Source organism: Xiphophorus hellerii, chromosome 4, assembly GCF_003331165.1.
Source record: "Xiphophorus hellerii strain 12219 chromosome 4, Xiphophorus_hellerii-4.1, whole genome shotgun sequence".
Classification (NCBI taxonomy): domain Eukaryota; kingdom Metazoa; phylum Chordata; class Actinopteri; order Cyprinodontiformes; family Poeciliidae; genus Xiphophorus; species Xiphophorus hellerii.
The window spans coordinates 2,495,586-3,047,400 of NC_045675.1; the positions used below are offsets into that span (position 1 = coordinate 2,495,586).

The following is a 551,815-nucleotide window of genomic DNA, read 5'->3' on the forward strand; positions in this document are numbered from 1 at the left end:
AAAAAAGACTAAAATAATTTAGAAGTAACTTTTCAGCCAAATATAGAAGCTTATTTTATGTCAGTGATTCCTTAAATTATTTACTTAAAAAAAATAACTGAATTATTTAATTCCTTAAATAAGGAATTATTTAAATTGTAATTCCTTATTTTACTTGAATAATTAAATAAAAAATTTAAATAACTACTTATTTAAATATGTGAGTATTTATTAAAGTAAATAGTTATTTAAATAATTAAATGATTATTTAAATAATTGATCATTTGAATATAAATGATTTGTTATTTCAATAATTCTAAAACATAATCAATAGCTATTTTAAAAAAGTTAAATATGATTAGAAAAAATGTACATAATTGTTTTAATTATTAAAATATTTTTCTTGTCATAAGAAAAAAAAGTGAAATAATCGGCCAGAACTTCTACTTTTTCATCATTTTTAAGGAATTGTTTCCAAAAACAAGCTGAAAAGTTACATGTAAATTATTTCTTTTATTTCAAGTGTATTAAGGTTTTGCACTAGAAACTAGATCAGAAATACTCTGAGATTTTGTGTTTTTGCAGTGTGGCGGTCTCTGGTGCTGCTGAAGTTTATTTTTTTTTTTTTTTAGTTTTAATAAAAAATAGGAGCTAAAGCTGCAAACATTTGCGCAGAGTTGAGGGTCTCCAGTCATTTCCCAGATTCCTGCAGTAGCTGCGTTTCTGTACAGCGAATAGTTAAACTCTGTGGCTTTTATTTGTTCTTCAGGGTAAAATGTTTGCTGAAGTTGTTGAGGTTTGTGATGCTGGAAGGATTTACATTGAGAGGGTGAAAGGGCTGCTGTGAAATTTGTTTTTTTTTTTTGCTTTTTGTGGCTTTTGTTCCGGTCCAGGTTGATGCTGAGAGGAGCGTCTCTGCTGTTGGTGTGTGTTTACACATGTGCTCCTGTTTCTATATATTTTTAAATAAAATTTAACCGAGAGCGTTGAGCAGTTCTGACTTTTCCAGGCTGGTTTTGAGCAGCTTGTGTGTTTTTTTGGATTAAAAAGAGAATTATTAACAGACTTGTGTTGATCTCTGCACTTTTTCATGAAGTGGATTTAAAGATAAATAACATTCAGAATTCAGTTAACTAGAAATGAAAATACTGACTTTTCTGCATTAAGATCAAATGATGAAAATTTAAAAGAAATTAGGTTTTAAAAATTTTAATTATAGTAAAGCAATGTTTTTTGTGTAAAATAACTTTTTGTTTGCTTGATTTGGAAAAACTATTAAATCAGCTTAATTTTAATTGCAGCAGTTTTTCAGTTGATGGAATATTTGGTGTTTTAAATTAAATTTTAAAAAAGAAGAAAAAAATAGCCAAAAAGGTTGCAATCAATCTGACTGCCAAATTTGATCCATTTAACTTCAAACCTGAGTCTAATAAAATTAATCTGTGTATTTTCATAATTAGGTACTTTGTGTTACTTTTGACAATAAAAACTAATTTGATGTAAATTACAGGACTGACTTAGTGGTTTTTTTGTCTTTACTTAAAATTGATGGATTTTGCTTGAATCAAGTACTATTAGGAAATAATTTATTAGCTATGTAAAATAGATAAAAAAATTCAATTTTGATTTAATATTTCTTTAAATGTTAGATTAACATACAAAAATAAATCTTTTAATAAACTTGAAAATAATCATAAGCAATTTTTTTATATATATATAATCCTGTTTTGTTTGTGTTTTTACAGTGGTGTCCCCAAGAGGGGGCAAGGCGGGGCCATGGACCCTCTTTGAAAAATGCTGGACACCCCGGAGAATCATGTTCATGTCATTAAAAGGCATACAGAGCCATATTTTTTCAATGAAGGCATAAATGTAAAACCGAGTAAATAAATACCAAATAGTACATAAAATTATATATATATATATTTATTTAATTTTAGGCTGTTCCAAAAAGATACAATTAAAATCTTAAAATGTAATGTACAACACAAAATATTCATCCAGGTTTTTGCTTTCTATAAAATGTATTAGTAATAGTGAATGAAAATATCCAGTGTTTTTTCCTAAATTGCAGTCTTGGACAAGCCAATTTCATAAACCTAGCAAAATAAAGCAAGAGTGAGCAATATCCTGTTTTAATAAGATTTTTTTACAATCTAGAAAATTGAACTTGCAAACCTTGAAAATCTACAATGATTTACACGTCGATACACAAATTTGACTGCTTTTCTTACTTTAAAACATTGAATGCTTATTTATTTAGCAGGTAAACATACAAAATAGAATATTTTTTGCAAACATTTGGTGACCAATAGCAAGTCTCAACATGATGTTTTGGACCATCATGCATGCCACTTTAAAAAAATGTTTTAGTAGTAAAATATGTTGAATAGAAAGTTTCATTCTCTGCTTTGCCTGCATGCGCTGGTTTGTGTTTGTCTGCAGATCATCACTACATTTATATGAGCCATCAGGGAAATAATGAGGAGCTTCTCTTTGAAGTACAAATGTGCCTCAATGCAACAACGTAGGAAGTGACAAGCAGATCACATCAACTAATGAAAGGAGAAACACACACACACACACAGAGCACATGTTGGGTCAGCTGTGTTGATGAGGGCTGGAGGCGTTCGACTGGAGGAGGATATCATGCATAAATGTCACCAGATTACTTCTGATGCTGACGTCTACAATCATCTTTAATGAGAAACTGACTCGGTTCTGAGGTGAAGGGAAAGCCAGCGCATACCTTCCCAAATTATTAAAACAGAGCATGGAGGAAACCTGATGATTGAGCTGGTGACAAAAGGACAAAAATAACAACCTGAAAAATAATAATTTTTCTTTCTTTTATCCCAGATATTCACCAGAAACCGGTTTAAACATTTAAACCAGAAAGAAAACATGACAACCAGTAAAAACGTGATACAAATAAGAGGGTGTCTGCATTAAAGTTGTGGTTATAAAGAAAGTAGAAAAATTGAGCAGGTGTAAAAACTGATTCCAGGTACTGAGGGTAAATCTGGGGATGAACCACTAGAGGGCAACAGCGTTCAAATAAAGCTCGGACTTCTCCCGCTTTTCTGTTTATCGGCAAAACAAATTTTAACAGCTGTTCCCCAGCAAACATTTAACCTGTACAAAATATCAAAAAACGACATTTTACATTCTGAATAAAATGTTTGCATGTTTAAGTCGTTTACAACACAACTGTCCAGTTAGTGGAGCAATTTTCTGAGTTGAACAGCTGGGTGTTCAAACTAGACAATGAGCAACAAAAACTGGTTTAAAACTGAATAAAGTAACAAAAATCTTGATAGAGTAACATTTTTCATCTAGATTTCTGCAGTCTGACTGGTATCAGCTGGAAAGTACTTAGACCATCTTCTGCTTGAATCTAATACTTTATTAGATTAATGTGCTAATAATTACTTTATTTAATATTTATGCCACAGGTGAGTCAGCTTCTTTGAAACAACTTGACATTTTCTGCTATAATAGCATGAAATTAATCAGTGCTCAAGTGCGCTTCAGATATTACATTTATTTCTGGAACTCTTTGTATCTTAGCCCATTTTTAAAGTCTTATTTATGTATTGAAAGTAGGAAGTAGCATTTTGAGTTTCATATTAGTTAATCTGCTCTATTCATTGTCTCCTCTGTCTCAGCTTTTCCTAATTGACAAAGTAAATAGCACTCTCTGTGTGATGGTGGAAAAACATGGTGTTAATGTTTCCACCATTAGCACATTGAGCAGCATACAGGAGGGTGATTGACAGCGCTAAGACTCTCCTCCTGGCTCTGATTGGTTGCTTTTGACCCAAAGCGGTGCATTTTTGCAGATCGCAATAGTAGCTCAAGGAGTAGCTTGATTGTTTTTCACAGATTGTCTCATATTACACAACATGGTGACAGTTTTAATAAATATGGAAAAAACATATTTTTGTAAAAGTTACATCCTGCAGCTTTAAGGAAACAGTCAGAAATAACCAGAGTCAGGAGGAGGGACTTAGTGCTATCAATCACTTGAGTTCGCTCCCTCCTTCCTGCTATTTGCCAATCCAGCTGGTTCATTACAACATAGCCTGCCAAACATGCTAAAGCTAGTTAGCACAGTCACCGATGATGGCGGCTAAACAATTTTTCTGTAACAGTGAGTTGTTTTTCTATCATTAGCACATTGAGCATCATACAGGTGAGTGATTGACAGCGCTAAAACCCTCCTCTTTGCTCTCATTGGTTATTTTTGACTGGATCGGCGCTTTTTGCAGACAGTAGCTCAAAGAGTAGCTAAAAATTTTTCTCATATCATATTGTCACGACACAATAAATAGAGAAAAAATATACTTTTTTTGTAAAAGTTACACACTGCATCTTTGACCAAACCAACTTTGACGTATTTTTGTTGATTTGATTACATTTATCCTTTACAAACAAACATAAGATGCTCTAACTATTTAACATGGTAGGAAATTGGGTTGATCGTGTTTACGTTTTGTTCAGACGTCATAAATCAGCCGCCCTGCCGGAAGCATCGCCTGCTCTCGTCGTATCGAGCATTTTGCAGCCGCCATCATTCTCACAGAGCCGCTCTCTGTTTCAGGCTGCGTCGTTTGTCTCCTGCTTTGTGTCTCCATCAATCCCTCTCTAAATCATCGCGCGCCTCTTCCTGCTTCTGTCAACATCGCCATCTGTCATTCTGTCCAATTATCAAACGCAAACAAACGTCCTCACCGACGGGCAGCCGCCGCAGGTTGGAGGGGCCGCGACGTGGGCGGGGAGAAACACTCTTGTCCACGTATACAATCTCTATCGGAATCAGCGGTAATTCCCCGGAGAATCAATAACAAATCCTTGCTGTCGGGGAAAAGTATTGCTGCTCCGGAAATAAGATAAACAGCCTTTTCCCCAGCCAGCCACAAAGAAACTTTTCTATAGTCGAGCTGTTTGCTTTGAAAAGAGACTGAGGCGCATTCAGGATTAAGGTTTTTATTTTTTATTTCTGAAAGAAAAGTGGTATATCTAAACAAAACAAAAAAAAAGGTTTTCTCTTACCAAATCAATAACAACAAAGTAATAAACTCTTTATGTGGGGCTTTTTAAGCTCTTCCTAGTAACAGCTGGAACAGTAAAACTTCCAGTGTTTAAATGTTTGCCTTTCATGGCAGAAAACAAAATCTCACCAAATATTTTTTGTCTAGTTTCTAGAGCAAGTATCTTAGTAAATAAATTTATTTTTATGAACTGTCCTGTAACAGCACCTCTCTCCTCCAGGACGGCCATACACTGTAAAAACACAAAATCTTATCAAGTATTTTTGGCCTAGCTTCTAGTGCACTTGAAGTAAGACAAAACTAACTTACAAGTAACTTTTCTGCTAGACACAGGAGCTTTTTAAAAGTAAATAATTCCTTATTATAGATGAAAAAGTGCTGGTTCCACTACCAGGTTATTTCACTTATAACAATACATTTTCCCCATGTTGTAAGTGAAATAATCTGACAGTGGAACTGGAACGTTTGACTTAAATTATTGACTTAAAACCAGCAACTATATTAGTTAGTTTTGTCTTATTTCAAGTCTAATAAGATGTTTGAACTAGAAACTTGACCAACAATACTTGGTAAGATTTTGTGTTTTTGCAGTGTTTTTCTTTGTGAATGATGATTTCAGAACCATTTGTGGCAATTCAAATATGCCTTATTTTGCAGCATACAACATTCTATAATTACTGTATTTTCTCTCCGATCCGATGGTTTTCTGGCTGAACAGTCAGAATATATCCATGAGGAGCTGCTGCTGTGTGATGCCTGCAGGATGCTTGTGATGAAATTAGATTTCCACAGATGGTCATTTCGAGTCCTGCAGGATTGGATCCCATCAGGATTGTCTTGATAACCTTGAAGGGTTGGGGAGGTTGCAAAGTGTATCCTGCAAAAACAAATATCCAGCTCTTTTATTTGTTAATGTACTTAGTTTAGACAGAATCTTTAACAGCAGGATAAATGTCACTAGATGTGTTTCCATCCAGCATATAATTGCTTAAATTAGAATTACGCAATCATTACGTTTAATCATTGTTTCTTTTCAGCACCTTTTACTAAACTTTCCAAGGAGGTTGAGAATCGTTTGAACCGGCAACAGCAACCTGAATGTCTTCCTTCATGAGTTGTGTTTCCATTGCAAATGTGCACAACACTTTGATATTCTGCTAATGTAAAAACAAACAAACACAATCTCTCAATTGCAGTGTTTCCATTAAATAAGAACTGCAATTAAAGTCACATGTGAATAAGTTTGTTCACTCAATAAGTCAATAAAAACATGTTGCGCTGTTATTCTCCTACCACTTCCTGCCGTCTTCTTTGTGGTTTCCGCCAGTAGTAGCATCCAGTTGGTGATCATGTGACTCGTGAGATGCAAAAAAGTATTTCCATTGCAGTTTTGCAAAATACGCTAATTTTGATGCAACCGAGAAGCCACCTAATATTTTTGAAATTCCAATTTGAACAACTGTATCGTCAATGGAAACGCAGCTATTGAAGAAAAACGTCAACAAAGGCGGCCCAGCAATGTCCAGAGGGTTCAGAAGATCGGGACGAATCTCAGTGGGGAACTGTTTAACAGTAGCTGCGTTTCCATTGATCATAAAATTGCACAAATTGGGATTACAAAAATAAATCTGCTTAATGGAAACAGGCCAATAAAAACCGATATACCAGATATATCACACTTTAGCAGAAGGTTAGAGTTAGTGGAGTTAACATTTATCTTTAGCATTAGCAGCACAAATGTTTATTGTCAGCACTTTGGAGTAAGCAGAATTAATATTTATGCCTTGTGCTTTAGGGTTAGCAAAACTAAAGTGATTAGTGCTTTAGCATTAGCAGAATGAATGTTCTTTATTAGTGCTTCAAGGTTAGCACAACTAATTTTGTAGTTTGCGGTGTGCACCACTGGTAGCTGGTATTAATGAATCTCACTTCATCTTCCGCTCCTTTATCACTGATGAGGTGACTTGACTTCATTGCAACTTCCAGATAATCAGGGTCACAGCTGAACTGGGACCAACCTCTATTTCTCCTTACTAATACGTGATGGGGACACATGGAGGTAGCTTCCTGGTATTCTTTTGGGCCACAGGAGATCGTACCACCCCTAACATCACCCCTAGGATCGTTAGGTTACTCAAACATTCCTCACCTCATTAAAGGACGGGTAAAATTACGATGTGAAAACATTTGATAATGAGCAGACCGTGTCTGTCTGGAGCACAAAAGCTTTTATCCTCCAATTCAGTCTCTGACAGAATCCAGTGAATCCTCGGAGGAATTAACAGAAAAGCCTCTCTGTCTGCTGGAAGTATTGCTTTTCAAGAAATAAGATAAACGGTCCAATTTACAACCCGAGCACTGACGAGCCGCACCGTAAAGCATTTCTTATACAAGAGACGCTTGCTTCCTCCAACTGTATCTCATCTCTTATGTTTACATTTGAAACAACTTGGCACTGTTCACAGACTCGCATCATGACCTTATCTAACTTTGCAGCTCAAAGTTACGTGATTATATAAGCTGCCGTCTCATTGGCTCGGTGTGTGGATGAATTTAATGAAAGGACGCTGGTAGAATGTTCTTGGAACGGTTCATCCTCCGAATGCTTCATTAGACGCCGTCATTGGCACATAAAAAAAGACGAAAGCTTTTAATGAGTCAGCGTGGCGCATAGGAAACAGGCTGCTAGTTAAATGTGTTGAGGACGGCCATGTTTGGAGGCTAAAATGGCAGGAATCCATGGAAGTAAAATCTTTTAATCATTCGACTGATTCTGCTGCATCTTGACTCAATGGTGGAGATCAGAAAGTGAAGCCAGGAGAAGCAATGAATGCCTCACTTTATGTGAAGCATTTAGACATGTTTAAATAAGTGTAAATAATAAAATTAGGGATGGTTAAATTCCCTTCAGCTTCAGGGGCTTTGAGTAAACTGGGTGACTGCGGCATTGTTAGTGTCTCATTTTCAGGCATTAGAATAGATCAGAGTCTCTACTGCTGTTCCTGGAAGATGCTGTCAAAATTCAAAGCATTTGTTATAAAAAAGGTAATTTAAGAGGTCATTCACACCAGTTGTGTTTAGTCCGCTTTAATCCAACTCCAGTCCATTTGCCTAGAAACTCTGACTTGTTTAGGGAGTTGTTAACGCTAATCAACCATAAAAATCAGACTCTGTTCTGTCTACAAACTTCGGTCTGGGTTTGTGTCGTTTGGGTTCGGTCTCAGTCTGGTTTGGTTCGAATGCATATGTCAACACTAAGCTGACAGGAAACTGTTCCAAAGGCAGGAAGTGGGCTATCACACAGGGCATGCTGGGTAAATACAATCAAAACAAAAGTGCTAGGTTAGCACTAGCAGGACAAATGGTTCATGGCCTTTTACCAAAGACAAAAGAGAAATCTTGCAACCGCTAACATCTGACGCTACTCTATTTTTGTTTCCATTTGGAGAATGAAGTTGTGTTAGGCGTCTTCTTCAGAGGTTTTTGTGTTGTTTCCTTCTGTGGTTCTTGCTGCAGCGCCCCCACAGGCGAGGAGGGGAACAGAGTTTGGTTTGGCAGTGCGGTGAGAAAAAGAATCAGCAGCTGAAAATGTAACAAATGTTACATGTTGGTTCCCAGTCGAACTGAGTCTAACGGACTGTGCTGGAGCAGAGATGCATGCAAAAGTTGCAGATTAAGTTTTGGTTAAGCCCCGTATGACTTTGCTGCACACTTTCTAAGAGTTTTGACATTTTTCTGTGAGCTAGAAGAAAAGATCAGCAGGTCACATTAATTAGCAGCTATGACTTATGCAATAATAATCATGACGAATGTTTTGTCAATCCAAGCATGAGAGCTTTTGACAGATTGGCTGATGCCGTCTCTGTAGCAAAGGTCAGAAAGCCTCAAAGCGTGAACGTTTGCAGAAAAAACCAATCATTTCTCAGCAGGTAAAAACTACTTGAATTAGAGCTGATAAAAATTAATTATTTTGATGTTTAAGTGAGAGGAAACAGATATTTTCACAGGGTAAATTATGTTCTATAAGCAACAATTTCTGATTTGGGTGAGAATAAATATGAATTTTAATGCTCTTTCTTTCTGTGTGAGTTTCTGTCCAGCTATCAATGATTTATTAGTTACTATAAAGTTTCTTCCAGGACAAATAAACAAACAGGAAGGAGGATTTTGTTGACTTTAGGAGCTGAAACAAGCAGAACGTTGTGCATCATTGATGAGAGGCAGCTGAGAATACGGAATAAACACATTAATGGTGGACATGAACAAAACATGAACAAAAAGGAAATATCTACTAATACATTTAATATTTTTTATGTCACTCTGTCATCTGTAGTGGAGAGGATGAATTTAATTTTTTATTCATTTCTAAATTCATTTCCTCGTGGGTTAGGATGAAACTTGTGAAGTCTGTGGAGGACGATGAGGTGCGTCGTCATTTCTGAGGTGAAAAAAGTAAAAATTTAAAAACCTAAAGCTTCTTTCTAAGTGTCTCTGAAATGCTGATTACTCTGGACCAGATCGGGACTGTTCGGGATCCAGTCTGGTCCTATTGGAGTTTCGGGTCCTGCCATTTTGTTGGTTTCTGATTCTTGACTTGCTTTTTGAAAATGTAAAGGTTCTGTTCTTTTCAGCCGCTTCAGATTCACAAAATCGATCCCAGTTTGTTGGCAGATGGTTTATTCTTCATCTTCATCTTCTTTTGTTTTGTTTTTTTAGTAATCTTCTACTTCTTTTGCTATTTCTGGTTCGTTTTTCTCCATCTTTCTCCTCTTTTGATTTTTTAAAATTATTATTTTCATTCTTTCCAGCATTTAAATTCTTTTCCCTTTGTTGTTTTCTTCACTTTTGAATTTATTTTAATCTTTGTTTTTCATTTTCTTTCTTCTCTCCTCTTCCACTTATTGATATTGATATTGACTGATATTTTCTCATGCTGGTAAGCTGCATTACTTTCTCATTCTCTTTCCAAAGCTACTCATATTTTATTTTTACCAGGTTTACCTGCACTTGTACTTTTTCATATCTATGTCTTTGATTACAGTATTAGCAGTTTAAGTAGAGCAGTTCTTCCAGATGTTTGCTGTTTATTTGCATGCAAAGCAGGACGTCTTATGGCTTTATTCCTGTATTATTGATACTCTTTCATTTCCACTAATCTGAAAGTCAGACATGATTTTATTTAGCATATGAGAGTGGAAATTGAATATCCCTCTATTTATATTTTATTTGTAAAATATGTTTTTTTTACACTTCATGTTTTTGCCATTTATAGATATTGTTTATCTATAATCTATTTTTGTATTGTTTTGTGTTTTGCCTTTGTTTTTTTGTCAGCATTGTTTTGTTTTTTGTGTATTTTACCCACGTTGAAGACTATGGAAGGGCAATTGACAGAATTTTGAAATTGAAGTCAAAATTCTGAAAAAACTCAGAATTTTGAGGAAAAAAATTTTGAGGAAAAATATCAGAATTCTGAATTTGAAGTCCAAATTTTCAGAAAACAACTCTGAATTTTAAGAAATAGAATTCTGGGAAAAAAGTTGAAATTCTTTCCGGGGTTTTTTCAGTGGCTGTAATTTTCTTCCGTAGAAAACTGGGGATAATTTCACTTCCAATTTCTGCAGCCACATGTATTTTCTTTCGCCCTAATCAGAGGTTCTTAATAATCCAAAGTAATAAAAGAGCAAAGCCGTGTTTTAAAACATAACAACAATATGCAAAACAAAATCTGTTCCAGCAGTTTTATTTCTACATTTCATTGATGAAAATATTTTTATGATCTTCTTGCGAAGAGTTTACAATTCCCCTGAAATCATAAATAAAATTATCGCTTTTCAGTCATAAACAAGTGAGTTTTATACTGCAGGTGCATGAGCTATTTGTTTCGAATTTTTATGAAGGTTGTACAGCTTTAAACAAAAGTTAATTATTTAGAGTGAGGGCATAAACGGCTGAAGGTTTGTGACTCATTGTCAGTCTCATGAAATTCCGGTTAAATCGATGGTGTTTGCGGTTTACAACACCACAGAATGCTCTATAATTATGTTTTATCTGAAGCATTGCACTTTGTTGTGTCAGAGAAATTAAATTGAGGGCTGCTGCCAGTGTCTACACTGAGGCTCAGCTGGTTTGTTGTTGGTTTTTCTGAAAAATCAGCTGCTGTTCAGGAGCTTATAAATAGAGCTCAGCCTTTTGGAGTTGGGGTGTGAGTTTTGGCTCATTTGGAGGTTTAGGAAGCAGAGCCAGGTGAGTGTGATTAGAACAGCTGCAGCTTCGTCTGACTTCCTCTGCGAAAGCTGTTCTGCCAGGAATCCCAGGCAGCTTCTCTAAGTTTTAAGTTTTCTAATGTGTTTAATGTATTTTTCACACGCGATTGGCTTTAAATTAGCAAAACATTATATTATTTTTACAGAAAGGTGGATACTCAATGAAAATTGAAAATGTATAATAAAGGAGATAATAGGGTTATTTTACTGTAATGTAAAATATCCTGCATGAGCAGCAGTGTGAAGAAGTTTTTCTTCTCTTGGCTTCAAATGTTATTTGGGTTATTTTGATTATTTGTTTCTAATTCTATTATTATTTTTGCTTCAGTTTCTTGTTTCTCTTCAATCAATCTTGTTTCTATTTTCATATCTGATAGTCTGATAGACTCGGTTCAGTTTGGGACCAAAATATCTGAGTCATACGATCTAAACCTTTTGAAAAATCTGTTCCCCTCCTCGTCTGTGGGGGCGCTGCACGAAGAACCACTGAAGGAAACGACACAAAAACCTCTGAAGAAGACAATGAGCACTTCCTTCTTCACGAAATGCAAACAAAATGGAGCGCCGTCAGATTTTAGTGGTTGTAGGATTTTTATTTTGATAAAGGAACTAAGCCATTTCTCCCACTTGCGCTATGCTAACGCGTTTGTTTTGTTGTATTTACCCAGAATGCCCTGCGCTGTAGTCCGCTTCCTACTTTTGGAGCGGTGTCGTGTCCGGGTGGAGTTCATATTCGGACCACAGCAGAGTTCCCTTCAACAGAACCGAGACCGAGGTTTGTAGGTTTGTTGGTTTCTTCCCATGAGTTTAAGAGTCGACATGGATTAATCCTCACTCGGCTCATTTTCAGATATTTTGGATATTTTTTTCTGTTTTAAAAATCAACTGTTGAAACTATTTTAGTCTCCAACTCATTTTCTTACCTAAACTTTACTCTTTTCTTTGTCACAAAGCTCAATAAGCTGTCAGTCAAGAACAAGGACAAACTGAGGGAAACATTATAGAAACTCCAAGACAGACTGTTATGGTGCTGTATGATAATGTTTGATTTGAATCATATCATTCAGTTTAAATGTACTTCCTTTCATTTTGCAAATTGATTGTTTTCATATTTTATTATGTTTCAGCCACTAAGATGAATTGCATTTCATTGGGATTTCCTGACAGACCAGAACTATGTACACAACCTTTCACAGTGGTAGCCATAAATGAATCCAATACGGTTTAAGAAATCAGCTAATTAGTAAATAGAGTCCAGTTGTGTATAATTTATTCTCAGAACAAATGTTGCTGTTCGGTGAAGGAGAATATTAGAATAAGAAACATTGTTTATTCAAATCCAGCTCTTCTTATTTCTGTAAATAATTAAAACACAGCTCATTTTGGAACATAAACGTGGCAAAATATGATTTATGCCAGACATTCAACATGTTGTGTAGTTATGCTTTTTTTTATTAGAATAATGCTACACGGCCTAACATTATGCTTGTTAGCATAATGCTGCCTTACTAATTAGCATAATGCTATGTTGCTTCACTCCAGACTTAAATCTTATTGAAAATCTGTCATGTTTTGTTCACAAACGTTTGATGGAGTTTGAGTTATTTTAAAACAAAAATATTCAAAATTGTAAGTCTTTACATGTGGAATGTTGGTAGAAACATAATCAGAAATACTTATAGCTTATGTGATTACTACTGAATCTTATGGGGGAACTAATTATATGCGGCAACTAATTAACCATAGATTATTTTTCAGATTTATTTCAGGCTTTTATTTTTGTTGTCAGCATCCTGCAGCTGCCCAGGGGGAAATGAAAGGAGGCTCGGTGTTTCTGGCTCGGTGTCAGCCTGATGTCACTTTCTGGCTCATCTCCGTTTCCTCTGAGGCTCGTCTGGGTTTAATTTTAAACATTTTTCTGATATTTTATTTTCTGACCAGCCTGAGGATGCTTGATGTCACAACACCTGATTATCCAGCTCATTTCAACACATTTTTAAAGAACACAGCCACTCCGCTGCTTTAAAAAACAACAGGACTTTAATATCATGACACATAAAACATTCAGCTGAAACAAAACACAGCGGATGAAGGGTATAATATTGCTGGTTTGACATTACAGTGTGCTTATGGTCCCACCGGTTGAGTTTATTGAAGTTGAAGTAAATATTTACAGAAACGTTTTATGATATTCTCATCCTCATGTCATTTTTTTTTGTTGTAAAATAACACGGAACGTTTTACTCCTAATAATACAATTTCTACAGTTGTTGTAAGTGTTGGACAGTCACTCCAGCTGCGCCTGAGCTGTGCAGTAAATAAAAAAATCTGAGCGTAATTACAAAGGGATTCAGTGAAAGTTTTCTCTTCCCGAAGCTACATTCCGATCCGGAGAGGCTCATAAGCACTTCAGCAGGAAGAAGTTGCAGAAAGCTCCCCGGGGACAGTCGCACATCTTCCCGATTCGTGCGCCTTTCCTCACCGCGCACTGCTCTCCAACGTCACACTGACGGGGAGACAAAAACGGAAGATGTTTAATTAAATTATAAACATATATATGAAAAGTTTGGTGAAACAATAAAATACGTGTTTTGCATCTACCGTTGGGACTTGACCAAATTTCTTCTCCCACGATGGAAGTCGTTTAGCCTGCAGCTTTTCAAGAACTTCTTGGAGAGCTCCAAGCTGTCAGAAAATGGAAAGTTCAGATGCAAAATGTTATTATCTGCACATTAAAAACTACAATTTACGCCGTTTTATTTTTAATTGGGCTTAAATGAAAGTTTATGTGAAGAAATTTCAAGTGAAAATTGCGCAAAAATATCTAAATATCCGGGTTTTTGCAAGGACTCACCAGCTGCTTTTCACTGGTCAGGTTCGGTCCTTTCGGGTAGAAGTCCCGCAGCGCTCTGGGGCTCAGCTCCTCCTCGGACTCCGCATCCAGCAGCCCCTGCGCTCCGGCTCCGGCGGCGCCGGCGGAGAGCAACAGCAGCGCGCAGAGGAGCGCGCCGCTCAGCATCCTGGAGCTCTGCATGGTCCCGGTGCGCGGCGACATGTGGCCCTTTTCCCCGATCTCAGATAGTACTCAGGTCCTCCGCGACAAACACCTTTTTATGTGAGATGCTCCATCTGCTTGCTCCACCTTATTCTTTGATTTTTTTTTTACCCCCCTCGTTTTGTCATGCGTAACAGCCGCCTTGGGTGAGTCATCCCGTAAAAGTTGCTGGGCAAGAAAAGCTCCGAGAAGTCAACAATAACAGCATGGGGTTGTTACTGACAGAGTAATGGATTACTTGAGCAATAAATAGGAGCTTCGTGTAAACAACAGGGAGTTTATTCTCAGCTAACCAGATTATCTCAAACTAGCAGTAAAACATTTAATCTTTAAAATTACCCTAAAAATCCCCATCAGTAGCTGCGTTTCCATTAACCATAAAATTGCTCAAATTGAAATGAGGAAAATTAATTTCTTTAAATTGAAACAGGCAACTATTCATTTTTTAAAAAGTTTTTGCACTAAGCTAAGGTAGTTTTTTTTTGTATCGAAATAGATGGTTTTGGCAAAACTGCAATGGAAACACTTTTTTCGTATCACAACAGTCATGTGATCGGCAGCCGGATGTTGCTACTGGCGCAAACTATGAAGAAGACGACAGGAAGAAGTTTTAAAATGCTTTTTAATGACTTATTGTTTGAACAAGCTTATTCAAGTGTGATTTTAACTATTTCTTATTTAATGGAAATAATTGTGTTTTTTTGACATTAGCAGAATATCAACAAAGATCTGCACATATTTTTAATAGAAACCGAGTTAGTGAGATGTTTTAATCCCTCATTACATCAGATGAAGCTCTCTGTAGCTCATTTCCAGCGTGCCCTGCGTTTAAACTGTCTCAGGTTATTCTTGTGCAAATGACCCAGGTTTAAACGTCATAATCTTCTTTTGTTCCATCACATTTTCAACAGACCGCTGTCTGACATGCAAAATAATTCCTCTCAAGCTTGAAATTAGTCTTCAGCCTCACTGAAAAGTGGCTGAAAGAATCTCTGAATATCAGCTGTGATCAAACTGCTGTTGGGTGAAGGAGCCTGAGAGAAAGTTTGTTCTTCTCACGGAGAATATGTTGATGCTGAGATGAAGTTCCTGTTCTTCCATTTCATTTCTCTGACAAAAAGCAGAGAACTTCTTCCTTTGAATTGAGATTTTTTTCATTCTCACCAGACAAATTTACTCAAAATCTCTTTTCTTGGGAAGAATAAGAAATATTTTATTTGTTTTTCTTCTTCTAATTGGCTTTCTGTGCAACGATGTGTTTCAGAGAGTTTGGAAATGGCTTTTCCAGATTGATGGGCAGCGTCCCAGTTTGGATTTTGAAGTACATTTGTTATAATATCTATGCTGATGACACACATCTTTATTTTTCTCCATTACCACCTCACTATAGTTCACTTTAATCACAGAACTGGTGTGGTTTATACAAGTGATCACATTAGCTATGTTTCCAATATAAATGTGTGCAAAACTTTAGCCATATTCTGCTAAATAAACCAAATTGTGCAATTGCAGTGTAAATACGTTTGTTCCCACTAAGTTATTAAAAACATGTTGCACCATCATCCTCCTACCACTTCCTGCCATTTTCTTTGTTGTTTCTCTCAGTAGTAACATCTGTTTGTTGATCATGTGACTCTTGTGATTCTGTGTTTCTGTTGCAGTTTTGTGAAATGCAAATGTTTCTGAAAAATTAGATTTTTTTATTCCTGTGTTTCCATTAAGTAAATAATTCATAATTCAAATTTGTATAATTATACGGTCAAGGGAAATGCAGCTGCTAATGAAGATCAGTTAATTAATTACACCTGACTGCTATATCTTTCTGAGTTATACAGATTTGTTTTCCTGCATTGCAAAAAATACTAAATCTTACCAAATATTTTTGGTCTAATTTTTACTGCAAATATCTTCGTACATTTGAAAAAGGATCAAAATTACTTTTCAACAAGATATAGGAGCTTGCTTTTAGTCAATAATTTGTTAATGTTGATGAAAAAGTTCTAATTCCTTTGGCAGATTATTTCACTTGTAAGATGGGAAACATTTAGTTCTATAAGTGAAATAATCACCATGTTTATCTAGAACTTTTCCATCAATCTTAACAAATTATTGACTTAAAACAAGCTCCTGTATCTTATTTAAAAGTTGCTTATCAGGTAGTTTTGTTGTATTTCAAGTGAGCTAAGATATTTGCACTAGAAACTAGACCAAATATACTTGGTAAGATTGAGTATTTTTGCAGTGTATGCCTCTATTGGAGCATAAGGCTGCTGTTTACCTTCCTCTGACGTGACTTCCAGTGCATGAAAAGGAGTTTATTTACTCCAAACCAGCCTGTATTTGTTTACACGTGAAGCGTTCACTCAGACAAGTTGACGTTTTCTTTTCTGATCATTTATTGTAAGGAGTGCAGTCTGCAGAAAGTCGAATCTAATCACCTAATGACCTCGGCGGTGCAGAGAAGCAAACGAGAGCGCGGAAGCGTCTCCTACAGAACCGAGCCATTGAATGTAAACGATGCACTGCACAAAAAACTAATGAAGTCATGTTTGTGAATGAAATGGCCCGGTTGTCCTGAATGAAACGTTAAATTGGCGTCTCAGTCGTTAAAGCCGGTGTAGGGAGGGAGACGTGAGTCATGCAGCTTCAGGCACAATCAAAGCTTCCTGCTCCTCTATCTCCATCAGCTCCGAATCCAGCAATCAGTGCCGGGTTTAAAGCTGGATCACTCCAGAACAGGATGAAGGACACAACTGGAGCCACAGCAAGCAGAGGACGACATGCAGCCTTCGCCGTGTTACAGCATGAGAGCCCAGCTCTACTTTTAAACACATCATTTGCATTTTGGCCTTTTATTGCCTTCAAATAGCTTCAATTTATCTGGTTATTTTATTCTTTAATATATTAAATGCTGGACTGCACAGTGGCGCAGTTGGTGGGTTCTCTCTGGCTTCCTCCCACAGTCCAAAGTCCTCTAAATTCTCCCTAGTGTGTGTGTGAGTGTGTGTGCATGGTTGTTTGTCCAGGGTGACTCCGCCTCTCGCCCAGAACGTTAGCTGGAGAGGCAGCAGCTCCTCCCGACCCCACCAGGGACCAGGGTGTAAGAAAATGGATGGATGGATATTAAATGCCATCAATTTATGCAATTCCAAATTGCAATAATTTTATCAGAGTTTATTTGCATAATGAGGTTGTCTCTTGGGAAGAGTTGGGTAACTAGTTACATTTACTCAATTACATTTACTTGAGTAACTTTTTGAAAAAAATTACTTTTACGAGTACTTTTACTACGCTGTACTTTTTACTTTTACTTGAGTAATTTTATTATGAAGTATTTCTACTCCTGAGTAAAATTTCTGGATTTTCTACCCACTAAATGAAAAACAAACATGTTTTAACCAAAAATTCACCAGACACAGACACACACCTGTAGATTATATTAAGTTTTAAAATTGCACATGCCCTTTTTAAGAAGGATTTAGTAACGTATTTGTGCATTTACAGGTTTTGTGATGCAGTTTCTTCCTTGTACTAAACTTTCTGTATGTATTCTTGCTGTCATGTCCACAGATTTGTCTGCTGGCTGTTTGGTGTTTCACTCACTAAGGCTCACCAGCACCTTCAGTTCCCATTAAAGACGAACCTGTGGAGAGCTTTGGGTTCTGTAAGTACCTGGGAGTTATCACTGACAAGACACTGACATTTACTGAAAAATCTGATTTTAGAAAATATTGATATTTTGACAGATTTTTTTTACTGTTTTGATATTGTTGTTGTTTGATTGCATGTTTTGTTAAACAGTTTTATTGAAGACATTGTAGCTTTAGGGCCACACTAAGGAAAAACAGAATAAAGTTGTAATATTATGACTTTATTCTTGTGTTATTTAGACTTTACTCATATTTTTTTAGATTATTCTCATAAAATGTTAGTTTTCTATTATTATGAACATCCTCATATTTTCACTTTTTTCTAAAAGTATGATTATATTCTCATATTATAACTCTACTCTCATAATATTATGACTTTATTCTCAATGTTTTTATTTCTCAGTTTGAAAAGTTTTGACTTTTGAAATTCAGATTTCCAGACTTCAAAGATTTTCGACTTTTCAAATTTAGAAAGTTACAAGTGTTTTCCAGAAGATTTCAGAGATTTTTTTCTAGCAAATTTTCCACTTTTCAAGCTCAGAAATTTCTTTGTCTGTTCTTGAATACCTTTTTAGATTAATCTCTAAACCTTTGAGTTTTTTCTAGCAAATGTTCAACTTTTCAAACTCAGATTTCCAATTTTTTCTAGAAAATGTCTGAGATTAATTTCATATTTTCAGACTTTTTTGGAGGAAACGTACTCATGTCTATACTGGCTCTAATACGTCGTTCTGCTTACTGTTTCCATCTGTTTGTCCAACGGATCACCACCATCCTGAAAAGAGAAACGCTCACCTTCCTCTAACTCAGGGGTGTCAAACTCATTTTGGTTTAGGGGCCGCATACAGCTTAATCTGATCTCAAGGGGGCCACACAAGTAAACTCATTGCAAAATTAAATAGAACTAATAAAAGTGGACTTGTTGATTTTTATATTAAACAAATTTCACTTTTACAAAATATATTATGAAAAAGCTCAGAGTTTTTAAGAAAAGCATGTGCAATTTCAACACTACTTTTACATTTATTTAAGTGCATTATGCATAAGAACTGATCACAGTGATTGTACAATGTTGCAAAACATTTATTCACAGTTTTTGGAACTTAAAAACACTGTCCTGCATGACATAATACATCAAACAGATAAAAATTAATAAATGATTTAAAATCAATTTTTCACATCTGGGAATCAATTTGAACAAATTGTCTGGCTTCACACATTTGAAATCTTAAGTGTCAGCTGCTTTAAACAGATATTTGATTAAGTACATTTGTCACCTTTCTTGTTGATGCATAAAATGTATACATATAGAAAAACTTACATACATAACATGTATTGCATGCATGAGAAATATTTTACTCAACAAAACTCTTTTGTTGTACATCTGTTACTGACTAGCACTAACTTTAACAGAATTAATTCAGCAAATATTCAAAGCTGTAATTTTTAATAGTGCAACGTTGACAGTAACATTCCATAGGATTTAGTTTTACTCAGTTTTTGCCCCTGAAACTTGGCGTCTTTTAGCCTGGACAGGTACATCAATATCAGGCCTCATGTCCTGAGCAGCAGCCAATTTCAGAGTCTCATTTAAGTGCTTATGTGTGAGCTTTGAGCGCAGCTTTGTTTTATTTATATTCATTAGTGAAAAAATTTGCTCACAAAGGTAGGTAGTCCCAAACATGGACAACATTTTTGCAGCCAGTGCTGTCAATTTAGGATATCCTGGTAGGAGATACTTGTAAAATGTGTCCAAGCCAACTGATGCAAATTTGTCCTTCAATTCCACATCACACTGCAAATCAATGATTTCAAGTTGCATGTCAACGGGCACATCCGAAGCTCTGACTGTGAATGGTGAGCGAAAAACTGAGAATTCTGTCTCAAGTTCGCTAAATACCTGAAATCTTTTCTCAAACTCACTCAGCAACCTTGAAATCGTATCTTTGTACCGTTTCACATCACGGTTAACGCTTGCTGCGCACACATCTCTTAGACAGGGAAGATGAAAAGGGTCCCCGCTTGCCGTCTGCGTCTCCCATAACGTCAGCTTTGACTTGAATGCACATATGGCGTCATAATACTGTGTTACAATTTTTTTGCGTCCTTCCAACATTTTGTTCAGATTATTCAAGTGTCCTGTGATATCAACCATAAATGCAAGGTCCTGCAGCCATAGCGGGCTTTGTAATTCCTGAACAGGTTTACCTTTTTTCTCCATGAACTGTCCAATTTCCCCACGTAGATCAAAGAAGCTCTTCAGCACAGCACCTCTACTTAACCATCTAACTTCAGTGTGGTATGGTAGACCATGGGCAATGCTGCATTCACTGAGAAGGCTGTCAAACTGACGATGATTGAGAGCTCTGCCTCGGATGAAATTAACAGTTCGGACAACCACCTCCATGACGTGATCCATTTTTAACGACTTGCAGCAAAATGCCTCCTGATGCAAAATACAATGAAATGTCCAAAACTCACCCCCTTTATTTGCAGCTTGTACTTTCTCTCTGAACTTTGTCACAACACCTGTCTTTTTCCCCATCATTGACGGCGCACCATCAGTAGCCAGGCTTACGGCGCGGGACCAGTCCACCCCGACTCTGTCCAGCGCTCCAACAACGGAGCGGAAAATGTCTTCAGCTGTCGTGGTGTCGGTCATGGGCACCAACTCAAGAAACTCCTCTGTGACAGTCAACGTCTCGTCAACTCCACGAACGAATATGGCCAGTTGAGAGACGTCCGCAGTATCAGTACTCTCATCAATTGCAACAGAAAATGCGAGAAATGACTCCGTTTTGCGTTTGAGTTGGTTTCCAAATCTGCCGATAGTTCCGAAATTCTGTCTGCCACGGTATTTCTGGTCAAGCTAATATTGGCAAAAGCTTGTCGCTTCTCAGGACACACAGTTTCGGCAGCCTTCAGCATGCAGTTCTTGACGAACTCTCCCTCACAGTAAGGCTTTGATGCTAACGCTATTTGGCTAGCAATTAGGCAACTGGCTTTCACCGCAGCATCACTGGCCTCTGGACTCCGGGTGAAAACAGATTGCTGTTTCCCCAGACCCGTCAACATTTCATTTATCTTCTGTTTTCTCAGTTCTCCGTTAAAGTGCTTGTATTTTTCGCCATGCTGAGTTTCATAGTGGCGCCGAATATTGTATTCCTTAAGCACCGAAACCTGCTGCAGACACACAAGGCACACGGGTTTTCCATTCACCTCCGTGAACGAAGAAGTCCATTTTTCTTGAAAAATCCGACACTCTGTGTCTACCTTTCTCTTTTTTGACAAAGACATTTAGTTGATGAGGCTGCCAGGACCAAAGTAAAAAGCTGGTAAAGCAATTTACAGGACCTGAAGCTCAGTGCTGCCATCTGCTGTTAGTTCCGATGCAGTGTTGCATCATGTTGTCCACTCTGAATAAAACACAGCGCCCCTCGTGGATAATATAGGAACTGCAGATTTTAAATTAAACGAAGTACATGTTTTTTTCAATAATCGTTGTTGAATAATGATAATGCATTTAGCCAGCGGGCTGGACTAAACCGTTCGGCGGGCCGGTTCCGGCCCGCGGGCCGTACGTTTGACACCCCTGCTCTAACTCCTCCCCCAGCCTGACACTTCACCCAGTGACACAAATATAATCAGAACTCATTTTATTTCTAACTAAATACAGTTTTCCCCCCTTTTATTAGACCTTAAATCCTTTAAAGTTCTTCTTCTGCTTACCCGCTGCACCGTGTTTGAGACTGGTGAGTTAACACCAACTGACAGAGAGTCTAATGAGCTCTCTGCCTCCAGTATCTCCAGCAGCTATTAGCCCAAGAAGCATCCAATCAAGCTGTTTGTCTGTCACTCTGTGTTTGTGTTGCAGTTATACATTAATTCATCCATGTTGGACCTACAACTGCTTTGCCTCTCATTGCATCAATCAAACCTCTTTTAAAGAAACCAAATCTAGTGCCTCGATAATAAGTAATGACAGGCACATATCTGACCAAACAGTTTTCAGACATTTCACCTTAAAAACTACAGTTTTTGGTCTATTTTTGAGTTATTTGGTAAATATAAACCTGAGAAAACAGAACAAGAATCAGATCTGGAGGTCCTCAAGGCTCCATTCTTGCACCACCATATATATTGTATATCTTGATCAGAATATAAAGAGAAAACAGTCTGATTCATTCCTTAAGTGCCCAATGGATCTAATTAGCGTCATACCTAAATTTACACTAATGATTTCTTATAATCTCTAAGAAATTGACCATCTAACTCGCATCAAATGTTTTGAACATTTTGATATGAATCCAAGCATTTATTCAGAATGGACAAAATACTTTGTTTTGCAATCCTTAAAATGTGAGGTTAGAAATGTGGCTAAAGACCAGAAAGCTAAAATAAAAATTGGTGTCACTATGGATTCAGAGTTTAATTAGAACAACTAATCAATGTCTATTACTATTTCAATTAATACAAACCATTGGATATCGCCAGAATAAAATGTTTTCCATCTGAACTCCAAACAGAGAAAATGGTGGATGTCTTTATTTGCAGGAGATGAGATTTCCTTTACATGCAGCTCCCCAACACCAAGAAAATGAAATATTTTATTAAATACTTAACCTTTATTGTTTAATCACCAGACTGGCTAAACAAAGTGAGGCAGCTTTTAGTTACTATTCTCATCAACTCTGAAACAAACTCCCTGAAAACTGAAACTTTTGGTTTAGATTTGTTCATCTCTATCAAATCTTCACTTTTCATGTGCTTTTAATGCGTCGTACAGTATTTCCTATAAAACACGTTGAATTACTCGGTGTGAATGCTGCAGCGAAAATAAAACCTCCTTGCCTTTTGTTTTTTCCATTTGATCTTCACTGACATCAACACCCACTACTCCAGTATCGGAAAAATAACAGCTTTATTTTTGACCTCATATCTCACAAAGGTCAATCTATCAAAAGCTAAAAAAAAAAGAAACGTGGGTTGCTTTCTGCCTGACCCCTGATGTGGCTGTTTGTGAAAAATGAGGAAGAAGAGAGACAGAATTTACCAAAATAAAGGAAAACGCTAAAATAATCCAGGTAGTTTATATAATTTTATAGAAAGTATTTGTGTTGTTGCAGGTCAATTGCAGAAGATAATCCTCCATGTTTGATTTCCTAAAACAGGAGAATAAAAATAATTTCCATTTTGTGCCACATTAGAATCAGAAATGTTTTCAAAGGGTCAGTTATGCCAGAATGCATATTATGCACATGCGCCTTATTATAGTGAAATAATCTGCCAGTGGAACTAGAACTTTTTAATCAATATTAAGGAATTACTTACCTAAAAACCAGTGTCTTACATCTTGCTGAAAAGTTATTTGTAAGTTTGCATCATTTCAAGTGTACTAAGATATTTGCACAAGAAACTAGACAAAACGTTAAAATCAACACTGGTATAATGTAAGCTAATTACAAATTATGCTAATGATAGCAGCTTTGTTACTCATAGAGGATCATAGGAATAAAGAAGCATCTGCTGTTGACATGTTGGTATGACAGCCCCCCCCAAAAAAACATGTTTAGGGCCCCAAAAATGCTTGGACCGGCCCTGCTTGAGGGCTATTACATGGGAAAGTTTGGGTTTAGACCTGCAGAGAAAGATGGCGGATTAAAAGTTCTAGTTTTTATCAGTGAAGCGTGACTTCCAGGATTATTCTCACATCGATTTGACGTCTGCCAAGTTCTCTTGTTAGCAGCCGTCCAGCAGAGAACACCTCCAGTGGGAAAGCAGAGCTTCAGCCGTCCTGCATGAACCGGCCGGACCTCACATATAGGAAGGAAGAGTGTCGTCCTTCCTGATTGGTCGTTGGCCCGGCTGCTCGCGCTGTGCGGATCGAGGTCGGCCGTTAACGTGGTGACTCATCACTAATTGCTGCATCTCGAGTAACACGAGTCGTTTGAGAAGGAATAAGACCAGCATGATTAATGAGCATCATTACAGCGCCGGTGTCACGTCGCCGCAACGCAAACTTCACCCACCGCCGTCACAACTAATTTCATGACTGAGTGACTCATCAGTGTAGCTGCCATGAAAGCAGACATGGTTTCAAGGCTTTGTCCGCCATTTACACCCGGATGTTATGCTGGTTCTTCTTCTTCTTTTATGTTTTTTAGTGGATTATTAAGATAATGTCTGGATCAAAACTATTCGGGGTTAGTTGTTGGTGGCAGTTATTTTACTGATCTTTGTGGAAGAAACACTCCCTCTGATTGGCTGCCTTCATCAGTGTTATTATTGATCAGTGTTATTATTGATCAGTGCTGCTATTGATCAGTGTTATTATTGGTTTGTCTGGAAAAGATGTGTTATGTTTCCAGGAGTCACAGATATGAACAAAAATAAAGCTTCACAGGAAATGCAAACATCCAACAAAACATCTGTCCGTCCGTCCGTCCGCCAGCCCATCCATTCATTACACACAAATACACACCACACTTTTCAGATTTTGTATGTAGCTGCGTTATTTTCCTTCCATCTCACAGCGATGAGCTGTTTTATGTCGGTCTATCAGATTAAATTTTTCTGTCTCTCTTCCTTTTTCTTTCTTTGTTTTCACCCTTTAATCTTTTCCAAGAATTAAAATAAATATTTAAAATAAACTCCTGGGCATCAAACCTCCAGCAGACGTCATTTCATCTTTAATTTCTTTCTTTGTGACCCAAGACTCCAATAATTCAGCTGCTCAACTGGATGCTTAAAGGTTTCCATTAACAGGCGTGAAATTATCACAGACCTGGAAATTCAAACCAGAGGCTGAATTACGCAGCACAAATTGAGTTTTTTCCACGTAATATCATTTTTAAAAAATGTATTTAGTATTCATGGAAGCAAAACTGAAATAAGTTTGACTTGATTATTAATATCTTGAAGCTCCTTCATGACGGATTAATTATGAATCAGACTAGAATGCCCAAAAGTTTCCAAAAGAGAAACCAGGTTGGGGATTATTGACAACATTTGGCGATAATATTATGACCCAAAATTGGAGATTTTGCTTTTGTCTTCTTTTGACAAAATAACTTTCCAACAAGAAATATGAGCTTATTTTCAGTAAGTAATTTCTTAATATTGATAAAAAAAACACGACTAGTTCCACAGGGAGAATATTTCACTTATAAACATTTTTTCTCTCTTGTAAGTGAAATTATCTTCCAGTTTAACCAGAACTTTTTAATCAATATTCAGAAATTATTCACTCAAAAAAAAAAAAACCCTCATATTTTGTGTTGGAAAGTTGTAAGTTAGTTTTGTTTTATTTTTAGTGTACTGATATACCTGCACCTAAAACTAGATCAAAAATACTTGGTAAGATTTTGTGTTTTTGCAACACTACATGTTTCACCAATAGCAATACTTTCCCCGTAATATGAATGAATAAAAATACTTTATTGAACTTCTTCTGGATCTGACCGTGGTTCTTTATAGATTCATTTGTTAAAGTTTTAAAGAGTTTCTTGTTAATAAAGGTTCGTGTGGATATGAAACATAAACCTTTTTATTTTTTATTTATTTATTACCTGTATTCCAATTAAAAGTAGAGAAATGTTTTGTCTAGCTGTGAAATGAGTTTCTACATTTCTCTTAAAGGTTTGCAGAATCTTCCTCTTCTTTATTTTCTTTCTTTCTGTCTGAACGATGACGTGAACGTGGCGTTCTGCAGCCTGCAGGCTCATCTCGTCCAGCTGACCTCCCATGCCTCCTCTAGTTGCCAGTTATGGCTCTGAAAAGCCTGAAATATTTCTGCCGGTATTGATTTCTTTTGCTCCTCTGACTGGCAACCGATGGCTTCGTATCTGCGGACAATCTCAGAAACGGCAGATTGGAATTGATTTAATTCCCAGTTGAGTCGGAGCGAAGTTCGGACACAAACATTCCAGGATTCATTTGTTTTGTAACGGGATACAGATTGAACTGATTAACCTGCAGCAATCATTAATCTGTTGTTCATCTACAAAATTATTTATTATTCATATACCTAATAAATACTAAATAAGTTCAAGCTTAAATGTTAGATTTGTCTCCTAATTGCTTAATTTATAACATTCTGACTCCTAATAGGTTGTCGTAAAATGGATCAATAATAATCTGTGGATTCAGTAATGAAGGTGTGTTGTTTTCTAATGGAAATGTTTCATTCAACTACATGAATTATTTCAGAATCCAGGAAAAACCTCTGTCAGTTCTTCATTTCAAACACAAAGTAGAAAAATGAAAAGGATCCATTTTGAACCTTAAAGCTTTACAAAACGAGAGCTGTCAAAAGAAACTGGCAGATTTCTTCAAACCCTTTTGATAATTTCATTGTTTGTCCATTTATGTTTATTTCATTTCTTTGTGCTTAAACACAATGAAGTGTTTATTCCTGTGTTCTGTTTTTTTGTGTATTTAGATTTATTAGTTTACTTATTCTTAGTTAGTCTGTTAGTTTGTAGCGCAGCTGAGCTTCGTCTGCAGACGTTAAAGTTAAACTGAAAATTTTATTTATTTTCCAGCCTTGTATGGAGAAATCTGTAAAGAACAGGAGACTCTGCAACTGCAATAAGGATTGGGAAGAAAATAATCCGTGGTTTCAATCTGTCAGTGCTTGAAGCTCTGCACTTTATGCCATCAGGAGTTTTCAGTTGGACACAGAGGTGAGGATGATTTATCTCAGCTGTTTAAATGAAGCCCAATGATAAATAAGTAATATGCTTCTAAACAAAAATGCATTATGGTATTGTATTAGTTTTTAAATGTGCCTTTATTGTGGGGACTGAACTGATTAAAGACATATCTGACAGATTTGTTTTGGGTGGACTAAGCTGTCAGTAAGTCCTTACATGTTTTTGGACTGTATATGAACGCTGCAAAGAAAACACTGGAAAGACGAAGCATCGTCTTGCAGATGTGCAATTATTGAAAAGAAGATTTCCTGAAGGAATTCATAAAACAGCCTGAACTTTGCTGGTTTTGTTAAATGCTACCTAAAGATGTGCCCTATTTGAGAACCTCACATTTTCTTTAAATGTTAACAGCCACTTGTTACGAAAGCGAAACACTCCCACTCTGTCAAAAACAGCATAAAAGTATGTTTTCCTTTGCTCCTGTAGGTTTGTTTGCGCGTAAGGCTGAAGGCGGGCGTATTTTTGTATTTCTGGACACAAACGTTTTATGCAGAGAAGCAGCAGGGATGAGGAAAAAAATTCCTCTCATTGCTGGGAAAAAATGTCACTACAGTTTCTGCGCACTGCAATTACACAAGGATGAACAGTGTGCATTATTTAAGGACAAATGTTCACCGTGTAGGCAGACAGAAGCGAAAAGGTCCCAAACCCGCAACCCTTAATTACCTCACAATGACGCACAGGGCTGACAGAGCGAAACATGTTTTTACTCATCCTTTGTCCCCCTGGATTCAAAAGCAATGGGTGGAGTTCAGCACTTTTCCTTCAAAAAGACTTTATTGTTCATAGAAAGTCAGTTATTTCTCTGCTCTTTTAAAACTCCTAGCCTTGAAAGCTGAAATATTAATCCCAGTGACGGAGGATCAAAGCTGCCTCATCATCCCTTTAACAGGCTTGAAATGCTCTGCAGAAACATCCTGAGTCCCCATCGCGCCTGGCAGCCTTTAAAGGACTTATGATTTATTGGTGAGGAGTGACAGGTTATGCAATAATTATCTCCTCCACCCACTCAGGTCTGCAACAGATACCTCTCAACACGTTAACGCAACAGAACATGTCAAATAACGAGACTTTAATGACAGTAAGACTCATATCAAAGGATTTCCTTCCTTCTGCAGCTGATTGGATGTGTAAAATATTCTGATTGAGGAGAAATTATGGAAGAAAAAGAGGCAAAATTTGCTGTGATCACATTTTTAATGGCAGATTAATATTTTTATTTTAAGGATGACCGTCTCTTTTTGCTGCAGAACAGGAGTGATGGATGCTACTGCAGTTCCAGCTCAAACAGAAAGCTGCTCTCTGCTGATAATTGTGTGAACAGAAAAGCTGCATGATGCCCCCTGCTGAGTTAAAACACCTCGTCATACCTGGATTCGCTGCGGATGAACGACCAGGACCAAACACAACCTGCCAGAAAAGTAAAAAAAAAAAACAGGCAGGTTTTCATGTATGCTTACAATCATTATCATTTCATGCTGAATTAGGTCCCTGCTTCATCAGATTTTTAATCTTATTGGGATTTTTCAAGGATTATTTTGAGTTTTTGTGAAAACGGGATTGTGTGGAGTAATCAGAAGCAGTCAGTATCTTACATACGACACAGGTCGCGGTGAGTTCAATTTGAAGAATACATAATTCTCATGTAACATCACACCTCTGCAAACTTTGTAACTGACAAAGTTTGCTGTGACAACAACTAACAAGCCACAAGCTTAGAACTAGCTCTCGCCTTCTTCCTATCTAACCTATAAACAACATAAGTACATTACAGCTACTCTGAGTACTCTGCCCTCCTCTGTGTAATGCTAAGATAAATATCAGTGATATTTACTGTAGTACTTACTACCGAACTAGCAAAGTTAGTTTAGCTAATGTAGTTTTTGTCTGCCAGCTAAGATGGACATGTAGCCTACATGTTTGTCACTACATGTACTTACTTTGCTAGTCATCAGAACCATAATCATGTATTTTTCTTTCTCTTTATTCAAGAGTGTCCACATTTCTTTTTTGTCTTGGATCTGCCTATGCATTTCGCTGCACTTACCTACCAAGATGGCGCGGATCACTTCTGGTTCAGATGTGACCACACCATCATGTAATACTCAGCCAGAAGTTTAGATACTTTAAATTTAAAAATGTTCAAAAGTTCACAGACATGGATGCTTAAAGTTGCAGCATGTAACTTTTATAAAATATATTTTTTAACATATTTGTTGAAACTGTCACCATGTCGTGACATGAAACAGATAATTTGTGAAAAAATAGGTGGTCTTTGGTTTCTTCCAGTTCCAAGTAGAAATAACCAATCAGAGCCAGGCGGCGTGTCTTAGCGCTGTCAATCATGCTCATGTATGCGCCACTCCCCTTCCCAGCTTGCTCATTGCTATGTTACAGCATCTTCCTGATAGAATCTGACACGAATGCTAATGCTAGTTAGCATACCAACCGATGACAGCAGATAAATGGTCATTTAGCAGCTTGGTCATGAGGGTTATTGGCATCACGAAGACCCTCCTCCTCACTCTGATTGGTTGTTTTTTGATTGCGACTGGAGGAAATCGATCTTTGCACAGATTATCTATCTTCTATTAAACTGTCACAACATGGTGACAGTTTTAACAAATATGTTAAAAAACAATTTTTTAATCAATATTACTGCTTTATGGTAATGTTTGTATTATAAATTTGTTTGTGTTCTTCATATTTTCTAATGTTTTCATAAAAATTAAGAACCCTGAGATAAAACGGTGATTACAATATAAAAATAAATAAATTGGAATGTACAGAGGAAGAACTGTTGGTCCAGGATTAATTTAGCAGCAACTCTTTGATTTTAGCTTATTAAAAATATTCTGTATGTTTTTAAAACCTCCTGAACAGGTTTAACGTTTTCATTTGCCAAATGTAAACAAAACAAAAAAGAAAACTTTGAGCTTGACGTCAAATTATAGCTGATTAGCTATTATTATTATTATTATTATTATTGTTATGAGTTGCGGAAGCTGCGCGCGCCGCAGTGATCGCTGCACGGCGCGCGCAGCACTGAACGCGGTGCGCGCGCAGCACTGAACGCGGTGCGCTCGCGCGCAGCACTGAACGCGGTGCGCTCGCGCGCAGCAGCGTGTTTATCTCCGGCTTTGTGTCCAGACTGAAGAGCAGCAGCTGTTTCCACATGGAGAAGATAATTATCAAAGCAGCTGAAAGCCGGAGTCAGCTTTTCCTCCGTCTGATGAAAGGAGGATTTCACCTCCTCGGAGGGGAAACTTAGAGACTCTCCCACAGCAAAAAATATAAATATATATATATTTTAAAATAAATAAATAAGAGGCCTGGTTATATTTAAGCTGAACGCAGGTTCTGCTTTTTTAATGCGGCTCGTCAAACTCTAATCTGAGTTCGGGAAACTCGTAAAACATGCTGACTGAGTAAAAGCGGGGAAACTTTGTGAGCACAGCAGGGCTTTGCTTTCAGCTTCATCCTCCTCCTAAATGTGTCTGGCGGTTGTTTCTGCTGCTGATGAACAACCGAGTTTCCTTCACCTGAGCAGGGAAAGGTCGAGGAGAAACTGCAATATTTCCTCTGCTAGACGCCCGAAATGTCAGGGCAGCTGGAAGAAATACGACTCAGAGTCACTCATCCTTTATTTGATACTCTTAAATTATTCACATCATTATTGAGTCACTGCACTATAAAATATACCAGTATAATAGAGCTCATCCTTAACCAACACAGATACATGCATAAATGCACTGTAAAACCTAACATTATGGTTGTCGCGACGTTTAGCTACTCAATTCATTTGAGGAAACCGATTACAAGGAGATTTCTGAGATTGAAAACTGGAAAACTTACTAGAAAAAAAACTGAATTTTGAGATTGATCTAAAAAAAATTATAGAAAAAAACATGGAAATGTCTGAGTTTCAAAACTCAAATTTGTTTTAGGAAAAATCTTAAATTTTGAGATCAATCTCAGATTTTATTTATTTATTTTCTAGAAAAAACATGGAAATGTCTGAGTTTGAAAAACTTAGAAATTAATTTCTAATTTTTGACTTTGCAAAATTTCTTGTTTTTTTTCTAGCAAATTTTTGACTTTCCCATCTCATACATTTCCAAGTGTTTTTTCTAAAAACTTCTGAGATTAGTCTCAAAATTTCTCTGTTTTCCTAGGAAACTTTTGACTTTTGAACTAGTTTTCAAATTTTTAACATTTTGGAAATTTCAAATCTTAAGTAATTTTTGACTTTTTAAGTAATTTTTAATTTTTTTCTGAGATTATTCTAAAAATTTCTGGGGTTTTTTAAAGAAAAATTTTTGACTTTTCAAACTCGTATATTTCCATATTTTTCTCGAAAACGTCAGAAATAAATTTCAAAATTTCTGGCTTTTTTTCTTGCAAAGGTTTGACTTTTCTAACTCTTTTCAAGGTCTTTATCTGGGATATTTAAGAAATCTATCTCAGAAAAATCTCAGAAACTTTGAGATTTTTGGCAGAAATATTCTCTTTTTTCTGTCTAGTGGCTCTAATACTCATGTGGCCCTTCAGTTTGGGGGTCGATTTGCAATCGCAGCAGAATGCTGAGTTTGTAAAAGTCGTTCATTCATCGGGAGTCATTAAAACCATCTTTCACACCAACACATAAAACCAAAATAAGATGCCGTTCAACAAGCATCCAAAACTAATTACAGGCCCTGAATAATTAATCCCAGATGGCGGCTGATGTAATGAGGACATTCGTCACCCCGCTGCCGGACCTGAGGAAAGTATTTCTGTTCGACACTCAAAGTAGAGCTTTGTCCCAACAGAGAGCTGCTTTCTGCTCCCAGTTACTCTCTGACAAAAGCGTCACCTGCGTCAGGTCGCGTCCAGGTGAGGTCCAAACACAAACTGCGGTCCTGAAGGACGCCCGTCATCATTCAGCCGCTGCTTTGACATTAAAAACACGTCGATAAAAAGCTTTAAGAGGAAACGCGTTGGTCACTTCCTTTGCCCTTTCGTGGAGCTGAGGTTGCCATGGTAACCTGTGCCTTTGTTTAGGGTCTGAAAAGGAAAAGGTCTCATTTTGCTGCTTACATTTCTGCATTTTCATGTGAGTCTGTATGAAGAACTGCGACCAGAACCCGAGGTCTGACTGACTCAGTCCGGAGCAGAGTCTGTTTTTAGATCGTGTAGGTTTTTTATTTTAATCCTGAACAGAGATAAATCTGAAACTTTGGCTTTTTATCATTATTATTAGGTTTTCTACAGATACAGTTATAAAAACCTGGAATCCTTTGCACTTCTATGCAAAAAAGTAAGATTTATAAAGATGTTTTATCTTAACACTGATTCTTTCCTTGATCTTTTTCCTTCTAAAAGCCGATTATGATTTTGAATTCAAGTCAAATGGGAGAATTAGTAAAAGAGAAAGATAGATAGATAGATAGATAGATAGATAGATAGATAGATAGATAGGCTGCAAAAACAAAATCATAAGTATTTTTGTTTCTGATATCTTAGTATGCTTACAAAAAAGACTAAGATAACTCACAAGTAACTTTTTAGCAAGTAAATAATTCCTTAATATTGATTATAAAAAGTATAATCAATATACTTTTTATAAAGTACATAAAAAGTATATATACATATATACTTTTTATATATAAAAAGTATATATACTTTATAATCGGCCAGTTCTACTGGCCGATTATTTCACTTAGGACAAGATATTGTTCCCATGTTATATGTGAAATAATCTTCCAATAAAACCATCAGTTTTCATCAACATGAAGAAGTTATAGATTTAAAACAAGCCCCTATTTCTTGCTGAAAGTTACTTGTTAGTTTTGTTTTATTTGTCTTCCGTATGATGTAGATTTTGCTTCTCAAAGATTTATTATAAAACTGTATCTAAATATATAGAGATAGACAGAGAAAAAGAAATGTATAAAAATAAAAAATTTTAAATTCTTGACCAAATACCAACTGACCAGCTCAGGTTTAATCAGGTACTAATAATTTTTTTTTTTTATTGTTGTGAAATGTATCATTTCTGTTTTATCAAAATGAGAAAATAAAGTGTAACAGTTTCTTCCAAAAGATGTAGTTAAGAAAGAGCTTCAAAGTTTCACTTTTTTCTTTTAGGTCAAATAGTCGTTAGATTTTATGCTGTAAAAGAAATCACATTAGACACAAACCTTAAAATCAACCCGCTGCTGGGATTCTGGATCCCTAAACCTCTGACGTCAGCGTTAATGGGTGAACTGGTGTTTCAAACTGGGCCTTCATTAGTTTTCCTGCACATTTCTGCTGATGACCAGCCAACTTTACCAAACGTTTCTTAAAGAAACAGCGCCATCTTCTGGTCGGAATGAGTAGTTGATGCCTTAAATAAAAAGGAAAACATTCTTTTTTTGTTGCGCATCCATCTGGTTTGATCTGAAGATGAAAGTTTAAAAGCCCTGAGTTATATTTAAATTAATGGACTCACATCATTCATAATGAAAACACAGAGGCTCGTTTTGCGTTTTGCCCGGAGACGAGCGTGATGGATCTGTTTCATAAGCTCTGAGTCGCTCATGAGACGAACATATTTTACATATTTAAAGCTAAGTGCCAAACCGACGCAACGCGAGTTGTTCTGGGAGATTCAAGCCCATTAAAAAAGCGAAGCAAATCTGCGCAAAAACACTTCAAACTTCGTCTATAAAACATCCTGTCAGAGGACGGGTCGCTGCAAAACTTCTCTTTTAATTCATCTTTGAAACAAAAGTTTTCAGAGTGAGATGAGTTTTACTAAAGTGAGGAAATATTTAATTAGTCATCAAAGTAACAACCTGAATGTTTCTGATGAGCTTAGAGGTTTTGATTAACTTCCAATGAAGACAGAAGAGTTTCTGTTTTCATTCCAACACGTTAATCTCAGACTGGAACATGAAAAAATCTAACCTTTAATTTGAGAAAAGAGAATCCAATATTCAGAAATAACAGTTTTTAACAAAATTACTCATCCAGTCCTTCTAATGTAACTGAAGTTATACTTTAATTTAAACTTTGCTATCTGCAGTTTTCAGAAAGATAAATGAATAAAATTGGAAAAAGGAGAGAACATTCAAGTTGATAAAATTATCTCCAAACACTCATAAGCTGCATTTGCATTACAAATGTACACAAAACTTTTTTGATAATTCGCAAATTGTGGAAAAAAAAAACACAGTTTTGCATTTGCTGTGTTTCCTTTAACTAAGAAACGCAACTAAAATCACACTTGAGTAAGTTTGTTCACGCAATAAGTCATTAAAACATGTTGCAACATCACCCTCCAACTACTTCCTGTCGTCTTCTTTGCCGCTTCCGCCAGTAGCAACATCTGGTTGATCATGTGGCTCGTGATTTGAAAAACGTGTTTCGCTGGTTTGCGAAATACACAAATTTCGATGCGGCCAAATGACCGCCTCCTCCTACCGCCAAACAAGAGGTCAATGGAAACGCAGCCAGTGTTAGAGAACAGCAACAGAACGAGGCATCTTGGGGCCAAGAGGTCTCCATGGCAACCAGCTGCTGGCTACATGGAAACTGGCGGTCTGAGAGGCATGCTGGGAAAAAAAAACATTTCCAGTCCAACCATAACAAATGTATTTATGTGGAGTTTCTAAGCTCTGGTGGGACTTCAGCTGGAACCTTGTGGAAAGAAAGTTCACCTGACAGAATCAGCTATTTTTAAATGACAACTAAATATTTTAGGCTGAAATAGCTTTAAAGGGGCAGTAATATGTGTTTTCCATTCATATAATGCCACTTTATGGTCTATTCAGGTCACCTTCAGTCATTATAAAAATACTATAAATATCAAAAATGATGACAATAGAAATTTTACTTCCTAACTTAATGGCTTGAAATTGGGCATCTGTCTCTTTAAGAAGCTCCTGCCCTTTCTGAAACCCTGCCTTCATTAAGTCATCACAACATTTCTCTATTAATACATAAACGATGTTTTTACCAGAGTTTCACTGAGAAGTAGCTCCCATAATGACCTCAGCAGTTCCACCAGATGTTTGCTAATTGCTGCTGGCTAGTCTGAAGGAACTGAGCGGGGGAGTAGCTGGACCTTGAAGGCAAAGCTGCATCCAACCAGGCCAAGAATCAATCATGTATGAGAAAAATCAAGGCAACACTCCAGGTCTGTTTTTGATGGTGGAATAACATCAAGTTATGACGTGAAGCTCAAAAAGGTTCATTTTACATCATTTAATTTTTAGCTCTGGAGGGAGTTGGCAGCAGCACTTTTAGCCGTTTTTATGAGAATTGTGTTTATTGGAAGAGAATAAAAATAAAATTCCTTGCAGATTTCTGAAGCAGTCTACAAGTTCACAAAGTTTTGGGTTCTCTGCATGCGCTGAGCTGCTGAGCTCAAAGGGCTTTTAAAACGTAACTTTGACTCATTATCATATTTAACACATATGCCTGACGAGTCTTGTGACATCATTTGAAATATTTGGAAAGGAACTTTCATCCGTCGAAATGTAATTGAAGATATCTTAAATTATTATTCAAGATTGTCAAATTGCAGTTGTGTCTAGTCAAAAATAATTACGTAAACTGACTAAACTGATTTTATGTCAAAACAGCTTGCCATAGAGCAGTTATGGACTGATGAGGTCAAAAAATATTCCAGATGTTCTTTCCAGCTTGATTTCATGACAAAAACACACTTAATTTTTTTGTTAGACGATCTTTAAATGATCTTTATGGACACAAGTTTCTGAAGTCAAATCCAAACCAAAGCCTGAAAAAGAAGTTTGCTGTAAGAAATGAAAGAAAGGGAAGCTGCTGGTTTGCATGTTGACTATGGGTTTATTGGACAGGCAGCATCTGCATGCTTCAGGCCGCTGTCAGGAGTGGAAAACACATGCTAGACCTCAGGCAGCAGCGGCGCACGGAGGAAGACAAATGACGGCGGATGTGGACAGTAATTGGGCGACCGGGCTGGAAGTCAGGAGAAAGAAAAAGCTCCTCAGATGCATTTCAGCAGGTAAGAGTTGCAGTTGGCGCCTCTTCCGCAGTCGCAGAGCTTCCCGATGCGAGGGCCGAACTTCACGGCGCAGCGGCCCCCCATCCCGCACTGAGGGGGACAGACAGGCGGTAAAACTTTCCAAATTCAGTCAGAACTAAATGTTTAAAGCTGCAGCATCTAACTGTTACAAAAATATGTTTTTTTCATCCATACTTATTGGTGTATTAGGGTAGGTGGAAAAAAGGAGCACATTTCCACCATTAAACTCAGAAATGTTTTAATTAACCTAAGAATTTTTCAAGAGGAAACATGAACATTTTTGAGATTGAAAAGTAAAATAATTGCTAGAAAAAAACTCTGAAATTTTGAGATAATAAAAAAACATTGACAAATCTGAGTTTAAAAAGTCAAATATTTTGACTTTTTAAACTCAAAATATTTCAAATTTTGAGACTAATATTTCAGAGATTAGTCTAAAAATTTCTGAGTTTTTTCTATAGCAGTTATTTGACTTTATTTCCAGTTTCTTAAATTTCTGAGATGTTTCCCAAATTTTTTTTTAGCTTTTTTTAAGGGGATTTTAAACTTTTTCAAACTCAGATATTTACTTGTTTCTTCGTACAGTTTGTTGTGAGGGAAATAATCTGTCAAAGAAAAAATGATTTCCTCCATCTCCTTCCTGAATTACTATCGCAGTCTGCAAACATTTATTGCTCCCGGACAAAATCAACCAATCAACACTAGGAGGCGGGTCTTAGCGCTGTCAATCAACCCACTGTACGTTGCTCAATGTGCTAACTTATTGCAGGAAACCTGTTTATCCGCCATCATCAGTGGCTATGCTAATTAGCCTTAGCATACGTAGCAGGCTATGTTATGTTGAACTAGCTCTAGTACGAGAGTGATTGACAGCACTAAGACCCGCCTCCTGGCCCTGATTGGTTGTCAATAATAGTGCTGTATTTCTACAGCTAGTAATAAAAATTTTAACAAATATGTAAAAACATTATTTTATAAAAGTTACATACTGCAGCCATAATGAAGCCTGATGTCTTTTGTCATTTCTGTCTATTATTTCAACCTTTGATTAAACTTTCAAATGTTTTTCCTCTGAATAAATTGAAAGCATAAATCAGAGTCGGAAGAGGGAAAATCAGCTAAACATTTTTCATCGGAATAATTGGATCTCGCTCATTAGCTCAAACTGAGTCTGTAGTTTCAACGTTGATTGATTTTCTGAGAGGCTTTCATGGCCTGAAATCAGGCTTTAATCTTTATTTGAGCCGTAATTACAGAGGATTGTTATCTTTTAATTAGTGGCAGCAGGTTTGCTTTTCAACAGGCTTTTAATGAACAACGAGCAGAAAGATGTTTACAGCACAGAATAATGACTCAGCAGACGTTATAAATGAGTGAATGGAGCTTTAAAATCAGCTGCATTGCATCAGTTTAATGCAGGAAGCGGCGCTCACCAGCGGGATGCTCCCTCGTTTCTCCGTGGAAGAAACCCGGCTGTGGATCCGACCCAAAAGAACCTCAAGAGCTTCCACCTGCAAAAACAGCAACAAAAAAGGATTTTAAAGGTTTAGAGAAATTTATTTACCTGTAGAAGAGAAGAAAAATGTAAGAAGATGTTATGGATTTGCTGTAAATTTAAACATTTTTCCTCATTAACTCATTTGGTATAAATCTGCTGCACAAAAGACGGACATTCATTATTGTGCAAAAGTTTTTGTTGCAATATATATATATATATTTCTTTGCATTTTTTGTATTTTACAGAAATATGTTATATTTCATGTTAAAAAGGGACATATTTTAGATAAATGACTCTTTTGTTTCTGTTTTTCTTGTTTTCTTTTCAATCTTATGACAAATTATTCATTATTATTCATCTCTTTTATATATTTTTTATTTTTGTTTGGAAGTTTTTTCTCGTTTTTATTGATTTATTAAACAGATATTCACAGATTTAATCTTTCTCCACAGTGTGATGACATGATGCCTGGTCACTTCAGTGATTACTGAAGAGTTATTAGTTTAATCGGTTTCTTAATGGACCACAGAATTGGGGTGTGAGCAGAATTATACTTTATTATATCTTATTCAGATTGTGAAGTAAATATTCGTCATCCTATCTGTAATGCGCCTTTGGTCATTTTGCAGCCGGTTGCTGTTTTCATACAGACAGTTTTTTATTAAAAACACGAATCTTGATGCAGGCAGAGAAACCAGAGCAAATAAAATTATAAAACTATTGATATAGATCACTTTGAAAGATAAAGTTTAATTGTAAATATATAAATAATTAAAATATATTTATGCAAAATGTGAATTGGAGAAATCAACAACTCTGAAAATGAGATCCCAAATAAACAATACTAATAATCATTTTACAAATTTCATGTCAAATCACTTATAGACTCATCAGACTGCAAAACAAAAAGTATTTTTTTGTCTAGCTTCTAGTGCAAATATCTTAGTTCACTTGAAATAACACAAAACTAACTAAAAATGAACTTTTCAGCAAGAAATAGGAGCTTGTTTTAAGTAAATAACTTGTTAATATTTATTTATAAAATACCAGTTCAGCTGGCAGATTATTTAACTTGTATCAAGACATTTTCCCATGTTATAAAAAAATAATCTGCCAGAGGATCTATTACTTTTTCATCAATATTAAATTTTATTTAATTATTGACTTAAAACAAGCCACTATTTCTTCCTGAAAACTTACTTGTAAGTTAGTTTTGTCTTGTTTCAAGTGAACTAAGACGTTTGCACTAGAAACTAGACAAAAATATTTGGTAAGATTTTGTGTTTTTGCAGTGTAAATAAATATTTAGGACATTTATTTTCTTATGCAATTTTGTTGCTTTGAGATCATGCAGCTGAAATTCAACCTGAGAGAGGAGCTGAGCAGCATTTCTGAAAAATAAGACAATAAATAAAAATCCAGCAACATTTGCACTTCACATTCATTACATTTTGGTTATTAGGGTCAGCTTAGTTACACCCAGTGCAAAACCACAAAATCTCACCAAGTATTTTTGGTGTAGTTTCTAGATATTTATTCTAATATCTCAGTTAATAATAAATAAAATAAAACTAACTCACAAGTTATTTTTCAGGAAGATAGGAGCTTGTTTTAAGTAAACAATGCCTTTAAAAAGTGGCAGATTATTTCACTTATAGCATCTTAAAATATCTTGTTCCAAATGAGATAATCTGCCAGAGGAACTAAGCTTTTATCATTTAACATTTGGTGTTTTTGGAGTCACTGACCAGGTCTCGGTCTGCAGCTGGGTCCAGTTTCTCATCCTGGAAGTCGTCTGCGGAGACGTCCGGTGGCGCCTGGCCGTGACACCGGGCCCACAGCAGGCTGAGGAGCAGCAGAGCCTGGAGCAACCCGGAGCTCTCCATGGTGCTGGAGGAGGAAGAGGAGGAGGCGGAGGAAGGCAGCAGATCAGATGGAGGAACGGAGAGACCCGGCCGCTTCAACAGCAGAACCTCTCTCTCTTGTTTTATGCAGAACGGCGAAGCTCCGCCTGGGAGAGGCCAAAAGGAGAGACAGAGTCCAACAGTGCAAAAACACAAAATACTACCAAGTAACTTTGGTTCAGCTTCTACTGCAAAAATCTTATTACACCTGAAATATAACAAAAATAACTTATAAGTAACTTTTCAGCAAGATATCAAAGCTTGTTTAAGTTAATAATTCCTTAATCTTGATGGAAAAGTTTTAGTTCCACTGGCAGATAATTTCACTTTTAAGATGAGAAAAATGTTTCGTTTCAAGTGAAATAATCAGCTGAACTAAAACTTTTTCATCAAAATTAAGGAATTATTCATTTAAAACAAACTCCTGTTTATTGCTGAAACGGGAGCTTTCAGTCAGTTTTGTTTTATTTCAAGATATTTGCAGTAGAAACTAGTTTGTGTTTTTGAGGAATCCAAAGTTTGGTCTGGGGGCCATTTGAGGATTTTTGGATGATTAGTTTTTTTTAATTAAAGGAACCATTTAACAGCACAATCAAGTAACTATGTTACAGTTGTTATAAAAATGTTATACACATGTCAAATATAGTTTAGGAGAAACTGACTCCATAATTTAACATCTTGAAATTGGGCTTCTGTCTCTTTAAGAAGCTCCTGCTCTTTCTGAATCTCTGCCTTCATCCCAACATGGCTCCTCCATCAACCCTTTAACAATGTTTTTACCAGCGTTGCTCTGAGCAGCAGCTCCTGTAATGAACTCAGCAGTTCCACCAGGTGTTTGCTAATTGCTGCTGGCTAGTCGGAAGGAGCAGAGTGGGGAGGAGCTGTGCCTCGAAGGCGGAGCTAAGTCCAGCTAGACGTTTAGCACAACTGAAATATTTAAGTTTTTAAAATGCAGCAACTGTGCTAGACGTGTTTATATTTTGCATCAACACGGATTTACAGATTTCTTTTCTACAAATGAACACTGAATAAGTTTGCCAATATAAGGGCTCACAATACTCGCGCTGGTAGCAAATATTGTGCCAAGAGCTCAAACATCATCTGTCAGGTTTCAGTAGCTCCCCTTCGCTCAAGAATGAAGTTATAATCTCAAAAATGATATTTTATTCCTGGCAATTTTTACTGAACTAAAATAAAAGAAATTTGGTTTGATTTATCTTCAGTTACTGAGAAAAAGAAAATATGTGTCTTTTTATTTGGCGTATGCAAATTTTTGATTTTAACTGTATTTTTTTGTTGTTTCATTGTAATCTTTATATAATAAGGTATGACACGTTGATATTATAAATCTCTAGGATATTTCACCCCGAATGAGAGAAAATCCCACTATAGATTTAAACCTATTTACCTAATGCTTTATATTTATTAAGTATATAAAAATAAATTAATATTTAATTAAATATACAAAGAATATTGAAATATTCATTTAAAATTTCTTGTATATTTAAATACATATAGAATTGTATATTTGCATATTTATGCAAATACACATAAAGTATAAATCTAAATAAATATAATTAGCATTAAGTAAACTGAAAGCTACAGATCCAGTAAAGTATTATTAAATTACTGGATTTAATTTATTAACGGGACGAACTTTTTTTTTTTTGACTAAAAGCAGAGTTACTTCACATCTATGTCCTGTTGTTGGTCTTCACTAAAAATAAAATAAATGCTTTATGTTTGTAAAATGTAACTTTAGGCAGTTTTGTGGTGCAGTTCGCGTAATGAGCAGCAGGGGGCGCTGCTTCTTCAGGCGCCGCGCGCCGCTGTGTTTCCTGAAACGCATACTTCAGGATTAAGAACACACCCTGCTGCAGTGACATCAGTGAGGTTAGAAGAAGCAGAAAAAAAAGAGCCTCCGTTCAAACTGTGTAGAAGAGGAAACAAGAGGGCCGAAGGGTCCTGAACGGGTTTCTGTCGGAATTTGGCGCAGTGCAGAGTCTGGAAAGAGCGGATCAATCCGTGCGCAAAGTTTGAAATCTTCTTGTGAGGCGAGCCGTGGAGCGCGGAGAGTTTCTCTGAACGGGAGGATGTCAACTTCAGACGACGTAGACGGGCAGCGGCCGAGATATGGCTGTAAGTTTCTGACTCTTCACGCTTCGTTTCTAATGAATCTGCGCAGTTTTCAGACTCTTCTGGCGCAGAGCGGAACCGCTTGGCGCTCCAGCTCGTTTCCTCCTCATGCAAACTCTTAACAGATTCCCTAAAAGTGGCTCCAGCCCTCCAGGTTTGGCGTTTACCTCTGACAGCGTGTTCACAGCTTTATTACGACTTCCGCGTTTTCTCCGCAGCAGTGCGGCGGGAGGAGGCCCGTTTTCACGCTCTGCACAACTTTTCCTTTACAAGTTTTTAATTTTTATGGATTAATTTAATACTGACACGAGTCAGGATCAAAGTTTCCCAGATTCTCAGGAAACCAGTTTCCACCGCCCGCAGGTCGGCGGCTGGGTCACCAGGTGGCAAAGTTTGGAGAAAATCAATGAACTGATCCTCATTTCTTTTGGTTTCACCAATAAAACATCAATATTGCCAGATTTATTGATTAAACTTCATAACACATGTTGAACGCCAACCCTTATTTCGCTTTTGGAGACATTTTGAAGTCATTTTAGCTCTTTTTTTTTGTGGTTGTTCTCACGCAATTACGTCTTACTCCTCTCTCTTTTTTCCAAGTCTTTACGTTTGTGGTGAAACATTTTTTGGCTTTGAGCCCTAAAATATTTCCCTTCACTTTAATTTGGGATTGAAAAGCTGCAGTCTCACTGGCACACTGTACAAACACAAAACCTTATCACGTATGTTTGTCTAGTTTTTAGTGTAAACCTGTTCAAAACTAACTGAAAGTAACTTAAAGGAGTTTGTTTTAAGCAAACAATTCCTTAATATTGCTGAGAAAGCAAATCTGCCAATGGAACAAGTACATTTTGTATCAATACTTAGGAATTATTGACTTAAAACAAACTTATATAAGTTGATTTAAGTTAGTTTGGTCTTATTTAAAGTCTACTAAGATATTAGCATTAGAAACTCTACCAAAATACGTAGTAAAATTTAGTTTTTGCAGTGTGATAACTGAAAATGTAACTAAATTTAAACATAGTGTAAGTTAGGAATATAGCCTGGTCGCCTGATGCTGTTTTATTTTTTGAATCGGAAGTTTTCTTGGAATTTCAGTCTCTTGAATTGAGACAAATTGAATTTACAAGTAACTTTTTACCAAGGTAACTGAATTTAATTAAATTAGCTAAAAGTACAAATGAACTGTTAATTGCTTCAGGAATGAGTTCTGCGCTGCAAAAACTAAATCTTACCAACTACTTTTAGTCAAGTATCCACTGCACGTATCTTACGTCACTTTTAAATAAGACAAAACAAACTTAAAAGTAACTTTCCAATAAAAAAATGAGCTTGTTTTAAGTAAATGATCCCTTAATATTGATATGAAAAGTACCAGTTCCTGCCAGGTTATTTTATTTGTAACGTGGGTTAAAATGTATTTTTATAATGAAATAATCTTCCAGTGGAACTAAAACTTTTTCACCAAAATAAAGGATTTTTTGACTTAAAACAATCTTTTATTTCTTGCTGAAAAGTTCCCTGTAAGTTAGTTTTGTCTTATTTAAATGTTCTAAATGTCTGCAGTAAAAGTCCTGGTATGGTTTTGAGTTTTTGCAGTGCATGCTGACATGAGGAGCCCTGACGTGTGTTGACTGGTAGATGACTAATGGATGAGGTCGGTTTCTTGTGCAAGATGTTTGGAGGAACCACCTTCCTGGACGGAGACATTTTTTTCCCACTCTGGCTTCTTATCGTTGCGTTTAAATTAAATAATCAGGATCTAATTGGAGATTCACTCCACAGACCGGAACTGGGCCGATTTCTCCGATTTCTCCTGATATTGTGAGGAATCGACTTTTATTCTTGGTCACTGAATGCAACAAAACTAAAAACAATGAATATTTTTGGTTAAAATGTAACTTTGATGCAACGTTTTTCTGGATTTAAAGAAGGCTGGGATGATAACCTTGACTAAAAACACAATATTATCAAAAAGGAGAAAAAACCCAAAATAAATAACATGAGTAAAAAGGGTTTTGTCTTGTAAAAGGACAACCTGCTTTCATCCAGCTGACTGGCAAAGCTCAGCTGTTTCTGTTGCATTTCTTGTTGCAAACTTTTGTGTTTTTCAAGCAGCAACTTTTTAAAACTTTTGTTTGAACTTTAATATTTAAAAGCAGGACAGTTGAGGCATAAAAGTAAATTAATTCTTTATCTGGATTTAAAACTGCTAACATCAAAGAACCTGAAACTTTTTAAAAATATTTGTTTAATCAGATCAATTGATTATTGAAATAATTGTCAACTAATTTAGTAATCGATAAATTGTTAACTGGAGCACACCGAGTCAAAGATGGTCGTTTGCTGAAAGAAAAACTGAGCAGAAATGAAGCCAAAACTGAACAATAAATATATAAATTTTGCATTTAAGATAAAAATAAATGATTTTTCTGTAAATATGTTTCACTAAAACTCCTGACAGGCAGTTTTAGCTTCACTTGGTTTAAATTCAGTAAAAAAAATAATCTCCTATTAAGCACCTTTTGCTATCCAATTATTAATTGGTTAATTGTTTTTAGATTAACCATAAATTAATATTATTATATAATAATCAAGATTGTTTGATTGTTGGAAGTATTTTTAAACTGAAGATTTTTCCTTTGCTACAAATGAATGAATTTGTTTTTTGCATTTAAAAGAAAATTGGTGTTCAAATGAAAAATGTGGCAGTTTTTAAAGGTCTGACTAATCATTAGAATAATCAATTACTAATCATTAGTTGCAGCAAAGCAGGGAATCGGTCAAAATCAAAGTTCAAGTTAAACCTCCAGAAGTTATTTCTGTTGTTTTTACATTTCTAGGCCTGTCATCATAACTCATTTTCCTGGACGATAAATTGTCCCCGAAGTTATCGCGATAAATAATAATAAAGTAACATAATGGTAATTGAATAATAGTAATGGAGTAATGGAGCTCAAAGACATTTTAAACATTCACAAATAAATAAAACAACAAATAAAATGAATTAGGTCTCCGTAAACAAAATTTCTGCAGTAAAGTCGACTTTTCAGTAAAAGTCTCTGGATAAACTTGATTTTGCATTTTGTCGAAACTTGGTTGTGTTGTACTTTACATTTTCCTCTGCAGGAAAATGACATTGGTAACAATTTTTGCCCTCATTACAAAGTTTCCGTCTGCGGGGCAAAGTAATATCGTTTTTGAATTGCAGTTGGGGGCCCCACAAAATGAGTCCGGGGTCCACAAAAGGCCCCCGGGCCTCACTTTGGACAGCCCTGGCCTGCATGGTTCACACACTGTGTTCTGTGTGCAGCCGTCCTGGATGGCGTGGAGCGGCTCACGGCGGAGGAGATGGACGAGCAGCGGCAGCAGAACATGGCCTACGAATATCTGTGTCACCTGGAGGAAGCCAAAAGGTGAGAGGCTGCTGGGCCGGTCCAGAACCAGAACCGCTGGGTTTCATTTTCCACCAGCCTTTCTGTGACTTCTTTATGATCCGTTGATCATAAAGTCATTTTCGTGGACTTTATGGCTGGTGGAGTTTGTTGGTTTTGGGTTTTCAAGTCTCCCTCGGTTAGTTGGAGTTGATTGAGATTTCAGACATGGATCGTTTATCGTTTATCGTGATAAATTTGTTACTATGATGAGAGTTTTGATTTATTGTCACAAAATTTGAAAATATGATCAGAATCTGTTACGAAACGCAGTTTAGTGGTAAAATCACATTTATTTGTGTCCTAATGAAATTACAAATGGGAATGTTGCTGGTGTTGATTGGAGTTGGACATTTATTGTATCGTTTATTATTTATCGTGATAAATTTCTTACTAAGATAAGAATTTTGATTTATTGTCACAAAAACGTCAAATTAATTGTTTAAAGGCCCCAAAACTCTGAATGGGTCATTTTACAATTTGTTCAACTAATAACCAATAGATGTGAAAATATGATTAAATGCATTTAAGATTTGCAGTTTAATGATATTTATGCGATTGGTGGACTAAAAAGACATATTGCAAATGGTTATTTTGCTGATTGAATTGTGGTTGGTGGAGTTCCATTTAATGTTTAAAACTCCTCCAAACTGTCCAAATGATTAACTTTACTATTTTTCTTCTACTGTTTCTTCAATGAAAGTATCAATAAATGTGAAAATATGACTAAATGCAGTTTTTCATGTTAGTGATATAAATCAAACGTCTTTATGTGATTGGTGTCTTGAAGAAGCAGATGGGAATGTTTTTCAAGAGCAGTATTTGTGTGTGTGGGGCTGTAATTGCTGTGACTCACAGTCGCAACCTAAAATGAAGCAATAAGTAGTTTTTATTGTTTTATCGTTATCACAGCATTACCACAAAATATCAAAATAAAAAGTCCGTCTCAGATTATTTTTTTAGTTTCATGCTGGCCTTGAGGTGAACTGGAAATCCATGCAGTTTCTGTGGATTTCTACTTCAGATAAATGCCTCTGATTAGATGTTTGGTGTGACATTTCTGATCTATATTTGGAAAAATCAAATGTTGGTTTCAGATTTGAAATCTGCAGGAAGCTGCAGCGATAGAGAGCGTCACCACTAAATTCTGCGTCTCACGGTTTCTTCTGTGCAGCTCAGTGAAGTGGAAACTTGTGCAGTTGTGCAAAAATGAAAACTTTTTAGAAACTATTTAATCTAACATATTTAACAGATTAAATATTCTTGCTGAAGTATATTTAATCTAGCCAGCTTTTTTTTCTTAAATGAGGGAATTCAGGCTGTTCAAAGGGAAACAAAGCCTTGTAGTAAATTATAAAAACTCTGAATTAATGGCTGATTAGTTCAGCCATTAAGGTGGAGTTATATGTTAGTTTTTTTCCAGGCAGGAAGTTCTCAGATATTTACGTCACCATGTTTTGTACTTAAAATGCAAAAACACAAAATCCTAGCAAGTATTTCTGGTCTAGTTTTTAGTGCAAATATTTTAGTTTCACTTAAGTTAGTTTTGTCTAACTTAGTCATAAGTTAGACAAACTAACTTATAATGAACTTTTCAGAGAGATTGGCAGATTATTTCACATAAAACTACTTCATTTTTATCAATATGAATAAATGATTGACTTAAAGCAAGTTCTTATACGTTGCTGAAAAGTTACTTGTACGTTTATTTTTGTTTTCTTTCCAGTCCACTGAGATACTGGCAGTAGAAACGAGAACAAAAATACTTAATATTTGTGTTTTTCAGTGTGATACCTGAAAATGCTGCTGTTTTTAAACACTGGGTTTAGCTTTTGATGAAAGGAATATATAATAGTTTTGTCTGTTATCAAACACCACACTGTAAAAACACAAAATCTTACCAAATATTCTTGTCTACTATCTAGTGCGAAAAATCTTAGTACAGTTGAAATGAGACAAAATTAGTTGAAAAGTACCTTTTCAGCAAGATACAGGAGCTTGTTTAATTAAATAATTCCTTAATATTGATGAAAAAGTTCAGGTTCCACTGGCAAATTATTTCACTTATAATCAGGGTGTCCAAAGTGCGGCCCAGGGCCGTTTGGGGCCCTGTCGAGGATTTTGTGCGGCACCCAAACTCAAAAATAAACATCTGAAATAAATATGAGATACAAAAACAGATTCTCATTTATTAACAACGACTCTGTATTAATTTGGAGCAACTAGAATCACAAATATTAACTTACTTTTACTCAAAGCATTCAGAAAATAATCAGCCTCAAAGGTTAGAAACTAAATGCAATTCTGCAAAACCTTTTTATGTTTTGGTCTAAAATCTTATTTAAATTTATTATTGAGCAGATAAACTTAAAAAAGGCACAAAAAGTTTGATTTAAAATACATTTTAAATCAAAGTGAAGTGCTTTAAACGTAACCATTTCGGCCGTCGATATTTGCACCAGAAACTAGACCAAAATACTTGGTAGGATTTTGTATTTTTGTGTTTTTGCAGTGCATTAATGTTACACGTCTGACCTGCTGGAGTCGCATTAATGGAGTCAAACCGGAGCCCACGGTTCTGTTCTTCCTGTGGGAAAGTTTTCCTCTTTCACTGCGTTTGAATCAGGAGCTTAAACAAACTGTTCTGTTTTAATCATATTTCTGTTCAGTATTTCAGAAAACCTTTTGTTGTGTTGCATGAAAAGTCTCTTTCAGGGATGTTTGATCCTCCCGCTGTTGTTTTTCTGAATTCAGAGTTTATTGACACAAGTCAATGAAAGCAGAGTAAATATTGTGACCTTTAACGTAGAAAAATGGAATCGATGCTTCTTTTTAAAATCAATATTAAGGAATTATTGACCTAAAACCACCTCCTAAATCTTAATGAAAAGTTATTTGTATGTTAGTACAAGTGTACTAAGATATTTGCACTAAAAACTACAGTATATTTCTTGGTAAGATTTAGTTTTTTGCAGTGTTGGTTGCTTAGTGGTGAAAACAGAACTGAGACAAAGTGATTGAACTAGATCTTCTTATGTTGGTGGCGCTGTTGTACATCGGATTTAAGGAAATTAAAATTGTTAGTTTATCTGTTTAACGTTTGGAAACGACTGCAGGAGCTTTTTTATTTGATGGCTCAAAATTGAAACAACCTTTTCAATTTCGTCTCTTTTGTTTTGTAGTTTTTTTTTTATTGGAGAATAAAAATAATCAAATTACTTCTCAATAAAAGTCCCACTCATCACTGCAAGAACACAAAACACCAAATTACCAAGTATCTTTAGTCTGATTTGTAGCATCTTAATGCTTTAAATTAGACAAAATGAACTTACAAGTAACTCAAGATATAGAAGCTTTTTTTATGTCAATGATTCCTTAATGTCACTGAAAAAGTTCTAGTTCTGCTGGCAGATTATTTAACTTATAACAGCATATTTTTACATATTATAAATTAAATCTGCAAGCGGAACAAGAACCTTTTCATCAACATTAAGGAATTATTCACTTAAAACCAGCTTCTGTATCTTGCTTAAGATATTTGCACTAAAATTAGACCCAACATAGTTGGTAAGATTTAGTTTTTGCAGTGTATTTGACCCATCAGCCTGAAATTATGCCCAATTTCTTCTTAGTTTCCTGAACATTTTCTCACATTCCTCTCCGAGAATTTAATGTTACGGTTCAGCAGATATCTTGAAATGTTGCCTTTAAATTATATTTCATGTATTTAGTACCAGCCTGATGTTAAACAGGGCCAGCAGTGAGTGATGAAGTAGGCGCGGTCGGTTCTGCGTCCCGGCGGCTCAGTCAGCAGACGCACTTGAAAAAATATCGGCAGGTTCAAAAGAGGAAGGATTGTTCGAGACAGGAAGTGACTCAGTCCTTGCTGATTCTTTTGGTATACCCCCCCCCCCCTTCGAACACACACTCTGTTGCCACAGAAACCTGAGGTTGCCGTGGCGACAGGTTCCGGTGCAAGCTGAAGGCTGCTGTTGCAAAGTGTGTTGAAGAAAAAGAAATGGCGGATCCGTCGCCTGCTGGTCTGTTATCGTTCATCTGCGACGTTCAGGAAATCCCTGGATGATTCGGTTGATCTGGTTTTCCGGTTTCCCTCCGGCTGAAGCCTGTCGTCTTTTTTCTGCAGGAACTCCAAGGGAAATTATCATAACTCCATCTTCATTCTTTGTGTAAATTGGGCCATTTCCTGACCAAAGTAGGAATAGAAAAAATCACATTTGGCGCAGCAGTGTGATCTCTGAGATTTATTTCTGTGCTCCGTTTGCTGCTGCAGGTGGTAGAAATATCTCAACTTCAGGATTTAAAACATAAACCTCCACAGCTGCTCAGTTCACGTTTTTTTATTTTCTTTGAGAAATCGTTGTGATGGCGTTTCCTGCAGATGAAAATGTGGAAGTGCACAAAGGGAAGGAATTACGTCTGCACTTCTGTTTTTATTGAACAAACCCGTATTAGTGTCCGAGGTTCTTCACTGCAAAACACTAAATATTACTATACCAATTTTTAGTGTAGTTTGCAGTGCAAATGTCTTAGGTTTGTCTTAATTTAAGCGTACTGAGATATTTGCACTAGAAATTAGACAGAATACTTTGTAAGAGTTTGTGTTTTTGCAGTGTGTCGCAGCAGGTAAACCCCAACAAACACAATCAGTGCTCCTGAAAAACATTTCCGTTTGTAAAGCGCTTCTTCTCCAGAATTATGATTTGTATCACGAATTTGCACATGGTAACTTTATTTTCAAATTTATTGATGCTTCTTCTGAACTCGTTGTGCAGAAAAAGGTCAAATATGAATCCTGACAGTAAGAACAGCTTTTGGAGTTTTAAACATAATTGGTTGGAATTTATTATGACAACAATAAATGAAAATTTATCACCATAAATCATAAATGATGGTTAATTCATAATGTTAAGGTATATTTGAAAGATTAGAGCAGTTTTAGGCGTTTTTTTTTTTTTTTAAGGATTTTTGTGTATTTGTGGAGGATTTAGAACTTTTCACATGCTGATTAATCAATCAATCAATCAATCAATCAATCAAATTTTATTTGTATAGCACATTTCAGCAGCAAGGCATTTCAAAGTGCTTTACATCATTACAAACAGAATCACAATGCAATATAGAATCAATCATTAAGTCAAGTTCCATCAATAAATTTGTAATTGATTACATTTCAAATACAATCCTAAACAGGTGGGTTTTTAGTCGAGATTTAAAAGAAGTCAGTGTTTCAGCTGTTTTACAGTTTTCTGGAAGTTTGTTCCAAATTTGTGGTGCATAGATGCTGAAAGCTGCTTCTCCTCGTTTGGTTCTGGTTCTGGGGATTAAAACTTCCTGTGTTGGACTTTCCTCTTTGTTGCTCTGCAGCTTAAGTGAAACAGGAAAGTTGGGACCCGGTTGTGTTTTTGCTTTGCTGACTCACGGCGGTCGTCGCCTCTGATCATTTCCATGTGGTAGTTTTCAGCACAGAGGTTTTTCATGAGCCACACGCAGTTTATGCCACAGGCAGCAACATTTTGTATCATAGTTTGATGTAGTAAAATAGTCTTTGTTTGCATATTTTTTGTTTCCTGCACTGCAAAAACACAAAATCCTGCCAAGTGTTTTTTGCTCTAGTTTCTACTGCAAATATCTTAGTACACCTGAAAGTAGACAAAGTGTTCACTTCCAAGTAACTTTTAAGAAATATGTGTATGATAATATTTACTTAATATTGATGAAAAATGTCTAGTTGTAATTGAAATCTGCCAGTGGAACTTCAGTTTTGTAGAGTTATTGACTTAAAACCAGCTCCTATTTATTGCTGAATAATTACTTGTAGTTTCTAGTGAAATACTTGCACTAGAAACTAAACAAAAAAACTTTACAATATTTAGTGGTTTTGCAAATAAAGTATTTTTGGTCTAGTTTTTGTGCAAATATTTCATTAAAATAAAACTAATAGTAACTTTTCATAAAGATGTTGGTGCTTGTTTAAGTCAATAATTTCTTAATATTGGTGAAATGTACTGGTTCTGCTGGCAGATTATTTAACTTCTAATTAGTACTTTTTCATCAACATTAAGGAGTTATTGTCCTGTTTCTTGCTGTAAAGTTACTTTCAAGTTATTTTGTCTTATTTCAGGTGTACTGAGTTATTTACATTAGAAACTAGACCAAAAATACTTGGTAAGATTTAGTTATTTTTTACAGTTTGATACCTGAAGCAGTTGGGAAATATTCTCCTTTTCGCTGTTTTTAAACAGTTTTGATGAGAGGAATACAAAAGGTTGATGTTCTGCTGTGGCTTACTGGATAAATTGCAGGTTTTGTGTGTTTTATTGAAGCCCAGTCGGTGTGTTTTCGTCAGGAGCCTCCCAGACTGTTGGGGTTTTCCGTCAGGTAGAGTTTCAGGTAAACCCAGACCCATGCGGTGAGCAGGTGAGACGGTGTGTTGATGTGTGTGGAACGATGGGAATGCATGCGGCGGGCCTGAGCCGCGCCTGCAGGAATGCCCTGCAGCTCGTTCACACGGCTGTCGGAGTATCGTCATGGATCGGGTCGCTCGCCGCAGCTCACAGATGCAAACCGTGTTATCGTTTTATTTTCATATTACCTTCCTGCGAACAGAAACGGAGAGCGGCTCGAGTCACTTTATTTATCACACCTTTATTTAAATGATCGCTGATATTTTCATGTCTGTTGACTTTTCAAATGAGAAACAAAACGTGAGCGCAGCTGGGGTCGATTAGGTGGTTAAAGGAAAGATTCTGTAGTTAATGGATTCAAATTTAAAATCTAAAAGGTTTATATTTATGACTAAACAAGTCAGCTCTTGTTTTTATAGTCATATTAATATGTGGATTCCTGATTCTGTAGTATTTTGCTCTATTTTCTAGTGCAAATAAGACAAAACTAACTTAAAAGTAACTTTTAAGCAAGATATAAAACAATAATTCCTTAATAGTAATTAAAACATTCCAGTTCTATGGCCAGATTTTTACTTATAACTCAAACTTTTTACTGAATATTAATGAATTATTGTCTTATTTCTTGCTAAAAAGTGTTTATTTTTTTCTTATTTCAAGTGTACAAAGACATTTGCATTAGAAATTAGACCAAAACTATTTCACAAGATTTTGCTTTCACATTTCAAGTAACAGAAAATATGCAAAACAGTATTTCTGCAAATATTTTATACTTGAAATGAGACAAAACTAATTTACAAGTAACTTTTCAGCAGGAAACATTAGCTTGATATAAGTCAATAATTCCTTAATATTGGTGACAAACTACTAGTTTCCAATATTTTCACAAAAAATATTGGAAAAATGTCGTTATAAGTGAAATAATCTGCCAGAGGAACTTTTAGTTTTTCATCAATATTAAGGAATTAAAACAAGTTCACATGTCTGAAAAGTTACTTCTAAGATAGTTTTGTCTTATTTCAAGTGTAATAAAATATTTGCAATAGAAAATAGATGAAAAATACTTGGTAGGATTTTGTGTTTTTTGCAGTGTGGTACCTGCGGCAGCCATATTGGATTTTGGGATTGGTTTTGGGGAGATTTTAAGGATGTTTTAACTGTAAGTTTAAAAAATGTAAAATCTGAGAACAGATCCCTCATTGGTGATGATCTGCATCACTTCTACTTGGATAAATGGATACAAAATCTCTTTAACTCAAATATTTTAGTCTTTTTTTTGTGTAAAACATAAAGCGTATTTCTCCAAACAGTCCGTATTAAATCTGTATTTTTTCTGTTTTGTAACGTTCCTCAAATATTGATGCTGTGAGCAAGAAAATTAGTCAAACTTCCTTTTTCATTGCTTGTAATTCTGATAATTTTATGGTTTTTAACTGAGGCCATTAATGCTGACTATGGAGATCCAAAATCCTACTTATTCTTCCAAGCAATTTCATAATTGTCATAACTGCACACCAGTTAAACTCTTAACACGTCTTTAGGAGTAAACTAATTATTTCCGAACCTGTTCCCCTTGTACACTTTTCATTTCAGTAAATTTGAATCAAGCTAACATGAAAGCAAAGGTTTTCTCACTACTGAAACCTGCCAGTTGTTTTGGATGCCTTTCCTGCTAAAGGTCTAAATATAAATGTTCTTTACTCTTGCTTTCATTTTTTCCTCACACGCCCAGTCTTCCTGGGAATGCAGTTGTGCGAGTTTTCAGAAATCTGGTGTTTATCGATCCGTGTATGACGCCAACAGCCGTCCCTCTGCATCGTTGTCACCAAAGCAACCTCTAGTTGCATTTACATGATTTCCTCGTGTTTCTGGCTATTCACAGGAAAATGTGAATATATAAAAATAAACAGAGGTTGTGGGGTTTTTATGAAGATATGTAACGGATGTTTCCAGGTTTTTTGGTGCAGATTTATATTTCCATGTGAGTTTATAGTCAGTTATTTCTGGACATCCTGTGCTGCTGCTTTTAGTTATTCTCCTCTGGTTGTAGTTGATCCAGCTCTGCCTCTGCATTTACAGAAGATTAGATCATCAGGGTTTATTATTTTTTTGCTACCTCATCCACCACTAACAAAACAACTCGGCATGCAGCAGCTTTGGAGCGGCTAAAAGAGTAAAATCTACTAGAAAATATGCAACTTCTTCTTTTAAAAGATATGAAATAAGTTTAGAGAAGTTTTCCTCACGTAACTGACCTGAAACTTTTCAAGCATTTCCACATGAAGTAGTTAAACAAAATGTCAGAATGTGCAGTTAAGTCCAGTTATCTGTCGTTTGAAAGGAGAAACTAGGATTGAAACAAATTGTTTTTAAAGATGGTAATTCGACAAGTTTGGCAAAATATGTTGTTCTTTCCAAATCAGCTGAGTCTGAAATTTGAGCTTCAACAAACAGAGAAAAGGAAAAACTGCAGATACAGCAAGGAAGCATTCAAAGCATTTAAGTAAAGGAAGAAAGAATAATGTAAAAGGGAAAAGTTTGACAAAATTACATGAAAATGTTACTTATTTAGAATAATCAAGCAGCTTGATTCAAAGTTTAAGGTGTGAGATTTCCCTTAAATTAAACCAAATCCTGAGTCAGCTTCCAAAAACCTCTGAGTCTGAAATTAAGATTTTAAGCTTGATCTTGGTTGGAAACTCAAAAATCTAGTTTTTCCCTGAGCAGTGAACGCATCATGTGGATGGTAAAAATGTTTTATATTTTGTTCTTTTGAGATTTCAGCCTTTCTGTTCTTGAATATTTGCTTTTCAAAATCTCAGTTGGTAAATATCTCTATATCCTCCAGAGCATTGGGGCTCAAACTGCGGCCCGCAGGCCATTTGCGGCCCCTGGACTGATTTTGTGCGGCCCTGGAATGATTTGTCTTCTCAGAGCAGATGGTTATTATATAATATATATAATAAATATATATATAAACTATATAATATAATCCAGGAATTAAAATTTTCTTTTCAGGGGGAAATTTTTCTAAATTTTTAATAGTTTTATTGCTATTTTTAGTTTCAGTTTGAGCCGTTTTGCCTTGTTTTATTGGCCTTTTTAAAACTTTTTAAAGAACAATCTGACATGAAAATAGTCTTTTACTTTATTTTATACCAAGAGTACATGATATATCTCTAGGCCTGTTGTAAATCAATTATATGATAAATTAAAACAAACTCAATAATTTCCATTTGCATGAGTCTGGTGCTTTTTTGTCTCAACACTTTTTTTTGAAGTATAATTTTGTTTACAGAGATTCATAATTCACTTTATATGTTGTTAATTTTAGAATATTTAAAATGTCTTCCAGCTTCAGTGTTAAATGTTTATTGATCTTTGCCAATGCATTATTATTGTTATGCCATTATCATTATATTACCTGAAAACAGTGTCAAAACAACTATATTATTGTTTATCGCAATAACTTCCAGACAATTTATTGTCCGCCAAAATTTGTTTTCATGACATGCCTATAAATATCATAACAAAGATTAAAAGTTAAATTATTTAAATTTATGAGATGTATATCATAGTATCTAATAAATTATAAGATCTGCCATAAATGCAAAACAAAACTTTTGTTTGCTGCACTTATATGAAGCAATTTAAAGTCAGAATTAATTCATAAAATCAAATGTTATTGGATTTTTCTATATTTGGTAGCTTACTTGATTAAACAAAATTTTAAATATGACTCACATTTTTCTCCAGTTCCTGCTGTAAATTGATGTGAGTGTTTTTGATGTCATTTCCTGTTAGATCTGTGCTTATTGTTATAAAACTGAATTTAACTGCGTCTATATTTACTCTCCTGCCATGAACTTTCCACCCCCCACTCTGTTCAGACGACTTTGACCTTAAGCTTTTATTCTGGCGGGTCGTTACTTATTTTAGCTTTATTGTTCCAGAGCAGAAAGTTTATTAAAGTCGTGATGACGACATTAAAATACTAAAGGTTTACCCTTCCTGCTGAAATATTAAGTTTTTTATTGTTGCTGTTAATAATTTTGGTTCTGCATCACGACGACAACCTGCTTTTTATGCTAACATTTACATTTTTTTACAAATATTCCCTTTTCTTGTTGGGATGTTTAACATGAGCCGTCACTGAATAATGAGAAGAATTTGCACTGAAAGTAAAACAGCTGAGTAAATATCATGAATGTCCTGATGGTGACGTTACGGTGCGAAAACATCAACAGGTGTCAGGGATGCAACTGCAGTTGTAATCTAACCTGACGTAAAAAAATTATAATATTTTTAATTTATTTTGCTATTTTTACCATCTGGAGTAAGAAATGATTAGGTCTGTCATAACAAATGTTGCTGGACGATAAATTGTCCAGAAGTTATTGCGATAAGATGATAATATTGTTGTTTTGAAACAATTTTTAAGTAATATAATGCAAGAACACATTCTCAAAAATGAATAAACTTTAAATTCTAGTGAACATTTAACACTGCAGCTGGAAGACGTTTTAAATATCCAAAATAAATAAACAAAACAATAAATAGAGTGAAGTAAGGAGCAAAATAAACAAAATTATCATTCAAAAATTTTATTCACAAATTTCTATTAACAATAGAAACTAAATCTGGAAAAACAAATTTGTCTTATAGGTTCAGAAAACTTCAGATATTTTTTATTATTTGAGATGAGAAGAAATATTTTTTGTAATATTTTCCTGTTATATAATCAACAGAATGATTGAAATAAAAACGTTTTTATAAGAGTTTTTTTTCCTCAATTTTCAAGATGTTTTCTTCTGGTAAAATTTCATCTTGATTCTCTTAAAGAGAATAAAATACTGTAATTCTTTATAGTAATTTTCTGCCGTATAACGAACAGAAGGGATGATTGAAATTAGTCACTGTTTGAAAATACTTTTTGTCATTTGAAATGCCTGTTAGAAAAAAATCAACTTATAATGGATCTGGTTTTAAAAATCTTGATTTTATTTGTAAGCCATGTCGCCCAATCCTATAAAAATCAGTTTTCTTCACGTCAATCAAATCTGTCTGTGTTCTTCTGGAAAGACTTCCTGCATAAGCAGATGATTCATCTCTGGCCACAGAATGTTTAATCTTTAATCCGTCATGCATGTTGAAGTGTTTGTTATGACACTCATCCTCTCTGAAAACACAGATAAGAGGATTTGAAGTGAATCCGCCTCTAAACGGAGGCTTTTATTTCAGAAACATTCCGAGTTTTTCTGTTCGCTGCCTGACCGGCCCAGTTCCTCCTGAAGCTCTGGCTGTTTGCCTGTAATTTCCTGTTTTTGAAAAAGTCTCAAACCTCCTGCCGCTGCGTTGCTGCCGCTGCAGGGGAGATTATGTAAGCCGACATTGTGTTGGTGCGATGGGGAACAATGGCTCAAGACTGACGTGTTGAAAACCTTCAGAGGGCGATAACCTCTGACCCCGTTCACTCAGAAAAGTCCGTCTGAACTGACCAAAAATCTTGAAACTTTTTAATAATTGTTGTTTTTCCCTCTCCGTTCATTTCCCTGAAGAAATTATTGCAATAAATAATATTATGGTTGATTTCAGAACATTTTCAGGTAGTATAAGGCAAAAACACATTCTCTAAAATCAATACATTTTAAATTCTAGTGAGCATTTAATACTGGAACCAGAAGACATTTTAAATATACAAAATAAATAAACAAACAACTAAATAAAATCCATTATGAAGTCTCTGTAAACAAAATTATCCTTCAAAAAAGGCTAAAGAAGCACCAGACTGAAAACTTTCATCATTCAGTTTTTGGTAGAAAGAGAGAAAAAGAAATTATGCAAATGAAATTGTCATGTGATTAATTGATTTATTGCTAACTGGTATAACTGTAATCACACTTTTTAGTGGAAAAAAATCTAAAGAGCCTCAAAGACTCGAGATGAGAAGAAAGATTTGCACATTTAAATTGAAACGCACAGTGAAAAAAACAGGCCGTTTACTGAGCAGACCTTCATTATTCTGATGTAACTTTACCTTTATGTTTGCTTTGCTAATCTCTTTTAATCCGGATTAGCTGTTTTCAAACAGAACTTTAACATTTAAGGTTTCAGGCGTCGCCATCGATGCAGATTTTTGCAGATTCCTTCAGTTTTTTGTCATAAATTTTCCAAATATCAGATTGTGTGTTAGAGTTTTCTCTAGTGCAGTTCAGATTTGATGAGTCCAAGTGATTCCACAGTTAATATTCCTAAAAAATGGTGAAATATCACTTTGATTTGTCACTGAACTGGGATCTCAGATCCCATAATGGCTTTGGCAGATAAACAGAAGCAGGTTTGATTCTTTTTGATGTGCTACTGCTGCCCCCAGACACACAGGCACCCCGGGCAAAGAGCCGCATATTGGATATATATCCAACCCTGGAACTGTTTAAATCTAAAACTAGATCAGCATGAAATAAAATATTCTTAATCTGGTTTCTCCCAGTGATTTCAATCCAGATTATAAGAACTTTTTTCATCTTGAAAAAGAGGAAAAATCAGTCAACCATCTCAAGTTGTTTCAGTTTATCGGTTTGCTACAGGAGTTCAAACAACGCAAAAAAAAAAGAAACAAGATTTGTTGAAATGTTTAAAACTCGTTCGTGTTTGTGTCAGTTTACTGTGACCTTGACCTTTGTCTGCCTGCTAATCTGCCTCGTAAACGAGCTCGTTCGCTGTAAAACGCTGCTCTTAGTGGTTTTTGTGTAATCCTCTGTAAAGGTTGTTTCCGTGGAAACGGGGACGCCTCTGGGAAAACATGTCTGAGTCAGCCGGGCTGGCGGCAAGCGGGACAGAGAGAGAGAAGGACAAAAGGAAATGAAAGGAGACGGATCAGGAGCCGTCCCTCCCGCCTCTTACCTGGATCTCACCTGGCCGCCGGTGAAACATGAAACTATTCACCTTTCAGAGCAGCAACACTCAGTCTCTGTTTGGACCTTTTACCTCTCCAGGTTTCTAGCTACTTCTAAACTCTGAGGCTTTTTTTTTTTTTTTTTTACTTTGGAGAAGGTTAAAAATGTCGTTTTCATGTGAATCCTTTATGTAACTTTTACAAAAATATTTTTCCCATATTCATTAAAACTGCCTTCGTGTTATGAGACAAAAATGCACCGATTCTGGTCAAAAACAGCCAATCAGAGCCAGGAGGAGGGTCTTAGGGCTGCCATTCAACCTCGTGTACACGCTGCTAAATGTGCTGATGGTGGGAAAACAGATAAACAGATAATTTTGTTTGGCCCCATAATTTAAAAATCTTGCATTAAGAGTGCGATTTTTTATAGAGAAATAAAATCTTAAAAAAATTTTTTTATCAATGAGACAAATGATCTGTTTTTATTAACATTGTTTCTGTTTTCTTTGATTACATTTAGCTAAAAACTGCAATGACTGCACTAATATTGGCTAAAAGGTGCAGGCATGCAGCAGTTTTTCAGAATAAAAGCTTTTTACCCAATCTAAGCAGAAGCTGGTTTTAATCTTTATTTTGAATTTTCAGGATGTTTTTGGGGGAACAAACTGAATGCAGAAACTAAAAATGACTTATTTTTTCAAGTTTTGAGCCATTCTCTGTTAATGGAGGCCATTAAAACAGCTGGATAATGTCTCAGGTTTCAGTCTGGGAATGTGTGAGGCTGTGCAGAGAACATGTCTTGGTTTTTCCAGTTCGCCCACCATCGTTAGGACTTTAAACCGGGAGGCTGCAGTGAGTCCAGCTGCTGCTGGAGGCTCAGCGGACAGAATAAGGTCAGATTCCAGTGTTCCAGTAAAGCATGTAATGGACAACTTGGCTCTCATTCTTTCACTTTTCTCCCACTGTTTTATTCAGGCTTTGGTAAAGTCAGTCGATTTAATCTGGGTTGAAAATAAAGGTAGAAGGAAGTGAGAAAAGCAGGAGAAGGATGTCTGCGCCGCCACATGTAATTAGCCTTTCCAGCTATTCAGTGATCGCACTTCCGCCTTTCTTTACTCAACATGCAGTAAAGATTTATCTGTTTGTCCAGAGTTATTGTGTGTTTCCCTTTGTGATGCGTGTGTTCGTATCTGCATGTAAATCGGAGGGGTTTCCCAGGTTAGAGCTAGCGCCGCTTTGCATTTGTTTAGAAGAAACGGTTTGAGGCAGTTAGTTGGCAAACTGTTGAAGAAGTCCCGTAATGCACATATATTAAGGTAAAACCTTCTCTGCACCTAAAACTGTTGGTTTTTTATTGTCTATCCATGAATAAATGGCGGTCTTAACTCATATCATCAAAGTATCTTCAGAGACTGATGCATGGTGATGCAGTAGCAGTCAGTCTTGCAACGAATCTGAAGAGGCCTCTGACTGAAGATTGTTATTATAAGACTCTCATGACTGTCATGTTAATAGCTCAATATGTCATAGTAAGCATATCCAGGATAACAAACACTGCTAATCCACCTCATTTGCTTTTGCGTCTCCTCGTTAACAGGGCAGTATTGTGTAAAGATAAAGTCTATTTTTACATAACACTGCTCCTTTAAATCTCTCATAATTCAAAGTATTTGAAATGAGCTTCAAACCTTTAAAAAATGTAAATGATCAGTTTTTACTGTCAGTTTAGTTGGAGTTCATTCTTCTAATAATAATTTATCTGATCCATGACCGACCTTTAGACTTAACTTCCTGTTATTTTGACATTTTTGAATCTATTGTCAACATTTTAGCAAAGTTCATGTAGTTTAGAGTTGAGAAAATGTGATACAGATTTGGTTTGTTTCTAATTTTTTATATCCACTTATTTTGGTAAATGGTAAATGTGCTGCAAATAAATCTCCATCCTGTGAGAAACATTGTGCAGAAACGTCAGTATTGGATATTATCTTGAATGTTCTTTTGGTTTTCTGGTTTTTACTTTGCCCTACTGGAAGCAGGAGTTTCTGATAAACGTCTAAATGCCCAACATAAACTTAAATTGTGTGAATAAGCAAATGTTTTCTGGTGCAACAGTTTCAAAATGTTTCCTACATGTTGGCAGTCTTTTTTTGAAAACTGTTGCATCATATCTATAAAAATCTCTGTTCATCTTTAAGAAAAAGATACAAGATGTTGTCTTTTTTTTTACTGCTTATTTAAGCATGGTGTAGACTTTTTTATTTTTTTATTTAATCAGTGAGTCAAACCTTTTGGGCCGCTCCCTTTAGCAGGACAACAATACTTTACAGTCATACAGAAACGGCTTGTGGTCTGTTAGCTTGGCCATAATTATCTGTTCACTCTGTGACTGAAGCAGGAAGCTGTTCTCTCACTGAAACTTAGGACACACAAAAAGTTCATGTTTATGTAACATCTTTCTCATCTTTGTGGAGGAAAATTTCTTTTATTTTTGTGTCATTTGTTTGAATTTATTTTGTGTCTGAATAAAGAGTTTATGTAACATCTTTATTTTGGACTTGGCTACAGCGTGTCAGTTTCCTGACAAGAAGTCAGAGCGTCTTCCTGTAGAGATGATGGTCAGCAGAAGACCTCTTCCTATGAGATTGACCTCTGACCTCTGGTTGGATTACAGCTTCCTAACAGCAATCTGGAAGCATGTTCTACATTTCCCTTATGCTGCAATATGTATGCGCTATTTTCTTCTAGGATTCACAGAAATGTGTCAGTTTATTTCACAATTATTTCCAGAATATTTTCTATCTGAGAAAATAATAGTTTTCTACATTAGCTCTTAATTAAATTTGATTAATTGATTCCTAAAAACTTACATTTTCTCTCGTATTGTGGGGTTAGACTCTCTTTAAATTTACACCAAAAACCTAGAAATCTTTAGATTAATTTCAGAAATTTTCTAGGCAAAAACTTGGAAATTTCTGAGTTTGAAGTCAAATATTTGCTTGAAAGAAAAACTCAGAAATTTTAAGATTAATCAAAGAATTTTTCTATAAAAAAGGCAATTAAATTTTGGTGTAAAAAGCTGAAATTTTACTAGAAAAAAACTAAAATTTTGAGAATATCTCAGAATTTTTTGAGTTTTCTAGAAAATGTTTTACTTTTTCTAGAAAATTTATTCTTTTTTTTCTGTGTACAATGGCCCTAATGCTTTCCATAATGTAGTCTTTCCATAAAATGAAGGGCTATTTTTTCATAATATGTCACATTTAAAAAAGAACACACTTAAAAAAAAATCAACTGCATTAAATACCAGAAAATTGTGGGGATTTTTTGATATTATTAAACTTAGATGTATTTATAAACTCATGGAAATCCTCAGAATCAACCGTCCTTATTGGCATATCATGTCTATTGTCGATCATGTTACAATTTTTCGACATTATTCTCTCCGTATTTCTGTCTTTACGTCATCGTCTTATCAAAGCGATAACTAAAGGATCTTTTTAAGTTTTTATATTTCTGAACGGAACCGCATACGGAGCATTTTTGGACCGTTTCTCTCCTGTAAACGGACGCATCCTCCACCATCTTGTTTGAAATAGGCTTCCGACCAGCGGTGCCCTCTGCTGGATGGCGGCCAAGCTACAGCACAAAAAGGGTATATTATTGGTTAATCTATTAGAACTAATTTCAATCAATAGTTTTCATGACATTTTATTTACATTTTTTTGATGTAATTATGATCTTAAAGCCATATTTTACTATTTTAAGTTCAGAAATACCTTCAACCTTCTGATGGCATCAGAGATAAAGCACATATTTCTTTCTTTGTAAACCTCAGAGCTTTAAAATGTGTGGAATGAGTTGGAGCAGTAACCTTTAGACTGCTACACCTTCATGTTTTGAGTGATGATTAGGATTCCAGTCGTTGCTTTCATATCTGTGGCTTTATTTTGAATTGCAGACATGCTTGTTGGAGTCAAGAACACAACTGTACATTTGTTTCCTGTGCTGTTTTCAGAAAGGCATTCTGAAATCCCATTCATAGCTGCAGATCTTGCCGGTTAAGTGGAGGGTGTGACCGTGTTTGTGCTTGGCTGGAAGGAGTGTGGAGCTTTGATAAAGAGAGTCATTACTTAGGAGTCTTTATGGAGCCTTTCTCTGCGCCAGCAGAGAGTGAAAATGGGGGCTTGTTCCTGAGAGAAGGGCCCCGGCCCCGCGCCACGGCTCGGTCGCCCCGGCCTCAATGGCAGGCCTGTCTGAAAGCCCCCATGTCACGACTTCCTGAGAGGGAAGTTGTTTCAGCTGGTGTTAGCCGCTCGCCCTTACATTTGTTTGCAGACCAAGAGACTTCAGGAAAACCCAAGTGTTGGGAAACTCTGAAATTGAGGCTCTACGTTGAAAATGAGACACAGTTTGTACAGCTGCTTTAAAGCTGCAGTATCTAAATATTTTTTATGCATTTGTTGAAACTACCTCTATGTTGTGGCAGTACAATTTGAGACGGATAATCCGGGAAAAAAATGATCCGCTCTGCTTTCTCGCAGTGCTAACTAGAAACAACCAATCAGAGCCAGGAGGCGGGCCTTAGCGCTGTCAATCACCACTCCTAACGATGCAGCTGCCTCCTGACAGCATAACCTGTGATGAATGCGAAGGCTAGTTAGCATGGCAGATAAAGAAATGTGTTTAGTAGGAAATTATTATTATTAATACAGATTTTTAAATGAAACTAAAAGTGACTTCAGGAGTTCTGGGTTGAACATATTTACTGACAAACGGTTTTAATTTACCTTAAATGCTAAATGTTTATATTTTTGTATAGTTTATGCTCAATTACTGCTTTGAGTGTGTTCTCTCAGAAAATGGCCTACTCTTGTTAACGATTAATCGATTACTAAATTACTTGACAATTACTTCAGTAATCGATTTATTACAATTAATCATTGAAGTCCTTTGGAAGTTAAAGGGCCTCTGGGGCCTTCATGTCCTGATAAAGGCAGATTAAAAGCAGCTCAGAGTTGTTGGTTAGTTTGGGGTGTGGTTTTTGTTTAAAACGGTTCTTAAGATGAAGCTAATGAGTAAAACCTTCAGAAGCACCTTTTTGTTCTTGCAACAGAGATGCGTGTGTGTGCATGCAGAGGGAGGCTGGTCTGAAGGAGCAGAGGAATCTTTCCCAGGACACAGGTAACCCTGCTGCCGCTGAGGCTGTAGGGGAGTGGGAGTGTTTTCTCAGCAGATTAAAGGAGATGCTGTTTTTCTTTCTTTTTTTTTTAATGGGACTTCACTAAATCCGCTCTGGCACTGGGAAATTCCTCATGGAAATCCAGCTTTCCCAGTGAGAGCTGAGGTTTCGGCTCAAATTGTAAAAATCTATTGTGTGTAAATGTAGATTTTATTTTTTATTTTTCTATTCATTTGTAATAAAAAAAACTTCTATTTATTATGTGCAATTCTAGTTTTATTATTTATGATGATGATAAAAATAGATTTTATTGTAATTTTTAAATGATCTTAATCATTATTTGCATTTTTATCATTTTTGCAAACAATAGTTTTAATTTCAAAATTTCAAATAAGATTTGAAATGTAAAAATACTTAATTTCCCTCAGGGATTAACTCAGTGTTTGTATTATCCAACTTCCTCTAGATAGTTATTGTAGCTACTGATGCTGTGGGCAGGAAGGATCTCCTGTAGCAGTCTGTGTTACAGTGGTTCTGAAGAAGCCTCTGACTGAAGACACTCTGTTGTATAACACAATATATAAGTATGCAATTTTGCTACAGTTGTGGACATTGTCACCATAAAAGTCTGATTCTTCAACTAAACCTAAACAAACGTCAATAAAACCGAACGTGACGCTCCGTCCATCAGTGTTTCCACTGCATGTTTTCAATGCTACACTCATTTACAAGAAGAAAATATTTTTCCAACATGTTTAGCTGTCGACAGTGAGTTGAATTGTCTTATCCAGACCGCCTGGAGTGAACACTTTTAGTAAAACTAGCGTACCGTAGTGATGTCACAGTGACACGCCGTCATTCTATTGGCTGAAACTCCGACCTTTTCTAGTTTTCCTGTGAGAGACGAAAAATTAAGCTAAACTACAAAACCACAACATGTTACAAGCACTTCTGGTCTAGTTTCTAGTAAAATTAGTTGGTATTCTTAAAACAAGATAAAAATAACTTATAAGTAACTTTACAACAAGATATAGGAGCTTGTTTTAGGTCAGTAATTCCTTAAAACTGATGAAAATATCCAGTTTTCATCAAATTGATGAAAATATCCACCAGTGCAACTATGTGGACATGTAGTTGCACTGGTGGATATTTCTCCTGTATTAAAAGTAAAATTAAGCAATTAATGACTTAAAATAAACTTCTGAATCTTGCTAAAATGTTACTTGTAACTCAGTTTTGTCTTATTTCAAGTGTACTGATATATTTGCACTAGAAAGTAGACAAAAATACTAGATAAGATTTTGTGTTTTTGCAGTGTAAAGTGGAAAATCAAAATAAGTCTTTTCTACTGCAGTAATTAAACTTCATATGTCTCAGATATTGTGCAGGAAACAAGTTCTGCACAGAAAATGCAACAAGAACTGGGTGGAAGAACCGACCTGATGTCATTTTGTTCTGGCTTTTACCTTCATAGGTAGAAATGATACAAACAGGAGAGAAAGTTTGTGCATAGGTTTGAGAGTGGAGCATATTTGTTTCTGAGTGAGCGCAGAGTTTTACAGGAGAGAACCACAACATCTGAGATTAAAAGATAACTACGGTAATCATGGTCTTATGTTCAGCACAAACAGAGAAACTCTCAAAGTAAACATCCTAACTTTCTGTAACTGCAGCAGGTTTATCAGAGCGGTTTTATTGAACCAGACGCGATGGTTCCTGCTGGTGTTTGAATCCAGTCTTCCCAGTGAGGGAGCGCAGCCCAGGGCTGACTCAGCAGGAATGTGATTTCATAATATGACCTAGAAGAAATGAAATGTCACGCCTGAGGAATCCTGGGAGCGCTGGCTGCGTGCTGCAGGCGAGCGGTTACCAGCACAGAGCTGTAATAATAAATAAAAATGAATTAATTAAATCTGATTAATCATCAGAACGCGCAGAACATCACTTTAAGTTTCAGATTCGCTGTTTTACCGACTTCATGTTGCATGTTTTTAGTACTAGATTATTCTGATGAATAATCGATTAAGCAGATCAAATAAATGGCACATCCTGCAGATTTAACCACAAGCCTTTGTTATATAATAAAAAAACCTACATAAAGATGCATATAAACAAATAATTAAATTAATTTTTTAAATAAGAAAACTAACATTTTATTGGCTAGAATATAGTAGCAAAAGATACAAAAAATCCTTCTTGCATCAATCTGTGAAAAGTTCAGCCTTTTCTGCTCGACAACGTAGATCTGATGTTTTTAGTTTTAGTTTAAAAAACTAAAAACTAAATGAATGACAAGAGAAATTTCACAGAATTGCTGCACGAGGAGGCATTTAAGTTTTTGATTTTATCTTTAATGCACAGTAAAAAATTTTTTTTGAAAGTTCAAGTTAATGATTAATCAATTACTAAATTAGTTTATGATTACTTTACTAATTGATTATTCGTGATTAATTAATTGTTAAAGCCCTTCATGTTTGTGCAGAATCAACCTTTAAGATCAGTTCCCCTCGTTGCGGAGGAAGTTATCTTTGGCTGTTTGGCTTCATGCATCCCTCCTCTTCCCTCCGCAGATGGATGGAGGCCTGTCTGGACGAGGAGTTGCCCCCGACAACGGAGCTGGAGGAGGGGCTGAGAAATGGCGTCTATCTGGCCAAACTGGGCAACTTCTTTGCCCCGCAGACGGTTTCCCTCAAGAAGATCTACGATCGTGAGCAGACGCGCTACAAGGTGAGAAGATTTGAGATGTTTTCCACCGAGACTATTTCGGATTTTCTTTTGTTAATTTTTTTTACGTTCAATAAAATACAGTAAAGAAGGTTCAGAGGGTCATAATGTAAACTAGTAAAAGTTAGCCTAGGGTATTAAATGTGGAAAAGTGATCATCTGTTGAAAGAAAAGTCACTCTGGTCAGATGAGAACAAATATGATATTTCTGACTTAAAATCTAATTCTTCACATCACCCTGAATCACGGCTTGATGTGAGATAGACTTTTCCGTTTTGATTGAAACTCTCATAATAATCTGGGGTTTTTTAAACCGTCACTTTTTTTGAAAAGATGAAAATGACGGACAGGGCCGGATAATGCCTTTTCGGGGTCCTAGTTATATTATCATTGGGGGCCCCACACCAACATGTCAACACCAGAGGCTTTATCATTCCAGAACTGCTATGTGTGTAACATACCTGCTATCATTAGCACAATTAGCTTACATCAAGTTTTCTGACTGTTGGTTTTAACCTGACAGGAGAAGAAAACAGAAAATAAATATTTGGATTTTGAGGTGCAGAATGGTATTTAAGTGTTGCCATATTTTAATTATTTGAAAGGAATGCCATTTGAAAAACACAAAATTTTCAGTAAACAAGTTTGATGTCACATATTTGCCCAACAGTGGCAGCAGCCAACAGCAGGAAGAGATTAATCTGTCATTATATGTACAAACTATATAAATAATTTAGCAATGGTTCTCCCAGGCTCAACAGCTTTTAGTTTGTGTCATTCAATATTATTAGCTGCTTATCTTGCATATGCTGTCGGTCATGTTTAGCTGAATTTAATTTGCGTTCATTTTCATTGATATTCAACCAGATAAAGCTGAACAGAGAAGCAGCAACACACATCATGCATCCGCTTAATGTGTGATTGCACAATGTGGCTCCTAAATTCATGTAACATTTTCTCTACAGTGACAGAAACCGCTGACTGAGGCTCCAATAACTGCACATAAGCATTGAAATTAAATGATTGCAGTTAAATTATGAATGATTCACCTGCTGCAGCCTGAACTCTGTCTCATAACGTCTCCTGAATCACATGGACAGGAATTGCTGACCCAGTTTGAGTTTAATCACGTGTCTAAAGGGGGATTGCTGCAGAAGCTGTGGTCATGAAGATGTGGACTTTTACCTCAGACGACTTCTCTGGGCGTTTTGATTTAGGTCTGAAGGATGAATCTGCTCCCACGCTGGAGGCTGGAATTACAAGCACCACTTCAGCCAAAGTCTTGAAATCAGGGAACATTTCTGCAATTGAAGTAGTCAGAAGAAAATATCTGCACCGAGAGTGTGAATCGTATTCTGTTAAAAATGACAGCTGGCCTTAAGATTTCTCCATCTCAGTAAAAAAAACAAAGACAATTTTATTCCTGAAGGAGACCTATTATGCAAAATTAACATTTTATATGTCTTTATATTTCCTGTTGGGTTTCTGCTGCTTCTGAAAACAGCCTGAATGCTTAAAGAACCCCCAAAGAACACCAAGCTATTTTTGGCAATAAGTTAATGTTTCTTGGTGCGGTTACCTAGCAACCCCAGCAGAGTTCTGCCTGTTACCTAGCAACCCAAGCTGTATGTGCTTTACAATGGCTTCTGGAAAACACAAATTATATGTACAAAACAACTGACTTACCATCCAGAAACCACTTGCTGCATTCTTGTAGGTTGTGCAGGAGGCTCCACTTTTGCTTTTCAAAGATGTGCGGTTGTATAATTGCTCTTCTGTTTTCAGCCATTTTCATGCGAGTTTGAGGTGGGGGGGCGTGGCCAGCAGCAGCTTATTTGGATTTAGAGTTTCAAAGAAGTATAACGTATCACTTTTAATTGTTGGAATCCACATTGTTCGCCTCCATTTTCTTAATGTTGGACTGCAGCATTAAATCCAGTGAAATGCACAGATTTCTGTAGCCGTGCAACAAGATGAAATGTGTAACGGATTCATAATGTAGATCCTTTTACCAGACGCTGTAGCTCACAGACCCATTTTCATGTGACACTTGTTTTGCTGAATAAGGTTTCCTCTTACAGTTTGCAGCGCCAAAATGTAACAGTAGCTTTTCAAAAGACTGAAATTGTGTTTTCTTCAGTTCTGATATTGTGTTTCTCTCCTGCAGGCAACCGGCCTCCATTTCAGACACACAGACAACGTCATCCAGTGGCTCAACGCCATGGCAGAAAAGGGACTGCCAAAGGTGAGCACAACTCTTTCAAAGGAGTGGAGTTTTAAATGCTGATAATTGCTCCCAGAAATGTGGAAATCAATAGCTAACATCACGAGAATACCTCTGATTGGTAACATAGAAGAAAATTGGGGCCATTGGTTCCCGTTTCCAGCAAAAAGAACGTTTTTGACTCCAGAAGCAGTGAGCTTTGCCGCTGGGTGTGTAAATGATCATTAACATTGTGTAATTCTCACTCTGAGCTCATCTTCTGGACACATGCTCCAACATGATCCTGAGTTTCTTACCTCACTGCTTTTGTTTCAGATCTTCTACCCAGAAACCACAGACATATACGACCGAAAGAACATGCCGCGCTGCGTCTACTGTATCCACGCTCTCAGGTTGGTTCGCTCTCCACCTGCTGGTCCAGAGACATTTAAAAGCCAAACACTGAAGTCAAACTCAGAGCTCTGCTTGGATTTCTCCTCCTGTTGGTGGATTTAACTGGCTACAAGGCGTGCTGAAGTCACAAAGGGCTGTTTGTTTATGAAAGATGGAGTTATTTTCTGGTTGCATTTAAAAAACTCTCCATTCAGGCTTTGTTGGCCTGAAACCTGTTTAAATATGTTGAAATGAGGTGAACAATGCAGGTATTGAAGAGTGGAAGCCAAAACAAACATTTAAACCAGAATGGAAAGACTTTGTATGGAAACACGAAGGATTTAACAGCTTTTAAATGCATCCTTACCATCAATAACAGTCAGTAATTGTTTTCTGTTTGTACACATTACTGTGTGTTAGATGAGTTTTATACAGATTGGTGTATATATATATATATATATATATATATATATAAATAAAACATATTTTTGTTAATATGTTTTGCTCAAAAAACCTCAAGTGGCGTTTTCACATTCACTAAAGGACTGCTGTTATCGCATTTTAGGCAATAAAATGTTTATTTTCTTATTTAAAACTGGAATTGAATTATCTATTTCCATCTTTTAATGTATTTCTAATATTTTATAAAAACGGTTAAAGTAGTTTAATGGAAAATTTGCAGAATGTGCCAATTTTTTATCTGATTAATGATGATGCACATATTTTTCTATAGTTTCTGTATAAAATTGACCTCATACTGTGTTTTTCTATTTTCTATTATTTCAACAGTCTGTACTTGTTCAAGCTGGGCTTGGCTCCACAGATCCAGGATCTTTATGGAAAAGTAGCGTTCACGGGTAAGTGAAGGAGTCTCTGCCTCTATTTCCGTCAGTCTTGCCATTTTTAATCTGACCATGTCATCGTAAGCATTCCAGATGTTCCTTTGTTTATAAAGTTCAATTGAAAGTTTAAATACTGCGGAGTTGTTCACACCATAAAACCCTGAGCGAGGAGAACAAGGCAGGCAGAGCAGCTGCGGCCAGAAGGAGCAGCTGGAAATGTGAAAGTTATTAGTAACAGTGAGAGCTTTTCCTGTCTGTGGCAGCTTCAGGAATCCGACTGTCAAACGTCGGCCAGGAACAGTTCGTCCCTGCAGCCTCCCTGCTTTTTCCTTCTGCTTTCGGTTTTTCCACCGCGGTCCCTGAATGTGTTGCTTCTGCTCTGTGCCGTCTCCTACAGAGGAGGAAATCAACAACATGAAGAACGAGCTGGCGAAGTATGGGATCCAGATGCCCGCCTTCAGCAAGATCGGAGGGATTCTGGCCAGCGAGCTGTCGGTGGACGAGGCTGCATGTGAGCTGCGCTCAGATGTCAACGGAGGGGGGGTCTGACACTGCAAAACACCAAACCTTACCAAGACTGCTCTCCATTTTACTGCAATTATCTCAGTAAACTTAAAATAAGACAAAACTAATGCTTAGGTAACTTCTCAGGAAGATACAGGAGCTTGTTTTAATTAAATTATTCCTTAATAATGAGGAAACAAATGACTAGTTCCACCGGCAGGTTATTTCACGTGTTTCCCATATTATAAGTGAAATAATGTGCCAATCAATCCAGTACTTTTTCATCAATATTAAATTACTGACTTAAAGCAAGCTTCTATATTGTGCTTGAAAGTTACTTGTGAATTAGTCTTGTCTCATTTCAAGTGTACTGATATTTGCACTAGAAACTAAACAAAAATCCTTGGTAAAATTTGTGTTTTTTGCAGTGTGCAAGTGCTGCACAACAAAAACACAAAATCTTACCAAGTATTTTTGGTCTATTTTCTAGTGCAAATATCAGTACACTTGAAATGAGACGAAACTAATTCACAAGTAACTTTCAAGCACAATATAGAAGCTTGCTTTAAGTTAATATGACTTAATAATTAAAATATTTAACTTATAACTTGAGAAAAACTTCCTCTTTTAAATGAATTAATCTGCCAGGGGAGCTAGTACTTTTATTCTGTTTTAATGAATTATTTACTTAAAGCAAGCTCCAATATTTTGCTTAAAAGTTACTTATAAGTTAGTTTTGTCTGATTTGAACATTGTACATTGTACTAATGTATTTGCACCCCTACATTGGTAAGATTTTGTGTTTTTGTGTGCAGTCCAACACTTTACAGTTATACACTGCAAAAAGACACAACAAAAATACAGCCGTTTTTTTTCTTGTTTTTCTCTGTAGCCGCAGCATCTCACTAACAAACAACACATATCTGATTTAAACAGCCAGTGGAAAAATAATTAATCATCATTACAGTTTATGTGGGAGTCCATTTGGGATTAAATGTGTTGATTAGACTTTCAGAGCAGCTGGCGGTTTTTTTCCCGCTGGTCTTTGCTTCATATCAACCACAGCAAAGTTGATGCTAATTTTAGTTAAAAATGAAACGGGCCAGGGGCGTGCTGTGGTGGCGCAGGGGGTTAGCACGCCCCACGTTTGGAGGCCTTAGTCCTCGACGCGGACGTCGCGGGTTCGACTCCCGGTCCCGACGACCTTTGCCGCATGTCTTCCCCCCTCTCCTCACCCTCCTTCCTGTCTGCCTACTGTGGAAAAAATACGAGCCACTAGCGCCGCAAAAACTCTTCGGAGAAAAAAAAAAAAAAAAAGAAAAATGAAACGGGCCGGCCGCTCTGACTCGGCTCCTCCGTCCTCAGTGCACGCTGCAGTGATCGCCATCAACGAGGCCATCGACCAGGGAGTCCCAGAGGGAACCCTGGCCGCCATGCAGAACCCCAACGCCGTGCTGCTCAACCTGGACTCGGACTCGGCCCAGAAGTACCACGACACGCTCTACCAAGCCAAGGGGGAGAAGGTGGCCAGCTCACGAAAACGAGTAAGAATGGCAAGGCTGAAATTATAGAATCAACATCGCAGCTTATTATGAGTGATAATAAACATACCTGGATGTTTGAGAAATATTTTAATCTCCATGACAACCAAAACGGCAGGTTGGACCTAGCCCCGCCTTCGAAGTAACTGTTTTTATTGTCTAAAGCTAATAAAATGCCGTCGTTTGTGTTGCAGCAACTGGAGAACACCGAAGCAGAGCGAGACATTTATGACGAGCTTCTGACTCAGGCAGAAATCCAGGGCAACATCAACATGGTCAACGGTAAGATCCGCCGAAACGAAATTGGTATTGGTTAGGTGTCGTCTGAATAAAGTATCAGTATCATTTTAATAGCTTCTATTCTTTGCATAAATCTCAAATAATCAATTTCATTTCCCATTTTTTCTACATTTTCTTTGACAGTATTATTGGACTCAGCATTTCCAATGTGACACAATTCACAGTATTTGCCTGAAGGGTTGTTAGAACTTTTGCAAGGCGCTGCATGCACAGGCTCATGAATATGCCTTGTTTTTCCTGATGCGTTGGCTGACCTTTGACCCTTCTCCTACAGTGAGCAACGCCCTGAGTGCGGCAGAGCAGGCTCTGGTTGGAGGAGACGAGGATAAGTTGTACGAGGCTTTGAAGGCCGTCGGAGTCCAGAACCTGCAGCCTGAGAACAAAGGCTGGTACCTGAAGCAGCTGCAGGGCGAGAGGGAGAACAAAGAGCAGGTACACACACACACACACACACACAGATTATCCCAGATTATCCCAGATTAGCTCTCCTGGCTCCTCATCATCAGTTCTCCATGCTAGGTGTCTCCTGGACAACCTCTGACGAAGGATGAGCTGCAGAGCGGCGTGGACGTGGCGAACGAGGTCGCCGCCGGATACCTGAAGAGTAAGAGCTTCACACACCGACTGTTGGTGTGACCTGAACCGAAACACACCGAACTGCGAAGCATTACGGTTATCATAGTCAAGATAGCATAACTGACCTACTTCCTGTTTCCTCACCGGTTTTTAAAATAAAACCTTTTATTGATCTTTTTGTGCTGTTTGTAAGTGGGTGTTAATTTTTCAGTCATATTTTCTCCATGTTATTCTCTTATTTATAAATGTCAGAGTTCCAAATTGAATATTTAGTTTTCAAATTAAATATTTATCTCCAAATTAAATACTTATTTTCCTAACTAAACATTTATTTTACAAACTGAACATTTAGCAAGCAAGCTATGTTTAGATTTCCAACAAAATATTCAGCTTGTAAATTTTGTTTAGTTTTAGTAGCTTAATACTTTGGTCCTAGCTAAATATTTTGGTTGCTAGCTAAACATTTAGCTAATACGCAAATTGGCATGACAAACTTTACAAACAGGACGCCGTTATCAACTAGCTGTCATAATATTGACAATTAATAGCATCTTTTTCAGATTCTTTGTGTGATTGTTTTATTTTATCGACCACTGAGTGGCGTACGATAATTCACATGACGTCCATTAAAATCTGTTCATATTATCTTGTGAACTTCCTGCCTGCTGCAGTGCTGAAGGCGGTGGAGCGCATCAACGGCGCCATCAGAGCGGGCGTGCCGGAGAAGACGGTGGAGGAGCTGATGAACCCGGACGCCCAGCTGCCCGAGGTTCACCCCGGCGCCGCCGACCTCTACCAGAAGGAGCTGGCCTGTCTGCAGCAGCAGAGCGCCGAGGTGAGGCGACATGAAAACTGCTGACCTCAGCACAAATTGATGCTTTATAACATGAACAAGCATGACTCGGCGATTCTGACCTCAGAGGAACTTACAGAGATCAGTCAGCAGTTCTTCAGACGATTCCCAAATTCCTGATTTACTAAAGCCTCGTTTCATCCACCAATTTATTAATATATCCATCCATCCATTTGTTCAGTCATCTATCCATCCAAAATTGATAAATCTCTCAAACTGTAACATATTTCCAGTGATGACATCATCAATCATGTGACTTTTCGCCGCATCCCGTCCTGCAGGGCTCCCTGGCCCACCCTGAGCTGCTGGTTGCCGTGGAGATGCTGTCCGCCGTGGTTCTGATGAATGAGGCGTTGGAGGTGGGAGACCGGGCCGCCCTGTGGAGGCAGCTGGCCAGCTCTGTCACCGGGCTCAGCAACGTGGAGGACGAGTACGCACAGAGGTCAGGGTCAAAGGTCACGCGCCCGACTCATTTCCAATAGGACGTTTACGGAAGGCTGACTGACGTGTTTTGTTTTCTCTGCCGCTCAGGTACATGGATGAACTGATGCGCCTGAAAACTGCAGCCAAAGAGGAGGGGAGCAAATATCTGACCTGGAACGACATCCAGGCCTGCATCGACCAGGTCAACCTGGCCGTGCAGGAGGAGCACGAACGTAAGACTCACAATGTAGAAACAGTTGAGACCCAAATGGAAATATAAAAACATGAAAAAAGTGAATTTCGCATAATATGTCCCCTTTAATAACCATCAACAAGCCGATGAGGATAAATAACGAGGGTTAATTAGCTCAGTCTGTTGTAGTAAACTGTTTTCTTTGTCCATGCAGGAATTGCTGCCATTGGACAGATCAACGAGGCGCTGGACGAAGGCGACCCCATGAAGACCCTGGACATGCTGCAGAACCCGTCCGCCAAGCTCACAGATGTGGACCCGTCCATCGCTCAGCACTACCATGACAAGCTGCTGGAGGCCCGCAGGGAGAAGGCTCATGTAAGTCAGACGAAGCAGACGGCAGGGAGAGGCGCCGCTCTCAGCCAAGCCTCAGTCCTCCAACAAGCAGCGTTCACTTCATTTTTGGTCTACTGCAAATATCTCAGTACACTAGAAAAATACTAAACTATAAGTATTAGTTCCAATGGCAGATGATTTCGCTTATAACATAGAAAAATGTTTTGTTATAAGTGAAATAATGTGCCACTGGAATTAGTAATATTTCATCAATGTTAAGGAATTGCGTTTAAAAAAAAAAGCTTCTATATCTTGCTGAAAAGTTACTTAGTTTAGTCTTTTTCCAAGTGTACTAATATATTTGCTCTAGAAATTGCATTTTGGTGCAGTTAATAGCTATTTTTATTTCATTTCATTTCATTTCATTTTTAAGGTGCTTTTTTTTAATGCTGACATAAAATCATACCAATTTTATTTGTCTAGTTTTTTGTTTTTGCAGTGTATGCACAGTATATGAAAGCTTGGTTAAATACCAGCTTTTTAAACTGACACAGTTGGAAAATAGTGTTTTGGTTTTCCTATCTCATAGATTTTTGTGTCTCAGTTTGCTTTTCACGCTACTTTTTAATTAAAATCTGCAGAAATAAATGTCATATCGATTCAGCTGCTTGATGCCTGGATATCATTCTGAGATATTAGAGATAAATATTGTGATGCAACAAATCCACGTTCCTCCCTGCTTCCTATATTTATCACTTTGGGAGCCATGATTTGTATTCAGAGTTGGCTAGTAACTAGTTACATTTACTCAGTTACATTTACTTGAGTAACTTTTTTGGAAAAAATGCACTTTTAGGAGTATTTTTACTTGAGTAAAAGTGGAGTTGAAGTGAGTAGAAGTGTCTGGCTTTGGCATCCCTGCTTTAGAGAAAAAACAGTCTTTCTATGAGAATTTGGAGCTCTATCCCAGGAGAAATATGTTTTCCTTCTGTGTCTTGGTTGCACGGTTAATCATATTAACAGCTGGGTTTTGAAATTGGTAGCTGAGATGATGCAGGAAGCTTCAGTTTCCACCACCTGCACATGTTTGCATTTCTGTGCAGCCTGCATGGAGTCATGTTACAAACCTGCAAATCTTTTCTGCACTTTCTACCCAAACAGCAGCACATCATGAGGAGTTTTGTTGCATTTATGCCTGGCTAATGTTGCAGCTTTGTTTTCTTTTTTAAATCGGGATCCACATGCTGTTTCTTCTGTCTTTTGTTTAAGAAAATGTCTCTGAAGCAGCCTGACTCTGAGCTTCGCTAAACCACCTCACAGGTGTAAATGGGTCAGAAAAAAGGGTTTCTAATTGTAATTGTTGGTTTCAGCCAGAAAGGAAAACTAAAAAATACTTTGTAATTTTCTCTGAATGCAGCCAGTGATGCGTTTTTAGTTGAAAAACTTTCGTCACTGCCTCCAATTGAACTAATTTGTCAAAAAGACAGAAATGTTTCAATTTCTTTAGCTAAATCTGTACAAAAGGCCCAAAATAATTCAACAGTCATAAAATGACAACACCGATAATTCAAAACTTAGTTTCGCTAAAGCGCTACACAAACATGGTATGTAGTGAATGCTGATGCTAAAGCGCTAGTTTTGATTCAAGTCGTATTTGAAATCCTACACTCTAACATACTTACTTAGGTATTGTATTTACATTTATATCTCTTCTGTTTTATTTTTCTTGTTTTAAATAAAGTCATTGGGAATAAAAAAACGAGAGAGAGCAGGAGAGGAAATGGAGCTGCTGCGTAAACAGCCTTCGCCTACTGCAAAATAAGAGCATAAAGACAAACGTGAAGAATCCTCAATAGTCAATAAACTTCAACAAAGATGTTGAACTTTTGTTCAGCTGAAAGTTTTACAAAACATCCACATAAATTAATCTGTAAAAGCTAATTTAGAGAAACCCAGAGGTTAGGGTTGGGCTAAATGAAAAATTAGCTTCGCTGTTGGCGGATTAACAGTAGTGTTGTTAGCTCCAATAATAACATTCACAAAGAGCTTGTAGCCTAAAGTTTGCAGTCGTATGATATTATGCTGAATATTAAGTAGTATTTTTCCTCTCTGTGGAGAAAACTGTAAATAAATGAACTTTCTGAATGCTTCCCTGCTCAGGTTACCTCCAGCTTCACGAGTCTTTCTTCATCATTTGCTTCTTCAGGTTTTCTTAGTGAGCTTTATGCAAACGGCTCATGCAAACTGCCAGACTACAGTTACTTTATTTTACTGCTGCTCACATTTTCACGCTGACACGACTTTATTTGAATTTTCCTGCTGAAGACCTTGGATGAACAGGTCAGGTGTGAAGATGATGTTGGGAGGAAAAACATGCAGCTCTGCGAGATTCAGTGTTTATCTCGCGTCTTCTGCTCAAATATGCTGCATTGTTATAGAGTTTGTGTTTGTTACACTGCAAAAACACAAAATCTTAAGTGTTATTGGTCTATTTTGTAGTGCTAATGTCTTAGTACACTTAAAATAAGACTAACAAGTACAAGAAAAGAAGCAATTTTTAAGTGAAAAATTCCTTAATGTTGATGAAAAAGTACAAGTTCCACTGGCAGATTATTTCACTTATAACATAATAAATAAAAGAAAAAATCTGCCAATTTTTTCATCAACATTAAGGCGTTATTTACTTAAAACAAGATCCTGCATCTTACTGAAATGTTACTTCTAAGTTAGTTTTATCTTATTTTAAGTATACTAACATATTTACATTAAAAACTAGACCCAAATGCTTGGTAAGATTTTGTTTTTGTATTGCATTGTGGGTGTTTTTTGACCAGTTTGCAGTCATGATTAGCGTTGCAACTTATTATGTGAATTAATTATTCTGACAATTAATTAGATAGAATCAAATTGGCACATTCTGCAGATTTTTATTTAGCCACTGAAGCTTTTTTACACTTTAGAAATGCATTTAAACATGCAAAGAAACTTATCATTTAATAACTTTCTCATATGATAAAATAATAATTGTATTTCTTAAACTGCAACAGTTTAGGAAACTGTTAACAAAAGCATTCCTTTAGTGAATGCTTGATTATTTGCAACAAAGGATGGATCTGCAGTTAAAAATAATGCTGACTACTAATCTGTTTTATTTTTTGGATTAATAATTTAATAGCAAAAAGTGTTTATTTGAACCAGGTGAAACTATAACTGCCACTTGAGGAAAGACAAAGAAGCTTTTTAATAAATTAAAAGTGTTTAGGTTTCTGCACACTTTTGGGTTAATTACTGATCAGCAAATGGCCATTTATTGAGTCTGTAGACTCCAATTAATCACAATGAAGTCGATTAATTGTTCCAGCCTTATTGTGACAGAACTTTGGAAGTGCTGATTTACTGTGAATGCGTTCAGTGGGGCTGGTAGAAATGTGCAGATGACTCCATGTGACTCAGGCCTGCAGGAGACGCTGATGTCATGGTGTTGTCACTCCCCAGCCCCCTCTACTTCCTGTCCCATATCCATACAGGATGTGTAACTTTGGCTCAGCAGCCGTTCCTCCTCTGCTTGTGAGTCTTGAGACACAGCAGACCGGAGCTCCGTCTGCCTGGAGAGCAGCTCTTCCTGCTGTCCCCGACTCATTTGCCTGGCTTATCATAGAAAGTGTGGTTCTTTCGTGCAGAGCGTGTGCAAAGCACATTTGTGTGTGACGTTGCGAGCAGAAGCTCCTTATTTGGGCCGTTTTGTTCGTTGTAGGGAGGGGAAGCAGAGGACGAGCTGCAGATAGGCATGCAGGTGTTTGTTGCAGCTTTACTTTTGGTCCGTAGTTTGTGTTGAAACGGAGCCGCCGCCCATTTTGTTATGTATGTAATCATAATGAGTCATTCAGCCTGGAGGGTTCTTTACACTTTGTCTTTTTATTGTGTTAAACTTCAATGTTTTGCTGGGATTTTATGTGATTAACCACCTCAAAGTAGTGCATAGTTAACATTTTACACTTTGAAGGAATACCTTATAGTTGTCCCTGCAGTTACTGGGAACCTGTAGAAATCAATACCAACCTACATTTAGGTTATTGTAGTGTTTTAATACTGCTTTCATATAAACTGTCCATTGTGTCTCTGGTTGTGTTAATTGTGTTAGTGGTTCATGTTTCCCAGTGAATTTTGTCTCATGTGAGTTAGGGCTGGGCAATAAATCAATGACAATGTGTATCGAAATCAGCCTGTGATATTTCTGTTTTTCTTTTTTAATAAATTTGCAAGGATAAAACAGGAAAAGTCACTCTTCCAGTTTTGCAGTATTTCATATATTTAAAACAAAAACAACTAATCAATAGTTATTGATACCGACTCATATGAAACGGCTGTAATGTAAGGAAAGCCTTACATGTCTGAAAGAGAAAATGCTGCCGCTACACGACTGAACAGGTCTTGCAAACAAGATCTCAACATAGCTAGCGAGTTAGCTAACACTAAAACGTCACTGCCTCCATTCGGATCATGTGTTCCTCAACACAAAAACAATGGCAAACTGTTTGTTATAATACTATTTAACACGCAGTACGGTTCTGTCCTCAAGGAGCTAACAGTTAGCATGCATCACTAACATTAGCAGAATTGTTTACCTAGCTACCGCCTAAATAATTCTCGTTATTGCTAACAATTCTCATTACTGGGGCGTGCCGTGGTGGCGTAGCGGTTAGCGCGACCCGTATTTGGAGGCCTTGAGTCCTCGACGCGGCCGTCGCGGGTTCGAATCCCGGACCCGACGACATTTGCCGCATGTCTTCCCCCCTCTCCTTCCCCGTTTCCTGTCAGTCTACTGTCATATAAGGGACACTAGAGCCCACAAAAGACCCCCTGGAGGGGTAACAAAAAACAAAAAAAAAACAATTCTCATTACTGCTAGCTAAACAATGACTTGGGCATTTTATCAATGCACAGTAAATTCATGTCTAAAATAGAATTTGTTATTTTAGTGTTATTTGCAGCTTATCACTTTGCAGTTGCTGTTTTTATAGACAGAAGGAACTGAATAATCAGTAAAGCTAATTTGACTTATTTGGCAATGAGCAAACTAGCATACCTCTAGTATTACACAGAGGTGGGTAAAGTACTCAAAAATTATAATAAAGTAATAGTCTAACTTATATTGATTATAAATTAGATGGGAATGAAGCGAGAACTAGTTATGAACTTGTTGTTGTCATAGCAACTGCCAAGACAGTTTGGTACGGATATCTACCAAGCTGGCTGTCAACTAGAAAAGGTCCTGGAAGTGTGATGTCAAATGAGAGCTCTGTATTGGTTAACCAGAAGTCCTTGTTTGGCAGTTCTGCAGCAGATACTGTTTGACCTAATTGTTCAAAAACTGCAATAAGGAAGACAGAAATATAAACAAATTGAAAAAATATGACTCAAATAAAATCTAAAGCTATCAACGAAGCACCAGGAGGGATTAAATTAAACTTTCCTGCACTCCTACAGACTCAAAGTACACAACAAAATGTGTTTAGGGGCTAAAAAAGTGGCTTTAGCATGACATGTTTGTGTAGATTCTTTTGGGGGGTAACTATAAACGGTTCCACAGAGATGGTAAGGAACAACATGAATCTGTTTTTCCTGCTGATTTCACATGCGTAGGAAATAACAAGCAGGACCTCTGCTGGTTTGTTCCTTAAAAGGACAGAAAGCTGAATGCTACATGAGCACACACACCAATCCCTGGGCTGAAGACTGAGTTGGTGATTACAGCGGCTTCCTGTCATTTTTCTGATGAGGTATTCCCCGGGCGAGCGAGAGAGAGAGAGCGGGACCATCGGGAGGACGAGCCTCGTGGCTGAGATGAAGTGAAACTGGAAGTTGGAGTTTGCAGCTGATCTACTGATCAGAAACAAAGGAGCGAGTGTGTTTCCTTCATGGGGCTGCGTTTCGCTTTGGTCTCATTAGCTCTGCAGTCTTTGAGCTGTTGGTTAGCGAGGCGGGAAGCAGAAGTTAGCTCAGCGCTGCGGGCTGCGTCTACATAACCAGCAGGAAGTCCAGCCCAGAATCCACTGACTAACTCAATCATGTTTCTCTTCAGATTATTATCATGTTATTTTGTTGCTGCAGCAATCCAACCAAAGATGGAAAGATTCAGCACATACTCGGGTTTTAAATTTGTCCTTTACTGGAAATAAATCCAACCTTTAATACAATATGGAACACATCAGAAGGTGATCGTTTTTGCAGAATTACAGATAAAGCAGTGACTGTTCTTGCAATATATTGGTTTATTTATTGGTTTATTTAAGGAAAGAGAAGGTAACGCCATATTGGAAGGGGTGTGCATCAGACGGGGACTGTTATAAACATACCTGTCATGAACAAGAAGGGGTCTTCATAAATGTTTAATTAAAATTCAGAAGTTCTTTATTGATCCCAAAGGGAAAAAACGTATTAATTCAGATTCTTGAAGTGTCATTGTAGATGTGGATGGCTGTTGGCAGAGGGAAGACCTCTTGTAGCAGTCTGTATTACGGCGAATCTAAAGAGGCCTCTGACTGAAGACAGTCTCATTAAGACGATGGTCAGGGTTGACCATCATTTTCTTGGTTTACGACTGAAGCCATGAAGTGTCATTTGGTAAATAATCAGACTTAATGCAAAGTTTACACTTTTAAAGACACTTTTAATACAACTTTGCATTAAAAGTGTCTTTAAAAGTGGAATTATTTATTTTAAGTAAATCATACTTTAATATTGATGAAGCAATACTTGTTCCATTGGCAGATTTTTCCTCTAACATGGGAAAAATATCTTGAGTTAAATAACTTGCCAGTGGAACCAATACTTTTTCATCAATATTAAGGAATTATTTACTTTAAACAACATCCTGTATTTTGCTGAAAAGTTGCTTGTAAGTTAGTTTTGTCCAATTTCAAGTGTACTAAGATAATTGCACTGGAAACCAGACCAAAATTACTGGCAAGATTTTGTTTCATAGTGCAGACACTGAAGGATTTGCATTTGTATTTCTTTTAACACGTCCAGAAAAAGATCTTCAATCAGTGTTGACCTCAATAAACCTATTTAGCTCAACTTCCCCGATTGCTGTAACTGCGGAAAAATGAGTAAATAATAATCCTACGCAATGTTGTAGAGGCAGATTCTAAGGAAGTGAGATGAAGTGCAGAATAAAATGTTAGATAGTTGAACTAATGCACCTCTAGAAAACTCAACCGCCCCAACTCTCACTTCCTCTATTTCCTTGATGCAGTCATAAAGTTTAAGCTGCACAGTCTTCCTCCTCCTCCTCCTCCCCCTCCTCCAGCCAGGCCCCTGCCTGCTCCGGCGCCACACCCTGTCGACCGCCTCCCCCAAACTACAAATCAAACACACAAACACTAATCTACACTCAGGTTTGTTTACTACTTTCTGTGCACGCGTCTACAGATGTTATCCACCAACACGGCCCGTTTTTTTTCTCCCCTTTGCTTGAGACATGAAGATCAGGTGTCAGTTTTACCCACACTTCTAATTCTTCTTCTTCTACCCGCCTCCTTCCATGTTCCCTGAGGGGTGGGAGGTATGAAAGGGGACGTTGCAACCTGAGAAGCGTTAGAAAGCAACTTTTATGCAGAAAGAGTGCCATCTGGTGGCGGGTTGGCACCACTGCAGTGGAAAATAAGCGTGCGGGTTCTGATGAATCGAATAAGAAACAAAATAAATACACAGTATTTGCTTTTTGTCAGGATTCTTTTAGAAAATATCAAAATGTAAAAATGCAATGTGAAAAAATTAGGTGAACCCCGTGATTAGGCAGCTATCAAATTTTCATTCAAGTTTCAAACATTTGTGCACAACTGTTGCAGAAGCAACAAATTGTAAAAAAATTACACTTGTATTTATAATGCCTTCCTTCTTACCTTATTTTATTCTATAATATTGTTCTTATACTTGTGTAGTTTATCCAGATGTTTTTGTGACATACACTGCAAAAACACAACATCTTAACAAGCATTTTGTTCTAGTTTCCAGTGCAAATATCTGGGAACGCTTGAAATAAGACAAATCAACTTACAAGTAACTTTACAGCAAGAAACTGGAGTCAATAATTATTTAAAATTGGTGGAAAAAGTTTTAGTTCCTCTGGCAGATTATTTCACTTATAACAAAACATTTTCCATGTTATAAGGGAAATAATTTGCCAGAGGAACTAGAACTTGTTCATCAATATGGAGGAATAATTTACCCAAAACAAGCTCCTATGTCTCACTGAAAAGTTGCTTGTAAGTTTCATTTCAAGTGTCCAAAAATATTTTCACTGGAGAAGAGACCAAAAATACTTGGTAAGATTTTGTTTTTGCAATGTAACATGAATAGTAACTTTGTTCTGCAGCGCATCTCTGATATGTCGAATGACAATGAAGTGAGTCTGACTCTCTTAAGGATCCACCACAGTGTTTTAGTCTGAACTTTGACTAGATCATTGCAACATCTTGATTAATTTCCTTGTTTTTTAGCCATTTTGTTGAAGATTTGCTGAAGTGGTTTGATCATTGACTTGTTGCTGACCCCGTTTGGACCAGGCTGGCTTATGGCTTTACATTTCACTCTAGAAAACTTTGCTACGCTCTGACATTGTGCTAATTTTGCTGGGACACTCTGTCTCACCCTTGGGTATTCTTTGTCTCTGATAATTCTATTTATTGATTGATTTTTAGGTTTTGAAATTTCTTACTAGGAATTATTATATTTGTAGCTTTCCTGCTTTAAGAACAAACTCTATTGCTGATGTCTTTTTCTAATTGACATTGTGCTAACATTCATTAAAAACCATTTGTCTTGGTTTTATCGTTGCTGTGTTTTTATGGTTTTTTTAAAAATAATTTTGCTTGGATTTTTTATATTATCTTTCAGGAAACTCAGGATCCGTCCGCCGTGCTGTGGCTGGATGAGATCCAGGACGCCATCTTGAAGGCAAACCAAGACACAAAGGAGGCCATGCTCTGTAAGAAAACACACACACACACACACGCTCTGCTTTCCAGCATTTCTGTTTATGTCGGGGAAACTGTAATGCTTGACGTTTGGTTCTGTTCCAACAGTCTCCCAGTCCATCCAGGCCATTAACGAGGCGGTGGATACTGGAGATTCAGCTCGGACTCTGGCTGCTCTGCGCAGTCCAGGAGCCGGTCTGTACGGCATCACCGCGGAGTGCGCGCCGACCTATCAGGACGACTTGGCCAAGATTAAAGAGGAGAAGAAGAACGAAGGTGAGGAGATGCAGAAATGATTCATTCTACTCCTGGTTTGAGTCATTGCTTATGTCTTTTCTCTGTATAATTATCAAGTGGAGATTGATTAAAGGAATAATTTGCAAGAACAGAATGATCTGAGAATGAGACAATGGGTTGCAACTCAGGAACAAACAATTCAGTTTAAGCCTCGACAAGCAGGTCTGCATGCACACCTGCACAGCTGCATGCACAGCTGCATGCACACCTGCACAGCTGCATGCAGCTGTTGGCTAACAGTGTACACCACAAAAGGAAGGGAGTGTCCAAGAATCCTGGAAAGACAAGAACATTAATAGGAAGTATTGAAATATGTAATTATGACTAAATACAGGAGAATTTCTCATTCACAGCCTGCAGTTTTTCAGCAGTAGCTTTTTTTAGAGATGCACCGATCCGCGTTTTTCACTTCCGATACCGATATCTGATACAGAAAAATCAGTGCTCAACTGACTTACAACATTTCTTTTTTTCCACAGACATAAATGTCCTGAATTACAAATGTATTTGATAACTGCACTAGTAAAGCACATTGACACTGCAAAAACACAAAATTTTACCAAGTGATTTTAGTTTAGTTTTTAGTGCAAATATCTTAGTTCACTTGAAATAAGACAAAAATAACTTACAAGTAACTTTTAAGCAAGCAGTAGCTGCCAGAGGTGGGGACTCGAGTCACATGACTTGGACTCGAGTCAGACTCGAGTCGTTAAAATCACGACTTGAGACTTGACTTGAAAAAATGCTCAAAGACTCGGACTTGACTTTGACTTTCATGCCATTGACTTGGGACTTGACTCGACTTGAAGCTGTTTACTTGAAAAGACTTGATATTTTTTACTCAAAGTCTTAAAATTTAAAACACATTATTTATAAAGTGGCGTCATTAATTAATTTCACTCATTCCGTATCAATATGCGCAGACCGTCACTATGGTTTTCCTCTCTCCTTATGTATGTATGTGTACGTAGCTGCAGCACAACCAATCAAATTAACAGGATTTGGACGTTTAAAAAAACGCGGCAAAGCTACAGAGCTCAGGGAACGAAATACGAAATAACCGCTCGAATATGCTTCCGCGAGTAATTTCTTTTGGCTACGTAGGTTATGAACTTTCGACTAAAAAACGAACTGCAACTTGTAAAACATGCCAGAAGAGAATATCGGATGGAGATGCCACGACGTCCAACTTTGTCCGGCATTTGAAGCTTCACAAAGATCGGTAGGTGGCACTTTTCTTTTGCTGTAAGATAGTTGACTTTAGCTAACTTCGTGTTAGCATGTGTACTCCGGGTTAAATTGGTGATGATTTACCATAAATCCGGTCCTTCAAATGCCTCCACAAATAATGTGCACCGTGTTAGCTCAGGAAGCCGGTGGATAGTGAGCGGGGCTCCGGAACAGAAAGCAGATTCTGGACCTGAACACAGGGAACAGAGTCTCTCTGTCCCATCATCATGATGAGCCGGGTCTAGTATCATCTAAGGATGGTTGGTGTATTTGAAGACATCTACGTTGGGAAATTATATTGACAATATATTGTTTTGACAGGTCAGAGAAAAGAGGAAAAAACTGCTGTTATGGTTCTTTGTATTGTGCTGTGGAAATGTCAGCATTTTCGTCTTTTTTTATTGAATATCAAGTTTAACAGAACTGGGCAATAAAGTGGTCCAATTTAAAAATGTTTTTTATACTTTGTGTTCAGCTACACATGTTCTATCATTTGAGATAAATACATATTTTAAAACGAACAAATGGTCTATTATTTGAATTTTTTGTATAATTGCAAATTATTAAAAAAAAATAAAATAAAAACGACTCGAAATGACTTGAAATTAAAGGTTCCTGACTTGAGACTTGATTCGACTTTTGCCTGTCTTTACTTGAGACTTGACTCGGACTTGAGGACAAAGACTTGAGACTTACTTGAGACTTGCAACACAGTGACTTGGTCACACCTCTGGTAGCTGCTTGTTTTAAGTCAAAGTTCTGGTTCCATTGGCAGACAATTTCATTTACATCAAGACATTTTTCTTATATTAAGTTAAATTAAATAAGCTGCCAGTAAAACTAGAACTTTTTCATCAATATTACGGAAATATTGACTAAAACAAGCTCCTATAACTTACTGAAAAGTAACATCAGTTTTGTCTTATTTTAAGACAAAACATCAAAAATATTTGCATTAAAAACTAATCAAAAATACTTGGTAAGATTTTGTGTTTTTGCAGTGAACGAATCATCAACACCCTCACACACAAGCATAACATCCATTAAAAATCTATCCTTATCTTTTGCAAACATATTTATCTTCCTAAATGTCAAAAACAATCTTCCATGGATTTTGTTACATTTAGCAAACAGTGGGATTTTTGTAGCTTCATCTTTGTTTTCCTTTTTGGAAACCCGATTGATCATTGGGATTACCTGCATAAATTAAAGTGAAAACAATCCATCTGTCCAGGTGATAATGGCAGTGAGTGGGTCAAACACTGGGTGAAGGGTGGACACAACTACTACTACAACCTGCAGACCAAGGAGGGCACGTGGGTGGAGCCCGAGGCCTTCGAGCCAAACAACATGCAGATCAACAAGGAGGAGATCCAGGTAGGGCTCTGCCAGGTATGGGCCTCACCTGAGGTAGGAAGCCTTGTTTGACTGTTTATTTTCTCCCATCAGGGGGTCGTTTCTGGGGTAACTACTGCCTACAACCGGGAGCAGCTCTGGCTCGCTAACGAGACTCTAATCGCGAAGCTTCAAGCTCGATGTCGTGGCTACCTGGTGAGAAACGGCCTGAAGGAGCGGATGAACTTCCTGAAATCTCAGGACCCGGCTGTGATGTGCATCCAGGTGAGAAATTCGTTATAAAACATCTAGACTAAACCGAGATGTTATCAGACAGTTTGATACCCAAACTTTTCTTGTCAGGCTCACTGGAAAGGCTACAAACAGAGGAAGGCATTCCAGGAGCGCAAGCAGCACCTGAAAGATCACACCGACGAAGCCATTAAGGTAAAACTGGGAAAGATGTTCCAGTGATCTGTCGCCCTTCTGTAGACAAAAAGCATTAAAAATGAAAAGATTTGTCTTTGTTTCAGATTCAGTCCATGGTCCGAATGCATCAAGCTCGTAAGAAGTATAAAGATCGTCTGAAGTACTTTGAAGATCATGTGAGTCTTGTTCACCTGCAGTTCTACGCCAACCTGAGACTATGAAAAGTAATCGCCCCCTGATTACTGATTGTTTAAATTCATTCACTCTAGGAGAGTTTCAAACATGAACGCACCAAAATGTTGTTCTTGGCTCTTATTTCTCTTGGATGAGTTGTTGATGCACTATTTGAGTAATTTTGGCTGATGGTTCTCTTGGAATCCCGTAGGAATAACTTGGTAACCCTTTCCCTGTCAATTACTTTATCTGATTTTGAATATCTTTAGATTGTTCCTCGATGTTTTGAGATCTTTAACCTACTTCAACTCATCAGAAAGATTACTTTCCTTTCTGAATCAATGTGGACTGAAATCTTTGACTCACTGATGAATGTTTTGCGCTGTAGATTGATGATGTGGTGAAGATCCAGGCATTCATCAGAGCTAACAAGGCGAGGGATGACTACAAGACTCTGAGTAAGTAGGAGATGAAAGGGGGGATAGCCTGGCCAAGTTGGTCACCCACTTTGTCACATGGCCTCTTGAGTTTAGTGGTCATGTGACATTTCTGCAAACTTTCCACAGTCAATGCCGAAAATCCCCCAATGGCGGTGGTGAGGAAGTTCGTCCACCTGCTGGATCACAGTGACCAGGACTTCCAGGAGGAGCTGGAGCTGATGCGGCTCCGTGAGGAGGTGGTCACAAACATCCGCTCCAACCAGCAGCTGGAGAACGACTTGAACCTGATGGACATCAAGATCGGCCTGCTGGTGAAGAACAAGATCACCCTTCAGGAGGTGGTGTCCCACAGCAAGAAGCTGACCAAGAAGAATAAGGGCCAGTTGTCCGACATGATGATGATGAACAAGCAGAGGGGGGGCCTGAAGGCTCTCAGCAAGGAGAAGAGAGTCAAGCTTGAGGCCTATCAGCATCTCTTTTACCTTTTACAGGTGACAATCCTTCACAGTATTTGTCCTGTACTGAATTCCTGTCTCAAATCCACCTGTCTGCCTGATAACGCCTCTCTTTCCGTCTGATTTGTTGTAGACCAACCCGACATATCTGGCCAAGTTGATCTTCCAGATGCCACAGAATAAATCTACAAAGTTCATGGACTCTGTCATCTTCACCCTGTATAACTATGCCTCAAACCAGAGGGAGGAGTACCTGCTCCTGAAGCTCTTCAAAACTGCTCTGCAGGAGGAGATTAAGTAAGAATCAAAGTCCTGATATCATAACTCATGCTATTAGTTTTACAAGAGAAGAATGCTACTGTCTGACTGAGTCAGCTCAGGCTCTTTTATGGGTCAGTTTACGCTGAGGAGCATTACGAGTCGGTCGTTCCTTTCTGTTTATAATGCTGTCTGCATCTGAAGTGAAAAACTTGACGTCCAACTTGCTCTGCACTCTGTAAATATGATAGTCTCCATTCCAGTTAACTCGGTAGAACTTGAGACTATTAATGTCGGGGTTGCGGGTAAAGTCCCACATTGGGTGCCAATTTTGTTGGAAATTGATCAATAGCAAACATACAGAAAAGTTTTGTCCAGTCTGACTTTCCAACATGTGTTGATTTGTTGACTTGCTTTAGTCTGGAGTTTCACCACAGTTTCTCAGAATCATCACATCTGGAGTTTCTTTCAACAGATTATGTGACTGACTGTTTATAACAATGTCTCAATCTTTCTACATTTTGCTAAGTTGTAAGTTTTTCCTGGCAGCAAGCTGTATGTCATTACGTTTGTGATGGTAAGTCAGAAAAGGCTTTTTCTTGGCATCCCTCCAAAACAACCCGTTAGCATGTAGCTGGCACCTAAGGGTTGTCGTGGAGACGCCCTCCTAGTGGATGGGGGCAAAGTATACTTGAGACTTTGTCCCTGTTTGTCACAGTTCCAGTTGTTTCTGAATGCTTGTAATTTTTTCAAGTTTATTCAAGTAACAACCTTGTTGTAACCATTTCCCAACTTACAAAACTGAAATCACATCTGCATTACACAAATGTTGTGTTCTCTTGTCTTTGCCATCTTAAAGAGTGCCTACCAGACCTTTCTGTGTGTGTTTAGATGAATGCCTGTATGGTTAACCTAACGCAACACTGTATATTCCAACATGCATCAGTATCTACTAACTCACTATGTTGTTAAACTGCTTGTAGGTCAAAAGTGGACCAGATGAAGGAGATCGTAACAGGAAATCCAACAGTAATCAAGATGGTGGTGAGCTTCCACAGAGGCGCACGAGGACAGAACGCACTGAGGCAGATCCTGGCACCTGTGGTCAAAGAGATTATGGACGACAAAACGCTAAACATCAAGACGGACCCAGTGGACATCTACAAAGGCTGGGTGAACCAGATGGAGTCGCAGACTGGAGAAGCGAGGTGAGATGGAGGTCGGGTTGCATCATAAGATGGGACTTGTTTTGAGTCCTTGTTCATTCTAGATATAGTTGTTTTAACTTGTTTGTTTTTTGTTTAGTTGCACTTCTTTATCAGACCAGTTCCTCTTAAATGTCATGCAATAAAGCAAGATGAAAATAGCAGCTTGTTATCTCATGGAGTGTGTTGTTTCCCCTCTATGCTGATGACACTCATATCTATTTTTATTATCTCTCTTCACTCTGATTAAATGCAGCAGAACCACTGAGCACTGAATGTCGGATTCCTCTATTTTACCTATGTTGTCCGTTCTTTCTTTTGAGAAAATGAAGATGTTTACTGTTTAATGGTCCATGGTTATTTCCTGGTATTCAGCTGCAAGATATCTGACATTTCTGCACAAATTACTGATCAAATATTTCTGTTGGTGTGTTATTTGCATCAGTGGTTCAAAGAAACATTTTTGCTGTCAAATTATTTATAACTTTCTCAATTGAGAAGTCTTTATTGCCATTAAATATATGAAACATATCTAAACACTTCAAGATGAACATTCAATAGTTATGTACAGCTTCTACCGTTTTGTTTCTAAGAGTCGCTCTGGAAAATCTTTTTTAAGAACTACAAGTCAGTTTGCCTTAGCTTTTCCCCAACTCCACCATTCCTTGTTGAACTTGTTGATTTTTTTTTTTGTTTCTTTGTTGTCTTGTTAACAGTAAGCTGCCTTATGACGTCACTCCAGAACAAGCTATGTCTCATGAGGAGGTTAGGACGAGACTGGAGGCCTCCATCAAGCACATGAAGAGCATCACTGATAAATTCCTGTCAGCGATAACCGTCTCTGTGGATAAAATTCCGTACGTTCCTCATTTATCATAGTAAAGATGAATTTTTTTTTTTCCCCAGCATAGCCAGATTTTCCAATTTTACTTCACTTTGTTACTTTTGTGTCTCAGATATGGAATGCGGTTCATCTCTAAGGTGCTAAAAGACACTCTACAAGAGAAGTTCCCGGATTCTACAGAGGATGAGCTGCTTAAGGTTTGCATCGTAATTTGTTAGGTTATTTCTGTCGTTTTCCACAAAACAAAAACTTATTTATGCTGCATGACAAATTATTTCAGATTTACCTACTTAATGAGTTTGGAAATCAAAATAGTTAACTTTGGAAAACGGTATTGCCAGAAGTAATTATGGTTAGCTGATGTTGTCATATGAATTTCAGCAATAGTAACAATAACTAACTGAAGATGTTAGTGTAATAGGCTAATAATAACAACAGACATGGATATTAGCATGTTAATGTTAGTCATAATGACCAACTTTAGATGTTGACTTGAACATTTTTCACAGTTGACTAAAGCTATGCTAAAGCTAACATTGCTAAAGCATAGCAGTGTTAGCATTAATCAAAATAGCTAACTTTGGATGTTAACCTTGCTAAAGTTGACATTAATCTAAATCAACTGTGGATATTGGCACTAATAACAATAATCACTCAGGGCTGATGGCCTTCTAATGTCAACCAAAATAAAAATGATGGATCCTAGCATTCTGATGTTAGCAATAAACATAACCAACTATGGACATTATTATGCTAATGTTTAATCATAACAACTAACCATGGAAGTTAGCATGCTAAAGTTGATCATGATTAACTTTGAATTTTAGCATGCTATTGTTAGCATAAAAAAATAATTATATATATATTAGTATCTGTTAATAATAATAATCCTGTGGAAGCTGGTATGCTTAATGTCAGTACTGACAGTGTTTAAGCTGTTAGCTTACATCAGCATGCTAATGCAAGCATTGATCACAATTTACCATGAATGTTCAAATCCTCTTGTCAATTATAATTGCTGGCATTCTAATGTTTGCATTAATCATAACAAACTATTTATGATCTTATGGTAGTTGATCACTAATTAACTATTGAAGCCGTTATGCTAATGTTTGCATTAATCATAACAAACTATTTATGATCTTATGGTAATTGATCACTAATTAACTATTGAAGCCGTTATGCTAATGTTTGCATTAATCATAATGATGAACCTTGGCTCATCATATGGTAACAATAATTAAGAATGTTATCAGAGTAATCAACAGTGAATATTAGTTTTTAAATGATTTTTACATAAAGTGTGCTTAATTGACCCATTATCTCCAACCCATTGACTTAAATTTACTGCTGCCACTCATTTAACAGTTTTCATGCCCATTTTCTTCCAGTTCTGCCTTCCTTTGTTACACATCTCTTTCCTTTATCTTCTTCTGGTGTTACCCTCTTCCTTCCACGTTTCCAACCAGCTCCACTTTCTCTTTGTCGATTTTCAGCTGCTCCCTTATCTCTGCTGACACTAAGGTGAGCCAAGCCATCTTTTAGGCTTTCTTTCATGCTACTCTCTTTATCATTTAGACATTTCTGCATCTCTCTGAAGCATTTACTAAACTGTTAAATCCCCACTTCCTTCATTCTTATGCTAAAGGTCTTGTAAAATGGGAAAAACGATTATTTGCACTAATACCACTTGTTCTGAGTATCATCATTGAAGTGATGGAGCCATTTGAACTTTGCAGATCGTGGGAAACCTTTTGTATTATCGCTACATGAACCCTGCTATTGTAGCACCTGATGCCTTCGACATTATTGAGGTGTCTGCTGGTGGTCAGCTTACCACTGAGCAAAGAAGAAACCTGGGTTCTGTGGCCAAGATGCTTCAGCACGCTGCATCCAACAAGATGTTCCTGGGAGACAACGCTCACCTCAACCCCATCAACGAATATCTCAGCTCCTCCCACCAGAAGTTCAGGTCTGAAATCTTAATCCTTCTGAATACTACTGCCGAAAATGTTTCCTTTTTTTATTTTCAAACTCATTATTTTCTCCTTCTTCACAGGCGTTTCTTTTTGTCTGCATGTGACGTTCCCTCACTTGAAGATAAATTCAATGTGGACCAGTACTCAGACTTGGTCACGGTCACCAAACCTGTCATCTACATCTCCATCGGAGAGATCATAAACACTCACACTGTGAGTTTAAATCACCCCGTTCTAAAATTGATTGATTATTCCATGATTATTTGATCAAAACAAGCAATCTTTTGTGCTCTGTTAGCTGCTGCTGGATCACCAGGACGCCATTGCACCTGAACACAATGACCCCATCCATGAGCTGCTCACGGACCTGGAAGATGTCCCCACTGTGGAGTCTCTTATTGGTGAGTGGATTAAAATGACCAGATTATTTTAAAAATGTCTCTAATCTGTTCTGGCCCTAAACTGACTCGTCAAACCAGATTTTTAAAGCGGCCGTATTATGCAAAAATTCACATTTTGCATGTTTTTGTACTTCCGTTTGGGTTTCTACTGCTTCTAAAAACAGACCAAAAACTCAAAAAAAAGACAACAAACAAAACACTCAGCCTGTTCATGTTTCATGTTTGTTTGTGTTGGGAAAACAAGTGAAGCCCATTTCACTACCTAACAACCCAAGCTGAGTGGCAGCCTGTGTGGTCAGCTGGTTTTACAGCTATATGCGCTGTACAATGGCTGCTGGAAAAGACAAGTGTTTTGTTGCTAATTTACTATCTAGAAACCACGTGCTGCATTCTTGCTAGTTGTGCAGGAGGCTCCACTTCTGCTTTTTAAAGATGTACGGTTGTATAATTGTGCATCTGTTTGCAGCCATTTTCAAGTGCGAGTGTAAACATTTAGTTGGGGGGGCGTGGCCAGCTGCTGCTTATTTGGATTTGAAGTGATAAGACGCCCTAAAATAGGTTATTCTGAAAGTAGGCAGACCTGAGCAGACTAAAATCTCATTATCTAAGACAGATTTTGTGGAAGAAAAAAAAAATGTAATGAACATGTTTTGTATAACTCATAGACATATGCTAACTAGTTCAAGAAAGCATATTATGTCTCCTGTAAGGGTAAAATCCACAGAATGAACCAAAAATGTTGATTTTTAAAAAATTTTTATTTCAATCAAATGAGCACCACTTTACTTTCATGATTTGGCTACATTGGTGATGAGAGCAGTTTCTGACCGTTTCTGCTCTCCATCTGTCTGTCAGGTGAAAATCCCCTTCCTCCAGACGATCCCAACAAAGAGCTGATGGGAAAGACGGAGGTCTCACTCACGCTCACCAACAAGTTTGACGTTCCCGATGAGGCCAATACAGAGATGGACGCCAAGACTCTCCTGCTCAAGTGCGTTTGGCCCCTACAGGAAAAATCTACTGAAGCGTAATCAGAAACATTTTCATCTTCGTTTTATCGTTTCCAGCACCAAGAGGCTCATTGTGGATGTCATCCGGTTCCAGCCCGGAGAGACGCTGACTGAGATCCTGGATTCAACAGCGTCTCCAGAGCAGGTTGGATGTGGTGAAAATGAATGATTTGAGTCATTGCTTCAGACAGACACCAGAGGGCGCCCAGCATTTAGCCATGTCCACAGCGTTTTTCTTTGATTAGTGGAAAACTGCAGCGTTAACTTGAGGCACAAAATGGGAACTTAACATACTTGAAGACAAATGGTTACTTCACTTTGTGACGGATAAAGTGCAAACAGAGTTGCACTTCCCATCTATTTGGCAACATCCTCTTTTTGAAAAATGAAAAATTTAAGACCCAGAAAAATTCCTTCATGGAGTCGTTCTGTCATTAGTTATCCTGATTGCTCTGCTGTTTATCCACTGTAAATTACCATCAAATCAGTTATAATCACACTGTGTTGAGCAGAAGTGTTGAACGACTCCTGATGTTTTGGTAACTTTTGTTTTTTAACCAGACAGTCCTAGTCATTTTTTTCAGACTGACGCCTCTTCTTTCCTCATTTTGCTTTTAAGCACACTGGATGTTATCACGGTTTGCGGAAACAAACCATGAAAGCAGCCAAAATCCAAGAAAAGAGAACTTCAGAAAATCCAGTTATTCTTCAAGCACCTGTACTAATATCTGGCTAAATAAATGCATAAGTATCCAGCCATTTATTTTAGCTAATGAGCCAATATGAGCAAATTTTTCTTTTAGCACAATCGCATTTTTGCTAGCTTTGAAAACGTTTAGTGCACTTAACTTTGAATAAATTAATTCTTTCAGATAAACTCAAACGCTAATTTACTTGGTTGTTTAAAGTTTCAGTTGAATAAAGTCTGAAATCTGTGTTAAAGTTTTGGTTGTCAACCATTAAGGATTCAATTAGACTTTTATATTCATGCTCTTTTCTTGAAGGGGGTGAAGGCTGTTTATGCAGCTTTTCCGTTTCCTCAAGGTCTCTCTCTTTTTTTCTCTGATAACTTTATTTCAAACAAACATACAGAAACAAGCTTCCACTAAATACCATGTTGGTTTAATGCTTTAGTAGAACTGAGGTTTACGATTAGTGCTTTAGGGTTAGCACAACTAGCTTTCCAGCTAGCAGTGCCCACCACTGGAGTTGAAGTTAATGTCTTTCCAGAAGCATCATGTTGGTCTGATTTCTCTGTTCCAAAACAGATAAATCCAAAAGGTTTAGATGTTTAGACAGTTGGAGCTCTGTCCAGATTTTTAACATCCGACTCAAACTGACCTCAGATGAAAGGAACGTTTTTAGGATGTTCATGAACAACCTAGGAACCACCAAGACTTAGGTCTACAATGGACTAAAAGATGTTGGAACAATCAGAGTTTAGAGATCTGGTAGCCACGTAAGACATAGATTGGCAAATACATTTGGAGGAGTCCAATTTAAAACTACAAAGTAGCAACTATAGCTGGACAATATGGCTGAAAAACGTGTCAAGATATAAGCGTTTCGTCTCAGCCGATATCAATATTTATTGATTAGGTTTGTGTTTTAAATATCTGAAACACAGCCAAACTGGTGGGGTGACCTTTCCTGTTATATTCACAATTTTCATTCCACTGCGTTGTTTTTTATTTTTAAGTAGTTTGAGGCAAAGTAGCATAACCTGAAACTGCTGCTGCACAAGTTACTTAACAGGTCATTGCTAGGTGACCAGTCGTTACTCAACAGGTCGTTGCTAGGTGACCAAAGAGCGAGTGAGTTAGTTGGTTCCACCCACTTAGCTTACCTGGCTATGAGAGGTTGAGCGTCTAAAGCCTTTCCTCTGCCTATATCCCCCAGAATGCTGTGCGGTTCTGTCCCAACAGGAAAACAATCCAAAACACACGTCTAACCTGGTTCTGAAATGGATAAATTCTGGGAAGGCCTTCCTGTAGAACCTCTTCATCTTTCCCCTCATTAGTGAACAAATCCCAGAGATTTCTAACAATTATTGCAGTTGCACGTTGTGTTTTCAGGCCTTAAAAGCCCAAAAGTTGCAACCAGGTTAACATTGTTCATGTAGTTATTGAGGCCATGTTGTTTTTGTGCTTTCAGGAAGCCGAGTACCAGCGCGCCATGCAGAGGAGAGCCATCAGGGATGCAAAGACCCCAGAGAAGATGAAGCAGGTGAAGCCGGTGGTGGACGACAGCCTGACCCTGCAGGGCAAAAAGGACAAGATCAAGAGCAACCTGCAGCGGCTGGCCGAGCTCGGGAAGGTCCACCCGGAGAACCGGTACCAGGACCTCATCAACGACATCGCCAAGGTTGGAAAAATAAACTCTTTATCTGTGGGGTTTAAAAAACAGCCGCCTCAGTTTTAATCAAGGTTAGTGTATTTCACTAAAACTAACAAAATAATGGAAACTGAAATTCAACATTTTTGTTTTCTGAAATAAATAAAAACTGTAATGAATGGGTGGAAAACTATATTGTGCTTTTATAAGACTAAAACCTACTAAAATTATATCTATAATGTCATTTGTTTTAGTGTTTTAATCTATTTATTGATCTTTTGAACTGATGTAAAATTGGTTTAAATTTTTCCCCCCAACAAAAGCAGTTTATGTTTAGTTTCCAAAATGGCAGCAGCAAATGTTGGGAGAACACACCAGTCAGTCGGCTCTTCAACAACATTTTAATCAAAACATTTGGTTGAGTATTCATTACCCAATCAATGTAAACATAATCACAGTACAATACTTAAACCTTTTTGAACTCTGCATCTAAATATTAACCAAAGTTTGAAAAAAAAAAACAACTACTAATATAACTAATAAGGAAAAACAACATTTAACTAATAAAAACTAGCAAAAAGGCCTGTCAATATTAACACATAAATCAATAAACTCTAATAAACATTTAACTCTTATTAACACATTTAGTTTTTTTATAAATTAAAGAAAAAAAAACAGAAACAACAAATATGATGAATAATGAAATCTCTGTAAACAACATTTTCCATCAAAGAAAGGCTAGTTGAGACCAGAGTGAAGATTTTTAACATCCAGTTTTTGATAGAGAGAAAACACTCTAAAATCTAATTAAAACTAACTGCATTACAGAAACAAAAAGTCACAGCAAAATAAAACTAAATCATAATGAAATACCTAAATACCAGGGTCACATTATTACCCTGGTTTTAATGTGACGTGTGTGTGTGTGTGTGTGTGCTGCAGGACATCAGGAACCAGAGGCGGTATCGGCAGCGCAGGAAAGCCGAGCTGGTGAAGCTTCAGCAGACCAACTCGGGCCTGAATTCAAAAACCACCTTCTACAACATGCAGATTGATTCCTACAACCAGTACATCAAGACGTGCATGGACAACCTGGCCAGCAAGGGCAAGTAAGTAAACGTCACACCTGGGTTCCTCCAGGTGATCCTGCTTAAAGCCAAACCTCCGGCCATGAGGGCCAAAAGCACTTAGGAAGCCACAAAAAGCATTTAAAACAATCTCTCTGCTCCTTTTGTAGAGTTTATCTGCTGAGTAATAAACTACAGTAAAACTTGAAATCAATGTAGATACGAAACAGAAAAATATTTTTCAAAACTGCATTACAGGCCCACAGTTTCTAACTGATTATTTGTTGATGTTTGTGGTTTTACTCCAAAGCTATGACAAAAGTAGAAACGTTAATAAATGAGAATCTAGTTTTTGGTACCTCAGATGTTTTTTTAAGATGTTATGTATAATCTTGCTCTACAATATGAAAAAGTTGAGGTTGGGGAACTGCACAGAATCCTTCAGAGGGCCGAAAATTTAGACACCCCAGTTTTACGCCTTTATATGAGGCTATGTGGAGTACTTATGAGTAGTCAGTGACCCATCCAGATCAGAGCCAACCAGGAGCAGAGTTTTGTTTTAATCCATCTACAGTGCTGTGCAAAAGTTTTAAACCACTTCAACTCCCATTGAAACAGATTTTCTGGCGGCCATTTTTCCAAACTTTCTACGAGTGTTTAAACTGCGGATATGTGGGGCTGATTTAGTTTTTATTTTTATTTTTTTACAGTATTCAGTCCAGTACCTTAGCATTTTTAGAACAGTACTTTTTTGTATTTAGTCTTTAAAGATCAGTTGTTTATAACCAAAAGACCAATTTATACTCTCAGGCTGGCCACATAAAACCTGCTTAGAGATTAAAATGTCACACGACTTTTTGAAAAAAGACAGCTTATAAGATAATATAAATATTTACTATAGGAAGCTGGTTTTTAAAGAGCTATCATTATTTTTTTCTATTTTTATCACTAATTATTTGTGTTAATCCATCCATCCATTTTCTGTATTACATTTGAAATTAAAAATATTTGCTAGTTCTTTTTAATGTTTATCCAGCGTTAAGAGCCATTATGGAAGGTCAAAAGAGACACTAATTTGCAGACAAACAGGGTTTAAAGTTATAAACTCCTAACTAATTAAGTTCTGCATAAATGCATGTTGTTTTCGCCTCCTAGTGGCCATCAGGTGTAATGCTGTTTTTTGACCAACTCTAAAAGCTTTTTAAGTTGGAGACTTTTACAACAAAGCCAGTAGGAGAATAAGGATGTGTGTCAAAAACAAAATCTAGAAGAAACTCATCAAGTGCCTAAAAAACCTCTTATAAACTTTGTACTGAAAGCCTACTTCATGTTTTCCTCTCAGGTTGTCAAGGAAACCAGGCGACAACAAGGCCAAGAAGAGTAAGCAGGTTGCCCAGAAATACACAGCAGCTCGGCTGAAGGAGAAAGGAGTTCTGATCTCAATAGATGATCTGCAGCCCAACCAGTGAGTGAAGAACTGCAGCTCAATGAATCGGCCTTTTGGTTAACGCATGCCGTTCTAAAAGGCTGAGTACGTCGCTGTGTTTTCTATCAGATTCTTCATGAGTGAATCTGTTTTTCCTATTACAGATATAAGAATGCCATCTTTGAGATCTCTCCCTCCGAGACGGTTGGCGTGTTCGACGTGAAGGCCAAGTTCATGGGCGTACATTTGGAGACGTTACCATTAGAATATCAGGTACTGCTCAGCATTTCAGCAAACCAGGAGGCTTGGCAGCGACACCACCGTGTTTTACAAACTCTGCTGATGTGTGCTGATGAAACCCTGCGAAAGTTTTAAATTTTTTAAAATGTTTTTGTCTTCTCTTGTCTCCCAGGATCTCCTCCAGCTGCAGTACGAAGGCGTGGCGGTGATGAAGCTCTTCGATAAAGCCACCGTCAACGTCAACCTGCTCATCTTCCTGCTCAACAAGAAATTCTACGGGAAATAGAAAGAAAAGAAAAGGAGCAAAGAGCTACAGACACTGAAATGAAACAGAACCTGGGGGCTGCCTTACCGCCTGCCCTCACTGCACCTCTCATTTCTGCCTATGCAAATTTCTGTGCATTATTTTTATTGTTTGTTTTTTTTTATAAATATATCGGGTGCGTCTCCATGCGCTCTTTTGTCCAAGTTTTCCATGCATCTCATTGCATAGCTGCAGCAAAGTCAAATTTGTATTTTTTGCTTGAATTATTCTGAATATCTTGTACACGGGCTTTGATTTGTTATTGAGATTGCTTTTTGTAATGATTTTTTTCCCCCCAGTTGTCAGTTTACCTACTCAATCCAGATTCTTTGAGCATCGGTAGAAAAATACATGGCAGCATTTTGAAGCCCAGGCTTTTATCTGCACTGAGTTCATCTTCCTGCTGCTCCCAACAGAATATGTTTTGAAGGGAAAATGATAAATTAGCTCCATTTTTGGATATGACATTCACCCCTAACTGTACAAAAGTGGTGAATATTTGATGAAAAAATCTAAATATTTCTCTTTTTTAGACGTATGGACAATAAATATTGGCACTAATCTGACCTCTTAGTGTTTTTCCATGTTTCTTGAAGCAGGCAGAGTCCAAACCTTTGCTCAGATGGATTCGTCAATCAGCTTTTTGACACATTATTTTATATATTTGAATATATATCCACTTTAGTCCATTTATCTTCTGATTAAAGCAGGTCTATGATTGCTGCATTGAAGATGTCTGCTGAATTGCAAAGACTCTGTTGTATTTTAAATGGAAAAATGCATCAAAGTTGTCTTTATTTATATTTTATATGTTGTCAGTTTCCATTAAATGATAGCTTACGTTTGCTAAGCCTGAGACGGATCTCTTGCATGAGCTCAAGGATGTTCAGTATTACATTGATAAAATGTGGGGAGGAGGAGTCCAGCAGATGGCGCTATACACCATCCAGTTTTCCTCAGCGATCATTAGATTTGGCCTGAAACTCGGACTGTGTGGACTCAGTTATCCGGATGTTAAATTTTCAGTCTGTGTAAAGTTGTCAGTCGGTGGCGCTGTCTGCAGCCCAGACTGTGATGTACTCTACCTGTTTTAGAATAAAGCTCTTTCAATGCATCGTGGTTGTTCCTGAGGCAGGTTGCTAGACCTGTGATTATTGGGTAATATTAATTAATAATGAGTTGCAGCTGGTACCACTGTTGCCTTGTAGAAAGAAGCTCCTGGGTTCAAACCGCAGTGGGGGTCTTTCTGTACATGCATGGGTATTCTGCGGGTACTCCGACTTTCTCCCACATTGCAAATGGATTAATTTTTCTCCTTGGTCCCTGGTTGTTTCGCCTAGTCTGTTTGCTGCTCAAATTCATAGCTTTAGGATAATTCAATTTATCTTCTCACCCCATATAAGCGGCAACCCCAACAATGAAACCATCTTGTATGCCTGTCCAGAAGACTGGAAAGCAGGTCTACGTCTAAATCATTCAGTAAACCAGTCCGAGGTCCAGAATGTCCCATCTGTTCTACACAACAACAATTTCACAAATTGGTTGATATAGTGATTCTCCAAGTAGCTTTAATCACAGTTTGGAACTGAAATAGGTCTGTGTTTAGTGAGTCTGTTTTGAAAAACTGAAATATTTTTGGCCTGATTGTGATGGGAGAAACATCTTTGTTCAGGCTGATTCAAAAATAACTTTTTAATAAAGATGTCTGGAAGGTGGATTTTGAAGATCTGATAATTACAAAAGACAGAAGCAAGACAAGTGAATCAGGAAGTACAGACAAGAGGAGGAATCAAAAGAGGAAATGTTGCAGGTATTCAGACTAAAGCTGATTATTAATGCATCATGGCAGCTCAAAGCAGTTTCCTTGTATGTGTGTGGATTTTAATGCCACTCTTCATTGTATTATGGCATACACTACCATCTAAGAACTAATTACTTAATTTGAATTACTGATATTTTTTGCAGTTAATTTCCTGTCCTTTTAAAGTGGACAACATTTTTTTTGCTCTAAAATTAAATCTATTTTAGACTTTAACCTGCAGTTTTGTAACCAAAGACTTTTTGCAGATTGACCAACTCTTTATTTTGTATGGCTGACATGCTTTGGAGGAAGGGTAGTAGAGGCAGTATTTATATTCAAATAAAGCTGGTGATGGTGCCTATTAATAGGTTGCATCTTTCTGATTGACAGGTTGAGGCACATACTGAACTGGGCTAAAAGGTAATGGTTCCTTTGCACTGTGTCCACATGCTTGCTCAGGATAATCTTAACATTTACTGTAATCTACAGGACTTTATATGCTTTTTAAAAGTAAACTTATTTTTGTTTTAGTGTCAAATGTTTAATAAAACACATATTCAGGGAGGGGGGTCTGAAGAGTTGAATGAGGAGTTAACAGAACAGGAGTAAGTTGATAAATTGTTATTTTTAATTGCATGTAAACATCTATTTTTAAAAGTACATGTTGGAAAAAAAAATATTGTTTTGCCGAAAGACGAGAGTAAAAAGAGGAAAAACGTTTTGATCACAGAATGAAATGGTTAATCATCCAAGGCAGCATCGTTAAGGTGACTTTGTCTCCCTCTTGTGGCCACCGGCAGCGTCGACAGAGTTTAACGAGGTAATGTTTTTCTCGCAGGCAGCAGCAGTATGGGGGATAACAAGCCTGTGGATCTCACTGCCGTTTCCTAGCTCTGTCATTCCTGGACTCATGTACTAAAGAACATCTGCGCCGTTTTTGGAAAATAACCACCTCAAAAAAGTGTGATATTGGCGAGGAAAAGACGAGCGTTTCCGTCCGCGCTGCTTTGTTTATCTTCATGGAGTCGTCGGACCGGAGTTTGTCTGAGATCTCTGCGCTGTCCGTGGATTAACTCGGGACTCGCCTCTTCTGTGGAGAGCCGTGATATATCTATCCCAACTACCAGCGTGGATTGCGTCGCACACGGACAGTTTGGGAGCTAATTATTCTCACTTTAGGGGAAATAAAGTGGAAATTGTATCAAGCCAATGAATGCGGGACCAGCGGACACTTGTTGAAACAGTTTAAAGCGTCGCTGTTTTGTCGCAGCGTTTTAGCCGAAGAGGTTAAAAACTTGAGTTGTTTTTTTTAAGCAGAGGAAGACAACAAAAGGATACGTTGTTAAAAATTACAGACATGGTCCGTTCAGCAGCTTAGCTAAAGGGGTTAGCTGCCGATGTTCGTTCAGTTGTGTTGTGTTAGCAACATGCTAACGTTATCCTAACATTCAAACAAGTAGTTTGTTCAAATGCGCTAATATGAGGTTAAATACGCAGATAAGTTGCTGTGTTTGTTATCAATGTATTCTCGAAACTAAGTGTGAATAATTTCCAAACATTAAAACAGCAGCAGAGTTTTAATTTATTCCGTTACAAGTAATCGGGAGATAACTTTTATGACAGCTTAACGTTAGCTTAGCCGCGTTAGCACGACCAGGCGAACTGAGTCAGTTTGCGGCAACTTGGTACTGCCGCTCATGTGCGGAGAGTTTCCAGGGATTCTAATGGGTCTGCAGCTGCGGTCTCAGAGAGGTTTTGGAAGATAAACAGCCGCCCGCCTCATCTCCAGAACGGTCTTCCACTTTTCTACCCCCCGCTAAAGTTTTTAAACTGCGGCCCGCACAATGTCCGGCTCCGCGGGCACAGGTGGCTCCAACCCCAGGAAGTTCAGCGAGAAGATCGCGCTGCACAACCAGAAGCAAGCAGAGGAGACGCGGGCCTTTGAGCAGCTCATGACCGACCTCACCGTATCCAGGGTAAATACAGCTCGTTTTCTCCTGCATGCGGTCCTCTGAACCCGGACAGCCGCTGCTGCTAGTCGGACAGATTGGGCTGAGATTTGTGGTATTAGTTTGGTTTTCCTTCCTTCTGGAGGTTGACTTGCAAAACATGAAATGACTTCAAATCATTTTATGATTTCTCTTATATATTTCAATTTAAGAGAAAACATAAATTAATCACTCATTTGTATGTTCATCTTAAGTAGTTGTTCAATGTCCTGCAGATGTGTCTTCCTCTGACATCTGCAGGAAGATGATCCAAAAGGTTCTGTCTCCTCCTCCACATTTCCTTCAGTTCTGCAGAATCCCGTTAATGAGCCACTTATTTAAATCAGGTGTGCAGAAGCACCAACCCTGCAGGAATAGCTTTGCTCAAGGGCTTTTAAAAATCAGATCAAACATGCAGATATTCAGATTGGCTGGTAGAATAATTATTCCTTATGTATTGTTTTGTGTCTATTTTAATTGTTAAATAACTAATATATAAGGAAATATTTTATTTGTGGCTTAGTCAATTTCAGCAAAAATCTATTCAATAACTTATTTTACTTTTTACATTTTTTTATCACTTTGTATATCTATGTTTAGGAATTATATGTATGTATGTGTGTGTGGGCGTGTAGGGGTGTGTGTGTGTGTGTTTGTTTACTAGTTTAATCATTTGCAATATGTTTGGCTGTGATGCCTGTAAAACACACTGTGCTGCAGTTGTATAATTGAACACTGCTCTACATATAACTGATTGGCTGGAATTACAGCTGCCTCTAAAATTAATTGCCCCCTCCCCTCTTTAATTTCAAAGGTAACACATTCTTTTAATTTGTTGACTTTTTTCTACAGCCAAATTTTGCATTTGTTTTTTTTCTATTAAACCCTTTATTTGAAAAATAAGTCAGTTGGATGTCCATGTAACATAAATGTTATTGAATAACATATTTATGGTCTTATCTGGTTTGAATGTGATTCATTCAGATATTAACATGATCTACATGGAAACTGAAACTAAGTTATTTTCTGGCTGATATCCCAATGTGCTGACTTGACTTGTAAATTCAAACTTTGTCTTTCTTTTGTCTCTAAATTGTTTTGTTACCATAAAAACCACAGTAATGGGTTAAAATTAGTCTTAAATAAATTTTTAAATGATACCAATATCATGCCTGGATTCTGCATTGTTTAGATCAGCGTCTCTCACCTCTGGTCCTGCACGTTTTAGGTGCTGCTACACAGCTGACTTGATCTAAATCAAGTTCCGTTGTAAGCGGTAAAGATGAAAAAAGACGATCAAAATGAACTGTTAAAGCATTACAAAATAAAATTGAGAAGCTTCAAAAGGATCTCAAAGCAAAGGTTCATAAAATCAAAGGAGAAATAAACATTATTAAAGAGCTTATGAAAAATGAAGGAAATCTTGAGAGTGTTCAGTCTCACTGTGATGATTTAAAACTAATGCTTAAAAATGCAAATCAGCTGTATGAGTCTGTTATTCCACTGTTTCCTGCTGAAGAACAAGAAAAACAAAGCACTTGGTTTCCAAGCTTGTGTAAATATAATTCTGAATTTATACAAGAAGTTGAAAAATGGCTTTCAGGTGCAGAACAACTCAACAATTCAGCTCAAATGGGTAAAGAAGCTGAATTATATCAGGCTCAATTGTCCAGTGTTGATCCCTGTGTGAATAAAGAGCTTAATGCACCTTTAGTTTCTCAGCATTTAGAGTGTGATGAAAATGCTGATGTTGAGGATGATGTAAAGCCAAGTGACAGTGTTTCTAATGTTGACAGCAGAAGGTCTAGAGGAAGTCGTTCATCAAGAATTAAGTCCTCTGTGTCTTCTACATCTTCAGCTTGTGTTGAAGCAGAAGCAGATATGGCTGCATTAAAGGCACGACACAAGCTGTTGAAACAAAAACATGCTTTTAGAGGAGCAGGAGGAACAGCTAAGGAAAAAGAAAGAAGAACTGGATTTGGAGATTGAAATTGCAGCCTCAATGGCTGAAGTTAAAGTGTTTCAGGGCTCCGTCTGTTCTCAAGTAACTAGTGCTGCACAGATTAGATCTGATGGCATGAATTCATATTTTGAGCATGAAAATAAAAGATCTTACAGGTTGAATGTGGATGCTGATACATTTGTACCTACAGCAGCTGGAACTGACCGTCATGATAAAGCTCCAACCTTTCAGTCCTGTTCTTGTTTGGGTGCACGACCTAAAAACACAAAGGTTAAACAAAATCCAGACACATTTACTGACCAGGTGAAGATAAAAACAACACAAGTTGAATGTTTCATCAAACTCAGCCACAATCATCACATCATAAAAATTTATTGTCAGTTGATGAAAATAAACAGCTGTTAAGTGTATTGGAAAGGCAGAATGAAATTACAAGCTTGCTTGTAAATCAACTATCTTTATTTTTTCTGCCAAAACGAGACATGCCGATATTTGATGGTGATCCACTATAATTTAAGACATTCATGACGGCGTTTGAACACAGCATTGAAACAAAGGCGCACAGTGCCAAAGATTGTTTATACTTCTTGGAGCAGTACACTAGAGGTCAGCCTCATGACCTAGTAAAAAGCTGTGTTCATATGCCTAGTGATTCTGAATATGCTAAAGCTAAATCTTTACTTCAAGAACATTTTGGTTGTTCATTGAAGATCAATGCTGCATATATGAATAAAGTTTTGTCATGGCCTGCTTTGCAAGCAGAGGATGTAATAGCTTTACAAGCATTCAGCTTTCTGCTCAGGGAATGCTGCAATGTGATGGAAAACAATGGCTGTATGCATGAGTTGGATGTCCCTGCCAATATGCAAGCAATCATCAAAAAACTGCCCTTTAAACTGCGGGACAGATGGAGAAATGATGTGTGTGATTTACAGGAGAAGTTCAAAAGAAGAGTAACTTTCAGTGACATTGTTCGGTTTGTAGAAAGGCAAGTGAAGATCGCCAGTGATCCACTTTTTGGTGATATTCAAGATTCTTTATCTAGACCAAAGAAGGATGTAGGAGTCTATAAATCACAGCAGCGATTAAAGATGAAAGGAAGTAGTTTTGCTACTATTGTTGGAGATATGCAGAAGAAAGCTGACCTTGAAGTAAAGAAAGGACAAGAGACAGTTGTTATAAAGAGTTGTTTATTTTGTGGAGCTGGACATTCCTTGGACACATGCCCTCTACTGGGAAGGAGGACACATGGGGAGAAATGGACATTTCTGAAAGAAAATGGGTTGTGTTTTGGCTGTTTATGCACTGGGCACATCAGCAAAGACTGTAAAATAGAATATAGAATAGAATTACTTTATTCATCCCAGCAGGGAAATTATTTCGCAGTTACAGCAGCATAGAGACAAGACACACAACAACCACCACTGAGTAGCAATTGTAGACAAAATAAAAATAAAATATAACATGCTGTCAATATAAAAAGCAACTTAGAGCATCTTAGTTCATACCAAAAGTTTGGACACACCTTCTCATTGAATTCAATGAGAAAGTGTGTCCAAACTTTTGGTCTGTACTGTATGTTGATACGGTCCTTGAGGTTTGTGATGATGGAAAAGACAGAGAAGATTGACGACAATTGGGTTCCTAACAACTTATATCACTGTGGTAGTTTCAGCAATGATTTAATACGGTGGTTTTTCTCTGGACCTCCAGTTCTGCCCGTTTTATGTCTCTCCTTTTTGCTTAAATAACTGGGTGATTAACTGGCTTCGGCAGCAGTAGTTGGCCTGCAGAGGAGGTCCTGCAGTTACATTAATCAGCCCTGCTGGAGCTGAACATCTAAAACATGAAGACTGGTTGGGAGCCATTGATAGCATATCATGTATGTAGTCTGTTTAAATGGTATTGTTCAACTCTAGTTGATTTAACTTTAACAACCTTTATCTTTGAGTTGCCATACTTCACCATAATTTCTCGTCCAACTGATTAATTTGTTGCTTTTCGGGTTGGGCTTTTTAACTCCCTGCAGAGAACTTGCTTAGAAATTATTTACTATGTGTGTAAGTGTTTACACTTTGTTTACTTCTTGTTAGATGAGAAATGTATCAGAGATCACAAACTGTTCTTTTCAGGTATTCATATTGAGTGGCTAATAACAGAAGGTCCTCATATATTATATTATGTGACACCAGAGCCGATCAAAGCCATGTTGCCAGTTAACATATTAATGTCTTCTGACTGTTTGGTTTCTGGCTGTAAATTAAAGCTGCTCGAAATATTGAATTGCAGTTGTCATCATCTTGTTGCAGATGCGCATCTGTGGCTCCATGGAGGCAATATTAGACCTGGAGAGCCATGGATCATAACGGCGGACTGTTATGATCTAAAATCTGCTGATTACATGTCTCGATCGAGATAGAACCATACGATCCTTTAATAGACCTCAAGACGACCAGTTTTTGTTTTTGAAGCGTTTTTTTGGTTTGATCTTGCCTGTAGGAGCTTTTCTAATAAAAGGGACGTTCTGTGACATTTCTGTTGTTGTCCTTGGTCCAGAGAAGCGTTTGAACATAGAAACTCAACGCCGTAATCTGTCCTCACAAAGCGAATCCTGGGGGTTATTGAGTCTATACGAAATGGAGGAATCCTGAGGTTGTTTCGGACTTGTCTTCCACTTCCTGTCTTGTTGTTATGTCACTTTGCTGTTGCATCGGAAGGACATCGTCCTTTAATTGCATCCAGAGAAATTCTGACACTATTTTCCTACGGTGTTCATCTGAGCTGTGAGATTCACAAATGATGTGGTTTTGAGTTGCGCCTGAATGTAAAGTGTGAGCTGTCCAGTACACGGGATAGCTGGGTTTAGAACCAGATGGTTAAATATTCACACCAGCAAACAAATGATTTAGGAAACCATCCTCTGTAGCTGAATGCACAGACAGTTCCAGGACTTCCCTCAGTGGCTTTTTGCGGCAGGTAGTTTGCATTTTGATGAACAATAGATGTGTTATGTTGGATGTTTTTTTTTTTTTTATGAAAATATCACCGTTACTATCAGAGGCATGTTGTTTACTGCCGTTTGTTTATGTTTGTGCAGTACCAGAATTAGTTCTGTCATCCTGGAAGAGAACATCTTCAGGTTGCACATTTAAACTAAAAAAAATATTTAGGATTTTTTCTTCAGTGCAAGCTTAAGAAATAGAAAGCAAAATTATTTGATGATTTAGGAAGTATCTTATAAACGTCTTTTTTACTTCTTCCAGGCTTGCAGGAGAATTATTTCTAATAAATAATTCGGTAGTTATTTGACTTACTTTTCTTAGTGGAGAGCGATTTACAGAAACATTTATTAAGTTCAAGTGAAACACATCATATGGATTAATTTGACAAAGCTTTATATTTTAACACATTCATTTATCTCCATTTTCATTCGAAATGTATGAAACTTTATGAGAAATTGCTTTGTTTTTTTAAAATGTAATGGACACAGTAAGTGGAAAAAGGCCGAAATTTGGGGAAAAGGTTTAAAGTGAAGTGACATAAGAGAAAAAATAAATCAACACCATAGAATTCTGCCTCTAAACCTGAAGAAAGACAGAAAAAAACAAAATGGAGAAACCACAACAACAAGCAACTTATGCATATATAATGAAAAGTTTAGTTTAAATTTTATAAAAGATGAATTTAGTGAACTGCTCCCCAACGTAGAGTGAATCTGAATACCTTTATTTTTCTTAATCATGATGATTTTCTAACAGGCAATGAAAACACATTTAAGATTAGAATATTAAATCAGACCAATAAAAAAACTATTTTTAAACACAGAAATGTGGACCTAATGGAAAATGTTTTATTACCTGTTTAAAGGTTATTTCCAAAAGGTGTTTTTAGTCAAATAAGACTCACCAGGATGTGTATCAGACTTTAATGAATATGACTTTATTTGGTTAAGTTACCTGCCTGATCTTAAAATAATGCCTGTTTCATATACACACAGTTTTCCCCCTCAAGATATTCATAATTTATTTTCTTGGTTGGTTCCATTCCAACAAAATGTAATTGTCAGAGATGTCCTAATGAGGAATTTAAGTCCCAGACAACATGCAATATCAGATATTACTTTGGGTTTGAATCCATAAGCTTCTCACTGCGGTTTGCTGGAGTTTTTGCCCATTCCTCCTGACAGAACCGGTGGAACTGGGTCAGGTTTGTAGACCAGCCGTGTCGCTCGCCCACGCCTTTTCAGCTCTGCCCACAGATTCTCTATGGGACTGAGATAAAGGTTTTGTGTTGGCCACTCCAAAACGACTTTGTAGCACTTTGTAACCACTCTGGTGGTAAACTTGTTTGTTTGGACGACATCTTGGGAAGTCTTGCGACGTTTTGAAATCGTGGCTTCTTCATCACTGAGCGGCATTTCATCTTATGTTGGTAGGAGACTTTTTATTAACCACCGAACTGAACATATGGATGTGGAACCTTCTCTACCTGATATCTTGACTGTTTTTCTTATGGAGACATATTGTATAAGGTACACTTTTTGCACATTTTTGTATGTCCATTTGGGTCTGCTTCTAAAAACAGTCCAAACGCTTAAAAAAACCACCCAGATGTTTTTTGGCAATACTCTAATGTTTTTTGGTGTCTGGAAAATGAATCAAGTGTTTTGTTGCTAATTTACTATCCAGAAACCACTTGCTGCATTCTTGTTGGTTGTGCAGGAGGCTCCACGTCTGCTTTTCAAAGATGTATGGTTGTATAAATGTGCATCTGTTTGCAGCCTTTTTCAATTGTGAGTGTAAATGTTGAGTTTGGGGGCCTGGCCAGCAACAGATTATTTTAATTTAAAGTGACTAAATGTCCTAAAACAGCTCAAAATAAGCAGAAATGAGCAGACTAAATCTCATTATCCAAGAATGATTTTGTGCAAAAAATGTAATGAACATGTTTTGGATAGACCATAGATCTATCCTAACCTCTTCAAATAAGCATCATTTAAAAATACCTCAACAGGTGTGCCTCATTTTAACTCAAATGTTGTGAATTGACCTGTCAGAAGCATCATCATCATCATCATCATCTGGATTTTCCCTGCTGTTAAAGGGACATCAGCAGTTCTTCCCTTTCTGATGCCTGTTTGTCTCGGCGTCCTGCAGGTGCAGTTCCAGAAGGTACAGCAGCTCCGTCTGTCCCAGTCCCGGGTGCAGTACTATGGTGGCTCTCTGCCTAACGTCAATCAGATCGGCAACACCAACACAGATTTTCAGGTGGGAACTTGTAATACGCCTCCAGCTCTGATGGGCGGAGAGCAAAATGAAATGTTATGAATCGTTTCAAGGACGAGTTTCATTGAGTAATTCCTTCGGTTTGTCAAGGATTTGGCTTATTGTGCAGGAGATCATCCAGCTCAAAGACTTTTTAGCTGTTTTGCATCAACACCATTCTGCTTTTCTGAAACTTGTAGAAGCTTCAGCACAATCTTTTGTAAAAACAGATAAAGAGCAGCCATGTTTTGTATTGATTTATTGAAGGCCTTTGCATCACTTCAAACAAACAAAGCAAAGCCATTGTGCTGAAAATTTTCCATGTGGATAGAACAGATAAATAAAAGACACAAACATGGATGTTTTCTGTAGAATCTGCTTATCTTTAGATCACAATCTGCCAGATCAAGGTCTGCCTCATCTTCTCAAGGCCAGTTCGGCCAGGCAGCCTCTCCTAATTTCTAATTCTCCAGCAAAAACAGCTCAACTGGGAACTAAACTCACAGAAATGCAAATAAACCTTTTCTAGAAGCTCTGAATAATTTAGAGTTATGGACAAAGAGGGGAGAATGAAACATCAGTGCATTAATCCTTGACAGTTTTCAGAAGCTGAGCTTTTCTCTTTCTGTGTCAGCTCCCTCAGGAGTGCTGGGAGACTGCAGGTCCAGGTAAAGGTGCCCTTGTTATTTGGAAGAATGGCTCTTTTTAAGTAGAGCTGCCATCCAGAAATCAATCCCAGCACAGAGGGAGAAAGCTCCTCTTACTCAAAGAGTCCATTTATCCTTCTGAGAACAAAACGGAAAAAACCCTAAATGGCTCCTTGATTCCCCTTTATAATTATTTATCAAACATTGTTCAAATGAACAAATCCTCTCTGGCTAATGCAGCACTCCTAAAAAGCACTGAAAAAACACACATGTTTTATGTGTAACTTACATTGTTAAGATGTGTCTGTGATGTCGTTTGATTTCTGCAGATCTTTGTTTTATGAAGGAAGCAAACTGCACCATGTGGGAGTGCTAAAAGAGCTTCATGCTGGTTATTTTTTTACCATGGTGATAACAAAAACATCCTAGAAAACTTCTCCTCAGTGCATTATAAAGATTCTGACGTGTCAGATTCTTGTTTCTACTGATTCAGATCCGTATCCGAGGGAGACGGACCCTCGTCGATCTGAAAAGGGGCTTTATGCTCCGGCTTGTGTTACTGTCACGCTTTGAGTTTTAGACAGCAGGAAATTGAGTCACTGCATCCTTCATGCTGATTGGTAGCGAGGATAAACGTCGAAAGAGCATTAAATTAAATTCAGCTTTTATTGCAGTAACAGAATCGCACTTTGGAGTTTTTAATTTGAATTATTCATTCAATAAAGAAATATGATGTAAAGCTCAAAAAAGCCAATTTTGCAGAATACTGCCTCTTTAATTATTGCTCAGGCTTCAGATTTTGGTTTGCAGCTACTTTCTGCCTTCCTGGAATGGCATTCTGTCTTATCTTTCCCATTTTGAATAGTGCTCAAATTAAGGGTTGGATGATTAAAATGGTTTTAATGTGGAATAATGCTGCTGCTTTTCCAGAAAAATAAAATCAGATCATAACATCTGGATGCTAGATGTGAATAACTGACTTTTTTTTGGGAACGCTGCTGCTGTTGTTGTATGTCTGATGTAAGCTTCCTGCTCCTGTCTCCTTCACAGGGTGGCTTCCCCTCAGGGCTGGACTCGGTCCGGGGGACCCGCCACCACGGGCTGGTGGAGCGGGTCCACAGGGACCGCAACCGCATCAACTCTCCTCACCGCCGACCCATCGACAAGCACGGCCGGCAGATATCCTTCCATACGCGTTTCATTTTGCCACAGTGAACCTGGGACCATGCAGTCGGTCCTCTTTGTTTGTGTTTACGTTGCTCTCTATATTGTGACGATGGAGGTGTATTGTTGCCTCGGGAGCGGAGTTGGTCATTAAAATGAATGTGACGCAGAAACGCCATGCTCAGCTTATGACTAATATAAAGTGAGAGTGGTAGGTTTACGAGCAGGTTGTAATCTGGTGAGAATGGAGTGAAAAGCAGAGCGGTTAATGTTTTCTTCCTGTTAGCTTTAATTGTTTGCAGACAGCTAATGTGTGCTTGTGTGGGTTGTATAAATCTTCCACCATCAGAGCATCAGAGATAATCACTCAGCTGTTTAATATTTGACCCGAAACGGTACCAACCATTTTAATTGATTCTATCCAACATGTTGTCCTGACAGCTGAACCTAATGAGGAATCTGCTTCCAAACACGATGATGATGATGATGTCTTGCTGATGTTACAAGTGTAGTGAGTGTTTCGAATCAAATCATCTTGTGCCACCAAAAGCAATTAATCCTGAGTGGCAGTTTAATGAACTGACCTGTTTTATTATTTACTCTTTTTCTTGATCCTTCCTATGTCTTTGTTTGATTTAATTTCAAACACTACACTGCAAAAACACAAAGTCTTAAGTATTTTTGTTTAGTTTATTCTGCAAATATTTTAGCACACTTGAATTAGGACAAGACTCCTGGTTTCATTTTTAGAGTCGTTGAGTTTTGCTAACTTTGTCTAATTGACCACGATATGGTTTCAGTCAGGACTGACGCAGATTTTAAAGTGTTTACGATGCATTCTGGGTACAGAATAAACATAATTTTGCTGCGTAAACAATCTGCACCCACTTCAAAATAAGAGCGTGAATATAAACGTCTTAACTAGACGAACAGTCAGGAACCAAAACTTCAACAAGTTTATAAAACAGCCCAGTTGAGGGAGTTAAATGCACTAAAGGTTTTTAGCATTATCTAAAGCACTAAATGAAGAATTAGCTCAGCGATTAGCGACGCGTGCCCCTCACTAGGATTTTGGTCGCATTTTCCTGCTGTGTGAAGGTATCTTTAGTGAAAAATAACGCTGCATTATGTAACTGCTGCTCTGAAGTTGCCTGTTTGTTTATTTTTTAACACCAGTATTTGTGTTTGTGATGATATTTTACGTTGAAATTGTCGACCCCTACCGGCCGGAGCCAGTCAAGCTGAGAATAAATTCAGTAAATATCAGATTGTTGACGACCTGCTGAACTCTTTTAGTTCTTCCTTTGCATTTTAATGTGTTTGATGTTTTTCAGTTATCGCCACCTACTGTTGGGCAGTAGTATTTCTTCTTATTTTATTGTAATTATGTCAGTTTCCTCTTGCTTCAGGCTTAAGGAGTCCTGCTACAGTTTCTCAGGCTGCTCTCTCTGCTAGATACTTGTTAAAAAAGCGAAACCCAGGTGTGTCGTACGTTAGAGAGGTGCTTGAATTATCCTCGTCTGTGTTTGGAGAAAGCTCAGCAGTGGTGTTAGTCCTCTCCACTTTGTGTTTGTATGCGCTTGAGTGGCTTATCTCATGTTTTGTGTTGCATGTGATGAGTGGCAACAGACCTGCAGGCTTTGAAAATCTTCGTCCCTGCTGATTAAACTTTAAGTACAGGTTTTTGAAGAGTTGCTGGCTTGTTTTTTTTGTGATGTTTGCTTCTGGTGAAAGTTTTTCCCGCGTTAATAGGCTCAACTATCAGGCTCTGTGATAGCAAGATGAAACATGTTCTGCTCTACTACACACAGTGAGAAACTGCTCAGGGTTCAGATAATTATCTTGTTTTTTTATTAGCTGTTGAACTGGGAAACTTCATTGTTCAGTGTAATTTGCTCCACATTAAGGCTCTTTGTAACAGTAAAGTTTAATCACAATGATTTCATGCCATTACTTCTGTTTTTATGTTAATCTTTTCCTTGACATAACCCTACATGGAGAGCTCACCATATGCAGCCGTGTACCTGTCGCCGCCGCCAGACAACAGCTGGAGAAGGTGAGACCAACCTTATGGTTTCTGTTTATTCTGCTTGCTCTCACCGGGACGCCACCGTCTTTCCTCTCTGTTCTGATCCAGACGCCAGAATTTTCCCTATCAAACCCGGATCACAGATGTGAATGAGAGGGGAAGCTCTTGAGTTGAAGGGTGGAGCTGCTGGGATTTCAGCTCAAATGTTTAAAGTGTTAGAATGCTGCGTGAACCGCATGGAGGCTGAAAGTGTTTGACAGGTAGCCTTTTCCTGTAAAGGTCATGCCCAACAGCAGATTTTCCACTGTTAGGGTTTGTTATGCTGTCACTGAAAATCTCTGAACTCGTGCAGCACAGTGTGAGACACAAGGTTTTCTTTTCTCCAACCAGCTCTGGTCGTGCCCACACAGAGCAGCAGCGTATTGGTCGGCAGCTTTCTCTCAGTGTTTACAAGGGAGTGAATTATGGGGCTGAGATAAAAAGCCATGCCAGGCTCCTCCCCGCTCGCTCGCTTGCTTTGTCTCCGCTCTTGTGTTTAGTATGCTGCCTTGGCCAGCTGCCAATCACCCTGCGTCGTCTTCTTCCACGACCCGGACACTGGCCAAGATCGGCGCTGAGCGCACTGTAGCAGCTTGTGCTGTGGAAGCGAACGAGGCCTACACCCTCTCATTGTTGACGACACAGAACAGGTTGGCTGACAAATGTCTTTACGGAGCAACGCGACGTCAGCGCTCTCAGGCTGGGTGGGATTCTCTGACAGACATGTGGGAGCGGACTCTTCAATTAAAACAACTTTACTCATGAATACAAAGGAAAATTAAGTATGCTGCAACGATTAATCGCGATTAATCGATTTGTGAAAACTAATTTAGTAATCAATTCATCGTAAACTGGACTTAAGAAAAGGCAATTTGGTGATAAAAACAACATATTTAGAGCAAGATTTAATCCAAAACTGTAAAGAAATATGAACAATTTGTATTTAAGATAAAAATACCTTTATCTGTCAATAGATTTTAGCTCCTCCTGGTTCAGATTCACTAAAGGAATCCTTCGTTATCGCATTTTAGTCAATAATATGTTTATTTTCATATTTAAAAAAGAAATTGAATTATTTGTTCATTTAAATCTTTTAATGTATTTCTAATATTGTATAAAAAAAGGCCTAAGTGATTAAATGAAAAATCTGTGGAATGTTCCATTTCTTTTACTGAATAATTGATTAATTGATTACTAAAATAATTGCTTGTTGCTTCCCGACTATATACTCAGGAATCATTTTATGAACCATTTGATCGGGTTGAAGACCAGGAGATGCTTCTGGTCTTCTGGAAGACCATTAATTGTTAAACTTAATGTTAAGTTTAACAATTAATGTTAAACTTAACATTCTCAGAGCTCAGAGTGGTCAGACATGTGGGCATGTCCACATGTCTAATGTTAAACTTAACATTAATTAGGTTTAATTAATGTTAAAATTAACATTAATTGTTAAGTTTTTTCTAAACAAAACTTAACAATTAGTTATTCTCAAAAAAGTTTTAGATTTTAAATAATAAAATATATTTACAAAATGGGACCTGTAGAATGAGTAAAATAATTTTATTAATGTACAATAAATGGTTGATTACATTCACATTGATAATCAATCAAATGTGCGTCTAATTGTTTCTGTAAACATTCAATGGAAAATGCAGAAAAATCTGTTTTCATAGAACACATTCAGTATGTTTGGCTGTTGTCTTTTCATGATTTATGTATTCCCATGCCTCTTCTGTTAGCTGTGGTTTGCAAGAAAACCACACTTAGTGTAAAAACATGCCGGTTATCATCACCTAACTTGAATAATTTCAAACTTTAGACCACTCTGAGCTCTGAGATCAACTTTTTCACAACAATTTGGAGGAAATTGCTGCAACTCTTGGAAGAATGTTGAAGAAAGTACTAAAAGATGAAATCATTACAATGATTTTTAGGTAAAAATATGGTTTAATAGTGATAAGAAAACTGTTATCATGACAAAACAGACTATATATTTTGGCATAAGGATGCACTGATGCACAATTTGGGCCAATATCAATATCCAACACCAGCAGGGGTGCACCAATTTATAATCTATAAGAACGCTGATAATGTTGTGAAATTAAATTCCTATGAATGATCAGTCAGCTCCAAGAATACCGATACTTAACCTTAAAAAATGCCACTTTGCTCTTAGTTGTGATCCAGATGTGTAATTTTGCATTGAAAGTGATTCACCTTTTTTTAATGGAGTCTAAAAAATTATTTTGAAATTGGAGATATTAGAATTCTGCTGATTGTAATTGACAATAATAAACAATGGAAGCCATGCAGGAACTTTTGGTTCTCTAAAAGCCGGTCTTGCCCAGACAAAATAGTCAGCAAACTTACATGACCTCCAAGGAATGTTCAGTTTGAAGTTAAAGAGACACAATGAGGCTTAAAGCCGCTGAACTCAGCAAAGCTTTACATTCAAAACTGAACATAAAGCACTGAGAAAAAGGAGCAGGAAATCTGGCTGCCACCAATTTAGTTCTATTCAGTTCCCATATGTAGGGCCAAATTACAACAAATTACCAACTGTAATCCAGTTTTATAGATTCCCAGGTCATCTAAATTAAGTTTAATTCATTTCATTCCAGTAAAATCCAGTCATTTAAGCTGAATCAACAACAAAAAACACATACAGTCTTATTCAGTTGTTTTTATACGACTCATTGTCATACTACTATGATAATAAAATCATAAAATCATAACTGGATTACAGTTGGTAAAATCATAACATGATCGATCTCAGGAAGCTCCGCTAAAGCCTCCTTATGTGCAAGCATGTGGCGACAGTAGAAAGGAACTTGAACTGAAAAACAGCGAAAAAATCCAACTTTACATTGGGAATCTAAATTCCCAACTCGAGTTTTAAAAATGACTTTGACATCAGCAATTAATTAAGCGATTAATCAGTTTCTTAATCTAGAAATACATTCATCTCATTTAAATAATGTGAAAAATGTGATGGTTCTTTTTGTTTTATTCACAACACTAGATCACAGAATCAAACCTTTTATGTTTTTAATGGAAATTTATGATTCAGACTTTTGTTACCAATTTTTACATTTGTTTGAGCCTTAACCCACCAATCCTAGTTTTAATTCAACAAGTAAATCTCATAAAGATTTACTGTTTAGGAAAAGACTTTCTGCAGTGTCTTTGACAGATAAGACGATTTGGAATCAAGCGGGAAATGAATTTGAGATGTGTTCTTGAAGCATTTAACTGATGCAATCACCCCTAACTAAAAAGGTATTTGCGCTAACTTTAAGGCGCTAATCATAAACCTTAGTTCCAATAACGCACTAAACCAACATTTATATTTAGTGGAAGCTAATGCTAATGTATTAAAATAAATTAACGCATTAGAATTTATCTGGAAAAAAATAATTTAGGGAACGTTAAGTGCTCTAAAAGTTTTCATCATTAGCTAAAGCGCTAATCAAAAAAATTAGCTCTGCTGCTAGCACATTAGCAGATTAGTGGAAGTGTTCCCTGTGCTGGAGGTAATGAATGAAAACAACTCAGATTGTTTAGAACATCAGCCAAAAATAGAACAGACCTGATAGAATACTTGCTTTTATTATCTAATGTCTGTTGTTTTACTCTTTATAAATACATATTCCTAAAAACATTTTAGATCCTTGCTTCAACACACACAAAAAACCCAACAGTAAATAAAAACAAAGTAAGTATATTGCCTGTAAATTTGCAAACTTAATTCTCAGAATCTGACCTCACTGCATGAGACTCATTCATTCAGCAGTACTAAAGATTGTTTAACTCATAACTGCCATATTTCTTTTTAAGTATTATTATTGTATCTTTTCTGTCTCTTCCAAACATGCATTGCTGTCATGTTGCTGCAGGCCATATTGAGCCTCTTGCTCCAACCTGCAGCAGATTGCTGTCACAGCATGCATCAGGGAGAAACTTCCTCCGTAGCTGTGGAGTTTGGCCCACATCGCCTGTGAAAACACAGGGACACACAGGAGGGCCTCAGTGGCACTTCAACTGGCCCAGTCCAAACATGCAAGATAGCTTTCAGAGCCTGAAGAGCAACCAGATTTTAGGAAATCTATCGTTATAAGTCACTTTCCAAAAATTTCTTCACCACTTATCAGCATGAAAACCAGTAATGCACCAATCCACATTTTTCACTTCTGATGCAGATACCTGAGGCTTAGTACTGTCCAACGCAGAAAAAAAGTGACTTAGAAGAAACAGACATATACTATGTACTGAATTACAAATGTATTTGGGAACACTGCACCAGTACAGAACATTTAAATACACCAACAGCTTCACAAGCTTGGTCAAATCTTTAAAAACAACTCAACTTCAATTTGTTCAGTCAGTGCAATTAAGTAGAACAGCCGATGTAAAATAAATAATAAAAAAACCGAAACTGACAAAAACAATAGATTGACTACTTTGGTGAAACATGTAAAAATGGTTCAGAAAGAGCAATTAGGAATGCTAAAAATAGTTCTTAAAGATAGGCAACAAGATTCTATGAAACAGTGTCATTGTTTTTAAATTGTTTTTATTGTTTTATACTTGTGCATATGTATTAATTGTTTTTATCTTGTAACCAGGTTGTTATGTATTGCAAATTTTTTGCTCAGGTCCCTCTTGAAAATGAGATCTAGATCTCAACGGGGTTTACCTGATTAAATAAAGGAATATATAATAATGTAAAATAAATAATAAATAATAAAATCAGAGAGTTAGACTGAACAGATCCGCCCTCATGGATTTTGCACTTTGGCACCAATGCCCGATCTGCAATTTTTTTCAATACATAGTTCTCATGTGAGGTTACACTTCCGTGAACTTCCGTCACAGGCAGTTGCTATGGAGTTGCTATGACAACAATAAACAAGCCTCAAGCTTAGTACTAGCTCTTGCCTCACTCCTAACTTGTAAACAATAAGTTTAAGTACATTTCAACTACTACTCAGTTACAATTTGAGTATTCTGTCCACCTACGTGCAGTACTAAGATGAAGATATTTACTGTAGTACTTACTGCTGAACTAGCAAAATTAGTTTAGCTAATGTAGCTTTTATTTGCCAGCTAAGACATACATGTAGCCTACGTGTGTGTTGATATATGACTCTGTCAATCACCAGAACCTTGTTGTTCATCTTGTTCGTATGTCCTTTACAAAGCAGTTGAAACGTTGAATGTGTGCGTCCATGGATTTCAGGACCGAAGCTCCTCCATGGTGTACGCACTCTTCATGTTCACTCAGTAGTGAACTGTGACGTAGTATGAGATCAGAGGCAGCTTGTCCACATTGTCTGACATGTTTTCATTCTCCATCTCATACGGGTCGATCCTGGCAGCAGCCATTTTGTTTTTGTATCATTTTCTCACACATTAGTTAAGAGTGTCAACATATTTTTTGTTGGTCTGGAGGCAATGGGGGCACTATGCATTCTGTTTGCCTACCAAGATGGCGCAAATCACTTCTGGTTCAGACTTGTGGGAACCAATACAAATATTAGTATCGGATCTTTGCATCTCAGCCTGAAATCAGATGTTTTTATTGCTCCATGTTCCTGTTTTGTATCAGAATGAAGACGCAGCTCAGCGTTGTAGAGGAAACAAAGACTCTGTTTGTGTTTACTAATTATCATCAGAGCAAAAAGCCTCCATCACTAGGAGTAATACAAGCTTTTTGTACTTTTTTGAGAGTACAAAAAGCCCTTCATATAAAAACATCGTCCATGTGAAGTATTTTGGCTGTGAGGGCAGATTCTCCGCTTGTCCATCTCCTGGGAAAGAGAGGGGCGGTAAGTGTTTACAACTCCAACTACATCTGCGCTTCATTACCGTTAGTCAGCTGTGGACGAGAGCCTCAGAGCAGCTTTAACTCTTTCACTGCTGCAAACATCTGCAGTGCCAGTCGCACCAGGAGCAACAGGAAGCAGAAGACATGTGGCGTGTGTGTTTTAGGAAGGCTGACACAGATATTTAGAGGCTTGTTGATCAGTGTTTCATCAGGAAAACGTCTGATGAGTTGGAAACGTAAAGGTGATGCAATCAGGAGCCAACAGTGAGAGAAAACGAGTCAGGTGATTAAATGCCCCCCGCTGACCTCTGATTAACGAGCCTGGGTTACAAAACAAACAAAGAGCCTTGAAAATCTACAAACTGTGGTAGGATAGTACATTATACAACCGCCCCTCCCCCACCTATTGATGCTTCTGTTAAAGAGCTCCAATTTATGTTGTTAGTTCAGTGTTTTTGAAGTGGGGCTTTAATGAGAATGGTTGAAAAGTCATTATTTTACCTGCAAAGGAAAACCCACTGATGAAATGTTTGGGTTTTTTTTACTCAAATTAGGACTGAGCGATCAATCGGTTTTATTGATTGATTGAATTTTTTTTTTTTTAAGATAAAATTTTTGGAATATCTGGATTTTTTTTTACAGGTTCACTCTTTAGTTTTTCATAGCTCAGAGTGACATCAGCGCGCAGAGGACGGCCATCTTGTTTGACAAGCGTGTTTTACAGCTTCTATTTATTTGGACTTTGAATTCAGGTCAACTCTAAGACTGAATATTAGCACCAGGCTATGATTATAACGGTACAGACTGTATTCTGTGATTAAGAATACAGTCGTAATATTAGTAGAATCAAAATACTTACACAAAAAATAAAAAATTAAGATGAGGAATGTTGAGCATCTTGTGAAGTGTCGCTTTTAGAGATAAGGAAATACTTTTAACACATCAGTATCAAATCATTATCAGTAGCAGGACTTTGAAACAACCAAATCTATTTTGAGGAAAACGACAGACAAAGTCATGTTTGATTTGATAATTATAGAAACTTTTTTCTCATTAAAACAACTTTTTCTCAGTTTTTTGGTAAACTGCGTCTTTCCTCTGCTAATATTACAATTATTGTCTGGTAATTAAACAAAACTTTATTGTGGGTTGGCCCTGATGCTGTGTTGTGCAGCTTACAGAAAGGATGATTGAAATAAAAGCCACTTTTTGAAAATATTTTCTGGCATTTGTAAATTCTTTGTCAGAAAAAATTGTTAAAATTCTAACTGGTTTGAAAAAAATCTTTTAGCTTCAGTTACTTTGTTACATCTAGATGTGTAGCTGCTGTTTGTTTCCCACTGAAAGCCCAACTGTGTCTGATGACTGATGCACTTGAAGCAGGAGTTTCTGGACGTTTTTTTAAGAAGAGTCTTTACAATCAGTGTCACTATGACAATGGACACATTTTGCTAAGTGTACTACTTGAGGAAACTCTGAACTGTCCCTTTAAGAGCAGAGTCCTGGAGCTTTCTAGGGTCTGTTCCACGAAGGCCGAAAAGCAGCAGGTCGGTTCGCAGAAATGGTGAGGCGTGACAGAAAAGCAGGGGAACTGAGTGGTTCACACAGCCTTTATCCGCGCGGCGACCAGCGCTCTGCTCGGCAGATTTTATCTCCTCTCCGGAGTTCCTGAACATGTCTTTATTTTTAGCCAGAACATGGAGGATCGGGCCCGTTCAGGGGTTTAAAGCTCTAACGGGAGTCTTGAGACTTCAGACCTGAAAAGAGTTCTGCATCTGCTTCAGGGTCAGCGGCCGGGCCCGGTCCCACGCCCTCCCCTGGTCCGCTCACCCATCTTTGGCCTGCTGCTGGTGCACCAGCCTCTCTGGGGATGAAATCACTGTTTCCCTGGAGAACCCAGAAACGGAGCGGCCTTCCCGCAGAGACATCTGAAACTTTTCCAACGCGGCCTCTTGGGGAGACGCTGTGCTGCAGTTTTTAGCTGCTGCTTTATCTCATTTGTGAACAAATTGTTTTTAAGCAAAAGCCAGGAAAGAAGTCTTAACCTTTCAAATCCAGAACTCCATGTGTCTTCATTTATTAAAAAACAACAACAAAAGAACAAAGTGTGTCAAACACAAGGCCCGGGGGCCAAATCCGGACCCCAATACTTTTTATGTGGCCTCCAAACTCCAGAGTAGTAATGTCCAAACGTTTTGTCACATAATTCTAGTTTTAAAAACTAAAACTAGCACAATGTTTTGATTTTTTCACCTACTCAACAATTAACATGAGCTCTTTTAATTAAACAAATAAAGTAATCAGATTTCTTTGTATGAATTGGATCATAGATCCAAAACTTGAAATTTTTTTTTCCTTGTTTGCTTATTATTTTGGGCTTAATGGAAGAAAACAGAAAAAAATAAAAATAGTCCAAGGGCCTCACATAAATAGCTGTCAACAGTTGTGTGCCTAAATCAAGTCAGTTTTTATCTGTATTCTGCCAAATTACATTAAATGTGAAAAAGGTTATATGTTATCTAACTTTAAGAATTACTAATTGAATGCAAAGACACCTATTTATTTGGTTTAATCGATAAATTTTGTCACTGCTGGCCCTTTGAGTGGATTCCGGATCTTGATGTGGCCCCTGGTGTATCATATAGAAAGTGGTTGATGTAACATCAAGACGACTCCTTTGTGTGATTTGTTGTCAAGCTGGGAGTGTCACATCTACTCTGCATTCCTTAACCTGCGTCATATATCTAAATATAAGCATGGAGCGTGCTGCCTACAGTGACGACCATCCCTTAGCCAGGTAATTTGACACACACACAGAGTTTTGTATTTTGCCTGCTTTGTTTTTCAACTGCTCAGCAAATGTCAGCGAGCAAAAACCCCAGCAGACGCTGGGAGAGGCGTCCTCTTCACAGCAAGGTATCCCCGACCTCCTGACCTCTGCAGGTTTACTCGCAGCACGCTCACGGTAAATCCAAAGCTAATTGTTGTCATAGTGACAATGATTGTAAAGACTCTTCTTTAAAAAAAAAACAACTTCCCTCTTCAAGTGCTTCAACGCTTGGCTTAACAGCCACAGAGGAGCTTTCGGTGGGAAACAAGTAACAGCTACAAAATGCAACAAAGTGGCTGGAACTAAATGTAAAGCAGGGTTTAAAAATGTTATCTCGATATTAACATTGGTGTTATGTAGGGATGCACTGATCCACATTTTTCAGCTCCAATACAGATATCTGAGGTTTAGCATCAGCTGATGCAGAAAAACACTGGAAAATGTACTTAAAACAAGGGGTCCACTGAACTTTTTCATTTTTTTTAAAGATCTGTAGTCAGAGATTGGACAGGAAACTACAATTGTTGCACCCTGTTTTATTTTTAAACATAAATGAACTGAATTACAAATTAATTAGATAATTCTGCACCCTTACAGCACACTTAAATACATCAATAGCTTTAAACATGTAAAAACAATTTTAATTTGTTCAGTCAGTGCAATTAGGAGAACAACAACCAACGTAAAATAAATAATAAATAAAATGAAACTGATAAAAAACAAACTTCAAATGGCTCGGAAAGTGAAATTAGGAATTCTAAATATAATGTAAAATAAATAATAAAGCATGATGATACTCAGAGCATAAAGCACAGAATTAAAATGAGTAGATACGTCCACATTGTCACTGATACCCAGTCTAGATATTATTAATAATATCGCCCCAGTTTTACCTATCGTACCAATACTGATATCAATGCTAATGCATTGTGTTATTCTAATGCAAAAAGTATTTAGTCCTTTTTAGAGTTCTTTGATTTTTTGTCTCAATGAAAGTTTCAGATCATGAAACAAATGTTTGTCTGAAACAAAGAAAACCTGAGTATAAACATGAATCAGTTTTCAAAATGTAATCACACTTCATAAAGTAACTGTGATTAAACTGTACTTCTGGCCTGGCTTATAGAACCTGTCTGACAACATGAAGTAGTCCAAAAGATCTCATTGACTCTTTCCCTTACTTAAGTTTACCATGAAAATCTGTTTAGCGGCAGTTTTGTTTCCACTTTCACTGCACCAAAAATTGTTTTCTTCCACCAGAAAAAAACATTTATTTATGCAATAGTAAAGAAATCCCTTCATCGGGATCTGCACGCTGGTTGTTGGAGAATGACAGGCGATCAAAACATTTGCTCCGGGTTACTGGCTAAACTACAAAAACAGCCAAAATAAATGGAAATATTTTCTGATGCAGGAAGTTTTAAATTATTCATGAGGTTGTAGCATTTTTTTTAATAACCATTTATCTCCATAAATTATGTAATAAACTAACAAGAAATAGTTGAAGGACACAAAAAGATTTATTTATGGGTAAAAATAGGGATTCACTGGTTAAAACAAAAATAAGAAAAATCAGCTTTTAGCCTAAATAAAGGTCATGACCTCCTTTTCCTTCTGAAGTATTTTCTTGAGCTCCTGCTCTGCCTCCGGTTTTCACCACACTGACCTCATCAGGTTGGTTTGATTTGATATTTAGGAGCTTTGTTTGTTTGGTCGTCCAGCTACAAAATGGAGCCCAGGCGGTCGTTGCTCTCATTTAGCCTCCATGACGGTTTTTCATCACTCGTAACTCTCCTGTGAATTGTCTTGTTTTCCCCCTGAAATGAAACGGTTGTGTTGAGTGCTTTCCAGGGTTTTTCTTCTGTCAGCTTTCTGTCCAAACACCAACATGTCCTAATTCCTAGCAGGGCTCTCCTCTTTCAGCCAGTAATCATGTCTGTCCTGGTTTTCCTCTGTCTTCGAAGGGAACAGCAGCCATGGACTGAGGAAAAACGGCCGGGGTTTAGATTAATATCACAGCTCAACAGGTGACCCTTGACCCCCTCCGTCCCTCTTCCAATCTCTCTCCTTTCCTCAGTTTATCTTTATCGCTTTGTCCCTCGCTCGCAGAGACCAACGGTTCTCCTGTTTCTGTAATGTTCTTGTTTGTCTCTCTTGTAAATCTCCATCTGATTTTTATCATCTCAGTAATCCTCTCTTTTCCTCTTTGGTGAACTAATGTAAACATCCACAGTCTGAGTGTAGTGGATGGATTTATTTTCCCTCTTTTTGCAGTATTTCACGCATCTTTTTAATCTGTTCTTCCTGAAACAATAATCATTTTTCTCTTGCTAACCAAACGTTAGGACTCTTGGCCCATGCGGCTTAACAAAATGACTCCTACTTAATATTTTCTTCCTTTCAGCAATTTTACTTCTTAATTCAATTGCATTCATTGTTTTTGGCTTTGTTTTAAGAATAAAAGCTAATAATTATTCAGTTTCTGTACAGAACACATAAATTATGTTTTAAGTCTTATTTTTGTGAATTTTATGTGATGATTTGTTACAGTGTTACTCACTAAAAAATGTAACTACTTTTTGTGCAAAAGTGTAAACATTTCCACAAAACTGCAGATAAAAATAGATAGGTTCAGATATAGATTGGAATATATCTATGAATTATTCAAAACTTTTGAATTTATTTTGATTTTTAAACTTTTCTTCTTAGCTCAATGCTAAAATTTTATCATGTAATAAAATAAAACCCACCTGTTTGGAGTAAATGGGTGTAATTAGAACACCTTTATTTAGATTAGTGATTAAAACAACATTAAAGAAAGAGGTTGCATGTTTTAGAGGAGCGACACGTACAGCTTTTTGATGATAAGTTAATAGATGATTGCATAAAATACGACGACGAGAAATAATTTCCTTCATGTCAACAAGGTGAGATGAGATATTCCTTGTTGCATCAAAAATTAAAATCTATTAATGTGTCCACATGTTTGAACCTTTAACAGACACAAGTACAGAGGTAAAGATTTCAGGTTCATCTTGTCTGACCTACTTCACCATATCTGGAAAATAATGCATATTGGCCCGGTCCACACAAACATTGGGACGCTTTGTGAAGCGCAGATTTCCTGATGCCTTTGCACAGCTTGTCCATGTGCAAATTAATTGTTGGTGAGGAAAAAAAAACAAAGGTCTGAAATGTATGCATGAATTTCAGGGATTATTAGAAACAAGGAGGGAGAGGGATCCGCCTAACGCATGTCACAATGTTTCAGTTAAACTTTAAAAATAATCTGAAGAAGAAGAAAAAGTAAATTCTGTCAAAGAAATGAGTTACATCTGTTTTTAAAATAAATCTAGCCTGGCACTCCTTTAGCCATGCAGCAAATCTTCTTCTTTTGACTCCTGACCTTAAACAGCAGTGAGGATGATAATCCCAGAGATCATCCATCCGTCCGTCCGTCCGTCCGTCCATCCATCCATCCATCCATCCTTCCATAAATCAATCCATCCATCCGTCCGTCCGTCCGTCCGTTCACTTTAACGATAAATTAAAATTGGATTCATAATTTCTATTAGTATTTTTTGAAAAGCGATTTTGTTCATGTAGACATCATAATCCATTTTATTTATAGTTTCAGTTGTGTGTGGTTTTTATTTCCGTATTATTTATTGTTTGTTGTTTTATTTTGGATATTTAAAATATCTTCCAGTTCCAGTGTTAAGAGTTCTTTACAAAGTTAAAGTTTAGTAGTCTTTGAGGAGACAAACTGGCATTATGATGCCATTATCAAATGGAAGTGTGTTCACAAAACAACAATATTATCATTTATCCAACAATTTATCATCCAGCAGTATTTATTTTTATGACAACAGGTCTAGTTGTTACCAGTTAATCTGCTGGTTGTAAAGTTTGGACCATCTCTCTCTGCTTTCTAAACACTTAGCAACGAGCAAAATGTCAACAATTTCTTTATTTTATACAAAAAAGTTCTCAACCGTTGGTTATTTTATCACTTATCACCTGTGTCTGGATTAAGGTTCAAACAAAATGATATTGTGAAAAAAAATCATTTTCATTAACTTTCCAAGCTGCACTAAAATGACAGTGGTTACATTGCATTGGTAACTATGTATTTATCAGACATTTCTTGCTTTCGGGGTGAGTGTTTGGTCGGAGAGGCAGTTTGTGTTTTGCTCACAGGGTGCTGCTCGGTTAGTGCGATCCTGTGAGGGTGTAAGTGTAAGGTCAGCGTGAGCCTGCAGAGAAAAGCCGCCTGCGTGGAGGCAGAGAGGAAGCGGAGTGAATCACTGACCCTTACGGCCTTCACAAACCCTCCTGCCTCTGTCCAAGGTGCTGGAACACTTGGCATAACTCTCCTCTTCCTCCTACTCAGAACCAACTCGGACTCTGCTCTGCATACGAGCGCTATGAACCCAAACCCTCAGGACCCCTTCGGCATGAACCAGCAGATGGGCCGAGGTCCTCCGCAGCGCAATGGTGAGAGTAACACACACTTACTCACTTCATTTTTTACTTTCTGGTGTTTTTATTCATTTTATTTGACTGTATTTTTATGTGAGAAACTCTTTTGACCTCACTTTTTTGTACTTTATTTTTGATATATAGTTTAAAATTTCAGTGCCTGCAGATATTTTCTGCTCCAACGCTTCTAAGTAAAAAATTGCCCCAACAGCTATAAAACCCCTAGAATAAACATTTTCATTTTTTCTTCTCAATTTCAGATACTAAACAGATATTATGAATTATCAGAAACATCCAGAGTGAAACTGCATTCTGTTAGAAACATCTTCCTTAAATGTTTTGTTCACAAAGTGTAAAATTAATTGTCCTTTGACAAAAATACAGCAGTAAAATGCTTATTTGAATGAATCAGTAATGCTTTTAGAATCTTCTAACGAACATTTGAATTTTAGTCAAAGTTGTGTTCAGGCAGTAAGGTGTTTAGTAGCATTGCACTGGAGTATTTCAACTTCTCAAGTTGCATTTTCATGTGAATATTTTATATATTTTCTATCAATAAATAATCAGTGAAAAAGTATTGCTGATTATTTTCTCATTTATTTCATCCTGAAGTCCAACAAACGGAAACCAGTTAGCTAGTGAGGCTATCTGTTCTGTTGCTAGCCTGAACCCCGCAGCTTTACAGATGCGTGGCTCACTAAATATTTAATTTTTATGAACAGTTCTTCAAAGAAAGTCAAATTTACAGAATTTGACCTGATTTGGTCGGACTTCAATGACAAAGTTATGAACCCTTAAATGTGAAAACCTCGAATACATTTCTAATCATAATGTTAAACAGAAAGGCTAGAAATCAGGTGAGGGATCGAGTTCTTTAAACTGGATCCAAAATCTCCACTATTGTCTCATAAAATGTTTTTTTACCACAAGATGTGTGTTGGAAAATTTAAGTAACTTTTTAAAGTTCAAGTGTACTTCTGTGTCAAATTATTTCACAATTATAGATCCTCTTAGATTAGGGTTTTAAACTTGACTGAAGGTTTGTTAATCGAGTTTAGCACTTATGGCATAAAAATAATAAGAGATTTCTGTATCCAGATTTTAGCACTAATCCATGTTTGTCCCAAAAAACGAAATGAAACAGTTATTTACCAAACCAAACTCCATCATTATGTTGTTTTGTGATTTGTGGAACATAAAACAATAAATATTTTCAACCCACATGTGCAGAACGCCTCAGAACTGTCAGAGGAATCTATAAATCTGAGGAAAGGCTGGAAAGTGAACCACAACACGCTCGGCCTTGCATGTGTTTCCTGCTGTCAGACAAACTTTCTGTGTGTTTTGTCTTTTGTGTGAGAGAGTGTAAACGACCATGAGGAGCAGGGCAGACATCACGTTATATCATGAAAGAGTAGGTGGAATGTTATCGGCGGGTCACGCAAACCACCGACCAGGACAGGAAACCACCATCTGGGAGGAATTTCTCATTTTATGGAGAAATTTTGCCGCATATTCAACATCTTATCTCTAAAATCAACTCCAGTGGCGTTCGGCTTGCAGGCAGCTCCTATGGTTGTTATCATCCAGCTTTATGGTGTTTGTGTTTCTGTTCTTCTGGTCACTGATTAACAGAGAACACAGTCCATCCAGGCAGCTTCTCTCTCTGCTGATCCACACATCTCCAAACCTAAAAGTCTAAAAATCCCAGGTTTTGCTTTAGGACAAACCCAGAAATTTTCAACTCTTTACGTTTTCTGACATTTCCTCCCTCGCTTCCCAGATAATCCTCCTTTATTTCAGCGCATTCAAACAGGATGTTGCCTTCAGAATGAGCTTCTGACACTCCGTCTGAATCGAACCTGTTCAGAGAGCTGAATCACAGGATGGTGTGTGAATGGGCGACCTTAGACCCAGGTGGAAGTACCGGTCTGTCAGTGTTCAAACAGTCGATGGAATCAGAACCGAAACACGCTGCTTTCGTTTTACTAACAAAGGAAAACGTATTAATGATCTTACTTAGAAGTTTTCATCTCTTTAATCATTAATGGTGACTTTACTGCCACCTACTGGCCTAATGTGATTATTTAATTGCTTTTTTGTTAAAAGCAGAATAATACCAGATAACTTTTTGTAGTTAAATCATGAATATTTTTTCCCATCTGTATTTTTACTGTATTTCCAGATTAGTACAAACATTGTTGAACTCTTCTTCACATCCTCGCCATCGTTTTCTGAACTGCTACAGGAAAAACTAACTGACTGCCACGAAGTAAAACAGTGACACATTCCTGCCTGTCGAAGTGAAACTTTATAACCGCAACCTCTGACTGAACTCTTTCAACCTCTATGGAAATATTCTCTCATTCTTTCTTTTTAAATATTCAAATTTATTTTTTCTTTACTTCTAATAAGGTTCCTGGTTTGTAATGTTGAGAATCTTCCTGTGGGGAATGATAAAATATTTCTGATTATGTTTTTGGTCCAAAGGATGTTCCTAAAATGTTCTAAAATTGCTCTAGCATCAAATCACTACATTTGTAATTTGTTTGGTTTCTCGGTTCAGATCTGCATATTAGACACAATCCATACCGTTTCAGAGTTCAGAGGTTCAGGATTTCAGCCTCTAAATACGTTTGGGATCAAACAAAATGACAAGATTCCTAGAAAGGTTGTGGAGGCGAAAGAAGTGTCTCAAAAAATAAACTTTCAAAGTAAAGTAAAAATACTCAAGTAAATGTACTAGGTTACTGTTCACCGCTGGTTACATGCTAACTTCAACATTAGCGAAAAATCACACAGTTTTTTCAAAATGTGTCAATATAAGTCAGCAGAAGAAAGGAGACAGACCAAACCCAGTCCTTTAAAAATAAAGAATAGTCATGATTTAAACAGCTTTTACTGTGATTTCACACCTGATGATTCCGTAGACTCGCTTCGATTTAGGACAAAATTGCAACATTTGTTGCATTTTCAGCTGCTGTGGTTTGTTTTCACTTCAAACAAACCAAAATAATTGAAAAACATGTTCCCCCCGTCGCCTGTGGGGGCGCTCCACCAAGAACCAGTGAAGGGAAAGACACAAAAATCCTCTGAAGAAGACACTGAGCACAACTTCCTTCTTCAGGAAATGTAAACAAAAATGTAGTGGCGTCAGATTTTGGCGGTTGGAGGATTTCTCTTTATTCATCCATCCATCCATTTTCTAACGCCCTTTTGTCCCTAGCGGGGTCGGGAGGGGTACTGGTGCCTATCTCCAGCGAACGTTTCAGGCGAGAGGCAGGTTCAGCCTGGACAGGTCACCAGTCCGTCGCAGATTCTCTTTAGCTTTTGGTAAAAAAACCATGAGCCACTTTTCTGCTAGCGCTAGCGTGTTTGTTTTGGTTGTATTTACCCAGAATGCCCTGCTCTGTAGTTTTGGAATGGTCTCTAATCTGCACCAGAGTTCACTTCAACCGAAACGAGACCGAGATTTGTAGGCGGAACAGAGTTCGCATTCACACCTTCCCAAACGAACCGGACTTTCCAGGCAAACGGACTGGAGTTGGGTTAAAGCGGACTGAACAGGGCTGGTGTGAATGAACACTGAATACCACTCTGTGAGATACAAAGGCAGCTTTTGTTGGAGAGCGAGCGGCGCTTCCTCACGGGCTGACGCGTAAGCGCGCCGAGCTGTGACGCCCTGGGGCCTCGTTGACACCTCTCAGGGTTCTAGCCGGTTTGGAGTGGTGTTGAGCCCCGGCTGATTAAAGAAGCAGCTAACTAGAAATTACAGCACTGACTCACTCTGCCCTCCGGGCGGAAACACTTCTGCTACACTTCTGCTACACTCTGATTTTCCTGCCTCTGGGAAATGAGCGGAGATCTAACATTCAACCCCGCTGCTGTCAGGCTTTCGGTTGGTGCGTTTTAGCATTTACTACCTCCGTATTGAGTTCCCTTCTGCCAAGGACACAAGCCAGCCATTTTCCATCTCAGTTCTCTTGCTTCCGGCCTAGTTGCGAGTGTGAGCAACAGTGAATAAACACGTTGGAAGGGAGGCTGAGGGCTTTAATGGGGCCAGTATTGCATCGCCTCATTGTCCCATCTGCAGCAGAGGCAGAAAGGGAAGTGTCTGAAATGAGAGGCTGATTTCATGCACTGCAAAAACACCAAATCTTACCAAGTATTTCTGTTTAGATTTTTTGCAAATATCTTGGTACATTTGAAATAAGACAAAACTAACTTTCAAGTAACTTTTCAATGAGATAAAGGAGTTTAAGTCAACAACTCCTTTAATATTGATAGATAGATAGATAGATAGATAGATAGATAGATAGATAGATAGATAGATAGATAGATAGATAGATAGATAGATAGATAGATAGATAGATAGATAGATCTTTATTGTCATTGTCACAAGAACAACGAAATTTAAAAAGTGCCATCAGTCAGTGCAGATGCTTAAAAACAAAAAATAATAAACAAAAAATAACTTGAAAAAGTGCCAGATCCACTGGCATACTGTTTCACTTATAACATGGGAAAATGTCTTGTTACAGTCCACCAGTTGAACTAGTATTTCCATCAATATTAAAGCTGTAGTTTTGTTAACATACTTGTTAAAATGATCATTATGTCGTGACAGTGTAACAAATAATCTGTGAAAAACTCAACATCCTCTGCCTTCTCCCAGTGCTCCCAGTACAAACTGAAGAAATACACCTCTCATTCAGAAACAACCAATCAGAGCCAGGAGGCGGGTCTTAGCGCTGTCAATCACTCTCATGCTCATGCCCTCCCACTTCCTCTTTGCTACACTTCAGCTGATTCACCACAACATGGTCTGCTACCAATGCTAAGGCTAGTTAGCATTGCCACTGATAACTGAGGATAAACGATTTTCCTGTAATAACTTGTTTTTCCACCATTTGCACATTGAGCAGCGCGTACAGGGGGTTGATTGACATGGTGACAGTTTTAATAGATATGGAAAAAACATTCTTAAAACATGCTGAAGCTTTAAGGAATTATTGACTGAGCTCCTATATCTTGCTGAAAATCTACTTTTAAGTTATTTTGGTCTTTTTTCAAGTTCACTAAAACATTTGCACTAAAAACTAGAGCAAATATATCGGGCAAGATTTTATGTTTTTGCATTGATGGAGGAAGAAGGAACGAGCGGTTAGGGGATCAAAGGAGGAAAATCTGATTTATTTCCTAACAGAAGTGTTGCGCAGGAAATATTCATCAGAATCAACCAAATGAAAAGCTAAACCAAAATTAACCTGCAGTAAAGAGGAAGAATGTTCTCTTTGTAGCAGAAAAACAGAGTTTCTCTCTGTTTTCGTCTTTCTTTGATGTCCGAACCAACATTCCTCATCTTTGATTAATAACGGCGTGCCAGCTGCTCGGTAACAGTTAGCATGTTAGCATGCAGCTCCTGTCAGGGTGCTGACTGCTGAGCCAGACATGGTGGCATTCTTTGCAGCAGGTGGTTCTAATTAAGCATCCTCTAATCTTCCCCTGCTCTGGTTTTCTTTATGTCTTTCCTGCTGTTGTTCATGGAGGCTGGCATGCAGCTAGTGTCAACGAGGCCGACGTAGACGGCAGCGGAGATGGTGGGTTCACATTTTTACTCCCTTTCTAATATAATTGAGATTTTTATTGTTTTTGTTCATTTGCGTGTTTCTCTCTGCAGTTTTTTCCTTTCCTGCTCTGCCGAACGAGGAGAATCTGATGGGCGTTGGGAAACCTCTTCCCAAGCAGCTGTGGGAGGCCAAGAAGGTAACGAGGTTTTACCGCTTCACATCAAATCGTTTTACTGCTGCCTGCATGAAACAAACAAAAAATGTTTTAAAATGATTCTGTCTTCCCTCGAGAAGAATTTAAGTCATTTGCTGAGCAGATTTTTGGTGAAATTTTAGTAATTACCAAACATAAACCACACAATTTTTTGTTTATTTATGCATCACTTTAAAAATGGTTGATTAAAGTGCTGCACATCAAATAAAACACAGGATTAATATAAAAGCAATTAAAATCCTACAAACAGTCAAAACTCCTGCTTGGATAAAAGCAGAGGAATAAAAGTGGTGAGTTTTTAACTGGTTATTCCAAACAAATTGATTGTTTATTTGATAAGGACACATACAAGAAACATAGATTGTGACAATCTAATTCCTGCATCATAATTTTTATAGCACAGCTAATTCAATAGCAAGGCCTTTAAATGAAATGTTAATACCAATACAATAGAAAGGTCAAAAATAAATATAAAACAATGTATTTAAAGCTACTGAATCAAGTCTAACAACTTGATCGGCCATGTTGTCACAATAAGTGTTTCATCCTGTTTTTTTTCATAAACTCAAACTTTCTATAATTTTTGTGTTTTTGTATGTAAAATTTAAACAACCATTTTAGCACTCTTTAATATTATTCTACTCTAAAAAGCCTGGTTTTCATCATTTACCTCTTTTTAAAAACGATATTAAACTTACAGATATGAGCACTAAGCTTTAAAATATTCTAACATTTTACAGTCTTTTCATATGCAGTCCACCCCTCCTATGACTACACCATCATTAAGGTTTATTAAATTTTGAATCGGAAAAATTTAAACGCAGTATTAGGATAATCATAGACTCAGTCCAGTCAGATCTCCAGTAGCAGTCAGTCTTGCAACTAATCTGAAGAGGCCTCTGACTGAAGAGGCCATGCTAACAGCTCCATTTCCAGGCAGCAGAGACGATAATCCAGAGTAGTATGTAGTATATTTCATCATCAGTTGTTAGCTCTGATAATCCAGCTCGTTTGCTTTTGCCGCTCCTCTTTGAATCTTCCTGGCCGTGTGGTTTGAAAGCCGGATGAAGAGACGTTTGAACTTCCTCCTCTCTCTGCTCTGCATCCATGAAGTCTCTGTTTCATTTCCTCTTGAATTTGGGATCATAGTTCAGATATTATTTGAGCCTTTGAGATGCTAATCAGCTGCTCCCAGTTGTAAAAACAACACCTTGTTGCTATGGTTGTGTACTATAAAAACGGAACAAAAGTAATAGAAAGGTAATAAAAATGTATTAATTTATTTTGTGTAATGGGACATAATAGAAATGTCTGTCATTGCTGACCAGACTTCAGCAGGTTTAAGTTCATGATCAGAAAAATGTTTGTAAGCCTCACTGTGGTTTATTTTGACTGGACCAGTGTGGAGCTGTTTGGGTTTTACACCTACTGCTAACCTCTTATCATCTGTGAAGCACAGCGGTAGAGGCATCATGATATGGGCTTGTTTAAAACAGCTGAACTTTGACCCAAACCGAGTCATTCTGTAGTGGAGAATGACTCTGAATGCTTTGGAAATGTATCCAAAGCATTGTGAGAGGGAGACTGCTGAGTGTTATTGCTGCTAATTATTGCTGACTCATGGGGTGTATTTAGTTTTTCAGACTGTGATTTAAATCTTCAGCTTTATTTATTCATGACAGCATGGAATCTGTTTGTTATATACACTTTAGATTGGATTTAACTAATTTTAGAACCTGGTAAACACCACGTTCATTTTATCCTGTTCTGATACCTAAAACCTCAGAACTGGCAGAGGGTGTACTTTCTTTTTACAGAGACTGCTTTCTTTCTTTTTTCATTTTCTTCTTTGTTTTTCTTTTTCCCTCTTTTCCTTTTATAAATTTTTTTCTGTTTCTCTTTTTTCCTTTGTCCTTTTTTCACTTGTTTCTTTTTCAGTTTCTTATTTTCTTTTTTAATGAGAAATATCACCAGAGCTATAAACATGACATTAAGGCTCTGGTTTAGAGATGGGTATTTATCGTATCTTATATCTTATTCTAAGAGTTTTGATTTATCGTTGTCACTATAAATTCCAATTACTTATTTAAACTCCCCAAAACTGTCCGAATTGTTAATTTTACAAATTTTTTTCCACTGTATACCAATGAATTGGAAAATATGAAGATATAATTCAGACTTCTTTATGTTATTTTATGTCCTACAGAAGCAAATAGGAATGTTTTTCAAGAACAGTATTTGTGTTTGTGGGGCTGTAATCGCTGTGACACGCAGTCACAACCTTAGAGCTACCTAAAAGAGAATCAATAAATAGTTATTATTGTTTTTATTGTTATCACAATAGTACCACAAAATATTGTGGTAAAACTTTAAGTCCATACCACCCACATCTACTCTGGTTATCTTTATATCCTGATATATAGACTCAGAGTCAATCTTAAGTGCATGTTTCCTCTTGTCTGAGGAGAGTATTTAATCTGGGTGGGAGCTTTGAGTCCAGATTCCTGACTTCTGTCATCACCCTCGTAGAAACCTGAAGCGAATTCGATGCGCCGCCTCTTTAAGAGCGGTCTGTGAAGTGTTCCAAGCGACGCCGAAGCGCCTGGGTCAGTTCGGGTGATCACAACACCTTAAATTCCTGCCGTGACTTGGCAGAAACATGTTCCCCCACCGGTCCAACCAGTCCTTCCTGTTCCACTCTAAACAGACAAAACCGAGCCAGACACACATTTCTACAATCCCGATTGTTGACGACAGCGCGAGGTATTTCTCTGACTTCAAAGAAACGCGGCTGCGGTTGCAGAGCGCTGCGAAGAGCTCCTTCCGCTGGCCGCCCTTCAGCGGTTCTCGTCCTCTGAACCCTCAGCGTTCCCTGCCAGGGTTCGCTTTCCTGAGTCATTAAATGGTTCCCCAGTACTGAGTCCAACTGGGTGTCTTCTCTACAAAAAACAAAAAAAAACTCCCACGCTGAATCTCTTGGTTGTGAAATCCAGAAACCATGGCCCCATCTGGGTTTCCCAGTAAGGTCACTGCAAAAACACAAAATCTTACCAAGTATTTTGGTCTAGATTCTAGTGCAAATATCTTCATACACTTGAAATAAGGCAAAACTAAGTTTTAAATAACTTTTCATTAAGAAATATGAGCCTGTTTTAAGTCAATAATCCCCTAATATTGATTGAAAACTACATGTTCCATTGGGAGATTATTATTTCACTTATAACAAGATATTTTCGCCATGTTTAGTGAAATAATTTGCCATTAGAAGAAGAACTTTTCATCAATATTAAGAAATTATTGTGTTTAAATTATGAACTGGTCCCACGCTGCAAACCTTCCAGTTCAACAAATTAGATTTCAAATTCCAAAAATATTGATCAGAATTATCGTCTTGTTTATTTTAAATATTTGTCTTTCCTGCTGGTCCTTATCTTTAGATGACAACTCCTTCTTATACTTATTTATGTATTTTACTTGTATTCTTTATTTTAGTCTAATTAATAATGCTTAACTTGTGACACACTTTTGTTTTAAACAATCTGAAGCTAGCATGTTGTTTCAAGATCAATAAAGTATTTTTGAATTTTCTGTTTAGTTTTTCCCTCTTATAAGAACTGTAATTTAACGTAATGTAATTTTATGCTTATGAGACTTAATTTGCTTCTCCTGGTAGTTATGTATTTTTGATGAATCATGGACATGAGAAAAAACAAAAATGTGTGAATAAAAGAAAAATAAAAAAGGAGAGAAAAATAAAAATTATGGAGATAAACAGTTAATAAAAATCTCAGATATCTGTATCTCAATCCCTCAAATAGTCTGGTGCAATATGACTAAGCATACAAAGTGGCAGCGGTTGGAAAATGATCAGTGATTGATAATAATCAATTAATTTTGATTGTGTTTCAGGTCCAGTCTCTGGCATCAAGACCCAAATCATGTGAAGTGCCTGGAATCAAGTAAGTCCTCAAACATTTACTCTCTGCACAATTATAGAAATAAATAATTTCCACAAACAACTGAAAACAATTAAACTAGTTCAAAGATTTAAATATCTTTACTGGAGGAGAGGTCAACATAATGTCAGGAAAACATATTTTCCATCGCATAGATTTTGTTGTTTTAGTTCTTAACCAGTTTAAGTTCAGCTCTACTCTTCACATATTTAGACGTGGCTTCAGAAGCCCAACTCTTGCAAAACTTTATATTTTTTCACTTTACAACCTCATATTGTGATGCATTTATGTAGATTTTATTGGAAAATGTTAACACAATTTATGTATAAGTAATTAATAAATGCACTCCAAACGTTTCAGATTTTAGACGTCTTTCCTGTGGATGAAACCTGCCACCCTGTTACTGTAACATCATAACTGCTGTCTGTGATTCATGAGTCATATTTTGATTTCACAGAATACAACATCCTCCTTCAATGAGCCGCCAAAGATTCAGGATGTCTGCGAGGATGTTTGTTTGAATGCAAATTTAAATAAATGAAACAAAAGGATCAGGATAGCAGTCTGTCTGCAGCCTGATTTGCTGGTTTCTGATAAACACGTTTTTATGAAAGCAAGCATTTGTTCGCTGTATTGTTCTGTGCCAATTCATGATGAGTCATGGTTGATTTCCATAATCACATGTTAGAGAAATAGGAACATTAGCAATAAGTAAAAAAGGGACAGTTAATGAATAAAAAATAAAACAAGCAGACGAAGAAAGCTGTGGCTACGTATGATGCCATGTTATGGCTATAGAAGGCGGAGGAGAGAGTACATTTCAGAAATTTTCTAGAATTAAGGAAATTTCTGAAATGGTGAAAAAAGCTCAGAAATTTAGAGCTTAATCTCAAAAAAATTCTTTAAAAATACTTGGAAATTTCAGAGTTTGAAAAATTGAAAGTTTTCTAGAAGAAATTTAGATTAATCTCAGAAATTTTCTAGGAAAAAGTCAGTAAATTGACTTTTGAAACTACGGAATTTCAAGTTTTTTTTCAAGAATTTATTCATTTTCTTGGATTAATCTCAAATTTTCAGAGTTGTTTTTCTAACAAATTTACTCGAAAATGCAGGAGCTTTTCTCACAAAGTGACTTTCTTAAAGTTGAAAATTTTCAAATACATAAATTTCCAAGTTCTTTTCTAGCACATTTCCGAGATTAATCTAAAAATTTCTTAGTTTTTTGCCGTAAATTAACTGTTTGTTTTCTATCTACAATGGCCCTGGTATTGCTTTGAAATGGCAGCGACAGCAGCTTTTAATAATCGCTCGTCATTTTTTCCACAGTATATTCCCGTCTCCGGAGCAGAACCCGGGTCTGTCCCACTACCAGGGCTCGCTGAGTACCGGTGGCTCTCTGCCGGACCTCAGCAACCTGCAGTTCCCCTCGCCGCTGTCCACCCCGCTGGACCCTGAAGACGGCAGTGGTTACCCCAACCTGAGCGGAGGCAGCAGCACCGGAAACCTGCCGGCCGCCATGATGCACCTCGGCATTGGGAACTCACATGGTGGGTGGAGACTTGCGGTACAGATCCAGAAATCTGTTAGAATTAAATATCAGATGTATGGATGCAAACATTTAATTGTCGATTAATGGTTTATTAGATCAAAATTAGTTATATTCGATTAACTAATAGCGTCCGCTTAAGTACTTCTTTTAGTGTTGTCGTTTGGCCGCCATCCAGCAGAGGGCACCGATGGTCATTGTTAAAGCCAAAGACGTTGTAAGAGATACAAAGATGGCGGCCATACCAGAACGCGAAGAGTTAACAGTTCCTGATCGAGTCCGATATGGCATGAAAAATATGCTTAATGCGGTTCTGTTTAGAAATATAAACACTCGACAAGCTCCTTTTAAGTTTCACCTTCATAGCTCATTCAGTCGAGCTGCATGACGGAGCAACGTCAGCTTCTCAACCGAAAATGAATTATTTGCTATGGAGGTGATGGGATGATGGAAAAGCAGAGGCATGGTAAAAAACAAACAACAAAACAGTCACGACACTAACGAGCGCTGTTGATTTTGAGGACTATCCTGCGTTATTGTACTTAATTTAGTGAAGTTTAACTTTCCTTCAAGAGCCACCACTGACAATACTGTCTGTACACGGGAGGTTAATAGAATAGAATAGAAGTACTTTATTCATCCCAGCAGGGAAAATACTAATTATTAATATTTTCTTCTTTTATTTTTCTATTCAGCAACCTAACAAGATCCTGCTGCGTTATATTTTATAGACAGGTCTAAGTTTAATAATATTTATTCAAGCAGCATTTAATACAGCTGATACAAAATAATGTTAAAATTTAATGATTTTCTGTTTAAAAATTTAGCATGTGATGAAAAATGTAGCTCTTCATGATGTAAAAATGTGGTCAGCCCTCTTGAAGCTCAAGTTTTTAAGAAAACGTCCGCTTATCAAATAATCATTAGTCGATAAATAAGATCAATCAGCTTTAGATAACTTGCCTCCCTAGTCAGAGGTGATGATAAAGAACTTTTCTCTGGTTTTCTGGCTCGTCTTCCTCACGTTTCTGCTTCTATGTTCATAACCCAAACATGAAGTTTGAAGCTTCTCAGATGCTTCCTCTTTGCTGAGGCTGAATGTCTGCTTAAAGAGGAGGCTGATCTGCTGTTGATTTTCAGTGTTGTTGGCTTTAATATTCAGCTTTCAGATGTGAGAACTACTGCTGCAGCATCTCAAACATGCTCCGTGTTTCTGCGCCAGCCGATCATACATTATTAATGTCTGTCTGAGGGATCTCTCTGTCTCTGACTTGTTCACTCACAGATCCGATCACACCCACTGTTGCTCCCTTTCACTCCTTCCTCTTTGTCTGCACTGTCAGCCTCTCATGTCGGACACAGTTCAGCTTGGCCGAGCACCAACGCCACGCAGGAATTTCAACCCTCTTTCTGGCTTCGGACAATCGGCTCTTTTCTTCCATCCTCGTTTCCCGTTCACCCCTTCCCTCCCCGCTCACACAATACAGTCCAGTGTTTCACTTTTGAAAACCAGGAACATCCATGCGTATGAGTTCTGTTGGTGAATCTGATTTTTGTCTTTCTGTCCCAGCAGGTCTGTCCTCCTCGTTGAGTAACCCGTCCATCCAGGCGTCCCTCAACAACTGCCAGCTCCAGTCGTCGCTCAGCAACCCGTCCATCAACTCGTCTGTGCGTCTGCCCAGCAGCTCGCCCCGCCGGCGGCCGGCTCCCATCAGCCCCCTCACCCTGTCTCCTGGAGCCGAGCAGCGCAGGGGTCTGTCCAAGCAGCTGTCTCCCACCATGTCCCCCTCGTTGTCCCCTATCACACAGGTACATCAACTTCACACAGAAACACAAGCTGCTTTCACACCAGTCCCATTTAATCCGACTCCAGTCCGGTTCATTTGGGGAGATGTGAATGCGTAATCAGACTCCAGTCTCAGTTCAATTGAAGTGAACTCTGGTGGGGTTCGGATGTAAATGTGAACGCAAGGCGTACCAGAAACGGCTCCAAAAGCAGGAAACGAACTATAGCACCAGGTATTCTGGGTCAATACAACTAAACAAGTGTGAGAGTGTAGCTCTAGTGGGAGAAATGTATGACAGCGTATTAGGGCCATTGTATATAAAAAGAAAACAAAAACAAGAAGTACATTTCCACCAACTCTAGAAAAAACATGTAAAACTTTTTTAGAGAGATTTTAGAGATTTGTGAGTTATTTTCTTGAATATTTTCGACTCTTCAAACTCAGGCATTTCCAAGGTCTTATTTTCTCACAAACTTTTGCCTTTTCAAGTTCTGAAATTTTCTTGTTTTTTTCCAGAAAGTTTCTGAGATTACTCTCAAAATGTCAAAGTTTTTTGGCGGGAAATTTCTTCAGTGGCTGCATTCCTCTGTCGTAGAAATAGTTTGTGATGTTTTTTCAAAGGCGAAAGAGAAATCCTACAAATGCTCAAATTTGACACCACTCCTTTTTGTTTACATTTCATTGAGAAAGAACTTTCACTCAGAGCCTTCATTTGAGGTTTTTGTGTCGTTTCCTTCAGTGGTTCTTTGTTCAGCGCCCCCACAGGCGAGGAGGGAAACAGGTTTTTCAAGGGTTTGGTCCATTTCAGTGCAGTGTGAAATAAAATCGCAGCAGGTGAAAATGTAACAAATGTTGCAGATTTGGTCTGAAATCGAACCGTGAAAACACCCTTAAAGTTTATTCCCACCTGAGAGTCCGATAGTCATTCTTTTATGGAATCATACTGCATTTATTCTATTAGAAACTAAAAAATTGAGAACAAATCAACCTTTAGGTTCTATTGTGTCTTTTTGGGTCCTCGCCGTCCTCTCTGCAGGGCGTCGCCTTGGATACCAGCAACATGCCGAGGGAACCGCCTCCGCCGTACCCGATGTACCAGCAGCCACAGCATACAGTGGATCACGGCCGACCGCACCAGCAGCACCAACAGCAGCCAGCGCAGCATCAGCAGCACCATCAGCAGCACCAACAGCAGCAACAGCCTGTCTCACCTCTTCAGAACATCCCTCTGGATTTCAACACTAGCCAGGTGAGACCTGCACACAGCAACCTCATTCTGTCAAGTCTCAGTGTTTCTTAAATTGTTTACATTTATGATGGTTGAACAAAAATACAATTTTAAATAAAATGTTTGTTCAATCATGTAGATTGTGGCATGTAGATGGTGTCTGATGGTTACTATGAAGACTTGGTGACCCCAAGAGGTCACACTTTGCTGCAGTGACCTTTGAAGGATTGTTTTACATCTTTCTAGGGGATCCTACAGCACGTTTATTAGCTCATTTTTCCACAAATGGGTCTAAAATTGTAACTCTTAGAATGTTACTTGAAATCAGCCAAATTCTGCAGGTCAGAATTGAAAACTGAAATCTGAATCAGGCAGTGAGGGTCTGAGTGGTGAGTCTCTAAAAACATGTAAAACAATGTAAAAGTGCATCAGATTTAACAGCTGAAGCAGTTGCAGCGGTTTTCTGCTGCTGCGTGTCCTTGGGAGCTTTTGCTCCAAACGCGTCATCCTGATGAATCGTCTATTATCAGGTTTCTCTTTCAGCTTGTTGATCCATTCTTCTAAATCGTGTGAAATCTGACTAAACATGCAGGTCAAAGGCAGAGTTGGGTAGTAACTAGTTACATTTACTCAGTTACATTTACTTCAGTAGCTTTTTTGAAAAATAAATTACTCAGCGCTGTGCTTTGAGTAATTTTATTATGAAGTATCTCTTCTCTTACTTGAGTAAGATTTCTGGATTTTCTACTCACTGACTGAAAAACAAACATGTTTTAACCAAAGATTCACCAGACACACGCCTGTAGTTTTTGTTAAAGTTTTTATGGAAAAAAACGGATTTGGAATAAAATTATTTTGCCTGATTTTGTTATTTTTTGTGACTTATATGAATTATTTTTCTCTTTTAAAGTAGACCTGTCACAATAACAAATTATACTGGATGATAAAATGTCACAGAAGTGATACACAATAATATTGTTGTTTTGAGACAACTTTCAAGTGTCATAATGATAGTGGTGTAATAATAATACATAAACACATTCTCAAAGATCAGTAAACTTTAAATCCAAACTGGAAGACATTTTAAATATCCAAAATACACAAACAAAATAACAGAAACAACAAATCAAATGAATTATGAAGTCTCTGTGAACAGAATTATTCAAAAAAAGTTGAAACCAAAGCACCAAACTAAAAACTGTTATCATCCTGTTTTTGGTAAAAAGAAAAAAGAGAGAAAAATCATGCAAATGGAAATTATTGAGTTTGTTTTAATTTATCATGCAATCAATTGACTTACTGCGTATTGTCACAGGCCTACCTTAAAATACCAAAATTTCTACTTAACTTTACATTTTGGTCCGTCTGATGATGTAATTTTAAAATGTTAATTGATTGATAATTTCATCAGTTGCTCAGGACTTGATTGTATTTTTTAGCCAAATACTATTTTTCATTTTACTTGAGTAATGTTTGTAGTGCCACTCTTACTTGAATAAAAACTTTGGGAACTCTGCCCACCTCAGGTCAAAGGGTCAAACTCTGGCCTCTGGTATGAATAAATCTGGTTGTAATGAATGAAATAAAACAATAATAAGTTTGAATGTTTGTGTTTTTGCCTCCCTACCAGGCAAACAGCATGGCGTCGCTCTTCAGCGACCCGTTTGTGGAGCAGCAGTTCTCGACCCGGCAGAACAAGACGCTGTCCTATCAGGTGAGGGCAGAAGAATACGTTCGCACATCTGGAGCCCAGATGTTGAACCCATTGCCACTCAGAGAGGAGAGGATTCTTAATCTGCATCGTTTGTTTGCAAAATGCAACTTTACGGTTTAGCAAAACTAGCTGCAGACGTTTCTGAAATCAGTGTTAGAACTCCATGAAGCTTTGATTTGTTGTCGTTGTTGTAAATAAAACGCTGTTGGAGGAAACTCCTGACACAGAGAGCGCCGCTATGCTAACTGCCGCTCTCTGATGGCCATTTTCTCCCCATCTGCTCCCAGTTGGACCAGTTCAGCCTGCTGGAAAACGCTCTGAGCTCCTCAGCAGGGGGGTCCTGCTACGACCCGTCCTCCTCCTCCTCGCTCTACTACTCGCAGGTGGCGCTGTCTGGTCTGGGGGGTAGCCATGGCAACCTGCAGGACCCCTCCCACATGAGGGCCAACATGCTGTACGCGAACTGCAGCGGAGGGCTGCCCAACATCATTCTCACAGGTGAGTCTGACACTAAAAAAAAAAAAGAAATGTGCTTTCCCTCTGGAGGAAACCCTTATATGGGCGCAGGATGCTACCTGTTGCTTCTAAAAATTCAGATTCACTTCTTTTGTTTGGCACCCTAAACTGAGCTACATCTCACACTGAAACGATTAATGAGTGAATCACGATTAATTACAAACTCTGTGGTGAAATGTGCGTTCCATCTGGAGGAAACCCACATTTGGGCGCAAGATTCCTTCTGGTGCTTCTAGAAATTCAGGTTCACTCCTTTTGACTGGCGCTCTAAACTGAGCTGCAACTAGAACTTGAAACGATTAATCATGATTAATCAATTACTAGTATGATAGAAGTAAAATACATAAAAAAGAAGCATGATCAATTTTGCCACAGTGAACTGAACACCACTTAAAAATGGTTGAGATTACCTGGAGGTTTAAATTCACATTTTACATCATTCAAATTGTGTTTGGATGATTTGTAACCAGTTAGAAAGCAAAATATTTATGAAACTGGAAAATATTATTTTGCCTTCAAAATATTATTTTAACTGACGAATTATAACAACATTTAATTTCACTTTGGGATAAATTTTTGAATTAAATTGAATCAGAAAATGTCCTCCATCAGTTCATTAATAGAAACAACACAAGTTGTCCTGCAGAGTGGAAATTCAGATCAGATGTAGGTTCACATAAAAAAAGTACTTCAAATGTTACAGAAATAACAAGATTAACATTAAAAACAATATTAAATTTCAAATTAACTTCCTCCAAGTGGCTTCCAGGGTTTTTTTCCACCAGTAGTTCCTGTTTTTATAGTAACAACCTGGAAACCAAAGATTTTTTTATTATTTTTTGGTTTTAGTGTTTTAAGGTCTTCCTTCTGTGATATTTTGTGTAAAATCATCCAGTTGATGAGTTTCCGCCTCCTGCTGCTGCTGCTGATGATGTCAGCGTCGCAGTGAGAGGAAGTGTTGTGACTCTCCCACCTCCATCGTCTGTTGTCTCCGTCTCAGATGACTCCAACCCGAGTCTGTCCAAGGACATCAGCAACGCCCTCTCCACCGTTCCCGAGTGCTTCGACTCGGAGGGAGGCTTCCCGCTGGAGGACGAGCTGCGCATCGAGCCGCTCAGCCTGGACGGACTGAGCATGCTCAGCGACCCCGACATGGTGCTGCCCGACCCGTCTGTGGAGGACACGTTCCGCAGCGACAGACTCTGAGCGCAGAGTGCCGCCGCAGCCAGCACCGCCGCGTTGGAAATGTGAGCAAACAGTTCACTCTGCTGCCGGTCTGTCATCTTGTTTCAAACCATCCAGTTTTAAAATCTGATCTGGGTTCTGGTTCAGCCCCCATCCCCTCCTCAAACCAAAAAAAAAAAGAATAAAACGAGATCCAGGAGCGCCGGAGTCCCTCCTGCGTTTTTTTTTTTCTCAGCGCCAGATACCCTGAAGCCATGGAAACACCATAACCATGGTTACACACCATAGCAACCCCATCACCGTGCAGAAGAGCAGCAGAAATCCAACACATAATTTACGTTTTCTGTTTCGGCTCTAATAAAAAAAGGAGCTGGATTCCAGGCGGCGCCGGCAGCTGGAGCGGAGAACCCGGTTCTGGTGGAAATGAAGAAGAAAAAAAAACAAAAAAAAGGAGGGATTAAACTTTTTCAAATGTTTCTTTACATGCGGTGTCAGAATGTTTTGAAATGTATGCTTAAAAGAAAAAAAGAGCCAATTAGAGCGTAATTTCAAATGAGACAAAAAGGGCAAACTGTTTACAAATATGAGACTGTATAAAAATGGCAGATATTTTGAATTGATTGCATCGAGGACAAGCTCTATTTTTCTCGCATTTTGGACGAACATTCGGGTTCCTTCCTGCGTCATTTTTTTACCTTTCTGTTGCAGATTTTCTTGCCCTGCGTATGATTTTTGTTTTACATTTTGTACCGACTTGTAAATTTGCTTGTACTGTACCTAATCGTGAATAAGGGCATGCGCTATTATGGATCCACTTTTCTGTTTTTGTTACTGAAGTTAAAGGAACCCCCACCGCCGGAGCACACTGACCGTGTGAACATCGGACACCATGTAGAAATGCACTTAAACTCTTTTTTTTTTTTTTTTTTGCACTAATTGGTTCACATTGTGTAGATTTTTTTTACACCGTTTTTAGCTGATTAACCCAAAGAAGAAGAACGAAGCCATCAGTCAGAGACTTTAATCGACGGCACACCATGTTTGGTTCATATTTGATGTAAAAAAATCTGATTTTCTGTTTGTGCTCCTGTGATTTCTCCCTATAGCTCATTTCTGCAGTGGGTTATGTAACAGCTCAGTCATGGTGGGGATTGAGCGCCCCCTTGTGTCACTTTTGAAGAAGAGCCTTCTATGTTTGCTCTTTTGTTGTTTCCTATGCAACCTTTTTCCACGTGAAACCTGTTGAACAGGTGCCGCTTTATGCAGTGCAACATGGCTCTCTGGTTCTTTGTCTTTTGTTAAACCTACACAATGTGAGGGATCAAATTATTTTTATCCTAAAAAAACTAAAAATACTGCATGTGTCCCCTGGCTATGCTGGTGTTGCTCTGAGAAGAGGTTTGGGTTTGTTTCCAGTCAAACTGCGGCTCCTTCTTGTGCATGTCAATACTCTAGGCTTTTATTTTGAAGGGTTTCTCTATTTTCAGAAGTACTTTGTGGTGTGAAGTTGCTGTTTTCTAAGGGTTTCCTGCTGTCTGCTCGTCCGCCTTCTGTTGCCTTACTGACTCTTTCCTTATTCCAGCAGCTGATAATCACGTCTCTTCAGCTTTAGCTCACTTCTAGCTGCCTGTGGTTGTTTTCTGTCTCAACATCAACAAACAGTTTGGTTTTGTCTTATTTTTTTCTAGGTGCATATAAAATGTACAGTTCTGTTATTTAAAGAATGTTTATGCCCTTTAGTGTTATTTTTTTAAAGTCATTTGCGTTTTCCCTCAAAATATAAAAGTTTATTGGTTTATAACATGTTATAGTGCTTATCTTTCCAAATTAATATAATCAATAAAAAAAACTTTACCGTGTATAAAGTCTATAGGTTTTGTTGTCATTATTGGATCTCCCAGTAGGGGGCAGTAGGGTGTAGTTGAAATGCAGCACATCTGTTTGTGATGTTTGTTTCTTCAGAACTTTAAAGTTTAATTGGACAAGTAGAAACTAAATACTAACTATTGTTTTTCACCTATAACTTATTAAAAATGTCATGTTAGAGGTGAAATAATCTGCCAGTGGAACTAGAACACATTTATCAATATTAAGAAGTTATTTACCTAAAACAAGCTCCTATGTCTTGCTGTAAAGTTATTTGTAAGTTACTTTTGTCTTATTTCAAGTGAACAGAGATATTTGCACAAGAAACCAAAACTACTTGGGTTTTAAAATTTAGTTTCTTTGTTCTGTTTTGTTAGCATGTTGGAGGAGATTTGTTCTTCTGTTTTTTGGCAGAGATGCTTAATGTTTGGGCAATTATTCCCTGTGATTTCAAATGCTGTGCAGTTGGAAGGATCCTTGGGATCACTTTTTATTACTTTCTGACAGTTGTTATGCTGTGTAACCGTGGCAACAATATTTTTTTGTCTCGTTTTTTTAAAACTGGGAGCAGCTTATTGGCTAGCACTCAGAAGCTAATCTTTTACTTTGTTCATAAAGGGAAAGCATCATATCCCTGCTTGTTTTTGTTATGTAAAAAATGTTTTACATAACTCAGAAATGTACTTATTTTCTTAACTTGAGATTAATCTCTAAATTACTTTGGGGGGGTTTTCTAACACATTTTTTACTTTTCATGCTCAGAATTTTTTTTCCTCTAGATCTTAAAATTAGTTGTTTTTTTGGTGAAAATTTATTTCTGATTTTTTTTTTATCTACACTGACTCTAATATGCCGTCGTACATTGCTACTATTGCCCTTTGAAGTAATGCACTGCACCTGGTCAAAAACAACCAATCAGAGCCAGGAGGAGGGTCTTAGCGCTGTCAATCATGCTCGTGGAAACCTGCTAATGGCAGAAAAACTTAGCATTACATTAAGGCTGTTTATCTGCTGTTAGCGGCGTCTCTGTTAACTGGCCTTAACATTCACAATGGTCTCTGCCGATTGGGGGAGAAGTTGTTTGTCAATCACCAGCATAATTGTCAGCGCTAAGACCCGCCTCCTGGCTCTGATTGGTTGTTCTTAATTAGCACTGGGAGAAGACATGGGAACTTGATATTTATTTTTTCTTGTTTTAAAGTGACAGTTTTAACAAATATGTAAAGGCATATTTTTTAAAAAAGAAAAAAGGTTACATACTGTAGCTTTAGAGAGGAGAGGCAAAAGCAAATGAGGTGGATTAGCAGTGGTTGCTAACAGTGGCTGTTGTCATCCCGGGCATATTTCTGTGAAATATCTTCTTTGCTGCCCAGATATTGAGCTGCTAGCATGTCCTACAGTCTTCAGTCAGAGGCCTTTTCAGATTTGTTGTGAGACTGACTGCTACTGCCGGCTGAATAAACGGGACAACGGACCCAAAACGCAGCAGAAATCTTACAAAGAAACAAATCTAGTCAAAAAAAATGTGACGATGCCTGTTAATGCTGTGAAATAACGGTAATGGAGAGAAAGTTTCAGTAATCTCACGTTGGTTTGTGCGATGGGAGCGTATCCATAGATACCAGTGCTTTGTGAAACCTGGACTTTATTTAGCAGGAACTTCTCTGACCCAGTCCTGAGTCTGGAAGTGGTGAATGCAGCGGAGCCGTCGGCTCTAATTGATGACGGCGCTAAAATTAGAGTCAGATGGCATCAATTTGGTGATGGATTCCTTCTTTCTTCCACCTGGAGGGCAAAATCAGACTCTTACTGTTAAGAAATAAGTCAAGCTTTATTTAATCACTTCTTACAATGCAGGAATGCTCATCTATCATATAACCATTTCAAAACGTGCTAATTATTTATAAATCACACATTGGGTTTTCCAGGAATCTGCTGAGAAACATTTGTTTTAGTTTTGTCATGAAGACATTTGGTTCCCAGTAACCGTACATTCTCAGCGTGACCGGAGTAAAGCCAGGCAGATGGCCAGTGTGGGCTCCTGGAAATCAGCCAGAACTCGTTTATCAAATGGAGTCTGGAAGCCAGTTCCCAAAACAACAACAAAAAAAAAACGCTCAGAGAAACCAGAGCGAGGGAGAGGAGGGCAGGCCATGATGGCGCAGAGCTGGAGGCAGATCAGGATGCCAGGCTGGATAATTCCTGTGAAGATTGTGTTGGTGTGAGCGCTCTCCTCCAGGTTCCCACCGGCTGGGGGTGGGCGGCGCTGCCCGCCCGGCAGACACTAATGAGGCTCGGGAAGCTGGTTCCTGTCTCACAGAGCGCCGCTTTCAGTCCGTTTCACTGGTTTTTAAGACAGTTAGGCAGAAAATGTAAAGGAGTGATGGGCTGGAGGAGGGGAGTTTTACCATGAAATACACATATGGACAGTTTATTGAATAAAATAAAATGGACTCTACACTTTTATTTTTCTTAACAATACACAATAAAAAATCTAGAATAATTTCAGAAGGGCTCTTCTTTAATCCAGATGGGAAAAAGTGGGTGCTGTAGCGCCACCTAGTGGCCAACTGTGCCACTACAGTATGGAAAATATGATGTAAAGTTCAAAAAAGTCAGTTTTACATAATATTGCCCATTTAAGCATATTTTTATTAGATTTATTAAAATGGTCTTTTTATTGGGCTGATGTAATATTTTAATATTAAATGTTGTGTTTTCATCAGTTGTAGGGAGAAAATAACTATTAGCAGAAATAAAAGTTTGAAAACTTCAGTTTGGGTGTAATTGTTACATTTATTGTGTTAGTTTCAACGGAACTAAATTTCCTTTTAAAAAATATTCATATTTTCTGTCTAGCACTCTAGTCCTTTAATCCTTTAAATGTTCTTCAGGTGATAGAAGGCCGACTTTGTAACTGTCTTCATGTTACTCTGAAGGTTCAGGTCAGAGTTCATCACGACGCTCAGCCTGATCTCTGGTTTGTAGCTGTAATAACTGAAGATTGTTCCTCTTTAGGTCCAAACATAACTTCAGTTTTGTTTCTGTTCAGCTGGAGAAACCTCTGACTCCTGAAATAATTTGTTCTAAGCATCTGTTCAGTGATTGGATGGATTCTGAGTCACCTGGTGACATCATAATGTAGACCTGGGTATCATCTGCATAGCTTTGGAAACTTATAACCTGAGCTTGTGGGAGCATACAGATCTACATCGTTCTCATGAGACTTCTGGGAACGTTGTAGCTGGCAGCCATCTTGGTAGGCAGTTGCTATGACAACAATAAACAAGCCATAAGCTTAGAAGTAGCTCTCATCACAACTATTACTCAGTTACAATATTTGAGTACTCTATCCACCTCAGTGTAATACTAAGATAAATATTTGTGATATTTACTGTAGTACTTACTGCCGAACTAGCAAAGGTAGCTTAGCTAATGTAGCTTTTATCTGCTGGATAAGACGGACATGTAGCCCTCGTGTTTGTTACGACTTGTACTTACTCTGCCAGTCACCAGAACCTTGTTGTTCACACGAAGAGTTTGTACGTCTTTTATAAATCTGTTTAAACATTGATTGTATGCAGCCATAGATTCCACTTTTCTTGTTCACCAAGTAGTAAATTATGTTGTATTAGCAAATCAGAGGCAGCTTGTCCGCATCGTCTGACATGTTTCCATTTGGGTCAGTCCTGACAGCGGCCATTTTATTGATGTTTTTCTCTTGCTCATCTGGAGTGTCCATATATTTTCTTTTAGTTGGTTTTGAAGTCATTGTTCCACTATGCACATGCCTACATTTTTAAGACGCGAGTTTCCTCGGCCACCATGCTCCATCTTTCCCAGATGCCCACAGAGCTACCCTCTGCTCTTCTGGTGCTTTATGACTTAAATAGATAAATTCTTCAGAACAGCAGCAGGATCAGAGCAGAAATGACTAAAAACAAACATTGTTCCCAGAACAGCAGGAGCTGAAGCCTCTGATCTGCGGTCTGCTTTGTGAAGGGACTTCGGATGTGGTTCACGGCTTTGGCTTTTGTTTACATGCTTTTGTGCCCTCCTCATCCGACCGCTGTGAGGCCCGATTCTGCTCAGTGGGAACATCTGACAGTAATAAGTGGGTCAGAGAGAGGATCTTGTTTGCAGAGAGATTTTCATTCAGTAAACGTGAAGCTTTGGTGCTGTAAACTCTCTGCTGCAGCTGTTGGTGTTTGCGCTGCGACGCGTTTCTGTCTCTCCTGCGTCTGTGCAGGTCGACTGTTTATCTGTGTTTGATTTGTTTTGCTTGGAGTCGAGTCGCACTAAAGCAGGGAGACGTCCAAACGTTTTCTCACGTGTGCCAAAACTGTTGACTCAAAGGTTGCAGTTGGCCAAAAAAAAGAAGAAGCCAAGTTTTTTATTTTTTTCAAAATGGATATTTATTGGAGAGCCAAAACATGAAAGGGATTTTTATAATAGTGTTTTAGGGCCATTGCAAATAAAAAGAACATAAAATAATTTTATTTACAATAAATTAATTGTAAATAAAAACAATAATGTTATTGTTTTTATAAAACACAAATTAAATAATTTTAATTATTTAATTAAATTATTAATTATTTAAATAATTATTTTTTTTTAGATTGACATTAAAAAAATCTAAATAAATTAGTAAAAATTGGTGGAGTACATTTCCACCAAAAACTAAAGAAAATAAATTTAGTGATTGATCTCAGAAATTGAAAAAAAGGAAAAAAATTGGCAATTTTCTGAGTTTCAGAAGTAAAAAATGTTCAATGTTTTACTCAGAAATGTTTAAGTTTTTTGTGACCAGAATGTTGTAGATTTTGAACGTTTGTTGTATTCAAAAAGGTAGGCGTCGGTTTTAGTTGCATTCGGTTCTTAATCTCCAAGCTGAATTCTTCTTTGCAAAATAACACAAGCTCAGTCAGATGGGGTGAACCTCAACTTTCAAATTTTGCCAAAAATTCTCAAAAACATTTAGGTCTGGACTTTGACTAGGCCGTTGAAACTCATAGGAACGCTCTGATCCAATAGCATAATTACAAAACAGTTGGGGGAAAAAAAAAATCCAAATCAATTCAATATAAAACCTATGAACTTATAAGACCAGCTTGTCCTTCTTCGTGTTGATCTGTCACATGTTGCCTTACCTTCACAAAATGTGGAAAAGTCAAGGGGTCCAAATACTCATCCAAGGCTACAACAAATCTATTTCTCTTATGAATTTTTTTTTTAACTTTGTTACAGTTTGCATCAAATTTTTAAGTTAACTTTTCATCCCATCAACCATTTCCTGACAGCATGATGTATTTGTTTGAGGAACAGACATGATTCCTGCTACTTAAACAAAGTTTAAGCAATATTTAGAAAAAAAGCAAACAATGTTTTGCCGTGGAAAACATTTGCTCCCGATCTAAAGCCCAGTTTTCTGCTGATAGATTCCCTCAGGCTGTTTGGTTTCTGTACATAAACTCCTGCTGCAGATGTTTGTCCTGCTGAACCGATTCCAAACGGCTCTGTTAGTGTAATGGATGGTATTTACTGGAGGTTTTAAGTGGCTTTTATTTCTCTTGTGGGAAAGCTGTTGGTAGTTTTCATTGCCGGTTGTGTGTAATGAACTGTGGGTGTTATGATGAATTGGGGAAAGCATCTAACTTCATGTCTGATGTGATGGACAAATTTGACTGCTGCACACGCATCATCTGGAAAGAAACATGTTTGTTGAGGATTTCCCTGCAGACGTCGCCCTCCTCCCTCTGCCAGCCGTAAATTTAATGTCGGTGATTTCTTCAACCTTCATTTATTAACTTTGAACACTCTAATGCAGATTTATATGTAGCCTAAACAGTGTCATCAGTTTTTTGGAATTCTGTATTCGTGGAAATTCAATCAAAACTAAGTAAGTAGCTATTCGCGCAATTTGTGAGTTTATTTTAAAATTTCCTGCTAAAGTAGTGAAAAACATTGGTGATTACTAACTCCCATCTGCAGGTGGCAGTATTTCTTACTTCTGCTACACTGCTGCCTCAGATTTACTGGATGTCTAAAGTCCTTGATCAGTCTGGCGAATAGCAGAAAAGTCACATTTACTGTCATACATTAGAGGAAAGCAGAAACTTATCATGAAAATATCACAAAATTCCTTCCTAATATTTCTAAATTTGCAACACAAAATCACTAACCGTGTTTCCATTGACCATAAAAATTATGAAAATAAATTTGCTGAATGGAAACCTTCCAGTTTGGAAAAAAACTCAAGTTTCATGATGAAAGTTGTTTCGTTAGATGACGTGGTTTTTCAGCCATATTGAAATTAGTTTTTTCCACAAAACTGCAATGGAAACTCTTTTTTTTTTTTCTAGTCACATGATCAATAACCAGACGTTTCTACTGGCGGAAATGACAAAGAAGTTGACAGGAAGTAGAAGGAGGATGATGGTTTGTTTTTGGGTTTTTTCAGACACTGTGCATCTCACAGCATCACACGGTTCATAAATGGTTGTGCATCATTCCAACGTGTTGAATCCACAACTCATCTGTACAATGGCCGACTATAATTTCCCGCATACGTAGCTGCTCCCAAGTAGGAGGGACTTGTCGCTATGATGCCTCAATAAGACACCAATGTCTCCTCTGATTGGCTGACAGATTATGAGCGCCAGCCAATGGTTGCCATTGAGATTAAAGGATTTCTCAAACATGCAGGAAAGAATCAAGGCAACACTCCAGGTAAGCTTTTGATGAGTTAATAACATATAAATGGCTTATATGGTAGATTTCATTGCCTGCTTGTGTTTAATGAACTGTGTGTTACTATGAATTGGAAAAAACACAAATTCATGTCTGACTCAAGATCTGATGGACAAATGTGACTGCTGCACACACACCGCCTGGAAAGAAACGTGTTTGTTGAGGATTCCCCCCATGCCGCTCTGCCAGCCGTAAATTTAAAGCTGCTGATTTCTTTTTTCAACCTCCTTCATTTATGAACCTTATGAACCTCATAAATCCCGACCTGGGGAGTGTGAGCTCCCTTCCTAATCCTGCTGGAGCCATTAAAGCCACGCCACATCCAGATCATGTCAGAACATCACAGGGGATGTGCTTTCCAGGTGACGGTACGGCAGGTTGGGATAAAAGCAGGATGAGTTTTAACTGGATCATTTTTCACGTTAAAACAGACAAAACTGTACAGGCATCCACCATCATATTTAGGTAATTCTAAATGATCTGTAAAGGAACATGTAAACTTTTTGTCCTTGTTTGTCCTTCCAATAGAGGACAAACAAACGTTTTGTGCTAAAGGACAAAAAGTTAACTTTTGCCAAAGTTTGCTAAACCGTTCGTGTTTTTGGTGCTACATTTGGTGCTAAACGTCCTTTGGCACGTTTTGTGCTAAAGGACAAAAAGTTGTTAACTTTTGCCAAAGTTTGCTAAACCGTTCGTGTTTTTGGTGCTACTTTAGAAATATTAGTGACTGTCAAACGAAGTCGCCAAGCAGCTGAGTAGGGAATCATTGTTGACACACCAGCTGATCAAAACTTAAATCCAAGTTGCACTTAAGATGGTTTTATTTTTATCAATATCTTCAAAAATCCAAGGCAGAACATCAGTGGATAACAGACATCCAAAAGCAGCATAAAAACTGATCCGCAGGTTTAAACAGTGATCAAAGACGAAAATCAATCAAACTTAAAGCGGTCAGCAAAAAGTAGACTTACCTGGTCACTAAAGTCCAGGTATCAAAAACAGCAATTACTATCCACAAGTTATTGCTGTGGATAAGCCACAGCAATTACTTGTTGTGGCCTATCCACCACAAGTAATTGCAAATATGTGCTTTTATCTTGATTTGTGACAGAACTGGTGAATTTCTTTTAAACAGATTGGTTTTCTGCCACAAACCTGAGTTATAAACACCATCCTTCATCTTTAAGTTGAGCTTAAATGTTTGGTACATTTCAGCAAAAGGCAGTTTAAAGTACTTCACACCAAAAAACCAAAATGTAATAAAGTAACTTCTCATGAAACAAGCAATAAACATTGCACTTTCTCAAATGCCATAATCAAAATCATCAAATAAATACAAATCAAATATATTGATCAATGTTCCAGTTACTACTAAACACAGGCAACTCTTAACAGGTGAGTTTTAACTCTGATTTAAAGGGACATTATTATGTAAAATCTACTTTTTTGAGTTTTACATCATGTTATAAAGTTATTCCCTCATCAAAAACATACCTGGAGTGTTGCCTTGATTCTTTCATGCACGTTTGAAAGATCCTTTAATCTCCATGGCAACCATTCAACTACAAAATGTATGGGTGGACCTAGCTCCGCCTTCAAGGCGCAGCTCCTCCTCTGAGCTTTCGTCTCCAAGCTTTACTAGCGCTCATCATCTGTCAGCCAATCAGAGGAGACGTTGACGTCCCAATCAGGCGTCGGAGGGACAAGCCCCGCCTACTTGTGAGCGGCTACTTATGCAACGTTTTGGGGAAATTGGGTCAGCAATCACTTAAACCCAATGTTTTTGGAGAAAAAAAAACAGGTGGAAGAAATTCACAAATAACTGGATTGACGTGAAAAAAACAAAACAGGAATCGGTTGATTTTTTTTGTGTGAATTTACACAATTAGAGTCACAAAAATGCTGGAGGAACTGTTTTTTGGTTTGCCATAAGAAGGCTGAGAGTTTGAATCTCGGAATAGAGTCTTTCTGCATGGAGTTTGTATATTCTCCCTGTGCATTCTGGGTACTCTGGCGTCTTCCCAAAGTCCAAAAACTTGACCGCTGGGTTATGTGGTTACTGTAAACTTGCCTTTAGGTGTGTGATGGGCGTAGACAACAAGCAGGATGGAAAGTGTCTGTATATGTTTTACTGCGTTGCGCCACAGTTGAGCCCACAGTTAATCGGTTTTCTTTGTGGTGGGATCGCTCCCAATCCACACCGCTCCCTAACATCATCCTAAAGACGCCCTTTAGCACAGAGGCAGACATGGAAAACCTGCAGGCTGTCGCACACAAAGGCGGCCCTGATGGCCTCGCATGCTAGGCGCACAAACATGAGGATTACTGTAAACACTCAGCTATCAGTGAGGAGGCTCAGCGGAGATGAAGTGTGTGTTGGGGGAACCGTAAGGAGGGCAGAGGAGAGGCTGGCTGACGGGCCGGGACATGTTCACCCAGCCCACAGCTACAAACTAATCGTTATTTATGGCAAGAAAGAACCTGGGAGGGAAGCAATTTGTAAGTTAAGCTGAGGGCTTCATTTGAGTTAACAACACAAAACTCAAACAGAACTCAAAAACACAAAAAGATTTAAAGGGACAGTATCAGGTAAAATCTGCTTTTTCAGTTTTACATGATGTTATAACTCATCTAAACATACCTGGAGTGTTGCTTTCATTCTTTCATGCATGTTTGAAAAATCCTCTGATCTCCATGGCAACCATTCAGCTCCAAACACCTGGGTGGACTTGCTCCGCCTTTGATTTGCAGCTCCTCCCCCTCTCAGCTCCTTCAGACTAGCCAGCAGCAATTAACAAACACCTGATGGAACTGCTTAGCTCATTATGGGAGCTGCTTCTCAGTGCAACCCTGGTAAAAACATTGTTAAAGGGTTAATAGAGGAGCCATGTTGGAAGGCAGAGTGTCAGAAAGAGCAGGAATTTCTTAAAGAGACAAAGGCCCAATTTTAGGGCATTGAGTTAGGAAGTAAATTTAGTTTTAAGTCATATTTGATATATACAACATTTTTATAAAGGTAGCATAGTTTGCTGATTCTACTATGAAATGCCACTATGTGCCTGGAAAACACATAATACTGCCCCTTCAATATTTCTTGGTGTCCGGAAAGTTAGCCGTTTCAAAAACCTCCAGAATGTAACTTCACCAATCAGCACGCCAAGCCCGTTACCTAGCAACCAAAGATGAGCCTTGCCCGTTTGGTCAGCTGGTTTTACCGCTGTGTGTCTGTACAATGGCTGCTGGAAAAGACAAGTGTCCAATTGATGATTTACTATCCAGAAACCACTTGCTGCATTCTTATTGGTTGCACAGAAGGCTCCACTTCTGCTTTTCAAAGATGTATACCTGTGCATCTGTTTGTGTAAACGTAGAGTTGAGGGGTCGTGGCCAGCAGCAGCTAATTTGGATTTAAAGTGACAGAGGGAAGGGAATTCTCTGCTGTCACATCTGGATCAGGTACCTGCCTTCTAACTGGTGTGAAATGGCGGCAAAGAATAAAACAAAATGTGAATCTGACCATGAACCGTGACACCATTAGGTCCAATAAGCAGCTGCTAATGCAGGACTCATGTTCAGCTAAACCTGTTAATGTGCTGCTGATCCTCCAACCTGTCTGATGAAGCCAGCGGAGAGAACGCAGAGCTTTTTGGAGCCGAACTTTGTTAACCTCAGTCAGACTCAGACCGGATGGCAGCTGATGATTCACTGCCTCTCTGACTCCCACAGCGAGAATGTCGGCCTTCGCTGCTTTGTCATGTTTCTGGTATTTTGGATCTTCAGATCTGTGCAGCCTGCTTTCATTAGCCCAACATGCTAAAGATCTCCTCCATGCTGGAAGGTAGGAAATGTTGCTTGAATCTAACTCTTGGCCACTGAGTTTAGCATCCCTGTGGTTCTGTTTGGAGATACAAACCTGATCTGGTTTCCTCTGTTGTGTCTGTAAATCTCAAGGTTGCATGTTGAAACCTCCCGACTGAGGTGTGTCTCAGCTGCAGCTTTGCATGAAGGGAATGAGGCAGACCGAGGAGCAGACGGAGGTTGCAGAGAGGCCAGGTGGTTTCTTTCTGCACCGACAGATACCTGCGTTGGTCGGCTGCTGGAGCTCGGTGGAAGCTACCCAGCTCTAACTACACTTACTGAAGTAAACCTTTCTACTTTTCAAACTCAGAAAATTCCCCCCCAAAAACTCTAAATTAAAGTAAAAAAGTACTTTAATTTCTGGGATTAATCTCAAATTTTTGACTTTTCAAACTCTGAAATGTCCAAATATTTCTGATATTTTTTCTAGCAATTTTTCAACTTCTCAATCACAGAAATTTCCAGAGGTTTTGTAGAAAGTTTGGGTCTGGACACCCTGCAGCAATGCCACACCGAGCGTCACAGCCGCGTCGTTTCACATCATGATGCTCCATCAGAACCGAACCCGTCCATTCTAACCCAAACGGATCCAGCATGACCCCAGCGCAGACCAGGTGAGACAAACTGGCAGAGTTGGGTAGTAACTAGTTACATTTACTGTGCTGTACTTTTTACTCTTACCTGAGTACAGTTTTGGGTTCCCTGCCGCCTCAGACGGCCGCTGAGGGAAACCGGAGGAGCTGGCTTCGTTCACCGCCGCGGTAGAAACGTCTGCGGCTCGTCAGAAATGAAACGCAGGCAAAGAAAAAGCAGATTCAGTGAGACACAGGCAAAAAGAACGACACAGAGGAAGAGGTGATTAACCTGGAGCGGCGTCTGGACACGCAGATGATGTTTGTTTTCCTGAAAATCAGCTGTCGCAGACGCTACCTTCATGGGCTTTTCCACCCAATTTACAAAAAAAAGAATCTCCTGAGTCAAAATTCAAACTTTTATGCGAACCCCCTGAGAGTTTGGCACCACTAAGCAGCAGATTAGTTTGCTTATGCTTTGGGCCGGCTCTGTACGTCATATAACAGTCTTCAGTGAGAGGTCTCTTCAGATTCGCTGCAAGACTGACTGCTACTGGAGATCCCTTGTTCAATTCTCCTTTGGGATAAATAAAGTACTTTGACACTTAAAATGTTAAGTTGCATGAACATGATTCAGTTTCTTGTTACCAATTTCAGCAATTTATCTAATCAACTATTTACATTTTTTTCAATGCAAATCAGACTCTGATGGACTCTCTTGACTTTTTAGTTATTACTAAATGTGAAATATATGCTAATAGTGCCCATTTTACATGTCTCCTGTTTTGAGAAATTTTCTAGAAAAATCTTTTAGAAACTTTTTCAAAACTTTTTGACTTTAGAAAATTTTTCTGAGTTTCAAGAAGTCAAAAAAAGACATTTCCAAGTTGCATCTAGAAAAATTCTGATGCCAACATTTCAGCTTTTTTCTCACAGATTTTCAACTTTTGAAACTTAGAAACTTTCTAGAAAATTTCTGTTTTTTTCTGGCAAATGTTTGACTTTTGAAATCTCAAAGTCTTTTCTAGAAAAATTTGAAGTAATTTTAAAATGTTCTGTTTCTTTTCTTCCACATTTTCGAATTATGAAAGTCAAAATCTAGACATTTTCTGAGATTAATCTCAAATTTTGATTGAAAATTATTTTTAGGCAAATTGTCGACTTTAAGAGTTCAGAAAACACCAACTTATATTTTAGCTTATTTAATTAATTTTAGAGAATTTCTTATTATTCTCAATATTTTTTAATTTTATGGCAGAAATTTACTCCTTTTTTTGCCATTTACAATTGCCCAAATGCGCCGTGATAAAAACATGTTCATCACAGTTTGATGAGATGAAAATTTGTGAAAATCTGGTAAATCTGCCTTTTTTAACTGCTGGTCCGGCGCCGCACAGCTGCGCAGTGGAGACGCTCCTCTGAGTTGTGCGCAGCTGCTGCGCTCTGATTGGCGCAGAGAGGCGTGTTCCCCGCAGGAATGCGGCGCTCAGGTGGAGGGAGAATCACCGACTCAGAGCTCTGCGCCCCACAGCTCGCAGGACGCTCCGCGCTGCGCACCGCTGCTCTTCTTTGCGCACTTTGAGCGGACAGATCAGCCGCAACCTGCTGACTTGGAAACTGAGTTTCAGTTTATTTCTAATTCGGACGGATTTTCTTATGACTAACAGCTGGAAAACGTAAAAGTCACTTCTTGCACCAGGACTGTCCTCAGGAAGATGCGTTCATGTTTTCCACGCTCAGCTTTTCCCAGAAGGACCGAAGGGATGTGAGGCGCTTTGGGAGCCGAGAGCGCAGCTGCTTGGATGGATCTTCCCTCCAGCTGAAGGAGAATCAGCAGAAATAATAGAAACTATTCCCTACCGGGTGTTTCTAAAGGCGGGCAGAACCGGAGCAGGACCGGAGCAGAACCGGAGCAGGACGCCCACAGCCAGCAGACCGGACATGGGTTCCGTTTTTGGGTCTGGACACCCTGCAGCGGGGCCGCGCCGCGCGTCACAGCCGCGTCGTTTCACGTCATGATGCTCCATCAGAACCGAACCCATCCATTCTAACCCAAACGGATCCAGCATGACCCCAGCGCAGACCAGGTGAGACAAACTGGCAGAGTTGGGTAGTAACTAGTTACATTTACTTTAGTAAAAGTACTTTTAGGAATATTGTTAAGACGCTGATAACGTCATAATGTTATGAAGCTTTTCTACTCATACTTGAGTAAAATTGGTGGATTTTCCACCCACTGAATGAAAAACAAACACACCTGCAGTTTCTGTTAAAGTTTCAAAAGTTTTACTTTGAAGGAAACTGATTCAAAATATATTAAATATAATATATTTTGCCTGATTTTGTTATTTTATGTTACTTATTGTCATTTTAGTCCTTGAAATACAAAAATGTCCACTTAAGTTTATATTTTGGTCGGTTTGATGATGCAATTTTTAAATCTTAAATGATTGATAATTTGATCAGTTACTCAGTACTTTAGTAGACTTTTTACCAAATACTTTTATTACTCTTAGTTGAGTAAAAATATGTTGAAGTGGTTTTACTCTCTCCTGCTTTGGGAAGTGACACATTCCTCCGGCTGCATGCGCAGCGACTTTAAATATTTACCTTGAGTTACTTTTTTTCTTGCAAGGAACTGCAAAGGCTTGAAGATTTGTTGAAGAGGGAGGCGACAGATTCCAGACAGTTTGACTTTCTTCCTTAGCTTGCTTCATTTTCTGCAGAGATTTTATTGATTCATATTTACTAAAGTTCTCATTTCATCGTTTTCTTTCTATTCCCTCACAAAATGCTCATAGCAACACCACAGCATGATGCTGCTACCACCATGTTTCATACGCAGCATTTTGGAAAAAGAAACAATAAATTTAATCTTTAATCTCAAAATAATGTCAGAGCTTTATGTCAGAATTCTGACTATTTTCTCAAAATTCTGACTTTAATCTCATAATTATGACTTTTATATTTAATTTCATATAAAAGACTCAAATTTACCAGGAAAAAATCTGAAAAGTTGAAAATGTTCAACTTTTGAAAGTCAGAAATGAAAAGAAAAATAGAAAATATCTTGGAATAATCGAAAATTTTCAGATTTTATTTTTCAATTTTTGACTTTCGATAATCAAAAATTTCCTAATTTTTTTCTAGAAAATGTCTGGGATTCATTTCAACATTTCAGAGTTTTTTCTAGAATTTTTTTGACTCTTCAAACTCTGAGTTAAAAAAAAATCTGGAAAACTTCTATGATTAATCAAATTTGTTTTTTGTTTTTTTTTCTAGAATTTTTTTTCCAACTCATTAAATTAAGAAATTTTCATGTTTTTTCTAGAAAATTTCTGGGATTAATCTCAACATTTCTGAATTTTTCTTGAAAATTTCAGACTTTTCCAACTCAGAAATGTCCATGTTTTTTTCTCAAAATGTAAGAGATTTTTGGTGGAAATTTACTCTATTTTTTATTTGTTTGAAGTGGCCCTGGTATGCCGTCGTAGTTTGGAGGTAATCCTGCTTCCGTATCAGGAACGTTGCCACACGTCGCTCTGCTGTTATCTCCTCTGTCACCAGCTATAAATACGCTGCTCATATTTTGTCTGATCTGTCGCCGCTGCAGAGAAACCCGGGCTTCTCCTGTTCTTCCTCCTGAAAGCAAACCTTTGCATTAAAACCTGTTTCTGAAACTCTTTTACAGTGGAGAGTAAAATGTTTTCAGTTGGTTTGGAGTGAGACGTGACTCCTGACTCTGGAGAAGTTTGGCCCCTGGCGTTTCTTTTCTGATGACTCTCAGGAGGAATGTGTGTCAGATCCAGCCGTCAGACTCATGAACACATTTAATCTGCTTACCTTTGGAAGACTGAGCAGATAGCTCCAGAACGAGCGCTCTGATTGGTTCTTACACATAGTGATGTCATTCCTACAGGGAGGAATTTGGATGCACCAGGTATCAACACGAGTTTCTCTGGGAAGAAATTTGTTGTTAGCAAGATAACGTGGTTCAGAACAGCGAAAGGTTTAATCCAGCTCCGGTTTTTGGATGAAAACATCTTAAAGTTTTACAGCGTTGCAGTGAGGAAGTTCATTATTCTACAGCAGGGGTGTCAAACTCCAGTCCTGGAGGGCCACTGTCCTGCAACTTTTAGATGTACCTCTGCTGCACCACACCTGAATAGAATAATTAGGTCATTTGCAAGGCTCTGGAGAACTGATCTACACAAGGAGGAGGTAATTAAGCTATTTCATTCCAGGGTTTTGGAATGAAATGGCTAAAAACTGCAGGACAGCGGCCCTCGAGGGCTGGAGTTTCAGACCCCTGACTACAGCCATGCACTGTAATGGACGCCAGAAGGAGGGTAGACATAATACCACCAGAGATTTAGCCTAAGGAAACACAAAGTGAACCATAAACTTTATGAACTCTGATTTTTACTATAAATAAAACATCATTTACACCTCAAAAGTGTTGGAGAAGTAATACTGACATTCACACCAACCCCGTTTAGTCAAATTTAATCCAGTCCGTTTGTCTAAAAAGTCCGGTTCGGTTGTAGATGTTTGAACTCAAACTCTGGTCCGCCTACAATCCTCAGTCTGGGTTCGGTTGCAGAGGACAAAAGCACCGGGCATTCTGGGTAAATACAACCAAAACAAACATGCTAGCCTAGCATTAGAAGGAAACATAGCTTGTGGTTTTTAGCTAAAGGCAAAAGAGAAATCTTAAAACCGCTAAAATCTGATGCCACTGCATTTTTGGAAGAAGCTGTGCTTTGTGTCTTCAGACGTTTTTGTGTCGTTTCCTTCAGTGGTTCTGGGTTTTCTAGAAAAAAACTCAAAAAATTAACTCGAAAAGTCCAAATTTCTAGAAAACACTTATACTTTAGAAATAAATTTCAGAAATATTTTAAAAAATAATAAAATTTCTGAGTTTGAAAATTTGTAAGAAAAAACTTGGAAATTTATCAGTTTCAAAAGTAAAAAAAAAAAAAAAAAAAATCCACTTTTGAAACCAATAAACTTTCTAAAAGTCAAAAACTTCTCAGTTTTTTCATACAAATTCTGGAGCTCAGACATTTTCATGATTTTTCCAGAAAATTTCACAGATTAATCTGAAAATGTCTGAGTTTTTTTTTGACAGAAATGTGCTCCTCCAGTCTAATTTTTTATGTATAATTGTAAAGTTAAAGCAAAGTCAGCCAGAACCCAAAACGCAGCCAAAACAAATGTACGGTTCACCAAAAGTTTTATTACAAAAATGATGCAGTAGAAGGGGCTCCACAGGGTGTGGTCACACTGGTAGGTCAGGAATGGGGGATCCACAGGGGTCAGGAATCCAGCCTGGGGAGGGTACGGCGAATGGACAGTGGGAGGGCTTGGGGGCTCAGGGGACAAACAGACGACAAGGACAAAATCCACCAATCAGAGGCTGAGTCGTTGAATCGATCCAGGGTCATGAACGGGAGGGTCTCATGCAATGAAAGTCCAGTAATCAGAAGACTGGAGGCAGGTCAAAGGCAGGCAGGGGTCAGCAGCAGGAGGTCAGAACTTTTCCTACAGCAGAAGGACTCGGCAAAAATCTGTGGTCAAAAACCAGGCAGGATCAGAAAACCAGAAAACTCCTAAAAACAGAACAAGGCTTGAAAGCTGTGACTGGAGCAACAGAGGATCTGGCAGTGAGCTGGTGGCAGCAGCTGTTTAAATGGGGAGCAGCACAGAGCAGGTGAGGGTAATGAGTAATCAGCACAGTCAAGGCAGAACTGAAGAGCTGAAATCATGACCATAACGGCCATAACGTCACATCTTAGTGCCTGGAAATCAGTTGATTTTAATCTAATTTTCCAATTCTGAAAGAAAAAGAATGGTTTCCATTCATGCCCAGGAAGAAACTCCTGATGCTTTCATGTATCATCAAACAGACCAGAAACACTTAATTGTCTAATCTCTGGACTCGTTTATTATATTTACATTTGGCTTTCTGGTTTAAACCTGAGCTGGGCCTTTTGGATCAGGTTTCCACATTCTTGTTCACATGCAGCTTTGGTTAGCTTGCGGTTTAAACAAATAAGATAAGCTTTGAGTTAAGAGACCTTTAAGCTCTCTTTTTATTGGTCCACTTCTCCTGCAAACTCTTTTCCACTTGCAGTTATTAAATGTATTTGAGTAACTTGTATTTTTATCTGTCTCAGCTGTAAAATGTATCAGCTCCATTCTTGAATAAAAAAGTTTTTTCCATCTTTGAATCGAAGGAGAATATTTTGTTCTCCAATTTAGCAAAAAAAAAAAAAAAAAAAATGCAACAAAGAATCAGTTTGTGTTCCTTAAAAAATGACAAACATGCAGCGACTTTCTGCTCCCAATTTTAAACGTAATGTATTCCTGGCAGCTGCAATTTTATTGTTAGAAAACAGAGTCCATAAAGGCAAAAATGGAAAGTTAATTAACTAACTTCAGTGATTCTGAAGGTTCAGACGGGGACAACCGATCCTAAAGGTCCGACCTGACAGCAAAACGTACAAGTGTTCAGATGACTCCAGCTAACTCTACAAAATAATATCAGTTAGTGATTATAATAGTAAAACTCCTGTTTCAAGGTTCACTCAGATAAAACTTTACAGCTCTGTGTTCGTGTTTTGTTGCACAACTCTAGCAAGTCGCTGATTTTACAAATCCAGCCTGGTAGTTTTTCAGTGACGTTTCTTTTTGACGCCTTCTTGAGTTTTTTTTTTTACGCCGGTATTTGTATGTCTCGCCGTGTCTCATGTTTCAGAGCCTGATTGCAGATGACCTTGGAGGCTCTGATTCAGTCAGAGGCTGTGAGAAGATAATCTCATAATCCCTGAGGTATGATGGTGCACCAAGTCTCTCTGTCATGAAAGAAGCAAATTAGCCAAAGCGAAGGAACAAAAAAGGGGAACGAATCAGAGTTTGATCTCGACATTTTGCCAACAGGGAATCTACATTTGTTTCCTTCAAGTTTTTTATTCCAAATTGAAAGTTTCTTAAAGCATCTCAATCTAGAGTTCCTTTCTGGAGATCCTTTAAAGTTTTTCTCTAGACTTTAACTGAATTTCACCTCAGTATCGGGTGCAGCGCCCCTACAGGCGAGGAGGGGAACAGGTTGGCTTGTGTGACTCAGTGCAGTTCTGTGAACCACAGCAGCTGAAAATGTAACAAATGTTTACCAGACTATCAGTTTTAAGTTAATAATTCCTTATTATTGATGGCAGATTATTTCACTTATATTTAGTACTTTTTAATCAATATTAAAAATTATTTATTTAAAACAAGCTGCTACATTTAGCTGAAAAGCTACTTGTAAGTTAGTTGTGTCTTATTTCAAATGAACTAAGATATTTGCAGTAGAAACTAGACCAAAAATACTTAGTAAGATTTTGCGTTTTTGCATCATGTTACAAGTGTGTGACCCATTTTCAGACTTTTATCACAAAAAATCTTTAATTTCTTCAGATAACTCACGTTTTTAAATGTAGCAGACAGTAGTTGTTTAAAAGTCGTCTCTCTGCTGTTTGTCAGTAAAGCAGCTGCGAAGGCACAAAGCTTCTCCTCTGAGAGCTTGTTTTGTTTTGATAGCAGGACCTGAGCAAGGCCACGGCGCCTCGTCAACACAAACACGGGGTCGGAGTTCAGCGCCGACCTCAGACTCAACATCTGCTCCCATTCAGCAGCGCGCTGTGCGTCGCCCGCAGGACGAATCCCAAACACGGACAGACCTCTGATGGGGTCGCAGGTCAAAGCCAGGTCCTGCTTCTCTGGGTCACCATGTAGAAACACTCCAGTCAAGGTGTCTCCCACCTTCTCTGGGGTCAAAGGGCACATGGGTGCGCTTTCACAGCAGAGAAGTGGATTGCAGTTTGTTTGTGCAGGGTGTGAATGTGAGCCTACCTGTCGCTCAGGGTGTTTGAGTTCAGCCGCGACACAGAGGCTCTCCTCTGCATTACGACGCTGCAGATGCAGGAGCGCCACCCGCAGGTGGCGCTGTTTGGGGAAAGACGGCACAGATTATTCAATTAAACCCTGACTGATATCACCGGCTGAATCACAATTACTTTATTGTGCTTTTAGAAGCATGAAGCACACATCTGACTGAGGGACCTTTGGGAGTAAATATGTCTAAATGTATTTTCATACCTGATAGTCCAATAGATTTGGCTTGATTGGGAACAAAAGTTCAATTCACCAACAAACCAAGCCATTAGAGCAACCTATTCCCCTCCTCGCCTGTGGGGGCGCTGTACCAAGAACTACAGAAGGAAACAATACAAAGACACTGAGCGCAACTTACTTCTTCATGAAATGTAAACTAAAATGAAGTGGCATCAGATTTTAGAGGTTGGAGGATTTCTCTTTTATCTTGGCGAGGCTAGCATGAAGGTTTGGGTTGTATTTACCCAGAATGCCCTGCACTATAGTCCACTTCCTAGTTATGGAGCGGTTTCCGGTCTGCTTGGTGTTTACATATGCATTCAAACCGAACCAGAGTTCATTTCAAGAGGCAGAGGATTTGTGTTCGGACCAGAGTTCGCTTTATTGGTCTGATTCACACGTCTCCAAACGAACCGGACTCTCAGATCTCCAAATGGACTGGAGATCTGTTCTGTTTAGTCCGCTGTAGTCGAACTCCAGTCCGTTTGTCTAGAAAGTCCAGTTTGTTTACGGAGGTGTGAATGCGTAATCAGACCAATAAAGCAAACTCGGTCTCGGTTTGGTTGAAGTGAGTTCTGACGAAGTTCAAATGCATTTTTTAAAATGTACTTATAAAGTAAAGACTTACAGAGACATTTTGTTCATTTGCAAACAAAAAGGTAAATGATAGAAGACAGGTTCAAGTGTGTGAAAGAATGCAAAAATATAAGGCATAAATAAAAAGCTATGGCTTAGCTTTTAAATCATATTCTTCAGTTAAAGAAATAAGTTTGAGGACATTTTTATCATGCATTCTACTAAGAGCTTTGAGATATAACAGTCATATATGGAGATATGAATGAAAAATGTCCCAGTAGTATTTATAAGAAAGTTTATTTGAAAGGAAGCAGAACAGAGAGCGCTCCAAAAGCAGGAAGTGATGTAAACACAATCACAACACTAAAAATGAACCAAAGTATGAAAGAACTAAAACTACTACCATAACTAATGCAAACTAACCTGAAACTAAGCAACATTTAACTAATATTAACTACTAAAATGAGCAAAACGCACTAAAAACTAATTAAAACTAACTGAATTAGACAAAATGTCTCAAAATAAAACTAAACTATAACGAAAAACCCAAAACTATCTTAGACAGACAGACAGACAGACAGACACACAAATCCAGAACATCCAAAAAAAAAAAAAGTACACAAACTTTGAGTCTGAAATGTTTGCATTTTTAAAATATCTTTACAAACTTGCTGGTTTCCGTCTGGCTGCTGGTTCTGTGCTTCGCAGACAGAGTTTGGTTTCAAACGGCCGTCAGTCAAAACAAACAGGCAGTCTTGTGTTGATTAAAGACATTTTGCTCCCCTCTGCCCTGGAGTTATTCACTAATGTGCAGCTATAGTCTTAATGAGAGCAAGACGAGGCAGGCTGACCCCTGCTGACCTCTGGACGGGCCCCTCAGCGAGCAGTCGGAGTCCAAACATGAGCAGAAACTGATGAATTACTTAAATATGTGCATTTCATTAAGTTATGGTGGGGAACTGTCTGTGCTGAGAGGCTGAAGTGAGGACCCCTCGTTAAGAATGCCTCCATTAGTTTTACGGCTGTTCTGGGACGCGGTTTGAGCTCCGAGGTCGTAAAACTCTGAAGAAAAGTCGGGATTAAAAAAGAAATTAGGAGTTTTGATGTGGTTTCTGCTCTTCTTTTTTTTTTTTTTAAATTAAGAAACAATCACGGTTGACGGCGACTTCATTAAATTCACCAGATATTCACACACGCTGTGAAAAAGGACATAAACTTTCATTTAAACTACACCTTTCCTGTTTTAGGTTTGGGGGGGTCTTTCCCAAATAACGTATTAAAGCGCAACATCATAAACACAACGATGTGACATCATGGGAAAATTGCTGAGAGATTTGTTTTCCTATGTGAAAGCTGCCAGACATAATAAGCTGCCACAAAGAGCTCTTAAATCTCCGGGTGGGGTGCCGGACCTCCTCCTCTTCCTCACTGGACTAATCTGAGTCCAGGATCTTCTCTTGATGGTTTTCTTGGTTGAAGCTGAATTTCTTTTTCACAGTTTGGAACTTGAAAATAAATACTGCTTTCATAATCTGCGACTATAAAAACCTTTAAAATGTTAGTTAGCAGCATTGGCTGTTTTTATGTTGCATTTATTTTTTGTGTGTTTTAGAGAGCATTATTTGCGTTTTACTGTATCTTTGGGCCCGTTTTGTCACTGTACCTTAACAATACAATGAGACCTCACAGCACTTTTATTAGGACTGAATACTTCTGTCAGGTTGCAGTTCAAACTTACTGTATAGTTTTACACAGAAAAGACACTAAAATGAAAATCACAGTGTCCTTGATTGAAATACTGTGTGAAATATGAAACTGTTAGAGATTACTGCAATATTAAATAGATATAAATCTGCAACAAGCGAAGTCCTGACTGAGGACGCTCCCACTTCTCCCAGTTTGCCAGACAGAGCGCTAAAGGTTTTGCTAGCACTGGTTTGGAGTTTAAAGTTAAACAGAAAAATGTTTTATGATCTTATAGACACACAAATTCACTATAAAAAACACTAACTTATGTTTAATACCTATTTTAATATCAGTTATTTACCAACTACGCAAATGTTTGCAAATGTTAAAATTTTGAAAGGTTTAATTTTAGGAATTTTAGACCATTATAAAATATATTAAGGATTTATCTTAATATAAAGTCATAAAGGCCAAGGGGCTTTTCCTGACACAAACTGATCTCACCTTAAACTAAAACACATGATTTTAGATTATTCTGTTATAATCTAAAATCAAATGCAGCAGATTTTGCCCATAAAAGGAGAAATCCAGTGCAGGTTCGCTGGTGGAGGTCTAACTGAAGGGATTACCGGATTATCTCCACTAAAGCACCAACGCAGATGTTCCCTCTTTATCTGATTTCCACCAAACTTTAAACAAAACCAGGATCAGAGGACAGGCTGCCTGTTGATGCATTTACAGGCCAATAAACAAATGAATGAAAAGAGAAAGAAAAATCAGATTTTTCTCTATTTAGTCTCCTTCATCAATGTTATCACTTCAGCTAATCAGTAACGTCTATTATTACAATAACAACCAGCAGGTTCTTGTAGGTTTTATGTCTGTTTTTAATGGATGACATACAGAAAACATAGATTTTGTTTGTTAGTGTATTGTTTCTTTTATGCAAACCTGTAAAAGTCACCAAAAGGTCACGGAAAACCCCGAGATACTGAAGATCGAATAAACGTGTGTGAGAATAAAAAAGGCCTTTTAAGTCCTTATTTATGTTCTGTTAGCCTCTTTCAGTCAGTGTGACCCTCTTTGTTCCCCTGATAAGACCTCCCCCATGTAAGGCCGGGACGGCGGCGCAGCGCGGCGCGGCGCTCTGCTCAGCCGAGTGTGAGGGAGATGTGCATCGTTTAATTGGACAGGGCAACTTACTGACCTGGGACCGAGCCAAAAGCCAACTCCAAAAGCTCAGCGTCAGCTCAGGGTTTACGGCCCTGGAGAGAGATAAAAGACACAAAAGAGGCTGAGAGAGATGGATGGCAGAGAGGCAGGATGGAGGGTGAAATGAGGACAGCAAAAGAAAAAGGGATGACCGGGTTGCTCTAATGTTTCCTCCAGAAAACTCTGAAATTTTCTTGAAAGAACAAGAAAACTTCTGAGCACTGAAAGAAAAACATTGCTTGGAAAAAGAAACAATGAAATTTTAGAGTTTTCTAAAAAACAAATTGTAAAAAAAATGTGGAATTTCACAGCTCCAAAAGTGGAAAATTCGCAAGACAAAACTTTTGAGTGTAATTTCAGAAATTTTCTGGAAAAAAAGGACATTTCAAATGTTGAACATTTTTGACTTCTGAAACTCAGAAGTTGAAAATTTTCAACTTTTCAAACACAAAAATTTCCAAATATTTCCTAGAAACATTTCTGTGATCAATCTCAGACTTTCTGAGTCTCTTAGTGGAAATTGAGCTCGTCTTTGGTTGCTAGGTAACGGGCGCCGGTGAGGTTGCTAGGTGACGGACAGTGCCTGTTATTTTGTGACGTTACATTCTGGAGGTTTTGAAATGGCTCATTTTCCGGACACCAAAAAAAATCTTTAGTTTACTGCCAAAAAAACACTGAGCAGTTGAGACCCAAATGGAAGAACAAAAGCCTACAAATAGGGAATTTTGCACAATAGGTCTCCTTTAAAATGCAATCAGTTCCGGCAGGGTTGCCAGATAAGTGGTAACAAAAAGCAAAGCAGCGTCTCAGTGGAGTCCCATAAAGCCTTGACGCACTGCAGCTGTCACCAGAGAGAGGGGCTTTCCAAGAAACGCCACTCGTCCCTCCGTGAGTCAGACGGAGAATCTGTTGCCTCGCAGCAATCTCCTGGAGAAACAGAGGAGATGAGGCCATTTGTAGAGCAAACACACACACACACACAGACACACTCAGAGCTCCACGGAGATGGCAGCTGTGACTCAGTGTTGGTGCAACAGTAAGTGCATTTGAGTCAGGATTGATGCAGGAAGATGAAAACACATCCAGAAAAAAACGAGTTATTTATCTTACGGTCTGGCGTTTACACAGAAACAAGATGGCCTCTGTTGCCCCGTCAAGAGCAAAGCCAATAATTAGATGGCTAACTTTGCTTCCACAGATAACTTTACCTCCTGACATCGATGTGATGGACTGAAGCGACTGAAGGTCGCAGAGATCTGCACTGTTTTTAACTTTACATCCATTCAAATGTTTTTGCATCAAACTAAGACTTCAATGATTAATAAAGATTTTTTAATTTAGTATTTTGCAGAAAAACTTATTGATTGCCTCGCTGAATGTTCATGTTCTACACCAATTATTTGAAATCATCATATTTCTGCAACAACCACATTAATATAGGTTCAATTTTATTTCTTGTACATTTTAAATGCAAATTCAATACTTTATTCATTGAAAAGATGAATCAAATGCTGTTTAACTCATATTACACACATTATTATTATGTTTTATTCCTACAGACGTCTTTCTCAGGCTGTTCAGCCTCTTTAAGTACTTGGTTCTGATTCTGCTCCGTCTCTTTTAGTAAACATTTCACCAGCTGCATTTCTGTTCATCATGCAATTGAACAAATTGATAAGAAATATTCATTTCCTGATGCAGTTTTAACATTTTAACTCAGACTTTATGCATTCATTTAAAGAAAAACGTCACCATTAATATATATTTTCATAAGTCATTGCCACCATACGATGCCTGTAGTTGTCAAAGATGAGAACTTTTCGCATTGTGTAGAAGACTGTATAAATAAACAATATCGTCTGCTGAAAGAAATTTTGTTTTCTTACAAGTTCTTGATCCATCCATCCATTTTCTAACACCCTGGTCCCTACTGGGGTCAGGAGGGGTAAGTTCTTTATAGCTAAAGTTTTTTATGTTTAAAAGTTAAAAATCCTTCAAGTTAAATCACCATGTAGCATCACTGCCTGTGTTTCCATTGATGACAATTGAATTATGAAAATAAATTCACTTAATGGAAAAATGCCAATTTCTACAAAACTCACATTTTTTGATAAAATAAAATTGTGTGCTGAGATTGGGTGGATCTCGGACGTATTAAAATAGATGTATTTCACAAAACTGCAATGGAAACTTTTTTTTCTTGCATCACGAGTCACGTGATCAAAAACCAGATGTTACTGCTGGCAGAAACCACGAAGAAGACCACAGGAAGTGGTCTTCTTCGGCGTTTGTTTTGTTTTTATGGACAATGGGCAGCTGGCTCCATCAGAGCTGTCACAGCATCACAGTTCATAGAAAGTTGTGTCAACGTGTTGAATCCAGAGCTCTTCTGTAAAATGACCGACAGGAAACGCCGCATATGCAGCCGCAACATCAAGTTTGTCGCGCCAAAGCCTGAATAAGACGCCGACGTCTCTTCTGATTGGCTGATAGATGATGAGCAATATCACTATGACTGAATTATGAACACATCTCATGCATTTACATTCGCGCTGACATGATTTTGAATGACTTATTGTGTGATCAAGCTTATTCATGTGTGATTGTAACACTGCAGTTGTGAAATTCTGCTTCTTCGACTTTAGACAAAGATTTGCGTAAATTTGTAACGAAAGCGCAGCTTGTGATTGATTTGATGCCTCACCAGCTCAGGTTTTCCCTCCATTTATAATGACTTTCCTGCTTCTGCTGTGTTTGCAGCTGACAAGATGACAATTAATTACAAATGCATGTAAAAACAGGTGCAAATTGCTCCTGATTGCAGGATTTGGTGGGTTTGTGTTTATGAATGCATGGATTTATTACAATCTATTTGGTGAAGGTGGTGCAGAAAAAATCCAAAGATTTATTTTGCAACATCAAATATGTTCCAGTCCAGTTTTAATTTTGGGAATGAGGAGGAAAAACATTCATGTAAATTCATGCAGGTGCTTCTTTGTACACTAAAAAACAACGACAGGTGATCCAACTTAAAAAAATGTAGTTATTTTGTTAAAAATAAGTTTATTCAGGTAAATACATTAAGCTGTCACATGAAACAACATAAATAAATGAAGTTTTACTAACTGAATTTGTTCACATGTAACAAATTAATTAAACTAAAGCTGTAGCTTTGTTCTCTCTCTCTTTTTAATGAATTGTTACATTTTTATTCACCGGTTAATGTATACAGAACAACCATTGAGATATTGATCTACAAAATAAATAACTGCATAAGAGAACGAATAACAGCAACAAAAATAAAATCAACAAAAAACCATGGAGGTATGTATCAACAGACAAAACACAAAACAAAACCAAACAATAAAACTGTTTAGCGTATCTGGGTCAGGATACACTTTTTTTCACTTTATAATTTTCTGATTTGAATTATTATCATTATTTTCTTCTATTTTCTGTGTAGCATCCTCTTGTATTCCAGGGTCAAGGTTGGGTCAGAGGTCAGGAGTTCAGTCCAGCAGGAGGGTTCCAGTTCCAGGAGTTATACGCGTCCTGAACTCTTCTTCTCTTTTCAATCGAGTCATAACAACGTTTTCAAAGTCCTCCAAGCTGCTATCACAGCTTCAACTTTAAGCTGTGATAGCAGCAACAATCCAGAAGCAACAAAATGTGTTTACACTTCTCTATTTCTCTCTCTCTCTCTCTCTCTTTTTCTCTCTCTCTCTCTCTCTCTTTTTCTCTCTCTCTCTCTCTCCGCAGGAGGCTGACTCTGAACCGGGTCGTGACCTTTGTTTTGCTGCTGTTCTCTCCCGGCTCCCTCGCCTCCCTGCAGAGCGTAAGTCCTCCTGCTCCCACGTCTCCATAAATCACAGCCTCGGCCTGAAATAGCCGCTGCTCAGCTGAGAATAGCCTGTCACCTCAGCTTCCTTTGAAATGAACAGAGTTTCCATCCAACCGCTCCAACAAAAAGGCTTTTAAAGTGAAACTAACTGGAACCACAACTAACTTCTGGTTTAATTATGAACAGCAACAGTTTGGGTTATTTTTTAGAAACAAAGAAAAGAAGATTCATTTTACAAAGTCATATTTTTATCATGTTATTCATTCATTTATAAATATCACAATTTCAAAGTGTAGTTTTAATTAGCAAGCTAAATGTTTAACTTACAAACTAAGGTAAATATTTAGACTACTAACTAAATATTTAGTTCAGCCAACTCAAGGTTTAATTTGTAGATAAATATTTAGCTTAACTTAATTTAATTAACTTAGATTAATTCAGCTGTCATAATAAATGTTAATATTTTAGTTTTAAGGTAAGTAATTAGCTTCAAGCTAAACATTTAGCTAAACTTGTTTAGTTTAGATAACTTAATATTTAGTTTGTAAACTAAAAATTACAAACTAAAGATAAATGTTGAATCAGTACACTAAATATTTAGCTTGAAAATATGACATTTCTAAATTAATCACTAATATGGTGAAAATCTGACTTTGAAAAATGAATTGAAGTAAATTTGCTTGATGTAAACAGGGCAGTTTCTAACAAAGCTCTTGTTTTTTGATAAAAGGTTTTGCCGATCGGGTGAGGCGGGGTTTTTGGCCGAATGAAAATTGGTTTAGCTCTCCAAACTGCAACCGAAACACTTTTTCTGCATCACGGGTCACATGATCAAGAACTGGACCTGGCAGAGATAATGAAGAAGAAGACGACAGGAAGAGGTTGGAGGATGATGGCACAGCGTGTTTTTAATCACTTACAAACAGACATTTTAATTAATAGAAACACCATAATTGTGTTTTTTCGACATTAGCAAAACATTGACAAGGTTTTGCGGTCATTTGTGATGGACTGTTGGTTACTGTTGGGTCCCGTCGCTGAATAAACTATGAAATGGATCCATAAGCGATGGCGGCCATTTTTAAACAGAGCACTGCTGTGATGTCAGCGTTCTTCTTCTGCACATGCAGGTTGTAAGCTGTTCACACAGAAGTCTGACTGCAGTCACATCATTTAGTAGTATGAACAACCACTCAAAAAATAAGAAAATAAAAACTGATCATGACCTGGTGTGTGAGCGTAACCTTGGTGACCCCAACATGCCTTTCTTTGCTGCAGTTCTTGAACGGTTAGCCTGGTGTTTTTACACACTTTGCCATTTTCTTCATTGTTTGGGAAGATAACCTGAAATCCTCCTTCAGTTCTGTTTGTCACAGTTTCAGTTGTTTTAAATGTTTTAGTTATTCCTCCGACTACATATGGGCAAGTTTAGGTCAGTAGCTGCTCTCTTCATTTCTATATCAACACCTGTCTGCATAATGTAAGGGAATGTTTTGTTGTTTTTCCGATTTTGAAGTGTTTGCCCTTTCAGTGCCATGTTTATTCTAATAGTATTTGTGAAAAGATGAGTCTGGTTCAGCTGTTTGATCTGAAGCATTTACCTTTGCTCTCGTTTTTTCCCCTCCGCTTCGCTTCCTATATGAAGTTTCTCTCTTCAAGCTGAGGAGGAGGGAGAAGGAGTGTACTGCTAAGGTCAAAGGTTGCTTTCACTAATCTAGCAGGCCAGCTCCCCCGCATCTCCAACTGTTATCAACGCTAATTTGAACGGGAGTAACACTAATGAGGGCAACCTCAAGAGACCCTGCCAAGAAATTATGGGGAGTCGCGGCACAAGTTGGGTTTCAGTGTGTTTGTGCAGAATGAGTCACAAAGTCAAAGAGACTCAATTAGTTTGCTTCTTTCTTCTGCCTGTAACTTTAATTTCAAAGGTCAGATGAAGTAACTTTTTGTTCTGCACAGATATGTGGAAATTAGTGATTTAATACATGTAGAGCACGATGACTTAAAGGGGACCTGCAATGCAAACTTCACATTTTGGATTATTTTTTACTTCCATTTGGGTTTCTGTTGATTCTAAAAGAAAAAAAACACCCAGACGGTTTTAGCAATAAGTTCATGTTTTTTGGTGCCCGGAAATTAAACCGTTTCAAAAAAACTCAGGAATGTCATGTCACAAATCAGCAGCAACTGCCTGTTAGCTAGCAACCCCAGCAGAGTTCTGCCCATTACCTAGCAACCGCAACAGAGTTCTGCCCATTACCTAGCAACCCCAGCAGAGTTCTGCCCATTACCTAGCAACCCCAGCAGAGTTCTGCCCATTACCTAGCAACCCCAGCAGAGTTCTGCCCATTACCTAGCAACCGCATCAGAGTTCAGCCCATTACCTAGCAACCCCAGCAGAGTTCAGCCCATTACCTAGCAACCCCAGCAGAGTTCTGCCCATTACCTAGCAACCCCAGCAGAGTTCTGCCCATTACCTAGCAACCCCAGCAGAGTTCTGCCCATTACCTAGCAACCGCATCAGAGTTCAGCCCATTACCTAGCAACCGCATCAGAGTTCAGCCCATTACCTAGCAACCCCAGCAGAGTTCAGCCCATTACCTAGCAACCCCAGCAGAGTTCTGCCCATTACCTAGCAACCCCAGCAGAGTTCTGCCCATTACCTAGCAACCCCAGCAGAGTTCTGCCCATTACCTAGCAACCCCAGCAGAGTTCAGCCCATTACCTAGCAACCGCATCAGAGTTCAGCCCATTACCTGGCAACCCCAGCAGAGTTCTGCCCTTTACCTAGCAACGAAAGCAAAGCTCCAGCGTGTTTGGTCAGCTGGTTTTACCTCTGTTCAATGGCTGCTGGAAAAGACAAGTGTTTTGTTATCGACTTACCATCCAGAAACCACTCACTGCATTCTGGTTGGTTGTGCAGGAGGCTCCACTTCTGCTTTTCAAAGAAGTATGGTTGTATAATTGTGCATCTGTTAGCAGCCATTTTTACGTGTGACAGTAAACGTTGAATTGGGGGCGTGGTCAGCAGCAACTTATTTAAATTTAAAGTGGCAAAATACAGGAAATCCTTCCTGCCACATGCCATCTCACTGTACAATAAAAGCTAAATCATTGTTCTGCAATAATCAGTCCAATTTTACACAACTGCACTGTGGCACACTTGCTGTACATATATTTATATATACATATCTGCATTTTTTGAATCTTTGCAAGGACTGCTCTTAAGTTGCTTTTTATATTAACAGCATTTTATATTTTACAATTTATAGCATTTTATATTTTATTTTTTATTTTTATTTTATCCACAATTACTACTCAGTGGTAGTTGTTATTGTGTCTTGTCTCTATGCTGTAACTGCGAAGTAATTTCCCTGCTGGGATGAATAAAGTACTTCTATTCTATTCTATTCTAAAACAGCTCATTCTGAAAGGAGTTCAAAAAAGACCAGAAAATCTCATGATCTAAGAATAATTTAGTGCAAAAATGTAATGAACATGTTTTGTAGCCTGTATGCATCTCCTGACCTGTCGAAGGAAGTATAACAGGTCACATTTAAAGCTGAAAGATGTTTTTGTCATGAAGCGGTGCGGGTGTGAGGTGGTGAGGCAGAGGCAGCGGACCCAGGTTAGATGAATTATGATGATTTAATAATAAATAAGTCCAGTAACACGGCAGCTCGCACAGAGACACACCGACGACGAACAGACTAGACATTGACGAGGAACAAGGAACACAGGTGGAGTTAAATACACAGGAGGGTAATCACAGAGACGAGACACACCTGGGAACAATCAAGGGGAGGACAGGACAACGAAGAGACTTAAGGACACAGAAAACTCTAACTAAACACAGAAAAACACAGATCCTGACAGTACCCCCCCCTCAAGGGCGGCTACCAGACGCCCACAAAACAAAAACACAACAAGGGTGGGTGGAGGGGCGCTGGACGGCGGGCCAGAGTCCAGAAAAACACAAAACAACCCACCGTTGTGGGCGGAAACACCGGGAGGGCCAAGAGTCCAAAAACAACAAAAAACTACCCACAGGGTGGGCGGAGGCAAAGGAGGCGGGAACCACGGAGGTGGTCTGGCGGTCGTCCGCGGCGCTGGAGGCGGGAACCACAGAGGCGGTCCGGCGGCCGTCCGCGGCGCTGGAGGCGGGAACCACAGAGGCGGTCCGGCAGCCGTCCGCGGCGCTGGAGGCGGGAACCACGGAGGCGGTCCGGCGGCCGTCCGCGGCGCTGGAGGCGGGAACCACGGAGGCGGTCCGGCGGCCGTCCGCGGCGCTGGAGGCGGGAACCACGGAGGCGGTCCGGCGGCCGTCCGCGGCGCTGGAGGCGGGAACCATGGAGGCGGGAACCACGGAGGCGGTCCGGCGGCCGTCCGCGGCGCTGGAGGCGGGAACCCCGGAGGCGGGACCCCAGGAGGCGGTCCAGCGGCCGTCCGCGGCCCTGGAGGTGGCGATGATGAGCCCCGGGGGCCGCCCACAGACGGCGATGACGAGCCCCCCGAGGTAGGGTCTCTGGTGGAGCACAGGGGGTCTCGGTCGGAGCACAAGGGGTCTCGGTCGGAACGCTGGGGGTCTGAGTCTCGGGTGGAACGCTGGGGGTCTCGGTCTCGGGTGGAATGCTGGGGTCTCGGTCTCGGGTGGAACGCAGAAGGTCAGGGTCTCGGGTGGAACACTGGGGGTCTTGGTCTCGGGTGGAACGCAGAGGGTCTCGGTCTCAGGTGGAACGCAGAGGGTCTCGGTCTCAGGTGGAACGCAGAGGGTCTCGGTCTCGGGTGGAACGCAGAGGGTCTCGGTCGGAACGCAGAGGGTCTCGGTCTCGGGTGGAACGCAGAGAGTCTCTGGAGGAACGCAGGGAGTCAGAGTCGGAACGCAGGGAGTCAGAGTCGGAACGCAGAGAGTCTCTGGAGGAACGCAGGGAGTCTGAGTCGGAACGCAGGGAGTCTCGGAAGGAACGCTGGGGGTCTGGGTCTCGGAAGGAACACTGGGAGTCTCTGGAGGAACGCAGGGAGTCTGGGTCTCGGAAGGAACACTGGGAGTCTTGGAAGGAACACTGGGAGTCTCGGAAGGAACACTGGGAGTCTCGGAAGGAACACTGGGAGTCTCGGAAGGTGCGCCGGCTGGAACGCCGGCTGATTCGGCCTCGGGTGCGCCGGCTGGAACGCCGGCTGATTCGGCCTCGGGTGCGCCGGCTGGAGGTGAGCCGGAGCGGAGCCTCGGGGCCGGCTGCAGGGGCGAGCCGGAGCGGAGCCTGGGAACCGGCTGCGGGGGCGAGCCGCAGCGAAGCCTGGGAACCGGCTGCGGGGGCGAGCCACAGCGAAGCCTTGGCAACGGCTGCGGGGGCGAGCCGCAGCGAAGCCTTGGAAACGGCTGCGGGGGCGAGCCGCAGCGAAGCCTTGGAAACGGCTGCGGGGGCGAGCCGCAGCGAAGCCTTGGAAACGGCTGCGGGGGCGAGCCGCAGCGAAGCCTTGGAAACGGCTGCGGGGGCGAGCCGCAGCGGAGCCTGGGAACCGGCTGCGGGGGCGAGCCGCAGCGGAGCCTGGGAACCGGCTGCGGGGGCGAGCCGGAGCGGAGCCTGGGAACCGGCAGCGGAGGTGACAGCTCCGGAAGGCGACGAGGGGCCGGGTCCACCGGCGGCTCACGTCGCTGTCTCCGGGCTGACCGTGGAGGTGGCGGCTCCGGAAAGCGACGAGGGGCCGGGTCTGCCGGCGGCTCACGTCGCTGTCTCCGGGCAGACAGCGGAGGTGGCGGCTCCGGAAAGCGACGAGGGGCCGGGTCTGCCGGCGCCTCACGTCGCCGTCTCCGGGCTGACAGCGGAGGTGAGGGATCCGGAAAGCGACGAGGGGCCGGGTTCACCGGCGGCTCACGTCGCTGTCTCCGGGCAGACAGCGGAGGTGACAGCTCCGGAAGGCGACGAGGGGCCGGCTCCACCGGCGGCTCACGTCGCTGGCTTCCCGGACGAAGGAATCGACGGGGGCCATATCCGGGGGGTGCTAACACCAGCCTTGTTCCCCGGAAAAGTTCCCGCTGCAGGTCGGCGAGAGCCTCCGCCAGCTCCCTGTCCTCCCTGCCGGACCTCCGCCACGGGCCGCTCTGCCCTTTAGGCGGTAACCTCACTCCAGCTGGGTCCATCATAGCAGCCTCACCTTTCGGTCTGGTCGGGTCCTACTGTCATGAAGCGGTGCGGGTGTGAGGTGGTGAGGCAGAGGCAGCGGACCCAGGTTAGATGAATTATGATGATTTAATAATAAATAAGTCCAGTAACACGGCAGCTCGCACAGAGACACACCGACGACGAACAGACTAGACATTGACGAGGACCCGACGAGGAACAAGGAACACAGGTGGAGTTAAATACACAGGAGGGTAATCACAGAGACGAGACACACCTGGGAACAATCAAGGGGAGGACAGGACAACGAAGAGACTTAAGGACACAGAAAACTCTAACTAAACACAGAAAAACACAGATCCTGACAGTTTTAAGGTTTTCTGAAGTTCAGGTACTTTACTTTGGTGGTGGAGGAATCCAGAATCTCCAGTTGGCTTTTCAGTAAAAGTCTGTCGTATTTAACTTTTTCCACTGTAAGAAAACCACATCATGTATAACTTTACCCTGGTTACAAATAAAAAGACTCCATCGGCATTTTGGGGCTGCAAAAAATCAGTTCAAGGGCCACAAATGGCCCATGGGCCGCACTTTGGACACCCCTGCTTTAGTTTCTACCTTTCAAATGAGAAAATTCAACTTCCTGGGGCGAACTTGGAGTGGATTCAGTCTGTAGCTGCATCCTGTTACAAATGTGTGCAAAACTTTGGCAATTTTCTGATAATGTTGATAAAACACAATTATGGTGTTTGCTTTAAATAAGAAGTGCAATTAAAATCACGTGAATATGTTTGTTCACATGATAAGTTGTTAAATAACATCATCCTCCTATCACTTGATGTTGTCTTCTTCTTCATTTCTGCCAGTAGTAACATCCAGTTGTAGAAAACCGCCTCATCCTGATGCAAAAACCTTTGATCAAAAATCCTGACTTCTTTTCTTTTTTTCCAAAAGTGGCATTTCCATTAAGTGAATCAAAATGTAGATTTCATTCATAATTTCAATTTCATAATTCCAGTTTGTTCAGTTTTATGGTCATGGAAACGGAGCTACTGTCGAGTTTTGCACTTTGTGCTGAAATGCTGTTGTACTTTGCATTATTTTTGGCATTTCCTCTTTCAGGAAACAACATACTTTTTATTTAGTTCATCAAAGGGCGTCTTTAAATGGATTTACCCAGCATTCAGTGCAACATACACTTTTATAGTTGGGGTCTGCAGGAGTTTATAAACTGTTTGCTACTTTTCACTGGTGTGGAGGGAATTAGAGGTTTGGATGAACTGCATAGCCTTTTTATCAGTTTGCACCCTGCTGGTTTTGTTGATTCCTGGCCTGGTTTTCATTGTTTGGATTCCTCTTTTGACTCCAGCTCCTCCTGCAGCAGTCTTTGCTCACGCAGTGAGCAAAGAGTTAAACGTGTGCGCTCGTAGCGCAGCTCCTGTGTGAGGATCTGGTGGGACGGCTGCCAGTTTCACTCCTCCTCCAGGGCACAAACTCTGGAATGTGTTTGAGGAGAACCACAGAGATTTCTCTAATCACTTTTATTGTTTTGCTCTGCTGATCCTGATCCATCAGCCTCACAGGGCCGCTTTGTTATTTTTAGTCCCATCCACCATTTGAATAGATTTATATTCCCGTCAGATTCCTGGAGAAATATAAAGAAGGCTTTGTTGGAGCTCCATCCATACTATTTCTCTTTGACAGAATGACATCCCATCAATCTGTGCCTGGTGTTTTCTGAGCAGTCATTACAGGCTGATGACAATAGCTATTTGCGTCATGACAGCTTTAAACATGCAGGATGTCTCTGCAGATTGATGCTGCTGAGTGACTGCAGCTGTGAGCAGAACAGAAAGCAGGAAGTAAGACATGAAAATGTAGCTGTTGTTGACTTTTGACAACGATTGTCTTCCATAAATGCCAACTTTGTAACATGTCAATACTTTCCTCCACCTGAGCTGAAAATATCTGCAGCTCCTCCAGATAAGGAGGATAATTCTTAAGTTAGTTGGATGTGAAGCGTCAAATATTCTATTTGAGAAATTTTATAGAAAAACCTCAGAAGCCTTTGAGTCTGAAGAGTCAAAAATTTGCTAGAAATTTTTGAGACTTTCTTTCAATAATCGATCATTTTTGACTTATGAAATGTCCAAGTTTTTTTCTGGAAAATGTTTGAGATTCATTTCAAAATGTGAGTTTTTTTCTAGCAATTTTTTCTTTACTTTTTAAGCTTATAAATTTTTTTTTTTTTTTTTTTTAGAAACTCTGAGATTAATTTCCAAATTTGTCTGAATTTTTTAGTGGAAATTTACTCCTCATCTTTTTTTTCTTTTTTCTAACTATCTGTTCCTTAATATGCCATCATAGTTGAATGGCATTTTATATTATAATGTGTAAAATATATTCTGCAAACCTGATGATAATCTGAGAGAAAGTAGACAACTAACAACATGCTGGATGATTTTGTTGAAGATATTTTAATGTAGTAAAATATCAATATTGGGCAGAACTGACTCACCTTTTCTCTAAATTGTCGATTCAGACTAAATAGCGTAAATGTTTCAACATTTGTCTCATGCTTTATTTACCGTCAGTGTTGTGTTTGGGCTCTCTGACTGCTTCAGGCCTCTTGGGGTTCGGAGTGGGGTCCATCCAGTGACGCCTCGTCGGGGCGTCCGCCGCGCGCCCGACGGCAGCTGCATTTCAGGAACGAGTGGGCGGCGTGGAGCAGCTGGTCTGTTTGCTCCCGCAGCTGTGGGGGCGGAGCCTCGGTGCGAACTCGCACCTGCATCACCAGGTAATGATCTGTCATCTGGTCTTCAGGGAATTTTCTGTTGGCGTTTTTAGTAAATATAAATTATTATTGTCTTTGACTCTGGCCATCTTGAGGTGGAAAAGTTTTGTTTTTCTGTATTTAGTAACAAAAAAACCTCAACATTTACTTAGTGAGATTAGAATCTTTCATCAGATGTTAGTTTAGGATGAACTTTTAGGATATTTAAATTTAGTCTTCTTCTTTTTCTATCTCTGGAAAGCAGTTCCACAGCATGATGGACCCACTGCCATGCTTTAAGAGGAACCTGTTATGCAAAATTCGCATTTTGCACATTTATGCTTGCTTTTCGGTCTGTACTTCTAAAAACAGCCCAAGTGCTTAAAAAACACCCATCTGGTTTTGGGTAATAAGTTGAAGGTTTTCATTTAATTTCACTTTGGGATCAACAAAGTATTTTTGAATTTGAATTTGAATTTTTGTGTCTGGAAAATGAACTGTTTCAAAAACCTCCAGAATGTAACGTCACATATCAGCAGGTACTGTCCGTTACCTAGCAACTCCCACAAGCCCAGGCCGTTACCTAGCAACCTAACTGAACCCAACAGAACTGATCAGACTAAAATCTCATTATCCAAAAATAAGTTTGTGCAAAAACATGTAACCAAAAGTGCAATATTTTTGTTAATAAGTAGTTTTTGTGTGCAGGAACCCGGTGGGCGGACCGTGTGCTGGAGATCCCAGACAGTACAAGATCTGCAACATCAAGGTCACTGCAGAGAAACACTGTCCGTTTTACAACAATGGCCGATGTTTGCTTTACAAATTGGTCTCATGGGCGTGTCTGAGAGGTTTTTCAGGGTGTGAAGTTTCACTGCTGCATCAGCCCGAGTTTTCACTGCACTGAGATTTCACACAATCAGACAGTCAGACGTGTTTTAGTTGTCTGAGGAGGCCGCGGTGGAGGTGTGTGTGTGGGGGTGTGTGTGTGTTCGGACAGCCGATCCTGATAAGGAAAAACTAACAGATGAGTTGAAACAACTCAGAGAGTTTTTCTCTGATATTACAGAAAAAACACATCAAGACTCAGAAGAGTCAGAAGATTAAACACAAAACTGGCCAAAGGTCAGATGAAGGTCAGGACGGATGGATTTTTGTCTCCGGTTATGTTTTATGTTTAAAATCAGAAGTCATATTTTTTCTTCTCTGTCGTACTTAGATGTAAAACTTATGAACCTTTCAGGAATTTTTCACACAATCAATCAGTCAGATGTGTTTTATTTCTCTACTTTAGTCTAAAATCATTATTGCTCATCTAGAAACTAAACTGAAACATTAAAACACGAGGAAACTTTTAACCAGCTGTAATCAGAAGTTCATCCACATCCTCTAAATATGACCTCAGCGTTTTATAAAATATATTTTTCTTGTCTGCAGGTTAATTCTGAAGATGATGTTGCATGTCTGTGTTTGTGCAGGGGTGCCCTCCTGGCTCAGAGGACTTCAGAGACATGCAGTGTGCTGCGTTCAATGACCGGCCGTTGGTGTCCGGAAACTCCTTCAGATGGACAACGTTTCACGGAGGTCAGCAGAAAAATAACGACCTGAGCAGCCATCTTGGTTTCCATCGAAATTCTATAACTTCTGCAACCTAAAACTAGAATACAGCAACTTAAACTGTCTTCTGATTGGTCCCTTAGATTTGTTACTGTCCAATCAGTTGAAAGCATAAAGATTGATGTTATACACTGCAAAAATGCAAAATCTTACAGAATATTTTTGGTCTAATGCCAAGTGGAAATGTCTTAGTACACTTGAAATAAGACAAAACTAAATTAAAAGTAACTTTTCAGCAAGAAATCAAATCTTGTTTGAAGTTAAAAATTTCTTAATATTGATGAAAAGTATTTGTTTCATATACAGATTATTTCACTTATGAAAAAAATGTCTTAAGTGAAATAATGTGACATTGCACTGGAAAAATTGAGTTAATTTTTTACATGTAATCAAAAATTAACAAATTACAAAATTTGTAACTCAATTTTTGAATTGAGTTACAAAATTAACTAAATATTTTTAAGATGTAACACCTGTTTCCCCTTTTCAGTGTGGAACTAGTACTTTTTCATCAATGTGTTTTTAAATTTGTGGTTTTGTTTAATGATTTGTTGAAGTGGTTTGCACTTCAGAGCCTCCGTAGGATTCAGGTTTTCCCAAGTTGAACAAAACTGAACTGTTTCTGCAGATATAAACATCTTTTTTAAATTTCCAATGCGCATATGAATAATTTCTACATGTACAATCCTTCATTTCACAACCGTTTAGTCCCACTTTACCAACTTGATTTACAACTACAAATTAAATTTAGCACAAACCGTTCTGTCTGATACCATCAATCAGCGATAAGATGATGCCTCAGCACTGACTTCAGATTTGTGAAACATAGTTTTGCGTTTTGCTGCCTTTTATTGCAGCTGAGAAATCTTGAAAGCTCACAGGTGTCTCCTGCTGCAGGTGTTATTATGATTTTCTACCATGTCTGCCAGTTTCTTCCAGATCTTCCCCACTTCTCATTCCTATTTCCTGCATTTTATGTGTCTCTCTCCCCCCAGTCCTGTTTCCTTTTATCATGTCTTGTTCCATAAAGACGAATGATTTACTGACTGCAGCTTTTCCCCGCCAGGCTCCAGCCCCTGTGATCTCAGCTGCCTGGCGCTGGGACACAACTTCTACTACAACTTTGGTCACGTTCTGGACGGTACGGCCTGCGACCCGGAGGCCGGAGCTGTGTGTGTCAACGGACGCTGTCTGGTAAATGACAACAACACCTGGATGTGTGTGTTAGTCACAGTTTAAAACGCATCATCAGTGTGGAAAGTTTCACACGTTATTTATCAAAATAAACATCACATAAACCAGTCAAAAGTGCTCTGGGCTAAGAAAATAAAAATAAAAATAAAATCAAGCATAAAAAGTAAAATATTTTTGTTTGCTTTTTTATAGGAAAAAGGATCTTGCATGTTTCCTATTTAAAAAAAAAATTATAAAAGGATTTGGGTCACATTGTTCTAAAATGCTTTTTACATTTGGCCAGGTTTTTATTAAATTAAATTATTTAGGTGCAGCAAATGCAGCTTTCCTGTAAAAATCTTTGAATAAAAACAAAATTATTTTGTTTTTTACTTAACATTTTCTGTTGTAGGATAATAGTATTTATAATTTTACCCAGAATAAAAATAAAAAGTTTCCATATGCATAAACCATCTGCACTGGACAGAGAATCTTTGCTTTTGTCCTGAAGCTCTGCACTGCAAAAACACAAAATATTGCCTTTTTTTTTTCTTCTAGTTTCTAATGCAAATATCAGACACTGGATAAGACAAAACTAACTTAGAAGTAACTTTTCAGCAAGAAATAAGAGCTTGAACTAACACTTTGTTAATCAATATTTTGGGATATTTGGGGCCCATATTTTGCTGAAAAGTTACTTGTAAATTACTTTTGTCATATTTAAAGTATATTAAGATATTTGTACTAGAAACTAGACCCAAATTGCTTGATAAGGTTCTGTGCTTTTGCAGTGTGTTTTATTTTAGCATCAGTTTATTCTTTGCTTTAGGTTTTATTTAAATATTTATTGATTTTATAACTCAGATTGTTCGCTTTAGAAATAAACTGCAACTTGACCGGTTCAGAAAACCATCAGCTACATTCAGTTTTATTTGATTTTTCTCAGCGTTTCATGCCTTTGTCTGATCTGGAAAGGCTCCATCTGTGACTCACCTGAGTGAAAAACAAACAGCTCTTCTCCTTCTGGAGTTAAATGCAGGTTAAGTTTGGGAAACGCTGGCCTTCGCTGCTGAAAAGGTATAACTGATGCTGACCGCTCTGGCCGGAGCTCTCAGGAGAAGCGAGTCCCACGCTGAGCGTTCGGGCCAGAGTTCACTCATCAGTGTGGACTGCAGCCTTCAGGAAGCATTACAGCTCAGCTGAGTCTGCAGCAGGTTGTTCTCACACAGATGGAGGAGCCTGGAGATGAACACGCATCTGCTGCACAATATGTAATACTCAGGAGAGACGTCTGCTAGCAGAGGGGTCACACAGCTGAGCGCCGGGATTATGGAGTCTCTGTGTTTACATATGTCGACGTGTGTGTTTCTGGGTATGCTCTCTATGGTGTTTGGTGTAAATAAGCGGATTTATGGGCCGTGGTGTCGGGCAGGGAGAGGTCAGAGCAGCAGAGGCTGAAACGGGAAGCAGATGCAGCCTGCAGCTGGGGTTGAGGAGCACAGGTCAAAACGTGAGATCAGCCTGAAGAACACATGGCTGCTTCAGAAAGGCTGCAGCTCATCCTCAGCAGGGCAGCCGAAAAAATGTCACCTTACGTCCTCCAACAAGGACAAACTTCAGTGTATTTTATTGAGATTTTGTTTTGTGAAAATCATATATTTTGCGATTAAAAACATGAAAATAATGTGTTTTATTGAGCTCATTTTCAGTCTCTAGAAGTTCAAAGCTGGTAGAGATACACGCTGAAAGTTTGACACAGCGGAGGCAACGCTAACTGAAAAGCTAGTCACGCTAACCCTAACCCTAATGTTTGCTAATCAGAAACATTAGCAAACATCGATACCAAAGGAAAATTAAATAAATTGTTTATTATTTGTTAAATAATAAATAAGCACTTTTGAATTTATCTAGAAAATCTGATTTAGGGGAAGCCAAATGCACTAAGCCTTTTATAAAGTTAACAAAAACACTAAAGTGCTAATCAAAAAATTAGTTAGCATATTAGCAGAAACCTGCACAACACTTGTTCTCCAAAATATAGACTTGCAGTTGGGAACTACATTGTGTTGATCGATCACATACAATCCCAGACAACATACGTTGTTTGTGGTCGTAATGAGAGAAGATGTAAAGTATGTCTGAAAGTAGCAGGATTTCTAATTGCGTCTAAACTCTGCAGTCTTGAAAGTAAACAGAAAGGATCCCAGAACCGCACCTGGAGGCATTTAGAGGAGCATCGTATATTGGATATACTGTCCAATATACAGTATATTGGTCAGTTAAGTTTATCAAGTTTTGCTTGATAAACTTAACAAGCAAAACAGTTTTCTTCTCAATTCAAAGAGTTTATTCCACACTTTTAGCTTTATCAGCCCAGATAATGAACGTATGCTCACCTCTTAGATGAGTTATTTTCTGGTTTGGTCGCTGTTTTACTGAGGCCCAGTCTGCTACTCTGCTACTATGTCACAAGGAGCTCATTTCCTGTTGTCTGTGTGAGACATCTTCAAAGCGGCTTTCTGAGGATGATTACAGGTTCTCTAGATTGTTGCTCTCTGGCCTGCGAACCTCCCCTTTGATTAACAGAGATGAAGGCGAACAGGGAAAGCAATCTTCGCTCCTGCTGCAGGATGCTCCACAGGCTATAAACCATCCAGCTCATCCTCTTTGTCTTTAGCTTTGACATTTTTTATGTTTTAAAAAACAACCTCTCCAAACGCTTGTTCCCCTATGAGCCCCAGAGACGCTGTTTTCCCCCAAATGTTAGCTGGAGACGAGGAAATACAATATCAGAGAGGCAAATAAACCGAGCCTGAGGGGAGGATTACTTGGCAGAATCAAAGCTGAGTGCACTGTAAAAACACAACATCCTACCAAATATCTGCTGTAGTTTCTAGTGTAAACATATAGTGCACTTAAAATAAGACTAAACTAACTTTCAAGTAACTTTTCAGCAAGATATACGAGCTTGTTTTCACTAATAACTATTGAATATTGATTTAAAAGTACGAGTTCCACTAGTAGATTATTTTCACTCATAACAAGACATTTTCCCGTGTTGTAAGTGATCAAATCTGCCGGTGTAACTACTAATTTTTATTAATATTTAAGAATCATTGACTTAAAACAAGCTAGTATACACTACAAAAACACAAAATCTCACCAAGAATTTTTTGTCTAGTTTCTTCTACAAATATCTTAATACACTTGAAATAAGACAAAACCAACTTGTAAGAAATTTTCAGCAAGATATACGAGTTTGTTTTAAGTCAGTAATTCCTTAATATTGATTTAAAAAGTGCTAGTTTTCACTTATAACAAGACATTGGTCTATCTTTTAGTGGAAATATCTTTGTACATTTGAAATATGATAAACTTAACAAGTAAACTTAGTTTGTTTTACGACTAAAATTCCTTAATTTTGATCAAAAAGTATTTACAGTGGCTGATATATTAAGGAATTGTTGCCTTAAAACAAGCTCCTCTCTCACTAAAAAGTTATTTTTGTAAGTTAGTTTAGTCTCCCCTCAAGTGTACTAAAACATTTACAGTAAAAACTAGACAAGACTTTGTGTTTTTGCAGTGATAAAAAGGTTTCCCATTTGTGTGTCCTGCAGAAGCCCGGCTGCGACTCCATCTTGGGTTCGACGCAGCGGGAAGATGCCTGCATGGTGTGTGGAGGGCACAACACCACCTGTCTGCTCCACAAGAGTGTGTACCAGAGCAGCGGGCTGGAGGCAGGTAGGACACACACACACACACACACACACACACACACACACGCCTGCACACACACGCCTTCTTACCACTCGCCATCATGCCTTTCTGTCTCAGGAATTCGGTGAAGTGGTTTCAGAAAGCCGGTGTGAGGATAATTCCTGCTTCTAGTCTTCCTTTCACACCCAACAGCTATTAGTCATTCAGGCTTATTTAGCAGAGTGTTATTACCCGACTGAGTGAATATTAACCATGGAAACAGCTTTGCAACACAAAGGTGATTGGCTGCTTTCCCAGAAGGGCTCCAGCTAATGGCAGATTTAAAATGACTGTGGTTAAGATTTCAGGGAGGAGGAGCAGAAAAATCTCCCAGCAGTTCTGGCTTATTGCCACCAAAACATTTTTACCTCCACTGGCACCTGCAGGTTCATAGATAATATAGGGTCTGACTGCATGCAGTGGAGAAAACTAAATGTTTTTCTTCCCTTGTATCCATCTGCAACAAGCTTTGTACAGGAAATAATAACAGCTTCAGGCAAATACTGATGAGTGATTGGAGTGTTATCTTTTACAAGCTGAACGCTGTAAATGTTGTAGCGCCTTGTAAACCGAGAGAAATCATTGTCAAAATGATGACATTGTGTGATGATTATGTATTAACTTATTACAATATTAGGATTATTTTTCTTTTTGAAGTTGCAGTGATAAGAACCTGCAGGGTTTTGCATCTAGAAGCTGCATAAGTTTTAGGTTTTTGGGGATATTTAGAACGGTGTCATCTGCATAGAAGTGACTGTCTTTGCCTAACTGAGTCATGTTGATGCGTTTGTGAAGTCAGAGGCAAAAATACTCCAACTTTCATTCTGTAGCCAAGTTTCTACAAACACCATTGTCTGCTGGTATGCTTTTATTAACTTCACATTTGTCCCAACAGCCTCAAGTTTATTAAATCTGGTTAATGTTTAGATCATTCATCAGTTTGCAACTATAGAAAAATAATTTCTTCTCTATTCCAGAAGCAAACAGGGATTTGAGAAGCTGCCAGTGGATGTCCTAAATTTACTAAAGCAATTAATAAACAGTTAAACCAAATATTAATATGAAGGTGCATAAAAATTTGGTTTTAGGCATATAGAAGTGTCAACAGTATAGAAATGACTGTTTGTCTGTAAACATATAACTGGTAAGATTTAGTCACACATGATGTTTGCGAAGCTTCAACGGCAAAAATAATTTGACTTTTACAAGTCAAAGTTAAATGTTTCACAGAAGCGTTTAACTTCCAGAGCTGGGAAGCACAAACAGGATCAGTATCTTGTTAAAATGATAAAGCTTATCATCATAATGAAGTATTGCTTCTGCTTCAGTTTTTGTGGATTACTAAAGCTTGTGCTTTGATTTGCCAGGCGGGCCGTTTGGATACAACGAAGTGACGATGATCCCGGCTGGAGCCACTCACATCCGAGTCACCGACAACAGCAGGAATTATCTGGGTAAGAGATATCTCTGCTCCCTTCACGCGCTTTAAAACTTATTATTACATCTGTTCCCCAGAGACCGGCGAGCGGCTCACTGTCCGTCTGCTTTCTGCACCAGGCTTCTTCTTTCCGAGTAACTTAATCGCTAAGGTTATCTATTCTCATCGCTGCGTTGGCGACGCAAATAAAACAGACCCAGAATGGCACATGCTGTGGTTTGGTAGGGATGCAGAGCAGGTGGAGGTGCCTGTTTTCATCTGCTGCTATGGAAACCACCTTAAATAACCACAGGATCATTTGCTCCTCTGTCACCCTGAAATCTTTAACAGTTTAGCCTGAAAAATCCATCATCAGAAGCATTTGAATCGGTTTGTACGAATACTCAGTAACTCCATTCACTGTTATTGATCGCACAGCCCTGCAGAACGGTCGATCCCAGTTTGTGATCAACGGAAACTGGAAGATCAGCGTTCCCGGTGAGTACAGCGTAGCTGGGACCAAGCTGCTGTACCGGCGCTCTGCAGACACCTGGGAGAGCTTCGAGGTGCCAGGACCGACCCAGGAAGACCTGCATCTGATGGTTAGAGCTGTTTCACTAAGCAAGGCATTAGTAAACATAAAAATCAGGGATGCACTGATTTATCGGTACCAATTTCCTTAATTTTAGGAGATCAGTGATATTTAGATTCACTGATAAGTGAAGCCGATCTTATCTACCTCAGCAAAGGTATTTGGTGTGAAAATAAAAACACTGTTAAACCAAACTACAGAACACAAACAGTTAAAGGATTAAATGTAACTATAACTATTATTATTAATAACAGTATTTATTTCTTAGGTAATTTACTTAATTCTGAATGAAACAGCTCTATATTCTTGCTAACAATAGAACAGAAAATACAATGTAAGAAAAAAATAGCCCTTGTTGTCCCTTTGTGGGGAAGTTCAGGATTATCAGCAGTGAAGTAACAGAAAAAATGGAAGCATGCCGATTCACACGAAGCTAAAATATAAATACAATAAGACTCTGTACACCAGGAACAAATTTACAACATCACAAAAAAACTGCTTGGTCCTTGAAGTTGGCATATTCAGATTAAAAACAATTACTGTCATAATTATTGGTTTGCTGTTTGGTTTCACTGATTGGTTGGTTGGTTAGCATCATCTGCTGAAGTATCAGGTCCCATAAAGCGCCACCAGAACAAAGAGCTGATTTTATCCGGGGGATTACAGCAGGCTTATGGGAATTAAGGAGAATCTGTGGTGAGCAGCAGGTTTAAAACTCCAAAGTTAGCGTAAAGTTTAGTCTGCTTAATTCAGACTAGAACAATGAAAACGCTGAGCTTCCTTCTTCTCTCATCTCCCTGCTGGTTTTTTGTGCCATTTAACACACCAGTTTAGCTCAAAACTGTCAGTTTCTCCCATTTGTTGTGGTTTTAATAAACACAAGACGGAGGTCAGCTATACCAGCATTTATAAACTATACAGTTGATATTAAGACATTTGTTTGCAGATGATTTGAAGAGAGAAAGCCATTTCCATGCACCGCTGTCCTCTATGGAAACCATTACTGGAATTGCTTTGGAGGAAAAAAATCATACAAATGCGAACAACATTAAAGCCGCAGTAACTTTTAAGAAAAATATTTTTTTTTACATATTTGTTAAAACTGTCACTGTAGTAACAGTTTGGTATGAGACAAATAATCTCTGAAAAAATCTAACTCTACCTTCCCCCAGTGCTAAACAGAAATAACCAATCAGAGCTTGGAGGTGGGTCTTACTGCTGTCAATCATTTCTGTGTGCGTGCTGCTCATGATACAGCTTTTCCTCGTCAGCACAGCCTGTCGTTTCTGCTCAGGCTAGTTAGCGTAGCCACAGATGATGGCGCATAACCAGTTTTCTTGTAATGGTAGGTTGTTTTTCTGGCAATAGCACATTTAGCAGCATGTTCACAGGTTGATTAACAGCGCTAAGATCCTCCTGCTGGCTCTGATTGGTTGTTTCTGGTCAGGAGCGATGTATTTCTTTATCTTCGCTCAGTCTTTTCACAGATTATTTGTCTCATACTGTCACAACATAGTGACAGTTTTAACAAATATGTAAAAATATATTTTTTATAAAAGTTACATAATTAAACCCTTTAATTCGAATCCATTTCAATCCATTATACGAAACCAGAAACACCAATGTAAACACTACCAAAGATCTACGCTCTTAAGAAAAAGTTATTGGTTAGTTGTTGGTTAGTGGTTAACTATTATATTAACTAATTAGTAACTGATTTGTTGATTGTTTTTTTTTCTTCTGTTTTCTTGTGTCCAGGTTCTGGCGACAGACAGAAACCCAGGAATCGAGTACGAGTACTGGCTTCCACCGGACCGGTACGCCCTGCACCACGGCAGGAGGAGCCCTCTGCGACAGGCTCACCACACAGCCAGCTACTTCCCCAGAGGCCAACCCACCACTCCAACCACGACCTCTGCCACGACCTCCAGAGCACCGCCCAACACCGCCCGGAAACCCCACTGGTGTGAGTTAAGATAAAGACATGCATGCTCTCACTAAAGTAGAAAAAATGTATAAAAAACTGAAAAATAAGAATAAGATACGATACAGTGAGGGCAAATTTACAAAGTAAAGAAGTATTTTAGAGTTATTAAAAAGGTATTTTCTAAAGAAATGTGCAGAAATGTAATTTAAAGCTGACCTACTATGCAAAAGTCAGGTTTTGCATGTCTTTATACTTCAATTTGGGCCTTTACTGCTTCAAAACACAACCCAGCTGCTTAAACAAACCATCTGACTGGTTTTTGGTGTCTGGAAAATGAGATGTTTCAAAAACGTTCTATCACAAATCAGTATGTACTGCCCCTTAACTAGCAACCCCACAGTGAAACCTAGCCCATTAGCTAGCAACCCAAGCTGAACTCCAGCATGTTTGGTCAGTTGGTTTTACCAATGTATGTTCTGAACAATGGCTGCTGGAAAAGACAAGTGTTTTGTTCTTGACCTGCCATCTAGAAACCACTTGCTGCATTCTTGTTGGTTGTGCAGGAGGCTCCATTTCTGCTTTTCAAAGTTGTACGCTTGTATAATTATCCATCTGTTTTCAGCCATTTTCTTTATCCATATCTAAAAGCACAACAATGTATTTTTACATGGGCTAAGGACCAAAGCTGCCAGCAGATAGATAAAATCCACAGATTTTCGAGGCCACCACTAGCAACACTTGAAATGGCAAAATATAACAGTTAAAAGACCAAATGTACCTGAATGTGCATTAACACGGACCACGGAAACTGTTGTAGCGCTACAACAGAAGCTAACATCCAGAAATCTGCCTTATTTCCACTGGCTGTTAGGGTTACATCCAATCAGCACTAAGGAACATGAATGCCGCTCCTGGATTGGCGGCTTTGCAAACGCCAGTGCCCAGTAGCATTGCACCAAACTTCCCAGGCTACATTTCATGATACTTCAGCAATGCCCTATGTAAAAAGCTATGAATTGGCAAATTTTACGCAAATAATTTGTGGTTAAGTTCCACAGAAAAACACTTTTCTTTTCCAGCAGCCATTGTACAGCGCATACAGCAGTAAAACCAACTGACCAAATGGGCTAGAGCTTCACTTGGGTTGCTAGGTAACGGATTAATCTTTGCTGGGGTTGCTAGGTAACGGGGACAGCGCCTGCTGATTTCTGAAATTAAATTTTGGATGTTTTTCAATCGGCTCATTTTTCAGACACCACAGAGCATCAACTTATAGTCAAACATCGAGTGGGTGTTTGTTTTTTTAAGCGCTTGTGTTGTTTTTAGAGGCAGTTGAGACCCAAATTGAAGTATAAAAACTTGCAAAATGTGAATTTTGACTAATACATCCCTCTGTAAGAGCCATTCTTTGATGTCCACAGAGCAACTTTTGGCTCCGGAGCTGCAGGTTGATCTTTCTGAGAGGAAACCACAGAGCCAAGATTAAATTGGTTCCAATTATTGTAACTGCACAAATTAGAGCTAGCCCATTTGGGTTCAGTGAGTGAAAACATCTGTGGTGATTCACCTTTACCCCGCTGCTGATCGGCACGCTGACCTCCCTGATTCAGAGGAACACAGCTGCTTTATCTGCACTAAGTGTGGATTACAAACACTGTTCACCTCCCTAATGTTCCTGAACCACATGGAAATCTGCTCCCAATCCAAAGACTTTCTATCCATCCGATGAGGCCATGAATCTAAGTAGCTTCTTGGAAAATCCTTTTCAGCTGGTGGATCCCAGCCAAACTGAACCCATCTCAAAATGTTGCCAGAAAACGTAGAAAAAGGTGAGACTGGAGGCGGATTTATGATGTTGGATGGTGCAGTCGTCCTAAAGTATAACTCTGAGTTGAGAAAGCTCTGCGAATCCCTAAAAACAATCAACACTAACAGCTTTTGATTTTTAATGTTTCTGAAATGCCCATGTCTTCTTCAGTAATACTTTTCTTTTGTTCTTTATTTCTTGCTTAAAAACATCTGCAGTTAAACTCTGTTTTCAAAACGTGTCCGGCCATATTAGCTTGTGACGCCGCTGTCATAAAACCTGCCAGTTGGATAAATTCCCTCTGCTGCTGCTCCTTAAAACATGTTATTTCAGGACAGTCCATATATTTTATGAATTCTCCACAGATTAATTACTTTTATTTATTATGTGTTCTTTCTGTATTAACCATTTATATCTGTGCAGAATGGTTCACAGCGACACAAAAACAAAAGTATTCCTATTTGTCCTACAGAACTTCAGACTTTAATGCGTTATATTGGGGTTTCTTGTGAAAGACCAAAAAAAAAAAAAAACATACTAACAAAGTGGAAGGAAAATATAAAATTTGTAACATTTTTCATGGGAAGATTGGTGTCAACAACAAAACACTTGTCTTTTCCAGCAGCCATTGTACAGCGCATGCAGCAGTAAAACCAGCTGACCAAAGTGCTGATGTTCTGCTTGGGTTGCTAGGTAACGGGCTGATCTTCGTTGAGGTTGCTAGGTAACGGGGCAGTGCCTGCTGATTTGTGAAGTTACATTTCTGGACTCGGAGGTTTTTGAATCGATTCATTTTCCAAAAACCAATGGATAGAAAAAAGTTGGGTGTTTTTTTTAAGTGCTTTCATTGTTTTTAGAAGCAGCTGAGATCCAAATGGAAGAATAAAAACCTATATAAAGTATAAGACATTTTTGCTCCTTTGTTAACTAAAATTCCAATAAATTCCATTAGTATTAGTCTGTCATTGCACTGTGACAAACTTTAAGAAGATCTGCAGTCTGTAGTTCACACAAAACTGTTTGTTTTCTGTCTTCCAGTTTTAAATGATCTAAATCCTCACCGTCACCCGGCTCCCGGCCGCCACCCGCAGCGTCCTCAGCAGCCAATCAGCCGCCTGGAGCGCGAGGAAAGCCACAGAAACCTCCTTCCTCAGGCTCCACCCGGAAGTACGAGCACCGCTTCCACAGCAACTCTTCAAAATGTTGCTCAGACTTTATGGAGTTCTGCAGAAACTCCTATGAAGCTCAAACACGGGCTACACAGTGTGAAGCTACACAGTCAAAAATGAACAATATTTGGGTTATTCAGCCTGTCATAAGAGAAGAAAACATCATTTTAACCAGAGGATTTATTTTAAATGTCAGCTTCAAACTAAATATTATTCTCCAAAGTCAAAATTTAGTCAAAATTTATTTACTAAATAGTTAGCTACAAACCAAATAGTTATTTTTATTTTTAGCTTGTTTGTAGTTTGCAAACCAACTAAATTAGGTTAACTAAATATTTAGTTTGTTAGCTAAACTTTTAGTCAGAAGCTAAATGTTTAGCCAGCAAACTAAATATTCAGCTCCAAACAAAAATATGTAGCTAGCAAGCCACATATCCAAAAAAATATTTGGCTATCAAGCTAAATGTCTAGCTTCTATTAAATATTTTGTTAGCAAGATAAATATTTATTTGAAGCAAAAGATTTTGCTTAAAGCTGGATATGTAGCTTGCTAGCTAAATATATTTGTCTGAAAACAAAACATTGTTTTCTGTCTTCCAGTTTTAAATATTAATTAGCAAATATTTAGTTTGCTAATTAAATATTTAGTTTGATACGGCAACACTTATAAATTAATGAATAACTTGGTAAAAATATGACTTTGAAAAATGAATCCCCATTTTGTCCTTATTACAGACTAAATAAGCCAAATTATAGCTGTTGATTTTTACTGTGTAACTTTATAAACAACATCCCACATCAAACACTCAAATGCATTTAAAGAGAGGAAATACTGATGTAACCTTTCATTGTAGACATGTTAGTTTATGAATGTTCAGGCAAACAGCCCTGAAGATATTTTTATCAACGTTCCTTATGGCCTTCTGACTTTCTAACTTTACTTCTTCTTGGTTTATTCTTTAGAGAATTGTGGAAAATGTCAGAGAGTTAAAGGACGAAGGGAACGCCAGAGACAGTATTGCAAAAAGGACTTTGGTAAGGACTTTTGGTTTGGAGTTTATGAATTATTTAAAACATTTCTCAGTAAAAACATCAGACAGATGATTCCTTCAGTAAGTAAAGCCTTAAAAACATTTAGAGGCAACAGCTTCATTTGGTTAATGGAACAGAAAAGTGAAAAGATTTCTTTCCAAGTTCAGTTCCGTGTTTAAGCACCGAAATTAAAAATAAGTCCTCAGTTTATTTAGATGCTAAAAGCTCCTCTAACTGACATCCATCAGCTGTTCTCTTTCGGTAAGATACTGACTGAGGCAGCTACTCCACACAACCCCACTCTGTATGAACGGAACTATCCAATAGAAGTCGCCGTTTCTTGTTTATTTCTGTGGCAGTGTTTCGTGGCAGAGTTCTGGGGAAACTGTACCGGGGCGAGGAGACGCGCTACGACGTCCAGATCATCCACACGTACCGAAACCGCTTCCGGCTGGAGCACCGCGAGTTCCTGTGGGTCCCGAACCTGTGCGACTGCCCCGACCTGCAGCCGGGGAAGCAGTACGTCCTGATGGTGCGGCGCCACATCAACTACGAGCGCACGCTGAACCGCATCCTGCTGGAGGAGGACAGCTACGTGGTTCCGTACCGACCCAGAGAGGACGAGCTGCTGCGGCCGCTCCAGAGGCTCTGCAGCAACAGAGGGACGAAAAGTCCTGCAGAAATAGACGAGGCGGTGTGAGGCTGCGAGCGCCATGCGCAGACTGATGCGTCATATTTCATGTGTGAACTTTAAAACTGAAGACCTGATGAGCTGAGATGCATCACTGGAGCAGGAAACGGGAACTTTTCAGGTTTTAGTCTGAAATCTGCAGGGCCGGTCCAAAGCAATGCGAGTTGAGGGCTGATTGGGGCCCGCACACCACCAGGGGCTGCCAAGAGCACCAAGATAGCATCATTAAATATATATATATTTAAAATTATACAAACTAAATTTTATTACATGTGGGAAAAAAATAGTTTTGGTTAATATCGTCCTGTTTTCTGCTGCCTCTGTTGGGGAAATATAAAGTTAAGTTTGTCAACTTGTTTGCTGTAAATTTAGTGTTTGTCAGCTGGAGTTTCTTTTAAATAGTTAAAATTTAAGACGCACCTAAATACACTGCAAAAACAAAAACATCTTACCAAGTATTTTTGATTTAGTTTCTAGTGCAAATATCTTAGAACACTTGAAATAAAACAAAACTAACTTTTTGGCAACATATCGGAGATTGTTTTAAGTCAATTATGCCTTAATATCGATGAAAAACTACTTGTTCCATTGGCTGATTGTTTCATTTGTAAAATGGGAAAAAAGTAAAATAATCTGCCAGTGGTACTCAAACTTTTTCATCAATATTAAAGAATTATTCACTTGCTGAAAAGTTAGTTTTGTTTTATTCCAAGTGTACTAAGATATTTGCACAGAAACTAGACAAAAATTACTTGGTAAGATTTTGTGTTTTGCAGTGTACAACTATGCACTTCAAAGTCCATGTAATTTTTTAGTTTGCTGCTCCTGTAAGGTTCAAATCAACAGCCATAGTGACACCGGTATGATGTAAGCTAATTACAAATGATGCTAATGTTAGCAGCACAGGAGTAAAGAATCATCTGATGTTGACATGTAGGTACGGGCCCTTCCCAAAAGAAAAATCTGCTTAGGACCCTGAAAAGTCTTGGACCGGCCCTGGAAATCTGACACATTCTGAATGCAGAGAACGAACGCCATGGTTATTTAAGAGACTATTTAAAGCACTTTAGGTGGGTGCGACGCGACGCCCACCTTAAACAAAAACCAAAGAGCAGGACGGTTGTGACTGAAAACAACCTTTTTCTCACTAGTGTTTTTCCACAGCAACCTCTTAGTTTCCGTTCTGTACAGTATTTGTCTCGTTATCCACTTTTAGATTCAGCTGCAATTAATTTCACTGAGTTTCCTTCCTGTGACACATTACAGATGTTTGTTTTTTTCTCACTTTTTTTGCAGCAAATATTTGTAGAAGTTGCAGCAGTAAATAAGGATAAGTCTGGACGTTTTAGACAGTTTTTACAATTCAGCATTTTTTGGCTAATTCAAACCAAACAACAGATTTAAGATTTATGGAAAAGGTTTCTGCTGACATTCATGAGGCTGGAGATACTTTAATATGGCAGAAATGCACTTTGTTCCACTCTGATGGATGTTAGTTTGCAAACTGATCTCACTTTTAAAAAGGCTAACGAGACCCAGATGACTTCCACTCGTCCTCTTCGGGCTTCTATTGATATATTTGTGGAATGATTATAAAGAATTGAGCTGCCATTACTTTAAAAAAAATGAACTTTTGCAGAAATTAGATTTTATTGCAGTTTTTTGGTAATCCCACACAGGCTCAGCTGCACTTTGTCCTGGCTGGTGCCAGCAGTTATAAAATGTCTTTTAATTTGACGAGGTGAGACGTTTTAACTTCAGGTTAACAATCACAATTGAGTGTACTTGATTTTTATTTTCTTTGCAGCATAAAACTGATGGAAAAGTTCAATTCAAACAGTTAAGCTGCTGGGGGTGAAAAAACAAGGATCCAAGAAGATGCAAAACACCAAAAAATCCAGATTGAAATCTGCAGCTGCATAAATGGAGAAACTAAATATCTTTATTTCACTTAGAACAAAATATTTCCCCCACATTTTAAGTGAAATAATCTACCAGTTAATCAATTTTAAGGAATTATTGACAGAAAAATTCTTGTTGTAAACATTCAACGTTCATGATGATGTCAGATATTGACTGTTAATAACCTCTCAATATAACTGAGTTTTCTCTTTAAGAATCAGGAAAGTGACCTGGGAGTTTCTTAAGAAAATAACTTTCATTGCACCTTAGTAAGGTTCTTTATGAAAGCAAACAGATTCATTTATTGCATCTTTTACCAAAGATTTCACTGATTCTCAACTTGACTTCCTTTTTCCAACAGATTTCATCTCAAACATTCCTCATTGAGAGAATGATTGTCTAAAAGACTGAATCCATTTATTCTGATTTTTACAGTCTAACCAGAGGAACCTGCAGTTAAAACTTTTTCTCATTGTGGCCTTAAGAGTTTCCATCATTGCTTCATTTTTTTACATGTTCAAGAAAGGCGACAAAACAGGAAACAACCCTTTAGTGAAATGTGAGCGTGGCTTGTTGGGGCCAGCTCCGACCTGGCTGCAGCAGCAGCGCAGTGCTGGATGCTGCAGCAGCAGCGCCGCGCTGGCTGCAGCAGCAGCGCGACTCATTCTGGAACAGTTCTGTTTAAAAAAAAGTGTATTATTGAAGAGATTTACTACAAATTAAAATTTGTTTATGTTTTTCTGGTACACAGTGTATTTTTGTATGAATCTTAACACATTATTTCTACGTCACTTATGTAACGGTGTTCATACTGTATTTTGCTTATTTGTGATATTATTTTATGCAGTAATATTTTCTGTGTTGCATTGAATTAGTTGAGCTATGTGATGTTTTACATGAGATATATATTTAATTATACAGTATTTTTATTGTGTGGCACTGATTAGCTGCAGTTTTAATCAGATAATTAATTAATTATCTTAAATTGGGGTGTAACGTTGGGCCTTGTTTTATAGATCTGTAGCGTCTTAAAACAGTGCTAAGTGTTTCTTTCTCTGCATTATTATGTTACTGAAATAGCAAAAACAGATATTGAGTGCCAATGTAAATATTTTTTCAGAAAATCCAACATGTGTTAATGTTCTTGTGTTGTAAATTTGAGATTTTGGACCTGCAGCATAACTCCCACCAGCAAATCAGAGACAACAATCATAAGAAAACATTTTATTTACAAAAATGCTTTGCATCTACAACAAATAAAAGACTAAAATCAACCTATATGATTCCTGCTCATCAGCAGTAAAATAAAAAAGTCATTGCAGACATTCGGTTCAGTTTCCTTTCAGGAACGGAGAAATGACGGAAACCAGTTGACTGTAACTTCTGTGTGAACGTTTCTATGAAGAAGCTGTTTCTGCTTTGCTAATAAGACAAATTCAGGAGGCAAAACAACAACAAAAGTGTAATCTACCTCTGGAGCTCATTTTTATTTCTTAAAAAACTGTTTTTCAATTCATTCTGTTCATAAGGTTTTTCATTTACAGTTGTAAAAATATATGTAAACACGAAGTTTTCCCGTCTGTATAATGAATAAAACTGAAATATACACTATAAAGCAATATTAACGCAAACATGACTTTTATTTTACCGTTTCTTTCATTGTATGTTTCCGTTTAGCTGCCTCTCTGTCGATCGGGTAAATCTCTGAAGCTTTTACTAAATGCAGACCAGCGATGCTGGACATTTTACGGTTTCATTTAAAAATATGAGCTTTCTTTGGCTTAAAGTCAAAGATGTTAGACAGAAAACTTTATGTTTTTGACCAGGAGCTGCATGAATAAATTTGTATTCAGTTTGTATTCAAAAGCTGAAATTTCTGATGGGAATTTATTGTATGAGGGGAAAAAAGTAGCAGGTTATGCGTCGTCCATAACCTGCAATTGATCGTGAAAATTTAAATAAAAGCACAAAAATAAATGTGTCTAGATCTTTAACGGCTCTGGAAAAAACAAAAAGAGTTTCAGTGTAAGGGCTGGGCGATGAATTGATTTGATCAATTAATTGAATATTTGGTTTTTTAGATTTCATTGAATTTTCAGCACGTCCATTTCTACAACTCTACAGTCAGGCTAAGATGTTTTTCTTTTCTCATTACAATTACAAGACTACAGTTGTAGTAATGCAAGAATAAAGTCAAATGACAATAAAGTCGAAATAATATTAGAATAAAATCTTTATATTACCAGAAAAAAAGTTGCAATATTAGGAGATTGAGTTATTTTACAAGAACTCTGACACAAATAAAAACAACAAAGTTTTTTCTCCTTAAAGTCACTTTTTTCAAATAATTTTAAGATATTTTCTAGTAAAATTGCATCTTTATTCTCCTAATATTTTAACTGTTTTCTAGTAATTAATCAAAAATGATTTTGATTATCGGCCTAAGTACTCCATCATCATCAATCATCAAAGAAGATGATTGAAATAAAATCTACTTTTTGAAAATGTTTTCTGTCCTGTGAAATTTCTTTTGCAGAAAATAATGTGATAAAAAAAAATTAAAATTGAAAATTGGATCTGGTATAAAAAAATTTAGATTTTAATTTTAAGCCGAGTCGCTCAGCCTGGTGTTAGTGTTGAGACATCATCGTTCATTTTCGATTGAAGCGCAGTCTTCCACCAGAGTGACGGGATTTCCAAATGAAGCAGCTTATCCTCACAATATCCTGCACAGGTTCCTGTTATCACATTTTTAAAAACTCTTTCTCTGCTGTCTTTCTCGTTTAAAAGCTCATTACGTTTGATACAGTGACATCTAGTGACAAAAACTGGGATTGCAACAGTCATACCACAGTAAAAAGAAGCGCACACGTCCCAAAATTGTTCAGAAACGGTTTGCTGGAATGCAAAGTGGATACAAACAGAAACACGTTGTTGTATTTACTGATGATGTCTTAACAGATGTCTTAATGTAAGGGACTAAAAATACATTTCTGATGACTGTGAAGTGTGTGGCATGAGGTGGAATGAGTTTTCACAAGATTTCTACATTATCAGATGATCAGAGGACAAAAAGGCTGAATAAAATCGGCTCAGTGTCAGAGTTTCTTCCTCGGCTGTCATGTTACAGCAAACAGACACTGCCTGTCTAAATATTGGAAAAATGATCATAAAAAAGTACTATCACATTTCAACAGTAAAGATATAAAACGTGCAGATTTTTTCAGATCCTTAATGTCATTCCCGAGAAATACACTGCAAAAAAAACAACCAAATCTTACTAAGCATTTTTGTCTACTTTCTACTGCAAATATCTCAGTACACTTACACTAACTTACAAGTAACTTTTCAGCAAGATATAGGACTTTGCTTTAAGTTAATAATTCCATATTATTGATGAAAAAAAACTAGTTCTATTCTCAGAAGACATTTTTCCCCTGTTCTTAGTGAACTAGCAGTCTTTCATCAATATTACATTTAGTTATTAACTTTAAACAAGCTCCTATCTTTGTCTTATTTCAAGAGTTCTAAGATATTTTCACTAGAAAGTAAACAAAAATACTTGGTAAGATTTCGTGTTTTTTCAGTGTACGGTCCTCTCCTCCGGCTCCCTTTGGCAATTCATTCTGCGAGTTTGAAAGTCACAATCACGTCCCTGATTGTGGTTGAGTGTAGCTCCGGTCCCTCTGGCCCGGCGCTCGGCTCTCACTCTCACTCTGTGAGTCTTTGACCCCAGCGGCCTCCAGAGCGCCGCGGCCGACCCGCTTCGCTCCGCCCTTGTACGGCCGCGTTGGGGCGTCGCTGACGGTGTCACACGCTGACGCTGACGTGGCGGCAGGACGCGGAGCGGCGTTTGATGCGGGAGCGGCGCGGCCTGGACTCGTTCTGGCAGCTGCACAGCGGGCCCAGCAGCAGCCACAGGTAGAGGATGACGCACGCCCAACAGGACGACATCTTCACCCAGAAGGTGGACCAGCAGCCGTGGGTGAAGGTGGTCTCCAACACCGCCGACTCGTAGCTGCAAGAGGACGCCAATATTCAGAACAGGAAGTCATGACACAATCAGGTTAAAGGCGACCTGTTTTACTTTCTTGAACAGGTAAAGATGAGCGATATAAAACATGTTCGTGCCTTTTTTTGGACAAAATCATTCTGAGATTATTTTGACATTATTTTGAGCTCCTTTCAGAATGAGCAGTTTTAGTACAACAGTGTATTAGGGCCACTGTAAATTGAAAATGAAATGGAGTAAACTTCTGACAAAAAGCTCAGAAATTCTGAGTCTAATTATTGAAATTTGCTAGAAAAAAACGTGGAAATTTCTGAACTCTAAAAGTGGAAAATTTGAAAGAAAAAAATCTAAAATATTTAGATTGATAGCAGAAATTCTCTTGAAAACAGGAAAACGTCTGAGCTCTGAAAGTTAAAATTTTGCTAGAAAAACATTTTGAGTTCAAGCTCAGAAATTTTCTAGAAATGACATTTAAAGTTCTGAGCTCAATGAGTCAAACATTTGTGAGAACATTTTTTTGAGATTTTTAGATTAACATCAGAAATTTTCTACAAAAAAAAAGAAATTTCTGAGTTTGAAAAGTCAAACATTTACGAGAAAAAAAACCCTCAAATTTTGAGAAGAATCTGAGAAATTTTCTACAGAAAACTTGGAAACTTATGAGGTTGAAAGGTCCCACATTTTCGACTTTTGGAAATTTCCAAATTCAAAAAATTTTACACTTTTTGAGTTCAGACAAGTTCTGAGTTTTGTCTAGAATATTTCTGAGCTGGATCTCAATTTTTTTTTGGAGGAAATTTACTCTTATTTTTTTTCTTCTATTTATGGTGGTTCTAAAATGTTGTTGTATTTTTAGGGTGTCCTGTCAATTTAAATCCAAATAAATTGCTGCTGGCCACGCCCCTAACTCAACACTTACGCCTACATGAGAACATTTCTGCAAACAGATGTACAATTATACAACCGTACATCTTTGAAAAGCATAAGTTGAGCCTCCTGCACAACCAACAAGAATGCAGCAAGTGGTTTCTGGATGGTGAGTCAACAACAAAACACCTGTCTTTTCCAGCAGCCATTATACAGCTCATACAGCAGATAAGCCAGCTGACCAAAAGTGCTGGAGCTCAGTTTGAGTTACAGGTTGCAGGGTAGCTGGTTTCTGACGTTACATTTGGGAGGTTTTGAAAAAAAGCATTAACTTATTGTCAAGAAATGTTTCTTCTTGGTGCTTGGACTGTTTTTAGAAGCAGTTGATACACAAATGGAAGTAAGAAAAAATGCAAAGTGTGAATTTGTGCACAACACGAGCCCTTTAAAAACAAAACGGTTCTCCGTCTTACCTGAACCAGTTAGTGAGGGTCATCATGACATACAGCGATGCCAAGAAGAAGACGAAATGGAAGAAGAAGTAGCTGTACGCCACCCGCTGCGTCTCATTATGAATAACCTTCTGACAGCCTTTGTTGTCATCATCAACCACAAACTCATCTTCAACTGGAAAAAAAGATGAAAATATCAAAATTGTAAAACTTCTGCAATAAAATATTGAAACTGCATTAAATCTAATCATTGAATATGTTTTAAATGTGACCTAATGGTGCAACAGGTTAGATTCTGGCTGAAACAAAGACACGGTGAAACCTCAGGCTGTTAGCATTTAGGCTGATTTCACACATTTTTCAACAAAATATGCATCGATGTTTATGAATCTGTATCTCAATAATAGAGTTTTTTAATGAGCAGCTTGACAGGTTCACTAGAGACCAGATCAGAAATGGATCAAACACATTTCATGTTTGCAAATATTCGGCGTGAAAACTGTTGTTGGTCATTCAACAGTTTTTTTTTGTTTTTGAAGCTTTTCTCTGTTTGTACTCGACTTAATCAGGTAAGTAAATTATCTACCTTACAAACAAAATGTTTAGTTAGCAAGTTAAACAGTTTGCTAGAAAACTAAATATTTAATTAACAAGCTAAGTATTTACTATACAAACAAAACATGTTTGTATAGTACAAACATATTTGTACTATAAATATGTAAATACAAACAATATATTTTGTTTGTATTTACTATACAAACAAAATGTGTTATTAGCAGGCTAAATATTTGTTATACAAAACTATGTATTTTATAACCAAACTAAACATTTACCTAGTAAGCTAAATATTTAGTTGGAAAGGTAAGTATTTGGCATATGTTTTATTACTAAGTTAAATATTTAGTCTAAATAAGAACTAAATATTCAGTCAACAAGCTAAATATTTAGACTGTGACATTTATAAATGAATTAGTTTTTTTCTCTTATGACCCAAATTTTTGCTGTTAGTTTTTGACTGTGTAACTTTACAAACGGCAGCTGAGAGTTAATTATAATTAAACTAAAACTGCCTCGGTGTTTTAGTTCCATTGAGGACGACAGTAAATCCGACCTGCTTCTTCCTCTGGGCAGCAGAAGCAACACGTCGCTTTCTGGAACTCATAACGATAAACTTTGATCATCCAGAACGGACCAAACACCTCGGCCAGATACGAAGCTTCATTACTGCAAAAAATACAAATTTAAAAATGAAATTAAATAATAATTATGCGACAAGGTGAGTATTTGTATAAAAACTCAGATGTTCTCTGAGGCGTAAAGTTTGGACTCACCAGGCAAACAGAACGCAGCAGTACATGATGGCGGCGCCGATGATGGCCACAGCGTTGCCCTCGTTCTTCACTCCATCTTGCCCCACACTGGGGTAACAGACGGTCATGTTCATGCCCTGGTACACCACTGACACACAGAACAACAACACAGCAGGGTTAAGTGCAGGGATGTTCAAACTGCGGCCCGAGGGCCATTTACGGCCCTCTGAAAGATTCCGTGCGGCCCCCTTGATTCTAGACTGGAATAAATCTGGTATGCAAGTGGAGGTGGTTGCTGCCTTTTCCATCCTTTAGGGAAATATTTTTTACAAACAAATTATATTAAAAAACGAGGTACAAAAATAGATTCCCAATTATTAACAATGTTTTTACTTTCGTTTAAGCTTTAGAGAAACAAGAACCAAACATTTCGACACATTTTTACTCAAATCTACAAATAAGAACACAATCAATCCCAAAATGCTTGAAACTATTGGGGTACAAAACCTTTTTATGCTTTCAACAAAAAATCTGACTATGTTATTGATTTAAATCCAATTTTACATTTAGCTTATTATAGAGCAAATAAAATTTCAAAAGGCAGAAAAAAATAGTTTTATGTTACTATTTATGTTGTGGTGACTTCCTGAAGGAAGAGCAGGAGTTTCTTAAAGAGACGGAGGCGTTAAATTTCTTTTAAGTCATGTATGACGTATGTAGCATTTTTATAACAGCTGAAGGTAAAATAATTACTGTATGTGCTACAAAATGACACAATGGAGCTGGAAAACATAATCATTTTTGTGGCTCTGAAGTGCCTTCAACTTAATAATTTCGTCCATCATGGCAAAAAGTTTGGACACCCTGGTTTAGCGGGAAAAAGGCTGTAAGATGGTAGCAAATGTGTTTTTTATCGTAACTTAATTGAGGAGCAGACAAACTGCAGCACAGGGTGGCTTTATCGATTCGTTCTCCGTTTAATTCGGGTGAAATTCCTTTCTTTCTTGTAAAAGGGGCCTCAGCTGCAGCTTCCCCGTCACACACGCCCTCTGACACTCGTAAACATGCTTACACACACGCACGCACACCCACGCACACGGTCGGGCACAACCCAAACTCACAAATACTCCGACACTAAAATCCAGAGATCCCATTGAGTTTCACACAGATTCCCCAGGGAAACGAGAAACGTAGCCAACACCAAATGTTTGTTCAAAATTCAATCTTTGCCTGATTTTCAGTCGAGCATCAATAATTGCTTATATCGTCTAACGATTTATTTTCATAAAGTTTATTAGAAGACCAGGATGAATCATTCGCAATTAACAGCAAAACCCTGAAAGTATCAGCGAAGTACAGAGGAAGAATCCCCACAATCAGCAATTAGAAAAAAAACATATAGAGGTGAAAAACTGACTCAAGAACTCACCTGGAAAGTGCAATAATGTGTGTACACTGTAAAAACACGAAATCTTACCAAGTATTTTTGGTCAAATTATAGTGCAAATATCTTAGTAAAATGGAAAAAACACAATTACAAGTAAATTTTCAGCAACAACTATGAGCTTGTTTTAAATAAATAATTACCTCATACTGATTGAAAAGTTCTAGTCCACTGGCAGATTATTTTACTTGTAACATGGAAAAAATGTTTTGTTGTGAGTGAAATAATTTGCCAGTGAAACCTGAAGTTTTTTAGCAATATTAAGATTTTTTTTTGTGCCTAAAACAAGCTCCCGAGTGGCTGAAAAGTTACTTGTAAGTTAGTTTTATCTTATTTCAAGTGTAACAAGGCATTTGCACTAGAAACTGAACTAAAAAAACTTGGTAAGATTTTATGTTTTTGCAGTGTTGGGCCAAATTTCACCCAGTGAAAGCAACTACTGAGAGTGGCTGTACTTTCTTCTTACTTTGATTTTAATGCTCTGGCGCTCTTAGATGATATTTGGCACAACATTTATAAGATATTTGTAAATTAGAAACCAGACCAAAACTACCTGGTAAGGTTTAGTGTTTTTTAGTGTGTGTTAGTAGCTTTGTGTGCAGCTTTAGAAAAATGTTTTTTAAAAGGCCTGGAGCGTACATATTTTCCCCAACATGTTGCTGCAACGCCCTGCGCTGCTGACACACACACACACACACACACACACCCACACACACACACACTCACCTACTGTACGTACAGTCACTGATTTCCAACATGGCTCAGTGTGTGGGAGTGGAGGTGAAATGGTTAAATTTGACCCCAATTTCAGCTAAAATGAGTCTGCTAAGATATTTGAACTAGAAACTGGACTGAAATATTTGGTAAAATTATGTGTTTTTGAAGTGAATGAGTAAAATTATTTAGTAGTTGACTGGCATGATAAAACTACTTCCTCTTTCAATTTATGGATCTGAATCTGTAAAAATAATAACGTTATTATTTGATTTTTTCATGTGATTAGTGTAGGTTTTAGTGGAAATATCTTAGTACACTTGAAATAAAACAAAAACACCTTGAAAGTGATTTTTCATTAAGATGGAGGAGTTTTGTTTTAAGTTAATAATTCCTTAACATTGATGAAAAAGTTCTGGTTCCACTGGCACCGTTACCTAGCAACGCCAGCCAAGCCTGTCACCTAGCAACCCAGTTCTAGTTCCACCTGCAGATTACTTCACTTGTAACAAGGGAAAATGTCTTACAAAAAAAAAACATTTTTCCCATGTTATAAGTGAAATAATCTGCCAGTAGAACTAATACTTTTTAATCAATATTAAGTAATCGTTACCTTAAAATAAACTCAAATATTTGCACTTGAAACTAGAGTAAAAATACTTGGTAAGATTTTGAGTTTTTGCAGAGTAAGTATAATATTACTACTGATTTTTATGCACAGTTTGGTCATATTAAAGATTTTTCTTATCTTGTTATGTAAGTGACACAAAATCTGTTTCTGCTGAGTGAATCAAAGCTTGATTATATTTATTTTGGTACTTATGTACAAAACATTGTAGGTCACATTAATCTGTTTATTACTTAAGCTCAGTAAGAAACGGATCTTAAGTCTGTTTATTACCAAACTCATAACCAGGGATGAACAAATATAACAAGCAGCAGATTCAGCAGCTTTAAAACACTGAATTTATTAAGCATTTTTCTCCTGTAATCCGCACGATGTTTATCACTCTCCTCTTCATCGTGACATGCTGTGTAAGAACGCGTGTAATGACACTGCTGGATGTTTTCCTCTGCTATTACCGTGTCAGTGATTTGTCAGAGGAATGTGAAACAAACATCTTTCCGTCTGCGCCGCTCACAGAAAGCCTGCATGTCGCAGCACATCTCAGCCCGGTTATCTGTGCTGGTGTCTGTATGTTTGCATGCGATGAAAGTACAGATAAGATGGGCGGGGGGGGGGGGGGGCCTGTAACCGGCGGCTGCACTTATGTCGTCATCATTAAAGAGCTTTTTGTCTCTCCTGAGGCCAGCAGGTGAGAAGAAAGGGAAAACAATGGCGGATAACCGGGTCTTCATGCGTTGGTTGTGTTTTTTTAGATGCTGAAGTAAAATATTAGATCCCAAGAAACAACTGAGAATGAAATTAGGAATTAAAAGTAAAACTGTTTGACATGCAACAATGTGGAAAATCCTCACATGTAAAGTTTGGTAGAGAAAGTGTGATGCTGTGGGCCTGTTTGTTTGTTGAAATGACTGTTTAAAAGTGACTCATTATGCTTCCTTGAACAGGTTAAGATAAATCTATGGCCGATACAAAACACGGTCATTACATTTTTTCTATAAAATGGTGAAAATGGCTGCCAACAGATGTGCAACTAAACAACCATACATCTTTGAAAAGCAGAAGTGGAGCCTCCTGCACAACTAACAAAAATGCAGCAAGTGGTTTCTAGTCAACAACAAAACACTTGTCTTTTCCAGTAGGCGTTGTACAAAAACAGCAGTAAAACCAGCTGACCAACTCCATTTGGGTTGCTAGGTAACGGGCAGAACTCTGCTGGGGTTGCTAGGTAACGGAACAGTGCCAGCTGATTTGTGAAGTTACATTCTGAAGGTTTTTGAAACGGCTCGTTTTCCAGACACCAAGAAATATTAATTTATTAACAAAACTGTCTGGGTGTTTTTAGAGCAGTAGAAACCCAAATGGAAGAACAAAAATGCACAAAATATGAATTTTACACAATAGTTCCCCTTTAAGATGGAAACCTGATGGCATTAGAACAGATGACTGAAAATGAGTCGACTTTTAGGAGAATAAAGATTTAAAACATTTGACGAAATCAACACAAAAATGGTTCAGCAGACACAAAATCATCTTTTTCCTACAGCTTTCTCTGTTCCAACACCTGAATGCTGTAGAAAAGCTGGGAAAAGCGTAAAAAAAGCGTTTGGTTTTTTTAGCTACTATGCAGTAATACCCATTTCTCTCAGCAGGTGGCAGACTTTAACCTTTCAGTGAGATTATAGTTTTTATTTCGCAAAATTGAAAACTAATCAGTTGTAGTCTATCAAAAAATATTAATATGTGAATAAAAGATTATGTTTTTTTAAAAAAGAAACAGATTCAAGTCAAGCAAACACCTTAAAACAGTAAAATATGTATTTAGTTCCAGGGTTTTTTGTCTTTGTTTGGTCAAATGCTGGCTCACAGGTTAAATATTTTACCCAAAAGGTTATAAAGAAATAACTAAACATTAACCCTGACCTCTGACCCTTTTGAGATAATAAACTGACAACAACAAGACAGAAACAGAGACTGAATCCAGATACTGGGATGATTTTGTTTCACCTGAGGAGCTAAGATGCTAACAATCAGCTAAAAGAACATGTAATGCTGAACAGATCTGCAGAGACAGGAGCCAGAAAATAATTCATTTAATAAACTTTAATGTGCAATTCTGTGAGTCATTATTGATAGAAACTGGCGCAGAAACGATACAGACCCTCGTCCATGTGTTTCTGCTTTAGTTTTCTTAAAGAAAAGAAGCTTTGAACGTAAATGTTAGCGACTTCCTTACCTTTCTCTGGCGGACGGCTGGACAGAGCGGAGAACGTGAGGTACATGACGTAGCAGCTGATGATGGAGGCCTGAAGCAGCCCAGAGCGAGGCTGTTCTGTTTAGAAAAAACATTTAAAAAAACCTTGAAATTATGCAAAGACGCACTCATTTTAATAAATAAAAACCTAATCCTGCTTATAGCAGTTTGTTTTGTCTTATTTCAAGTGCACTAAGATATGTGCACTAAAAGTAGAAAAGCACTTGGTAAGGTTTTGTGTTTTTGCAGTGAATCTGACCTAAATCAGTAACCAGTCTGATTTAATGTCAGACAGTGAAGGTAACTATGTAAAAACATGGCGTCTGCTTGGTTGCAGGCTTGAAGGTGTGGACGGTTTCTTTCCTCCGACAGACTCACTCTGCTTGACGCACGGCGTGACGGCGATGAAGGACATGAGGCCACAGAGCCCCAGGTTGACCCACAGCAGGACCTTGTTGAAGTGGCAGGCGATGGGGTGTGTGTAGTACTTGTACATGAAGGTGAAGGCCATGGTGGCGATGGTGTAGAAGAAAAGCGTGGCACACATCACCGCCAGGTACCAGCGCTTGTTTTCTGCCGCTCCGGTCAACCTGGCGGACAAATTACAGGAGGAATTCAATTTAAATCAGCGGCGACCAAACTTTTTGTCAAAAACCCCCGACCTAAAATCAAGCAAATGAAATAGCCCAATTTATTTGTTTGTTTGTTTTGAAATGGATATTTATTGTAGATCCAAAACGTAAAAGGGATTTTTATGACAGTGTAGTAGGGCCATTTTAAATAAAAAAAGAAAAAAAAAACTTATTTAAATAAGCAGAGTAAATTTCCGCCAAAAACGTCAGAAATTTAGTGATTAATCTAAAGAATTTTCTAAAAAAAATCACTTGAAAATTTTCTGAGTTTCGAAAGTCAAAATTTTTGACAATTTCCAAAAAAAAGTTTGGAGAAAATTTCTGAGATTAATCTCAAAATTTCAGAGTTTTTTGTGGAAATGTAATTCTTTTGTTTTCCTCTATAGTATGACTGTGGCTCTGTGGGTAGAGTAGTTGTCTTATGATCAGAAGGTTCTAGGTTAAATTCCAGCTTCCCCCTGTGCAAGGCACTTAACCTCAAATTGCCTACCGACCTGCATATCGGTATACACCAGTGTGTGTGTGAATAGGTGAATGTCAATCTAATGTGAGGTGCTTTGAGTGGTCTACATGATTAGAAAAGCACTATATAAGTTCAGTCCATTTACAAGGATAGTTTTGCACGTTTGGCTGCTTGAAATTCAACGGGTTTTTTTTTATTTGTGCATCTCTGAGTTTCTATTTCCCAGAATGAAAATTTCTGCTGCAGCTCAGCTCGTTCTGACTCACCAGTTTTTGTTCCAGGTGTGAGCAAACGCCGTGATGAGGATGAGCTGGATGAGGATGAAGGCAAACCCTCCCACCACACCGACATAATGCCAAGCTGGGAGATGAAATCAGAGGAAAACAAGCGCTTAGCTAATTTATGGAAGCGATAAAATAATTCAGCTCTGATATCAACCACATTTATGGTTCCCAACAGAAGGAAAAACACGCTGGAAAGATTTATGATCCTTTGATTAATTCCCCTCAGCGGATTCTGAGCGCAGATCACTGCTGCCCTCTGGCGGCGTTTTACAGGAAGCGCATCTGAATCAAAATCAACACGTTTAGCTCACCGTGCAGGAAGGACTCTGTCGGGATGAAGAAGGCAGCAGTGCACATCCCAAGCAAGGTGATGAACTTCAAAAACCAAAACCTGACAAAAAAACAAAACAAAAATCACAAAACTTCAAGAACTGTACAGTGGTGCTAAATATTTTAGCTGAAAAATTACAATAAATGTTATTCAAGCATTTAAATAAATAGAGAAACAGACAGAGAGGTAGATACTAACTAAATAACATTTTTAAGAAATGAATTAATAGTTTAGAGTCATAGACATTCTCATTTTGGGACATATCAAAATTATGAATCTTCTCAAAGCGTCGGTTGTACCAGAATGTATCGATAAAATCCATCAACTGCTAAAATATTAAAAAACAGCGGGGGGTTTTCATTTGATAAGTAACTTTAGTATTCAATAACTTATTTAGACCAAATAATATTGAACATCTTTTTCAACAGACAACAATTGTTTGTTCAGTTGTTCAGTCAACAACTTCATAAAAATGCCATTTTTTTGTGTTCTTATGATGTGATGGATGGATGGATGATGTAACGTGCTTTGAACCACCTTGCTGCTAAAATGTGCCGTACAAACATACTTGATTGATTGATTGTCATTCCCTTTTTTCAGCCAAAATTACTGATTTTTTGGTGCTAATTTAGAAATATTTGCTAAATATTCTGCCACATTTTGCCACATGGGTCACAGACTATAACGTGTAAAAGTAAGAAATACCGCCACCTGCAGGTGGGAGTTTACGACGGCGTATTGGGGCAAATGTAGATAGAGGAAAAAAAGCTCAGACATTTTGACTAAGGCTAATCTTTAAATTTTTCACAAAAAAATACATTTGGAAATTTCTGAGCTTCAAATGTCGGATAGTTTTTACTTTTGGAAATGTTCTGAGATTCAAAATTCGACAAAGCGTCGAGTCTGAAAAGCTTGTTGACTTTTTAAACTTAGAAATTTTCTTTATTCTAGAAAAATACTGAGATTTTTTGGCAGAAATGTACTCCTCCTTTTTCGTTCCCATCTACAATGACCATGATGGGAGAACTTGTAGAAGTTAGCATCACTTAAACCCAATAATTTTGAAAGTTTTTGCAGAAATTCGGCAATAAACTAAAAATTGTGCAATAGAACAACAAAGTGTGAGGTTCTGTTGATTCTGCATAAATTTCCACAATTGTGGAATTGCAAAAAACATTGAAGTGATTGATTAATGTAAATCTGCATTTACAATTACTAATCTTAACATGGACAAATGTCATTATAAGTGAACTGGAACTTTTTCATCAATATTAAAGAATTATTGACTTAAAAAACTCCTTTATCTTGCATAATAGTTACTTAAAACTAATTTGTGTCTTATTTCAAGTGTACTAAGATATTTGCACTTGAAGCTAGATAAAAATACTTGATAAGATTTTGTGTTTTGGCAGTGTTGGGCCAAATTTTCTCCAGCTACTCAAAGTGGGTGTACTTTCCTTTTACTTTCTACATTTCTACCAAACATTCAAAAGCAGAGGATGAAATTTGATTTGCGTGGCTCCAGGTTCTGGGCCTATTCTTACAGACCACTGCAACCTGCCAAAGACCCTGCAGCCTTTTCACCGAGGCTCCACTAAGACTCTTATTCCAAAGAGCAGCAACAATCCAGGCTGTCAAATCCTAATCCGTGCTGCGTCACAGCACTAATCGAGCGCTCTGCAATGGAAAGTGCAGCAACAAAGAGCTTTAAATAGACGTGCAGGTCTGGTCAGGTGAGTTGCAGGGAATATTTTCTCCTTAAAGCATGGGGGGAAGTATTTAAGGACAAGATTAGGACTTATTCTTGTTCAGACAAAGTAAAAGTGATTACTTAAACGTATTTGGTGAAAAGGCACTGGGTTATGGTACAGGATTAGGACGACTGAAAAAAAAGACAATTCTGACTTTCTAAGAATTCAGATTAAAGTGAGAATTTCATAATTAAACCAAATCAATTTCTTTCAAACTTATGAAACTGTTAACAAAAAATGCAGGTGTGCATCAGTAGTAAAAATACTCATAAAAATAATTTTTTCCCAAAGGTTACTCATGTAAATGTAGCTAGTTACTTCACAACTCTTTTGATGAACAAAACTAAATGATGGGACCGACCCGTTGTGTATGAGCGCCCTGAAGTCCTGACTGGACTTGACGTCGATGAGGAAGATCGCCATCATCAGGTAGAAACAGGAAGTGCCGAAGCAGACTCTGTAGACCGCTGAATATCCCACCAGCATCTCACAGTGGCCTCCGCCGTGCGCCTGGTCGCACACCACGTTGAAGAAAGGCACCTGGAGCACAAAACGCAGCTTCATTAAACTCCGGCTTCACGTTTCTGTCCACTTCCCTGAATCAGACGCACACATTTGGAATGATTTCCATTTAATTAAGTCAGAAATACACACTACACTGCAAAAACACAGAAACTTACCAAGTAATTTTGTCTAGTTTCCAGTGCAGTCATGTTAGTACACTTTAAATAAGACAAACCTAACTTACAAGTGACTCTTAAGAAAGATACAGGAGCTTGTTTTAAGCTAATAATGTCTTAAAATTGATTAAAAGGTTCTAGTTCCACTGGCAGATTATTTCACTTACAACAAGACATTTTCCCCAAGTGAAACTAGAACTCGTTAATCAATATTAAGGAATTATTGATTTATTGACCAGCTCTGACTTCTTGTTAAAAAGTTACTTGCAAGTTAGTTTTATCTTATTTCAAGTGTATTAAGACATTTTTACTGGAAACTAGACAATAATATTTTCTGTTTTTGTGTTCTTGACAGTTATTAGTTGCTAAGAACATACTAAATAGCCCTAGCTATATAGGAGTTTTAGTTCAAAATAAAAGGCATTTAATTAGCAAGTTAATTATTTATCTTCTAGCTAAATAGTTAGCGTTGAACAAATATTCAGCTAGCAAGCTAACTAGTTTCAGGCTAAATATTTAGTTAGCAGCTTTCAATTTTAAGATTTAGCTTCAAGTTAATTATTTAGTTAGCAAGCTAGCTGAATGTTTAGCATTTAAATGAATGAATAATGGTTTTTCAAAGGCTTGCAAGTTGCAACCCTTCACAGATTGAATGTAACTGTCTGATGTATTTCCTTTTAAACATAACATAACCTGCATGCTCCAGTACAGCTAACCTGCTTTTCTGAGGCAGCTAGCCTTGCTTTGCGTGATTATCAAATCAAATAATTTGATTTTACAGCATCTGGTTCCGTGGAAACAGTAAATATGTAATTAGTTTACACAGTTTTGCGTAACATCTTTGTGTTTTTCTTTTGCTACATGCTCACATATGAATGAAACCTTTGAATTCAAAGTATGTCTTCGCTCCTTATGCTATATTAAACTCACATTTTCCCTGACGAGCTCAGAGACGGTGCGGGACAACATGAGGCAGGAAACGGCGCAGCTCATGATGTGGAAGAAGGTGTACATGACCCGTGTGCTGGTGGACGATTTGACAGGAGGGCAGAAGGCACAGCAGAGCGAGCAGGGAGCCGGTCCACAGCAGCAACAAATCTGAGGAGCAAGGAGGGTCAGAGTCAATCAAAAAGTGAAGGAAATGAAGAAAAGAACAACACTTTGTGTTTAAAGATGACCTGCTCTTATCCTTCAACAGGTTAGAATGGGTCTATGGCTGACAGAAGAGGTTTTCATTTCATTGTTTGCACAAAATCATTCAATATGATTGATTGATGAGATTTTAGTCTGCTCTGGTCAACGTTTACACTCATATGTGAAAATGGCTGCGGACAGATGCATAATTATACAACCATACATCTTTGAAAAGCAGAAGTGGAGCCTCCTGCACAATCAACAAGAACGCAAGAAGTCAACAACAAAAGCTGGCCAAAGGTGCTGGAGTTCCGCTTGTGTTGCTAAGCAACGGGACCGGCCCTGCTGGGGTTGCTAGGTAATGGCACAGTGCATATTGAATGCGATGTAACAATAGGAAGGTTTTTTGAAACGGCTCATTTTCAAAACACCAAAAACATCAATTTATTGTCAAAAAACATCTAGGTGTTTTTTTTAAGTGCTTGGGCTTCTTTTAGAAGCAGTTGAGACCCAAATGGAAGTACAAAACAAAATGCACAAAATATGAATTTATATGAATAATAGGTCACCTTTAAAACTTTATAGGTCTGTATTTGAATATGCATATAAATAAATTAGTGAATTAATAAATTAGAGATGTGTTTCTGAGAATGAGATGAGTCCACATGTCAGAAAGCCTAAACCAATTCTCTGCTTTATCTTAATTAAATTTTAATCAATCAATCAATCAATCATTCAAGCAATCAATCAAGTGTATTTGTGCAGCACATTACAGCAACAAGGTAATTCAAAGTGCTATTTAGCTTCTAAAGCTATCTATTTAGCTTGTAGCTTAATGCCTAGTTTGAAGCTAAATATTTAGCTAGCAAGCTAAATAGTTAGCTTGCTATACTTGAAACAAAATATTTAGTTACCAAGCTCACTATTTGGTTTCAAACTAGGTATTTAGTTAGCAAGCTAACGGTTTAGCTAGGCTAAATAGCTAGCTTTAAACAAAATATTTAGTTAGCAAGCAAACTAGTTGTTTCAAGATAAATGTTTTAGTTTGCAGCATTACAGTCTGCTTAGCTTCGAACTTAGTATTTAGTTAACAACCTCTGGATATTTTGCATATAAATGAATAAATATGGTGGAAATACGACTTTGAAAAATAAATGAAAACAGGTGAAATAACCCAAATCATTGCTGTTATTTCAGAACCTCATTCTGAAATGACAGCGAATGTATTAAACTCTTTCATTCAACTCAAATGAGTTAAACACAGATTCAAAGCATCAACCAGTCTGTAGTCGGGTTGTTTAGCATCAGATAACCTACATTAACCAGACTTGGCAGCAGCAACGTTGGAGACAGATTAACCTAATGAAACCAGCAACATTCGGATTCTGACGGACGACTGGACGCAAGCCCGTCTCCGCTGATCCTGAACTAAATCTTAGGAGGCGTGCACATCTGTCTGGTGCCACAGTGAACTCTGGAGTCTGGAGGTCAGCCTGGTTTATTAGGGCCACAACATGACAAGCGGGACAGGAATAAATCCTCCCAGCCATCAACTGGAGCTGCATTTTCTGCTCCTATTAAACAACAGTTTATCTACAGGGAGCACATCCTCCATTTGTGGAGGGATGTGCAATTTTATGGACTGGATTTTGGAACGATGCGTTCTGATGAATTATTATTCATCAAGTGTAAATCATAATCTGAAGAACAATGCAGAGATTATCCATCAACATGAGGACTGGAATAAACCTTAATCAGTTATGTTTTTCCAAATTCAGTCACTTTGAGGAGACATTTTGCTCAATAAAATATATGAAACATTCATAGATGTTTTCTAGATAATAATAAAAAATTTATTTATTTTTTTTAATTTGGAATTATCAAAATGTTACTTGATTTTTGAAACTTTTTCTTTGTTTTAAACCTTCTTAAGAGTTTATTTTAATCTTACCTTCATGTCACAAGATGCACATCTTAGCTTTGGTTAATTCAGGGGTGACCAAAGTGTGGTCTGTGGGCCATATGTGGCCCCTGGATTGATTTTGTGTGGCCCACGTTTGGCCGCCAGCACAGGTAGTTGATGCAGATAGAGACTTTTTGTTTGTAATTGGGGAAAAATTATTCTAAACAAATTAAAGTGTTATTATAATAAAAATGTTTGATCCAATAAAAAGCATTAATATATATATATACGGTATAATTTTGCATTCTTTTTGGTTTTAAAGTAAACAGGAACACATCTACTTAGTGACTTTTCCTCAAAAGCAGACTGTGGTGCACCAAAATCTGCTTTTGATTAATTTATTAAACATTGATAAATATATGAAATTCTATCCCAAAAGGGACAAAAAGACTTTTCCCTTTTTTACCCAAAAATGCACAAATTGAATACCTTTATTTTAATAAGGCATTGACATTTTTAGGTATTCAGTGACTCATTCTTACAAAATGTCTGACTATTTTATTTTAATTATTACATTTAGTTTATTGTTGAGCAGGTAAAAAATTTTAAGAAATTATATATGCAGCTTGCTACGGTGGCCCTGAGGTGCAAATCACTTCAGCAAATTGAAAACACAATTACAAATTACAAAAGCACTACAACATTAACGAAACGGAAGAGGTCTGTCCCAGTGGGAGACCTAAGAAATCGCTGATTGGACTGCAGTTCGTTTTGATTTTGAACCGGAAGTTACTCTGGTGTGCTTCGTTTTAATGAGAAGCAAAGCAAGCGGGAATACGGTCACGTCGCCCTGTATTGCCCAAACTGTGGAAAAGAGCTGGTTGAGCCGACACCAAACCTTTGTAGCAGTTGTGGCAAGAGGCTTTGGATCACCGAGAACATTCATGTTTTTAAAAAACACGTTAAAGCCAGAGTAACTTCCGGTTCAAAATCAAAACGAGCTGCAGTCCAATCAGCGATTTCTTAGGTCTCCCACTGGGACAGACCTCTTCCGTTTCGTTAATGTTGTAGTGGTTTGCACCGCAGGGCCACCGTAGCTTGCTAACTAAATTTAGCTTCAAATTAAGTACTTAAGTACAAACTAACGGACTACAGTGGAAATATGACTTTGAAAAATGAAGCTCATAACAGGTTAAATAGCCCAAATTATTGGTGATATTTCAGAGCCTCAATCATTCGACTCAAATGAGTTTAACACAGATTCAAAACATTAAAGATCAATTAGTCTGTAGTCAAAACAGTCCAATAACAGTTAGCAAGCTGACTGCTTAGTTGCAAACTAAAATATTTAGCTTGAAACTAGGTATTTAGTAGCAAACTAACTGTTTAGATTGCTAACTAGGCTAAAAAGTTACCTCTGAACAAAATATTTAGTCAGCAAGCTAACTAGTTTTGGGCCTCCAAGTAATTCTGACTTGAGAAATTTGGCCCCATGTGACAAAAGGTTTTGACCCCCCTGGGTTAATTGGTGGGCCTTTTTCCTGAGACTGAGATGCTAATGTTACCCTTCACTTTCTGAATTAAAAACTTAAAAGACTTTTTTAGCAAAGAGGAACTTAATATTAAATATGTTGGATTTAATTCTTTTTCTGTGCAAGAGTTTGAGCTGACGGTGAGAACTGTTCAGATCCTGAAACTTGGTTGCCTCTCTGTGAGGGACAGGTATCTGTCCTGTGGCCCAGTTTGAGGTCCATAATACAGGATTACAGATCGCTGAGGGAAGCTGCTGCAGCGAGAGAGGGAGATTATCTTCCATAAACACAGAATGGTCGCTCAGATTTAAAAATAGCCAAATTACACTGGCAGTAATGCACAATAATCACAGTTGAGGAGAGAATTATTAGCCCCAGCCTGTGAAAATATCATTGTTTATAAAGAAGCAATGCTTTTTAACACAACGTTTCATGGTTTAGAACGCTTACATTATATTAATTTCAGCTCAGATTAAATTATTCCACAGAAAGAGAAATATTGTTAGCCAGCTGATGCTATTTATGTACATTTTAACCTGAATAAGTTGCAGTTAAAGTCTCCGACTCGTCTTCTGATGAACCTTTTGCCATTTTTTCTTCCAGCGAATCTCTCAAGTTTCTCCTGATTTTGCAGAATATTTTTGTGTGGAATTCAAGCTGAAATTCTTCACATTTCAGTCAGTGATGTTCACTCTGGTTTTCTGGAGGGGATTTTTCACCAGAACTACGTTTTCCTTTAAAGTTCTCAAATATCCTTCTCTATTTACGGTTCAAAATTCAATTCAGTTCAACTTTATGAATGAATAACCAGTAAATGTCCGTTGTTCTCACTACTTTTTTTGCAGCATATCTGAAATATTTTGACGTAACTCTGCAAAGATTGTTCTGGGCTTTGATTTTGTTTTTTGTAGTAATTAAGATATTCTTCAAAATCCAAACTGATTCTTTTATTTTTGGAGTGATGCTCAGATGCTCACAAGGTGCATAAATTGGGATGAAGTTCTTCAGTTTTTACTAGATTTTATAAAAAGTCATGGGGGTTTAACACAAAAATGATGTTCAGCTGCTGCTTTTCACAGAGTGTACACATTAAATAGATCCTATTTTGACATAGAAATTTAAATAATACTGAAAATTTCAGTCCTGAAATTCTTTTCTCACTTCAAATGGTTGGAATTGAAAGAGCTGTCAGAACCTTTCAGAAAAAGTTTACAGAAACTTTGTGTTTTGCTTACAGTGGGAGTAATTTTTAAAAATGGCCAACCTTGTTTCTCAACAAGTTCACCCTGAAAACAGGCTGCAAGATGCTGAAAGAAGTCTAAAACTTCATCACTGGACTCAATATGAAGGTGCATAGCTGTTCAAGCAGAAGGAAACTGCACAGGTTTGACTATTATTCCAGGTTTGCATTGAAGAAAGGTCAGATTATGTTTTGCCATAAAGAGGAAACACAACAACCAGAACTTCAGTAATTATATTATTTGTACAGATAAGTGTAAAACTTAATTATCTAGACAGAAAACCTCATGCCAACGGTGAAGCATAGAAGTGGAAGTGTCATGGTTTGCAGATGTGTTGCAGTAAATCAGTAAATCCAGAGAACTGACTAAGATTTAAGAAATATGAAGTAGTGGAGTGGATTCAAAGCTCAAATGTAGTGAAACATGGTAGAAACTCGTCAAACCCCAGAACTTCAGTCTGAAGTTTCACAAAATGGGTTCACTAATAAAAAGCCATTTTAACCACAGTAAAAATAAAAAGTCTCTAATTTACAGTAAAATACCAGCAGACAGAATTTAACCATAAATTAGAGACTTTTTGTTTTTTTTACAGTGCAACAGTAGCTGTCAGGTGGAAGGGTGTCCTCATTTTTCCCTCAACATGCTGATATGTTTTGGTTAACAGGAACCAAGAATATTTTTTTATTATTTTACTGCAAATGAATCTATTATAAAAATAAGAATCAGTATGAGTCAGTGTGTGATTTTATTTAGACAAATATATTATAAAGAGGAACTTTGACTCATCAAGAGTTTATTTTTTTAAATGTTTCGAGCTCCATCCAGTCAAAGATTCAGATTCTGGTTTTGTTTTTGATTTCTGGACATCCAACAGTATCTGGTATGTTAAAGTAAAACTAACTTACAAGTAACTTTTCAGCAAGACAGAGGAGCTTGTTTTAGGGAAATAATTTCTTCATCTCCATGAAATAGTTTTAGTTCCCCTGGGAGATTATTTTACATAAAACAAGGGAAATATTTTGAAAAAGTGCTAATTCCTCTTGTACTTTTTCATCAATATTAAGGAATTGTTGACTTAATGTTGCTCTCAGATGCTCTTTTAGCATAATTCAATATTTCAAATAGATTCTGTTTAAGAAATGCTTATGTGTGGCAGTAGTAAATTACTGGTGTGGCTATTAAAATTAATTAGTTTTAGTTTAATTAATTAGTTTAGATCAGTTTGGATAGATTTTTGCTGTTGTAGTTAATTAAATAGACATTTGAATAAAAAGCTGTCACTTAAACATGATAAAAGCAACAAGAAATGTAGAAGGATGCAAATACTTTTCCTCAGTGCTATAAATGATGAAAAGGACAAAAAGTGTCAGAAGTCAAGACAGTAGCTAAAAACGGTCACTTTTTAGAAATCAGTCCATCTCCAATCAATAACTGGCCCAAATCCTTCTGACTGATGAACTTTCTAAATAATTAAAACTAATAATCTGGGTCATAATCTGGAAGCAGCAAAACGTAATTTCAAAATAAACTGAATGCAGGAAGGCCTCACAAACAGAGCCAAAAATAAAAAGAGAAATTGTCCAAGAGCCAAGAACTCACTCAGAACTCCAGAAAAACTCAAACATCCTAAACTCACTGCGTAGCACTCCACTGCTGAAGAAAAGCGCTAAACGTGTGTAAAGTTTGACATAGAAGGAACAACAAACAGGGAACTTAGACTTTTCAAACTCCTGCAGACCTAAAATGTGTTTGTTGTTCTGAATTGTTGTAGTTTTCACTCACGCAGAACATCAAGACATCCCAGCAGAACATTTTGTACTTTTTGCACAGAGCAGCTTGGCTCTACTGTTACTTTTCAAAATATACTTTAGATTAGAAAGCACTTATAAAAGCGTCTTCAACAGAACGCATCACGATTGGATTCAGTCAGCAATATTAATATAAACTCATAATGACCAGATTAAAAAAGGGACTTTTCTTCCTTTTCTTAGCTTTTCTTTTTTTACTGATATGACAGCAACACTGCAAAACACAAAATATTACCAAGTATTTCTGTTGAGTTTCTAGTGCAAATATCTTAGTTCACTTACAAGTAATGTTTCAGCAAAATATAGGAGCTTAATATTGTAAAAGAAAAGAATGTCTTGTTATCAGTGAAATAATCTGCCAGTGGAAGTGGTACGTTTTGTGATAAATATTGCAGGATTTTTTTTCTGATATCTTGCAGAAAAGTTACTTGTAAGTTAGTTTTGGAAGGCGGCGTATTGGTGTTATTGTAGATAGAAGAAAATGGAGTTTGATGCCAAAAACTCAGAAATTTTGAGATTCATTTCAGTTTCTAGAAAAAACATTTCTGAGTTCAAAAAGTAAAAAAAAAATTGTAGGAAAAACTCAAATGTTGAGATTAATTTCACATTTTATAGAAAAAAACTTTTAAATTTTCTGAGCTTGTAAAGTGGGAAATTTTCGATTTTTGTAAATTTTCTGAGTTTCAAAAGACAAAAAATGTTGACTTTTGAAACTCAAAAATTTCCACATTTTTTAGAGAAAATTTCTGAGAATAATCTCAAAATGTCTGAAATTGTTTTTGACTGAAACTTACTCCTATTTCACACCTTTTAAGTTTTGTTTTGTTTAAGGGTACATGCTAGAAAGTAGACCATGAATGGTAACATTTTGTTCTTTTGCAGTGAAATCTTTTACATCTTTTGTCTTCGGGAGCTTTTTGAGTCAGTCATGTCAGCCAGGCTTCTACTCAGTAAAATCCAAGTAAAAACAGAGAAACAGATTTAAAATCTCCTTTCTCTGTGGTTTTGGCTCAGCTGTGAAGTTTCTCCTCCTGGTCGGCGGCTCCTCAGCTCTCACCTGATAGGCCACCATGTTGAGGAAATAGCTGTAGACGCTGGTGCGGCTCATCCCCTGCGTGGCCGACATCGTCCCTCTCATGTGTTTGTCGTCAACCACCGAAGCTCTACATTTGGCCATGAACTTCCAGCACCGGCAGCTTTTTCCCCAGAGAGAGCGCCTCACATCCTCCAGGAGGCCGGAGCCCTCCGGCAGGCCGGTCAGAGGATTAACGGTGGATCCGGTCCGGCGGGGCCCCCTGCAGCCCAGAGCCTCAGCCCGAGCCCCGGCCGCACCGCCTGGCAGGAGAACCGCTTGCTTTGTTGCCCATGTCCTGAGTCAGTTGGCTCTGCGGCTGTGTCGGCTGCTGCCAGGAGACAGGAGAGGGAGAAGCGGAGGCGAAACCCGGCGGCCTCCCTCATCCCTCGCCCCCCCCGGACCGGTCAGATTAAAGGAGGGAGGGGAGTTTGACATGGACCATGTGTCCGTCCCATCTGTCCGTTCTGTCCCTTCCCCCAGCAGAACACCTTCCTCTCAACATGAAGCACTGGATGCTTTAACCCTCCACAGGCCTCCAGCAGAGCTGCACTGCAAAAACATTCAATCTGACCAAGTATTTTGGTCAAGTTTCTGCTCTAAATATCTTAGTTCACTTGAAAAAAGACTAAAATTACTCTTCAGCGAGATATGGGAGCTTGTTGTAAGTTAATAATTCCTTTATTAATTTATGAAAAAGTTCTAGTTCCACAGGCAGATTATTTCACTTATGCACTTTAAAAAAGTCACTGTAGAATTTACAGTAACTTACTGGCAGCAGGGTTGCCAGTAAGTTACTGTAATTTTTGCAGTAAAGAAATTACAGTAACTTTATTGTAATTTTTTTACAGTAGCCTTAGTGTAATTCTATTGCAGTTTTACTGTAATTTTATTACAGTTTTACTTAATTTTTTATGACTATATTACTGTAATTTGATTGGTGTTACTGTAGTTTCTTTAAAATAGCACCGTAATTATATAACATGGTTACTGTGATTTCATCACATTTTTATCATAATAAAATTACAGTAGTCCTGTAATAGAATTACAAAAGTTGTCATTTTACAGTAGTTTATGAAACTGCATACTTTGCTAGCTTTTAAAAGTTTAAATGTGAACTTGCAACTTAATTTACCAAACTCTCAAAAAATGTTTTATTCTTTTAATTAAAAAATTGCTTTATTTTATTGTAAATTTAAATCTGACAAACTGAAGCAAAACAAAATATAGAATTTTGCAACAGCAATATTTGCTTGTTACATAGAAATCAAAGTATTGCAACCAAAGTGAAAAATACTCTGATCTAAAAACATAACTGATACATTTACCCTCATGATAATATGACATTGAATACAATAAATTAAATAATCTTTGCTAAAACGAAAAACTGTAATCTCAGTCAAAATTGAAATTAGGGTCAAATACTATAATTGATTGTAATGTTCTAGTAAAATGTTCTAGTGCAAATTAATGTTATTTTTGGGATTACAGATGGAATCTTGCTAAGTCTGGGATGTTTATGTTATGTTTATTAATATGCAATGTCCTATTGAAATAAAATCAGTCCAGTCAGTTTTGCAACATTTGTTGGTCACAGAAAACTTGTTTTCAATCAATCAAAGTGCTTTAAAATGTGTGAAAAAGGGTAAAAAATTAAACATTTGCAGAGTTCAGGTCAGTGCAGATTTCAGAAATGAAACTTTTTTTCTACTTGTTTTTGTTGCAACATAACAGAGAAAACTTTTCTACTGTTTTTACATTTTGATTCTGTTAAAGCTGAATGTAAAACCTTTGCAGTCTTTTAGATTTACATCTTTTATCTTGAGCTGAGTTTGGATCTGAATGTGTTCATGGAAACGCTCTGTGGTCTGAATCGGCGGTGAAACGCCACGCTGTAGAGCAGTGATGATGATGACGATGATGATGAGCTGGAAGAGAGGGAGCCAGATTATATTTGGGTTAGTGTGCGGCGGGGCGAGCAGCGGGATAATCCTGGTGCTGCTCAGCCCTCCTCTCCATCAGGATGACCTTCATCGGCCCAGGCCAGATTTTAAAAGCTGCGGCCTGTTTCTCAGGCTGAGCCGGCCAGAAACGGTCCGGCGTGTTTTACCGCATTTCATCCTCTGAGCTTTGATCCGACTGTAAAATCAACCAGAACCGCCTGGTTCCCTTTCCCAAGCTTTTCTGTTCTCACATCTGAGACTTTTGAATATTTCTTTGTCATTTTCACTCACTGGCTGTATTATCTAGAGGAGGGTAAAGTACTCAAGTAAGAGTAAAACTACTAAAACATATTTTTACTCAAGTAAAAGTCAAACGTAGCCATCCATGAAATTACTCAAGTAAGAGTAAAAAAAGTATTTACATAAGTACTGAGTAACTGATCAAATTATCAATCATTTAATATTTAAAAATCATCAGACAGACCAAAATGTAAAATTAAGTGGAAATTTTGGTATTTTAAGGATGAAAATGACAATAAGTTATATACGTAGCAAAAAATATCAAAGTCAGTGATAGGTATTTTCCTTTCGAACCTAAATAAAAGAAAGAACCACAGACAACGTATATGAATTTTATGTAGAGCTTTTGCAAAAGGAGAACACTCTGCCAATTCTTCCTCCGAACAATCCACAGAGCATTCTGATCGGCTCTCACATGAGCTCCTGTTTTTATTGTCAAAAAAGAACAGGCAAGGGGGCAGTCAGGAAAACAACAGAGGTCATAAAGCTTCTAACCCAAACATCTAACAACCCAGTTCCAGATGTGATATCTGATCAAAGGTCTGAGCCCGGTTCAAATCTCGGTCAGTACCGTCAATAAAACAAAATACGACTGCTCACAGGTAGTTACTAAATTAGGAGGTGCGTAAAGTTGAACCGACAGTAGTGACCTCCATACACACGTAAGGAAGAGAACACTTTAAACAGAAAATCACAATGATCTATAGGCTGAATGTGACCTAAAGTAAGAATAAAATGATAATACCAAAAAATCTCTAACAGTCAGGCAAAATAAAATTTTCCAAATCTGTGTTTTTCAATAAAAAACTTTCACAAAAACAGCAGGTGTGTGTCTGTGTCTGGTGAATTTTTGGTTAAAACATGTTTGTTTTTCATTCAGTGGGTAGAAAATCCAGAAATTTTACTCAGATAATAGTAGAAATACTTCATAATAAAATGATTCAAATAAAAGTAAAAAGTATAGTAAGATACTGCTAAAAGTAAAAATTTTTCCAAAACGTTACTAAGTAAATGTAATTAAGTAAATGTAACTAGTTACTATCCAACTCTGATTACTGTTGTTGTCTTGAAAATGAATTTTTTATATAAATGAGGATTTCTGAAACTTTCTGAAATTTAAACGTACTTGAATCAATAAAATCTGTAATTTAATCCGTTAATTCACGATTCAGCAAAGGGGCAGTTGCTTTTTTTTATTAAGAACATAATGATTTGGATTTTTTTTTCTCCTTAGTGAATCAAATTATTATTTACTTTAATTATTAACAACTAATTTGCTGCAGAATGAAGCTGATTTTTGATTTTTTTTATTTTATTTTCTGCCCCTGCACTTGCTTTAAGATTCTTGTTGTTGTTGTTTTGTCTGTGCCTTAAGAGTCTCAGTGGGTCCAGATTCACTTTCGTGGAAGTGCCGAACAAATAGGAGGTTAAATAAGAGGAAAGCATCAGAGCTTCACACTCAGCTAAGAGGCTTGGACTTACAGACCCAGTGAACCGAGACTCTCCCAGAACCTTCTAGCAAATCTGCAGCCGCAGGATTACAGGCCTGACCCGGATGGGAAGAGAGCGACGCGACAACCCGACGTGTCAGAATTTAGCATTTCGTAGAACTGGCATTTTTACCAATTTTCTTGCTCATCAGATTTTATTACCAAAAATTCTCTAACGGATGGAGTGAAGAAAAGCCAATCACACAAACTGACCAAACTGAGACGTGGAAATCAAAGAAAGAAAACAAAAAACCAATAAAAGACAAACCCAGTAGAAATGTGTATGACGGTGTGTTAGGGCCATTGTAGGTAGAGGAAAAAAGAAGAGTAAATTCACCAAAAAAATCTGAAATTTTCTAGGAAAAGCTTGAAAATTTTTTAGCTTCAAAAGAAGAAAATGTTTGAATCTACAACCTGAGAAAATTTCCACGTTTTTTCTAGAAAATATGTGAAATTGATCTTTGTTTTTTTCTCAAATGTTTGACTTTTCAAGCTCAGAAATATATTTTTGGAGGGGAAGTTTACTCCTTTCTTGGCATAAATACTCGATCACACAGAACTAACTTGCATGAAACTTTTCAGTAAGTTATAAGAACTTATTTCATGAAATTTTGAGATCTCTAAATTTTTTAATTAATCTCAAAGATTTGCTCAAAAAAATCAAAACGTTTTTACTTTTGAAACTCAAATTTTCAAAAGACATAACTTTTTTAATGCAAAATCAGAAATGTTGACTTTTTTCTGATAATAATCTACACATTTCAGATTTTTTGGGCATAAATTTACTCCATTTTTCTAGCTACAATGATCTGAATAAGCTGTGAGTATCTGTAAAATGAGTCCCAAAAAATGCTTAATGACCAAACTATAAATCCCGACCACAAAACAAGTGTAACATATATAGAAATGACAAATTTAAATCATTGGAAGGAACTGCAAAAATATTTTATATCAAACCTACAGATTCAAAATGGCCGCAAAGAAATTCAAAATTAAATAGATTCAGACCAAAGTCACACCAAAATGAGAAACCAAGGAACCGCAGAGACCCACTTCACAGCGAGAAGAACCGTCCAGCATGCTTCTATGACACCAACATTCACAAAGATCTAAAAAACCAACACGACTCCAAAAGGCTCACAAAAGTGGTCTCAACCAACAGCAAAGGTAAACTCAGTTTGGCAAAAAGGATGTTTAAAATACGTAAATAAACAGATATATTGCTGAGACGTCGGAGGGATTCGGTTCAGGGATTTAAATAAAGACGGGGCCTGAGTTTGAATATTTAAGTTAAATGTGTTTATGAAGCGATTTTCTCTGCATGTGAGAAAAACTTGCAACTACAAAAGATGAAGCATCTGGTAATTAATAAGTGCAAGAAACACAAAATCTTACCAAGAAAAAACTTGGAAATGTTTGAGATTCGAAAGTAGAACATTTTCTTCATCTGAATCTTTGAAATTTCCAAAAGTCAAACATTTTCAACCTTACAAGTTCAGAAAATCTCCTAGATTTTTTTCTAGAAAATTTTAGATTTTTTTTCTCACAATGTTTTTAATTTTGAAGCTCAGAAATGTTCATGCTTTTTCGGGAAACTTTCTGAAATTAATCTCTTTTCTATCTAAAAAGACACTAATACGCCTCCATACAAAACTAACTTACAAGTAACTTTTCATCAAGATCTAATTGTTTTAAGTCAAAAAATAATTAAATATTTATTTTAAAAAGTACAATTTCAACTGGAGGATTTATTTTAGTTGTAACAAGACATTTTGCTTATGAAAAAGTGAAATAATCTGCTAGTGAAACTGGTTTAATTCATTAAACCAGTAATTCGGGTTTAATGAATTACTGACTTAAAATAATGTCCTGTGTCTTACTGGAAGTTACTTTTAAGTTACTTTAGTCTTTTTTCAAGTGTACTAAGATATTTGCACTAGAAAATAGACCAATATAATTTGTAAGATCTTGTGTTATTGCAGTGGAAACATATTCATGATAAATGACGCAATAAGAAACATGCACCTTTTTGCATAAATCAGCAGGTAAAAGTAATTGCAACGGTTGTTTCCAGAAGCGTCTCCTCTGGCTTCAAAAGCAGCCATTGTTTTACGTAATATGATTTGTTTGCTGCAGCCTGAACTGGGTGTAAAGCAGCGATTCCAGGCAACAAACACGTGTTGCTCTGAGTCCAGTCTGCAGCCCGGCATTCCTGGGGGCCCGTTCACTCACGGATAATTGCTGCTGCCTTGTGGGAGAAGAGGAAGTGCCAAAGAGAACAAACAAAAACAAATTAGGAGATGCAAATGGCCGCATGAGTGAACGCGCTCGATCTATGGTTTCAATAGGCTTGCGTAATAATAGCTGGATGCAGGCCAAGCCTTGTTTGGGGAACAGGAGGAGGAGGCAGGAAAAACGATGCATTCATTATGCATTAAGTAGTATTCCTAAACGGGATTATAACTAACGGCTTTGTTTTTATTTGTTTACTGTGAGTAAATAAACAGCAGAGTAAATAACCAGTAGGAACAGAAACCCAGTGAGCCCATTCATGACGTTGTGCTCGTAAAACGTCGTTTTATCTGTGAGTTACTCAACACCCTGAAAACAATTTCAAACCAGTTTCCACTCTTTCATTAGTTCCTTCAGAGGATTCTTAGCTTGTAACTATTAGCAGGTTTTCACTCAACAAAAGTCAGATTGTAAAAAGTACAAAGCTTACAGAACTACAATTATCTATGATATGAGTTTTATTATAATTATACCCCCAAACTTCCAGATACACAGGGTAAAAGATTTCAACTATTTCTCCAAACTTGCAACTACAAACGATGAAGCATCTGGTAATTAATAAGTGACCCCGGCCTCTTCCATATTTACTGCAGAAACTGCAAGAAACACAAAATCTTACCAAGAAAAAACTTGGAAATGTTTGAGAGTCGAAAGTAGAACATTTTGTTCATTTGAATCTTTGAAATTTCCAAAAGTCAAACAATTTGACTTTTGGAAAGTCTTCTTTCCAATTAACAAAACTTTATTGTGATCTTTAACAGCCTTTAATTTTTCTTGGTCGTTGTGATGTCTTCTCCTACGTGGAGATAAAAGGTAAATATATTTCTAATTGGGCCTAAATTCACACCAAATGTCAGCAACAACCCAACTGATCCACATTTATGAACGAATCAAAGTAAATCAGTCCAAATTAGTCAAACGAAAATATGACCATTTTACCCGGTGCAGCTTAACAATTAAAATAATCTTTTAAATTTACCAACATGAATCTTTCTTGAAAAAATAAAAAATAAAATAAAAATAACATGGCATGAAAATAACTTTGGTCATTCATGTGCCCATCGATGGTAACATGAATGTTTTTGGAATGTGGTAAACATTTGGGTGTAAAATAATGTCCATTAGTTTGGTAAAACCAGGTACAAGACGTCACTTTCAAACTTACCTACAACTTAATGTCAACCGCAGCAAAGGGACTTCGGAGAATGAATAGAAACCAGAAAATAAAAATGTGCTGTTCTGGTACATGTGGAGCTCCATTAGCCAACTCCGCAAGTCATAAGACCTGACAGACAAGAACGGTTCCTTCAATCAGATTAGAAATCTTTAAGACTTTTCTGACTTCTTATACATTTTCTAGACTTAAATCTATAATCTTTAACCATTACTTATGTAAAAATATCATGGTTCACCAAAACTTTTAAGATTGTTTTTACAGAGGCTGTACTTTTTAACAACAGAACCTACATAGACAGATCAAAATATGTATATATATATATACTGTATATATCTATGTATAGTAGATCTTCACTTATTCATGGTTTAGTAGATGTAGATTATCAAATTTGTCTAAGGAAAACATTAACTCCAAATTATTCATGAAAATTTTGCCAATTTGCACTTTTTGTTGAGCATATCTAAAATATTCAAAGAAATTCAGCTTGAAAAGCTAAAATTCAAACGCATAATGCTATTGGCTAGTACTTTCAAAGCAGCCAATCCAGGAACGGCATTTATTTTCCTTAGCTGTGATTGGCTGAACCTCGGAGAGCAGAGATAAGGAAGACTGTAGATGTTAGCTTCTGTGGTAGCGCCAAGGTTGTTTCCCAATGTGTGTATCAATGCATGTTAACGTATATTTGGAGTTTGAAATATTAAAATAGACAGTTGTAAGCATTTTTAGAGAGGGTCTCATCTCCTCACCAGATGGAGAAAACTTATTTTATTTTAGAATTTTTTTAAATGTTTATCATGTTGACATTGGGACAAGGACAAAAGGATGGAAGTACAAATACTTTTTCATTTGGAGGAGTCAAGGTGACAGTTTTAAATCTAAAAACCTGTTTCAACTGTCCAGCCTGGTGGTGGCATCATTATGATGTGGGATTCACATGGAACAAGCTACTAAAAGCCTTCAGTTTCATTTTTTGGAATTTAATGAAGACTCATCTTTTGAAGGAATAGATCTTCTTCTGCTTCCTAGCATACAGAACTCTTTCTTTACATTAGGGAACTTTATGTAATTTGTACAGTTTCACACAAAATGAGTGATAACTGGAATGTTTCTTGTCTTGGAATGGAGGTGTGTGGATGCAGTTTGTGGCTTGACAAAGAACACACTTGGCAAAGAGTTTATGTGGAATAATCCCATGTGAGATGCTGCACTTTATAAGACACTACAACTTAAACAAACAACTGATTAGGTTCAAAGGATTGGTGGGCCAAAATATAAAGCAAAGGAAGGTAAATACCTGAAGTACTGGAACTTTTGTATGAAGATAGTTTCTTAAAAATGAAAACCTGAGCGGAGTCAGCCTCACCTGAGCTCGAAACAAGCGTCCGGTCATCCTATTCCTGGGGCCAGGAGTAAAGCAAGTTCCAAACAGTCAAACAGCCATCAGTCATAGAGCAGGATGAAGGGGTTCGTACAACGACAATGACTTCTCAGGGGACCTGCTGCCATTTCTCAGGCCCCTCACCTCCACGCACATCTCCTGAAGCACCAGGCCAAAAGAGCATTGATGTGGTTTTCAGTCCTGCTTGGGGCATTCAACTCCAACAGGTTTCTCTTTCCTTTAATCTCATTAAGACGGGTGGATTGTTAAAGCTCAAGTACATGAAAGACCTAAAAATGTCTGGAGGCAGGAAATCTGTGGTTGCAGAACAAATAAACCTCTTAAAACAGACAGGAATAGCACAGGGAGGAACACAGTGTGACTCTAGTAATCCGGACAGTCAGCGGGTCAATCTGGTTACTGCATTTTCGTCATCAGTCCTTAAACAGATAACAGTAAAAGAAAAGATTTGTGCTATTTTGAGAACTTACTGATTACTGTTTGACTAGATACAAAAAAAGGCTGAACATTTAAACAACAATCCTTTTGCCATGCGCCGCAGGGCGGATTGTACCTATGGCAGCACCTATGCAGATGTTTACACTTTCATGTAAATTCTAACATGAAAATGTAAAAATAAAAAAAGTTGATATTTGTAAATACACTGTATGGCATGTTTTAAAATGTTGTGTAAATATAGTTGTCTTGTAATTTTATAAATACATAGTATAATCTTATGAAAGTAGTGTACTTTTACAAACCTTTAAAAAGAAACAATTTAGCCTAAAGAAGTATTAAATTAGTATACTTTCTAGTACACTACGAGTGCATGGTCCATAATATAGTTGCTACACTTATAATATACTTAATAACATTTATTATATGTATGCTACTTTTTATTCCCAGTTGCCTCCTAAAATTCTTACTGACTTTAGAAAGTGCAGCGATTCAAATTAATGTTGATATTATATTTAATATCGTCAGTCTTGATCCGATGTCCTTTTCATAAAAATCGTTACTGTACCAAAATACATTCCCATCACAAATAGCTGCATTTTTCTACTTTGAATTGAATGGAAGAGACAGATCACGTGTTTCCGTTTCCCCGCGGAGCTCTCCTCCTCTACGTAAGCGTCCCCGCCATATTGTGAGTGGCCTTGCAGCCGTGGGAAGCCTCGAGAAGAGCACTTCGCGCTAATATTTTAAACTTTTTCGAGCAAGATGCCTCATTCGTGTGCTGCGCTGGATTGTACAAAGCGCTGTACGGTCCAGACCAGAACCTCGGGCGTCACCTTTCACAGGTGAGGCTGAATAATCACCGTGTTTGGACTGTTTTGATGGGTTGACGTCATGAACAAAAGTGTCAACTTCCGCGCTCAAATTCCAAATATTTCTACTCATCTTTTGATTTTATCGAGAAGCTGGCGTTCTCTTTGATGCTGTCTATGAAAACTGGGCTTTTAGAAAAATAAATCTATGTGCCAGTTTCAACTAGATGTCCCTGAACTGACCAGCTGTCCTGGACGACACTGAAGTTAGCATCCTCCTTAGCTTCAGAAAAAGGGCTATTCCGCTGCATTTAACGATTCTGGACTACCTTCGTTGCGCTTTAGACCTAAATATAATATATTTAAAATGGTCAAACCTGGACTTGATTATCATATAATAATTGTGCATTCTACAACACACAGTCTACAATTGGTAGAACATTTACTCAATGCCTAAAAACTTATAAAATGGAGATTTTAAGAATTTCTTGGGGGATGAATTTGGGGTGTTTGCAACTTTTCATGGGATCTGGGTTTAAATCTCTATAATATACACAGGTTAGACCTAGAGAGAACCAATCTACACCAGTCGTATATTCTAGAAAACATGACATCAAGAGCAATTTTTTAAATCCAGGTCCACATTAAATTGGACTAAACAATATGAATATACAATGATACAAATTGTTATTGTGAAGCTCAAATAATCGTTACTTTTAAGGCTTAACTATCTTATATCTGAAGTTAACGCTTTTAATTTAGCTCTGATTTGTTTTTGTTTTTCTGGACTTTTATTTATATGTTTTTCTGATAAAGTACTTTTAAAGTTGAATTGAGTATATGGTCAGCTCAAACCTGAACATAACTACTTTATGCCTATAAAACAGAGTTTGTGATTCGTGTAACCTTGATTCATTGATTAGAAACTGTCTGGGTTTTGGTGTTAGCTGTTTAACCTTTTTTTTTAAACACTCATTAGGTTCCCAAAAGAAACAAACCTGAGAAAACGATGGGTGAAAGCCATCAGGAGGAAGGGCTTCTCTCCCAACACATCCACCAGGCTCTGCAGTGAACACTTCAAACAGGAGGACTTTGACAGGACGGGACAGACTGTCCGACTCAGAGAGGGAGTTGTTCCTTCAATCTTCAGTTTTTCGACCCCTCCAAAAAAGGTAGTTGCATCACTTGGCTTTAAGGGTTGAAAATGTTTTCAATTAGTTTAGCAAAATTCTTTGAGTACTTTGTGTTTCAAATCAGCGACGGGCAGCTAAAACAACCAAGGCTTTACCCAAGAAAGCAGAGAGCCAGGAAGTGGCGAGTGCCCCGCCTCCTCCACCAAAACAAGAACCTCCACCCTGTCCTGATTTAGTGAGTTCTGAGCATTTTCTTCTTTATTAACCCTCACAATCAGTGGTCACTGCCTGTCTATGTCTGGTGGTTGTGTTACCGTGCCTGATCCTTGTGTCTTACTAGGACCACTCCTATGCACTGCCTCCATCTTTGGGCGATCTGAAGGTAAAACTCTGCGAGGCGTTGGAAAGAGTCGAGAGTCTGGAAAGAGAAATGAGGAACGCCAAGGATCGGGAACGGAGAGCAAAGAATGCGTTGCACGTTCTGGTGGAGGATCTGAAGGGGAAGAACCTGATAAACGAAGAACTAAAACAAAGGCTTGAGTTATCATGAGATGTCATGACAATATGGACTTGGTGAACATTAATTTAGGTGTAATACACCTTGATAATTCTCATCTGACTTTATAGTTATTATTTTAAATGATTCAGTATTATTTTAAGCTTTAATTTATATATATAGAAAAAAAACTTGCCTGTCGTGGAGTTCATCACTGATACCCAGCTGCTGATGATGCTGGAGCATTTTCCATATCAGTGATGCTTCTCCTCCCAGGATGGTACCCAGGACAGCTTGGAGCGCCACTTCAGTTCAATGAGGCATCAGGTATTATTTATCCTGTTATTCATGACTGTTTTTAATGCTCATTTCTTATGACTTTGTCCTGAATTTTACTGTGGTAACGACCTTGATTTTTACTGTGCTCTTAGAATGATAGCCATGGTGACCCAAAAGGGTCGACAAAATGCAAACATCTCAATGGAACAACAAAACCGCAATGCAATTACAATACAATTGGCACAATACAACAACGCCACAAGGTCAAGCCAAAACACAAGAAAAAAGGCACAACAATCAACACAAAGAACCACAACAAACTTTTCTTGTAATATAATTTTTGCATTTTGTTGACCCTTGTGGATAACCATAGAAAACAGTCATAAAACATTTTCCTCTTTAATAAAAATATATGTGTCTGTTTTTCAGGGGGTTGATGAAACAACCAGTCTGGTTTGGTATCTCTCCAAGCAAATCTGGAAAACTAAAAGCACAGCACAAGACAGTCTCCCTTCCTTACTCGGCTATCGCCTACTCCATCAGCAGAAGAACAGTTTCCACCACTTTCCTTCAACATTTCTGTTGTCTTTCATTTGCAACTTGGTGCTTGATTTGTTTTTTGTTCTGTTCAGAAGAATTGTGTTCACCTCAACCAGCAAATCTGAGAGGAATCACATTTTTGGTACTGACATGCATATAAACCATGGTGTTGTCTTTTCATTATAGTTTTTACTGATGTCCTTGGTTGTCTCTCTTTCACCACAATGCCAAACTAAACATTCTTCAAGTTTATGGTGGACATGCAAAACACTGAAAGACCTTTCTGCTGCAAGAGTTTAGTGGAGATGCTGTAGATCTCTGGAGTTTTTTGTGATGCTGGAAGTGAGGCCTTAGCAGCACAAAACACAAGTTTTGGCAAACAAAAGGATTTTTAATAAATTTTTTGATTTTTGATCTAGTCCTCTTCTTCATTTTCCTCATAACTCTGACATTTATCAACTTAAACTTTTCTGGATTTTAGTCAGTGGATTGCACTGCTAACCTGCAGCAAGAGGATGTGGTGTAGCCCTGTGATGGATAAATTTATTTCGGTCCAAATGTAGTAGTTCTGCAGAAACAAGTTAGTTTTGGCCCTTATTTACTATCAGTTTATTTACATCATCTTAACTTTAATCAAAAATGCAAAAAGAAACAATTTTACAGATAAAATCTTTTTAAATTGCTCTTTATATTCGTTTATATTTTCTGTTTAGATTTTTTTACACTCAATAAATTAAAAGCTCGGGTTTAAATAAATTAGAGAAATTTACTTCCGGTGTAACCATGTTTTTTCTCCGACGCGTAGCGGAACCTTTCTTTTTGATCCGGCTAACCATCCAACATGGCAGCGGAGGGAGACGTTGATTTGGACCTGGAAGCCGAGGAGAACTGCACCGGGAAACCGGTGGAAAAGCCCCGGAAACATGACAGCGGAGCCGCAGATTTGGAGCGAGTCACGGACTACGCGGAGGAAAAAGAAATCTCCAGTTCGGACCTGGAAACGGTGAGAGCTGCGGGCTGTAGCCGACGGGCCGACCCAGAAACATGCGGCTGGAGCGGCTGCTGCTAACCGAAGAGCCCGGGTTGTTTGTCAACGGTTCTTTAAAATGGCTCGCTTTAAAATTTCTATGAAGTCTTTCTAAAAATGACCATTAAAACAGTTTAAATGTTGTGTAATCGCCAGACATTTACTGTTAATTAACTAGATGTTTCTAAGCTAAAGTTAAATATAGCTTTGTCGAAATCCTTTATGACTCCTATCAAAAGTCTAGTATTTTGCCAAGTAAAGTTTGAAAAAATATTTTTAAAGTGTATTGAGTACACTTTAAATATTTACACCTGTATCTTTTTTCTTTATTTTTTTTACTAAGTCATATTACACATTTTGTTTTCCATTAATTCTAAAGCAATAGAAAAGTAAGACAGCTAACATTAATTAGCTGTTACTGCAGCTTTAAATAAGTGAAATTTATCAATTACATGGTAGCCAATTAAATGAGGCAGAAGTGGATTAAATAGCTGTAGAAAAAAACTAAATATTAATGCCAGAAAATAAACATGCCTATAACAAAAGTTTAATTTTCTTTGATGATGCCGACTGGTTCAAATCAAACCAAATAAAAACTAACTACTATTCTTTCAGGCGATGTCGGTGATCGGAGACAGAAGATCCAGGGAGCAGAAAGCCAAACAGGAGAGGTAAGATAAGTGCTGATACGATCCATTATTAAATCCGTTTTATCCTGAGGATTCAGGAAAAATCCACTTTAATTTGCCTTGGAGATGAACTCTCGTTTTGTTTATTTTCAGAGAAAAAGAGCTGGCTAAAGTCACCATCAAGAAAGAGGATGTAGAGTTGATTGTAAGTAGATTTCATTTTCCCGTTAAGATTATATTGCATATAATCAGTCAATAGTTAGCTGGTTTACATGTCTTATATGAAGGTGTTTCAATTTAATTTGTTTTTAGACAAGGACAGAATATTTGGTTTTATGTTTGTGTGATCTGGACCCCCATACTTGAAGCTCTGCATTTTATGTACTATATAGTAATAGATACTGACAAAAAATAACTTATGTTAATGATAAGTCTTCATTTTCCAGTTACTCTAAGATGCATTTTTTTATAGCTGCCCATGCGTTGTCTATAAACTCTTGATTTGAGTCTGGTGAGTTAAGATGTCTCAATGTACAACTTTACCTAATAAATACCTTGGTTGCAGTTTTTTTCCTTTCGGTTTGCACCAAAATTCTTAGGAACAAGATGCATAATGATCTGATTTGAAAACAATTTTTGTTGCTGTTACTGTAGAAGAAAAGTAGCATTAACAGCTACTGAAGTTTGTAGCAGTTTGCATTTGGCTGATCTCCTTTTTATTTCACTGAGCTTAATTAGTTGATATCTGGCTAATTAGTCAGGCTACCTGCTCAGGTAGCAAGCCTTGGCTTCTTAGCAGGCACGATGTTTTCAGCTTGCCAACTGTTTTAATGTAAGTTTAACTCGAATTTGAAAATTCAAGGGTTTTTTTATTATTAAATATCAATCATAAATGAAGAGAAACTTGCATATACTACATAGTTTGTTGTTCAGAATGAATCGTATGTGTGGCCAATAGAAGTAAGCCAGTGGCGAACATGAATGCATTACAGTAAATTTACACTTACCCGTGGTTGTTGCAAAAAGTAAGCTAACTAGCACAGGTATGTTAACAGCTAGTCAGCGTTGGCCTCAATAGCTTCGAGTCGTAATAAAGATGTTTGCGCACGACTCAGACGTTTGCCCGACGTTGAAGTCCAGCAAAAAATAAACCAGATGATAAAATAGTCATGGCACCACAAAATGTACGACCTGTGATTAATGTATTTCATGCTAATTTATGTTTTCCTCGTCTTGCCATTACCTTCCTGTTCTATTCCGCTCCATAAAAATCTCGCTTCTGACAGTTCTCCCGTTTACTTCAATTTCCCCGGTCTAATTTTTAAGGGGCCAATCAGAACAGGAGGTGATCCCATGAACGATGACGTCGTTGTTCTGCGCTGTTGTCATCGTCTGTAGTATTAGCAATGGCAGCAATTTTGAATCTTGTTTGGATCGGCACTTCTCTCTCAGCAGTGGATGGTTGTTTACAGCGCAGGCAATTTCCCTACGTCGCGGTCAAACGCATTTGGGTAATATTTAAAACCTCAGCAGAGTCCAGCTCCAGGAAGTGAGATCTATTTTTTCCAAAAGAATTTAAGACGTTTTAAGGATGCATGGACACCCTGGAAGTTATTGCACTAGCGTTGCACTGCTTCAGTTTTAGTTACTGCTTTTATTACGACTATAAATGGATCAGAACTGTAAAAATTATTTTTATGAATGCAAAGGAAACGTATAAGGATCTTATTTCAGCCAGAATTGCACAGCAACTCTTTTTGTTTTAATTTGTGTCAAATCCAGTTTGTTGCTTGTGTTATAATTGTAACCTTTGCCGTTTTTTGTGGTGCAGATGTCAGAGATGGAGATCTCGCGGTCGATGGCGGAGCGCAGCCTGAGGGAACACATGGGGAACGTGGTGGAAGCTCTGGTGACTCTGACCAACTGAACACATTCTCACACTGGACTGTTTCTCCCCACCTTAAAGCTCACCGGATCAATCCAACGGAGCTGATCCAACCCAAATCCTCCAGTTTTTTTATTTTCAAATAAAATTTCACTATTGTGTAAAAACAAGTGTGTTTAATTCAAATAGCTGTACTTGAACAGACGCCACAAAAACTAAACTGGTAGGTTATTTACAAAATTACACAAATCCAGCTGCTTCCTTAGACTTATAGGCCGACTATGCCAGGTGAAACAAAGTAGGACGATCAGTTCATGTGTTTGGAGAAGGATTGGACCTCGCAGGCTTCCCTCCAGCGCTCACCAGGATCATCTTAGGTCTTCCTCTTCTTCACGGTGGGCCGATCGAACACGTCCCTCACGCCGGCCGCCTTCTGCTTAAAGAACTTGCTGTTCTGAGCGCTTTCCTGAGCCCAGGCCGAGTCGAACGACGTCGTGTCCTGGTCCACCAGGTGGGTGTACTTGGTGCGACCCGACCGGCCAAAGTTTTTCACCTGGTCGGAGTGAAAACGGTCAGAAAATAAAAAACTGAACCTGCATAGTAAATTCCTGGTATGCAAGCGGATCTCACCTGCATGACTTTGGGTAAGATGGTTTTGTTGAAGTGATCCTCCAGAGTAGGAGCGCTGAAATCTCTCTTATACACATCCTCCTCCTCATTCTGGGACGGAGAGCAAATGTTTAGAACAAAAAACCACAACAGGTGTGTCTACACTGCCACCTAGTGGACCAAACGAGCAATGAAAAACAAAGGGGCAGTATGCGTTTTCTAAGCACAGTGCCATATAGCAAATATGACTTCAATTTAATTTTACATTATATTTTAATGACTTGAAATTGAGCCTCTGTCTCTTTAAAAATTTCTGCTCTGTTTTAAACTCCACGTTCATGAAATCATCACAACATGGCTCCTCTATTAACCCTTTAACAACGTTTCTGCCAGCGTTGCTCTGAGAAGCTCCTAGAATGAGATCGGCTGATGTGCAGCTCCACCAGGTGTTTGCTAATATCTGCTGGCTAGTCTGAAGGAGCTGAACAAGGGTTGCTTTGTGTGCCAGAAGCTTGGAAACCGCAGCTTCGAGGAGGAGCTACACCTCGAAGGCGGGGCTAGGTCCAACCAGGCATTTTGCACAGCTGAATGGTTGCCATGGAGATTAAAGGATTTCTTAAACATGCATAAAAGAGTCTAAGCAAAACTTCAGGTATGTGTTTGATGAGGGAGCAATATAACATAATGGAAATTGATTTGACATGATACCGCCTCTTTAAGAAAAGTTTCAGATTTTGAGCTAAAAGCTACGGAAGCACTTAACTGCTGGAGTTTGGAAATAAATTCAGAAGAGAGATCTTGTTTTAACAACTTTTATATCACGTTAAAACAAGAAAACTCAAATTTTTAAAGATTTATATCTGTCTAAAACTAAAATATGCTATAGTTAAAAAAACAGAATAGCAAAATGTCTTGGGATGTTTAGGTCTAGAACAGGAGGAAAATTCATTTTCATTTTGGTTCACATCAAGATCGAGAATGTCTTTAAAGGGCTGGTTGTAGCAGAAAGTATCAATAAACTACCCAATAAGAAATTGCTAATATTAATAAATATTTAATATTATATTTATATAATATCAACTTATTTGATGAGAATGTGCGTCCTGCTCACCATGAAGAACGCTCCTCTGTGGTAGTACTTCTGTAGGAACTTGTATTTGCCCTTCTGGGCTTTGTTGGTAACGACCTTGCCGCTGTTCCGGAGCTCCGCCCGCCGCTCCTCCTCCGTCAGGTTGTGGAATCGTTCAATCTCGGACTTCTCCTTCTCCATCCTGAAGAAAGACCCAATCACCACCCTGCTCTGTGTCTCACCGTCTCCATCAGATCTGTTTACTCACGTTTCTCGTGTCTCTCTGTCCCTCTTGATGCGCTTCAGCTCTCGGACCTTCCAGGCCTCGTACTCGTCCTCCTCGTTCTCTCCGTCCGTGTCCAGCGCTTCCAGAGCAGCCAGCGTGCGCCGGTTCTCCTCGAACTCCTTCTTGGCCTCCTCCTCGACGATTTTCAGAGTGTAGCGGCGGCGCTCCTCCGTCTGCCGCTTGGCCTCGGCCTCCAGCTCCCTCTGCTTCAGCTCCTCGGCTTCGCGCTCCACCACCGTGATTCTGTCCTTCCTGTCCACCAGTTAGTTTGGCAAGTTATGGACTCATTACTTCCTGACATTCAACCAAATGTTCAGAATAATTTTAAACAATTTGAGTAATTTTACTTCTGTTTAAGTAACAAGTGAAATGTCACTTTTTTAAAAATCTCACGTTTTTTGATAAAGTTTTTGCATTAGGATGAGATTTTTTGTCTGTATTGAAATTAGCATATTTCACAAAATGGAAACACTTTTTGTCATCATGAGTCACATGATCAACAACCAAATGTTACTACTGGCAGAAACAACAAAGAAGACAACAGGAAGTGGTTGGCTGGGGATGATGCTGCATGTTTTCTAAGGATTTATATTGTGAACAAACTTATTCACATGTGATTCTAATTGCTTCTCTTATTTAATGGAAACATCGTAATTACAAAGTTGTGTTTTTTGACATTAACAGAATATCAAACATTTGTAATAGAAACAAAAATACTGATAAATTACTGATGCATTTACTGCCAGAAATATTTTCAAACTGCTAAAACAAAATTCTAGTTTTTGTTCCAATAACTTATTATACTTCAAAACTAACTTACAAGTAACCTTTCAGCAACATTTAGGAGTTTGATTTAAGTCAATAATTCCTTAATATTGATAAAAAAAAGTTCTAGTTCCACTGACAGATAATTTCACTTAGAACATGGGAAAATGTTTTGTTATAAGTGAAACAATCTTGCCAGCGGAACTAGAGCTTTTTCATCAATATTAAGGAATTATTGACTTAAAATAAGTTTTTACTTGTAAGTTAGTTCTTTTATTTCATGTGAACTGAGATATTTGCTCTAGAACTTGGACCAACATGCTTGGCAAGATTTTGTTTTTGCAGTGCAGTTTTCAGAGTTCTTACTTGCGGATGAAGACCGGTTTGAGTCGCGGCTCCGCCTCGTCCTCGCTGTCTGTGTATTCCTCGTATTCTGACTCGGACTCGGACTCCTCCCCCGACTTCACCTCCTCCTCCACCTCCATCACTTCCATCTCCTCATTCTTCCGCTCCACCGCTCGCTGGCGCATCATCGCTCGTCGCCGCTCAATTTCCTGCAGAACGATGATCAGACAATGAGAATTTAACCAACGTAATGGAAAGGATTAAAAACCCAGAGGTGTTTGTGTAATGCCAACCTCATCATCCACTTCTTCCTCCTCCTCCTCTTCTTCCTCACTGCTGTCTTCGCGCTCAGGATGCCACGTTCCCTCGTCCGAGTCCTCGCTGCTCTCGGCCACGACTTCAGGCTCAACGATCTGCCTGTGCCTCGCTAACCTGAGAACCAACAAGTGAGAAATGTCTTCACTCTCCAGAATTCACTGGTAGTTTGAGTTACAGCTGAGCGCCGGGCGCTACCTCTCCTCCACATCCTCGGAGGTCCGGTTGAGCAGACGCCGGAGACGCGGGTCGGAGACGTCCTCCTCCTGTGGCTCCACCTCCGGCTCCGCCTCCACCCCCTTCTTCACAAACTTGAACTCCTCATCTTCCTCGTCTGAAGACTCCATGGGGGCGTAGTCAGGACGCTTACCGGACACATAGCGCTTCACCTTCACCTTCTCCATGGTGAGCTCACCTGCGTGACGCACATCAACAAGATGGCTGACATCAAGTTAATCTGAATACAGTCAGAAGTTTTCGTCTCTGGTCTCAAACATCCACAGTTAGAGATCAGAACAACTATAGACTGTTCATTAGTGATCTAATCTTTAACCACAAGACTACAGATTCCTTTGGCTTCTTTTTGCCTTCCTTCGCACCACAGTGAAAAATCTCAAGAATTTAAGTCAAAATAATTATTTGGGACATTAAATTATTGGTGCAGAAATGCATCAGTTTGTACAACTTTAAATCTTTCAACTTTAAACAAAAAATTAGCAAAACTCAAATCTGACACTTCCCTCAACACCTGTGAAAGTTTTATTTATTTTGTGATTTTCAACCGCATTGTTTACTGACTTATACAAATAAAAATAGCATATAAAACCAAACCTTGATGTAAAAGCCTAACAAAGATAGAATCTCAATTGAAAACAAATATAAAATTACACCAAACATGATTACAATTAAGCAAATCCAGTTTATTTAAGTTCTAACATCAAACTTAATTAAAAGTTGTAATTGTAATATAACTTTGTCGGCTTGTGTCTGTGTCTTTAGACCTGAAACATTACTAGACATACACATATGTCATCTCTTGTCAATGCTTTCTTACACAGAAAACAGTAAACTTCATAACAGGAATCAACTACAGATGTAGCATAAACAGCTACTGACGTTTGTAGCAGTTTGCATTTGGCTGATCTCCTTTTTATTACACTGAGCTTAATTAGTTGATATCTGCCTATCATATGATAGGCAGATATCATATATATGATATCTATAAGCGATTGTTTACAAACATTTTTGATATACTTAACAGACCACGAGGAAACTCCTAGTGGAGGTGTTGAAGGATTTTTTGGTGTTTTTTCTTCTGATTTTTGGCGCTATGTGGACACGTGATAGATTAATAAGGTGTCTGACATCATTTCACCACATGTATAAATAGATGCCCAAATTGCAAAAAATAAACAACCGACGTACCACCTTAAAATTCCAAATAAAAGCATTAAATACTTAAATGAGCAAATCCTAAGCTTGACACTCAGAAATAACATCAGACGTGTATTTGACCACATCATTTGTCATCCTGACCACAAAATAATTGACCAGCCTGTTTGCAGCCACCGGCACTGTGCTAAAATATGGACATTATAACACTTTGGATTTTCTAAGGCCTAAAATCAAAATGCTCAAATTTCTTTTGCTCTTTATAACAACTTATCTAACATTACGTCTTTATTTAACCAGTTCTAACACTGTAACTTGTTCATTTCGTGTATTGTGAGCCAACAGTGGCAGGTTTTTGCCACTGTTGGCAAAAACTTAGCTGATGCTAATGTAGCTAAATGGCTAACCCACAAAAGCTCACCTTTCTCGTTCCGGATCGGAACGGCACCGGCTGTGGACTGGATCGGTGGAAGCTTCATGTTGGCGGCTTCGTGACTAGACATGATTGCCCGGTCAACGATAAACGAGCCGAAGAAAAATGAAAACGATATTCCAACTAGCTATTCTAGCTCGTTGTAGCTGCTGCGAAACGGAAGTTCAACAAAACGCGTGAACGGACAGGAAGTAGAATTGATCCGACTAACGTTTCCGCCGCTTCCGGAGCACACGTAGCTTCACATTAACATTTTATAATTATTTGTTTTGTCCTAGTGGCGTGGAATATGAATCTTTACAATATTCTATGTATCTTAGAGGAAAATCTTGAGATAAAATATTCAATGAGAGAATATCAGTTATCTCATTGAAGAGAGATTTAGTAGATTTAGTGCAGATTTGCGCCCCCTGTGGTTGTTGAAAACAACGCAAAAGAAATCAATCAAACAATTATTTTCCTGGGTAAATAGTAATATTGATTAGAATATACAGTTGATAATGATAACAAATGCAAATATTACTATTACTATTAGTAGTAATATTCAATTTTATCAGTCATACATACCAATTAAACATTATTTTTGCTATTAAACATATTTTCCACCTACATTCTTCCATGTAATAGCAAACAGCATAAATATAGAGAACTACATTTGGCAGGTCACTTTTAAGTGAGTTTAAATAAATGGAGGTAATTTATTTTTTACATTTACATAAGATTGCAGAGTTGTATTCACTAAATATAACTATACTCCTACTTGAATAGAAGGAAATAATTAAATGCAGAAATAAATGATCCATTTAAGGCTCCTGAGCTCAGGACCCGCAAAGTTCAACATGAAAGCCAACTATTAACTGTTAGATCAAAATTCTTTCTCTTTCTTGGAGGTATTGATATTAGCCTTCTTAAATGCTCACAAAGATTATCAAAGACATTTGTGTCAACTTTTTTGGGTACCTGCAAAATGACTTAATTTAAACATTTATCTTTACATCTTTTATTGTTCACCTTATAACATTAGCAAACAAAACAACATCCCTGAACCATGTAGAGTAAAATTCCAAGTAAATCTCCCAGTATACAGTATTTGTTTCTAGATGGTAAATTCAAGTAATTTTATTGGCAATTCTTTAATATTTTTGCCCCCAGGATAAATGTTAACTTCCCTCTGTGCCAAAAATGAATGTTTATATTTTAGTGGCTGATACATTAGGTTTTACAGTAAATAGTGGGGAAGTTTGATGAAAGAAAAGAGCCAGGAAAATGTTGCTTTCTTAATATTCAGAAATAAAATCACAGTTACATGATGTCCTGAAAGTATACAGCAGACATAACTCACAGCACAAAATAAGGAAAAATATTATTTTTATGGCTTGTAAATGATATTGCATCTGATTAGTGAATCAAACAGTCAATTCTCCAGGGAGGTGAGGCAGTTCTTTCAGAGCTGGACTCCTCTCTGTTTGAACTGATCCTCCAGCTTCTCCTCCAGAGCCGAGTTAGTTCCTTTTAGACCTTTAACCACCTCAGCGGCCCAAACAAAGTACTCCTGGACCCGCTCAGCCGACCAACCTGCCAGAGAAATAAGAAGAGGGTTAACGTGAAAACTGAATATAGAAGCTTTGATGGACATGAATGTGGATGTTTTGTGTTTTAACTTTAAAGTAAAAAAAATGTTTTCTGGACACTGAAACTGCGCTTGGAGTGAGCATATGGTTTTGCTTGGAGTGAGCACTGGACTTCTTTTGGGTAAATGTCTCTTCCACGTTTGCAGACCTTTGTGAGAGCTTTGCTAAGTAGATAAATAAATATTTCTACATGTCAGATTGGAAGTAATGAGGGTATTTTAATAACGCTGGAGAGCTGAGCAGCAGAACAGAATTACAGACAGTTAAGAATCTTGAAGTGTTTGTGCACTAAATCTGAAACATTCACTTTAAAAAAGAACAACAACAGCTTCCACAGATAAAGATTTTTTGTTTTCAGTGTAGAACGGTGCTGACCGACAGGCGTGCAGGCGTTCAGGTCCCTCAGGTTGTACAGCTTGTCAGCCAGTTTCACCAGTTTAGCTTGTCGGCTGCAGTGAGGTGCATGCTCCACCTGCAGGCGCTTCCTCTCCTGCTTCGGCAGACTTTTGTCATCAGTCACCTCCTGGACAATTCGAGCTACGATTGGCCCGAATCTGTCCACCAGCTCCTCCGGAGTGGTGTCTGTGTCCTCTACGGTGTCGTGAAGCAAAGCTGCCTGCATGTCACAGGCAAAGGGCTTAGCATGGCAAGAAAGGCCGAATATATCAGAGAGTTGACGGATGAGAACATACTTGTAAAACCTCAATCTCTGTGACTCCTCCCTCATAGCTGAGGATCCTTGCTACACCTGAAACACAGAACCGCATCAGACATGTTAAGAGTTTTCAGTTTAAGGAGAAATATAGTAAACACACAACTCTAACAGGTGGCATCATCACTGCAATTATCAAGTACTGATCTTGCATAAGAGAGGCAATCTAACTGCAGATGTATAGATATAAATTATGCATTTATGATTCCACATCCCATATTCATTGAAGTTTGCAGACGTTTAGTTTTGTGCAACTTCCTATAAGTTCCTATAACATCATTTCAGCTCCTCTCTTAAATGTTTTTATTTAGCTAATAATTTTTCTCTCTGTAGAATAACTTTAAACAACAGAAGAGAATTAGGGTCAAAAAGAATTCAGATTTTTAATGTAAGAATTTTGACACATATTTGTCATTAAAGTCGGAATTATTAGATTAAAGTTAGAATTTTGAGAAAACAAAGTCAGAATATTGAGATTAAAGCCAACATTCTACGATTTAAATCAGAATTCCATTTTTTAGTGGTTCTAATTCTCTTCCGGTTTGAGCAGCACGGAATTTGATCCTTACTGGATCGGCAGTTTTTAAGATTATTGCTGATGTTTTTCCGTCTTGGGATTTTGTTGACGCACCCGATGTTGTTATTGAAAGGACGGGAATTTGCCATCAATTAATATGAAACTAAATATTTTTTCATAATGGTCTTTTTCGGCTATAGACGGTGAATTTTCACCAAATAAAGTGAAACTCCCCCTGTAATAAAATTCCTACCAACCGATTGGATGATTAATGTACGGCGTTTCTTCTGGGTCTTTACGGCGTTGTTTACGATGTTTTTCCGCAGCAAAATTAACGGTTTCTAACAATAAAGCCGCTTCTGAATTCATAGCTAAATGTAAATACAGGAATTGGTTGAGTTAGCATAGGTCCGCCCTGTACTGGGTCCGGACGGAAACAGCAGCTCACATGATCATTTCCGCCCTGTCATCTAAGGGAAGTCGGTGGCTGCTCCACTCAGATAGATTCACTTTTCGTATATTAAAAATAAAAATACAACTTTTTTCTTTTGCCTTATAGATGATTAATTAAGACATTGCTTATTATCCGTATTATCGTTTTTACGTTTCTGGTTAGCCTTGTAACTCAAGCTGACAGGTCTGTTTTTAGCCAACAAGCTAACCTTGCAGGAGCTTTACGTCAGCACTGATTTCTTTCTATCAGCAGCATCTGGGAATATACTTTTTATATTTCTACACTGGAAAACCTAAAAGGTAATATATCAAAATGTTATTTATACATTTATGTTCTTCCTTTAGCTCAGTGGTTTTTGTTGTTTTAGCCCAGAATGGCTCACAGTGCCAGGAGAGACTCCCCGGAGCTCCCAGACTTGTCTCTGCTGAAGAGGCTGGTCAGAGATCAGCTGATCTACCTGCTGGAACAGGTGGGAACACGATGCACACAACACTACACCTGAGTAAGAGTTAGGCCCAGCTGGATGCCACCTGACACATAGGTGTGTCATCTACTTTTTCTCCAACACAAGTTAGGATGTATTTTTGATTTTCTGCAATAAATACAGATTAAAAACTATACATACCGGGGCTCAAGTACAAACACAGTCAAAGCTCCTTCTGGCTCTTGCGTTTTGTAGTCATCCTCAAACTTCTGGGAACCTTCTGGCTTAAAATTTGACCATTGTTATTAATGGAATTGTTATATTTCATGTAAATTGGTGTGTTTCCTGGTACAAAGCTGGCTTTTAAGAGTAATCCTCAGAGGCTCGGTGCTGGCCTGATTTATTCATTCATACTGACATACTAACCTTCTGTTCTCTCACAGCTGCCGGGGAAGAAAGACCTTTTCATCGATTCGGACTTGATGAGTCAGCTTGATCGAATTGCAAATGTTTCAACATTAAAGGTAAACAGTATTTACTCCTTTTTTGATCTCATCAAAAACAGCTTTTATCTCAAATTCTTTCAAAAATAATTAACATGTTACATTGTTGCAGCAACATGAAGTCGACAAACTTTACAAAGTGGAGCACAAGCCAATAGTCAGCATCTCAGATCAGTACGTTCTGCTCCTTGTTACCGGTGGATCTCTGTTTTTTTTAAATATTTGGACAAGTTATCAGTTATCTGATTTTATCTCATTTATACAGGATCTGCTTTCTGATTCGACCACGAATACAAACCGTAAAGTGGATTTGTGGTAAATAAAGTTGATTGTTTTTGCCTCACCAGTGGAGCAAAGTGTTCCTCATGCAATGCATCTGTAACTTCAGCTAAATATTCATGTTTGTTCATAACTTTGGTTTAAAAGTTTAGTTCATCTTGCTCGTAGTGATCTAGATTATAATTGCTAAATAATGGGTGGTGTTTCACAACTCATGCTCCTTCCTTTCAGATGTAGTTAACTCAGACAAGGCAGCGGGAAAATTTCGACGATACAAGATAATCTTCACTCCACAAAAGGTTTGTTCTACTATGTCAAACACTCGTTTGTCTTGTATGTTTTCATTATTTCATAAGTTATTAGATTACCACCAGTTTTCAGGAATATGAGAGAAATCACCACAAGTAAAATTGTTCCAGTTTAAATCTGAAATCCCCTTAGAATCAGTCTCAATTCAGTCCAGTTTGTTTAAAGTTTTTATAGAGAAAATTGTTACACTGCTTTTCAAAATAATGCAGTTCTGACTTTGTTTGATGAAATGTTCTCTACATGCTGTTTAAATTGTGTGAATGTTGATATTTATTCGCTGCCTTTCTCCGTCCTGTTCAGTTCTACGCATGTGAGGCAGTTCTGGAAGAGCAGGGAGTCTTTGGTGGTCAGTTGTTGCTTCAGCTTTTTGGACAGTCAGCAGTGAAAGGTGACAGGGAATGCTGAAGTTGTGTGTGTCGTCCTGCAGATGTGACCACTGATGAGTGGGCTTTCTACCTCCTTCCTCTGGACGAGGACATCATCAGCCTGGAGCTTCCAGAGTTCTTCAGAGACAACTTTCTGGTAAATTTGGAGTCTAACTTAGACAGTTAACAAATTCTTTTAATGATTAACCCTCATAATTACTACTAAATTTGTATTGACAGTTTATGCAGGTTTGTATGTAGCCTGGAAAAGTTTGGAATTTAAAAAGAGCTGTTTCTCCAGACTTTATCTTATTCTTTAGGTTTTATTCGTCTGTCTGTCCGTCTGTCCGTCCACCCTGTGTTTGTTCAGTTCAATTACCAATGAATTCCTTAATGAATGTCTTTAGTCAGATGTTGTAGTTTTTAGTTGCTGCTTAAGACTGGGTGCTTTAAAAATAAAGCAGCCTAAATGTTTCAAGGATTTAGACCTCAGATTTAGTCAGAAGTGAACAAATTAATGTTGAACCAAACCTGGATACGAGTATGTATGGACACGTCATGTTTTTGAGGTTATATGAATCCATACAGACAATAAGTTTAGCTAATGAACCTTTTATTTGTACAGGCAGGAGACCAGCGCTGGGTGAGAACAGCTGGGAGCGCTCTGCACCTCCTTCACTCTCTCTTCGGACCGTTCTCCAAGGTCTACGGGATTGGACGCTGTTCCAAGGTCCAGAATGATCAAAGATCAAAAATTTCACGTTCAGATCCGGTGGGTTCATCAACGTTAAGTCGTCTGCTGCTGTCTCTTTGTCTGCAGATGACCTACGAGTCGTGGAGGGAGCAGGTAGAGCAGGGAGAACAAAAAGCTCGGCACGCTGAGATTGGGAATGTTTTCCTTATTGATCGAGGTGAGAAGCCGCGGATCATCAAACTAGATTCAGGCTGTGTTCTGTTTCCGCTCTAACGTCACTTTGTTTTTAACAGATGTGGACTTTGTCACTCCTTTATGCTCACAAGTTGTCTACGAGGGGCTGGTGGATGATATATTTAGGATCAAATGTGGTGGGTATCTGACTTCAGTCAACAAAAAATGACAAAATGATGTTTTTAAAAATTACCACAAACCCAAACACTTAAAATTAAAGAAATATCTTTAGATTACATTCCTTAAGCAATCCCTCATTATAAACTTTATCCTCACATTTCAGAAAATGTAGAAGTTTCTTCAGTGCAACAGAAACGTGTTAGCTAAATGGATTATGCAAAATTCACATTTTCCATGTTTTTACACTTCCAATTTGGTTTCTACAGTTTCTGAAACAGTCCAAGCACTTTAACAAAACAACCTAGCCATTTCTTTGGCAACAAGTTAATGTCTTCTTGGTGTCTGGAAAATGAGCCATTCCAAAAGTTAAGTCTCATCCCACCAGCACTGTGCCGCTGCCGAGCAACCCCAGCAAAGTCCAGTCTGTTACCTAGCAACCCAAGCAGAGCTCTAGCACATTTGGTCAGCTGGTTTTACTGTATGAGTGTTTTGTTGTTGACTTACCATCCAGACACCACATTCTGGATTCTTGTTGGTTGTGCTGAAGGCTGCACTTCTGCTTTTCAAAGTTGTATGGTTGCATAATTTTGCGACCGTTTGCAGCCATTTTTATGTGCGAGTAGCTAAAAATTCCTGTTTATTGTCCAACAGTCGGACGCTCTCTGCAGGTTTCTTTGCCGGCTCAGCTCTGCATCTTGTTTTGCAGGATGTGTGGAGTTTGGACCTGAGGTCACCTCCTCTGACAAAAGTATAAAAGTCATGCTGAACTCTCAGGATAAGGTAGGACTGAGGTCAAAGGTGTCCATCTGTTCTCATCTGGGACTGAAGGTCAACGTTTGTTCACTTCTCTCAGGTGTTTAATGAAATCCGGAACGAGCATTTCTCCAACGTTTTTGGGTTTCTCAGTCAGAAGGCCAGGAACCTCCAAACTGCGTATGATGTGAGTGAATGTTGAGACGGTAACCGTGGTGACCGACAGAGTCAGAGTGAATGGTTTTAATCCTCCTCGTTTCTTGGCCTCCTGCAGAAGAGACGGGGGATGGACATCCAGCAGATGAAGACATTTGTGTCGGAGGAGCTGAAAGGTTTGAAGCAGGAGCATCGGCTGCTTAGCTTACGTGAGCGCTAACTTCCCACGCTGCACTTCCAGAGGATTACTACACATCCAGAATCACCAGCTGCCGCTACTGACAGCGTTTCTCTTTCAGACATCAGTGCCAGCGAGTCCATCATGAAAAAAAAGACGAAGCAGGATTTCCAGGAGCTGTTGAAGACTGAACACTGTGAGATTAATGCATGCAGTTTGTGTCTCATTGTAGGCTTTTATTTGTGATACAACTTCATTTTCATTGTGAAATACAGATTTTATTCCTAAATTTAAAAACCTACCGTACACACAGGATTATTTCCAGAAAAGTTTTCATCCACATGAACTCACACAAATCCGCCCCTGAGCATTGTTTTAATCATGCCAATCCAGTAGGGGGCAGTGTAGCCTATGTCAGCCAATGAGATGGCTTCTAAACCACCACAACTTCCTGTTAGGAATTAAATATGAACTAAAGAACTAAAAATATGAGTTAAAGTACTTTTAAATAGCAGAAGATGATCTCTACTGGGAATCGTGTCAAACCAAATGTGTGGACATATTGGCGCATTATTTGTCACAGACTACAACATGTGGCTCCCTAAATCTCTGTTTTTCCCATGTACACACACAAACACAAATACAGAGTTTTCACAAATTTCCACCTTGGTTGGAGCTTTTATAAATAATAATTTTTAGTGATATTAAACAGAGTTTTTGTGTGGACAAAAGGCAAAGACGCAAAAAAATAATTGTTCTTCCAGATTTTCAGCTATGTGGGGACTAGACCTTAAATACAAATACATTTTTAAAATAATATTTTAAATTTAGATTTACACATTTATTCAATTTTTTGGGGGGGAATATGCTTTTCCTTATTTTTATCCGTGTTCTGGGTGAGGAATTCAGGTTTTCTTATGTTGTTTATTATGAAGCTCCAAATGGATTCTTTCTAGTTCTGCAAGTAGAGAAACTGTTATTAAACTATTAATTGTTTCCATCTTCCTCTTCTGTTTTTTGCACTTCATGCTTTTTCTCAGTGGGAGAGAGAGTATTGCTATTATTTAACAAATAAAAATATCACTGTCAGTTTCCCTTTTACACTAATCTGCTACTTCATATTGTGTTTCTAACATTTTTGACTATCAATATTTTATAAGCATAAGGAAATATGCTTATAAAATATAACTGTCCGTTGTATTTCCCGGTTTTTTATATATATTAATGTCTTCGTGTTTCCTCAGGTTTACTTGAAGGATTCGAAATCCGTGAATGTATTTCCTTCATCGAGGAGCACATCAACAGACAGGTGGGCTTTGCTTGTCACAAGTTTTGAATAAAGGAAACTTTTAAAGCAAAAACCTTCTGAGAAAATCTCAGCTTTGGTCTCTGTTTGGTCCTCAGGTCTCCATGATCGAAAGTCTGCGGCTGCTGTGTCTTCTGTCGGTCACGGAAAACGGTGAATTCCCGTTTGTGATTCAAAGCAGGAACGTCCGTTCATTTCGATGTTGTGAAGACAATGTTTGTGACTCTTTCTCTTGCAGGACTCCTGCCGAAAGATTTCAAGTCATTAAAAGCACAGTACCTTCAGGTGAAAGGACACACACACACACACACACACACACGCACACGCACACACACACACACACCTTCCTCTGTTTCCCTGAAACTCTGTTAGAAGCAGAAACACAAGGAATATTTCAGAATCACACCTGATGCCTTTTAACCTATAACCACTGGTACAGCTGCCTTAAGATGCTGCATGAGTCACTATTAAGCAGAAAATGACATTTATTTTGGTTAATATAGATGAGAACTATAGCAGACTCTAGTTTCCCAAGAACTCACTCTTTAGTCATGAAAATGTACATACTTTAAATTCAGATAATTAAAAACAAGTAAAGTGGAGTTTAACAATTTTCAAACACTGCAAGAAAATCAGAGGATTTATTTAAGGTAACACACTATGGTGTCATCTCCAAATAGTGACACACTCTGGTACACGTACAAAAAAACTAAAATAAATGTTTGTCATGGAGTCTAACTTTATGTCAGCTTCGTTTGTCACAGCTCTGGAAGTTTTAAAGCTCCCGGATTTTTGTTGTTGATTCAGATTTGGACAAATTTACCTGAGTAGCCACTTCCTGATGTATGAAGATCAAGACATTCGCCTTGATTTGGTGTCATGTTCTCTTTTCTTTCCCATTTTAGAGAGTTTGTAAAAGAAACAGGCTTCTGTCACATTATAAAATATTAAAACATTGAACTCCTTGATTTAAAATTTATTTAACATTTAAAATAACTTAAAACAAATGTCAATATTTGTGAAATACTTTATGCAAGTTTCTCCAGCTTTTGCTAAAATTGTTGAGATACAGTTTTAATACTGAGTCAACTGAATGTTTATTACAATTTAATTTAGGTTGTCATAGATAACAAAATATGTCATAAATTATTCTTTGGATTGCTTTTTGTCTAGTCCTTGGAAAAGAACACAAAATATTTTCTTCTGTAACAATTTAAATTTTATTTTGGATGCAAAATAAAATTAATGGCTATAGTTTAAACTTTCATTTTCCTGTTTGATGTTCTTAATATTTAAAACAAAAAAACTGAGATTTTCCAGTGAAAATAACATGGAAGTTTTACATTTTTTCAAATTGAGCTTCTGGCTCCTAAAACTAATGAGAGCCTCCAGGAATGCTGAGGATAAATATCAAAATGTATATTTATAAAATATACATTTTGTAGATATACATTACAAAAAATATACACTACAAAAAATGAAAATACTGATACGTTTCCTTTGATGGTTTCAAAATAGATTATTTAAAAAAAATTTAGTTCTTTAAGATTTCAAATATTTTCTATAACAAAGTAGAAAATCTTCATAAGTTGTAACTTAATTTGAACCCTGCTGACTTGTTCTGTTATCAAGTTAACACAAATGGTTCAACCTGTAAGCTGTGTGTTTAATAAAATGTTTTTACAATCTCCTGCCAACCATAAATTTGACCTTTGGCTGCAAAAAGGTGCAGAAATGTTTGTGCAAGAAGCTTCTCATTTTCTCTTAATGGAAACAAACTTTCTGGAACGTAAAGCTGTAAAAACGCTGACATGATTTGATCAGTGATCCCACAGCTTTTAATCCGTCCCGTTTCCTGTGCTGGTTTCCGTCAGAGCTACGGCGCGGATCACCTGCTGACGTTCTCCAACCTGAGGCAGCTGGGGCTGCTGGTGGAGCAGCAGCCGGGGGAGACGCTCACCGTCATGGAGAGCAAAGTGGGCAAACTGGTCAATGACAGAACTGCAGGTAAAACGGGTTCAGTTCAACAAAATCAGACAGGAAAATAAACATTGATGTGCATTTTTTAACTTGTTGCACACAGAATGAATCAAATAGTGTTCTCTTTTTCTTGTGGGCTCAGCTTAAGCTGTTTTATTGTTTTCTGCATTTCAGGTTGGAACATTCTGAAAACTGTTGTTTTGTCTCTTTAAAGTGTTTCTGAGACATTCAGACAAACACATTTTAACACGTCCAGTATTACAGGTTCTTTGTGGTCACATGTTTAGCTTCTGAATTCGCAGGCCGGCCAGCCCAGCAACTGTACCCTTAAATACTTTTGTTTTGTTTTGTAGTGAAACTGACCGACGCCTTTTCTTCTCTGGCCAAGAAGAGCCACTTTAGAGCCTTAAGTAAAAAACTCAACCTGGTAAAGAACAAAGATCATCCCAGCTATTTAAGTTTCCTATTCTCTCATGAGGAAACTTGTCATTAATAAGTTGATTTTGGATAAAGGTACCAAAGTCGGATGAAGAATATGACCTACGTGTTCCTCGGGACATGGCTTATATCTTCAGTGGCGCCTACATCCCTCTGAGCTGCAAAATTATAGAGCAGGTGAGTCCTGTCACTCCAACGAATGGGAATTTATTTACAAGAGTAAAACAAAATGTTCCTATTTTCTCTGGTTTTTACCCAGGTGTTAGAGCGGGACGGTTGGACGGGGCTGGAAGAAGTAACCAGGCTGATCAACGGGCATGAATTCGCTGTAACAGGTAAGATCCCTGGGAAATTTCTTGTAATCTAAAATGTGAAGAAGCTGTTTGTGTAATAAAATCCGTTCCAGATCTTTTTCATTGATTTTTAAATTTTTTTTTAATTTCTTTCTGTCCAACATCGGGCGGCACAGGTGCTGATCCCAAGTCTAAAAGCGATGCTCAGCGGATCATTCTGGTCATGTTCCTTGGTGGATGCACCTTCTCTGAGATTTCAGCTCTCCGTTTTCTGGGAAAAGAGAGAGGTACTGTAACTTAAAATGCTTGAGATCATGAGGTTAACAGAAAGCCACCTTATTGTTGCCTGGTGGTTTAGCTTTATTTTTTTTTTTCTGTTTTGTGCAATTAAAAAAATGAAAGGAGGCTTAACAGGAAGTAAGCCTCCAAATAAATACCTGCCCAAGGCCCCAGACCCCAGACAATCTTGGGTCGCCCCTGCTGTATTTGCTTGCCTTAACAGTATTTTTTCTTAGTGAAAAGCCGATTAATCATGACACTGCTGCTATGTTTTCCAGGTTATAAATTCATTGTGGTAACAACTGCAATTACAAACAGTTCGCGGCTCCTGGAAGCTCTGCTGGACAACAACGTTTGAAGCCATCGAGGAAACTTTACTTTTTTTATTGACTGGAAGAGGACACATTCCTATCGCCTCATGTCATACATTCCTGTCAGCTCAAAATGTTTGCTAATGCTTGGTCACCTTTATCAGTACAACTGTAAAAATGTGAATAAATATGTTTTTTTAACAACAGTGTTCATTTTCTTTAATATTAGCCACATTTATAGCCGTTTCGGGCAGATGTATTTTAATCTCTCTAATTTAATAACAAGGCACACCCACTATGGAAGTAGTGTATGTGTATTTTTAACATGGGCGTAAGCAAAGCGGTTGGAGTATGGGCGGTGAACAGAAGGCGCTCCCGGCGGTTCGTTCCGGTTTGCTGTATCAAGCGCCCCCACAGCAAGAGCCAATCAGAAGCCAGAAACCTGTGGAACGCTTATTTTGAATTGCTGTGACCAACGGACTGAGGTGAAATCAGCCAGAGCGGAGATCTTCGTCGTCTTGTTTTCTCGAATAAAAGCGTTTGTATAAACTTCTCTGAAGCTGTGGGATTTAACAATGAGGAAGAGGTAAGATTCAAGCTTTACATCTCGGTGTTTAATCGTTTATTCTGACGATAAAATGAAGTTTTAGCGAAGAGTTGTACTAGTTAGCCAACAGCCAGTCTGGCGTTAGGATAACGTTAAATCCAGAATCTCAACTTTTGCCAGTTTTTTTTAGCCTTCTTGCTATCTGGGGCTCATATTTAAATGATTATTTAGTGTTTACGGAGCTCACTGTTGTATTTTCTGACTGCCGTAGCGAGGTGCTCGCAGCAGAGGCTGTATCGTGTCTGAACAAGTCGCTGTGCCACCTGAAGGACATTTGGGAGGAGATCGGCATCCCGGAGGACCAGAGACTTCAGAGGACTAATGTTGTCAAAAACCACATTAGGGTGAGGAAACTCCTGTTAAAATGCCATTAAAAAACTAAAACTGATGGATCAGCTGAGTTCAGTGTAGCAGATCACTTCTGGTAGAAATCTGTGGAATTTAGTGGATTAGCTATTTTAACTTCCAGTTCAGCTAAATATAAGTCATTTAAAACCCCAAATGTTTGAATAAGAGACAACTTCTGGGTTTGATAAATATCTACAATAGGAAATCTGTTTTCATTCTTAAAGAGCAAGCATTTTAGACTTTTAGTTTTTTTTGGAAAAACGTGTTTATGTTTTCTTCTATTGTGAGTTGATGTTTGCACATAGTTTCCAGTCTAATAACAAAGAAAAGTAGTCAGAAAAAACAACTACTGGTACTTTTATTATTTTCTGTTGAAATTCAATGCAGTTATTTTGTTAAAAATCTGCTAAAACTTAAATTTGTTTAGGTTGCTGCCTAATTTCTGGAACATGTAGACCAGGGGTGTCATTTGTGGCCCTTCGACTGTTTATTATTTATTTTTTTCTGAATTGCAATTCAGAAATGACTCATTTGTTCATTTAAATTATTATTTTTAATCAGGGAACCATTATTGCTGACATAATTGCTTTGCAATGGAAAATGTTAAGTACAACACAAAGTGATCATATTTTTACTACTAAACCTTTATAATAAATAGAAGCACGTTTATGCAGAGACTTGAGCTGAAAAGTTAACGTTGCTGCACCCAAACTTTTATTTAACTTATTAAACCTTTTTTTAAATCTGAGAATAAATGTATTCAAACAAGCCCAAACAAATTTGAAAACTACACACCTTTCTTTTAATAAAATCACTTTAAATGTTTGGATCTACAATGAATAACATTCATTTCCCACAAAAGAAACAAATCTAGTCTACGTTATTTATTTATTATTTTGCCACATTTACTTTTGACTAGATGATTTTGGCCACAATGTTTGGACACCGCTGATGTAAATAATAAAACGCATCTTGGTGCTTATTGTGTGTTTAATGTCCAAAATGTTATAAACATGTAGAAATGTTTGTCAGACAAAGATGCAATTTTAAAACAGTAAATTTGTAGAAGTTGTGTTTAGTAGGATTTCTAAATAAATGTAAACGTTTAGCATGTTCAACAACAGGTTACACTGGGAAGTTTTTTAAATAAATGCCAGAATTTCTGCTGGTCAAAATGGTTTTTCATCAGATAGCAGAGAACGTCTGCGTGTCCACTGAAGGCATCTGCTGATTTCCCTGTGATTTGTCCTGCAGAACCTACTGGAGATGATGGTGAAAGAGGAAGAATCACTGAAGAAAAGACTCGTAAGCAGCATCCAGACCTGCAGGACAGAGATGGAGAAACTCTGTTTAGAGCTCCAGATTCCTGTTTTTGAGGTAAAATAGTCTTTTTGTCATTCCAACAGGTTATTACCAAAATTACCAACAGGTAATGACTGAGTGGATCAAAACTTTGATACGTAGGAAGAAAATCCACTGCATGTCTAGTTTTTGCAGATCTACGCCTCTTGGTGCTGTTTTGTTAGTAGTGAAAGTGGCTTTATTAACCTTCCATTGATAAATCTTTTCTGTGCAGGAGGAAGATGGTATTAGCATGCTGCAGCAGGAGAAGAACATCCGGACTGAGGTGGAGGCTCTGATGACGGAGCGGAACCAGCGGATGCAGCAGCTGAAAGCTCTGCTGGATCAGGACCAGGACCTGTGCGACGTTCTGTGCTCCATGCCGTACGGCGTTGCCGCAGATTGCGTCCCCTCGCTGGAGCAGCTGGAGAACTTCCAGCAGCACATCGCCCAGCAGAACGAAGAGAAGGTGGGAACTGTAGCCGTTTTACCGCTAACAGGAAACCGGCTTCTCTGAACCGCTCTGGTTCTCAGGCCAGATTGTGGATTTTTTTTTTATCACTACATCCTTCACTCTGGCCAGAAGCAGACCTGATCTGCCTCTAAATGACAAACAAAACAAGTTAGGACATCTTAAAACAGTTTTTAAAATTCATCAATGTTTTAGAAACTGAAAACTGTAGACATGTGAGCTTAAAGTTTTGGCGCTGAATTTGGACCCAACCGTTAGCTTGTTGTTGATGATTTCTGCTTAAAGAGGAAAATGTTTTTCTTTAACAAAGAGCAAACACGAGAAGTGGAATTTCAGATAAAACCTGCTTTTACATGCTGGAAAACTTTAATATACAGTTTTGCCGACAGATGACAACTCAGGTTCATGGTAAACATTTTGTCCACAAACAGCTGGAATAATCTAAAAACCTCAAGAAAGAGCTCAGTGTAATTTTTAAAAAAATAAAAAATATGCAGGAATCCTGTTTGCATCTTTCAAACAAGATTATAAAAAATGCTTGTTGCAGCTGAGACGTCTGATGGCTGGAGAGTGGCAGAGTCACCGTAACAGAAAACCTTTTTGTAAAAATGAAACCAGGTACCACCACATTTCTCATATAATGTCACATTTATTCCGTTATTAAAACGTTAACTGAAAACTAAAATAGACGAGTTCAAATTGTCCACTTTGTGTCATCCAGCGTAGTGATGGCTGATGGGTAAAATCTGTTTCTCTGTGGAGAACATAACGGTTGTGATTTGAGTGAGCCGTACCGTGACACTGCGGCTTGTCTGTCCTCCTGAAAGGCGAGGAGATACTCTGAGTTCACGGAGCTGAAGAAGCAGATCATTCTGCTCATGGAGGAGCTGGACCACTTACCAGAGACCAGCTTCGAGAAAGACGTCGTCTCTGAGGATGAGGACGCCTTCTGTCTGTCCAGGGACAACATCACGTCTCTCAAGCTGCTCCTGTGTCAGGCAAGAGCTGTTCACTCCACAGCACAAAGTGGAACGCTATAACATTTTACTTAAAGCTTGTAAATGGTCAGGCTGGGTTTACTGGATTCAGTTTTGGTGTTCCTCCATGTTGATGCTGCAGCTGGAGGAGCGGAAGGCGGAGAACGAGGCGATCTGCGAGAGCCACAGAGAGAAGATCCAGCAGCTGTGGGACCGACTGCAGGCTCCCCAGGAGGAGAGGCAGCTTCTGAACGAGCACATGGTGGCGTCCAGGAGGAGGAACCTGGAGGCGGTGAGATGACCTGCTCTCATCCTGTACTTATCATTAAAGGGACAGTATCACAGAAAATCTAAGTTGTTTAAGCTTTACATCACGCTATGTTATTCCCTTATTAAAACATACCTGGAGTGTTTTTTTGATTCTTTTATGCATGTTTGAGAAATCCCTTCATCTCCATGGCAACCATTCAGCTGTGCAAAACGCCTGGGAGGACCTAGCCCCGCCTTCGAGGCACAGCTCCTCCTCAGAGCTGCAGCTGTATAAACTTCTTATAGCTCTTCCGCCTCACAGAACAGGACTCCCTCACTCAGCTCCTCCAGACTAGCTGGCAGCAATTAGCAAACACCTGGTGGAACTGCTGAGCTCATTATTGGGGCTACTTCTCAGTGAAACTCTGGTTAAAACTTTAAAGGGTTAATAGAGGAGCCATGCTGTGATGACTTTCTGAAGGTGGAGGTTTTAAAGAGACAGAGGCCCAATTTCAAGATGTTAAATTATGAAGTCAAGTTTCTTTTAAGTCATATTTGATATATTCAGCATTTTTATAACAACTGAAGGTAACATAGTGACTTGATTGTGCTATGAAATGGCACCATGTGGCTGGAAATACTTAATACTGTCTTTAACTGTGAATATCAGAACCAAATGTTAAGTTTTTCTTTCCATTTATTTTAGTATATATTTGTTTTGTTTATTTCTGCAGTTACAAACAGAAGTGCATCGCTTGGAGGTGCTTCAACTAAACAACATCCGAAACGTGACGGAAGCCATTCGATCAGAGATCGCCGTGTTTTGGGAAAAGTGTTTTTTCAGCATTGACCAACGACAGGATTTTGCACCATATTTCAGTGGTAAGTTCTGCTGTTAGAATGAAATCATCTTGTGTTTTCATTTTCCCTGGCTCATGCTGCATTTATGGGTTTAGAGGATTTTAATGAGGAGCTGTTGGCTCTGCATGATGCTGAGATTCAACGCCTAAAGCAACATTATGAGGATCACAAAGAACTCTTCGAGGGAGTTCAGAAGTGGGAAGAAAGTTGGAGGCTCTACTTGGAACTTGAAGTAAGTTTGAAAAGGGAATCTTAAAGTTTTTGTCTGATTTCTATTGTTGAGAACAGAGATTACAGATCAGTAAAGTCACTTTTATTTTACCAGTATTATAAAAAAAAACAAAAAACTTGTTCTTCTCGCTGAGTTGTTTGTTTCAGAACCAGTTTCCTGCTTTGAGAAGTTTTCAAAACACTTTAGTATTATTGAAAGAACCCAAATAATCAAGCAAGTTATTTCATAAAATCTGTTGTTGAACTTCGGCCAAGCAGGTCGGAGCAAAACTCCGGGTGTTTTTGGTGGTTATTATATATTAGAAACAAATTAAGAGGATCAAAAGAGTTTTAAACTCCTAACATCATAAATTAAGATGTAAAAATAACTGCTATGGTAAAACATGACTCATGCAAAGCTAAGGAAGGATGATATGGTAAAATATAACTTATCACTGAATAACAAACACAAAGTGGCATCATAATAGGAAACATGCCGTAACTCAGAATAGCATAGCATTAGCCTAGTATCACTTGCTAGCATAGTACACAATTAGCAGCAGATGTAAAATAGTGTAGGATTACCTAACATCATTTGCTAGCATTATTGTCCAGCATTGTAGTAGCAAATGTAGCATAGCTCAGAATAATGTAGCATAGCATTAGCTAGCATCAGAATACAGCATTATAGAATAAAAGTTTAGCATATCAAGGCAGCATCATAATAGCAAACACAGCTTAGCTCAGAAAAGCTTAGCATTATTTTAGTAGCAAGCATAGCATAGTGAAACATCAAAATAACAAGTGTAGCTCAGAATAACAGTACTTCTCTTCTTAGCATCATAGTGCAGCATTATAATAACAAAGGTAGCATAACTCAGAATAGCATACCGTAGCATTGCATGGCATCATTTGCTAACATGATAGTAGCAAACACAGAATAGCTCTGAGTGGTGTAGCATTACCTGAAGGATACATTCATGCACAGCTTCCACCTCACAATGCTACTCAGCCAGCATCTATACTGTAATGTGGATTTCTCTGTCATTTGTAGAAAAAAGCCACAGATCCAACACGGTTTGCTAACAGGGGAGGAAATCTTCTTAAAGAGGAGAAACAAAGGTCAGAGCTTCAAAAAAACCTCCCAAAGGTAAGAAATGACATCAGGAATAATGTGAAATATGTGAAATCTGACAACCATTAATACAGTGGTGTGTGTTTGTGTTCCAAGCTGGAAAAGAAACTGAAAGCCCAGATAGACGCGTGGGAGGACGAGCAGGGCCGAGAGTTCTTGGTGAACGGTCAGATGTTCCTGCAGTACGTGGCAGAGCAATGGGAGCTGCACCGGATCGAGAAGGAAAAGGAGAAACTCGAGAGGGTGAGGAAGGTTTGACTTGAGCTTTTGGTACAAGTTTAAGAAGTGTGTTAACTCTTCCTGCTGATGAAATCCTTCCAGCACCTAAAGAAGAGCAAACAGACGGAGGAAGACATGCTGTACGGAACTGCAGTACGAACCCCAGCCAAGCGAAGGTTCCTGGGCACCACAACGCCCAATAAATCCAGAAAGGTTAGAACCCCGCTTCTTTAAAACCTGAAACCCGTTCAGCACTAACACCTGTCCGCCTCCCTCTGCCAGCTGAATGCCACCTCCAGCATGTCCAGTGGGGCCTCCAACAGCACCATGCGCTCCGTTCACTGCGGGACCGTCTGTCGCTCGCCCTTGCCTCGCCTCCTTCTCTCCGCTAACAAGGTCAGGCTAACGCATCAGCTGCATGTTAATCTGCCAAATCTGTCAAAATATTATAAAATATTTTAATCAGATTTCTTCTGATGGGAATAAATTAACAAGCTTATAGAATTAAAAAAAATGTTTTGTTGCTTTTCTTTTGTAACATTTCTCCATCTGCTCTGCTGTTACTGTAAAAAATTTTAATCTTATCAAGTATTTGTGGTCTAACTTACAAGTAACTTTTCTGCAACATATCAGAGCTTGATGTTCAAAGTAAACAATTTCTTAATATTGATTAAAAAAGTACAAATTTCTCTGGCAAATTATTTCACTTACAACACAGGAAAAATGTTTTACTATAAGTGAAATAATCTGCTGGTGGAACTAGAACTTTTTCATCAATATTAAGGAATTATTGACTAAAGCAAACTCCATATCTTGATGAAAAGTTAATTATGTCTTATTTCAAGTGTACTAAGATATTTGCACAAGAAACTAGTTCAAACTTGGTAAAATGTGTTTTTAGAAGTGTATACATATCTGAATTAGTAAAGATTAAGTCCTTTTTATTTGATTTATATTCAGATTGCATAATTTTTCTTTAATTTGCCACATTAAAACTTAATTTGGTTTTGAGCTTCATGGTCAGATTTTGTTTTTTAACTTCCTTGATTTTGAACCTTGGTTTTAGACCTAAATGGGTTAAAACAGAGATGTATGCATTTTTGTATATATATAAAAAAAAATTTTACGTTCACAAATTGCACTTCAAAGAATCTGTCGTGATTTGCAGAATCTTATTGTTGGTTTTGAAATGAAGCTGATTAGAGTTGGTTCACATGGAAAAAAGTACGAAAATGAAATTGGCCACACAGCCAAATCAGAAGCCGTGTTCAATATTGTTATAGTTTTTTATTATTTGTGCATCGTATAGAAGAAAAAAAACAAAGGTTTCTTAGGTTAATGTTTTCATCAACATTTCATCCAGAATGAGACAAACCGAAGTTTGTTTCTGTAAAAATGCAGCGTTTAGGAACTCTAACTCGATCTGTCCGTCTCCAGACTCCAGCGGCTCGGACGCCGGGCGGCAGCAAGCCCCCCCACCCCAGGACTCAGGACTGCAACAAGGAGAACGAGGCCCAGGGCCAGGCGACCCCCGTGAGTGGTGCGTTGCAGACCCCACAGCGTAACTTCAGCATGGCTTCTGTAGCCAGCACATACTCAGAGTTTGTGGTAAATTAAACTTTTCTTTCTAACATATCTTCTCCCTCTGTTTCTTCATTTGTCTCGCTGCAGTTTTCTTTAGCTTGTTGGGAGAAGTGGTGATTAATGATGTTAAACTTGGTCAACACTGAATCAGTTCAGTCAAGATCTGTTGGGAATCCTGAAACCTTTCAAAGCTCTAACTAATCCCTGTTTAACTGCATGCTTCAGATTAAAACAAATCTCCTCCCTGCTTGTGGTTCAGGTCCTGAAAGAAGCAGGAAAAGTTTAACTTTGGGTGAAGCACAAACATTATAAATGTGAATTAGCAGGAACTGATGCAAAATGATGTAATTATATAATTCAATTCAGTTTATTCTTATAGCTCTATTCACAACAAATGTCTTAAAGCTCTCTACAAAATAATGTTATTTCAGTTGATCTTGCATACATTCCAATTGATCCCAGTTATCAAATAGAACATTTAATGAAGCTTATTATTTAAACTAGTTTCTAAAGAACCCAGCAGATTGGACTAGCATGTGGTGACAGTAATAAATCCCTGGCATCGTTGTTGACTTTACAGCATCAATCCTTCATACCGAGCATGCATATAGCGACAGTGGAGAGGAAAAACTTCCCTTTAACAGGAAGAAACTTCCAGCACAAACAGAACCTGAATCGGTACAAGCAGCCATCTGCCAAAACCAACTGGAGGGCTGAGAAGACAGAGCAGATTCACCAAAACCAGATGAACTGATGCAGGATTACTTTCTTACTTTCTATATTGATGAAAAGTAAAATGTTAATAATAGGAGTTTCAACATTATCTCAGCAGAACCCCAGACTAGATTTAGCTTCTTTGGAGAGAAAATAACTGAGTTGAAATGACAGCTAATGATGCAAATTGGAGACTAGTAGGAGAAAGTGGCAGAGCGGTGAGTGTGTCCTCCAGCAGTTGAAGCTTATAGCAGCATAACTACACACAGAGAAAGCAGGATAACAAAACATAATTCAGTTTGATGTGAATCAGTTCAAATAGTGACTTCAAGAGAATTTAAAGGGACAGTATCAGGTAAAGTCAACTTTTCGAGCTTTATATCGTGTTATAATGTTATTCCCTCATTAAAACCATACCTGGAATGTTGCTTTGCTTCTTTCACGCATGTTTGAGGAATTCTTGAATCTCCTTTGGCAACCAGTAAACGCTTAGTTACAAAGCACCGCCTTCTGCAAATCTTTGTCTCGAAGCTTCAGTCTCCAACCGAGCTTCAGCCTCACAGAGCATCCCTTCCTCACTCAGCTCCTCCAGACTAGCGGCAGCAACAATTAGCAAACACCTGGTGCAACTGCTGAGCTCACCATAGTAGTGAAACTGTTAAAGGGTTCATGAAGAAAAGCTGTTGTGATGACTCCTTGAAGGCGGAGTTTCAGAAAGAGCAGAAGCTTCTTAAAGAGACAGAGGCCCAATTCAAGGGTGTTAAATTGCAAAGTAAAATTTTTTTAAGGCATGTTTCATAACAACTGGAGGTAACCGTTATTTGAATGGCACTGTGTGGCTGGAAGACAGAGTCCTGCCCCTTTAAATGATTTTTGAGCGGCAGCTAGATGTTAGATGTTTTCTGACGGCTGTTTTGCTTCTAAACATCTGCTGCCTTCACTCTGACGTTCTCACGCCTGCTGCTGTTTTCCACAGCGAGATCTGTCCAAGTCCTCCAACCCCAAGATCCAGCACAACATCCTGAACTCCACCACCTCCAACCACTGAGTCTCCCACTCTGAGGGTCACAAAATCCTTAATTGAAAACTAAACCTGCTCCGGAACAGAGGAGGGTCACTACTGTTCACTGCTTCTTGCTTTTATGGATAAATGAAGGTCTTTATATTGAGTGTAAAGTGAGGGAGGAAGATGATGTTGGGAACTGAAGGCGCTGTCCATTCAAAATGAAAATATAAATGAACACTATCTTTGTTCTTGGATGTCTACGGCGGTATATGAGGGCAATTGTAGAAAGTAAATTTTCTGCAAAAAACTCAGAAATTTTCTAGAAAAAAACTTGGAAATTTCTGAGTTTTTTTTTGTCAATTTTCTGAGATTTAATCTCAAAATTTGACTTTCGTTCAAGCAAATCTTCAACTTTTCCAACTCTACCGAAAATTTTTGTGCCGTTGTAGATGTCTGCCAGTTATTCAGATGTATAAAGTATTTTCTATTATAAACTGCACAATTTTTCATATTATTTAGATGAACTAGTGTTAAGCTTTCTGATTTTATGCAGACAGGGGTTACAGTCAAAATGTACTATAAATGCGGTGCACTTTTTGTTGAATGTTTTGCAACTTGTATAATTTTGTGCTCACACTGTTATTTTTTTCCAAATCAGTTTTGTTAATTGTGTGCATTTATGTATCTGCTCTTTCCTGATGATTTTAGGCCATTAAGACTGTTGATGCAGCGCAGAAATTAACTCACATGGCTTCAGTATCATGGCTGATTTGGAAAAAGTTGGTCAAAATATAATAAATGTTTTTTTCAATAAATTACTGGATGTCAGTTTTGTAGATTTGTGAACTGAAGCAGCATCAAACCTCTCACCGGTTCTGTCAGGAGGAACGAGCCAAAACCTGAGCTAAGAAACTGTCAGGTCAGACTCTCAGCTGCTTCTTGTCCTTCATAAATAAAGTGGAGATGGTGTTACCTCAGCTGTGACTTTTTACAAATAAAGCCAACACTGTAGGACCAAGAAATTGCTTCAGATTTAAATTCTGTGGGTTTGCTTAAAAATATTCTTTTGCCTTCTTGCACATTTTTCTGGCTTTTAGGAAAAAGAAATAACTGATCAAAAACTGACAGTTTAGTTTAGTCTAATTTACTGCCAGAACAGTTTTTCTTTTGTAGCATGTATGTGAATTTAACTGTAGGTTTGGACTTTCATGTTAATGTGCATTGATCTAAGTTATTCCACTTTAGCTTTAGATGTATGTTTAGGGTTGTCCTCTTGAATCTTAAGTCTTTTGCAGCCCATAGCGCAGGGCACGTTTCAAACTCAAGGCCCAGGTGTAAAATCCAGCCTACCAAAAGCAAAGAAAAAGATAAATGCAATACAAACTGCTAAATCAAAAATTTATTGAATTATTTATTTCAGAAATGTTTAAACGTTCAAGATGAAAGTAGTTATAGACCAGGGGTGTCAAACTCCAGTCCTCGAGGGCCGCTGTCCTGCAACGTTTAGATGTGCCTCTTCTGCACCTGAACAGAATAATTAGGTCATTAAGGCTCTGGAGAACTGATCTACACAAGGAGGAGGTAATTAAGCCATTTCATTCCAGTGTTTTGTCCCCGTGGCTCATCTAAAAACTGCAGGACTTTGGCCCTTGAGGACTGGAGTTTGACACCTGTGTTATAGACCATGAACATTACATTGTTCTTAAATTTATTAAAAGTGCAAAAAACCATTTTGCATCTTATTTTTGCTTTACTTGCTCAATAAAATTAAAAACATTTTATCAGAGAAGCAAAGCCTTTAGAAGTTTTTATTGCAGATCTTGGAATGTAAAAAATTGTCTTGCATGTCTGCGCTGTTAAATTAAAAAATTATTTATCTGAATTTCTTGTTTTTTGTATTTTCCGTTAGAAAAACAGGATATAGGTCAGATTTCCTTTAAAAACTCTTGTTTTATTCACCCAAGTCTGCATTTAAGCAAAAGTAACTAAATAATTGTAAACGTTTTATATATATAGAGAGAGAGATATATATATATATAGAGAGAGAGAAAATAAAAAAGCTGAAGTTAGTTTTTTTCTCTTTCAATTTTTTTTTTTTTAGTAATTGGGTTTTTTTAAAAGGTTGACTCCGGAAGTCGAAGAGAACTTCCGGAGGGTACCGGAAATAAACACGCAGCCCTGTGTACTGGCTGTAGTTCTAATGGACAGAACCGGACTCTTATGGTGCAGTAATGCAGAGTTGACCGTGTTCAGAAGCCGTTGGTGGTTCTTCGGAGCTCCACCATGTCCGGAGCGTTAGCCAGGCTGCTCTTCTACCCGACTCTGGCCTACAATGTTGTCTTGGAGAAGGTTTCCTCCAGGAGGTGGTTCGACCGGGTGGACGAGACGGTCATCCTGGGGGCGCTGCCGTTCAGGTCCATGACCAAACAGGTCAGGACACCGATGAGCAAAACTTAAAAAAAAAAAGAAAAAAGAGAAGTAGTTACATTCATTCAATAGCAAACTCATATTTATAGATTAATTACACACAGATTTTGATTTGAGCAGATAAATATGAACTGTTGCTGGTTGGTTGTTGTGTCGCAGCTGGTGGAGACAGAGAATGTCCGGGGAGTTGTCACCATGAATGAAACGTATGAAACCAAATATTTCTGCAACTCGGCCGAGGTGAGTGGGATCCGTTAGTGAAATATTAAAGCCTGTTACTAAAATCATTTCTGTGCTGTGCTTTAAAAATAAAAGCCCTGGATCAGCCTGAGAACTGACTTCTGTATTTAAGGTTAAAAATGTTTCAGACGTGAGGCGCGGAGTGTAAAGATCTGATGTTTGGGAGCAGGAGTGGCGAGATGCAGGCGTGGAGCAGCTGAGGCTGAGCACCGTGGACCTGACCGGAGTCCCCACCCTGCAGAACCTCCATCACGGGGTGGAGTTCGCCCTGCAGCACAGGCGGCAGGGGACCAGCGTCTACGTCCACTGCAAGGCAGGGCGTTCCCGCAGCGCCACGCTGGTCGCTGCGTACCTCATCCGGGTCAGTGCGAAACATCAGAGAAATGTTGTTATATTTAACTCTAGATGGCAGAAGCAGGAAAATACAAACATATAATACAGATGTTACAAAACAGCCTCCTTCTGAAGTGCAGTTTGTGTTGTTTGAATAATATGGCTAGGTATATGAATAAAGAAAATATAACTAGCTTTGGTTCTGGTAAAGGTGACCTTTTGTGCTTCTTTAAACAGGTTAGGATTGATCTATCGCAGGAGTGTCAAACAGGGCACTCAGGGCCACTGTCCTGCAGTTTTTAGATGTGCCACAGGTAAAAAAAACAAAAAAAAACACTGGAATGAAATGGCTTAATTACCTCCTTCTTCTGTAGATCAGTTCTCCAGAGCCTTGCTAATGACCTAATTATTCTATTCAGGTGGTGCAGCAGAGGCACATCTAAAAGTTGCAGGGCAGTGGCCCTCCAGGACTGGAGTTTGACAATGTAGTGCAAAACTTGTTCATTACATTGTTTGCATAAAACTATTCTTAGATAGTGAGATTTTAGTCTGCTCAGTTCTGTCTATGTTGAGCTCTTTTCAGACTGAGCTGTTTTAGGGCATCTGTCACTTTAAATCCAAATTTAAATGAAAATGGATGCAAACAAATGTGCAATTATACAACCATACATCTTTGAAAAGCATTAGTAGAGCCTCCTGCAAAACAAACAAAAATGCAGCAAGTGGTTTCTGGATGGTAGGTCAACGACAAACACTTGTCTTTTCCAGCAGCCATTGCACAGCAGATCCAACGGTAAAACCAGCTGATCAAATGTGCTCAAGCTTAGCATGGGTTGCTAGGTAACAGCACAATGCCCGTCAAATGTGACTGAACAATATATATATATATATATTAAATGGCTGGAGATGGGGTGTTGTTAGAAGCAGTAAAGTTTAAAAACATTCAAAAAATTAATTTTACAAAATATGTCTCCTTTAAGCAGAAATATGATGTTGCATCCAGTTGCATTCATTCCTGTAGTTCATACATTTCTCCCCATAAAGTCAGGAGAGTTTCTTTCAGCGTGTGGTCTGCAGGATGCAGCCAGAATAAAAATATTTCAGACCTTTTTTGTTTCACTTTTTAAATTGGGAAACGTCTGAGGTGTTTTTTCTCCTGACAGCTCCACAGCTGGACTCCAGAGGAAGCCTGTCAGCGGCTGGCGTCCATCAGGCCGCACATCCTGGTTCGCTCGGCTCAGCTGGAGATGCTCAGGAAATACTACCAGGATGTGTGTGGGGCTTCCAGCTGAGAGACCGGCCTGGCGGCGGGTCAAACATTCACATTCAGGAAGAAAACTGGGCTGTGAGAAGGTGTTGCTGTTGTTTTCACACAATCTCAAAGTTATCCATTTTCACCTGTTCTTGTATTTGTTTTGAAGTCAGGGTTTTGTGTGTTTTACATGGAAATTGTTTGTTTTTGCAATTAAAATTACAATTCTGTTTTGTGACTCATTCACTTTTTACTTTCAACTGAAAAGTGGAACAATACTATGGAAAATAGAATTTGTAATTTACTACAGCAGACACTTCGCAAACTGGAAAAGTTTTATTAATATATTTGTTAAAGGATATAAAAATAAAGCAGATGAAAGCTAATAAATATTTGTAACTAAAGTATTGACCTGTTTTTTGTTGTGTGCATTTAATGCTTTACTTGAAAAACTGACTAGTCAAAACTTTTAAAAATGCATTTTCAAACCACAACATTCCTTAAAATGAGCACATTGTGAGTTCATCAGAGCACACATTATTTCATCGGATCATCTGAGAACAAATTTAAGGTTTAAACGAGTCGTATAACTAGTTGATTTATTCTGAAACTGATGAGAGTAATTGAATATTCTTCCTGCAGGACATTACACTGTAAGAGACATTATTCAAAGTTTTGCACTTAAGCATTTTGTTTAAAATGCAACCTTTAGTGGAATCAAGTACAACTTATTTCAAGCACTTAAGTTTGTTTTGAATCCAAAATTGGAAGAAACATCTTGTACGTTTGTTTTTGTTCATTCAAAATGACAGATTAGTATTTGAACAATATTTTGTATTTGTCCTTTAGGTCCATGTGTTTCTTATTTTTAGGTGACATTGTGAAAAAGGAAAAGACATGGTCCCACCTTAAATTTCACATATGTCCCATGTTGTTCAAGTAGCTTAATTAAATGAAGAATTAACATGTTTTAATAAAAAATGCAGCAGACACAAATCTACAGCTTATGTTGAAGTGAGACGTCTTGTTTGTACAAAAGTTTTGCTGAGTAATTTCTGGGATGGCTTCTTCTTACTTTATTTGCGCAAAAATATATTAAAGTTCTCCTAGTTTACTTGAGTACAATTAGTGGTTACTCTACCCACTTGTTTATGAATTGTAATTCACTTGCCTGCGTTTTCTCCTCCCGGCCTTTAGGGGGCGACTCAGAGTCTCTATGTACAGGGCAGAGTGTAAACATGGCGGCGTCGCTAGTAAGGTTTGTCCGTGGAGGTTTCGGACGGAGCTTTAATCGTAAGTTGACTTCAGAACCCATTTATGGACACAGTCTGTGTGCTGTTGTTATTTCCATCAAGCTGCTTTATTTAATGTGTTAATTTAACTGCCAAGTTTGGGCTTTAACCGCTAAATCTCCGACTGACCTTCGATTTAGCTAACGCAGCACCTAAAGAGATGTTTGGAGGTTCGCTATTGTAACCGATCAGAGCGCTCTGACACATCAGTGGGGAATATTTATCGGTTTTATGTGGTATCAGTGTTATAGTTTGATTTTCCCCTTTTCTTCCCCCAGTTGCCCGAACTTCTTGTCTCCTGCCGCAACAGATCAGACCGCAGAGCTCCACCACTGAGACCAGCCGTGAGTATCAACACTCCGAATCAAATCAAATTTTATTTGTATAGCACATTTCAGCAGCAAGGCATTTCAAAGTGCTTTACATCATATCAAACACAGAAACACAATGCAACATAGAATCAACAATCAAAACACGACATTAAGTCAAGTTCCATCAATAAATTTGTAATTGATTACGTTTCAATTACAATTCTAAGCAGGTGGGTTTTTAGTCGAGTTTGCATCCATGAAGGTTTACCTGTTACACTCCTACTGTGTTATATGGAACAAAATACCTGTTGCTATTTTTATTCCCACTCACGCTCACAATCACACAGTTTAAAATGATGTAGATGCATTTTAATGGGCTTCTGGCACAAGGCTCCGAATGTAACGAATCAGCGAGCGGACAAAACACAAAGCCTTACTCTGTGATATTAAATCTTTGACTGAGACTCACATTAGGGTTATTTACTGGTGCAGCAGTTCCTACCTCAAAGTTCTGGTTAATAATTTCGTTTTTGCAATTTTTATTTTTTTTTTTGTGTTTGTTTTTATTCAGTGCCAGTTCACACCGTCATCGCAACACAAATTCAAAATACCAAAGCAACAACACAAAAACTTGCCAGCCATTTTTGGTCTAGTTTCTAGTGGAGATATATTTGTACAGTTGAAATAAAACAATGCTAACATACAAGTAATTTCTCATCAAATTATAAGAGCTCGGTTTAGGCCAGCCATTCTTGAATATTGATTTTAAAAGTAGTAGTTTCACTGGCAGATTGTTTCGCTTATAACACGGAAAAAATGTCATGTTAGAAGCGAAATAATCTGCCAGTGGAACTAGTATTTTTCATTCATTTCATTAAGGAACTATGTATTTGAAACAAGCTCGTATAACTTGCTAAAAAGTTACTTGCAAGTTAGTTTTGTCAAATTTCATGTGAACTAAGATATCTCATTAGAAACTAGACCAGAAATATTTGGTAAGATTTTGTTATTTGCAGTGAAACTGCAGGTTTGTATCTGGACATACAATCTAAATAATTCCAATCTCAGAGAGATTCAGGTTAAAATCCAGCGGCTTTAGAGGTAGATCGATAATGTTCCAGCAGATTTATTACCTCTGCTTCTGTTTGGTGCTGTCATCAGCCTCAGTTTAGTGAATCTGCTTGGATGAATAAAAAAAACTCAGGTTTCCAAAAACTGGTTGAGTCCAGCTTAGATGTCTCTAAAATTGAAACAAAAAGATGTTAAGATTAAGCCAACAATAAGTCAGCACAGGTGTTTTGTTGTAACTTATCCAACAATAACCAGAAAGTTTTTCTCGTCTGTGTGTGAGCAGCCACAGTCAGGCCTAAGGATGCTGTCACCCACAACCAGCTGGCGGTGTTTGGAGAATATGTGGCTGAAATGATGCCAAAATACATCCAGCAGGTCCAGGTCAGTCCAGTCTCATCACAGTGCTGCTTCCATCCTCACCCACCTGGATTTGTGATTTACGGGCCACAGATTCACTCAGAACGCTGCAGGTTTTAAATTGATTCATAAAAATACCGAATAATTTTTTTTTTTCTTTTTTTCTGGTTTAGGTGACGTGTTACAACGAGCTGGAGGTGATGATCCATCCAGACGGGGTCATCCCGGTGCTGACCTTCCTCAGAGACCACACCAACGCTCAGTTCAGGAACATGATTGACCTCACCGCTGTGGACATCCCGTCACGGCAGAACCGCTTCGAGGTAGCCGTTATCTACATGTTAAAATCGGTCATAAATCATATGATGTTATGCATGTTAATAGTATTTTTATCCCTTCCATCAACTTGCTGAGGTATTACAAATGAAAATTAAATAAATCTGACATTCATGTTGATTAATATGCTTTGTCTCTGAGCACACTGTCTATGTGTGACGTTATTGCGCCCTCTAGTGCACATGCAGGACACTTTTAGGTCGTTGTGATTTGTTTTTTGTAGAAAATCCAGTATGAATGATTCTTTATAGAGCTGGAAAATGACAGAAACAAATGTTATGATTTCAGAAGAATTTATATTTATTGAAAATCTGTGGAGAGATTCAGATTTTTAGATATGTGAAGGTTTATTTACAGACTACATGATACTGAGAAAACCAGGAGTCAGTGAACTTTTTATGGTTTATTTAAACTAGTGTGTTTGACCATTTTGTGCTCCTCTAATGATCTGAGCCTTTAGTTCTGGAGCGTCGTTAGGCAGAGATTAAAGGGCAATGATTCACATTCCTGTTAGTCGGAGACCCTGACATGGCTAGAGATCACTGGGTTTGTTTGACTAAATAAAATCTTTTACAGATCGTATACAACCTGCTGTCTCTGCGCTACAACTCCCGTATTCGTGTGAAGACGTACACGGACGAGCTGACGCCCGTGGACTCCTCCGTTTCTGTCCACAAGGCCGCCAACTGGTACGAGAGGGAGGTGAGTCGCCGCGGCTTTGCTAACGCTGGAGCTCGGAGGCGGGCCGGCAGCACTGACTGGGTCTGTGTGCGGAAACAGGTGTGGGACATGTACGGCGTGTTCTTCGCCGACCACCCCGACCTCAGGCGCATCCTGACTGACTACGGCTTCGAGGGTCACCCCTTTAGGAAGGACTTCCCTCTGTCTGGATACGTAGAGGTCAGTTCTGCCATCAGCATTTCAACAATTCTTTCAATGTATATTTTTGACATAATAGATAAAGTGTTGTTTACAACAACAACAAAAAAAAAACCAGAGCCAAGCAAACGCTAAGGACTCCAGAGTCCGGTTGGTTTGAGGAGGTTTGAATGCAAAATCACATAAAAACTGTGAACTCTGGTCCACCTACAAACTTCGGTCTGGGTTCGGTTGAAGGGAACTCTGGTGCAGTTCGACTGCATATGTGAACGGAATGTGGATCGGAGACCGCTCCAAAAGCAGGAAGTGGACTATAACACAGGGCATTCTGGGTAAATACAACCAAAACAAACGGGAAAGTCTAGTGTTAGCAGGAGAAATGATTCTTAGTCTTTTAAAAATCCTACCACTGCTAAAATCTGACACCACTCCATTTCTGTTTACATTTCTTGAAGAAGGAAGTTAGGCGTCTTCAGAGGTTTTTGTGTCATTTCCTTCAGTGGTGCTTGATGCAGTGCCCCCTCAGGCGAGGAGGGGAACAGGTTTTGTTTTTTTGACAAAGTTTGACATATTGCAGTTGAAAATGTAGCAAATGTTGCGACTTTGGTTCCCAATAGAACCGAGTCTATGGGCCATCAGGTGTGAAAACATCCTGGTGGTGTTCTGATGAAGTTGATTTCATGTTTATTTTTTTTCTGCATATCTGTGGTTCTGTTAGCATCATTGACCTCCAGCAACACAAAAGCAAAAAGTTAACCCAACCAACAATGATGGTCGCTGCAGAACTGAACGGGGTGTTAGTTGAAAGTAGAGGATTTTATTGTGTTGTCTATTGTTATCATAAGAATTTAGATTTTTTTTATAGTTATTATTTTTTGTTGTTGGTTTTTAAACCCCAGAGGTGACTTCTATTATTTTCTTCACTTTTTCTTCTGGTTCTGTGGTTAATAATCAGTATAGATTATTAATAATCTGTGTTTAAGAATCAATGTAGATTATTAAACACAGAAGTTGGTGGACATTTAGAAAGGATCAATGGTTGGATGGAGTTGGTCTTTCTTTCTTTCAAACTATATTTTTCTCTAAATTTATTGAATCTTTTCCCAGCGTCACTGGGAATCGCTCATAAACGCCACATGCTCTGTAAAATAAATAAATAAGATGATTTTAAGTCATTTTCCCGTTTCGTCGTTTCGCTCCACAGGTGCGCTACGACGACGAGCTGAAGCGGGTGGTGGCGGAGCCCGTGGAGCTGGCGCAGGAGTTCAGGAAGTTCGACCTGAACACGCCGTGGGAAGTGTTCCCGGCGTACCGGGAGCCCAAAGAGGCCCCGCCCAAACTGGAGGCCCCGGCCCCAGAGAAGAAGTGACGTCTCCTCTGTTCGCTCTAGTTTGAGCTGTTTTCTGTTTGACCAACCCGTCTGGAATATTTATGTAAATAAAAGCTCCTAATAAAACCACCCTGAACCTGTTTTATGGTGCTTTGGTTTCTTTTTGCTTCTGATCCGGAGCTCCTCTAGTGACAGCAGAGGTAAAAAAAACCTTGTTTTTTTTTATCTCTAGCTTATAAAAATGGTTTAGTAGAAATGTTTTTATTTACTCTCCTTGGTGAAACTCAGCAGTGGATGTTTAATTTGTGTTTGGTCAGAAGTTTACGTCCTTTAATTTTCACAAATTGTATTTTTTATATTAGAACTGTTTTTCTTCAGGGTGAAATGATTATGATCATTGTCACAACTTTAATGATTAATAATCACAAAAATCAGATCCATGTGTTTGAATTTTCTCAGATTTTTCCTCAAATTATAAACTCATGCTCAACTACATTGCCTGAATTTTCCCCGTCAGATGTTTCACTTTTATAATTGCTTTTACAAATAAATCAATCAAATTAGTTTTTTTTGACCCATAAAACCTTTTAACATAAACAAAAACAATTAAATAAAAATATGTAATATAAAATAAGGGATATTCACTGCCTTAAATCTGAATCAGATTTAGGTTCAGATTTAAATTCATAAAGTTCTCAAAAGGAAACCAGCAGATTGAATCATATCCTGCCATCAGTTCTCCTGACCTGCAGCTTTTTCCAGATTAAAAAACCATTTAAGTAAAATAAATGGTAAAATAACTTTTATTTTACCAGGATAAGAAAAACTATTTTTCAAGGGAGTCCTGGCCAAGAAGCAGCATCAAGTAAACTAAATATAACTGTTTACATGTTTAAATATAAAGCTGCAATTTGGTGATACAGTTTAAATATATTTATATAGTTTAATGCTTTTGTTAAAGACTTTTAAAAATAGTCTCAAGTAATAAAAGAAAAACAGTTTAATAACAGACATTTATTCAGTAAACTTCAGTATTTGACATACTTTTCTATATTTGTCTTCAATTTTCCACTGCATGCCCTAAAGTTTTAGTTCCTATTATTATTATTATAGTGTGAGAAACTAAAAATAATATATTGCTACTTATTTACTTTTGGATTTAAAAGCAATGCAGGAAAGTCACACAAACGCCAGGCGGCGCTGCAGGATAAAACCAGGACAGTCCAAGATGTTTGTCCTCGTTTATTTCAACGAATGTTTTTTTTTTCCCGTCGCATTCACTTTACATGTAAAAATCCGTTTAACATCTCAAATAGTTGGAGGCAGACAGCAAAATATCACCCAGAGGAGTTTTTCTGGCCCGACAAAACTGTTTTGAAAACTCTAGAAATATATATATATATATATATATATATATATATATATATATATATATATATATATATATAAAATTATTTTTAAATACACAATTTTTGACCTAAAGCATCAGAAACAGGAACTGTACACATAACACACACAAGCTGGACATGCGATCATGAGAAAGCATTTCTCCTCAGATGTTTTGTTTTCAGTTACATGCATGCATAACACAAGTCTCTGAGCGCTGCACACGCCGGGGGATCTGGATGGGCCTTGGAAGTTCTAGATAAGTTCTGGAGGGTTCTGGAAGTTCTGCAGGGGTTCCAGGTGGTTCTGGATGGGTTTTGGAGAGATTCTGAAGGATTCTGCAGTGTTCTAGATTGTTCTGTAGGTTTGGAGGGTTCTGGAAAGATTCTAGATTGGTTCTGGTAGGTTCTGGAGGGTTTTAGATGGTTCTGAAGAGGTTTTGGTGGCTTGTGGAGGGTTTTGGATGGTTCTGGAGGGGTTCTGGTGGGGTTTGGATGGTTCTGGAGGGGTTCTGGTGGGTTTTGGATGGTTCTGGAGGGGTTCTGGTGGGGTTTGAATGGTTCTGGAGGGGTTCTGGTGGGTTTTGGATGGTTCTGGAGGGGTTCTGGTGGGATTTGGATGGTTCTGGAGGGGTTCTGGTGGGTTTTGGATGATTCTGGTAGGTTCTGGAGGGTTTTAGATGGTTCTGGAGGGATTCTGGTGGGTTTTGGATGGTTCTGGAGGGATTCTGGTGGGTTTTGGATGGTTCTGGAGGGGTTCTGGTGGGTTTTGGATGGTTCTGGTGGGTTCTGAAGGGCTCTTAAGGGTTCTGTAGGGCTCTTAAGGGATCTGGAGGGTTTGGATGTTTCCGTATGGGTTCTGGTGGGTTTTGGATGATTTTGGAGGGGTTTTGGATGGTTTTGGAGGGGTTCTGGTGGGTTTTGGATGGTTCTGGAGGGGTTCTGGTGGGTTTTGGATGGTTCTGGAGGGATTCTGGTGGGTTTTGGATGGTTCTGGAGGGGTTCTGGTGGGTTTTGGATGGTTCTGGTGGGTTCTGAAGGGCTCTTAAGGGTTCTGTAGGGCTCTTAAGGGATCTGGAGGGTTTGGATGTTTCCGTATGGGTTCTGGTGGGTTTTGGATGATTTTGGAGGGGTTTTGGATGGTTTTGGAGGGGTTCTGGTGGGTTTTGGATGGTTCTGGAGGGGTTCTGGTGGGTTTTGGATGGTTCTGGAGGGGTTTGGGATGGTTTTGGAGGGGTTCTGGTGGGTTTTGGATGGTTCTGGAGGGGTTTTGGTGGGTTCTGAAGGGCTCTTAAGGGTTTTGTAGGGCTCTTAAGGGATCTGGAGGGTTTGGATGGTTCCGTATGGGTTCTGGTGGGTTTTGGATGATTTTGGAGGGTTGTGGACAGAACAAACATGATTTCCTGAGCTGCATCGGGCCGGCTGAATCGATCTGGGCCGCTCTCACGCTGAGGCTGAGATGGAGAGAGCTTTCTTCTGAGACTAAAGGAGAAACTCAGAGTTTACTGGGAGAGAAAATTAACCACAAGTTTGTTTCCTAAAAGTCGCTGCCGCCTTAAAGCTTTCGAAATCAGCAATTAGTGAGACTGGAAAATTCATATTTTCAGGCTTATCGTAATCTTTAGACATAAAGATGTTTTCATGTTTAGTCCACTTCCTCTGTCAAACACATCCAGAGGAAATGAGTTTTCAGTGATTTGCTTTGCTAAAGTGTTCCTGCCTTTACGGTTTCTAACAGGAATCACAGCAAGCGCCTTTTTCCAGCCCGATTTCTAAATGGCGTCTCATTTAAAACTGGGTGAGATTTGCATATAGAGCAAACATTTTCAAACAGTTTCCTGCAGATCTGTGGAACGCTCTCCCAACATGTTTCCCCGCTGCTGATTCCTAACTCTAACTCATTTTTCTTTTGCCAAATACTGACTGACTGGAGTAAAGTCAGAGGTTTGCATCTCATAAATTTTCAACCAATGTCATCAAAACATCTAAATGTTCAACAAAACTAAAGTTGAACCCCTGCGGTTCTCCAGAGGATCGGGTTGTTTGATAAGGGAAGGGTCCATGACAGTTTGAACTGTATCATCTTATTCCCAGCGGTGTGAAATTAGATATGCACATCACTGCAGCCTGGGAGAAGCAATTCAATTTTCCCCACAGTGGGCTCTGTCTGAAGACGTGAAATAAATGCTGCTAGAATTAGAAATCAAATTATGTCCCAGATCCCCGCAGGCTCGGAGGAGGCGGGTGGTCAACAGTTGTATGGATACGGAGTCGTGCTCTTCTTCCAAGTCTGTGTCAGTTCTGTCCTGGAATCCTCCGCTCCCCCTGCGACCGAGAGACAACATCGAGCTCCCAAATATTGGAAAGAAAACACTCATTTTGACACAAAAGCCCAACACGGTTCACAGTAATTTACATGCGGTAAACAAGTAAAACAAGTAGAGAGACGTCTTACTTATAAGCAGAAACACCAAACGTTTGACAGGAAGCCAACACTTCAAGGAATATTTCAGTAGAGAATGAAAATTCTGATTATCCGTCTTTATCAAACCACTGAAGGTTAAATCACTTCGAATTACTTTGCAGAAATGATCAGATCAAACAGCCATTTATGAATGTCCAACTCTTTGGTAAATCTATTTCACAGAGAAATGCTTTAATTTTACAGCATTTTTAGCTCATGATTCAACCAAACTTGTCAATGAACATTAGCTTAGTTGACGTTTTTGAATTAAGTCCACATTAGAAGCTTCTAAAATAAACTACTTTATATTTTATTGTACAGTTGTGGATAGAGTCTGTAAAAAATAAGCATATCAGCTGATTATCATTTTAGTGTCACTTAAATTTTCTTGGAATTTAAAAACTTCATTTGTTGTTTTGTTGATAGTTATTATTGATCCGTTATAGAAAACTGCACCCAGATTGGTTTCAGTTTGTATTTATTTACACTGGACCTGACTAATTTCACCAGAATTAATTATTTAGTAAAGTGCAGATAGATGATATTTGTGCTAACCAGTGGTGGGCACCCTTCTGCTAATCTGCTAATAGCAGATCTGATGTTTCATTTAGCACTTTTGCTAACTTTGAAAACATTTAGCTCACTTTCCCTAAATTCATTTGTTCATATAGATTCTAAAGGGATAATTTACTTGGCTGTTTGGGAAAGTTTAATTAAATAAAGTTCAACATGTGTTGAACTTTTAGTCATAGACAGTTTAAAACTCTTCCAGTAGTTAGACGTTTATATTCATGCTCTTACTTTGAAGTGGGCGAAGACTGTTTACGCAGCAACTGTTTCCTTTCCTCAGGGTCAGTTTCAACCCGGAACTTGAGAGAAAAATATAAACATAACACAACATATAATTACAGAATATGTAAATTATAATGTCAAATATAATTGGTGGTTTAGCGTTGTAGTCTTTCAAGGGCAGATATAATATGAATTGACGTTAGCGCTTTAGCATTAGCTCCCTCTAAATACCATGTCGGTGTAGCACTTCACCAATAGCAGAAGGGTTATGACTAGCCCCTTAGGGTTAGCACAGCTAACATTTTAGCTAGCGGTGCCCACCACCAATGCTAACACTTTCTGTTGATCTCATTGAAATTATGCTAGGAGGTTATTTTGAATTGGGGCTAAATTTGATTTTCTTACATTTGCAACCTTTGTGCATAATCAAACACGCAGTGGAACTTTCATTATAGAGTGAAATATTCACACTCAAGTGAGATGGACTCCTGACATGGGAAGCCATTAGCTATAAACTAAATAGATTCTCTCTGAGGTTCTGAGTCCAAAACTCCTTCGACTTTGAGAAGGAATTATTCCTGATACCCTCTGTGACTTTCACTGCAAAAACACAAAATCTTACCAAGTAGCTTTGCCCAGTTTCTACAGAAAATATCTTAGTACAGTTGAATTAAGGCAAAATTAATTTGCAGGCAATTTTTCAACAAGATATAGGAGCTTGTTCTAGGTCAATAATTCACGAATATTGCTTAAAAAAAGTACAACTGATGGATTAAATGTCTTGTTTGAAATGAAATAATCTGCCATTAGGACCAGAACTTTTTCATCAATGTTAGAACAGAATATTCTTTTTCTGTCCCTTAGAGGACATTTGTCATGAACTCAAGTGTGTATATTACATAATATCAGCTGCCTAAAGAGACAATTTTCATATAAACAGTTAGAAATGTAGACTTCAGACAACAGAACACCAAAGTTATTTCACATCTTCCATGGCCTCAACATGTTGTCTATTTAAAATTGAGATTCCAAAGTTTGATGAACGTAGTGCAAAGAAGTACATAAAATGGTTCCATTTTAATTTTTGGGATTCCACATACAGGGAATTATTCTACATATTATGGAAAATAAGCTACCAATTTTGCTGAAAAGCTACATGTAAGTTAGTTCTGTCTTATTTCAAGTGTAATAAGAAACCAGACCAAAACCTCTTGGTAAGATGTTGTGTTTTTGCGGTGTGAACATGAATCCCACCCAGGATGCTCAGTCATTTGCCACCCAGCTGCAGTTAGGGCCTCTTTGCGGCTTCTGATTGGCTGGTGGTGGCAGTGGTGGGGGAGCTGGGGCTGATGTCGGGGTAAACCAGGAAACCGGTGAAGGTGATGTACTTGGCGTGGTTGCTGTAGGCTCCGAATCCGTCTCTCTGGTGGGAGTAGAGCCAGACGACGTCGTTTGATTTCAGCTCCAGCATCAGGCTCTGGCTCTGCAGGGCCTTCTCGCCCTGGCTGTCGTCGTAGATCATCGCCTGGACCTCCAGGCGGTTCTTCATCAGCTTCACAGACAGCGTCTTCATGGGCAGCTTGCCCACGTTGAAGGAGAAGTAGTACGCCCCCGGCACGCGGCAGGTGAACACGCCCTCCGTCACGTTGAAGTCCTCGCCGATGTTGACGAAAGCAGTGTCGAAGCTGATTGGCCGGTGCTGCGGTACCCCCACCTGGTCGATTCCCAGGATGCTTTGGGTGCGGCCCACGGAGAAGGCAGATCTCCCGTCGTCCTCTTCGTCATCATACTCCTGGTCGTCCTCCTCCTCCTTCTCGGCGTCTCCTGGCCTGGACTTGGCGTCCTCTGTGTCCTGCTGAGGGTTATAGATGGGCTGGTGCTGGTGGTGGTGGGTCTGGTAGCTGTAGGTGTCAGGGTAGATCAGGTAGCCGTTAAAGGTGGTGTAGTGCCCGGTGTTGCTGTAGAGCGCGTAGCGGGGGTCGCCATGGAGACGGAGCCAGACGGTGTCCCCGAACTCCAGCTGCAGCATGACGCTCTGGCTCTGCACCTGAGGATTTCAGCAGATGGTGTTATCGCAGCTGGGGAGGCAAATCCAGAAACATGATCCAATCACAGAGGGATAAGCTTCTATGACTCATCGGTTCCGTAAACATAAACGCAGAAGGCCTTAACTGAGCGCTGACATGATGGAAGACCTTCAGAAACCATAAAGGGGCGGTATGCGTTTTCCAGCCACATAGTGGCACTTTATAGCATAATCAAGTAACTATGTTACCTTCAGTTGTTATTAAAAGGCTCTATGTGTCAAACGTGACTTAAAAGAAATTTGACTTTAATATTTAACACCTTGAAATTGGGCCTCTTTCTCTATAAGAAGCTCCTGCTCTTTCTGACACTATGCCTTCAGGAAGTCATCACAGCATGGCTCCTCTGTTAACCCTTTAATGTTTTTACCAGAGTTTCACTGAGAAGTAGCTTCTATAATTCGCTCAGCTGATTTACAGCTCCACCAGGTGTTTGCTAATTGCTGCTGGCTAGTCTGAAGGAGTTTAGTGGGGGAGGAGCTGCACCTCAAAGGCGGGGCTAGGTCCACCCAGGCGTTTTGCCCGGCTGAATGGTTGCCATGGAGATGAAAGGATTTCTCAAGCACTCTCAAGGCCACACATGTTGATGTTTTTTATGAGTGAATAACATTCTAACATGATGTAAAGCTCAAAAAAGTTGATTTTACATGATACTGCTCCTTATGTGACCTATTATGCTTCCTTAAACATGTCGGGATAAGTTTATGGCCTATACAAAACATGTTCATTACATTTTTTTTTGTTCTGCACAAAATCATCCTCAGTCAATGAGATTTTAGTCGGCTCAGTTCTGCCTACAAATATCTCCCTTCAGAATGAGTCGTTTTAAAGCGTCTTGTCACTTTAAATCAAAATCAGCTGCTGCTGGCCACGCCCCCAACTCATCGTTTACACTCACACATGAAAATGGCAAAGATGTACAACGGTACAACGGTCTTTGAAAAGCATTAGTAGAGCCTCCTGCTCAGCCAACAAAAATGCAACAAGGGGTTTCGTACATTGGTAACACCAGCTGACCAAACATGCTGGAGCTCAGCTTGGATTGCTAGATTTAAATTGAAAATGTGAGAAGATTTTGGGGCTTAAATACAGTTTCTGTTTACACCTGTAAACTGAAAGTGAGCTGTTCTTTCCAGCCAACCTTTCTCTCCTCTCCGGCGTTCTCCTCGTAGACGATGGCCTGCACCTCGTTCCTGTTCTTCATCAGCATCACAGACAGGTCTTTGTGGGGGAACTTCCCCACCGTGAAGGAGAAGTAGTACGCCCCGGGGATGCGGCAGCGAAACAATCCCGCCTTGGCGTCGAAGTCTCCCCCAATGTTGACGTAAACCATGTCAAAGGTCACGGTCATTTTCGGTCCACCTTCCATGCTGTTGGTGCGCGACACGGAGAAGGCCGAGCGCAGCTCTGCGTTGTCCAGCAGGCGGGCCAATCCCCAGGCGCCGCCGGACTGGCCCAGGCACAGCAGGCCAATCAGAACGCTCGAATGCAGCAACATTTTACCTGGAGAAAAGGTAAACAGGGACAATTATTTAGAAGAGGAGACACACGTTAGATTTAGTGTTTAGGATTCCCTAAGAGAGCTACTTGGTGGAAAATAAGTTGTGAAAATAAATGAAGTTTTTCATTATAATTTGGGTCCCTGATTATTTAATGAATCTCACATCAGTTCTCATGTTAGTCGCCTTAGAGATGCTAAATGCTTTTTCTATTTATGTATTGTATTGTTTATTAGAGAATATTTTGTCATTACATCAGTAAGTATGTGTTGAAAACACACCACATTTTTAAACTAAAGACGTTTCCTACAACTCTTCACAGCAAAAAACCCACAAAACCTTATTTTATATTTTGGTCGAGTTTCTAAAACAAACATCTTAGTACACTTAAAATAAGACAAACCTAACCTGCAAGTAACTTTTCAGCAAGATATAGGAGCTTGTTTTAAGTCAGTTTAAAAAAAATACCAGTTACTCTGGCAGATTATTTTACCCATAACATAACATTTTTCCCATGTTATGAGCCAGAGGAAGATATTTGCACTACTGGACAAAAATATTTTTAAAAACTGGACAAAAATACTTGGTAAGATTTTGTGTTTTTGCAGTGTGTTCATTATTTGCTTCTGAACTGCACTCCAGAAATATTTGTAATACTCCGTTAATATCTACAGACTTAAAATGAGAAGATTAAATAATATTTGCTTGCTTGACTGTACTCTCAGATCAGCAAAAAGGTCTAATTTTCCGTCCAATTAACACTTGAAACTGCCACTACATTTAGCAGGTATTTATTCTACATTCAACTATTCTACACAAAATCAGGATGTCAATAAATAAGTGGTAGAGATAATTACACTGGCATATTAGGGTCATTGTAGACAGAAAAAATGAAAAAGAAGAGTAAATTTCCACCAAAAAACTTTATCTCAGAAACTATCTATAAAAAACAAAGACATTTCTGAGTTTCAAAAGTTGAACATTTTCAACTTCTGTAATCTAGTTTTTTTATTTTATTTCAGAGATTAACCTCAATATTTCTGAGATCTTTCTAGAAAATGTTAAACTTTTAAAACTCACTAATTTCCATGTTTTTTCATAAAAGTTTCTGAGATTAATCTCAAAACTTAAGAGTTTTTTCTAGCAAATCTTTGACATATTAAACTCAGAAATGTCTAAGTTTTTTTCTCAAAAAATTCTGATATTAAGCTAAAAATTACGGAGTTTTTTCTAGAAAATTTCTGTAGTTTAAAACTCAGAAATTGCCATGATTTTTTTGCTGTTGCTGAAAATTTTAGACGTTTTGAACTCAGAAACTGACTTGTTTTTTCCAGGAAGTTTCTGAGATTTTTTGCTGGGAATGTATTCCTTTATTCTACCTACAATGGCCCTATCACGCCGCCAGAAGCTGAAAATATTACTTATTTTACTGATAAAAGCAGCAGCAACAGGAAGCATCAGCATTGGCTATAATTTCACAAGCATAACAATCACATAAGCAGACAAATGTACTTTAGTGGATTTTAATATAAATGACAGAACAGGAAGTACAAACACGCTCATTAAAATTCACCGAGCCGCATTAACTCATTTAACCACATGGCTCTCAGTTGAGGATGTAATTATCCGTCTCTCTCTCTCTCTGTCTCGTTGTGCTGCTGTGATGAAGCAACACAGAGCAGATGGGTGGAGGTGTCAGCCCCCCACCCAAACAAAGAAACAAGGATTTAGCTTATCGTGTACTTTGTGACGCTCCAGCAGAGTTCAGCCGATGCTGCAGCTTTCAGGGCGGTTTATCAGTCTTAATTAGCATTCTGTGTCATACAAAACCCTGAATGAGGCATGAGAGCGAACTGCTCATTAAGCAAATTAAAAGAAAATAACATGTCAAAGAATCATCCAGCTGTGTGTCTGATGGATGAAAAATGCATGTGAAAGTTAGCTGACTGCGCTAAATATGAGTTTAAGACGCATTTTGAGTTATAAATGCGCCGTAATCTGAACCTTTGCAACCATTTGTCTTAAAGATGCACATATATCACTTGTTGACCAAGACAACAGGATTCAATAATCATGTTAGTTTGGTGATGATTATGTTTTTAATGCATCACAGCAAGTTTAGATCCAAACGAATCTAAATTTTGAATGAAGATTTTTGGAGATTCTGACTTTAGTTTGTTAGATTCTTGTGTGTCTGAAAGTCTTCATGCGCCACAAAACTGCCAGCTTCAACAGTAAACAACAATATGCAATGTTTTAGTAAAATAAACGGTCATTATTGATGACATGGGATTTCTAAACTGTTCTAGATCTATCCAAAAAAAAAGTTTGCAGATTTGCATTCTAGAAAGAAACGTAAATAGTTTAAGCATTTTTATTGTGTTGGTGTTCAACTGCAGGATTTGTGTCACTCCTTTTTGAAAATATTTGCTATATTTAGTCAAATGTAATGAAGACAGACGTGGAAACCAGTCGCTGTATTTTTGTTGTTCAGAATAAAAAAAATCATACACATTTACTCAATAATCTCCATCTGTGTTGACTGAACAAAACTGTAAAACCCAGGATCTGTTGAATTCAGATGATTTGTATTTTTAACAAAAGCAGCAACGCCAATGTTTTACGAATGGTTTTGACAGATTCATAGATTATTTATTAATAATATTAATATATCACATGTTGAAAGGAGTAATTCTTTCTTCTTAGGACACAGTTGACATTTATCCCAATGTTTGTATCACAAACAGTGCTGGCCTTTTAGAAAATGAAGCATTTTGCTTAGGCTATAATTTATTTAAATATACATAAATAAAAGTGGATTTTCCATTAACAGCACTCAAAGTAGTTAAGTTAAATATGAGATTGCTTGCTGAATTGGCTGCACATTCTCTAATTTGAACACATATACTGGGCAAAAAAGCCGTTTTGAATTTGTCCCTTATTTCCTTTCTATGCAATAATGTCATTGGATGAAATTAGTTTTGCCTTGTCATGAAAAGCTTTTAGCCTGAAAATCACTGGGTGGTGATTAAGAAACTTCCTTTTATTCAGTTTTGATTCCTAAAAATCGCTTCTTTTACAGATTCAATGGGACTAAAGAAAACCCAACTGTGTGATTTATATTTCATTTGAATATTTACATAAACATGCATGTCGCAGTTACAGAGCAGTGAAGTCATTAGCATGATTTATCTATTGTCTGCGGCTGCTGGAGCCTGTTTGACTGGCTGGGAAACGTGTCACAAAACCATGAAGTGAGAAGCTTTAGTGGTCATGATTTGTTATAAATTACTTTCTGCTTAACATTCAGGATGTCTAACATTCTCTCACATCAGCTTTTGCTGTAAACTGTTAAATAATGTGTTCCGCTTTCCCTCCAATAACCTTGAGTTATTTGCGCTTGAAACTAAATGCTTCTCTTGTATGTTTACGCAAAATAAACCTCTTTAAATAGAAGCTAATTATAGTTGTTAATTATACCTAGGGCACTGAGTTTCAACTGATTGTTTTTGTCTGATTAGCTGTCCCAGATCAGCAGAGGGAGAAATCCATGCAGCGCTGCAGATGGAGCTTGTTGCAGATTCTGCCTGATAGAAAAGGTGCGGGATGCGGACGCAGCTCCTTTGCGTAATGGCAGCTCGCACTAAGAAATAGTGTTTGTTTGTCTGTGTAATGGCAGCAGCTTTAACTGGCCGTGTCGACAGAGCACTCCGCAGAGAGCGGGTTGCTTCAGGTTCAAACTGAAATGAAAGAATAGATCAAACAAACCTCTTCCATAATGAGCACCCAGGGGAGGACGGAGGAGAACAGAGGAACCCTAAAAAAATATACTGCAGTGGATTTAAAAACTCCCCTGCCCAGTTGAATAGTTACACAACCAGTCAAATAACTGCAAACTGGGCAGTTTCTATGTTTACTGGGTTGGATTCCCAGTGTCAGACCATTATCAGCTGCATGTCTTCATATTGTCTCTCCACACTCTGTTCAATACAGGCAACAAGAGGCAACAGAATGCATATCTAGTAGCAAATATTCTTTTTAGCACTAAGTAGAAAACAGTTTGTTTAGATTTTAAATGAAATGATCAATAAATCAAATGAGCTCAGCTTTTTTTTCCAATGTTAAGTGGATCCATTCACCACAGGGAACAATGGCCACCAGCACATTTCACACCGATATTCACCTTAATCACAACAACAGCTATGAACGTAACCACACTGTATGAAAACTTCCCAAATAAACAATACAGTAAAGATTCTTGTTTCGCTCCCTGAGATCTGTCCTGTATCCATAAATAAAAGGAAGGGAACGGTAGATGTGTCCTCCCTGTGGACAGATCAATAACGAATGATGGAGACGACCTGAAAAGGAGGACAGCAGGAGGAAGGGAAACAAAAGACACAAAAACAGAGGAGTGTTAATGAGAAGCCAGATGAAATGCAGAATTTCCTGTGGGAAGGGATTTAATACAAACCATGAAGGTGTACAGATGTCTGTGTGGCCTATATAACTTTATTGTGTGGGTGGAGATGAGTGTTTTTCTGTTGTTTTCTTACTGCGTAGGCTGCTTTTGGTGTGTGTGTGTGTGTGTGTGTGAGGAAACGGGTGTGCGTACATGGCTATTTTTGTACAACTGTGAGTTTACATTAATAACTTCTTTACCCTGAAATCTGAACATTATGCCATTTTCTAGGTTGAGGAAAATGTGCTTTTTAACTGCATGTTCATTCACGTATCAGCAAGAAGAATGTCGAGTTTTAGATGGATTTGATTGTTGGTGTAAAATGCACAACATGGAGGTTACTGGGTTTTTCAGCTTCTGTTGTTAGGAAACAAACCTGCATCACTGCACCAGCCTGCAGCTCTCCAAGAAAAACAGGCCGGAAATAAAAATACGGCAGCATTCTAGCTAAACGTGACTGGAATGCACACGTTTAACGTTCTGACTAAACTTGTGCTGTTTTCAGGAAACGTAAGAACAAAACTTATCCACAGCAAAAACTCAAAATCTTACCAAGTATTGTCCAGATTCTAGTCCAAATATCTTTGGACTATCTTGCTTAGGTCTAAAACGTTTAGGTCTAAAACTAAGGTTTAAAATCAAGGAAGAAAACCTAAAGTTAAAAAAACAAAATCTGACCATGATACTCAAAACCAAATTAAGTCTCAATGAGGCAAATTAAAGAAAAATGATGCAATTTAAATATAAATCAAATAAAAAGCACTTAATTTTTGCTAATTCAGATTGATATACATTTCAAAAAACACAAATTTTACTAAGTATGGACCAGTTTTTTAATTTTTTACCTGAATAATTCCTTTAGTATTGATGAAAACGTATTGGTCCCCTGGTAGATTATTTCACTTACGTTGTAACAGGACATTTTTCTCATTTTACAAGTGAATCTGGCAGTGTAACTTGCGCTTAGTTAGTTAGATTTGTCTTTTTTTAAGTGTACTAAAATATTTCCACTAGGAACTAGACCAAAAATACTTGGTAAGATTTTGTGTTTTTGCAGTGCATTGACCATTGCCATATGTTTTATAGCACTAAAGCAATGAAACAGTTTTTCCACTGATGCATAACGTTCCACGCCTCTCGCCCAGTAACAGCTGGATAAAGACATCGGCCTCTTCATCGCCCGCTGGATTAAAAATGTAATCAGCTGTTTATCATTTTTTTATTTCAGATTTAAAAAGTATTAAAACCGTCATTAAATCCATCGTTGAATACAAACTGAGGTCCAACACATCTGAGACATTCTCTCTTTCTACTGTGCCTTCTCAGACTCACACACACACACACACACGCACACACACACACATCCCCCCCCCACACACACCCACACACACGCCCCACACACACACCTCCTTTTATTTTAAGTAAACAAATCCTGCTAATGAAAAGATCTGTGTTTGCTCTGCTGGGAGTTTTTCATGTAGGAATATGCATGTAGTTTGTACCTGTCTGTAGGGGTGTGTGTGTGTGTGTGTGTGTGTGTCCTGCATGCTGGGCCATCTGCTGCAGGTGATAACAAACACATTAGCTCTCAAACTGAAGCTCAACAGCCACCCTGCAGCTCTCACCTGCTCTGTGAGGATTTTCTACTTTCTGCTAACTTTATTTCTTCTCCTGGAACATGATGTCGAGTTTCCGGCGGCTGCAGCGAACTCGCTGAAGTTTCCTCATTTAAATGTCAAAGGAGTTGATTTAACTGCTGTCGAATTTATCCCACAGCTATGATTGGAAATTTTAAGTCTTCCGCTTGAAACTTCGGTGAAATTTGTTGCAAAATAACTGACCTTGTGTGTGAGCGTGTGTGTGTGAGGGGGAGGAAACTATGTTGTAGGAGGTTTCATTTTTATTAAGAAAGCTGTTATAAAACAACCATCATTATTATTTTCAAATTAGAAACATTAATTGAAACACTTAAGGATAATAAATGGTTAAAATTAATTACCACTTTTTCTAAATGTTTTTTTTTCTCACCAAATGATGCTGCATTCCAGTTTTACTCAGAAGTGGGAAATTCCAACATCTGAGTCTAAAAATATCAACTGTAACGTCTGCAAACGTTAGATTTCCCACTGGGAAACTGGAAGCAACTCTGAACCCGAGTTACGTTTCAATATGGCCGCTGCTCGCATCATCAGCAGTAAGATGTGGTGGAAACATTTTTATTTTACACATAAATAAGAGTGTGTATAAAATCAATGTTATGTGTGACGCCTGCAACTTCAAACTAGCCAACTTAAAAATGGTGTATGCTTGAAAGAAAAGCTTAAAATGCAAGAACACAAAATCATTCCAAGTAGTTTTGGTCTATTTTTTAATGCAAATATCTTAGTGCACCTGAAATGAGAAAAATTAACGTAAAACTAACCTTTCAACAAGATATAAAAGCTTGTTTTAAGTCAATAGTTCCTTAATATTAATGAAGATGTACTAGTTCTACTGGCAGATTATTTCACATAGAGCAAAAACATTTTCCACATGTTACATATTTACATATTTCACTTGTAACATGAGGAATTTTTTTTGTTATAAGTGAAATAATTTGCCAGTGAAATTAAGACTTTTTCCTTATTATGGAATTTTTTACTGAAACCCAGCTCCTATATTTTGCTGAAAAGTTATTTGTACGATTGTTTTTCTTATTTCAAACACATTATTTGCACTAGAAACTGGACAAAAATACTTGGTAAGATTTTATGTTTTATATTTCATACTTCATTAGAAGCTCCTTAATCTGTCGCACCTTTTAGCTGCCTTTTTCTTGAATTTCTGCTTTTCTCCCTTCGACGTCTTCCTCCAAAAAAAAATGGATGGAAATGACTCCAACATATTAAAAAATAACTTATTTTTAACTCTAGGCCTTCTTGACATCAGCTTTCGCAATTCATCTAATAATAAGAAGTTATGGCAAAGTTTTTTATTCAGAAAACTAAAGAAAAAAACCTTTTAAATCACTTTGTACAGTGAGCTGAAATCAAATCCGTCCTTGGATGAGCTGCTTCAGTCTCTTTGTGCCGTTTTATCTCTTCTTCTCTCGCTGAACAATCTCCCACTTCGCTCTGTCGCCCCTTTCTCTCTCATTAGATCAAAGCTTCACACAGATCTATTGTTGCATTGTATAGGCGAGGACGCCAGCCTGCACAGCATAACAAAGAGACACTCATCACACACACACACACACCCCCACACACACACCAACACACCCCCACACACACCCCCACACACGCACACAGACAGGAATTATTGTTTTCCATGCTCCTCCATTTACATGAACTATGATATTCCAGCTGTTTGGATGATGAAATCATTAGCAGATGGTTCTTTAGCTCTCAGAATATTCTTCATTCAACTTTTACTTTTACAGCAGCAGAGACGGCAGAGTGGCCAAAAATACCCCAGTGAGAGTAACTCTACTTCAATATACGTTTGTTCAGGCAAAAGTAAAAAAATAAAAAAAGTTTACAAAATGTTTGTGGTGAAAATGTCACTGAAGTTCTGAGTTGCGAATCATAAACAATCTGATTTAATATTTTATCACCAAACTGACAAAATATAACAAAAATATTAAAAAATAACACTCAAGAAGAAGAAACACTTCTTCACATAGATCTATTTTTTCCTCAATATTAAATGTTACATTAAATTAATAGTAGATAATGTGTACATGTTAGAAAATAGCCACTTACTGACTTTGACATTAGAATTTGTACTATAATCTTACATTTCTTTTTTCTCAGAATTCCGACGATCTTAGAATAAATGTTTTCCCTGTGATCCTAATCCTGTTCCACACCGTAATCTATTTCCAGTGACCATATGTAGAGTTTACTGTATCTTATTAACCTCCAACAAGCTCAGCAGACAGAAAATAACATCAGAAAAACAAATCTGGAATAAAAACAAGACGTCCGTCAGTGTCTCACGCATATTTGGTTAAAATGTTCATAAAATATTTTTTTTATTGGATAAATTATCCAGAAATTTTTACTAAAGAGTAGAAATAATTAAGAACAATATTACTCAAGTTAAAGCAAAAAGTACATTGGAGTAAAACTACTCCTAAAATTATTTTTTTTCTAAAAAATTGTTCAAATAAATGTAACTATTTGCAACCTGCCTCTGTATAACAGACAGCCTGCAGAGCCTACTAATGAAAATATTCTCTGTTTTAGCTCAAATTTAATGATTTTCACAGCTGCAAGTTTTTAAAAAATACACAAAATTGCTCCCTGAGTTTAAAAAAAAAAAAGATTACAGTCCTACAGAGTGACCTGCTAATACCAGACAGATTTGGATTTAGTAAAAGCCAAAAACTGTCTTTGTATCCATTTCTACTCCTTCACGATTGATCAAGGCGTTGCTGTGAGTTCAGTCTTCTGCTGTGCGGCGCCGGTTCAGGCTGACCGGTTCCGTTCTTCCATCCTCTCAGCAGTAAGGCGGAGGCAGGATGGGGTCTGCCGATTCCTCGTCTCCCTCTGCCGTCGGAGTAAAGAGCGCCTTTGAAAAATGACTTTCAGTGGAACGGCAGCATGCAGCCATGAAAAGCAGGCAGGCACAAAGGCAACGACGGGCTGAGCTCATCTGAGAGGAGACGGGTTCGGTCCAGATGAAAAATAATCACTGCTTATCAGACTCTGTGTGAAGTGCTGTGGGTCGTCTTTCAGTCATTTCAGTAAACAGAAATATTAGCTGCTGGAGCTGCAAAAACACAAAATCTTAGCAAGTATTTTTGGTTTATTTTCTAGTGCAAATATATTAGTAGACTTGAAATAAGACAAAATTAACTTATAAGTAACATTTCAGCAACATAGAGGAGCTTATTTTAAGTAAATAATTCCTTAATATTGATAGAAAAGTACTAGTCAGTATTTCTTGTTATGAGTGAAATAATCTGCCAGTATATCTACTTTTCTTAAAATCATTATTAAATTAATTGGCTTTAGTTAAATTATTCAAGCTTCTATTTCTTGTAAAGTTATTTGTAAATTAGTTTTGTCTCACTTCAGTTGCACTAAGATATTTGCACTAGAAACTAAAACAAAACACTTGGTAAGACTTTATTTTTGCAATGCAATATTTAGTGGTTAAAAATAATCAATAAATGGATAAATCCAGCCTTAGATTATTTACTTCACTCTTTGCTACCAACTCTTTGTTTAAAACTTACAGTCTGACCTACAGATTAAGTGTTTTGGTGCCATGTTACAAAGTTCAGACACCTAAAAATCTACAATACAGAACTTTCATGTTTTAGAATGGCCTAGTCGAAGTCCAGAATTTGATCTGAAAATTGTTAATTGCTGATACGACCCACGCAATCCGACAAATAAGCAAAAATGTTTATTTGTCCAAGTGAAAAGTTTGTAGAAGCATTTTAATATGTATCCCTGTCACTTTGTGTTGGAAAATTGTAAACCTTCCAGTGAAATAGTCTGAGGTCTGAGATTCTATCTGCTCTGCATTTCGTTATAAATATGCTTTCATAAAACTCATGCCGAGTTCTTAGCAGAGTGGGATGTTTTTTTAATTAAAGCTGCAAATCAACTGGAGACGGAGCAACAGTTTGCATATTCTGTTCCACATTTAGGAAAAATCATTTTTTACGATGCATCAGGATATTAGCCACTAGATGCATCTGTACCTGAAATCAATGCTTCTCTATGCTCTGCACGTTTTCATTTATTTTCCTACTTTAGAAAATCATTGAACTTTATATTTCTGTAAGCTCTTACAGTTCATCATTTCTGAGTTGTAGTTTAACAGATGGAAATCTTGGTTGCATAACATTGAATTATCAGGCAGCTGCCTGGAAGAGGCCGACAGGAAGCTGAGGAACTCGTTTGTTTCTTTGTCGTCTTTTTGTGCGGTAAAGTGAAATCTGCTCAGGTAGCAGGAATTTGTAGAAACAGACAAGAGAAGTCGGCACTCTGCAGCCTTCCTCTCCTCTCTGCCTCAGACTCTGTTTTATCTGCTTGTTTATTCCAGGATGTATTTCAGATGTTTCTCATCTGACCTTGATTTTTTTTTATAGAGTAACTGGAAACTGTTGTGATAGCAACCGTGACTAGAGAAAATGGTTCATGAAACGAACAAATAGAACGATGCTGAAGATTTATCCTAATGTAATAAAAACTTTTGCAAGTTATTGGAAGCTGTAGGGTGGAATCTGAACAATTAAAGCCAACAGAACAGGGCCGGTCCAACTCTTTTTGGAGCCCAAAGCATGTTTTCATTTAGCATTCATTAGCAACATATCGACACCAGATTCCTGAGCTACTGTAAGTGTGCAACATACAGCCTTTGTATTTAACTTACATCATGTTATTATGGCTACTGAATATAAACTTACAGGAGTAGCAAACAAAAATAAATATTTTGAGAGTGGTATTTAACTCTGCCACATTATTTCAATTATTTGAAAATGAACATCAGCTGATAAAAATAAAATTTGCAGAAAACAATTTCATAAATATGATATCTTACATTTCTCCAATGGTTTAAGCAGCCAATAGCAGGAAGAGATTTATGTATTATTTGAGTACCAACTACAAAAAGTTGGCTTTTTCATGTGTAATTTATATATTTTAAATAATTTTTTTATTTTATTTATCATGCTAGCTTTTGCTCTTCGGGGCCCCCTAGTGGTGTGGAGGCTCTAAGCAGCTGCTTAGCTTGCTCTGAATATTAACGTATTTATTTTCTTACTTTCCACATTTAGTGAAAATTTATAGTTCTGCTGCTGAGGATGTTTTGTTTCCAGCTGTCTTTTGTGTGCCTGACATTTTCAAACGAAGTCAAAGAAAAGATCTCACAGAGGACATTCTTTAATTAATCACAACCAGGCCTCTGCTTGGTGGCTTCAGGTTGGGTTCAGATTGGTGCGTGCCATCGCTCTGAGCTGCTCTTTTAGACGGGATCATGAGGAGGCAGACAGGTTGTACACAAACTGGAGACGAGAAAAACCCAAAGAGAAATCAAACCGAACATTATTTCCCAAAGTGTCTGCTGCAAACAAAGATGTCAATAATTCATGCTCTCAGTAGATAATTGGAGGTTGTGTTGAGCCTCAGGATTTCACGTCTTTGACTGACGTGAAATGAAACGTTATGGGATTTTACCTGCCAAAACAGAAAGCTTCTCACAAACTTTAGCACAAATTTTAAGGCTTTTATTTTCCACGAGTGATTGCTAGGAATGTTGCAATAAGCCATAAATCAGTTAATCACATGATAAATTAAAACGAGTTCAATAATTTCCATGTGCATAATTTATTGTTTTTCTCTCTTTCTTTGAGAATGTGTTCTTGCATTATTATTATTATTATTATTATTATTATTATTATTATTATTATTATTATTATTATTATTATTATTATTATGCCATCACCATTATTTTACTTTAAAATGGTCTCAAAACGACATTTTTGTTTATAGCAATAACAAATGGGACAATTATCCAGTTATTTATTTCTTTGTTGTTGTAACAATCTTATTTGCCACATTCATATGGAAAATCCTTTTTTCAAAGATGAGTGTGAAAATTGTGTTCTTGCTAAAAAGTGACCTATAAGTTATTTCTTTTATTTTAAGTGCATCAATTGTACTGTAAAACAGACTGAAAATACTTTGTGTTCTTGCAGCTGCATTTCGTCAAGTTCAGTCCTCTGTGCGATGCACATATGAAGCATCGCCTCCCAGTGACCTTTCAGATCTGACCAATGAAACATTTTTGAAAATTGAATGCAAAGAAATCAATATGTTCAATCATCAATATGGCTGATTTCAAGTGAAAAAACCCCAAATATTTAAACTTTTTTTCAGTTTGGTTTGCTCCGACATGCTTCAGCTCACATTTCCCGATAGAAAGATTCCTGTAGTTTATTGTTTCCATAACGATGGAGGCTGCCGGTGTGTGTTTGATCGCTGCGGAGTGTGACTGATGTTCTGAAGCCGCCGCCGTCGGACAGCGGCCTGCTGGGAGATAAAAATCCGGGTGCAGTGATCTGAGGGAGGGCGCATGCGAAGCCCCTCTCCTCTGGACTGAAAGTCAAAATGAGAAGACGCACTTGGACTGAGGCTGGTCATCAAAGCGTGCAGCGGAGCGTGAAGCTTCATTATCAGGACGAGAAAACTTAAAGGTGATATAAGGATGTGAAGCCTGGGAGCCGCAGGTTGAATAATTACACTCTGAGCTTTTTATGGAGTAAAGATTTCTGTTGCAAAGAATAACTCCCATTTACATAAGCAGAACAGAAATTATTTGGAATTTGTGCTGAATAAATTCTACATGAAATTCAAACAAATGTCCTGAAGAATAAGCAAACATGGAGGCTTTAAGAGATATTAAATGGGGGATTTATGTAAAATATATCATGTTATAATTTCATCCCTTCATCAAAATTTGATTGTTTTGATATTTTTCTTGCATGTTTGAGAAATCCTTGAATCTCACATGGCAACCATTCTGGGTGTCTAAACGCTTGCTCTCACAAAGCTCTGCCTATTTCCACAAAACTCCTCCCCTTCAGCTCCTCTAGACTAGTGGCAGCAGCAATTAGAAAACTTGAACTGGAGCTGTGAGTCTGATGAGTTGATTATAGAAACCACTTAACAGTCCTACACTCCTAAGAACAGTTGCAAGTGGCAGAGTGTCGCAGAGTGTCAAAAAGAGCAGGAGCTTCTTAAAGAGACAGAGACCCAATTTCACAGCGCCAAATTGCAAAGTCTGATATTTACAGCATTGTTTATAACAACTGAAGTTAACATAATTACTTGATTGTGATATTAAATGGCACTAGGTTACTTGATACATAATACCGCCTCTGGACTCGAAACGCAGACAAGTTGAACTGAATTTTTGTCTTTTCACTCAAATGTACATTTCTAGTTGAAAATATTTGAGTAAATACGCAGAAACTGTGGTAATTTTACTTAGGGTTCTCATACACTGCAAAACTCAAAATCTTTACCAAGTATTGGTACTGACTAGTTTCAAGTGTAAATGTCTTAGTATACTTGAAATAAGACAAAAGTAACTTAAAAGTAACTTAGGTTTCTGTTATACTTAAATAATTTCTTAATATTGGTGAAAAAGTCCTGGTTCTAAGTGAAATAACACATTTTAACTTATAACAAAATGTCTTGTTCCATTTTCATGCTTGATAAGAAATTTGCTCTAGAAGGACAAAAATACTTTTTTAGGATTTTGTGTTTTTGCAGAGTTCCTATCCCGACTGTCTTCCTGCAGCTTTTGTCTTTTCTCATACAGACAACAAAGGGAAAACATTTTGGGTGTCAAACCTGAGAACATGAGTTTCATAAACACTTCCTGTTCCTGTTTTCTTCCTCTGAATTTAGCTTTTTTTTATCACTTTGAGGTCTGATGCCATGTATCGTTGCTTCTCCTCCTTCCTCTCCAAACGCACAAAGAGGAAACAAACAAACGGAGCAGATCTGCAGAGGGTACTGAGCATTTCCACCCCAGACGCGCAGCAACAGGCTGCAAGATGGCCACTCGGGACCGGAGTGAAAGGCAGCTGAGGGAGCGGATATCTGGAGGTGCAGTGACAGACCCCCGCTGCTGCTTTCCCGCTCATTAATCCCTCCCTCGGCCGCTTCTCGTCCTCCATCCTCAGCATGTCACCATCTGACAGCTGCAGACACCAGGACCTGCCTGGGGACGGCCTGCATGGCAGCAACGCGAATACAAACAAAAAGAAACATGAAAGACAAGACGCTGAGGTGTAAGCCAGGACTTACAGCCAGAGACCTGCTTCTGAATGCAAATCCGCTTTCTAACTGCTGTTTTCATCAAAGTCAACCTGGAGCAGAATCAGGTTTTCTAAGGCTGTTTTCACACCTTATGATGAAATAGACTCGGTTCTATTGGGAACCAAAACTGCAACATTTGTTACATTTTCAGCTGCTGCGGTTCTCTCCCTCTCTGCACGGAGTCAAACGATCCGGACCTTTTGAAAAACCTGTTCCCCTCCTGGCCTGTGGGCGCGCTGCACCAAAATAAAACACAGTAGAAAGTGACAAAAACCTCTGAAGAAGACACTGAGCGCAACTTCGTTCTTCACATAATGTCAGCAAAAATGAAACGTGTGAGAAGTGGATGATGGGAACACAAGTTAACTTGTAGAATTTTTCCTTTGTCTTTGGTAAAAGATCACAAGTTATTTTTCCCATGTTAAGCTAGCATGTTTGTTTTGGTTATATTTACCCAGAATGCCCTGCGTTGTAGTCCACGTCCTGCTTTTGGAGCGGTCTCCAGCCCCCTTAGCGTTCACACATGCATTGAAACAGCACCAGATTTCACTTCAACTGAACAGAGACCGAGGTTTGATCACACCTTCCCAAACGAACCACTTTCTAGACAAATGAACCAGAGTTCGATTACAGCGAACTGAACAGAGCTGGTGTGAATGTACCCTAACTGTTTATAGCCATGGCTACATCATCTGCATGAGAGGATTGTTGGTATTCTCAGTGCTAGCATGTAATTCAAAGCAAAGATCCTTGCAGAGCTGCTGGCATCTCTCTCAGGCTTTCACTCGTTTCTTTCTGTCTTTCAAGGTCTTTCAGTTTGCTTTCAGTCTCTGGAGAGCGACGCTGCTTCAGTGCTCTTGTCTCACTCTGACCATCCAACATACTGTATGAAATATAAACCTGATATATTCTGCAGATCACAATTTACAGAGCACTGACTTTAAAATCCAACATTTTTAGGTGGATTCATCTTAAAAACCACTGGGTAACTGGATCTCTGAACTGGGCAGAATGGTCTCAGATCAACATGTGTTTTTCCGTTTGAGTTATTTATTTGAATTTTTAGAAAGCCAGATAATAATCAGATGTTTGACAAATACAAGCCTGAATCAGGAGTGAATTAAAGGCGTATTTGTGTCTCTTTCTTCTTTTCTTCAGCCATGCGTTTACATTTCAATCCTGCACTGCCTCTTACATGACTGGTGTGTGTTCGGTGGTTGTAATCACACTCGTAATGAGCCAGAGCGGCAGTCAGGGAGTCCAGTCTGCTGCCTCGCCGTGTCCCGTCTGTCACGGATGGATCAAACCCTGCTGTGTTTGCTGGCAGGACACCGACTCTCTGCTATCCACTGCTTCTTCTCCTTCTGGCTTTGCAACATCGATGAATGAAATGAGAGCTCCGACACCAGCCCGGTTTAGTACGCTTTAATCCAACTCCAGTCCGTTTGCCCAGATAGGCCGGTCCGTTTGGGGAGATGTGAATGTGAAATCGAACTGTGATCCGCCTGGGTCTCGGTTCACTTCAAGTGAACTCTTATGCGGATGCGTCAAAAGCAGCAGTCTAACTACACTGCAGGGCATTCTGGGTAAATACAAACAAAACAAACGCATTAGCTTAGCTGTAGAAATGACTTGTGGTCTTTTACCAAAACAAAAGAGAAATCCTATAACCACTAAAATCTGACACCACTCCATTTTTGTTTATATCTCATGAAGCAGGAAGTTGAGCTCAGTGTCTTCAGAGGTTTCTGTGTTGTTTCCTTCAGTGGTTCTTGTTACAGCGCCTCCACAGGCGTGGAGGGGAACAGGCTACTCAAAGGGTTTGGTTGGTTTGTGAAAGAAAAATGCAGCAGCTGAAAATGTAACAATGTTACAATTTCGTTCGCCAATCAAACTGAGTGTACCTGATTTCTCTTTTGTCTTTGGTAATGGACCACAAGGCATTTCTACCGCTATCGCTAATTTCTGCTTCTAGAGCAGGAAGTGCAAACACCAGTCCGCTTGCTGTTTGCATTCGAACCGCACCAGAGTTCGCTGCAACCACACCGAAGTTTGTAGACGAGCCAGAGTTCGATTATGCATTCACACCTCCCAAACAAACTGGACTTTCCAGGCAAACGGACTGAAGTTGGACTAAAGCGAACTAAACAGGACTGGTGTGAATGAAAACTAAAACGTCACTAAAACTTCTCTGCTGCTATCTGTACCGGGACCTGGGAGTATTGCCTGCTGGTTCGTTGCTGGATTTGTTTCTTTTTGTTCTTATTTGCATAATGTGCTAGAAAGGCAGCAGAATGCTCTGGTCCAAGTTGATGACCCAGCTAAAAGAAAATCACAGGATTTCTTTTCATGTAGTATTGGAGGCAGACGTTTAGTTTCAGGAAACAGTGTGTGTTATCTTCAGGATGTTGCAGGAGCCAGATTAGTGTAGCACCGAGGGATTATCAGATGGTGACAGTGTGTAGCTCAAAGCGTCCTCCGCTGCAGCACAGTCATCTCTTCCTGCTCAGGGTTTACTCTCACTGATCCAAACCTCAAGGTGTGAAGTTTAAAATGATCCAACTTGTGTTCCCATCATCCACTTCTCACATCGCACTTCATGCTCACACTCCTGCTGCCTCCTGTTTAAATATGTGCTTTCCTGAGGCTGGTCAATAATCTCGTTCTGGTTTCAGTCTGCTTTTTTTTTTGTCCTGTGTGGGATCCACTTTGAGCTTTCAGGCTCGGAAAACTCGGAGCGAACTGCTTTGAGTGCTCAGTTTGCTGTTTGCAGAGTTGTGCTTGACATCAGCAAAAGCATCTTTGCAAAAAAGAAATAAAAAAATTCACATTCAGCTTTATTTGGAGCATGTTGCCAGAGTAACTGTTGCTGGTTAAACACGACTTATTGTCCGAAACTTCAGAAAGTCGTGCAGCAGCAGCAGATGAAGCCCTCCATCACACCAGCTGTTCAGATTATTGGATGTTCATGAAGAACCTCTTGACGTTGGATAAATGTTACGTTTAAACCCTTCACAACACAATTAGCTGCTCCTCTCGCTGCGCTCAGCACAGCATATTTTTTTGTGGTAAAACTGCAAACAGACGTGAAAAATCCCTGAACAGGGCAGAATCTCTGCTGATTTTCAGTAAGTCACAGCAGCATCCAGATCTCTTTGCCCAATAGATGATGATGAAGCAGATATGAAAGCTCCTCTATGATGGCTAAAAGCTTGACAAAACACACTTTTGCTCACAACCCCCGGCAAAACAAATATGGTGACACATATGGCATTATGTACTGTATGTTTTCCTGCAAACATGTTGAAGGAAGAGAAATCTGAAAAAGATGAACTGCACACAAAATCCTTCATTCAGAATGTGAAACTTTTGATTAAAGAACATTTTAGCAGAATGTGCTGCACAAATACTGGGAGATAATCAAATTAGCTCTTATTAGACCTTTTCCTGTTTATAGTGAGGAAAACATTAGTTTGTTTCTCATTTTGACAAAGTGTCACAAATGATCAGTTTTTGTATAGAAAACACATTTCTCTGTTTGCTTTCAACATCTCAGTGACTCTATTAGTGTTTTTAAGTATCAACATGATTTGGACAAATCCAGAAGTCCAACAATCTTCACTATTTATGCAGTTTTTTTCATTAAACCAACAGTTTAAGTCAAACTGTATCTGTCGCTTTCTTAGGGTCTCTTGTTCAAGCAGCAGGATACAAAAATAAAGTTAAAGCTTTATGTCTTTTTTTAGAACAAAGCCTTGTCTTTCTTTTGATCAGATGTTTCTGCTACTTTTATGTCTGCGCCGGATTATGCACATTTTTCTCGTATGCTCACGTCTCTTCACCGTGCCCTCGTTTCATGCCTGATCATCAAGCAACGGTTCGTTCCATAATTCAAACTTTCCTAAGTGAATGTATTTTACACTATTCACTCTGTTTGGGTTGTTTGAATTGTCAGGGGAAAAAAACATGTTTAATTATAAAGAAACAATCAGTTTTGAAACAATCTGATCTGAAGTGGGAAAAGCTTGGCTCACTTTTTCTTCCAACATTGTTTTATTTCTTTTTTGAGGTTTACAGATGATTGTTTCTGTTGTCTTAAAGCCACAGTAAATAATTTCTAAGGTTGGTGGCTGAACTTGACAGTCATCACCTTTATTATTTCATTTTTATCCCATTTTTGTAGAGTTGCAGCTGTTTCTTGGATCATTTCCCAGCTAATGACCATGGAGGGGAAGCTGAGATCACATAATGGACGCTGGAATACTTTGGTAGTTCAAGGTCGACTCAGTGACAGAGTAGTGGCCTGGTCCTGTGGCTAAAAGCCCAAAGCATCACTCACTCAGCACCGTGCTGAGTTTCAAACTTGGAAAACTTCTTTGAATGATGAATGTTTAATTGTTTAGAAATGCCCTTACAACCCTTCCCAGATTGATTAGCTGTAATCATTGCTTCTCAAAGGTCAAGTTTTTCTGACTTGGGAAGCAACAAGCCAAACCGTCTGTGTTTATACAGGTGGTTTTATTTACGTTAAACAGTAACTTTGACTGAAACCATCTGCTGCTACTTTCAAACCGAAGCTCCATGGAAGCAGCATGAATATAAAACATATTTCTCTTCTATTACATATTATATGGAAAAAAAAAATCTACATCAGCTGCAGGTGTTTTCGTCTGGATTATTCAGAATCACATCTTGTACTCTCAGGCGCTGAATATAAGTTTATTACATCTATGCTGTGTGTGTGTGTGTGTGTTTTGTGTCTCATAAATCTTGGTGTCTTTGTTTGCCCTCATGGCATGAGCAGCTGCCAGCAGCCCTCAGTAAGGGGCTTCAGAAGCACCTGGATGCACACACACACACCCGCACAAACACACCTACAGATGCTGTTAATAACATAAGCATATGTGCTTACAAATGTGTAATGTGCTGACACGGTGAGCCGGATGATTAGCGTGGCGCTAACACTGATGTGGGTTCAGATCTGCAGACAAAAGGAGAGGAACTCCCGCCTGGAGATGAGGGACATCTCTGCACCTCAGGATCACTCACAGGGATTCTCTGATGTCTCCCCCATGCATAATGATTAATAATCCATATGATGATTAATAATCCATATGATGATTAATAATCCATATGATGATTAATAATCCATATGATGTCTGATCCTGACACACAGAACTCTCTGGGCAAGGTTTTCCTCAGTCAAGAGGAGGAAATGTAAAAGATGTCCGTCTGCTCTCCACTCACACAACACTTCATCACTTCAACAATCATCCCAGATATTAACACTCTGAGGACATGGCGGGGTGTACGAAGCCCCGCTGCCCCCGGAGGGGCATCGCTGCTTCTGGAGATCGGTGCAGATAAATAATGCATGCTGCTCCGACGCAGCACGACTGCTCAATCCTCACAGCCAGCATTATGCTTTGTGCCAGCGCTCACAAAGGACTAAAGAAAAGCAACCAGGAACACAACAGCAGAAATCTGGAACATCTCCTCCTTCACTTCTTAAATCAGAGAAACGCTGCATTCCTGCACACCCCCATGTCTGATCTGACCCAGAACTTCAGCGCATCAACGTTCACACCTGAACCTGAACAACTTCTGCACCCAGAATGATGAAGAGGACGAGTAAGAGGAGGAGGCGGCTCACCTGTTAGTGCTTTCTGTCCTTCGTCCTGGCTGTGTGTGGAGCGCGGAGCTGAAACTTCTGCCTTAGTGGATGGATCTCCCCTCCACACACTCACACACACACACACTCCCCTCTCTCTATCTGCTCTCCCACCCGCCATGCTGTGTTTTTTTTTGGATCCCTCCCCATCACCGTTTCTTCTCCATCTGCCTCACTCTCCCTCCTTCAGTGTCTTCACTCAACCTGCTGCTGATCCCGGCTTTGAAGATTTATGAACAGATCCCCAAAGGCTACCTAAACACACACACACACACACCCACACACCCCATGCACGCACACTTCATGCATGTTGATGTCTGTACGTTTAATCAATGAGGTGCAATGCGCAGCACTGCAGTGGATGCTGCAGGCTAGATGCACTTAGATACAAGGCTCTGCTAACCCAGATCCAAGTGTGTGTGTTAACCTGTGTTTGGTGTGTGTGTTTGTGTGTGTGTTCTGTTAAATTGGCGGGGAGGAGCAGCCGTGCCATAAGCAGCGTTCTGTGTAGACGGGCTGCCAACTTCCTCCCTCCTGCTCATTGTTGGGAGTCATTATCTCACCTCTGGGAGGCTGCTGGGTGAAATGAAGACACACACACACACACCCCCACACACACATGAAAGGCAAAACATGTAATGCTCTGAAAACTGAAATTCATCCCACTCGGTCTTCCTTTTATAATCTTATTCAAATTCCACAGTCTGTTGCTCACTCATATTTAAATGAGCACTTGACTAAATCCCTCCTGTGCGTTTTGCTTTTCTTGGCCAGCTCTCGGCATGCTGCCGCGCTCTTTGTGCCGCGGCCAGCGCGCAGATATAGAGTTAAAAGAGTGGGCAGCGCGGCGGAGCTAAACACGGCTAATGTCAGCCGGGTGGCCTGCGTCAGCTGCGACCGGGACGGTAACGGACCGGGCAGCCAGCAGAGCCCAGGACTCTGGCGCTGAGAGAAGGTTCTGTTTACTCATTTCACTCATTCTTGGAGTTTGAACAGAACCAAGAAAAAAGAGAAAACAGCCAAAAGGATAATCTTCTGAATAAAATCTACTCTCTAGCAAATCTTTTTGAACTTTCTGAGGTTTTAAGGATTAAAGAACTTACTCTATTAAGTTTGTCTTCATAGAATCTGTGTATATTCACTGTCTGAATGTGAAGCTGCTGACACACAGTCTGTTGCTGCGTTGAAAAGGAGATTACACCGGTCTACATGTGAGGATAGACCCTTATGTCCTAAGTATCAGCGCCAATTTCTTGAATTTTGGGAAATCGGTGATTGGCCGATATTTACATGTGAAGCTGATTTTATCTACCGCAGCAAAGACTTAAAATCAGCCTGTCCTCCTCTGCTCTGCAGCAGACCGCCCCACCAGGTCATGTCTGCATGTTGGCAGTTAACACAACACTGACCCCCTGTTGCCAACTCAGCGACTTTCTGGCTTATTTAGTGACAAATCAGACAAAAAGGCATCATTCAAAATCGGAAGGCAGGTCAGGCTTTTTAAAGACCGTCAATCGGCGATCAGCCAGAAAACTGCAATCAGTGCATCCCTATATGAAATACAAACATATTTATAACATACTTCAATTAAATTAATTTCTCTTGGGTGTAATTACAACAGCTAAAAATGTTATTTATATTAGGTCAGTCTTTCTCACCTGAGAATATGGACCGGTACTGGGCTGATTACACTATTACAACTAAAAACCAGCAATCAGGCCGAAACCTGGGAGTAGTGATGAACTCTGACCTGAACCTCCAGAGCCACATAAAGACAGTCACAAAGTCGGCCTTCTATCACCTGAAGAACATTTCCAGGATTAAAGGACTAATGTCTCAGCCAGATCTAGAGAAACTCATCCATGCATTCATCTTCAGTCGTATTGATTATTGCAACAGCGTCTTCACAGGTCTGTCCAACAAATCAATCAAACAGCTGCAGCTGATCCAGAATGCTGCTGCTCGCGTTCTCACTAAAAACCAGGAAGATAGAGCACATAACACCAGTTTTAAAGTCCCTCCACTGGCTCCCTGTAGCTCAAAGAATAGACTTTAAAATACTGTTGTTAGTTTATAAATCACTGAACGGCTTAGCACCACAATACATTACAGATCTGTTGTTGTATCAACCTTCCAGACCTCTCAGGTTCTGGTTCTGGTCTGCTCTGCATCCCCAGAACCAGAACCAAACGAGGAGAAGCAGCTTTCAGCATCTATGCACCACAAATTTGGAACAAACTTCCAGAAAACTGTAAAACAGCTGAAACACTGACTTCTTTTAAATCTCGACTAAAATCCCACCTGTTTAGGATTGTATTTGAAATGTAATCAATTACAAATTTATTGATGGAACTTGACTTAATGTCGTGTTTTGATTATTGATTCTATGTTGCATTGTGTTTCTGTGTTTGTAATGATGTAAAGCACTTTGAAATGCCTTGCTGCTGAAATGTGCTATACAAATTAAATTTGATTGATTGATTGATTGATTCTGAGCTTTCAAATAATTTTAATGACTCCTGGAGAAGTTTCACGTTCTGTTGGTGTAAAAAATAATGTTTGCTTTAAATGATCATGCTGAGCAGCAAACAAAATATCGGCAACTAGCTTAGAGTAGCTCACTAATATATTAATAAAGTAGCCATGTAGCCTGATGTAAAAACATTTTTGCCAGACTGTCAAACATTGAAAAGTTTTAATTCTTGTTATCAACCGTTATAAAGCAAAAAAAAAAAACCAAACAATAAAAAAAACCCTCAGAAATATTTAGGGCCAGTCACAAGAATCAAGTAATTTAAAGTTAAAATTTCATATAAATACAAAGAGGCTAGCATAAATAGTATAAATGTTTGGTTGTTGAACTGGACTTTTCAAGGTCGCTATTATGCTAATTTTCTACTAGCAGTTGCACAATCTTTTGATAAACATTACATTACCACATAAAAACAAACCTTTATCTTGACATTTTTCTGTTTCTCCTCTACCTTTTCTCGACATTGTTTTGCTCACTGATCTTCCACCGGAGTTTAGAGGTTTGGATGAACACCGTGCACCGCGGCCACCAGGGGGACCCCAAGAGCACTTTATTTTTTTCTTTTTGCCCATATAAAGAAAAATTACAAAACTACATGATGAAATATAGGTTATTGTAAAACAAAATCACAACTTTACAATGAAAATGTGTGTTTTTGTTAATATAATCATAGATATCATTACTATTTTATTTTATATATGTCTATATGTGTATATACTATATATATATATATATATATATATATATATATATATATATATATATATATATATATATATATATATATATAAAAAATTCCCTTCTCACCCACCGCGGGTGGTTCTTATCCTCTGAGCTCGGGTCCTCTACCAGAGGCCTGGGAGCTTGAGGGTTCTGCGCAGTATCTTGGCTGTGCCAAGGATTGCACATTTCTGGACTGAGATGTCTGATGTTGTTCCTGGGATCTGTTGTAGCCATTGGTCCAGTTTGGGGGTGACTGCCCCGAGGGCCCCGATGACCACAGGCACCACTGTGGTCTTCACCTTCCAGGCCCTCTCCAGTTCCTCCCTGAGGCCCTGGTATTTCTCTAGTTTCTCGTGCTCCTTTTTCCTGATGTTGTAGTCGCTTGGTATTGCTACATCTATCACAACGGCTTTCCTCTGTTGTTTATCCACTACGACAATGTCTGGTTGGTTCGCCATTACCATTTTGTCTGTCTGGATCTGGAAGTCCCACAGGATCTTAGCTCTGGCGTTCTCCGCCACCTTTGGGGGTGTTTCCCACTTTGATCTCGGGGTTTCCAGTCCATATTCTGCACAGATGTTTCTGTACACTATGCCTGTAACTTGGTTATGTCGTTCCATGTACGCTTTCCCTGCCAGTATCTTGCACCCTGCTGTTATGTGCTGGACTGTCTCAGGGGCCTCCTTGCACAACCTACACCTTGGGTCTTGTCTGGTGTGGTATATCTGGGCCTCTATTGCTCTGGTGTTTAGGGCCTGTTCCTGGGCGGCCAGGATGAGGGCCTCTGTGCTGTCCTTGAGTCCAGCTTTTTCCAGCCATTGGTAGGATTTACTGATATCAGCCACTTGGGTTATTTGCTGGTGGTACATCCCATGTAGGGGCTTGTCCTGCCATGATGGTATCTCTGGCACCTCAACCTCCGTTCCCTGTTGTCTGAGATATTCACTGAGCACATTGTCTGTTGGGGCTTTGTCCCTGATGTATTTATGGATCTTAGTTGTTTCGTCCTGGACTGTGGTTCTCACACTCACTAGTCCTCTGCCTCCTTCCTTGCGGCTCGTGTACAGTCTCAGGGTGCTGGATTTGGGATGGAATCCTCCATGCATTGTTAGTAGTTTTCTAGTCTTAATATCAGTGGCTTTTATCTCCTCCTTTGGCCAGCTAATTATTCCAGCAGGGTATCTGATTACTGGCAGGGCATAGCTGTTTATTGCGCGGATTTTGTTCTTGCCATTGAGCTGGCTTCTCAGGACTTGCCTTGGGCTACTGGGAACAAGACGGAAATGGGCGAGAGATGAAAATGTGGATATATATATATATATATATATATATATATATATATATATGTATATATATATATATACATGGCACAGGGAATTCTGAGTTAATACCCAAAACAAACACATTAGCCTATCGCTAGCAGGAGAAATGGCTCGTGGTCTTTTGAATCCCGGAAAGTTGGCCCAAATCTGACCTTCCAGACAGGAGTTATTGGCACTTCCTGTTACATCGTGAAGGATTGGTGAGGACTTCCTGCACCAAATATAAAAAAAATGTGTGCTTAAAGATAGAACCAAATGTTGGGAAATGTCAGAAATGGTTCTGGATAAGCGCCGTCTGGAAGTCTGTAAAAGAAGCCGTGTTTGGGGATCAAAAGGGATTTTTCTACATTTGGGTTAAGATTCTTCCAGATTGGTGCACAGATCCGTTCTTTCTGATGCATAAAATGTTCCTTTGTTGAGTAAAGCCAACGTCAACAGATTGTTTCTCTGAAGCAAAACTGACATTAGGAATTGCTGGTAGTTTTAGCTCTGCATGCTATTTCATGTTGATATTTCATGTTTTATTCGTGCGTCTGCTAGATTTCTTCTACACTTCCCCAAACATGTGCATGTTAAAGGGTTTATGTGGAGGAGTAGGGAGTAAATGTGGCTGTTTGTGTCTCTAAGCAGAACATTAGATTAGGGTTTGTGTAATCTGAGAGCATCTGAATGTGAGACGTCTACATTCGCACCCTGGTTACTTTTCTGTGACTGTGACATCTTGCAGAGGAACAGTTTGACAAAGAACAAGTCGAGACAAATCAACAGGCACAAAACTGCAAGAAAGAGGCAAACAATGATTTATAAAAGCAGCAACATTAAGAAATGGAATCATTTGTAGCAACCATGTTGATGTTGATGCAATTCATCCTCATAAAAACACCAAAAATGTTCTACAGTATGGAAAATATTTATTTTTATAGATTTTATTCCCATCCCTCAATCTTCTACTCTGCGCAAAATTTAATTTAATTGGAATTTTTTGCATTTATAGTGAGAAAAGCTGTTGGTTAAAAGTTTATATTATATCATATTTCATCATAGTGATTGTAAATTGTACAGACCCATTCAATAAATTAGGATATTATTGAAAAAACAGCTTAATTTAGGAACTTTATAACTAAATGAACACATTATATAGATTAACTAACCACAGACTGATTTTTCAAGTACTCTATTTCTGTTAGTTGATGATTTTCCAGTTTCACTTGACATTTAAAGTATAAAATTACATCATACCAATAAAAAACTATTTTCAAAAACAGAAATGCGGGTTTAATAAATAAACCTGCTTAAAAACGAGACTCATTGGGACATATTTTCTAATTTATTGAATATGTTACGCCGTGTCGTTTAAATGTGGATATCGTAACTGTTCTTTAATCCATCTCACTAAATTAGGATTTAAAAACGAACAACAGATTCAGAGATTTGTTCACAATTAGAACCAAAATGTTGTGAAAAGTATGTGACTCTTTATTGTTTTTTTTGTTTTGTGTTGCACTTAAATGTCTCCAATTGTCAAACAAATTTGAATATGAGACAAAGAAAACCTGATTAAATACAAAATAGTGATGAGAAAACGATTTCAGATCTACGTTCTATATACTCGGGTTATCTTTGTGTAATGATATTGAAATTCTTTTATTATTTAGGACATAAAAATGTGGCAAAAAGGGAAAATGACTATATATACTGTATGTATGAATATTTTGCATTCTACTCATTAAAATCCCAAACCATCCTGTCTGTTTTCATTTCTCCCACTTGGAGGATTAAAAATACCCGTCTGTCAGTGATGACACACTCCACATTACACTGTTTTTAAATGATTAATTAGAAAAATATAACAGGAGCTGAATCAGCTCTAATGACCGTCTATTTCTTGGCTCTTTTTTCTGCCATCTGCCACCTTCAGCAGGTGTTCCTCCATCCTGCTCCATGACAGCGGCTTACAGGACCGACCAGCTAATGACCCAGACCCGCTCCCAGTTAATGATGGGAGAAGACGGTAAATTGGTCCCAGTGTCCCCCTCATTCCTCTCCTGTCCCTCTCAACATTATTTTTAGTCTTTTACTCTGTCTCTCTCTCTCTCTCTCTGACTTTTCATCATCACAATCCCTCCATCCACATGGGAATCAGCCAATTAACCTATAGCTTGTGTACATGTGCCAGGCAGAGGGAGGAGAAGCGGCAGAAACTTGCTCTCTCTACTAGTAAGTGTGATGAAGCGAGAAGATGCATTTCTGTTGAATGTCAGAGTTGTCTTCACTGGCATTAATTAGAGAGAAAAGCATCTGCTGCAAATGCAGCGGCTGCCTGGAAGACCTTTGAAATGTGTGCAAACAGGCTGTGTTTATAAGCAGAAATGGGAGATAATTTATCATCAACACAAACAGAATCGTTTTACTTTTTAATTTACCAGTATTAGAATTAAGATCTTTTCTTAGACACATTGTGACGGCATGGAGAGCAGCTCAAGGCGGGGTCTTTATTAAACAAAACGACCGTCTCTTCTGCAGAAATAGAGATGAAGCGATGCAATGACATCTTAATTTTCTTCACATTATGTTGTTATTGCTTCGTGCCGCATGCAGACAAATATAGAGAGGAGGAAGACGGATGGATCATTGGATGACAAGAAGACAAGGTGCTAACTATTAAAGTGTAAAACGTAGGAAGGGAAGATGGCTGAAGGCTCTCTGCAGAACATATTGCATCATTTTCTAATTTCATACCAAAAACATGTAAATATGAGCTGGTCTGAGAGTAAAGTTTGTACTTCTTATTACTTTGTTTATCTTTGCGTGAATCTACATGTCTGTCTCTGTGTGAATGATGGGTATTTCTATTCTATTCTGCCTGTTAAAGACGGCTAATATGAGGCTTGTTGTGAATGTATGAACTACATTTTAAAGTCGACTGCCTAGAAATTTAATGGTAGAAATGAACTTCTTTGCTACATTTGCAAATGGAGCCAGTTAAGGGTTTAAATTAATAATTAAAAACCAAATGTATCATGACATTCATGTTTATGTAGCGCTCTCTCTATATACTGCACTGTTTTATATAAAAACAGAAGATTTGTTTGGAACTTGTGAGAAACAGAACCTGGAGACATTTATTTCTCTGTTAAGGAGGAAGTCTGTATAACCGAGTCAGATGACTCAGACGTTCGCATCCTTCGCGTTTGACTTAAGTCTCTGTGGAAATGTGTGCAAATATGAATGTGAGTAGATGAGTAAATGATTGAGTATTCCTCCAGCGCTGTGCTGAAAGAGTCCGGTTTCATTAAAGAGATGCTGATTTCTCTCTGGTTAATTATTCATCACAGTGATCCAGCAGAACTCACAGCCTTCACACTCCAACCCGACCTCTAAGGAGCGGAGACACGGCTCCCACTGCCCTCACTGTCTTAATTATGGAGATTTTATAAAGTCATTTCTCCTTTGCTTTGTCTTTGCACTTAATGTTTCACTATTTGATCATTTTAAAGATTTTTTAATCTGTGAGCTGCTTTTTTATAAATTCTGGCTCTGAATCCAGTGTCTCATCCTGCGTTTCTATAAAACGCAGATGGCAGCCAGGTGTAAACCGGACCCTGTGCAAACCTTTTTGACTGTGTTTGCATACTAAGCAGTGGTCATGCTGCAGCCATAAATCATCTTCTGCCTCATAAATATGAAAAAGCGATGAGAAAAAGATACAGCCTGCGTCTCAAATGAAACGTATTTTAACTTCCATGGAATCCTCTGCTGCTCAGAAACCCTTTTTGCTGTTTTAAGCACTAGTTATTATTAACATGAAGGGCTGTGGAGAGCATTGCTTCAGGTTGAGCAGGGCTCTGCAGCCGTGGGCTGCTCTAGTTTCATCATTTGGTCGTTTTTTTTATGGAGAGTTGGCAGTAAATATAGCTGCAGAAGATTGAGTTTTCCTGCAGAAATGACAAGAAACCCCAAAAAACTCTTTGTTGCTTCTTTTAAATTCAAGGATCGCTTCCAATAGAAAACAACATAATTCCTTCTTTCAAACCCAACCATTTTAAAATAATCATAGTTGTGAATTATTCAGGTTTTTGAATTTTAACACACATTTTTTGAGGCTAACTGGGTGCTAATGAGCAGTCTGTACGTTTCCTCAGAGTGACTTCAGTTTGTAGAAACCTGTAATTTACTGAAGCCGATAAAGGTTACAGGAGACGCATCAGATTGGCTCCAGTTTTACCGACTCGTTTAAGCTTCTTCAAAACAGTTGTTTTCTTTTCTCGTGGAGTTCCACAGGTTTCTGTTCTTGGCTCATAACGTTTTCCTTAGATATACTTTCATTAGGAATTATTACTGTTTCATTTATAAGAGTGGAATAGATTCATTTCTATTGCAGAACTGATAACACTTAAAAGCCTGATGACTTAAATCAAATGTTCTTAAGAAAACCTTAAGAACATTTGAATGTTTTGCTTCTAAATTCAGAAAAAAGCCTATTCTGTGTTTTCAGGTAGTGGCATTTTATAGCACAATCAAGTAACTTTGCTACCTTCAGTTGTCATAAAATGTTATATCAAACATGACTTAAGAAATCGACTTTATAATTTAACGCCTTTAAATTGGGCCTTTGTCTCTTTAAGAAACTCCCGTTCTCTCTGAAACTTAGCCTTCAGGAAGTCATCACAACATGGCTCCTCCATTAACCCTTTAGCAACATTTTTACCAGCGTTGCTCTGAGCAGCAGCTCACCTAATGAGCACCAGGTGTTTGCTAATTGCTGCTGGCTAGTCTGAAGGAGCTCAGAGGGGCAGTCACCGGGATGGCTGCTCTGTGAGGCGGCAGCTTGGAAGACCGGACCAAGCTCCTGGAAGGCGGGGTTAGACCCACCCAGGCGTCTTGCACAGCTGAATGGTTGGCATGGAGATGAAGGTTTTCTCAAACATGAGAGAATCAAAGCAAGACTCCAGACATGTTTTTGATAAAGGATTTTACACGGTACTGCCTCTTTAAGTTGTTTATACATCTTTAAATTAGTTGATTGCTTTTCATTCCTTTGTCTATTTTTCTGTTCATCTTCCAGTTACTGTATTTTCCGGACTATGGAGCGCACCATACTATAAGCCGCACCGGCAAATTTTTTGAAAAAAGCTGGAAATGTACATATATAAGCCGTTGGTATCTCCGCCGCTCTCGGTTTTCCATGAGGATGCAGCGGAGAGCTGCGTCATTAATAAATCTGCTGGACTTATTAAGGCGCAGCCCTCCATCTCCAACGCCGAACCGTGGTTTCGTTCATGCCAAGTTTACGTGCAGCGGCTCCATTTCCCTCCTGTGCTGCCAGATCGACAGCCCTCAACTTAAAAACTGCATCATATGAGTTTGAAAGTGTTTCTCCGTCGTGTCTGCGGCTAGCATGTGCTTGTTCTAAATTAAAATTAGCGTTTTCTTCTTTGATTTCCAATTTTGACTTCCAATGATTCACTTCCTGCTAAAGAGCCCCCTGGTGGTTGAAGAAAAATCAACAGAAAAGCCGCACCGGGCCGTAAACCGCACGGTTCAAAGCGTGGGAAAAAAGTAGCGGCTTATAGTCAGAAAAATAGGATACTTACAGAATTTGTCCTTACATATGTTCGTTTGTTCGTTCATCTATTTCTCCTTTCATTCAGTCTTTCATTCCTCCTTTTATTCGTTCATCTGACCAGCTGATGTCTGATCTGCTTGTCTTGGTTTGTTTCACCATCCAGTCATTCATCTGTTTGTCTGTCCATCCGCCTGTTGGTTGGCCGTTCTTCCATTTGTTGGATCATCCATTTATTCTTTTTTCCATTTGTTCATTTATCCAACCATTTGTTTGTTTATCTGTTCATTTGTTTCTTTCTTTGTTCATTTGGACCTCCATCTGCTTTGAACAGACATTCATCCATTTGTCTGTTGCTCCGTTCCTTCATCGCTTTGTGTTTCTTTCATCTTTTTAATTATGTAGATACATTAAAAACAGACTGTAGAAATATATTCTGTGCATTCACTGGGAAGTTTTGTATTTATGAATTAAAAAATGAAGGACTGAGGATAATAGAGATCTATGTGAAAAAATGTAACTGTAAAATACAGTGATTAATTTGACTCAATTTCAAATGTTTTTTTTCCATTCAGTCCAACCACACATTTATTATTTTGTTAACTTTACTGCCTCTATGTAGGGCTGAGTGACTAACTGATTTTATTGATCAAGATAATCAGAAATGTTTGGCCCCAGGCGGCCATCTTGTTTGACAAGCATGTTTTACAGCTTTTATTTATTTGGACTTTGACTTCAGGTCAACTCAGTAAACATTAGGGCCAGTCTAAGATTTTAATTTTGAGAATGCAGTCATAACAATAGGAGAATAAAATGTTAATATTACCAGAATAAAGTGGTTATATTAGGAGAATGAGGTAATAATTTTATTCTAACTCCTTCACGAAAAGTACAAATGAATTAAAATAAGGAACGCTGACTATTTTGTGAAGTTATACTTTGGCATCAGTTTCATAGAAAAGGAAACTTTTCTATGAAATAGGAAATACTTCATCTTTTAAAACATCAACATGGAATTGCAAACGACTGAGTCTATTTTGAAGAAAACCACACATCCCCATAACTCTGGGAAGTTTTTTCCAATTAAAATGACTTTTCTTGTCATTTTAAAATGTTTTTCTGGTAGAATTGCGTTTTTCCTCTGCTAACATTATGACTATATTCTAGTAATTAAAAATTCTTGCATTATAAAACTCAGAGGTAAAAGCAACTTTTTGAAAATATTTTGCCGTTTGTAATTTCTTTCTGTTTTGTATATTGATTATCATCAGAAAAATTACCTGGTATTAAAAAAATTTGAAATTTTATATTTAAACCAAACTGCCCAGCCCTACATCTATGGCTTGGAAATCTTTCTGCATTTGTTTTTGCACACAGACTGACTTTAAATCACTGACCTGAAAAACAGACTCCCCGGGCCTGCAGCCGAGTCGATTCGTGACTCATGTGAGCTGAGAGTGACAATAAGAAGCCGACAGAAATGGAAATTGTTTCCGTGGAACATGCAATCTGCTGTTTGTCACAGATCATGCATTTTAAAAACTGGATGTGTCAATTAAAAGCAGATTATGTGGGCTCATCCACGGAGATGGGTGATGAATTCGGCCCTGTGCTGAGAGTCACTTTCCAAAATGTTTTCAACTTGACTTTCAGAGGTTTTTTTTTGTTTTTTTACCCACTTGGTAGGTTTTATTTTTCTCGCTTGTAACTATAATCCCATTAAAGCAGGTTGATGCAGGTTCAGCTGGAAATCCTGTCGGTTTTTATACACCTGTCCTTGACAGACATGGAGTTTCTTCCCGTCCTCTTTGTCATGCCGGCTGCGTGTTCAGTCATCCCGGCGGTGGGCGGAGTTACTGCCACAGCGTGAGCGCAAATATCCCTGATGCTGACGGCAGGCAATCATGGCATCACACAGGTGGCGGTAATCTCTCAGCGCTGACATGACCGCCTCAATCTGCCTGGATGTCCCGAGGCCTCCATCACAGACGTGATTCAATTTGCCTCCATCAAAATGCAATTTCTCCGCTTCTCCATCAGTGCTCACCACTCCTCCTCCGTCCCTTCCTTCTCTCCTTCTTCTTCATCCCTTCATTTTTTCTTGAATATGTTACTCGTCCTTTTATTTCACACCTTTCTGTTTCGCCGCCATTGACTCTCTCACTTCATCTCTCTCGCTTCACGTCTCAGGTTGGATCCTGATATTTCCCCCGGGCTTCTGCCAGGTTTTTATTTTTTTGCGTTGTGTCTCTCTGACTGATCTGACAGCAAAGAGCCAAATGGGATTTGGCGGCAGTATTATCCTCACTCTAACACACACTTGGTCTTAGACATATTGGATTTTAGTGATGATGAGGGTATTAAGGAAAATGAGAGTGGCCTCCAGCCTCTACACGGCCTCCGTTGCACTAAATGGATGAAAGAAGATTTGGACCGGCCAACTGATGGACTTCATTACAGAGGTGGATGCGGATGGAGAAGGCAGAAGACGTTGACTTGTGCCTGCAGGGAGTCAGGAAGACAGGGCATGAGAAGTGAGGAGAGCTTAAAAGAGGAATTTACGGCTCTGCGTAAATGAGTGTGTGAAGAGGCTTTGCTTGAGGTGTTTCAGCAGAAAGGCACGTTTAGGAACGAGATGTTCAGAACAGCTGAGGCTGGCTGTACCTGCAGCTCATTAACAGTCAGGCGGTTCTTAAAAGAGCATGAGTTATTATAAAGTTGGGAAAAAAAAGCTGGTTTGAAATAATTAAAGAAACAAACAAAAAGAAAAGGGACATTGTTTAAATGCTAACTTCTTTTGCAAAGAACCATGGCTTCCAACTCAGGTTGTTTTCACACTAGACTCATTTTGATCAGGGACCAAAATCTCAACATTTGTCACATTTCCAGCTGCTGTGGTTCTCTTCCTCACTGCACTGAGTCAAACCAACCAAACCCTTTGAAAAGCCCCCTTGCCTGTGGGGGGCGCTGCACTAAGAACCACTGAAGGAAACGACATGAAAACCCGTGAAGAAGACACAGAGCCTAACTTCCTTCTTCACAAAATGGACTAGCTTCAGATTTTAGCATTTGGAGGATTTCTTTTTTGTCTTTGGTAAAAGACAAGCAGACATTTTTCCCCGTATAGCTAGACTCTTGTTTGTTTTGGTTCTATTTACCCAGAATTCCCTGCACTATGATCCACTTTTTACTTTTGGAGCGATTTGCTTGCGTTCACATAAACATTTGAACCACACCAGAGTTCATGTTAATGGAACGGAGACAGAGGTTCACCTTTTTTATTCGATTCGATTTCACACCTCTTGGCACGAATCAACTGAATAAATGTACTTAAATTAAAGATCCATTTCTTAATATTTCTTACCGTGAGAGGATGCTACAGGATAACCTGATTATATATTTATACATTATTTATTTAAGCTAAGTGGAATACTAAAAGCATTTGTATATGTTTACTAGACCTGCAGCAAAATGGTACAGGGTGAATGTCTTTTTTAAAATATCAAAGTATTTCCTAAATGCAAAGATTTAAAGGTTTTAAGCTTTCATTAAGTTGGAGAACAGGAGGAGATAATATCTGAAACTTAAAGCTTTATAGAAATAATAATATTAGCCTTTAAGTTGTGAGTAAGTTGAATATCTGTGCATTTTGTCTTTGTGTGTGTTCTGGAAACAGCAGGTGTAAAGAAAGCAGAAACCCACAAAGGTAGGGGTGAAAACGAGCAGCGATTTGGAGCGTGGAGTAGATTTAACATTCTGCAGGTCTGCTGAAGAAGTGTTACACTAACTCTCTCCTCACGCTCAGGTGGAAATGCCAAACGGGACGAAGTTCAGCATGTTGGGACCAGAGAGGAGCAAAGACGCACGCAGAGTCTAAAATATCCGCAAAAAACAGATTCACAATGAACAGGGGCTTAAAGTTAGATAAAAACTGATCACAACATGTTGAGGCATTAAAATGATTCGATTTATTTTGAGTTGATAACCTGAGCAGATGTCAGGCTTCATTAACAACAACAGTCTCCAGGTGTGTTGGATCCTGAACCAAATGAACATTTACCTGTCTGTCTGTCTAGCAAAAGAATCAGATTTGGGTAGTAACTATAGTTACATTTAGTTCAGTAACTTTTTGGGAAAAATTTACTTTTCGGAATATTTTGATTACTTTGTACTTTTACTTGAATAAGATGTCTGTACCCTCTACCCACTGTGAGTAACTTCAGTGAATTAAGATTTATCATGTTTTGATCAAACTGTCACCAGACAGACACTCACCTGCAGTTTTTGATTTAATTAGAAAGAGGTTGATTTTGTAATTTTGTAATTTTGTTAGCTATATTAATTATTGTCATTTTGGTCTTTGAAATACCAACTTTTCCTCATTTTGATCTGTCTGATGATGTCATTTCTAAAATAATTTTTTTGATCAGCTACTCTGTTCTTGAGTCGCCTTTTTACCAAATACTTTTTTGACTCCAAAGTAATTTCTTGGAGAGAAACTTTATAATTAAGTAAAAATAAGTTGAAATAGTGCTTCTCTTACTGGAGTAAAAGAGCGTATAATAACGCTACATCACTCTCTCCACACCCACTGTTCTATAATCTGCAGCTGATTGAAAGTGTGTTAATATTCAGCAGCACACAGAAACTGGTGCAGAAAAGTAAGGAAGACATGAGAATGTGATGTTGTTAGACCCGATTGGATGTCGAAGCATTCCTGCAGATCTAAATCCTGTTCATGAAGCCTTTGAAGTCCCAAACAGCTTTCCATGGACATACTTATCCATTTACTGGGTCTAAAATAAACTCCTTTCATCCATCTGCCACGTTTCTGCGCATGTTGCAGGCAGGATGGTGTTTGTCTCCAGTGGTTGATGGGAGAAACACATTCTCCTCTCAGTCAGTCAGAAATAAACATCATCTGAAATGCTAATATTCAAGTTTACAAAACGGCATGACTCAGTAAACCTTTACTTAGAGTTTCATTTTAGCCCCAAGTGTGCTGCTTCAGCATGTTAGCAGAGCAGGCCTTGATAACGCTGCCATGTAGGGTTATTGTTGCTTAGCTACCGTTAGACAATTTATATGAGCAAGGATTTTATGAAATAGTGGATACATGTCTCTCTCAAATCTACCTCAGGATGATAAATTTATCAAAGGGTTATGAGACGCTTTGGCAGAATGCATGAAAACAGAGGAAGGAGCAGATCCTGACAGAAATCATCAACAGGAGTTAAATTTACTCGTCCTGTCAAGGTCGCAGCGTTCATGCCTCTTAGTGTCATTGAGCAAAGACTCGGCTCCCACGCTGTTCTCCAGGGCCTCTCTGATAGGCTGGCTCACCTTCACCATGTTACCATGAGAAAATAATGGTAACAAAGACAGGAAGGTTCAAACGGTGCAATAAGAGCTGCTGCTTCATCCTGACACAAACACAAAGCAGCCACTCTTCACATTAAGAGTTTGATCCTGGGCAGGCTGCCATCACAAGACAACATGAGCTGGGTTTCCAGGAGCCATAAAAAATTACGCAAATTGAAAATAAATTTGCTTAATGGAAATATGGCCATTTTGAAAAAAAACACTCTATCGATACAAATATATTTTGCAAAGCTGCCATGGAAACATTTTTCTGCAACACGAGTCACATGATCAACAACTGGATGTTACTACTGGTGGAAACGTTGAAGAAAACGACAGGAAGTAGCAGGAGGATGTTGGTTGGTTTTTTTGTATAATGTGCAGCAAAAAGTTGTGCGATGAATCCATAGCTCTTCTGTAAAATCACACACTACAATTTTCCTTTTTTGCAAAAATTATCACCTTTTTTGCCAAAAATATAAATTCGAAAAAATGACCTTGGTTATTATTTTACGAAGGAGACAATTTTTCTTTCTGAGTAACAACTTCATCCGTTTTGTTTCTGTCATATTTTCAGTCTCTTGTTCTAAAAAACACCAAAAACAAGATATATATTTTAGATGCTTTACAAGAAATTATGAAAGCAAATCAGAATTTCTCTAGAACTCTTATTGTAATAAAAAACTCCAAAAGACAAAGTTTATCCAAGCACAAACAATTCTGACTTTTCAATAATTTTATGGCCATTTCACTCTAACTGGCAGGAGGATAAAAACAACCCAGTTTTGGTCTCTATTTTTCATCTATCAGTGTCGCTGACTTTATAATAAGTGTTGCAAGTTGCAACTTTCTTCAAATATGAAGGAGTTATTACTTGTTTTTTTTCAACCCACAGAGCACAAACCTGCACAAGCAAAAACTTCAGCCGATATCACTGGAAGATCACCTAAAGCAAAAAGTGTTTCTCGGGAGACAAGAAATAAATTCTCAAGTTGAAACTCTGCAAAAGCAGATATTGGTTTTCCTGATACTGCCTTAACCTGTGAAGCTCAGCGCTGCCCTGTTCGCCGGCGTTCTGCTCCATCACCCTGATCAGAGCTGACAGGGACACAGAAAGCTGCTGAGCCTCGGTTCCCGGCAAGTCTCACCTGACAGGTCATCAAGACTGTCAGGCACCTGAGCTGATTCTAATGTGTAAATGCAGCAAAACGCAAAACCCGACACTGTGGCCCTGGAATCCTACGACGGCTTGTTGGGGCCTTTCTAGGTATAAATATATAAAAAAGAGGAGTAAATTTATGCCAAAAAACTCTAATTTTTAGATTAACCTCAGACATCTAGAAAAACTTGAAGATTTCTAAATTTGAAAAGTTGCTAGAAAAAAATCAGAAATGTTGAGATTCATCTCATTATTTTTAGGAAAAACAAGGAAATCTTTGAGTTTGAAAAACTGAAAATTTGCTAGAAAAATTAAGAATTTTTTAGATTAATCTCAGAAATCTCCTGGGAAAAACTTAGAAGTTGCTCAGTTTGAAAATTAAAAAAATAAATTGCAAGAAAAAGTTGGAAATTTTGCGATTAATCTGAAAATCTGTCTAGTTTTCTGAGTTTCAAAAATCAAAAACTTTTGATTTCTCAAGCTCAGAAATTTCCAAGATTTTTCTAGAAGATTTCTGAGCTTTTATTCTTGCAAATTTGTGACTTTAGAAACTCAGAAATTTCCATAAGATTTTTTTTTAGAAAATCTTTTGCCAAAATTTACTCTTCCATTTTTTGGTTTTTCTTCTGTCTACAAAGGCCCTACATCATTGTATAAGTCTCACTAAAGAGCAAATTGGCTTTTTATTGAGCCCTGCAGAAGATGAGGCGTTGCATTGTTGTCCCTGTTATGCCATATTTTGCAGAGAGCTAAATGATTACAGTAAAGCTTAAAAAAACTTTCTGAAAGGTTTGCCACAAAATCAGTCATTTTATGCTGCAACAATCACAAAAACCATCACAGATCCTGGAGGGTCTGATTATTAGTCTGGATTTTCAGAGAGAATTGAAAACTTTCAGTGTATTTTTGCTTTTCCATTTTACTTGCAAATTTCAAATATGAATATAAAAGATGAAGATAAAATCTTCATAAATTAAATGCTGCAGAAATGAAGCTATATTCTTTGCCCATGACTGGAGGCTACATTCATCAGTCATGTCATGATCACAATCTATTAATAAGATTTAGACTCTGATGAAGAACCACACAAATCCTCAGCAAGGTGAAATGGGTCATTAAGCCGAAGTGAACTTGTTTTACTGAAGCAACGGTTTGGTCTAAAAGAAAACTCAGTAGAATACATGTTGCACATATCTACAGAAAACTGAGTTTTACTTGTTTGTAGACTTATGGAGAGTTTCTGTCCCTGTACTGGATGTGACACAGTGGAGGGTGGACAGGTATAGGTGGACAGTGACAGCGACTGCTCTGCTACTTTTTATGGAGTTGCAGGCAGTAAAGAAAAAAAGGCTTTGCAGTAAAGTTGAGTCTCAGTTGCTGGAATTCATTGGAGCAATGACTGCAGGAAAGAGACCAAAGGAGATGATCTTGAAGATGAAAAGAATTAGCATTAACTCTTTGCAAATTAACCAGTTAATCTCACAATTCTTAGTTTGGAGCTCAGAAGGTTAAAGCCAGAATTCAGAAGATATAAAATCAATCAATCAATCAATCAAATTTTATTTGTATAGCACATTTCAGCAGCAAGGCATTTCAAAGTGCTTTACATCATTACAAACACAGAAACACAATGCAACATAGAATCAAAAACAAAGCATTAAGTCAAGTTCCATCAATAAATTTGTAATTGATTACATTTCAAATACAATTCTAAACAGGTGGGTTTTTAGTTGAGATTTAAAAGAAGTCAGTGTTTCAGCTGTTTTACAGTTTTTTGGAAGTTTGTTCCAAATTTGTGGTGCATAGATGCTGAAAGCTGCTTCTCCTCGTTTGGTTCTGGTTCTGGGGATGCAGAGCAGACCAGAACCGGAAGACCTGAGAGGTCTGGAAGGTTGATACAATAAAAGCAGATCTTTAATGTATTGTGGTGCTAAGCCGTTCAGTGATTTATAAACTAACAACAGCATTTTAAAGTCTATTCTTTGAGCTACAGGGAGCCAGTGGAGGGACTTTAAAACTGGTGTTATGTGCTCTATATAAAAGGATAAAATAACGTGTTTTCTCTCATGAAGATTTTCAAGGGAATCCATTTATTCAAATTTATTCAAGTGAATTTTCAGCTCCTTGCTTGTGAACCTGTTAATTAAATCAATTTAATCATGTGAAATGTCCATAATTGAAATTTATTTTAATTTAATCGCACCTTTGGTCGTGCTGCAGGACTGTGCTGCTCCACTCCCCTGTTATTGCTCTTATTTATCAATTTATCCAAGACTATTCAGGCATTTTGTTGCTGTGTTGATTCTGAAAAACATAAATCATCGTCATGTTACAAGTAGGTTATGTCTGATTGCTTGTCTGCGTTCATCACACCCCACAGGAGTAATTTATGCTTTTTTGTGTTTCTTACAATCGAAATCAAGCAGCTACAATTTAATTTGTCCCAGATCTCCAACATCAGTCATTTTTTCCCTCCCCAAACAAATTGCCTTTAAGCTTTTTCCCTTTATTTTGCTTTGCTGGTGTTATAGGTCGAGGCTCAGTGTAAGAACCAAATGTTTGTAGGGCAATGTATTCCTTTTTGGAGCATAATCTGAAGCCTGTGGGCAGATCTCCTCGCTCCTCTGAGTCCAATTATACAGCGTGTTGTGTGAGCAGACGGGTGGTGGTGCAGATTTAGCCCCAGATCGAGTCGGCACCAGCCACCTCCTCCCAACCCGCTCTGACAGCCTCTGACTTTCACATAAACTCAGCTTCAGAAAGGCCTGGACACACACACACGCCCACACACACACACCAGGCAAAGGATTCTGTTCAAATTTAACGTGTGCCGCTGCCGCTTTGTTTATACTCTCAGACGTCTAATTAACAAAACTGAATTTATTTAATCATGTGGCTGAAGCCGGAAAATTATTCTCGCTGCGGTTGCGTTTTTGTATTCGTTGCTTCCACTGCTTAGCCAACAGTCTTATCTCTGCACAAGCAAAACAAATATTCTTAATTCAATGTTTTCTACTGCAAAACCTTCAGATGAGATTTGTCAGCTGAAGCTACCGACTAACCCTGCAGCTTATTTTAAAGCTCACAAATCCACCGTGCAATGTTTAGTTTCATGCTACAAGATAACACATCCACTATCTGTGAATATCTATTATTGAAATGTCCAAACAACAACAGAACTGGACAGTAAATACAATGAACTACATCAAAAATATCAGGACAAACGTATTTATTTGTTTATAAAAAATGAAAACACCCTGGTTTATGAAATTAAACTGACTCATGGCAAATCAACCAATCATGTCGACTCAAGTGGTTCTGCATCCATGTTAAAGTCTTATTGGAGCTTCTATTGCTCCAATAAAAACATATTCCAGCTAAATATGTTGAATAGAATCAACTGGTGCCAATTCTGTCTGCTGAGAAGAGAACATCAACGTTTCCACACCAGACCGTCCGCTAGATTTGGTTCGATTGGGGACCGAAGTTGCAACATTTGTTACGTTTTCAGCTGCTGCGGTTCGCTTTCACACTGCACTGTGTCCCACCAACCAACCTAATTTAAAAACCTGTTCCCCCTTGTCACCTGTGGTGGCGCTGTAATAAGAACCACTGACAGAAACAACACAAAAACCTCTGAAGAAGACACTGAACACAACTTCTTCATAAAATGTAAATAAATATGGAGTCAGATTTTGGAGGATTTCCGTTGTGACTTTGGTAAAAGACCACCAGCCATTTTTCACGCTAGAGCTAAACTTGCATGTTTGTTTTGGTTGTATTTACCCAGAATGCCCTGCGAAGTAGTCCTGTTTTCGTAGCGGTCTCTGGTATGATTGGCTTTCGAACATCGCCAGAGTTCACTTCAACCAAATCGAGACTGACACTGAGGTTCGCAGGAGTTCCTGAGTTCAGTTTTCGATTACACGTTCACACCTCCCTAAACAAACCGAAATTTCCATGCAAGCAAACTAGAGTTCGATTAAAGCGAACCAATCAGGACTGATGTGAAATCTCCCTAAGATTCACCAAAACTGGAAACCAGATTGGAAAAATGTTGCCTGTTCGGATGGTTCTCAATTTTATCTGCAAGATTAAGACATTGATATAAACTGCATGAAACATGAATCCATCTTACCTTGTCTTAATGCTATACAGGAGAGAGATATTTTCTAGGTATACTTTGGACCCTTTGTCACCATGTCCATCCCTTTATGGCTACAGTATACCACGCACCATGCTTAAAGGATCAAATCATCTCAAACTGGTTTCTTTAGCCCCTTCTACATGTAGGTGGCTTAAACTGGTTCTTCCACAGTCAGCACTAGTCAGATTTGTCTGCATTTGCAGTGACGTGATTGGCAGGAGTCAATTTGTTGATTGGCCCTGTAGATTTACATCACCGGATTTTATGGCTTTCAATAATTCTATGTTCTAACACCCTTTAAACTCTGTTATATCATTATTTAGTTTAAGATTTTCTGGCAAACTATTCCAGATCTTGCAGATTATTTCACTTGTAAAAAGACTTTTTTCCCATGTTAAAAGTGAAATAATCTTCCAGTGGATCTGGAATGTTTTCATCAATATAAAATAAGAAATTATATATTCAAAACAAGCTCCTGTATCTTGCTGAAAATTTGCTTGGAAGTTAGTTTTGTCTGCTAAGATATTTGAACTACAAAACAGACTAAAAATACTTGGTAAGATTTTGTGTTTTTGCAGTGCAGCTACACTGTAAGAACTGTTTTGAGCTTCTTGTTAGCAAACCTTCTGGTTTCCTTCCAAGAATGTTCTTTTAGCCGTCCCCCAGTGGGAGAAGGACTCTTGGCAGAAGCCGGACTCGCAGGAGAGATTACGTATCAGGTCTGGCTTGGAAATGCCTGGAAGCCCCCTGCTGTTCTGCAGATCTCTGTTCAGGATGTAACTCCCACTCTCTGGTGCTCGATAGGTGGTGGAAGAAAATTTTCTACAAAAATCATCAAAAACGATCAAACACTTTGGGTTTAAAGAATAACTCTCACTTGTTGGTGGCAGTATTTATTCTGCTGCCTCAGCCTTACATGATGTGATGTTACAGTCCCTGATCGATAAGGTGAGAAACAAAGAGTCATGTTGGACGTCACACATTAGGGCAAATACTGCAAAATTCCTTGCAAATATTTCTAATTTAGCACCACAAAATGTTTATTTTGATTGCAAAAAATAAACACAACCAACAAAATCCTGGAGGCACTGACCAATGTGAGAATATGTTTGATATTATTAATGTAAAGAAGTAATTATCGAATGCAGACACAACTATTCATTAATATTTGAACAGTTTGAACATTCGAGTCCATTTGGATTTGTATCAAAATGTGAACATTTGTTCTTCCGTGAAGAATCTGCTGTCCTTCAAAAGTTAACTAATGTGAAAACTTATAACACCAGCATGTCTTCTGCTACCGTATTTGAGGATTAACCGACTGAAGCTGCAAAGGGACAAAGGTTGCAGAGGATAAAAGTAAAAACAAAGGTTTATCTTTCTTTTGTTATTTACACGCGTCATCATTGTGTATTTTTGGATTAGCTTAACAGCGTGAGGCCCTGTGGAGCCTTTAAAACCACTGATCAGAGGCTGAGGCTGTAATGACGCCCAGTGGGAGGAAGATGATGCTCCGTGCCAAAAACCTTCCTCCTCTCTGAACACATCTGCTGATCAACCTCCTTCCGCCTTCCCGTCTTTTCACTTTGATACCCAGCATCTCTTTTTCTCCTCCTGTGTCCCGACCAGCGCTGTTCATCATTCAGCGCTTCCTTCCCCGTTAACAGATGCCTCAGACACCATTTAACAAATAGCACAGCGCGTTTTTGACAAATTAACAGAGACTCAGAACACAAGCCTGTCATATATCAAGGTCTGCTGCCAAGGCATTTAGTAAATCATTGTCTGCTTTTCAAAGCAACAGTTCAGACCAAAATTATTAATACGCCCTGCAGATAAAGATTATAAGAAGAAGTTTGATTATTTGTTGTAGGAATGGGATGCAATTAAGGTTTATGTGTCAAAGGAGGTGATCTGATATTTTGGGTGAAAAATGGCCAAAATTCACTTTTGGGACAAAATATTTTCCAAATTTATTTCATAGTTCATCTGGTATTGCAGTGTAAAGTCTAAAGCGACTTGAAGACGTTGTTATTTCTCTTCTTGACACATTTTTTGACCAATGTGACAAATACTCTGGACCAACGTCTAGCCAAGAAAATAAAGAAAAACGGGTCCAGCAACATTTGGATCATTAATACTAATTCAGATTTAATGCTATATTGGAGTTTTTTTCAAATGGCTCTTATTGGATCCTGGGACAAACAAAATTATGTTCTCTTGACTTTCCTATTTTGAAGAGCAGCCAAAAGAAATCGTTCTTTATTATTATTTATCATTATGTTATGTTAGTCATAAAGCATAGATTTCTTCCAGTAAATGGAGAATTATTACCTTTCTTTTACAACCAACATAAAACAACAGAATCAACAGAACAAGGAGAAACTGAAGAGAAAAGGAGGAATAAAGTCGTTATGGTTGCATCTTCACACCACAATGCTACAATCAGATGTCCAGTGCAGTGACAATATTCCTGCAGAGCAACGTTTGAGATGTGTCAGCTGAAATTTAAGTGAAGCTATTGCTGCATTTCAAGTAGCATGTGATCCAGACGGAGGGAAGTCATTACTTTTCACCAGCAGGAGAGAAGCAGTCGAAGCTCAGACAAGTCAGCTTGTCTCAGTTCAGGCTCTGATTTTTGTTCAGACATACCCTGAAGGAGAATTATGGAAAAAGACGACATCCGTAAAGCTTCCAGGACGGTTTTTATTACACCTGACAAAAAGACATTTATTACTATTTAGTTCTGAAACGTAAAATCTGAGAAATTAAACTAGATGTACATAAAACAAAAATATATCCAGCAACGCAAGACAAAAATCAGAACATCATAGGTTCAAATGATTCATTCAACATTGCTACTGATTTCTTATTTTAGGGTGTTTTTCACACCTGATTGTCTGGTAGACTCAGATGGATTGGGGACTAAAATTGGAATATTTGTTACATTTTCAGCTGCTGTGTTTCTCTTTCACTCTTCACTGTGTCAAATGAACCAAACTGTTTTACCATCCTGTTCCCCGCTTCACCTGTGGGGGCGCTGCAACAAGAACCACTGAAGTAAACAACACAAAAACCTCAGAAGAAGAGACTGAGCGCAACTTCTTTCTTCAGGAAATATAACTAAAAATAGAAAAGGGTCAAATTTTAGCAACCATGTAATTTCTCTCTTGTCTTTGGTAAAAGTCAGTGAGTCATTTCTCCCAGTAGCGCCAGACTGTTGCATTTGTTTTATTTGTGTTTACCCACAATGCCCGGCCCTGTAGTCCACTTCCTGCTTTGGAGTGGTCTCTGGTCCGTTTGGTGTTCACAAATGTATCTGAACAGCACCAGAGTTCACTTGAACCGAACCCAGACGTAGATTTGCAGGCGGACCAGAGTTCTCATGTTTGGTCCGAATCAGAGTTTGATTACAACCTGAAACAAACCGGACTTTCAAATGAACTGGAGTTCAATTAAAGCGATCTAAGCAGGGCTGGTGTGAACACACTCTCAGACTCTCCCAGTTAGATCCTTCGAGTTTCCTTTATCTGCAGTTTTTCTTTTGGTTCAGTTTTTTCTTTCTGCTTTCAAAGAAAAAAACGATCTATATCAGATCAAACTCAAGACACAGATCATTGCTGCAGCCGCTCTAACTTCACGGCACCCACACTTCGCTTTGTTCATGAAAGCCGCTGAGACTTCCCCGTCTGTCCATGTGCCTTTTCCCAGGTGACGCCAATCCCATTCACACCCTGCAAATAGAAACACCTCAGAAGAGATGTGTGTTTGTGGGGGTGAGACGGAGGCAGACTGACTGAACAGTGAGGCTGGGTCATGGAAGAAACAGGAAGTCCAAAGGCTTCCACTGCGATGTGGTACAGAACACGATCAGGACATTGGCTGTAAGTCCCAGATAAACATGGATACTCTTGTTTTTAAGGAGCTCAATGCAGAGGCAGATGTCTCTACAAACAAACTGAAAATAAATGATATTTTTTCTTCCCACATTTGATTTAAGAAGTGGCCAGACGTGCCCCAGTTTCACTCACGGTTTGTTAACAGGATTACACCGTCAGCCACAGGCTGCAGGCAGCTCTAAAAACTAAAACCTTCTAAATGTGCTGCAGCAACTTCAAGCAGAAAGAAATGCTCCCACATGGGGTTCACCTGCATTTCTCACTCAGGAGCTAAAAACAGATCAGACCTTCCTGAACCCTGCTCTCTGACTGACAGGCCTTTTAACTCATCTTATTACTTATTCCTTCTTGGTGCAATGTTTTGAATCTGATGTAATTTTTAACTGAATATGACTCTATTTCTGGATCTCAATAATTTTTTTGCTACTTATATAAATTTTACAGCTGCTACGGCTCTAAAAGTTGCGTTCGTTGTGAAATACATGGTGCAAAAATGTTGCTGTGATTTTGTGATTTGGAACAGAAAAAGGAAACTTCTGGAAGATTTTAAATCTGTTTGGGAGATCAGAAAGAAACACACTGATGCAACATAACATCACAAAGTTTAAATGAGAGGTTCTGGCAACAAACCAACCCGTTACATGTGCACCTTCTGGTGACTGAAGGCGTGTGTGTGTGTGTGTGCGTGTGCGTGCGTGTGTGTGTGCAGACTCTCGGTAGTTTGGTATCCTGTCTACTATCACTGAAGCATTCTCCCCTCTCCTCCGTTAACGTGCTGTTGCTATGATACGAGCCGCAGATCTTTACTCCCCCACTCACAAACAGGCTGTGTTCGTGTGTGAGACATCTTTTCCCCAAACACACACACATACACCCCCCCCCCACACACACTTCTATAAATCATAGCTTCACACCTCAAAAGGTCACCTGTTCTGCAATGTGTCTGCAGACCTGTTCCCGCCTCTTGAAACCTGCAGAAAATGTAAATATAGATATCAGTGTTAAGCAGAGAGCAGCTGGAACGATTTAAACAGCGACATCTTTTACTTGTTTTAATAAAAATCCTTATTGGTTTGTTATCTTTATGGTAGGAATACATTTCCCCTGAGGTTTAGGAAGTGTAGAAGTGGGCAACACTTTGGGTTTCCGTCTGCCATCTGTCCTGAGACAAATCTGAGGCTTAAATGTTTCCTGAAAATTTTTTTTTATTTGCCAAATGCAAGAATAATTAGCAAGATATTTGTATAGCAGAGTTCATCAACAAGGCAGTTCCAAGTGCTTTACATCATAAAAATAATAGAGTAAGTAATTATATGAGACAGTGATTGAGAAGAGAAAATCAACAGACTGTAATTGTTTCGAATGTTCTGATGCTCAAACTGTTGGGATCCTGAGCTGTGTTGAGGTTTCTTATTTTTTGTTCTTTAGTCTTTGATCAGTTTTGTTTCTGTTTTATTTTAGTTCAGTCCTTATTATTTACAGATTCAGAAAGTGTGGAGGACTAAACTTCCTCCGACTATATAAGTATTCCTGACGTTGCTTTCTTGACACCTGCATGTTCAGTTTTACCCATAATTATTGTTTTTCAACACAATCCTTCAGTAAGCTAACTGTAGCGTCGCTCTTTGAGCTGACGTCACGGCAAATCAGCGGTTGTTTACATGCAGTACCTTGCGGACCACTAGGGGGCGCCCACAGACCACCAATAGTCCCGGGACCACAGTCTGAGAAAAACTGTTCTATACTAATGTATTTTCCTTAAAAAACACTGTAATCAACATTAAAGCAGGTAAAAACCAGTGTTTATCATTTTATCTAAACGTTTTTTGGATTTCTTGTTGTAGAAATAAGTGAGTGAATGTGATCAGATCAGTCAGTAACACGTGATGGTGAACACTGCTGCTGTTCTGTACACAGTGGTTCCCATTGATAATAAGTAAGAATGCCTGCAGCACATTAAATTAAACTGACACCTCTCAGAATAAGCCACTCTGTCTGCCGGCTTTAAAAAGTCTCCTAATTTTAGTTTTGCCAGAGAAGAGATGAGAATTTGCTGAGCTCGAAGACGGGACGCAATGAGAGATGACTCACTCGAGTCAAATAAACTGCTGAGAGGCGAAGAGACTGAGAAGCAAACAGAAAAGACAGAGACTTATTATACAGTCAGTCCAAGAACCAGTTGGAAGACAAGAGACATAAACAAACCCAAACCGTGTGTTTTATCTCATTACAATAATGAGATAAAACATCTAATTTAAATACACATCACTACAAGTCTGGTTAACCAGCATTCAGACTTGAAACAGAGCAATTAGAAAGTAATATCCCCTTTGTTCAGGAATGTGGTTAAAACAAACAAAATGCCTCCATTTATCACCATTGTAAACATCCATCCATCCATCCATCCATCCATCCATCCATCCATCCGTCCATCCATCCATCCGTCCGTCCATCCGTCCGTCCGTCCATCCGTCTGTCCATCCATCCATCCATCCGTCCTTCCATCTGTCCATCTTTAAAAAAATCTAAACTATACGATTATAAATTGCACCCTGGTCAGAGAGCCATATCATAAATTTTAGGAATTGAAGCTGCTTGATATTATATTATATTATATTTCCTTATAGTGTTCACACCAGCTTAATGATGTCAGTGTAGTAAGATTTCATATTAATGTAGTCGTATTTTCTCAGCCTCATCATGATTGCAGTAAAAGCAAAATCAATTAAATTTGACTATTTATAATGTAGGCGTCTTCATTTGTCCATCGGCCGCTAAAGTAAAATATTGCAGCTTTGTCTGGTTGTTCTTCAAAATGTCACACGAGATTTATAAAAGTTAATGGGATTTTTTGTGGCATTTTTTTCTGTTGTAAGTTAAACATTGTTTTGTCAGGAAATGGAGGGAAGGCTGATATTCACATTAGTAGGCACACAGTAGAAAATCTATTTTCAGTGTCAGTTTGCTCCAAGGCAGCACCTGATGTAATTATCCACTGCACCTGTTTTCATTAAGGCGAACTTCAGGATCCCCTAAAACCAAGTCACAGCTCCCAACCGCAAAATTCACCAAACATTTTAGAAAATGGCTGAAATGATTTGATGCACAAATCCTGACATTTCAAAAGACTGAAGCTGAAAACACAAGAGTAGTTGTTTGTTATGGTTCAAGGTACAAACATGTTGGAGATGCTGCTGGAAATTATATCAAAGCACATTACACAAGAAATAGAAATGCTTACATTTTGGGCAACTTGTGGGAAAATGTAAGCTTACAAACAAACATCTGAGCCCAGTTTTGCTGCATAATCATCAGTTCCTTATGGTAATGAACTTATATTATTCAGAACCATGAGATAAGAAGTTATGCAGCAACATAAGTAGGAACAGATCTGACTTTTTGGCTCATTCTGCAGCCTGAAGTTTGTTGGTGCAGTCAGTAAATAAAGCTTTCTTGATTCACAGCAAATTTCTCTCAATAAATCTCTGAGTTAAGAAACATTTAAATATTTTTTTTTTTTATCATTCTTGATGCTAAAAGGGCTATTGTTCTGGTAAACCTCATTTCAAAAATGGATTCCCATCAGGCATTTTTCCCAGAACAAGTACCAAAATAAATGTCTCTAAATACACATCCATGCCACACTTTTTAGATTTTTTCTTTCAATAAATGGTTAAAGCCATGAAATCTTTTACTTTCACTGATTTGTGTGTCTTAGTCACATAAAATCCCATTTGATTACACTGTATTTGTTCTTGTGACTTAAAAAAAATGAGAAAACGTGTTAATATAATGAGTATTTTTCAAAGCTCTCCACACAGAAGAACAGGCCCAGATACATACAGTATATCTATAAATTCCTCCCGGTAGCAGTAACTCCTGACACACTGAGTCGGTGTCACCTTTAGAAAGTGAAGGTGGGAAAGTATGAGCTGGTGTGATGCCTGGAGGAAAAACAACGAGTAGAAATTAAATTCAGAAAGGCGTGACTGATGAAGAGTTTGCCGTATTTGAACACGACACTCCCACTTAAGTACATTTTATGATCCAGTAAATATAATTTTTTCCACTAATACAATTCCAGAGGGTTGTTTATTTACTCTAATTTTCTGACAGCTGCTTTAGTTGATCATTTGTAGCAAATGTTTATGGCGTGTTACATCCTCTGCTTCATCCTCAACTATCACAAAACTGTGTAGAAGGGAAACAGCGGAGCGATACTGCCTCCTTCTGGTGGAAAGATGGATGTTTAAAGAGAAGTGTCAAACAAATACAATGCATCTGGTTATCTAGTTATTAATCAGTCATTAAATTCAGTAAATTAGTAAAAGAACTAATTATCTCAGTAACTCAGTTATCAAAGTGAAACACATTCATTTATCACAAGTTGATGTTTTCATTGGTTCCATGATCTGGAATGAAAACATACGTCTTTGCCTTGACCTCACAATGTTGATCACTGAAGTCAAATTTTAGACATAAACAGAGATTTTTTCATTGAAATTATTTAAATTAAGTCTAAGGAAATGAAAGTACATGGCTCAAAGATAAACAAAAGCTAAATTAAGCTACTAAGCTAAGTAACTTCATGACGACTGCTGTATTATAATTAAGACTGGATCTGAATGTGGTAAATGATGGCACTTGTTTGAAGGCAGATTTAAACTTCATTTGAACCACAGCAAAGTCTATGTTAATTGGCTTCAAAGTGACATTGCATTACATTTGACTCATCAATTTTACAGTTATTAAAATTAGCGTTAAGCATTGTAATATGCCAGACTGTGTATTTTTTAAATAAACATGTAAGCATGCAATTGCACAAAATTGTGTGGTTAGAAGTTCCTAAGAACCGAGTCTGCTCATGGTCAAGAGGTTCTGTTGGTCTTTGTGGTTTAGTTTTTTTGTCATTGGTGCAGACCTGTGAAGGAACTGTTGCAGTAATCAATGTGACTGAAGATAAACGCATGAGAGAGCTTCTCTAGATCATAGTGGGACATTAGTCCTTTAATCTTGGAAATGTTCTTCCGGTGATAGAAGGCTGACTTTGTAACTGTCTTTATGTGATTTCCTTTCTTTCTTCCTCTCTTTCTTTCTACTGCAAAGCGAATCTACCAATATGAACTAACCCTGAACCTTCAATGGTTTTTTAAATTCAATCAGATTAGATTTGAAGGGTCTGACCTCTCGAACCCTCTCCTCTTCACCAGTTTCACATCAGACAGGCGGAAGCCACAGTTTCTGGAAGACTTTCTGGCCACCTGTTGGATGAAGATTGTATTACACCTTCTATCATTTGAAGAACATTTCCAGGATTAAAGGACTAATGTCTCAGCCAGATCTAGAGAAACTCATCCATGCGTTTATCTTCAGTCGCATTGATTATTGCAACGCCGTCTTCACAGGTCTGTCCAACAAATCAAACAGCTGCAGCTGATCCAGAATGCTGCTGCTCGCGTTCTCACTAAAACCAGGAAGATAGAGCACATAACACCAGTTTTAAAGTCCCTACACTGGCTCCCTGTAGCTCAGAGAATAGACTTTAAAATACTGGTTCTGGTTCTGCTCTGCATCCCCAGAACCAGAACCAAAAGAGGAGAAGCAGCTTTCAGCATCTATGCACCACAAATTAGGAACAAGCTTCCAGAAAACTGTAAAACAGCTGAAACACTGACTTCCTTTAAATCTCGACTAAAAACCCACCTGTTTAGGATTGTATTTGAAACGTAATCAGTTACAAATTTATTGATGGAACTTGACTTAATGTCGTGTTTTGATTGTTGATTCTATGTTGCATTGTGTTTCTGTTTGATATGATGTAAAGCACTTTGAAATGCCTTGCTGCTGAAATGTGCTATACAAATAAAATTTGATTTGATTCTGTTGGGGGTCAGACTTGGTACTGAGAACCAGTCAGAACCAACCAGCAGTCTTCATGATCTGGCCACTTTTTCTCTTGCTTTTGCTTTGATTTAGGGAGATCTAAGTTGCAGATATTTTTTAAAAAAAAGTAACATCATAATTATTGGTTTTGATGGAAAAAATTGCATTTATTGAATAAGGAAATTCTGCTTTGCACACAACTGTAATAATTTTTGCCCAGTAAAGTATCATATCTCAAGCAAAGGAAAGTTGTGGTAAAATTATCTTTACTGATTAATTTCAACATATACATGAAACAGCTCTATTATATGTCTATGCTAGCGCTAAACCTATAGTGTTTACTGAGGTGGCATATTGTACGTTTTACTGAAAGCTGAGGATCTTTACAGTATAATTTGTATGGAATTTAAAAAAAAAAATTTATTATATTTTGACACCTCACAGTTACAACTCAGGAATTTTTCACATCTTTAGTTCAGTAACTTGCTGTTTGTTCCAGTGATGCTGTTCCTTTTCTCACAGAGGCAATTCCAATTGATCAAAACAAACCAGGCGGGGAAATTCAGTCTGTTTATTGGTCAGGTGTGTCCAACGCTCAGTGGTGGACAAAGTACTCAATTCTTTTTCTAGTTAATTAACTAAAAGTAAAAGTGTCTCAGTCAAATGTTTACTCAAATTAAAGTTCAAAAACTTCAGTTAAAAAAATGACAAAAGTCAAAAAGAAAACAAAAACTCAGACCTCTTCAACAAAATGTTGGATCACAGAGTGCCTTTCGTTTTATTCTCTGCCCTCATTGACAGTCATGGTCATTTTCTTAAAAAAACGGTTTCATGTTTAATTTCTTTTTTTTTTTTTAAATCTGGGTCTTGTTATTTTTTTTATGTGTGAACATGACAATTTAAGAGGAAGCTGCATGAGCTTTCTTTAGGGAAGTATAAAAAGAAAATGGCTAAGAAAATATCAAGAAAAACCACAAAAGACACCAAAGCACTAAATGGACGATACCTCATGTTATAAGCATATATGCGTCCTTGAACAGGTTAGCATAGATCTATGGGTGATACAAAACATGATTATTACATTTTTTTGCACAAATTGAGATTTCAGTCTGGTCAGTTCAGTCTATTTTGAGCTCCTGTCTGAATGAGATGTTTTAGGGCCTAAGTCACTTTAAATCCAACTAAGGTACTGCTGGCCGCGCCCCCTAACTCATTCTTTACACTCACACATGAAAATAGCTGCAAACAGATGTACAATTATACAACCATAATTCTTTGAAAGGCAGAAGTGGAGCCTCCTCCACAACTAACAAGAACGCAGCAAGTGGTTTTTGAATGGTAACAACAAAATATTTGTCTTTTCCAGCAGCCATTGTACAGTGCATACAGTGGGAAAACCAGCTGACCAAATGGGCTGGGGATCTGTTTGGGTTTCCTAGGTGAAGGCTGGGCTTGCTGATTTGTGAAGTTACCTTCATTAGGTTATTGAAACAGGTCATTTTTCAGTCACCAAAAAACATATAAGTATTGACAAAGTACCGCTTTATTTTTTTAAAGTGCTTGGACTGTTTTTAGAAGCATTAGAAACCTGAATGGATGTAGAAAAACCTGCGAAATGTGAACATACTATGGCATGTTTAAAACGAGGGAGTCTTTATTGGGGCCTGCCATGCAAAGCAATGGCAGGAACCTATTACTATTGTCGGAGAAAGTGTTTCTTTCTTCTTCTTTATTTTTCTTCCGTAACCGTTAATGCGGCTCGTACCGCTGGGTGCACACCTACAAATGAGGTATCAAAACGTGCAGAAAATTCACGCCATTCCAGCTATTACTTTTGGTGGGATTTGGGCTTAACGTGGCGACATAATTCGCAAAAAACTACGAAAAAAACCCCATTATAAGTCAATGGGAAAAATCCTAGAAATACCCTATTTTTGAGGATTTTCTGTGTCGTCACAAATTCACCTAGAAATGCCATTCAAATTTCATTTTGTAGATACGTCTGTGATCTCTTCGAAAGTGAAGACGGCTCGTCGATACCAGTTACGGTTTGTCCACAATTTGTCTCTAAGCGACCCAAAGTTTCTCATTTTTCCTAAAGTTAGAGTGTGTCTCTGGCTGCTTAGAGTGAGAGATGAAGACAACTTTTTCAGCCCAAATCATTTTTGAAATCGCCATCACGCCCACAAATATCGCACGATTAGTATCAAAATCGGTCCTGACATTGATACGCCTGTCTGCTCCGGTAAAATGTTTTCGAAATTTATCTAGACCGTACGGTTTTCTGTCACGGTGCTTCAGAGCAAAGTCATGCGACAGGATTTTCTGAGGCTCTCAGGCTCTTTCACTAACACTTCACACCTTGGTGTGAAACTTATTTACCATGGCAACGGATCTCAAGAGGCTATTGGCTGCTGATTTGGACTACAAATACGCATCGCTGTAGTTCTATCTATCCTCAGTTGAAACAGATCAGGACTGAACTGGCCTTTATAACTACTTGCTGCTATGGGCTGTATATAACTGATTTAACTCAGTAACTGTTACACATGGGATTAGTTTTGAACTTTAAAATGAAGCTTAACAAAAATTTCACAATAAAAGCCTTGAATATTTTTACATCATGTAATTGCTCTTTTTGGCTTTATTTGACTTTTTCATCCAAAGCACTGTTACACATGGTATTAGTTTGGCCCTTTGAAATGAAGCTTAACAAAAATTTCAAAATAAAAGCCTTGAATATTTTTACATCAGAAAATTGCTCTTTTGAGCTTTATATAACTGATTTAACCCAGCAATTGTTACACATGGGATTAGTGTGGCAATTTAAAATTAAGCTTGATGAAAATTTCAAAATAAAAGCCTTGAATATTTTTACATCAACTACTTGCGTTTTCAGCATTATATAACTGATTTAACCCAATGACTATTACACATGGGATTAAAATAGACTGTTTTGCATGAGCAGCAGATAGATCCTCTATTGCACATGTGTCAAACTCAAGGCCCGCGGGCCACATGTGGCCCGCTACGTCATTTTATGTGGCCCTCTCCCCCCTACCACCGTTTTACAGCCCCATTGATTGACTTAAAATAGGCTTTGAGCACGAATTGACTACAAACTACATATCCCATAATGCCTTCCGATTCTTACCAACCAACATTACGGCTTCTCGCCACTAGAGTGCAGCAGAGTCACCTCAAGCTGATTATTAATTTTCCCAGCGAATAAAACTGAAACATCGACAAGCTAACAAGCTAAAGAGCGAAGTTCCGTGATGTTTCAATCGAGGACTTTTACCGTCTACTGCCCCCTGATTTGATGCCACAGCTTCGACTCCACGCAGCTCGTGTTTTGTCCACGTTTGGAAGCACCTATCTGTGCGAACAGATGTTTTCAATAATGACTTTAAACAAGACCAAGCACAGATCGCGCATTACTGACGAAAACCTACACGCCGTTTTGCGGATTGCCACAGAATAGAACTAAAACCAGACATCGACGAACTGACCAGGGGAAAACGGTGCCAGACATTCGGCCAGAAAACATTGGTAAGCACAAACAAACTACATTTAAATAGAATGAATGTAAAACCAAAACTCAGTATACTGGAATATGCATATAGTTTATTGATTTTGCTTGTGTTTTGTTTATTTACAGAACACAACGCAATGAGGATGTGTGTGAGTTGGTGACAGGGTGAAGAGGATCAGCGTTGTGTTCAATTACAGGCAACATCACCTCATTGTTTTGTTCTTATGTGAAATGCATGTTCGTTGTGTAATAAATAACGAAAAAGTTTTGTGAATGAAGTTGAGAGTTAATATCAAAACTTGTTTTTTATTATTTGTCTGCTTATCTTCAAAGCAGACAAAGAATAATTTTCCCAGCGAATAAAACTGAAACATCGACAAGCTAACGAGCTAAAGAGCAAAGTTTAGCTGAGCAGCTTAAAAATACTGAGCATATTTTTAAACTGCTCAGTTTAAAAATACTGTAATTTTTAAACTGAGCAGTAATTTTACATCCATGCAAACTCAAATGTAATATTTAAAACTTGAATACATAAAATCAGTTATTTAACAATATGAGGTGTTGTTTAAAAATAAAAAGATAGCAATTTCTTTTTATTGCAGAGACATTAGATTCTTAAATTTATGGTATTCTTTAAATGTTGTAATTTTGGTTCATTGTAAACTTTACCTGTAAAAAGTTTGTAGAAATCTTTAACATAAGGTCAATATATATTTTTAAACTGTAATATGTTGTGTGTGTGTGCGTTATTGAAAATTTATATTTGTGACAATCATTAGGTAAATGCTAATGAACTGCCTTCCTGCAGTTTATGAGCATTGAACTGTTACTAAACAGTTCAATGCAAGGTTCATTAGCGTTAGCATTTTAGCTTCAATAAGCTATTAGCTATTTATTTTACTTTTTAGCAATGTTTAGTATACTGAATGGAGTAAATCAATTACAGAAAATATCCTAGTGATTTCCCACATACTGATGAAAGCAATGACGCTAACATTAGCGTTTCTGCTGATTTTACCTGATATACTTACTTTATAATACTGAATGGTGCACGTCCGCCTCACTTAACGTTCTTGCGATTCTCCGCATGCCACTGATTACGTTGCGGCGTTCTTTAGCGTCGACGCCGATTTGTAGCGTGACGACGCCGGGCCCAGACCGACGGGCGCGCCTTGGCAGGCCCCGGCTAAATTTCTTCCGAAATTTTCTAGTTGTTGTTGTTTTTTTTACAACTATGCAATACTTTCTGCTGATCCATCAGCAAAACTCCAGTGAAATATATTTTTTGTTGCAACCAGACACCTGAAACCTGGTACCAAATTCGGTCAAATTGGTTCATTAATAGAAATATAATCCAGAACACGAAGCTGAACATCTGAACTAAAATTTAATCAATGTGTTTCGATGAACTCAAGACCAGAACTCAATCAGATTAAAATGCTGCTTTAGAAGAAGCCTAATCTTGCGACATAATTTTTCAATTTCTACTTCTGCATTTTGCTGCAATGGCTTTAACATGAACATCTCTTCTCACACCTACAGAAACTAAGTGTCGGCGATGTTCTGGGAATTGATGCTGCTTCTGTATTGCATGCATCTAGTGATGAAAATGTGTTTGTGGTAATGAGATTAGCATGGGCTAAGATAAAGCAAACCAAGTTCCTCCAAAAGATAAAATCAACTTCTCTATGTGAGCTTCTTTAAATGACCCTAAAGAAAGGAACATAATCTGAAAAAAATGAAACAGAAAATATTGGCTGAGTTAATAATGCCAACTTGTTGATAATTTGAATGGATTTACTTTTAAAATACTACTTATACACTGAAATGGATAACCATTCGATGGCTAAAACCTGAGCCTCCCACATGGATCCAGAACGTTTGGGACATTTATCTGATGGAGGAAATCACAAACCGTACTCTTTAAGGTTTTAAAAACCAGCTTTCAGATACAGAGGAGCCCAGTCATGGCCTTTTTAACACAGTAATACTCACTGTTCACTTTTGAGCAGTAAAAAAAATACCATGGTGAGCAGAATCTATCTTACCACAGAAAGGATTTAATTATTTGTCGTTTTATCTCTCCTTATGACTGTATTGCAGGGGCGATTCTAGGATCTGACCTTTAGGGGTGCTTAGCCCCCAGCAGGTCAAAGACCCAAGAGGATTTATTCATTAGTGCATTTTTCTAAACGTCACTGCTTATTTACATACATCCACATAAGAAATTAAATAGTTTTGTCCAACTAAAACTGTTAACAACTACATACAGGTCTGGAAGAAATTAAAAGCCCACTGCTCTGGACCCCATTGAAAACCTCCTGGTTATTCCACCAAATATTGATTTCTGAACTCTTCCTGAGTTAAAACATTAGTTTTGTTGTTTCTAAATGAATATAAACTTGTTTTCTTTGCATTATTCAAGGTCTGAAAGCACTGCATCTTTTTTTGTTATTTTGACCTTTTCTCATTTTCTAAAAATAAATACTAAGTTTTTGCTTGGAATTTCAGAGACATGTTGTCAGTTCAACAGTCTTCATTTTACTTAAACATGTACCTAAAAAGAGTAAAATCAGAGGACTGTATCATCCAAACTCAACGTTCTAAGCAAATAATCAAACCGTTATTGTCTACTAAAAGCTTTTTTGAACTGTTTTGTAGTTTTCTTGTATTCATTTGCTGTTTGCTGCTTAAAGAGGAAGTTCCATTAAATCTATACAAAATAATAATTTAAAAAAAACTTGAATAATAATGCAACACTTCACACTTGTCTTGGTTATGAGACTTTTAAAAAAAAAAGAAAGCTAATGGAGTATTGACCTTATAAAGAAATCAGATTTAGATAACCAATAAGTTTACTTATGTCAGGAAAATTTGCAGTATGAACAAGTTATGACTTCTTTTAGATTTGTTTTCCTTAGATTATGATCAGGTTTTGGTTTTTAGATAATCAAACTGCATGTTTATTTTCTTGCATGTTGTGAAATTAATCTTTCGATGATTACATTTAGGATAAGCTTCATATGAATATTAACTTCACTCCTCTAGCTGTTGTTGATTCTGGTGACATGACTCTCCCAGCTCTGGTGATGTTTCTGGTTGTTGGTGTTATTAGTTCACTTTATATGTTAGTTCCTTCTTCTGAAAATTTGGAGTTTTAAAAATGTTTCAAGCCTGTGAAAACCCCAAACAGTCGAGTTCAGCCACTCCCCATGAGCTGCATAAAAACGGAGAAGAGACGAACCTGAACTCCATCCTGCATCAAACTCCTGCAGCATCTGGAAGGTATCAACTTTTTATCCTCACAGCATAATAATGTTACTGAATTGATGGTTAATTTAAACTTTTTATGCATATTCTTGGAAATGCTTCCTCATTTTGGATGCATGTTTGTAATTTGGCACATCTTTGTAGATGAATCTCTGTTTGTGATTTGACTTTAGGTCACCTTCATCATGATTCCAGCCGTCCTCTTCCTCCTTTTGTTCTCAGTGACAAATGTCCTGCTGGTAAGTTGGAAATAATGAGGTAAAGCTCAGGTTTATGCCCAGTGAAAGTATAATAATCATTGAAAATGATTGCAAGACTCAATTAAAATAAACTAGCATCTGAACTTGGGAATGACTCCCTAATGAAATATTTATATATTTTGCAGAGCACACCAGTTGACGATGATGATGAATCTGGTGAGTGCATCGAACATGAATACTTAAACAATATAAATGTTTATTAACGTAATTCCTTTTCTTTGTTTTTAGTGGCATCATGTCTTGATACATTATTAAGAGAGAGAATGTTTTAGCTTTGCTAAATGATAAATGTACAGGTTGTTATTGTAAATTAATAACCGAATATTCATAATTTAAAGAAACATTCTGATGAAATCATTGTGAAATTGCTCAAGATTCAGGTTGCCTTATTTGCGTTGAATGTTTGGTTTGCAAACATTGGTTGGTTTAGTTTGTTGGATAACGTGAAAACGGCTTTCACATTATCCAAAATGTAGCAAACACAGATGAAGACGGCTTCACGTTTAATGAGTTGAATAGTTTGGTTTCAGGGAAGATATTAGATTCAAATTAATTCTGAAGGGAAAGGTTATGGGAGACAATCTAAACTTTAAAGAAGACAATAGGAGAAAACAACAAAACAGTGCTAAAAGTTAAGTATAACTTACATAAATATGTATTTAGGTAGACATTTCACAATCAAGGTGTAATAATGTGAAGTAAATTTGACATTTATTGTCATTATTTTAATATTGATGTAGATTTTTGGGTGTTTGATTTGCAGTGGAAACCCCCGAGCTGCTTGATGACATCGCCATCCCCGACACTCGGAACAGGAATGCGGACCCATGCACTGCCATAGGCTGCAAGTGGCCCAAATCCGGAAGCTTTGTTAACGTGCCCTACGAGATCTCCTCTGGCTTCTGTGAGCAGAAGTGATTAGATAATTAACAACATTGTCTTAATATTCATTTAATATTATTTATGTAAAATTTTCAATTAATTCAACGTATCTGTAGCTCCGACAGATCGCAAGTTCATCACTGATGGCCTGGAGAAATTCCATGCGAGCACCTGCATTCGTTTTGTCCCAAAAAGTGTTAAACATCGTGATTACATCCATATCTATTCAGGCAATGGGTATGAACACACGCAGACACACCCCCACACACACACACACACGCACACAAACAGCTCCAACGTAAAATGCAAAACCTGTTTTGGAAGGAATATATTTTAGCACATTTTAGTTTATTTTATTGTCCCCAACTAATTACCTTATGGAGGCCAACAGGTGCAGACATGCAGCAAACAGCCAAACACATGGATGATGCGGACTAGAAAACACACAAACATAAAAAAAACCCCCAAAAAACAAATGCAAACATCACTGCAAAAACATCCTGCAATCAAAACCAGTGGATCTGGCAAAGAACAGATTAAACTTATATTTATTTAAGCTGCGGTGGTGATTACTGAATAAAAGTCTCAGAGGACTCAGACCTCTGTGTTGCAACAAATTGCGACATTTGTTACATTTTCAACTGGTGGGGTTTGCTTTCACACTGCACTGTCACATCAGTCAAACCAATTGGAAAAACATTTTCACCTCCTCGCCTGTGGGGGCGATGCACCAAAAAATACTGAAGGAAATTACACAAAAACCCTCAAAGAAGACATCATCAAAACTTTCTGCTTTACAAAATGTAAACAAAAGCGTCAGATTTTAGCGATGTAGGATTTCTTTTTGTCTTTGGCGAAAGATAATGAGTCATTTCTCCCACTAGCGCTAGGCTATCGCGTTTGTGTTGGTTGAATTTACCCAGAATGCCCTGCGCTGTAGTCCGCTTCCTACTTTTGGAGCGGTTTTCGGTCCGCTTGGCGTTCACGTCTGTATTTGAACTTCGTCAGAGTTCACTTTAATCCAGCAAAGACCTGGGTTTTTAGGGGAACGATATTTACACTGAAAACATGTTTATTTCCTGCCGGTGACTCTGTGTATACCTCCCAGGTGTCGGTCCTTTGTAGGTCGTCAGGACGGAGGACAGAAATTGTCTCTGCAGAAAAACGGGTGTTTGTACGGCTCCACTGTGCAACACGAGGTTCTTCACGCTCTGGGCTTCAACCATGAACAGGTCCGCTCCGACAGAGACAACTACGTTTCTATTCACTACGAGAACATCGGGGAAGGTAAGATTGAAGTCAAAAGAATCCCTTTCATTATTCTGTACGTCATTTATATAGATAAAAAAAAGATTTTAAAAATATAGCTGCTTAGTTTCAGCAAATTTGTTTCTTAAAAATACTTGTGAAATCACCAGTCACACAATTATGACTGTTACAAGTTCCCAATATTTTCTGTGGTCTGATTCCATGAATAGGAATGGAGCACAACTTTGACAAAAAGAAAACTAACAACCTGGGGACTCCATATGACTTCAAATCTGTCATGCAATACCCCAAGTGAGGCTTTCTGAGCATGCATGCAGTAATAAATTGTAAAGTTAGCTCTGCTTTAATCATCTTCACTGTATTTGTTTTTGTTTTTTAAAGCGATGCCTTCTCCAAAAATGGGAAACCAACCATCGTTGCCAAAAGCGACCCCAAGATGAAGTTTGGACATGCCGCACAATTGAGCGTCAATGACATCATCCGTGTCAACAAGCTTTATAAGTGCTGTAAGGAAAAACAAATATATGTATTTTAAACATGTCTGTATCTAGATTGAAAATTTCTTATTGTTTGTCATGTTTGCTTTTTAGCCAAAAAGAAATTCATATTTTGAAGACGCCGGCCTCCAGAAGCTGCAGCTGGTCAGAAGCTTCATCACAAACCAAACTGAGCTAGCATAAAAAATAACGTCTGCCTCTGTCCTTTTCTTAATAATTAACAGCTGGAAATTATGGTTTGGTTTTGGAAAATGTGTTTTGCCACAAGGTGGATCACTGATAGCCATTTAGACATAAACAGCAAGCATCGCCACATTTATGTTTCTGCTTTTTTGAATTTGCTTTGGTATTTAAGTAATTAATAACTTAAATTAATTACTTAAATACTGAGGGAAATGTTACAGGAATATAGAAAATTCTTCTTTACAGTGATTACTTATGCAGCAATGTAATTAATTTGCCTAATAAAGAAGCATATTTTAAAAAATGTTGTGGTGAAATTATTTTCTTGAATAATTTTCTGTGAATTGATAGATTATTTTAATATCCCCACACTTGGAAACCATTGTCATCTATTGATGTTTTATGTGATATATTTTACAGAAAGATTAAATAATAAAATTTCCTAACGTTAGTTTTTAAGGCAAAATGTGCTGTAAAATTTGAAATAGCTGTAATTTCAAGTTTATTTATCAAAGTTTTGCTACATAAAGGAAAAAGATCTCAACGGTTTTGTTAATATAGCATCTATTTATATTTTTATTTTCTGTGTTCTTACTTATCAAAACTCAAATTAGTTGCACTCTATCAAAGCTTTTCTACAGTTTCAAATAAGCTATTTAGGTAGTTTGGGGTTTAAAGAAGCTAACAGGAAGAAGAGGAAGACAGGAATACCTGGAGGTTTCACAGCCAAGGTGGCAAATAAGATTCAGAGTCAAACACAGGAAATTCCAGGTAAATGAAAAGGCATCAACTAAATTTTTAATTTAAACCTAAGCTGTCTTGACTTGTGCAATCCAGTGAAAAGATGACAGACCTGACTAAACCAAGAGGCCAAAAATATATTGGATTTCTACAATTTTATTTAAAAGAAGTATTTTTCCACTGTTGCCAAATATTTGTTGAATAGGTTTAACTTTTGTACCTAAGAACAATTTATATGTTGTACTTCTCTTTTCTTTTAAACAGGTAAATAAGTATAATCAGTGTCTGTATGAGTGTTTTGACTGTCATGCAACTATACTCAATCACTGGAGTAAATATACATATTTACTCATACATGAGTAAAATCTTTGTCTTTAATCTCTCATAATCTCTCTGAGATTAGTTAATTATGTAGAATATATGTGTGTGTGTGTGTGTGTGTGTGTGTGTGTGAAAAGATATATTCTGCATATATTTTCAGAGCCTAGAGAGGCTCTAATCCTCTTCTGTATTTCAAACAAAAATCCAAACAATAATTCCACCATAACCATCTTTTCTTTGAAATATGCTTCTTTATTATGCAAATTAATTATATCCTTTGATGATCAAAGCATAAACATAAAAGCAGGGAAATAAATGTGGCGATTATAGATAGTATATATGCTTGCTGTTTATTTCTCAGTGGATATCAGTACAAAGGCTGACATGCATTAAAATTCTGATCCACCTGGTGACAAAAACTTCTTCCAGAACCAGACAGGACAATGATTTCCACTTGTTCATTTAAAGAAAAGGAGAGAAGAATATTATATATTTATGCTAGCTCAGCTTTTTGGTGTGAGGCCTCAGATCAGCAGCAGGAGGCCGACCTCTTCAGTCTGTGCAGTTCTGGGTAAAAAAAAACAAAACAAAGAAAGAAAGATAAAAGATAATAAGTTATTTTATCTAGATAAAGAGTTGTTTATTATATATCTTTGTTGTTTTTACCAGGAGCACTTATAAAGCCGGTTGACACGGGCGATGTCATTGACGCTCAATTTTTTGGCGTCTCCAAACTTCATCTTGGGGTCGCGTTTGGCAACGATGGTTGGTTTCCCATTTTTGGAGAAGGCATCGCTTTAAAAAAACAAATACAGTGAAGATGATTAAAGCAGAGCAAACTTTATTCTTTATTACTGCATGCATGTTCAGAAAGCCTCACTTGGAGTATTGCATGACAGATTTGAAGTCATATGGAGTCCCCAGGTTGTTAGTTTTCTTTTTGTCAAAGTTGCTCTTCTCTCCTATCCAGGGATTCAAAACGGAGAAAACATTCAGTCACAATTGTTAGTTAAACTTATGGTCAAGTGATTGTTGCAAAAGTTAAAAAAGCGAATCAAGTGCACTTTTTTTCTCTTCTGTTTGTTATTTTATTTAGTTTCTATATTACAAATGGAACTAAAATGCTATTAATTCACACAAAACCTGTAGTAATGAACTTCTTGGGTATTTAATATTTATGTTTTTATGCTGTATTCTTAATATTATGAAAATATATACGTACACATTTTCTGCTAAGCTGTTCCATTTTGCACATTTTGAGCAAAAATATAAATTTTACTGGTGATTCTGTTTCCATCACTATTTTGTTTACACATCTAATAATTTCTACACAAATATTTGAAACTTTTTGTGGGAATGTAATGTTTAACAATCCTCTGGACTTGCATCATTGAATAAAGCATGTTTTAAAGATACAAATTTCCTAAAGATTTTATTTTAATCATTTATATTAGTGAAGTACAGAAAAATGAAAGGGATTCTTTTGACTTCAATCTTGCCTTTCTTGATGTTCTGGTAGCGAATCCAAATGTATTTGTCTCTGTCGGAGCGGACATGTTCATGGTCGAAGCCCAGAGCGTGAAGAACCTCGTGTTCCACAGTGGCGTCGTACAAACACCCGTCTTTCTGCAGAGAGAGTTTCTGTCCTCCGTTCTGACGACCAAGAAAGGACCAACACCTGAAATATAGGCAATATTTTAAACGCATTTTTAGGAAATAATTTCATTCTCAGGCTGGGACCCAATAAAAGTTTGATTATTGTTTCTCGTGTGATAATTTGTGGTTGTGCTGCTAAGCTGTTGGCTGAGCTTCACTGTGACTTCCTGTTTTGTGTTTAGCTGTTTCATCATTGTTTACCTAAAATAAGCTTCTATATCGTGCTGAAAAGTAATTTCTAAGTTATTTTAGTCGTTTTTCAGTTATTTGCACTAGAAATGATAAAAAAAACATTTGGTTTTTGCAGTGTATGCTGTGTATTCTCAAATCCCCAGTCGGTTGTGGTACACTGGTACTGCCGGACCAGTTTTTTTTATTTAAAAAATAAAAACTTTTTAAAGAGTTTTTATTTTCACTGTTTCCTCATGAATGCTCATTATGAGGGATTTTTGCAAAGTCGATAAATACACTAAACGTGTTAAATGTGCTTTGTTTTAAGCAGAGAAGCCACATTTAGAGGTATGGAGTGAATTAAGTTTGTGCTAAGGTTAGGCTTAGGAATAGACCAGCAAAGGTTAAGGTTAGGGAAAAGGTCTGGTTTAGGCATAAATACAGCTACTAAACTGGATGGTAGTTAAAACAAAGTCCACAGTTTGCATAGAATTGCATGGATTTGTATGCGTGTGTGTGTGTGTGTGTGTGTTTGCGTGTGTGTGTTCATACCCGTCGCCTGAAATGAAACGGATGTAATCGAGATGACGTGGTCTCTTTGGGACAAAACGAATGCAGGTGCGCCTATGGAAGCTCCTTAGGGCATCCATGATGAACTTGCGGTCTTTCTGAGCTACAGATACGTTGAGTCAATAGAATATTTTACCAATTTCAGTTGAATGAAATCAATATTAAGGCAACATTGTTTGCTTCATGTAAATAATTATCCAATCGGCTCTGCTCACAGAAGAAAGAGGAGATCTCGTAGGGCACGTTAACGAAGCGTCCAGATTTGGGCCACTTGCAGCCTCTGGCAGTGCATGGGTCCGCATTCCTGTTCCGAGTGTCGGGGATGGCGATGTCATCAAGCAGCTCGGGGGTTTCCACTGCAAATCAAACACCCAAAAATCAACATCAATATTAAAATAATGACTGTTTTAATTGTGCAATGTCTACCCAAATAAGCCCAAACAACAACTAACTTAGATTTTCATGTACAGTAAGTTAGACTTAACTTTTAGCACTGTCTTTGTGTTATTCTCCTATTGTCTTCTCTAAAGCTTAGATCACTTCATATTAAGCGTGAAGCCGTGTTCGTCTGTGTTCATCTGTGTTTTCTACACTTTGGATAATGTGAAAGCCGTTTTATTCTTCCTGCTTCAAACCAAACATCCAACGTAAATAAGGCAACCTGAATCTTGGGCAATTTTGCCACAATTCTCAATGACTTCATCAACAGCTCCGCTGTCGTAGGGACAGATACAGGAAATCCTTCCTGCCACATGCCATCTCACTGTACAATAAAAGCTAAATCATTGTTCTGCACTAATCAGTCCAATTTTGCACCACTGCACTGTGGCACACTTGCTGTACATATATTTACATATACATACTGTATCTGCATTTTTTGAATCTTTGCAAGGACTGCTCTAAGTTGCTTTTTATATTGACAGCATGTTATATTTTATTTTTATTTTTATTTTGTCTACAATTGATACTCAGTGGTGGTTGTTGTGTGTCTTGTCTCTATGCTGTAACTGCGAAATAATTTCCCTGCTGGGATGAATAAAGTACTTCTATTCTATTCTAATCTAAAATGTTTCTTTAAATTATGAATATTCAGTTATTACGTTGCACATTTATCTTTTAGCAAAGCTAAAACTTTCTCTGTCTTAATCATGTATAAAGACATGATGCCACTGAAAAAACTGAAAAATTGTGACTTTATTTAAACATTTCTATAATTAAAATATATATATATATATATTTTAATGTAGATTTTATTTAACTCACCAGATTCATTGTCATCATCAAGTGGTGTGCTCTGCAAAAAAAGATTTTAAAAAATCAAAATGACAATAATTTTTCTGCTAAAAATGTTTTTCAAGGTTAATTTTAGCAGTTTTTCTACTAAAAGCAGAAGTGTTCTGTTTTTCACCCTGGATTTCCTTTTCACTAAATTTACAGTATTTTTCTACTATTAGTTTCATTCCTAGTTTCAGATGCTAGTTTATTTTAACTTAGTCTTTCGTTTCAAGAATTACAATAGTAAGGTTGAAGTAGAGTTCAACTTTACCTCATTGGCTTTAACAAGGTAAAGTTTAGCTTTACCTCATTATTTCCAACTTACCAGCAGGACATTTGTCACTGAGAACAAGAGGAGGAAGAGGACGGCTGGAATCATGATGAAGGTGACCTAAAGTCAAATCACAAACAGAGATTCATCTACAAAGATGTGCCAAATTACAAACATGCATCCAAAATGAGGAAGCATTTCCAAGAATATGCCTAAAAAGTTTAAATTAACCATCAATTCAGTAACATTATTATGCAGTGAGGATAAAAAGCTGATACCTTCCAGATGCTGCAGGAGTTTGATGCAGGATGGAGATCAGGTTCGTCTCTTCTCCGTTTTTATGCAGCTCACAGGGAGTGGCTGAACTCGACCGTTTGGGTTTTCACAGGTTTGAGAAAAATGTGGAAAAGAAAAAAAACTGTGAAAATACAATTTTCAAAACAGAGAACTAACAATGAAAGTGAACTAAACTTTTCACCCGAAACTAGAGCCTTCACCAGAGTTTGGACATGTCACCACAATCATCAAGATTTTTAGGGGTGAAATTAATGTGATCAATGTTTACGCTTTTCTATGTGTAATCATCAAAAGATGAATGAAAATAAATGCTACAGTTTGATGATTTTATGAATATTAAAAAGGATATAGTCTAAAAAAACACACTCTAATAACATAAGGTGAAAAAAATCTAAAGGAAGGAGTTAAAGCTCGTTCATCCTGCACATTTTCCAAATGTTGCTGTACTGTAAGAAAATCTTTTTTTCACCTAAATATAATTTCTTCTAAGGTTACCGCTCCAGAAATAAAACGTGTTAGATTATCCTTGAAGTTTGTTCTGTCATGCTAATATGCTTGGTTCTGTGCAGCTTTAATGCCACTTCCCCTTTAAATGACCTGCAATCGAATACAAGGAAACTGTACAATAAGGTTCTGTTCAATGCAATATTTCTGAATCAGGACAAAATTAAAACATATAAGCAGTATTTTAAAAGTTAATCCTTTCAGATAATTTCTGGAAATAAAAATGGACACCACCGATGGTTCTGTCACAGGTAGAACATGAAGGAAGCTAATAGGTCATCAGAGGGTCGACTTTGGTTAAAATCAACAATAATAAAATTCCAGCCGTAAAGCTGTGTGACATTACCTGAATTTAAATAATTTTAAATGAATTTATTCTGTGCATGTATCAGATCTTACCTGTGTAATATATTTAGGCCTGCAAAATGAATGAATGTTTAAATTGTTGGTGTTTGTTACAGACATGAGCAAAGTCAGTGTATAAACTTGCAACATTTCTGCTCTTCCTGAGTATTTTTTGAAGCAGTTCTTTGTTTTATTTTTAGCATACCAAATAATTGTGTTTCTTTATGTATTTCTACATGCATTTCCTTCTGTGCAGCTTCTTTAGAACTGTCACCATCAAACAGGAAGCTGCATATGAATAAAGAACTAAAAAAAATTGTTAAACCTCCAACAGTTCAATTAATTTTATCTATCTAGACCAACAACTCATAGCTAGTGTCAACTGGAGGCATTTAATATATATATATAATTTAAAAAGCTCACTGGTAACTGCTGAACATGTATTTAAATACATTCAGCCAAGAACAATTGTCCAACCAAACTATTTCTATAGGTTTTCTGTAGAGAGGAGAATTACAGAATAGAAAACTACTGCACAAATATTCTACCAAAATGAATAAAATCTTGAAGCCAAACTGGAGGAAGTGCAACATTCTGAGGAGAAAATTGTTCTGTAAAGAATGCACATTGATTAAAAAAAGACATTTTTATTTGTTGGACTGTCCTTATACCCACAAACACCCTGAGCATCACAACGGCATCGACAACATTCAGGTCAAGCCTCTTATGATGCTGAAATAACGTTTGGCTTGAAATGAGACAATTCATGCAGGAGCTAAATCAACTTTCCGTTTGGTGGTGATGAAAACAACATGGCCGACATGAACGGTTTAGATTTTTAACTTCTTAGCAGAAATGTTTCAGATGCCATGATGCGTGCTGCTATTACTGCACAAAACAAACATGTTCTGAACTTTACCAATGTAGTTATGGCCAATTTTCTTTGTTTTAGAAAAAAAAGACTTGTATTTGTCTGACATTAAAATGTGACTTTGAGTTGTGAATAGTGCATAGAGACAAGTAACCTGGAAAGTATAGAAGTCTGGACAGTAAGGACAGAGAAACTTTGTTGCTGCTGCTAGAATAGTTTGAAAATCATCGAACTTTAAAAAGTCATATTCCGGGGAAAGGTGAAGTCATATATATTTCAAGACCTCAACATCCGGCCAAGATTCTTGCAACAGCACCATCATACTGAGGTTTTACATGTTGTGGGTTTTAACTCAGCCTATCAGAAATAAAGGCACAGACTGATTGGCCTTAAATGGTTTGTGTTTGATTTGAGTGAAAGTCTTATAAGGAGGAGAGCTGAGCATCAGCTGCACAGTTTCAGACTTCTGTTCTTTTTAACTCCCCCACTGCAGCATCTCTTCCATCACTGCTGAGGTTTTGGCTTTCAGAGTCACCGTCATGACTCCAGCTCTGCTCTTCATCCTCATCTTCGCAGTGGCAGATGTCACTTTGGTGAGTTTAGTTCTGCAAAGTTTAAAATTTGATGCAACCAAAAGCACTTAGGAACTTTTAATCTGTTTGATGTTTTAAAAGAAAGTGATCTGATAAAGTTTGCATTTGTTGAAATTGCTTCTATTTGCGTTGCAGAGTGCACCAGTTGACGATTATAAAAACGGTGAGTGCGGTGATATCCCAGACATTTGATGCATTGATCTTTAAATCTGTAATCTTTTTTTTTTTACTTGTTTCTATCCAGATGAGTCAGTGGGTGATTCTGAAATCGTTCCAAGACTCAAAGCTGACTTCAGTAAGACAATTTTTCAAAACAGAAAGTCAAAATAGTCACAATAAAAAGAACCCGATTGGAGACGCAAACACTTGCTTAGTCAAATTTGTAAATTTTTGGTTTGGTTTTATTTAATAGTACATGTTGCAACTAAAAAGACCAATTTTTCGCAACAGGCAGACACAGTGCAAACCATTCACACTTCCCCATAATGCATGTTGCATTTCCTTTTTGCTGTGTTGCAGACGCAGCTGTGCTGCGGGGTGACATCGCAGTGCCGAACACTTTGAGCAGGAATGCAGATAAATGCACCGAAAGAGGCTGCAAGTGGCCAAAATCAGGAAGCTATGTTTACGTGCCGTACTACATCTCTAAAACTTTCTGTAAGGATCTTTGGTTTTACCGTCGACTCATGAAAACAAATATATAATTAGCTCTCTTTGTCATCATATAACTTTACACAAAGTTCCATGTTTCGCACCGGTCTGTAGCTCAGGAAGAGCGTGATGTCATCATCAGAGGAATGCAAGGCTTCAACCAATCCACCTGCATCCGCCTCATCCCATGGAAGCCTGAGGATCGTGATTATATCTTCATCGAGTCGAAGGATGGGTAGGAACACACGCACACACACACACACGCACACACACACGCACACCCCCCCCCCCCCCCCCCCCCCCCCCCACACACACACACACGCTTAATAATAGAAACTACAGGACCAATACTGCATCACACACTATAAAGTAAAATAAACTCTACATTTAAAATTTTTTAAAAGATTTTTCTTATCACTAATTAAAACTTTAATGTAAAACTTTATGTACTTAGAGTCGGGTAGCAACTGGTTACAATTACTTGGGTAATTATTTTAAAAATGTACTTTTAGAGGAATTTTTACTACGATGAACTTTGTACGTGTGTGATTTGATTGTGATGTATCGCCTTCTCGGTTCCTCTTACTACCGCAGTACTAAACTTTGTGCCACTGCAAATATTTAGTTTTTTTTACATTTTAGGTGCTGGTCCTATGTGGGCCGTCAGAATGGGGGACAGTACTTGTCCCTGGAGAAAACAGGCTGCGTGCACAATGAAGTTGTGCAGCATGAAATTCTTCATGCTCTTGGCTTCGACCATGAGCAGGTCCGGTCCGACCGAGACAGCTACGTCAGGATCCTCTTTGACAACATTAAACCCGGTTAGTTCACAAAGAAAAGCTGCAAATTGGCTCACATGTCTGTGTAAAAATGATGCGTAAAGGTTTACCTCTGCTCTGAATTCTGGTATAGATTTTAAATTTGCTTTCGAAAAGAAGGAGACGAACAACTTGGGGACTCCTTATGACTTCACCTCTGTCATGGAGTACAGGAAGTGAGTTTTTATGACAATGCATTTATTACTTTATGTGAATATAAATGAACTTCTTTTCTCCTGCTGTGTGTAGTTGTTATGCCACATTTTTCATATAATTAGAGAAATTTGCATAAATGTGAAACAGTAAACTAATTTGATAATTGTCATTAATAACCAAAAGCCTTATTTTTAGTGATGCCTTCTCCAAAAATGGAAAACCAACCATCGTTGCCAAGTGTGATCCAAACCTTAAGTTTGGAAATTCAAAGAAAATGAGTGCCAATGACATCATCCGCATCAACAAACTTTATGAATGCAGTGAGTAAAACATAATGCATAACTGAATCATGCTGTTGACATTCAAACATGCTAATGTCACCTGGTTCTGTTTCTTCCCTCAGCAGGACTTCCTGGGTTGAAGAGGTCAGCCTCCAGGCCTAAACGTCCTAAAAATTAACAACTTCCCTTCTAGACATAAACGACATGCAATCAGAGAAATATATCACATCGTTTTAATGGCTTTTAATGCATTTTCCTCTTTCATATTTCCTTTATATCATCTATTCTGTACAAATTACTATTAAAGCCAAAGCATTTGCATCATTTCTGTGGTTTTGACTGTTTATTTAAAGCATAATTCTGGCTGGACGTTAAGCTGCTGTCGGTTCCAACGATGCTTGTTGAGTTTTTAAACATGCTCAACCTTTGGAGGAAGGTCCAGTCATGTTTTACCACTGATGTCATTTTTTTGTTCTACATTATTAAACTCTTGAAAATACCACTTTAATGTTGACACTTTTTTATAGATGTTTATAGAGTCACTTTAAACAATCATATATTTATTTAAAAAGCACTTAAAGAGCTTTAGAGTTGTTATGCAAAATTGTATTATTCCTTTGTACAAGATAGCAAAGATATACAATATTTATGCTGGCTATATCATTTATAAAAGAAAAAACAAAACCGTTTTTATTCATTAATTTGGCAGTTATTTATTAAACCTTTTACTTTGACTAATCCATTCCTGTTGAGCTACAGTATGCTGTACCGTCTTTGTCCAGCAGGGGGAGCTCGCATATGAATCTCTATTGAAACAACTATTATTTAAAAAGCCTCCCATAGTTTTTCTTTATAAAAATGTGAATGTTAAAAAACAGACTTTGAAAAATATTTTCTTCTTAAACTTGGCAGCAGCGTGGCTCCATATTTGGTGCTTTGAGACGTTGTGTTTCAGTAACGATACCGCTGTCGAGATGTACCTGGGTTAAATGGGGAAAAAATCATGTTCATAAAGAAACAAGGACAACAAATAAGGAGAATGCACACTGCTTCTTTTTATTTTTTTTACTTACTGCATTTGTAAAGCCTGTTGACACGACTGACATCGTTGGCGCTCATTTGACGGGCGTTTCCAAACTTCTGTTTAGGATTTGATTTTGCTTCGATGGTTGGCCGTCCGTTACTGGAGAAGTCGTATCTTACAGAAAACAGGAACAGATGCAAAGTAAGGCCACGAAAAAACAACAAAATGACGATGATTCAACAAAACGAGCACACTAAAATACATACAAACACAAGAAAAACTGTCTGAACCGGGGAGACAACGCTACATTAATAAAAGAAATAAAACTGTTTGAGTTAAATGTCAATGTAAAAAAAAAGACGGTTTTTGAATGGGATTTAAAAGATAAACTCAGCCTCGAATGAAATTGTGGAATCGGGATTTACAAGTTAACTGTTTAAAAGTATAATATGTTCAAATATTGTTGTCAAATACAGAGATAAAGGCATGAGTAAGTTTTTAGTTTCCTTTAATGTAAATAAGATTTAGTCCTTTTAGCAATCAAACAAAACAAAAACCTGATAGTTGTCCTCATTTGTTTTTACACTTTAATCAAAAAATGTAAAACAGCTGAAGAGTTGAATCATCTTGGGGTTTTGGTAATGAGTGATGGAGAGGAAAACAGACAGACTGGTTTTGTCAGGATCTGTGTTTTTCTCTCTGTTTATTTTGAGTTCCTGTGCCTCTGAGTCTCCGTGTTGTCCTGTCTCCCCTTGATCATTCCCAGGTGTGTCTCGTTTCTGTGATTACCCTCTGTGTATTTAATGCCACCTGTGCGTCCTCGTCGTTGTATGTTTAGTCATGTGCTGTCTATTCTGTCCTTCGTTTGTCCAGTGCTACCAGTATTGAGCCTTGGCTTCCGCTTAGCTGTGCTGCCTGGATTGTGGACTGTTTTTGGATTCATTTGCACTATTATTTCGCCATTAAAACCGTCATTACTCGTCTCATCCTGGGTCTGCTGCGTTTCCCTCACCGCTTCCACCACAACTCATGACAGGTTTGGCGTTTTGTGCTGCTGTCCTGGAGTCGGGCTAAAAAGCACATTTTCAATTTTCTGATTTTATTTGACTCTTCAAATTCTGTATATGCATGATAAACCTGGAAACCCTCTCAAGAGAAACCGAATCTAACTTAAAAGAAGAAATCTTAAAAATTGAAATATCTTTGTACATGAAGATATTTGTTTTTAAATGGCGCTTTTAACAGACAGGGATGTAATTTAAATCAGCAATACTCACTTGCTATAATGCATGACCGAGGAAAAGTCGTAGGGAGTTACTAAGTTGTTCGTCTGAACTTTTCTGAAATTGCCCCTCTGTCCTGTTCATGAATCGGGAGACAATTTTGAAAGAGTTACAGAATTTAAAAGTATTATTACTCTACACTTTTTAATAAACTGTTAAAACTTTAACTGCTGACTTTGCTGAATGTTGTTGAAGAGAATCCGGACGTATTTGTCTCTGTCGGAGCGGACCTGCTCATGGTGGAAACCCAGAGCGTGAAGAATCTCGTGCTGCACAGTGGAGTGGTGAACACATCCTCTTCTGTCCAGCGAGATGTACTGACCCCCGCTCTGACGGCCGATGTTGGACCAACACCTGCACAAAGACACCGTTACTTTTATATACCATCTGTCTAACTGTAAAAGCTTTTGGTTTTTACATTTAGACAGTCGGAGAGGTTTCAACATTGCAAGCTGAGGGCAACAAAAACAATAAATATTTAACATTTAAATTTGCACCGTTATGTCATCAGTGTTTGGTTTGTGAACGAGACACAAGCTGCGTTTCCTCGCAAATATCTGAAAATTGTGTATATTATATAAGACACAAATAAATTCACATGTGAATAAACTTGATTAGTGTGATAAGTCATTAAAATCCTCCTCCAACTACTTCCTGTTGTCTTCGTGGTTTGCTTCAGTAGTAACATCCGCTTTTTGATCACGTGACTCATTTGATGTGGTAAAAGTGTTTCCAGTGTTTGCGAAATACAAAACTGCCGTGTTTCCATTCAGCCAATTTATTTTCCTAATTTCAGTTTGCACCATTTTATGGTTAATGGAAATGCGGCTGTAGCAGAGCAGAGACAAAGGATGGAGCCGCCTCCACCCACAGCAGCACAGTTTAAATGAACAGTAACATTTGTTTCCTACCCTCCGTTACTCTGAGAAAAGAAATGGATGAAATCTCGATGACCGGAACGTTTTGGGACAAATCGAATGCATGTGTCCTGGTTGAAGCTCTGCATGCCTTTAATGATGACGTCCTTCTCCTTCTGGGCTACAGATAACAGAAAAATTACACCCATTAACACTTTGCTTCTGTAAATAACTTAACAGTTTTGATCACATTTAGTTTGTAAATTAAAGCTAAAACTGCTTACAAAATTTAGAGGAGATCTGGTAAGGCACGTAGACGTAAGGGCCAGATTTGGGCCACTTGCAGCCTCTGGCCGTACACGGGTCTGCATTCTTCAGAAAGGTGTTTGTGACGGCGACGTCTCCATGGAGAACGAGATTTTCTACAGCAAAAAATAGAAACAATAGATGAACATACATTTTAGTACAACTGAAAATTTGAAGTAAAAATAAACACTGGAATAAAAAAAAAAAATCTGTAAAATGGTAAACAAAGACAGAGAAACAAATCCAGCGAGATCAGCTTTGGTTGTTCGACATGTTCACCGAGACAGCAATTGATTTGTTTCCATTAAATAAGGAATAAGATGGTAAAAAACATTGTCATGATTCCTGGGAGTTTGTTATGGGTTATTTATGGTTCACAGTTTTTGCATTGTTTGTTCTTTCGGGTCTGTTTTTATAAGTTGTTCTGGTTTTCCTCTTCCTGATTAGTTTCTGTTAGTTTATTCTAAATTAAGTCTTTTCACTTTCTGTCAGTTTTTCTTTCGCTCCCTGCTCATTAGGTTTTTTCTTCAGCCGTGATTTTTAGTTTTTCCTTTCTTCTGTCAGTAGCTGCATTTCCATTGACGACATAATTGAGCAATTTGATCATTCGAAAATAAATTTGCTTCGTGTAAACATGGCAATTTTGAAAAATTTAAACATTTTGTAATTTGATACTTCAGAGCTATTGGTGCAACGACACTAAACGGACAAATGAAGCCAAACTAAGCATGTAATTTAACTTAATAAAATCAACGCCATTATAAGAATTTTAAGCATTTTTATCTAATATGAAGAGTTTTCTTTGCCCTTATCAGAAGCCTAAAAGCAGAAATGGGGCCTTTGCACTTGTCATCCTAAACAAAATTAAAAATTAGTTTTTTTAAGTGAGAGAAATGTTAAAAGCAAATTTCTCTAATTATCAGTGCTGAAAGTTTTATTCGCTTTCTCTCCACTCACTCTTTAAATGTTCCTCTGATTAATTTTGTGCATTTTAAGTTTTATTTATAATCTGTGCCTTACCTAAGTCAACTTTGGGCCTTGAGGCGTCGTCCGTGAACTCGTCTGAAGGAGAAATCAGAAGATCTTTAGGTTTGAAATATTTACGTTTTACATGAGTAAAGCTTCGTTTTCAACTCACTGGTTTTATTGTTCATTTCAGCTGGAGCACTCTGCAGCACAAACACAGATTTACACATGAACAGCCAGTTAATGAACCTTTGGTGGCCTAATCTGCTTTACTGTTTTCTTTCCAGTTCTATAATAAGGAATGTATTTTTTAAAGAACATATGTTTGTCAATATTTGCTTTTTTTGCTTCACATTGGTCTCTGTCAGCTGAGGAAATTAAACCAGAAATCCCAAACTTACCTGACAGACATCCATCACTGAGAGGAAGAAGAAGAAAATAAAAGCTGGAGTCATGATGATGGTCCTCACAAGTTTTATGTTGAAGTAAAGAAACAAAAGAGCTGCTTGTCTGAAGAGCCAAGAGTCAGAAATCAGCTGATCTTCATCTCCTCTCGGTTTATAAACTCATCTGAAAATGTCTTAAGGTCCTTTTAAGGTCATTCATAAATCCAAAACGTTGTCTGATAGGAAGAGTAAAAATAGGAAGTAAACTAGACAGTAATGCTGTTATTGACACACGCAGGAGATGATGGCAGAATAAATGACTCACAGTGATTCATCTAATTCATCACATGTTTCCTAACCTTACACTATTGTCTTTGCATGGTTTGTAAATGTAAGGTTTAGATTTTTTCTCTGTGTTAATTTACGTTTTTGTTTCATTTTCAGTTAATTGAGTCTCTGTGTTGTCCTCTCCACCCCCTGATTGTCCCCAGCTGTCCGCCCTGATTGTCCCCACGTGTATTTAAACCCTCCTGTGTTCCTGGTTCCTCGTCAGGTCCTTGTTTAACCGTCTTGTTGTTGTTTATGTTCATTGTTCTGCCAGTATTGAGCTCTAAGCCTTCTGCTCTTTCTGTGCTGCCTGGATTTTGGACTTTTGTATTTTTCATCATCATTAAAATCGTCACTTCCCTCATTTCAACCTGGGTCCACAGCATCTTCCTCACCACCTCTCACTGCATTCATGTCAGTAAAAACACTCCCACTCACAAGCTAACTTGATTCTTGGGGATTTTTTTATCTGCTGTCTCATCTTAAACTCTCTGATTGTCTCTTTTTAGACAGTTCCAGAGAAAATGAAACGCATGCAGCACATGATGATTTGTTTTGGTCATATAAGCCTTGAGCAACATTTCCACCCCCACAAAAAGCTTTTCTTTTGACGACAGGCCAAATGCAGACTTCACCTTTGCATTATTACTTCCATATATAAATTATTGAGGAAGAACAAACAGAGATTATCTCAACCGGTTTTAGATACAGAATTAGTACACATATACAGAAACACTTAAAATGATCTGTTTCTTTGATTTTACTTTTTATAGTTATATGTTTGAGTAAAATGAACATTGTTCTTTTATTCTATGAACTACTGACAACATGTCTCCAAAATTTCAAACAAAAATTTTGTATTTATTTGCAAAAAATAATAAATGGTCAAATTAACTAAAATGATACAGTGATGTCAGACCTCAAATAATGCAAAGAAAACAAGTTAATATTAATTTAGAAACAACAATACTAATGTTTTACCTTTGGAAGGGTTCAGAAATCAATATTTGGAGGAATAACCAGGAGGTTTTAATGGGTTCAGTGCAGTGGGCTCTTCATTTTTCCAGAGCTGTGCATCTCTTCTTTATGGCTCCTGTTAGCGGCTGGGTGATTTTCGGCAGTAAGTTTGACATTTTGTTCTCAAAATTGATGTGTTAGGAGCAGGGAAAATGAACAAGCATGAGGCTTTGAGGAAATTGGACAAAAATCAAACTGTGATAACCACAGGACTGAGTCGGATGATCTCCAAACCTGCAGCTTTCATTCTGTATTGATCAAAAATGGTCCAATAAAGGAACAGGGGGAAAAGACTGCAGGTCTCCAGGGTTGTTCCTGAAATATACTGGAGTTTCCCTCCAGCTTCAGGGCAACAGCACCGACACTGTCAGACACGCCACTGCTTTCCTCCGAGTTTTTGGTATTTTCCTTTTCTACAAGATAAAGGAGGAGTAAATTTCTGCCCCAGAAATTTAGAGAATAATCGCAGACATGTTCTAGAAAAAAACTAGGACTAGTTTGAAAAGTCAAAAATGTGCTAGAAGAAAAAAATTCAGATTAATCTCAGAAATTTTCTACAAAAAGAATTTTTTTAAAAGTTAAAATTTTACAAGAAACTCAAATTTCTTTTAGATTAATCTAAAAAAAAATCTACTAAAAAGTGAACATTTCTGAGTTTGCAAAGTTGAAAATTTGCTAGAAGAAACTCAGAAATTTTGTGAATAATCTGAGAAATTTTCTGTAAAAAACACTTGGAAATTTATTTCATTTTTCTGTCTGCAATGCTCCTAATTAGCTGTTTTCTCCTGTCTACCGCTGCCTGCGGTTTGTTTGGGCATCATGTGTTTATCAGTCACAACCAGAAAGTCCCTCTGGACCTTGATGTGGTTTCCTAGTTTGACTGAGAGTCTGAAATATTGACACTCATTTCCTGATCAATATTTCAGTCATTTGGTTCTGGTGTGAACTTTGCTGTTATGTGTTGGACTGCACCTGGTCCATTCTTGCACATGGTATTTAGCAGAAGCTAAGGCTGAATTCGTGTTTATATCTTGTTCTCCATTGTCTGTGTTTTTATTTTATTCTTGTATTTTTCTTGTTTGAAAAGGTTTTTGGGGATAAAACAAAAAATGCTTCACTAACTTCATAATAAGAGTGTAAATATAAACGTTTACTTTGTTAGTTCTTAACAGTCAATAATCGAAACTTCAACACAGATGTTGAACTTTATTCAACTGACAGCTTAAAAAACAACCAGCAAAAATGGATTCATTTTATCCATCTCTAGAAGCCTTTAATTCTGTAATGAAGATAATATGCCCGTCAATAAAAACACATACAGTTATAACCAAAGCCATGATTTGATTCCAGCCTCTCTGCAAAGCAAAAAGCAAAAAGCAAATTCAAATCAAAACTATTTATCAATCTGGGTGAGAAACCTCCCATTAAGAGGAGATGCAATGCTAGCTTTGACCAGCAGGTGGCTCCAGATCTTTCTAAAAATGCGGCCAGGTTTTATTTTATTTAACAGATTAGAAAATATTCTTGCAGCAGAAAGATTCTTGGCTGTTGTTGAGCTGATCTCCTCAAGACATTTTATTCTGAGAAAAGAAAGAAAGTAGAGACATTTCAAGACAACTAAAACAGTTTCAGAGATTTTGAAGACTTTTAAACTCTATTTATTATTTTTAGTACTCACTGCATTTGTAAAGCTTGTTGACGCGGGCGATGTCGTTGACACTCATCTGAGTGGCTCGCCCCCAGTCCCACTTAGAATCGGACTTGGCAACGATGGTAGGCAACCCATTTTTGGAGAATGCATATCTGAAACAAGACACAAATATATCCTTAGAATTAAGTAATTCTCGAAAATGATTATGCTGTTTATTTCAGTATGACACTCCAGTTAGGCCTTCCTCTTCCAAAAGTTTAAAAAGCTGTCCAATCAGAAAAACTAAGAAACTGTGCCAGGCTAAACCTCCCAGCTTTTGTTTGAGTTTGAATGAATCACATCGAGGAAGAGAAGTTTCCTGGAACTCACTTTCCGTACTGCATGACGGACTTGAAGTCGTAGGGAGTCCCCAAGTTGTTGGTCACTTTTTTTTGGAAATTGTGCTCATTTCCTGTGCAACAGTCAAGAAAAAGCAAAGTATTTATCAGTTATTTTCAAACATTTAACCATAAATATTTTCTATCTGTAAAAACACAAGCTGGAAAGTCGACCTGGCTTGATGTTTTGGGGATAAATCAAAACGTAACGGTCTCTGTTGGAGCGGACCTGCTCATGGTTGAAACCCAGAGCGTGAAGAACCTCATGCTGAACTGTGCGGCGGGACAAGCAGCCATCTTTATTCAGGGAGATGAACTGTCCTCTCTTCTGACGTCCTATGTAGGACCAACACCTGACATGTTCCCCATGGAGACCAGAAAACAAAACAAACACAATGTTCATGGTGAGGCGTTTCTGTATTAATCCACTTACACTAGAAAATTATTCTAAATGTTTTCCTGCAAAATAAAGAGCCTGAAATTTGAACCTCTGACCTCCCTAAGACACAATACTTATGATTTTCTTCTTTTTTTGCTGGTTATGTCAGTGAAACCACATTGTCTACATTTAGACATATTCTTATTTTACACACAAAAAAGGTAAGAGAAACAATAACATGCATAACAAGGCGCGGCTATAAGTGTGTTCAGGAGACTCAGTCATGTGATTCTGAAGCTCATTCTGCCGTTTCTAAAGGTTTGTTTGTTTTGATTGTTTATAGGTTTTTTTGTGATTTATGCTTAAGGAATAGTCTTAAAGGTTAGTGTCAGACAAAATGTCTGAGTTAGGCATAAATGCAGCTACTAAAATGAGTAGAAGTCAACACAAAGTCATTGGTTTCCATGTAAGTACAAGGATTTTGTGTGTGTGTGCGTGTGGGTGTGCGTGTGTGTGGGTGTGTGTGTGTGTGTGAGAGAACAGTGTGTTCCTACCCATCCTTTGAGTCGAAGTAGATGAAGTCCCGATCTTTGTTCCTGTACGGGACGAAGCGAATGCAGGTGGTCTGCTCAAAGCTCTTCAGTCCTTCAAGAATAACGTTGCGTTCTTCTTGAGCTGCAGAAAATGTAACATTTATATAAACCATTTCATTTCATTCTGGACTGATGAAAAACTAATAATTGGGAATAGGCCGGTAACTTGTGTCCAGGTGCATCAAAGTTTTAAAAAAAAATGCCAGCAGGAAGCCAGAAAACATAACATCAGTTTCTTACTCTTTTAATTTTATGAAGAACGGAAAAGGTACAACAGATTATTAGTGCCACGCTAAGGCAATAAAAAAATAAATACAATTATGAAAATAAAGTAATAAAATTCTAAGAATAAACTCATTATATCACAAGAATATTGAGTTTATTACGAGAATAAAGTCAGTATCGTACAACTTTATTCTCACATTATTACGATAATTCTCGTTTCAGTTTGACTTTATTCTCATAATTTCATGATTTTGTTTGTAGTTTTATTTATTTTATTTTTTTTTAGTATAGCCCTAGCTCTCCATTGTAGACAGGTATAACAAATAATTATTAAAAACAATTTTTTACTTAAAAGTACATGTCGTTTAAAAGAAGTGGGAACAATTGTTGCTTTTGAATCAATAAATTAGATCATGCATCCTTTCTTTCTTAAATGTTTGTATTAATGGTACCGTAAACATATGGATTGTTTTATTTTATACATTTAGAAAATAAATATATATATTAGCATGTCTGCTAATCGGGACAGAAGCGCTTACTATAGTTAGTAGAGATGTAGTAGGGCACACGGACGTAGGATCCACGCTTGGGCCACTTGCAGCCTTTCAGAGTGCAGGAGTCTGCATTCCTGCTGGTAGCTTTAGGAACCGCGATGTCGCCTTGCAGTATGAATGTTTCTGGAACTAATGAAGATTCAGTTTAATTCAGTTTAATGATACAATACCAAATCACAACACGTCACTTCACAAAAAAAGACATTTCAATTCAATCATGCATCCATTCTTATTCTAGATTTCCATCTGCGGGAATCCTCAGATGGCGTTGAGTCATTGGCTTTACAGCAGCCCCTCCTGCTGAGCATGCATGTAGCAACAGTGGAGAGGAAAAACTCCCCTTTAACAGGAAGAAACCACAACCTGGCTCAGTGCAGGCGGCCATCTTCCACCACTGACAGGCAGTTTGAGAAAACAGAGCAGAGAAAGAAACACAAAACTGATGTAAAAATATTTTCTATCTTAAAGAAAAGTAAGAAGCAAGAGGAGGATGTTTTGTTGCTGCATTATGTCAGCAATGCTATTTTACTCTTCATTTAGTGCAAGAAAATGGTCCATAGATCACCCAATAATGAGAAACAATTAAGTCTTGATGTATTTTTCTTATTGCAGAATTTATAATTTAAATAATTAGTCTTACGAAATTGAACTTTGGGTCTTGGGATGATTTCGAGGATGTTGTCAGACTTATCTGGGAAACAGAACACAAGGAGTTTAGGTTTGAAATGTCCCTCAGTGAAATGCAGAAGAGAATCCATGAACTGAACTCAAGTAAGAGTAAAATTACTTCAACATCTTATTCAGATAAAAGTAAAAAGTATCCATCCATTATCATTCATTTAATATAAAAAAAATTAGAAAATTAAGTGGGAACTTTGGTATTTTAAGGACAAAAATGACAATAATTCATATAAGCAACAAAAAATAACACTACAAAATTTTCAGTTTATTTCCACAAAAAACCTACGAAACTTTAACAAAACCTGGGGCTGTTTGTCTGAGACTGGTGAGTTTTTGGTTCAAACATTTTTGTTTTTCATTTAGTGGGAAGAAAATCCAGAAATTTTACTCAAGTAAGAACAGAAATACTTCAAAATAAAATTTTACTAAAAGTAAAAAGTGAAGTGGAGTAAAAATATTCCTCAAAGTACGTTTATATATATATATATATATAAATATTCCCTTCTCACCCACCGCGGGTGGTTCTTATCCTCTGAGCTCGGGTCCTCTACCAGAGGCCTGGGAGCTTGAGGGTTCTGCGCAGTATCTTGGCTGTGCCAAGGACTGCACATTTCTGGACTGAGATGTCTGATGTTGTTCCTGGGATCTGTTGTAGCCATTGGTCCAGTTTGGGGGTGACTGCCCCGAGGGCCCCGATGACCACAGGCACCACTGTGGTCTTGACCTTCCAGGCCCTCTCCAGTTCCTCCTTGAGGCCCTGGTATTTCTCTAGTTTCTCGTGCTCCTTTTTCCTGATGTTGCAGTCGCTTGGTATTGCTACATCTACCACAACGGCTTTCCTCTGTTGTTTATCCACTACGACAATGTCTGGTTGGTTCGCCATGACCATTTTGTCTGTCTGGATCTGGAAGTCCCACAGGATCTTAGCTCTGGCGTTCTCCGCCACCTTTGGGGGTGTTTCCCACTTTGATCTCGGGGTTTCCAGTCCATATTCTGCACAGATGTTTCTGTACACTATGCCTGCAACTTGGTTATGTCGTTCCATGTTCTCTTTCCCTGCCAGTATCTTGCACCCCGCTGTTATGTGCTGGACTGTCTCAGGGGCCTCCTTGCACAACCTACACCTTGGGTCTTGTCTGGTGTGGTATATCTGGGCCTCTATTGCTCTGGTGTTTAGGGCCTGTTCCTGGGCGGCCAGGATGAGGGCCTCTGTGCTGTCCTTGAGTCCAGCTTTTTCCAGCCATTGGTAGGATTTACTGATATCAGCCACTTGGGTTATTTGCTGGTGGTACATCCCATGTAGGGACTTGTCCTCCCATGATGGTATCTGACTGGATAGCTCAATAGATAAGGCATCAGTATATCACCCGAGAGGGCGGGGTTCGAATCCAGTCTGGGTCCTTAGGCAAGACCCTTCAAGCTACTGCCTACCTCATACCATGAGAGATACTAAAATGCATAACATGCCGGCTCAGACGTCGCCCGGCCAAACAAGGTCTGCGTCAGGTGTTGGGGAACCAGAGCACCTTGATGACAAATGGGCTATTGGAACAAGACGGAAATGGGCGAGATATACAGGGGTTGGACAATGAAACTGAAACACCTGGTTTTAGACCACAATAACTTATTAGTATGGTGTAGGGCCTCCTTTTGCGGCCAATACAGCGTCAATTCGTCTTGGGAATGACATATACAAGTCCTGCACAGTGGTCAGAGGGATTTTAAGCCATTCTTCTTGCAAGATAGTGGCCAGGTCACGACGTGATGCTGGTGGAGGAAAATGTTTCCTGACTCGCTCCTCCAAAACACCCCAAAGTGGCTCAATAATATTTAGATCTGGTGACTGTGCAGGCCATGGGAGATGTTCAACTTCACTTTCATGTTCATCAAACCAATCTTTCACCAGTCTTGCTGTGTGTATTGGTGCATTGTCATCCTGATACAAGGCACCACCTTCAGGATACAATGTTTGAACCACTGGATGCACATGGTCCTTCAGAATGGTTCGGTAGTCCTTGGCAGTGACGCGCCCATCTAGCACAAGTATGGGGCCAAGGGAATGCCATGATATGGCAGCCCAAACCATCACTGATCCACCCCCATGCTTCACTCTGGGCATGCAACAGTCTGGGTGGTACGCTTCTTTGGGGCTTCTCCACACCGTAACTCTCCCGCATGTGGGGAAAACAGTAAAGGTGGACTCATCAGAGAACAATACATGTTTCATATTATCCACAGCCCAAGATTTGCGCTCCTTGCACCATTGAAACCGACGTTTGGCATTGGCACTTCCAAAGTGACCAAAAGTGACCAAAGGTTTGGCTATAGCAGCCCGGCCGTGTATATTGACCCTGTGGAGCTCCCGACGGACAGTTTTGGTGGAAACAGGAGAGTTGAGGTGCACATTTAATTCTGCCGTGATTTGGGCAGCCGTGGTTTTATGTTTTTTGGATACAATCCGGGTTAGCACCTGAACATCCCTTTCAGACAGCTTCCTCTTGCGTCCACAGTTAATTCTGTTGGATGTGGTTTGTCCTTCTTGGTGGTATGCTGACATTACCCTGGATACCGTGGCTCTTGATACATCACAAAGACTTGCTGTCTTGGTCACAGATGCGCCAGCAAGACGTGCACCAACAATTTGTCCTCTTTTGAACTCTGGTATGTCACCCATAATGTTGTGTGCATTGCAATATTTTGAGCAAAACTGGGCTCTTACCCTGCTAATTGGACCTTCACACTCTGCTCTTATAGGTTCAATGTGCAATTAATGAAGATTGGCCACCAGACTGGTCCAATTTAGCCATGAAACCTCCCACACTAAAATGAGAGGTGTTTCAGTTTCATTGTCCAACCCCTGTATGTACTGTATATATAAAGTCACTCAAGTAAACGTAACCCAACTCTGGTCAAACATAATGATATGTAATAATATCTGATTTGATTCAACTCACCAACTGGATCCTGATTTTTAGCTGGTGCACTCTGCAACACACACAGTCACACAATGTTTCATTTACTCTCTTAATCTATATTCCTTAGCCTTCCTATTCTTAAGCCAAAACACACAGTTATTTTTAAACTAATGCTATTTTCCTTATTTTATGGCATCTCATGCCCTTGCACTGAGAGCAACACATAAGAATACAAATATTTTCCTTTAATTTTTGTTTCTTTCACTTTTTTCTTTCTAAATTTTCACAGTTTTAACAAATTTTAACATCACGTTGTCAGAAATCCCAGAGTAAAACCCACCAGAGACATGTCAGCCATCAAAAGAAACAGCAGGCAGGAAACATTTGGAGTCATTGTGGAGTTTCTTTATAACTCAAAACCTGATGAAATAAAAGTAAAACAGTTAAATTATGTTTTTCTTTGCCTGTAACGTTCAGATCCCCAATGTGCAAATGTGGAAGATTACCTGATGAGAGACGAAGTCAGAGAGGAGTTCACCTGAAGAAGTGGCTGTTTGACGCTGCATGAAACTGATGCTCTGCTCTTTATAACCAGTTCACCCACTAGAAGTGACCACAGCCATCTTTTCCTTTCAAGAGAAATAACACCTCCTCTTTATTTCAGTGACAGGAAATGTCACACTTGATTAAAAGTCAATTCTGACGTTATAGGTAATGTCATGTGTTATGGAAACTTTCAGACTTGCAGAATAGGTGCTGGATATGTTTGTGCAATGCTGCTGTAACACGCAGGGTAATAAACAAAATCCTTATTTGAAAATGACCAATGTTGATATTGAAATGTATGCAATAATCTGAAAAATGTAAGCAACCACATCAGTTTTAAAACAGAGACTGGTGACAGAGTATGAAGTGTGTCAGTTTGTGGTTAGAACTTTCTGATTCACCTAAAACCACAAAGATGAATTCAAAACATCACCTGATCTTATCTGGAAGCCTATTGATACACCGAGACTTAAACAGAAATTTAATCAGAAATTTGAGGTTAATTTGAAGGCAATATGAAAACGGAAAACTACAAACTAATTTTCCTCTGTCTTCAGTTCCTGTGTGGGTCCATCAGATAAAAGCTAATAAAATACCATGTTGGTTTGCTACCTGACAAGGGTTTGTCAATGTTTTATTTTAATTTTAGAGACACAATCTAAAGCAACTTGACTCTAAAAGTATTTAGCTGTCGACTGGTTGCCATCAAGCATTTATGATACGTGGCTAATCAATATTGACCCAGTCGTCTTTCTTCTTTAAATTCTTTTAACTGAAACATATTACAAGGTTTCTGAGCATCAATGTTCTGTTTAAGGTTATGCCACAACAAAACTTAGTTTAAATCTGGACTTTGACTAGGCCATTCTTTGTTATTCACACAACATACATTTTCTAAGCCAATTCAATGTGCTGATCACTGCTTTGGCTCAACCGCAGACCGTCACTCTGCAGCCGTGCATCAGTAAAGAAGAATGGAGAGCAGCAAACCACATTCAGGAAACCATAACAGGACAACCTGCAGAGAGAAACTATAGAGAAACTAAAGCAACGATTCAGTGAAAATATGCTAACAGAGCCAGTGACAAGCATAATATGGCTACACCTTCGATAGAGTTGCTTTTGATTAGGAACTTTGACCAACATGTCAGCTGCAAATTTGGTTGATGATTTTGTTGATTGCTTGTTTGGTGACTGATGAGATAAAGCACGTTCTGTACAAATAAACTTAAATAAAAAAATAATAATAAAGCCAATGGGCTGGTCTATGAGCCACTTATTCACTTACAGCATTAAATATGTGTGATTGGTAAGGTCTGCAGACAGATGCTGTCACAAGCCAGTTTTTATCTGGTTGGTAGTATATATTTTAGACGTTTTCAGCTTTTGTCCCTTTTACCAACAAAGCTGTAAACTTCCATCTTGTGGACCTTTGTAATGGAGTCGTCTGTGAACTCTGAACTTTAGTGAACTGAGGGAGAGAAACAGAGGCTATAACTTGATTTTTGTGACACTACAAGCCGGATCTTTATGAAAAGGCAAACACAATTGTCAAGCAGACTGCCCTTGTCCAAGTATTCAATGATAACAATTTAAATATGGATTATGGAATAACCACAGTGTTTGTAATGTTGGAACTCATATTAATGAAATGCATATAGCTTTAATCAAAATTATCATTTTATTCTTTTACATACAGGCTCCATGTAAAGTAAAAAGCAGCAGGCAAATTCAAATCAAAGTTGCAAGAAGTTGACTGAGGAACCTCCCATCAACAGGCGATGCAATGCGACCTCTGACCAGCAGGTGGCTCTAGATGATCTTCTTTAAAATGCTGCCAAAGTTTTTGCTGTTTAACGTTTTATGAGCTGATAATGTTCTTGTAGTAAACCAATTCTTGGCTGTTGGCGGTTGTTGAGCTGATTTCTTCATGTTATATTAGTCTGTGATAAAAAAGGAGACATTTAGAGAGTACTATAGCAGTTTCAGAGATTTTTAAGACTCACTGCATTGGTAAAGCCTGTTGACGCGGGCGATGTCGTTGGCGCTCATCTGAGTGGCTCGCCCCCAGTCATAGTTAGGATTGAACCGGGCCACAATGGTAGGCAGCCCATTTTTGGAGAATGCATATCTTAAAGAAGACATAAATATATCCTTAACAGTTTGATTAATTCATCAAGATGTTTTAACTGTTCATTTGACCGTAGAATTCCCGTTGAGTCTCCCCTTTCTGAACTTCAATAAGAAATACTTAACAACCATGGCAGACTAAATCTCCCTGCAGTTTCATAAGTTTGAATGAATCACATCGTGGGAGAGAAGTTGCCTGCAACTCACTTTCCGTATTGCATGATGGACTTGAAGTCGTAGGGAGTTCCCAAGTTGTTGGTCTCTACTTTTCTGAACTGGTTATCTTTTCCTGTGCAGCAGTCAAGAAAAGACAAAATATTTATCCGTTGTTTTCAAACACTTAATCTGAAATACTTTCTATGTGTTGTAGTTTGAAAGCCGTAGTAAAAAGACTTGAACAGGAAAGCCGGCCTGATTCAATGTTTTTAAAGATACACATTTTCTAAAACTAAAGAATATTGACATATGTTCTATTTTTGTCTGTGAGTGAAGTACAAAATTATGAAACTTCAAATTATGTAACTTCAAACTTACCTTCCTCAATGTTTTCAAAGAGAATCTTAACATATGCGTCTCTGTCAGAGCGGACCTGTTCATGTTTGAAACCCAGAGCGTGAAGAACCTCATGCTGAACTGTGCGGTGGGACAAACATCCAGGTCTCGCCAGGGAGATGTACTGTCCGCCATCCTGACGTCCCACGTTGGACCAACACCTGACATGTTCCACATGGAAACCAGAGAAAAACACAAAGAATGTTTATGATGATCTTCTATAACTATAACTGGCCTTGAGCTCAAGCTGAAGCACATGATGGTTTCATTTAGTAAAAAAGTTTCTGGTTTGTGCTTAGCTTGTAATTTGCGTACTTTTACAAATTTCAGATAATAAACTTTAATTAAATGCAAATGTTGATGACAAATAGTCAGATTTTGTTTATTAATGCTTGCATAACCCTGATGATTTTGATAAATTAGGCTTTATTTGTACTTCTGAGCTCACTTGTATCTGACTGACTTTAAAAAGCTTCTGAGAGCCTTGAAAATAGGTTAAGAACGTGATAATGTTCAACTAATAGGTATAATTATCTTATTGGGCAAGCAATTATTTGATTTAGTATTTAGAACAATTCATTTGGTTTATGGCTAAATATGTGCTAAAACTACTTCATTGTTTTATTTCATAGATTTCTGTCATGATAATACCCCTTTAAGAGCGACACAATGCATGATGGGAGTTAAAAGTTGAAAAAAGAGAAAACTACACACGCTGATTTTGTTTAATGAAGTTGCACAAAAGCGAAAATCTACATGAGTCTTTTTAAGGGTGCAACACTTGTTGGGAGACCCGATTCACTCACTGTAATTTTGCAGTGAAGCTCCGTGTTGATCTGTGATCTTTATGAAATGGTAAAACAATTTGTTGTAAGTACATCGTGGGATTTATTAAATGGTGTGAGTGAATAAACTGAAACTGGATGATGCTATGAAACACCATGCAAATCAACCATTGATGGATGCGGTCAAGCGATCTCCGTGAATGTGTGTGAGAGGTGTATGTTCCTACCCATCCAATGGTATGAAGTAGATGAAGTCCCGAGTATTGTAACTTTGCTGGACAAAGCGAATGCAGGTGGTCCGCTGAAGGCTCCAGAGTGCTGTAAGAATGATGTTGCGTTCTTCTTGAGCTGTAAAATGTTTTTATAACATTTATTTAAATCTTTTCAGTTCATTCTTGAGTAATGAAACATGAATAAGTGGGCGTGGCTCGGTTACTTCCAAGGGTTTTTAAAACCAAGTGTCTTCAAAAGAGCTAAAATGTTCCTTCAATTAGCTTTCAGAGAAACTGCCATTTTTTAAAAATTATATTTTGTAAATCATGAGCATCTGTTAAGCAGCCAAGAGAATGTCGTAAACAAATACAGTAAGAATTTAATGAAGAGCACAACGGTAGCTCTCTTAAGTCTCTGTGTTAACACTGTGATACCTTTAAACCATTGTATTTCTTATCTTATACTAAGTTAACATGTGCATTTAAAAACTTTCCAAGCAGAACGTCTTACTATAGTAAGGAGAGATGAAGTACGGCACATTGACGTGGCTTCCATGTTTGGGCCACAGGCAGCCTGTCACAACACATGGATCTGCATTCTTGTTTGTGGTTTTCGGTACGAGGATGTCTCCCTGGAATATGTATGATTCTGTAACGATAAAGACAGAGACTCAAGTACAACAGCAGAAAAAACTATAGTATCATCAGGAATGATGCAAATGGTTGTGCAGAGGCCTGGCAGTGAACTTTTTAAAACCAGGAATCGTCCGAGGCCTTCGGAGCTGATACTGAACAAACTGTTGGAGCTCCAGCAGAACTAGCTACCTGCTCTGTGTGTGAATCACCTCTAGGACCTTAAATAACATCAAACTAAATGTTACTTCTTCCTTAGACACCACCCTGGGGAAATCTTTCAACATTTAAACTCTAGACGTCTTTATGTGAAGGTCAAATAATTTTTTTCTACCTCAAGTTAAACTCTTACTAATCAAAATTTGGCAATTTGATTTTAAAAATCTTCCTCTTTGATTTTAATTTAAGTAAATGCTCCTTTTATCATTCAGTAAAACAAACAGAGTAATTGTTGACGTATATTTGTCTTCTTGTTACAGAAATTATGATTTGAAAAATAATCTCACCAAAATCAATTTTTGGTCTCGGGATGACTTCCAGAGAGTTGTCCGTTTCATCTGGAAAACAGATTACAAGACTTTAGATTTAAAATATTTATCAGTCAAATATAAAATAAAAAATGGTCTTAATCCAACTCACTGACTGGATTCTCAGTTTTGGTTGGAGCACTCTGCAGCACAGACACAGAGTTACAAAATGTCTCAGTGATGCAAAATAAAAACAGAAGGAAAAGAACCAGTAACCTAATGGACCAAATTCATAAAACATTATTAGCTTGATAGTTATGTGTTTCTTCTAAGAGCTGAGCTCTATAAGGTAGATAAATAAATACACATTAAAACATCTTTGTAAAAGACAGGAGCAGATTTGTTCTGTCTACAATGGCCCTAATGCATTATTGTACAATAATGCTGTGTTTTAATTTGTTTTGTTTATTTATCTGCCTTCGAGTGCTTATTTCTAAGAAGAAACACACAATTATTAAGCTAATAATGTTTTATTATTGTCAACTTAACATCTTAGGCTACTGCTTCATTTATTTCATTTCCTTTTTTCTATTTATTCTTTTCAAAAATGCAAATTTTAACATCATACTAATAGAAATCAGAGAGTAAAACCCACCAGAGACATGTCGGCCATCAAAAGAAAGAGCAGGTAGAAAACATTTGGAGTCATTGTGGAGTTTCTCTGCAGCTCGACACCTGAGAAAATAAAAGTAAAATTATGTTTTTCTCAGCCTGTAACATGCAGATCCACAACGTGGAAATGCTGAAGGTTTCAATACCTGTAACTGATGAGATGAAGTCAGAGAGGATGAAGCAGCGACTGAAGCTGCTTCCTTTTTATAACCAGTTCAACCAGTAGAAGTGGCCACAGCCGATCTTTTCTCACAGGATGAGTTTCATAATTTTAGGTGCAGGAAGTCATGTCACACTTTGATATAAGTAGATCCTCACAAATAAGATAGGAGTTACGGAAACTTCCAAACTGATCAGTTATCATTATATGGGCTCCAGTTTCTAAAGCTACAAACCAAAAATTAGCATCTATAATTTATGTTATTTAGCCTGTTGTAGAATAAAAAATGTGGGCTCATTTTTTATTCATATTTACTCCATACATTCATGTCACAGTTCCAAACTAAACATTAAAATGGCAAACAAAATATTTAGTTTGTAAAAAAAGAGTCTTGTGAAACTCCATAAAACTTTCCTATTGGTAAATTTCCTTTAAAATTTCTCATCGTATGATTGAAGCTGAAATGATATTAAATTAAATAATGACATTTAGATTTGGATAGAAGTTAATCTGCAATGGTTTGAGTCAAATCTCATGTCAAATCTCATGTGACAAACTTTTTGTCACATGGTCCAAAACAGTCGAGTCAAAAGTACTTTCAGACCAAAATGAAAAAATAAATAAAATCAAACAAATAAAATGGCCTGTTTTTGTATTTTATTTTGATTTATTTTATATTTTGTAGGGAAGGCATGTTAATCATTGTGCATTCTAAGGTTTCTTGAACTAACAATGGTACCACTTTAAATTGACTTCTGCACAGAACCTTAATTTTAAGCAGAGACCAGATAAGATCAGGGGAAGTGTTGAAATGACTTCAGGGTTTTAGAGAAAAGGGTAAAAAACACAAACACTAAGCTATCTGTTACCAATCTTTGTTTTGAAATTTTGTTCCAAACAGCTTTTTTTTAGCACACTTAAATTTTCCTGATAATTAGATAAAATGTTCCTGTCCAGAGGTAAAAAAAAAAAAGATGAAAAAGGGACAGAAAATAAAACTTGTTCTTGTCCAGAAGAGGAGGGTTGCTGGTGTTGCAGGTTTGGGGCAGAACCGGCGGTACCGTTGGTTCAGAAGGAAAATAAACACTGTTGTTAGTTTAGAAATCATTCTCAGGTCTTCTGGTTGCAGAGCAGAATCAGAACCAAACAGTCAGAAGCAGCATTCAGCTTCTATGCACCACAAATCTGGAACAAACTTCCAGAAAACTACAAAACAGCCGAAACACTGAGTTCCTTTAAGTCCCGACTAAAAACCCAGCTGGTTAGAGCTGCTTTAAAAGGAACATTGCCCAACATATTTCATGTGTAATGATGATTTTAATGACGACACCTGGCAAAATGTAATGCCTGTTATTAGTTTCCACGACTGTGTTTTTGTGTTTATGATGCTTTTTATGTTTTCATGATGTGAAGCACTTTAAACTGCCGTGTTGCTGAAATTTGCTATACAAATAAACTTGTTTGATTGAAGAAATCCTGTCCTAACCCTGTTGAAAGAGGTTACGCAACAGAACAATGAGCAACCTGCAGAAAGCAACCTGCTGAAGCAAACAGAAACCAAAATAGCTTTTATCTGCAAAGATGCTATCAGAGGCAGAGGTGAGAATGTCATGCCACACCTTTCAGGAAAATATGATGCATTTCCACTGAATGTAGCTAAAATAAAGTGCATGAGAATCACAAGATGTGTTTGTTCACACAACTCTTCAAAAGAAATCTATTTATTACATTAAATATATGCAAAACATGATATTTACTTCAGGCTAAAAACAGAAAAATAATATATGTTTTTTATTTTCTGTGAAAAACTGTTGAACTGTTGAACCTGCTCAATTTAAAACAGCATTAGGAGAAAGATAAACTCAGATTAGAGGGGCAGAGTTCCCAAAAATTGTAATCAAGTAAGAGTAGCACTATCTAAAGATATTTTTACTCAAGTAAAAGTAAAAAGTAGCCATCCCAGAAATTACTCAAGAGTTAAAAAGTATTTGGATAAAAAGTTTACTCAAATGATTGATAATCATATTATCAGTCATTTCATAGTTAAAATTACATCATCAGACGGTCAAAGTATAAAGTTAAGTGGAAGTTTTGGTATTTTAAGGATGAAAATGACAATAATTCATATTTATAAGTAACAAAAAAATCAGACAAAAGAACATTTATCCAAATCAGATTCTTTCAATAAAAACTGCAGGCGTGTGTCTCTGTCTGGTGAATTTTAAAACATGTTTGTTTTTGAGACTCCATAAATTTTATTCAAGCAAGAGTAGTGATACTTCATAATAAAGTTACTCAAGTAAAAGTAAAACGTGCAGCATAGTAAAAAAATGCTAATAAAAGTAAATTTTTCAAAAACGTGACTCAATCAGACATAATAAAATAAATGTAACTAGTTAAAGATAAAATAACTCCTGGTTTCTGTAAACTAAGTTTGATCATTTCTGGTTCACACTGACATTAAATGATCAGTGTTAAAAGCCTTCTGTTAGAATGTTGTTTTGTTTTGTTTTGAGAAATGTTAAAAGTTTATGCTTTAGTTTTTCCTGCAGTTATAAAGTTTGTTGACTCGGTCGATGTCAGTGTTGCTCATTCCGTATGAGTTTCCAAAGCTGTGGATTTGATGAGACCTGGCAGCGATGGTTGGCTGCCCGTTTTTAGAAAAAGCATACCTGCAAAACAAAGCAAAAAGTTCATGGAAAATATTAGTGTCAGCATTTTTTCTTTTTAAATAAAAAACCCTTGCATGATGGGAAAGACTTACTTCTTGTAATGCATGACAGAGTTGTAGTCATAAGGAGATCCCATGTTGTTGGTTCGTACCTTCCAAAAGTTAAACCTTTGCTCTTTGTAAATGACCAAAAAGGAAAAGTTCATGTTGTTATTACATTCTGAATCCATTTAACAGAAACAGGAGATACAACTAAACTGAAACCAACTTATTGGAATGGACCATCTGTGTATGTTTATATGGAAACAGATGTTACCGACCTGGTTTGATGTTCTGGAATAAAACGCGGATGTATTCGTCTCTGTCGATGCGGACCTGCTCATGGTTGAAGCCCAGAGCGTGAAGGACCTCGTGGCTCACCGTAGAGGTTCGCAGACATTTATTTCTCTCCAGAGAGATGAACTGCCCTCCTCCCTGACGGCCAATGTAGGACCAACACCTGAAATACAAACACAAGCACACACACAGCTAACGGCTAACAGCTAACCGCTAACTGTTTCTGCCGTCTTCTCACCATTATTATCTGTTAACTGTTTGGTTTCTTGGCTATATCCAAAACAAGTCAGAAATCTAAGAAGCTTATTCTAGAACAGGGTTGTCCAAAGTGTGGCCCGGGGGCCAGTCATCGTCCTTGGGTTAATTTTGTGTGGCCCTGACTGCAATTCAAGACATTTGGCCGTCCAACGATTTGTCATTTTTTAGAATAATGTTTTCAATGCCAAGTTTATATCTTCTTTAACAGAAAATGTTAACAATGGCACAAATATTTTATTTGAGTTGTTTTTTTTTCACAACTACACTTTTGTAATAAGTAGAACCACTTCTATTGGTAGAAAAATCAGCTTCTATTTAATTTATTAAACTCGGCTTAATATGGCAAGAGTTTTGAAAAAAAGTGACTCAAATCCTGTTTTTATGACTGAGAATACATTTAAAAGAAACTGAAAACTGGATGTCTTTATTTTAACTCAGCAAACATGCAAAATTTGAAGATGGTCATCTACAATAAATAACATCTATTTCCTACAAAACAATCCACAAAAATTAACCTTTCAGGAACCTTTATTTGCATGATTTTATTTATTTATTTATTTATTTATTTATTTTTGCCTGTGATTGCTTTTGACTTGACAATTTTGGTCCAAGTGATAATTATTCGTCATAATCTTACCTTTTGGAGAATTTGGTTCACTGTAAATAATTATCTGTTGATGCTTTTTGGTGTAAGTTTTTAATAATTAAATATTCAGTATTTAATATTAAAGATTTAATATTTTAAATAAAATACATATTTTATTTATTTACATTTTCTGCTGTTTTCTGTGTGAGTCTTATTCCAAAATGGTGCCAAGAACTAAAGGGTAAAGTTAATTTTATGTATATAGCACATTTTCAGCAACAAGGCAATTCAAAATGCTTTACATTAAAATGAAAATGAAATGCAAACAAAGTAACAAATCAAGGGAAAGAGCAAAAGAAGAAATATAATCTAAGATTGATTGAAAGTATTTAAACTCGTATCCTAAACCTTCTCTCTTGTTACAAATAAAACTGTGAAGCTGTGAAGCAAGAATGAAGCAAAAACAGGTGCAGGAAGTGAAGGAGTAGGACAAAACGGAAACATTGTCTCATCTTTCTGTGTCCATCTGGCCTGAGAAACATTGATAAGGAGAATCTGAAGAAGATCATAAAAATGCCAAAGATCACACACAGCAGCTTTGTTTGTAACTGGGGGATTTTGGACACGAAGTTTGTGACACAACAAAAGAACCTAAAGCTAAACAAACAAAGGGATAAATAAAGGCAAAATCTAAATGAAATAACCAAATCAAAAGCCAAAATCTAAGTGAAATAAAATAATAAATTCAGAACAGAATTTAAACAATAAAGAGACAAACAAAACAGGAAACAAGAATGCTCAAATGAATGGGGATAAGAAGGTGCGTGCTTGTGTGGGGGGTGTGTGTGTGTGTGTGCGCGCGTTTGTTTCTAATACCTTGTGGGGACCATTTCCTGACATGTACTACGTTGTGGGGACACTTCTCCTTGTGGGGACCGAAGCCTGGTCCCCACAAGGGGAAATGCTGTTTTTGGGTCAAGGGTCAGATTTAGGACTAAGGTGTGAATTGAGTTTTGGTTAGGGTTAGGGTTAGGATGTAATGGATAGGGTTAGGATATGGGTAAGGGTACGGTTTAGGCTGTAGAAATGAATTGAAGTCAATGGAAAGTCCCCGCAAAGATAGCTGCACAAACATGTGCATGCGTGTAAGGGTGTGTGGGTGTGCGTGCGAGTGGGGGTGTGCGTGTGTGTGTGTGCATGTGTGTGTGTGTTCCTACCCTTCATTAGGTCGAGTATAGAAATAAAGGTAATCAGAATTCTTCAATTTAAACGGTACAAAACGGATGCAGGTGGACTTGTTGAATCTTTGAAGAACTACAAGGATTTGGTGTCGTTCTTCCGGCGCTGCAAAAAAAACAAAAACTTAGTACCTATATTACTAAAAATACTGATAAGATCAAAATTATTAGGCATCCTATGAAATTCTAAGTCTTTTTCAGAGATTCAAAAATGTGTTTTTAAATACAGCTTTTCTATTTATTTTGTATGCTTATATTTATTTATTTATTGCACACAGAAGCCAAATTCTTTCCTGAAAATCAAAACCTTCCACAGTCAAAATGAATCGTTGCTCTGATGCTAATATTAAGTCATGTTTTCTAGTCTGTAGCAAGTTTTTGAGTCTCTCCGGAGGAATCCTCCAAATTTGATGGTCTTCTCTCATGGGCTCTGCTCTTCAATGGGTCAGGGCTTTGACTAGGCCAGTCAGGAACGTTCAGCCTGGTTTTCCGGACGCAGCTCGTGTTTCGGCTCGTTGTCGTGTTGGGAGACAAAGTGACAACCCAGACCCGGTTCTGCTGCTGACTGCTTGAGGTTTTCCTTCAAAATCTTCAAACATCGTTCTTTCTCCATCATTCCTCCAACCTTGATGAGATTCCCAGTTCCAGCAGTCACACAGCATGATACTTCCACCACCATGTCTCACAGTGATCTTCAGTCAAACTCCATGTGGCTTCAGTATCCATAATCTTTGTCCAGATTGTCCTTGAATGCGTCTCTTTGCAGTTCTTTTCTATACAGAGCTCTACTGATGTTTCAGTGGTTGTTCCAGGAATTTTGGACACATCTCTCACTTCTTTTCTTTCCTGTGCCAGACTTGTTCTGTACTTTGTGTCTCTCTTCGAGTTTTTTGACTACACGTCTCACTCCATTTCTTGACACTTGGAAACTCTGTGATAACTTTAGATTTTCTTCTCCTGCTTTGTGAGCATCAACCATTTCGTTTTCTCAAGTCTAAACTGAATTCTTTTGCTTTTGGCATGAGGCTTTCTCAGGTGACAGCTCAAAGCCTTAATGAGATTTTTATTGTTGATTGATTGAATACAAGTGAAAGCACATGATTTCACAGCAGTGGTTTGCGCTTTGGCTAAATAAAAAGGCCAGTTCTTTAGGGGGGTAATTATTGTTTTTTGTAAGAATCCAAAATAAAAACTAGGTTGTTTGAGAAAGTCATACTGAAACATCATTGATCTGTTTAACAGCACTTGAGAAATCTTTGAAAAAACTTAAAGTTTCAGCACAGTGCGTAGTCATTTTGACCTCAGCTGTAAGTATTTTTGCCTTGTCCACATGACTCTTACAGTAATTAGTGTCGATGTAGTACGGTATGTAGACGTGCTCTCCAGATTTGAACCACTTGCAGCCTACGATGGTGCACGGGTCTGCATTCCTCTTAAAGATTTTTGGCATAGCAATGTCATCATATCGCTTTGGCTCTGCAACAGGAAATTACACGCCAACACAGACAGGAATGCAAACACAAGACTGCAATTTTAAATTAATCTGACATCAAAAACATGCGTATTTGTTGTTATGTTAAGGATTAGTGTTGAAATAAAAGAAATTCTCAGTATTATCTGCTGGGGTTTTTTTGTTTTGTGAGCTTGTGTCTCACCTTTGTCAGCTTGTAGTTTTGGGACGCTTTTAAAGATATCCATAAGCTCTTTTGAGAAAGAAATGTTGCCAGAACCTTTGGTTAAATTTATGCATTTGATGTGTCAGATAAAATGCATCTTTGTTTCAAACTCACTGGGATACTGAGCAGGTTCTACTACAGGACTCTGGAACACAGATGTAAGAAAATTGCATCATTTTGGTACACGCTTCGCTGCATGTTTGTTGGCAAATGAATCAAAAAAACATTTTGCTCTAAATCTTTTAGATGTTGAAACTTATTTTTGAAAATAAATACAATCAAAACCAAGCACAGCCTTTCATAAATCTTCAGTTTTATCTAAGCTGTGAGGTGAATCAGTAAAACGTAGTTTAATCCCATCATAAACTTACCATGTTAACGGTTTGCACTGAGTTGAAGAGAAGGGACAGAAAAACCGGGATCATGATGAAGGTCCTAAAGCTTCAACGTCATAAAAATATGTTTTCATTTTGTTCCTTTTTAAAAGCCGACACATGTAAACATGATGAAGAAAATAAATAAGAGTTAAAGAAGAGTCGGAGAGCCGTTTACCTGAAGGAGCAGCTGAGGCTCAGATCCTGTCTGACACAAGAAAATGCTGACCAAGCTTTTTATATCCAGATGGGATAAATCCAGAACTAAACAATCTGTTCCTAAAATAAACCAATGCTGTTACAAGTTGCCGGTGAAATTTATCACTGTTTGCTCCGGTCTTTGCACAATGTAGCAGTTTTTAACAACATGCAGCTCATGTGAATATAGAAGCAGATCTTTTTTTTTTATAAAGTCACTGAATAAAATATAAAATGGAAAAGAAACAGAATCAAAACAAAATGCTTTTAGCTCTTCCAGACAGGTGAGTAAAATAAATGTTTGGCTGTTTTCTTCCAGAAGTTTGGGTGATTTTAAATCTCTTCTGAAAACTCATTTGTTTTCCTTTGCTTTTAATTCTTGGAGCTGGAGGATTAGGGCGGTTATGTAACTATTTTGTCTGCTTTTATTGCTTATTTTATCTTGTGTCATTGTTATTTTGCCTTTTCTTTTATTGTACTTAGTAGAGCTGTTATTGACTGATAAAATTCTACCACATTTGTGCAGGGAGGGCATGATATCAACCATATACAGAACAGAAATATGTTAATATGATCAGGCAAAGCACACTGGCATTTTGTGAGTCAACTTTTCTGTATCTCTGCTAGCAAATTAAAAGTTACATCCTTTGTAACAGGAGTATCTGTCACAAATGTTTCAGTAACTCATCACTTAAAGCTGCAAAATGTAACTTTTATATAAAAAATATTTGTTAATATTATTATTATGTTCTGACAGTATCACATAAAACAGATAATCTGTGAAAAAAATTGAAATCCTGTGCAGAAGCAAATCACTCAATTAAAAACAACCAATCAGAGCCAGGAGGAGGGTCTTAGCGCTGTCCATCACTCTCATCCACTTACTTTTTACTAAGCTACAGCTGGTTCACCACAACACAGCCTGCTAGTTAGCATAGCCACAGATGACGGCAGATAAATGATGGCAGTTTGTTTCTGTAAATTGTTTTTCCACCATTAGCAGATTGAACAGTGTACAGGAGGATGATTAACAGCGCTAAGCCCCTCCTCCTGGCTCTGATTGGCTGTTTTTGACCAGGAGAGGGACATTTCTTCAGATGGCAATAGCAGGAGGAGATAAAAGAGTTTAATTTTTTTTCATTGCTCATCTGTCTCACACGTCACAACCATGTTACTTTCAAAATAAAGTAAGAATTAACATTTCATTGTATTTAGACTAATCTAAAACTCTGATTATGGTTAGTATGAGTGCACAAATAAAGGCTATGCATATATATTTTCATTTATCTCATATGCTTTACATCATGTTAGCATTTATTTTTAAAACAACTTCATACTGTATGTGTGGAGGCTTTTATTTTGTGGTGGAGGTGCAGCACAAAGGAAACCCAGATCTTTGTCCCTAATGTCCAACTGTTACAGAGAAGAAAGAAACATTGATGTTGGAATGAACAAATTTTATTTGGTACTTGATTGAATGGATTACAATAGCATTAAATCTCAGGAAAAAATCATGTTGGTCACAAGAATAAAACATGTTGGATGAGATTTTGTAACATTATGTCTGTAACATTTTTTAGGCTAAATGTGATTGGGGAACTTTTACATTTTACATTCCCATAGATTGTACATTCTTGAATAATTGACTTTTATTGAGACATTTTATACCAGTCCAATCCATCTTTCCATCTTGCATTGTTTTTATGTCACAACATAATTTACTTAACCAAAATTCCCCTTAGATTTATCTTCAACTGAAACATTCCTTTCCATTTTTTATAGCAGATGCAAAAAAAAGCCAACCCAAACCCAAAAGAAAAACTTTTTTGATAAGAAATCCTTCACCGATAAACACCAATATGTATTCTGCCGTTAACAGATTAAGATGTAATACCACGCTCGTCCAGCAGGAGAATCTGCAGTATATTTCTTTAAATTTGATGAAAAAATCTCTTTCTTTCTGTAGAGACAACTGTATTCAGCAGTTATGTAGTTATATAGATATGCAGTAAATGAGACAGCAGAGGAGCAGATCAGAGCCGATCAAGGGTGACGCTGGAGAGCTGAAGTTTCTCCTTTATTCTGTTGGAATTTAAGTTGAGAGAAAAAGTACCGTAAGTGATGGGAGCTGCTGGAAATGCTAGATAATTTTTAAAAAAGCTTAATATTTTTCTCACAGCATCTGTAGAGCCTGTTGATGCGGGTGATGTCGTTGGCGCTCATCGATGTGGCCCTTCCAAAGTCGAGGGAAGGATTAGTTTTGGAAAGGAGAGTCGGTAGGCCATTTCTGGAGAAGGAAAACCTGGAAGAAAGAGGAAGTGATGAACAAAATGCATCTGCACTCATAGTCAGACTGAAAACAACAAGCTGTGTGTAACACAGTAGAAGGTATTTTTGAAGCCACAGACAAAGACTCACTTGTGGTAATGCATAACGGAGTTGAAGTCGTAGGGAGTGCCCAGGTTGTTAGTCTGTATCTTAACAAAGTTATGTTCTTGCCCTGGTTAAGAAAAACAATTTACTTTTTAAATTGTCACTTTATTTAGGAAAATGTCACTTTTCCATTGCAATAGATAAAAGTAGAACATGAGGGAATGTGATCTTACAGTTTAAATGTCAGTTTCCAAACTTCCCACACAAAAACCACTGAGGTCATTTGGAAAGTGTGAAGTTCCCTATGAATGGCTGAATGGATTTGAATGCAAATAGTTTTTTCCCATTTCTGTCCAAATGTGTAAAATACAGAAATGTATGACTTGTTTAAAATACTTTCGTTTTCAGATCTAACCATCTGCTCTTCTCATTGCTGAAGATGTTCTGCAGGTAGAAGTATTAAGCCACTGTTGTGTGAGTGAGCCGACCTGGGATGATGTTCTGGGTGAGGACCTGGACGTAGGAGTCTCTGTCAGAGCGGACCTGTTCGTGGTGGAAGCCCAGAGCGTGGTTGACCTCATGCTGCACCGTGGAGTGATACATGCAACCATTTTTCTGCAGAGACACCTGCTGCAGTCCACCCTGACGGCCCAGGTAGGACCAGCACCTGACGGGGAGATTGGGAGGAAATCAGTGGAAATGTGTGGAAGTAAAAGTCACAGTGTGAGTGTGTGAGTGTGTGACTGCGTTCTTACCCGGTTCCAGGGTAGAAGTAAATATAGTCCCGATGGGCTGAGTTCCTCCAGACAAAGCGAATGCAGGTAGAGGTGTGGAAGCTCACCAGGCCATTGATGATGATGTTACGCTCTGCCAAGGCTGCAAAACAAAACATTTTACACCAAGGTCCTAACTACAAAACATGTTTGGCATTTAAACTCTCAACACAGACATCATCTACTGATCCCTCTGCCTTCTGAAATAAACATGAAGAAACATGTAAAAGTTTGCATCTAATTTAAAGTCTTTTGTGTATTCATTCAGGTGCTGGTTCTGCTCACAGTATGCGGGGGAGATGTCGACGGGAATGTAGACATAGCTTCCAGTTTTGGGCCATGTGCAGCCGGTGGCCGTGCATGGGACTGCGTTCCTATTTTTGCTCGGAGCAATGTCACCGTAGATCAGGGGAGTCTCTGCAGAATCACAAAACACACAAAACATTTATCCTTATGACACAAAGCATTTTTATATATTCCTATTTCTTTGACTTCTGCCTCTTGAACAAGACATACTGTATTGAACTGGCCAATGTAAGCACTCCAGGATTCGGGAGTGCTTACATTGTAAGCTAATTTTTGAGAAATAAATCAGTCGATTTATTAATAGATGATGATTCTTTTTTTTTGTCTTGACTTGTAAATATGAAATTACATTTGAAGTTGTTGGGTTGTGTGAAATTGCTGTCTTACTTATGCCAGCGTTTGCTTTGGCGATGGCATCCGTGACATCCATGGTCTTATCTGCGGGAGGAAGGAAAGAAATCAGCATGTCAGAGATTTCAGTTTCACTTCAGGTTTTTTTTTCTTTCATTTTTTCTACTCACTGATTTGGTTTACACTGCCAACTGCTGTCTGCAACACAAACAGAGATTTTAGCATTTTATGACAACCACATTTCTTCTGTTTCATGACAGTTTGGATATTTATGATGCTGCATTACAAACCCAATATATCTACATTAGCCTTCCCTGTGTTGGATGAAACAAATTAGTTTTATTTGTCTCTCTTCAAACTTACCAGAGGAATAACCGCCATCTCTGCCATCGGGATGGCAAGGAAGAAGAAGAAAATTGCAATCATCTTGCTTTTTCTCTGTAGGGAAGTTTCTGACCTGAAAAATCCAAATCTAAACAGAGTTTTGTTGTTGAGATAAAGGTTTAATTCTTGGAAAATAAAAGCAATTTATTAAGACAATAAGAGAGGAGATGAGTGTGAGCAGAGGAGAGGAGGCTACCTGTTAGTCCAGGAGTCTGAGGCTGGATGCAGAAGGAGCTCAGCCTCCCACCTTTTAAACGCTGCGGACACTGGGTGTGCCTCAGGGCTCATTGTTTGTGCATCAGTCACCTGTCATGTATCTTAATGGTCTTGGACCAAAATAAGAACACAGGGTGCTTTTCCATCACAATAAGGAAGTTGTAAAATTTTCAATTTCATGCAAATGTTTACTTTGCTACTTGAGTTATGGTTTTGAAATGGAAAGGTGTAATAAAATTAAAATGCTTGGAAGAAGTCAAATCTACTCACAAAAACAGAAAGAGCTAAAGAACAACCTGAACTTTTGATGTTTAGTTAAATGTTAAGTAAATTTTATTGAGCTTATATTATTATTTTCGGTATAAATAATCCAAGGTTGTGATTTAATTGACCTGAGAATAAACTTGAAGTGGATTATAGGAGAAGCTTTGGGCTGAACAGTTTGGACTTTAATGATCATAAGCTTCACAGAATTAATTCAGAGATATTAAAAGCTAAATTATTTATTGGTAGTAAAGTTTCCCTGTCGCTCAGCAACATTTTCCACATTCCCATGCCAGTATTGATGTGCATGTTCTGGATCTGCTCAGGGGTCTCCAAACTCTCAAACCGACTCCTTCTGGATGGAAAAGTTTTTCTGATTTTTTTCATGAAACATTTCTTTCAGTTTTTCCTTTACATGAGTTTCTTTTTCTTTTTAAGTATGTCATCGTCATGACCTTCTTATCAGCTGTTAATGTTTGCTCTCGCCTACTTAAAGCACTCAGGCTGCTGAAAAAGAAAGCAGAGACTCTGTAAATCAATAAGTCATATAAAAATTAACATGGATGAGTGTCAGATAAGAGAAGGTGAATAGATGACACATTAATCTGCCTGTACGAGAAAAGGCTGGATGGGAAACCAGGAAATGATAAAAATATGAAGTAAACAATCATATCAATAGATTATAGTTCAGTCAGGTAAACTCCATTTATTGTATGTTTGATGAGTTCTGATGGATTTTCAAAGTATATCTGACAATAATCTAAATCTTGGCTTTATATGTTTTTTATTTTAACCTTTTGTTGGTATTTTGTCTTTTTAGGTTTGTTGTTATGTCCATAATGAGTGTAGTTTTACTGGATTAAACATTAACACCTAATATGACTGAAATATTAGGAGTTAGTGTTTAATCTGGCTCTTAAGTTCACAAGAAACTAAAATGTATTCTAAGGAATACAGGAACTTCAACCACAAAAGAGAAAGAAGCCTGTGAAGTCTCTGTCACGTTAACCAAATGAAAGCCTCCTTTCATGTGAACTATTTTAGAAACAATAAGTGGAGTCACCTGGAAAAAGGTGTGCTTGCATTGAACTCACACAACTGGAAACCTGGTTAATTAAGTTAGCATGAGGAAAAACTTTACACAAAACTTCCAGGAACAATTGATTTGATGTTTAGTTCACATGTGGCACATAGACCATGAGAGTTCGTTTCTCATAATATAATGGTACCATAAAGTGATTCTGACTTGAATTATTCAAAATTTGCATTGCTGGAGGATATTTATAGCCTGTTTTTTTATAGTTTTGGTTCATATTTTGTAAATATGGTTCCAAATCCTTGACAAGTAATGATTTTTGTCCTTGTTTCTATGCTTCTTTCTCGCCTCAGTGACTGCAAACATATTTTCCTGCCAGTTTACAGGAAAAATGCTAAACATTGACACAAAAACATCACCTGCAATCTGGTTCAGGTTTAGTAAATCGCATTACGGGTGGTAAGTCATTGCATTTGCATTTTCTCCTCCCAGCATTTTTCACTTACTGACTTACACGTTGCGTTTTCGGCAGGAGGCAGACAATAGATTAATTGCGCCTGCAATTCTCCTCATTTTGCCGGCACAATCTAATTGACCATTATGTTTACTAAGTAATTGGTTTCATTTTCTGAAAGAAAGAATTCGCGTTAATTATCAATGCTCTATAATACAACCAACTGTTTGTGGAATAGCTCTGTGCTTTCAGCGCCATATACATGCAGATAGCTTTGTTTCTATGTCAAGTTAATGCAGTCGTCTTATTTTACAGGTTTTACTTACTAATAACCAGTAGCAACGTTATTATTTTAAAGCAATTATTTACTAACAGGCCATATCAAAACAGTAACTTTTTTTTAAAAAAGAGAGAACTTTACATAGTTGCTGCAGCTGAAAGTTTCTCGTTGTTTGGATGTCATTGTTCTTCTCTGACGTCAAAAGCATCAGATCACAGCTGACAGGAGTCTGTCTGATGTTCCGGCACCACTACGTCTGAGAAAATAACCCGGCCATCTCTGCTGGCTGCAGCTCTGGCACCAGAAAGTCTGATTTTCTGTACAGAGACAATTAAGTTACTTCTCAATTTTTGACAAAAGGGGGACGCCCAGTTTCTATACACAGATCTGAATGAACTTCTACGACGGTTGAACTGGTTTAACAGATACGACTCTTTTGTTTATCCTGCATGGATGTTTTTTCTAATTGCATGTTAGAAAAATGTCATTGTTCATTGAAACATTTTGGCATAATGTTCATGATGCCTCCATGTTAGGCCTGCTGCACATGTTCTGAATGTAGAAATAGTGATAAATATCCCCTTAGCAGTTTTGCTGTGTTGGGTGAACATGCATGATGCTGCCACAATCTAAACCAACATTATTAAAATGGATTCTTCATCCCAGGCTGTAAAGAATTGCTTCAGTTTTTCCTTTATTTTGGTTTCACTGGAAACACAAGTTGTTCAGAAACTGTTGGGTTCTTTAAATGAGGAATAAAAACATTATTATTTCTCAGCAGCTTTTGTAAACAGTCTCTCTAATTAACTTTATCCTAATTGTTGGTGAATTAATGAAGCACCAGATTTCAAATTTAATCAGCTTTTTAAAAATGTTCATTCATTTTCAGCAACACTTTGTAAAGTTTAGAAAGTTTTTTGAGTTGCCGTCTTTATTAATTTGACAATAAACTTGCCTTTCAATGCAACACGTGACTGATTAGCCTGGCATGAAAGAAGATATGTAATAATTCTTCCATTTCCCATAAGCAGCAGCCGTTGTTGCAGTAAATAACATTCTTTATTGCTTTTAGACAGCAGACCTTTTGTTCTGTGAGGAATGATGTACGGTAAGACGATGCTGGTTTTGGCTCCAGGCCAACAGGCTTTTCTGTTTGGAGTCTGCAGATTCTCACTGGGTACTCCGGCTTCCTCCCACAGTAAGAAAACAAAACCAAAACCTACATGTCAGGTCACTCAGGAGTGTGTTGGTGTGTGTTCACACTCTGTGATGGATCGCTTCTCCGTCAACCTGCTCCCAACAACCTAGTGAAGAACAAGTAGAAACGATAGATTGATGAAATTTTAAAAAGTGAAAACTGATCATGATGGGTGTTTGTGTTTTCTGTTGTTTATTAATGAACTTTACTTATTAGTTCATTCCTTGTATTGAGTTTCTTGGTTATTTCTGGGTTTTGTGCATTTTGGTTTAATCTTTCATCAGTGTTAGTCTTGTTTGAAATTAGAAAGAACCCAAAAGCAAAGACAAACTTTTGTAAACAAAGAGTTTTAATAAAATAATGACAACCTACAGAGAAACTGCAGACAGAGCAGGCAGTGAAGAGATAAATGAATGAATAATGAAAAAACAGAAATTTGATGACTGAAGCAGAGGAGAAAAACGACATCAGATGAATTACTCAGAGGAAATGTGGTAAAGTTGTGGAAAACAGAGACAGTGACACTAATCAACACAAAGAGCTGAACTAAAAGATCTACAAACTAAAAAGGAAAAAGTCTGACAATAATCTAAGATAAATAAAAACAAACACAAACAACAGAGCATAAATATAATGCTGGTCAACAGCCAAGAAATGTCTGTGGTTTTTCAGCTGTTTTAGGGTCATTAGGGTCAGATCAGAATAACCCACAATGTCTCTGGATGCTAAAACAGCTTTTTCCGTGGCTGCCACTGCGCGCAAACAGTGTGGGAGCCCAGCTGCGACAACATCCAATTTGGAGGAGAAGTAGGCGACTGGTTTCAATTTGTCACCATGTTTTTGGAGCAAAACGACGTCATACAGCCACCCCGCTCATCCACCGTCTGTGTAAACGGACAAGTTGGATCAGGAATGCCTAGAGTGGGTTCTTTTTGTAATTGTTTTTTCAGAGCTTCAAATGATGTTAATGCTTCAGATGTCCATGTAACCTTTGAGCTCATCAATAACCCTTTTTCATGGCATATTTCTCTTAATGGTTTCTCAACCTCAGCATAATTTGGGATAAAATGCCTGCAGTAACCACACAGTCCTAGAAAGGACATTAACTGCTTCATTGTTTGTGTGAGGGGCAGCTGAACTATTGCTGAAATGCGTTTTTCAGAAATAGTTCTGCTTTGTTCTGAAATCACATGTCCCAGGAATGTCACACAAGGTTGCACAAACTGCAATTTGGTTTTGCTAACTTTGTGTCCATTATCAGCAAGAAAATGGAGTAATTTCAAACTCTCATTTTTACAGAGTTCAGCATCAGGTGCTGCCAATAGGAGATCGTCAACATACTGCAACAGAGCACATTTCGGATGTAATGTTAGAGTTGCTAAGTTGTCATTCAGAGCTTGATGGAAAATGGTTGGTGATTCACAATAACCTTGACACAATCTAGTAAATGTGTAGGAACACCCATTAAACTGAAATGCAAACCAAAACTGACTGCTTGGAAAACTGACAGGAACGCTAAAAAATGCATTAGCCAGATCAATTACTGTGAAATAAGTGCTTCCTTGTGGGATTTGTGAGAGAATGGTGTATGGATTTGGAACAATGGGTGCACAAGCTATCACAGCATCATTAATAGCTCTTAAATCTTGAACAAAACGCCATTCAACAGGTTGACTTTTATCTCTTATCTTTTTCACAGGGAAAATTGTTGTTCTTACAGGTGAATCAGAGCATGGAACAATCACTCCTGCTGTCAATAATGAATTGAAAACAGGTGTGATGCCTTGAATAGCTTCAGGTTTTAGGGGATATTGATGTTCATGGGGTCTTATACTTGATTTTGGGGTGATGTGAATTGGAGCTTGACCTTTAATTAAGCCAACATCATATTTGTGAACAGCCCAAAGATGATCAGGTAATGTGTCAAGTGCTGGATGAGGGCTGCAGAGCTGAGCAAGTGTCAGTCATGAGCTGTCATCAATCACTTCCTTTGAGGGGCGGACAGACAAATCAGCAATTAACTGCTCTCTGTACATTTGTAGAGAGGGGGAGTATTTTATTCCAGGAGAATGGAACATCCAATCAGTTGCTTCATGGGCAGATTTAGCCAGAGGTCCTAGTGACTTCCACTTATCAGCTGGATCTTTAGCCAGAGAGATATGTGGAAATGACTCAGGGACTTGGAAAAAAATGTTGTTGGGCAGGGCTTAGACAAACCAGTAAGAACGTTGTGTTGTGCTGCCAACACATGTGTGTCACATGCAATGATGTGGGTGGAGAGCAGATGAATTCATCGCCGAGCTCATCAGCTGGGTCTGTGGTTGCCAGTGTTGTGCAATGCAAGCGTTGTTGAGGCATCACATCAGCTGTTGGAGGCACACGGTTACGTGCTAACCTCAGAATGGTCTCAGTTTGTTGATCAGCAATAGACCATTCAAAAATGTAGAGAAGGTTTGGTAATTTAGAGAATGTGGTTGTTTCCGTTTGTTTAACCACTTGGATGCCCTCTGGTGTATATTTTAGACACAGAGACATTTTTAAAATTAAATCTCGAGCCAATAGATTAATTGGGCAGACAGGTGACAACAAAAATTGATGTGTCAGTTCCTGTCCCGTGAAAGGATCAATGAGATTTAATGGTTTTGTGACTGGTCCAGGTGTTACTTGACCAGAAGCTCCAGTGGAATGAACTGTTTTTCCAGATAATGGAGCTCTAGGGAGACATTCATGTTTTATTAGAGACTGGGTGGCCCCAGAATCTACTAAGAAATGTATGTCAACACCTTTAACTTGCACTGTCAACATTGGCAACTTCTGATATGCATTTTGATGATATACCATATATGTGTGTGTGCTGGTACTTGCGGTTTGCTGAACCATGGGTTGATCCAACGGCACCGGGCTAGCTGCTGGCTCTAGTCAGGTGGAATAATGTCCTCTTTGATTGTTGAAACCACCCTGAGTTAGGAACCCTCGGCCGCGTGGGCCAAAGCCGCCACGTGGGTTTGGACGTCCTTGATGGTGGTGGAAACCTCTGCTTCTGTCTCGCTTTTTCTGAGGGCATTCTCGAGCCCAATGTCCAATCTGGCCACAGTTGAAACATGGATCTTGTGAGGGACCTCCATATTGATCAACTGCAGGTGGGCGGTGGTTGGAGTTCTGAGCAGTGATGTGTTGAATCAGGGTGAGCTGAGCATCTTCCATGCGCTTTTCTTTGCGGTCTTTGTTCTTCTTCTGGCGATCATTGCAGAGTTTCTCATTGTGTTGGGCATGAAGCAGAAGTTCTTTAATTCTTGGTGTGATGTCCCATCCAATGTAGGACATTTTGATTCCATCTCTGATGTCAAGCCTCAGTCCTTCCAGGAACTTTTGACAGAGAAGCAGTTCAAAGGGACCAGCCGGATCATTTCCCATCCAGTCATTTTTGGGGACTTCTAGACCAGAGTGAGCTGAGAAAATGTCAAACAGGCGTCTATAAAAGTCATTTGAACCTTCAATTGGACCTTGGATGCAGGCTGAGATGATATTGTAGCTGGGGCGGACTGGAAACTGCTCTATGAAGGCTTCGCCGATTTTTCGTAGAGCCTTGTTGTAGTCAGCATTGAGTGGATTGTCGGTTCCGTCAGGGTTATCCATTCCTCTTAGACGGAGATCTTGTGAGAAGACTGGACCAAGTTTGGAGACCAGAGTTGGACCATAAACATGAAGCAAAACAGTCTTAAGTTCATAGGTCGTTGGTCTCATGGTTTTGCTGAGATACTCTAGGGCTTCAGCGATGGCTCTGCCTCCTTTCTCAATAGGGGGAAGGTGCTGTTTGGCTACAGCAATGAGGTCATCTGGTCCCCAAGCTCTGTAGAGAAGGTCAGGGCCTTTGAGGCCAGGGACTTCAACCATGGGATAGGTTTCAACCTTCTGTCCTCGGTACCGGCTTCCAGAGATGCCAGGTGATGGTGGGGTCAGGGGTTGGTCTTTGGAGCGAAGGTGACGACCATGTTCGGTTGTAGGGGGTCGTGGAGGCGGGCCTTTCAGGGTTATGCCTTGTGAGGGAACTCTGTCCTGGTCCTGTTGTTGCTCAAGGTCAACAGGACGGGGTTTCTGCTCAGTCTTTGATTGGTGGAGGATAGCCAGAGGCAGGGAGTCGTCCGAGGGATCCCAGAATGGATTCTTCAGTCCTGGATCATCAGTCTTTGGATGGTACGGTGGTGGAGTTCCAAGGACTTGGAGCGCTGGGTAGAGTGGAGCCACAGATGGGTTTGCTGAAGTGTCAGTTGGTGCCGTTGGACTCAAGCCAGGTACAGCCAGTGATGTACATGCGTGAGAAGAAACACATTTTGTTTTATTAGATTTTTCCTGTTCTTTTTTAGTCTTATATTTTTCATTCCCCTTGTGTGCAAATTTCTGAACCATTTGTAGTTTACTCTGGTGTGTTTGATCCCTGCAAAAGGCTTCTCTTTTCCAGAGATTAAACGCTTCTTCGTGTGATTGTAGTGCTTGCAGGTGTGTCTTTGAAATCTTTGTGTGTTGCATCAGTTTGGTGCGTTGTGCTAAGGGTTTCTGCTCTAAGTCTCTGATGTGGTCTACCTCTAAGCTGCCATTCTTAGGAAAACCAAATTCTGTGTGCCACTGTGGAACATGTTGACAACAAACTCTGCCATGAATTCTAACCATATGATCTATTTCTGGGCCACATGGAACGTATTCTTCAGTATTTTGACCTTTATTAAAAGATCCTCCCATTTTCCTTTTTTTTTAAATTTTTATTATTTATTTATTTTTTATTTATTTATTTATCCTCTGATTTTTCTAAATCAGCAAAACCTTTTTAATCACCCTCTGATTTTTCTAAATCAGGAAAACCTTTTTAATCACCCTCTGATTTTTCTAAATCAGGAAAACCTTTTTAATCACCCTCTGATTTTTCTAAATCAGTAAAACCTTTTTATATAGATTGTCTAAAACTAGAACAATCTACAAAAATCCTCAGTTATTTTAAGCCTAAAATAACCTACAAAAATTCCTTCAAAGCTAAGCCTAGACTCTGAATACTGTTTTAGATTTCGTACGCCCAGGAGAATCCTTCAAAAATCTTTTACTTTAGACTTTAGATTTCCTACGCCCAGGAAAATCTAACTCTGAGGTGTTTTAAGCCTAAAACCCTCTAATTTTCTTACATATATTTGAAAACAGCCTTTTTACCTTAAACACTGCTGGTTTGTTCTCCCCCAGACCAGGTTGTCGGATTCTGTCTCGATCGATCCACCCGGTGGAGTTCCAGGAAAGCCCTCGCTCTCTGACAGGCCTGCTATGGAGATGAGGGTCTTGGTGATCAGCCCTCTCCTGGCTGTCCACCGGAAGGACGAACCGGGAAGAATCCTGTTCGTGACGCCAAATTGTGGAGCGAGAAAAATTAACAAAGTCCAAACCTTGTTAAAGAGAAAGAACAAAACACAGCTTTATTTTACATCTGCACAGATGAAGAGCTCAGAAGAGATCTAACTAGACAAAGGAATCACCTCTCTTTATATACTGTATACTGTCCTTCTCCCACAGAAAGAGTGTCATCACCAACATTCCCAAGGAGCTAATCAGATTAATACACACACAGAGAAAAATGCAACCTTCAGTTAAAAATGGGTTTCAGACAGAATATTCGGTGCCTAATAATAATCGCTCCGCCGTTGGTCTGGTCTTGTCACTCCGCAAGGTATGACAACTATTTACTTATCGCCTGTTGCTGAGCTTCTGACACACTGAGGCAAACTGTGAAGGCTAAAAAGAGAATCAATGACTCTGTAAGACTGAGTGAGACATAATAAACTGATTAAACATTGTAAGATTAATATTAAATAAACTTCTAATAAAAGTAAACACACTGTAAATAATTATTTTATTCCACACACAGCTGATGAATTTATTCACACTAAACATGTGACATTGAACTACAGTCGATTATAACTGCATTAACTTTGAAGGAATTAATTTAACAGGAATTATGGGCAACATAATAGATAATGTTTTCATTTGATTCTACTGACTTTATTCTATTATACCTGAACTGTTGATTTGTAAAAACATTGCAAAGATTGATGATGATGTTTAAATGTTATAATTTTAATATGTGTATACACCATTACCTTAAGTTAAATCTTAAGTTCTTCTTTTAAAGTCAGAAAATGCAGGTTGTTCTTTGTGATGAATAATGAGATTCTTGTTTAAAATATAAATGTTTGAACAACGTTAACATTTTTCTGTTGTAGTCTTTTAGAAAATGAAACACTAAAAATTATTTTGAAATAGAAAGAGGATATTTTGGTTAAACTCTGCTGTTTTATGATGAGCTGAAAATGTGATGGAAGGAAATCCAGCTTCTCTGATAAAGAGGGAAGTTCTGTCCTCTGGTGGGTCGAATGGGGCACTGCAAGGTAAAGCTTAATGCCCTTTGAATGATTAATACACAGGGTCATTATTAAAACATAGAACATTAATCAATCAGTCAATCAATCAAATTTTATTTGTATAGCACATTTCAGCAGCAAGGCATTTCAAAGTGCTTTACATCATATCAAACAGAAACACAATGCAACATAGAATCAATAATCAAAACACGACATTAAGTCAAGTTCTATCAATAAATTTGTAATTGATTACGTTTCAAATACAATTCTAAACAGGTGGGTTTTTAGTTGAGTTTGCATCCATAAAGGTTTACCTGTTACACTCCTACTGTGTTATATGGAACAAAATACCTGTTGCTATTTTTATTCCCCCTCACGCTCACAATCACACAGTTTAAAACGATGTAAACAGCATTTTAATGGGCTTCTGGCACAAGGCTCTGTACACCTCTTTCACTGAATTTTGCTCTGGGACTCCACCGTCCCTCACGGATTTTTGTGCAATTCTATGGAACCTGTTAGTGTCTAGAATTTACAGAGTTTGTGTTATGCACAGTGATCCTCAGTCACTCGCCGTTTTTCTTCCGGCACAAGGCTCCGTACACCTCTTTCACGGAATTTTGCTCTGGGACTCCGTCGTCCCTCACGGATTTTTGTGATTTTCCAAATTTGTGGTGCATAGATGCTAAAAGCTGCTTCTCCTCTTTTGGTTCTGGTTCTGGGGATGCAGAGCAGACCAGATCCAGAAGACCTGAGAGGTCTGGAAGGTTGATACAACAACAGCAGATCTTTAATGTATTGTGGTGCTAAGCCGTTCAGTGATTTGTAAACTAACAACAGTATTTTAAAGTCTATTCTTTGAGCTACAAGGAGCCAGTGGAGGGACTTTAAAACTGGTGTTATGTGCTCTATCTTCCTGGCTTTTTTGTCACCTGGTGACATCATAATGTAGAGCTGTGTGTCATCTGCACAGTTATGGTAGCTAATATTATTTCCTGTTATAACCTGAGCTAGTGGGAGCATATAAATATTGAATAAGAGGGTTCCTAGGATTGAACCTTGGGGTACCCCACATGTGACCTCTGACCTCTTTGATGAGAAGTTTCCAATTGAAACAAAGAAATCTGTGTTCTTTATGTAAGATTCAAACCAGTTAAGCACTGGACCGGAGAGTCCGACTCAACTCTCCAATTAATGATTCTGATACATTTGCCATTCAGACTTTTGTTTGAGCAGGTTATAATAAGGTGAAGTGAATAAAGTACTGAGACAGGAATCTCTTAGACCTTAAGTTGTTAGTTTAATAACATGACATGGCATCAGACTATATTTATCATACACACTACACATTCCAACACATTAGTGGACATTTACAAAGAAAGTCATAATAGTTAGCATATAAACACTTTAGAATTGCTAATAAAATTACAGCAGATAATAATCTGATCAAATAAAAACCAAATCAAAGTGTCAGAAAAACTTCAGATACATAGAAAACTGTATTAACATTAAATAACAATTAAACAAAATCACCCACAGAATGCTTTGTTTTGTTCATTAAAATTTTAAATCTTGGCATTTAATAGAAAAAATAGACATTTTTAAATAAATACAACAAAATTTGGTTCCTTTCTGCACGAATCTAGAAACTGCTTCGCAATGTAGGCGAGTTGAGAATCCAAGTCTATGTTTCCTTTAGAAAAGCAAAGGAAAAATTATTGCTAAGAATTAAAGACACATTTTTATACATCTTTTAGTTTATTTTGTCTGCAAAATGTTGCAGACAATAAACTCAGAGGACAAGTTAGTTTAATTTAATAAACTAACTCAACAGCGCTGTTGTTAGTGAATACTTTAGTTTTTCCTTTAACTTGAAAAGTTTGTTTAAAATTGTTTGTTTTTTAAACATTATCATCTTCATAACCTGAAGGTTTGCTGTCATAAACAGCCAGTTTAGCTTTTGAAGATTTAACTTCTGATAAGTTCATAGTTGTTGTCGTTCTTGATATTGAGACTTTCATTCACACACAAACATGGTTAAATATAATCAATGTTGTTTATTAACCCTTTCATGCATAGTGGTCACTACAGTGGACAGCTATCTAAAAGCCATTTTCTTGTGCTTCCTGTGGATTTTTATGTTATAAATGCACACAGACCACTGAAGTGGACCCTAATGCATCATAAAATATACCATCAACTACTGGCCATCAGCTGCAAATGCAAGAAATTATTTTTGTTAAATACAATATGGCCGACAGACAAAAAAGCATGAGAACCGACCCGGTCCCTCCTTCTACTGTAGACGACTCTTGCAAGTAAAAAAAATATTGTGACATCAGATAACCCCTAAGGATCAATACTACTGATGTATTTTTCAAATAACAACTTTGTATTTGGACAAAATTACAATTGATCACATAAAAATAAAATAAAAATTATTTTTACAAAAAAAATTTCCTACCTTTTTTATGCCTTAAGAAAAACATTTTAAAAAATGGAAAAATAATTCTGACACAAAGGATCATAATTCATGCATGAAAGGGTTAAAGTACATTTTAATGTTAAGGCTTAAATAGTTCATTAAGAGCAATAAATGAAATCAAAACAAATAAAAACAATAGTTCTATCAGGATGGATTAGAGCAGAGGAGAGGCTGGTGATGGTGCTTCTAGAAACTTGATAAACCTTCTTGGTCTGAAGCTTTGATGTTCTCCAGATGTGCAGGGTTTTCTCTGGGTAATTCAAGTTAAGCAGGTTTGAGTTTCTAGATTATGTGTATATGTGCATGTGTGTGTGTGTGTGTGTGTGCGTGGGTGTGCGTGTGTGTGGGGGTGTGTGTGTACTCGACCCCTTCATTAGGTCGAGTATAGAAATATAGGTAATCAGAATTCTTCAATTTAAACGGTACAAAACGGATGCAGGTGGACTTGTTGAATCTTTGAAGAACTACAAGGATTTGGTGTCGTTCTTCCAGAGCTGCAAAAAAAAAAAAAAAACTTAGTACCTATATTACTAAAAATACAGATAAGGTCAAAATTATTAGGCATCCTATGAAATTCTAAGTCTTTTTCAAAGATTCAAAAATGTGTTTTTAAATACAGCTTTTCTATTTATTTTGTATGCTTATATTTATTTATTTATTGCACACAGAAACCAAATTCTTTCCTGAAAATCAAAACCTTCCACAGTCAAAATGAATCGTTGCTCTGATGCTAATATTAAGTCATGTTTTCTAGTCTGTAGCAAGTTTTTGCGTCTCTCCGGAGGAATCCTCCAGACTTGATGGTCTTCTCTCATGGGCTCTGCTCTTCAATGGGTCAGGGCTTTGACTAGGCCAGTCAGGAACGTTCAGCCTGGTTTTCCGGACGCAGCTCATGTTTTGCCTTGTTGTCGTGTTGGGAGACAAAGTGACAACCCAGACCCGGTTCTGCTGCTGACTGCTTGAGGTTTTCCTTCAAAATCTTCAAACATCGTTCTTTCTCCATCATTCCTCCAACCCTGATGAGATTCCCAGTTCCAGCAGTCACACAGCATGATACTTCCACCACCATGTCTCACAGTGATCTTCAGTCAAACTCCATGTGGCTTCAGTATCCATAATCTTTGTCCAGATTGTCCTTGAATGCGTCTCTTTGCAGTTCTTTTCTATACAGAGCTCTACTGATGTTTCAGTGGTTGTTCCAGGAATTTTGGACACATCTCTCACTTCTTTTCTTTCCTGTGCCAGACTTGTTCTGTACTTTGTGTCTCTCTTCGAGTTTCTTGACGACACGTCTCACTCCATTTCTTGACACTTGGAAACTCTGTGATAACTTTAGATTTTCTTCTCCTGCTTTGTGAGCATCAACCATTTCATTTTCTCAAGTCTAAACTGAATTCTTTTGCTTTTGGCATGAGGCTTTCTCAGGTGACAGCTCAAAGCCTTAATGAGATTTTTATTGTTGATTGATTGAATACAAGTGAAAGCACATGATTTCACAGCAGTGGTTTGCGCTTTGGCTAAATAAAAAGGCCAGTTCTTTAGGGGGGTAATTATTGGTTTTTGTAAGAATCCAAAATAAAAACTAGGATGTTTGTGAAAGTCATACTGAAACATCATTGATCTGTTTAACAGCACTTGAGAAATCTTTGAAAAAACTTAAAGTTTCAGCACAGTGCGTAGTCATTTTGACCTCAGCTGTAAGTATTTTTGCCTTGTTCACATGACTCTTACAGTAATTAGTGTCGATGTAGTACGGTATGTAGACGTGCTCTCCAGATTTGAACCACTTGCAGCCTACGATGGTGCACGGGTCTGCATTCCTCTTAAAGATTTTTGGCATAGCAATGTCATCATATCTCTTTGGCTCTGCAACAGGAAATTACACGCCAACACAGACAGGAATGCAAACACAAGACTGCAATTTTAAATTAATCTGACATCAAAAACATGCGTATTTGTTATTATTTTAAGGATTAGTGTTGAAATAAAAGAAATTCTCAGTATTATCTGCTGGGGTTTTTTTGGTTTTGTGAGCTTGTGTCTCACCTTTGTCAGCTTGTAGTTGTGGGATGCTTTTAAAGATATCCATAAGCTCTTTTGAGAAAGAAATGTTGCCAGAACCTTTGGTTAAATTTATGTATTTGATGTGTCAGATAAAATGCATCTTTGTTTCAAATTCACTGGGATACTGAGCAGGTTCTACTACAGGACTCTGGAACACAGATGTAAGAAAATTGCATCATTTTGGTAAAGCAAAGCACACTGGCATTTTGTGAGTCAACTTTTCTGTATCTCTGCTAGCAAATTAAAAGTTACATCCTTTGTAACAGGAGTATCTGTCACAAATGTTTCAGTAACTCATCACTTAAAGCTCCAAAATGTAACTTTTATATAAAAAATATTTTTACATATTTGTTAATATTATCATTATGGTCTGACAGTATCACATAAAACAGATAATCTGTGAAAAAAATTGAAATCCTGTGCAGAAGCAAATCACTCAGTTAAAAACAACCAATCAGAGCCAGGAGGAGGGTCTTAGCGCTGTCCATCACTCTCATCCACTTGCTTTTTACTAAGCTACAGCTGGTTCACCACAACACAGTCTGCTAGTTAGCATAGCCACAGATGAAGGCAGATAAATGATGGCTGTTTGTTTCTGTAAATTGTTTTTCCACCATTAGCAGATTGAACAGTGTACAGGAGGTTGATTAGCAGCGCTAAGCCCCTCCTCCTGGCTCTGATTGGTTGTTTTTGACCAGGAGAGGGACATTTCTTCAGATGGCAATAGCAGGAGGAGATAAAAGAGTTGAATTTTTTTTCATTGCTCATCTGTCTCACGTCACAACCATGTTACTTTCAAAATAAAGTAAGAATTAACATTTCATTGTATTTAGACTAATCTAAAACTCTGATTATGGTTAGTATGAGTGCACAAATAAAGGCTATGCATATATATTTTCATTTATCTCATATGCTTTACATCATTTTAGCATTTATTTTTAAAACAACTTCATACTGAATGTGTGGAGGCTTTTATTTTGTGGTGGAGGTGCAGCACAAAGGAAACCCAGATCTTTGTCCCTAATGTCCAACTGTTACAGAGAAGAAAGAAACATTGATGTTGGAATGAACAAATTTTATTTGGTACTTGATTGAATGGATTACAATAGCATTAAATCTCAGGAAAAAATCATGTTGGTCACAAGAATAAAACATGTTGGATGAGATTTTGTAACATTATGTCTGTAACATTTTTTAGGCTAAATGTGATTGGGGAACTTTTACATTTTACATTCCCATAGATTGTACATTCTTGAATAATTGACTTTTATTGAGACATTTTATACCAGTCCAATCCATCTTTCCATCTTGCATTGTTTTTATGTCACAACATAATTTACTTAACCAAAATTCCCCTTAGATTTATCTTCAATTGAAACATCCCTTTTCATTTTTTATAGCAGATGCAAAAAAAAAGCCAACCCAAACCCAAAAGAAAAACTTTTTTGATAAGAAATCCTTCACCGATAAACACCAATATGTATTCTGCCGTTAACAGATTGAGATGTAATACCACGCTCGTCCAGCAGGAGAATCTGCAGTATATTTCTTTAAATTTGATGAAAAAATCTCTTTCTTTCTGTAGAGACAACTGTATTCAGCAGTTATGTAGTTATATAGATATGCAGTAAATGAGACAGCAGAGGAGCAGATCAGAGCCGATCAAGGGTGACGCTGGAGAGCTGAAGTTTCTCCTTTATTCTGTTGGAATTTAAGTTGAGAGAAAAAGTACCGTAAGTGATGGGAGCTGCTGGAAAAGCTAGAGAAATTTTTAAAAAAGCTTAATATTTTTCTCACAGCATCTGTAGAGCCTGTTGATGCGGGTGATGTCGTTGGCGCTCATCGATGTGGCCGTTCCAAAGTTGAGGAAAGGATTAGCTTTGGAAAGGAGAGTCGGTAGGCCATTTCTGGAGTAGGCATACCTGGACGAAAGAGGAAGTGATGAACAAAATGCATCTGCACTCATAGTCAGACTGAAAACAACAAGCTGTGTGTAACACAGTAGAAGGTATTTTTGAAGCCACAGACAAAGACTCACTTGTCGTAATGCATAATGGAGTTGAAGTCGTAGGGAGTGCCCAGGTTGTTAGTCTGTATCTTAACAAAGTTTTGTTCTTGCCCTGGTTAAGAAAAAAAAACTTTTTAAATTGTCACTTTATTTAGGAAAATGTCACTTTTCCATTGCAATAGATAAAAGTAGAACATGAGGGAATGTGATCTTACAGTTTAAATGTCAGTTTCCAAACTTCCCACACAAAAACCACTGAGGTCATTTGGAAAGTGTGAAGTTCCCTATGAATGGCTGAATGGATTTGAATGCAAATAGTTTTTTCCCATTTCTGTCCAAATGTGTAAAATACAGAAATGTATGACTTGTTTAAAATACTTTCGTTTTCAGATCTAACCATCTGCACTTCTCATTGCTGAAGATGTTCTGCAGGTAGAAGTATTAAGCCACGATTGTGTGAGTGAGCCGACCTGGCATGATGTTCTGGGTGAGGACCTGGACGTAGGAGTCTCTGTCAGAGCGGACATGTTCGTGGTGGAAGCCCAGAGCGTGGTTGACCGAATGCTGCACCATGGAGTGATACACGCAGCCATTGCTCTGCAGAGACACAATCTGCAGTCCGCCCTGACGGCCCAGGTAGGACCAGCACCTGACGGGGAAATCAGGAGGAAATCAGCGGAAATATGTGGAAGTAAATGTCAGAGTGTGTGAGTGTGTGACTGCATTCCTACCCGCTTCCAGGGAAGAAGTAAAGGTAGTCCACATGGGCTGAGTTCCTCCAGACAAAGCGAATGCAGGTGGAGGCGTAGAAGCTCACCAGGCCATTGATGATGATGTTACGCTCTGCCAAGGCTGCAAAACAAAACATTTTACACCAAGGTCCTAACTACAAAACATGTTTGGCATTTAAACTCCAACACAGACATCATCTACTGATCCCTCTGCCTTCTGAAATAAACATGAAGAAACATGTAAAAGTTTGCATCTAATTTAAAGTCTTTTGTGTATTCATTCAGGTGCTGGTTGTGCTCACAGTATACGGGGGAGATGTCGACGGGAATGTAGACGTAGCTTCCAGTTTTGGGCCATGTGCAGCCGGTGGCCGTGCATGGGACTGCGTTCCTATTTTTGTTCGGAGCAATGTCACCGTGGGTCAGTGATTCTGCAGAATCACAAAACACACAAAACATTTATCCTTATGACACAAAGCATTTTTTTATATTCCTATTCCTTTGACTTCTGCCTCTTGAACAAGACATACTGTATTGAACTGGCCAATGTAAGAACTCCAGTAGGCTGGCTGTATTCAGGTCTCAGGAGTGTACAAAGTCTTTACTATTACTTATTCTTATTCTTATTCAACATGAGGAACCAATATGTAGTTTTATACTTTTACCCTTTTGTCTCTTTTTAGTTTTGTTGTTTTGTTTGTGTTTCCTTCTAATTCATGTAAAGCACTTTAAACTGCCTTGTTGGTGAAAATGTGCTGTATAAATAAAATTACTTTACCTTCTCTTTATGACAATATTTTTAAAATGCTATGCTATCCTGGTAATAAATTGTACAGATTGCAAATGAACAGATTGATCACTTTTTTATGACTTAACTAGTGAAATGTAGAGACAGTCTGCAAACTTTCCCTATGCAGATGAAAAATACCCAGTTTCTTATTATGCTTGTAGATTTGACAAAGACAAAACATTAACCTAATTTTTGAGAAATAAATCAGTCGATTTATTAATAGATGATGATTCTTTTTTTTGTCTTGACTTGTAAATATGAAATTACATTCGAAGTTGTTGGGTTGTGTGAAATTGCTGTCTTACTTATGCCAGCGTTTGCTTTGGCGATGACTTTTGAGACATCCGCGGTCTGATCTGTGGGAGGAAGGAAAGAAATCAGCATGTCAGAGATTTCAGTTTCACTTCAGGGTTTTTTTTTCTTTCATTTTTTCTACTCACTGATTTGGTTTACACTGCCAACTGCTGTCTGCAACACAGACAGAGATTTTAGCATTTTATGACAACCACATTTCTTCTGTTTCATGACAGTTTGGATATTTATGATGCTGCATTACAAACCCAATATATCTAAACACATTAGCCTTCCCTGTGTTGGATGAAACAAATTAGTTTTATTTGTCTCTCTTCAAACTTACCACAGGAATAGCCGCCATCTCTGCCATCGGGATGGCAAGGAAGAAGAAGAAAATTGCAATCATCTTGCTTTTTCTCTGTAGGGAAGTTTCTGACCTGAAAAATCCAAATCTAAACAGAGTTTTGTTGTTGAGATAAAAGTTTAAGTCTTAGAAAATAAAAGCAATTTATTAAGACAATAAGAGAGGAGATGAGTGTGAGCAGAGGAGAGGAGGCTACCTGTTAGTCCAGGAGTCTGAGGCTGGATGCAGAAGGAGCTCAGCCTCCCGCCTTTTAAACGCTGCGAACACTGGGTGTGCCTCAGGGCTCATTGTTTGTGCATCAGTCACGTGTCATGTATCTTAATGATCTTGGACCAAAATAAGAACACAGGGTGTTTTTCCATCACAATAAGGAAGTTGTAAAATTTTCAGTTTCATGCAAATGTTTACTTTGCTACTTGAGTTATGGTTTTGAAATGGAAAGGTGTAATAAAGATAAGATAAGATAAAATAAGATTTATTTGTCATTGTCATCAACAGATTACAACGAGATTGAGATTTGCTCGACTCGAATTAAGATGCAGGTTATGTGTATATACGTAATATACAAAACCGATCCACAGGTGAGAACAAGTCCTGCATTTTGTTGCTCATGTTGCTCCATAGTTCAGAAAGTTGACCTGATTGAGCAAAACCAATTTTTGGATTCAGAGCATCAAAATGACCCTAAAACAGCTGAAAAACCACAGACATCTTTTGGCTGTTGACCAGCGTTATATTTATGCTCTGTTGTTTGTGTTTGTTTTTATTTATCTTAGATTATTGTCAGACTTTTTCCTTTTTAGTTTGTAGATCTTTTTGTTCAGCTCTTTGTGTTGATTAGTCTCACTGTCTCTGTTTTCCACAACTTTACCACATTTCCTATGAGTAATTCATCTGATGTCGTTTTTCTCCTCTGCTTCAGTCATCAAATTTCTGTTTTTTCATTATTCATTCATTTATTTGTTCACTGCCTGCTCTGTCTGCAGTTTCTCTGTAGGTTGTCATTATTTTATTAAAGCACTTAGTCTTGTTTGAAATTAGAAAGAACCCGAAAGCAGAGACAAACTTTTGTAAACAAACACTGATAAAAGATTAAACCAAAATGCACAAAACCCAGAAATAACCAAGAAACTCAATACAAGGAATCAACTAATAAGTAAAGTTCATTAATAAACAACAGAAAACACAAACACCCATCATGATCAGTTTTCACTTTTGAAAATTTGATCAATCTATCGTTTCTACTTGTTCTTCACTAGGTTGTTGGGAGCAGGTTGACGGAGAAGCGATCCATCACAGAGTGTGAACACACACCAACACACTCCTGAGTGACCTGACATGTAGGTTTTGGTTTTGTTTTCTTACTGTGGGAGGAAGCCGGAGTACCCAGTGAGAATCTGCAGATTCCAAACAGAAAAGCCTGTTGGCCTGGAGCCAAAACCAGCATCGTTTTACCGTACATCATTCCTCACAGAACAAAAGGTTTGCTGTCTAAAAGCAATAAAGAATGTTATTTACTGCAACAACGGCTGCTGCTTATGGGAAATGGAAGAATTATCACATATCTTCCTTCATGCCAGGCTAATCAGAGATGTGTTGCATTGAAAGGCAAGTTTTTTGTCAAATTAATAAAGAATGCAACTCAAAAAAACTTTCTTAACTTTACAAAGTGTTGCTGAAAATGAATGAACATTTTTAAAAAGCTGACTAAATTTGAAATCTGGTGCTTCATTAACTCACCAACAATTAGGATAAAGTTAATTAGAGAGACTGTTTACAAAAGCTGCTGAGAAATAATAATATTTTTATTCCTCATTTAAAGAACCAAACAGTTTCTGAACAACTTGTGTTTCCAGTGAAACCAAAATAAAGGAAAAACTGAAGCAATTCTTTACAGCCTGGGATGAAGAATCCATTTTAATAATGTTGGTTTAGATTGTGGCAGCATCATGCATGTTCACCCAACACAACAAAACTGCTAAGGGGATATTTATCACTATTTCTACAAGAAGGATTGGCTACTAATTAACAAACATGATGCAAGATTATTTGAAAAAGTTCATAATTTTGATTTAATCTCTTTAGAAGAAAACCATCCAGATTTTCCACTAAACCTGGAAATATCACAGCAACACCTGCCTGCTGGCATTTTTTTACCAGCTCAGTAAATGACCTGCTTAAAGTCATGTTACTGCAACTCAGGTGGATTTAAGTTCAAACTTTGACTAGGCCACTCTACAACCTTATGTTTTTACTCTTTTGCCAATAAGAGACTTTAGGAGTAATTCTGGTAGGTAGATTACTCTGGGGAAGTTTTATCACGTCGAAGGTTTTCTCCCTTTGTGTGTCATTTTTAACTTTCTCTGGAGTCCAAAAGCCTTAGAGATGTTTCTCTAACCTTCAACATAGTAACAATAAATCTATTTAAAACAGTTCTTCAATTCCTTTGGTTCAGGTTTTGTTGTTTTGTGAAGATTTCTTTGCCTCCATGTTGCCTTAGAGATGGCATGTTTAAATAATTATGTAAATTGAGCCAACAAGGAATGTTTATTTAAGTTACTAATTGTTTATATATTTTTTTTCTGGGTTTATCTTTTAATGATCGAATGTTGAGTCATTGAAGCATTACCTAAAGAAGAGAGGAACATTTATAAAGACGTGTTCACATTGTGACATTTATGATCAAACAGAACAAAAGCTGCCAGCAGAATCCAGCAGAACCCAGCAGAACCAGTCCGACCAGACATGAAACTGCTGGTGAATCAAATATAGAAAGATGATGTGCTCATCACTCATAAGCCAACAAAAGACATGCTAAGTCCTAGCTTTCCAGCTAATTAATAAGCTTTCATACCTGCAGGCAACATGTCAGATTACTGTAAATTAATGAAAACAATCCAAAGGTAATGACTCTAAATGATGATCATTAGAGTCATCTGAGTTTTATTTAGTATTATTTGTTATTTTTACTTATCTTGTTTTCTGGTTTCAAGAGTAAAAGTCTCCAAATTCTCTATTCTATTTGTTTGCTTTCTGTTAAAACCAGAGCAGAATTATAAAAACAAAAGTTCAAAAGTTAAATGCACAGATAGTTCAGTCAATGGGCCTGTGTTAGATTAGAGACACGGTTAAACAGATAATGCAGATTAATGACGCCGTCTATAGAAAGAAAAGAAAACACAGAGACATAGCAGCTGAATCTACTTTGAGTTTCACTTTCCTTTAGGACTTGTTCATCTTTTCATGTTAGTTCTTCTCTTTAGCTGAAGATTACTTTTAGTTCATTATCTTGTTTTTATGTATTTATATTTTGATTTATTTGTTCTAGATATCTTATTAATTATTATGTCTTCACAGTGTGTAGTATTTGGGTTTCCTAACATTATTGTCAGGATCTGTGTATTTATTTAGAGTTTTCTGTGTCCCTGAGTCTTCGTGTTGTCCTGTGTTTCCCTTGATTGTTTCCCAGGTGTGTCTCGTTTCTGTGATTACTCTCCCGTGTATTTAATGTCACCTGTGTCTCAGCGTCTCTGTCAGGTCCTTGTCAATGTGTCTTGTCCATGCGTGTAGCCTGTTGTTACCAGTGCTGAGCCCAAGCCTTCCGCTCAACTGTACTGCCAGGTTTTTTGGACTTTTGGAATAATTTAAGCCTATTTTCATCATTAAACTTCCATCATTCAGCTCATCTGGGTCTGCTGCGTTTCCCTCACCGCTTCCACCACAACAGTTCATGACAATTATGTTTACTTTTATTAATGAAATCAAGCTGATCATCATAGATGAAATTTGCTTTTTCTCTCCCAGTATCAGATTATTCTGCTCTGCCGCCATCTTGTTCTCCCCACTAAAATGGGGGAAAACATTGAAAACTAATATTTTTTGATCAATACTAAGGAATTATTTTCTTAAAAAACTTGTATAAGTTGGTGAAAAGTTACATGTAAGTTAGTTTTCTCCTATCCCATGTGAACTAATACATTTGCTATAGAAACTAGACTAAAAACACTTGGAGATTTTAAGTTTTTACAGTGTAGAAGACAGAAATAATTTTCAGTTCACCATTATTAAAATAAATACATGACTGATTAGCCGGCATGAAGAAAGATATGTGATAATTCTTCCATTTCCCATAAGCAGCAGCCGTTGTTCCAGTAAATAACATTCTTTATTGCTTTTAGACAGCAGACCTTTTGTTCTGTGATGATTGATGTACGGTAAGACGATGCTGGTTTTGGCTCCAGGCCAACAGACTTTTGGCCTGTTGGACTGGAATCTGCAGATTCTCACTGGGTACTCCGGCTTCCTCCCACAGTAAGAAAACAAAACCAAAACCTACATGTCAGGTCACTCAGGAGTGTGTTGGTGTGTGTTCACACTCTGTGATGGATCGCTTCTCCGTCAACCTGCTCCCAACAACCTAGTGAAGAACAAGTAGAAACGATAGATTGATCAAATTTTCAAAAGTGAAAACTGATCATGATGGGTGTTTGTGTTTTCTGTTGTTTATTAATGAACTTTACTTATTAGTTGATTCCTTGTATTGAGTTTCTTGGTTATTTCTGGGTTTTGTGCATTTTGGTTTAATCTTTTATCGGTGTTTGTTTACAAAAGTTTGTCTCTGCTTCCGGGTTCTTTCTAATTTCAAACAAGACTAAGTGCTTTAATAAAATAATGACAACCTACAGAGAAACTGCAGACAGAGCAAGCAGTGAAGAGATAAATGAATGAATAATGAAAAAACAGAAATTTGATGACTGAAGCAGAGGAGAAAAACGACATCAGATGAATTACTCAGAGGAAATGTGGTAAAGTTGTGGAAAACAGAGACAGTGAGACTAATCAACACAAAGAGCTGAACAAAAAGATCTACAAACTAAAAAGGAAAAAGTCTGACAATAATCTAAGATAAATAAAAACAAACACAAATAACAGAGCACAAATATAACGCTGGTCAACAGCCAAGAAATGTCTGTGGTTTTTCAGCTGTTTTAGGGTCATTTTGATGCTCTGAATCCAAAAATTGGTTTTGCTCAATCAGGTCAACTTTTTGAACTATGGAGCAACATGAGCATCAAAATGCAGGACTTGTTCTCACCTGTGGATCGGTTTCCTGAGAATCTGGATCAGTGAATGATGAGCAGGAGGAGAGATTCAACCAGGACAGAATAGAGACGGAGAATTTTGCACAAAGATGTAATACTCAATTCACATGAACTTACCTTTATCAATGTTTATTATTCAATTTACAGAAACCCAGGTTTGTAACATTCAATTAATACACTAAATTTTAAATTTTTGTTTTCCCAAAACATTTTTTTAATGAGAAATATTAACGGAAATTAAGAATATTCCTATTTCTCTAATTTAAATTAGAGAAATACGAATATTCTGTCCTGATTGACTCTCTCCACATGTGAGAACAAGTCCTGCATTTTGATGCTCATTTTGCTCCATAGTTCAGAAAGTTGACCTGATTGAGCAAAACCATTATTCATTCATTTATCTCTTCACTGCCTGCTCTGTCTGCAGTTTCTCTGTAGGTTGTCATTATTTTATTAAAGCACTTAGTCTTGTTTGAAATTAGAAAGAACCCGGAAGCAGAGACAAACTTTTGTAAACAAACACTGATAAAAGATTAAACCAAAATGCACAAAACCCAGAAATAACCAAGAAACTCAATACAAGGAATCAACTAATAAGTAAAGTTCATTAAAAACAACAGAAAACACAAACACCCATCATGATCAGTTTTCACTTTTGAAAATTTCATCAATCTATCGTTTCTACTTGTTCTTCACTAGGTTGTTGGGAGCAGGTTGACGGAGAAGCGATCCATCACAGAGTGTGAACACACACCAACACACTCCTGAGTGACCTGTCATGTAGGTTTTGGTTTTGTTTTCTTACTGTGGGAGGAAGCCGGAGTACCCAGTGAGAATCTGCAGATTCCAAACAGAAAAGCCTGTTGGCCTGGAGCCAAAACCAGCATCGTCTTACCGTACATCAATCATCACAGAACAAAAGGTCTGCTGTCTAAAAGCAATAAAGAATGTTATTTACTGTAAAAACGGCTGCTGCTTATGGGAAATGGAAGAATTATCACATATCTTCCTTCATGCCAGGCTAATCAGTCATGTGTTGCATTGAAAGGCAAGTTTTTTGTCAAATTAATAAAGAAGGCAACTCAAAAAAACTTTCTAAACTTTACAAAGTGTTGCTGAAAATGAACAAAAAATGTTAAAATGCTGATTAAATTTGAAATCTGGTGCTTCATTAACTCACCAACAATTAGGATAAAGTTAATTAGAGAGACTGTTTACAAAAGCTGCTGAGAAATAATAATGTTTTTATTCCTCATTTAAAGAACCCAACAGTTTCTGAACAACTTGTGTTTCCAGTAAAACCAAAATAAAGGAAAAACTGAAGCAATTCTTTACAGCCTGGGATGAAGAATCCATTTTAATAATGTTGGTTTAGATTGTGGCAGCATCATGCATGTTCACCCAACACAACAAAACTGCTAAGGGGATATTTATCACTATTTCTACAAGAAGGATTGCCTACTAATTAACAAACATGATGCAAGATGATGATGTAAAAAAGTTCATAATTTTGATTTAATCTGTTTAGAGGAAAAAACATCCAGATTTTCCACTAAACCTGGAAATATCACAGCAACACCTGCCTGCTGGCATTTTTTACCAGGTCAGTAAATGACCTGCTTAAAGTCATGCTGCTGCAACTCAGGTGGATTTAAGTTCAAACTTTGACTAGGCCACTCTACAACCTTATGTTTTTACTCTTTTGCCAATAAGAGACTTTAGGAATAATTCTGGTAGGTAGATTACTCTGGGGAAGTTTTATCATGTCGAAGGTTTTCTCCCTTTGTGTGTCATTTTTAACTTTCTCTGGAGTCCAAAAGCCTTAGAGATGTTTCTCTAACCTTCAACATAGTAACAATAAATCTATTTAAAACAGTTCTTCAATTCCTTTGGTTCAGGTTTTGTTGTTTTGTGAAGATTTCTTTGCCTCCATGTTGTCTCAGAGATGGCATGTTTAAATAATTATGTAAATTGAGCCAACAAGGAATGTTTATTTAAGTTACTAATTGTTTATATATATTTTTTCTGGGTTTATCTTTTAATGATCGAATGTTGAGTCATTGAAGCATTACCTAAAGAAGAGAGGAACATTTATAAAGACATGTTCACATTGAGACATTTATGATCAAACAGAACAAAAGCTGCCAGCAGAACCCAGCAGAACCCAGCAGAACCAGTCCGACCAGACATGAAACTGCTGGTGAATCAAATATAGAAAGATGATGTGCTCATCACTCATTAGCCAACAAAAGACATGCTAAGTCATAGCTTTCCAACTAATTAATAAGCTTTCATACCTGCAGGCAACATGTCAGATTACTGTAAATTAATGAAAACAATCCAAAGGTAATGACTCTAAATGATGATCATTAGAGTCATCTGAGTTTTATTTAGTATTATTTGTTATTTTTACTTATCTTGTTTTCTGGTTTCAAGAGTAAAAGTCTCCAAATTCTCTATTCTATTTGTTTGCTTTCTGTTAAAACCAGAACAGAATTATAAAAACAAAAGTTCAAAAGTTAAATGCACAGATAGTTCAGTCAATGGGCCTGTGTTAGATTAGAGACACGGTTAAACAGATAATGCAGATTAATGACGCCGTCTATAGAAAGAAAAGAAAACACAGAGACATAGCAGCTGAATCTACTTTGAGTTTCACTTTCCTTTAGGACTTGTTCATCTTTTCATGTTAGTTCTTCTCTTTAGCTGAAGATTACTTTTAGTTCATTATCTTGTTTTTATGTATTTATATTTTGATTTATTTGTTCTAGATATCTTATTAATTATTATGTCTTCACAGTGTGTAGTATTTGGGTTTCCTAACATTATTGTCAGGATCTGTGTATTTATTTAGAGTTTTCTGTGTCCCTGAGTCTTCGTGTTGTCCTGTGTTTCCCTTGATTGTTTCCCAGGTGTGTCTCGTTTCTGTGATTACTCTCCCGTGTATTTAATGTCACCTGTGTCTCAGCGTCTCTGTCAGGTCCTTGTCAATGTGTCTTGTCCATGCGTGTAGCCTTTGCTACCAGTGCTGAGCCCAAGCCTTCCGCTCAACTGTACTGCCAGGTTTTTTGGACTTTTGGAATAATTTAAGCTTATTTTCATCATTAAACTTCCATCATTCAGCTCATCTGGGTCTGCTGCGTTTCCCTCACCGCTTCCACCACAACAGTTCATGACAATTATGTTTACTTTTATTAATGAAATCAAGCTGATTATTATAGATGAAATTTGCTTTTTCTCTCCCAGTATCAGATTATTCTGCTCTGCCGCCATCTTGTTCTCCCCACTTGTAAAATGGGGGAAAACATTGAAAACTAGTATTTTTTGATCAATACTAAGGAATTATTTTCTTAAAAAACTTGTATAAGTTGGTGAAAAGTTACATGTAAGTTAGTTTTCTCCCATCCCATGTGAACTAATACATTTGCTATAGAAACTAGACTAAAAACACTTGGAGATTTTAAGTTTTTACAGTGTAGAAGACAGAAATAATTTTCAGTTCACCATTATTAAAATAAACACATGACTGATTAGCCGGCATGAAGAAAGATATGTGATAATTCTTCCATTTCCCATAAGCAGCAGCCGTTGTTCCAGGATATATCATACTTAATTGCTTTTAGACAGCAGACCTTTTGTTCTGTGAGGAATGATGTACGGTAAGACGATGCTGGTTTTGGCTCCAGGCCAACAGGCTTTTGGCCTGTTGGACTGGAATCTGCAGATTCTCACTGGGTACTCCGGCTTCCTCCCACAGTAAGAAAACAAAACCAAAACCTACATGTCAGGTCACTCAGGAGTGTGTGATTCAGAGCATCAAAATGACCCTAAAACAGCTGAAAAACCACAGACATCTTTTGGCTGTTGACCAGCGTTATATTTATGCTCTGTTGTTTGTGTTTGTATTTATTTATCTTAGATTATTGTCAGACTTTTTCCTTTTTAGTTTGTAGATCTTTTTGTTCAGCTCTTTGTGTTGATTAGTCTCACTGTCTCTGTTTTCCACAACTTTACCACATTTCCTCTGAGTAATTCATCTGATGTCGTTTTTCTCCTCTGCTTCAGTCATCAAATTTCTGTTTTTTCATTATTCATTCATTTATTTGTTCACTGCTTGCTCTGTCTGCAGTTTCTCTGTAGGTTGTCATTATTTTATTAAAGCACTTAGTCTTGTTTGAAATTAGAAAGAACCCGAAAGCAGAGACAAACTTTTGTAAACAAACACCGATAAAAGATTAAACCAAAATGCACAAAACCCAGAAATAACCAAGAAACTCAATACAAGGAATGAACTAATAAGTAAAGTTCATTAAAAACAACAGAAAACACAAACACCCATCATGATCAGTTTTCACTTTTGAAAATTTGATCAATCTATCGTTTCTACTTGTTCTTCACTAGGTTGTTGGGAGCAGGTTGACGGAGAAGCGATCCATCACAGAGTGTGAACACACACCAACACACTCCTGAGTGACCTGACATGTAGGTTTTGGTTTTGTTTTCTTACTGTGGGAGGAAGCCGGAGTACCCAGTGAGAATCTGCAGATTCCAAACAGAAAAGCCTGTTGGCCTGGAGCCAAAACCAGCATCGTCTTACCGTACATCAATCATCACAGAACAAAAGGTCTGCTGTCTAAAAGCAATAAAGAATGTTATTTACTGTAAAAACGGCTGCTGCTTATGGGAAATGGAAGAATTATCACATATCTTCCTTCATGCCGGCTAATCAGTGATGTGTTGCATTGAAAGGCAAGTTTATTGTCAAATTAATAAAGAAGGCAACTCAAAAAAACTTTCTAAACTTTACAAAGTTTTGCTGAAAATGAACAAAAAATGTTAAAATGCTGATTAAATTTGAAATCTGGTGCTTCCTTAACTCACCAGCAATTAGGATAAAGTTAATTAGAGAGACTGTTTACAAAAGCTGCTGAGAAATAATAATGTTTTTATCCCTCATTTAAAGAACCAAACAGTTTCTGAACAACTTGTGTTATTAAATTAAATTATTAAATTAAACTAACTCTTTGTTTATTGTCTGCAACTTTTTGCAGAAAATATAAATTAAAAGATTTATAAAAATGTGTCTTTAATTCTTAGCAATAATTTTTCCTTTGCTTCTCCAAAGGAATCTTAGACTTGGATTCTCAACTCGCCTACATTGTGAAGCAGTTACCAGATTCTTGCAGAAAGGAACCAAATTTTGTTGTATTTATTTAAAAATGTCTAGTTTTTCTATTAAAAGCCAAGATTTAAAATTTTAATGAACAAAACAAACATTCTGTGGGTGATTTTGTTTAATTGTTGTTTAATGTATATACAATTTTATATGTATCTGGAGTTTTGCTGACACACTTTTATTTTATTTTTATTTAATCAGATTGCTAAATGCTGTGACTGCACAGTGGAGCAGTTGGTAGCACTGTTGCCTTGCAGCAGGAAGGTCCTGGGTTCGATTCCCGGGAATAAGTTTGCATGTTCTCCCTGTGTATGGTGGGTTCTCTCCGGGTACCACAGTCCAAAACATGACTGTTAGGAACTGGTCTTTCTAGATTCTCCCTAGGTGTGTGTGTGTGTGTGTGTGTGTGTCCTGTGACAGACTGGCGACCTGTTCCGGGTGAACCACATCTCTCGCCCGTAATAACATTTGTTTATATTTAGAGTTTAGAAAAAGGAAATGATCAAAAACGTTTAAAATAAATTGCTTTGTGCATAAAACTCTTTTCTATGGTTAAAGTTCAGAACTGCCCAGACGCCTGCAGGATTTTATCGGAGGGCAGCAGCGCCTGCAGCTGTACACACTCTGCGTACCTTGAGATCTTCCTTTAAGTAAAAAAAGAAAAGAATAATTTCTGAAATTTTTATTATTTAACCCTCTTTACTATTAACAAAATTGTGGAGAAAAAAAGATATTTTGTGTCAAAACATCTTGTATGTAGCGCACATCTGTGTGAGTCTGTGGGGGTCAAAGGGCACCCAAAGCCTAAATCTTTATTTGGTGGCTTGGCGCTTTTCCTGTAAGATAAAAATGAATGACAGGAGTTTGAACCTCCCGTAGTTCTAAGAGCGGTCGTTTGGATCCCAGCAGATCATTTTACAGTGTGCGGTTCTGGCGGGTCGTCGGTTCTTTGATGTTTCTCGAACTGGAGAGCTGATGGGTCACCTGTCGGCTGACATCTGCTGCTCTTCCTGAGCGTCGCGCTAAGACTGCGGGTTAAACAATTTAATCTAGCCAAAGTAGAGTAGAAATTAAGCAAATGTTGTTGCTTCACCTTCTCGTCCTCTAAACGTCTGACACCACCTGAACCTGCCATCATCACTCTCCTCTTTCCGTGAACCACAAGGGAAGGCTTCGCTTCCATGTCTTTATTATTTAGCATAGGCTGAAAAAAAATGGCCGCTGCTCTTGTGGTTTAGGTTTGTGCTGATTTTTGCGCATTGGGGAGGTGGTTGTGCTCTTGCAGGTCAGGTGCAGTGATAGTTTTGTGCTACCCTCCGATCTGTCGGACCTTTTTTTTGTTTTTCAGCATCTGCTGGTGTCAGCCAGCGGGTGTCAGCCAGCGGGTGTCAGCCAGCTGTTCAGTTCGCGAAACCACAACAAGGCTGATGAACCGGCGACCCGCCAGAACCGCACACTGTAAAAAGCTCAGACGGGATCTTAGAACTACGGGAGGTTCAAACTCCACTCATTCATGTTTAGCTTACAGAAAAATGCCAACCCGTGAAATACACAAAAGCAAACTGAACAATCAGATTTAGGCTTTGTGCCCCACCTCACCCGTCACAGACTGTACAGCTGTGTGTACAATATCTTTTGACACAAAAGATCTTTTTTTCTCCACAATTTTGCTAATAGTAAAGAGGGTTGGATAATAAAACAATAACTATTCTTTTCTTTTTTTATTCAAAGGAAAATCTCAAGGTACTCAGTACATACAGCTGTACAGCTGCAGGCGTTACTGCAACAATCCAGACTCTCAGTCACTTGTGGGCAATTTAGAATCACAGAAAATCTCCAAAAGGGAATCAAACTTAAAACTCTGTGAACTAAGAACTTCTGATCACATAATGGCAATTATTAACCATAGCTGTCCTTACTGATAACTATTGTGAGTAGTCCCTAACATTAATATGATCAGGCAGTGTGTAATCATATATACATATATATGATACATATGATGTAATATATGTATTATTGTTGTAAAGGCTGAGCCAAGAAAATGTATGTCTGTATCAAACAAGTAGCCCTTCGTGTTACTCTGGACCCGTGAAGTAGCTCCCAGTCTCAAAAAGGTTGGTGACCCCTGGTGTAGTGTGTATGATAAATATAACCTGAAACCATATTATGTTATTAAACTAACAACTTAAGGCCTAAGAGATCCCTGTCTCAGTACTTTCCTTGTTTTAAAGTGAAGTTTGACATGTGAATAGATTCACTTCACCTTATTATCACCTGCTCAAACAAAAATCTGAATGGCAAATGTATCAGAATCATTACTATGTTTTAGTATTGACCCTGTGTATTAATCATTGAAAGGGCATTAAGCTTTACCTTGCAGTGCCCCATTCGACCCACCAGAGGACAGAACTTCCCTCTTTATCAGAGAAGCTGGATTTCCTTCCATCACATTTCCAGCTCATCATAAAACAGCAGAGTTTAACCAAAATATCCTCTTTCTATTTCAAAATAATTTTTAGTGTTTCATTTTCTAACAGACTACAACAGAAAAAGGTACAGTGTTTGTCTTTTTTAAATGGTTTGCAGTTATTTTTGTGCTTTTTTTCAGCTCCCTCTGTGTTTATTAATGTTTTACTTTGTCGTCTCCATCAGCTGTTCAGTTTTCCCTTCATTAGACTCACCCAGTTTCTGTCATTAATCTCACATTTTCTGTTTTTTCTTGCTTACTGCTGGTTTCTTTCAATGTTTCCTTGTCTTGTTCTCCTCCTGCCATGACTGTGAATTTGTGTTTTCCTCTCATTAAATCTTTCATCGCTCCCACAGACCTGCTACAGCCTCACCAAGCAACAAAAAGTTGATCGAATAAATTCTGTCTACCATGTAAAATAATAAAAAATACATAAATAAAGCAGGAAAGTACACAAATACAGATATGGATGTTTTAACTTTAACAAGACAATTTACTTAAGCAATTTAATTACAATAAAATATGTGAGATTATATTTCAACATCTTACACAAATCCAATTTATTTTTAAGATTTTTTTATAACTGAATTGTGCAACTAGAAAATCTTTTCCAAACCTAACAAATGATTAATTTCTTTTGTTCTGAAAAATCAGTCTTAACTCATTTTTGTTCACAATAGTAATTAGAGCAACAAGAAAGGTGGGATTTTGCTTAAAGACATTAAAAATGTCTCGCCTCAAAGTGTCGCTTCAATTAAAGATCGTCATATTTAAGGGAATAATAGAAATGCCAAATAAGTCAGAAAACTTAAACGTAATTTATATATGCAGCAAAACTCAATTTTAAAATGTTTTCATTGTTTAAAATACTACAAGGTGACACAGAAACAATCAACCTCAACATGAATGTATTTGAAGTTTACTGTCTTTGTTTTAGAGCTGTATATTGTTGTGAAAATTATTTTGTAGCGTTACTGGTCAGATAAGGCTGACTGGGTTTCATCTTAAAGCAGTGAGTGAAAACTAAAAGAAAATGTAATTTGACTAGACATAAGAACAGATTTATTGGAGATAAAATAGTTTTATTTTTTTATTAATGCAGTGTGAATATATCTAGATGAGTCTAAGTTTTTCCAGAGGTTTTAAAATTCTTACCAGAGATTTCTCTTTTTCAACTTTAAAGAGGTTAGTTCTTTAAATATACAACATTTCTACCTCAAGTATTCTGTCCTTACTATTATCTTCAATATATTACCAAGAAAAAAACAACTCAGACTTCATCAAGTTTCTTTAACTCGATGAATCTTTTTAAATCATTTCAAGCCATCAGCTTGTATTTGATGTTAATGAATGTTGTCTACAATATATCCCAAATGTTGTTGCTATGAGTCTTTTGTTTCTTTTACACTGCAAGTGTATCTGGATCTCTCTTAAGTATTTATATCTTCATTTTCCTCTAACTCATTTGAGAAAAACGTAGATGAGACCTTCCCCCTTCCAGTCTGGATTCCCTCATGGCGCCCCCTTGTGGATGTTCACAACAGAAAAGTGAGGACAAAATTAAACACAATTTATTTCACCCAGAAAATGTTGCACAGCTGATGAATTTATTCACACTAAACATGTGACATTGAACTACAGTCGATTATAACTGCATTAACTTTGAAGGAATTAATTTAACAGGAATTATGGGCAACATAATAGATAATTTTTTCATTTGATTCTACTGACTTTATTCTATTATACCTGAACTGGTGACTTGTAAAAACATTGCAGAGATTGATGATGATGTTTAAATGTTATAATTTTAATATGTGTATACACCATTACCTTAAGTTAAATCTTAAGTTCTTCTTTTAAAGTTAAAAAAATGCAGGTTGTTCTTTGTGATGAATAATGAGATTCTTGTTTAAAATATAAATGTTTGAACAATGTTAAAATTTTTCTGTTGTAGTCTTTTAGAAAATGAAACACTAAAAATTATTTTGAAATAGAAAGAGGATATTTTGGTTAAACTCTGCTGTTTTATGATGAGCTGAAAATGTGATGGAAGGAAATCCAGCTTCTCTGATAAAGAGGGAAGTTCTGTCCTCTGGTGGGTCGAATGGGGCACTGCAAGGTAAAGCTTAATGCCCTTTGAATGATTAATACACAGGGTCATTATTAAAACATAGAACATTAATCAATCATTCAATCATTCAATCAATCAATCAAATTTTATTTGTATAGCACATTTCAGCAGCAAGACATTTCAAAGTGCTTTACATCATATCAAACAGAAACACAATGCAACATAGAATCAACAATCAAAACACGACATTAAGTCAAGTTCTATCAATAAATTTGTAATTGATTACATTTCAAATACAATTCTAAACAGGTGGGTTTTTAGTTGAGTTTGCATCCATAAAGGTTTACCTGTTACACTCCTACTGTGTTATATGGAACAAAATACCTGTTGCTATTTTTATTCCCACTCACGCTCACAATCACACAGTTTAAAATGATGTAGATGCATTTTAATGGGCTTCTGGCACAAGGCTCCGTACACCTCTTTCACTGAATTTTGCTCTGGGACTCCACCGTCCCTCACGGATTTTTGTGCAATTCTATGGTACCTGTTAGTGTCTAGAATTTACAGAGTTTGTGTTATGTGCTCTATCTTCCTGGTTTTTTTGTCACCTGGTGACATCATAATGTAGAGCTGTGTGTCATCTGCACAGTTATGGTAGCTAATATTATTTCCTGTTATACCCTGAGCTAGTGGGAGCATATAAATATTGAATAAGAGGGTTCCTAGGATTGAACCTTGGGGTACAACACATGTGACCTCTGACCTCTTTGATGAGAAGTTTCCAATTGAAACAAAGAAATCCCTGTTCTTTATGTAAGATTCAAACCAGTTAAGCACTGGACCGGAGAGTCCGACCCAACTCTCCAATTAATGATTCTGATACATTTGGAATTCAGATTTTTGTTTGAGCAGGTTATAATAAGGTGAAGTGAATAAAGTACTGAGACAGGAATCTCTTAGAGCTTAAGTTGTTAGTTTAATAACATGACATGGCATCAGACTATATTTATCATACACATTACACATTCCAACACATTAGTGGACATTTACAAAGAAAGTCATAATAGTTAGCATATAAACACTTTAGAATTGCTAATAAAATTACAGCAGATAATAATCTGATCAAATAAAAACCAAATCAAAGTGTCAGAAAAACTTCAGATACATAGAAAACTGTATTAACATTAAATAACAATTAAACAAAATCACCCACAGAATGTTTGTTTTGTTCATTAAAATTTTAAATCTTGGCATTTAATAGAAAAAATAGACATTTTTAAATAAATACAACAAAATTAGGTTCCTTTCTGCAAGAATCTAGAAACTGCTTCACAATGTAGGCGAGTTGAGAATCCAAGTCTATGTTTCCTTTAGAAAAGCAAAGGAAAAATTATTGCTAAGAATTAAAGACACATTTTTATAAATCTTTTAGTTTATTTTGTCTGCAAAAAGTTGCAGATAATAAACCCAGAGGACAAGTTAGCTTAATTTAATAAACTAACTCGACAGCGCTGTTGTTAGTGAATCCTTCAGTTTTTCCTTTAACTTGAAAAGTTTGTTTAAAATTATTTGTTTTTTAAACATTATCATCTTCATAACCTGAAGGTTTGCTGTCATAAACAGCCAGTTTAGCTTTTGAAGATTTAACTTCTGATAAGTTCATAGTTGTTGTCGTTCTTGATATTGAGACTTTCATTCACACACAAACATGGTTAAATATAATCAATGTTGTTTATTAAAGTAAATTTTAATGTTAAGGCTTAAATAGTTCATTAAGAGCAATAAATGAAATCAAAACAAATAAAAACAATAGTTCTATCAGGATGGATTAGAGCAGAGGAGAGGCTGGTGATGGTGCTTCTAGAAACCTGATAAACCTTCTTGGTCTGAAGCTTTGATGTTCTCCAGATGTGCAGGGTTTTCTCTGGGTAATTCAAGTTAAGCAGGTTTGAGTTTCTAGATTATGTGTATATATGTGTGTGCGTGTGTGTGTGTGTGTGTGTGTGTGTGTGTATTTTTGTTTGATATGTTCTCTGATTATTATCTTTGCAAATGGACCATTTACATATTGAGAGTTCACATCTGAACTATAATCTTGTTGTATTAGATAAATACATACATGAATAGATTATCTGTCCACCTGACTTTTGATTGCTGCTTAGTTCACTTTGTAAAACATTTTTCTCCAAAGGATCAGGCCTCATTATTCAACTTGAATCAGGGAAACTGAAGAGGATTCATCCTCAAGCTCCTGGGTTTGTTCAAACCCAAATGCAGCATAGAGTGGTTCAGTGAATGTTTTCTCAAACGTATGAAGGTGAATCTTTTTTATGGAGGAAACTATGCCAGGAAGTGAGTAAAAGGACACAGTGCCTGCAGACCAGTCCAAATACACTCCCAGCCTGTTGGAGTTGGTCTTTTCGAGCGGTTTTATTTCTGTCGGTGTGTTGTTGTGCCAGGCAGTGAAACTCTGAGGACTGCATGAAAGAGTCCAGGACTGATCGTTCCCACCAATGCAGCACTCATCATCCTCCCCCTTCCTCCTGATTCCTTTGTATGACAGTCCTATTCTGACTGTCCCTCTCCATTGGACCTCCCAGTAGCAGCGACCAGTCAGACCATCAGTGCACAGCACCTGCTTCCAGGTGTCAAACCTGTCTGGATGGTCGGGGTACGGCTGCTCCTCTTTCACAGCCTTCACATGTTTGTTGTCCAGTAACAGCACCAGATTTCTGTTTGCTGTGTTGGGATCCAGTAACTGCTCAAGGAAGACTGATGAACGACAAAAGACTGGAGTCAATACAGATTTTTCATTTCATAAATCCATATTTGTCTCATTATTTCATTTTGGCTTTATATAGAAGAGTTTGTATTGTCTACCTTAATTACTTATTTAGAGGTTCAAAGATAATGCTTTGTAATCATATTAATCTCTTTTTTCTCAAATGTCTTAGCCAATAACTTCAGGTTCTCTGTGTGCTTTCTCCATGGAGGGCAGAATTGATAGACATTTTAAAAGACTCTTTTCTTACCAGAGTCATTGAACACTTGGCAAGATTTCTGCCCTGATCTATGCTGCACCAAGTCGTTCCAAAATCATACATCAAGCCAGCAATTCTCTGGACATGACAGTTTTTCAAAATCAAGCCAGTAGGACAGAATGAAAGGACCTTTGATGTGGAGCTCAGCAAGTTTGATGAACATATTTCTACATAAAATGAATTTCAGAAAACTTGTTTAACACAAATTTAGCAAAGTAGCGGCATCTGGATTCAGTTTTATTGTCAATGTCACTGTTGGAAAGGCAGTTAATTAGAGCACTGAGAGATATTTAGTTTGCATTGAATGTCTCATTTACTGTGTTAAGGTGTCAAGAGACTTCTGGTGGCCAACATTGGTAAGTGCGCTGTTTAGTTAAAACAGGTTAAGCAAGATAAGCAGCTCTAATTGTGTGCCAACATTGACAACACGTAAGTTTTACATAATAAGAGCTGCATAGACAATTGTGTGTTTTGTCACTGTAGATACGCCACGTTTAGCTCAGGTTTGATATTATTGGTTGGTTGTTCTGTAATATATGAGGTTGTTTATGGCAGGAGCTACATGCTAATGCTAACCACACTGTGGTAATGTTTGCTGTGTAATCTCTGCTAACCATAGAAGTTATGAGCACCTGATTGTTCAACAAAACATAAAGACTAATTAGGCTGTCTTTATAACCTTTTTGGAGGTTTCTCTTAATGTCACTGAATCAATACAATTTGAATTGCTGGAAATAAACTGAACTGAAATGGAATGGAATATAGAAAGTAGGACACTAGAAAGGTTTTACTTACACCTTTGGGGTGATGGATTCAGGCGGTGTTTTCCACAATGATCTGCCCTGTATAAGAAAGAGGAAATTTAAAGATGTTGAACATATTCTGTGAATATGAAGAGTTGAACAGGTACACATAGTAATCTTTCTGTGCTGAAATTATTCATCTGGATGAAAATAATTAAATGTACTTTAGAGTTTTCAGTTTCCAGTTTGGATCCTGCAGCCCAGCGGAAAAAGCATTGAGCCCTGATTCTCCTGGATGGTTGAAGCTCAGGTCAAGCTCTCTCAGATAAGAAGGGTTGGAGGTCAGAGCTGAAGCCAGATAATCACAGCCTTTCTCTGTGACCAGACAGCCTGACAAGCTGTAAATATTCATCAAGACATATTGTTACATCAACAACTTATGAATAAATGTAAAAGTCCAAGTTATAAAAACCATACACTAAAAGAATTTGCCTTAACACATGTTTTTCTTCAGGATGTTCATATGTTGGTACCAGGATACCTTAGGTCGCAGTTTGATGATTGACTTTATTGTCTTTTTTATCTGATTTGTGTCCGAATGTCCTGAACATTTGGGTGAAGTGGTCAACTGACCACTACTTGGTGGTGAGTTGACTAAAATGGTGGGGAAAGATACCAGTCAGACCTGGCAAACCCAAATGTATTGTGAGGGTTTGCTGGTAAACATCTGGCAGAGTTTCCTGTTGGATTGTACGACAGCTCCAACCTCAGGCACAGCTTTGAACCCATCCTGGAGGAGGCAGGGACAGAGTCAGAGTGGGCAGTTCTGTGCCTCCATTGTCAAGGCGGATAACTGGAGCTGTTTTTGTCCTGGCCGTGGATCACTGGACCAGCTCTACACCCTCAGCAGGGTCCTGGAGGGTGCATTTAAGTTTGCCCAACCACGATGGGTTTTGTGGACTTGGAGAAGGTGTTCATCTGTGTTTCTTCAGGAGTCCTTTGATGGTGTACTCTAGGAGTATAAAATATCCGGCTCTTTGATAGGGGCTGGTAGGCTGCTATGTGAGCAATCCCAGAGCTAAGTCTGCATTGTCAGCAGTAAGTCAGGCTCATTTACAGTGAGTTGGACGCCGCCAAGGTTGCCTTTATGAACAGAATTTCTTGGCGGAGCCAAGGTGTTTAGGGAGTTTGTTTTGGTGGCCTCAGGACGACGTCTCCGTATTTTGCAGATCATGTAGTCGTATTGGCTTGAGGGCTGTTGTAAATAGTTATTTTAGTAATTGAGTAATCTATTGATTATTCTGACAATTAATCGAGTAGTCAAATAAAAAATATATACAAAATTATATTGGTAATACTGCCAGGACAGCAGTGCTAATATTGTCCCAAATTTTCATATTTGTGCATCCCTAACAATTACTTTTCTGTAGTTTAAAAAGTTAACTAGTAACAGTAATAGCTTGCATATTAAGTTAATCTGGCCAAAATTATACAAAAATCTGAAATTATATTCAGTTTATTAATAAAGCAGCAGGCTCACAAAGACACATAGAAAATTATGTTAATGAATTCATATTAATTCAATTTAATAGATGAACTCTCACTTTGTCCAGCCATTTATAGCTTTTGTGTACATGTACGCAAAGGGATTTGGCACCTTCGTCACACACAGAAAAACACATCAGCTATGTCCAGGTGTGCTCCGCCATTCCTTTGTCGCGACCAAGATGATAATGTAATTATTCTCCGATTTGTCTGTAAATCTCTGCTAAGCAATCAACTACAGCAGCCTGCTGTGTTCCATCTATATCTGCTTGAGTCTCCTCTGCACCTGTATGCATACACCCACCTTCTTTGGGTCGAGTCTTTGGGTCTTTGGGTTTGGGAACAGCTTCTGTCCCAAGTGGAGGAGTTTAAGTATCTTTGGATCTTGTTCACAAATGAGGAAAAAGATGGAATGGGAGATGAACAAGTGGACTAGTACTGCACTTGTAGAAATGCGCACTCTGTGCCAGTCTCTTGTGGTATAGAGAGAGCTGAGCCAAAAGGCTCAGCTCTCAGTTTATTGGTCGATCTATGTTCCTACCCTCAAGCTACCAAAGCTTCTGACCATAGACCATGTGGTCAAAATAAGTTTCCTCCATTGGGTGTTTTTTTTTTTTTCTGAAGAGTTTTTGCGGCACTAGTGGCTCGTATTTTTTGTGACAGTAGGCAGACAGGAAAGAGGGCGGGGAGACATGCGGCAAAGGTTGTCGGGACTGGGAGTCGAACCCTGTCAAGAAAACTGGCATAGGGTGTGAGATCTTTCCGGGTGCATGCAGAAAAGGTGCATAGAGGCCTGAGAGAAAATAAGTAATCTTGTAGTTTGATTAAAAGTTAATTAAGTTGAATATGAATGAATAGTAAAATGACTACAAATAATCACATAATAACCTTCTGAAATGTATTTTCTAAAATGTGATCTGTAATGATTTCTGTAATGATTTAACTGTGGAAAGATTATGGTTGATGATTCATGGTTGATGAATTATAATAAGTGAGAGATGTGATTAATTATTAACTGAGGATCAAACTTGTGATAATTTGAAGTCAATGTTCAAATGGGTTTAATACAGGTTGAATGTGTTTAATGATTATAACAGATGGGAAAGTGAGTTATAGAAAGAAGAGGAACTTATGGGTGAGGTCCTGATAACAGGAAATGTCGCAAGCAGTTCTGAACAGATGGCCAGGGCGCACAGGATGGGTGGTACGGTGAGGTTGGCTAAGAGCAACAGGGTTGGGGAAGAACAGGACTTTCCACACTAGTCAGCAGACAGGAGGGGCCAGCGGGGCTTTGCAGCAGATGTTCAGGAAGTCACGTAGACCGAACACTCTACATACACACATATAGTAGAGAAGTGTATAAAAATGGGCTGAAATGAGGAACCAACTGTTCCTAGTCCGGCGGCGTTGAAGGAGAGACAACACGAAGGAGCAGATTGAGCTACGGACCGCACTTCAGAACCACGGGGGAGCTCGGACTTCACACCGCTAAGAAAGGACTGGATCCCACCGCCTCAGCTCTGGTTCTTTATTCGATCGACGGTCTCGTCTCAACCCAACAATTTCAAACTCTGCAACAAGACTTGGAGGAAGGACAAAGATCCCTAAGGGGCAAGGAACTGGGTTTTGCAAAAGGATTCGGACCCGTTCTGCTTTGTTTCCTTTCTAAGGAGGATTTTTTCCACAAGGCAAAGGCCTCGACCAAGGATGCTAGAAACTCCTGTTGTCAAAAGATCCACCATCGTCTGGGTATGAGTTGAATCTGCTTCCCAAAATTCCATCTTAGAACGTGCGACATAAGATAGGGAAAGGAGACAGGGTGGTATGATTGTACATGTAAATTTTATTACACTGTTTTTGAATTATATACAATTGATTATTGATTTGTATGTCGCATATCCCTGCTTAAGCGTGCTTAATAAATTCATACTATAAAATTCTAATGAGGTTGGTGGACATTGGAATTAATCGAGTCATTTGACTATTTTTTAGTTCTTTTAATTAAGGTAAAACTAATGCACATGATTCCAGGAAGAAGGAGGCTTCATAATTTCCTTTGGTGAGTGTAAATAATGACCCTGGGACTTACATCCAAGTCACTAAATCTAATCTAGCCGGTTCCAAGAGCGAGTTATATGATAGGAAGCGAGCTACCGTTAACAGAAGTGGTTATTGGAATTATGCAGCTGCGAGGGCTACTCAGCTGATTGTTTCTTAACTGTAAAGGGTCGTAGCTTCTGGATTGGAGGTAGTTAGAGCTAGACGAATCGCTTTCGTCACCAGTTTGAACAGATTATCTCTCATAGATCTCCTTTAGGGTAATACCCAGGTCTTAGAGATTTTCCGGACCTGTTAGACAGAGAACTGGTCAGTAGTCAGCCCAGGAGAGTTGTGAGGAAAGGGCGGGGCTGGCTATTGCGCAATAACAGACAACCCGCGACATCTGCGTCGAGGACTAAGGCCTCCAAACGTGGGGCGCGCTAACCCCCTGTGCCACCACAGCACCCCCCCCCTCCATTGGGTGTTTGGGTCTATCTTAGAGATAGAGTGGTCAGATGTTCATCTGGGAGGGGCTCAGATCAGAGTCACTGCTTCTCTACATTGAGAGGAGCCAGTTGAGACGGGCATCTGGTTTGGACCCCTACCTGGTGAGGGGTTCTGGGCATGTCCCATGGAGAAGAGACCCAGTGGAAGACCCAGGACTCACTGGAGGGACTATGTTTCTCGCCTGACCTGGGAACGCATTTGGATTCCCCCAAAAGAGCTGATCCAATTGGCAGGGGAGAGGGAAGTCTATGCCCCTCGCTTAGGCTGCTTCAGCCATGACCCAATCCGATAAGCATAAGATGATGGCCGGACGGATGGACGGAGGACGGACGGATGGATGGATATGCACTGACTGATGGCACTTTTTAAATTTCGTTGTTCTTGTGACAATGACAATAAAGATTTATCTTATCTTATCTTATCTTATCTTATCTTATCTGGATGGACGGACGGACGGACGGACGGATGGATGGACAATAGGCAAACTGGCCTTTCTTCGTCTTAGGAAATGGCCAGCTCTCAGTTGTTTCAGTGATATTACATTTTCTTATTAAAAATACAAAGAATGGAACAATAATGTTATTGTATATTTCCTCAATCTTCCAAATACTCACCTGAGAACCTTCAGTCTACACTTTGGACTCCTGAGTCCAAAAGAAAGCAAATCTACTCCTTCATCATGCAGGTCATTGTCACTCAGGTCCAACTCACTGAGGCAAGAGTTCTCAGCGGTTAACACTGGCACCAGATGTATACTGCTTCTCTGCGACAGGTTACATCTACACAGCCTGAAAGATAAGTTCCAAATAATTACTTATTTTCTTTTTCTCTTAAATAGTCAAATTTTCTTGAACTTTGTGTGATACATACAGAGACTTTTTTGATGCTTTCACCACTGGTGCTAGCCACACAAGGGCCTCCTTTGATTTAGAAAACTTCCTGAAGTCAAAAACATCAAGCACTTTTTGTGAAGACAACAAGACAAAAATCAGTGCTGACCACTGAGAAGAGGTGAGCTCTTTTTCAAGGACTTCTCCACTCAGGTACAGCCATATCTCCTCCTCTAGAGAGTGGTCATTCAGTTCATTCAGCCAGTGAAACATCCGGATGCTTTTCTCAACTGAAGGACAATCCCTGATATTTTTTTTGATGTGTTGGACAAGCGTTTTTTGAACCTGTGGAGCGTTTTTGGTCTTTTGCAACAAGCCTTGTAGGAGGTCTTGGTTAGTTTTCAGTGAAAGCCCCAAGAGAAAGCGGGTAAACATGTCCAAGTATCCATCTGGACTCTCCAAAGCCTTGTCCACTGCACTCTGGTAAAACTGTTTAAATTTCGATTCAGGTTGCAAAGCACTGCGACTTCTTCTCATCAGATTGTCCCCAGTCTTCATGAACACCAAGAAGACATAAAGTGCAGCCAGAAACTCTTGAATGCTCCGATGGACAAAACAAAACAGCCTTTTCCGGTTCAGTACGCTTTCTTCCTTGAAAGTCTCTGTAAACACTCCTGGGTAAGTCGAAGCAGTGTTTATGTCAATGCCATACTCTTTTAGGTCCTCTTCATAAAAGAGCAGGTTTCTTTTTTCCAGCTGCTCAAAGGCTAGTTTTCCAATTGCAAGAAAGATTTTCTCATTCTCTGGATTCCAGATGGCATCAGTTGTCAACACTTTTTTGTGATATTTTTCATTGTCCTGACTGACCTGTACAACCAAGAAATGGATATACAACTCAGTCAGGGTTTTGGGCATCTCAGTTTTCTCATTTTCTTTCAGGACCTGATCCAGAACTGTAGCAGTGATCCAACAGAAAACAGGAATGTGACACATTGTATGGAGGCTTCTTGATGTCTCAATATGAGATATGATCTTATTGGTGTGTTCCTTGTCTTGGAATCTCTTTCTGAAATATTCTTTCTTCCGCTGGTCTGTGAAACCTCTGATTTCTTTCTCACTGTCAACATACTGAATAGGGATCTGATGGACTGCTGCGGGTCGTGTGGTTATCCAGAGACGAGCTGAGGGAAGCAGCTTCCCTCTGATGAGGTTTACGAGTATCGTGTGGACTGAGGAGGGTTCTGTAACATCTATCAGAACCGGAGTGTGGTGGAAGTCCAGAGGAGGTTGAAGTTCATCCAGACCATCAAAAATAAACACAATCTGGAACTCTTCAAAGCTACAGATTCCTGCTTTTCTTATTTCAGGAAAGAACTGATGAATGAGTCCCACTAAGGTGATGGTTTGAGATTTCAGCAAGGTGAGCTCTCGGAAAGTGAATGGGAAGATAAACTGTATATTGCGGTTGGTTTTACCTTCAGTCCAGTCCAAAGTGTACTTCTGTGTCAAGAGTGTTTTCCCAATGCCAGCGGCACCTTTGGTCACCAGCGTTCTGATTTGCTCATCTCTTCCAGGTTTAAAAATGTCCTCACAGCTGATGGTTGTTTCTGGATCATCTGGTTTCAAGGATGCTGCTTCAGTTTGTTGAACCTCATGTTCATTGTCGACCTCTCCTGTCTCTTGCTCTGTGACATTAAGCTCAGTGTAGATCTGATTCACAGGTGTCAGTTTTCCTCTCCATGAATTACCTTCAAAGAAGTACTGACACTTTTTGGCCAGGTTGGACTTTAATTTCACCTGGCAAATAGCAGCTTGAGTTTCTGAAACAACAGAAAACATACGAGCTTGTTGTGAATACTAAGTAACTACACAAAATGAAAACCATCTATTCTAAGCTCGGGATTACTTTATTGATCCAGCGGTGAAAGCCAAATCACCATCATGATACATTAATAAACAATAAGAATGTGATAATTTCTCACTATTTTGTAAAGAATCAGCCAGCTGCTTCTCATTCCTTCTCTTCAGGAAGTTCAGTGTGATTTTCAGGAATGAATCTCTGTTGTCACTCCTTTGCTCTTCATTCCCAGCTGTTTCATCATCCACTTTAGGGCAACTTGAGCCCTCTGGGCTCAGCATGTTCTTCATCTTCTGCAGTTCAGTTCTTACAAAACTGATAATGTCATCCTCAAGCACCTGGAAAAGCACAAAAATCCTGTGACACCCTGTTTTCAATAAAAACTTTGATAATGTTTATAGGAACACCTGGGCACCACCTTGCAGAAATGAACAAAGCATGAAACCATAACAGCTACTGGCGTCTACATGCTATGGAAGATGGTGCGGGTGGTGTGACAACTTCAGCAAACACCCAGCCCTGGTCTATTTAAACATGGCTGCTCCTCATACTTGGTGCTTTTCTTTCTCCATAGAAGGCGGCCTGGGTATCATTTTTCATCTTAGTTTTCTAATGTTTATTTTCTGAAGCCATACTATACTCCTATTGTTGTCACATTTCATGCAAAATACATCTTTTAAATAAAGAACATTATAAGATGTTCAAAACTGTGTGTGTTGGCTGCTTGAGGTCTGAGGAGGATGAATCCTTCATGCTATGATCTCAGCATCTCTAGACGGGTCATAAAACTTGTTTTTTCTCTCCACAGTAGCTATGCCTGGTCTGGCATTCTGCTTGGCTGTGACACCATCCTGGACAGAGTCATTGGCTAAGATAATACTGCCAACAACTGAACATTTTCCATTTCTGGCTGTTCATTTTTTACTTTTCATTAAGATAGAAAGGACTCCTTCATCGGTTCTTCTGTTTGTTTTCTTTTGTGTGGATCTGCTCTGTCTTCCCGAAGAACTAATCGGTCGTGACAAATGACCATTGTACTGAACCAGGTTCTGGTTACCAGGGTCTGGTTCTGCAGGAGATCTCTTCCTGTTAAAAGAGTTTTTCCTCCCCAGTATTTTTCCTCTCCAATGTTGCTACATGCATGCTCAGAATGAATGATTGATGTAAAGTGGATGACACAACTCAATCAATTGTCTACTGTTGCCGAATGCTCGTCCAGGAGCAGTGAATGCTGCAAGTCAATGACTCGATGCAATGTTCTGGGTTTCCTTAGAAGGCTTTTTAAACTAATTTGAATAATGAAACATGCACTGTTTCATAGCTAGGATTAATTGTAATGTATGTATGATTTAACTGAAGTGACATTTGTTGTGAATTGGCGCTACATAATAAACTTAATTTAAATGAATTTAACTTAATTGGGTTTGTTTGTGTTACACAAAATGTACACATTTATGTTGCATCCACACCAATTGCAAATAATTTGATGATTCTCCAACGTTATGTGGGTTAATTCTTTATTTTGGCTCAACTGAAGTTAATTTAAGTTAAAAAAAAACACTAATTGACTATAGGAATCAGTTTGTCGTCTACTTTTTAAGTATTCTTGAGCAGGGCTGTGACACTGTGAGCATTTGATATTAAATAATTAATATTATTTAATATTAATATTATTTAATATGATATTAATATTAAATAGATATTTAAATATTCTCTTTTTAAAATATTTTTTGGCCCTGGTGATTTTTGTCTACTGATAGCTTTACAGGAAGAAGGGCAGAGAAAGATGGACAAGACATGCAGTAAATGGCCAGAGGGCTGGGAATTGAACCCAGATGCACATGATGCACCCGCTTTACTGCTGAGCCACCTGGTACCTGGCTTCATATAAAGTGAACACATACAGAGTGAGAAGCTTTTTACTGAGTCAATTGAAATGTTTTATTTCATGACCAAAGACTGACTGAACTCTGTTTTCTACTTTTCACCTGTTTTCTTTGGTTATTGACTGATTATGACCAACAGCTCATTATCAGTTAAGCACCTCCCTTTCCTACACTGTCGTTGTTGTTATTGTATTGACTGAAACTAAAATTAGGTCATCTACAAGCTGCGTCTGCCAGTAAACCCCAACAATGTGAACAAACAGGTTTTAAGTCTTTAAAAGCTTGGGACTTTCCTGATGTGAACCAACTCTTTAAGGATTATTTCCTTTAATTGAAATATAAAAAGTTAGACCAGTTGAGAAAGTTTATTTTGCTGCTCTGTAGACCATCCACAGTTTGTCCTGAACTCAACTGAATCTAAGCTAAAAGAAAACCAAAGACAAAATGTGTGTAAGTTCTGAAGAAATAAAGCTGGACTTATACCATGAAAACAGAATCCAGGTGTTCTTTAGGGTCTCTAAAAGCCTCTGATCTCTGGTTAGAGAAAGTCGATAGTCGAGCCAACCTGAGAGAAATGAAGAAAGGCCACAGCAGATTACAGTCAAACTTTATTTCACTGCAATCGCATTCACTGTGATACAGCTTAGTGTTACCAAGGCAGTTATCTATTTGTTTTGAAGCCCTTTTCAGCTAAAATCAGTTTCCATGCATTAAACTAATATGAAAATCTTTGCTGTTGATTAAAATATTTGTTTTGCTCATTTTCATTTTACTTGTTTAAAAACAGATATAAGAACATTAGTTTAACTAATAATGATTTGGTAAGATTGTAAACATTTTTATTACAGTCCCTAATTATTCACCTACTTCAAAATGTCCCTTATTTCTCTTTGTTACCTGCTACAAGAGGTCAGTGCAGTGCAGGCTGTCTTCAGCTCAAATAAAATGTGACTTTATGTTCAACAATGAAGAAATTTACAGTTTTAAAGATCTTGATTCTTAAAACAAGGTGAACAGAGAGAGGACCTCTATGAAGCAGAACTATGAAGTATATCTAAAAAAGCTTAAACTATTGAATCTTCTCATTGTTTTGGTTCATCTATGAATAGTTTTTATAAAAAGCTGCCAGTCTGGTTTTCATTTGTTATATTTTATTTATTCTCAGAAACTACTCTGACATTCCTTTTTTTAGCTAATTCTGATTCAAGAGCAGCCATGACATTTCATATTTGTTGCCATGGCATCTTCATGTTGTACTTTCAGTCCTTATTATACACAACATAAACATTCATTAAAGTTTTTGTTTATGTAATGAATTTGTGTTATAATCCCAGTTTAAAAGGCATTAATATTTGTGATAAAGTCTTACATTTCAAGAAGAGAGGGGCGTCGTCTCTTGGGTTCAGTTGATTCATCTTTAGATTGCTCAGTACTCCCAGCAAACATGGACACACAAGTTGGTTGAGGTGGTTCTGGTGTCTCCAGATCCATTTGGCTTCAAAACAATATTAAGATTTATTAGTTATATTTAAAAGTTAAAGGTAGTTCAAATCTATGTCACACATAAATTTGAAATGCATTATTTTAACTGCTGGTAAAAGTCCACAGCTGCTACATTTTCCTCACAAAGGTTGACTTTGATAAATCTGGTTTCTGCAAAAACATTTGGTGTCAACATAACATAAAATTTAAATATTCAAAAATAGTTTCAATTAATACTTGTTCCACAACTTAAATATCCTCTAATAAATTGTCTCACTTTTTATTTCCAGCGGGTTCTCTTTCCTTGAATTGAATTGGTTCGTCTTTACTTTGCATGAACACACGGTTTTCCTGGGAAGATCCTGGTCCGTCCTGCTTCATTTGGCTTAAAACAGAGTCCACATCAAATTTAGCTTTTAAAATTTTTTGCTTTCATGTAAAATATGTTTTTAATCAATTATTTCAGAGTATTCTTTGGTAAATTCTTAGATTTTGTTATAAGAGGAGATCAGATGATTTTGGTCTCTTCTGATCCCTTTGAATTCAACTCAATATTAAGATTTATTAATAACTAAAGGCAGTTCAAATTTATTTCACAAATCAATTCAAAATTCATCGTTTTAACTGCTGGTCAAAGTTCATAGTAACAACATGGTCCTCACACAGGTTGATTTAGATAAAGAGCCAACCTGAGAGAAATGAAGAAAGGCCACAGCAGATTACAGTCAAACTTTATTCCACTGCAATCGCATTCACTGTGATACAGCTTAGTGTTACCAAGGCAGTTATCTATTTGTTTTGAAGCCTTTTTCAGCCATTAAAAAAAAACTGTTAATTGACATTGGAATCAGCCTGTCTTCTCTTTCTATCAGACCTCTCAAGAAGGTATGTAACAGTGTAAGCATTTCATGTATTTTTCTTTTTTAAATAATTTTTCAATTTCCATGCTGTAAAATAATATGAAAATGAGAATCTTTGCTGTTGATTAAAGTATAATTTTTTTGCTCATTTCCACATTGTTTTTTTTAAAAAACTGATATTTTTAAAAAGAAAAAGAAAATAGTTTTTTTTTTTTCAAAATTCAAAATTAAGAGTAACATTAGTTTAACTAATAATAATTTGGTAAGATTGTAAATATTTTTATTACAGTGCCTAATTAATTATTCACCTACTTCAAAATGTCCCTTATTTCTCTTTGTTACCTGCTACAAGAGGTCACTGCAGTGCAGGTTGTCTTCAGCTCAAATAAAATGTGACTTTATATTCAACAATGAGGAAATTTACCATTTTAAAGATCTTGATTCTTAAAACAAGGTGAACAGAGAGAGGACCTCTATGAAGCAGAACTATAAAGTATATCTAAAAAAGCTTAAACTATTGAATCTTCTCATTGTTTTGGTTCATCTATGAATAGTTTTTATAAAAAGCTGCCAGTCTGGTTTTCATTTGTTATATTTTTATTTCTTCTCAGAAACTACTCTGACATTCCTTTTTTTAGCTAATTCTGATTCAAGAGCAGCCATGACATTTCATATTTGTTGCCATGGCATCTTCATGTTGTACTTTCAGTCCTTATTATACACAACATAAACATTCATTAAAGTTTTTGTTTATGTAATGAATTTGTGTTATAATCCCAATTTAAAAGGCATTAATATTTGTGATAAAGTCTTACATTTCAAGAAGAGAGGGGCGTCGTCTCTTGGGTTCAGTTGATTCATCTTTAGATTGCTCAGTACTCCCAGCAAACATGGACACACAAGTTGGTTGAGGTGGTTCTGGTGTCTCCAGATCCATTTGGCTTCAAAACAATATTAAGATTTATTAGTTATATTTAAAAGTTAAAGGTAGTTCAAATCTATGTCACACATAAATTTGAAATTCATTATTTTAACTGCTGGTAAAAGTCCACAGCTGCTACATTTTCCTCACAAAGGTTGACTTTGATAAATCTGGTTTCTGCAAAAACATTTGGTGTCAACATAACATAAAATTTAAATATTCAAAAATAGTTTCAATTAATACTTGTTCCACAACTTAAAAATCCCCTAATAAATTGTCTCACTTTTTATTTCCAGCGGGTTCTCTTTCCTTGAATTCAATTGGTGCGTCTTTACTTCGCATGGACACACGGTTTTCCTGGGAAGATCCTGGTCCGTCCTGCTTCATTTGGCTTAAAACAAATTATACATCAAAGTTAGGTTTAAATTTTTTTTTTAATTTAAAATATGTTTTTAATAAGTTATTTCAGAATATTTCTTGATAAAGTCTTAGATTTTATTATTAAATAAGAGGTGATCAAGTGATTCTGGTTCTGCTGATCCATTTGGATTCAACCCAAATTGTCCATAGCAACTACACAGTCCTCTACACATACAGTATTTGACATTGATAAATCTGGTTTCTGCAATGCGTCAACACAACACCAACACTGAATATTCACAAAACTCGTTCCACATTTAAAATGTCAAGTAACTGAGTACCACTTAATAAAGTTCTCCTACAATCTCACATTTTACTTTCTGTGGATTGTCTGTCCTTGAAGGATATTGATTCATCTTTAGACCGGTCACTTCTCATAGAAACACAGCTTGGTTGGGAGAGTCTGGTCTTTTCTGCTTCATTTGGCTTCAAGGCAAACATGTACATCAAAGTTAGCTTTTAAAGTTTTTGTTTATGTATGTTGTGCCATCCTGGTGCAGGAGCTTGTCTTTTATTAGCAGGGAAGGGAGTGAATGGAATGTGAGAGAGGGAAAGCAAAGGTGGGGAGGGCTATTGTGATAACAAGAAAGGGAAAACAGAAAATAAATTCTACATACAGACAGTTTTACAACTAAGGAGTATCTCAGGAAGGTCTCCTGAAGGAGATTAAAACCTCACCTGCAAAAACATGCTCGAGGTTAAAGGAAAGGTTTGTTATGTCTTACACACAGTTTATCAAGTTCCTTTTCTCTAGGTGAGAACACAAAACCTTTAAATGAAAAACAACCTAGTAATATAAACTACTAATGTAAGAGTGATAACAAAATATAATAATCCCAACAATTGTTTGGTAAATTCTTCGATTTTATTATCAGATAAGAGGTTATCAAGAGGTCTCTGCTAGGCAATTTGGCATCAATATTGTATAACACTGGCCACATGTAAGGTTTTAGTTTGATTAAAACAACTCAATATACTTTAGAATAATTCAAATGAAAGTTAACAAGGCTTACATTTGACTTTCAGATAAAACACTGTTGAAATAAATTGGTTCAGTTTTAGACTTCAGTCATCATGGACACATAGGATAAACCAGGTTACTGGTTTTTCCTGTTCCATTTGGCTTCAGAACAAAATGAACAGATAAAAATAACACTAGAGCAGAACTTTGAGCTGAAGCGCCATCAGTAAAAGACTAAATTCATATTCTTACCTGTAATCTGTAGCCTGCTTGTTCATTTGTGCAGACAAAGTAGGTTTAGATGAAAAGCTGTTTTCCTCGGTTTCCTCATTTGACCACATTGTAGGCCTTTAGGAATATCAGATGGGATGGTTTGTCATAGTAAAGAAAAGAACAATTTGCAAAGTAAAACAACTAAATACATACAGTTTATGCATTTTGGGATTCTTACCTTCCTAGGCTTAATCCAAATCAGAACTATGAAACAGTGTATAAAACACACTAATCTTTTCCAGAACAGTGAGTGTGTCTGATTTGTTGTCACTCTGGTTAAACCAGTCAGTCACAAGGATTTATTCTTGTTTGTGTCTGATGGAAACAATGTCACCTCACTGTGAATACTGCCACTTACTGGACTGGAGTATAACCATTTATCAGTTAATAATAGCGTTGATCACCGGTTGTTCCTGTTTTCTTCTTTAACTTGCTAACCAAATTCTTCATCTGAGGTTGACATATGGAGTGTTCTTATAGTGCCAATGATCCAAAACACCTGTTAAAATTGATGTTAACTGTGAACATTTTGGAATTGATCAAACAAACTAACATTAAAATAGAAGAATAGAATACAAATATTCTTTACAGCACCACAGAGGGCAGATTCTCTGCAACAACAGCAAAGTAACAGGCAATTTTTTGTATTTTTTTTAATTTCCTTTATTTAACCTGGTAAACCCCATTGAGATCTAGATCTCGTTTTCACGAGGGACCAGGGCAGAAGTCTGCAATACAGTGAGTGTGTCTGAAAAAAAACATTGTATGCAATCAAAGCAAGTATCCATCTATCCATTTCCTGTACACCATTGACCCCAGTATGACATTTAGTATTACAATATTACATCAAACCAACAACAACAAAAAAACAATTTAATACAGACATATGGGCTTAATGGAAAGTATGCTAAATATCAATCAAATTATTACCAGACCTAAGTCCGTGGTTATATTGGTTGAAAACAACACATTAAATAAACCATAATGAAAGTTTAAAATCATAATATAAATAGAATATATAATCTTAAGCACATTTAAGAGGAATTAGTTCATACAAAAAATTAAACCAGTGCTTCCCTTAACTGAATGAGTAACAGGAACTACTAACAGCACGAAGTGTGGATGCTAAAAATGGGTTAGCATAACTAATCGTTCTATAAAAGTCAACATTAACTTTCTTAACAGTGCTTAAAATGTGAAAACATCTGCGGCTACAAACATTTGACTAGAACTGATCCCTCTGGGCATTTGTGGAAGATTCTCATTGCATCATTGTATGCAACATGCAGCTTCTGCACTCTACATTGTTTGCAAGATGACCACAGTTGGCCAGTATAAGCGGTGTGCAATAAGTTTCAAAAAGTTCAAGTGTATTTTTCTGTGCTAAAACAGTCTTTATTCATCATCATCATAATCCATTTGATTGGTAATAAAATGAATTAGGTATTTCACATTTTTTATATCTTTTTATGTTTTATCTGTAATACCTTGATAATACATTGAATGTTAGAGAGTCTCAGCTGCAGGGACATGTCAACATATAAATTAAGTACAACTGGAGACAACAAAAGAGGCAAAGTTATTGCTTGCACATTTAAGCTGCCTCTTATGACCATAGCAGTAAGAGAGAACCCTCACAACACCCAGAAACTCTCCATGGCATTAACTTTCCAATAGGTTTTCTGTGGTTCACTCTATTTCTGAAACATGAGAAGATATGTGCTTTATCCCTATGCAAAGGCCAAAAGTACATATATAAATGTCAGTACAATGCTTTGATTATCCAAGGAAGAGATAATCAAGTAGGGTACTTTCTAGAAAACAAGATTAAACACTGACGAGTTCAATCGGCCTATGATTATCTGGGTAGCTTACTTCTCCAGCTTCTCCAGCAAAATACACAACATTTATTCTGGTTGTATGCTGTGGGCCATAAAACCAATAAAACAAAAAGAACTAGCCTTAAACTAGCTTTTTTTTTTTTTTTTAATTCTGCTGTAATGTGATCCAAACTACAGGATAACCTTTGAATGTCTTTGTGTACTCAGCTGAACAATGTACTGTGATGTTGTCTCCCCAGAAATACCTTCAACTTTTCATAGTAGATATTTTACCATTGTTAAGAGCATCATCACACCGCATTTTCTTTGACTGGTTTCTTTCAAAATCTGCTCTCATATCTTATTTATTTTTAGATACAAAGAAAACATCGTTCTTATATCTGTTATTCTCACACCCACACACACACACACATATATGTGTGTGGGGGGGGGGGGGCATATATATACATGCTGCCATATATATATATAAGGCAGCACATTATCTATCAATCAATCAAATTTTATTTGTATAGCACATTTCAGCAGCAAGGCATTTCAAAGTGCTTTACATGATTACAAACACAGAAACACAATGCAACATAGAATCAATAATCAAAACAAAGCATTAAGTCAAGTTCCATCAATAAATTTGTAATTGATTACATTTCAAATACAATTCTAAACAGGTGGGTTTTTAGTTGAGATTTAAAGGAAGTCAGTGTTTCAGCTGTTTTACAGTTTTCTGGAAGTTTGTTCCAAATTTGTGGTGCATAGATGCTAAAAGCTGCTTCTCCTCATTTGGTTCTGGTTCTGGGAATGCAGAGCAGACCAGAACCTGAGAGGTCTGGAAGGTTGATACAATAAAAGCAGATCTTTGATGTATTGTGGTGCTAAGCCGTTCAGTGATTTATAAACTAACAACAGTATTTTAAAGTCTATTCTTTGAGCTACAGGGAGCCAGTGGAGGGACTTTAGAACTGGTGTTATGTGCTCCATCTTCCTGGTTTTAGTGAGAACGCGAGCAGCAGCATTCTGGATCAGCTGCAGCTGTTTGATTGATTTGTTGGACAGACCTGTGAAGACGCTGTTGCAATAATCAATACGACTGAAGATGAACGCATGGATGAGTTTCTCTAGATCTGGCTGAGACATTAGTCCTTTAATCCTGGAAATGTTCTTCAGGTGATAGAAGGCCGACTTTGTAACTGTCTTTATGTGGCTCTGGAGGTTCAGGTCAGAGTCCATTACTACTCCCAGGTTTCGGGCTGATCGCTGGTTTTCAGTTGTAATAGCTGAAGCTGTGCATTGACTCTAAATCTATAACTCTAGATCTATAACTCTAGATCGTTCCTCTTTAGGTCCAAAAATAATAACTTCAGTTTTGTTTCTGTTCAGCTGGAGAAAGTTTTGGCACATCCACACATTTATATATATATATATATATATATATATATATATATATATATATATATATATATATATATATATATATATATATTTACAGTATATATACTGTACATATATATATACTGTATATATTTTTTTTTTATATTTCTTTTTTATTATTCAAACTCTGGTCCTTGCACAGGTCTTCAAGTCATGGCTCATGTTTTCATCAACCTGGCCTGTTATTAGGTTTTTATGCTTATCTTGTATATCAAATGGTTCATCATGTTCATATATTGCGGCCATTATGTCATCATAGATGGAGCTAAGTAGCTTCTTTGGGCAAATGTTGTTCATATGTATTATTATAATACGCCAAGAAGTCATCTTCACTGTACGCTGACTAATGTAATTTTACACTGGTCTTTCCAGGTATATGGTCTGACACACACTACAGTCTGACACACTTTACAGTCCTGTTTTATAATGCAGTGGTTTCACTAATATGTTCTATGCCAATCTTCACTAGATATGTGCAGCTGTATTTGAGCAGTAATACTTTGATTGACAGGGTAAGATTGTTTGAGAGGTTGCCAAAGCAAGAATTGTACATTTGGGGCACATTTAGAAGCAAGCACAATCAATGGGAACAGCAGTTCATTTGAGTGTACTGACTCTCTAGAATCAGTAGTCTGATTGTCTGTCTGTCTTTCTGTCACATTGGAAACCATTCTTCTCCAAAGGATCAGGCCTCATTATTCAACTTGAATCAGGGAAACTGAAGAGGATTCATCCTCAAGCTCCTGGGTTTGTTCAAACCCAAATGCAGCATAGAGTGGTTCAGTGAATGTTGTCTCAAACGTATGAAGGTGAATCTTTTTTATGGAGGAAACTATGCCAAGAAGTGAGTAAAAGGACACAGTGCCTGCAGACCAGTCCAAATACACTCCCAGCCTGTTGGAGTTGGTCTTTTCGAGCGGTTTTATTTCTGTTGGTGTGTTGTTGTGCCAGGCAGTGAAACTCTGAGGACTGCATGAAAGAGCCCAGGACTGATCGTTCCCACCAATGCAGCACTCGTCATCCTCCCCCTTCCTCCTGATTCCTTTGTATGACAGTCCTATTCTGACTGTCCTTCTCCATTGGACCTCCCAGTAGCAGCGACCAGTCAGACCATCAGTGCACAGCACCTGCTTCCAGGTGTCAAACCTCTCTGGATGGTCGGGGTACGGCTGCTCCTCTTTCACAGCCTTCACATGTTTGTTGTCCAGTAACAGCACCAGATTTCTGTTTGCTGTGTTGGGATCCAGTAACTGCTCAAGGAAGACTGATGAACGACAAAAGACTGGAGTCAATACGCATTTTTCATTTCATAAATCCATATTTGTCTCATTATTTCATTTTGGCTTTATATAGAAGAGTTTGTATTGTCTACCTTAATTACTTATTTAGAGGTTCAAAGATAATGTTTTGTAATCATATTAATCTCTTTTTTCTCAAATGTCTTAGCCAATAACTTCAGGTTCTCTGTGTGCTTTCTCCATGGAGGGCAGAATTGATAGACATTTTAAAAGACTCTTTTCTTACCAGAGTCATTGAACACTTGACAAGATTTCTGCCCTGATCTATGCTGCACCAAGTCGTTCCAAAATCATACATAAAGCCAGCAATTCTCTGGACATGATAGTTTTTCAAAATCAAGCCAGTAGGACAGAATGAAAGGACCTTTGATGTGGAGCTCAGCAAGTTTGATGAACATATTTCTACATAAAATGAATTTCAGAAAACTTGTTTAACACAAATTTAGCAAATTAGCGGCATCTGGTTTCAGTTTTATTGTCAATGTCACTGTTGGAAAGGCAGTTAATTAGAGCACTGAGAGATATTTAGTTTGCATTGAATGTCTCATTTACTGTGTTAAGGTGTCAAGAGACTTCTGGTGGCCAACATTGGTAAGTGCGCTGTTAAGTTAAAACAGGTTAAGCAAGATAAGCAGCTCTAATTGTGTGCCAACATTGACAACACGTAAGTTTAACATAATAAGAGCTGCATAGACAATTGTGTGTTTTGTCACTGTAGATGCGCCACGTTTAGCTCAGGTTTGATATTATTGGTTGGTTGTTCTGTAATATTTGAGGTTGTTTATGGCAGGAGCTACATGCTAATGCTAACCACACTGTGGTAATGTTTGCTGTGTAATCTCTGCTAACCATAGAAGTTATGAGCACCTGATTGTTCAACAAAACATAAAGACTAAATTAGGCTGTCTTTATAACCTTTTAGGAGGTTTCTCTTAATGTCACTGAATCAATACAATTTGAATTGCTGTAAATAAACTGAACTGAAATGGAATGGAATATAGAAAGTAGGACACTAGAAAGGTTTTACTTACACCTTTGGGGTGATGGATTCAGGCGGTGTTTTCCACAATGATCTGCCCTGTATAAGAAAGAGGAAATTTAAAGATGTTGAACATATTCTGTGAATATGAAGAGTTGAACAGGTACACATAGTAATCTTTCTGTGCTGAAATTATTTATCTGGATGAAAATAATTAAATGTACTTTAGAGTTTTCAGTTTCCAGTTTGGATCCTGCAGCCCAGCGGAAAAAGCATTGAGCCCTGATTCTCCTGGATGGTTGAAGCTCAGGTCAAGCTCTCTCAGATAAGAAGGGTTGGAGGTCAGAGCTGAAGCCAGATAATCACAGCCTTTCTCTGTGACCAGACAGCCTGACAAGCTGTAAATATTCATCAAGACATATTGTTACATCAACAACTTATGAATAAATGTAAAAGTCCAAGTTATAAAAACCATACACTAAAAGAATTTGCCTTAACACATGTTTTTCTTCAGGATGTTCATATGTTGGCACCAGGATACCTTAGGTCGCAGTTTGATGATTGACTTTATTGTCTTTTTTATCTGATTTGTGGCCGAATGTCCCGAACATTTGGGTAAAGTGGTCAACTGACCACTACTTGGTGGTGAGTTGACTAAAATGGTGGGGAAAGATACCAGTCAGAACTGGCAAACCCAAATGTATTGTGAGGGTTTGCTGGTAAACATCTGGCAGAGTTTCCTGTTGGATTGTACGACAGCTCCAACCTCAGGCACAGCTTTGAACCCATCCTGGAGGAGGCAGGGACAGAGTCAGAGTGGGCAGTTCTGTGCCTCCATTGTCAAGGCGGATAACTGGAGCTGTTTTTGTCCTGGCCGTGGATCACTGGACCAGCTCTACACCCTCAGCAGGGTCCTGGAGGGTGCATTTAAGTTTGCCCAACCACGATGGGTTTTGTGGACTTGGAGAAGGTGTTCATCTGTGTTTCTTCAGGAGTCCTTTGATGGTGTACTCTAGGAGTATAAAATATCCGGCTCTTTGATAGGGGCTGGTAGGCTGCTATGTGAGCAATCCCAGAGCTAAGTCTGCATTGTCAGCAGTAAGTCAGGCTCATTTACAGTGAGTTGGACGCCGCCAAGGTTGCCTTTATGAACAGAATTTCTTGGCGGAGCCAAGGTGTTTAGGGAGTTTGTTTTGGTGGCCTCAGGACGACGTCTCCATATTTTGCAGATCATGTAGTCGTATTGGCTTGAGGGCTGTTGTAAATAATTATTTTAGTAATTGAGTAATCTATTGATTATTCTGACAATTAATGGAGTAGTCAAATAAAAAATATATACAAAATTATATTGTTAATACTGCCAGGACAGCAGTGCTAATATTGTCCCACATTTTCATATTTGTGCATCCCTAACAATTACTTTTCTGTAGTTTAAAAAATTAACTAGTAAGAATAATAGCTTGCATATTAAGTTAATCTGGCCAAAATTATACAAAAATCTGAAATTATATTCAGTTTATTAATAAAGCAGCAGGCTCACAAAGACACATAGAAAATTATGTTTATGAATTCATATTCATTCAATTTAATAGATGAACTCTCACTTTGTCCAGCCATTTATAGCTTTTGTGTACATGTACGCAAAGGGATTTGGCACCTTCGTCACACACAGAAAAACACGTCAGCTATGTCCTGGTGTGCTCCGCCATTCCTTTGTCGCGACCAAGATGGTATTGTAATTATTCTCCGATTTGTCTGTAAATCTCTGCTAAGCAATCAACTACAGCAGCCTGCTGTGTTCCATCTATATCTGCTTGAGTCTCCTCTGCACCTGTATGCATACACCCACCTTCTTTGGGTCGAGTCTTTGGGTTTGGGAACAGCTTCTGTCCCAAGTGGAGGAGTTTAAGTATCTTTGGATCTTGTTCACAAATGAGGAAAAAGATGGAATGGGAGATGAACAAGTGGACTAGTACTGCACTTGTAGAAATGCGCACTCTGTGCCAGTCTCTTGTGGTACAGAGAGAGCTGAGCCAAAAGGCGAAGCTCTCAGTTTATTGGTCGATCTATGTTCCTACCCTCATCTATGGTCAGAAGCTTTGGTAGCTTCTGACCATAGACCATGTGGTCAAAATAAGTTTCCTCCATTGGGTGTTTTTTTTTTCTCCGAAGAGTTTTTGCTGTGCTAGTGGCTTGTATTTTTTGTGACAGTAGGCAGACAGGAAAAGGGGGGAAGACATCCGGCAAATGTTGCCGGGACTGGGAGTCGAACCCGCGACATCTGCGTTGAGGACTGAGGCCTCCAAACGTGGGGCGCGCTAACCCCCTGTGCCACCACAGCACCCCCTCCCCCTCCTCCATTGGGTGTTTGGGCTCTATCTTAGAGATAGAGTGGTCAGCTGGTCATCTGGGAGGGGCTCAGACCAGAGTCACTGCTTCTCCACATTGAGAGGAGCCAGTTGAGATGGGCATCTGGTTTGGATCCCTACCTGGTGAGGGGTTCTGGGCATGACCCATGGAGAAGAGACCCAGTGGAAGACCCAGGACTCACTGGAGGGACTATGTTTCTCGCCTGACCTGGGAACGCATTTGGATTCCCCCAAAAGAGCTGACCCAATTGGCAGGGGAGAGGGAAGTCTATGCCCCTCGCTTAGGCTGACTTCAGCCATGACCCAACCCAATAAGCAGAAGATGATGGCCGGACGGATGGATGGATGGATGGACAATAGGCAAACTGGCCTTTCTTCGTCTTAGGAAATGGCCAGCTCTCAGTTGTTTCAGTGGTATTACATTTTCTTATTAAAAATACAAAGAATGGAACAATAATGTTATTGTATATTTCCTCAATCTTCCAAATACTCACCTGAGAACCTTCAGTCTACACTTTGGACTCCTGAGTCCAAAAGAAAGCAAATCTACTCCTTCATCATGCAGGTCATTGTCACTCAGGTCCAACTCACTGAGGCAAGAGTTCTCAGCGGTTAACACTGGCACCAGATGTATACTGCTTCTCTGCGACAGGTTACAGCTACACAGCCTGAAAGATAAGTTCCAAATAATTACTTATTTTCTTTTTCTCTTAAATAGTCAAATTTTCTTGAACTTTGTGTGATACATACAGAGACTTTTTTGATGCTTTCACCACTGGTGCTAGCCACACAAGGGCTTCCTTTGGTTTAGAAAACTTCTTGAAGTCAAAAACATCAAGCACTTTTTGTGAAGACAACAAGACAAAGATCAGTGCTGACCACTGAGAAGAGGTGAGCTCTTTTTCAAGGACTTCTCCACTCAGGTACAGCCGTATCTCCTCCTCTAGAGAGTGGTCATTCAGTTCATTCAGCCAGTGAAACATCCGGATGCTTTTCTCAACTGAAGGACAATCCCTGATATTTTTTTTGATGTGTTGGACAAGCGTTTTTTGAACCTGTGGAGCGTTTTTGGTCTTTTGCAACAAGCCTTGTAGGAGGTCTTGGTTAGTTTTCAGTGAAAGCCCCAAGAGAAAGCGGGTAAACATGTCCAAGTATCCATCTGGACTCTCCAAAGCCTTGTCCACTGCACTCTGGTAAAACTGTTTAAATTTCGATTCAGGTTGCAAAGCACTGCGACTTCTTCTCATCAGATTGTCCCCAGTCTTCATGAACACCAAGAAGACATAAAGTGCAGCCAGAAACTCTTGAATGCTCCGATGGACAAAACAAAACAGCCTTTTCCGGTTCAGTACGCTTTCTTCCTTGAAAGTCTCTGTAAACACTCCTGGGTAAGTCGAAGCAGTGTTTATGTCAATGCCAGACTCTTTTAGGTCCTCTTCATAAAAGAGCAGGTTTCTTTTTTCCAGCTGCTCAAAGGCTAGTTTTCCAATTGCAAGAAAGATTTTCTCAGTCTCTGGATTCCAGATGGCATCAGTTGTCAACACTTTTTTGTGATATTTTTCATTGTCCTGACTGACCTGTACAACCAAGAAATGGATATACAACTCAGTCAGGGTTTTGGGCATCTCAGTTTTCTTATTTTCTTTCAGGACCTGATCCAGAACTGTAGCAGTGATCCAACAGAAAACAGGAATGTGACACATTGTATGGAGGCTTCTTGATGTCTCAATATGAGATATGATCTTATTGGTGTGTTCCTTGTCTTGGAATCTCTTTCTGAAATATTCTTTCTTCCGCTGGTCTGTGAAACCTCTGATTTCTTTCTCACTGTCAACATACTGAATAGGGATCTGATGGACTGCTGCGGGTCGTGTGGTTATCCAGAGACGAGCTGAGGGAAGCAGCTTCCCTCTGATGAGGTTTACGAGTATCGTGTGGACTGAGGAGGGTTCTGTAACATCTATCAGAACCGGAGTGTGGTGGAAGTCCAGAGGAGGTTGAAGTTCATCCAGACCATCAAAAATAAACACAATCTGGAACTCTTCAAAGCTACAGATTCCTGCTTTTCTTATTTCAGGAAAGAACTGATGAATGAGTCCCACTAATGTGATGGTTTGAGATTTCAGCAAGTTGAGCTCTCGGAAGGTGAATGGGAAGATAAACTGTATATTGCGGTTGGTTTTACCTTCAGCCCAGTCCAAAGTGTACTTCTGTGTCAAGAGTGTTTTCCCAATGCCAGCAGCACCTTTGGTCACCAGCGTTCTGATTTGCTCATCTCTTCCAGGTTTAAAAATGTCCTCACAGCTGATGGTTGTTTCCGGATCATCTGGTTTCAAGGATGCTGCTTCAGTTTGTTGAACCTCATGTTCATTGTCGACCTCTCCTGTCTCTTGCTCTGTGACATTAAGCTCAGTGTAGATCTGATTCACAGGTGTCAGTTTTCCTCTCCATGAATTACCTTCAAACAAGTACTGACACCTTTTGGCCAGGCTGGACTTTAATTTCACCTGGCAAATAGCAGCTTGAGTTTCTGAAACAACAGAAAACATACGAGCTTCTTGTGAATACTAAGTAACTACACAAAATGAAAACCATCTGTTCTAAGCTCAGGATTACTTTATTGATCCAGCGGTGAAAGCCAAATCACCATCATGATACATTAATAAACAATAAGAATGTGATAATTTCTCACTATTTTGTAAAGAATCAGCCAGCTGCTTCTCATTCCTTCTCTTCAGGAAGTTCAGGGTGATTTTCAGGAATGCATCTCTGTTGTCACTCCTTTGCTCTTCATTCCCAGCTGTTTCATCATCCACTTTAGGGCAACTTGAGCCCTCTGGACTCAGTATGTTCTTCATTTTCTGCAGTTCAGTTCTTACAAAACTGATAATGTCATCCTCAAGCACCTGGAAAAGCACAAAAATCCTGTGACACCCTGTTTTCAATAAAAACTTTGATAATGTTTGATAGGAACACCTGGGCACCACCTTGCAGAAATGAACAAAGCATGAAACCATAACAGCTACTGGCGTCTACATGCTATGGAAGATGGTGCGGGTGGTGTGACAACTTCAGCAAACACCCAGCCCTGGTCTATTTAAACATGGCTGCTCCTCATACTTGGTGCTTTTCTTTCTCCATAGAAGGCGGCCTGGGTATCATTTTCATCTTAGTTTTCTAATGTTTATTTTCTGAAGCCATACTATACTCCTATTGTTGTCACATTTCATGCAAAATACATCTTTTAAATAAAGAACATTATAAGATGTTCAAAACTGTGTGTGTTGGCTGCTTGAGGTCTGAGGAGGATGAATCCTTCATGCTATGATCTCAGCATCTCTAGACGGGTCATAAAACTGGTTTTTTCTCTCCATAGTAGCTATGCCTGGTCTGGCATTCTGCTTGGCTGTGACACCATCCTGGACAGAGTCATTGGCTAAGATAATACTGCCAACAACTGAACATTTTCCATTTCTGGCTGTTCATTTTTTACTTTTCATTAAGATAGAAAGGACTCCTTCATCGGTTCTTCTGTTTGTTTTCTTTTGTGTGGATCTGCTCTGTCTTCTCAAAGAACCAATCGGTCGTGACAAATGACCATTGTACTGAACCAGGTTCTGGTTACCAGGGTCTGGTTCTGCAGGAGATCTCTTCCTGTTAAAAGAGTTTTTCCTCCCCAGTGTTTTTCCTCTCCAATGTTGCTACATGCATGCTCAGAATGAATGATTGATGTAAAGTGGATGACACAACTCAAGCAATTGTCTACTGTTGCCGAATGCTCGTCCAGGATCAGTGAATGCTACAAGTCAATGACTCGATGCAATGTTCTGGGTTTCCTTAGAAGGCTTTTTAAACTAATTTGAATAATGAAACAAAGTTGATGCACTGTTTCATAGCTAGGATTAATTGTAATGTATGTATGATTTAACTGAAATGAAGTGACTCGAAGTGACGTTTGTTGTGAATTGGCGCTACATAATAAACTGAATTTAAATGAATTTAACTTAATTGGGTTTAAATTTACACATTTATGCTGCATCCACACCAATTGCAAATAATTTGATGATTCTCCAATGTTATGTGGGTTAATTCTTTATTTTGGCTCAACTGAAGTTAATTTAAGTTAAAAAAAAAAACACTAATTGACTATAGGAATCAGTTTGTCGTCTACTTTTTAAGTATTCTTGAGCAGGGCTGTGACACTGTGAGCATTTGATATTATTCCTTAATTAATATAATATTAATTATTATAATTAATATTATTTATATTAATTATAAATAATAATTAATATTATTTAATATGATATTAATATTAAATAGATATTTAAATATTCTCTTTTTAAAATATTTTTTGGCCCTGGTGATTTTTATCTACTGATAGCTTTACAGGAAGAAGGGCAGAGAAAGATGGACAAGACATGCAGTAAATGGCCAGAGGGCTGGGAATTGAACCCAGATGCACATGATGCACCCGCTTTACTGATGAGCCACCTGGTACCTGGCTTCATATAAAATGAACACGTACAGAGTGAGAAGCTTTTTACTGAGTCAATTGAAATGTTTTATTTCATGACCAAAGACTGACTGAACTCTGTTTCCTACTTTTCACCTGTTTTCTTTGGTTATTGACTGATTATGACCAACAGCTCATTATCAGTTAAACACCTCCCTTTCCTACACTGTCGTTGTTGTTATTGTATTGACTGAAACTAAAATTAGGTCATCTACAAGCTGCGTCTGCCAGTAAACCCCAACAATGTGAACAAACAGGTTTTAAGTCTTTAAAAGCTTGGGACTTTCCTGATGTGAACCAACTCTTTAAGGATTATTTCCTTTAATTGAAATATAAAAAGTTAGACCAGTTGAGAAAGTTTATTTTGCTGCTCTGTAGACCATCCACAGTTTGTCCTGAACTCAACTGAAGCTAAGCTAAAAGAAAACCAAAGACAAAATGTGTGTAAGTTCTGAAGAAATAAAGCTGGACTTATACCATGAAAACAGAATCCAGGTGTTCTTTAGGGTCTCTAAAAGCCTCTGATCTCTGGTTAGAGAAAGTCGATAGTCGAGCCAACCTGAGAGAAATGAAGAAAGGCCACAGCAGATTACAGTCAAACTTTATTTCACTGCAATCGCATTCACTGTGATACAGCTTGGTGTTACCAAGGCAGTTATCTATTTGTTTTGAAGCCTTTTTCAGCTAAAATCAGTTTCCATGCATTAAACTAATATGAAAATCTTTGCTGTTGATTAAAATATTTATTTTGCTCATTTCCATTTTACTTGTTTATAAACAGATATAAGAACATTAGTTTAACTAATAATAATTTGGTAAGATTGTAAATATTTTTATTACAGTGCCTAATTTATTATTCACCTACTTCAAAATGTCCTTTATTTCTCTTTGTTACCTGCTACAAGAGTTCACTGCAGTGCAGGTTGTCTTCAGCTCAAATAAAATGTGACTTTATATTCAACAATGAGGAAATTTACCATTTTAAAGATCTTGATTCTTAAAACAAGGTGAACAGAGAGAGGACCTCTATGAAGCAGAACTATAAAGTATATCTAAAAAAGCTTAAACTATTGAATCTTCTCATTGTTTTGGTTCATCTATGAATAGTTTTTATAAAAAGCTACAAGTCTGGTTTTCATTTGTTATATTTTATTTATTCTCAGAAACTACTCTGACATTCCTTTTTTTTAGCTAATTCTGATTCAAGAGCAGCCATGACATTTCATATTTGTTGCCATGGCATCCTTATGTTGTACTTTCAGTCCTTATTATACACAACATAAACATTCATTAAAGTTTTTGTTTATGTAATGAATTTGTGTTATAATCCCAATTTAAAAGGCATTAATATTTGTGATAAAGTCTTACATTTCAAGAAGAGAGGGGCGTCGTCTCTTGGGTTCAGTTGATTCATCTTTAGATTGCTCAGTACTCCCAGCAAACATGGACACACAAGTTGGTTGAGGTGGTTCTGGTGTCTCCAGATCCATTTGGCTTCAAAACAATATTAAGATTTATTAGTTATATTTAAAAGTTAAAGGTAGTTCAAATCTATGTCACACATAAATTTGAAATGCATTATTTTAACTGCTGGTAAAAGTCCACAGCTGCTACATTTTCCTCACAAAGGTTGACTTTGATAAATCTGGTTTCTGCAAAAACATTTGGTGTCAACATAACATAAAATTTAAATATTCAAAAATAGTTTCAATTAATACTTGTTCCACAACTTAAATATCCTCTAATAAATTGTCTCACTTTTTATTTCCAGCGGGTTCTCTTTCCTTGAATTCAATTGGTTCGTCTTTGCTTTGCATGGACACACGGTTTTCCTGGGAAGATCCTGGTCCGTCCTGCTTCATTTGGCTTAAAACAGAGTCCACATCAAATTTAGCTTTTAAAATTTTTTGCTTTCATGTAAAATATGTTTTTAATCAATTATTTCAGAGTATTCTTTGGTAAATTCTTAGATTTTGTTATAAGAGGAGATCAGATGATTTTGGTCTCTTCTGATCCCTTTGAATTCAACTCAATATTAAGATTTATTAATAACTAAAGGCAGTTCAAATTTATTTCACAAATGAATTCAAAATTCATTGTTTTAACTGCTGGTCAAAGTTCATAGTAACAACATGGTCCTCACACAGGTTGATTTAGATAAAGATGGTCTTTATACATGCAACCATTTAGATTGTATGTATTGTATTATAGACCATATAAAAGCTGAATATTCATATAATTTTGATACTTGTTCCGCAAAGAAAATGTCAGATGCATAACACTTAAAACGTTTCCTTTAAAAATTAGTCTCACGTTTTATTTTCAGTGGGTCCTTTATTGAATTCAACTGGTTCGTCTTTAGACCAGTGATTTTCCATAGACTCAGGTTTTCCCTGGGAAGATTCTTGTCGGTCCTGCTTCATTTGGCTTCAAGACAAAGTGTACATCAAAATGAGCTATTACATTTTTTTGTTTGAATTTAAATTGTGTTTTAAATTCAAACATATTTAATCAATTATTTCTGAGTATGGTTCTGTAAAGTCTTATATTTTATTATCAGACAAGAGGTGATCAAGTGATTCTTGTCTATTCTGAGCCTTTTGGATTCAACCCAATGTGAAGATCTACTGGTTTTGTTTCAAAACTAAAGGTAGTTGAAATTTATTCACCAAGGTCAAAATTTACCAATTTAACTGCAGGTCAAAGTTCATAGCAACTACGTGGACGTCTACACACAGGTTGACATCGATAAATCTGTTCTCTGGAAAGCCATTTGGCGTCAACACAAACTAATAATCACAAGCCATTTAAATTAAAACTTGTTCCACAAATAAAATGTCAAATGATTGACTACCACTTAAAAATATATATTTTCAGAGGAACCTCCTTCCTTGAACTCAATTAGCTCAACTTTAGGCCGGTAAAGTTTTTGTTTTAATGTAAAAAAAAATTTAAATCAATATTCTTCTGAGTATAGGACAGTAAAATCTTAAGAGGTGATCAGGTGATTCTGGTCTCTGCTGGTCCATTTGGCTTTGACACGACATAACATAAAACTGGTCACATGAAAGTTTTAGTTTTGAGTTTAACCTTTTTGACAAACCAGTGCACTTTCTACTAGCTGAGTAAAATCTTATAACAGTTAAGAAATCTTACATTTGACTTTCAGATGAGACGTTGCTGAAATCAACTGGTTCAATTTTAGACCTTTCAGTCGCCTTGGACACACAGTTTAAATCAGTTAACTCTGGTCTTTCTTCTATTTGGCTTCAGTGCAAAATGAACAGATAACATTTATGTTAGATCAGAACTAATAGCTGAAGAATCATCAGTAAAAGACAAAATTCATATTCTTATATTCTTACCTGTAATCTGTAGCCTGTTTGTTCATTTGTGCAGACACAGCAGCTTTAGGGGAAGAATTGTTTTCCTCCATTTCACACCTTTGGAAATATCAGATAGAATGATTTGTCATTGTAAAAATTAAAATAAATACATTACAACTAAATACAAACAGTTTAAACAGTTAAGGATTCCTACCTGTAAAGGCTTAATCCGCGTCAGAACGATAACCAGTAAAACACACCATCATTTTCCAGAACAGTGTGTGAGTCTGATTTCCTTGTCACTCTGGTTAAACCAGTCAGTCACAGGGATTTTTACCTGTTTGTGTCTCATGACAGGAAGCATTGTCAACGTAATTTGAACACTGCCACTTACTGACTGGAACATAACCAGTTACCAGTTAATGGTAGGTTTGAGCACTGGTTGTTCCTGGTTCCTTTTTGAACTTGCTAACAATTCTTCTCCATCTGATGGTGATAATTTGGGTCAAAGTTGACCCAACAGAGTGTTTTAACAGTGCAATGAATCAAACACTTATTAAAGCTGGCTTTGGGATAGATAAATCAAGAAAACATTAAACCAACCTTGTTCTTATAAAAAATATTTTACTTTGCTTAAAAACATTGTGACAAGAAACATTCATTCAGACACAAAGATGAGTGATCAAATATTCAGCGATCAAGTTGAAACTTGCTAATTAACATTTATTCAACTATCAGTGGGGACTTATACAGACATATTTAATAAATTAGAATGTCATTGAAAAGTTTATTTATTTTAGTAACTCAGGTTACTGAAACATTATATAGGATGTCAATCCTTTATTTCTATTAATTATGATGATCTTCTGCTTACAGCTGATGGAAACAAAACATTTAAGATTAGAATATTACATCAGACTAATAACAAAACAGTATATGAGACGTAAAAGAAATAATTATATAAATATATACATTTTATATAAATCAGGGCTTACACAGAAGTTGTGTTGTATAAAATCATTCTGCCATGCACAAATGATGGTTCAAATAAATCAACTAAAGTACAAAATTAATGTGACATTTATTCCCATGATGAGTGCATTTAAATTTCTACCAGAACTTTTCCAGATCACAGTGAAAGCGGAGAATTCATGGAAATATTGATCTTGAAGAGAGAGTTATTTCACCTGATGATTTTGTCTTTATGTTTTAGCTGTAAAACATACAGCTAAAACATAAACATACTGTGGTCATTTTATTACATTCATTGCCACTTCCTTGTGATTTTTGTCTAAAGATTGACGGCTAAATGCTTCTTCACATTTACATTCTTACTTTTATTAATTATTAGATAATGAATACACCAATCTGCTTTGTTTCAATAAGTTTCAGCATTATAGCCCCACTATCACTATCTAGGGTCTGACTATTCATACATCATATATTTGCATCTTCTGTACTGAATGCGTATACATAATGCAGTATGTAAATTCATGATTCATTTATTATGACATAAGCTAAAAACTGCTGTTGAGAGTCTAAAAAAATGGTTAATGGCTTCAGTAGGATCATCAACATGAGACTGGGGCAATTTTGATTTTGAGATACTAAGTAGGTTTTAACAAATTCTGTGAATAGTTTGAAATCTCTATTGATTATATGTTTTTATGATCATTCTTTGTTTTATTTACACTTTAATTTTCCAATCATGTTCAAAATAAACAATAAACTAAACTAAATACTGTTCATTTGGCCAGCACATACTACTAGAAAACATGGCAGCGAGCAGTGAGGATATTATTGCCACCTACTGGTCGATCTGCGTCACTGCCTCTTTACTCCAAGTTACGCACGAGCAGGTGACGGATCAGATGACGGTCACGTGGCTCAGTCAGCTGACGCTAACTCTTAGCAGGACTGACGGTTCCCCAGCGGCAGTGACGGTCTGACGGTCGGCCAGGATGCCTTTCTCCGAGCTGTATTTTAACGTCGATAACGGCTACCTGGAGGGCCTGGTCAGGGGCTTCAAAGCTGGAATACTGTCCCAGGGCGATTACTTAAACCTGGTTCAATGCGAGACTCTGGAAGGTGAGATAAAGGAGACCAAAGCTAACGGCTAAAAGCTAACATCAGCTCTCTATGAGGAAATTAAGGCTTTTAACTGCAGACATGCAACATGCAGAACCCAATTGTTACTTATAATAGTCGATAAGCATCAAATAATAATAATAATGTGGACTGAAAATATTAAACGATTGAGGAACTTCCCGTTCGTCGATGCTAGTTAGCATGTCTATGTTAGCTGGCTAGTCAGTAAATGTAGGAAATTGTTCCCGAGATTATTGGGCTTTTTAGAGGAAGTGAAGATGCTTCTTTCTCCACTGCCATTACTGGGTTTCTGTTCAGATTACAAATAAATCCCTGTTAAAGCTTACGTTCAGATATTCAGCTCTTATTTACAATATTACAGTTTCCAAAATTATTTCTTCGTTTTTATTCCCAACCACAATAGATTTACTAATTGAACCAATCTGTTGGTAGCAAATTTCAAAATGAGGTCAAGCCAAATATTTTTAATATGTTTGGTATGACCCCTTTTATTTTTAAAATAAGGACAACTGTTTTTTACCCATTGCTGATTGTTTTTGCATCCTTGTGGGTCTTATTGTGCTTACCACGAGAAACCTTGAAATTGGATTAATCTCAACACTTGTTGCATTTAATTTTTATTTATTATTAAAGTTTATTTTATTTTGGCAGATTTTTTCTCTCTTTTCAAGTCTGTTTATTTTTGAAACTACAACCTCTGTAGTGACAGTTTCATATGTGATTTTTGGTTGTCAAAAGCATAAAAACATTTATTTTCAAGCAAATTAAGAGTACAATCTTCTACTTAAGAATCTCTGTATTTCCAGCAGAAGGGTAACATTCATAATAAAATGTGTTGATAAAACTCCATAAAATGGAAAATACAATAAAATATGACAAAAACTTCAGTATTGTACAGGAATGTAGGATTAATATAGATAAGTCACATTTTGAAAAATATCGAACAATATAATTTTGTTTCAATCAATTTTACAAGTAGAGAAACTTGAAAAGTACTTGAGATTTTCCTGAAGTCAGACTTTCTTTTGCTCTGAATAGATTTTTATTAACATCACCTTATTAATTACCTAAATGTTTTCGTGTAAGCACATTCTCGTCCCTCCCAGTACATGTTAATCTCCATATTCTGTCTTTGTTCTCCCTGCAGACCTGAAGCTCCATCTGCAGAGCACCGACTACGGCAGCTTCCTCGCTAACGAGGCGTCTCCGCTCACCGTGTCGGTCATCGACGACAAGCTGAAGGAGAAGATGGTGGTGGAGTTTCGCCACATGAGGAACCAGTCGTACGAACCTCTGGCCAGTTTTATGGATTTCATCACGTAAGTGGAAATCCGCCATATTGAATCTGATCTAACAACACCTCTCACTGTTTCCTGTCTCACATTATAATGCACTTTCAAATTCAAAATGACTTTATTAATCCCAAAGGGAAATTGAATGTTGTTAATTTAAATTAAATTTAATCATAAATTTAATTTAAATTAAAGTTCTGCTTAAGATAGATGATCTAAGTGCTCTACCACATTAAAAAAATGTGTTTTAAAGTCCCAATAATCGCTAATTATTGATAATTAGAATGATTAATTGGATGAAAATTTGGTACATTCTGCAGATTTTTCCCTGAAGCTTTTTCATACAATGTAAGAAATACATTAAAAGATGCAAACAAACAATTCTTTTTTAAATATGAAGATAAACATTTTATTGCCTGAACGTGTCATGATTTGCATCAAATGATGCATCTTTTTGCATCAACATGTGAAAAGCTAAAATACTTTCTGCTTGACTTAACATCAATACAATGTAGTTCTGATCTGTTGGGATTTTCTAAAATTACCAATTAATAATTTGATACAGACAACAGAATTTTTATCTTAAATGCAAAATGTACATATTTATGTACAGCTTTGACTTAATTATTGCTCTGAGTGTTATTCTGTCAGCAAATTAGTTTTTGTGCATCTAAGCTCCAGTTAACAATTAATTGATTACTAGTTTACTTGACAATGATTTCAGTAAACGATTAATCTGATTAATCGTTTGATTAAAGCCACATTTCTGGTGCTGTGCAGGTACAGCTACATGATTGATAACGTGATCCTGCTGATCACCGGCACGCTGCACCAGAGGGCCATCTCTGAGCTCGTCCCAAAGTGTCACCCGCTGGGCAGCTTCGAGCAGATGGAGGCGGTCAACATCGCCCAGACCCCCGCTGAGCTCTACAACGCCATCCTGGTGGACACGCCGCTGGGTATGTGAGGCGGCGTTAGCTCCTGATTGAAGGCAGGAACACAGACGAGTCTCATATTGATGGATGTTGTTGTGTTTTTGTCCAGCTGCCTTTTTCCAGGATTGTATATCTGAGCAGGATTTGGATGAAATGAACATTGAAATCATCCGTAACACTCTCTACAAGGTAAATCCTCTTGTTACACTGATGCTTCATTTATTATGCACTGAAAACTTTAGCTGAGTGTGAATAGACAAAATATAATTCCTGTGTTTATTTCTGTTCATTTAGTTCCTAAAAGATGTTTGTGTGTTTTCAGGCTTATCTGGAGGCTTTCTACAAGTTCTGCTCTAATCTGGGAGGAACGACCGCAGACACCATGTGTCCGATTCTGGAGGTCAGTGTTTACTTTACAGAGTAATCCAGCATCCAGATATTTGTCGTTTTGCCACTAGTAATAGAAAGTACAGTGTTTGGTTTCACTTTTGGTTTTTGTTCCCGTTTCTGCTGCAGTTTGAGGCTGACAGACGAGCTTTTATCATCACCATCAACTCCTTCGGCACAGAGTTGTCCAAAGAGGACCGAGCCAAGCTCTTCCCGCACTGCGGCAAACTTTACCCAGAAGGCCTGGCGCAGCTGGCCAGAGCCGACGACTACGAGCAGGTTAAGGCGGTCGCTGATTATTATCCTGTAAGTCCAGAAACCTTCAATACGTCATCATCTGTTTAAATTCATAATGAGATTCACCCGGTGGGTCTTATTTTCCTTTTCGAAGCAAAATCAACTCTGGTTTTCTAGTTAAAACTCAAAGTCTGACTGGTGAGGAAGGCAGAGCACCCAAAAATGGTAGCACTACTTCAACCTGCTGTCACTCAAGGAAAAGTAAAAAGTAACCATCTAAGAAATTACTCAAGTAAGACTAAAAAAAGTATTTGGTAAAAAAGTTTACTCAAGTACAGAGTAACTGATCAAATTATCAATCAGTTAATATTTAAGAATTATATCATCAGATGCACCAAAATGTGAAGTTAAGTGGGAGTTTTGGTATTTAAAGGACCAAAATGACAATAATTCATATAAATAACAAAAAATAACAAAATCAGGCAAAATAAATATTTTCCAAATCAGTTTCTTTCAATAAAAAAACTTTTGAAACTTTAACAGAAACAGCTGGTGTGTGTTTGTGTTTGGTGAATTTTGGTTAAAACATGTTTGTTTTTCATTCAGTGGGTAGAAAATCCAGGAATTTTACACAAGAGTAGAAATACTTCATAATAAAATGACCTAAACTACAACGTAGTAAAAATACTCCTAAAAGTAAATGTCTTCAAAGAAGTTACTCAAGGAAATGTAACTGGTTATTCTTTTTTTATTTTAATTTTTTTTTTCGTGAAAAATAAATAACCTAACGAAGAATAAGATGTGAATATATTCAGTTCGTTTAAATCATTACAAAGAAAATAATTGGCAATAAGTAGATTACAGAGTAGTTCCACCAGGGGGCGCTGCCTCACTCCACACGTTTCCACCACATTTAAGTTTAAAAAAAAAAAAAATTCACACATCTAAAGGAGTTCTTAATGTTTTTAATTTTATTTTCCCACATCGCTGCTTTACTTTTCATCCCTTGATTATCAGAATATCCCAGTAAAAAAAGCTCAGATCTCCGTCTGACTGTTTTTGATTTTTTCCTCTTTCCAGGAATACAAGCTGCTGTTTGAAGGCGCTGGGAGCAACCCGGGAGATAAAACCCTGGAGGACCGCTTCTTCGAGCACGAGGTGAGTCACTTTTTCTGACACATTATTCCTGCGTTTAACAGGAGCTGGCTCGGTCCGAGAACCTCTCTTCACTCTGAGTCACAGTCATGGGACACATTTCACCAGGAGAAGGTCATTAAAGGCAACGGGACAGCTTTTCGCTCATAAACACGCCGTCATATGCAGCTCTTTCATAAATCAAGGAAGTAATCTGCCAGGTATATTATTCATAAATAGCAACATTTGATCTGAATCCAGAATGATAGGAATCAAATTTATCCAGAAGTAATGTAGATTTAACACTAGATTTTAATCTAAGTAGTCATAAATAAAATTACTACTAATTACAGAAATGTGTCCCTGTTTCTTTCTGTTGCTTGAACGCCAGAAACAGTCACATTTTCCAGTGAATAAATAGTAAATACATAGTGAATCCTAATGGTGGAAAAAGGTCATATTATTTAGAGCGGTTACTATTTAACTCTATATTTTGTTGTTCTGAGATCAACATTATTTTTCTGTTTCTTAGCTTCACTTTATGTGACATCATCAGTTTGTGTCAAACAGACACTTTAACCACTGTCTGGTTTTTGAGGTTTGACACATTTTAAGATGAAAATATGTCTTTGTTGTAAGCGAGAAAGAAACAGCCTTCTTTCAGCCAGCTGAGCAGCAGTGCACACGATTTTCTAATAAAACAGAAGAAAACTTGAGCCACTCAGCAGTTTTCTGTGGGAAATTGTTAAACGAATTTCAAATCTTAAACATTAGATTGATTTTATTGTATTTAAAACCTAAACTTGGCATCCCGGTTTAGGTTTTTCCAACTGCATTTGAAGCTTTCACACTGATAACTGGTTCAAACAGCTTTGACCCGTTTAGTTTAGTCTAGTCAAATCCTGATGACCTGGATCGTCTCAGCATCTGGTTCTGATGGTTTGTGTTTCCAGTGTTTTTGTTTTGAAGATGTAAAATATTTACAGTCTTGAATACAATCAAGGCTCTGAAATATTTGTTCTGCTGTCGCTGAGACATTGACCTGCGATTCTTTAGGACCAAATGTTTACGGGCTTTGGTCCAGGTAGTCCTTTATAGTGTTGAACACAAAAAAACAAGAAACAAAACTTCATCCTGATGCCTTCTGATGAAACTCTGGATGAAACAGACTCTCTGTTTCCCTTCATTCTGGACAAAAACAATGAAAATGGCCCAGACCTCAAGTGTTTACCTGGATTCAGAGGAGATGCATTTATTATTCTCACAAACTGCCATCAACACGGCGTTTGATTCCTCATGTGTTACAAAGTAAAAGAAAATAAAAGTCTGAAAAATAATTGTAACCAAATCTGTTACAAAATCTGACATTTGATGTAAAACAGAGGAAAACTTTTTTTTATCTCAGTGTCAAAATTCAGAATAAACCGTAAAGCTAAGCATTCTGCAGAATAATCAGCATATTTTTACAGAGACAGCATGATGCATGTTATTCATGGTTTCAGCTGTGTGTGGCTTTTCTTTTTGATTGGGTTTTATTTTGTGCATTTAAAATGAAGGTCAAATTTAAATGTTTATTCATCTCTGAGACAGTAAACTTTTATTATTACGCATTATGATTTTACTTGAAAATAGTCTCAAAACAGCAAAAACATCTGGGACAATTTATCGTCCAGCAAAGTTTGTTGTCGTGGAAAGCCTACTGTTGCAGTATAATACATTTTTGTAGCTTTTTACAGGAAGTTTTCATTTCCTTGCTGTTTGTTTCCTGCAGGTGAAGCTGAACAAGCTGGCTTTCCTCAACCAGTTCCACTTCAGCGTCTTCTACGCCTACGTCAAGCTGAAGGAGCAGGAGTGCAGGAACATCGTGTGGATCGCAGAGTGCATCGCCCAGCGGCACCGCGCCAAAATCGACAACTACATCCCAATATTCTGAGCGCTCAGCTCCACCTTCCTCCCATCGCCCGCCCTCCCGTCATTTCATCTGGTCTCAGGGTAAAACCTGGATCCAGAATTGGCTCCGAAACTTTCGTCTAGATGTAGGTTGGTTTTCTATGTGGTGCATTTTCTGCTCTGCACTGAAAAAACAAACTTTTACCAAGTAATTTAGTCTAGTTTCTAGTGTAACTATCTTAGTTCAACTGAAATAAAACAAAACTAATTTACAAGTGACTTTTTAACAAGATATAGAGACTTGTTTTAAATAAATAATTCCTTAATATTGATGAAAAAGTTTTAGTTCCACTGGCAGATGAATTAACTTTTAGATGGGAAAAATGTTTTGTTTTCAGTGAAATAAATAATCTGCCAATGGAACAGTATTTTTTCATCAATATTAAAGAATTATTGACTTAAAACAAGTGTCTATATCTTGTTAAAGAAGTCACTTTTGAGTTGGTTTTCTTATTTTATGTGTAATAAGATATTTGCTCCAGAAACTAGGTTCCATTGCTTGGTGAGGTTTAGTGTTGTTCAGTGTGAAGAAATCAGCCGAGGCGTTTTGTTCCTGTTTTGAACCCATTTGACTTTCAAACACGTGTGTGTGATTGTCTAAACTTTTCCGAGCTCGTTGTCCTCCCAGTCCTTCAGCCGCTTAAATAAACTCCAGACCAGATTTGCAACTTATTAAAACCAGGATGTAGTTGGCACGCATCAGCTTCTGATTTTTCTTTCTCCAGCTTAGATAATCACAGGATGTGATTCTCACCTCCCATCTTATGACGTTACTTAAAATAAAAACCCTGAAATCGGAGTTCCTGTCCAGCTCACAGCAGAAAACATTCCTCTGCTCTGTCCGTACGTCAGAGCTCGTATTTATTTCTGTTCTGGTGTTTTGTCTGCATGTCGGTCGTTTGTCTTTTCCCAACAAAACGACGAGTAAAACGAATGAATCTGATTATTGTTAAATATTAAAGTAAGAGCTGAGCTGTCACGTTTCTGTACATGAACAAAGTGAATGCTTGTGGTTAAATGGAAAACGTTTAAACTATAAAAGATATATAGATATTTAAAGATGATTATATGATTTTCTGTTCTCATGCTGTATAAAATTTGATTTCTTAATGTTTTTCTGTTGTTGTGAAATGTGTATTAATGTGACGGTAATAAACAGTCTGAAGAAACGGATCTTTTTTCATTCATTCACGTTACATCAACCAATTAAAAATGAATCCAGCAAAGTATTTTCAGTAACATTTGTTCTGATTTAAATACATAGATTTTCTTAATATTTCCCTCCCAAGCAGTGATATTAATCGATATTTCTGTTTCCAGGTTTTCATTGTGCATCATTAACTGTGCCATCTTAGGACTCAGCTTTTTTCAAACCTAAAGATCTAATTTAAAAATAATTTTGAGCATCCAGAGAAACATAAAATTATTAAACTGTTTAGATACTAGAACAGTATATCAGGGCCCTTATAGATTAAAAATAAACAAAAAACATTTCTATCCAAAAACTCAAATGCTATTAATCTGAGAAATGTTTTAGAAAAAACAAAGAAATTTCTGAGCTCCAAACGTCGAAAATGTGCAAGAAAAAACTCTGAAATTTTTAGATTAATCTCCAGAATTTTTTTAAATATTTTTTTGTATAACGCACCAAAAGCTGATTAATGTTAAAATTTCTGATTTTTTTCTGACTTCAATCCCCACAAATTTTCCTTTTTTATTTCTGGGAAATTTCCCAAATTAATCTCATAATTTTAGGGGCTATTCCCAAAATTTTTGACTTTTCAAGTTCAGAAATCTCCAAGTCTTTTCTAGATTAATCTCCAACTTTTTTCAGGTTTTTTTCTTGCAACTTTCCAACGTTTGGAGCTCAGAAATGTCTTTGTTTTTTTCCTAGAAAATTTCTGAAATTAATCTCAAATTTCTGAGTTTTTTTTGCTTGAAATTTGCTCCTTTTTTTCTTTCTGCTTCGGCTCTAATGTTCCATCGTAGAGGAGAAAATGTTGCTAAAGTCCAAAGCAAAACTTAAAACTCTGTAGATCTAGAGATGTAGCTTGGAAGTTTAACTTGAAGAAATGAACTATAACTTAACAATTTTACAATTTACGTTGATAAGAATGTGGTAAATGTTGGACTGTTATATTGTTTGATACTTTACGTGACAAAACTTAGTTTATCCTTGAATAATTTTAAAACATGTTTATGAAAAATTTCTGGAAATTGTTCGCTCAGACCAGGAAAGTTAAACAAGATGATTTGGTATTTGAACTCAAGGACTTTTCTTCAAATGTGTCAATAAATTCAAATCAACTCAAATCTTGTTTGAGTAAAAGCTGTTAAATTCTAGTCAATGGAAAAATAAAGTTTTATTTGACTTTTGCTACAACTAAACCACACAAACCAGAAGCTTTTCACTCAAACTAGATCACAAATTAAATGAACGTTATATAAAACAGCCACCCTCAGGTTGAACCGTCTGTTCTGGACTCTATTAGACCTGATTGGGTCCAATCAGGCGGTTCTGCTCCAGCTGCTGAATCAACAGCCTGCAGGCCTCACTTTCCTCCTCTTCATCAGGGAGGAAGGACCATCAGAAGCAGGTCCAAGCATGACGTTCCAGCTGAAAACCAGAGGCCGGTTCTGTGGCCTGCACTGCTCTGTGGGTCTGACCGACTGGGACATGGACAAAGAGCTCAAACTGGCAACAACCACCGACCAAAACTGTAACGGTGAACATTTTTATTATTGTTTTAATAAACTGCAGCTGCCATGCAACCACTGACTGGAAACAGTGCAGATGAATATTTGATTGTTGATGCAACACAGAGAGAAATTCAGTGAGAATCTGGAGCTTGATTTGTCTTTTTTTTAGTGTGTAAAATGTAATTTATTCATATGTGTGTCAGTGAGGTTTGTCTACTCTGACAGAAGACAAAGTGAATGATCAATATTTGGCCCAGAGACCCTCTGCAAGGGCCTGCAGAAGAAAAGATGAGTTCATTTGGTACGATAAGACATCAGGTGAGTTCACACACAGAAAAACTTTATCCAGCTTCACTCAATCTGTCCATTATGAATCTGTGAAGTAAAATAAGCTCAGAACAGAAGATTCATGTTCTGAACCAGCAGCTATAAAATATTTATGTTTTGTTTTGACATTCTATCATTTTTCCCACTTTTGCCTCTGATGAAAGTTGCAGATTTTTTTAATGCAACGTGTTGATCTTTTTTTTTTCTCTCCATCAGACACATTTGTGAAACCGAACCTGTGGCTGTTGGTGAATCCCAACATCGCCTGTCCGGTCCGGTATGTGCAGGCGGACGCTGACCTCCAGCCTGAGCCGGGTCATGCCGACCAGCTGCTCCAGCTGGAGCCCGGGGACGTGGAGGGCCCGTCCGCATCCGATCCGCAAACCTGCCCCCATCAGGAGGAGCTGATGCTTTCTGCTTCCTCCACAGAGAAACACACGGTAACAAACTCTCACATTACTGTTTGAGAGAATCACTTAAAAAAATAATAAAAAAACGGAGGTTAAAGCACCGCATGTGGATTTTAGCATTTATCAAACACATAGATGCATAAATTAAGGGTTTAGTTTTGTAGAAAAAGAAAAAAAAAATCATAAAGATGCATGAAGAACTGAAGATTACCTAGTTAAATAACATGCAATGCTGATGCCTGACCTTTTGTTTTAATTCAGTTTTTTACATATACTACACTGCAAAAACACAAAATCTTAAGTATTTTTGCTCTACTAGTGGAAATATCTTAGTATACTTACAATAAGTAAAACTATAACTTTTCAGCAAGATGTAGGAGCTTGTTTAAAATAAATAATTCCTTGATGCTGATAAAAACATATTAGCGCCACTGGTAATTATTTTACTTGTAACTAGAACATTTTCATAAATTTTAAGGAATTATTCCCTTAAATTAAGCTCATATTTCTTGCTGGAAAGCCAACTGTAAGTTATATGGGTCTAATTTCAAGTTCACTCAGATATTTGAACTAAAAACTAGACAAAAATACTTGGTAAAATTTTCTTTTTGCAATGTAGTGGCAAAAATAAACCCTTCAACATGCAGTAAATGTTTATCATTTTCCTGTCCTTCATTCATGATGGGATTTAATCCCAGGTGAGATTTACATTTTCAGAAATTTATACTTGCATGTGTTTTTTTGGGGGGGGGGTTCTTGAGTCACAAAGTCAAATTTCTTAAGCAATCTGCGCAATTAACATTTTTTTGTGTGGTGAAGATGGAGCATCAGCTTGTTACCTTTTTCTGTATCTTCTGCAGAGAGAGTAATTTCAGGCTGCAAAGAAAAACAAAGTATAAGTAGAAAAAATAGAAGAACTGTGCAAATTATAGCTCTGCATTAAAATGATGCATGAACCAAGTCCAAAAGCACTCAAAGGTTTTCCTGGCAAGTGTGAAATATTTGAACAAACCTGCAGCTGTCTGGTTTAAATGTTGACGGTTGTTCCTGTGATTGATGGAGATTTATGAGCTTTTATTTCCTACCTGATTGGAGCAGAAAATCAAATCCATTCTCATTTTCAGCTTCCAGCCGCATTTTCTCTCATGAATAAAATTTAAGTGGAACAATACGTTGCAACGGAAACATATTAATTGGCGAAATAAATTATTCCACTATGTCAGACCAATTTCAGACTAAAGTGTCATTAAGAAGCTAGTTTTTAATTAAATGAAAGCAGAGACTTGCACATCAACACCATCTTTATTCTGCTTGCTGTAAAAACAAATGTAATCAAACGGCAGGACTATATTTGAATGTTTCTTGTAGTTAAGGCTCTTAAATGTTCATTTGAGACACGATAATTAGTTTTAATGTGGATTTCTTTGTTTATTCTCCTCTTTAACTCTCAGATACAAGAAGATTCCAGCAAACCAGTCCGGACCAGACGGAAGGGGAAGATCACAAAAGTCGTGGTGAGGAAGAACGGCAGCTTGTCAGAAAATTTTATATCTGAAAAATAAACATGCCAGTTTCGAAAAAAACTTTTCTTGGCGCAATAATTTTTTATTTATTTATTTTTGTCCCATCGCCTGAGTCACATGATCAACAACTGGATGTTGCCGCTGCGCAAACCGCGAAGATGAATCATGCCTCAGCATGTTTTGCTTTTTTTTCACTTGTCGAGTGGACAAACTTATTCACCTCTGATTTTAATTGCTTTTCTTATTTAATGGAAACGCCACAAATGCAAAATTGTTTTTCGACGTTAGCGGAATATTGGCAAAGTTTTGTGCATATTCGTAATGGAAACGCTGCTGCTGATAGAAGTGGAAATTTTAGCTACTGGTGTGTTTTCTACAACGGCTTATTGGAGTAAATTTTAGGCAATAATTTAAAAAAAAATTAAATTAATCTCAGATGTTCTAGAAAAAACTTGGAAAGCTGAAAAAATTTACATTTTTTGACTTTTGAAACTCCGATTTTGAGACTATTTCTAGAAAATTTCAGATTAATTGGTTGGGGTTTTTTTGCATAATTGGTATTTTCTATTTACAATTTCACATTGTATTTATGCTTTTATTTTAAACTTTCACAAAAACTTAGAAATCAATTTAGAATCATCATGAACCAATCAATCTGAACTAACCTGTTAAATTTCAGACTAGCCACCATTTTCTGAAGACCCAGAGGAACATGAATGGGATTCTAACGTCGTTCTGTAAATGTAAAGTTGACACCAAATCGATCTTGTTTGGTTTTGTCCTCCCGTCTCTCAGGACCTGAAGTCCCTGAAGCCGGGCTGCTGGCCTCGTCCGCCGGTGAATTACTGCGTCCTGGTTGCTCTGGCACTGAAGAGCAGCCAGACGGGGAGCCTCAAGGTCCAGCAGATTTACAACTTCACCAGGTCAGAACCACAGAGCTGGTGAATGCAGACACACTGCTTCCCTTTAAAAGTAAATGAGCCGTCTTCCACTGCCACACGTTGTATTGAGAAGGTTCTGCTCTTTTGAATGGGAGTTTTTATCTTTTAGACTGGGAGGGGGAGGGATGGACACCAGAATTGGGGGAAAAAATGAAGCCATTTCTATTGATTTTTAAGAGAGAATCTACACTAATTGATCGGGCGTCAGTCTCTGTCTAGAATCTTTGAAATGTGCTGGAAAACATTTCTGGTTTGCATTGTGGTTCATCTTCGTTTCCTCTTCCAGAGAGCACTTCCCCTTCTTTCAGACGGCTCCGGACGGCTGGAAGAACACGATCCGCCACAACCTGTGCTTCAGCAGCAGCTTCCGTAAAACCTGCAACCAGCTCTGCAAAGAGGGGAAGAGGAAGTCGTGCTTCTGGCACCTGACGCTGGACGGCCACCGCCGGCTGCAGGACGAGCTCCACACCATGACCGGCGAAACCCTAAAGATGCTGGAGAGGAGCATGTCCAACCCAGGTCAGCTCACAAAGTCCTCATTCTGAAAAAAATCTCAATTAAGAAAAAAATCTGATTTTTATCTCCTTTTTTCTGAATTTCTAGCCGGCCTGGCAGAACTCATTTGTGAGATAAAAGCTTAAAGTAAATGCTTTTCTTTTTGCATTTCAGATGTAATATGGAGTTTATTTAAAATGTGATTCCTACAGGTTTCAATGCACTTAAAATGATGCATAATAAAATATGCATATCATTCAGTTGAGTTGTCTTTAAATGTGGTCTTTTTTATTTATACAAAGTTAAAAACAACTTTTTGCTTATATCTCTATCATCTATCGACGCTTCAAGCAATCTCACTGCATTCACTGCAAGTTAAATCAATCTACAGATGTTGAGGTAAAATGATCAAAGACTTGCTGACATGTTTTCCAGAAAGATGGAAGAAAATACTTCATATCTGCTCCTTTGAAAGTTGAGATGCAACTTCTACGTTTGTCTATTATTTTATACTGTGACTTCACCAAACTGAGCTTTGGAGTTCCTCTGGGATGTGTGCTCAGTCCTTTTGCATTTACCTGATCGGCGGCGTAGTGCCGCATAAATCAGCAGGTTGGGATTACAGAGAAGTTTCTCCTTGAATCTTATCATCACCCACCTGACGTCCCTCAGGAGGCTGAAGCAGGAAATCTTGATTCAGCAGCTGCAGCAGTTTCACATGCAAACTGTTTGAAGGGAATAAAACATTTCTGTGATGAGGCGATCTGACTCTGCTTTTAATGTTTGGTCTTTAGTCGTCTGGAGGAAATCTTTGCTCCATCGAGTGCTAATGGGTTCATATAGATGCTTGAATTTCGAATGGAGGTTTTCAAGGTTTGGAAAGTGCTTGATTTCTGTATAAAGTTCTTGATATTCAACCTGCAAACTTAGTTATAAAATGCAATCCAACATTTGATTAAAACCCTAAATTTGAAAAAACATATTGTGGAAATTTAACAATTATTGAAAAAGGGGGAAGATTTTTTTATAGATAATTTTTATTAAATTAGCATTCTGTTTTCAGACCAGTCAGGTGTATTGGTGGGTGTGTCAAATATTTCAATAACATTAGTAATAACAGTAATAATTATCATATAGTGAATGGAAACTTTTTTTTCTGGTTGTATTTTTATCTCCACAGTGCGGTGCTGGAAAAGTTTGAAAACATTCCTTGAAAATGCTTCAGTTTTACTGTTACTGTCCCAAATAACTAGAATGTGTTGCATTTTATTTCTTAGGTGACACAGTGGGAGATTTACACACTTTTCTATGAATAAGGAAAACATATTGTCTATAACTTCAAATTAAGTTTTGTCTAAATTTAAACAGATGCTCAGGATGTCACTACTTTATTTATAAATGCACTGCAGTCTATTTTGTCACACTTTCCTTTTTAAATGAACTTTACAAATAAAATAAACCCATATTTTTAATTTTTTATTAAAGGTCAGGATTTATAAGCCAGAAACATTGAATTTGATCCAAGTAAACCTCAGTAAGAACCGACCTCATGTTATTGGTGCTTTGCAGAAAACAGACACCTTTTGGGTCATTTGCCTGCTCTTCCAAAGCTTCAGGGCTAAATGGTTTTGTCGTTTAGGTCTGCAGGTAAATCTGTCCTTCATTTGCCAGAAGTCAAATGTTTTCTAGGTCTGCAGGATTAAGGTGGGTGTGATGGCTGCGTTTAAATCTCTATAGTGAGTGTCGTAAATAAAACACGAGACGGGAAGAAGCTGCTAGATCCTCAACTGGAAGAATCGGGGCAGGTAATGGCACCACTTAAACACATTCATGCTTTAATTAGTTTAATTTGAATCTGACGGGATTCACACTGCAGAAAACCAAAATTTTACCAAATACTTCTGGTCTAGTTTCTACTGCAAATATCTTTGTAAACTTGAAATAAGACAAAAGTAACTTTTCAGCAAGAGATGAGCTTTTTTTAAGTAAATAAATCCATAATGTTGATGGAAAAAGTTCTAGTCCTACTGGTAGATTATTTCACTTATAACAAGACATTTTCCATGTTATACGTTCATTTATTTGCCAATGAAACTAGAACATTTTCATCAGTATTAAGGAATTATTTACTTAAAACAAGCTCTTATGTCTTGCTGAAAAGTTGCTTTTAACAGGATATTTGTGCTATAAACTAGACAAAAACAGTTGGTAAGATTTTCTGTAGGTCTTGAACTGAATCATGTTCATTTCGATATTTAGTTTTTTATGTTCCCTGGTAATTCATTTGGTTCATGTCTGATCAGAAACTCGCCTCTGAATTAATTCCCAGCTTTATTCGAAGCAGGTTTCTGAAAACAGAGTTTGAAGATGAAGAGCAGCCTCTGTGACCCTTTGATTCTCCTCCTCCTCCTCGGCAGCAGCGGTGTTGTAGACGGCCTGGGATCTGTGGTGGTCATTTCATACAATCACATTATATATCCTTTAACCTGGGAGAATGCCCAAAGCTACTGCAGGAGGTAAGATTCCTGATGATGCATTTACTCAAAGTGTAAACGAGGAGTAGCTAAAGGAACGCATATTCTCATATTTACTGAGTTGTGACTTAAGAATTAAGATTATCGTGAATATTCAGTGTCTGATCATCATATGATTCACACATTTCTACATATGGAAATGTGATATATATACTGTATATACAATTATAAAATAATGGGACCACCTTTTTTTACCATGAAAATGTCCAATTTCTTCATATTATTCACTTCTCACGATGAACATGAGGTCACATGTCAATCTCATATAATTTTCTAAGACATAACTGCAAACTAAAGTAAACTTGTATGAATCAAGACTTCTAAGACAAGTAAATATGTACACAAAACAACAATTTATTTACTTCTGTTTGAAACTGTTGAGAACCAGAAACAACTTTTAACATCTGAGCATGACATCATACAGATTTGCCCCAAATTAGGTCCAGACAATAAACGTGTCGAAACCAGATGTGTAGAAACGGGTTTAATACCATCGGTGCCGGTCCAGAGAGGGAAAACAGAACCTCAGCGCCTGGTCGTTCACGTTGTCTCAGGAGAGACTGTAGCATTCGGCTGTGAACCCTCTGAGTCTCCTTAATGTCTTTAAGGATGGTTAGAACACCCCCCCACACACACACACACACACCCCCACACACACACACATGTTAGCTTGTATAGGGATCTTCTTATATGTGCCAGTAACCACAGGTGAAGGTGCTGTGGGTCCTGATGCTCAGGTGGGGAGTTTTCCTTCTCCAGTGCTGAAGGTGATGAGGTCTCCGGCTGTTCTGATCTGTTGCCCCAGTCATTCATTATCTGAGCTTCACTGGACCACTGGCCTCCAACGAAATGTAAAAATTAATAAAACAAAGCTCTTATGATCTTAACTACATTTCATGTACACGCCCACACACACGCACACACAGCAGAGTCCTACTTTTACATCAGTATGTAATTGGCCAGAATGACTCTGATCTAAATAAAGCAGCATAACGTGACGTTGTTTGGTGACTATCCTGTCAGGCTAAAAAAACACTTCAGTTGATAAAACTATGATTCTCTCGGCAATTAAAAGAAAAATCACGCAGTGTTAACAGGTCAATTTATATTTTTCAACTGGAAGAATGTCATCATAATAGCAGCTCACACATCTGGACTCGCTCCAGACATAGAGGGAGAAATGGCTGTTTTATTATAACGGTCCTCAACTTTAATTTTGACTGAATAAACAGCTGCCGTGTGTTGGGCCCTCCATTAAAAAAATAGCCGAGGTAAAGTTTAAGTAGTGAAGCATCCACACTAGTTTGTTTTGGGAGCTGATAAAGCCTTCAAACTGTAAAATTGGCCGATTTTACAGTTTGAAGGCTTTATCAGCATTCAGTTAACGTTTAGCTAGCTTAGCATGACTTCAGTACTAAGGAAAAGTTCGCCAGTACATCACCATCACTACGCATTACTTTCCAGATTTATATTTCAGTGTAAATTCAAAACAAGTAAAACATTTCTTACCTTTTGTTCGGGGGAAAAAAAGCCAACTCTTCAAGTCCACTTTATCCATAAAAAAGAGAAAGAAAGCGCTCAACTATCTTTTCTCATTTTTTTAACCATCCTCAACTTACGGAAGAGGAAAAAAACACAAAGAAAAAAGAATTCTGAGATTAAAGTCGAATTCTGAGATTAAAGTCGCATTCTGACTTTAATCTCAGAATTCTTTTTCTTTTTTTCCGGTGGCCCTAATCCTCTTCTGTACATCACTATCAGGTGTGAAAATGCTATAAAATAAAGTCCTCCTGAAATCTGCAGTGAATTTCCTTCATCACTGAAATGGTTGCCTGTAAAATTCTGAATGTGGTACAAATAAAATAAAATGCTGATTGAATAAAGGTCTAGAATGTCCTACTTACTAAACTTACTGCCTATGAGAACATTGCTCTAAATCTGCAGGTTTACTCATTATTTCCATTACTGTAGAAGGTGTTTTTTTTTTTTTTTGCTCTGAATTGTTTCTCCTCTGGATTTAGCTACCTCTTTAATTATGCAACACTGATGCACTACATTCTTACCTCTTTAAAAAAAAAAGCTTTTACTTTGTTTTGTTTCATCTATTCTTTAACTGTGTTGTGCTTCTCTGTCTACTATCATTTTTCAGTCAAGAAAGAAACATGGCTACATAATTTAACTTTTTCATGCACTCATACATTTTAAAAGTTAACAGCATGCACATCTTCTGCAATGTCTCTTCACAAATCCATGACTTTGTTTTTTTTTCCTGCAGTGAATTCACTGACCTGGCCACCTTCTATTCACTGTCGGATGTAAACGCTATCAGCTTTACTTGGTATTACTCCTGGATCGGTCTGCACAAAGAGACGACTCCGTCATACAGCAAGTGGGTCTGGTCTGACTATCAAACCCACTATGTCAACTGGCAAGACCACAAGGATAACGCCGTGGGAAACTGTGCTTTTATCACATACAACGACGAAAAGTAAGAGAGACTCAAAGCGATTTAAGTCAACATTGTCGGGTAAACTTAAAGCCTTCTACATGGAGACTTAAATAAATGTTTCATAATTTGTTTTGCTAGATTTTTCACTAATTACCATCCTCTTCATTGTGAGAAGAATGGTAAGATGGTAGAAATATCATCTTGGGTTCAGGTTTGTTTATCACAGCTCAATTTTACATTGAGTGTTAGTTTTGTTTGTGAAACCACCTTTATGTAGTAAGTCATTTTAAATTTCCACCTTCCTTTCTCTGGACACATTTATGTTGCCAACCCTGAACCCTTAAACCTTTATTGTAACAATAAATCAAACATGACTTAAAAGTAATTTGACTTTGCAATTTTACGCCTTGAAATTGGGCGTCTGTCTCTTTAAGAAGCTCCTGCTCTTTCTGACACTCCACTTTTAACTCGTCATCACAACAGTGCTCCTTTGTTATGCCGTTTACAGCCGGTTTTAGGAGCGCTGGCTTCCTAATATCAGCAGATGAGCATTTCCTCCAGGTGGAAACGGCGTCGCTTTGTGGGAGAATCAATCAAGTTTACCTTGAATCGCAGTTTAAGCTGTTCTACGTATTAAAAAACATAAAATTACAACTAATTTTCTGCCACCAAAGATTCAAAGACTTCTGAAATGTACACAAAAGAATCAAAGCCCTCCAAATATATTTTTAATGAGGGATGAACATTGTAACATGACTCCCAGAATCTTCAGTTAATCTTGTTTTCTCAAACGCTGATGATTCAGTAAATGTCGATGTTGTCTTTACAGGGTCTACGTCGGAGACTGTGGAAACCGTCTGTTCTTCACCTGTCGGACGCCTGTTGCGAGTTACGTCTTTAAACCCGAGGCAAAGAATTGGTCAGAAGCGTCGGAGTACTGCAGGTCAAACAATTATGACCTGGTCAGTTTCTCCAGCAACATGTTTCACAACATCTTCTTTGACCAGGAGATTCCCACCTGGATCGGTCTGCACAGAGACGGTAAACGGTCACTGCTGAAACCAGACTCATGATTTCAAAAAATATATGATCATGTTGAACTGATTCACTTCTGAAATATTTACAGTGCCAACCCAAGCTTTGGTTTCTACTGCAAACCTTTAGATTTTTCATTGGGATTTTATTCCAAAGAAATACTCAAACAAAAAAGTCAACAGGAGTGTCATTCAGTGTGACTTCCTGGTTAAAAGCTCTTTTTCATTTGTGTATTTTGCAGGAATAGATTCTTCTGAATCGTTATTTTAAATTAGTCTTATTGTTTTTCTACCATGGCTGTTTATATTGTTTCTTTGCTGCCACATAAATAAATGTTATTGACGAACATCTGCAGTTTTTAACAACCTGCAGTGGGAAAAGAAGGACTGACCTGATCTCATAATCCTTCCCAAACTTCACACCTTTGACACCTTTAGTGCTCTTGCAAATGTATGTTTAAATTTTGTTGCTTCGTTGTGGGGGTTTTTTTTCCGTTTTTTTAGATCAAAATTATCTGAAATGTGTGGCATGCATTTTTTATTCAGCCCCATTTAGTCAACAGTTTCAAACATTTAGAGACCAATTCTGGTTTAAGTTGCAGAGTTGGTGCAGGATAAAGAGTTTAGGGTGTTTTTAGGATTATTGAACAGAACCGTGCCAATAAATTTCCCACCTCTTTTTCACAGGAGCATCGTGGAAATGGAGCTGGGGAGACTCCGAATATACTAACTGGTTGGAAGGAGATCTGAGTGTCGGCAGTGGCTGCGGCTCGCTCTCCTCAATGAAGAAGAAGACGGCGCCCCAAAGCTGTGATACTCTTCTCCCGTCCCTCTGCATCGCAGACAATCTGGTCCTGGTGAAGGAGAAGAGGAGCTGGGAGGAGGCGCTGGAGCACTGCAGAGGCCTCCGCTCCTCCAGCAACAGCAACCGGCGCTACGACCTGCTCAGCCTGCAGCCTGCAGACAATCAGGACTTCATCAAGACTAAGGTCATGCAGGCCGACACCGAGGAGGTGGGAGGCAAACATGAACGTAGAGGAATGTCTTACAAAATATCATTTTATGAGACATTTGCATTGTTAATGTAAGGTAAACGAGAATAAAAGGTGTTCAAAGATTAGGGAGAACTTGATTTTAATTTTAAAGCATCAAACTCGATTCAAAAGAAGTCAAATGAAAATAACGTCGATTTGGGCCCAACTAACTGTTGGCAGAAAAACTGTAAAAGTAAAAAACACTCGATGAAGATTAATTAAAAATACAGGAGTAATACTTTTAACCACATAAAATAATGGAATAATATTCATTCCCTTGGTGTTATATGGATGCTTATATAGAAAAAGCTAATTTTATAAATGATCATTTTACAGCAGCACTCTAAATATTATTAAAGGTTAAAATGGAGCAGCAGCTCAGGTTTACCAGCTGGGAGGAAAATTTAGGATGAGAAAACATTTTCTTTAAAAACATATAACTTTTATTTTTCACAGATCTTGTTCAAGTCTTAATTTCTTGTTCCCTCATAAATGCAGATTTTAAAATAAATAAATATTTAGTTCTTAAAATGTGGCTAAGGGGCATTACATTCAGCAAAATGTTTAATTTGCAACTTGTTTCAAGTTTAAGTTTAATATTTAAACTTGAAACCAAACTCTACAGAACTGTAAAAAATAATCCGTTGTTTCTGCAGGTTTGGACCGGCCTGCGTTTCCTGGCTGGTGATTGGCTGTGGGTGAACGGAGCAGACATGTTGTACACCAATCTGCCCTTCTGCCCCGCCCCGGGGCAACACTGTGGGATCCTGTCCAAAAGCAACAGCAACATGGAGACCAGGGATTGTTCAGAGGGAAAAAACTTCCTGTGTTACAGTTACACACCTGTGGTCTAAAAAAAGGTCTTTAGAAAAATCTGTTTCCTCTGACAGAAACAGATATTAAAGTTTAGCAAATACCACAGATTATCTGTTACATTTAGTTTACTTAATACGCATAAATATTTAATCAGCTTTTATTCATCTTTGTTATTTGGCCATGTTTTACTATTTCCTGTGTTTTATAACTATAATGCACCACATTTCTGGCCTTAATTTCAAAAGCCACACCCAGGCCTGATTTAAAGTCAGACATTTTCAATCAAGAAATTACTAAAATGGGACCATCCTGACAACATGAAGTAGACCAAAGGATCTGAAAAAGCATCGGTTCAAGTCGTCAGTCGGTCTGGAAAGGGTTTCTGCCGTTTCTAAGACTTTGTGACTCAGGAGAAACAAAGATGGAGAAAATAAGGAAACGGTGGAGAAGTTACTGCAACGTCGACTCATCTGGAGGCCACAGCGATTCAGAGCAACTTCTAGAGATTTCTTTGGCTTCAGGAAGTTCATGATTCAGCAATAAGGGAGAGAGAGAGAGAAAGACTGGCTGGATTAAAAGTCCACTGCTAAGATTTTATCTCTAAAATCTGAAGTTGGGATTGTTACTTTGTTACTTGAGCCATTTGAGCCACAATTGTAATTTACTTAAGGTGTCAGCTCAGTTGTTTCTGAAAAAAATTACTTTTTGAATTATTGTATATAGTTAGCAAGATTTTGCTGATTGAAATTATAAAACCTTTGTAACTTTTACCATTATTGCAATAAAGTTGTAAATAATTGTGAATTTCTTCTATATTGTCCAAGCAGACACATCAAACTTTGGCTGAAAATTGTATCAGAATTTTCAGAAAATGTCTGAAGTCATTTTGAGTGTCACAAAAAATATTTGTACACGTGTTCAACTGAGATTCTTTTGTAGAAATTACAATAAAGCAATTTAAACTAAAAAGACTAATGTGCGTTTTTTTATTCTTGTGGGTTTACAGCATGTAGTTTGAATCATTGTGACAAAGTAACGTCCATAGTTGCAATGTGGAAATCCACCACCAGATGTCACCAAAATCAGCACACAAACCAAATAAATAAATTTTAAAATAAATAAATATTTAGTTCTTAAATATAAATCTTTAAATATTTATGTTCGTGGTCGTATCAAATATGTTCCTGATTTAGCTTAATAAAAAAACATGTTTTTTTATTACTGACATAATTGTTATTCACGCCATGACTCAAAGCAACAATACTGTTCCAATAAAACTGTGACTTTAAACATAGTGGAGATGAAATTGTGGTGGGATGGTGTTTCACCCTCCCCACTCTGTGCACCAGGTGTAGCAAGAAGCGCGCAGTTGATTGGTGGGCGGGGCAGATGGCTTTATAGCTGAGCAGGCCGCTGCGAGGTGTGAGTGTCTTTGTTACTCTACTACATGTCGGCTGCCCAGGTGGCTGGTGTGCTTGATCCGCTCATCTGAATCGTAGGTGCCATTTGTACCATCTGTGGCTGGGATTGTGGTTGGGTTTTGGTGCTATACCTGCTGTGCGTTTCTGCAGCGTTGCTCGGCTGGCGTTAGCGGCTGCAGCTGGAGGTTGTTGCGGCGTGCGGCTTCCATCTGGCCCTCGCTCTCTCCCTGGGTCGGCTGTGCTACCACTCCTGGGTAAGCTACCTGTTTAGATTTTAATTTACTTTACCTGAATTCAGGTAAAGTAAATTAAACTCATTTTCTAATGAGTTTTTTGGTTTAGGATTGTCTTGGAGTTGCAGCGCTTGGACGCTCTGCTGTCTTGTCTTGCCGGTGTTTGTTTGAGCCGCTCTGAAGGGAACCGGTTGCTGATTGGACCGGCTGAGCGAGCGGGGCAGGACTCCTCTGGCCCATTTGAAGGGCATTGAAATTGGACAACGACGATTTGTTCCACCGTTTAAAGTGTTTGTGTTTTTTCCTTTTACAGTTTGTTTGCTTATTATTGAAATTACTAATGAGTTTGCTTTCTTTTGTTTTGATTTACTAATTTGTTTTCTTTTGCATTACATGTTTTGTTTGTTCATTTATTTTTTTGGAATAATTCAAATCGTCCTTAATTTCACATGATCCCTTTTCCTTTCCAGGGACAGAGTAGTAGGCCTGAAGCCATGTTTTTAAAAAGAAATGCTTTAATGAAATTGTTTAAATAAAATATTGTGGACTATTCCGTGTTCTGGTGCATCTTGTTTAAAAAGACCCCTCTCCCCCTGCTGGTCACAAAATGAAGGAACTTAGATGTGGCAGAAACCTGCTAACTTGATAACAGATCGTAATCTGGTAATTTTATCACCTTTAATCTTAAAAAAATAAATATATTGAGGAAAATCAAGAAGCAGTGTTGAGGGACTTGGTGATTCAGTCAAAATTAGTTTTTCTATATCAAGTTTTAGCATCTTGACATCAGAATCACTCCCAAAAGTTATCGACCTTAAACTAGATTTGTTTCCTGTTGCATAATTAATTATTGAACTGACTGTAGCGTTACATTTAGACACAGTTTTCTCCTTACTGCAGAGCTACAAGCCTCTCAATCTATAGCTGAAGGTATGTTCTCTTGTCTCTCCCATTTTGTGGAGTGGTTAGGAAAAATTAGCCAATTTTTCCTATCATAGTTTTGCTGCAGAGACACAGGAAGCTTCAGTCTAGTCAAAGTCACATTACAGATTATTTAGTTATCTTTATTTTACAGGAACTGTTGGGGTTGCCCATTATTGTGATGCTCTTGGTTTAAAATGGTAGATGCATAAAAAAACTCAGTTTAATAAGATGAATTGTTCAAATTATGCAGCAGCAATAAACGAGGAATTTATTTTAAAAACTTTTACTCCAAAAACTTAAACAGAATTTTAAAAATTACAATTTATCTAGAAAAATAATTTCACAGCCCTGTTCTTCAGGTTCTTTGTTCATTTGCCAGCAGTCAAATATTTCTGACAGACAGTGACAACACCAGACTGAAGGTTGATTTTCACTCTGTCTGCTACGCAAATAATGAGTTTAAAACATGGAAGCTGAAACAACAGGACCTGCAGTCAAGGTCTGGTGGCTCGTAAAGCAGCAACACTTTCCTGAGAGGACGAAGCATCACACCAGGTAATCACACAACACTGGGAATACTGGAATTATTTTATTTATTCATACTCTTTACTGCAAGGCAATGTGTGTTAAATAAAAACTTTACTTTGAATTAACCTTCTGCATTAATAAAGCCTTTTCTTTATAGAAACTGAATGTTGAAGATGATGAAGAATCTTTCTGGATCCTGGATCTTTCTTATCCTCAGCACAAGTTTAGCATTTTCCCTGAAATCAGTACTGGAGAGAAATTACATGTACAGCGTTTATCCAACCAGCTGGGAGAATGCGCGGGACATCTGCAGAAGGTGAGATTTCTGTATAGTACTTTTCATTACTAAAACTAATCAATGTTGAATTCTAGGTGTGAATGAAAAGTTGCTTTTGTCGGAAAAACAAACTCAGGCACCAAGAACCAGATTTGTCAGAATTATCTCTTCACGCATCTTCGATCATGAAAACCTTACATGTGTTCACACGTTTGGAAGAGGCGGAAATAATTCTGGAAAATCTCATTTTATTTTCCGTGTTATCAGCAAAAAGGATGGAAAGTGTTGGTGAGACGTTCTCCCGCTGCATCGGACCAGAACCGAGCAAGGGGAGGTGAATGTGACAATTGGTCTTCTAAACTATCTGCTCTGTTCTGTGGTTAAATTATAATGGCTTCTGGAAGTTGAGTAATTCTGATTGGTCCAAAAAATTCAGACCAAGCACAATATGAGTGGAAAAAAAGAGGCTGAGGACGAAATAACAGGATTTTCATCATGAAGCTGCGATGAGAACCAATTGTGACAGTTCAGCTCGACTCTGAAGAGACCTTAAAAGTCCATCAAAGGTCCATCAAATCCCTGAAGGACCCCGGGTTTGGGCCTGGCGCCAGCCCAAAACCCAAACTACATACTCACAAGGACCCAGCCCAAGAAAGATTCAGGAAATATTATGAAACGACCGGAGAGTTGGATAGAACTCTCCAATCCAGTACTGGTTTGAATCTTACATGAAGAAGAGGAATTGCTATGTTTAAAATTATTCGTTTTCATCAAAGTGGACAGAAGTCACATACCGGACACCCCAAGGCTCAGTCCTCTTATTCAACATCTTTATGCTCCCACAAGCTCAGGTTATAAGAGGAAATAAGATTGGCTACCGTAACCGTGCAGATGATACACAGCTCTACATTACGATGTCACCAGGTGACCTTTGAACCCATCGATCACTGAACAGATGCTTAGAACAGATAAACGTGTGGATGTGCCACAACTTCCTCCAACTGAACAGAAACAAACCTGAAGTTATTATCTGTGGACCTAAAGAGGAACGATCTAGAGTTATAGATCTAGAGTTTCCAGTTATTACAGCTGGAAACTAGAGATCAGACTGAACTCTGACCTGAACCTTCAGAGCCACATAAAGTCAGTTACAAAGTCGGCCTTCTATCACGTAAAGAACATTTCCAGGATTAGAGGACTTATGCTTCAGCAAGATCTGTTTTTATCTTTGGTCACATTGATTACTGATTACACAGCGTCTTCACAGGTCTGCCTAAAATAATAAATCCTCCAGCTGCAGCTGATCCAGAATGCTGCTGCTGGAGTTCTGACTAAAACCAGGAAGACAGAGCACATCACCCAGTTTGAAAGTCCTTCCACTGAGAGAATAGACTTTTAAATACTGATGTTAGTTTATAAATCACTGAACGGCTTAGCACCACAATACTTTAAAGATCTGCTGTTATATCAACCTTCCAGAACCTCTGAGGTCTTCTGGTTCTGCTCTGCATCCAGAACCAGAACCAAACATGGAGAAGCAGCATTCAGCTTCTATGCACCACAAATCTGAAACAAACTTCCAGAAAACTGCAAAACAGCGGAAACACTGAGTGCCTTTAAATCCGGACTAAACCCCACCTGGCTAGAGTTGCCTTTGAAACATAATTAGTGAAACATTAACCAACATTTTGTGTAAAAATAGAAAAATTGAGAAAATTTGATGTTTCAATTAATTGTTTTTGTTTTGTTTTATAATTTAAAGCACTTTGAACCGGCTTGTTGCTATAGAAATAAACTTGACTTGATTTCTAAAGCATACAGAGCAGTGTGTGGAACCTGTATTATGAGTGGAGTCCATGGCTTTAAAAGAAACTTCAGTTTGAGTTTAGAAAACTCCCAAAACTCTCAGTGAAGGTGATTGACTGCTATTTTTGTCTTTTTCAACTTGAGTGCAACAGCTGAGTTGCTGTTTCATTTTTGCTCAAGTCATATTGGAGCGTCACAACATTTCAGACATTTCAGGCATGGTTGTTGTTCCATAAACAGACATGCCCAGGTGAAAGAAAAAAAAAAAAAAACACAATATCAATTGACTGAAGTAATCCAGTTATTCTTCTAAAGATCCAGATGAAGCTCAAAAATATGAAGCAGTGACAGTTTAACAGAAATTAATTTTGAAAACTTAAGCTTTGATTTAAGCGTTTACATCAAGAGGGATGAATTTGCAACTAATTTCTCAGTTTTCCATAATTAGTTTTTTGATTTCTGGAAAATGTGAGATAGTCGAACATTAGAGGTTTGATTGAGCTGCAGGTAAGTAGATGAATGTTCTCACTTCATTCTGAAGATTTTCACATTTTCAGCTGCATAGTTTTACTTCTGAGTATATGTGTTTTCAGTAAAGGAGCTATGAAATTAATTAAAGAAATTATTTGTGACATTGCAATAATAAATCTGATTTTTTTTTTTATTCCCTAAAGCCACTACACCGACCTGGCCACCGTCTACTCAAAAGCAGATGTGCAGTACCAGAACCTGGGGCGATATTACGCCTGGATCGGCCTGGGTGGAAACGGCGCTCAGTGGTTTGATCTTGTGTTGTCTGATGGGAAGGGATATTATCTCAACTCTTTTCAAAACCAAAACTTGGCCTACAGTGCAGAATGTGCGGCAGCCAGCTACCATGTCTGGAGTGATGACAGGTAACATGAGACTGCTTTATGGATGAATCTGTTGATTAGCATAAAAATTTGTATGCAAACCAAGTTTGAAAATACAAACAAATGACAGTTCCTAATATATTCCAATTAAATATGCTTGAAAATCCCAAAAGTTGGGTCTCATGTGACCCACAATTGGTCGCATGAGAGCATCAATAAATTCAGACTTTGACTAATTGCAGTTACTATGTGGAGTTCATTTAGAGCAGTGGTCCCCAACCACCGGGCCGCGGACCAATTGGTACCGGGCCACGCAAGAAATAATGAACTACTTCCGGATCTTTTATTTTTGAAAATCCTAAACCGGATTTAACCGGTTACGTCTTGCGCGTCAAAATTGAGCCAACTTGCAGGAGAATGAGTAACAAAACAACATCAGAGTACAGTGAACCCTCGTTATTTCGCGGTTCACCTTTCGCGGTCTCTGATTCGCTGATTTGCATCGTGCATTGTGTTCTGCATTCTGATTGGCTAAACAGTCTCTCCGCTTCTTCTCTACATGTGTGTCAACAACGTTGTGGTTTAATATGTACATATACGTAAAACAGCTTGCCAAATTTAACATAATCGATGGTGGCATGTCGGTTTATAAGAATCTTTTTGCCCAGAAGAAAAAAGAGCGACAACAGCTACCGATAACTATGTTCTTCTCTCGAAAAAACACACCTTCACCGCGGGCTTTAGAAGAAAAGAAAAAACCGCTACAGAGCAGAGTCAGGATGCAGCGGCTCAGTCAGAAGAGCAGTGAAATACACATGAGTCACTATTTGTCCTACTGTACTTTGTTTAGTTTTTTTTCATAATAATTTTTTATTTTCTCCCGTTCTAAGCCAATAACTCAGGTCGTGGTGGGGCGGCGCTGATCTCCGCAATTCGGGCACGGGAATCCGCCTTCAGTTCATATTAAAATTATTATTTTACAGTACAGTAGTTAATTGTAAAAAAAAAATTGTTTATACAGTACTTTTTATTTGTTAAACAAATGTTTGGGCCTGTAAAAAGGTTTTGTTCTTTGGTTTCAATGTATTATGGAAAAAACTAAAGGTTCCTACTTCGCCGATTTCGCCTATCGCGAATCGGAATCCTCTCTTGCTTGGGAGAGGACCTGCGAGGAAGCTGGATAGTCGAGTAAGTTATAACTTTTACTATTTGAAAATATTTCCCCTTATTTGAGCTATTCAAAGCTGTCCAGCAAAACCGTTGAGTCGCATTAAATAAACGCTGAATAAGCTTATTTAACGCTTATTCTGTCATCGGAAGTCATACTGAGGAGTCTCCTCTCAAGGCACCCAGAGCGGCTTTGAGGCGCGTCTAGAGCAAAATGTCACTCCTCTGACGTCAAAGAGGACGTCAGAGAACTTGAAGCGTCGAAACGCGTTCGGTGTGAACGAACCATAGGAATACATGTGTATGAAAACACCGTAGTGACAATAATAATCCAAAATAAAACCCAAATGAGAACCAAAAACACTAGCAGTCTTTGATTATGACAGTTAGTGGATGAAATAACTCAATTTTCAACATGATTTTTATTTTTGTTTGCACTGAACAGATGACTAATCATTTCTGGGTTCTCTTTGCTTCTTACTTCATTCTGCATGGCTGGCGCTCTGCACTAACGACAGTAATCTACTAATCAACAGGTAGGAAGTGGATCCATTAGCAATAAGTTTTTAAAACCAAAAAGATTTTTTTATTATGTATGTTTATGTACTGTCATCGGAAGTCAGAATAACTTTTTAATCTTATACAAATACTAATTTTATCAATAATTTATGGTAATTATTTATGCTCCTTTGTTTTTGTTTCTCTTGAAAGAATCTATGGCCTGAATTGTGGAAGTGATTTCTTCTTCATCTGCCAGGACAACCGTCCATATTATGAGCGTAGTAACTATGGACAGGATTATATTTTTGTACCTGAAGCAAAGAGCTGGTCTGAGGCTCAGCAGTACTGTATCAAAAACAGCTGGCAGCTGGCAAATATCGCCGGTTCTGATCTTTACAACAACGTTCACAATGAGAATTTTCCCATCTGGATTGGACTCCATAGAGAAGGTAAAGACTCAGGGCTACAGTTTGCAGCAATTTTTTATAAAACCAATAAAATTAGTCATCATAACAGCAATAATAGAGTAGCGAACATCAAAACAAGATGCATTATCTTTCTTTCTTCTGACTGCAAGCTGTCTGAATTTTTCACATGTTCTGCAGGTGGAACCTGGAACTGGACTGAGAGCCCTTCAGAATATAAAAGCTGGGGAATAAATGAGCCGAGTTCCAACGGCGACTGTGTCTCCATGTCCTCCGAGACGTTCAACATGGCTGCCCAAAACTGCGACAAGCGATTCCCCTTCCTCTGCGTCTCGGACAACTTGGTTCTGGTGAAGGAGAACCGGAGCTGGGAGGAGGCGCTGGAGCACTGCAGAGGCCTCGGGTCGTCCAGCTACAGCGACCTGCGCTACGATCTGCTCAGCCTGCAGCCCGGAGAGGAGCACGCCTACATGCTGAGGAAGGTCCTGGAGGCCGACACTGAGGAGGTAGGCTAACAAAAGAAATCTTTTTTTTACTTCCATTTGGGTCTCAACTGCTTCTAAAAACAACCCAAGAGATAAAAAATAAAAAAAACACCCAATAAGTTTTTGTCTTTTGGTGTCTGGAAAATGAGCAATCTCAAAAACCTTCAGAATGTAACTTCACAAATCTGCAGGCACTGGCCTGTTACCTAGCAACCCCAGCAAAGTTCAGCTTGTTACCTAGCAACCCAAGCTGAGCTCCAGCATCACTGGCTAGCTGTATGCGACAAACAATGGCTGCTGGAAAAGACAAGTGTTTTGTTGACTTTCAACCCAGAAACCACCTGCTGAATTCTTATTGGTTGTGCAGGAGGCTCGACTAATGCTTTTCAAAGATGTACAGCTGTATAATTGTGCATCTGTTTGTGTTGTAAAAAAATATTTCAGTAATCGAGTACCATATAGATTATTTTTAGGATTAATCCTCTCTCTCTCTCTCTCTCTCCCTCTCTCTCTCTCTCTCGCGCTCTACATTGAGTTGAGTTATTACTTTTATGAATTATTGTTATTATGGCCCCTATACCAAAATTTCCACTTAACTTTATATTTTCTGATGATGTAATGTTTAAATATTAAATGGTTGATAATTTGATCAGTTACTCAGTACTTGAGTCGATTTTGTTTTTACCAAATATTTTTTTACTCTTACTTGAGTAATTTCTTGGATGGATACTTTTTCCTTTTACTTTTGTAGTTGTGCTTCTCTAACTTGAGTACAAGTTTTGGGAACTCTGCCCATAAATACACACTTTTCTGGAGATTAAATAGATGAAATATTGAAACATATTGAACTTAAATATGCTTTGCCTAAAGAACTTCTATTTAAATGCCAATGAAATAACAAAATGTCCGTATTTGTGTGCGACAGAACGCCTGATAAATCTCCTTTTTCGTTCCTGCAGGTTTGGACCGGCCTGCGTTTCCTGGCTGGCGATTGGCTGTGGGTGAACGGAGCAGACATGTTGTACACTGACCTGCCCTCCTGCCCCGCCCCGGGGCAACACTGTGGGGTGCTGCCAAAAACTGAGACTGTTGGAGTGAAGACCAGGGACTGTTTGGAGAGAAAAAACTTCCTGTGTTATCTCTACACAGCCCATCATTAAGAAGCCCGGTCATCTCTGCAGCACATTTAAGAAGAGATTCAGCTTTTATTTATGTAACTTTACTTAATACAGATAGATTTTACTGAGATAATATTATAAAATAGTAGCTATTTAGGAAATATATGAAATATACTTTACGAGGAGTTTGTATAAATTACAAATTAACAATTTAAATGCATCTCTGACATTTTTCATTGTTTAAAGAATGAAAAGAATAATTCAAGGATTCACTGAGGTGCTGCCATTTTGTTGTGGTTTTTACTGCCCTGTTGCCTTTTGTATGACATTTTAAGCTAATTTTGATTAGCTTTGAATTAGCTCAGCCAACTCTGCACTTTATCTTAATGATGCATGAAACTGTGTAAGCAAATCTTTGAATAGATGGAAATTTTACCCAAACATTAAGAGGATTTGCTCTGTTTCTCAGCCTGCTAACATGAATCACTGCATTATCATCCATCCATCCATCCATCCATCCATCCATCCATCCATCCATCCATCCATCCATCCGTTTATCTGAGATCCTGCTGAGGAAAGTAACAGTGATGATGAGGGTTAAAGTAGTTTTGAGTTTTTCCTGATAATTTTGTTTTTTGTTGTGACTTTTTGCCTAATTCAGTTTGTTTTAGTTTTTAGTTTGTTTGCTCGATTTTATTAGTTATTACTTAAATATTGTTTAGTTTAGTTTTTATTAGTAGTGTTGGTTTTTTCATACTTTGGTTTATTTCCAGGTGCAGAATTCAAAAAGGCTAAAGTATAATAAATACCTGTAGATAGGTATTTATTATTCTATCTATATACATAGATTGGATAATAAATACTCGACAGAAGATTTCGTTTTCAAAAAGTGTACTGAATTATTGTATATAACCAGTCTTTAGCGTTTCCTCTCAACTTTTTCCCAGACTCCTCCTGGCCACTAGGAGTCGTCCTGGCGGACTGTCACAGTTTTTGTAATAAACTGCAAATGGTTGACATAAAATACTGTAAATTTCACATCAGTTTGAAAGGCTAATAAATAAATTCAGAAACATAAAAACAAAGGATATCTTTTTCTGTAAGTTTTAGCTTCATAAACGCATCATATAGTTCTGCTTAGCTTTAAATTTCCCCCATTAATTATTTCAGTTAACAAAAATGTTTTCTCAAATTCAGTTTTTATTTTTTTTTAGTGGTGAAATGAGCGAGATAATGCTTCATTTGCTCTACTGCTCCTTCTAGTGGACAATACACGTAAAGCAGTGAGTGATTGAAATAATGTGACTTTATTGTCTGCATTTTAAATTGAATATAAATAAAACCAGTATCACAATACATACACACAATGTATGTATTGTGATACCAATACATACATTCTGATTGCCTTAGTTTGTCTTTACTTAATCAATTATGATAATTATGCAGTATGAACATTAACAAAATCCATAGTCAAATAAAATAGTGAGAAAACTAAAATAAAAACTCTTGCTTTAGTTTATGTTTAGACAAAACTATTTTGTCTGTTAACAATTCTTTTTATTTATTTGTTTAAATCTAATTTAGTGACATTTGCTAATGAATCTGTTGATTGCAGAAAAATTGAAGCTTTTTGCTCAGAAATTAGAGAAAAATGAATGTTTGTTAAATTAAAACAATCCACGTCTGAGCCAGTGTAATTTCAATTTTATTTAGATTTTCTAGTTAGAAAACAAATTACCAGTTTGAAGTTGTGATGTGTTGTATAAAGCAAAATATCCCAAATATTTTTACTCCTTTAATCATTTGTTATAACTACGAGACAGACAGCCTCTTCTCTATTTATAGCTTTATTTTTTAACTCAAAGCTTGTAAATCCAAAATAAAGACAGCAGATTAGCAACACAAACACAGGTAGCGCTTTCTATGTCATTTTCAGGAAAGTCAAAACGATTCATTTGTTTTTAAAATCATTTTATGGTGAAACGCGTCTAAATGTTACAAATTGTCTACAGTTTTACTAGTTTTAAGAAACAATAAAATTTAAAATAAATTCTTATCTTCTGCTAGAAAGAACAGATTTTCTAAGGTTGTCATTGAGTAAAATGTAGCATTTCCTGCAGCTAACTGGCTGCTAACAGTGAGATTAGGCAGCAAAACTGTAACAGAGGAAGTTTTTCCTCTCTGAGCAGTCTCTGGGCTCCACGCCGCCGGTGTCGTTCTTCAGTAACGCTCCGCAGCGCTGCTCCTGTATGGGGCACTGCGGCAGGTCAGAGGTCATCGCTGCTCCGTTCACCCACATCCACTCGTCGCCCAGGAAACGGAGGCCGGTCCACACCTGCAGGAGAAAAGCAATGACTTTCAGAGATTTATCCAAAGTCCAGAAAAATACGTTTTTCAGACATGATGCCAATAATTATTGGCAAAGAAACATCCGTTGGATGAGCAAAGCTGGTAGAGACGAATTCATCTATTTGTGGATTTTCTGTGTAAAGTAATTCAAACTATTTGTTGAAAATTTGCCTGTATGCAAATTATTTTCATACAGCATATCTAAAATATTCAATACAAAATAAATGTGGAGAAGATGAGATAACCAGACTGAATGCTACTGGTTGAGTTTACAGAGCGGCCGATCGAGGGCCAACGCAGAAAGAAAAAAAGAAAATGTTTGCCAAAAATACTCTGAAATTTTAGATTAAAGTCAAAAATTATTTAGAAAACACAAGGAAATTTTTGAGCTTCAACAGCCAAAACAAGCAAGAATATCCTCAAAAAGTTTGACATTCATTTCAAAAATTTTCTAGAAAAACCTTCAAAATTTAAAAAGTTTAATATTTGTAACTTTTGGAGCTCAGAAATTAAAATTTTTTCCTAGAAAATTTCTGAGTTTAATTTAAAATTTTGAGTTTAATTAAGAATTTAGAGGTTTTTCTCACAAATGTTCGACTTTTGGAGCTCAGAAATTTCCTTCCAGTGCTAACTACAGAAATACTCCACTCAGTCAGAAGCAACAATCAGAGCCAGGAGGAGGATCTCAGCGCCTCAATCATCCTCCTTAAGGCTTCAGAAAGCTTCAGTAAAAGAGGATGATTGACAGCGCTAAGACCCTCCTCCTGGCTCTGATTGGTTGTTTTATGCACTGGTAGGGGGTGGAGATGTTTGATTGTTTTTTTCACAGCTCATCTGTCCGAACCTGGTGAGCATATTTTTGTAAAAGCTACAAACTGCAACTTTAACGTCCGGCTGTTTTTCAGCTAAGAAATCGGATCAGACCAGCGGTGTTTGAACGCACCTCCTCGGTGTCGGCCGCCATGATTTGGCCCATCATGTACTGGTGTTCGTCTCCAGGCTGAACGCTGACCAGGTCGAAGCTGATGCCGTTTCCGCCGAGGCCCCGGCAGTGCTCCAGCGCCTCCTCCCAGCTCTTCTGCTCCTTCACCAGCAGCACGTTGGCATTCCCGTCCCACATGCAGACGAAGGGAAGCCGGACGTCGCAGGGCTCGGTGGTCATCAGCCCGGTCAGCGAGGAGACGGCCACGCAGTCGGCGTCGCCGCTCGGCTCGTTAACTTTCCAGCTTGTATAGCCTGAACCTCCTGAGCTCCAGATGAATGTGCCTCCAGCTGAAACAGATATGCAATAAAAGTCACATATCGATCCTCTCTGTGCGTTTCATCATTAAAAACAGAGCCGGCCCAAAGAAATGGCTGCTTAGGGCCACTGCATCACCAATGGGCCCCAAGAAAACACCAACCTAGCATGATTATATATTTAAAACAATATTGAATAACACAATCTAAATGCGACTGCAAATGAAAACATGATTTCTATTATTTTTATGGTTGTTGCAGAAATAATAAGTCCACCTGTTGGCTTGCTGACGCTACATAAAATATCCAAATTGCTAACGTGTTTAAATGTAAGTGTTTTTCAATTCATATATCTAATATTTTAATAGTAGAGTGATTCTTAACCTAGGGTTAATTATTGAGACCTCATTTAATTCATCTGTATATTTATACATATATTTGCCTTTGTCCATTTGTACGTTTTAAAATGTACTTAATATTTTATTTATTCATGTCTTTTTTAGCTGAATTTTATTTTATTTTAAAATGTTGATTGTGTGCAGGGGCGGTTCAACGTTTGTTTCAATGTGTTTTCATATATGCAAAAAAATTTAATATTTTTCAGATTATGTTTCTTTCAAATAGTTAAAATAAAGCGGCACACTTAATACCATTCTGAATTCCAAAATCCACATTTTATTTTATTTTTGTTTGCTGCTCCTGTAAAATTAATTCAACACTTACAAACAACGCTGATGGTAGGTATTATTTCCCAATTCATTTCTTAAGAAAAGTTTGAGCTGACTGGATTTTCTCTCATTCAACGTCAGATTTCTCTGAAAGTTTTCAAAAACATTTGCATGGCAAAATGTTTATAACATCTTTAAAATCTGTGTCTTCAGAAAAATATTTAGCGGTATGTGGCGACAGCAAATCAGATTTCATATCGACGATGTCCGAATTATCACTGAAGAATGGTAGCAGGTTGCATCTCTGGTTGTTACCTCCTTTGCGCAGACCAACCCAGACGGGAAAGTCAAACTCAGTAAAGATCTCGTCCATGTCGGAGCTGCTGAAACTGGCCAGGTTTCCATCCAGAGCCTTGCAGTAGTCCGAGGCCACAGGCCAAGTCTTTGTCTCGTTTACAAACGTGTATCTATCTTCCTTCCGACAGACAAACATCAGATGAGTTCCACAATCTCTGGAATAAATCCTTAGAGAAATGAAAAAAAGGTTCATTTAATGCAAAAATATATATTTACGGTATTCATTTAGAAAACAGAGTAGGTCGCCAGCGTATAAAATAAAACTGTCAATCAGATTTCAGCTTATTTAAACAACAAGACATTAATTTAAAAAATGTCAAGGTTTATAGTTTGGTGGATGATTGTGTTGCATTTTTTAATCTCTATCAACTTACATATTACTTAAATCATTGGATATAGATTAGTTTCACTCATTTAGACTGAATGAAACTAAATACATTAAATACCCAATTAAATTGATCTCATTATTTCTTTAAAATGTGTTTCATTACCTTTTGTTACTGAAATAGACGGAGGCACAGAATCCAGAGTTTGGCTCATTCTTCTCCCAGTAATAGTACTGTCCATCAGACCATTGCCACCAATACTTCCATACTCTCTGCAGGCCGATCCACACCTGATATTGCTTCAGGTTCATGCTGTCCATGTCTGAGGCTGTAGAGATGGTGGCCAAGTCGGTGTAATAGCTTTGGAGAAAAACAAATAGTTAAATTTGCTAAATAATCATCCGTGGTGAAGCGTGAAACAGGCTCTGACTCCTGGCATGGACAATTTCCTAAACGTCTTTTCTATTCTATTCTAAAGAAGTACAAGTGGGACAAAAAAAAATCTTAAAACCACTCATGAACTGGACTGAAAAGTAGTAAAGATCCAACAAAAGCTTGATCAAAAATGTTGAAAGACCTTTAATAAAATTCCTTATTTGCTTTTTGTGTTCGTCCTTCGGGTGGAATCGCTTAAAAAAAATTCATATCACTTTTATGCAGATGATATTCAACTATAAATGACTTCAAAAACAGTTAAAGACTTTAAACAAAATGATATTATGATATACAGATGATATACAGATGATATTTAACTGTAAATTACATAAAAAGAAGTTAAAAACTTCAAGCTGACTTTCTGTTGTAAGTTTATTTCAGCTCTGAATGGCTTCCTGTCCATCTCTCTGTTTTCTTTTCATTTCTGTAACTTCAGTTCTTCATGTTTCTTTATTTAACCTTTTTTATGACAATATAGATGCACATTGTCATGAGAAAGCCTCACCTCGGGCGTGCCGTGGTGGCGGAGGGGTTAGCGTGACCCAGAGGCAACATGGCCTCGACGCGGCTGTCGCGGGTTCGACTCCCGGACCCGACGATGCTTACCGCATGTCTTCCCCCCTCTCCTTCCCCCTTTCCTGTCAGGAACACTACAGCCCACAAAAAGACCCCTTGCGGGGCGATAAAAAAGAAAGCCTCACCTCTTGCAGAAATGCTGCGCCTCGTCCCACGTCAAACCAAAGGTGAAACGTTTGTAATATTTAGACGGAGATGTTCCCGACACTTCAGAGGCGATCATGCAACTGAGCAGAACCAGCGGTCCCAGTAGGCTGCTCTGCATGGTTTTTCCTTTATTAATTCAGCTCACTTATCACTTCACACTTTCTTTTGCTATTAAAAAACAAAAGCAAATTATTCACATGAGCACATGACAGACATAAACTTTGATCATGTTTTGTCAGTATTAGATCGTTTACCAGTTGCCTGTCGTCACCCACTGGTTTTTCTTTCTGGTTTTGAACTTGATTGATGAGCCAACAAAGTCCATCTGGACGTTTTGTTATTTTAGGTCGTATTTGCCAGAAGAGGTATTTGCCTGGGAGACACACTTAAAGTCAGCTATCACGCCCATCTCGCCTTTAAGACATTTGATTGCTGGCAAATCAGTGGAAGGATTTTCCTACAGGTGAAAAACAGGAAAATATTCTTCCTCCAGAAAAGGACGAAGCAGGGAAATGAAGGGATTACTTTGCTCCACATGAACTGTTTCAACAGACGACAAAATGCAACAGCCTGGATCGGCTGGAGAAAAATGTCACTAATGTGAGAAATAAAAGCTTCAATGATTAACACCAAGATAAAAACATGAATGCTCCTGTTTCCTCAGTCTGGAGACGGTCGTCCTGTTTATGCGGCTCTTGCAAGGTCACATATGGCTGCAAGGTCACGGCTTGCATATTTTTTCTCATTTGATTAACCAAGTTAATGCAGAAAATGACACAGTTTTCAAATGTCTTGGTTGGAAAATAATGGAAGTAAATATTAACTTACATGTTCTACATGCTGGACTTTATCGTCCCACTTTAGCTCAATTTTTAATTCTGTTTCTTAAGCGTCCTGTGTTCATCCGTTAAACTCGACAGGTGCCCTGACCTCCCCTCCATTCAGGACTTGTACAGGTCAAAGGTCAGGATACGGGCATCTAACATAACTGGTATGAAGCACATTCATGTTGTGATAAATTACTATTGGCTTACCTTGGTTTGCAATGTTGGGGTCACGTAATTCCACATCGTCACAGAAAGATTAGAGGTAAAATTAGAGGAGTTGGTGACGGGTTGTGTGGAGATAAATGCTGCTGGTTATTCTCACTGATAAAACTGTTGTAAGGTAAGGAAACATCATTTTATTTACTTAGCACATTTTCAGCAACAAGGCAGCTCAAAGTCCTTTACATGAATTAGAAGGAAATACAAACCAAACTACAAAACCAAAAGAGAAACAAACAGGTAAAAGTACAAAACTACAAATTGGTTCTTAATGTTTTATAAGAATAAGTAGTCCATCATTTATAAACCAGTAGGCGTTTCTCTGGATTCTTGTTCGTTCTATTTTCCAGGACGTTCTTACGGAGGCTGGAAAAATGGCAGAAGAAAATGTCAAATTTTAAATTTTATTGTGAAAAGTGCATAAACATCCCCTGATGTCTGATAATCTCAGACAGTAATACAATCCTCCATTCTTCTATTACTCCTCCAGCTTTGACTTTCTACTTCACTGTTTTTTCTGCTCTCTGATATTTAAAGCCTTTATTGAGAGCAACGGGGAACTAAAGTCAGAGTTCTTGTTTGTGTGCAAATTTGGCAAATAAGTCTGATCCAGAGTCCAAGATGAGGTTTGTCCGTCTTCCATAAAGTCACATTCAAGCTTAAATAAACGAGTGCTTGTGTGTGTTTTCAATTTCAAGGAAACATTTTGTACAAAATTCACTTTTTCACATTTCTGTTTGGGTCTCTACTGTATCTAGAAACAGACTAAGAACTTGAAAAAACATCCAGCTGTTTTATGGCAGGAAGTTAATGTTTTTTTTGGTGTCTGGAAAACAAACCGTTCCAAAAACTTTCCAATTGTTAAGCCACAATTGGCAACCCCTGTGCCGTCACCTAGCAACCCCAGCTGAAACCAGCCTCGTAACTTAGCAACATAACCTAGCTGAGCTCTATCTCGTTTGGTCAGCTGGTTTTACCGCTGTACAATGGCTGCTGGAAAAGACAAGCGTCTTGTTGTTGACTTACTATCCGGAAACCACTTTCTGCATTTTTGCTAGTTGTGCAGGAGGTGTTACTTCTGCTTTTCAAAGATGTACAGCTGTATAATGGCACTTCTGTTTTCAACCATTTTCACATATAAAGGTCAAATGTAAACATTGAGTTTGGGGGCGTGGCCAGCAGCAGATTATTTGAATTTAAAGTGACAGAAGGCTCTAAAACAGAAGCTCAAAATAGGCAGAACTGACCAAACAAAAACCTAATTATCTAAAAATTATTTTGTGGAAAAATTTTTATATGTTTGAAGCATAAAAGGTCACTTTTAAGGATCAATCTTACACATGAGATCCTTATTATGAGATTCATTATCGGTACAATACACACTTCTGTGGAAAATTTGAGCACAGTAGGGAAACTGAAGAGAAACACAACCATCACTTATTAATAACATTTATTTCATGTTTGAATCTATGCTAATTTTAAAGTCTTTAGATAAATTGATTTTTTAACTACTGACTTTTAGAAAAGGTGTGATGGAAAAGTCATTTTTATTCTCTTTTTAAAAAAATCATGATGACCACAGCAACTTATTCACAGACTTAAACAGTTTTAGCCACTTTCTCCAAAGATAAAGGCATTTTTAAAAACTTAAACAACAAATTAAAAGACATGCGGAATACTTTCTAAGGACAGTACAGTATTTTGGTTGCCTTAAATTTCTATCAACAAAATCCTGTCAGTCATTCACTCTAACTCTGACAGATTATTTAACTTTCAACTAAAGACTAATAACTGATAACTTAGATATGTAGTTATGCATGTTTCTGTTAACTCTTATTCTGAATCTAGAGTTTCAAGACGATGGCTGGACATTTCTGCAGGATGTTTGCTGCAGAGACACTCAGGCTTTTACATGATTTTGATGACATTAGTAGCTGTAGCAGAGGAAGTTTTTTCTCTCTTGGCAGTCTCTGGCCGCCACGGCGCTGCTGTCGCTCTTAGATATGGCCCCACAGCGCCGCCCCTGGGGGGGGCATTTCAGCAGGTCAGAGTACAGCACATCTTTCCCATTTATCCACAGCCATTCATCTCCCAGGAAACGCAGACCAGTCCAAACCTGCCAGAAGGAACAAAAATTAAACCTTTCCTGCCTGAAACTCCTTCAAGTGGGCAAATATTCCTGCACTCAGTAAATAATGTGAACAAAACGGGAAAATGGTTCATCAATCCTGGCTGTGGACAAAGTTTACAGGTTCCCTGGTGTTTTTTCTGTTTTTTTCTTAAAATTTATGTTTTTACCTGCAATTATCTGACTGCAGAAAAAATTATTTTCTGCAGTCAGATAATTGGAGGTATTCCCTCAGCAAATGCTAGATTCACAGAGGTGGTACCTTAATTCAGGACCAAACGCCACCTTGTGTTGGAAACACGATATTACAATCATTAGCAACAACTTTGTATTTTCTCTGAGATGGTGGCTCTGATAACGTATGCTGCCTTTGACTCGTGTTCAGTTTGTTGTGCATCTGCGTGTGAAGAGGTAAGGAAGTTTAGTTTCGTGATTTTGACAAAACGATGGCGTCTCGAAGACTCAGGAGCAACTGAAGACCTTTAAAAACAGGTCAAACAGCTGATAATAATAATTCAAGATGATTCAAATATGAAAATGGATCCGAACGGTTTTTCCTCCTGAACCCACCTCTTCGGTGTCAGCCTCCTTTATTCTGTTCACCACATATCTGTGTTCATCTCCAGGCTTCACGCTGAGCAGATTGAAGCGAAGGTTGCTGTTGGATCCCAGGCCTCGGCAGTGCTCAAACGCCTCCTCCCAGCTCTTATTCTCCTTTACCAGGATCACGTTTTCCTTCATGCAGAGGAACGGACGGAGGGTCTGGCAGTTTTCGGCAGCCAGCGTCTTTGTTTTTGAAGTGATGGTCACACAGTCCTTGTTGTCACTCAGCTCTAATTTCCAGTATTTGTCCTCCTGGAGGCCTGAACTCCATTTCCATGAGCTGTCTAAAGAAAAAAGTGAATAATTTTGTCACAGACATTTCTTTCCAACTGAGCTTGGAATGAGGAAAAGCTAAATAACTTCTGATACGATTGCAGCTCGTCTTTCTACAAGCAGGAATCATAACTTTTGCTCAGGATGTTCGGTTCGAGCAGCAGGTTCCTCTTTATCACTTTCTGAATCCTGAGCAACTTTTGAGCCAGATCTGGTTTATTGGTAATCATTTTTAAACCACAACTGGAGGAAATTTTGTCATTTGTTTGTTTTTACCATTCCTGTGAAGTCCGATCCAGATGGGAAAGTTTTGCTCATTGAAAAACGTCATTTCCTCCTTTGTAAAAGTTGCCAGCTCCTGATTGATTTTCATGCAGTGGTCCTTCGCCTCAGACCAAGTCATCATCTCCTGTACTATGGTTATAGAGCTGCCGTTTATTATCCGACACGCAGAGAATGATTTCATGTCACACGCTCTGCTATAAATCCTTAAAGCAAAAACATGAATAAAAGAAGAACTTAATGTTTTAAACACTCATATCCACATTTAAACAAAAACATTGTGTTGTTAACTGGATTAATGACAACAAATTCAAACAATTTAACACATCAGCAAAACCCTGAAATGTCTTTACCTGCAAATATTTCTGATAGCTATAATTATATAAATATAGCAGAAATCAACTGAGCAAATTTTATGTTGATCCTCTTTAAAGGAGTGTTTGTTTAGCTCTTCCATGATTTAATAACCACCACAGCTACCACATAAGGAAATTAACTTTATCTGAATAGGACAAAAACAACTCTGCAAAACAATTTTAAAATGATATTAAGACAATCTTGTTTTACCAAATTGTTGTCAGAGAGAGAGGTCAATTCAAATGAATGAAAGCTTTGCAAATATTACGTTTTGTAGCTGTTTTAATTCCTGATAATCACATCACAAATTGGATGTGGTGGATGGAGAGAAAAGTAAAAATAACAGAGAATTGAAACTATAAAATGAAGCAGGACTTGTTTCTATCGCCGTTCTGTAACTGTGAAGTGAATTTTTTGCTCCTTCGTTTTGCAAATTGACTCAAACTGAGTCTAGGTGTGATCAACAGTTTTTAAAGTCATGCCTCAGATTATTTATTACAGTCTCACATTACCTTTTGTCGTTGAAGTAATTGTAGCCGATTACAGCGCAGTTTTCATTATTATTATTTCCTTCATTTGATGCCCATTGGAACGTATAATTTCCTCCATCGATCCACTCCCACTTGTTTTGTGTTTCTCTGTGTAGACCGATCCAGGCTTTATAGTCCTTCAGGAACAGGCTGTCTGCTTGCGCCTGGTTGTAGATGGTGGCCAAGTCCATGTCTATTCTATAAGGACAAACTGTCAGGTATTATCTTTCAGCACACCTGAATCTTTACCTCAGCTGTTGTATTTGCTCTTGAATAAAATGTTCAAATGAATGAATGATTTTAGATCATTTAAAGGGAAATAGCAAAACATTAAAGCTTAATGATGATGGCATAATAACTCATTTTCCTGGACGATAAATTGTCCCAGAAGTTATTGCAATAAACGATAATATTGTTGTTTTGAGACCATTTTCAAGTAATATAATATTCATAAGGGCATAATAATACAAGTACACTTTCTCAAGTATCAATAAACTTTAAATTCTAATGAACATTTAACACTGGAACTGGAAGACATTTTAAATATACAAAAAAAATAAACAAATAAAATTAATTATGAAGTCTCTGTAAACAAAATATTCCTTTTGGTTGAAACCAAAACACCAAACTGAAGACTTTTACCATCCTGTTTTTGGTAGAAAGAGAGAAATGATAAATCATGCAAATGGAAATTATTGAGCTCATTTTAATGCGTCATGAGATTAATTGATATATTGATTATTGCAGCAGGCCTACTAATAATACAAACTGAATCGCTGGAAATCAAACTAAATGATAGTTAGTACATTTGTTAACTCTAATCCTTAACAGAGAATAAAACATTTAACAGAAAACTTACTTTCTGCAGACGTCTTGTGCATCTTTCCAGGTGTGACCAAATTTCACATGTTGGAGTTTGACTGATAGAACTGATCCGGGTTCAGCTGCCGTGTCGACGGTGCTGAGGAAGAGGAAGAAAGCCATCAACATAATGAGGAGGCTCATCATGGTCAAACTTTGTTTTATTTCTCGATTATTTAAAAACACGCATTCAAAAGAGCACCACCGGATTTGGTTGAAAAACTGTCCTGTGTCTTTTCCCTGTTCATGGGGTAGTGTTTCCCATCGCTCAGGTTTAAATGCAGCCGCAGAAAAACCTCCTTCAGACGCATTTACATATGAGGCACAAATGAGTAGTTAACATTCACACCGGTCTAAGTAAAACATCCTAAGTATATTTGCCTGCAGGAAAATGAAGGCAGGAGCAGCAACTTTCACTTTCAACAATTCGTATATTGGTTCAGAGGTGAACTCAAGGAAAGTAAATTACTCGTGAAATTACTCAAGTTAGAGTAAAAAAGCATTTGGTAAAAATGTCTACTCCAGTGCTGATCAACTGATCAGCTTATCAATCATTTAACATTTAAAAATTACATCATCAGATGGACCAAAATATAAAGTTAAGTTGATTTTTTTGTTTTTCAAGGACAAAAATTACAATAATTTATATAAGTAACAAAAAAATAACAAAATCAGGCAAAATAAATATTTTCCAAATCAGTTTCTTTCAATAAAAAATAAATTTTAACAGAAACTGCAGGTGTGCATCTGAGTCTGGTGAATTTTTGATTAAAACATGTTTGTTTTTCATTCAGTGGGTAGATAAAGAAATTTCACTCAAGTAAAAGAAATACTTCACCATAAAAGTACAGCGTAGTATAAATACTCCTAAAAGTACTTTTTTAAAAAAAAAAAAAAAACTTTCTCAAGCAAATAAAATTAGTTAGCCAAATCTGCAATTAATGTTATTTTTTCTGGTTTATTTCTCTCCCATATTAACGTTTCTATAAATTCTTTGTTTCTTTAACATAATGGAGCCAAATCACATTCCTGCAGTTCTTAGGTTGATGGACTAAAATCACTTTAGCAGTGCTGTAGGACTTTAAATAGTGGAAGTTATTTCAGCTAAAACATCTTTACAACATAAAGAAAACATATTTATTGCTTAATGGATTGCAGAAGGTTTGCCCAATGAAGCTTATTCTAATACTTTAAGGAAAATCAGGTCAAAGATGTTTTAGTTTTGGAGCTGGATAATTTCTGAACTGACACAAACAAAAGCAGAGCTGCAGCAAGTTAAACGCTGGATGAGGAATAAATGAAGTTACTGAGATTGAATTTGGTGTTTCTGCTGTTTAATGTCTCATCCCTCCCCGTGTTTAGCAGAGCTGGCTGCATGTCAGGCATGAATGTTTCTCAGATGTGTCACAGGTTTGTTATTAGTGAGTGATGGAAACCGGATGGCTGTCGAGGGGAGGCGAGGCTCACAAACTCATTTTTCTTTTGCCTATCTCAGAAACCGTTCTGACAAACATTTGGTTTCACTGAGGGGGAAAAAAACAGAACTTCATGGAACGTAAAGCAGGAACATCAGAGACAAGATGAAGTTGTTAAAACAAATATTGCTTTCTGAAACAATCTCGAGGATAATTTTCTAAGATGTTTCTGCTTCGAAGACAAACACTCTTCCAATCAGGCAGTTATGCAAATAAAAAGTTTTCAAAGTTTGTTTCAGTAGGAATTTAAAGACCACATTTCAAGATTTTTTCTTCTCAATGAGAGATTTCTACCACAAAAAGCTTGAGGTTGAATATAGCCTTTATAAATGACAGATGTCAGAGGTCGAGGAGGCATTCTTTATAGTTAAATACAGAGGTGTCAAAATATCACTTAAATTTAGGAAAGGAGGAGAACAGTAAACCTGATGAACCATGAAATCTGACCCTTGACCTTCCCATCTGCCTCTGCAGTGATAAAGTGAGGTGAAGCTGAAAGAAAATACCTCTTGTTTATCCAAGTGGTTTGAGTTTGTTGGTGATGAAGACTGACTGACTGACTGTCTGAGGAACCAGTGAAACCAGTAAAGCTGCTTTATTTTCTCCAAACCTCCATCAGACACACATGGACATCAGTCCTGAGGTTTTCTGTTACAATTCTTAAGATTTATTACGTGGAAAGCTTGACCCTGTGAACTCGTCGTTTCTTCTTCTACTGTATCGCCGTAGTGACTGAGAAAGTGGAAAAACAGTAATTCATCAAGTTGGTGAAAAGAATAAGAAAACACATAAATTACTTTGGCGGGGGCAGAGTGGCTTTTATTAATGGCAATGCAAGTCTTGTAAAAAGCAGCACTGACATATTTTCCACTTTTTAAGCCACTTTAAAGCTTCCCCTGCCCCCAGCTCCACGCTCCCCCTTTAACAACAGCCCATCAATCAATCTCTGCTCTGAAACAACGACTTACTCCGGAAACACGACTTTCTTTCTCCTCCAAATATTTCAATTCTCTCCGATTAGCTGCTCTGTGCCTCGTCTTGACGTCACTCACCTTGAATCCATTCCCTCATCTCTCTGGATCAAATCGGCAGAGGCTGCTATCTCGCATGAGACGCCGTCTTTATGGCACAGCTGGCAGCACTTAGCGCAGTCAGAGTCTCTGGACTGAGAGCCACAGCCAAGAGCCGAGCCGAAACATTAAGACAAACTCAGATGGGTTTCCTTAGACTGGTAAACTTTTAGGGATTGCAGTTTGTTTTGAACTTTAAAGAAACCGTAATAAGCAAGGTGTTCCTGTGCAGATAGTTCCACATTAAACCAGCACAATTTCAAAGAAAGCAGTCAAAAAGGTACAAGGTGGTCTGAACTGAGACTTTTTACTAAAATCACTAAAACTAAAGGATTCAGGGTTACAGCGTTAGCTTCCATCAGTAAAGAAAATGTCCACAACTGGACAATAAAACTGTAGCTCCTATAGGATTAGACAGAAAGTTTGGTTTATATGTAACACGTGTGAAGAATCTCTTTCAAAGCAGCAGGTTGCTGCCCTGAAGCATGCACCTGTCTGTTAACAAGATGCTAAAATCAAATAACCTTTGAGAGTAACTGCTGCTGCCCATCAATCTGGGAAACGTCATGAGATGTTTCCAACCTTTTTGTTCCATGATATTCTGCAGAGAGAAGGATTATTCACCAGTAGGAGACATTTGAAGGGGGACTGTTATGTAAAATCTACTCTTTTTTTTAGCTTTATACCATGTTGCAATGATATTCATTCATCAAAAACATCTTGTTTGGATTCTTTCATGCGGCAATTAGCAAACACCTGGTGGAGCTGAGCATCTGCTGAGCTCATCATATGAGATACTTCTCAGTCCAATGCTGCTAGAGATGGGTGTAAACAGCATGATGGAGGAGCATTGTTGTGACTACGGCAGGAGCTTCTTAAAGCAACAATGGCCAAATTTTAAGCCATCAAACTGCAAAGTCAAATTTCTTTTAAGTCATATCTGATATATACAGTATTTTTATAACAACTGAAAGCAACATAGTTACTTGATTGTGCTATAAAATGGCACAATGGCTGGAAAATACACAATGCTGCCCCTTTAAGACAGCTGTTCCAGCAAATTTACTGCAAGGTTAAATAGTACAATGTTCAATGAAATTACTAATAACCCAAGAGCTCCATCTCAGACTCCACAGGCCGCAGGTAGCAGATATGTTCATATTCATAATAGGACAATTAGAAAAGGATGAGTTTTTTGGAGGGGGGTTGGAATTGTTGACAGAGACAGCCTTCTCTTCTTTTCAACTGTTAGTTCCAATCAATAATGTCAGACCGTCTTTTAGTGTTGCAGTTTGGCCGCCGTCCAGCAGAGGGCGCCGCTGGTCGTCCTTTACCGGAGAGAGTTAGGAATAAAGATGGCGACGCGGGCGCCATAACATAACAGGAGAAAGAAACGGTCCAAACAAAGTCCGGTGAGGGATGAATAGTGCATTTATGTGTTGTTGTTTAGAAATGTAGACACTGGACAAGTTCCTTAAGTTTTCACCTCAGTAGTTATTCAAACGAAATGTATGACGGAGCAGTTTTAACTTCTCAATTAAAAATAACTGATGTGCTATGAACACGGAAACTATCTGATGACAGAAGAGCGGAGGAGACAATGGAGAAAAATGATTACATAATGGAAACTAACATGGCACCAATAAGCAAGATAGTTTAATCACTTTATGGAGCGAAAATTTTAATTCCTTCAAGAGCAACAACAGACATTATTTCTGTATGAACGTCTCTGTGTAAGTCTCGCTTATTTTGTTCTTTTTATCTTTTCCTATTCAGCTGCATAAGAGGTTCCTGTTATATTTTATAAATATGTCTAAGTTTAACAATGTGAGAGCCACGATTTTCTGTTTATTCAGCTGATGCAAAATATTTTTTTTAGTTCAGCTTATAAGAAATTAAGCCCTTTATGTTGAGAAAAAAAACTCTTAAGAAAACGTCAATGTCAACTCGTTAGTTGATTGACCTGATCAATCAACTTTAGATTAACTCATTAATTGATCAATTGCATCCCTAATATAAGTCCAAACACAGTGATTGAAAAAGGAAGGAATCGAGGCGTTACAGTGGCTCAGTCAAAGTCCAGACCTTGACCTGCGTGAAATCCTGTGGTGGAAAAAATAGGAAGGTTGTGCAAAAACTGATGTCTGCAAATATTTCTCTACAATAATCTGACAAACTGAAAATACTAAATACTCCTACAAATGACTCCATAAGCTGTTTAATCACACGGTGTACTTAGTAGGTTTTTGGGGTTTTGTCCAGTCAAAGTTTTCGTTGCACTTTGATTCCTGTCTTGCTGTTTCTGGTTGCCTTGTTGAGTTTGGTGATCTGTCTACCACAGTCAGCCTGGCTGTTTCAACACTCGCCCTGTGTTGAGAGCTGTGGGAGTGTTGCCGTAGCGACCGCTTTGTGAAGTGTTTGCGAGTGTTTCAGGCTCCTGCAGGATTTTGGGGGAGGGAACGCAAGAAATGTCTATGTGCATGCATGTATGTGGAAATCAGTGTTGGCTGGAAGTGCCTGAGTGACCTCATGCACATCTGTGTGTGCTGATCAGCAGAGAGAGTTTTTACAGAAAAAGTTTCACTCATGTCTTTGAGTAGCAAGTCTGGACTGGAAGCTGTTTAAAGGAATAAAATGATTAAAAGCAAAACTAAACCCAGAGCCGGAGCGTCATTTGCTGTGTGACCTGGATCAGCTTGCCGCCTCCTGCAGCTGCTCCTGTTCTGAGTTGCCATATCTTATTCATAACCTGCAGAACAGTAACTTGATCCAACACACTCATTAGACTTCCAGTGTTGTTTTCACACTGCAAAAACACTCAAAATATTACCAAGTATTTCTAGTGCAAATATCTTACTACACTTGAATTAAGAGAAAACTAACATAATTTTTTAGCAAGCAATAGGAGCTTGTTCTAAGTCTATAATCCCTTAACATTGTTGAAAAAATGCTAGTTCCTTTGGCAGATTATTTCACTTATAGCTTTGGAAAAATACCTGATTATAAGTGACATAATCTGCCAATCGGTGTTGAGGAACTATTGACTTAAAAGAAGAGTTACATGTAAGTTAGTTTTCTCTTATTTTTAGTGTACTAACTAACATATTTGCATGTGAAACTAGAACAAAATTATTTGGAAAGATTTTGTGTTTTTGCAGTGCAGGCTGCTGATAATGAGGTTTTGTTTTAAATAAGTTGGAGTGTGTGAATAAGCAGTAAAGTTAGGGTTAATCAGATTATCAGTGGTGGAAAACAAAACTTTGGGATTATTTTGTGACTGTTAATTATTTTGGTAAAATATTCATTTCTTGAGTTTCGGACAGCAGAGTTGTATATGCTAAGCTGTTTGCGCATTGTTTGGTAGTCATTCAGTGATTTATAAACTAACAACAGTATTGTAAAGTCTATTCTCTCAGTAAAGGGACTTTAGAACTGGGGTGACGTGCTCCATCTTTCTGGTTTTAGTCAGATTACCAGCAGCAGTGTTCTGGATCAGCTGCAGCTGGAGGATTGATTTTTTTTAGGCAGACCTGTGAAAACGTTGTTGCAGTAATCAATACGACTAAATATAAACGCCTGGATGAGTTTCTCTAGATCTTTCTGCAACATTATTCCTCTAATCCTGGAAATGTTCTTCAGGTGATAGAAGGCCGACTTTGTGACTGTCTTTATGTGGCTCTGATGGCCCAGACCTGAGTCTACACTGATTAGTAAAGTCTTTTTAGTAGCTGTAGTAGCTTTAATAAGATCAGCAGACTTCAGAGTTATAGATCTGTGTATCATCAGCATAAAGTTAACATAACACCATTTTTTAGTAAGTGGTGACTCAAAGGAAAAATGGACAAATCCAAGAATTGACCTCTGGGTCACTCCTTAGGTCAGAGTTGCAGTGATGGATTCCATAATATCAGTCATTTCATAAAATCAATTGATTAGTTATACAGCCCCCATTCATAGCATATATCATCTCAATGCACTTAATAAAACAAACAGATCAAATTTATATTCAGAAGTGATCAAATTCATCCAATCATGCAGAAAGATTCAACTTTATAAATTTCAACTTAATCAGGAAGTCTGACACATGCAGTGTCTTTGCTGTTTCTTTATTGAACTATATAAAGTATATTGCATATTGTGCAGCTACAATTAGACAAGAAATAATGCAGCAAAAGAGTTAGAAACCTTCCTAACCTTAGCATCTATATCACACCAGTCTTAGTATATAAAGATGTCTTGATTTCTTTAAGAAAAAACTCTGAAGCAAAATACAGGGCTTGCAAAGTTCTGCAGAAATATGTAACATGAAAAGCTCAAATATTTACTTCCTTATTTATTTAATCCAAGTTTTGCGCCATAATCAGTAACTGAACAGCTGGGTCTCTGTGCAGGGTCTTCCTGATTGTTTTTACTTCAATATATTCATAGGAGCGCAGAAAGGACTTCATAATAACCATAACAGTCGATGATTTCATGCGCTTAGCCTCCATAAGTCCTTGGATGATATGAATATGTGTAAAACTGGCCGGCAGGCTTGCTTTAGGAGCACATTTACATCACTCAGGGGTATTGCAAAATAAAAAGTGTAAAGTTTATCCTCCTGCCTAACTAAGATCATAAACTTTGCATGTTGAAAAACAAACTCAAAGTTTATTTGGGTAACATACTTCAGCAGCAAGACAGTTTAAAGTTCTTTACATGTAAAAAAGATAACAAAATTAACAAAAAAATTGGAGCTTTACTTTTCTAAATGTACCATGTTTACCTTCAAATATAAACTTAAAGAAATATGAGCTGCATTTTACATTTCAGCTGCATATGAAGACATGCAGCTTTAGATAAATACTGCTTCCTCTGACGCTGTAATCTAATTGGCATATTTTAGAAAATTCTGTGGCATGAACAAAGCAACTCAGAGACGCAAAAATATACAGTGAACATGGGAGTGTTATGAAATGCTGTGCTAAATTACACTGTACAAAAAATAAAACCCTTCATTTGGTTGTACCAAGTGATGCAACGGATTCAGTGACTTCTTTAACCTTTTCAAACAGAAAGTGGCCCCTCCCTCACACCTGTCCTGGAAAACTGCAACATAATTAAAGCATTAGCATGCCAATCATACCAACATACACACACTATGCAAAATGAGAATCCATAAATGATACTTGTATTTCGTACACATGAAAATAAATGATGTCTTACAAGAAAGTGTGTTATTACTTTGCAGTAAAATCCAGGTAAAAGATTAGATTTTCCAGCTTTCGATACAGTTGAAACCAGAAGTTTACATGCTGGAGCTTTAAAGGTGACATTATGCTTCCTTGAACAGATTAGGATAAACTAATAGGTGATGTAAAACATTTTTTGTAGAAAATCCTTCTTAGATAATGAGATTTTAGTCTCAGTTCTGCCTGTTTTCATCTCTTTCAGGATGAGTTGAGTTAGGACGTCTTGTCATCAAATGAGCTGCTGCTGGCCACGCCGCCCCCCAACTCAACGTTTACCCTCACATATTGAAATGGCTGCAAACAGATCCACAATTATACAATCGTACATCTTTGAAAAGCAGAAGTGGAGCCTCCCGCACAACCAAAATACAATGCAGCAAGTGGTTTCTGGATGATAAGTCAACAACAAAACACTTGTCTTTTCCAGCAGCCATTGTACAGGACATACACTGGGAAAACTGTTGGTGCAACAGCATCGGAACCAGGGACCTAAAAAGGCTCAACATCCTAATAAAGAAGGCTGGTTCTGTTCTGGTTCTGTTCTGGGGCGACTGAGGAACCTCTGGAGATGATTATGTAAATTATTCTTAATAAAATCAAGAAATTTATGGACAACCCTGACCATCCTGTACATGAGGCTTGAGAAAACAGAGTATCTTCAGTCAGAGGCTTCTTCAGATTAGCTGTAATACAGACAGCTACAGGAAATATTTCCTGCCAGCAGCCATCATGATCTACAATAACTCTGAATAATAAGAATTAATGAGTTACAATTATTGAGTTGAATTGAATTGAAAACCAGCTGGCCAAACATGCTGGAACTCAGCTGGGGTTGCTAGGTAACGGGGATGGGCTTGGATGGGGTTGCCAGGTAACGGCAGATTGCTCGTCGAATGTGACTTAACAGTTGGAAGGTTTTTGAAACGGCTCATTTTCCAGACACCAAAAACAACTTACTGTCAGAAAACAGCTGGGTGGGTTTTTTTAAGCGCTTGGACTGTTTTAGAAGCAGTTGAAAATTTAATACAAGTATAAAAATGTTCAAAATGCTTCCTCTGTAACATTTGCTGTTAAAAACGTTACCCCTGTTTTGAAGATAAACATGTAGGCAACAGGAAGTGGATACATTTCAGTGCTATTCGTTGTTAAATAGAAAATAAAAAGACTTTTTGTTTCAATATGTATGAAGAAAACAACTCTAGCAACACAGACATCCCCCCTAATTACACTTCCCTCTGGAATTACAATGTACACATGCACAATATTGCCACAGATCCACTGTTATGATATCATCTTACTGCCCCTCTGGGAGAGTCACATGACCTCTGTTCAGAGGAGGGGTCGGGCGGGGGGGTCAAACTGTTTCAATGAAAACCACATGGAGGGAGGAGAGAGCTGCGACTAACTGGAGAGGGAGAACCCAACATGAGCAGCACGGCAGAAAAGGGGGGAACGGAGAGCAGCAGCAGGGACGGGTTGAGGCTCAGGAACCAGGACCAGAACCGGGACCACGGACCAGAACTAGCCAACATGTCGGAGTCCATCAAGAGGAGAAACTCCAGCAAGCAGCTCCTGCAGAACCTCATCAGGTGAGACGCAACACAACTCTGGGTCATCACCAGCAGGATGAAGCAATAATAAAATACACATTAGGGATCTATTTCATTACTATTCACTCAGGAAAAGATCAGCAAGCTGTAAAATCAGTAAGAATTTAACCAGCTAAAACAGGAAATGTGCAACTTTTACCAAAGTAAAACAAAATGACCCAAAAATGTAGAAAGTTTTTACTTTCAGATCCCAGAGGAGAAGCTGATTAAATGTTTAAATATTGGGCAGTCATGTAAATTTAGATTAACTCCATCTATAATAAGTAACCAATGTTTTGTTAGTACAGATTTATTCAATAAATTATAATATTACTGAAAACTTTATCACTAAGTGGAAACATGTTGTATAGATGAATGTTTGAAAGTCTTTATTTCTAATTATGATCATTTTTCACTTACACCTCATGAAAACATGACATTTAAAATCAAAATATTATATCAAGCCAATAAAAATATTTAATACAGAAATGTGGGCTTAATGAAAAGTACATTTAATATCTGATTTTTAAATGTTATTTTCAAAAGCCTCATCAGAAAACATATTCTAATTTATTGAATATGAATGTATAGCCTCACTCTCAGATAAAATAACTTTTTGTGTTTCACAGAACACAAAAGAAAAACACAATATAAAGATGCACAAAATAACAGGATAACTAAATATTTTTTTAAATGAACATACAAGTAAAGGATATTTTACTTCAATTTTTTTCTGAGATTTGGTTTTTACTTTAAAAATTAGTGGAAAACATTTTAACATGTATCCCATTTACCTTTTATTAGAAACACGTTAATTGCAATGAAAAACAACAATACTGCTAACTAACACCTGTTGTTTAAACAGCTTCACCATCAGTATGAATCAGAGACATCAAGGTTTCTACTCTGTTCTGCTGAACTTGGTCTTGATTCTCTAAAATATACCATTTATTTTCATAAAGTAAAATATATACAGAAGCTGAACGCAAAGAAATACATGCTAAGTTTTTTTTTGGCTCCTAGGAAAGGTTTGGATCAACATCTGAATTCATCTACAGATGTAAAGTAGATTTTTGTTGCTTAAATCTCGAATCTACAATATTAGATATGTAAAACAATGATTTTCAATAATTGTACTTTAAAAGAGGGATTCTTCTTTGTTTATTCTCCAGTTAATTGTGAATTTGCAGTTGGTACTTTATTGAAATGGATCCAGATTTTATTGCACACTGAGGCAGTTCCCCTCCATGTTGCTTTAGGGTGCAGTACCAACGATGAACACCAGGGTGCTTATCTAATCGCCCCTGGGTGTAGTAGCTGGTACACGCTGTTCAGTTTTAAAGCTCATAAAGGACCTTATGAACATCAGAGTTGGTATTTTAGTGAGTATCGGCTGCGTATTTAAAGCAAAAAGTACTATTTGAAAACTGACAATAATCGTTAAATTAAAAAAGTCGGTAAATGGTAGACAGCTCCGAGTCGAGTTCGGTTCCAGTGGCTGGAGAGAGGAGGACGTGATCCGGATTTTTAATCGATTGTTGAGAAATCTGTATAGAGCGTTTAAATACTATTAAGTCATAATATCATGAAAAATGTATCATATTCACTGATTAGACTCAGAGTTTATTTCTGTTCAGTTTGATTATGATGAACATATAAAACTCAGTTTCTCAGAAAATTTGGCTAACAAAAAAAAGAAATGTTAATTAATCAAGAAAACTATATCCATGTACTTTATAGACTTTATGGACTCAGTGCATGTTTTTGGCTCGTTTTTTCATCTTGGTTTCATCATGTAAAGCATCTTGAATTGCTTTGCTGCTGAACTGTGCTATGCAAATGAACTTCCGTTGCCTTTTGCATGAATCAGAATGACAGAGGTCAGCCTGTGGTTCTGCTGAGGTCAGCAGGGCCGAGCTCAAATCGTGGCAGTGACAGATGTCACTACAGCACATACCAGCTGCCACTAGGTGGCCAGAGAGTGTCCGAGCTTCACCCAACCAATGGTGGCTGTATGTGTGTCTGTAGCCGTGGCATTATGTCACCAGAAGTGTCACTATAGCTGCCACTGCAGCGATTTGAGCTTGCTGTAAGGTTGCTGTCATAGCAGCCTTTAGGTTCATATCAGGCCGGTTTTCTGGTCACTCAAGCCCAGTAAGACCATGATAATTGGTGTTGTTGGTACATTTGGCACTGGTCCAGGCAACAATCCAGTTCTTTTTCTGCGCAGCCCAGTTCAAAACAGCTCTGACGTTTTGAAAAACCCTGAATGTCTTTGTGTGCTGTCTCTTGAAGCTCCGACGCTAGCTGCTGTCCACGACTTTGAATCTTCCCAATACTCCTTTTTTTCTTCTTTGTCCTTCCACTAAACTTTCTGCTAATATTTTTTTGTCATCTTTAGTGGCTCCTGAATAACAGCTATGATAAAAAAAAAAAATGTATTTTTGAATCATAAATTTGTTTTAAAAAAATCATATTTTAGTAGTTAAAATATAAAAAATATATTGTAGTATAATATTAAACAATATTATAATAACCCAGCTCACTGGGTTTTCATAAGCTGTGAGAATATAGTCATTAAAACTGATACAAATATGAATTATTCATTGAGATGCACCACAATTAAATTAACACAAAAAATTCAAAACCAATTGGTTTCTGGTTTTATATAATAAAATTATTGAGATTTGCCTTTGTTTTGTTAACACTGTGTGAAGAAGTGCCTTTTAAACGTTCTCTTAATTATAAAATGTGTTGGCATTGAAATCATTTATCTGTTTCTTTTTCTCCAAAACTCATTCAAGAAGACGTTAAATAAAATAGAAACAGTTTTCAGACTTTATTTTGGCCTCATCAAACTCGGATTACATCAAACCAGACCAGCTGTTTTTTACGGGTCCAAACTATGTTTCCAGCGAAAAACCTCCATCACGTAATTTGGTTTTGTTTTGATTGTTCCTGCTCTTTCTCTGGCTCTTTCTCAACCCTTCCTCATTGTCAGTGATTTCCTCTTTATGGTGGAACATTTCTGAGTGACTTCACTGAAAATGACACCGATCTCTAACATCAATGGCTTCCTTTATAACTGCAACCTCCTTAATAGCCATGACATCATCTGGCTGCGTTCACACACAAAGAGACGGCCGTCCCCGAGGCCTCCATTGCCTCATTGTTGAAGTGGTGGAAAATGTGATGTTTGTCAGACGGATCTCCTCTGTAATTTGCGTGCTGCACATAAAAACTCCACATCATCATGTTAAAAGTCCAGAGCGGGGTAATAACTAGTTACATTTACTTTAGTAGCTTTTTGGAAAACACAATGTACTTTTTACTTTCACTTGCGTATGTTTTAGCTAAAGTTTCACCACACACAGACCTGCAGTTTTTGTTTATAAGATTTTTATTGAAAGAAACTGATTTTGCTAATTTTTGTTACTTTTTGTGATTTTCCAATTGATTTTTTTTTTTTATTTTGGTCCATCTGATGATGTAATTTTTAAATACTAAATGGATAATAATTTGCTCAGTTACTCAGTACTTGAGGAGACTTTTTACCAGAGACTTTTTTTACTCTTACCTGGGTTATTTCTTGGATGCCTACTTTTTCAATTTACTTAAGTAATTTTATTATGAAGTATTTCTACTCTTACTTGAGATCATTTCTGGATCTTCTACCCACTGAATGAAAAACAAACATGTTTTTTAACCAAAAATTCACCAGACCCACACCTACAGTTTTTGATGAAGTTTCTAAGTTTATTATTGGAAAAAAAAAACTCACTTTTTGTGATTTTCCACTAGATTTTTTTACATTTTGGTCCATCTGATGATGTAATTTTTAATTAAATTATTGATAATTTGATCATTTACTCAGTACTTGAATAGACTCTTTAGCAAATACTTTTTTACTCTTACTTGGGTAATTTCTTGGATGGATACTTTTTACTTTTACTTGAGTAAAAACCCAGTGAAGTAGTTCTACTCTTCCTAAAGTGCAGTTTCTGGGTACTCTTCCCAGTTCTGTAAAAGTTGCAGCGTTCCTCGGCGACGCGTCGCAGGCCAGGCTGCGCTGCGCTGTGGCATGGTCTGCAGCCCTGCATTTTTTCAGTGACTAAATTAGCTGACCCAGACGATACGGCGAGCACATCCTGCCGGTTTTATAGTGCAGATGATTAATGATACATTCGCCTCTGCAATTAGCAGGTAATTCACAAGGTGCAAACTGGTGTGTTGGTGTCACATTTGGCATGCAGCTTGGTTTGAAACAGAGGGTGGTCAACAATTAAACTCTGCCACAGGAAATGCAAAAACTGAGCTGAAAACGTTGCTTAAAGGAAACAGTCGCTTTATTTCTTCTTCACTGTGAAACAAACTTCTGTTGCTTTTATGTTGCACCAGATTCTGATTCTTCTCCACACTTTCATTTTGTTTTATCATCCTAATTTAATTCAATTATATAAACCTTTACTCAAAACATGATCTGAATTTCTATTGCTTTAAAATTCCATTCATGAGATGAATTTCTTCTTGTAGTAGCGCCACCTAGTGTGCAAACTGCACCGAGATTCATGAATGACTTTCAACTTTACCTCCCAAAGGAAAAGGTGCAACTTTAACTGGTACAGTTTAAAATAAAGCTCCCATAATAGATGGCTAATAAGTAGTTCATATGTTAATTAATCTATAAACACTTTATAAATTATTATAACTGCTTATTATGTATTAATTGAGGATAAGAAGAGAAAATCTACTGGTTTCCTGCCCAATAGTGAACCAAATCTGTTCAAATCTGTTATTTTATCTAGAGTTATGTTAAACATTTCAGACTACATTGTAAGCACAATAAGCATTTGTAAATGTGTTGTTAGCATTTAGTCTCCTTCTCACCATTAATAACTGCATAATAAACAGTTATTAATGATTTATAAAGTATTTATGGATTGTAAACGTAACTATTTATTAGCCATCCATAAGGTTAGCCATATTGTAAAGTACGCTTTAACTAAATAGGACTCACCTTTGAAGAGGACAATTGTAGATTACAAGGCAGCAGATCAGAGCTACTATTACCTGTAAGAGTAGCATATTTAAAAATAGAAACAAAAAATCCAAACTCCTGTTACTGAGAAGCTCTTAGGCCATGCTAATGACGGCTAACTTTGCCTTAAAATTAAGGATTTTTTTATTTTTCATCCAGTTGGAACAAACCATCATCAAATGTTTGAATAAGATCAGAAACTGAAAGGCATTTATCTTATTATAATTATTAAAAATGAATAAAACAGGGAGTTTGCTTTAACTTATTACAAATGTAGAAAAAAATAAGTGAAGGATATTAATGAGAGAAACGTTTGAAAGAGTTGGTCCATGCTGAATATCTGCTATGTTTAATGTTTTTGTGTTTTTCAAAAATTGTGACACTTTTGTCTTTCCATAAGCCCACAACTCGCTCTAAACTTCTTATTTCTGCTGAATGAAAACGAGCAGCGTCTCGTGCCTCTTATTAAAAGCCGTTCTTGCACTGCTGTGGTGTGGAGTGCGTTAAATTGTTTGTTTACTGTATCACTTAACAAAAAGACATAAAAATACATGTGTGGATAGATACTTCTCTGACTGATGGGGATTTTATTTGATTAAAGTAAACTTCAATTAATTACAGTCCTTTGTTAAAATTTAGCAAAGGTTTGTCAGCCAACCTTTAAAAAGGACACCAATATGCAGATTGTCTGGAATATCTACTAAATCTATCTGTAATAAAATATAGAGATATAAATAAAAGGTTTATTATCCCTAAAGGAATCAGGCAAAAAGCTGCAGATTGTTTATAATTTATAATCTACCATAAATTGTGGTGCCTGGGTTAAAATGTGAATCCAATCAATATGTGCTTTTATCTCTCTGTGATGCTTCAGTCAGCTGTGATGAGAGCCAGATGATCCAACCTGATCCCCAGTGGATCCATTCACATCCAACAGAACCAGAACTTTCCGATCGCGGTTCCACTGAAACCCGAGATGTTTGATGAAAATCACACACAGAAATAATCTCAGCAGATTTACTGTGTTCATGTTTAATTTCCTTACTCATCTACACGGATGTTGGCGCTTTTAATCTGTTTTAGTATTCTGCACTGAATCCAAACTTCACTTTTCCGAGATAAAATTAGATTGCGACTTTGTTTTATTCGTTCATTACCAATGGTATTGGTATGTTCCTGCTGAATACTGAGATGTTCTGCAATTCTTCCTCCAAGCAACAAAAAAAATAAACACTTTCATACCGATTGATTTGGCTCATTTCCTCCTGCACCGTTTCAAAGTTTATGCATTTGTTGGGAGGGAGGTGCCATATTTTCAAGATTTGGACGTATAAATGGAGCTTTTAAAACATTTAATCAAACTCAAATGTATCTGATTAGGATTTTTGGTGATAAACCAACACAAAACTGTGTCACAGTGATGTAAATCATTTCCTTCAGAATATTTCTAATTACTAAATCCTACTTTGTGTAATTTACTCTATAATTAAAAATGCACATCACACTTTCCAAATTTTTGTCCATATATATATATGTAATAAAATCCCATAACTTACCATACAGGAAGGTTTGCAGTTGTGACGTGTCAGAATGTGATTTTTATTTACTAAAATAATTTATTTCTTTTCCCAACAACCCTAATATTTTGACAGTTCCTGCTCATCCGTCCTCCCTCTGCAGCATTACCTCAGCTGCCACTCCTCGTTCGTTTCCTGTGGGTTTTTTCTCGTGAGGTTCACATCAAGTCAAACTTCTCAGCAGCTGAATCAAGTTTATCCAGATGTTCTTGCACAATGAAAGCAGTTATGGTCGTTTTTAATTAGTCCCGCTGGAGGCTTCTTCGAAAAACAAAGTGTTTTCTTTCACGCCACATAAACGTTTCCACAGATTCATTTTTTATCCCATCAAATGAAAAAATATAAATTACGAGGATATTATTATGTATGTATCTCAGTTTCAGTTTGATGTCTGAGAAGGTAATTTTTTTGTTACCTGGTTTAAAGCCATAAGTTCATCTATTGAAAAAAATTACAGCAGAAATGTTTCTACAGTGAATCTCTGAGTTTTGTTGAAATTTTTTTTTAGGAGTTTTAAAAATTTATTTGCTGAAAAGGGAAGAAAATTTTAATGTGAACATGCCAGATTTAGCCAAAAACCTGGCATGTTTGGAAACAAACAAGAGTCTCGGTGCTGCTACTTTTAAAGACGTTCCTCTGGTAATATTTAGTGTGTATCTTATCCCTGGAAAATGTTATTTCACCGTGTTATGTTCCAGTTAAGTGCACTAAATGCTTTGGTTGGAGAACAACCAGTAAACCTGTTACCTGGCTGTTCTTTAGTCGTCATCTTCACGGCAAACATCTGAGGCGTTACACCGAGTTCCCTCTCCTGCAGTTTGGCTAGAGAGAGCATCACCTCAACAGGAGTCATGGTGGAAAACAGCTAAAGGTTAACGAGCCGTGAAACACAGATACCGACTCAAACCATTAGCCAACCAGTTAACAGGCCACTGGTGCTCATTATTTCTCTATTCCATGCCAATGGTCATATCTTAAACCTGAGCTTCTCTCTGTCTGAATTTCATAACTTCTAATGATAAAATACAGCTAATAGATATTTGATGCTGTTTGTAAAGTTACATTGTTGCATTATTTAGTCTGCCATAACAGAAAAGCCCACCATGTTATCCATTCATTTATAAATGTTGCAGTTTCAAGCTAAAAAATTAATTAACAAGCTAAATATTTAGCTTGAAGATTAATATTTAGTTTGCTAACTAAATATTTACTTTGAAGCTAAATGTTTAGTGAGCAATCTAAAAATGTCATTTGAGGCAAAATATTTATCAAGCTAACTAAATATTTAGCTTCAAATTACTATTCAGTTACCAAGCTAATTATTATAGCTAAATATTTATATTTGACTATTAATCTGATTGAGCATTGTTAATGCTGCATGTAAACGTAGAAAGGTTAGGGTTTAATTCAACGTTACTTCAGAACATGAACTAATTTTGGCACAAGAAACTCTTTTAAAAGTTAAATTAGCAACTTTACTGTAAATGTATCCTACTCAATCTGAAAGAATCTGACCTGAAACTTTGAAAGTTTTCATAAAAACAAAACAACACAGAATGCACCATAAAACCGGACGCATGCTGACGGCGTGTTGGTGTCCATGCTGGCTGCAGGGTGACGGTGCAGCGGAGCCAGGAGGATGCAGAGGAGGTGGAGCGGGAGCGGCGGAGGAGAGCCAGGGAGAAGCAGAAAGAAGAAGGGATCCTCTCCTTCCCAGAGTCCCAGCAGCAGGACGGCCCGCAGAGCACAGAGTGAGTTCAGCACACAGGATTCAGCGCTTCGGTCCTCCAGCTCCCTCAGAGTCCCAAGGGAAACGGTGTGACAGAAAAAAAGCAGCATTTCAGAAATAAGATGAAAAATATATTTTTATTTTACAGAACATATTAAACACTTTGATACAGAAGCTGAGAGCAGACGTTTTCCACATATACTTTTTACCAGTGGCTTTCCCAAAATAAAGTGTTGATTTCTTGATGATTTTCTTGAGATAACTAGTTAATATCCCGTTTTCCTCATGAACTTTTTCCTGAGGATTTTCTTTAGATAACAAGGTTGTTTTCTTGATGGATTTCTCATCTTAAAAACGTATTCTTGAGAAAACAAACTTGGTTTTCTTAAGAAGATTGGTGTGTGTTAAACCTCACTCCATCCATTATAACTTATCATGAAAAAATTTTAAATTAGCACATTATCTCGAGAAGCACAAAAGGATTTATTTGATTCTGAAACATTTGCTGAAAATTGTTTATTCTACGAGTTGTAAGTTCCACCTTTACAGTTATCAATGTCTTAAGTAATTTCACTTTGTGTTTTGAGAAAACTTTCAGTTTGTTTGCATGTGTATTTAGGCCTGTCACGATAAACGGTAAATCAATCAATCGTACGATAAATTAAAACTATCGACGTCATTTTAATTATCGGCATTATCGTCTCTTCCGTCCTTTTTCTCTTTCTGTTAATGACACTGAATGAAAAAAGGTTCAACTCCGGTGCTCTCCACTGACCCTCCCTTCCTCATTTCCTTAGTGTAAAGCCCAGCGCACACTACACGATCTTAGAGCTGTCGGCCGATTGTCGCCCATTTTCAAAACCTGAGACCAAACATTAGCCGACAGAAATCCTAGGTATAACAGTTCGATCGGGTTCGTTCCTGCCGTGTGGTGTCCAACAATGGGCACAAAATAATGGCTACAAGTCCAGTGAACTAATTTTAAAACCAGGTATTAATCAATGCTTTACTACAATCTACCTGCAATGCATGTGGCTAGTGTCAGCGTAAAGTCCTGACTGAATGAAAATCATTAGAACCTATTTACGTCACGTTAACGAAGAACAGCTGAAAAGTTACCGGGTTTATCAACTGCGGTAGCAATTTCGCTCCAACTCCTCCTCTTGTCATTTCTATATTCTTTGCATTTTGAATAAACATTAATGTTGTTTCCACATATCATCTCCAATGTCCGCTGGACTTCGGGTTGCGCTGTGTCAGCTGTTTAGGATTCCCCTCCGTAATTTCCCCTCAGAAAGCGCGGAGGAGAATCCGCGCTTTCTGCTAGTCTGCCTGTCACATTCAACAGGCTGCGTCACATTCAGACTATTTTGAATATAAACAAGAATAAAAAGCATGAAATTTACTGGTGAGATGATGTAACACCACCAGCAGAAGATTCTGTGATGTCACTAGTGAGGCAGTCTGTGTGATGTCATCAACTAGACATATATGTATAGAACACAATTCTGCATATCTTTCATTGCTTGCTATATCGCTGACCAGTTCAGACATACTCAAAGCACTTTCAAATACCGTTCAGGTAATTTAGAAACCGACTGATTTTAAAGAACTATTTAAGGGAAAATGTTTCATCAAAACCCAAGATACCACAATGGAAAGATGGGACCCCAGATGAGAAGGGGATTCCAGCACAACTCCCAAGGCAGGTTCCTTCCTGTGCACCCGAATGTTTTGCACGAGGAAATGCAAAGGCTGCGTGCTTTTTTGGAAATGGAGAGAGCCCAAAGGTTTGAAGACAACCAACGACTGGCCCACATGGAAGAAGAGCTGGAAGAAACAAAACTCCAGTTAAGAAGGCAGAAAGCTATCAAAGAAGTCTTCATCAACAAGTCCAAAGAGTCAAAGAGGGAACTCGAGAGAGTAGAGAAGCTTAGTGATCCAGCAGCTGTCAGCGCTGCGATCCTTGCTTCCAAGGTGCACAACGACGTGAGACATAAGAATAAGAAGATGCTGCAACAAGACTTTGTAGATCTAAAGACGGCCCATCTCCTCAGCCAGGAAGCATTTTCCTCAGAAATCCAGGCTGAGAAAGAGAAAGGTAAAGCCCTCCAAGAAGAACTGGATAAACTCCAGACTTCTTACGAGGAGCTTTGCTGTAAGTATGAAGCTGACATTGCTCTGGTGAGGCAGGAGGCTGAGATACAAACGTTTTGTGAAGAGAAGGATAGTGAGGTACAACAGCTCCTTGATAATCTAAGAGCTGAAAAGGAAGATATGTTTCAACAAATGTCAAAAGAGATCAAATTTCTGCAAAGCAGCGAGAAAAGTTTGCAGGACGAATTGGACCAGGTCAAACGTTCATATGAAGAACTCGGCGGGAAATATGATAGAGATGTTTCTGGACTTAAAGCCCAAGTAGAAACATACAAGAAAGAGATAGATCTTGAAAGAGAAGCCAGTTCAGAGAGAGCGAAGAAAGACCTTGAGGAAATCAACAAACTGAAAGCTGAGCAAGATCATCTCTATGAAACAATGACGGAAGAGTTCCAGACTCTGCAGCAGAAATTCAACGGGCTCGCAAAACTTTTAAAATCTAATATAGGCCAGTATGAAGCAAGCCATTCTTCACTTCAACAGCAGGTGCAAAATCTTCAGGTGCAAATAACTGAGGAGAAAAAAGCTCACTTGGAAGACTTGGCTCTTCTCCACAACATAAAAGCCATGAATGCCGACCTCCAGGAAAACACAGCAAATGATATGAAAATCCTGCAAGAAAAGGAAAGGGATGCGCAGACTGAGTTAGACAAGATTAAAGGTTTGTACCAGGAGCTGATTTGTAGATATGAAACGGATGTTGCTGCTCTAACACAACAAGCAGAACAATATCAGCAAGTAAGTTGTGAGAGGATTATTAAATTGGAAAGAGAAAATGAGGATCTCCAGCTTGCCAACTCTCTGAGAGATAAGAGGAAAGACCTACAACAAAAAACATCACAAGAGTTTACAGATTTTCAAGAGGAGGAGAAAGATTCAGAGAGCCAACCTGACCAGGTTGAAGTTTTACATCAAGAGGTTTCTTCTGAGGAGGATTTCTCAGAAGAAACCTCATCAGGTTGTTCCACGGATTTGGAATCCGCAGCAAAGACGGAGTTCGCTGTAGAAACCATCCAGGAGAATGTGGACAACCCAGATCCTAAATCCATGCAGGATGGTAAAAGGAAAAAGCCAAAGCTTTCAATTTGGAAAAAACTACAAAACATTCTGTGTTTGAAGAAACAGAAAAAAGAAGAAAAAGAGTGAATGAAAATCAAGAACGTCTCACTTTAACTATCATGCCATGCGACGCTCCGTCATGACAAAATTTAAAAAGGCAAGTTTTTTCCCCCCATTAACCAACTGTCATGAAGCGGTGTGAGGTGGAGTGGTGAGGCAGATGCAGCGGACCCAGGTATGATGAATATGATGTTTTTAATGATAAATAAGTCCAACAACGAACAGCAGGCACAAGGAAACACTGAGGACGACTAGACTGGACATTGACGTGACGTTGACGAAACATTGACGAGGACCCGACGAGGAACAAGGAACACAGGTGGAGTTAAATACACGGGAGGGTAATCACAGAACGAGACACACCTGGGAACAATCAAGGGGAGGACAGGACAACGAAGAGACTCAAGGACACAAAAAACTCTAACTAAACACGGAAAAACACAGATCCTGACAGTACCCCCCCCTCAAGGGCGGCTACCAGACGCCCAAAAAAAAAAAAACCACAACAAGGGTGGGCGGAGGGGCGCCGGATGGGGGGCCAGAGTCCAGAAAAAACAAAAACACAACAAGGGTGGGCGGAGGGGCGCTGGACGGGGGGCCAGAGTCCAGAAAAACAAAAAACTACCCACCATCGTGGGCGGAAACACAAGAAGGGCCAAGAGTCCATAAACAAACAAAAAACTACCCACAGGGTGGGCGGAGGCAAAGGAGGCAGGAACCACGGAGGTGGTCCGGTGGTCGTCCGCGGCGGCGGGAACCACGGAGGCGGTCCGGCGGCCGTCCGCGGCGGCGGGAACCACGGAGACGGGAACCCCGGAGGCGGGAACCACGGAGGTAGTCCGGCGGCCGTCCGCGGCGCTGGAGGCGGGAACCACGGAGGCGGTCCGGCGGCCGTCCGCGGCGCTGGAGGCGGGAACCACGGAGGCGGTCCGGCGGCCGTCCGCGGCGCTGGAGGCGGGAACCACGGAGGCGGTCCGGCGGCCGTCCGCGGCGCTGGAGGCGGGAACCACGGAGGCGGTCCGGCGGCCGTCCGCGGCGCTGGAGGTGGCGATGAGTCCCGGGGACCGCCCACAGACGGCGACGACGAGCCCCCCGAGGCAGGGTCTCTGGTGGAGCACAGGGGGTCTCGGTCGGAACGCTGGGGGTCTCGGTCTCGGGTGGAACGCAGGGAGTCTCGGTCTCGGGTGGAACGCAGGGAGTCTCGGTCTCGGGTGGAACGCAGGGAGTCTCGGTCTCGGGTGGAACGCAGGGAGTCTCGGTCTCGGGTGGAACGCTGGAGGTCAGGGTCTCTGGAGGAACGCTGGAGGTCAGGGTCTCTGGAGGAACGCTGGAGGTCAGGGTCTCTGGAGGAACGCTGGAGGTCAGGGTCTCTGGAGGAACGCTGGAGGTCAGGGTCTCTGGAGGAACGCTGGAGGTCAGCGTCTCAGGAGGAACGCAGAAGGTCAGGGTCTCAGGAGGAACGCTGGAGGTCAGGGTCTCAGGAGGAACGCTGGAGGTCAGGGTCTCAGGAGGAACGCTGGAGGTCAGGGTCTCAGGAGGAACGCAGAGAGTCTGAGTCGGAACGCAGAGAGTCTCGGAAGGAACACTGAGAGTCTCGGAAGGAACACTGAGAGTCTCGGAAGGAACGCCGGCTGGAACGCCGGCTGACTCGGCCTCGGGTGCGCCGGCTGGAACGCCGGCTGACTCGGCCTCGGGTGCGCCGGCTGGAACGCCGGCTGACTCGGCCTCGGGTGCGCCGGCTGGAACGCCGGCTGACTCGGCCTCGGGTGCGCCGGAGCGAAGCCTTGGAACCGGCCGCGGAGGCGAGCCGCAGCGAAGCCTTGGAACCGGCCGCGGAGGCGAGCCGCAGCGAAGCCTTGGAACCGGCCGCGGAGGCGAGCCGCAGCGAAGCCTTGGAACCGGCCGCGGAGGCGAGCCGCAGCGAAGCCTTGGAACCGGCCGCGGGGGCGAGCCGCAGCGAAGCCTTGGAACCGGCCGCGGGGGCGAGCCGCAGCGAAGCCTTGGAACCGGCCGCGGGGGCGAGCCGCAGCGAAGCCTTGGAACCGGCCGCGGGGGCGAGCCGCAGCGAAGCCTTGGAACCGGCTGCGGGGGTGACAGCTCCGGAAGGCGACGAGGGGCCGGGTCCACCGGCGGCTCACGTCGCTGTCTCCGGGCTGACCGTGGAGGTGGCGGCTCCGGAAAGCGACGAGGGGCCGGGTCTGCCGGCGGCTCACGTCGCTGTCTCCGGGCTGACCGTGGAGGTGGCGGCTCCGGAAAGCGACGAGGGGCCGGGTCTGCCGGCGGCTCACGTCGCTGTCTCCGGGCAGACAGCGGAGGAGGTGTTTCCGGAAAGCGACGAGGGGCCGGCTCCACTGGCGGCTCACGTCGCTGTCTCCGGGCAGACAGCGGAGGAGGTGTTTCCGGAAAGCGACGAGGGGCCGGCTCCACCGGCGGCTCACGTCGCTGTCTCCGGGCAGGCAGCGGAGGTGGTGTTTCCGGAAAGCGACGAGGGGCCGGCTCCACCGGCGGCTCACGTCGCTGACTACCCGGACGGAGGAACCGACGCGGGCCGAATCCGGGGGGCGCCAACACCAGTCTTGTCCCTCGGAAAAGCTCCCGCTGCAGCTCGGCGAGAGCGTCAGCCAGCGCCCTGTCCTCCCTGCCGGATCTCCGCCTCCGCACTCCAGCTGGGTCCATAATAGCAGCCTCACCTTTCGGTCTGGTCGGGTCCTACTGTCATGAAGCGGTGTGAGGTGGAGTGGTGAGGCAGATGCAGCGGACCCAGGTATGATGAATATGATGTTTTTAATGATAAATAAGTCCAACAACGAACAGCAGGCACAAGGAAACACTGAGGACGACTAGACTGGACATTGACGTGACGTTGACGAAACATTGACGAGGACCCGACGAGGAACAAGGAACACAGGTGGAGTTAAATACACGGGAGGGTAATCACAGAACGAGACACACCTGGGAACAATCAAGGGGAGGACAGGACAACGAAGAGACTCAAGGACACAAAAAACTCTAACTAAACACGGAAAAACACAGATCCTGACACCAACTAGAACAAAGATCCTTTCTTAACCCAATTCAAAAAACAATCAAACGCTAAGATGAATTTGAACAAGAAAAAAGCGGGCAGCACGGTGATGCAGTGGTTAGCACTGCAGCTTCACAGGGAGGGTGTGTCAGATCTTTGCTGTGTGGAGTTTGCATGTTCTCCCCGTGTTTGCGTGGGTTTTCTCCAGGTGCTCTGGTTTCCCCCCACATCTCCTAAAACATGTAGGTTAGGTCAATTGGTCAATGTAAATTGCCCCTCAAAAGTGTTCAAGAAACTGCAAGAATTGCTTTAAAAATCACCTAAAAGTCTTGAGGTATCAGCACTAAATCTAAGACTATTCCTTACCCAGCGATGGCTGCTTCCTCTACTTTAGCCCTTTTCCCTTCACTTTTTTAGTGGCAGATGGCTCAGTGCCACAACAACACATAGCTCAATATTTATAGCAACCGATTAATTTAAGAATTAAAATTCTTCTTGTAATAGAAATGATTTCTGTTTATTTTCTCTCTGTTTTTGTAGTTTTATGGTTTGTCCTTTATTTTACCTTCTCTACTCACATTTTATGTTGCACTTGCATTTTTTCGTAGTGAAATGTGTTTAAATCCGGAATTTAAAAAAGGTTAACAGAAGGATCATGCAGTGGCTTTTTTAAAAAAGATTTCAGGGTGACTGTGGCTCAGTGGGTAGAGTGGTCGTCTTGTGATCAGAAGGTTGTAAGTTCGAGTTCAGCTTCCTCCTGCCACATGTCGAGGTCCCCTTGGGCAAGGCACTTTTGTTGCTTACCGATCTGCATATCGGTGTAAATGGGTGAATGTGACTGTAGTGTGAAGTGCTTTGAGTGGTCAAAATGATTAGCAAGGCACTACATAAGTTCAGTCCATTCATCTTTTTGTTTCTTTGATAAATCCTGTGTTTTTATACCAAACATAAAAAAGCTGATTTAACAAGTTTGGACTTCTTCAGGGTCCCTGGGTGTTAAATTAAGGTTAGAATTACATCTGTACATAATATTAGATGACAATTATAATCATAATTTAATACTCTGGACCCCGAAGAAGCCCAAACTTGTTCTATCTGGTTTGTTTGTTATAAGAAAAAACAGGCTTTATCAAAAATGAAAGAAACTGTGTGATCTTTCTGTTAGTCTTTATTTAGAAAAATGTATTCAATATAATATAACAAACTTAATAAAAAAAAGTGCAATTTAACATGAAAAACTGAGTAGAAAAAGTAAAAACGAAGCACAATCCATGAAACAGAGAAGATAATCAGAAATTATTACTGTTAGTGAGGAAAATCGATTCTTAAATGAATACATTGCTATAAATAGAAACCTATGTGTTGTTGAGCTTATGTGTAGTCTACTGGTATAATAGAGAAGAACGACAGGATGCTCAACATCTACAGAGGCTGTAGACCTCAACACAGTTATCCCAGGTTCAATTCCAAGTCTTGGGTAATCTGCTGCATGTCAGTCCCTTCTCTCTCCTCCAAATCTCCTGTTCAATTACTGTTTAATAAAGGCCACTAGAGAATAAAAAACTAAAAATGTGCCTGCCACCACATTGTGCTCATTTCCTCATGTTGAAAAAAAAAAGAAAAAAATACAACTCTTTCTTGCTCTCTCTCTCTCGTTCTCTCTCATTCTTAAATAATAAATGTTACATACATATACTGTACATACACACATACATAAATGCACACACACACCCACCCCAACATGCACACATATACACATCCCTTCCATGGGCTGCCACCTTATCGTGGTGGAGGGGTTTGAGTGTCCCAGTGATCCTCGGAGCTATGCTGTCAGGGGCTTCATGCCTCTGGTAGGGTCACCCAATGCAGAGAGGTTCTTGGTGAGGAACCAGACCAAGTGCAGCCCAAATACCCCTTATGATGAGGACCACCAATGGAAACAGTGTTCCCTCTCCCGGACGTGGGTCAACGGGGCCCCACTCTGGAGCCAGGCCTGGAGGAGGGGCACGTTGGCAAGCGCCTGGTGGCCAGGCTTTAACCCATGGAGCCCTGTCAGGCTAAACAATAAATATTTAGTTTACAAACTACATTTAGCATTAAGCTAAATATTTATTTAAGCTTAAGATTTAGTGACCAAGCTATATATATTATATTGAGCTAAATGATAAGCCTTGAGCAAGCTGAATACTTAGCTCTGAGCTAAGTATTTGGCTAACAAGGCAAATATTTGTCTCTGAACTAAATATTTAGTTCAGACTAGGGTAAAGGGTACCAGGATTCCGGACCCGTCAGCAGCAGATGAAGCTGAAAAACAGCATGTAAATGAGCACAAAGGAGACGCACTCTGTGTTACTCCAATTTCTCTCAGCTTATTTATTGAACAAACCAGCTCATCTAACTGTCAATACAGCCCAATTTATAGTTCAGTAACTTACTGTACACATTAGGCATATTCCATCATAGACATCAACATTAGCTTTCCTTAAATCAGAAATAATCCCATAACATCATATTTTGTCACAATTCCCTCAGGTAACATGTACCTTCAATTCACTGCACTTTATATGCATATTTAATCAGTGACATATTTCATGGGCATGTATCTTACAGTTGTTGTAAACTGGCATAACTATCTTAGAATTCAAAGTACTTTAATTAAGTGAATGCATTAAATCACAGTTTAACCTTCCACCACTGTGTTTAGAACACAAATAAACCCTGGAGCCTGATAACAGTATATCACTCTCACATCATGGATTATATGTATATCTAGGCCTGTCGCGATAAACGGTAAATCAATCAATCGATAAATTAAAACTATCAACGTCATTTTAATTATCGGCATTATCGTCTCTTCCAGCCTTTTTCTCTTTCTGTTAATGACACTGAATGAAAAAAGGTTCAACTCCGGTGCTCTCCACTGACCCTCCCTTCCCCATTTCCGCAGTGTAAAGCCCAGCGCACACTACACGATCGTAGAGCTGTCGGCCGATTGTCGGCTCATTTTCAAAACCTGACAGACCACACATTGGCCGACAGAAATCCTAGGTATAACGGTTCCATCGGGTTCGTTCCTGCCCTGTGGTGTCCAACAATGGGCACAAAATAATGGCTACAAGTCCAGTGAACTAATTTTAAAACCAGGCATTAATCAATGCTTTGCTACAATCTACCTGCAATGCATGTGGCTAGTGTCAGCGTAAAGTCCTGACTGAATGAAAATCATTAGAACATATTTACGTCACGTTAACCAAGAACAGCTGAAAAGTTACCGGGTTTATCAACTGCGGTAGCAATTTCGCTCCAACTCCTCCTCTTGTCATTTCTATATTCTTTGCATGTTGAATAAACATTAATGTTGTTTCCACATATCATCTCCAATGTCCGCTGGACTTCGGGTTGCCCCGTTTCAGCTGTTTGGGATTCCCCTCCATAATTTCCCCTCAGAAAACACGGAGGAGAATCCGGGCTTTCTGATTGGCTACCTGTCACATTCAACAGGCTGCGTTAAGATCCCAGTGGGGGAAAACCCTGATTTAGATCGGAGCGGCAACGACGATCTACCGTAACACACCACACAATCTTAGAAAGACCAACGTTTTAAGATTGTCGTAAGGGGAAAAATAGGAGCAAAAAATCATGTAGTGTGAACTATTGCATCAGGTAGTCGATGTGCCCATCTTCTCTATTTAAATCTAATTATTACTCAAGGGCAACATAATATACAGACTTCATAATCTGTACTCTTTTGGTTGAATGCAGTATTTATTTACACTTTGGCTTTATGTTGTTTAGTTTTTTTTCAAGTGTGTTTTTTGTTAATGGGGACCATTTTATTTTTGTTTTTGGTTGTTTTGTTTATTTTGTTTATCAGCTCCAGTGTTAAATGTTCTTTTGAAAATAAAGTGTATCTATCTTTGGCAGGAAATCACATGCATTATTACGTCATTTCCATTAAATCAGTGTAAAAAGGTCTTCAAACAATATTATCATTTATCGCAATAATTTTTGAGACAATTAATCGTTCAGCAAAATTTGCTATCGTGACAGGCCTATGCGTATCTTTTCTTATTTGTTTTCCGTGCTGCTCGTTTCATTCCTCTGCCTTGTTGTTCTTTTGCAGCTCTGCAGGTTTTGAGTCGTCTGCCACCGGACATTTTGTACCAACCATGCATCAAATCGCTCCACCTAGAAGATGTTTTGCTCCCACTTTGACTGCTGATCCTGTAAAGTAATTTTCTTTGATCCATTTGTTATAACATATACTCCAATAAGTACAACCTACCAGCAGGAGGCAGCATTGAGTAATTTAGTCTTATTAAGAGTTAGCGGAAGCAGAAAGAGGTCAGGATCAAAGGACTGGGTGGAATCGAACATTTTCAGAAAATAACACCTGAAATTTTTACATAGGTATTTTTCTCAACCTACATAAAAAGAGAACCACAGACAATGTTTTAGTTTTCAAATCAAGTCTTTTGTAAAAGGAGAAAACATAGCAAACAACTTCTCCAAGGTGTTTACCGTGCGTTCTGACTCTCTGCATCAGAACTGGTCATTTATTACAAAACAAGGCAGGAGTGAAATGGAATGTGGGGGGTAATAAATCAAAGAAGGAGGGCTATTCTGAACAAGGAAGAAGGAACACAGAAACTAACATCCTAGTCTAACAAGTAAGGAGTATTCTGGTAGATAAAAAACAACATCTGGAGAAAACATGTTCAAGGTTAAGGGAAAAAGCTAGTTCTGTGTTTCACACGGTTTAACAAATTAAAACTCTAAACCTTTAAATGAAAAACAACTAGTAAAATTACTAATGTAAGAATGATAACAAAACATAATTATTTTAACAACATGGGTATGAATTGGTTTGTTTACAGGTGCAAATTATTGTACTTTCTACTTTAAAAAAAACATCTGCTCCACTTTTAGATTAACAAAACATGCCTCTATAGATCCCATCTACTCGATTTGAACAAAACACCAAATATATATTACTGTCACTATCTCCAAGGATCCGTCTCATAACGTGAGCTGAGCTGAAACTGGAGCCTCTCTGTTTGATATTTCCATGGTTACCGTCTCTGTTGACATGGAGCTTGATGGCACACGTTCCGTCTACCATCTGCATCTCCTTTGTGTGACATTAGAAAGCCTTGGATGCTTGATTAGGAAACTAAGCAGCAGCAGGGGCAAATAAACACTCACACACTGTAAATCACTTTCATTATTTGTCCAGCTTTAACATCTACGTCCCGCTGCTCTCTGGAAAGAGTTTTTCCATCGAAAATCACTAAACAAGACAACCAATCCAGACAGGATCAATATTCAGAGACTAAAACAAAACAGTGCGTATCTGTGTTTCCTTCACTATTTTTTGACGTATCGCATTAGAAAAGATTGATGGAAACTGCAAAATTTGAAAAAAATTAATAGTGTAACTATTTTATCAAAATAGTTACACTTTCTTGAGATGGGATTTTTGCTTTTGTGAAAAAGAGCTAATTCGCTTAACAGCAATGAGACGTAACTTATTGCTGAATAAGTTACGTCTAAGGACAGCATGTAGCTCCGCCATGCTAGTTAGCTTGACAGATTAATTACAACTTCCCTGATAGCAACATATTACCGAAAACCTCTCTGATGTTCTGAAATGTTTGGTTCATGCTGGTTGGAAACTTCTGCTTCCTGTTTATTACATCCATGCGTAGCATCAACATTTGACTAAATTGAACTTTGTCTAGCTTAGTTGATTCTCTCCAAATCATTAGATAGTAGAAAAAACTAGTAGGAAAAACGTTTGCTCACAATTTGCATTTACAATTGGATGTAAACTTAGCTAACGGTCATTTATGGTGCACTCACACCAGTTCTGTTTGGTCCGTTTTAATAAAACTCCAGTTCGTTTGGGGAGGTGTGAATGCTAGTCGACCAAAAAAGAAAACTCTGGTGCAGTTTGAATTTATATGTGAACACCAAGCCCAGCAGAGACTGCTCCAAAAGCAGGAAGTGGACTATAGTGCAGGGCATTCTGGGTAAATAAAACCAAACCAAATGTGGTAGCCTAGCGCTAGCAGGAGAAATGGTTCACGTTTTCTTTTTTACCAAAGACAAAGAAAAACCCTAAAAACATTAAAATCTGACAATAGTCCATTTTGTTTACATTTTGTAAAATAGGAAGTTGCGCTCAGTGTCTTCCTCAGAGGATTTCATGTTGTTCTGTCCAGTGATTCTTGGTCCAGCGCCCCCACAGGCAGGGAGGGGAACAGGTTGCTTAAAGGATTTGGATTGTTTGACACAGCGCAGTGTGAAAGAACCACAGCAGCTGAAAATGTAACAAATGTGTGAGAAAAAATGCAAAAACAAAGGAAATCAAAAGCTATACATTACAAAACCGCAGAAGCTTGCGGGTAGTGGTGCATGCAGCTTTCTGTACTTTCCTGGTCTGAAACAGAACCTCTATGTCCCAAACATTTCTGGTCTGTTTTCAGGTCCGAAGAGAAGCTGAAACCTTCCCGCTTTGTTCTGGAAGAAGACGAAGGTTTCAGCGACTGGAGTCACAGGTTGGAGAACCGTCATGAGACGGAGGAGCAGGAAAACTGCAGGGCAAAGGAGCACAAACCATCTGCAGCATCAGAGTCTAAACATGAGGATGAGGAGGAGGGAAGAGGAGAAGATGGAGGAAGGAGCTCTGAGGAAGATTCAACACGACTTTCAGAGAAGGTTTGTTCTCTGTAGAGTTTGTTTCATGGAGTAATCCACTTATGGAAACAAACAGAAAGTATTTCTGAGAGTAAATGCGGCTGAGCTAAGATCAATTAATGCAGAACAGGGGCATCACTAGGTTTTAAGGACAAGGGGGCTTTGACCCGAGGAGGACGTGAGCAAACGCTCCGGGCGAATACAAAATAGAGAAGTTGCTTTTCCACTTTTAAAATAAAATTCAGGGTAATGAAAATCTCTTCTACTACAAAATATGAATGTGAACAGTTAATCTCTATAATTAAACGGTTTTCTAGCAAACGTTGCTAAGATAATTAGCAAACTTTCATGCTTTTATCATCTTCAGTGTAATTCTAGCCATATTTTACACCAATCATCCAGACTATTATACTGTGAAGCAAAGGGAATCTGACAAATTTATGATCACATTTGAGTTAAAAATGATAGTTTGGAAGATTATTTATTTAAACTCCTGTTGGGAAAAAAAGTTTTGTACAAAAGACATTTAGGCTTCAGTTTCCCTAAAATAGGACTACTGATGCCGCTGATACAGAACTAATTAAAGTTCCTCTCTGCAAGACTTTCTGTTTCTGTCAGTTTAAACGTAATGTTTGTTTATCCGCTAACTACAGAAGAAGATGTTCCTTCGTTTCTCCTCTGGCGTTTTGCAGACATCCAGCTCCCAAACTCCAGTCAGGACGTCGTACAGCTCCTCTGTCTTCCTGTCGCAGGACGCCAGGCAGCATCACGCCGCAGGACATCCTGCAGACCGGACGTCGTACCTGGCAGCAGGGACGATAAGGACCAGGTGAAGCCCACAGCGCCCCCTACAGCAGGGGTTCCCAAACCGTGACAATGCTGCAAAATGTGTAAACAAACATCAACTGTTAGAATGTTTTTTTATTCAGTGTTCAATAATTATTACATTTATTTAGCATAAATGCTGCATCATAGCTTCTGAATTTGGGAGAATTTTATTATTAGATAATACAGTATATTATGACTTTATTACCAGATAAAACAAATTTTCATCACAGTCCTCCCCCTGGAGGCCTTCACTTTGTAAAATAATGCCATAAGGGACAAGGAGAATTTTCTTTCTTGATTATTTTACAATAAATTAGGAAATACAACTTGGTATGATATTTAAAGATCCTTAATGAAAACATGTTTATATTTTCAAGTCTGTCATTGAGAAAACTGGTTGAAAATCGACCTATTAACAGCATGTTTATGTTTGTTTGTGTAACATCCTGTCCTGTCAGACACAACCAAAACTAACAGATGGCGTTCATGTTTGACCTGATTTGCTCCAGAGTTTTGCACAAATGTTTGTTTTGAGTTTAACCAAAAGAAAAACATATAAAACTTTAGATAACTCACAAATAATATATTAACACAGAATTCCTACATGGAAAAACTTTACAAAAATCTTAAACTGTTGGAGAAATACTTTCACTATTTAAGATGCTGCATAAATCACTAAAAACAATATTGCAACACAAAAGGAAAAAAATCCCCATGTCACCTAGGGGGCGCTGTATAATCCCACTCCATGTCCAACTGTCACTTTTTATGTTTATAAATCTTCACTTTATTTCCATCATAATACTTAACAGCAGCTCATAGACGTAAGCGACTCTATGATAGCTGCTAAAATGAGTTAAAACAATGTAGAAAGATGAAAACACATGTGGTGACTTCTAAAATTAACACGAATTAAACTTCTGCTGAAACAATTAATCAGATTCATTGTGATTAATTGATTATTGAAATTAAAAAAAAAGGTTGTTTGCAGAAAGAACAACAGAGTCAGAGCAGATATTTAGCCAAAACTGGCCAAATATACACATTTACACACATTTTGCATTTAAAATAAAACAAAACCTACATTTGAAGATATGTTCCACCCAAAACTCCTATGAATCCTGTGAAGCACCTTTTGATATCCAATTATTACTCAGTCAGTCCAAAACATAAAATCAGCAGATCAACCGTTCACTGTTAAGTTGAGTTTTTCACATGTTGATGTTAGAAATATCCAACAAATGATTAAGCGTCCACTAAAGCATTTAGTGGCTTTAGTCCACTAAAGCCACTAAATGCTTTAGTTTCAATGCAACGCATTTCAGGCAATAAAATGTTTGTTTTTTTCATATTTAAAAAGAAATTGAATTATTTGTTTATTTGCATATTTTAATGTGATTCTAATACTAAAACATCTGCAGAATATGCCAATCAGTTAATTAGAATAATACATTTCTAAAATAATTGTTAGTTTCAGCCTTAACTTATAGAACAAAGTATCACAACTCCATTAAAGTGAGGTAGAATTGAGAAGCCAATAAATCCTTTCTAAAGCACTTGCGATATTTTAGTAAAATATTTCTGCTTCTATGCCAGAAACTTCGACCACAGTGGAGGAGCTCACCGGCTGGAAGTGGATGAGGAGCAGAAGACGCGGGAGGAGGAGGAGGAAGATGAACAAGAGGTGAAAACAATCCTGCAGATGCAGCGACAGACTTCAGCTGACGAAAAAATTCAGGAGGAGGAAGAAGAGCGAAGCTCCCCTGGTGAAAACAGGGAAGAAATCCTCATCAGGAAGCAGCAGACACACAGGCCAGCGGAGGAGGAAGAATATCACAAAATGAAAGACGAGGTTTGCAAAAAATGCTGCAGAATTAATCCTGTTATTATTTTCAACAGGTTCATTTAAAACTTTCAGTTTTTCACGTTTTAAGTTAGAAAAGGCAACAAGCTAAAGGTGAATACTGAATGCTCAGTATTCACTAAAACATCCCAAAATAAATTAATGAATTAAGCTAATTTAGATTCTGTTTTAATGTTTGCAACCATTTGATATTTTATCCTTCTGTAAAAAATCAGATTTGATTTTCTTTCTTTGTTTTTATTTTTGCTCTGGGCCTGTATGTGTAGACGTCTGCGTCACAGAACCAGGTGTAGTTCACACTCCGACCACTAGATGATGACAAAGCGCATCAACAACTCTGTCAGCATTCACGCAGATTAATAATTCCTGCTAATCCTCTCACTAGACGATTTGTTCTGATGAACATAACCAACAGCACTCCTTTTTCTCTAAACATGAGGATAGTTTTATCATTTATTGACAGTCGTGTGAAACGCAGAAATGGCTCATGAAAACTGCTGAAACGTTTATTGTTTACTTACAGTTGAAGATTAAATTAAAGTTTTCTCATTATAAAATCTGCCTTTTAACCCTACAAAAATCACTTTAAAAAATGCCCCACATGTTGTGGATGGAAGAGGTTAAAATAATAAAACACTCTGTATTTCATTTTGCTCAGACACTGGTAAAAGAATGTGTAAAATTAGATGTTATACTTACAAGAACATTTTCTCATGTTACAAATTAAATGAGCTACTAGTGGAACTATAACTTTTTCATCAATTTTAAGGAATTATTGACTTAAAACAAGCTCCTGTATCTTACTGAAAAGTTACTTTTAAGTTAATTTTGTATTATCCCAAGTGTAGTTAGATATTTACACAAGAAACTGGACCAAATAAACTTGGATAGAGTTTGTCTTTTTGCAGTGTAGATAAGAAATTTGGGTTTGAATTTGACTCTGTGTTAGTTGGGTCACAAATTTCCATAGTTTCTCTCCTTTCTGTCTTTAGTTTCATAAAGGACTCAAACACATGTGGGTCCTTTCTAATAAGCTACAGTCTGGCTTCAAGGTTGAAAGCAATAAAATGGGAAGAATGTTGCTTTGGCTCGCACAGAGCTGAAATGAAATGTTACCTGACGAAAGCAGCGGTGATGTCAGATCCCAGACCAAATTCCAGTTTTTACCAGCAGCTCGTTTCCTGTTAGTCATTAGTCTTCTGCCCAACAACGCGATGCACAAAAGCCATGCAGAAAAGTGCAGATGCACATAATCACAGGTGAAATCCTCTCAGAATAAAAAACTCCTCAGCTTTCTGTTTCAGCGATCAGAGGAGAGTGAGAGAAGACGGGATGCGGTGAGCGGCGGGCCGGCAGAGTCTCACCATAACCACAGCGAAGGCGAGGAGTCGTTAAACTGCTACGGCCCCATGAGTCCAACATTCAAGGTAACCAGTAAAAACACAGGTATTCTGCTCTACACATCTGTTCTGCTTATTTTTGGCTGCATCTCCTCAACAGAAACTGCTTTGATGAGACAAAGTGATGTTCAAAATGCTTAAACATCTTTTCTTCTTCTTTTGCTTGCAGAAACTCCTCATACAATTCTACCCAGTAAGTAAAAATTAAAAATTTTCTAGCAACCCAATTTTATTTCTCTATTAGTTTTGGCAACCAATATGCCTTAGGTTTCATTTTTTTATTTTTCCCATAAAGGAAGTGAACAAATGAGAAACATAATCACATCAGTTTGTTACTAGGTATATTAAGTTTCTCGTCGAGTTTTTTACTATTATTTTTATTTATTTATTTATTGTTTAAAATAAAAACAATTAAATTAGAAAATTACATGAGAGTTTATTCCAGAGGGAAAAACAGATACATGATATGAAAAATAAACTTCCAATCAGAGTTTGTAAAACGATTTCAAAACTTTTTGTTTTACATTATTTGCCCTTCAGGGATTCCGTACCTCTGTGATGTATCTTCATAGTGTCCTCATTGTACTGTAAAAAAAAAAAAAAAAAAACAATCTAAATGAACTGAAAATGGTGTGAATGGAACACAAGTTGGATCCGCAGCAGAAGATGAGAATCTGATCGCGTTTTTAAGAAATAGGGAAAGAAAAAAAGGTTACAAAACAATGTCTAAGCATGAAATGACATTTAAAAATCTGTCTCATTATGATGCATCTCAGCTCTTTGTGTCTCTCTACAGGACGAGGTGAACAGTCGAGTCTCACCGGATGGAAAATGTTCGGTGAGTTCACGCCTTGTTCACGTCGATCCGACATGACAGAAGAAATAAATCAAGAAGCTGTTCAGATAGGCATCTTTAGGTTTTTAGAAATTTAGATTCATAGTTTAAATGTACACATACAAATATACATTATAGGTATCAAAATGTGGTAAAATACAGTTTTTAAGGTTTTAAACCAGTGATTCTCATGTCTCATTTGTTTTTTCCTCAGATAACAGAGAGGACTGAGTCTCTCAGAAGAAGGTAAGTCCAACTTAGAAAATACAATTTTATGTATTTAAAATGTTGGCAGAATAACCTGGATTTATAATAGTGAATTCATTATATTCGTTTTCTTTAAAGAACATATGTTTCAAAGCTTTCCACTGTTCAATAGTTCATCAATGCTCATTAATCTGTGCACATTTATTTTTTATTCTTCATTTTGAAGCACCAGCAACATAAAGAAGACATCGCCACGGCTTTCTGTTTCTAAGATTGATAAGCGATTGGAGGAATACACACATGCTCTTGAGGTAAAACCATGTCTGCTTTTCTATTTTTAAATTATTTAGAGATACTGTTTAATTTAAACTTCTTGATTTCAAGCAATAAATAATTCACAAAGTCATATATTAACAGATATTTCTATTTTATAAGAAAAGTATCTAGTTTTAAATTTTTTTAGTCTCAGTTGAACAAATTTATTCTCAGTTATAAAAACAGGATTTGGGTCACTTTCTTTCAAAACGTTTGCTATATTTTTTTTTTTTACTTGATTTAAAATAAAAAAATTAATAAACAAATTTGTATTATTCTTGATCTGCAGCTGGGGGCCACAAAAAATCAGCTCCAGGGCCACAAATGTCCCCAGTGGCAAAATTTGGACACCCCTGGTCTAAAGTGCATGAATATCTCAACTTTTTGAGTATTTTTATGGAGCTAAATTGGGGCCAAAATCTTTGTTCAAAATAAAAATAAATTGAAAATTAAAAAAATGTTTGTAACTGAAAAAAATTGAAACTGAAAAAATGTTCAAAGCTGATTTTCAATTTCATTTGTTTTTCCTTTGAACAAACTTATGGCCATGATGTAGCTCCATAATCTGCTTGCTTTTCTGAAGATTTCCTCAAAGGAAGGAAGGTCGAGCTGTCAGGCGCTGACCGACCTCACGAGCCCCGCTGAACCGGTCGCATCGAAGAAGAATCTGTTTGAAGCCGGAGACGCCTGGAACCAAAACATCGTCTCAGCCGCCGCATCCAAGGTCACGACCAAAATGGTCCATCGTTGAACACTGTCCTTTTCAAAGAAAAAAGTTCCTGGAGATTTCCGAGGCATCATATTGGTGTAGATCTTTTAGAAAAGTGGTTTTTCACATCTGTTTCAGGACGCAGACGGTTTAAAAGTTGGCGTGGCCGATCTGATCAACCAGTGGGTAAAAGGAGGCGAAGACGGAAGCAGGAGCGGCTCACCGTCAAAACCAGCAGTAAGATAGAGCTTCTTTTTTATTTCAAGCAGAATATCAGCTTCTTAGCTTTACCTTTTTTTTAGTTTGGCTCAATAAATTCAAAACAATGGTCAACAATTTAGGATTCAAATTTCAGAAAAAAAAATTGCATCAGCTTTCTTGTGTTAGCTCTGAAGGAAATGTGGGACTTAATGAAGAAGTCACACTGGAAAAACAAAAAACCTTACCAAGTATTTTTGCTTAGTTTCTAATGCAAATATCTTAGTACACTTGAAATAAAACCAAACTAATTTAAAAGTAACTTTTCAATGAGATATAGGAGTTTGTTTTAAGTTAATAATTCCTTAATATTGAGGAAAAAGTGCTACTTAAACTGGTAGATTTTTTTTCACTTCTAACAGAAAAACATATTTTGTTAAAAGAAGAATCTGTTCGAAGTCGGACAGATTCCTTTTGGAATTACTGACTTAAAACAATTTCCTAAATCTTGCTTAAAAGTTAAAAGTTACTTGCACACTAGAAGCTAAACCAAAATACTTTGTAAGATTTTGTGTTTTTTAAGTTTGGAAGAAATATGGTCAAGAGAAAACCATTTCCTGGAAATAAGAAGTTCATCACAGTCTGAACATTAGAAGAAAGAACAATTTAAATTCCTTTAAAGCGGACAGTCGCTGGTAATCCCCGGATATAAACTCCACATGTCTGCAACTTTCTACAAGCTGCTCCTCGGCGTATTTATGGACAGCTGGATCTCCAGTTTTCCAAGTGTGTAGTTTCAGGTTGAGGAATTTATTACAACATGCCTTTTGCCAACAGTCAAACAACTGACAACACTCTTCTTCAGATGTTCAACATCTGTATTTACTTCTAAAGGCTTGAGGTATTGTTCATCATGCTCAAAGTGGCTCGACTGGAAGCGTGGAGCTTCTCCTGCCAGGAGCGTTTAAAGTAGAAGATGAGAACAGCTTCATCTTCGAATCCTCTTGTCACGTTGATTTATCCGAAAGCTGCTCTCATTGCTGTCTTATTCGCTGCCTCATGTCTCCACATCTGGTGTCAATCAGGCACAGCTTGTCAGAAGTTTGGCAGTTCATTCAGACAAAGATGGCAAACCTTTGTTTGTGATTCTGCCTGGTTTTAGGAAATAAGACCTGGTGGGGTTTTAAACAAGAAGAATTTATGGGAAAGCCTCGGTGACACATTCTATTCAACAAGAGACGGAAAGGTAGTCAGCAACACCGCTGAATTTCTCTTCATCACATTCATTTACGTGTTCATTTTAAAACCGACAGCCAGAAACTTTCACCTAGGACAATCTGTCTAACATCTGGCACACATCTGTTACTTTATCATGTCTAGGGCTGGACTGTAAATCAATAACAATAGACACACGATCAATATCAATAGATAATTCAATATTTAATATATAGAATATTAACTGAACCCTGATCCAGAACCACACAGCATTCTGGGAGATGTAGGCAGAAGAAACACTTTAGCTTCTCAACCACTAGTCTAGATCAGCTAAGGCTGCGTTCACACTGCAGCCTGAAGAGGCCCAGTTCCGATTTTTTGTCAAATCGGATTTTTTTTGTTGTGGCCTTTCACACTGTATGTGATCTCCAGTGTGAACAGGCAAACGACCTGAAAGTGTCCCACATGGGCAGTAGAGGGCGCAATAACATCAGCGTTCTCAGTATTTTGCCAACCAACAGTGGAGCATAGCTTACACATTTAAAGTTGTTGTCCGACCGGAGCAGCATATTAACAACTTATTATCGTCAGTCATGGTTGTTGTTTTTCTTCCCGCTTTCCAGGATGCAGAATAGTGACATTTGTCGAGTATCAGGTCGGATGAATGCGACCTGGACGTTGGGTCACATTTGAATCGGATGCGTATCGGATACTCAAGCGGCCTGGGTCGCATTCGAAAAGAATCCGACCTGTCCTGTTCAGACTGTCATGAAAAAATCGGAATTGGGTCACTTCAGGCTGCAGTGTGAATGCAGCCTTACTCACTCAAGCTCTTTTGGTTGCCTAGCAACTCATTCATTCTTTGGTTACCAAGCAACAACCTGTTGAGTAACTTGCGCAGCAGGAGTTTATGATTTTGCCGCAGTGCCTCTTAGAAACTGTTTGAAAATAAAAAACAAATCCGTGGAGTAAAAACTGTGGATGAAACAGGAAAGGCCACACCACCAGTTAGCATTTAAAACAAAAAAACTAATCAATAGTTATCGATATCATCTGATACAAAACGTTTATATTGCTTTTCAGCCGTGTTGTCCAGCTTTACTAATGGCTAATGCATTTGTAAATTATTTTTATGCTAATTTTTAACTTTGCTTTCAAAAATATCCTAGCTAACAAAGTATGTCTATAAAGTAGTAGTGCTATAAGAAAAGTTTTAGATAAATCAGGTGTCTATGAAATGCACCTTATTAATACTGTTTTCTCATTAATTTCAGGAAAATTCTACCAAGAGGTATAAATATGTGGTAACGGGTCACGGCAAGTATGCAAAGGTTTCTGGTAACGGCTGCAGTGAAGATGTAAGCTGCCAGGCAGGTGAGAAATGTCCTTAAATGGTTGATAAAAAATTCTGAATTGATTTAATCTAATTTAGTGTTCACAATTTTATCTATATTTTTATCCTTTTGTGTTGCTTCTTGCTTTGTTTTTGTATGAAAGTAGTTTTCTATATTTTTCATACTGATAAAGATATATTTTAGTAAGTGTAGTTGTGACAAAATGGGTGTGTCAAAAAAGAACAAAAATCTGTGTCATTATTTTGGCATTTTGCAAGCAGAAATGCATTTATATTAATATGTACAAATATAAATAAATGAAACAGCTAAAAATGTTAAAATAAAGAATCATAAAACTTTTATTATAGGAGGTATAATAAAAGAAGACAAACAGACAAATAGATTTGCTCTTTATATATTCTAAAAAAAATCAGACAGTTTACAAGATATCATTAAACACTGGTGTAATAAACAGGGCTTTGCTCATTTTACGTTTTCTTTACCATCACCAAGAAAACTACTTCATGATGAATCTTTTCTACACATTTTTTATTAAAGAAGGTTTTAGAGACAAAATGGGGTTTATATGGTTAAATAAAAAAACTGTGCTTTCAAACATCTTCAACATTTATCCAAACTCCTTAAAAATCTTTTTCCATCTTCTTGGGCTTTCTTACAGTCACACTCTTCACTACCATCTTCTTCATCCTAACTCATCTTTTTTAACTTTACATCCTGGTTACTATCTCAACTGTAACCAGAATCCCAGGATTAGCGATTCTTAGCTCCCTTACTGAGCTAGCTTAAACCACAATATGGATCAATTCTCTTTATATGGGGATAATATATAAAGTTACAATAAAAAAGGTGAAAAAAATGTTTTTTTTTACATATGAACATGTTTCTAAACTAAATTTCTGCACCAAAAATACACCCTCATACAACTTGTATGAGGCTAATGGTTAAACTGCTAGCAGATATAGCTTCATTATAGTCCATCTGAAGCTCCTTTTAGCTCTAAAGTTGTTGCTGTGCTAGCTCCAGCAGCTTTTTAAAAATCTTTTTTCAATTTCTAGTTTTATTTTAATGCCGGTCTATTAATGTTTAGAACGTTTCAAGTTCTATGACATCTAGCAAGGCTAATACCAACCAAGTACCTGTTCTGGCCCATTTCATTCCCTTTTCCTTTCAGAAACCTACTGTTATTGTGACCACTCATTTCAACTTCATTCATCTTACTTTCCTCCTTTCACAAACATTCTGTCCTGTTAATCCAGGAATGTAAAAGCCCTTTTTATCACAGCAAATAAAATCTGCCTGTCTACAACACACTTAAAACTTATTTACTTTAGAAAAATAGAAAAATGGAGCATGACAATTTGTCTACAATTCATGCATTCCAAATAATATTTATGACACCTTTAACAGAAAACAGAATCTACCTATAAAAACTACAGAATAAATGTTTTTTCTTTTGTTTTACTGTCACCCAAATTTCATCCTCATTGAATTTGTATTAAAAGTGCAAAAATGTTGTGTATGTAATCTAACCTTTTGCAGTAAATGCAACAATTTTTTTTGACTTGTTGGTATTCTTCAGAATAAATTTTAAAAATCACCAGATTTGAAACAAGTATTTGAAAAATGATGATTACATTTTAAAAGTATTATTTTCCCTTCGGTATAGATGCACTTGCTACATACAACAGTTTTGATTTAGTAAAATCAGATACCCAACTACGTATTTTAGCTCACATTTCCAAAATACTCTTTCCTCTGTAAGCCCTTCTGAATTTTTATTTTGTGGTAAATCACCCATAGGATAAATCACATCATCCATTAGCCTCATCAGTTACATCAGTGTTTTTAGTCGGACCGAATCCTTTCGCCGTTCTGTTGAAATCCTTATGTTCTTCTTCCTGAGATTTGCGTTTTATCAACCCTATTTCAAAAGCTGCTGCTATTTTATTCAGCGGCTTTTCTGCTGCTTCCTTCAGCTTCCTGGCATTAAACCGAGGGCTGTACAGTAAAATTGGCAGCCGGTTGACAAACGATGGCAGCACTGCCTGCTCGTCTTTGGAGGCCTTTTTCGTTTCTGAATCTTTGTTGTTGGAATTGATTTGGTGCATGATTTTTTCTTTGGTAGAGAACATTTGGAAGAGGAGTGCATCCCACATCTTTAGTGCCTTGGGTCCTACACTGTTCTGAATAACTTCCTGGTTCATATCCTGGTCAGCAGGCGGCATGTCCATCATGTTATCGGTTATTCTGTCACTGCCAATAGGAGTAACCAGAGGTTTGTCCACGGGATCAGGAAATTTGGGTTCCTCTGGCTCGACAACCATGTGCTTTTTTAGCCTTGTCCACCCACTGAGCTTCCCCTTAAGGCCTTTTAGCTTCTGGGTTGGTTTTCGCTCAGTGGATGAACTTGATGTTCCCTCTGCTACCCACTTTTTCTCAGTAGCTGAAGATGCAGTTGATGTCGTTGACTTCATGAAGGATTCGACTGCTGGCATTTCCTCGGGTGTACTTATGGCCTTCAGAATGTCCTTGCCTTTGAGTCCAGTTTTTAGCTGAGATGACGGTGATGTTCCTCTGTTTGGAGATGGAGCTTTTACTGAGACTGAGGCCTGGGGCAGAGAGGCAGGAGTGGCAGAATCAATCACAGCATCTTTTACTATGGACGGTTTCATGACAGTGTCTGCTGCTGGCTGTTCAAGGGAAGCATTCTCTACTGGTTTTTCATTATTCAAGTGCGAACTAGACTGGATTGAATTGGCGAGAGGCTTTGAAGGCTCTGGCTTTACTAATGAGGGTTTCGTTTCTGCCACGGCAGAGGAAGGTCTTGACTCTACTAGCTGAATCGACGGTTTTGCTTTTAAAATTGATGCACTGTTCAAAGCTGAGTCACTGGCCATGCTATGTTTAGTAATTAGAGAGGAGAGAGTTTCTTCTCGGTTTGAAAATTTGTTTGTTTTCATGTTTTCCGGTGGGGAAATTAGTTTTATCTCATTGACCGAAGAGTCATTTGGTGGAGACATTTTAGTTTCTGGTTTTAAGATACTTTCTTTGACTGACTTCTCATGCTGCTGAACCACACTGTTTGGCGTAATATTTTGAAAAGGCGTACTGGGTGAGTGTTTCAGTTGGTTTACAGTGGTTGGGGAAGGGTTTGTGTTTGCCGAAATGTCCAAAGTAACAGGACTTGGATAGGACTGGGGTAAAGTAGGAGCGTACGTTTGTATTGGCGTGTAACTCACCCTTGGCTCAAGTAATGGAGAAGCTCTTATTGCTGCCCATGGTTTATTTGTAATTGTAGGACTACATGGGACTTTGAAATCTTTGTTAGCTTCTTTGAGAGGTTGGATGATTTTAGTAGAGTGTTCAGCATATGGAAAGGATTGAGGATTCTCATTTGGGGCATTGGTTTGGGATATTGTTGGGAGTTGATTAGCATTACTAAACTGATGAGATGTATTTACTGGCAAAGATATTTGATTAGGCTTTACAAGCTGAGTGTTTTCACTTAAACCAAATATGTTAGTCTCAATTTGACCTGATGCAATGGATATCTGCGCTTTCATTGCAGGTGTTGAAGAATTTTTAGTTTTTGACGATGGACTTGCTAAGCATTTAGGATCCATAACTGGCTCAATAACAGCATAATTTTCCTTTACTGTAGTTTTAATAATTTGGTGCATAGGTGCTTCTATTGATCTGTTCACATGCTGAAGATTTGGAGACGCTTTACCCTCAAGAGGCCCATTAACTGATCTCTCATTCATTGAAGACTTTGACGCAAAATGATTATCTAATCTGTCCAATTTTATCTGTGGACTTTTTGGTGGGATTTGCCTCATTGTGGGGCTGGAGGGAATCATAGTTTTACTAGGTTGCTGAACATTAAGCGCTGGTTTAACAATCACTGCTGACTCTGCTAATGTTGTTAAAGATGCTTCCATGTGAAGTATGTTTGGAATTGTGTTTTCAGTTGTGAGAATATTGTCAACATTGCTGCAGAAACCAACATTTGATTGGGCTGTCAAGTGCTGAGTAGCTCCATTTTGTGCAGATAAACTTGTGTTTGCAGGTAGTTTATTGGATAACTTACATTCACTTATTGGCATACTCATGTTCCCTATCTCCTTTGGTGCAAAGCTTTCTGCTTTGGTGTTTGCTAAAGAAAAATGGGGATTCACTTGAGTGTTTAGACTATTCTTTGTAGTTTGTGTATACATTTCTGTAGATGTAAATGAAGTTGCATGGAGAGTTTCTGCTTGCATGGCTTGACTTGGGAAATGCCACCCCAGGTTATTTTGTGTTTTTACAGGCACATTCGCAGGTATCGTTAGCTTTTCTAGCTCTTTCATTGGCACATGTGGATGGTTTGTGTTGGTTGTAGCTCCAAGTGTGGTGTGGGTTTTTGTTTCTGTGGTAGGTTTACTTGGTAAAATATTTGCATTCAAAAAATTAGATGGGAGCAAATTGAAGTTGTTTTTTAGAGCTTGGTGATTTGTACAAACTTGAGTTTCTGTACTGTGTGGATGCATAATTCTTGTGCTTGTTTTTGGTGAGGATACTACGCAGATATCGTACTGCCCAGAGCAAACAGATGCTGTCACAGGCTCATGAGGAAGCATCAGTCCTCTGGTAGGGATAAGAGGCTCTTTGGGTATTTTTTCATGAGTGTGCTCTGTATTTGCAGGTGTAGATGACAAGATGTTCCCCATATTTGTTTTATTTGGTAGAGTAATGCTTTTGCTTGCCTTAATTTGGCATTTCAACTCAGCATCGTTTCTGTCTTGAACACCGTCATTTGTTTTACTAGACAGCTGGATTTCTGAAACCAGTTCAGCAGACTCTTTACCTGAAATAGCTCTGCTATTTATAACTTGACTTTCTGGGAATTTACTCTGTACCTGGGCTATAGGGTTTGGAAAAACTTTTGTTTCACAGTCTGCTGGATTTGTTATAAACGTGGCAGCTGGTTGAACATTTATATTATTGAGTAATGATGGATTGACTTTAGTAGGACTTATTTCCATTTTTTCTAATTGTTCATTTATATTTGTAACATTGGACAATGCAATGCAGATTTTATCAGGCAAAAAATTAGTTTGATCAAGAGTTGATGGTTTGAGGGGAACATCTACTCCTTCTGGTTTAGGTTGTGATTCTGCATTTAAATGTTTGACCAAAGGTGAGGAGTAAATGTTTGGGCCAATGCTTGTTTTTTGCCCTGCTTCTACTGAAAGCTGCACCAGACCTTTTGTGTGTACCTCACCTGCTTTAGGTATTGGTATTGAAGCCTCTGAGTATGAGGCTTTAGTTGTGGATGCATCACTTGTGGATTGCAGTATTATTTTCTGTGCCAATCCAAAGGGAAAGTTGGGTTCTATTGTTTCCACTGCAGATGTTTTTACTGCATCCTGAGTTCCAGTCCAACTTTCCTCTGTGATATCATTATATGTGAAAATCCCTTCCTCTGGAACTTCTGTGTGGGATGACTGTTCTTTGTGACCCATGGAAGTTAGGTCCTCAAGTCCATTGAAATGTTTTTCTTGCTTTGAGACACCCAAGTCCTCTAGAGTTTTGTCTGTATGGGTGATGTCAGAGTTTTCATCAGTGGCAGGATGCGCAGCATTGCCATGGGAAAGACCTGTCCTTATTCCACCATAGGCAGCATACTCAACTGGAGTTAGTCCGTAATATGTAGAACGGGATTTGGGCTTCGAGCTTGCTAATGACATTTGTGTCTCCAAAAGTGAGGTCAAAGACTTGCGTGCCTCCACTACAGGAGGACGATAGGTGGAGAACACTGGGCTTGGACTTTGTGACCCTTGCACTGAAATCAAAGGTGTAGGGCTGAGATTCTTTGGTACAGAAAGAAATGATGGCACCTTTGGCAGAGATGAAGCTTTGCTTTCTGCTACCTGGTCTGTGTTGGGGTTGACAAACTGTGTTACTGTAGGTCTAACCACAGGAAATTCGTGCATATTCATATTCTCTCTGTGGTGTGGTGACTCACAAGTGACCAAACTTAGATTCATTGTACTCTTCCGTGTACTGGGAATTTCTATCTCTCTATACATATTTTGTTGTTTGATGAAAGTTTGGTTATTGTCATCAGTTTGCTTTTGTGCTTCAGTCACAGCTGAAGGTTTACCCAAAGACCAAGTTGGAATTGCTGAATTGTCTCTAAGTGCCTCTTTCTTAATAACTGGTGCTTGTAAATCCTGGAAGGAGTTGAAAGTAGGGTTCACATTGGATGTAAGTGGGTTGGGTTTTGATGTTTCAAAAATAGGAGTTGACATTTGAGCTGGTGTGTAAGCCAAAGGCGAAGGTCTCACACTCTGGATCCAAGGTGAAGACAGTTCTTGATCAGCATTTAATGATGGCACATAGGCTTTCTGACTGAATCCTCCAGATGAAGAGGCTTCTTGGTGGGATAGGTTCATCACTGTGAGATCCTGGACAGAGTGAGGTTTGGATATCTCATAAAATGTGGCCTTAGATGTGTAGATTTTAGCTGGCATGGCTTCAATCTGTGGCTCTTTCACTGCATCGACAAGAGATATTTTAGAGGCAGTTATCTCAGAAGACATCTGCCGAAGAGCACTGTTGCCACTGCAGGCTATGTTAGCTCTAGTTAATGTCTGTCTCTGAAAGTCATCCTTTATATTAGTGTTTGTCTCCCTCTGGCTGGGAATGAATGGCTGTGTATGAGTGTTTGAAACTGATAGGGGCACTGGAGCAGGAGAAAGACCTGCAACGTGAGAAGGCGTTAGGTCAATGCCGGAGCTGGCAGCACCAGTGGACAGGGTCAGACTGTGGGTTGATATTTTTGGGCTGCACTGCAAAATGGCAACTGGAGAGACTGTTGTGACTGACCCATGGGAATTTGATGTCATGTTGAAAGCTGGGGGAAGACGTGGTGCAGAAACCTGCTGCCATGCTGCTGAAGATGTCAAAGGTGGAACTATGAAGGGAGAAGCATCATCAAATAGGAAAGAGGAGCACTCGTACAGCGGAGCTACTTGCGGTTGAGAGGTCCTGTACCCAGCTGGGTGGGATGGAGGGTGAAAGCTATTGGTTTGTCCATTAAAACTGCCCTGAGGATGAGGGAATGCAGGTACAGAGTGATCGTAGAACGAGCCAAAGGGATAACCGGAGACAGAGGAGTCAGCAACGTAGAGTGACTCTGGTGTCCTTGGTGGGCTGCACTGGTCACTGTGCTCTAGGTCTGTGCTGGCTTCATTGACAGGCGATAAACAGGAGCGGAAGGGGATGGGCGTCTGAGAGAGGCTGCCTTTTTTCTTGGCTCTCTTCTTCTTAAGTTTCTGAAGTCTTGCATTGTCCTTGCCTGGTTTTGGCAGTAGAGGGGGAGGATACTGCTGTGAAAGGTCTGTCTCCAGTCCATTAGTGTAACACACTTCCATCAGCATTGCACGTTCCTACCAGAGAAATGGAACATAACAACAGAGACTCACTGAGTAACAAAAATAGTTATACCACTAAATAATCCACTTCCATACTCATCTATAAGGAAGAGGATTAGGACCACTAGGGGAAAAAAAGATTTTTGACTTTTTTCTCAGAATCCTGACTTTTTTCTGAGAATTTAGACTTTAATATCCTTTAATTTTCTGAAAGTCAGAATTCTGAAACAAAAGACAGAATTCTCATTTTGATCTCAGAATTCTGTCCATTTTCTCAGAATTTTGACTTTGATCTCAGAATTAGTTAGAATTTTGACTTTTTTTTCCTCTGAGATCAATAGTCAGAATTCTGAAATTGAAGTCAGAATTAAGACTTTTTTCTGAGAATTCTGACATTTTTTCTGAGTATTCGAAAGTTAATATCCAAATTATGACTTTTTCAAATAAGTCAGAATTCTCACTTTTTCTCAGAATTTGGAGTTTAATTTTCTGATATCAGAAGTCAGAATTTGTGGGGGGAAAAGTCAAAATTCTAACTTTAATCTCACATTTCTGACTTTTTTTCCTCAGAGATCAAAAGTCAGAATTCTGAGATTAAAGTCAGAATTATTTTTTTCCAGTGGCCCTAATCCTCTTCTGTACATCTGTTTGTTTGATGTAAACTAAAATTGTTTAGTAGATTAGTATAAATGATATTAATGTCCTTTTTTTCCCTTCTTTCATAGCTGAACATCTCTTTGAAGATTTGTGAAACTCCTCTTTGGAATATTGGACGACAAGCCACTTCTCTTTTTGTTGGGCTATAATCTGGAAAAATACCAAAATCTTTCTTTTGCTTTGGGACTGATATCTTTCTGTACTTATTGTATCTTTGAATACAATCAAACAAATCTGAATAAAGTACTTTTTAGCGTTTATTAGTTTCTTTATCCCTTCTTTCAAACATTTATTATTTATCACAAGGTATAATCATTCTCTTTTACAGTGCTCCCAGTATAGTATTCAGCTGCTTACTGGTTTTACTCGTATAACCCCTGTCATGGCTTGGAGACAAGTTGGTCACTGAGAACTGAGATCTTATAACACCAGATTCATTTCCAGGCTCAAAAGATCTTAATTGTGTCCTGAAAATGATGCACAGTTACAAGATGCATGTGAATTAGAAATAGAATGACATTTAAAGATGTTTCTTAAAGTAGGTCAGCTTTGAAATGATGACAGGCTATTTACTCATAGTCTTCTTATGAAGATGGTCATGGTTTAAAAATTGCCTCTGCAATAAATAGAAGTAAACCTCAAGTAAGACGGTTGAAAACTACAGGAGGGTGACTGAGTTTATTCAGCAAGGATGGTGTATCCAAGTAACGGAGGCTTTAAATCAATTCACTGGTCAGTTTGAGTACATAAACAAAGAAGTCTGACCAATGAACAAGCTGAATATTCTCACATGGTTTGTAGCGACAGGTTTTGGATCTCTTGGAGTTTCTGTAAAAAGAAACCAAGCTACCTTCAACGGTTATAAGTTAACAAACTCAACTTTGGACCAAAGTAAACGAACTGTAGGTGCAAAAAAAAAATTTAAGTTCCGTAAATATCTGAAATATTCATGAAAGTATGAACTGTAAATTTTAGAAAGTAGCATGAATTCTTGGTAAGTACCAGAAAGTAAACACTAATGTGGAAATTATGTGCACATTTAAACCCTTAATAGTAACAAATGTATTACTATTAGGGGTTTAAACCTAATAGTAACATAGGTTTAAACCCTTTATGTAGTAACATTACTCTCGGTAATGTTATTACATAAAAGGTTTAAACCCTTTATGTAGTAACATTACTCTCGGTAATGTTACTGCCGTAGTTTATCCTCTTTTGGCAAAATGGGACAAAAAAAGATTTAATTAACCCAAAGTCTATTACAGGGCTGCATCATTCTTGAAATTGCCCAGATATTGGAGCATGATCACAGAATTATCAAATGTTTTGTTGCAAATAGACAAGAAACGTGTTGAGAAAAATAAAGACCCAAATTAACTGCCTAGGATTTGAGAAGAATCAAGCGTTAAGGTACCATGAACTCATTATCTTCAAGTTCTTTCATATTCCACAACTACAAGATGTAAGAACAAGATGTTCATGATCAGAGATGTGGCCAAGGTAAGGGAGGCTGAAACCTGACACAAAAATTGAAGCATCTCACTGGGCCAGGAAATATGTGAACACAGATTTTTCAAAGGTTTTATAGGCTGATGAAATGAGAGTGCCTCTTAGTGGAGAGGATGGATGGTCCCATGGGTGCATCAGTACCTGGCACAGAGCTCTACTCTTAGTCGGATGCCAACAAGGTGGGAGTGGGGTACTGGTATATTACAAAATACATCAAAGATCTGTTGTATCAACCTTCCAGACCTCTCAGGTCTGCATCCCCAGAACCAGAACCAAACATGGAGAAGCAACTTTCAGCTTCATGCACCACAAATCTGGAACAAATTTCCAGAAAACTGGAAAACAGCCAAAACATTGCGTCCCTTTAATCAAGGCTAAAAATGCACCTGTTTTAGAGTTGCTTTTGAACCTTAATAAGTGGAACACTGACCAACATATTTGATGTATAACGATGATTTTAATGATATTGGTTTGACTATATGATGTGTTTATGATTTTTTCATGTTTTCATGATGTAAAGCGCTTTGACTGCCTTGTTTCTGAAATATGTTATACAAATAAACTTGATTGGTATGGGCTTATGATTTGGATAGTAACAGCTGTTATAGCCAATCAGTAGCAAGTGTCGCTAAGTTTGGTTGAGAGCGCATCGTTTTGCGAAGTTTCACAGCTTTAGAGGTGCGATGCGGTTCAGACTTCGTCAATGTGCGTCATAAGAAGCGTGAGGATTGTAAACGCTGAAGAAAAAGTGAGAAATTTATGTAAAGGTCTGTTATGGTTCATGTAGCTTCGTAATGCGATCATATTTATGGATTGATTATGATATGCTAATTGCTAATATGTTGAGCTAATTTGTATTAGCCTACTACGAGCTATATTCGTTATTGCTTTAGTTAGTACTGATTCATAGTAAAATGAAATATTTTATTTCTTATTTTCTATACAAGTTCTTCTCTAAAGATCCACTAATCGGGGCGTGCTGTGTAGGGGATAGCACGACCCACGCTTGGAGGCCTTGAGTCCTCGACGCGGCTGTCGCGGGTTCGATTCCCGGACCCGGCGACATTTACCGCATGTCTTCCCCCTTTCCTGTCAGCCTGCTTTCATATAAGGGACAAAAGACCCACTGGAGGGGAGAGAAAAAAATCCACTAATCAATTAATTTTCATAAATAGGACTGAATTATCTCTACTGTGCTTTCATATATTAAAGCAACATAATTGGCTGTCATAACTGGCCTGGTGTTATTAAATATGAGCTGGTTGGACTTTTCGGATGAAAAAAATCCCAAAATCAACTCCCAGATTTTGGTTGATTTTGGGATCTTGATTTACTACAAGATTTTAGAAAACATTTTCTTCAAGTAGTGGGACAGAAAGAAGCCTGCATATTCCAAAAATATCATAATTTTCATGCAGGGCAATGCCCAACAATAGAATAGTTGCCCAGTAATTGTGCAGATAAATATCTGAAAACCTTTTACTTTCTTAAGTATTTACGTTTGAGATATGTTTACATTTTGGATTAATCAACACTAACGTAGATTGTGATTAAGAAAAATGATCTTCCACTATAAGAGTTGCCTAATACTCTGAAAAAACCCAAAATCTTACCAACTATTTTCTAGTGAAAATATCTTAGTACGCTTGAAATAAGACTAACTTGCAAGTATGTTTTCAGCAAGATGTTGGAGCTTGTTTAAATAATTCTTGAATATTGATTGAAAAAAACCTTCTGGTTCCACTAGCAGATAATTTCACTTATAACACGAGAAAATTGCATTTTTATAAATGAAATAATCTGCCAGTGGAACTGGAACTTTTGCATCAATATTATGAAATTATTGACTTAAACCAAGCTCCTATATCTTGCCAAAAAGCTACTTGTTAGTTTTGTCTTATTTCAAATGTACTAAGATGTTTGCAATAGAAACTAGACTAAAAATAAGTAATACGATTTGGGGTTTTTGCAGTGATTGTGCACACAGTGTATACATTCTGGGTGAGCTGCAGAAATATTCTTACAAAATTTAAAAAATAACTAATTTCTAGATGAGAGTGATCACAGTTTAATCAGTGGCACAAGCTTTTGTTTGATTCACCATCACTAATTAGAGAACTAACAGTTTTTCCAACTGATATTTTCAATCAAAAGGGGGGAAATCTGTGAAAGCGATCAGAATAAGTTGTGTAGTGAAGGTGTTAGAGAGTTTGTGAGTGGCTCTGGGAGAGATCCACGTTCTAATTTTAGTGCGATGGAAATAAGAGCAGCACCTGCTGCCTGCTGTCCTGTACTTAGTGGAACCGCTTCAGTTCTCCTGTAATCAATCTGAGGCTCAAATCCTCTCAGAGAGGCTCTGACTGCCCGCTGAGCCCCGTGTAGCCGTGTGAGAATGTCTGTTAAATTTCTACTTCAACCATAATCTCTCTGCTTTCTCCTAAGAAGCAATCAAGTTTACCCCTAACAGGATGTTTTTTTACAAGCTGAGGCTTGGTAACTCTTGAAAACTTTGCTTAACTTGAATTATTTGAAATCTGAAATGCTTTTTGAGTAAATGTTTATCACAAATCCCTGCTGTCAAAGTGACTCCTGTCATCGCAGAGACAAAAAGCGCAGCTGCAACATGAGACGCCCCCTATTTAAGGCTCTGGGACGGGACATCGGGGACGTTTTCACTCCGGCAGCAAAAGAGGAAAGTGTAAGATTAGCTTTGTGTTAAAAGTGGGCCATGACCTCAATCCATCTACTTTAAAAGCAGTTAGTTAGATGAAATTAATGGTTTTATATTCGCATTATTAATCTAAAGCCTTACCTGACTTGGTTGCTTGTGCTTCTTGTGTTTTTTGTTTCTTTAATTGGCTGTGAGGGAAACAACAGTGTGACGTTAGAGCTCATTTCTCACTAAAATGACAAGAAAAGTTTTAAAAATGCAGCTGTATTAGCTAATATGTGATTCATGCTCACAATCATCCATCTTAGCACAAGAGTATGCAAGGCATGCAGGATGTTAGGCGCTTGCAAGCCCATCCTCCTGAGGATACATCTTAATGTCTGATATGCATCAAGCATTTGAAATTACGACTCGTGCACAAGCTGTTCTCAAGCTCTATACGCCACGTTTGCAGGCCATCGCCTGGTCGGTATGTCAGGACCTTTCACCAGAACCAGCAGCAGACTCTTATTTTGAGTGGATTACCTTCAGCTGACGGGGGGGGAAAGAACTGTTCTCTGCTTGTTAATCCGGGCTCAGAGAGCAGCAGGGCCGCCTCATCCTGAAGTCAACTGGAGCCTCAGGGAGCGAGCAGCGGTGCCTGCAGACGCTCCAAAAATAAAGCTGTTGCCTTCAGTGTGTGTTGCAGGGGCAGATGGGGGTTTCCGGGCCACCTGAGACGGCGCAGGTGCAGCCCCTACAGGCGGGCGACGGCCACCTCCACCTGGAGGACAAGAAGCTCTAATCAACAAACTGCCTCTGTTACTACTCCCATAACTTAAATTAGGAAACTTACAGAGGATCTTACAAATAGACTTTACCTGAATTACTACTTCACACTATAAAATATTCAGTTTATGGATCTGAATCTCTTAAAGATAAGAACTTTAATGTTTGATATTCCCCCCCCTGACTTTTGCTCACAATTCTTCACTTGAAAAGGATTTGCACTAATAAAACTCAAAATTGTACCAAGTATTTTTGGACTAGTTTTTTGTGCAAATATCATAGTACACTTGAAATTTGACAAAATTAACTTGAGGTGAATTTTCATCAAGAAAAGTCAAAAATGAAAAAGATGCTAGTTTCACTGGCAGATTATTTGACTTATAACACATTTGTTTCATGTTATAACTGAAATAATTTCCCAGAGGAACTAGAACTTTTTCATCAATATTAAGCAGTTATTAAAATAAGCTTCTATATATTGATAAAAAACACTTGTAAGTTAGTTTTGTCTTATTACTAGTGTACTAAGATATTTGCATTAGAAACTACACCAACAGTATTTGGTAAGATTTTTTTTTTTGCAGTTTACCTGTGAAATTATTCAACTGTTGGTTGTCATGACAAAATCGAAGCCCTTTTCCATTCAATTTATGAATCTGATTATCTTAAAAAATAATAACTTTAATATTTGATTTTTTTTTTTTGTCCTGAATAGTGCTGATTGTTTTTAGTTGTAAAAGTATTTACCTGTAAAAGGATTTTGTTGATTAGCAAGATAAAACCAAAGCATTTAATTATTTTGTATAAACAAATTGCACATGATCATCTAAATTACAAGCAACAATGAAATGATTAAATTATTCTCCACTGCTTTCAGAATCTAAAATATTACTTATTAGTGATCACAAGAGAAATTTAAAATCTAAATATTTGTTTTTTGCTTCTTTTCCTTCCAACCTGCTGATAAATCAAATCTGTCATGATTCATACAGCCACCAGGGGGCACTGTGATTTCATCCGTCCATCCAGCTTGGGATTCAAACTCCGAACCTTCTTCCTGAAAGACATCAGTAGACATCTTAGCTGTGTAATCATAACCATCAATGCTTTAATATCCACCTCTTATTATAAAAAGATCCAGATATTTAAAAAAGGAACAATATTTACCCTTCATATGTATTATATTTGATAGAAAACATTTTTCTGACATCTATGTGCTATCAGCTTTACTTGTTTTATATTTAAAGGGTTTTCAGGTTCACACATCACTTAAGTAAAATTTATTTCTGTGGCAGAAGTTGAAATCTTTATGGAAAATAATTAAATTAATGAAAAAACAGTTTAAAATTGCTGACAGAGATAAAGGTGTAACAATATATCCAGTTTAAATGAGAGATCTTACCATGAAGTAGATGTTAGTACTCCATTTGTTTCCTTTCAATCTCCCCAAACACCAGGATCTCTATGACATTTTGCATTGGCCTTGTAAATTATAGCAACAGTGAAAGGAAGCAGCTGAAAGTCTCACTGTGTTAAATTACACTGTGCTGACTCCCATCAGGTTGTTTTGTTTTATAGCTGCTTTAGATGAAAAGTGTAAAACAGAGCTTTACTGACACCTAGTGGACATTATTCAAAACGTTTGATTTTATCAGTTGGTCAAAACTGAATGTATGATGTCATTACCTGCGTTTCCATTATGATTGTGAGCAAAACTTTGCATGTCGAGAAAACACAAATTTGCAATTGCGGTCTTTCCATTAAGTAAGAAATTAAGTTATTATCACGTTAAAAGTTTGTCATTAACAAACAAGCCGTGCCATCATCCTCCAACCACATCCTGTCAAAGAATGAAGGTATGTTTTTGATGAAGGAATAACGTTATAACATGATGTAAAGCTGAAAAAAAGTTTATTTAACACGATACTGCCCCTTTAAGAAACAGCTGCTTAACCCACTTATCCTCATCTGACAGGCAGAGGCGTTTGCTTCAGCGGTCACCGTCACTGCAGGGTCACTGCAGGGTCACTGCAGGGTCACTGCAGGGCGTTTGAAGCATCAACTATCTACCTCAGTGGTTCCCAAAGTGTGCGGCGCAGGAAGCGGTATGGATGAATTAAAAATAAAAAAAACTGTTACGCAAAAGTGTTTCACTGTAAAGATGGTTTCTAGTTTGTGTTGTTGCAACCTGAAGTGTGAAATAAACTTCAATGGAGTTGGAAAACAAAATATGTGTTTAGGTTTATGTCTGGTTGAACGGTGTGTGTGACCAGTTGATTTTTTTTGTTTTTGGGAGGGATTTTATTGTAATCCCCCCAAGAGGAGGGCCCAGAAAATCATTGGGAACCACTGATCTACCTGATGACACACACACACACACCCACACCCACACACACACACCGCAGGGATCAAGGTAAAAACAAGCTAGACAGCAGTGTGTGTGAAGTTTAAACCACGGATTCCCCTCACCTCTCTATAAAACTAAATTAAATTATGAGGAACTTTTTAGGAAGAAAAAGTACCAGTTTTCAAAATCCAAAATCTAGACCTTTTTCAATCAATCAATCAATCAATCAAATTTTATTTGTATAGCACATTTCAGCAGAAAGGCATTTCAAAGTGCATTACATCATTACATCATTTTCATCAATATTAAGGAATTATTGAATTAAAACTCCGATATCTTACTCAAAGTACCTTATAAGTTAGTTTTGTCTTATTTCAAGTGTACTAAGATATTTGCATGAGAAACTGATAAAAAAAAATTAGATTTTGTGTTTTTGCAGTGTTACACACTGAAGTGACTTTTAAAGCCTTTCATGCATGATTTCTAATGTGAGGAAAAACTAATTTTTCAACTGAAAATCATTTGTGAACCTTTTCTTTGGAGGAAATTATCCAATCAAATCCTGTTCTGTGCATTCATGTAAGTTAATTTAATCTTTTTTCACTATCTGTACTAATATATTTGCACTAGAAACTCGACCGAAACATCTCTTTAAGATGTTGTGTTTTGTGATTTCTGGTGATGATGAGGCCTGGACCTGAAATTTTTGTGTTCACTCAGGTTTTCTTTGTCTGCTATTAAATCTTATCCGATGATCTGAGACATTTAGTTGTGACAAAAAGCAGAAGAAATAGTTTGTTTTGATCTGTTTTTTTTGTTCCTTTGTTCTTTTCTTACT

At 38.0% G+C, this 551,815-nt stretch overlaps 33 protein-coding genes and 1 long non-coding RNA gene across 57 annotated transcripts; 17 read left to right on the plus strand and 17 right to left on the minus strand.

Annotated features, from left to right (window-relative positions):
• Nucleotides 1-13,317: 13,317 nt before the first annotated feature.
• On the minus strand, nt 13,318-14,433 carry cart3 (cocaine- and amphetamine-regulated transcript 3). The gene is made up of 3 exons (XM_032559747.1): nt 14,154-14,433; nt 13,901-13,984; nt 13,318-13,805 (listed from the first exon to the last, which is right to left on the minus strand). Exons 1-3 carry the CDS (start codon nt 14,352-14,354, stop codon nt 13,698-13,700), a joined length of 393 nt encoding a protein of 130 aa, XP_032415638.1. The 5' UTR covers nt 14,355-14,433; the 3' UTR covers nt 13,318-13,697.
• Nucleotides 14,434-35,433: 21,000 nt separating this feature from the next.
• cartl (cocaine- and amphetamine-regulated transcript-like) lies at nt 35,434-41,506 on the minus strand. 2 transcript variants are annotated; one of them, XM_032560908.1, is made up of 4 exons: nt 41,461-41,506; nt 39,002-39,264; nt 37,189-37,266; nt 35,434-35,824 (listed from the first exon to the last, which is right to left on the minus strand). In XM_032560908.1, the coding sequence occupies exons 2-4, from the start codon at nt 39,137-39,139 to the stop codon at nt 35,717-35,719; spliced, it is 324 nt and encodes a 107-aa protein (XP_032416799.1). In that variant the 5' UTR covers nt 39,140-39,264; nt 41,461-41,506; the 3' UTR covers nt 35,434-35,716. The 2 variants fall into 2 exon arrangements, with proteins under 2 accessions (XP_032416799.1, XP_032416798.1); XM_032560907.1 differs by lacking the exon at nt 41,461-41,506 and adding an exon at nt 41,028-41,139.
• Nucleotides 41,050-99,644, plus strand: iqgap1 (IQ motif containing GTPase activating protein 1). The gene is made up of 37 exons (XM_032560900.1): nt 41,050-41,296; nt 44,610-44,712; nt 65,803-65,959; nt 68,124-68,201; nt 68,496-68,572; nt 69,342-69,409; nt 69,792-69,905; nt 71,264-71,442; nt 71,634-71,721; nt 72,014-72,171; nt 72,259-72,343; nt 72,987-73,150; nt 73,450-73,610; nt 73,700-73,824; nt 73,999-74,162; nt 83,022-83,112; nt 83,210-83,377; nt 85,863-86,005; nt 86,078-86,248; nt 86,327-86,410; nt 86,497-86,568; nt 86,955-87,024; nt 87,133-87,497; nt 87,595-87,758; nt 88,703-88,927; nt 89,641-89,781; nt 89,881-89,965; nt 91,508-91,740; nt 91,828-91,960; nt 92,046-92,148; nt 93,004-93,139; nt 93,216-93,303; nt 95,313-95,522; nt 96,435-96,601; nt 97,902-98,024; nt 98,150-98,258; nt 98,398-99,644. Exons 1-37 carry the CDS (start codon nt 41,251-41,253, stop codon nt 98,509-98,511), a joined length of 4,962 nt encoding a protein of 1,653 aa, XP_032416791.1. The 5' UTR covers nt 41,050-41,250; the 3' UTR covers nt 98,512-99,644.
• A 1,472-nt stretch (nt 99,645-101,116) lies between these two features.
• On the plus strand, nt 101,117-146,150 carry crtc3 (CREB regulated transcription coactivator 3). Of its 5 annotated transcripts, none has more exons than XM_032560901.1 (15): nt 101,117-102,306; nt 109,438-109,548; nt 111,243-111,371; nt 113,351-113,412; nt 124,049-124,111; nt 126,478-126,581; nt 132,116-132,166; nt 132,247-132,332; nt 136,260-136,309; nt 137,633-137,853; nt 139,423-139,661; nt 140,676-140,888; nt 142,498-142,581; nt 142,869-143,079; nt 144,098-146,150. In XM_032560901.1, exons 1-15 carry the CDS (start codon nt 102,175-102,177, stop codon nt 144,301-144,303), a joined length of 1,962 nt encoding a protein of 653 aa, XP_032416792.1. In that variant the 5' UTR covers nt 101,117-102,174; the 3' UTR covers nt 144,304-146,150. The 5 variants fall into 5 exon arrangements, with proteins under 5 accessions (XP_032416792.1, XP_032416794.1, XP_032416795.1 ...); XM_032560903.1 differs by having other exon boundaries at nt 132,128-132,166; XM_032560902.1 differs by having other exon boundaries at nt 101,118-102,306; nt 139,426-139,661.
• An 11,105-nt stretch (nt 146,151-157,255) lies between these two features.
• Nucleotides 157,256-197,149, plus strand: adamtsl5 (ADAMTS like 5). 2 transcript variants are annotated; one of them, XM_032560896.1, is made up of 13 exons: nt 157,256-157,370; nt 172,719-172,794; nt 181,544-181,716; nt 182,401-182,461; nt 183,171-183,276; nt 184,376-184,503; nt 188,100-188,223; nt 189,606-189,692; nt 190,094-190,257; nt 192,006-192,213; nt 195,020-195,148; nt 196,114-196,185; nt 196,542-197,149. In XM_032560896.1, the coding sequence occupies exons 1-13, from the start codon at nt 157,351-157,353 to the stop codon at nt 196,880-196,882; spliced, it is 1,689 nt and encodes a 562-aa protein (XP_032416787.1). In that variant the 5' UTR covers nt 157,256-157,350; the 3' UTR covers nt 196,883-197,149. The 2 variants fall into 2 exon arrangements, with proteins under 2 accessions (XP_032416787.1, XP_032416786.1); XM_032560895.1 differs by lacking the exon at nt 157,256-157,370 and adding an exon at nt 158,795-159,415.
• A 3,699-nt stretch (nt 197,150-200,848) lies between these two features.
• On the minus strand, nt 200,849-232,009 carry serinc4 (serine incorporator 4). Of its 2 annotated transcripts, none has more exons than XM_032560898.1 (11): nt 231,850-232,009; nt 215,525-215,692; nt 214,276-214,454; nt 212,144-212,223; nt 211,815-211,908; nt 210,832-211,043; nt 210,436-210,531; nt 205,438-205,564; nt 205,218-205,330; nt 204,128-204,281; nt 200,849-202,793 (listed from the first exon to the last, which is right to left on the minus strand). In XM_032560898.1, the coding sequence occupies exons 1-11, from the start codon at nt 231,874-231,876 to the stop codon at nt 202,586-202,588; spliced, it is 1,458 nt and encodes a 485-aa protein (XP_032416789.1). In that variant the 5' UTR covers nt 231,877-232,009; the 3' UTR covers nt 200,849-202,585. The 2 variants fall into 2 exon arrangements, with proteins under 2 accessions (XP_032416789.1, XP_032416788.1); XM_032560897.1 differs by lacking the exon at nt 231,850-232,009 and adding an exon at nt 223,270-223,389.
• A 988-nt stretch (nt 232,010-232,997) lies between these two features.
• LOC116718280 (THAP domain-containing protein 6-like) lies at nt 232,998-235,994 on the plus strand. Its single transcript, XM_032560060.1, has 5 exons — nt 232,998-233,165; nt 234,112-234,304; nt 234,390-234,500; nt 234,606-235,088; nt 235,470-235,994. The coding sequence occupies exons 1-4, from the start codon at nt 233,086-233,088 to the stop codon at nt 234,813-234,815; spliced, it is 594 nt and encodes a 197-aa protein (XP_032415951.1). The 5' UTR covers nt 232,998-233,085; the 3' UTR covers nt 234,816-235,088; nt 235,470-235,994.
• A 361-nt stretch (nt 235,995-236,355) lies between these two features.
• On the plus strand, nt 236,356-239,288 carry hypk (huntingtin interacting protein K). Its single transcript, XM_032560064.1, has 4 exons — nt 236,356-236,583; nt 237,223-237,278; nt 237,390-237,441; nt 239,068-239,288. The coding sequence occupies exons 1-4, from the start codon at nt 236,422-236,424 to the stop codon at nt 239,161-239,163; spliced, it is 366 nt and encodes a 121-aa protein (XP_032415955.1). The 5' UTR covers nt 236,356-236,421; the 3' UTR covers nt 239,164-239,288.
• Nucleotides 239,283-244,524, minus strand: mfap1 (microfibril associated protein 1). The gene is made up of 8 exons (XM_032560046.1): nt 244,324-244,524; nt 242,709-242,925; nt 242,489-242,627; nt 242,217-242,404; nt 241,068-241,337; nt 240,842-241,001; nt 239,752-239,841; nt 239,283-239,674 (listed from the first exon to the last, which is right to left on the minus strand). Exons 1-8 carry the CDS (start codon nt 244,403-244,405, stop codon nt 239,495-239,497), a joined length of 1,326 nt encoding a protein of 441 aa, XP_032415937.1. The 5' UTR covers nt 244,406-244,524; the 3' UTR covers nt 239,283-239,494.
• A 795-nt stretch (nt 244,525-245,319) lies between these two features.
• Nucleotides 245,320-247,636, minus strand: hddc3 (HD domain containing 3). Its single transcript, XM_032560063.1, has 4 exons — nt 247,453-247,636; nt 246,659-246,714; nt 246,342-246,582; nt 245,320-245,910 (listed from the first exon to the last, which is right to left on the minus strand). The coding sequence occupies exons 1-4, from the start codon at nt 247,562-247,564 to the stop codon at nt 245,780-245,782; spliced, it is 540 nt and encodes a 179-aa protein (XP_032415954.1). The 5' UTR covers nt 247,565-247,636; the 3' UTR covers nt 245,320-245,779.
• Nucleotides 247,637-247,670: 34 nt separating this feature from the next.
• Nucleotides 247,671-256,472, plus strand: vps33b (VPS33B late endosome and lysosome associated). Its single transcript, XM_032560042.1, has 24 exons — nt 247,671-247,948; nt 248,017-248,118; nt 248,517-248,597; nt 248,689-248,750; nt 248,842-248,891; nt 249,087-249,154; nt 249,465-249,510; nt 249,592-249,686; nt 250,155-250,259; nt 250,350-250,440; nt 250,517-250,594; nt 251,284-251,357; nt 251,431-251,517; nt 251,605-251,695; nt 251,786-251,860; nt 252,909-252,973; nt 253,069-253,123; nt 253,209-253,255; nt 254,845-254,977; nt 255,304-255,377; nt 255,464-255,565; nt 255,648-255,723; nt 255,858-255,968; nt 256,239-256,472. The coding sequence occupies exons 2-24, from the start codon at nt 248,023-248,025 to the stop codon at nt 256,316-256,318; spliced, it is 1,842 nt and encodes a 613-aa protein (XP_032415933.1). The 5' UTR covers nt 247,671-247,948; nt 248,017-248,022; the 3' UTR covers nt 256,319-256,472.
• Nucleotides 256,473-256,580: 108 nt separating this feature from the next.
• On the plus strand, nt 256,581-266,812 carry prc1b (protein regulator of cytokinesis 1b). Of its 3 annotated transcripts, none has more exons than XM_032560043.1 (14): nt 256,581-256,857; nt 257,090-257,222; nt 258,481-258,603; nt 258,803-259,036; nt 259,867-260,037; nt 260,159-260,308; nt 261,000-261,147; nt 261,222-261,358; nt 262,391-262,486; nt 262,568-262,714; nt 262,793-262,903; nt 262,973-263,086; nt 264,128-264,298; nt 265,965-266,812. In XM_032560043.1, exons 1-14 carry the CDS (start codon nt 256,847-256,849, stop codon nt 266,034-266,036), a joined length of 1,818 nt encoding a protein of 605 aa, XP_032415934.1. In that variant the 5' UTR covers nt 256,581-256,846; the 3' UTR covers nt 266,037-266,812. The 3 variants fall into 3 exon arrangements, with proteins under 3 accessions (XP_032415934.1, XP_032415935.1, XP_032415936.1); XM_032560044.1 differs by having other exon boundaries at nt 264,128-264,230; XM_032560045.1 differs by having other exon boundaries at nt 264,128-264,223.
• A 1,320-nt stretch (nt 266,813-268,132) lies between these two features.
• Nucleotides 268,133-270,653, plus strand: ptpmt1 (protein tyrosine phosphatase mitochondrial 1). 2 transcript variants are annotated; one of them, XM_032560062.1, is made up of 5 exons: nt 268,133-268,424; nt 268,581-268,661; nt 268,831-269,022; nt 269,232-269,308; nt 269,414-269,658. In XM_032560062.1, the coding sequence occupies exons 1-4, from the start codon at nt 268,278-268,280 to the stop codon at nt 269,295-269,297; spliced, it is 486 nt and encodes a 161-aa protein (XP_032415953.1). In that variant the 5' UTR covers nt 268,133-268,277; the 3' UTR covers nt 269,298-269,308; nt 269,414-269,658. The 2 variants fall into 2 exon arrangements, with proteins under 2 accessions (XP_032415953.1, XP_032415952.1); XM_032560061.1 differs by lacking the exons at nt 269,232-269,308; nt 269,414-269,658 and adding an exon at nt 270,158-270,653 and having other exon boundaries at nt 268,134-268,424.
• Nucleotides 270,654-271,422: 769 nt separating this feature from the next.
• On the plus strand, nt 271,423-275,963 carry ndufs3 (NADH:ubiquinone oxidoreductase core subunit S3). The gene is made up of 7 exons (XM_032560051.1): nt 271,423-271,539; nt 271,817-271,882; nt 273,204-273,301; nt 273,451-273,600; nt 274,190-274,315; nt 274,394-274,513; nt 275,697-275,963. The coding sequence occupies exons 1-7, from the start codon at nt 271,485-271,487 to the stop codon at nt 275,859-275,861; spliced, it is 780 nt and encodes a 259-aa protein (XP_032415942.1). The 5' UTR covers nt 271,423-271,484; the 3' UTR covers nt 275,862-275,963.
• A 2,496-nt stretch (nt 275,964-278,459) lies between these two features.
• On the plus strand, nt 278,460-281,556 carry LOC116718286 (uncharacterized). Its single transcript, XR_004338908.1, has 2 exons — nt 278,460-280,522; nt 280,640-281,556. It is a non-coding gene; the product is annotated as an uncharacterized LOC116718286 (long non-coding RNA).
• Nucleotides 280,115-304,243, minus strand: c1qtnf4 (C1q and TNF related 4). The gene is given in 5 exon segments (XM_032560065.1): nt 280,115-282,237; nt 282,338-282,369; nt 282,372-282,510; nt 283,689-284,050; nt 303,986-304,243. Coding segments are annotated over 5 exon segments (1,158 nt in total). The 5' UTR covers nt 304,125-304,243; the 3' UTR covers nt 280,115-281,751.
• An 11,687-nt stretch (nt 304,244-315,930) lies between these two features.
• On the plus strand, nt 315,931-344,793 carry LOC116718654 (low choriolytic enzyme-like). The gene is made up of 10 exons (XM_032560825.1): nt 315,931-316,010; nt 341,365-341,413; nt 341,572-341,637; nt 341,784-341,814; nt 342,422-342,562; nt 342,657-342,777; nt 343,649-343,827; nt 344,019-344,100; nt 344,191-344,315; nt 344,400-344,793. The coding sequence occupies exons 1-10, from the start codon at nt 315,931-315,933 to the stop codon at nt 344,420-344,422; spliced, it is 897 nt and encodes a 298-aa protein (XP_032416716.1). The 3' UTR covers nt 344,423-344,793.
• A 989-nt stretch (nt 344,794-345,782) lies between these two features.
• On the minus strand, nt 345,783-349,858 carry LOC116718278 (high choriolytic enzyme 2-like). Its single transcript, XM_032560057.1, has 9 exons — nt 349,773-349,858; nt 349,549-349,614; nt 349,212-349,242; nt 348,164-348,304; nt 347,931-348,051; nt 347,051-347,229; nt 346,432-346,513; nt 346,218-346,346; nt 345,783-346,118 (listed from the first exon to the last, which is right to left on the minus strand). Coding segments are annotated over exons 2-9 (738 nt in total). The 5' UTR covers nt 349,603-349,614; nt 349,773-349,858; the 3' UTR covers nt 345,783-346,117.
• A 2,037-nt stretch (nt 349,859-351,895) lies between these two features.
• Nucleotides 351,896-354,334, plus strand: LOC116718273 (high choriolytic enzyme 1-like). 2 transcript variants are annotated; one of them, XM_032560053.1, is made up of 9 exons: nt 351,896-352,104; nt 352,240-352,267; nt 352,349-352,399; nt 352,624-352,761; nt 352,870-352,990; nt 353,398-353,576; nt 353,668-353,749; nt 353,925-354,049; nt 354,136-354,334. In XM_032560053.1, exons 1-9 carry the CDS (start codon nt 352,051-352,053, stop codon nt 354,186-354,188), a joined length of 831 nt encoding a protein of 276 aa, XP_032415944.1. In that variant the 5' UTR covers nt 351,896-352,050; the 3' UTR covers nt 354,189-354,334. The 2 variants fall into 2 exon arrangements, with proteins under 2 accessions (XP_032415944.1, XP_032415943.1); XM_032560052.1 differs by having other exon boundaries at nt 351,898-352,104; nt 354,133-354,334.
• A 219-nt stretch (nt 354,335-354,553) lies between these two features.
• LOC116718274 (high choriolytic enzyme 2-like) lies at nt 354,554-358,982 on the minus strand. The gene is made up of 9 exons (XM_032560054.1): nt 358,848-358,982; nt 358,619-358,649; nt 358,501-358,542; nt 357,459-357,596; nt 357,229-357,355; nt 356,493-356,671; nt 356,312-356,393; nt 355,084-355,208; nt 354,554-354,990 (listed from the first exon to the last, which is right to left on the minus strand). The coding sequence occupies exons 1-9, from the start codon at nt 358,899-358,901 to the stop codon at nt 354,962-354,964; spliced, it is 807 nt and encodes a 268-aa protein (XP_032415945.1). The 5' UTR covers nt 358,902-358,982; the 3' UTR covers nt 354,554-354,961.
• A 2,385-nt stretch (nt 358,983-361,367) lies between these two features.
• LOC116718276 (low choriolytic enzyme-like) lies at nt 361,368-368,190 on the minus strand. The gene is made up of 10 exons (XM_032560055.1): nt 368,058-368,190; nt 367,892-367,971; nt 367,591-367,621; nt 364,596-364,646; nt 363,941-364,084; nt 363,138-363,258; nt 362,379-362,557; nt 362,197-362,278; nt 361,855-361,979; nt 361,368-361,756 (listed from the first exon to the last, which is right to left on the minus strand). The coding sequence occupies exons 2-10, from the start codon at nt 367,943-367,945 to the stop codon at nt 361,752-361,754; spliced, it is 792 nt and encodes a 263-aa protein (XP_032415946.1). The 5' UTR covers nt 367,946-367,971; nt 368,058-368,190; the 3' UTR covers nt 361,368-361,751.
• A 1,565-nt stretch (nt 368,191-369,755) lies between these two features.
• LOC116718277 (high choriolytic enzyme 1-like) lies at nt 369,756-373,781 on the minus strand. Its single transcript, XM_032560056.1, has 10 exons — nt 373,695-373,781; nt 373,532-373,611; nt 373,049-373,079; nt 372,916-372,966; nt 372,288-372,425; nt 371,792-371,912; nt 370,762-370,940; nt 370,435-370,516; nt 370,104-370,228; nt 369,756-370,040 (listed from the first exon to the last, which is right to left on the minus strand). The coding sequence occupies exons 2-10, from the start codon at nt 373,583-373,585 to the stop codon at nt 370,036-370,038; spliced, it is 786 nt and encodes a 261-aa protein (XP_032415947.1). The 5' UTR covers nt 373,586-373,611; nt 373,695-373,781; the 3' UTR covers nt 369,756-370,035.
• A 1,802-nt stretch (nt 373,782-375,583) lies between these two features.
• Nucleotides 375,584-380,898, minus strand: LOC116718279 (high choriolytic enzyme 2-like). The gene is made up of 8 exons (XM_032560059.1): nt 380,845-380,898; nt 380,588-380,618; nt 380,453-380,500; nt 380,139-380,273; nt 378,777-378,903; nt 376,700-376,878; nt 376,473-376,554; nt 375,584-376,380 (listed from the first exon to the last, which is right to left on the minus strand). Exons 1-8 carry the CDS (start codon nt 380,896-380,898, stop codon nt 376,245-376,247), a joined length of 792 nt encoding a protein of 263 aa, XP_032415950.1. The 3' UTR covers nt 375,584-376,244.
• A 1,587-nt stretch (nt 380,899-382,485) lies between these two features.
• LOC116718270 (high choriolytic enzyme 1-like) lies at nt 382,486-385,533 on the minus strand. 2 transcript variants are annotated; one of them, XM_032560048.1, is made up of 10 exons: nt 385,429-385,533; nt 385,212-385,320; nt 385,019-385,046; nt 384,885-384,935; nt 384,477-384,608; nt 384,174-384,294; nt 383,907-384,085; nt 383,464-383,545; nt 383,223-383,347; nt 382,486-383,127 (listed from the first exon to the last, which is right to left on the minus strand). In XM_032560048.1, coding segments are annotated over exons 1-10 (921 nt in total). In that variant the 5' UTR covers nt 385,521-385,533; the 3' UTR covers nt 382,486-383,125. The 2 variants fall into 2 exon arrangements, with proteins under 2 accessions (XP_032415939.1, XP_032415940.1); XM_032560049.1 differs by having other exon boundaries at nt 385,019-385,042; nt 385,208-385,320.
• Nucleotides 385,534-400,682: 15,149 nt separating this feature from the next.
• LOC116718271 (high choriolytic enzyme 1-like) lies at nt 400,683-404,105 on the minus strand. Its single transcript, XM_032560050.1, has 10 exons — nt 404,008-404,105; nt 403,791-403,899; nt 403,594-403,621; nt 403,459-403,509; nt 402,666-402,794; nt 402,364-402,484; nt 402,103-402,281; nt 401,663-401,744; nt 401,422-401,546; nt 400,683-401,325 (listed from the first exon to the last, which is right to left on the minus strand). Coding segments are annotated over exons 1-10 (918 nt in total). The 5' UTR covers nt 404,100-404,105; the 3' UTR covers nt 400,683-401,323.
• Nucleotides 404,106-419,582: 15,477 nt separating this feature from the next.
• Nucleotides 419,583-436,286, minus strand: LOC116718263 (NLR family CARD domain-containing protein 3-like). Of its 2 annotated transcripts, XM_032560033.1 has the most exons (13): nt 436,177-436,286; nt 435,978-436,073; nt 434,628-434,735; nt 434,238-434,363; nt 432,840-432,947; nt 432,450-432,575; nt 431,564-431,645; nt 429,319-429,532; nt 427,377-429,156; nt 427,121-427,294; nt 422,639-422,812; nt 422,467-422,513; nt 419,583-421,402 (listed from the first exon to the last, which is right to left on the minus strand). In XM_032560033.1, exons 2-13 carry the CDS (start codon nt 436,064-436,066, stop codon nt 420,834-420,836), a joined length of 3,597 nt encoding a protein of 1,198 aa, XP_032415924.1. In that variant the 5' UTR covers nt 436,067-436,073; nt 436,177-436,286; the 3' UTR covers nt 419,583-420,833. The 2 variants fall into 2 exon arrangements, with proteins under 2 accessions (XP_032415924.1, XP_032415925.1); XM_032560034.1 differs by lacking the exons at nt 432,450-432,575; nt 432,840-432,947.
• Nucleotides 436,287-439,364: 3,078 nt separating this feature from the next.
• On the minus strand, nt 439,365-452,172 carry LOC116718264 (NLR family CARD domain-containing protein 3-like). 6 transcript variants are annotated; one of them, XM_032560036.1, is made up of 13 exons: nt 451,964-452,172; nt 451,789-451,866; nt 451,580-451,690; nt 450,737-450,850; nt 450,182-450,289; nt 449,792-449,917; nt 448,901-448,982; nt 446,603-446,816; nt 444,661-446,440; nt 444,405-444,578; nt 441,766-441,939; nt 441,594-441,640; nt 439,365-440,528 (listed from the first exon to the last, which is right to left on the minus strand). In XM_032560036.1, exons 2-13 carry the CDS (start codon nt 451,857-451,859, stop codon nt 439,960-439,962), a joined length of 3,570 nt encoding a protein of 1,189 aa, XP_032415927.1. In that variant the 5' UTR covers nt 451,860-451,866; nt 451,964-452,172; the 3' UTR covers nt 439,365-439,959. The 6 variants fall into 6 exon arrangements, with proteins under 6 accessions (XP_032415927.1, XP_032415926.1, XP_032415928.1 ...); XM_032560035.1 differs by having other exon boundaries at nt 451,789-451,878; nt 451,957-452,172; XM_032560037.1 differs by lacking the exon at nt 451,580-451,690.
• Nucleotides 452,173-453,633: 1,461 nt separating this feature from the next.
• atp6v0d1 (ATPase H+ transporting V0 subunit d1) lies at nt 453,634-460,966 on the plus strand. Its single transcript, XM_032560047.1, has 8 exons — nt 453,634-453,837; nt 455,006-455,177; nt 455,931-456,109; nt 456,195-456,274; nt 456,408-456,485; nt 456,602-456,778; nt 457,790-457,867; nt 459,615-460,966. Exons 1-8 carry the CDS (start codon nt 453,711-453,713, stop codon nt 459,774-459,776), a joined length of 1,053 nt encoding a protein of 350 aa, XP_032415938.1. The 5' UTR covers nt 453,634-453,710; the 3' UTR covers nt 459,777-460,966.
• A 748-nt stretch (nt 460,967-461,714) lies between these two features.
• foxr1 (forkhead box R1) lies at nt 461,715-466,449 on the plus strand. Its single transcript, XM_032560020.1, has 7 exons — nt 461,715-462,519; nt 462,719-462,811; nt 463,037-463,260; nt 464,682-464,744; nt 465,549-465,676; nt 465,981-466,213; nt 466,298-466,449. The coding sequence occupies exons 1-7, from the start codon at nt 462,399-462,401 to the stop codon at nt 466,333-466,335; spliced, it is 900 nt and encodes a 299-aa protein (XP_032415911.1). The 5' UTR covers nt 461,715-462,398; the 3' UTR covers nt 466,336-466,449.
• An 854-nt stretch (nt 466,450-467,303) lies between these two features.
• Nucleotides 467,304-475,013, plus strand: LOC116718206 (secretory phospholipase A2 receptor-like). The gene is made up of 6 exons (XM_032559921.1): nt 467,304-467,994; nt 468,534-468,705; nt 470,999-471,211; nt 472,002-472,213; nt 472,894-473,219; nt 473,897-475,013. The coding sequence occupies exons 2-6, from the start codon at nt 468,557-468,559 to the stop codon at nt 474,092-474,094; spliced, it is 1,098 nt and encodes a 365-aa protein (XP_032415812.1). The 5' UTR covers nt 467,304-467,994; nt 468,534-468,556; the 3' UTR covers nt 474,095-475,013.
• A 2,118-nt stretch (nt 475,014-477,131) lies between these two features.
• Nucleotides 477,132-484,474, plus strand: LOC116718318 (uncharacterized). Its single transcript, XM_032560136.1, has 7 exons — nt 477,132-477,189; nt 477,320-477,478; nt 479,920-480,141; nt 481,785-481,802; nt 481,978-482,216; nt 482,373-482,698; nt 483,637-484,474. The coding sequence occupies exons 2-7, from the start codon at nt 477,327-477,329 to the stop codon at nt 483,835-483,837; spliced, it is 1,158 nt and encodes a 385-aa protein (XP_032416027.1). The 5' UTR covers nt 477,132-477,189; nt 477,320-477,326; the 3' UTR covers nt 483,838-484,474.
• A 7,750-nt stretch (nt 484,475-492,224) lies between these two features.
• On the minus strand, nt 492,225-498,642 carry LOC116718216 (macrophage mannose receptor 1-like). 2 transcript variants are annotated; one of them, XM_032559936.1, is made up of 6 exons: nt 498,500-498,642; nt 495,971-496,072; nt 495,094-495,309; nt 494,219-494,430; nt 493,637-493,953; nt 492,225-493,054 (listed from the first exon to the last, which is right to left on the minus strand). In XM_032559936.1, the coding sequence occupies exons 1-6, from the start codon at nt 498,508-498,510 to the stop codon at nt 492,866-492,868; spliced, it is 1,047 nt and encodes a 348-aa protein (XP_032415827.1). In that variant the 5' UTR covers nt 498,511-498,642; the 3' UTR covers nt 492,225-492,865. The 2 variants fall into 2 exon arrangements, with proteins under 2 accessions (XP_032415827.1, XP_032415826.1); XM_032559935.1 differs by lacking the exon at nt 498,500-498,642 and having other exon boundaries at nt 495,971-496,291.
• Nucleotides 498,643-505,135: 6,493 nt separating this feature from the next.
• LOC116718224 (non-muscle caldesmon-like) lies at nt 505,136-543,942 on the plus strand. Of its 4 annotated transcripts, none has more exons than XM_032559952.1 (16): nt 505,136-505,337; nt 513,566-513,703; nt 524,106-524,213; nt 526,471-526,702; nt 527,374-527,510; nt 529,106-529,361; nt 530,678-530,800; nt 530,943-530,966; nt 531,570-531,611; nt 531,823-531,854; nt 532,042-532,126; nt 532,687-532,854; nt 532,978-533,076; nt 534,200-534,283; nt 535,527-535,626; nt 543,751-543,942. In XM_032559952.1, the coding sequence occupies exons 1-16, from the start codon at nt 505,174-505,176 to the stop codon at nt 543,774-543,776; spliced, it is 1,818 nt and encodes a 605-aa protein (XP_032415843.1). In that variant the 5' UTR covers nt 505,136-505,173; the 3' UTR covers nt 543,777-543,942. The 4 variants fall into 4 exon arrangements, with proteins under 4 accessions (XP_032415843.1, XP_032415844.1, XP_032415845.1 ...); XM_032559953.1 differs by having other exon boundaries at nt 532,714-532,854; XM_032559954.1 differs by lacking the exon at nt 534,200-534,283.
• On the minus strand, nt 535,922-548,672 carry LOC116718223 (mucin-17). Of its 2 annotated transcripts, XM_032559951.1 has the most exons (4): nt 548,388-548,672; nt 548,004-548,050; nt 540,871-543,040; nt 537,924-538,216 (listed from the first exon to the last, which is right to left on the minus strand). In XM_032559951.1, exons 3-4 carry the CDS (start codon nt 543,029-543,031, stop codon nt 538,044-538,046), a joined length of 2,334 nt encoding a protein of 777 aa, XP_032415842.1. In that variant the 5' UTR covers nt 543,032-543,040; nt 548,004-548,050; nt 548,388-548,672; the 3' UTR covers nt 537,924-538,043. The 2 variants fall into 2 exon arrangements, with proteins under 2 accessions (XP_032415841.1, XP_032415842.1); XM_032559950.1 differs by having other exon boundaries at nt 535,922-543,040; nt 548,388-548,669.
• Nucleotides 548,673-551,815: the final 3,143 nt, after the last annotated feature.

Excerpts from the sequence above, each read along its gene's own strand:
- cart3 (XM_032559747.1), bottom strand. The coding sequence starts at position 14,354 with ATGTCGCCGCGCACCGGGACCATGCAGAGCTCCAGGATGCTGAGCGGC. Across the intron at positions 13,985-14,153 it reads TGACCAGTGAAAAGCAGCTG|CTTGGAGCTCTCCAAGAAGT; the intron begins GTGAGTCCTTGC and ends ATTTTCTGACAG. Across the intron at positions 13,806-13,900 it reads AATTTGGTCAAGTCCCAACG|TGTGACGTTGGAGAGCAGTG; the intron begins GTAGATGCAAAA and ends TCTCCCCGTCAG.
- cartl (XM_032560907.1), bottom strand. Across the intron at positions 37,267-39,001 it reads CAGCTGCAGACCGAGACCTG|GTGGAAGCTCTTGAGGTTCT; the intron begins GTCAGTGACTCC and ends CTGTTTTTGCAG. Across the intron at positions 35,825-37,188 it reads AACGAGGGAGCATCCCGCTG|TGCGGGATGGGGGGCCGCTG; the intron begins GTGAGCGCCGCT and ends TGTCCCCCTCAG.
- iqgap1 (XM_032560900.1), top strand. The coding sequence starts at position 41,251 with ATGTCAACTTCAGACGACGTAGACGGGCAGCGGCCGAGATATGGCT. Across the intron at positions 71,443-71,633 it reads TGGCCAGCTCACGAAAACGA|CAACTGGAGAACACCGAAGC; the intron begins GTAAGAATGGCA and ends TTTGTGTTGCAG. Across the intron at positions 73,825-73,998 it reads CGTGCAGGAGGAGCACGAAC|GAATTGCTGCCATTGGACAG; the intron begins GTAAGACTCACA and ends TTGTCCATGCAG.
- crtc3 (XM_032560901.1), top strand. The coding sequence starts at position 102,175 with ATGTCCGGCTCCGCGGGCACAGGTGGCTCCAACCCCAGGAAGTTCAGC. Across the intron at positions 102,307-109,437 it reads CCGACCTCACCGTATCCAGG|GTGCAGTTCCAGAAGGTACA; the intron begins GTAAATACAGCT and ends GGCGTCCTGCAG. Across the intron at positions 132,333-136,259 it reads AGCTGTGGGAGGCCAAGAAG|GTCCAGTCTCTGGCATCAAG; the intron begins GTAACGAGGTTT and ends ATTGTGTTTCAG.
- adamtsl5 (XM_032560896.1), top strand. The coding sequence starts at position 157,351 with ATGACCCCAGCGCAGACCAG. Across the intron at positions 181,717-182,400 it reads ACTCGCACCTGCATCACCAG|GAACCCGGTGGGCGGACCGT; the intron begins GTAATGATCTGT and ends TTTTGTGTGCAG. Across the intron at positions 196,186-196,541 it reads GTATTGCAAAAAGGACTTTG|TGTTTCGTGGCAGAGTTCTG; the intron begins GTAAGGACTTTT and ends TTTCTGTGGCAG.
- serinc4 (XM_032560897.1), bottom strand. The coding sequence starts at position 223,389 with ATGGCCAAATGTAGAGCTTCGGTGGTTGACGACAAACACATGAGAGGG. Across the intron at positions 211,044-211,814 it reads CACACCTGGAACAAAAACTG|GTTGACCGGAGCGGCAGAAA; the intron begins GTGAGTCAGAAC and ends TTTGTCCGCCAG. Across the intron at positions 202,794-204,127 it reads ACCCTCACTAACTGGTTCAG|CTACGAGTCGGCGGTGTTGG; the intron begins GTAAGACGGAGA and ends GTCCTCTTGCAG.
- LOC116718280 (XM_032560060.1), top strand. The coding sequence starts at position 233,086 with ATGCCTCATTCGTGTGCTGCGCTGGATTGTACAAAGCGCTGTACGGTC. Across the intron at positions 234,305-234,389 it reads TTTCGACCCCTCCAAAAAAG|CGACGGGCAGCTAAAACAAC; the intron begins GTAGTTGCATCA and ends GTTTCAAATCAG. Across the intron at positions 234,501-234,605 it reads CTCCACCCTGTCCTGATTTA|GACCACTCCTATGCACTGCC; the intron begins GTGAGTTCTGAG and ends GTGTCTTACTAG.
- hypk (XM_032560064.1), top strand. The coding sequence starts at position 236,422 with ATGGCAGCGGAGGGAGACGTTGATTTGGACCTGGAAGCCGAGGAGAAC. Across the intron at positions 237,279-237,389 it reads CAGAAAGCCAAACAGGAGAG|AGAAAAAGAGCTGGCTAAAG; the intron begins GTAAGATAAGTG and ends GTTTATTTTCAG. Across the intron at positions 237,442-239,067 it reads AAGAGGATGTAGAGTTGATT|ATGTCAGAGATGGAGATCTC; the intron begins GTAAGTAGATTT and ends TTTGTGGTGCAG.
- mfap1 (XM_032560046.1), bottom strand. The coding sequence starts at position 244,405 with ATGTCTAGTCACGAAGCCGCCAACATGAAGCTTCCACCGATCCAGTCC. Across the intron at positions 242,926-244,323 it reads TCCGATCCGGAACGAGAAAG|GTGAGCTCACCATGGAGAAG; the intron begins GTGAGCTTTTGT and ends TGCGTCACGCAG. Across the intron at positions 242,628-242,708 it reads TCCGAGGATGTGGAGGAGAG|GTTAGCGAGGCACAGGCAGA; the intron begins GTAGCGCCCGGC and ends GTTGGTTCTCAG.
- hddc3 (XM_032560063.1), bottom strand. The coding sequence starts at position 247,564 with ATGAATTCAGAAGCGGCTTTATTGTTAGAAACCGTTAATTTTGCTGCG. Across the intron at positions 246,715-247,452 it reads GTACATTAATCATCCAATCG|GTGTAGCAAGGATCCTCAGC; the intron begins GTTGGTAGGAAT and ends TCTGTGTTTCAG. Across the intron at positions 245,911-246,341 it reads GAACGCCTGCACGCCTGTCG|GTTGGTCGGCTGAGCGGGTC; the intron begins GTCAGCACCGTT and ends TTTCTCTGGCAG.
- vps33b (XM_032560042.1), top strand. The coding sequence starts at position 248,023 with ATGGCTCACAGTGCCAGGAGAGACTCCCCGGAGCTCCCAGACTTGTCT. Across the intron at positions 249,511-249,591 it reads AGAGCAGGGAGTCTTTGGTG|ATGTGACCACTGATGAGTGG; the intron begins GTCAGTTGTTGC and ends GTCGTCCTGCAG. Across the intron at positions 254,978-255,303 it reads GGTCAATGACAGAACTGCAG|TGAAACTGACCGACGCCTTT; the intron begins GTAAAACGGGTT and ends TTTGTTTTGTAG.
- prc1b (XM_032560043.1), top strand. Across the intron at positions 261,148-261,221 it reads TTTTGCACCATATTTCAGTG|AGGATTTTAATGAGGAGCTG; the intron begins GTAAGTTCTGCT and ends TTATGGGTTTAG. Across the intron at positions 262,715-262,792 it reads AAAAGGAGAAACTCGAGAGG|CACCTAAAGAAGAGCAAACA; the intron begins GTGAGGAAGGTT and ends AAATCCTTCCAG.
- ptpmt1 (XM_032560061.1), top strand. The coding sequence starts at position 268,278 with ATGTCCGGAGCGTTAGCCAGGCTGCTCTTCTACCCGACTCTGGCCTAC. Across the intron at positions 268,662-268,830 it reads ATTTCTGCAACTCGGCCGAG|GAGTGGCGAGATGCAGGCGT; the intron begins GTGAGTGGGATC and ends GTTTGGGAGCAG. Across the intron at positions 269,023-270,157 it reads TCGCTGCGTACCTCATCCGG|CTCCACAGCTGGACTCCAGA; the intron begins GTCAGTGCGAAA and ends TTCTCCTGACAG.
- ndufs3 (XM_032560051.1), top strand. The coding sequence starts at position 271,485 with ATGGCGGCGTCGCTAGTAAGGTTTGTCCGTGGAGGTTTCGGACGGAGC. Across the intron at positions 271,883-273,203 it reads CTCCACCACTGAGACCAGCC|CCACAGTCAGGCCTAAGGAT; the intron begins GTGAGTATCAAC and ends GTGTGTGAGCAG. Across the intron at positions 273,302-273,450 it reads AATACATCCAGCAGGTCCAG|GTGACGTGTTACAACGAGCT; the intron begins GTCAGTCCAGTC and ends TTTCTGGTTTAG.
- LOC116718654 (XM_032560825.1), top strand. The coding sequence starts at position 315,931 with ATGGAGTTTCTTCCCGTCCTCTTTGTCATGCCGGCTGCGTGTTCAGTC. Across the intron at positions 341,414-341,571 it reads ACTCCTGCAGCATCTGGAAG|GTCACCTTCATCATGATTCC; the intron begins GTATCAACTTTT and ends ATTTGACTTTAG. Across the intron at positions 342,563-342,656 it reads CGAGATCTCCTCTGGCTTCT|CTCCGACAGATCGCAAGTTC; the intron begins GTGAGCAGAAGT and ends ACGTATCTGTAG.
- LOC116718278 (XM_032560057.1), bottom strand. The coding sequence starts at position 349,602 with ATGATTCCAGCCGTCCTCTTCCTCCTCTTGTTCTCAGTGACAAATGTC. Across the intron at positions 347,230-347,930 it reads CGTTTCATTTCAGGCGACGG|GTGTTGGTCCTTTCTTGGTC; the intron begins GTATGAACACAC and ends CCTATATTTCAG. Across the intron at positions 346,514-347,050 it reads CTACCAGAACATCAAGAAAG|GAGAGAAGAGCAACTTTGAC; the intron begins GCAAGATTGAAG and ends ATCCCTGGATAG.
- LOC116718273 (XM_032560052.1), top strand. The coding sequence starts at position 352,051 with ATGACTCCAGCTCTGCTCTTCATCCTCATCTTCGCAGTGGCAGATGTC. Across the intron at positions 352,762-352,869 it reads CTACATCTCTAAAACTTTCT|CTCAGGAAGAGCGTGATGTC; the intron begins GTAAGGATCTTT and ends ACCGGTCTGTAG. Across the intron at positions 354,050-354,132 it reads CAACAAACTTTATGAATGCA|CAGGACTTCCTGGGTTGAAG; the intron begins GTGAGTAAAACA and ends TTCTTCCCTCAG.
- LOC116718274 (XM_032560054.1), bottom strand. The coding sequence starts at position 358,901 with ATGACTCCAGCTTTTATTTTCTTCTTCTTCCTCTCAGTGATGGATGTC. Across the intron at positions 357,356-357,458 it reads CCAGATCTCCTCTAAATTTT|CCCAGAAGGAGAAGGACGTC; the intron begins GTAAGCAGTTTT and ends TGTTATCTGTAG. Across the intron at positions 356,394-356,492 it reads CTTCAACAACATTCAGCAAA|GACAGAGGGGCAATTTCAGA; the intron begins GTCAGCAGTTAA and ends ATTCATGAACAG.
- LOC116718276 (XM_032560055.1), bottom strand. The coding sequence starts at position 367,945 with ATGACTCCAAATGTTTCCTGCCTGCTGTTTCTTTTGATGGCTGACATG. Across the intron at positions 363,259-363,940 it reads CTACATCTCTACTAACTATA|CTCAAGAAGAACGCAACGTT; the intron begins GTAAGCGCTTCT and ends CATTTTCTGCAG. Across the intron at positions 361,980-362,196 it reads TCCGTCATGCAGTACGGAAA|ATATGCATTCTCCAAAAATG; the intron begins GTGAGTTCCAGG and ends GTCTTGTTTCAG.
- LOC116718277 (XM_032560056.1), bottom strand. The coding sequence starts at position 373,585 with ATGACTCCAAATGTTTTCTACCTGCTCTTTCTTTTGATGGCCGACATG. Across the intron at positions 372,967-373,048 it reads CAAAACTGAGAATCCAGTCA|ATGAAACGGACAACTCTCTG; the intron begins GTGAGTTGGATT and ends TCTGTTTTCCAG. Across the intron at positions 372,426-372,915 it reads GAGACCAAAAATTGATTTTG|AATCATACATATTCCAGGGA; the intron begins GTGAGATTATTT and ends TTATCGTTACAG.
- LOC116718279 (XM_032560059.1), bottom strand. The coding sequence starts at position 380,898 with ATGATCCCGGTTTTTCTGTCCCTTCTCTTCAACTCAGTGCAAACCGTT. Across the intron at positions 380,619-380,844 it reads CAGTGCAAACCGTTAACATG|AGTCCTGTAGTAGAACCTGC; the intron begins GTAAGTTTATGA and ends TCTGTGTTCCAG. Across the intron at positions 376,555-376,699 it reads ATTCCAGAACATCAAACCAG|AGCAAAGGTTTAACTTTTGG; the intron begins GTCGGTAACATC and ends TCATTTACAAAG.
- LOC116718270 (XM_032560048.1), bottom strand. The coding sequence starts at position 385,520 with ATGAGCCCTGAGGCACACCCAGTGTCCGCAGCGTTTAAAAGGTGGGAG. Across the intron at positions 384,609-384,884 it reads CAAAGCAAACGCTGGCATAA|AGACTCCCCTGATCTACGGT; the intron begins GTAAGACAGCAA and ends GTGATTCTGCAG. Across the intron at positions 384,295-384,476 it reads CGACATCTCCCCCGCATACT|CCTTGGCAGAGCGTAACATC; the intron begins GTGAGCAGAACC and ends TTTGTTTTGCAG.
- LOC116718271 (XM_032560050.1), bottom strand. The coding sequence starts at position 404,099 with ATGAGCCCTGAGGCACACCCAGTGTTCGCAGCGTTTAAAAGGCGGGAG. Across the intron at positions 403,622-403,790 it reads AGATGGCGGCTATTCCTGTG|ACAGCAGTTGGCAGTGTAAA; the intron begins GTAAGTTTGAAG and ends TCTGTGTTGCAG. Across the intron at positions 402,282-402,363 it reads TACTTCTTCCCTGGAAGCGG|GTGCTGGTCCTACCTGGGCC; the intron begins GTAGGAATGCAG and ends TTTCCCCGTCAG.
- LOC116718263 (XM_032560033.1), bottom strand. The coding sequence starts at position 436,066 with ATGTGGTCAAATGAGGAAACCGAGGAAAACAGCTTTTCATCTAAACCT. Across the intron at positions 427,295-427,376 it reads AAAGCATCAAAAAAGTCTCT|GCTGTGTAGATGTAACCTGT; the intron begins GTATGTATCACA and ends CTTATCTTTCAG. Across the intron at positions 422,514-422,638 it reads TGGAAACTGAAAACTCTAAA|GGCAGATCATTGTGGAAAAC; the intron begins GTACATTTAATT and ends TTTCTTATACAG.
- LOC116718264 (XM_032560036.1), bottom strand. The coding sequence starts at position 451,859 with ATGGAGGAAAACAATTCTTCCCCTAAAGCTGCTGTGTCTGCACAAATG. Across the intron at positions 441,641-441,765 it reads TGGAAACTGAAAACTCTAAA|GGCAGATCATTGTGGAAAAC; the intron begins GTACATTTAATT and ends TTTCTTATACAG. Across the intron at positions 440,529-441,593 it reads GAATCCATCACCCCAAAGGT|TCTTCCTTGAGCAGTTACTG; the intron begins GTAAGTAAAACC and ends GTCGTTCATCAG.
- atp6v0d1 (XM_032560047.1), top strand. The coding sequence starts at position 453,711 with ATGCCTTTCTCCGAGCTGTATTTTAACGTCGATAACGGCTACCTGGAG. Across the intron at positions 455,178-455,930 it reads AGTTTTATGGATTTCATCAC|GTACAGCTACATGATTGATA; the intron begins GTAAGTGGAAAT and ends GGTGCTGTGCAG. Across the intron at positions 456,779-457,789 it reads CGGTCGCTGATTATTATCCT|GAATACAAGCTGCTGTTTGA; the intron begins GTAAGTCCAGAA and ends TCCTCTTTCCAG.
- foxr1 (XM_032560020.1), top strand. The coding sequence starts at position 462,399 with ATGACGTTCCAGCTGAAAACCAGAGGCCGGTTCTGTGGCCTGCACTGC. Across the intron at positions 462,812-463,036 it reads TTGGTACGATAAGACATCAG|ACACATTTGTGAAACCGAAC; the intron begins GTGAGTTCACAC and ends TCTCTCCATCAG. Across the intron at positions 465,677-465,980 it reads CAGATTTACAACTTCACCAG|AGAGCACTTCCCCTTCTTTC; the intron begins GTCAGAACCACA and ends TTCCTCTTCCAG.
- LOC116718206 (XM_032559921.1), top strand. The coding sequence starts at position 468,557 with ATGAAGAGCAGCCTCTGTGACCCTTTGATTCTCCTCCTCCTCCTCGGC. Across the intron at positions 471,212-472,001 it reads ATCACATACAACGACGAAAA|GGTCTACGTCGGAGACTGTG; the intron begins GTAAGAGAGACT and ends TTGTCTTTACAG. Across the intron at positions 473,220-473,896 it reads TGCAGGCCGACACCGAGGAG|GTTTGGACCGGCCTGCGTTT; the intron begins GTGGGAGGCAAA and ends TTGTTTCTGCAG.
- LOC116718318 (XM_032560136.1), top strand. The coding sequence starts at position 477,327 with ATGTTGAAGATGATGAAGAATCTTTCTGGATCCTGGATCTTTCTTATC. Across the intron at positions 477,479-479,919 it reads GCGCGGGACATCTGCAGAAG|CCACTACACCGACCTGGCCA; the intron begins GTGAGATTTCTG and ends TATTCCCTAAAG. Across the intron at positions 482,699-483,636 it reads TGGAGGCCGACACTGAGGAG|GTTTGGACCGGCCTGCGTTT; the intron begins GTAGGCTAACAA and ends TCGTTCCTGCAG.
- LOC116718216 (XM_032559935.1), bottom strand. The coding sequence starts at position 496,119 with ATGATGAGCCTCCTCATTATGTTGATGGCTTTCTTCCTCTTCCTCAGC. Across the intron at positions 495,310-495,970 it reads GCACAAGACGTCTGCAGAAA|AATAGACATGGACTTGGCCA; the intron begins GTAAGTTTTCTG and ends TTGTCCTTATAG. Across the intron at positions 493,055-493,636 it reads AGGAGGCTGACACCGAAGAG|GTTTGGACTGGTCTGCGTTT; the intron begins GTGGGTTCAGGA and ends TCCTTCTGGCAG.
- LOC116718224 (XM_032559952.1), top strand. The coding sequence starts at position 505,174 with ATGAGCAGCACGGCAGAAAAGGGGGGAACGGAGAGCAGCAGCAGGGAC. Across the intron at positions 526,703-527,373 it reads CAACACGACTTTCAGAGAAG|ACATCCAGCTCCCAAACTCC; the intron begins GTTTGTTCTCTG and ends GGCGTTTTGCAG. Across the intron at positions 530,967-531,569 it reads TCCTCATACAATTCTACCCA|GACGAGGTGAACAGTCGAGT; the intron begins GTAAGTAAAAAT and ends GTCTCTCTACAG.
- LOC116718223 (XM_032559950.1), bottom strand. The coding sequence starts at position 543,031 with ATGCTGATGGAAGTGTGTTACACTAATGGACTGGAGACAGACCTTTCA.